Source organism: Haliotis asinina, chromosome 14 (assembly GCF_037392515.1).
Source record: "Haliotis asinina isolate JCU_RB_2024 chromosome 14, JCU_Hal_asi_v2, whole genome shotgun sequence".
Taxonomy (NCBI): Eukaryota; Metazoa; Mollusca; class Gastropoda; order Lepetellida; family Haliotidae; genus Haliotis; species Haliotis asinina.
The window spans coordinates 24,166,365-24,607,654 of record NC_090293.1 but is presented as its reverse complement, the minus strand read 5'-3'; the positions used below and the strand labels follow the sequence as shown (position 1 = coordinate 24,607,654).

Sequence of the window (441,290 nt, the reverse complement as noted above, 5' to 3'; positions counted from 1 at the left end):
TGGGCACAATGTGTGAAGCCCATTTTCTGGTGTCCCCAGCCGTGATATTGCTGGAATATTGCTAAAAGCGGCGTAAAACTAAACTCACTCATTTTTCTTGTGCATTCAATAAAAAAATCATTAACATGAAGACAACGTTCTGTTGTGAATCTAAATATATAGTGTATTTATCTATCTAACAGGTAAGTTAATCCTTCTTCTGAGCAATTTAGGCTAGTCCATTGTTGTAGACAGTATAGCAATAATTAATCTCCAACCTGGCTGTGCAACAACTGGTAATATCAGAATGTGTAACAACTGGCATGTGTGACAAATGTGATCCAACCTTTACCTCTTGCCAAACATCGGCCACAGTAATAGCACTGCTTGTAGTTTGTTTTGGATTTGGAGTTTGATTTCTGTATCTCCCATGATTTTGTCTTGATTGACTTCTACGTCTTGATCTATTTCGGCCACGTTTTGAACCAATGAATCTGTCTTTACCACGGTCACGACTTGACGCTATTCAAGTTATTTCGGGTTTCTCAACATCTGTCGCATTTTCGCTTAATTCCAGCGCTAAGCATATCCTTTCGTACCTGACGTACTCAGTCGCGCGATACCATTACTGCGTTCCTTCACGTCATCAATAACAGTGATCTTAGACACTACAAAAATGTTTAATCTATTCTTGCGGACGCTCCTTAACAAAACGTTAGCTACGAATACTCACTTTTTACTCGGCCTACCAATTCGTCGGCTGTTTTCAAAATTATCACGATTCAAATATTTTTCGAAACGTACCGAATTGTTGATTCGGGTACACCTAATAATCTGGCAATGTCAGAAGTTTTCTTTCCATTCCGTTACACAACGACAATTAGTTGAGTTCCATTGATTTTCGGCCCAATTTCTGCATTCCAAGCAGACGACATATGACGTTATTGCACTTGCGCACTAACCGTATATCAGTCTAATAAAGGACGTATGAACATGAAAATATGTCCAGTATTTACGAAGCAAGAGACAAAATGCGAGACGTTGCAATCGAAGCCATCGGCCATCACGCTTCTCAGTGATTCTGCACAATGTGGTCACCGTTTGTATGGTAGGTCTGTATCAGAAACATACCGCCGAAAAGTACCACAGCAACATCTAATACCAGTGAATGTGTCAGGCAATCCAGCACTGATGACACATATTCACACCCCTGCGTGTCATGTACACCAACTTCTGGATCGATGCTCACTACACTCGGTTGTCTGGTCCAGACTCTATGTACTAACTCGATATCTCAGTAAGGGGTTTCAACAATCAAATTTAGCAGGAACGCGTTAATAGTTATTAAGACGTTAAACAAGGCCATACACAATTATACCAAAATGTCAAGCCCGTGAGGACTATTTATATGCTCCACCAACAGCGTTAATTTCCAGTGTATGCAAATTGTCTCGTGTCGTTCACACTACCGTTACGTAAATGTCACCTCCATTTCATACTATTCACGAGTAATTTGGCAATTCTAGGAAATTTGATGCTCAAAGTCCACTAAACTATCAACGAACCACTAACAGGTACCAACAGTATACAGCGGCAATCTCCGTGTGGCACTAGTGAGTGAGTATAGTTTTACGCCGCACTCAGCAATATTGCAACTGTATGTCGGCGGTCTGTAAATAATCGAGTCTGGACCAGAGAATCCAGTCATAAAGAATCTGTGCAACTGGGAACCGATGACATGTGTCAACCAAGTCAGCGAGCCTGACCACCCGGTCCCGTTAGTCGCCTCTTACGACAAGCACAGTCGCCTTTTATGGCAAGCATGGGTTACTGAAGATCTGTTCTACACGAGATCTTCACGGGTACCGTTTGGCACTAGACCGCCTGTAGAACAGACTAACAGCAGGTACAAGGCCGTGGTTTATTTGTATGTTGTTTGACGCCGCACCCCCCAATATTCCAGTGATGTGACCCGATACCTCTAGTGATGTGTAAACATATCCGATTCATCCTACATAATGGAAAGACCATGGTCTTTACTGTGGGTCTTGATAAATTTGTTTGTTGTTTTTAAAAACGCCACACACAGCAATATTCCATATATATGGCGGCGGTTCTAAACTTTCGGGTTTGGATGAGACAACCCAGTGATCAACATCGTGAGCATCAATCTGAGCAATCGTGATAAGATGACATGTGTCTACAAGTCAGCGACTCTGACCTCCCGAGCCCGTTAGTCGCCTCTTGCGACATGAGTAGGTTGCTTTAGACCAACTCAAACCCAGATCTCCTTGGCTCAGTGACAAATACTCTTGACGGTCTTGTTGATATGTTGATACGAATTATCTTCATTGTGGAGATAGGCATAAGTTCACTTCCTCTGTGTGAATCTGCTTTGCTGATATTCCCGTGCTACAAATACTCAATATCCCCCGGAAATTGGTCAAAACATGATGTTTGTCGACATTGTAGACAAAAAGGTAAACCAAAGTGTTTTACTGTCTGCACTCGTTTACATCGAGTATGGGTACAGCAGTGAAGTGTCATCAGCTGGCCCCCATGGTAGCATCTGAAGTTGCTCATTGGTGACGTCATTCTAACTTCACTGTTGATGACACAACATAACAATTGTTTGCGACGTTTCTACGTGTCAATACGCAGTGAATAGTCTAACAGTTTCCGGGAATTTGATACCATTTGATCATGTTTTTCAACCAATCAGATTACAGAACACAATGACTAATGATATGAAGTTTCTGCCTATTTCACCTGTGATCTCAATAATTCTTAAATGTGTGACTATGCTCCTTGGTTGTATTTCCGCCAGGTAATAACGGGAAACTGTACCCAGAGAATCAAAACCGGGTCCTCTGTGTGACGAACGACCGCTGGACTTGTATGAGGCTATATTCATGATGAATCAATGTCGAACGGATCACGACTACGCTAATTAACCGTGCTTAGATGATTTACCTCAGTGGATTCTTTGCCATGCTTTCATAAAAAGGAATACAAAACTTGTCCCAGTATAGCAATTCAAGGTAAATGGGTAACATTTAAACATGGAAAACAAATCAACGGCTACAATGGAAACATACACACGTACAGGCTTAAAATATGTATAAACATGCACACTAATTAAGTTCCACCTGTATCCAAGGGGCAGTTTAAGTAATGTTGGTCTAAATCGGCGATTATAGCACAGGAATACAGGAATGCATATATAAAGCACGTGCTCAAATGTTATCTTACATGTTGTGAGCCAGTTGTTACCAAGTTATGTTTACAGTTTTTTTTCATACGAAGTAGGGGAGATCAATGTTTGAAAAAACACATATTACGTTCTAAACTAAAACATTTTGTTACGTGAAGGAAATAAAATGGTTACTTTAAACACTGATAACCAGTTCTCTCGTAAACCTCCGAACATTTTTCTTAACGATGTATGGTTTATCACCTTTGCCTTATAAAGTTAAAGTGTGTGCTGTGACCCGGTCTCCCCTACTGTTGGTTGTTTAACAATATTCAGCTCTATGGCGGCGATTTCTAAGCGATCGAATGTGGATCAGCCAATCCAGTGATCAACAGATTGAGCATTTTGGGATACGATAACGCGTGTTAACCAAGTCAGCGAGTCTGACCACTCGATCCCGTTAGTCACCTCTTACAACCGTGACGCATGGGATGCAGAAGGAAACTTTTAACCCGGATCTTTACAGGTATCAGGATAAAGGTATGCTACAGTTACCATCATTGGTTTTCAAAGCATATACAAACTGCAGTGTGTTCGTACCTGACACAGTCAATGGGCGCTGCTTAATTAATATCCATATGTATATAATCCATCTCGGTCTGCATACCAATACGGACGAAGACGATCTACTTGTATCATATCTTTCCGAATGGGCGAGTGAGTGAGTTTAGTTTTATGCCACTTTAAGCAATATTCCACCAATGTGACGGCGTGGGACACCAGAAATAGGCTTCACACATTGTACCCATGTGGGGAATCGAACCCGAGTCTTCGGTGTGACGAGCGAACGCTTTAACCACTAGGCTACCTCACCGCCCCTTTTCCGAATGGTACTACTCAGTGTTCGACTGTATAAATAACGACCAACGTTGTAGTGTCAGTGATGTCGTATTGAGTTACAGACGCACTTCAGTCAGACATGTGTGATCGCGACATGCACGTACTCAACGACAGGGGGCCCGCAACGACCTCGTGCACTGCTCATTACCGCATTACGTCTAACTACTGCCATTCGACAACCCTGCCATTCTGATCACTTACATACTTACAGCTCCCAGAACATTCTAGCAACATGCCAACATCCAGCTCTAGGTAAGTGACTGTTATTTAACTGTCCAGTATACTTGGGGGCCCCATTGTCCGCCTATATTAACAGCGGTCAAACTTATATAAGCGGTTTATCCCCGTTTATCAATGAAGCGAATGGGATTTGGAGAATGAGCTCTTGCCTGTTCTATAATCGCTTCAGTATAACACTTAAGTCTAATTCCGTAATTCATGCATTAATAACTTTAAGCTTGATATATTGAAGGAAACATATCAGGGAAAACATGAAATTACAAGTAGTCCCCTGACATTTAAAAGGATTCAGCGCATGTTTTGTTTTACACTGCAAGTGGCAATATGAGAGTGCATTCACAAACAGTGTTACTTTCGAAACATTCTATAATTCATTTTCATGAGCAAATTTTGAAAATGGCGAGTGAACACGCTTGACTACCTGTATCCATTGATTTCCGTCTAACCATGCTGAAGTACACTTACTTGATTTTAAGACGGACCGTTGACAGACAGTATGATTTGTTTGTGTCACGTTACACACCGGTTCTCATAGAAACAGTGAACAAACATTTTGGAGGTGTTACATCGGTAATGGATAGTTTTAGACTGGTAAACATTTTATCAGATTTCTGTAATATATTAGGAATAGCGCCATTACACGTAGAGTAACTGTACATGACGTTTAGAACTGCTTACACAGTATGTTCAGTTTGTGTTTCCGACAAGGCCTGTCGCCGATTTCCGGAGATGGAAACCTCCCCACCACCCTAGGCGTAACTTATGATTTCTGAAATTGAGTATTTGCACTGGATGTACTTTGAGACCATAGCACTACGACATTCTAAGTCTATGTCACGGTTATGGAGTGAGTGAGTGGGTGAGATTTTCTCGCCGCCTTTAACAATATTTCAGCATTATCACGGCGGGTGACACCAGATCTGGACTTCAGAGATTATACCCATGTGGGTCAGGGATGAACTTCTAGCTATGATCGCTTTGTACATCGACACCATGGTTGTTGGGGTGCCAATGTGCTTACCGCCGCAGTCCATGGAGTGAGTGAGTTTTACGCCGCACTCAGCAATATTCCAGCTATATGGCGGCGGTCTGTAGATAATTGAGTCTGGGTCAGACAATCCAGTCATCAACGGCATGAGCATGGATCTGCGCAACTGGGAACAGATGACATGTGTCAACCAAGTCAGCGAGCCTGACCACCCAGTCCCGTTAGTCGCCTCTTACGACAAGCATAGTCGCCTTTTATAGCAAGCATGGGTTGCTGAAGGCCTATTCTACCCCGGGTAAACCTTCACTGGTCATACACATAAGATCCCACGTTGCCTGTAAAATATGGAACAGATGTGACGGTAGCAACAATGTCGCCGAGTTTGCCACACTACATTGTGTAATGACTGCAGTCCACTTACACCCTCAAGGTCATATTGGCATCACGTGTGGTTATTCGAGAGAACAATATGGCATTAAGTTGTATGTGGGGATTAATCACAGCACTTCTTTGGTTGATCAACAGGGTATTCAGCTGTGCAGCCATGTTGTGTAACTGCCTGGCTCACTGGGGGTGATCAACTGCCGGATTCGGAAGTTAGGTAACGCCCATAGTCAAGGCGACCTGTATGATCCCGCCACAGACCGCCGAGCAGACGTCAACAGGCAGACGGCCACGGCAGACCACAGAAAAATGGAAGCGAGAGAAAAGTGTAAGAAGAGTCACGAATCGAAAGGAAATTCTGGATATATATCGTCCAAACTATCCAGATTGTCATTCCATGTGTTTATTAACACGATCGCGCCTTTCGTGTTCTTTATCGTCTTCTCTGGTGTGTTTTACTGGGGGGTAACTGAAGCGTTGCCATTCCTCTACAGCGAATGTGATGTCGTGTATTTGATACTGAATCAAATTTTGGCATGTGTTATTTCGTTTGAAATGATGATAAACTGGTTCTGTATAAGATATGTGGATTCACACTACAACCCATTCCTTCATGGTACCAAGCCTGAGAGTAAAACCGGAACAGGACCAGGGAAGCAGGGAGACGACCAACATATCACAGACCTTCGTGGGAGTGAAGAAGACATTAACTCCAATATGACTAAATCGGGCGGGGCCACCAAAAGAAAAAAGGTGTACCGCATGTTTGTAGCCACCTCATTGCCGGATAAAAATGGTCACTGTGATCGTCAGTCCTATGACTATTGGTCCTGGTCACCGTGTGTCGTCTGTAGGCGTCCTAGGCCGCCTCGATGCCACCACTGCGTGCTTTGTAACAGATGTGTCCTGAAGAGAGATCATCACTGTTTCTTTGCAGGATCTTGTGTCGGTATCAACAATCAGAGACATTTTATTGTATTTCTTTTCTGGACTTTTTTCGGCTGCTTTTATGCTTTTATGCACATGGCGCCTTACGCATATATGGAAGTCCTTCCAAATATAGCCTACATTGACCTTGTTCCTCCCGTCTCACTGGTGCGTGCTTTACTGGGATATCAGCATTATTTGATTAGTTTCTTGACTTTTCTGGGATGGTCGCTGACTTATTTCGTGGTTCTCTCTGGCACCCATCTCGTGGATTCCTTCAGTATTTTATTAACGTCGCAGACGACATTTGAACATGCCAATGATATCGACGTGACAGACTTTCGGACCAATCAGGAGCGTATACGTGGAGTGTTCGGAGACAACTGGCTACTGAACTTCATTTTCCCGTGTCATCGGCTATTCAAACAAACAGACGATCCCGTGCTTTGGTCATCTATCAGTATGTGAACATCTTCCGATTACAGAAGCTGATAGGAAACGCTTTACGCGTAAATCCACGCCCCTAGTGTCAGTAAATTTAAACCATGTCTGTATAACAAAAGTGTCTTAGCGCTTTGAACAGTTTTACCAGGCCTATGTGGGTAAACATACCTGACGCCAGCATGTTTCAGACATTAACCACAAGCACGAGAATGGTGCTTACGAGAATCGAACCATCGAGGCGAACCGGAATTCGAACCTCACATAGGTTCCTGGTGTTTCCAAGGGACGCAACTCTGTATCACAAAAGTACAATTCTCACACCATCATACGTCAGTGTTCATAATTCCACAGAAAGTGATGTTTTTTTCAGCATCAGACGATAAACCCAGACATAGACTTGTAAGTTGATAGTTATATCACGGAAGGGGACATCATAAATATTCTAAACACATAGCAACCACATGTGAAAACGAAACCACTTAGCTATCCCATCGTCCTTGATACAGAATAAGGCGTACCCATGGGGCAATAATCTCTTCGGAACACGAACCTGTAACAGTTGTAACCGACGAGTTAAACACAACCACGACCACAGGTGGTGGGTCCACTGCAAAACCTGGTCGCTTAAGTTTGACGAGAACGTAATTCAAGGTTCTCTGCTTAACTGGAAATTACATATTTGTATATCATACTAGGCCAAGCGGCAAAAAAGAGTACACAACGTTCTCGCCATGCAATTCTGAACTGAAAGCGAGTGAGTTTAGTTTTACGCCGCAGTATCACGGCGGGGGACACCAGAATGGGGCTTCACGCATTGTTACTATTTGGGAAGACGAACCCTGGTCCGCGGTCCTGGCATGACAAGTGGATGCTTTAACCGCTAGGCTACGCATTGCCCCCCATATCTGTTCATAGTGTGCAGTGACGCTTTATAAACAACAAAATGCCTCGAAGTGGTGAAAACTGAATGAAAATCTAATTCAGGATTATCACGGCGGGGGACGCGAGAATGGGCTTCACAGATTGTGACCATTTGGGGAATCGAACACGGGACATATGCACGTGACAAACACTGTAACCACTAGGCTACCCCACCACCCCCAGAACTGAAACTGTTGTTTCATTGGATTATGTTCATTCAATCATCACCCATTCCTGCAACAGTATGTGAAGGTTTTCTATGACTATTTTGTGTTTAAAATCAATCTGGTTCAATGAAACGAGTAAGAAATATATTTGCAAAACACGACGCCTACCATGTCTGAAATTTTAGAAAACAAGCCCACTTAATCATTTTCAAAAATACTAGGCAGCTATGTATGTTATGCGAGCTTTTTAAAATTATGAAATGTGTAATAGTCGGATTATTAGAATTCAGTGAAAAACGCTTCCGCCATTTCCATAATGCTGTTCACTGGCTTGTCGGTTTTATTCATATGTGTTCTTGTGTCTCTGTCGGATGTGATTTGCGAATAAACACTTGAAAGAAGTGCTAGTTTTGTTTAGTCTCACACCAATAAGAGCGAGTGAGTTTAGTTTTACGACGCACTCAGCAATATTCCTGCTATATGGCGGCGGTCTGTAAATAATCCAGTCAGGACCAGAAAATCAAGTGATCAACAGCTTGAGTGATCAATACGCATGGGAACCGGTGACTTTTGTCAACAAAGTCAGCGAGCCTGACCAGCCGATTCCGTAAGTTGCCTCTTACCACAAGCAGAGTCCCCTTTCACGGCAAGCATGGGTTGCTGAAAGAAGGCTGTTCTACTCCGTGTGTGTGTGCGTGCGTGCGTGCGTGCGTGCGTGCGTGTGTTGGGGTCATTGGCGGAGCCCGGGAATGAATCCCATGGATGAGTGTTAGTTCAGTCGGACGAAATGCTATATTTCCAATCATTATCCACACTTCTGTATAGGGTTTCAAGTAGTCTAACCTATTTATACCAAAATCAACATTCAAAGAACTCAACCATTAAAATGTTTCAACACCTGTGTTATTATGAGCGTCAGAAACTCATTGCTTACCTTGAGAACTCCACGTGAGCCGCCCTTTCTGTGATGCACGTCAAATAGGTACGCCCTCCGCACGTGCACCTCGCTCATAGGCCGATTATGAAATGCATGTTCCGGGGCAAGTATACAATTCATATATGATCAGCTCGATTTATTAGTCACTTATACATTATTTTATTTATTACCATAGGATATTCATTTAGCGCACATATCCACGAAACTGGGCTGAGCTTCGCGTTTCATTATATCACTTTAAGGTGGTGATGGCCCGTGTCCATTTTGAGCTTCCTGAGCCCTGATTAATATGAGAAGAATTTGAACGAAAAACTTCTAAAGAGCATGCACATCAATAAATAACAAATATCCACGTTCGTAAACCAATCAGCTAAGTCATGATATTAGTAACTTAGTAATTTCATAATGTATATTCCATGTGGCTTTACAGGACGACATATCTGGGGAGTGCTTTCATTTTTTGTGTTTAACAGGGAGTGATTATGGATTAGAGATAGGATGAGTCACCGATACACCGATACATCGTGATACATGTAGGTTTGATACAGGTATCGTATCGTCAGCTGGCGTATCGATACAAAATGATACACGACTTTTTATTCAAGACATATTATGCAAAAGTACTTACTCAGAGAAACATACGCAAGTATCGTAGGGTTATGATTACACGATGCCTTTTAGAAAGTGGTCAAATGAAACTAGGCGGCGGACTTTGTGTGCTGGCGATTAGGTGCCTGACTCTGATGATGCGGGTCCGAATCCCGGACAAAAAAGTACTAGAATTTGGACTTTACTGAGAAAGTGAAATCCGAAATATGACGTATGTTGTATCGTAGGGTTACTTGTTTGTTCATGACCATAGTGTTGTTAAATGTAATACACAAATACCGTGAAATTAATTATTTTAAATTGTAATACTGTCATTCTTAAAAAATGTATCATGGTAGTATCGCACGTAAAATATCGCGATATTTATGGTATCGTGACATGGTGTCTCGTCCCAGCTCTAATATGGATTCAGTGTCTGTGTCATCATATCCCATTGTGCAGATCAATGCTCATGATGTTCATTACTGGATTGTCTGGTCCAGACTGGATTGCCGCCACATTGCTGGAATATTGCTGAATGTAGCCTTGAACACCAAACAAAACAAACCAGTGTCAGTCAGTTTGGTTGTTCAATGTCCTTCAGCAAAATTCCAGCACTGAGACTATAGGGAGATGTTTTGGGTTTTTTTTATCCCTGATTCCAGCAAGGAAACCAAACATTGGCTTCACACAATTACATTGGCCTCACACATTTTCTGTGAATTTGGTCGTTTGGTTGTTTGGTTTGCTTGTTTGAGGATGCACTCAGCAAAATTCCAGCCTGTAAGTAATGGCGTCTGGACCAGACAATCCAGTGATGAAAAGCATGACCATCAATCTACTCAATGGATATACAATGATGTAAGGATTTAATCAGACTTTGACAGTCTTTTAAAATGGAATAAGTAAAAGCAGATATACATAATGTGTATTAATGTTTCTATGAAGAGTATTGGTGTTGCCAAAATAAGCATAAATTACATGTGCAAAAAAGTAAATATCCAAGCGTTTTTAGGATATCTTAGCCAGTACAACATCAAGTCATTGGTTCCCAGTTGCACAGTTGCAAAGTTCACCTTGTTGATCACTGGATTTTCTGGTCCAGACTCGATTATTTACAGACCACCGCCATACAGCTGGAATATTATTGAGGGCAGCGTAAAACTTAACTCACTCACTTGAGACATAAAACAGTGTCAGTTTAGCATAAGAGAAATGCATTACTAGTGACAACTTGAGACTTAAAATAGAGTCAGTTTAGCATAAGGTGAATGTGTTAAAAGATGTCTCAAACAAGTACCTCTAAAACAAAAAACGATCTGAGTATAGGCTCCCATCCCTCCATATATGTAAACTCAGGGCCAAAACAAGAAAAAAACACACAAACAAACAAGACGATATCAGTATCCTTTCAAGTGTATTATCATATATTGTGAACAATATTTGATAAAAGATATAACATTGCCATTAGGAATGCAAATAGGTGCAAAATGCATTTGCCGGTAAGAGTGTATCTAAAAATATAAAGTGCATGATAATTTGACCCACAGTTGAGTGCATGAGGGTAAGATGATAAGGTTAAAATGGTACCAAATCAAAATATAACAATTTTGTGTGGATCTTATCCAATTAGATGACATTTTCGGGGGTTCGGAGTTTTGACAGTGATGGCCAATGATTAAATACTGCTTTGAGATGTTTTGTTTTACAATTTTTGTAACATTCTGCAAATTTTTTTATAAAACACCAGTTGTGATATAGGCAGCAGTAGTGTGTTTGTTATGTGAAACCCAGCAACCGCTGCCATGTTGAAAGACAAGGTGAAGGTAAGGTTGCATGTGCTCAAGAATATTTCACTGACATAGCTTCTTGAATTTGTGTTCAGTCCACTAAATACAATGCCACAGTGTAACAAGGATATGCTAGTCCTCTCTAAATACTCTCATGTCAAGCGCCAGGCAGGGTAGCAACAAGTGCCATGTCTTCATGCCTTCTGAGTTAGCCATTGATCCGCTGGTGCTTGCCATTGGGAGCGAAGTGGCCCCAGGTTGTCCACGATCAAGCATCTTGTGATGGGTTAAGGGTGTGGCCTCTCTCAGTAAACTCCTATGTATTTTCATCAGCATGCACTGCATGTGCACTAGCCTACATGTGCTCTTACTTTCACATATCTATATTGGCATGTATGAGTGCCGTCCACTGGTGCCTGCCATTGGGAGCAAGTGGCCCCAGGTTGCCCATAATCAAGCGTCATGCACTGAGTTAAGGGTGTGGACTGTCTCAGCAAACTCCTGCGCAATTTCATCTTCGCGCACTGCATGTGCACTAGCGTACATCTGCTCTAATTTTCACAAACCAAATGGGATTGCTCATTGCAGTCCACCACCAACACATCCTTGTTTGCAAGTAAGCACCAACATTCCACACTCTGACATACAGTGAATCTACTTCATCTCAGAGTGCTAAACGGCCAGGGGCCTGTTTAAAAAAGCGACCATAGCGCTATGACATTTGAAAGTCTAAGTAAAAGAATGGGAGTTACAATCACCTTAGTGCTACGATGGCTTTCTGAAATGGGGCCCTGGAGAAGGGAATGATGAATGTGAGATTCAAGCCACCAGGCTAGCTAAACATGGTCAGGGGAGGCAACTCTGACCAACTAATTGTGGAACCTTTGACAATAGGGTGTACCCTGATCACTCTTGTTTGACAAATGGAACAATTTTGCAGCAAACAATAAATTAACAAATAATGATAAAACAATCATATTCACATGACACCTTTGATTGAACACATGGTGAAGACATACCATTAATGTTGACCTTGACCTTTGAAATGTACACAACAATAAAACATTAAACGAAAAGTTGATAATAGGCTCATAAGAATACACATATACCTGAAAACACCATACCATCCAGCACTGCAGAAAACAGTGAAACGGTTGCTTGACATTGACATAATGTTTGCAAACTTTCATTCCAAAAAACAAATTTTAGAAATCATTGAATATCCTGAAGTCTTTGACAGTCTTTAGAAGATGGAAGAACATGATTAAATGTTGTTATCAATAAAAATGTAATGCATTGTTAAATATTCAGGTATTTTTGTCCTGAGTAAAATAATACATTATTATACATACTTAAAAAATATTTTGCCTCATGTTGAACAAATTTGAATAATCAGTCATTGGTTTCTTTGATTGGCATTTCTGGAAGTTGGAGAGTTAGATAAAAACAAACTTTTTGAATAAACTTCTTTTTTCAGGTAATGCAACATTTTGATACAGATTCCTCCTTGACAGGAATATAAAAATCTGTATTGTCTCACCTGAATAAAGACATTGTTCTATCATAAAGTTGTCCTTATCATACCTGTCATCTGCTGTGAAAAGCAAACACTGAATATGGCATGCTCGCAGACAAATACATTGTCTTGTACAAATATTCTGTAGCTACTTCTTGGCATTACTTTTAGCAGATCACAAAAAAACGATTATTCTCCAGACGTTCAGATGAACTAGTCTATCACAACTGTGATATATATACCAACCAATCTCAGTCACATGGCAGAGGGGACATACACAATACTTCCTTGTGTATAGTTAGCATATTTTTTATAGATAAAAGCCCAGCTGTGTTAAGAGGGCACGTACTACACATGCCGTGATTGCTAGTATCTTGACCATATTTATTTGGAGACTGTATTAAATCAGGTAAATCAGGTCCAAATCCTCTAACGCTAATTATATCTCACTATCAAATAACAAATTATCAAATAAAAACATGTCAGACTTTACAGAACCTTGGAATACACTGTACACAGTGCAGTTGTATGGTGTATGCACTTCATCCCAATACAGACTTTCAAAAAGACAAAATAGGATTGCTTCAGGAGTAGAATATACATTTTGCAATACTATCGTTTCATGAATATGTCAAAATGATTACTGATTACACAGAAAATAAAACATTCACATGTGTAAATATTCTGATTTCATTTGGGTGAAAATGTAACCAATGGTAAATGCGATAATATCAACATCATCATCATCATCATCATCATCATCATCATCATCATCACAGTTTTGATAAGCAAATGTACAAAAACATTAAACATTGAACATTAAACAATGACTTATAATAAATATCTCAGGAACAGTTGCACTCTTGTGCAATCGTCAACAACTGTTGCAGGGGTAGAAGCCAGGTGAGAACACCTCCATTTCACCCCATGACACCCAATATGTCAACCAATCAAATCATTTGTGTACACAGTGACTCATGAAAAGTGAGCATCTTCTCTCCTCTTCATTTCCTGGATCAGAATCTGTGTACAGACAGCCATGTGCAGAATAAATGTCCATCAGCTGGGCTCTGAACAGTGCCTCCTACAAAACTCGGACAAAGTTAGCAGGGAAGATGCCCACCTTGTCATGCAGACTTCCCTCCCACCAATCAAACTGTGAGTCTGTCCTCGTCAAAACCTCGATTTTATCCCCTGAAATGAACATAAGAACAGCTGGCACTTGTTCCATAGGGATAAACATTGAATGGGACCAGAAACAATCTGTGTTTTTTTCCTTTAAAAAACTAGTCTAAAACAGCTGTGAAAATCTGTCTGATACATCAATCCAAATAAAGATGTCTGACCCGCTTGGTTACTATACTACTCAGAGAAAGTTCAGCATCACTCTGTTCATCAGCTCATTTTGTATAAAATTAAACAACTGTTCTCCAGTATCATATTTACAAGAAATACAAGAAAGCATTCCCATCTTATACTATGCCAAGTTTTAAATATTGCAGTCTAAGTGAACTTAGTCTCAGTATTATTTGTTACACTCCTACACTGAGTCTAACAAACCCTAGCAGGTCATGTCAGGTAACCTTTGTGTGACCTATGAACATCTAATCAAATGTGAGTCGGCCGAACGATTTTAGGGGATCTGTAGGGCCATGAAGGGTGCTAACCTTTGGGAGACTACGGAGACATGGAGTCACTAGCTCAGAGACTAAAGGATCCAGGTTAGAATATGCCTTCAGCAACCCATGCTGAACACAAAAAGCCTCGTTGGTTGCAAGAGGCAACTAATGGGATTGGGTGGTCAGGCTTGCTGACTTGGTTGACACATGTTATCAGTTCTAAATTGTGGAGATCGGTGCTCATGCTGCTGATCACTGGACTTGATAATTTACAGCTTTCTGCCACATAGCTGGAATATTGATGAGTGTAGATTAAAAATCAACTCACTCAACATCTCAAAGAATACAAGAATTTACATCGCTGCTGTTCTATAAACACCACTGATTACTGACTGACAGGGCCGGTAGTGGTTAAAGTGTTCGCTTGTCATGCCGAAGACCCGGGTTCGATTCCCCAAATGGGTACAATGTGTGAGGCCCATTTTCTGGTGTCCCCTGCTGTGATATCGCTGGAATATTGCTAAAAGCGGCGTAAAACCAAACTCACTCAGTCACTCACTCACTGAGGAAATATCTGAGAATAGAGGTCTCTGATTTGATCAGTGATAACAGTGGCTGCATGACATTAGTTTCTACGAGTTGTGAAGTAGAGTGACCTACCTGGTTTGAATGAGAGGTCACATGACTGCTGACCTCGGAATGGATGCTCGGCAACAGCAACAAGGTTGTCCCACTTGACAACCGCGTCTGCTTTCTGTGGTTTTCCTGCACTTTGTTTGATGCTCAGGCTGGGTGGCGAGTGTCGGAGTTGTGGCTTGGCTACATTCAAAATACAACATGATATGCATTATTTATCAAAGTTAGTGTGAGAACAAGTTCAGAGTTGGAAATCACAACAATACCCAAGGTCTGTTAATATAGAAAATGCCTGAGGGGTGCATATGTGGAAATAAGCATAATACACCTCCAATAACATAAAATATCTCACCTGATGCAGAAGAAGTTGTTCGTACAACGTTAGTGGTTTTAGTTGTGACAGTTTTCATGGAATAGGTGCGGGAAAATTTCTCAGATGATGCAGCTTCCCTTGCAGACTCGAAAGCCCAGTCATGTGATGATGATTTGTCACGTGACGACTTGACATCCTTCGATTCCCCCTTCTCTTTATCTCCTGAGCGGAAAGCCTGAGTTCAGACATAGAACATCATCAAAACACAATACCACTGGGTACCCTGCTTACTCACATATGGTGACATACAGTGTGAGTGAGTGAGTGAGTGAGTGAGTGAGTGAGTTAGTGACTGATTGGGTGGTTGGGTGAGTGAGTGAGTGAGTGAGTTTTACTCTACTTTTAGCATTATTCGAGCTATGGGAACACTGCAAATGGGTTTCATACATGTAAGGAAGAGAGGATACTTTTATCCTAGGTTACCCCACCACCCAAAGATGCCTGATTAATAAAGGGTTATTCAATAATAAATGAGGGAGTGAGTTTAGTTTTATGCTGCTTTTAGCAATATCACGGTGAGGGACACCAGAAATGGGCTTCACACATTGTCCCCATGTAGGGAATTGATACTGGGCCTTTGGTATGATGAGCAAGAACCAAGCTAACCCACCACCCATATGTCCTAATAAAAGCAGTCATGGCTCAGCAATGAAAAAAATGACATTTTATTGAATAACAAGAATCTGAGTACTAAAAGATCTTTCTTAGGGACACAAGTCCTGGAATCATGTTCATAAGGTTCTATTTCATAGATCAGTAAGTTTCAGATTGGATATAAACACGGTGAACTCATGACAATGGGGTCACATGGAGGTTAAACATCAAAGCAGGACCAGAGTTAGAGTTACATTGCTGATCCAGGGGCATTGTACACCTTCCACAATAGCTGGGTACTTCTGACAAAACTATTGTGTACACCTCCCCTCTTTTCACAATCCTAATCCCAAATGTTAAGTTTCAAAATCTTAGATTTGGCATGAGTCATCAGTATTAGAAGAGACTGTAGAGATTGCTTTAGCATCTCCTCATCCAATGTGAAATAAGCCTATGGTATACTGAGAGCATACCACGGTTATATAACATGGCTGCAATACCGAGATAGGAAAGTGGTTGAAAAGGTGAACAATACTCCAGGCTGTCAACGTATGAAGACAATGAATCAAGTCAGGCATTGTGAACACTTGGGGTGACTACTGAGGTGGAAACAATTTCAATAGTCTATTATAACAAACTATAGTGACTAACTACTGAAGTACCATTGAAACAGCTAATTTATCCTAGAATTCTCATTTGAAGTAATTTCCAGAAGGAATGTGTAATATATATAAAATATAAATAGTTGAAATCTCTTTTACCAGCTGACAAGAAACTTGAAACCCTGATCAAGCAAACAGTTAAACCATAAACCTATTCACAATTTCCAACCTTGCCATGTTTGTTTAAGTGAGTGAGTTTAGTTTTATGCCACATTCAGCAATATTCCAGCTATATGACAGCGGTCTGCAAATAATCAAGTCTGGACCAGACAATTCAGTGATCAACAGCATGAGCACCGATACGTGCAACTGAGAACTGATAACAGGAGTTTACCAGGTCAGCGAGCCTGACCACTTGTTCCCATTAGCTGCCTCTTACAAGCAGACTCGCCTTTTATGGCAAGCATGGATTGCTGAAGGCCTATTCTACCCTGGACCTTCATGGGTTTGTTTGTTTAAGAGGTAACAGGGGCAGATAACTCTAAATCAAAGTGACTGAATCTGGTACTTCCTGTATTTTGTACTGCACATTTACCAACAGAAGTCAATTACTAAACTATTGATAGTCACAAACATTATCAATGCATCAATAGTTTTTCATTTCTACCCTTTATCAATTGCTATCAGAGACTCGAAACAACCATTGATAGTTGGATGCATCGATACAGTCTTTATCAACACACAACCCTCGTATTGAGGAACCAGTTTCATGGGATATTACAGGAACCTCAATATCAACTTGTCCCCTGTGAAATAATTTGGAATCTTTCCATGGCATACTTAGGAATAACACTACAGTTATCATTATCAAATCAACTCTTTCCCATCAAACTCGTAGTGGAACAATAATCCTCGACTAACGCTCAATATATATAATTTTGATGGCATCAAATCATTCCATATAAATTTAAATGAGCCCCTGTAAGATCTTGAAATTGAAGAAATCTAGACTTGATTCAGTTAGAGCTTTAGCACTGTACAAAGGGCTGGGCTGAGTGAAAATGTGGTTGAGGTACATTGAGACTGACTACGATAATCTTTGCTGTCAAAGTAGGAAGACATTTGGCTGCTTATGTAATGTAAACACATCACCATTGTCAAAGACTGCTAGTTTTTTCACTCTGAATACTTACAGACAATTGTGGCGGTATGTTCAACATTCTCTATAAAATATACATTCTACTGAACACAAGCCTGGATGCTACTTATCACAGTACATTCAAAGTAGTGAGTGAGTGAGTTTAGATTAACGCCACTATTAACAGTATCCAGCGATATCATGGGAGAGAACACTACAAATGGGCTCACACACTGTACCCATGTGGGGAATTGAACCCAGCCTTTGGTGTGACAAGAAAGCGCTTTTGAACCATCCGGCTACCCCACCTACTCCCCACTTTCAAAGTGTGTATGAAAACACAACACTCACGCTGAGCTTGCTTGAGACGCCTGCTACAACTACGTCTTTGATTGTGTGCCTGTGTTTCCATGCTTGTTCCTTTGCCATCTGCATTGCTGCCTTCATGGCTTCCTCGCGATGTCTCCGAATAACCTCATACAGGGCATCACACCCCTCCGGTGGATCCACATCCCCTCCCAATATCTGGTAGGCTCGGATGTCTTGTCCATAAAACCTTTGTACACAATAAATTGGAATAAAACAGTTTTAAAAATTATGGCAAATTAAACTTCTCTCAGAGCGTACATTTATATTACAGCAGGATTTGGAGAATATCACAATCAGTTGGAACAAAAGTAACCAGAAGTACCAGCAAAGAAGAATGGTTCTGGCTTGTAAATATAACTGTGTGCGTGCGTGCGCGAGCGCGTGTGTGCGTGTGCATGTGTTCATGCGTGTGTGTGACTTTTGATATGTTTTGGGTAGGGAGGACCTGTTTTGTTACAGAATCCTTGTAGAGAGACAAATATCATGTATGGGGGACTGGTGATTTTAACCCAAAGAAACACGTCAGAAAACACTGGGTACCTGTTTTGACCAGTGTCTCTGAAACCTTACAAACATGAAGTACTAATGCCATCAATTCAAACATATATCAAAAACCAGATGTGTTGGGCAAGACACCAGTAATAGACAAACCTATGGTAACTAGATGCTTACTTCCTGTTGGCATCTTTGCGTTCAATGAGTCCGCTGCCCTCTATAGATATGCCGGCAAATATTCCCTTGGTCTTGGAGTAGGTGTACATAGCTGCTGGACTCCTCAGTGACACATCTCCCTCGATGTTACGCCCCAAGGGCCCCGCAGCGATTGTGAAGTTACCACCCAGAGTCAGGTTACCTCCCTTGGAGAAGGCTTCCACAGCAGACTTCTTGTTCAAAATAATGACAAAGTCTGTCACCTGTTGGATGAAAGGTACTTACAACAAATAAACAGATAGACATATAGACACAATGTTGTGTACACAGAGCACATATAAGGTCTCTGATTCAAATGATGGGATTTGAACCAAAGACATTTATACCAGTCTGATGCCTTATCCATATGACCAACGTGATTAACCTTCTATATGAGACTCCACACTCCATGTGATATACACCCCAACATCAGCAGGCATGTCCAGGTCCCATAGTACAGTTAGCTAAAAATGTGTAGAAAAACAGGTTTTGTAATAGGAGTGAGTGTGTGAGAGGAAGTCTGGTATACATTTTTGTTAAGTTTGGTTCAGTATATTTGCATTGATTAATAAACTGTATTTATTTGGTGAATGTTGAATTATGTTTCTTTTCTGCAAAAATCAAGACTGGAACTATTATAGAACCTAAAAGAAAGGTGTTAAAGGTTCCGGTTTCAGGCAATAAGTCAACATCCACTGAAAACAATACACAGTGCAAAGTCTGCTACTGAAACCATTCAGGAATATCAAACCTTGAACCTTACTGCCACAGGGCAACTTGCCGCAACAGAATCACCTATTACAAATGTTCATAGTTTTGGATTTTGTAAAAAATGTGAACCACAAACATTCACAACAGAGATCGGAAACCATGTTCACAGAGGTTACACTCATAACCTCCTGTGGGATCACTCCATGCTGCCTTATGTCCTGTATGCATCCAGAAACCAAAGACAAAAGAAGGTAATTCTCTAGCAGATCAAAGAAAGTCAACCATCTTGCTGGTTCTAGCTTCCTAACTACAGGTCCTAGGTAGACAGCATTGTGTTTGGTGATCCTATTCATCAAAGTGATAAAATTGGATGTATTTCCCCACCTACCTCAGCTCCAATCTCAAATCCTCCTCCGAGACCAGCTATTCCTATTGCACTGGGAGCAGACCAACCTAGAAAACCAAACATGAATGCACTGAAAGAGTCACTGCTTTTAGCATTTTAGCAAGAATTAGCACCAGTCTTTTAACTTAATAAGTGTTATAACACTCCCTCAAAATGTTGATAACCATTTGTCATCTTCGGTCACGTCAGTGTTAACTGCCGTATACCACACATCAACCACAACTTTATCTCTATGTACACACACATCCCTTCCGTGATAATGTCCAGGGTATACATTGCAATAAATCTCCACTATACCCTGGATGCATCTACGGTGATTTTATTACCTCCCTTGGCTTGCTTTGTATCAAATATGGTGTCTACTCTGGGAAGATGAGCGTGCCAATCACAATTCACTTTTGCTTTTTAATTTATCTAACCGATTAAACTTGGCAACACAAATGATGCAGAGGTACTCTGAAAGAGGTAGAAGAAGGTCTATTTTTTTTTTTAATTTAGTTTTAAATATATATATATACAAGAAAAATCTTATTAATTACAACTTCTTGATTTATTTTTCACTAAGAACAAGACTAGAAATGTTGTGAAAAATAAATCAACAAGTTGCTATCCATAAGAATTGTCTTGTATCACCTCACCAACTTCTAAATGCCTTTGAAGAATCTCGTTTTAAACATAGTTTTAAATTGTCTGTATGATTTCTCCCAAAATCTGAGTCGCACTGCAAACAAACCTTCATGGCTATCTTTGTTGACACTGATAGTGGTAAGCTTGGCTGTAAAGGTGCCTTAGCTGATTGGCTACTGTGAGAATGCAGAACCAGCAAAGGGAGGTAATACAATCATCATAGATTATCGAGGATGTCAAATCCAAGTGTCATGGATTTCCAACTCTTTATTATAATTCCTTTTCTGCACCGAAGATAGTATCTTTAAACAGACTGAAGAAAATTACAGGATGTGAAAATGAAGGATATCATCCACCATCATTTTTGGGGTACAGTTACAAATGTTCATATTTACTTTTTCAGAGATGTAGCTGACAAACATGTCTTAAAGGTAATACAAGAGAAGGACTAAAAGTGAGGTCTTGTTGCCTTAGCCTACCACCAGTGTATTGACATTGTACTTCTACCTATCACTGGTGTACTTATATTGTACCTCAGCCTACAACAGGTGTACTGACATTGTATCTCAACCTACCACAGGTGTACTGACATTGTACCTCCACCTACCACAGGTGTACTGACATTGTACCTCCAACTACCACAGGTGTACTGACTTGTACTTCAACCTATCACAGACGTACTGATATTAAACCTAAACTCACCACAGGTGCGCGAGTCCTCATCAGCATCATCAAGCTTGGCGATGACAATCCCACTGCCTCCTCGTGCCGTAACCAGGAAGCCCGCTTTCACCACGGTCAATATGGCAAGACCCTTGGCCTTCGCTAGAATACCAGCTGCAAACAACACAGTGTGAAAGTATTCATAACAAACGTTGGTGAGACCGTAGCCACTGAGTAATACTGATGAACTGACGCTGTGGCGGCCGTACTGAAAGTTAGATTCAATTTCTTTGAGCAAATTTTGAGCATGACATGTCAGCTTAACCTGAAAGTCCAAAGTTTTGATGGTCTAAGATGTTGACCACTACGGTGAAACAAGCTTCATCTCCTAATCATTCTTAAGACCTTAGGTACCAAGAAGTCAGCAGTCATGCTCTTGTTGAAAAGTGTCAAAAATAGTATTGCAACACCTAGTAAGTATGTGCAAAACTTAAGTGATTACATTTTGGAAATGAAAAATTTCCCCACCATGGCCTAGATTTTCAAAGCTCCTTTAGGGCTAAGATAGTCGTAACTTAATGTTAATGTATGGCACTTACAACTATCATAGGTCTACTCCACATACCAGGTATAAGTTTGTCAGGGCCAGCTCTAGCGCTTGGCATGGTGAACTCTCGCAGGATTTTGGCCGCCTTCTTGGCCTCTGACTTGAGGCTGTGAGGTATGGGTGTGTTCACCATTGTGATTGATTGGCAGTTCCTCGTCTACATTCCCATGGTTACCATCTACAACAAACTGGGAACATTATTTCCATTTCTTACATGTGATCTCTTATATCTCTGATTTGTAGCTGAAGAGATCTGCAAACTTTATGATTTAATGTTGGTGAGAAAACATCTATTACAGTACTGTCAGATATATAAAAATAATAGGTTTTTTTCACATTAATATCTACAGTTTATGTAATTAATATGTGAAAGAGTAAAATATCTGTTAAACAAACAGCCTAACTACAATCTGAGTGGTAGGGAGATAGGGAACACAGCAAAAAGACTTTACTGAACAGAGATCAGTGGAGAAATGAGCAATGCAGGTTGTTTTCCATGTCCAAAGACACTTATTTGGAACAGACCATGACTTTATTCAAATTAGTGTGCAATGATATTGTATTATAAATGTCACTTTTTAACTGCCCATTCTAAAATTAACCTTTGTTTTATTATAAATGATAGCTAGTGTAAAAAGAAATATGTTTAATACTCTATTAAGGATGTAGCCACCAACAAGTCTCACTATCACTATAAAAGGAAACAGGTAGGATGGGTCGTCTCAAACGGTGTGTCATGGATGGTGCTTGCGGTTGGGCTCTGGGATAGAGATATCAGCTGAGATATATAATCTCGAGCACTCAGGAAATTAAATTAGCAAAGCAAACTTCATGTCATAAAAATTTACAAATAATATTGAGTCCTGTCGATCTTCGGGTGGTCATGTCACCTATGGTTATATACATTCACACATTTAATAAGATGGCTGAAATAATCTTTTCTATGGGTATCATACACTTTTACACATCTCAACATAAGTTTATGAAAAAAAGGCATGTAAGATGTTAATCAACAGACGAGACATACTCGACACATGGAAAGGCATAACATATTTTTTAGATGACTCCTTTTGTCTGTCGGCAGCATGTGCATTTCATGCCAGGTGAGTCGACGATCTGTCATCATAATTGGCTGAATGACCTTATTGCCATCTATAATCTGACCTATTGTTTTCAGCAGCTGGTCGTATTTTTCCAAGTCTAGTGTGATTTTAGGGGTAAGCATTCCTTTCTGGATATCCCGTCACACACCCCACTGAATGCCCATTCAGGCCCAAGTGGGTTATTTTGACATATTCTATTTGCACTTGTCAAAAGTCTAGGGATACAAAGCAGCAGCAAAAAAACTGTTGCTTTTTCTGTTTATGACAGCACTTTATCACAGGCTTTAATTTTAAGCCTTTACATAACTTTGACATTCAGACAGTTTGTTTTTACAAGTAACATATGGAATCACAGCAAAACTAATAATTGATGTAAGTAGCATGATTTCATAAACACATTCCATGAAACTTTCTATCAAATATAGGCATCCGTGAAAAACATCGAATATGGTGCTGTGAAGATAATCTACGATTCGGTCTACGAAGAAATGTAGACACTATAATTTTCATTCGAAACAGAAATCATTGTTGACCATCGTGATACAAGACAGTGTTAAACAAGGAACAGCGTTGACGTGACATGACTGTGTAATACTGTTTTACCATACGACAAATATACCGCCCTCCGCAAATTTCGGTTGAACAATTTCTTTACTTCCGCGTTACAAAGCAACGAGAGTAACGTCCCTTTATAAATCTCGACTCAGAAAGACATAACTCCAAATGCTTTCAGCACCTAATTTGTACATAGTGTTTTCGTTGTAATATTTCAGATTAAAATAAATAAAACTTTATATAAAGTTTTATTATAAACTCGTTGCAAGAGACAATACAAATGAAAAGTTTAAGGGTTTAGTTCCAGAAGAAATAAACAGTGACCACACCCCTTCCTCCAAGAAGTGGGAAGTATATACAAACAAGAAAAAAAGAGACTGCAAGCTTGAAGGGGTGTGGTCATAAACGATATACAGTATGGTTCAAAATTATTGAGAATTGCTAAAGCATTTCATATCATTAAACGAGAACAAATCAGATAAAATTGAATGTATTGTGAAAGTGAACTGACCTTTTCATGTTGTGTAGGTAACAATTTAATATTTTATCAAGTCTCCTTGAGCTTCACGGCACAGTCTAAGACGGGTAGGCATACTTCCTATCAGAGAGGTTAGTGTCTCGTGAGTTATGCTGTCCCAGTATCGGACCACTTCTCTCTTCATGTCTTCAATTTTTGTCAACCCCTTTTGATTCACACATTCCTTCATCATCCCCCAAATGTTCTCAATGGGATTTAAGTCAGGACTATATGCAGGAAATGGTAAAGCAGTCACATTTTTCTCCTGAAACCACTGCTTGGCATGTTTTGCGGTGTGTTTAGGATCATTATCTTGCTGCAAAATCCAGTCATTTCCATAAAACACACGTGCACTTGGAAGGAGAAAATGATCTAATATGTTAGTGTAGCGTTGACTTGTCAGATTTCCCTCAAACACACACAGCGGGGTCGTTCCTAATAAGGATATCCCTCCCCATACATGAAACTTTGGGCTGTATTTAGGTCGTCGATACAACGGTGCTGACGCAGACTTTGTCCATATTTTCACATTATTGGGATATACCCATATTGAGCTTTCATCAGTAAAAATCACATTTTCCCAGTCAAAGTTTTCATGTGCCAAACACCACTCAACACGCCTGTCTTTATGTTCTTGTTTCATGAGAGGAGAAGGAATTACCTGATGTTGGAGATGCTTGCCCTTTGCTTTTTAGACGCTAAAATTCCCAGCTGGACGCGATCTGAGAAGTCCAATTTTCTGGGTCTCCCTGCTCCTTTCTGGTGCCCAAAATCCTTTCTCTCTTTAAAATTCTTCCTAATCCTATACACAGTAGAAAGAGGAGTTCCTGTTCTCTCTGCCAATGTATTTACATCATCAATTCCTTGATTACACAACTCAAAAATCAACCTTCTTTTATCTTCAGCAGACATTGTTGACAGTGCTGAGGAAAATGACGTCTGCTACAAATTCAGGGGAGGTAACTCTAACTGTACTATACTCAGTAGGCCAAGATGAGTTACCTCCCTTATACCATTACTTAGTTTTAAGTATCAGTGAATCAGTTGAGGTGTTAGGATAGCTCAAAGTAAGAAGAAAAATTCTCAATAATTATGAACCAGACTATATATTAATGTTGCAACTTGCATAATATATGCTTACATCATGCACAAATGAAGTATGAAAAATGCATGCATAAATGGGAATTAATGCAAATCAAATAATAAAGGCTGTTTTGCTTTACATACAGGGTTACATGTATATTACTATGGGATCACAACATGCCAATAACCAAAAGCATAAATACAATAAAATGAATAAAAAGGGGAAACCCCATTTTCATGTCTATGGAGAAAGAAAAAAGGTTTTGGCTTAAAAGTGGATTTGGGTGGGAGCAAAAAGCAATTTTGAAAAGTGAGAGCACCAGACCGAGGCCAGGCTTATATGACACCCCCGCACCCCAGGGAGCTGACCCCAAGGCCAAGCTGACCTCTAATTGTAACTCGAAAATGAGGTAGCAACAATACCTACAAAATAAAACACCTCGGCATAATTATATATAATACATATGTTTATTACTCACCCGACGAAGATATCACTGTTTATTAATTTACAAAGTTATGGCACATTGTGTAATAACATTGCATGATGCCGTATGTATGACGTCAAAGTGTTTTACAGTTATGACGTGGCAATGCTAATACCTCTGTCACAATAGTATTAGAGCTTGCTTGACTCGAAGAAAGCTGAGTGTTACCACGTGGACTCTTTGAATTCTTAGGAAAGAAGTACTTTGCACGATATTATTTTGATAATGTTGGATGAGTAATAAATAAAACACTAAACTATGTCACGTGTAACACCATATTTTTGAAACACGTGAGTGGTATCGGCATTTAACTCGCTTTCGCTCTTTAGATACCAAACCATTCACTCGTTTCATAAATATGGTATTACACGGGGCATAGTTTAGTATTCTCTGTTTATAAACCAATTGCAGCTTTATTATATATATTTTATTGTAGCTTTATTATAACGTTCCACACGAGTTAATAGAAATAGGGGAACGTGTGATCTTGTTCAAGTTGTTGACGTCATACAGACATCAGATCTAGTGACGTCACAATTGATGTGGACATCTGGCTGTATAACCTACCTCACAGAGCCATGGGTTATCAGCTTTATCACACGATTTGCACAAACCGGTGAAAAAAGCAGACCGAATTTGTTTATATGACCCTAGAGGTAGTAGGCACCTGCACTACGTTTTTGATGTGTTCGCACAAGACACATTTTGTTTATGTGTACGCATTACTTACAACTTTGTGTGTACAAGGTGCAAATGTTAGATGTATCCACACATGGTGCAAACGTTTGATGTAAACACAAGGCACAAAACTTTTATGTATTTGCATAAGGTACAAATGTTAGTTGTATTCGCACATGACACAAACGTTTAAGTTATTCAGACATTTCCTGAAGAGCAAATAGCACCTGTTCCGCACCTGCCTGACTTTCATTATAAAATATCATAAAAAGATGTTTCAAAGTTATGTGCCGGAAATAGACCTTATTTGCCTTTGAAATGACACATAAAAGATATGAATATATCAAAAGGATGCATTTTACTGCGAAATCGTACATATACTGAACACCATATATAACCATACGTGTTTGACGTGTTACCATGTGCCGCCATGTCACATTTGTTTTGCGTTGTAATTAAGGATTCAGTATAGATATTTGTTAATTTGTTTGAGATAAACAGAACCCCGATAAGCAAAATATATTTTGAATAGTTGACAAGTGTATTTACACTATCTTTCACGTTGTGATTCGGAGGAGAGCCTTCGATTTTACGTGGTTATAAAATAATCGCGAAACACGGAACACAAACGCTCTAGGTCGGTGTCAAATGGGAGTAGTACATACAAATATCTATGATGAAATCATAACTATATGTAATACATTCAGACTGTGGAAGTGACAGCAGATGATAGTACTAGGCAACTATTCCGATCTGAATTGCTTCAATAGTCACCGAAGCGTACCTAAATCCTCTTGGGATGTCTGTGGTTGAGTAACAAACTGTTTTATCATGTCGCGGATAAATGCTGGAACCCACGACAAATGGGTATTGAAAAATATTTGATGACATTGAACATTTCACGTTACACCCAAACATACTCACATACTGAGAACAACATGACAACGCGTGTACTAGAATAGGGGCGGTGTGGTAGCCTAGTGGTTACAGCGTGTGCTAGTCACGCCGAGGTCACGGGTTCCATTCCCCAAATAGCCACAAGTTGTCAAGCTGTCCTCTGTCTTGCCATTGCTGGACAATGGCTAAAACGGGGTGAAAAACCAAACTCAATCACCGTCACTCACATGGCTCAACTGGCGACTGTAACGGGACTGAGTGATGACCACTCGGCTCAGCTCGAGACCCAGCAAAACAAAGGCAGTGAATGTATTTCCCATTCAGTTACCCACAAACCCAACATGGTGCGGATAGCTCTTTTCAGTAAACCACGGTGGACAAGAGAATCGAACACGGCGGTAAAGATGTCATCATTTTCATATTGCGAACATCGATATTCATGATGACATTTGATTTTCTGGTTCAGATAATTTTTAGACCGCCGTCATATGGAATATTGTTGAGTGCAGCCATCTAAAATCAACAAATCACAGCATGCATGAGACACTTCTGGGCAGAAAGGATTAGACTTCACCGACCTGTGCATGCTTGTCGTAAGAGGCGACTAACGGAATTGGGTTCGCTGACTTGGTTGACACATGTCATCGGTTCCCAGTTGCGCAGATCGCTACTCATGCTGTTGTTCACTGGATTGTCTAGTCCAGACTTGATTATTTACAGACCGCCGCCATATAGCTGGAATATTGCTGAGTGTGGCGTAACACAGCAAACGAATACATGTGTACCCGGCCCCATTCTACTAGTCCTCATACCCTGATGCTGCAGGTTGCAGACGTTCATTGCATTGGTAAAACACACGAGTAACCCACAAAAACCTACATAACTCATGGATATAGGATCCTGGCACGCCCATGGGACATAATCTAGCACAACGATCAGCGACGTGACTACATGTATTTCATCCACTGTTGAGTACATAGAAACATAAAACGTAAAAAAATCAACGAGATCTAAGAGGATCAACGTGTTGTCTGTTGTTTGTTTGATCACAAAATGATCACTTTTCTTTCTTGACTGACGAGATAAAATAGGTTTTAAAGCTGGGCTTGAGAATATTAAATCTGTATAACCACGTGCGCTTGCATGTGTTCCTTTGTGCACGAGTGAATGTGGACTTGTCCGTTTGTGTGTACGAGTCCCAGCATATAATAATACACACACACACACACACACACACACACACACACACACACACACACACACACACACACACACACACACACAGACACACACACACACACACATGGCTATAATGCAGCAGTATAACGTTATATACCCTATTCAAACAAACCATTCGGACTCCGATTGAGTGAGTGAGTGAATGAGTGTGGTTTTACGCCGCTTCTAGCAATATTCCATCAATATCCACTAAGCACGGACGCTTTAACCACAGGGCCACCCACCCCACCGCACCTACGGATTCCGAGCCGACATGTCTGTATTGTCTCCCCTTGATGCCCCGAAACACGCCGAGTCATTGAAAGAGTGAGTGGGTGAGTGAGTGAGTTTAGTTTTAAGCCGCACTCAGCAATATTCCAGCAATAGGGCGGTGGTCTGTAAATAATCGCGTCTAGACCAGACAATCCAGCGATCAACAACATAATACAAAGGGTAAAAACGAGTAGCATACTATAACGTCGTTTGTTTTGACGAGATCAAGTCACCGATTTCTCGCTTTCCTGGGCGACACTGCGTCCTCTCGAGATGGTGTGTTGGATATGATTCATGCGAGATCCGCAAAGCGTGTTCGTAAAGATCAAAGATACCCTAACTGAGATGAATCATCCAACGTGTCCAAAACGATTCGACGTTGCTGTGCATCTGTTTTGAAAGCATTTCGTGTTTAATGAACTCATACTTACGTCAGTACAATGGCTATCGTAATTTTGCTTTTTTTCTGTGGAAGTAACGATATATTAGAGACAATAATCAGAAACTAATAAACTCACTGACCAAGATTGTTACGCCACTTATAGCAATATACTAAGGATATGACGGCTGAGGGTAACAGAAGGTGACTTCACACATTGTGTCCATAAATAAACAAGGCGACGGGAAATTCATCCATGATACACTGCATCTGTTGGTCATACGAGATGTACACAGATGACACTCCTTTAACACAATGCTGAGGGGTGGAGATGCGTGTTTCATATGAATACAAACACGCACGTACGTACGTACGCACGCACGCGCACAAGCTCACACATCCCTGCACCGCCATGTCCACACCCACCCAATATACAAGGCGAGAACTGTGTGTAAATAGAGAATATGTTTTTAACACTACCATTAACGGTGGGCGAGCTGACTAAGTGATCCAGGGAGGCTTAAGTGCCGGGATCGAGCCCACCTGTGACCGGGTGTGAAAACTTAGGAGTCAACTTTGTGTGCAGACTCTTCAGTGTTGTCACATGCTCTAGTGCACAGTACACAACCCTGTGCACTTGTAAGAACCCACGAATCCGTTGGTGTATATATGACCAGGCGGTGGCCTCATAAATATGTGCATACACCTAGTTGCGGGTACACCAACGTGCAGTGAACGTGGACACATTACGGTTACTGTGTGTCCCAGACGACCCAGCTGTTAAAGGGTACCTCGTTATTATGAGAAAGCCACGATGGCTCGGTGCGCCTAGTGGCTGCAACAGTTGTATACTCCCAAGGGAGTTGAGATTGTCAATACGATGTGCTTTTGAGACTGACATCCAGTGATCGAAAGAAAACAATACTAGCGCCATGAGCATGCGCTAGTGTGTGGATATGTGCGCTGTATGAATATCCTAAATCCTATCCTAAATGCATAAATAATATGAAAAAATACCCCCAAAATCAAAAACTCCTAACATCGATGATACCGTTTCCCAGTAGAATATTTACAAGCAAGGTGTAAATACGGCACTGTGAGGAGTTTCGATACGCACGTTCCCCAACAATAGCCACAACACCAATGGACATTGACGTCGCAACACGGAACATGGTGGGCACAAGACGCTTCGGCGTGATTACCGCAGGAAACGGGCACTGGCGGCTTATGGCGATGACTGAAGTACATTGGCGACGCATCGGAAACGGGATGTGACGCTCTGCACTTGGTTGTGAAATTTGGGAGATGTGTTCCTCAATTATTTTATGACTGTTTGTGAGGAAGGATTTCTTCTACAAGACTTCTGGGCGTTATTCGGATTTTATCTTTAAAAGGTATTGTTTGTATTTATGAAATGTTATCTCACTAAACCCTGGTGAAGGCAGTGGTCATGGTACAAAATTTTTGGCAAGGGGAGGGGGGATTCCGATGATGACTTTTATACCAAAAAGCATGTGAAATGAGTAAGATCCTCCTGACATGTAGGTATAAAGTAACTGACCCCCCACCCACCCCCAGTGTCATGTATAAAATCAATGACACCCTTCTAGTACATTTGAACAATGGGTGTGTTGTTGGGCAGGGGGTTGGAGGGGGAGTGGCAGAACAAAATGGGTGATCTTGACTTAAAATCATCACCAAGAACTCCCATGCCATAAACTATGAAGGGCCCCTAAAATACATACAGCACATTCATCAGGCTGAAGGCTACTGAACCCTCGGTTCCCATCATGGGTACAACATGCGAAGCCCATTTCTGGTGTCCCTCCTCTGTGACATTATTGGAATATTATTAAAAGTGAAAAACTCACTCACCCAGGTGTGATCATTGTTAGGTCAGAGACCTTCACAAATTGCAACTATAGTTTGATAGATTAATCAAGTTATGTAATAATAATAGACAGAATTTCTGTGTGAACCCTATTGCCCTATATACACTTCACTGTACTATGATAACAATATATCATGCTTTGTAAAGTATACATAATTTTATCTGTTAGTTTGTCCAAAGCTTGACTTTAGAAAGAAATGCTTTGCTGATTGATCTTCTTATTTGAATGTAGCCTATGAAGATCTGGGTTAGAATTGGTCTTCAGCTACCCTGTTGTAAGAGGTGATTCTGAGGATTAGGTGATCAAGCTTGCTAGGGGTAGAATAGGCCTTCAGCAACCCATGCTTGCCATAAAAGGCAACTATGCTTGTTGTAAGAGGCAAATTAACGGAATCGGGTGGTCAGGTTCGCTGACTTAGTTGACACATGTCATCGGTTCCCCATTGCACAGTTCAATGCTCATGCTGTTGATCACTGGATCCAGACTTTATTATTTACAGACCGCCGTCATATAGCTGGAATATTGCTGAGTGTGGCTTAAAACTAAGCTCACTCACTCTCTGACTTGCACATGAATGGGTCATATCCCAGTCATAGAGGTTGATGCTCATAATTTCAGTCACTGGTTTGTCTGGTCTTGACACGATTATTACATACCACCATCATTAAATTCTATCATCCGAAACTTTGTTCGTCCTGAGATATTGTTTGCGTGAGATCAAATGATATCTCCTAGGACAGCTTGAAAAGTACAGAGTCATGTTAAACAGACAGCCATAATTTGCATGTCAGTTTAACAAATGTTTGGTTTCAGTTTCAGAGATAACATAACTTTTTACTCAAATCTCAAACTGAGTTTCACAATTTGAAACAGTTGAATTTTTAACTCAACTGCATTTTTTTATATAAAAACCCGAACATCTTAAGGAATCTACCCTCGAAACTCAATTGTTTCCTATAGTTTGAGTTTTGTGCCAATTTCAGTTCAATCTGTGAAAAGCGTTTTCTCAAATTTGAGAAAAATCTCAGACTTAAGTCAAAACTCAGACTTAAGTTTGTTTCGAGAAATTGGGGCCTGGTGTTTTTATGCACTTGGCATTAAATTTAGAACAAATAAAATTATCTGACACAAATATGGAATAGGAAACACATTGAGCTGAACAAAGAGGACAGCATGACAGTGATGGGAAGTGAGGACGCCTTACACACATGAAAATCAGTTTCTAAATATATGGAATTTTCTGTCCCTGACCAATTAGGATCATTACAGAAGATTACATCATGATTAAATGTAGTTTAAACGTAAGTACTAGACAGGTAACCACTCATTAGAGCTCTCTGAATTGTGTCCCTTGTGTCCCAAGTAATCTGTTTATGGGATTACTCACTCATTCACCCATAATGCTCTTCTTTAAATTTTATGTTAACTGTGAGGCTGTTGGATGTTAAATAAAATTTGTACATAGAGTTAATCATACTAAACAAAAGTTATTTAAAATGAAACTAGTTGATAATGACTTCAGGTGGATCTGTAAGTGAGGCTGTTTTATATGTGATAAATATATATATATATCCTCTGTAGTGACTCAAATGGCCCTCACTGTTTTGATGTTGGTACTTTCAGAGAATGGTGAAAGATTTTCCCGATTAGTGCTGATCAGATCCTGGTTGTTGATTTAAATTCAAATTTACCAAAAATTCAGATGCTTCCTTTTGAAATGGAAGTAGTAAGACTTGACCCGGATCCAAACCTAGGAAGGATAGAGTTCATGGGCGTAGTGGTAGATTGAAGCTGTGTGCATCCTTTAGATAACGGTTCCATTCATGAAAACTACTGATTATCTGGAGATAACTTCATTTCTTTAAAGCTTAGCTCAAGCAACTATATAATGACATTTGGAATTTTAAAAAAGAATAATTAAATAAAATAAGCAATTATGAAGCATTCTGTACATATGAAGCTCTGCTGAAAGCCCAATTTTTCAAAGTTTAGATGATGTTTTTTGAAAAATATCTCAGTAAAGAAGAAATTAAGATTTCTTTCTGTCGTTGCAAAAACATTGAAAAGAAAAGAACGTTACCAAAGCCCATTTGATATTGTGTTTGTATCATGCATGTTATTAACGTAATTCAGAAAAAAAGTTTGCCACTATTTTAATTGATCTATTTTAATAAAGTGCCTGAAAATACAAGGTCTTGGTCTGTGTTCTGAGAAAATGAGTAAGCGAGTATGGTTTGTACCCATTGTATCCATGTGGGAAATTGAACACGGGCCTACAGCATGACAAGAGGACACTTTAACAACATGACTAGAACCCTGCTCCGTGAAAATATGCTTCCATTATTTCAGAATTAAACCACAGAGGCAATAACAAAACTTGTTATATATTATACCTGATATACGGATACACAGGAAAAATATTTCAAGTATTGTTTATAAAGCATATTGTGGTAGGCTGCTAATACAGTGCAGTCTTAGTTGTCATGCCTGTGCCTAATGAAAAAATAGTGGTAAATGTTGGAATAATTCTTTCTAAGGCCAGACTAATTTTATTTCTTTTTTACAGATGTGCTGGTCTAATTTTTTAAAGAATAAGAAAAAAAACATTTTCCCTGTTCTGTAATAATATCCTAATTTTTTATTTTTGGTTAAAATTGTAAACTTACAAGAAAGTATTTTTTAGATTGTTCATTGCTCCATTTAGTTTTAAAACGAATATTACTTTGACTGGTATTTTTTCCCCCTGTCTGAAGGTTTTCTGAGGACAGTAGTCTATAAAACATAAAAATAAAATAGGTCTGCCCTAATAAATATATATAAGTCATGTACAAAGTAATTGCAATAAAATTTACTGTTGAATGAGGAGACATTGACATTGCCCTAGCTATGATGATAGAAAGTATTCTCCCCTCTGATGCTATTCCAAACGTTATTCAATTTGTCCATTTCCAGCACTGCAAAAAATATGTTTCATCATATAAAAACAATGCAATATCTACATTGTCCTTGTTTGTTCATAGTCATACAGGTGTTTATCACATAGAGTGGTATAAATGTTATAACATAGCACCTGTCTTGTAGCTTTTATTGCTCGCACTCTTACCAAGTGTTATGACATAACACAATAGCCCAGCCATACATTAATGTGCATCTCATTGCAAACAGATGCAGAACACTGATCTCATCTTGCTATTTTCACAATGAAGGTAATCGTAGTGTATACAAATGCCATGGCAACAGTTTTGGCAAGTGCTTGAACTAGGGGACAATGTAAGGGGATCTAGCTAGACTGACTGAACATTCCATGTTTATATGGCTGTGGGTGGAATCTCATGAAAGTTGATATAATGTGATGGTAGAACCTGCAAAGATTGACTACAGTACTAATCAAAGATAAGTGACATTATCTGAGTGTTGTGGTGATCAGTGATACGGATCTCACGAGACCTAGAGAGGGTATATTCTATGTTTATATAGCTGTGGGTGGAATTTGGGTGTATTGTATCTTAGCAAATATCACACTACATTACAAGTCCTGCATACCTTTTATTACTTACATTTTACAAAATCTAGAAAACCCAGGGGTAGGGGGGGTAGCCTTATGGTTCAAGCATTTGCTCGTCATGCAGAGGACCTGGGTTCGATTTCCCACATGGGTACAATGTGTGAAACCCATTCTAGTGTCCCCCGTCCTGATATTGCCGTAATATTGGTAAAAGAGGTGAAAAACCATATGTATTCACTCTGGCAAACCCAATCAGAGGATGCAGAATATTTTATGATACACCGCTGACAGCTGGGACTCAAAATAATAGCAACAAATACAGAAGTAAATGGGATTCAGAAGTAAATGAATGTATATCTGATACTGACTGGAGATATGTCCATAGAATTGTTGATGTCAAACATTAATGAGTGAGTGAGTTTAGTTTTACGCTGAACTCAGCAATATTCCAGCTATATGGCAGCAGTCTGTAAATAATTGAGTCTGGACCAGACAATACAGTGGTCAACAGCATGAGCATTGATCTTTGTAATTGGAAACTGATGACATGTGTCAGACAAAGTCAGAGCGCCTGACCACCCGATCCCGTTAGTCGCCTCTTATGAGAAGCATAGCCACTTTTTATGGCAAGCATGGGTTTCTGAAGGCCTATTCTACCCTGGACCATCACGAGTTTCAAACATCAATGATGTCAGTGCAGTGATATAATTGCAGGTTTATATAATATATATATTATAAAGGCTATCAAAAATGAAATTGATTGAAACAAATGATTGTACTATCTGTAAAACAATTCTTGAAAACATTAATACAAGTATCTTATGAATGTGACATTGCCAAAAAGATTTGGTATAATGTTATTACATGGATTCGTCATAAAATGGGCACCTTTCTTCACTTTGATAAGAAAAGTCTTAGGGTATGATCTGGATACCCAGAGAAAAGAAATGAGGGGTTCAGCTGCATCATAATTACCACAAAATGCAGTATTATCAAAATTAGATTAGCAAATAGACATCCAACATTTCACATATCAAAGCGGATATCCAAATGTCTTGAAATAGTCAGTTATTCACTGTATGTGTTGTAAATGAAGCAAGTTTAGATTTCTTCATGTTCTGAAGCTGGGGTCTCCCTGGGGTTCCTTTTCAATTTAAATGGATTTGTTTGTTACTATCAAACTGCTCTTAGAAAGGAATGAGGGAACACATGGAGGCACGAGAGTTCCTTTATTTGTTTCCACAATTTCGCTCCGTGTGCAATACATGCATTGTGAAGGATCCTAGAAAAGAACAAAGGAAGACTTCTACCTTCATGTGATCTCTTGATTGTTTCTAGGAGAAACTAGTGTTAGTCCAGTTGACGTGGACTTAAAAATGTTTGTATATATTTTCAAGGGGTTGTAGTAATTGGTTTTACTTTTATCTGGGATATATTTTTGAATTGCATGGCTAAGTAGCTACAACTGTCTCCAAATGATCTGAATTCGACATTCTGTGGATTTTAATGCTTGCATTGCTTGTGTTACATAGCAGTGAGTATGTGCATGATTGGAGAGCACAAACAGTTTTAGTGGTAAGGTGGATGACCAGTCACTGTCGTGAGAAGTTTTATTGATGATGGAAATCCTGAAGTTAAGTTATATAAAAAGCAAACAAACATCAAAATTATTTACCTAAATCATTAATACCGCTTCAGATAAAACATTTAATTGCCTATATAGCAAGAAATAGCAAGCGAAAAGCCATTAAAATCAGTCGTCTGCTTGTGATAGACAATTATATAAATAGGCTACATGATCACACCATTCCTCTTGAGGGCAGAGCAAACAGTATGCCTCATCATCAGAAACCAATACGAAAAACGCAGATGTAGAGATGTATTGTTTTGCTAAAAGGATATCATCCTTTTTTCTTGGAAACTCTTGATCTTTATGTGTGAAATGGGTGAATATATCCTTTATCACTCAAGGTTAGTAAAATAAAAACTTTAAATGATATTAAAGATAGAAATGACATTTTTGTCCTACATTGTTAGTGGGATACATGTATATGATAGAGTTCGGTGGTGCAAATTATGTTTTATGAGGGGAGAAAAATACTTTTACAATGATCACAAAATTACAGCAAATCAATGAATATAAGAAAGTTGTTTCGGCCTTGGCCTTTAGCAAACTAGTCACAGCGTACTAAAATCAGTTTTTATCACTGTGGTGTACAGTAGTATGTAGTTGAGGGATAGTTATATTTGCCGCAGACTGTATGCAGCTTGACATTCTACTGCAACAGCTACCATAGTAAAGGAAGATATGCCAAATAGTTTGTGTGAGTAGCGTAGATATTATCAGAGCATACTATCATATTACATACTGCTTGCAAGGTAAGCCATTTTGTCTTGTCACTCCAGATAGTCACCTTTTGTTCCTTTTTTGTCATCTTCTGAGTTTGAATTAATGAAATTGAAATGATCACTGGCGTGCTTGTAAAGAGACTCAAGACTTGGCCCTACTTATTAACGGTCTTGTATCCTGTTGTGGAGATACTCAGTCATCACCGAATGCCAGGAAGTCGAGGCACATTGTTTCAGATGATGCAACTGATGTTAGAATCCTTATTTGACAGACCGTGAAATTTAAGAGCTACAGAAACGTTATTACCAAAGAATGTCTACTAATTCTAATAGTGATAACATCAAGTAGTTCCCTCCCAGATGTTTGAAATTCTACAGCTCTGTGTCTGAGCTTTAACAATAACAAGTCTGAAATAGTCTCCTGCTGATATCCATCCATACTTGGAATTCATTTGATTGGTCTGCCATCCATCCATCCATCCATCCATCTGTCCATCTTTCCATCCATACACACAGACACACACACACACAGACACACACACACACACACACACACACACACACACACACACACACACACACACACACATACTTTCTAAAATTTGTATAGTGCTGATGTCCAGTTAGTTTTAGGATTTTTTTTAGTACTTGGTTTACAGATCTGCCAACCAAAAATGTGAAGAAATTAAAAAAAATAAATGCTTATACATTTCTTTTCTGAAGTTACATGCTGCCGACCTGTTGAAAAAAAAGCAAGGTTAGTGAAAACGAATAATAGAAAATAAAATATAACAAATTGTACCTTTTGATTATTCCCTGAAACCTTTTTTGTGTTTTGTGTTTTGTGTTTTGTCAGGGCTCATAACACCACGATATACTCAAGTATGCATCTCCATATTAGCTTTTTGTTTCTTTTTTCCCTCTTCTAACCAACCTAATAATATTTTTTTATGGAGATAATGGTTTTAATGTGCAATAAAGACTTAGACTTCGTGGACAAGTTCTTGTTTATTGTATTATGTTGTTGCCCATAAATTGGTAATCTTGTTATCGACTCCCTAACTTCAAAAATGCTGATAAAACAATCACAATTTAAGTAAAACTTTCAACTTTCAATGTTACTGTTTGTTTTATAGCATCTTGTTAAAGCTCACCTTACCTCACCTGACCTTGCCTAAAGTTGCCTGACCACACCTTACCTCACCTGACCTTGCCTCACTGCTCTTACCTCACCTAACGTCATCTGCCCTCATTTCACCTCACCTTACCTCACCCAGCCTAATTTCATCTCACCTCATTTCACCTCACCTCACCTCGCATAACCTCACCTAACTTCACCTCACCTCACCTCGCGTAACCTCACCTAACTTCACCTCACCTCACATAACCTCACCTAACTTCACCTCACCTCACCTCACCTCGCGTAACCTCACCTAATTTCATATCACTTTACTTGTAATCAGTAAATGTGTTATAACACATTTCATTTCTAACTGTTTAGATTTATGGAAGTTAAAACAAATAAAAAAGGAAAGCTCAGAAGAATTCCACTCTAATCACATATGTTATTATTGCCATGATATGAACACTCATCTCACGATGACCCAAGCAGATGGCTGACAAGCCTGTCATGTAAATAATGAACTAAATAAGACAACAAATTGGCTTAATTAGTTAATTAATTTTCCATGTGATGTTAGACTAAATTGATGCATTACAAGCAGTTTGTGATACAGAGAAAGTGTTCTAACACAAATAGTCTGCCCTTTACAACGGTTTGTATTCGGGGACATTTCTCAGAGGACTTTATGAGCCATTCATCACCACAGGCATATGACCATCTCTTGACTTGGCAAATAAACTGGTCTCTAAAAGCAGCCTCTCGAATTGCCAAGAGAAGGGTACAGCAATCAGCCTGCATCAATGTTGTAGTTTCTCTGTTTTATGTTGAGAGGTAAGGGAAAGCTAAGCTTTGTTTTATTTTGGGTGTTCAGAAGAGCGTAGCTCAACAGAATCTGGTTTGAGAGGCAAGCCGTCAGGTGGTGTGTTGTCAGACAATGACATATTGCACGCGCTCAGTAGACTGGTAGGCGAGTGAGGTGTATATGCCCTTTTATACCAAGCCAGTGAGTAGCTACGGAAACCGGCTATCATACATTTTCTGTCACTGCTTCCCAACAGCAAACACTACAAACCACCTGGTCTGGTAACACAAAACCAGGAATTATTCCAAAAAGGTAACCATTTGTTTGTATTTTACAAATGTTGGTGTATATTTTGTTGAGGTGTCTAAACGGCATGAGGATTGTTGATTGTGGGTTCAATGTGCTGAGAAAACTATTAAGTCTGGGAATGGTGATAAAACTATATTGAGTTTCATGGCTGCTATTTTTTTTCTGTTAGTATTTATTTTACAGTGATACGCCTGACTTCTTTGGCAATTTATTTTCTTCAAACTGAGGGTTAAAGAAGAATTTATGAATAGAAGAAACAGCTGAATTGTGGGTATTGGTTATCAAGAGTTCCACTGTCTGAGTCTTCTCTATTTGTATTCCAGAAGCACTGGTGGAGTATTGACAGAATCAGCAGACGTGATTGTATTTACAGGTAGGATAACGTACAATATCACATAGGGTATTGTACCCTAGGTAGTTTGTTCCAACAAATACAACATAGGAATGACTTTGCAGTGTGATACATGTTGCCATATTTGCTGTTTTTTTCAGTTTCTTTAAGCTTACCTCGGGTAGTTGTTCCACAGAATATGCCTTACAAACGTGACGATATATAGGATATATATATATATGTTCTAAAGACATATTTGTCGAACAACCAACTGAATGGAGGAAAATTATAGAAATTCATAGACATTTCACTGAAATTTTGAAAGTTTCCTCCATTTGAGAGGCTGTTCAAGAAATGTGTGTCTTAAGAAAAACCTACCACTGACTGTTTTTGCTTTTTCTTAAAATTTGTTTTCGCTTGCCCTATTTATTTTCTTTCAGGCTGATGAGGGAATATGTTTTGTATTTTATGGATAGGTGTTTTTTTTTTAATTGAAATTTGTTTGTACCTAGAATATTCTTGAAACATCTGACAGGAATGATCTGCTTTTGTAATTGAACATGTTATTGATTATTTTGTATCTTTTCTTGATGGTCATTTATGGGCGCCTTTTATGAGCTTGGATTTCGTTTTCAGTATTATAACGAATATGTGATTATTTTTATCTATATGCAAACTTTTCTCCATATCTCCTGGGCTTGTATTTTGGTAAACTGACACTATAAAGACGTGGAAGATGTTTGTATTTATTTGATTGATGCAAAACCTGAAACTGTCAGACTATCATTATGTAGTTTATGTTTCTGAAATCAGATTTTAATCAAATATATTTGGTCGGTTTCTCTACTGTGATCCAAAATTGCCACCATTATCTACAAATGTACAAGTTTATCTTGTCAATGACACGAAAAATAGTGCTTAATGAAATGATGTAATTCATAATGTTTAGTTGGTTGTTAAGGAACAATACTAAAATTGCTTTTTAAAATAAATTTATTTATCATATATTTGTGAAGCTTATGAATCATTTTGACAGCTAGATGACAATACAAAAGTACTGAGACTGTTATTACGCCCTGTGGTTCCTTATACTTCATTGTTTCTACAAATATGACTGCACTTGATACAATGAGCATAGGAAGCACTTGCATAAATTCAAAGCCAGAGGAGTTCTTTTGTCGACATGACCATGGAAGGCTGACAAGATTAGGACTAGTTGTTTTATGTCGAAAGACATGGTCCCACAAGAGAATGCATATTTGCTGATGTAGTTATTTTTTTTAAATACAACATTTAAATTATTGAAATATTTAACTTGCAAACTATGTTTCATATTGAAATGACTTGACTGTTTCTTGAGCTTTCCCAGATGTTTGTAGTTTGAAATATTGTGACTCATTTTCAGATCCATGGACACATGTCATATCACATAGTTCAATCATCACAATGCTTAGTGTATATTATTTAACCCCTTAAGCTAAATATAAAAGTGAAATGTTTCTCTGGCATCGGCACTTCACTTTTATTTGTGAACAATTTTTTATTGCCATTTTAAAAAAATGAGTTAGACTTTGATCATCCATTTGTCCACTATAAGAATGAGTGTCTAAAGTGTGACTGAATCTACAACTCATTAACACGTGCTGAACTTTCAAAGCTGTAAGAATGAAGATTTTATGGATATCAACTTCTTTATATGAGAACACAACGTTTCGGAGTTAATGCTTACTCCTTCATCAGGTGATCAGTAAGCATTAACCCCGAAACGTTGTGTTCTCATATAAAGAAGTTGATATCCATAAAATCTTCATTCTTATGCATTTCACTTCTAAATGCCCTTCAAAGATTTCAAAGCTGTATTTCTGAGAGAAAAAAAATAAAAATGTGTTCCTCCCTCGTCACTTTTTCCTTCTATCAAAAATTAAAAACACAGGTCCTACTACTCTCGTCAGTTTTGAAAAAAAATCTGTCCGAGAAACATTTACCTTTTTTATGCATCCTATGTCCCAAAGTGTACATCACCATATCCCCCAGCACATCATCAAATTTGATAGTGTAGATTACCATATCCCACAGCATGTCATCAAATTGATACTGTATGTCATCACATCCCACAGCATGTCATCCCATCCCATAGTGTATGTCATTGTATCACCAAACATGTCATCATATGCTGTAGTGTATGACATCATATCTCACAGCATGTCATCAGATCCCATAGTGTATCTCATCATATACCATAGCTTGTCATCACATTCATACTGTATTTTATCGTATCCCACAGCATGTCATCACATCCCATAGTGTATGTCATTGTGTCCCAAAACATCATTTCCCATAGTATGTGTAATCATATCCCATAATGTATGTCATGACATCCCATAGTGTATGTCATCACATCCCATTGTGTATGTCATCACATCCCACAGCACGTCATGTGTGTTGACCCATGAAGGTCCCCAGGGTAGAATAGGCCTTCAGCAACCCATGTTTGCCATAAAAGATGACTGTGCTTCTTGTATGAGGCAATTACCGGGATCGGGTGGTCAGGCTCACTGATTTGGTTGACCTGTCATCGGTTTCCAATTGCGCAGATCGATGCTCATGTTGTTGATCACTGTATTGTCTGGTCCAGACTCGATTATTTACAGACTGTCACCATATATCTGGAATATTGCTGAGTGTGGTGTAAAACTAAACTCACTCACTCACTGACTCACGTATGTCACTGTATCCCAAAACATGTCGTCATTTCCCATAGTGTATGTCACCATATCCCATAGTGTATGTCATCATATCCAACAGCATGTCATCACATGCCGTTGTTTATGTCATCACATCCCACAGCACACCATGATATTCCAAAGTGTATGTCACTGTATCTCAAAATGTCATCTTTTCCCATAGTGCCACATCCCATAGCATATGTCATAACCCATTGTGTATGTCATCATAACCAACAGCATGTCATCACATCCATGTTTATGTCATCGCATACCACAGCACATCATCCTATCCCATTGTGTATGTCATTGTATCCCAAAACTTTTCCCATAGTGTATGTCATCATATCTCACAGTGTATGTCATATCCCACTGTGTATGTCATCACATCCCATTATATGTCATATGCTATGGTGAATGTCATCATGTCATCACATTCCAAAGTGCATAGTATTATTTCCTCAAATGTTGTGTCATCATATCCCATAGAGTATGCGATTATGTCCCATAGTGTTTACCATGCATACATATATACAGTACTGAATACATGTACATATATATAGTGTGCCCACACATGCACCAATCACTAACAGTAACTCGTTTCTCCAATGATGAATCATAAGTGAGTGAGTGAGTTTGGTTTTATGCTGCTTTTAGTAGTAGTAAAGTCATACCACAGCTGAAGAAACCAGAAATAGGCTTATCATATTGTACCCATGAACGGAATCAAACCAGGATCTTTGGCATGATGAACAAGCACTAAAATCTACTAGACTATCCCCCCACCAAGTGACAAATCTTAAGACTTTCAGAGATCTTCTAAATATTCTGCAGGCTTTATGTGGGCTCTCTTTAGCTGTCAGCTGTCAAAAACAAGTATTCTTTTTTGAATGTTACATAACCCAACTTATTTTAAACTTGCATGTGAAAATTTAATGTCACACTGTCAATATTCCAGCCATATATATCACGGCCTGTCAAACTACAACCTAAATATCTTAAGACATTTATACTCTGGCCCTAGTCTTTTGTTTAATGGCCAGCAGACTCTTTTACCAATTTCCTGTAATAATCTTGTCAGTGTCATGATAATTAAATATGTCAACTTAGTTTCTAGACAATAGTTGACTTTGATGATTGTCTGCACGCCGCTTCTAGTCAGCAGTTTATATTTCTGTGTCTGGCGCCAGAGGATCTCTTGTCAATCACACTTCCGCTAATATGCAGTTGGTGGTATGTAACATATTGACCTATTTATCAGATATGACAGTGTTGGTGCATTTTGAGATTCAAGTCTGGTTCAAGGTGATAAAATGTATAAGAAGCGAATTATTGTCATTGAAAACTAAATTAGTTACATTAAGAAATGATTTGTGTCTTCTGATTCTGTTATCTGAAGGTTTTTTTCTTATTTACAGCTGCATTTAAATATCTTTCTGGATAAAAACATGTTTACACATGAAAACTGCATTTGACAAAAATCAATTATAAAAATATACATAGGCTGAAATCAGTTTGAGAAAAAGGTCTAACACCTGTATGGCAAACAACATCTAAAAAAAGCACAATTCTTGTTTGTTTCAGTGGTAACCACTAAAAATCGTGTATGTGTACTTTCTTTTGATCAGCACTGTATATGACAATATTAGCATGTATATAAGCATTATGAATACATAGATATTAATTGTTTTTCCATACTGTTTTCCATTTTCACAAATCATAAAGGTCAACAGGATTATTTGTTGGCCTGAATGTTCTGCTTGTGTTTTCATAGTTCCGGATGCAGACTTAATTAACACCGACTTCCTTGGTCATGTCCTACCACAAATACTACACGGCTGGTGGGGATTTCAGATTTACACTACTTGGGGGTTCTCTTCTAAAATGTTTAGGTTTGGGGAATAGAAAAAGAAAATGGATTTCAGAATGTTAGCTTTGTTCAGCTATTGTGAGTGTTTTTAATTCTAAATCAGGAATACTATCTTGACCAATTTAGATCTCAAAAACATTAACGATTTTAAACATTTCTATTTCATAAACTATATTGATGGTTTGGAGTGTCTGTAATTACTGATAAGAGTAGAAATAGAGTGACTGAGTATGGTTTTACATCACTTTTAGCAATATTTTAACAATATCATGTCTGGGGACACTAGAAATGGGCTTCATGCTTTACCCATTAGGCTACTCCAGTGCTCTAGTAGAAATAGACAACTTCCAACTTAAATTACAAACTTAGATTGTTTTAGTTTTGGAATTTATTATCAGAGACCATGTAATATAACTTATTATGTAATATAACTTATTATGTAATATAACTTATTATGTAATATAACTTATTATGTAATATAACTTATTATGTAATATAACTTATTATATGGTCTTTGATATAATCTGTTGAGGAAACAAATTTGTCATTTGAACGAATTATGCTAAAACTGTAAAGAAACATGACTTTAGTACAACATGGCAGTAAATGATATTTATATTACTCTGTATTCTGGTTATCTCGACATTGGCTTAAAAGTACTGTTATCTTCTAACCTTCAGTTGTACATTGCCATTTAGAAAATACCAAGATGGCCTTCATTTTGTGTATCAGTATCGGTATCATATCAGTATGGCATGTCTGTAAATCAAATCAAATGCATCAAATTATGCACAGTCCTGAGATAGCACACCAGTTTAGCAGAACATCATGATAAATAGCTCAAGCTGGGCCTGGTTCTGGGAGACCTGTTTGGGGCTGTGTCTTCACAGCCATCAAGGTCAGGTTTCTCTGATGGAGAACACTGTTCAAACAAACTGGAAGATTGGCATTCATCGTTATGTGAATGTACAGGTGATTAGGGATGACGTTACAGCATGTGTTCCTCTCATTCCTGGAAGCTGGGAGGTATCCTTTCGCGAAACCCTGAAAGGGGTAGGCTGATGTTTGTCCCAGAAATAAACTATCATATCTAAAAATCATGTCTATGAGAAGAAAAGCATACTGAACAGCGAAAGAAATGCAAATGCATTTTTAAATAGAAGACATAAACATGAATACTTACTTTAATGAGATTTCATTTTTTATAAAATTGTGTTTCTTTTGCTGTTCAGAATATATTATTCATATAGAGAACAATGCTAAGGTTAAAATGCATGGAGCTGAGGAAGTTTAGACTTGCCGAGGCTTTCCAAATTTCAGCTGGACATGATTCTTTATTTAGTCTTGATGAATGTTAAGTTATATAAAACAAAAGGGGGAACATTGGGTGATCTTATCTAGACTTGAGTCAAGCTTACTTTTTAATTTAGCCCAGTTGGATGTTCAGCTCCAGAATCATGATTTTCGCAATATTCCAGCAATATCATTTGAGACGCCAGAAATGGGCTTCACACACTGTACCCATGTGGGGAATCGATCCTGAGTCTTCGGTGTGATGAGCAAATGCTCTAATCACGAGGCTACCTCACCTCATTTGTGGTGATCTTGACTAGCCATGTATTCTGTATTTGCTGTTGATGTATTCGTTACAGTCAGGGGGAATATAAGAGGAAAAGCTAAGATGTCAACTTTTTATGGATGACAAATTCTTTGATGTGTGTAACGTTTCAGGGGATTGTTTCATGAAGCTACCTTTACTAAGGTTAACCTCAACTCCCATTCTTTAACACTGCACTAAGGTTACATTAGTGACTTTCGATCACCTTAGTGTTTTGTGAAAAATTAGTTATCTCTATGAGGTTGTTATGCTGTTTTGGGGAACATGATCCACAGATCTTAGTCATGGCATCTAAATTGCGTAGATCGATACATGTGATGACAATCACTGGATTGTCTACCTACCATGAAGATCCGAAGATCGGTGTTAGATTTGGTTTTCAACAAAACTTGTTGACTGGTGTTCACCATGCCTACAGTTTTCATCATAGATCTTTCAGATACAGTGGAAGCTGTCAAAACTAGCACCTGTCTAATCCAGCAAGTTGTCAACACTGGCATAAAATCTAAGTCCCTATTGTGCCTTGTACATTTAGCATCAGCTTTACAATCCAGCACATTGTCTAAAACGGATGATTTCTTCAGTCCCATTGAGTGCCAGATTAGACAGCTTCCACTGTATGTTGTGTTAAAATTGTTGTTTCTTTTGGGATGAAAGACTTGAGAGCTTTAGAGATTGTTTGAGTTGGGCACAGTTGTTAGAGAACCTAAATGGTTTCAGTTGTCAAAACACACTTTACATGCAAATTACATGGTTTGTATGTCTAGACCAAATTGTGTGTTTGGATTACTTTTAATTCAATTGTTCAAAATACCACAGGTAGTTTTCCAGTAGACTTTGATCATGGGTTCAAATCCCAAATTTGCCTTGATGGTCCTTTTTTGTCAAACTTTTGTCTACTAAATAAAACAGTACAAGCAAATTAAACAGAAAAAATTATTTAAGCTGTTTCTAGCATGCTGAGTTTAAAATTGTGAGCATGATATAGTAAGTGAATGAGAATGATTTTACACTGATTTTAGCGTTATTCCAGCAATATCACAGAGAGGGACAACAGGAGGGGGCTTCACACACTATACTGATGTGGGGAACCTATTCTGGAGCATTGGCATTTTGAGTGAATGCTTTTATCATAAGGCTACCCCACTGTAGCAGAAATGCAGATGAAGATGAATTGATTACCAGTCAAACGGAAACTTTTGACAACCTTTCCCACCTCCCTCCCTCCCTCCCTCCCTCCCTACCTACCTACCTACCTACCTACCTACCTACCTACCTACCTACCTACCTACCTACCTACCTACCTACCTACCTACCTACCTACCTACCTACCTACCTACCTACCTACCTACCTACCTACCTACTGGGAACTAAACAAACCTGCTAGAAAATTATAAATATATTAAGTATAATTAAAATGGATAGCCTTCAACTTTGATAACTAGCAGAATAAGAATTCCACAAATCCTCTGGACAAATTTTTGAAGCCTGTTTTCAAGGATGTTACTCGTGTCTGAATATAGTGCGATACAAAAAAAATCCCAATATTTTAGCAGTCTTTCTAGTTTACCACCTTTTCCAGTTCCATGATATTTCATCACTAATTATTTTCACCTGACTTTCAACCAGTACCACACGCATGACGTGATCTCAGGGGAATATGGCCGCCAGTTGGCAGCCATATCTATTAGGGCATCTAACCAAAGCCACATGGACAGGAAGGGAAACAAGTCTCATATCCGAGCTGTGTTTTTTCCCTTATCTTTTGTCTGGTCATGCTTTCTGGATCTCCCTCATCAAAGAGTTACAACATGTTGTACCACCTGCATCAAGTACGGATGGCCAGCTACATTGTGAACCTGAGGAAGTCATCTTGGCTGCGTTTTGCAGAGTGGGGTTATTAACTTGAGGGGGAATATTTGGAGCCGTGTCAGGTATTTCAAATAAGCAGGAACGTGTGAACAGGTGAAAGTTGCATCATTGAAAATACTGAAAATGGGTTGATTTTGGCATATTATTGTATTTTCTAGGTAAGGGCAGCAATCTATTTCAAGCAGTTGAATTTTGTTTTCTTAATTGATGTGTGAAAAAAACATCTTTAAATTGTTTGAAAATAAATGATGTCAGTTTCAAATTAAATTAATCAGGAAACGTAATCATACATTCATTTATATTTATTTCACTGTTTTAACACCACCTTTATCTGTATCGTTACTATGTTATGTAACATGAGAAAATTGTAACATGAATTTGAAATGTGACTGGAAAAAAGCACTCTCTCATGACGAAAACACTTTAGAGCCTAAAACCAAAGAAAAAAACAACACAACTTTAAGGACAGACAAATCTTTGTTTATTTAATTGATATTAGCAGGTGGAGATTCAGTAAAACTTAAAGAATTATATGGTAATATCAGAGGTGAACATCTGATTTGACAGTGTCAATTCGGCTCTGTTTCAATTCCTAAGTCACTTATGGCAGTTACGAAAAAACCCCCAAAGACATGCTAATACAGCTATGAAATAAGTCCTTATTTGATTGAATTACCAGTGCAAAGAATTTTTTGTGAAAGTAATGTGGCAGTTAAAGTTTACAAACTTTAAATACCTGACATGAAAATATTTATGGGATGTACTATTCACATGAAACAGTTAAAAATATGTAAACATAATATAAATAAAATGTTTAATGTACAAGAACAATCTTACTTAGGTTCTTACATTTTGCTAAGCTTACATTTAAGACTTTACTGTTTACCATTATCAAGCTAAAACCTTCTTAAAGTCATGTATATGTGTTTGGTGTTTGCCGACAAAACCCTTTCCACATTCGCAAGAATGCTTCAACTGCCAGGCTACGCCGACACCTTCTGACACAAGTAACTGAGTTTAGTTTTATGCCACTTTCAGCAATATTCTAGCAATATCATGGAAGGGGACTGCAGTAATGGGAGTCACATATCATACACATGTGGGGAATCAAACCCAGGTCTTCGGTGTGGCAAGCAAACGCTTTAACCAGTGGACTACCCCACTGATGTAAGAATAGCTGTGTTATGATTAGTGGTTAGGACTACAGGATCAAGGGCTTTACGTAGTTTCACGCCTTCCTTGCTAAGGTCATATCCAGGTTTAAATATGTGATGGCATTACGTCAAGTCATCAGTATGCTAGTTTCAACAAGACTGTAAATGTCACGTCAGACAGTAGTAAAAGTAAGATAAAGAAGTAGAATAAAAAAGTTATGTCTGAATGAGTGTAATTATTCCATTGTTGTGACAAAAAATGTTTGACACCTGAACGTGACCAACTTCGAGAATGTTATCATTTATGATGTGGATTGTAGGTATCATATGTTAATTAGCAGTTTTTTACATATAATCTAGGTTGATAAATTGATGCTGTACTTAGGAGCTATAAGGGACGCATAAATATGACAACATGTGACAAGATATGTTTGTGTATGCGGTTGTTGTTTCCAGCTTTGCTTCAGGGAGGTGTCACAAGAGAAGGTCCAGGATAGAGTACTGGCCTTCAGTAACCCAGGCGTTTTGTAGGAGGTGAGTGACAGGATCGGGTGGTCAGCCTTGCTAACTTGATTGACACATGTCATCAATTCCTAATTGTGCAGATCGATGCTCATGTTGTTGATCACTGAGACATGTCATATCCCAATTATATCGATTGATGTACACGTTGTTGATCTCTTGGATTGCCAGGTCTAGACTTTATTATTTACAGACCTGCACTAGGTAGATGCAATATTGCTGAGTGTGGAGTAAAACTAAACACACTCACTCATCTCACGGAGGTGTGAAACGTCATCAAGCTCTGTAGCACGCCTGAAATTCCAATTCTCAAGATGTCGGATAAAAAAATTCTTATGAAGACATAGAAATTTCAATATAATAGACATTATATGAATGAACAATTTTTTATTGCCATGAGAGCAATGTTTCGGTGTTGTTTTTCACATCATTATCAAGCAACCTATGCATAGAGGGGAGAATAGGTGAGTGACTGAAATGTCACTCTCACCACAATAAAGAAGTTGATCATCCATATATTGTAACCCTTGCCTTTCAAAGAAAATATAATAAACATAGTTGCTGTCAGTGAAGTATTATTTTCATAACAGAAATATTTACTTTCAGCCTAAAAATATGTTAAATTATCAAAATTTTTCATTTTTCATTTCACAGCCACAGCTTCCTTTCTGTCATTCCAGACTCAATTTTCCTTTCCCATAGTTTAGGTGGGCAGGAGGATGCAGGGTACACCTTGTGCTTCATGAAAGAGGGATATTAACAACAGGTTCTTCTTAGTTAAAACGATCCATCGTTAAAAATTCATGATTCAGACCTTTTTAGTAGGGGTAGCCTAGTGGTTAAAGCATGTCATGTCATGCTGGAGATCCGAGTTTGATTCTCCACATGGATACATAATCCATTTCTGGTGTATTCCCTGCCATAATATTGCAGGAATATTGCTTAAAGTGGCCATATCTGCTCACTCACTATAACCAGCTAACCTTCACATATGTAGAGTTTTGGTGAATTTTACATTTAATTGCCTTAACTGACAGCTTAGTAAGCAACCCACTAACCTACACACAGATGGGAGAGTGTGTGTTCTGTACAAGCTTACCGTGGCAGCTACTTCTGTACGTGAATGTTGTTTATTTTGTAAGAAATGTAGCTGACTGGCCCACTTTCAAAGGATACTGTAGGTCCTACCATACACTGTAAAAACAGAGTGTGCAAATCAAACTAAAGCAATACGGAACGTAGTCTGGTCCTATCCAATGGTTTTTGACATTATATATATTTCTATATAGCATTAGTATTATTGGTCTTTGCAATGGATGAAGATGTTAGTGACTTAATTTAAGCAGCACTGGATATATAACAAATTTGTTAGGTACATAGATTTCTCATAATGTACTGTAGTCAAAAGAAAGTGGTACTTTTCCTCAAGAACATTGGCATTACTGTTCATTTAAGTCCATTCCTAGTATTGGATTCCACAAAGTTTGATTCTGACATGGTGGAACTATGTTCTCTCTCTCTCTCTTTCTCTTTCTCTCTGTTTCTCTGTGTGTGTCTATCTCTCCTCTCTCATGTTTTTACAAATTATAATTACCATCCAGTTCTATACAGGAATTTTGTGAAGACTGCTTTACAGCCATTTGGCTGAGATCAAAGTGTAATGTCTGTACTGCCACTTTGTCAGACAGTGACCCAGGCAGCCAATGTAAGTCTGAGGTGAGAAATACTTGGCAAACATTCCCGAGTTGTGCTTGACGTAAGAGTTGTTCTCCATGAATGTTGATAGAGGTTAGATGTTGTAATGTGTGACCTTTACCAGGTGTGCTGCACTCTCAGGTAATCTTGCAGCGTCCTTGCTGTGCTGGGATGGAGGCGGTGCTTGTCTTGTATATGAGGGCTCAAAACTTAGAAACACAATTTTGAGTAACTGATCATTTACAGTGATTGATTGATATTAGCAAAGGGGGTGGATGTTTGATCAGTGTAATAGTGGAGCTGATTCTCAATGATAGCAATGATGATAGCATTGATGACAATATTGACAGCATTGATGACATTGTTCCTAATAATACTGATGCATTGATGACAGCATTGATAGCAGTAGTGACAATATTGATAGCATTGATGACAATATTGACAGCATTGGTAACAGCATTGATGACAATACTGACAGCATCAATGATATTATGCCAATAATGACAATATTGATAGCAATAATGACAATACTGATGCATTGATGACAATATTGATAGCATTGATGACAATATTGACAGCATTGATGACAATATTGATAGCAATAATGACAATACTGATGCATTGGGGACAATATTGATGGCACTGAAAACAATATCGACAGCATTGATGACAATATTGATACCATTGATGATAATATAAAGTATTGATGACAGTTCTGATAATATTGATGCTGGCACTGATGGCAGTATTGATTACAGTAGTGATGAAATGATGATGATAATATAAAGTATTGATGACAGTACTGATAATATTGATGCTGGCATTGATGGCAGTATTGATTACAGTAGTGATGAAATGATGACTGTATTGAATGGATGTTATTGTCACTGACAACAGTACTGGATACAGTATTGATGATTATAGCATTGATGACAATATTGGTGTATCAATGACGGCATTGTGAATTGTAGGGATGATAGTTGTACCAAACTAATTCATGACTGAAATGCTTTAGACACGGCATTGGTGGAAAAAGTGGTGACAGCATTGGTGGGGAAAGTGGAGACAGCATTGGTGGAAATAGTGGCTACAGCATTGGTGGAAAAATAATGGTGACAGCAGTGGTGGAAGTAGTGGCAACAGCATTGGTGGAAAAAGTGGAGACAGTATTAGTGGAAATAGAGGAGACTATGTTGGTAAAAATAGTGATGACAGTATTGGTGACAGCATTGGAATTAGTGGTGACAGCACTGGTGGAAATATTGGTGACAGCATTGATGGAAATAGAGATGTTAACAGTAGTGGAAATAATGGTGACAATATTGGTTGAAACAGTGTTGACAGCATTGGTGGAAATAGTGGTGACAGTGTTGATGGAAACAGGTGACTGTGTTGGAAAGAAGAGTTTTATGACAACAGTGATAGGGTGAGGGAGCTTAGTTTTACGCTGCACTGACAGCAATATTCCAGCTATATGGCAGCACAGTGATAGGAATAATGGTGATAATATTGCTTAAAATGATGCTGACAATATTGGTGGAAATAGAGATGACAGCATTGATTGACAAAATACTGGTGAGAGTATTGGTGGAAGTAGTGGTCACAGTTTTGGTGGAAATAGTGATGACAGCATCGATTGACAAAATACTGGTGAGAGGATTGGTGGAAGTAGTGGTCACAGTTTTGGTGGAAATAGTGATGACAGCATTGATTGACAAAATACTGGTGAGAGTATTGGTGGAAGTAGTGGTCACAGTTTTGGTGGAAATAGTGATGACAGCATTGATTGACAAAATACTGGTGAGAGTATTGGTGGAAGTAGTGGTCACAGTTTTGGTGGAAATAGAGATGACAGCATTGATTGACAAAATACTGGTGAGAGTATTGGTGGAAGTAGTGGTCACAGTTTTGGTGGAAATAGTGATGACAGCATTGATTGACAAAATACTGGTGAGAGTATTGGTGGAAGTAGTGGTCACAGTTTTGGTGGAAATAGAGTCACTGTGTAGGTGGAAATAGTGATGAAAATATTGGGGACAGTACTGGTGGAGAACATTATTGGAAATAGTGGTGACATCATTGATGGGAATAGTGGTGACAGCATTGGTTGAAATAGTGGTGAAAGGGTTGGTGGAAATAGTGGTGAAAGGGTTGATGGAAATAGTGGTGACATCATTGGTGGAAATAGTGGTGACAGCATTGGTTGAAATAGTGGTGACAGCACTGGAAATAGTGGTGACAGCATTGGTTGAAATAGTGGTGACAGCATTGGAAATAGTGGTGACTTCATTGGTGGAAATAGTGACAGCACTGGAAATAGTGGTGAAAGGGTTGATGGAAATAGTGGTGACATCATTGGTGGAAATAGTGGTGACATCATTGGTTGAAATAGTGGTGACAGCACTAGAAATAGTGGTGACAGCATTGGTGGAAATATATAGTGGTTACAGCACTGGTGGAGATTGTAATGAAAATATTGGTGGAAACTGTGGTACGGAAAGACAGCAGTAGTTTAAGAACCAATAACAATACTGGTCATATGATTAATAGTTACTGTATTGCTGATAGTATTTATGCCAAAACTTGAAATCTTTCTGTTTCTGTCAAGTCAAGGACAGAAAATTATGCCTTTTCTGATATTTCTAGATTCAGTTGTTAAGAAACTTACAACCTCCAAATTCCCAAATTGCAACCACATCATTTCGAACACAACTGAGCGGATGTGAACACGTCCGATTTATTCCCTCTGTAGCAGGCAACACTTATGAGATTTCCTGCCTGGCTTGTTTTCTCCATCACGGAGAAGTGGCTCTGATACTACAAACACTTGGGTATTCCATGATGTATGGGAAATATACTACTCAAGTTAACTAAAGAACACTTGTTTTAGTTTTTCAGTTTCACAATAATTAGTCATTCATGACAAAATTTCTCATCTTTCTGTAGTCAGGGAGACAACACCTGATTCTTGATGTTTTAGCGCTGAAGACCCAGGTTTGATATGATATTGCTGGAATATTGCTAAAAGCAACATAAGACCCAGTTCACTCCCTCACGTGATGTTATAGGTAATTTCTCATGTAGTGATTAACTGGACTAATCTGAAAAAAATTACTACCAGGACACCAGACTAATGCTTTGTCGCTGAATGTATATAATTTTGATAGTAACAAATGTACGCTTTTGTAAAGGAACCCCAGTGTTTTGGGAGATTCAGAACCTGAGGAAATCTAGACCTGATTCATGAACCTGAGGAAATCCAGACCTGATTCATGAACCTAAGGAAATCTAGACCTGATTTATGAACCTAAGGAAATCTAGACCTGATTCATTTAGGGATTTAACACTGCAGGGAGGGCCAGGCTATACAGAAAATAATATGGTTCAGGGACTGTGAGACAGACTAGCAGTACATGTGTTGTAGGGTCCCATTCTTAATTCAGAATTGCAGATGGGCGATTGAGTGAGTTGTGTTTTACCCCACTGTTAGGGCTATTCAAGCAATGTCAGCGTAGGGGGGATCAGAAATGGGCTTCACACATTGTACCAACATGAGAAACTAAACTCATTTCATAAGCTTGACAAGCAAACACTTTAACCACTGAGCTACTGCACATGATGCTGAACTACCAGTTAGATAGCAGCAATAGAGAACCAATCCCATTAACTAAACAGTAAACCAAACATGCATTCATTATCTCCTAGAAACAGTTGTAATTGTGAGTTTGTCTTAGGTGGCCAGTGTGATACGCTAGTGGCCTATATACTGCATGGACTGCAGCAATAGGCTTTGTTTACATTGTGTCACACGATCATCTTTCATCTTCATCCCCAGTCTGAGTTCTGACATTTATGCCAACAGCCCATAGTGTGCAGCATACCAAGTTTTTACCTGAAGCATACCAGGTTTGAGGCTGAAAACATTTCATCTGGTGAGCTGCCTAGTTTAGATTCTTGTATATTTTCCTGTGCCTGTGCTTGACAGAATTGTGTCAGCTGTATCAATACCTGGGGCTAAATTGGTAAGTTTTCGTTGTACACTTGAGAGATGTGTTTTACAAACGTGTATTACTGCTGGATAGTAAACAAGAAACGGTAGGTGTGTTTACTAATTTATTGCTTACATAATGAAACATTTTTGTTTGTTTATTATGTTGAAAAAAGATACCTGTTTTAATGATGCATGTTGTAATTTGACAAGGTTTTGTTTTCTGTTTTGGTGACTGTTCGTTGATTCATAAGATGTTACGATTTAATGCTATTCTATTCAGATTGTTCTTATGGAAAACAATAGTGGGTGATGCATAGGTGGAAAACAATAGTGGGTGATGCAGAGGTGGAAAACAATAGTGGGTGATGCAGAGGTGGAAAACAATAGTGGTGATGCAGAGGTGGAAAACAACAGTGGGTGATGCATAGGTGTGCACCTCCCCTTTTGTTTTGAAAGTTTGTGGAATGACCTTTGAAACACTCCCTGAAATGAAATATGCACCCCTTTCTCAATAAGCTGTATCCGCTCTAAACAGCTTGTCTTATTTTGTGACTCCCATGTTTGGTACAGATTCTTGTTCCATTATCTAGCAGAAATAATTCCAAGAATTAGCTTCTAAAATGCCACTCAAAGATTATTCTATTTAGGGAGAATAGACTGAAATTCCATCATTTCTTTTGATTTGTGTTACCATGGTTTTGCGAGTTTGCCTTGGTTATTTTTTCCTCGGTGAAAGAATCTAGATTTAGGAAACAAGAAACGACAACTCTGGTAAAACCAGTGTGAACTGTATGATTCTGAATATATCATGAACATGTGTTTTTGATTCACTGTGAAAAAGTGAACATACCAATGTTCGCAAAAAGGTGTGTATACTGATCCACCATACATGTGTAGATGCAATTTGGTGGTTCATGGCAACATATGGTACAAGTCAAAATAGGAAATTACTCAGACATATGTTTTTGTCACTGATGCTCCACATTCAGAAATGTCTTGTAAAAGGTAATGAAAGCTTAACAGGGGTGAGGGAGTTGAATGATACTCTTCAAATCTTCATATAAAACATGCTGATTGTATGCTACCTCCAACATTGTGCAATGTAGACACCAAGGGGTCAACAGTAGGAGCATCAATCTGCACAGTTGGTAACTGATGACATGTGTCAAGCAGGTCAGTGAGTCTGACCACCTGATTCCCATTAGTCACCTCTTATGACAAATATAGTCACCTCTTATGACAAATATAGTCACCTCTTATGACAAATATAGTCACCTCTTATGACAAATATAGTCACCTGTTGTTGATGACCTATTCTACTTTATATCTTCACGATTCTCTGATCTCTGACTTTTGTATGTGTTCAACTACATATGTGTTGTGTGTGTTCCTTAGTACTCCCTTAAATTTATTGATTGTCCTTATAAAGTCCCTAAAAAGACCTTAAATTTGATGGCTGATAATCTGTATGAACCTGTATTGTCTCACAGTCATTTCAGCAAAACAGGTTAAGTCAGACCCCTGCTACTCGGAGGAGTAAAAGACTCCAGCAGAAATGTGAGGAATCAGAGATAGCAATCTGAAGGAGGGAGGAACGGTAGATAAGGATGCTGTTAACACAAGGTAGATAAGGATGCTGTTAACACAAGGTAGATAAGGATGCTTAGTAGTATCAGGTGGAGCACCATCTTTCTTTGAAGGAGGCTGAGAATAATGAGTTAAAATAGGTCTTCTAGAACATTTTGTGTCACTGTTTGTTATCTGTTAATGGTGATATTACTTGCCTTTTATCAGTAACTTTAAATTTCAGCTGGTTGCAGTGTTATCGTTTTGTAAAAATTAAAACCTAAAAAATTAATTAAAAATTAATACAATTTATTAATATTAATTATAATAAGTATTAATTAAAAATTAATTAAAAACCTAAAATTATTCATGGACAGGTAATTTGTATGACTGTCTATCCCAGCCACTGGCTGGGAACATCTTGCAAATATCACATCTGAATAGACATGAACAATTTATAAAAAAATATTCAGCTTGCTAATGATGTTTGATGGTGACTTGTCATATAACATAATAGGACTGCCCTGGGCTGTTTTAAGCTGTATGGCCTTGAACAAAAGGGTAAACATTATGTTTTGCTTTGCCTCAAGTCTATGTCTAGGAACTGGAAGCAGATACCTCTTTCAAACTTGTTTGGTTTCCAATCGCAACACAAGCGAAACAAACACAAAAATGAAGAGTCATAAAATTGACAAGGATAGTATGTGTGCCAAAAGTCTAAAACTGTTAAGAACACAAATGTAAGAAATATGAAAGATATTTGGTTGTGTGTTTCAATGAGAAAAATGAAATCTGAAGCAATGTACTTTGGAGTTGCAAAACTTTTCAGGAGCTCCATTTTCATCATCACCATTTATCATAGGACTGCTGGTATGAAAAGTTGATGGAGCTAGTGGGTTGGTTAGCCCAGTGAACTGTGTGTTTGCTTGTCACAGGTGCTAGTCAGGGTTCCTTCACTGACATGGTTAAATTCAGACCCGAGGTGAAGAGAGTTTAAATGTTGTGTTCATGATTAATTTCTTTGTGCATGTGTGTGTGACAGTCTGGACAAACCCAGACTTATGCTGGTTTTGTAATAGAATGTATATATATCTTACCTCACACATAAATGTTGTTTTTTGTTTGGCTGAGTGCTGTTCTATCATTTTCAATGTATCCCAGCTTACAGGCGAGTAACATTATCTACATAACATTAAATCCGACATTAGATACTGGAAAATGTCAACATCTAGGCTTTAATGGAAAATGTAAGTTTCCAATGTCATTTTATCATACTTCGCTCATAAATATCATTTTCTGATTGGCTGAGTGCTCTTCAGTATATACAATATGATTCAAAATTATTGAGAATAGCTAAAGCATTTCATATTATTAAATGAGAACAAATCAGATAAAATTGAATGTATTGTGAAAGTGAACTGACCTTTTCATGTTGTGTAGGTAACGATTTAATATTTTATCAAGTCTCCTTGAGCTTCACGGCACAGTCTAAGACGGGTAGGCATACTTCCTATCAGAGAGGTTAGTGTCTCGTGAGTTATGCTGTCCCAGTATCGGACCACTTCTCTCTTCATGTCTTCAATTTTTGTCAATCTCTTTTGATTCACACATTCCTTCATCATCCCCCAAATGTTCTCAATGGGATTTAAGTCAGGACTATATGCAGGAAATGGTAAAGCAGTCACATTTTTCTCCTGAAACCACTGCTTGGCATGTTTTGCGGTGTGTTTAGGATCATTATCTTGCTGCAAAATCCAGTCATTTCCATAAAACACATGTGCACTTGGAAGGAGAAAATTATCTAATATGTTAGTGTAGCGTTGACTTGTCAGATTTCCCTCAAAAACACACTGCAGGGTCGTTCCTAATAAGGATATCCCTCCCCATACATGAAACTTTGGGCTGTATTTAGGTCGTCGATACAACGGTGCTGACGCAGACTTTGTCCATATTTTCACATTATTGGGATATACCCATATTGAGCTTTCATCTGTAAAAATCACATTTTCCCAGTCAAAGTTTTCATGTGCCAAACACCACTCAACACACCTGTCTTTATGTTTTTGTTTCATGAGAGGAGAAGGAATTCCAGTCTTTTTCTCCCATCCAAGATCAATCAAATTTCTTCTAACTGTAGATTTTGATACAACTGTTCATCCCCTTTCTATCATTTCATACCTGATGTTGGAGATGCTTGCCCTTTGCTTTTTAGACGCTAAAATTCCCAGCCGGACGCGATCTGAGAAGTCCAATTTTCTGGGTCTCCCTGCTCCTTTCTGGTGCCCCAAATCCTTTCCCTCTTTAAAATTCTTCCTAATCCTATACACAGTAGAAAGAGGAGTTCCTGTTCTCTCTGCCAAAGTATTAACATCATCAATTCCTTGATTACACAACTCAAACATCAACCTTCTTTTATCTTCAGCAGACATTGTTGACAGTGCTGAGGAAAATGACGTCTGCTACAAAATCAGGGGAGGTAACTCTAATTGTACTATACTCAGTAGGCCAAGATGAGTTACCTCCCTTATACCATTACTTAGTTTTAAGTATCAGTGAATCAGTTGAGGTGTTAGGATAGCTCAAAGTAAGAGGAAAAATTCTCAATAATTATGAACCAGACTATATGGTGTACTTGCTTACTAGCAAGTAACATTTTCATTGCTGTGCTGGGAATGTTAAACTCATTTGGAACTTGGTGGTGGTAATTTATCTTTGATAACATTGAATCACGTACTATGCGCGGAAATTCTAGATGTATTGCAAATGCAAATTGATGGGAGGGACAAACAATAGAAAGTTAACATTGATGTGTTTGGTTAGATAAATACATTGTTCACTGGTCCCTCAGGGCCCATAGGTTGATGTACCCTTTGGGTTCAGGGAACATGCACAAACATTGAGGATACATAAACCCATGTCCTCCTTGTGACCAGTGTACAACTTACAATGTTCACTATATCCCATGTCATGGTTTGTCTGAACTCAGAAATATGTCAACTGCAGGCAGACCAGTCAGGGTTGACTCTTCAACAAAAGTTTGTGGCAAGTGTCTTTTTCTGTGACACAGATGGAGATTAAACCACCATCTTAGTGCTGTCCCTACCTCCTGATCTTCATTGTAGCCTAAATTGTATCTGTTTGATTCCAAACTCAGTAAGTAAGTGAGTGAGTGAGCTTTACACCACACTCAGTAATATTCCAGGTATATGGAGATAGTCTGTAATCGAGTCTAGACCAAACAATCCAGTGATCAACAGTGTGTTCATCTGTCTATGGCACTGGGATATGATGACAAGTTAGTGAGCTGGACTAACCAATTCTGTTAGTCACCCCTTACAAGAAGTATTGGTTACGGAAGACCAATTCTAACCTGGATCTTCACAGGTTACCCAACTCAGAAATATTCTTGTAAGTCCAACCTAACCATGGGCTCCTTTCACAAAGCAGCCTTTACTAAGGTTAACCCTTAACTCCCATTCTTTCACATTGCACTAAGGTACCTTAGACCTAGGTAACCTTAGTGCAGTGTTAAAGAATGGGAGTTAAGGTTAACCTTAGTAAAGACTGCTTTGTGAAAGGAACCTTGGACTGTGTACAAAGCTATGCTATCTAGCTGTCATAACACTTTGTGCAATGGGACTTTACTCCAGATAATGCTGACAGACAATGAGGGTAACATCAAATACCATCTGTTAGTGTCTATTGGTATGAATAGAGATCCCCCATTGACTCTCCAGGTTGAATCTCTATCCACTTCACCATGGATGTAATCTGAAAACCTCCTTGTTCTTCATCTGAATCTGAACCCAAAGGATTCCAGTTTTCCCAATAGACTTGTACAAGTCTGTAATGCTACAATTATTATTTACAATGATTATTTTGAGAAAATATAAACTAAATGAACAAGTTAAAATGCTCTTATAAATGCAGCGATGGGGTAGTCTAGTGGTCAAAGCGTTCACTGATCATGTGAAGACCTGCAGTCAATTCCCCATATGGGTACAATGTTTTCCCTGCCATAACATTGCTGGAATATTGCTAAAAGCCACGTAAATCTAAACTCACTCACCCCTTCAATCCCTTAAGCCACTGGCATCAGGGCTTAGCATTCTGTCGTGGCGCAAAGCTTCCCCTGCTGGTCGTACAAAACTACCAAATGGATCAAATGGTCTGATTCAGTCGCTTCAAGTCAAGTAAGAAATTATAAAGTATAGATATCATGTTTCCATTTCTGTTTTATACCAAGGACACAGGAGACAGTGTTCTCAATGATACCAAAGTTTTACCTGCACTTTTTCACTTTGTATCTGTTATTGTAGGTTCTGATCACAGACCTTTGAAAATTTTGGAATAGATCTTCAGCAGCCCATGTATATCGTGAAAGGTGGCAAACTGGATTGGGTGGTTGACGCATGGCATTGCATCCCAGTTACCTACATCGATGTTCATACTCTTGATCACTTGATTATCTGGTCCAGGCTTGATTATATGTACTTTTACCTACATCGATGTTCATGCTCTTGATCACTGGATTATCTGGTCCAGGCTTGATTATATACAAAGTGAAGCCATAGAGCTGGAATATTACTGAGTGTAGCGTTAAACAACAAGTCAGCCAATCTAATCATGGTTGTATATTCCTTGATTTGTCAGCACCATTCCTCTCAAGACTTTACCATAGTAACACACATCATTTAGTACTTCCAACATTATGCTGAGGTACTGTGGTAGATGTGAAATACTGTTCACAGTGGCGTTAAACGCAACTTGCTTACTAATGGGATCGGGTGGTCAGACTCGCTGACTTGGTTGACACACGTCACTGGTTCCCAATTGTGGAGATTGATGCTCATGTTGTTGGTCACTGGATTGTCTGGTCCAGACTCAATTACTTACAGATCGCTGCCATATAGCTGGAATATTGCTGAGTGCAGCGTAAAACTGGACTGACTGACTGACTGACTGACTGACTGACTGACTGACTGACTGACTGACTCACTCACTCACTCACTCACTCACTCACTCACTCACTCACTCACTCACTCACTCACTCACTCACTCACTCACTCACTCACTCACTCACTCACTCACTCACTCACTCACTCACTCACTCACTGTCTAGAGTTCTACCAACTTCTAAATGCCAATGACAGAACTCTCTCCTGATGTTCAACCCTTTGAAGTTGATTAAAGCTCCAAGAATTACCTCAACTGGCTAAAACTGACATAGAAAGAAACCAGGCACAAATGCTTCTATTTTTTACCCACTGACTGTTGCATGCTTTGTGGAGCCTTTAAATACTTGGTTTGTGAAGTAACCCACTTTCCAGTGAAGTGTTGAGCCAGGCTGTTGGTGTAACAAGTTGCCTCTGGTGTGACATTTGTGTCACTGTGAGAATGCTGGGTATATATAGCTACATGCTGCTTGAGGTGTAGGTAAATAAACTGTGTATTGAATGAAAACAATTAGGATGATGTTGATCAGGTGATGAAGATGCAGACAGGCTGTGTGAGGAAGACAAGTAACAGTGTATGGATACAGGTGAATCTTGGTACAGGTAAAATATATGTATACAGTTGAATCATAATGTATGTATTGGATGTAAAAGTGTATAAATACAGGTGAATCTTGGTTGACATAAAGCAGACATGTTGTGTGAGGAAGACAGGTAAAAGAGTTTAGATACAGGTGAAATATAGGTAACATACAGGTGAATATTGGTATAGGTACTTTAGGTGAAAGAATATAGAAAGAATATAGATACAGGTGAATATTTGTACTGATGATACAGAAAGACTGTGTAAGGAAGACAGGTAGCATTGTATAGATTGAATCTTTATGCAGGTGAAATATAGGTAACGTACAGTGAATATTAGTATTTGTAATTTAGGTAAAAGAATATAGATACATGAATATTTGTATTGAAGATGTAGACAAGCACCCTGACAAAAACTGGCACAGGTAAGAGTATACAGGTAAATGTTTATACAGGTGCAATGTAGGTAAAATACAGGGGAAACATGATATATGTAATGTAGGTAGGTACCTGTTTAGATACAGGTGAACATTTACAGGCACAGTAGGTACAAGTGTAATGAGAATTACCTGTGAATTTTGGTAAATAATATAGATATCAGTACATATATCTGGGTAAATATTTGCACAGGAGCTTGTATCGCTTATAAACAGTGTTCGAAAGACAAGTGGGTGTATGGACTTAATGCTAGTACCATGTACTAGTAAACGGATTGATTGTACTAGGGTAGAGTCTGTATACCTATACGTCTGTCTAACACTGTTTCTAAGCAATACAAGCCCCTGTGAATCTTTGTACAGGTAATCGACTGTAGATTGTAGATTCAGGAAGGATCTACATAAGGTAGAAATACAATAGCAGATCATGTCTACTGTGGAAATGGTAAATTAGTTTAATTGCTATATTTTGTGCCAAGCTGATGGATAACATTGTGAAGCTTGCTGGTCAGACATGCAAGCTGTGAGATGTGAATGGTGTTTGTGTTCACAATGTGGATATTTTGACCTGTGCCAGGTGGAATAATCCCACACACTCAGCCTCCTGACCTATAGAAACATAACCCATGTAGTTTTATGTGGGGAATCATCACATGCCAGCACAGCCTCCGCCACACAAGCTGCTTACACAGTGGAATCCTCATTTTGGATAATCATGTATGTCAGCTTCTGCAGGTAGGGCCACTCAGGTGTGGAGTGTCTGCCCCAGCCATCTTGGGAGGAGCATAGTGAGATGCTCTTTGTATCACATGCCACTAGACCTACAGCAGTGATATCTGTAGAGAGGTGTACTACAGCAGTGATATCTGTAGAGAGGTGGTAATACAGCAGTGATATCTGTAGAGAGGTGTACTACAGCAGTGATATCTGTAGAGAGGTGGTAATACAGCAGTGATATCTGTAGAGAGGTGGTAATACAGCAGTGATATCTGTAGAGAGGTGTACTACAGCAGTGATATCTGTAGAGAGGTGGTAATACAGCAGTGATATCTGTAGAGAGGTGTACTACAGCAGTGATATCTGTAGAGAGGTGGTAATACAGCAGTGATATCTGTAGAGAGGTGTACTACAGCAGTGATATCTGTAGAGAGGTGGTAATACAGCAGTGATATCTGTAGAGAGGTGTACTACAGCAGTGATATCTGTAGAGGTGTACTACAGGAGTGATATCTGTAGAGGTGGTAATACAGCAGTGATATCTGTAGAGAGGCGTACTACAGCAGTGATATCTGTAGAGAGGTGTACTACAGCAGTGATATCTGTAGAGAGGTGTACTACAGCAGTGATATCGGTAGAGAGGTGTAATACAGCAGTGATATCGGTAGACAGGTTCTACAGCAGTGATATCTGTAGAGAGGTGATAATACAGCAGTGATATCTGTAGAGAGGTGGTAATACAGCAGTGATATCTGTAGAGAGGTGAACTACAGCAGTGATATCTGTAGAGAGGTGGTAATACAGCAGTGATATCTGTAGAGGTGTACTAAAGCAGTGATATCTGTAGAGAGGTGTACTACAGCAGTGATATCTGTAGAGAGGTGGTAATACAGCAGTGATATCTGTAGATAGGTGACATTGGAATATTCACTCACCACAGGCCAGTTGTGAACATGCACATTTGATCATTACATGTTCCTCTGATTTTTCTATTGTTTAAATGTCAAAGACCCATGAAAAACAATTTGCTGAGGAGAATAATGTTAACGAATACTGGGAGGCAATAAAAATATAAATATGAGACATATTTATCATTTGTCCAAATATTACGCATGATGGTACTGGAAATGGCATTATGATGACTTGTTAACACTACCGCAGAGTTTTCAGTGGATTACAGATGCAACAATGTCTTTGCGAGTATCTCCAAAACAAGTCGTATGAGAACCCACAACTGTCAAATGACACTTTTCAATACCTTGTGTGTCAGCTCCATGGGCAGCCTGTAAGCCTGGAGTCTGCCATGCATTAAAAAGCACAACCTGAAGTGATTCTGAAGATGGATGATGATGATGATGATGATGATGATGATGATGATGATGATGATGATGATGATGATGTACTAATCTTGCCTTGGTGATGTCACACGAATGCTCCCGGACATGGATGGTCTTGGGCACTTCGTGTTGCCCCATGATGTTGCTGCAGCCTCAAAACGATCGACTGGTGGATGTGGAAGTGATTAGATGGGGAACATCTTTCTGTGCTTTGGTCAGCATGCAGCATTCCTGAATTGCTTGGTTCCTTTTGAAGATGGCCAACCATGGCATCGTGAATGTGAATGATAGCCATATTTCAACCTGTGCCCTTATGGGAGCTGATTGTGCTCATTATACATGCACCATCATTTTTCATTCAATCAACTGCATTGTCACCACAAATGCTCTAGGTGCATTTGAGATGTCTCGTCCTTGTGATTTGAAAATGAGGGATTCAAACCTAAACATCAGAGCCGTATATTTCCTAACCATATGTTTTCACCATCATATAGTTTGGGAAACCGCAACATCTTTAAAATGGACCTATTGTAGAAAGTCCAGTATGTGTTTTTAATGCCTCTCAGTATAAACCCGTGAAGGTCCCAGGGTAGAATAGGCCTTCAGCTATGCTTGATATAAAAGGCGACTATGCTTGTCATAAGAAGCGACTAACGGGATCGGGTGGTCAGGCTCACTGACTTGGTTGACACATGTCATCGGTTCCCAATTGCTCAGATCAATGTTCGTGTTGTTGGTCACTGGATTGTCTGGTCCAGACTCAATTATTTACAGACCGCTGCCATATAGCTGGAATATTGCTGAGTGCGGTGTAAAACTAAACTCACTTACTCACTCAGTATAGATATGTACTGTTGTATGGTAGTTTTACTTGAGACCCCTGTACGTGAAGATGAGGGCTTACTAAGTGTTGATGTAGACATAGGTGCTGGCTGCAGGGGAATAAGGCCTTTTGTGTTTCATTGATGAGGACAAAAGCAGTCACATTCTGGAAGTACCTAGAATTCCAGTCACATAGCAGGGAGGTTGTGGTGCACTGCAGATGGGACTGAAACTTCTTTCAGACACAAGATGTTCTGTATACTGGTACATGCCACAAATGAAGAAACCGAGTGAGTGAGTGAGTGAGTGAGTGAGTGAGTGAGTGAGTGAGTGAGTGAGTGAGTGAGTTTAATGCAGCTCTTAGCAATATCCCATCAATGTCACAGCAAGGGACGCCAGAAATGGGCTTCACGCATTGTACCCATCTGGGGAACTGAACCTGGATCTTCAGAGTGAGGAGCTTTATTGCTAAAAGACGTAAAGAATAGTAGGACAGTCTAAAATTTCAGATGTGTATCAGGGATACAGAAATAGATGATATCAATTACAAAGAACCCCACAATCTCCACAGGAACACCTGAGACATGCCACTGATGTCGAGTGGTGCCTGCTGGTATAGCTATGCAACTTCTGTGTATAGACTTGCTCCAAGGCTATACTGAGTATTTGTCCGTGCATGTGTAATAATTCTATGCTTTAAAAGGGCAAGTCTAGATATGCAAACAAGTATGACACCAGTCTGTTATTTATATGTTTTTGTTTAGAAATATCAATATTTAAGCAATTAATTATTACCTTAGAGGCTTGTGCAAGTCTACCTGTGTGTAGTACATACTAGCAGCATCCTGAGTGGGTATCCCAGCAGACGATGCAGAGCTGCAAGGGCTGGTGCTGGTATATATAGTGACACATGGTCTGGCTTAATGATCATTGACAGCATGTGTTGATGGGGTTATCTGGGGTACAGTCAGGCTTGTTGGAAGTCTACACAAATACATTTCTATTTTAGGGTATGGATCTATGACACAGCTGACTGAGGCCCTGTCTGGAGAATAAGACACTGTTTATGATGATATAGTTGTGCAGGGCACTCAGTGAGGCTCTCTTTGGGCTTATAGAACATTGTCATTAATTCTTGCTCTAATGATGTGTCCATTTTGTCTTTTTTATAGTTGATGCCTTGTCTGTCTATCTGTCCACCCATTCATCTGTCGGTCTGTAATCATATTATTTCTGGACTGTAACTAGAAAAATATAAATTATTTTTTAACAAAACTTGGTATATATATATGCATTGTTACCTATCAATATCTAACAACAGGACTTCACAGCACTCCTTACAACTAAGTGTGATACTCAGGGCCATGCTGTCAGTCAGTGTGTATGTGTTGTTTATTTTCATTTTTCCTTTTCTGATTAGTTGTAAACACATTTGGTCTCGTCAGGTGTTCATCATGACTACATGCTCCCATCATACATTGCACTTACACAAGCTCGGCGTCATTATCAACATCAGCTCCCTCGTATCAACATTCACCTCCACCAAGGCACATGCTGTAAAACTCATAAAGAATGATACATTAAGTTTTATGAAAAGGTTTGTGTCTTTCACTTTTTCATGGGAGCATTGGTGGTCCAGACTTCTAAGGATTTCATTTCACTGTTTCGATTTGCATATTTGTGCACACCCGAAACCTGTGAACATGGGTTCAAATCTAGGATTCACCCAGATTGTTTTTCTTGTTGTCAGCACCATGCACACACATGTTGGTGGGCTTTTCTGAAAGGTGGTAAACATCGGAGACCTGCCTCACTTAAGGCTTTCATCTCACAAGTTGTTTACATTCTGGGATTACGTTTTCAGTCTTTTCTGTGCTCATTAAAGCAGAGCAGCAACTGTTTAAAAGCCTAATGTTTTTTAATTAAGACAACTTGGTCAAGAAGAAGCAGGCAAATGTTATCTTTTGATGCTAAAGGTGTCTGTTGGCTAATTGTTTGATTGGCATTTTAGAAGTGGGTGAGTTAACATATTTTCTTCCCAACAGAGGTTATTCCTGTCATATCTCTGTTCTACTATGGCTCTTCTACTATTGCTCTGTTCTGCTATGGCACTTTCATGGTGCAAGTGTTTTAGATTCATGATTGGCAGCAATATGATTCAGTTGTGCAATCATTGACGTTGTTTCAAAAGTGATCATTTACAAAGCCTCGGTAATTTATGTACGCTTTGGGAAAACTTACTAAGAACCTCTTCCCAGCATGATGTGCAGTTGTTTCATCTAGACAGAACCCAGTCATATAATTGCAGACCAGTAGTGTCTCCCCTCTTTGACAAAGGACAAACTAGCCAATAAATGTCCCAGGTGTCGCATCAACGAAAACATCTTGTCGATTTGTTCCTGCACTTTATATTGCGCTAGTTTCTGCGACTGTATTCTTTGAAATGCCGACTGTATTCTTTGGACGATGATCAACTAACTCCATGGCGGCCATCATATATGATATGAGTCAATGTAACACATGATTGCATTGGCAAGAAAGAAGCTAGATATTTCTTGTTGCAATTTTGGCAGCTAGGGTATTTTTATGAAAAATATGGCCGCATTAGAACAGACTTTATGTTGGAAGATATGACAGGAGTAACCTCTGTGGGAAAAGAATGGAGTTAACTACTAATCATATACAACAGCATGGATGACATCTTGTACACTGCCATCAAGCTGAAAAAAAACCCAACATTTCAATGTAGATTATAGTACACCATTATGAAGCTAATAAACACTTTTTTGCCTGATAATGGTGTAAGAATCTACATCAAAACATTGCTGTATGCAATAAATAAGTTTTTGTTTATTTTCTTTTATTTTTTCTATAAACACGAAGTTGTCATGCATCAAGTTGGATGTTTCATCTTTTGTCTATTTCATGTTCCCTGGTTCCAATGTTAAGCAGTGTATTGGAAAAAGCCATAGAATAGCCTTATAAAACTTGATGAAGGCAGTACAGATGCTTTAAACATATCAAAATACTAAGTGAGAGTACAGCTTTCTGGAAATGGGAGTTTTATTTGATTTGACAAATTTTGCTTTGTGGATGTATTTTGATAAAAACCACAGACCTGGCCACCTGGCGTAATTTGTATGATTTTTTGTCACTGAATATGATTATATGCCCACATAGCAGATTGTACGCTAATGAAGTTATATTTGTCAAAAGATTCCACACTGAAATACAACTTTTAGTATTAACCATCATTGAGAACATCCTTGTCTGTTCATCCAAGATTGTCTATCAATGCAATCAACATACCTGAGTCCTACTGATCTATTCCGATTACTTACAAATGGCAAGAGCATGGCTGATCAAACCATGTGCAAACCCCTGGATTCGAAAATCCAAATCTTATCTTTCGATCAAAAGTTCAAAAGAAATACACTTCTATCCCTGGAATAAGCAGGTCGACTATTTAAGAGCCAAGTATGTGTATTGTACATGTTACCATGCAGCCATTAATATTTTGCATTCAGAAGACATGGTGGGAGGAGCCACTGGTTATATTCCATATGAGATTCTACTCTTTTACACCGCAAAATACCCTTTTTAGCCACTATGAATGCACTTTGAAGGCAAAAGGAGTTGGCAGTTTTTTTTATCACCAGAGAAGTTAGTTAATGAAGTTATAATGATTCTGTTGGTTTGATGTTTTGTGTTTTTTTAACAAAGAAGTGTCTAAGGGATGCACGGTTTTACATGGCCCTCTTGATCATGAAAATAGATATACTTTTATATACAGTGAGCTTTATTTATGGTCAGGGTGTTACAGGTGGGGTCAGGTGAGATACCACAGGACTGTATCTGTATAACAGGGGCACAGGAAGGCGTGTGAAGCTAGATGCTCTGGGTGATACCGACAAAGCACCAGTTTCATCCGTGGCAAACTACCTGTACATGAGCATGTCTGGTTTGTGTTGAAGGGAATAGCTAGGGAGATCCAGGTGTGGCAGGTCTGATACCTGGATTACCTTACGCCCAGATACCTGGATTCTCTTGGCTCCAGTACATGACTGCCATGCTGTTTACACAGTGTACCTGTTGACGACATTGAGCTGTAATTATAGATACACCATGCTCCCTCCTTTGGATTAACTGTTACTTTGTCAGGGGAAGGTGCCAGCTGCTGTTAGCGTGTGAACAGGTCGGCTGGCTTTTGTGAGGCCAAAAGCAACTATGTTTGTGTGGCTGTTTTGTGTTTCTTGCCAAGAAGTCAGTGCTGTATTTTTTAACACAGTCAAAACTTTGTTGTTAGGGAAGCATCCTTATTGTTTGGATTTGTTGTGGAGAGGGAGGGGATTTGTGTCAGAGGCTGTGTATATTTTGGCTGCTGCTTCAAGATGTACAAAGGACAGTCAAACATCTATCATTACTCACCCTGTCTGTTACCTACCGGGTACTTGCCCTTGGATGAGTGAGTGAATATTGCTTTATGCTGCATCAGCAGTTTTGTAGTTATCCACAGCTAGTCCTTGAATAACAAATTTATCTACCAGTATAGTAAACCCAAATATTTTCTGCTGTCCAGAATATTAATGCATTAAGTGAATTTTTTTTACTGAGTGATTCCTGTTCATATTACTGATCATATTCTGAAGGTCATCATTGTGATCATATTCATATTTGATCCATTGTCTGTTAAGAAAGGCAGCATACATGTGGATTTATATAATATTATGACATTTTGGTAAAGATTTTGATATGGTTGTGAAACAAGAAATTTACAGGTTTTGTCTTGCACAAGACTTTGTAATCCCTGTATGGTGGCAGTCCTGTTCTAGTTACAAATGTGACTGTTGAAAAGTGTCACATTTTATCCTGTGCAATATTTTTGCCTCACAAAGACAAACTCAGAATTAGCCATGTAAATTGGCAACCCTGAATGCATATATTCTTGGCAAACACATGGCCAGCTTGGCTATTCCACTGAACTCCAAGAAAATGTCCATCAGTTTTGTCTGTAGTCTCATTCACGTGTAGAAAGTTATTTGTCTAGTTTGAAAATAGTTTTGTTTGAGTTGTGTTTAGTCTGCTTTAGATGTCACACGAAGACAGTCATTTTGACAAGTGCAGGCTCATGAAAAGCTGTACAGACTTTCAGGAAGTGTTGTTTTAAAAAGCAGACAATTTGAGTGTGTAGAATGATGGGTATTTGGCTATTACGCTAGACTGAATCCACCTAAGACAGACATGGTGTCTTCAGACAGCGTTCATCAAGATAATCTTCTGTGATATACTTGTTACTCAGGAAGAACGTACTCAAAGAACATTGTAAGGATTTTAACTTACTGCTGTGGCCAACTGTGAATCTGTCATGCAGATCCTGAAGCAAATGTATCTAAGAAAGTCCACACAAGTATAGAATGTGTGGCAAGTCTAGATTACCACAGGGCTTCTTTTCATTATAGTTTGTTTACTATGAACACTTTTTCTGTAAAATATGTTGTTTCATAGACTAGTTGTTAGTCTAGCAAACTGTGTATAGCGCAGTTACTGTAGGGGATAACAGTCTGTGTATACTTGTGTACATGTATGTGGTTGTCATACCATTAGTCAGCAGTACTGAACTAAAAACAGACAGAAACTGAAACAGCAATCCAGTGGCTGATATTATGAGTGAGTGAGTGAGTGAGTATGGTTTTATGTTACATTTAGCAATATTTCTGCAATATCATGGTGGGAGACATCAGAAATGCGCTTTACACAATGTACCAAGTACCCAATAACTTGGGTTTGATCCCTCACATGGGTACAATGCTTGAAGCCCATTTCTGATATCTCTCACATGGGTACAATGCATGAAGCCCATTTCTGATATCTCTCACATGGGTACAATGCATGAAGCCCATTTCTGATATCTCTCACATGGGTACAATGCATGAAGCCCATTTCTGATATCTCTCACATGGGTAGAATGCATGAAGCCCATTTCTGATATCTCTCACATGGGTACAATGCTTGAAGTCCATTTCTGATATCTCTACATGGGTACAATGCATTAAGCCCATTTCTGATGTCCCTTGCCAAGGTATTGCTGGAACATTGTTAAAACTGACAGAAAACAATACTCACTCACTCATGCCATTCTGTAATTAGAGATGGTCTTTGTCCAGACCACATAGAACTATTGTCAGTTTAACTTGCCAACCTTCATGGATATCTCATTTCCAGTAATCTACCATTTCAGCACAGGAGCAATTTAGATTCACTGTCAAGACAAGAGCCCTAATTAACTCGGTGCAACTCATTTACCGAGTCTTACTGTAATGCTTCTGTGTAAATTTTTATCAATTATCTCCAAACCAGTTGATTTACAAATTGGTACTTACTGGTATGATATTCTGAGCAGCAGATCTCTGTTTCTGAAATAATTTAGGTGCACATTGGGTAATTGATAACACATTGTTAAGGACTGATTCAGGTTAACAAGTAAACTGTCTGAATTAACTGGAAGGACTGAATGAGCACTCCCACGACATCCTCTGCCAGTTATTTCTAGATCTTATCATGACTTTTACAAGTCAGTATTACCAGCAAATGAGATAATTGTGATTATTTGATAATGTCATATATTATATTATATTTTTTTTTTTCTTTTGATGAGCTCAGACCTATCTGTAACTGGATTGACTTGAAATGTGATATTTTTGGAACTCATTGTCTCTTATTTCGAAGCGTTTTCTGTATTGGACATGTACAGACAGTGTGTTACTGTTGAATTATGAAACATATCTTCAGCTTTTCATGTTCCTTGTCAGTAATATATACATTTCTTCTTTAACAAATTATCCTTCAAAAGTATTTGTGTTTTACAGAGAAAAAATCTGAAACATCTTTTTTTTTGTATAATATTTAGTCTTTTGGAACACCTAGGTCATTAATTGTTTTCGTTTTGTCTTTTTCCTGTTACTTTCAAATCCTGAGCAAGAACATTTGTGTCAAAACAAAAGACCAGCCTGACCCTACAACAAAATGATTAAAATATGCTCTAGCAATGTGAGTGAGTGAGTGAGTGAGTGAGTGAGTGAGTGAGTGAGTGAGTGTGTGAGTGCGTGCATGCATGCGTGCGTGCGTGCGTGCGTGAATATGGTTTTGTGCAACATTACGGGGGGGGGGGGGGGGACACCATAAATTGGCTTCACACCATGTACCCATGAGGGGAATTGAATCCAGGTCTTTGGTGTGAATAGCAAATGCTTTAACCACTAGGCTACCCCATCACTCCAGGGTATGGTGAGGAAAATATGTTGTTTTTTGTAGTTATACACAGCACTGCAAGAAGTAAATTTGACTGATAATAACTCAGTGATACGCATCAGTTCAAGAAGTAAACCTGTCACCCTATTGTTTCAGCCCGAGTGACAAAAACCGAGTGAAAAGCAGCATTTCAAGATGGCAGAGGGAGGCTGCGCTACATGTTCCAGATACATGCTCATCATCTTCAACTTTATCTTCTGGGTAAGATTATCTTTAAACTGGAAAGATCTTTTCATCATTTTCTTGATACACGTTAGAAATGATGTGAACTTTGACAAAGCTTGTTATTGAGAGAGGAAATGGTGACTATGCCTGTACACTTGCGTGACCTGAGAGTCCTAGGTCTGTCCCAGCTCAGTCACAGATCATGAAAACATTATCTCCAAATGTCTGCAGTGTACCTGGCATCAACAAGTGGAATCATGTGTGAATGACATGGTAATTTAGATATAAAAAAATCAGCATCTTAAAAAAAATCAAGGTTGTATGCTCCCTACATTGAAAATTTTGTTTGGATGTACGCTGATCCATAAACAGGGTCAATAACTTGTGAGGACATTAGCACACTTACAATACAGATACAATACTGTGATACTGTGTGTATTGCACTACATGTATTACTGAATGAAACTACTTTCCTAATGGTGGTCATCACTAGACTATAAATGCTATATTTTAAAATTAAACCTTACTTAGAAAAGTACAAAAACTAATAGTATTTTTCCCTTTTTGGGATTGAAACCTGTACTCTCAGAGTGAGGCCCCTAATTCACACAAAGTTAGTGATGTAATCTCAACCACAACAGAAAATGGATGTCCGACAATCGGTACTTTCTGTAATCCACTGAAAAGTGTACGGCATGGTTCTTGTAACCAAAAGCCTGATCAGTAGAGTGGTGTGTCTAACGTCTAGTTTATGAGGATGAATACATGGAAGCAGTTTGTCACCAAAGCTTAGTTTTAATTTTGTTTGAGAATAACCATCCCCAACCATCGTATTACAGATTACACTTACTCTGATAGAGTGAGTGAGTTAAGATTTAAGCTGCTTTTAACAGTGTTCCTGTAATATGATAACACGGCACTCTGGAAATGGGCATCACACATTGTACCCATGTGTGGAAAAAACCTTGGCAATCAGCATGATGAGTAAACGCGCTAACCACTAGGTTACCCCACCACCCCTCGATCACCAGATTATCAAGTTTTCCTCCCATGATCATGAATACACTAAAACAATGTGTCTCCAAAACTTGACTTTCATTCTTATCAAACAACCATCATATTAAGGATTACACTGTAAAATAAGCTCATACGCCTTGGGAGTATTTATGATAAAACATTGACATGTAATAAACTGAGGGAGCCCCATTCTGGCCGGTATTTGGTAGACTTTGTCCATGTTATTGTGCTGCCTACAGTGCCTGCTGCGTGTGTAGAGGTGTACTTTGTACCGATGTAACAGTGCATCCAAACAGAAGGCAGATAGTCCCCTCCATCAAACAACACTTTGTAATAGTGTTGGATATGTGAAAATCTCGAACGTAAACACTCACACCTCTTGCCACACAATTAGAAGGCATGGTAGCTAGGAGTTTGCTTTGAAGTGGAATAAACACTTCGAAGTGGCATAAACACCAGACGGTCATTTTGTATCAATACATTCAACCTGCATATTTTTGACACATGGTGATGTTCCATGACCGAGGTCTGCTGCTGTAGACAAATACTGAAGGGTTTAGGGCTTTTTTGGTTGATCTGTCCATTAATATATTTCATGTGAAATATTTCATGAAGTTGTGATTCAATATATCTCCATTAAGTTGCGCTCATGTGAACAGAGGAAGTCATTTTGTTCACAATCATTGAAAACAGATTATGGGATTAATTCACCTTCCTAAAATATGTGACTTCACCTAAGAATTTTATTAAACAATTGTAATGTACATGTTTAAACTGAGAAAGGAAAAATAGATAGAATCCCTCACTTGCTGCACTACCGGATCACAGGATCACATAAAATATCTCTGTCATCAATCACAATTTTCTCAGCAGATGTTTTCTTTTGCTGTTGAGTATATATGGTAGTAGTCTGTAAATAACTGAGTCTTAACCAGACAGTCCAGTGGTCAACAGTATGAGCACACATCTACACAATTGGGATACAATGATGTGTCAACCAAAGTGTTGTATCTTATGAACATGTATAAGGGTTATGCCCAAAAACTGAGGGGTGGTGGGGTAGCCCAGTGGTTAAAGCACCTACTTTTCATGCCAAAGACCCAGGTTCGACTCCTCACATGGGTAGAATGTGTGAAGCCCAAGTCCAGTGTCCCCAGACATAATATGCTAGAATATTGCTAAAACCAGCGTAAAACCATACTCACTAAGCCACTCTAAAAAGTGAAACCTTTTCAATCCAGTACCTGATAATCTGTAAAGTAATTATTGTTTGAGTTAGGCATTGTTAACTCTTTAAAGTCAAATTCATGTGACATTGTTCAGACAAAATTACAATACTATCGACTGCCTTGAGTGATTAGAGTTTGCAAGAAAGTAGTATGTTCGACATGTCACCATTAATCTGTGACTAAAACAACATTAATCCAACTTGTACTGGTAGTTCAGGTCTGTGAGATTTCATTGTACTCATGACAGAGGGCCACATGTAGCGACATCTGATTTTTCTCTGTTCACAAATAAGACTGGTGGTCACTTTAGTGATCTTTTCATTTATTGTAAACAGTTTGTGCTTCAGGTGAAACAAAGATGTAAAATATCTCTTTAAGTCACAATCAGTTGCCTTCTTGAAATTTACCATATAAGTATACCTGATTAAGCAGAAAAAGTATTGCATAATTTCAAAGACATTTCCATCAGACAAGTGTCCTTGTCTTGTGTAGACTCTGAGTACAAGCTTCTAGGTATGTTTTTATAAAGGAGGAGGTAAATAGATCAATTGGTCTAGTTAGGTTGATGCATGTCCTACTTATGTGGATCAGTGCTCATGATATCCATCACTTGTTTTGTTTGCCAACTGCTGTCATACAGAGAGATTACTGTTAACTGCAGTGTATAACAACATCAAACAAACCGTTTAGACTGGTTTGAACTTTTGCCTCTCTGGTATATTTTGGTAATGGCAACTCGGAATTGTACACATTGTGAACATAACTATCATTAAGTGCTGTATTTACATTGTCAGTATACATACAGCAGGATGATATCATTGTCTGATTTGTGTTTTGCAGGTCTCAGGAGGAGCTATTCTTGGGACAGGAATATTTGTCTTGGTGTCAGATGAAGTGGATAAGTTCCTCAAATCCATTGATGTGGGGCTGCCCGTAGAATTCTTGTACACAGCAGCGTATATTATGATAGCCGTGGGATCGTTTGTGTTCTTTGTTGGATTCTGTGGCTGTTGTGGCGCTGTGAGAGAAAGTGCATTCATGTTGGGAATTGTAAGTTTATCAAATGGTTTTGTGGCTTTCATGAAGAAAAGATCTATATTGCATGTATCTGGTTAGCTGTTCTCAAAACGTTCATAGACCCGTGAAGGTCCAGGGTAGAAAAGACCTTCAGCAACCCATGCTTGCCATAGAAGGTGACTATGCTTGTTATAAGAGGCGACTAATGGGATCGGGTGGTCAGGCTTGCTGACTTGGCTGGTACATGTCATTGGTTCCCATTTGTGCAGATTGATGCTGATGCTGTTGTTCACTGGATTGTAGACTTGATTATTTACAGACCGCCGCCATATAGCTGAATGTGGCCTTGAACTACAAACAAAAGATCAACCAGGGTTTCTTTAGTGTCACATGCAGGGGTGACCACATGAGATTGTTAGCGCAGAGTCATGCCCCTTAGCTGTGCTAGGGTCTGTTATTTCAGTTTTTTGAGTTGGCTTTTCAGCACTATGCCTGTCATCATAGCACAGTGATAACCATTTGCACATCACTGTAAATTCTCCTTTACTAAGGTGACATACTTCTAGTTTAACTGACTGAGAATTAAATTCCATTCATACTTCTCAAAACCTACATTGTGTTGATGTGGACGTTGTCGTTGCAGTACATCTTCTGTATGGCAGTAGTGATGTGTGGGGAGTTGGGAGCCGGTATCTACGTGGCAGTGGAGAAGGGATATGTGAGTATGGACCCTGCCTTGCACATTTCTGTGATATACATATTCATCAGTTTTGGCAGCCGTCTTTGATTTTTTTCATAAAAATATTCCCTACACTTTACTTCAACTTGGAATCAAACTTTATATTAACTATGAAGCCTAATGAACATGATAATACATATAGCTTATATTTATTAAAAAAATCACTGGATTGGACATGCTTCCAAACAGCTAATTAAATGCTTGTGAATATAGCTGTGTCTTTACATGTCCTAAATTCTATTATCCATCAAAATTAGTTAAGCATTGTTGATGGCATTCAACAGATATAAACTTTCCTGAAAGGTGTTGTTAATTGGGGACACAGGGTTGGGGTCATGGTGGGATTGATGTTGATGTGTTTGTGAGGATGTACATGTTGAGGTGGGCGTTGGTGGGATTGATGTTGAGGTGGGTGTGGGTGTAGATGTAGCGTTGGGTTACGGCGTTGGTGGGATTGATGTGGAGGTGGGTGTGGGTGTAGATGTAGCGTTGGGTTACGGTGTTGGTGGGATTGATGTGGAGGTGGGTGTGGGTGTAGATGTAGCGTTGGGTTACGGTGTTGGTGGGATTGATGTGGAGGTGGGTGTGGGTGTAGATGTAGCGTTGGGTTACGGCGTTGGTGGGATTGATGTGGAGGTGGGTGTGGGTGTAGATGTAGCGTTGGGTTACGGTGTTGGTGGGATTGGGGGGTTCATGCTGAGGTGGGTGTGGGTGTGGGTGTGGGTGTGGGTGTGGGTGTGGGTTTGGGTTTGGGTGTGGGTGTGGATGTGGGTGTGGACAGACATAGCAGCATGATTGATCAAGGTGTCACGTCAGATATGTCCACAATTAAAATCAACTGTACGAAAGTGGTATATGCATAGCAGACCCGTCATATTTTGGTGTATTATGTATGATTTGTTACTAAAGACAATAATACGCCAATCAATGCCATCAACATGCAGTCCTACTGATATACCGATTCCTCGTGAATATCAACACCATTTGTCTAACCCCCGGATTCGAAAATAAAAAATTATCCTTCAGTCAGAAGTTTATTAAGGAATACACTTAAGTGTACCTCCCCGGAATCAACTAAAGGAACCAAGTATGTGTATTGTACATGTTGCCATGCAGCCATCAATATTGGGCACAGTGTCAGGAGGCATGGTGGGAGGAGCCAGGTTATATTCATATGAGATTCACCACCTTTACACCTCAAGATACACTTTTTAGCCACTATGAATACACTTTGAAGGAAAGTAAGGGTCAGCGGGTCTGGCATAGTTATTTTAATTATATGCACACTTGCAGGAAACACTGCAGCAAAATAACAAAATTGGAATATATTTTTCCTGATATTACTGGCGGATACAATTTATTTCAGTAGCTGTAACTTTTACATTTATATTGACTGAATCTGTTATTCTTCATTTTTTTTCATATGAATTGCATCAAGTGTAATCCTCAAATAATAATTTAATAATGATTATGCATTGTACAATAGAGTAGCTGGTTTTTTTAACTGAATCTGTTATTCTTCATTTTTTTTCACATGAATTGCATCAAGTGTAATCCTCAAATAATAATTTAATAATGATTATGCATTGTACAATAGAGTAACTGTTTTTTTTTTAATGTTGGTAGTGATAGGAAACACTAAACTGAATCACATATCCACAAATATAAGTTCAGTCAGGACAATAACGCAAAGTTTGACTGTTAACAGAATCTAAATAGGATAATGACACTGTTTGCAATATTCCTGCTATATCACTATAGGGTCACCAGTAATGGACTCCAGACATAATTTGTGCCCATGTTGGGAATCGAACCCTGTTCTTTGGCATGACGAGTGAAAACCTTAACCATTGGGCTACCATATGACTGTAATGAATAATATTCCTGCAGTAGTACAAATCTGACATTACCCAAGATCAGTAACTGAGTCATCAAGTAAAATTCATTTGTGAAATTTTGGTTTCTTTTGAAACAAATAATTAAATAAGTTCAGTAAAAACCGTGCATCATGGATCCTGTTGTACATGTTCCACACGCCATGGTATTCCTAATGTCATGATCCGCAGAGTGTTTTTTCTCAGAGAGTGAAAGACAGTACAGACAAACTTTATGGACACCAGCTTCTTTATTTTGTGAGTGTGACATTTCCATACAGATTCTTGTACCATTGTCAAGCAGGTCTTTGGCATTAAGGGAAGCATAAGGCTGCTTGTCTGTAGTCAGTACACATTTTATACCAAAGTCACTGTGTTCTGTAATCTGATTGGTTGAAAAACATGATCAAATGGTATTTGGTTCCCGGAAACTGCATGACTGCTCTCTGCATATTGACATGTAGAAACTTCGCAAACAATTATTTTGTTGTGTCATCAACAGTGGTGACGTTATTCAAAGCATATTGTGACGTAAAGTCAGAATAACATCACAAATGAGCAGCTCCAGATGCTACCATGGGAATCATCTCAAACAGCCAGCTGATGACATTTCACTGCTGTACCGTACTTGATGTAAACAAGTGCAGACAGTAAAACCCTTTGGTTTACTTTTTTGTTTACAGTGTCGATAAACATCATGTGTTAGCCAATTTCCGGGTGTTATTGTGTATTTGAAGAATGAGAATATTTCATATTCGGCTGACAGCGTCGGTTCCAAATGTATTTCCGTGCTTCGAATACACAATAACACCTGGAAATCGGCCAACATATGCTGTTTATCTCCTAATTTTCTGAGTCAGGGAGCCATGTTAAACTGTGGCATGGTATCTCAGTACACAAGCACAGTAAATCTTATGTAAGTCAGAACTAATACTACTAGCAATATACACATATATCGTGATCATATACCTGTTTCTCAGGCTCAGGCCCTGTTCCACATAATTAAGTTAGAAAGTGAAGATGACATTCACTCTATATGCAATGATTTGTTATGAGTGAGTGAGTTGGTTTTACTCCACCTTTATCACTATCCTGGCAAAATCATGGCGGGAATACCGAAAATGGGCTTCATACATTGTACCCAAATGGGCAGTCAAACCTCATTCTCCATATGACAAGAAACAATTTAACCACTATGCAATTCCACCACCCTTATATATCATGAAGTTATACTTGATTCACATGTCATATTTCACATATTTTTTCAGCTGGAAAGTGAAGGACACGGGGTCCTGATTGACACTGTGAAGAACTACACAGGGGCAGGCAACTCTACTATTGACTTCCTACAGATTGAGGTGAGTGTTGCACAGGGGTAGACAACTCCTTACACATTTAACATCTACACAATTCTGATGCACTATTTTGGTGATGAGAGTGTTATCCAGGTTGCGTTAAACTGGAAGAGACAACTCTAATCTGATTGTTAAACAGCAGTCTGCCGACTTACATACAGATATTTGTTTCCAGGTCAAAGGTAGACATCACACATTCATAAACTCGACTTCAGTGATTCTGTAATGTTCAGAATGGCACTACATCCTGCTTATTGTTGATATGACAATGCGTACCATATTTCAAGGGCACTTGTGTTTTGATGTATGGAAAAAAAGTCCAAGGAAAAGAGTGCCGAAAAATGTCCTAAATTTGCCTAAACGAAATTTGCAAGAAAAATCCTATTTTGAAAACTTTGACACAACTTTGAAAACATTGTTTTACTGATCAAAGATCAATATCAATATCTAATCTGTCCATTATAATGACAGAATGTAAGTACGTCATGGTTCTAACTATCATTCAAAGGATCAAAGACCTATCTAAATATTTAATATGTCCTTTGTTTGTGAGTACTTCATGGTTTTACAAATTTCATTAAAAAGATTGATTTAATCTATTTCATAACCCAGAGTTATCAATGTTTTTATAAAATCTTTGACCTCAAAGTTGATGAATAAATAGGTTTTTACTACTAAGGGAGTTTTTTTGTGAGTACATTTTCCAGGTACTTTTTTTAACCAGGACCTTTTTCAAGGGCCTTATTTTCTACAATCATTTTTTAACTGAGTTCCAGACGGGGTGCTTATTAGAGATGTTGTGCTTATTGTAAACATTCATCTAACACTGGACACCAGACATAATTATATGCAATGTACATGAAACCCCTGATTGCAGCTTCAACAATTACATGATATCCATCCAACTGTGCTATGCTGGGGACATGTTGTTATGATTAGAGGAACCAATCTTTAATAAATCTATTTGGTCAAGGGAAAATATATTTATTATAAATGTGCCCACTCTGCGCTTATTAGAGGCCCCATGTGTATTACAGGCTCTACATTTATTAAAGGAAATGCAGTATATCAATGTTGTGTGTTTATGCAACGTGGTGTGTGACTGTTATTTTATTTACTAAACATACAAAAATAGTCAGCAATGTCACGATACATCTGGTTTTTTGTTTGTTAGATTTGTGCATTGTTGTTATGCATTTACATACTTGATAGCGCACAAACAGCTGCAAATTAAAAGTGATCTAAAAAAATGTTTATTTTTTCACAATTACTGTTTTTTTATGTCTGCTCACTGGTTAAAATTAAGCAAATAGCCTGAATTGAAGTGGGTAAAAAATGTACCAAAATCAGAAGGAACTGTTTGAGGGGAACATATGAAGTACAAGGTGATGTAGACTTCCAATTTTGTCTGACTTCCATATGTGGCTGCCTAAATGTCTGAGTGGGTTAGATCACTGACTTTGTGACCTGGCAATTACGTGCCTCATTTTGAGAGTGTGTGTTTAAATCCTAGATGAAACCCTCCACTCCTCCACAGCCCTCCAGAGATAAACATGAGAACCTGTACTTACCTGCAATGCAAATCATCAATACCCGAACTAAGCACAACACATTAGGTTGTGTATAGTACATATAATCAGTGTGCGGAGTAGTTTCCAAATTTTACTAGCCAGTAGGGCTAGCTATGCCTGAAAGTTACTAGCCTTCAACATAAGTCACTAGTCTGAAATTTGAATGTACCAGTAGATATGGGTTTCATCGTTAAGCTCCTTGCAAGATGAACATTTCATCAGGCCATAACCTTGCATGATTTTAAAGTGTAAAAGTGTCAGAGAGATTGACAAAATTTATATACAAAATGTTTACAAAATGACCAGCCAGCCGGGCCACTGACTGTGGATATCTACAGGCCCAACTGGATTTTTAGTAGCCACAGGCTTGCAGGCCAGTGGTTCTTTTGCCCACTGTATATGGTCTGATGTTATGCTGGGTGTTTCAGTTCAACTGCTGCGGTGCTGACAACTACACAGACTACAGGAACAGTGAATGGGTGTTGAATCAGTTGCCACCAAAGGTACTATTTTTGCCAGTAAAAACAAAAACAAAAGTATCTTACATTTGACAATGCTTCCGCCTGGTACACTATATGACAAATGGGACGTTCTGCTAAACTGTATTCATAAACAAGTCACAAATCACTAGATAAGAAACATCGAGCTTGGACAGTCCTTGTGAATGTGTTCGGCAGCTTGACTCCCTGCTCAAAATTGCTTCTGTTCACCCAGCAGTATATGGATACCCAGGAGTATATGAGATAAAGTCATGTGACTACAACCCTCTAGTGCCAAAGAGGCAGCTTGGGTTATCTGGGGTAAAAATGATCAGATTCAGATAACAGTGTCCAGTGAGCCACTAGTTAGATGGATACTAGCCGCTATGTAAATGAATTATTACTATTATCATTACCCAGCTCCTGTATATATGTCGCTGAGTACAATTCTCAGCGTATACAAATAAATGAAAATAGTTGTAGTAAGCTTTCTGCAATACTTCAGTATTGAGTCATAACTGCTATTAGCTACTGATGATATATTGTCATGTTTAAGTTAAATGTTCTCAAAAAAATATAAACAAGACATCTAGAGATGCATGTTTTCATATGCTGAATCATTATTATTATATTATTTTGCTGTTCATTATGCTTCATAATGTAAACAGCCTGATCTGGAGAGTCAGACTGGACGGTTCTCTAAACACTGATTTGGTCTGATTTTGTGACAAACCTGTAATTTGTAGTGTTATTTCCTTCAGCGATATGTGCCGGACACGTGTTGCCGTGGAAAGGGTAAAGACGTCAAGTCTCACAAGCCAGCTAACGTGACTATTTGTCGAGAAGAGGCGGAGCCTGGCAGCCCCATCCAACCAGAAGACAGGACTCAGCTGCAGCAACGGGTATGTTGATTGGGTCTTGTCATCGTCCACCCTTATCCTACAATTACATGATGTTTCCATTGGGAAAAATATGATGAACCTATTCACAAATGAAGTTTCAGTTTAAATCAAAGTTATCATAAATTTAAAGTTTAATTCAACTCATCTCTAAGTTTAAAGTTTACATAAATCTTATCTTTAAGTTTAAAGTTAAAATCATTTAATATTTAAGTTTAAATCAATCTAATTAGCAACATGTGACCCATGAAAATCCGGGTTAGAGCTGACCTAGAAAAATTCTAGGCTTGTCATAACAGATGACTAAATAGAATGGGAGGTCAGACTCACTTAGCTGGCTGATGCATTATTTTTTCCCAGTTGTGTTGATCATAGATTATGATGTCCATTACTGGATTGTCTCTGGGTCAGTGGTATTTAAAGACTGCAAAGTGCAGCTTGAATGACAAACAAAGTCGACAGTTCAACTCTAGTTACTCTATTACCTTAGATTGCTGCCCATTCACCTTGGTTTTTTTCAAAGAAAATACATAAGTTCCGATAACTGGATAGGGTTGGGTAGAAAATTTGGACCTGCCCCTAGTGTTATCTATCTCAAAATATATTTTTAAATACTTAAACTGCTAATGTTATGGTGAAAAAAGGAGATGCACACAATCCTCTTTCTGAAGTATCCTGAGTCCTTTTTACAATGTATACTGGGTCATGTGTTGATTTCCTTGATTTTACAGGGATGTTTTCCTGCTATCCGAGATTGGATTGCTAGTCAAAGCATCATTCTGATATGTGTTGGCATTGGAATTGCATTGATACAGGTAATTATCATTTATACATGTGAATGTCCCCAAATTTCATCAGTACAATGATACAAACCTTAAAACAAAAATACTGGAGCCCTCATGCCTCTGTTGGTGGGCCGATATGGAAGGGAAGTAACTCTTCACTCGTTGATAGTTTAACAGCAGAGTAAGAATTTAGCTTGTAAGAATTTTGTACAATTTTGACTTCAGTTTTCTTAATTATTGAACCTAAGGAAAACCTGAATGATCACTTCACATCAATGTAAGCATTATTCTAGGCATTTCGGTATAAACTAAATACATTTTCATAGTCGAACAAACTGATTACCCATTCTATATTTTGATATGCAGTTTGGACAAATAAATTCTGAACCCCTGTTGACTGCTATGCATAAGTAAATGTGAGGCACAAAATATTATGAAGACTGTTTGTTTGTGTAGCTAAGATATATTTGAGAATTGAGGAATTCTTCAAAATATAGGTCTAAGAAAATCTGATGAAGCTTGGTTAATGCCAACACCAAATTTAAACTCTTGTGACATTTGTCACAATATCACATTTAATGATAGATTAGCAATGACTCACTCTTTCACTAACTTTTAAAATGATGAAAATGTTATTTTGTTATTTTCAGATACTAGGCATAGTATTTGCAGTGTGTTTGTGTCGGAACCGATCGGAGTACTATGATTAGCAGGATGAGCCAAAGATCACAACTCTGAAACCACATGAAATTCCAGGATAATACATAGAATTTACTGTTCCATGCATCTGAGGAGATTGGACAACATGACCAGGCTTTCAGATGAACCTATGTAGGATGTGTTACCTGTTCATTGAGGGAGGCAGTACTGTTGCTCTGGCCCAGAACCCTGTTGCCCCACCCCTAGAACCCTGTCACCTCAGATTTGTGGCTCCCCGTCATAAGCCCTAACCCCCGAACACTGTTGCCTCACCCCTAGAACGCTGTCACCCCCATCCCCAGAACAGTGTCACCCCAGATTTGTGGCTCCTCGTCATAAGCCGTAACCCCCAAACACTGTTGTCCCACCCTCAGGACACTGGCGCTCCCATCCCTAGAACAACTTTTGCCCCACCCCCAGAATGCTTTTGCAGTGACCCCCTGAATACTATAAGATTTTTTCTCAGATTGAGGTCTGAATCTCACATGTGTGTATCAGTTTCTTTCTTTCATTAAACACTTCTTTCTCTCGTGATTATGTTTTCAGAAGTTGTAGTCTAGTCAAGCATTGCAGTTGTATCTTGATGTTAGCTATTGAAACAATAGAACTTTAGTTCTGTTGCCTGCATTAGTCAGCCCTACTAGTAATCATTACTAGTGAGGCTTACTAGCCTAGATTACTAGTCATACTTACAAGTCAGCCATTTTATACAGCTCTACTAGTCAACCTTACTAGTAAGCTGCTCTAGTGTGGCCTAGTGTGGCCTGCTAGGTGCCCTTGCTAGTCCACAGTTTTAGTCATGCTTACTTGTCGTACTTACTAGCCGGCTGTTTTAGTCTTGCCTACTGGGGATACTTAATAGTCAGGTGTGTCACACTTACCAGCCACCTGTTCTAGTCTGGCCTACTAGTCATCCTTGCTAGTCAGCTGTTCTAGTGTGGCCTACTAGTCATCCTGACCAGTCTGCTGTTCTAGCCTGGCCTACTAGTCATCCTGACTATTCTGCTGTTCTACCCTGGCCTACTAGTCATCCTGACCAGTCTGCTGTTCTAGCCTGGCCTACTAGTCATCCTGACTATTCTGCTGTTCTAGCCTGGCCCTACTAGTCATCCTGACTAGTCTGCTGTTCTGTCCTGGCCTACTAGTCATCCTTGCTAGTCACCTGTTCTAGTCTACTCTACTAGTCATTCTTACCGTCACAGTCTTCTGTAAATATTGATGGTGTTAAGTTTGGGTTTATTGATACTTCTTACCATGTTAATTTTATTCATCCCAACGTAAAAATGTAAGAGAATACTACTTCCTCATTTTTGTCAGTGTTTTGAACTCTTTTGTTATATATGTGGTTGTAGTTGTAATACTTTAACATGAGTTTCAGTTCTATCCTTCATCCCTATCAACTATTATAGATTAAATGATAAAGGGTGTTTATATTTGGAATTGAGATTGATCATAGTGTTATTGTAGTTAAAGATCAGTTTATTCATGTCATTGTTTTCTGAATGCCTAATGTGCCCACTAAATATTACATGACTGAAAAATGTGTAGTTATTTTTCACCCAGAGAAGCATATTTTCATGAAATGAAAAAAAATGTTGAACTTGTATTGACAAGTTAGTAAACTAAAGTACAAATACTTTGCTTGACAATTGTTCAGGATAGATATACTCATGGGAAAATATAAGACAACACTGAACTTCAGTGCTAGGTGATAGTGGGATATTTTGCTGAGCTCATATCATTATTAGGTATGTTGTTGCCACAATGTATCTCCTTTGGTCACTTTTCACTTCACAAAAGAATTTGTTTTTTTTTTGTGATAGCCAATTGTATATTTTTGTTTTTGTAGATATATTTGTTAATTTGTGTTTTCACAAGCAGTAACTGAATGGCTGACATTTGTGTGTATATAGCACAGATCTGAGATTTAGACATGTTTGTTTTAACAAGAACATTTTATTGTGTAAGATTTATTATATGCTATGTTTATCTGTTAACCATTTGTATCGTTTCTGTTCATTGTGAATAGTCCGTCTGTCTGTCTATGCATCTCCTAAGGGAAAGGTGTCCACTATACCTTTAACAAAAGACTTAACCTGATTTCATGACTTTTGTTGTCAATCACAGCACAAATTAATGTAGAGCAAGAGTTGTGTCCCCTTTCTATGAAAACACTATATTAAATCCATCTAATCACACTTTGAACAGTTTCAGCTTGATGGCAACTTTGTACTGATGAATTTGTAGTAATAACAGAATCCTGGACTATACAATGATGAAATGATGAAATGCTAAAAATAACACTACATTTCAGTCACTGAACTAGCTGGCATACGATGAAATTTGTGTGACAATGTATAAAATAAAGGACATAGTACGTGAGCGAGTTCACTGAAAACTTTAAGAATTCGGAAAATATTTGACTTTGCTGAGCTGAGCCACAAGACAGACTCAGATGTTTTCGGGACCTGGATGTGTATATTGTTGAAATGTTGTTTAATTAGATGGGTATGTGGAGTTGTGCACTCATGAGCATGTACTGTTCTAGGATAAAAGTAGCCTGAGAGAGTAAGATTAGACCTTGATAGAGGTCATTGGACACTCTTGCTTCCAGAATATGAGTTTTATTGGGATACAGGGAGTATCACATACCATCCTGCATTTACTAGTCGTCAAGCAGTGCGTACTCATCATTTACAAGATCGCCAAGCTTGCTTCATTTACCTGCTAGAACCTCTATGGGCAAAACCATACATTGTGTGATGTACATAAAGAAATGCCTTCACAATATAAACAGTTCAAGAAAAGCCCATTTTAATTATTAAACTGATGTTTGTATTCTTTTCATTTCCATTCGTCCAAATTTTTTTTCATTAAAGGTGAGACCAACTTTGTGTCTTGTAGAGTTTTGTCCTGAAAAAGCTAAAGACATGATGAGAAAAAAATCACCAGTCAAAGTAATATTCCTTTTAAATGCTAAAATTATTTTACTTTTGGCAGTTTATGAAGTGTATGCAAGGAAAAACATTCTAAAAAGTTTAAATTTTTGCCAATCAAACCATTCAGTTCTTATTTTTTTAAAGGGAGAAAATACATACGTGTATTTATTTTTTTTATTCTTGAAGAAGATATGACCGATGGATCCATAAAACATGAAATAAAATTGGTCTGGCCTGACGATAAATCTATCCAGTATGATTCATCTGTCTCAAGATATTGACTGAGTGTGGAGAGTGTCATTCATAAAGATTCAGCATGGCTGATGTTGAACCTAGTGCCTTAGTTACCTTCTACAATCATTACAATGTGTGAAACCCATTCCATCACATAATATTACATGTATGTATGTCCTCTCATCATGTTTCATCTATTTTGAAGAGTGCAAATATACTTTTTTCAATAATTTCATTACATGTTAATTATACTCATACTGTTCTTAGAAAGTGATGGAAGAATTTCAAAAAGGATGGAATGGGGTTGACTATGCTTGTATAATTTTGGCTTGAGTCGCCATTAACTGGGTACCCGGTAGAAAAGTTATTGTTACAAGAAGCTTCTATAAACACTCCAAATACAGCCATTAGGATTTGGGACAGTATGTGTTTCTCTGCATAGTATCGCATTTCATGATTGGAAGATGGGTAAAAAGTCTTTACCAAATGTTTTCCCATTTTATTAATTATTATACAAGCATAGGAAACATTATGGTGGGGACATCATCAGTAGTGATCTAACATTTAATGTTTCAAAACTTGCTGGTCAAACTGGATTCTTATTTTAAATCTGAGCTGGACAGGAACATCAACATGCCATTTTATATATATCCTGGCAGTCAAAAAACTTTTTAACAAAAAGAAATTCATGGGTACATAATTCTACTAAGATGGAAATAATGCCTAAGTGATACAATTTATATAGTCATACAGCTTACAACTGGTGAATGTTAGTTTAATCTCTGAAAGACTGAATGCATATTAATTGGTGTTTTTGAATTAACATTTGAGCCCAACACATTGAAACAAAACATGGTGTGCATATTATGTAATTATACTAAACAAAAAAGTAGGGATCGTGAACATTTGGGGGATTTCTTTTTTCAAATTGTGTTCTTAATTTCACTCCAAAAATTAACCTCAAAAGTATTCATGATCTCTATCTATTTGTTTTGTACATATTGTTTATGGAACCTCAACAGGTTTTGTTGTAAGAATTTGTGTCAGACATTTGTCTCCCTGTTTGACTTAAGGTAGCTTGTTTTTTTTTAAATAAAAATGTTTTAAAGCTGTTGTACGAGTTACCTATGAGCATTGGAATAGAGTAAGTCATGATAGCTTGGACTGATTATGAAAATGTTCTAGGTGTCAATACTTGAGGTTAATATTCTGTGAATACCTACCTGAAATAAAACATTTGAAATAACGTCTTGTTAGTTTCATTAAAGATTGATTTGATTCACCTTAATGGGTACAATGTGTAAAGTCCATTTTTGGTGTCCACTGCTGTGATAATGATGGAATACTGCTAAAAGGGGCATAAATCTTCACTCTCTCATTATTTATAAGGGGAGTATGCTCATTGGAATTACATTCAAAGAAGATTACTCGGTTCTGAACTTGTCAGGTACATTTACAGTGTGCCATTCAATATCCACTTAACTCAGATCAAATTATACGACAGACAGATGTTTTTAAGGTTCTCTTTAGCCATACATTACATACAGCATTTAAAAGGACTTGGCTAAAATGTGTACAAACCATTCCTTCTAAATTTGAAAGATTATGAAATCCACTATGCATACTGATATTGCTATATATAAAACATGTTATAATTTGTATAAATATCATTTCATTTTAAAGAATTGTAGGGTTTGACTCATAGTCAAATAAACTCATTTTGATGAAAAAAAAAATGATTGATTTGATTCCCCTTAATGGGCACAATGTGTAAAGCCCATTTCTGGTGTCCCCTGTCGTGGTATTGCTGGAATAATACTTCAAGCTCATTCAGTGTTGGACTGAATGGTATGGTAGAACTTATAACAAACTGTATAAAATGCCATGTTTTTCATTTTAAATGCAACTTTTGTGGCACATGCATAACAAAATTATTTCGTAGAGTAGAATAATGACAAAAGCTTGTAATGGAATGATGGAATTTATATGATCTGTGATTAAATGCATTTAGGTTATGAAGATGCCCACACGAGAAGTTTGAGAAGTGAGTGTAACATGGTAATGTTATTCTAAATACTGCATACAATTGCAAGGAGCCATCATCTGACATGCATACCTAATACCTAGTTATAACCAATCAGCAGGTTATTCTGAGACAGTTTGCATGATACATATACATGGCTAGCTTTCTAACGACATTAACATCCTCTGATCCCAAAAGCATGTTATACTTATCACACGTTGGATATGATATAAATTTAGTAGGTAAATACCTCTCACGCAATATTTTATACTGTACACAAACCATCAAAAATGGTACTCATCTTCGATGTATCCTTCATTACAGACAGTGCACACCCAGTGCATATGACAACTGTAGATGTATTTGCTCTGGTTTAAATTATGACAGCAGATCAACACAAACCACTTCATGCCTTTCACACACATATACATGCTACCAACCTTGTTCTATGGACAGTCTGGATAATGCCTCTTGTACATAAGAAGAAAGCACAAGTAAGTGAAAGGTCATAAACCTTTAACAAAAGACTTACTTGTTTCTTTCAAGACTTTCGTAGTGTCAGTTTCAGCCCCACCCAATGTAGAGCAAGAGTTGTGCCCCCTTTCTACTATATCCATCTAATCATATTTTGAACGGTTTGAAAATGATGGCATTGAAACTGACAAGTGAATGGGATCATGGTAAGGTTTGAGATACTTCAGACTGCCACAGTATAGATAAACATGCAGTCAGTACTGATTATTTGCCATCAACCACTTATCAAGTATTTTCTCCGACCCATTAAAGAATCCACATTTTTACCACAACAACAACACAACACTACCAAATGTGTTTTAATGGAGGCATGCATATACTCTAAAAATACACAGACTACCGTGGTTACATGTTTGCAGTTTAATGCCAAATTGCTCTGTTTCTAAGCTGTATGATGTAAGTAATAGAGTCTGGACTAGATACATGTAGTCAAGTGACTGACATCATGATCCTGTGTTACTTGAATAGAGTCACAAGCATCAACAATGTCATTGAGTCTGACCACCTAGCCCTGTTGCTGGCATGGATAGATGAAGATCAGTTATAACTGGATCTTCATGACTCTAGGCTGCCATGCACATTTTCAGGACATTGTCCCATCCCAAAAGATTAAAGCAAAAAAGGCCAGACCAATTTTATTTCTTGCTTTAAGGATCTCTGGGTTTATGTTTTCAAGAATAAAAAGAAAAAAAGATAATGTTTCCCACTCAAAAAAAAAAATCCTGTTTTAAGAATTGGCCAAAAATGTCAACATATAACATGTTTTTTAGATTCAGATTGTTGTTTGCCTCCTATACACTTCATGAAATGCCAAAAGTAAAATTCTATGAGTATTTAGACTATATATTAGTCTGACTGGTGATTTTTTTTCCTTTAGGTATCAAAGGACACACAATCCGTAAAACAAGAAATAAAACTGATCTGGCCTAAATGTGTGTTGTCTTTAAAAACAACAGTAATGTTCTTCTCGTGTCCTATCATGTGAATTCATGCTCAAAGCTACTGCGAACCTGTCTTTCTTTATACCTGAGTATTGCCTCAAGAACTTCTTTGTATCCTAACCTCCTGGCAATGTCCTCTGCAGTCTGTCCTTTACTGTTCTTGAGGCTGAGGCCACATCCGCAGCTGAGTAACCGTCTAACCACACTCACACTTCCATGAGAAGCCGAGATGTGTAAGGGTGTATCATTCCAGTCATTCTGGATGTCCATGCAAGCTCCTGACTGTATAAGATTAGCTGCAACCTGAGCATATCCTCTGTGACAAGCGTCATGCAGAGCTGTGGATTTATCCACATCCTTCCTATTAACATCTGCACCCTCCTGTACCAAGCAGCATACTACATCCTCATGGCCTCCCCAGGCAGCGTGATGAAGAGCTGTCCTGCCAAAGGCATCTGGTTCATTAATTTTGATGCCATTTTGAACCAGGACATGAATTACATCTATCTGACCTTTTTCAGCAGCGCAGTGTAAGGCTGTCATTCCAAGACTGTCCTTAGCATGGATGTTGTTCACGCTAGGAAGGAGCAGCTCAACAATGTCCATGTGTCCATTCTCTGCTGCCAGAGACAACGCTGTTTTCCTGTTCTCATCCACAGCTCCCATGTCCATATTGGGATATCGGCCAGCAAGAAACTGGAATGCGTCTGTTGATCCATACTCACAGCACCCTAGGAATGCATGCTTCAGCTCATCACAAGTCAGATCATGTTTGTTTGCAATGAAGTTTAGAAGTTTGGATGACTTGCTGCTTGTGGACAGATATATAAAGGCCTTTCTGGTTCGGCTGTCTTTCCACGAAAGCAGTTTGGATATACCTAGTTTCTGTGACAAGCATGATATATAATCTTCAACAAATTTGTCACATTTAAACACTTGGTGTGAGAGAACCATGAGAAGATTATTCAACTCTGTTTCTGTAACAAATCTGTTGAGGAGCTGATCTACTTGGTCACCATGTATTTCGATTTTTGGGGTGAATTTCGGAGAGTCACGTTCATCTAATGGTTGGGTGTTACGAACAGTGACGAATTTGTTTACAAATATTAGAGGACACTCCTTGATGAGAAATTCGGTATCCTTGCATCCTATGGCATAGACAATGCTCCAGTGAATTGAGGGATGACTGATCTGAAATGTATTGCTGCCATCAACAAGGTAACTGTCCACTAAAGCGTCTGCAACCTCAAATAGATCTCTTTCTTTTAGTGACGCTTTCGACACAGAACCTCCATTCTGCAATAGAACATAAAACAATGCCCGTGTCTTCTCATCTAGGATTAGTTTCTGGGTGGTAAAGTTTAGAAACACCAGAGGATTTGAGAAAAACTCTATCGGGTTGCTGTGGGCATCTTTGATGTCTACAAACAGACGACAGCAGTGGGGAAACCCATGCACAGTGGTCATTTGACATATTCTTTCCACCATGGCCTCCTCGTTGTTCAGTTGAATGGATCGTCGAATCAAATGGCATCTCAGTATGTCTTTCTTCTCTAAATCACTCAAAGGGAAGTGATCCGAAATATCTACCACCACGCCCTTTTCTTGGAACGCATATGAAAATTTCCCAATGTGCGGAATCGCAGCTTTGAGGATATAGTTTCTTCCGGTTATGACAACATGAAACTGAGTATCTTCCTGTGAACTTCTGGTGTGCTCTATTCTCTTGTCAATATCGTCAAGGACAAACAGCCAGTCAGCCAGCGAGTTTACATCAAGGGCCAAAACTCCAAATATATCATTCATCATTACCACCGTCTTGGGTCCAAAGTCGTTGATGTTGTGATATTGTTCCGGGGTTTTGATGACGATGGCATTATAGTCTCTGTCTTGAAAATACTTCATCACAAAATAAGCCAGGATAGTTTTGCCCTCTCCAGGGCACCCTGTTATGATCGTCCATGCGTGCCCCTTGTGTAAGTTCTCAATGAGCTTGCGATAGGCCTTGGTTCGTACCATGTGCTGGATGGCTTGATCAATCTCACGCCGGGATCGAGCTGTAACAGACATACCACCTTTACTGATTATCCTAAATAATAGCCTTTAATCACCATAAATACATGTACATGCGTCTTATTCACAGTTCATGAACCACATTATTTTTCCCTACAGCATAGCCCTGTCTGCAATGCTTATGTCCTGAATGAAGCAAGTCTAGATTTCCTCAGCTTCTGACCTGTGAAGCCAACCCATGCTTGCCACAAAAGGCGACTATACTTGTTGTAAGAGGCAACCAGCGGGATCGGGTGCCCAGGCTTGCTGACTAACCCCTCGCTCACTCATTCCTCAGATTTTAGGATTTTAGGGAAAGTAGGCATGGAAGATTTTTCTTGAAACCGGACAGTTTTCTGCCACAGCCGCCAGCCTAGGGTCCCGATCCACAACGCATATGTGGCACAACTGCATTCGTTAGCCTATAATAAACCTCAGCGTTATGACATATGTGAAGGTTACGGTCGCTTTGTGAATGGGGGCCCAGATTTAACATATTTAGATGATCATAGGCAAACATTACCGAGAATATTTCCTGGCCCAATATTCACGTGTCCTCCAATACTGATGATCGGAGGTCCCCTTGAGGAGAAAGGATAATTCTGTTCGGGGGTTGAAGCCACACGTTCAAGATCTGAAAATGAATGAAAATGGGGACAGAAAACAAACAAATGAAAAATGTGAGGCGAAATGGAGTTACCTTCTGGGGACTTAGAGGGGCGGTAGAGGAGCCAAGTGGTTAAAGCGTTTGCTCATCGTGACGTTGATCACTGGATTGACTGGTCCAGACTTGATTCTTTACTAATCAGCGCTGGGATAGTGATAAGTGCGGCGTTAAATTAACTAAACGAACAACAATAAAAAGCTGTCCCCCACTCTCCGGAATCTTCACTCTACGCTTCAGCCACGGAACAGGTGCACAAACGGACGCACACAACTGAGTGGTTGTCTTGCATTTACGTTTAATAACGAAAAAGTACCTCGGGAACACTGACTCTTTAGGTGAAGAACCGTTTTTGGAGCACTGTGGGAGTTGTCTGCCATGTGTGATGTCTTGTTGGGTGGGATTCGACCAAAAATTATTTTCTTCTATTTTCTGCAGTTAAAAATAAACAGGAGAAAGGATTGAGCTTCAAAACAATAAGTACGGAAGCTCACCTTTCGTAGCTTGTTCGTAATAGACAAGAATAACAATATTTGAAAGACTGATACTACATTTCCAAGATTATATCTTCACTTGCTTCGAAATGCTGTTTGGTCTGTATGGTCATATCTCACGAACTGAAGTTTTAAATCAACAAGAAAGACGTAATTTGTGACAGATGACTTTGTCCAGTAAGTAGACTTTCGGATGAACTTGCCTGTCGATCCGAAAACTTAGCAAGACGGGCAACGTGCCTTTCGATAAGACCTTTCCTCTCATGATCAAGCTCAAGTCAGAGACCATATACCGGTAACCGGGGTTTAGCCGAGCGGTTAATGCGTTCGCTCGTCACCTCGAAGATCGGGTTCGATTCACCACATGGGTATAATGTGTGAAGCTCGTATCTGGTGTCCCCCGCTGGGATATTGCTGGAACAATGCTAATAAACGGCGTGAAATCAAACTCACTCACTCAATCACTCACTCACACCAGAAAATTGTAGCGTGAACTAAAAGACGATTTCAGTGAGACTGGCCTTATGATTGACCATAGTCTAAATCAATTTCAGTTAAAAGCCTTCATGTACCCATTTTTGTCCTAAGAGTCGACTAACTAGAATCGGATGGTCAAACACGCTGACGTGGTTGAGACATGTCATCGTATCCCAATTGCGTTGATCGATACTCATGATCATTCGATTGTGTTGTCCAGATCATTTACAGACTTTTGCCATATAACTGGAAGAATGTTGGCGCGTTACTTAGTATAACTTAGTTATATAGTACATGAGTGAACGCACAAGAATATCTCTACCAGGAGTCCAAAGCCGATGGGACTTCTTTGTTGTTTGTTTGTTCTTTACCACCGAACAAGTACATGGTGGCAGTCTGTAAAAATTCGAGTCAGGACCAGACAATCCAGTGATCAACTACATGAGCATCGATCTACGTAATCGGGATGTGATGATGTCAACAAAGCCAGCGAGCGTTGGAGCTCAATCTCGTTAGCCACTTATTACCACAAGTTTGAGTTACCAGTTCTAACCCGCATATTTATGGGGTCAAATTGATAGGAGTGGGACCATTATTAACACAAAACCAGTCTCAGAGCGATGTAAAACTCAGTTATAACAAACCCACAAACTGATGAAAATAGATGTAAGGGGATGTGAATCGTTGCATGTAGTTGCGTCCCTTGGTAGGACGGGGATCAGCTGGTCGATGTTCTGAACTCCAGATTCGACCAGATTAATATAACCGTAGCTAGATGTTTCATTCTCATCGGCTTGTTTGACCACAGACACTCAACAAAGTACTGCATCGCTCGATTGTCCGCCCATGTCAGCGCTGACCTGTCGTAAGTAAAAAGAGCACTGTTCACTTCAGCGTTAACCGTATCTATGTAACATCCATAAAGAAGTTACATGCTTGCCACCTTAAACAATAAAACAAGATATATCAAAAACATATATACTGAACAGCAAAAGAAACGTTAGTTTCGAAAAAATGAAATCTAATAAAAGTAAACGTTCATCTTGATGTCTTCTATTTAAACTCTTCACAAAAAGACAGAGTTGCGTTTCTTTTGTTGTTCCGTATATTATACCTAAAAAAAGTTTGAAAGTGGATTAGTTATGATTTAAATCAGGGTTAAGGTTAGAGTTAACCCTTACCATGAACCTGTCCATCAACTCAGTGTGGTAGGACGATCGGAATTCTTTCCCTTGACTATTCGTAGTTACAAAATCCCTAGCTTTTTTAAGTTTCCTCAAGACAATACCTTGCAAGCAGGTTCATTAACGTTGATAAATGGACGATTTATGCCGTGCATGTATGTAACAATACACCTGTATACGAAAGAAGACAAAAGTTACTTAATTCGAGATCTGTGCTCAGTAAATACATACGTGTTGGTATTTCCCCAGATCACTATATTTACTTCCTGCTATGGCCGAACATATGACCTCGATGTCACGGGTGGGTTAGTTCACGGGTGGTTAGGTAATGGTTATCTCCCTTTATCGATCCCTATGCTCATGGTTGAGCCATAACGGATATTACACACACACACAGCTCAGGCACAATAGGACCCTCATGCATACAGCTTAACTGATCAGAGCCCTAAAGCACACCTTATCACGCCTATGTTCCAACAGCTGTTCCTCCAGACACAGCTTTTAGTGCTTATGGTTTAAACAGATAAGATCAAACCCCTAAGACACAGAACTTCTGGGTCAAACAGAAGAACCCTTTGGCTTAGATGCAGCATTTAATGCGTGTGGTTTAAACAGAGCATTCCTCAGACAGAACTTTCCATGTCCTTGGTTTAAACTGAAGAGCACTGAAGCTAGGAATCCATAGATACGGAAACTTATGTGGAAATATTACGCGTAATACGGCAAAAAATCGAAACTGCATAAAAATCATTAAATGATTCCATGTGTCCGGTAGTCTGTCGTACAGACCCTGAGGTATATATATCCAAGAAAGCCCACGCAAGTCTAGAAAATGTGGCAAGTCTATGAAGAAAGTCTCAGGGCTCCATTTCATTATATTACTTTTTTTCATTATTAACATTTTTTTCAGTAAAATAGGTTCATTTCAGAGACTAGCTGTTAGTCTATGTGTCCGGTTGCGGATGAGTTTTCTTACGCGGGTGCGGATACGGCAAATCGAATCGCACCAGGGAGCGATCGGTACGGCATCCGAATGAAAATCGCATGCGGAAGACCCGTGAAGGTTCCGGGGTAGAATAGGCCTTCAGCAACCCATGCTTGCTATTAAAGGCGACTCAGCTTGTCGTAAGAGGCGACTAACGGGATCGGGTGGTCAGGCTAGCTGACTTGGTTGACACATGTCATCGGTTCCCAAGTACGCAGATCGATGCTCATGTTGTTGATCACTGGATTGTCTGGTCCAGACTCGATTATTTACAGACCGCCGCCATATAGCTGGAATATTGCTGAGTGCGGCGTAAAACTAAAACTCACTCACTCACTCACTCACTCATGCGGAAAGTCTAGACTATGACGTCATTGACAAGGGTTTCCCAGACGTAAATAGAGCCAGTCAAAGGATTTTCCACTTGCTATGATTTACAATGTCATTGACTTACAACTGCCAAAGAGGCGCTGTTTCCAACCAAATCCACTATGGCAGTTGTAAGTCTCTAATATCAAACTTGTCATTTGCCAGGCCGAGTGAATGTTGCGCAAGACTAGTAGAAAATTCTGTTACTAGTCCTGTGGGCTTCTTATGGCTCAAGTTAATTCCCATCCCTGCTATCTCATATATTTTCGCTATAGAAAAAATACTGTTACCTCAGGCAAATGGCTAATCGCTGTCTTGGGCAGATCACCTCCCTCGACAATGTGTGCTTCATGAGGTCTTTCTCCACATAAAACAACACCTGTGTAAATTGTTCTCTGGTCAACCTGAAATATTGCAGATATCCTCTCTATCTAATTGCAATTCTTGAACAAGATTATGGTACACTCCCTGTTGATATCTCTGCTGTATCGTGTTGTGGACCAACCAGCGATTTCGTCTTCGTTTCTTTCTTTGAAACTGCACACTTCTGAGTGCCATAGCGATAATTATTAGCAAGTTTTGGTCATATTGACCAATCTGCTGCTGAAGACTTGGCCAGTTGGGAGCCATCGCAGAAAGAAATAGATGTCCTATATATAGTCTCACACCAAACGCTTAAGTAACCGCATGGCGCATTCCGCGTAAGTGTTCTGGGTAAGTTTTCCACGTAAGTTTCCATATCTATGGATTCCTAGCTTAAGGCTTAGACATAGCGTTTTTAATGTCTGAGACAGATCTTCCCATGCCTGTTGTTTAAACAGAAGAACCTGACGTTTAGATGCAACTTTTAATGACTGTGGTTTAAACAGAGCAGAGTCCTCAGACAGAACTTTCCATGCCGGTGGTTTAAACAGAAGAGCCCTAAGGCTTGACTGCAGATTTTAATGTCTGTGATTTAAACAGAACACAGACCTCAGACAGATCTTACCATGCCTGCGATTTACACTGGCTCTAAGGCTTAGATGAAGATGTGGAGCCCATTTTTTGTGTCACCCGTTGTGATATTTTTCGAAAAGTGGCGTAAAGACAGAGAACAAAGTAGTTGGTGTGCAGAAAAAGTACTGTGTATTCTTCTTTTTCAGCTTCGAAATGTCTATCAAAGACTAGAAAAATGCAAAATAACCGATACTGAAAAAGAAATTCTGAATTTATTTTACTCAGTGATCACATTCGGAGCATAGTTTAGGCATATTTAACCAAAGTCATATACGTGTCAGTAGTTTAAAGTTTATTGACATACAATACATGTAAGGGATAAAGGGTGGTGGGGTAGCCTGATGGTTAAAGCACCTGCTCGTCTAGGCTTACGAAAGTTTTGTGAAACGGGGCCCTGGGTCACATGGTCTCGGTCATAATGCCACGTGACATCTCCATTTGTAATAGCAACCTGTGACTGCCCCTCCACCTTAAACTGGATGTCACGTCACAGCCTCTATGTGAGTGAGTGGGTTTAGTTTTACGCTGCTTTTAGCAATATTCCAAATATTCCAGCAATATCACAAGTGGGGACACACAAAAAGTGGGCTTCACACAATGTACCTGCCTCTACGTGTATAGTAGTAAAATATAAGAGCAGGTTTGGGGAAAACATCATTCTAAGAATGTCTCTGTACATTTACTACGAAGAGTTTCAAATGACGAGATTGTGTGCGATGCATTTTAAAAAGGATTAAAAAGTACATCGTCATAAATATTACAGTCCATTAAAGCCTGCACATTACATTCAGTTCAAGAAATGGAATATAACATTTAGTTTCAGAAAAAAAGGTTATCAAAATATAAACAAACATTGTGTACATGAAATCCAAATAGACCATGAACGATACTACGTTAAGGCCTGAGCGAACCCAGGCTTGCCCTAACCGCCCCAGAGGGCGGTGGCCCAGCCTAGGAGTTGAAAACCAAGTTGACTGGGAGATCTAAAAGATAACTGGGAAACACCTGTCGATCTGCCGAGTAGTCTCACTAATACCGACATCTCATTTACCCAGCCTGCATCTTTAGTCAATACCATTTGCCTTCGAGTCCAGATTATTGCAGTATGCAATGATATGTAGGAAAATGTCTTGGTTCCTAGTTATCAAAGCGTCAGACACTCATCTCAGTCACGTGGTTGCTGATGAACTAATTATTATGTTCATAATAATATTAATAATGATAATAATGATATAGTGGTACATTATTGTTGAATGAATGAATGAATGAATGAATGAAAAATTCCAGATAAATTCAATGATTCTCACAACTTTGCAGTTGTGACATGAAATATTTACGTAACAATAAATCGAACATGAACATGTCACAAAGAGAACACTGTCCCTCATATGTACAGGCTGTAAACAGTGTGAAATCTTGGTAATATTATCACCACCGGTTATGCGGGGTGTCCTTTGGTTTGTACAAGCAGGTGAAGGTATTACAAAGCGAAACCAGTCCTTTGTCACCGCAGCTGTTATTTGTCCGTGAAGACAAGCTCCAGGCTATAATAAGAACAGAGCAACATGCTATTCTCTCGTTTTGGTCAGTGTACAGGGTGGGTCATCTGGACAGAGCGTTTAATTATGATGACGGAGAAGCAACAGACAGACAATGAAGTCAGTGAGACGTCGGGACACAAACACAAAACAGATAAAGATGGAACGGTGTTGTATGTATGTGCGAATGTATAAGATTATTATTTTTTTAGCTATCTGTCCGAATTTTTTTGACGAATGTGTATTCAGGATAAATACACTTCATTGTTGTTTTTCTTTTACATTTATGTGTGTGGATGCGTGGATTTGGGACAGAAGAATGTGGTTTCGTTTTCAATCTTATATTTCCTGTTTTGGTTAATAGTGTTCATTTGGCCCAGTGACGTGGGCGTTTATAACCAAATCTGCTGGCCCGTTTTGAATACTATTCGAAACCATTGCACATAATCATGCTTATGCAAAGCGTTGAACTTTCTTAATGTATCTGACAAACAGATAACCCTCCTGGCACATTTATGGATAACAACTCCATTTGCTTGTGAGGATGACGTCAATATTATGCTTTGAAAATGCCACTCAAGAAGACCTTCTTCCAACGAATAACACGGGCTAGAATGTTGAGACGCTTTGGGCATTTTGTGAAACATTCTAATCGGCAGACATTTCGTTCTTTATAAGACACTATCAGTGTTAATTCGTCATGTATACACTCTTCGTACTGAACAATATTTTGCTAGGATTTACGCCCAACGCGTTTCTGTACGTTGCACAATCGCGACATCTGAGTGAGTGAGTGAGTGAGTGAGTGAGTGAGTGAGTGAGTGAGTGAGTGAGTGAGTGAGTGAGTGAGTGAGTGAGTGAGTGAGTGAGTGAGTGAGTGAGTGAGTGAGAGTGATACCCGAAATGGGTTTTACACGTTGTACGTACTGACGTGGAGAATCGTACCCGGGTCTCAGCGTGACGAGCGAACATTTTAACCACTTGGCTACCCCAACGCCCCTTAAGTAAACATGTTCGGTCGTTAACTGAAGGTCTAGTATCAATTCCACACAATTTGTGCACAAGGTGTGATATGTTGGTAAAAGCAGAAGTAACACATACTCAGTCCCATACAAATTAATTATCGCACTTAAATCCACTACATAATGTCCATTCAGATTCATGGAGAAAGAAATTGTTTGATGACGCTCTGTAATTCTTCGTTTCTTTGTAATACAATAACTTATTTTTCATTATCAGAAAAAAAGGTCAACAACATTCCTCCAGGTGATGAAGGAGTAAGCATTAACTCCGAAACGTTGTGTTCTCACATAAGAAGTTGATATCCATAAAAATCTTCATTCTTAAACATTCCTCCAACCTATGGCATAAAACTAGTCACTGTTATGTTTTGTCTCGTACAGCAGAGGTGGACACGGAATTTCACCCATGTATCCACTATTGTGGTTATTGTGTTAAATCCGATTTTCTTTGCATCATTCATATTAGCTGATCTCACAGTTTCCACACAAAGAACTACAGGATGTCGATAAAACTTACTTCCGTATTTCCCGTGTTTCTAAAAATAAATATGATGCTACATTTATTGGACCAATCGGCTGCGGAGTTTCTGCATCTCATTAACTGGAGCGCGCAAATTCGACAACAGTCCGCCATTTTCGTATGGAAATTTGTTGCCGTGCTTTTGTAGATTTTTTTTGTCACCTCACATATTGAAAAGTAATTATTAAGTTCGATTGCTACTTCAAGGTTATGGAAGGTCCAGTGAAGCTGAAAATTGACGATCGGGATGTCTGAAGCGCAGTTTGAAAGGTTTGTGTGTCATTCTTTCGGCGGACGACATGGGTCAGTTTCTGAAATTTTGTGCAAGGGGAGTGTTGTCAGTGCATTTCAAGGATAACACGGATTACCACCGGCGAAGAATGCATCGTCCATGTCTCAAATGAAAGGTCTTAAATACAAGCGGTTGTTTGTGTCATATGCATGTTATGAGCCAAGCTGACCTTGGCCTCCACTATGCCAGGTGCGTGGACGGGTACACATTGCAAGACCTGCTCTGCGGGGTGTTGCCTCTTTGTTTTCATTTCGTGTCCATACCTTCTCTTCGTTTGGACATTATTAATGCCACATGCATCAACAGCTTGATTGTGGTAACTCTTTATATTGGTATTTTGCAGTTTCACTTCACCGAAATCGACATTTTTGTACCTGTCATTGTGGCGGCAATCTCTTTGAAGTCCTGACGTAACCTTGAAACGTCACAATGCATTATTGCTACGTGTAACATTCGACGAGTGTAAATATTCTATTGCATTGTTTTAGAATAAATATTTTGACGTAATAATGACGTCATATTTATTCAGGATCATATTTGAAGTATTCCAAGAAGATGTTTGTGTGTACTTATTGAATTTTCGTCCAACATTTCATGGACCATGTTGAATTATGCACAGTACTTCAACAGGAGGCCTTGGTTTGTTTATTGACAAATAAGATCATCAGTTTCTGTTATCTTTCAGCCCTTATGATTTTGGATTTTCAATAACATGCAAGGAGTTAATGATACTGGATGGGAAACTAACCCATCACTGTATATTGGTCGATGTAATTCCCATATTTTGTCTACTGATGGGAATTGTATTTTCTGTTCTATTAGTAATGAAGATACTGTTTCTAATGGAGGCAGGGCCTCCAATTATGTTCTTGTTCAAAGAGGGATTTTCTTAATTATGTATGTAAAACTGCAAAAGTGAAAATGACTTGATTTTGATACCATATGGATCGATACAGATCCATTTTCGTATGATGTTTATTGATCAGTTTTCATGGCCTCAGAAGTACAATTCTCAGATTTTATTGTCAGATGAGCACCTGACTTGCTTCAACTGATTCATGCATGTTCTTTGTCTATTTTTAATATTTATCAGAACATTGTAATATTTCAAATACAGGATCTAATTATTTTCCTTAGGTTTGCACCAATATATACACCAATTTACCAAAAGATGGTCCGCTTGTGCTGAAATGAATTTTTATACCCCAAACTATTTCAACAGATGATAATTATTATCAAAATCAAATGTCTTTGTAGTCGAAACAATGCGCATATGAGATATTTTTAACTGAAATACAGACTTGTAATTTCTTCATGTTTCCAATTTCCAGGTCGAACAGCCGACAGTCCCTGAGCAGTGACGAGGACACCGATGATGCGGAGCCGCTTGATCATGACTATGATCTGCCTCATGTGAGGTGGAAGAAAGCCATTAATAAAGGCAGGTGGACAAAAGAAGAAGTAAGTACATTTCTCATTGTATGATGATTATGATTCATAGATGGTTAAAATTAAATGATGAATGTATAACACTGAATGTTCTTGGGACCCGTTAAGGTTCGGGACAGAGAATACGTCTTCAACAACTCATGATTGTCATAAAAAGGCAACTATGCTTGTCGTAAGAGGTGACTAACGGGATCGGGTGGTCAGACTCGCTGACTTGGTTGACACATGTCATCAGTTCCCAATCGCACAGATCGATGCTCATGCTGTTGATCACTGGATTGTGTGGTCCAGACTCAATTATTTACAGACAGCTGTATTGTCACTTTCTTCACTTCAGTTTTCTTTTTCATTTTTGTTTAAATGTTCAACAATTCATGAACATCATGCTCTTTTTGCGTTTCATTCAATAATCAAAATGTTTTTGACATCTAGATCAATGCAAGCAATGTCACATGAAATGACTTGTATATTTATGATCTTCCTGACATGACTGATGAGGCAGTGTAGTCCAGTGGTTAAATCATTCACTTGCCACGCTGAAGACTTTGGTTTGATTCCCCACATAGGTACAATGTGTGAAACCCATATCTGATGTTCCCTGCCGTGTTGTTGCTGGAATGTGGCTAAAGGGCATAAAATTAAACTCACTCACTCCTGACAAGACTGATATTAGCCATAGAGGCTGAAGGATTGCCCACATTGACATAGTGGGTATACTGATTTATCTAGACCAACCTGCAGAGCTCGATTTAAGAGATGGTAACCTACTTGCACCAGGTGCAACCAAAGATAAAACCAAACTTGCACCAAATTCCTGATGAACTGCATGTATTGCAATGTGTAATGAAATTTTGAATTATTTAGATGTTTTATTCAGAAGTTTTCTCACTCAAAAATTAACTTGCACCTAGTGCAAATTAGACTAATAACTGGGTTGCATCTTGTAATATTGGGTTACTCCACTGCAAGTAGCAAAGCACTAAATCGAGCCCTGAACCTGTGAAGATCAAGATTATAATTGATCTTCGGCAACCCATGCTTGTTGTAAGAGCAAGAAATGGGATTGCTGACTTTGTGAGTCTATTACAATCTGATTTAATGCTAACTTTGTTATTGATGGAACAATTGGTGTTTTAAAGGACGAAAAACTGCGCAAACTTGTGGAAGTACGAGGCATCAGTGACTGGAAAGCCATATCTGAGTATTTCACTGATCGCACCGATATCCAGTGTCAGTATCGATGGTATAAAGTACTCAACCCTGACCTCATCAAAGGACCTTGGACAAAGGAGGTAAGACATGTAACATGGACAGATATGTTGTACAGATAAATCTGTAACTATGAGTATGCACTGCATGTTTTTCAAGCAGTCAGATTATGATCCTATGTTGTGGTATCTGGCAGTAAAGGACTGCTCAAAAGGGCTTTGAGTCATGGGCAATGGTAGACTTTGCTGAACAAATGTGTTTTCAGTAATGATTGTCAATCAGAGTTAAATTATTCTGATATGGCTTAGATTTCTAAAAAGCACAATTGGCAAATGGTGGCACATTTTTTGAAATAATCAAAAAACATGTAGAGTTTGTTTGGTTTATTTTTTTGAATAAAGTTATGACCTTGGAACACAGAAAACTAATTAGTTGGTCTTAAACAGTGGTGTTACCCTCCACTGTTCTCTGACACTGGCAGCTGACTCTGATCTGACCAATGTCAGAAAGCACTTCGTTACCACAATTGCACTGTTAATTACCAAAGCTGGGGGATTACTGTTTGCTTTAATAACATGGCTATGGTTAGGTCATCACTACAGACAACTTGGCCATTTGCAGAATTTTGTGTTATAGAAACATGGTACACTATCTTATCAAGATTTCTTCCAGGCTTCAGTATTGTCTAGTGCTAGTTATATCGCTACAAGAGCTTTTTGAAATGGGGCCCTGGCTTTTAGTTTTATTGTGTTGACATACTTACATTGTGTCGACCTGACATGTTTTGTGTTGACCTGACTTGTATTTTGTTCACAGGAGGATGACAAGGTTATTCAGCTGGTTGGAGAGTATGGCCCTAAACGTTGGACACTGATTTCTAAGCATCTTAAAGGCAGAACTGGAAAACAGTGTCGAGAAAGGTACAGTTTGTGTTCATACAGATGTTGACATGTCTATATTCATATGAAAACTTTGTGGTTGCCTTTCACAAGCTGGTATATGGACTTGTGAAAATTATGTTGAATTTCATCCAAATCTTTGTTTCAAGGTCAAAACCATGAGAATGATGAGTGCAGTTCACTCAGTTCACCAATAATTGTCTATTGAAGTTTGCAGAAACGTATGGTATTGGAAAGAAAGATTGTGTCTGAATGAGATTGGGATATAAAGTTCTGGGCCCACTTGCACAAAGCAGTCTTAGTGCTGCAATGATTGTAACTCCCATTCTCCAACATAGGCTTAAAACAGTCGTAGCGCTAAGATTGCTCTGTGCAAGTGGGCCAAGGGATTTAACCTCAGCTGAAGTATTTTAGTCAGCCAGTCATCATGGTGATATGTGCTTTCTTCTTTCCCGACAGGTGGCATAACCACCTCAATCCTGACATCAAGAAAACTGCGTGGACAGAAGAAGAAGACAGACTGATTTACCAACTTCATCGTAAACTTGGCAACCGCTGGGCAGAGATAGCCAAATATCTTCCTGGACGGTAAATATTTAAAAAAAACTGAATGCTATGTTCATGTCTAAAATATCAATCCACCACATGGGTACATAGAGGATACTAAATGACCTTCCGTGTAATACCATTTTTATTAAACAAGTTACTGATTTGGTATCAAACAAGTGAAAGCGAGTTTGATACTAAATCTTCGACGAGTTTAATAAAAATGGTATTTCGTGGAAGCGAGTTTAGTATTCTGTTTATTACTCACCAACATAAATTGACTGTGACGTCACAACTTTGAAATATTTTGACGTCATACGTCAAGCGGTATTACTCTAGTGCAATATTGCCGTAAAAATATTACACTGCAGTAACATCAACGGGTGAGTAATAAAATGTGTTAATCCCACTTTGGTTGTCCCCTGTTGAGATCTTGCTGGAATGTTTGAATGTTGCTGAGAGCCACGGAAGACCATACTCCCCCACTGAAAGAAGAACATGGATTTCTTTTCCCTAGTGTAAGGAATGTGACACAGATAGCTTATTTTTTTACAGGACGGATAATGCAATAAAAAACCACTGGAATTCTACGATGAAGAGAAAGTATGAACACGAAGAAGCACGGCGGATAAATAGTCCGGTTCAGATTTTCACACACCCCTACACTCCAAGTACCTCCAACAATCTTCAAGGAATTACGCCAGTCCAGCTTTTCCCTAATGATGTAAGTATGAATAGATCCAAACCTTGGTTCATGATCAGACCGTTACAGTGGATTAATCAGTGTTATGAGAATTCCTTCTTTATGTGGATATTTATGGCCAACATGCCTGTACAAGGAAGGTGGAATTGTGTTCTTGTGGTGTATAGGTGGTACAACTTGCTTTTAGTGGTGTGATGATACGCATCAATGTATCTGTGAGCTGCCAATACAGTGAATTGATGCAAAGTTTTACATTGTCGTATGTCCTGATACGATACTTCAAATGGGTCACGATACATTGATATTTAACTTTGAATGTTTGCTGAATCTCGATTTCTGTCAAGAAAGAAGACTTACTTTTGACTAATGATATGTTTGCTTATTTATTTTCCCTTAATAAGTAAACATTTTTCGGAAATGAAACATACAACTTTATAGGTTACAGCTTCTTGTTGAGCGATGTTTCGATTTAGATTGTTGTATCGTTATCAGGCTAAAAGTGAATACAACCAAATAGTGAGAAGCTTTATATACATGGTATGTTGTGACAGACGGTGGATTAACATTAACAACAGTATGTGATGGAGTAAACAAGTGGTACATAATTGGGGGAGGCCAGTAGGGAACTAAAGCAACAAATAGCACTAGTGATGAAGCCAATGACGAGGGAGATTATGTAGGAACAACAAATAGACACAATGCTTAGATAGTCTATGGTTTCATTAGTTCTTCATAGGCCGATGGTATGTGGTATCCTTGGTCTCTATCAATCAAATGTTTGTGGTGGCGGATTTTGATGGCTTCCAACAGTATCTTTTTTTGTGAAGTCCTGGTTTTTGGTTGACATTACTTCGAATTTGCCGAATTTGATTCGATGAATGGGGAATTTTTGTTGATGGTCTGAGGGGGCTTATTTGCTGTTTGCCTTGGCTGTAGAGGTTTTATGTTCTTTTATGAGGGTGTCAATGGGGCTGGAGTTTCACCTGTATATGAATCACCACATTCACAGTTGATGTTGTTAATCACTCCTTTTAGGGGCTGCATAAAAGAACATAAAACTTCTACAGCCAGTTTCACTTTTGACTCTTCAACTTCAAGAGTGCCCATTAAACATTAAGTTTTCTCAGAAGTTCTTGCGCCAGGAACTGTGTCCCAATTTACCCACATTCACAGAGACTGTGTATAAACTTAATTACTTCATTTCCGAATGAACATTGAACAAAACTGGCACACTTTGACAAAATACTTTGACAAAATACTTTGACAAAATACTTTAAAATGGTTTTGCTTTGATCTTATGGAATTTTATAGTTGATGTTAGAACTGAAGATTTTGGTACTGTGATTCTTAATGTACTGCCATGGTATAATCAGGATTCGTATTGTATTGCAGCTTCAGTGGACAATACTTTAGCAATATGTTGTTGTGACTAATGTTTTAGTATTGATATGTATTGTACCTCAGGTTGTTTGCCAGTGCTAGCACTACATGCTTCATTTTCTTCTGTACAGATTTGTTAGATCAGTTTTATGTAACGCATGGTTTTATCTACCCTTGAAGATAATGATAGTATGTACTGAGACCTGTCAGTTTTGTTTGCAGGTTGTCCCCAAAAATGTTCCCTTGAATGGAGGTAAGTATAATTGTTGACATAGTCTGAATGTAGTACCATTGCTTGTTGAGTCGATGAAACATTATGATTGTACTACAAATCCTGGTGGAGATGATGTGGGCATTGAGCTACTTAGGAGTTGAGTGACCAAAGCATTATGTTTAGGGTCACTGGGGAGGGTGTGTGTGACCCCAAGCGCTGTTGAGGTCATGTGGAGATAGAGTGACCACAGCATTATATTTAGTGTCACTGTGGTGGGTGTTAGTAAACCCAGCACCATTGAGGTTATAAGGGATTAAAGTGACTAAAGCATTATGTTTGGGGTCACTTGGAGTGTGTGTGAGTGACACAAGATTATGTTAGGGTCACTTGGGTGGGTGTGAGTGACACAAACATTATGTTTGTGGTCACTGGTGTGAATGTGTGTTTGATTGACACAAGCATTAAGTTTGAGGTCACTGGGTTGGGTGCGAGTGACCTCATCATTAGGTTGGGTGTCACTTGGGTGGGTTGTGGTTTAATGATCCCAGTACCGTTGGAGTTCATGTGGGGATGAAATGACCAAATTTGTATATTTCAGGTCTTTAGGGGATTGACTGACACAAGCATTATGTTCAGGGTCACTGAGGTGTGAGTGATCCCAATATTTTGTTCAGGTTCATTGGGGTGAGTCTTAGTGACTTCAGCGTTATGTGCAGAGTTGCTGGGGGTGGATGGGGGCTGTACTGTGGTTTATTGATCCCAGCGCCTTTGGGGGCCACATGGGGATAGTGACGATAGCTATTTTATTTGAGGTCATTGAGGGGTTGAGTGGCCCTAACCTAGTAACCATATATATGTTTCTCCATTTGCCTGCAGGTTATGTGTCGTCTGTGACTGGAGGTCAAGGTTGGGTGCAAAATACTGCACCTTCGGCATCCAGTCAGAATTTGCAGGTGATCTCACTGCAACCCTCAGACAATATTGCAACTCCCCTCAAGTAAGTCATCAGTTTTCACCATGTCTAAGAATGGTATAACTCAGCAATCCGAATGTATTTATAGCAAACCAAAGTATTTTTTTAATATCCAGGAAACAGTACTTTTACTCATTCCCTAGGAGGACTTTGGCTTAGACCTGGTCACACCATTCTCTGATATTTTCCCCACTGACTTCATGAATGCTATTCCCGCATGTTTACAGAAACTTTGCCAATATGGCAGATGCCATGATGGAAGTTAACACTTTTGGAGGCCTGTCTTCTTTGGACCTCATCAATGGCATAGAATCCCAAACAGGAGTGACCCCCATTAAGTTCACAAGCCTGCAGAAGAAAGGGTCGACAGGTGAGGGGCAGACTTATTCGATGACCAAGGACACCTTCAGTAGTACCAAATGTGTCTGACTGCATTTTTTTACTCCTGAAACCTATTTCCCACAATGGAAATGAGTTAAGAATGTTAGTCTTGTCTGCATTATCTTCCCAAAGACATGTGAGTGTCCTGGTTAGAATCATCCTCAATATCTCCAGGGTATACGTTCCGATAAGTCTCCACTATACCGTGGATGCATCTAAGACTCCCTTGGCTTTTATTTTTATGTATTTTACTACCTCCCTTGGCTGGTTCTGCATTCTCACAGTAGCCAATCAACTAAGCTGCTGTTGCATCCGAGCTTGCCAGTGTCCACAAAGATAGCAGTTGCAACTGTGAAGGTTTGTTAGCAGTGCAACTCACATTTTTGGGGAAATAATGCAGACAAATCGACAGGCTCGAAACATACATAACTTTCGAAACGTAAAAATACATGCACAGACTTCTTCTACCTTTCAGAGTACCTCCCCATCATTTGTACTGCCAAGTTTAATCGGTTAGATAATTTAGAAAGCGAAAGTGAGTTGTGATTGGTTCGCCCAACTTCCCAACGTAGACAATTGATTGGGTAAAAAACCAGCCAAGGGAGGTAATAAATTCACCTGGCAGGACCGTAGGTGCATCCAGGGTATAGTGGAGATTTACTGGAATGTATACCCTGGAGATATCAAGGATGTGTTAGAACTGGTCTTCAGGAAACCATGCTTGTTGTAAGAGGTGTCTGATGGTTTCGTGTGGGCAGACTCGCAGACTTGGTTGACACATGTCAATATCCAAATTACATAGTTCAATGCTCCTGATGTTAATCACTGGATTGTCAGGAACATACTGAATTATTTACAGCCTGCTGTCATGCCTGAAAAATTACTGAGTGCAGCTTTAAACAATAAACACACAAAGCTCACATAAAATACCCCAAATGGATGTCTGCAGTATGATGATGTCAGCAGCTGTAGTCTACTGTTACAACAGTTTAAGTATTAAGTTATAGATGCTGCATTATATTTGTAACAATAAGAACCTGATACAGAAGTAGTAGGTAACAGTTGCTACATGATGTCTGTAGCAATAATTCATGGTTACAGAAGCAGTTATAGTTACTACACAGGGCTTAAGAGATGTTAACCTGCTTGCACCAGGTGCAACCTAAGATAAAAATCTAGTTACATCAGACAAATTCCAGATGCACTGTTTTTATTACAATGTGTCAAGAAAGAAATATTCTTTCAAATTATTGAGATGTTTTATTCGAAAGTTTACCCACTTAAAACCTGACTTGCACCTGGTGCAAGTTAGATTAATAACTGGGTGGCATTTTTTAATATTGGGTTGCAACAATGTAAGTATCAAAGCCCTAAATCAAGCCCTGCTACATATTGTCTGGCTTTTGTTTTTCAGGTTTGAGGTTTGATGGGCATTCTCTTGGCAAACTGAAGAGCCCAGGTGGTCTGATACCAATTACCTCCCCTGTAGCTCATAAGCTCACAACACCACCGGCCATCTTGCGCAAGAGTAAGCGCAGGAAACAGGTCGGTTTACACATTTTTCATGCCAAAATGACTTCAGTGCTAGTTTCCTGAGTGCCTTGATATGATCTTATCCAGACACATAAGTAACGATATAATACATGCCTAGATATGTATCCTCATGCTCAAGAATATCAACACAAGTGCCACGCTGAAAAACCCTGTTTTCTTTGTTTTAGGAATTTATGTGTTGGCTATTGTTATTAAATGAACATACTCCAATAACTGTGTGTAGTTTGCTAGGTAAGACAAGATTTGTGTAGTTATTATAGTTCTTTAGCAGTAACCAGCTCTACTGGTGATGTGTGTATAAAGGGTTACTTATTTACTAAAAAGGAAATAATTACTTTGGTGGTCATGTGCAGCATGTACAGTGGAAGCCCTCAAAACCGCCATCCCCTCAATACTGCATGTTCTCAATATCGGCACTTGAATTTGATTCTGGCAGAAGCTAGTTTATTTTTTATCATTTGCATGCCCTCTAAACCAGGGTCAGCCTACTCCATACTTCGTACAGTAGTTAGTACTTACAAAACTGGCATCTTAGTTCTCCTGTTGATTGGCTGATTGTATTAACAATACAGTAGATTAGTTAAGTATGGTGGTTAACATAAAGAAGGTGAGGTAAATTGGTGAGCGGCACGTGTCACATGGCAAACAGAATAAATTGGTGTCTTGAACCAATTTCATTCGCTCGCCATGGTCAAAGCTTGGACACTGTCACTGAGAATACCACTCTTGTGATGAAATAACAAAAACAGCAAGCTAACCTTACTGACATTTGTAAGTCATAAATTATATGCACACACGCTTGTGTTGTATGTTTTTTTGTTACCTTTATTGAAGAATAAGAAGATGATGACTATCAACATGTTCAGTTTTATTTTGCGGCACACGGACAATCATTCTTAGACTGACACGAGCATGCTCACTATACCCACATATTTGCCGGACCCAACGCATGCCAGTTTGGAGGGCTTCCATTGTGTATCGTGTTACATTCTGCATCAGAATGTACTATAAAGAAATACTATCTGTAATGTACAGAATACACAACCAGTAATAAGGAATTTCTCTGTATATTTAACAAGTGTTGTTATTTGTAAATGCTGAACCCTAGCAACAAAATTTTTACCTTTTAATATTTGTGTTTGTCAGTGTTTTGATTTGCTGAAGTTTGTTTCCAGCGCAATGTTCGACCCCGTGAAAGCTATACTGTCGACAAGGGATATGGTCATGTGATGCCAACAGTTCTTGTCGCAGATGAGGATCATGATACTAATGAGAATGAGGAACCCTTTGGTCTCAGTGGCATTAAATCTGAGCCAGAGACACCAACAGGAACGCCCATCAAAAACTTGCCATTTTCTCCGTCACAGGTATGTTGTGATTATACCTGCCAGCTTAGAATGGTCGTTTATGATCATAACTGAAATTAACATAGGCAAACACAAAGGTTCTTATATATATACTTGGGGCACAAGTGGTTTGGGGCAGTGGGGTAGCCTAATGGTTAAAGCATCTGCTCGTCACTCTGAAGACACAGGTTCGAATGTCCAAATGGGTACAATGCATGAAACCTATTTCTGGTGTCCCCTGCCGGGATATTGCTGGAATATTGTTAAAAGTGGTGTAACACTATATTCTCTTTCACTCACTCTCACACGTGGTACAGTTGCGTTATAGTCCGTTTGGCTCAAAAGCGGACTGATGAATTGCAAACATTTTGCAAAAGCCTCACATAGTTGGTATGATGTTTTGATTATGAGCGTTTCACTGAGTATGTTATGCTTATTAGTTTTCGATTTACATAGTAATTCATTGATCCACTCTTGAACCAAACGGGCTATAATTGCTATTTTGTATTCAGAGTTGTTCCCCTTGGTCACATATGACCCTATGATTGTGAGTCAGAATTCTGGTTCACCATTTATATACATTAGTCAGCACTATAGCTGTGAAATATTGTTGAAAGTCACATTAAATACACCCACTTACTCTATGTGCACTTCATTTACAAATGCTTTCATAACCCTCAGAGTTATGTATAAATAGTGTATAAATAGTAATGCTAAGCATTGTGATTTTCCAGTATTCTGGATGAACACTTTTTGTTCCAGTTTTTGAACAGTCCTGAAATCCCCTATGGCAATGGGAAACTGACCTCTACACCTGTTGGCCCTCAGAGTCGGAGTTGTACCTCTGGTATAGACACTCTGAGGACTCCTGTGATGAAAGATACAGACAAGTGAGTCCAAACCCAGCAGTATCCATTATACTGAAACTAACATTTAACTCACTTACCATGTATTCAATTTTAGATGACTTTAGATAAATAGAGGATACTAAACGACCTTCTGTGTAATAGTTAATGAACCTGGTGGTGTGGGTTGGTTGTTGGTTGATAGTGTGTCCTTATCCATGTTAAATGGGAGCAAAACTCATGTGTACTTGTATCTAATCTTAGACTGATTGTTACTTCACTTTGGATACATTTTAGCTCACCTTTCAGCAGCCTCTTTGTGTGATGTTTCTTCATCTATATTTTCTCACATATTTGTCACTCAGATAACTATAAAAACAGGAATCTTTGAATCATGACAAAAACTAAAGTCTATTTGCAGTGAAAACGTACCAGTGATTTCTGCTTTAAACTAAAAGCTAAACCAAATAATGTGAAATTAACATTTCAAATCCTCATAATCCACAAAGCACATGTGAAACGTGTGGTCTCAGTTTGGGCAAGTGAGTTTGTTCAAAACTGCCTCTGTTCACTTGGCAGAAAATGGGTACCCGGTGAGATAAAGTCATGTGACTATAACCTTCTAACAGGCAGCTTGGGTTATTTGGGGTAATAGTAATCGGAGTGTAGCGCTATGAGCATGCCCCCTATGTGGTGTGGAGTTCAGTGCATTACAAATACCCTTATTATCCCCGCAACATGTTTTTGGGGGTGGGGGGTATTAAAATGCACCTGGTCTGTGCGTGTGTCTGTCCGTCTGTGCACATTTATCTTTTCCAGAACAGAACTCTAAAACTGCTCAATATTTCTTCCCCAAACTTGACATATAGACATAGGTCTATTGGTGTACTGGTGCCTTTTGATAGTTTTGGAATTCAGAATAAAATATTTTTGGCGTTTCCATGGCAACAAGTTTGACTTCGACTGAAACTGGAGGTAATGTGGGTGATATTGATGACTAAGTCTTCTTCTTGTTATTATAATTTTACCTTGCCAATTGAAAATTTTAGTCTCAGAATTTTATTCTGCTGAGGATGAAAGTTGTTTAACAGACGATCGTACATTCAGATCAGTATTTTTGGTTTGCATTACAAAGGGGTAAGCACAGTTCTTGGAACAGTGAAACAAATCCACATGCACACGTGATGAGCATTAACATAGCCCACCTGTACATGTTCTCAGTGTTTCGTTTAATATTCATACCCCCTAGTAATGCAAAGCTATGTAAGGCGACTTGAAACAATGATCATTTGTTAAACAACTTTTATTATCCAAAACTGTGTTCCACAGTAGATACTGCTTGTGCGAGATCAGACGATATCTCCTATGAGATATTGCTTTGACAGTAGATTTTGCACAATACCCTGACAATGCTATGACATCATGAACTTCATGACATCACAATTCTATGACATCGTTGCACTGCAAATCCTATGCCAGTGCTGTGTTCAGAGATGAACAGTTTTCACTGAAAACTAATGAAGAATGATTTTGGATGATAAAGCTTCAGATATATGTTACTTTATCAAATCATGTTGATATCAGTAGACACTTGTGTGAGATTCTCTATTTATCCGAAGTTGAATAAAATTCTGAGATTGAAATGTTCAACTGGCTAAGTAAGATTATGAGGATTCGCAATCTTAATTTCACTTTATTTGATTTACTCTTTTGTTTAAAATGAAATTCATCATACTGTTTTTACTGAAAACTGACTATAATTTGCATCATTCTTTGCGCGAGGGGGGTTGTTCAATATGTATTGGAAAAGCAGTTTCACGAAATGTTCAAATGTAGTTGTTGTTTTCCTGACACAGAACTGTTGCATCTTCACTTGTATCTTGCCAGAAGGAGTGATGAAATTAGTGAGAAACTTCATAGTCATCTGTATTGTGAATGTGTTGAAAGCTTACTGATAACAACTATACAGGATAGAAATAGAGACATAGAATTGAGAGGATATTATATAAGGTCCCATGCCATACTTTGTGTACAACACGAGTGCCTAAATGTTGGTATTTCCTGATCAAGAGTGAGGAATATCATATTCAGGCCTAAGTGTTGTATGCAAACTATTATATGGAAACGAATATAGTATTCTATATATTACTGAAGTTGTCAAATTGAGGAAAATAAACAAAGTCTACTTTCAAACATAGGTCCACTAAACACTGTTGTTGCATGCAGAATGCAACGTCATAGAAGAAATGTGATGTCATAGCATTTTTAATGATGTCACCATTCCAAGGTGATATTTTACCTTAGGATATCGTATGAACCCCTATATTTTTGTCCCTAATAGGTAATAAAGAATGATCTCCTTACCACAGCTTCCTGTCTGGTACAGTTTAATTTATTTACAATTTTAGTTGGTTATATTTTGCCCCCACCCCCTCCCCTGATTAAAATTCATGAGAAGTAGCTCCTCTAGATTGTCAAAATAACAAAACAGTCTATTTGTATTCAGTGCCAAGTCTTGTGTTTCAGCTCTAAACTGAATACCCCGCATCTGAATCCGTCTCTGCTAGATGCCACTCCACGGACACCGACACCTTTCAAGAACGCTCTGGCAGAGATAGAGAAGAAGGCTGGCGCACAGAGACAATGGGTTGGTTATATTTCATTGAAGTTTGCAGGGATGCTGATGGAATTTGTTTCTAATTCAGTGTACAGAATTTGGTGTAGCATCAACATGTGTTTTTCTCGCAGAAACAATGGTTGTCAGGCAATTTTCAGAGTAAGTGGGCATTTTATGTCTGCTTTCTGAAACCCTCCTTATATTACAGAATTGATATGCTTTCCAATGCCAAATAGTTTTAATCTGTTGATAAAAACTTGTCCTATTGCATCTTTTTAATTAATATTTAAGGGAAGTAAATGTGTTTATTTTGTTACCACTTGTAACAGTGTTATAGCAATATGACAGTAGGGGACACTGAATATTGGCCCTAAATGATGTATTCTTGTGGAAAATGGAACCAGGGCTCTTTTTCTCAAAATATTTGTAGCCCGAAGGTTTCTCAAGTTTGATTTTTTATCCAATGTGTTTAGAATGGGCTTAAGATGTTCGTAGATCTGTGGCCATTTTGAGAATAGCTAGCCTATTTCTTTTGTGTAACAAACCTTAAGTCCTAGGCTGGTGAAATTCGTCTATATATGCAATATGACATGCTAAGGTTTCTAAGTCCAGCAACATCACCACATGCATGTTGCTAAACTTATAGTATATTTACATCATTGTTTATTCTTAAAATTATGTCTAACAAAATGTACCTATATAGATTACCAAAGGATTGAATGAAATATATTTATATTTGTGTTCAGAGCCCTGGTCAGTTAGTGGACCTAGGGGAGATCCTGAAAGCAGAATGTGATACTGGTTACGAAGGAGACCTGTCAGCTGGGATGACTCCACTGACCCACTCCAGACACTCCAAGAGGAAGCCAAACAAAGAGGTACCAAGAGTTACTGCCCTTGCATTTATCAACCCCGTTTTCATGATTGTTGTGTTTTACATATCCTTTAAAACATACACTATCCTTTCACTGATGACATTTATTCTGACCTGCCTGACTGTAGTAGAAAATGTCAGTCCTATATCTAGTCTTACAGTCAGTTTTTATTAATTGTAATTCACAAACACTTTCAGGAAAGCTGTGAGATGTATTCATTGAACTTAAACTGGATTTTGTGAATTACTGTCATTTCCATGATGTTTTCACAGCATATACAGCATAACCGTGTTCGGCAGTCACTGGAGGAGAAGTGGTCGACAGACAGGGACAAGTATAGTGTCTCACAGTCGTTGTTGATGTCTCCAGAGACTCCAGTAAGTTTTTCTTATATCCTAAATATCCTATCCTTTTCTTATAAACCTAAAGTCTCATGCCTTGTCCAGAATTTAGCAGTGTTTGACGGTCATCGGTCTGAAATGTTTTCTAAAGGACCTGTAAACTGAAAGTAATATAAGTTTGTATCCCGAAAAACCGTGGTTACTTCAGGGCTTCAGGGCTCATATGAGAGATGTTAACCCACTTGCAAAAGGTGCAACCTGCAAGATAAAATCCAAGTTGCACCAGCCAAATTCCAATTGCGATGTAGTGTTAAAACGTCAGATTTCAGTGCACTTAAATAGGTTTCTTTGATGTAGTGCCCATATACATATGCTCATAATGTTATTTTTAGTGCTGGAACATATCTAAAAAATTTACTTGCACATGGTGCACATATTACAATTGCACTTTGTAATATTAGGTTGTACTACTGCAAGTAACAAAGCACTAAAATCAATCCCTGTACTTCCTTTCCTGTTTCGATTACTAGTTACTCGTGCTGGCTTTATTTCTTTGGTTTTGTTTGTTGTTAACAAGAAACTCCTCAATATTCCTGCCTTATGATAGTTGACTGTAAATTATCAAGTCTGGACCAGACAATCCAGTGACCGACATCATGAGCACTGGTCTGTGTAATTCGATGAAATTACTTGCCTCAATCAAATCAGTGAATCTGACCACCCAGCCCTGCTAATGACCTCTTACAACAAGCACAGTGTCTGAAAATAAATCCTAACCCAAACCCATATCTGATGTTAACCAGTGTCTAGATTTTCGAAGCTCTCTTAGTGCTAAGATAATTATAAGTGCCATACATTAACATTGACTTACGACTGTCTTAGGGCTAAGAAAGCTTTGAAAATCTAGGCGCAGTATAATTTTATTTCTGTCATTTGGTAAATATTAGCGTGTAGATTTAAAATGAAGTAATACCATTTAAAACCCTGAACTGAAATACTTTTTGGAATTGGTATAAAACCCGCTTCACTCACTCACTCTTCCAGAGCAAGTCCCTGCTGGGTGACACCAGCCTGCTGTTCTCCCCGCCATCCATTATCAAGGACACTCTCCCAGAGGAAGTTCTAGATGTGTTTGCTCTCCCTAAATCTCCTGGAACTTCGGTATGTACTCCTCCATGCTTTAGGTTGTGTCTAATTGCTTGGTGGTCTTAGTAATCACCATTATTATTGTGTTCATTGGCTGATTTTATGATTGTAAACTTACTAGCTGTGTTTGTAGTTCCAGGTAAAGAAAGCTAAGAAGTCAAGCAAGAGAATCCAGTTTACTGATATTCCAAGTAGAGCTCTGGTCAAGGTAAATATTTTCACCTGATAATACCTTCCCTGTCAGTGTAATCGTTATGAACGTGTAATAATAGTAATAATAATAATTCATTTATATAACCTCTAGTATCCAACTAACTAGTTGCTCACTGGACGCTGTAATCAGAATCTGATTATTATTACTGAAAAATAACCCAAGGCGCCTCTTAGGCGCTAGAAGGTTAGAGTCACATGATGTTTTCTCACCGGGTACCCATTTTCTACTGGGTGAACAGGGGCAATTTTGAACAAACTCACTTACCAAAGGTGAGACCACATATATCACATGTACCAAGTCAACTCTTACTTTTTACAGAAGAATATCATCAGAAACTACTGCTCTTAGAGATGATCATTTTCCTCTAATACAACATTAAATTACAGATATATATACATATTTGTAACAAAAACTAATACTAGATCTTTGTTAATTAATATTTAAGTAATGTCTGTTTCTATATATTTGCCATTTGTGTCCATTAATGTTTCTCGCTGAATTATCTGTTCAACATTTAATTATTTACAAAGAGACATCATATAGCTGATTTATTGCTGAGTGTGGCTGTTAATAACAAACAACCAAAGATCTTTGTCTTTGATATTTTATATCAAAAAGCTTTACATAAGCTTCTGTTAAAAGCCTTTGTTAACAGGAAACAACCAGTGAAACATGGAATCGGGTCAGCCCAACAAAATGTGTCATATTCTAACCATAAACAAAACCTGTTATATTAAAAATTGGACTCATGAAAATCCAAGTTAAAATTGGTCTGAAGGTCACGGGGTAGAATAGGCCTTCAGCAACCCATGCTTGCCATAAAAAGCGACTGTGCTTGTCGTAAGAGGTGACTAACGGGATCGGGCAGTCAGACTCGCTGACTTGGTTGACACGTCATCGGTTCCCAATTGCACAGATTGATGGTCATGTTGTTGATCACTGGATTTTCTGGTCCAGACTTGATTATTTACAAACCGCTGCCATATAGCTGGAATATTGCTGAGTGCGGTGTAAAACTAAACTCACTCACTCACTCACTAAAATTGGTCTTCAGCAACCCATGCTTGTAGGAGGCAGCTATCATAATTGAATGGTCAGACTCACTAAAAACAAACAAATGTTTGACTTTCCTTCCAGTTGGATGCTAACTTCGAACGAGTGGCTTGTGGAATGACTACAGACCAGTTAGAAATGACAGAACTAGCAAGGTCATATGTGACATCACTGAAGCCACGGACGCTGATCCTCTAGATAGTGCTATGCGGATATTTGTCAGATACAGTGAGTTTCCTTGTCATGGCGGACTTAACAAGAACAGATGAATCTACGGATGTTGTGATTATGTCGGCATAGTTCGATTCCCAGGGAATTTCATCTGTGGACGTCATCACGATTAGCTGTATAAAGTTCTTGTGTGTCATTGAAGTCAAAAGGAAGAAAATGTGTTCATTTGAAGGCTGACTCTGCTTAAAAGACGATAACCACCCCGTGTATTAGTTTTGGCCTGAACTTTTGAAGTGGCTTTATAATCTTTGTTGGTTGTCGCATTTATGTAAATATATAGTCATTCCCTTGTACGCATCCTCGATATCTCAAGGGTATACGTTCTGATAAATCTCCACTATACCCAGTGTGCATCTACAGCTCTATCTACTTCATGAATTTATTACCTCCCTTGGCTGGCTTTTTATCCAATCAGGTGTCACTTTCACTTCTTAAATTATCTAACTGATTAAACTTGGTAACACAAATCATGCAGATTTACTCTGAAAGAGACAGAAAGAGTTCTTTACATATATATATATTTTTTAAGTTTTGAACCTGTCAGTTTGTATGACTTCCCCAAAATCTGAGTCACACTGTGAACAAACCTTAGCAGCTGCAACCACTGTCTGTTGACACTGGCAATCTCGGTTGTAACAGCGACTTAGCAGATTGGCTACTGTGAGAATGCGGAGCCAGCAAAGGGACCTAATAAAATTACTGGACTGAGCCTTAGGGAATAGAGATTTATCGGAATGTGTATCCTGGAGATACCGAGGATGCTTTGTATAGTGCCATTCTTCTGTCATGAAGAACAACACACCTGAAGAAACTATTTCATTTTGGAGACAATAACAAGAATTTTAAAAGTTTTAATTTTCAAAGTTCACCTGTGATACGCTTGAAAAAGAAGGCCGTTACTTCTCAATACCATCAGCTTTGTTATTATTTATATTTTTATGGATGTGTCATGAACTGTGCGAGGATAACAAGCAAGTCCTTAATGTGGAATTTTTAGAGAAATACCAAAAGCTGTGACATTTACTGTTATTCATCTTTGCTGAAAGTAAGCCAAGGATTTATTTGTTCATTTCAATTCTAAATAATTACACTTAAAACAAGGGCAATACATTATTCAAAATGATCAAATTTGAGTGTTGGAATACTTGTTCTGACATTTCCTAGTCAGTGTAATTGCTTTCATTAAATCCGTTCGGTGCCGTCTTGATATCAGATCCATGCCAAGACTAGCTTGCCGTATTTTACAACCCAGTTCTATGTGGATGTTAACAGTTAGAAAATATACAAGAATGACATAACACGGCTATCTATTTGTATGAAAAGCCTGAATCCAAAAATACATTTACTTGAGGCAAGTCTTCATTTAAATTTTCCTTTCCACATTCAACAAAGTCAAAATTTCAAACATTCTCCCAAACAAACTGTGTATTTGCTTGTTATATCCTCCCTCACTATATTTACTTGTTGTTGTTTGTACTTCTGTAATAGACTAGTATAAGTATAACATGGTTGTAAAGTTTGAAAAATATTCAGTCCATGGAAATCATTTTCATGTTTGTGACCTATTTTTATGTCATGTTGCAGTGACTGATGCTACAGACAAATTACTTGTATGTTAGATAAAGGTCAAGGTCAGCATATGACCTGAACTTTTGACCTTGTCACAAGTTATGTATATGTTTTTATGACAATGTATATACAATTTCTGTCGATGAATATTGTGATTCAGCAAGACTTCACTGGCATGTCAAAGAATTTACAGTTATGTTTCGTTACATGAATCTCAGTTGAAGTTGAACATTTATTATGTAAACTTGAAAGTGCAGATGTATATGTTATTCATGAAAGAAACACAGTTCTAGTCTGATTAATAGATACAGTAAGTGCTTGTTTGAAACTGCTTTTGTAAACTCGCCCTGATCAGAATTGACTAAATAATTCTTTTGAATTGAGTTCAAGTGTATATTGGCTTCCCTTCATTCAGATAATCACTAAACATTGGAGGTGTTTAAGAATTTAATTGCCCGAAAAATTAGTGTTAGGTTCATCTCTTACAAATGATTGCTTGGTCTAGTATTCTGTTTCGCTTGTCTTTGAATGAATCCAGTTTTCATAAAGCTGCTTTGGATCATTTCTAAATCATTAAATGAAGTGCTAAAAGCAGAAGCTGAATTACATCATATCTTTTAAATTTGTAAACTGATTTGTTTATTGTGAATGTAATGTTTCATTTGTTAGTAGTTAGTTTATTTAATGCAAACTTTGGAGGCATAAAAATGGTATTGGAAAGTTTTGATGAGAAAGGATTGCCACACAATCATTAATCCAAACACCTGCTGTTTTTAAAAGTTTTTCTTTTGAGGATATTTAGCATTCTCAAACGCAGTTTGAATGATCAGTTGACTGGTTTGTTAAATGCTGAAGAAATTCTGATTGCATGATGTTTCTATGGGCAGATGTCACATTAATGTATGACAAATTCTTAAATGCATGCACAGACTTGGATAAAGTTTTAAAAATTTAATCAACCATATATCTCATGGACTATGTTGTTTGAATTCAGTTAAGGTTTGATAGCCATTGGCTGATATTCCCTATGCTGGTGCTACAATGTTTATAGCATGTTGATTGCTGTCAGTCATTTGTCTGTAACTGTCAATCAAAGTTGTCACTGCCAGTGATTCAGGGATGAGAATTTTCTGCAAATCCGTGGAATTCTGAGTATTTGATCATGCTAGTGTCATTCATGATATATGTCATAGTGTTTCAATTAACACAACCCCAAGGATGCCCAGACCGTTTTCATCTTCTTTGTGTACTCAAACTTAATTCTCATCCCTTAGTGATATGCAAATTGGTCTAGTTTACTGCAGTAATAAAGTGCCTTACTGTTCCTAGCTGTCAGTGTTTCACACGTGAAATATTCAGATTGTGTCCAGAGCTGCAAGATGTATTTGTGTTGGTGAAGATGTATGTGAGCTCTATGTCATGGATCACATGTAAATGGCTTCAAAACCATTCATTATTTTCCTAAACTGTTCCTGCAAACTGTAACCTTATGAGTGAAGGAAAAATAGAAGTTGTTCAAGTGCCTTCTGACCTTACCATACCATATGCTAACCTGCTAAATAATCATATGTATTTTTTAAACCAATGTTTGCCTTTAAGCTGTTGGGTAAATGGAACCATTATGAAGTGAACTTGGTGATGTTTGATGGTCCAGTGGATTCTGAGTTAGGGTCTTGGGTAAGAGTTTTGCGAGATGCAGCATGAAGATGCATGATGAAGATGCACAATATGCTGTATCCATCAGTGATCACCTCAAGAAGCAGCAGTCAGAGGTTGTCATGACAACTGAAGTTTGTAAGACTGCATACTGAAAGGGATGATTGTGGACTAATGGTTGTGTTCTGCATGAATAAAGATTTCATACTTATATTGGTTGCTGTTTTTAATGATTTTTAAATGTAGGGTTCGTCAGTATTTGATATACCTGCCTGACTGCCCGGGGCAGGTTATTTTCAACACAGACTGCCAGATTCTCAAATTCACCTGCCCAGCTGTCGTGTTAATATTTAGACATGCACATAAAGATATTCATATTTTAGGATAATAAGGCATTAATGATTCACTCGTAAAATAAATGATGAATTCCATTTGGATCATAAACTACACCATTCGTCAAACCTAAATTATTTGCAGGCAGGCGAGAGCCTACCAGTCATTAGGCGATGTATATGGCCATGTCTACACTTAATGTTTTCAGCAATTCACCTCTCCAGTCATTCTCTTCCCACAGAGGTTACTTGTCATATCTTCTACGAACCTCTGTTCTAATACGATCTAAAATACTCGAGCGGCAAAATATCGATATATCTCCCTTTTTTCTTTCCAATCAGAACACTTGTTATATTGACCTAGATTCAACTTGACAAATGCAAGCAATGTGGAGAAACAAATATGTGATGACAGTTCTGTCTAGAAGAAACATTTGAGTATCGCGCTCGGGAAGAGGTTCTAGTTTTCATGATGCATCCGGAAATTACCGAGATCTTGCGAACGATCACTTGTGAAACAAGGTCGCTGATTGCACTACTAAGTCTGATTGCCTCCAATCACGAGTCTTGAATACTCGCATCATGAAAGGGTCATATTAGAACAGAGGTTACGTAGGAAGATATGACAAGTAACCACTGTGGGAAGAGAATGCTCTCCAGTCAGAGATCATTCAACGCAATGAAGAAGATCAAGACATACCTTCGGTTCACTATGGGTGATGGTTATGTCGTCACTTGCTCTTACCATGACCGTAGAGACATGCCACCAAACACAGAGGGTGTAATTAAGCTGCTCGGAAGACAAGGCGCATGGATTTAATTTAAAACTGTACATAAGAAATTTACTCCTCGGAATTTAGAATTTCTTTTCTTATTGATACATATAGTTGTCATGTGTTGAAATTATGTTTATATCTAAAGTAATCAGGAGCTGGCATTCTGGTATTCAATATGCATTCACTACATGCTACACTTCGTTTAATAATGGCCTCAGCTCATATAACTAGCGCTTGTCTACAGATTTTTCTATATGCATGTAAACTGTCATCCTCGATATCTTCAGGGTATACGTTCCAATGAATCTTCACTGTCCCCTGGATGCATCTGCGGCTTAAAATTTATTACCTCCCTTGGCTTGTTTCGCATCCTGACAATAACCAATCAGCTAAGCCGCAGTTTCAACCGATATTGCCAGTGTCAACAAAGATAACGGTTGCAGCTGCGAAGGTTTGTTCGCAGTGCGGCTCAGATTTTTGGAAATCATACAGACAAATATTTGAAACTCCTGCCTCTTTCAAGTAACCTCTGCATGGTTTGTGTTGCCAAGTTTACTGTTTAGATACTTTAGAAAGCGAAGGTGAGTTGTGACTGGTTCGCTTAACTAGACACCCGATTGGCTAAAAAGCCAGCCAAGTGAGGTAATAGATTTATCGACACGTAGATGAATCCAGGGTATAGTGGAAATATCGAGGATGGTAAACTGTATGCTAAGTTTGTTACATATATTTTGATAAAAGATGAATCAGCTGGTACATAATATTTCATGGCCAAATAGAATAATAACTTGCTGAAAGAGCTATTTTGTCATTGCTTAAATATGTTACTATGTCCAGTTGTGCCTACACTTCATTTCTGTCCTGGGTACGCCACTCATGACAAAAGACGATAATAACGGTGTTTGCTTGATAACAGTACTAGTAATTACACCGAAACATCGCACGTATTAATACAGCTTTTTAGGAAATGGGAGCGGATGGGGTGGGGGTGTTGGTAGAGGTGATGCACAGATTATTTTCACCAGATTTCAGGAGAGTTTCAATGGTTATTTAATAAACTTTTAGGGCAAAAGCTGTGATTCGTACCCTCGCAAACACCCCCGAAGGCAGTAGCGTCCCATGAAGATGGAAAATACCCCAGTGATCAATAACATGAGCATCTGTCTGCGCAATTGGGAACCGATGACATATGTCAACCAAGTCAGCTAGCCTGACCAACCGATCCCGTTAGTTCCTACAAAAGATGAACCAGCGTGGTTAGACTTGCTTGTCCATCTGTGCCAGAAGTAAGACCCGCTGACTCGTTGATCTGTCTTGGGATTGTCCCAACTCACTCGTTCATGTATTGTAGGACAGTCCCTACTCTCTAATTCTTTTGCGACAGGCCAGATTCACTCGTCCATACACGGTACGATAGGAAAAAGACTCTCTCGATATGTGCCATAGGTAAATAATGACCCTAGACATTTACATGTGTACTGCAATTTAATCTTCTAGTTATATACATCATTGCGGTAGACTGAAGGACTGAGACTGTTTGCTGACAAATACGTAAGACACAAATCAATATATGTATGCTCTATCAGGACTAGAGTGGTATGATATCAGTTGTAATACCAGCTCTTACAGGATTGTCACTACCCGTCCCAGTTGGTATGTATTGACACTAGGATCAGATGAGAGGGTGACTTTGTTCCTAGGTCTTTCTTTATGACTCTGTGGATATCGGAAGTACTTCCATAGACTATTACATGTACGCAGACATCACTTCAACACGACAGGCGCAGGCGCAGGCATAGCATCACGCAGACTGTAACTGTAGATTTAGTGGTCTTTACTCTAGTAGTTGAGAGTTATCTCCCTTGATTAGGGGCATCATGGTGGCTCTTGGTCTGTCAGAATCAAACAAGTAGTTATGGGTAAACGGGAGAGTTCTGTGGATATACAACTTCTTTAATGTTAATAAGAGCAACGTTTGGGTGTTGCTAATAACACCGTTATCAAGCAAGTGATCACTTGCTTGATAAGGATGTTAGTAGCTATCACCTTCTTCATAAAGGTGTAGTAGCTACGCCCAAACGTCGCTCATTAATAATAAAGTTGTGTATCCATAGAACCCTCCATGTTGTTCATCACACCAACCTCTAACTGTCATCCAAACAAGTTCGGTACTTATGGGTTTCATTAAACTGGAAACGTCGATGTTCAATACCCTTTTTGGGTTTTTCTTGAACACAAAGCTGATTACCCGGTTTAACTGCAATACTACGCCTGTCATTTCCCTTGCAGGACAAAAGTGAAAATCGATGCTAAACGAGTGGTAGTAGAATGATGTCCAGTTCCCATCGAGTGAGTGAGTGAGTGAGTTTAGTTTTACGCCGCACTCAGCAATATTCCGGCTATATGGCGGCGGTCTGTAAAAAATCGAGTCTGGACCAGACAGTTCAGTGATCAACAGCATGAGCATTGATGTGCGCAATTGAGAACCGATGACATGTGCCAACCAAGTCCGCAAGCTTAACCACCTGACGCCATTAGTCACTTCTTACGACAAGCATAGTTGCCTGTTTATGACAATCATGCGTTGCTGAAGGCCTATTCTCTGTCCCGGACCTTCCTCTGGAACGGAATAGTGTTGACGTGGTCATTTGCGGTCAATGCATATACCAGTAACATCTTTGACAGACTACTACTTCCTTTTGTGCCGCTGCTGTTCCTCTTCTTCCTCCTAGGGCGCTGGAGTGGCCTGATTGTTGAAGCGTTCGCTCGTCACGCTGAAGACCCGGGTTCGATTCACCACATGGGTACATGTGCAAATGCTAAAGTACAACCGATACAACCATCACTGCTACTGCTACCACAACAACTAATATCAATACTACCTAGTTTCTGTTTTGTTAGATACAGTAAGTATGCGTGTCCTCACTCAGTAGATGCTCATTATATCCACCCTTAGTTTGGCTGAGCCAGGCCTTGTTATTTCCAGGTCATGACGATATATTCTAAATACTAGTATTGCCCTGTGATGCTAACAAAACTATTGTATGCATTTTTGAGTGTGGTGGAATAAATATCAAGACTAATACAAAAACACTCCACGTTGTCACACAGCCAAGGGGCAAACTAAACACATACGCAGGGTCATATTTCTGTGTATATTTACATATGTCGTGTTAAACAAGAACACACAAGTACTTCTAATCTCAAGTGGGATCATTTACTTATCAGTCTCCGGGATACCCGATAACTGAGGTTTAACACGTTGTTGAGTGCATTTTCCACATTTCCCATAACCACTACCATCACACTAACATAGACTCGTATACAGTGGAGTGGCGCCTCACAGACGGTCAATAGATCGCTTCTGCGGTGAAGAGTTTTGCAAGTCACACGGAGGCCTGTTTTAATTTTCTTCAAGGTTATGGTGTAACCGGCCATGGTATTGACAAATTGGCCGGGTGGTCAAAGCGCCTGCACGTCGCGCCGAAGACCCGGGTTCGATTCCCCACATGGGTACAATGTGTGAAGTCCACTTCTGGTGTCGTCCGCCGTGATATTGCTGGAATATTGCTAAGAACGGCGTGTACCATACTAACTCACTCACTCACCATGAGGAAAGGAATGTATTCGCTGGTTCATATCTTCTTGTTTGTCTTCAGTTACGTTGTCCTTGGAACCTTTGTATCAAGGACGTATTTTCTGGTATCCACATTGGGGCAGGAGCGGTCCAGTTTGAGTGGTCAGCTTTGTCCAGATCGGCTGATTTGTGATTCGATTTGTCTAGGTTTGTCATCGTCATCACAGTGAGATTTACCAAGGTGTTACACTCGTTAAGGACTGCCTCACTTCCGGTCTGGCCTCTGACGTGAAGCGGACACGTCGTAATGTGATGTATTCAGACATCCAGACATACGTAATACCCTGAGATAATAATCCATGAATCCATTCATACAACAAAACAGACATCCAGGTGTACACGTTCAGGCATCCATCACGACATTAAAACACACACGCAGATATCTAATCACTCACTCAGAGTCCATCGGAGACATCAAGACGCCCATATTCACACACCCAAACACATACCCAGATATGCAGTCACACATTCAGACACCCAGACACACACCAAGACACCCACATTCAGACACCCAAACACATACCCAGATATGCAGTCATACATTCAGACACCCAGACACACATCAACACACCCACATTCAGACACCCAAGCACATACTCAGATACGTAGTCACACAATAAGACACCCAGACACACATCAAGACACCCACATTCAGACACCCAAATACATACTCAGATATGCAGTCACACAGTCAGACACACACCAAGACACCCACATTCAGACACCCAAACACATACCCAGATATGCAGTCACACATTCAGACATCCAGACACACATCAAGACACCCACATTCAGACACCCAAACACATACCCAGATATGCAGTCACACAGAGACCCAAACACACACGGGCATCCACATCAACACATCAGGAATATCCAGAGAGACGCTGTCACGTAGTGTGTGCACACAACAGGAGATCATACCAAATTGCTTTTACATGTACGAGATACGTATTTACACCAAAATATACAAGTGTAACAGCTAAAAAACCCATAACAAACCAAAAACAACGCCCAAAATAAATAAATAAATAAATAAATAAATAAATAAATAAATGTTCGTTATATCTGTCTGTTCGTTATGAGCGGGGATAGACTGGTTACTAAAACATTCGCTCGTCACACCGAAGACCCGGGTTCGATTCCGCACATGGGTGCAATGTGTGAAGCCCATTTCTAATATTGCTAGACTATTTCTAAAAGCGACGAAAAACCTAACTCACTCACTCACCTGGTATGAGGGAGCTCTTATAAACGTACTTCACTGTAAATGTACTCTGTACCAAATATGCGCCAGATATATTTTCTAAATGTGATTTATATTCCCTTAAACGATCATAAAAATATTCTCCCTGGGGATGAAATAAAAAGACCCAAACGACATACACCTCCAACTAGGTGACATACCTTTACAACAGACATGCTGGAACCTATCTGAAATTCAATAGTTTTGAATTTTCTAATGTCACTGCAGTCGAGGTTTACATGTAATTCGCCTCACCTGTCACCCTGTTATGCTATAAACAACCCAGTCGGTGACGGAGCGAAACCGTGTACTTTGCACGTGTGTTTAACCCTCGTATTCCGGCAACGGTTACCACTGCCCACGTCGCTCCTTTGTTGATATGTGGCCATGCGTGGCAGGCTCTCTGTTGTCTGAACTGACGTGTCAGAAATAAACATGCGTACACAGACCTATAAATTCTGTTCATTTGAAATGAACAATGGATATACGAGTGTATATTTCAAATGTACAGTTATTAGTGCGTTTGAATGATCCACCACATGGAGGTGTTTGTATTATATTTCATCAGTAATGAGGAAGATAGTGTTTCATTGGGCATTGCATGTGGCATACAGCGTGTAGGGTATCAGAGATTTGAGATCTTACACTGGTATATTTAATCGATGTTGAAATACAAATACACAATATCGGATATTTGGAGGTGATGTTGTGAATGAGTGAGTTCAGTTTTACGCCGCACTCAGCATTATCCAGCTATATGGCTGCGGTCTGTAAATAATCAAGTCTGGAACAGACAATCCAGTGATTAGCAGCAGGAGCATCGATCTGCGCAATTGGGAACCAATGTCGACCAAGTCAGCGAGCCTGACCACCCGATCCCGTTAGTCGCCGTTTCCGACAAGCATAGTCGCCTTTAGTGGCAAGCATGGGTTGCTGAAGGCCTGTTATAAGGTTGCTGGGGGCTCTGGTGGAAGGTGGTGGGTGGGGGATGTAGCCTAGTGGTTAAAGCGTTCGCTCGTCACATATAAGACTCGGGTTCGATTCCCCACATGAGTACAATTTGAAGCCCATTTCTGGTGTCCCTCGCCGTGATAATGCTGGAATATAACTATAAACGGCGTAAAACTTGACACACTCACTCACCCACTCAAACTGGAATCGCGCGTTTCAGTAATCAGCTAATCTGGACAGTGATCACCTCACCTCAACGCAACTCACTTCAGCTAATACGAGTTGAAACGACCCCAGTTTGTTACCTCGTCACGTATGTTCTATGTAAACGTCCATCAATGGGCAATGGGGTTTCATATATGACTGACTTAAGGTAATTTAATGCCATCCCCATCTTTAAAACATAAACATCAAATAAAAGGACACTCTACCTCAGCACTAACATTGGACACGTCACATAGTTACCTCCATACATGCTTCAAGACGATACCTTGACACACTAAATAACCTCAGTGTAAAATGAAACAGCTCGACACACTGCATCGACATAGCCTCACTGTGCAGGTTTATGTTTCAAATTTTTACTCACTCACTCACCTTTTCTTCGACGTGAAAACTCCTTGCAAAAAGGAGGGGGCACTCTTAATAACATACTGTTTCTAAAATTGTAAGAGACATAATGTTTTCGCAATACATATTGCATGATTATTGTGAACGCAATGAAAGAAAACTACAACTGTGAGTTAAATATGACAGTAGATGTTACGATAACCAGCAATTTGCAAGAAATGGGAAATGTCAAAATTGACGTTTTGGGATCAGTATCGTAATATCAGTATTTCCTCGAGCATTACTGCTTGTGAATCTGTTTGGCGATTTGAAGGAGTCGATTCCACTCTTCTTGCAGCGCCAGCCCAACTTATTGGCGGCCTAGCACAACACGTTCCAGCCGTGTTGCACGAGAAAGGTCATGCTCCTTGCTGTCTATCGAATTAAATGGATGTTGTGTTGGGCATTGACGCGCAGAGACTTTTTGTCCAGAAAAATAAAACGTCGACACTCACTCCTTGTAAGAGGGCCAACAAAGGTTGTCATTATGTTGGCCCCGTCATAATAATCAGTGACCCTTTCTTGAACTAAATGGCAAAGGGTCCGATCGGTCATAGATATGTCAGTCAACACCATAGCTCACTCACCGACAAATCTGCCATGATGTCTCAGGATGTCAAATTCTTGACGTTCATTTCGACGTCGACACAATAACGCATTTCATGCAAAAGCAAAGACAATAGGGATTCATTTGAAAACATGTCACGTTGAGATTAATTTTGAAGTCGTGTGCGTCATTGACGTGGACCATGGGGTTGAACAGCATACTGACACTTTCAGATCTGACCCATAACCTGTATTCCTGTAGCCTGATGACATTTTGCACCAAAATCAGATGTCTGAACTTGTGGGTCTATTGTCACATCAATCGACCCTTTGTCGTTGGCTCGGGAGGCTTTGCCTTTGAACAAGCATCTACATCTACGTCATATACTGGTCCGATTCTCCACATGGGTATACAATGTGTGAAGTCAATTCTTTGTGTCCCCAGCGGTGATATTGCTGGAATATTCTAAACGCGGCGTGAAACATACTCACTCACTCTGACAAACGCACCCAGACTTTTCTCACATGGCAGACGCCACAACACCTAACACTATCACCAACAATGAATGAAATCAGGAACTCACAGCTGTAAAGCATACACATATTTAACGATGTTCCTTGAAAGCCTCAACATCAGGAATGACATACCCATGGGTTACTCTTTACAGACACAAACGCTATTGAATTATCATGATAGGGACTCTGGGGTTGTCTAGTGGTTAAAGCGTCCGCTCATCATACTGGGTATCGCCAGTACAGTCTATGAAGCCCACTTTGGTGTCCCTCTCCACGATATTGCTTTATTATTGCTAAAGACAGTGTAAAAACTTATCTACGTACTTGAACAGTGTTTTTTTCAACATTTATCTTTGTTTCAATCCTTTGCATGCATGTTGTTCATGATCCGCAACTTTTTGTGAAGAGTATATAACGTAACCACGTCAAAGCGCCTTGAAAAGCCGGTTCCAAGCCTCCACAATGCGTGGGCACAACCTGGTAACAATGCCTTTCCCCACCTCCCCAACCCCCTCGAGTCTAAACACGCCAGGCCTACAGGTGACGAGGAGGCGAGCTGTATTTGTTTTTCGATCAAGTCCCAATGAGACGCTCTGCTGAGCCGATTGACAGACCGCTGTCTTGTACACGATGGGTGTACAACTGACTTATCGCGTGTTGTTTGAAGGTATTGACTTACTTATATCTACTGTGGGAGCACAGTCGACTGATGTGGTCAGTGTCACACGTGTTCCTGTGAGGTCAGTCGCTAGCAATGTCATGTTCGTTAAGGAAATTGTTAACCACTTTGCATGTACACTATGAAGAGCTCTGTAAAACTATTGGAAGGTAGTGTTGTGAGGAATTAAATCACAGTGACTTCATGTTTTTCGTGGCTGCGAGTTACGATCTTAGCGATAACCCGTTTTACCATACCACTCTACAGGCGATCACATATACTATACAGTGACAACACTTACTGAGGACTTCATAGGAACTTTGGACACGTGCTATCATACGCGGTTTCTGAAACAGTGATTCCGACACCGAATGTCAACACGAACTGGATACTTCGTGAAAACATTGGATGCACATTATTTCATCACAAAGGTTTGTGAAATAAAGTCCAACGCCATACATCCGATGGCACCATTTTACCAGAAAACAGGATCCCTATTTTGAATCCGACCAACCTTGGACCGTTCTGAAACATTGATTTCAACACCACACACCTTATAACTGGACATATAAAGCGGAGATTATTGTCCTTGCCTTGTAAGGTATACGTCCCATGGTTGTAAATCAGAGATAATGAAGTAAACCAGAGAACTAATCAATACAGAGTATCGTCCTAAGGGATTACCATCTAGCCATGGTACACTCAGATGCCTGGGGACAATGACTTACTAGCGGACAGCTTCTGGAGATAACGAACTGAGGGCATACGTTCACTCCAGCAGAGGAACATTGCTATCTGAACATAGAACATACATGGTGACTGACCAGAATCCAGGGGAACATGAAAATATGAATATACAGAGAATCTGATCAGAATCTAGCGGAAGTTTGGAGTCTGAAGATACAGAGTGTCTGATCAGAATCCAGAGGAGCATTGTAGTCTGAATATACACAGAGTTTGACCAGCCACCAGAGGAACACTGGAGTCTGCATCTACAGAAAGTCTGACCTGAATCAAGGTGAACATAGAAGTCTGAATATGGGTTCCATTGGTAGGGGTGACAGGCTCCCATTGAGGACTTCCGTCTCCACCAGACACATGTCCAAGAGGAAGAAGGTACCCACCCTCATCCGGAGTCATACCATTGCTGGAGGTCAGGTGAGGCTTAGATTGTAGAAAGGTTCCATGGCAAAGCCTTTAGTGGAACATCCACTCTTTCACATCATGCTCAACACCAATTTGCCCATACATTTAAGAAATGTGTATTTTCAATTCCAGTTGCATTTAAAATGATATACCTGTTCATCACCTATTCACTTGATCCTATTGGAATAGACTGCAAAGAGTCTCTGAAACAAGTTTCGTATACTATGAAGTAATAATTTGCTTACGGTAACTCAAAGAATCCCTCGAATTAAATTGTCACCTCCCATATATTAGACAGCTTGAAATAACGTTTCCAAATAGAATTACAGTTAACTGGGCATCTTCTCAAAGTAGACAGGAACCAAAACATCATTGGCAGAGAATAACACAGCACTATATAGTCTGGTTCATAATTATTGAGAATTTTTCTTCTTACTTTGAGCTATCCTATCACCTCAACTGATTCACTGATACTTAAAACTAAGTAATGGTATAAGGGAGGTAACTCATCTTTGCCTACTGAGTATAGTACAATTAGAGTTACCTCCCCTGAATTTGTAGCAGACGTCATTTTCCTCAGCACTGTCAACAATGTCTGCTGAAGATAAAAGAAGGTTGATTTTTGAGTTGTATAATCAAGGAATTGATGATGTAAATACATTGGCAGAGAGAACAGGAACTCCTCTTTCTACTGTGTATAGGATTAGGAAGAATTTTAAAGAGGGAAAGGATTTGGGGCACCAGAAAGGAGCAGGGAGACCCAGAAAATTGGACTTCTCAGATCGCGTCCGGCTGGGAATTTTAGCGTCTAAAAAGCAAAGGGCAAGCATCTCCAACATCAGGTATGAAATGATAGAAAGGGGATCAACAGTTGTATCAAAATCTACAGTTAGAAGAAATTTGATTGATCTTGGATGGGAGAAAAAGACTGGAATTCCTTCTCCTCTCATGAAACAAGAACATAAAGACAGGCGTGTTGAGTGGTGTTTGGCTCATGAAAACTTTGACAGGGAAAATGTGATTTTTACTGATGAAAGCTCAATATGGGTATATCCCAATAATGTGAAAATATGGACAAAGTCTGCGTCAGCACCGTTGTATCGACGACCTAAATACAGCCCAAAGTTTCATGTATGGGGAGGGATATCCTTATTAGGAACGACCCCGCAGTGTGTGTTTGAGGGAAATCTGACAAGTCAACGCTACACTAACATATTAGATAATTTTCTCCTTCCAAGTGCACATGTGTTTTATGGAAATGACTGGATTTTGCAGCAAGATAATGATCCTAAACACACCGCAAAACATGCCAAGCAGTGGTTTCAGGAGAAAAATGTGACTGTATTACCATTTCCTGCATATAGTCCTGACTTAAATCTCATTGAGAACATTTGGGGGGTGATGAAGGAATGTGTGAATCAAAAGGGGTTGACAAAAATTGAAGACATGAAGAGAGAAGTGGTCCGATACTGGGACAGCATAACTCACGAGACACTAACCTCTCTGATAGGAAGTATGCCTACCCGTCTTAGACTGTGCCGTGAAGCTCAAGGAGACTTGATAAAATATTAAATTGTTACCTACACAACATGAAAAGGTCAGTTCACTTTCACAATACATTCAGTTTTATCTGATTTGTTCTCGTTTAATAATATGAAATGCTTTAGCTATTCTCAATAATTTTGAACCATACTGTATATCGTTTATTATTCAGTTATTATAGCCAGTTATTATATATAATAGTTATTATGTTCAGCTTTATACTTTGTGAATACAATACGGGCATCGGTTTTGTCTCTGTAAGGTAATATATTCCACTTCTACATAACTTAGCCATGTTGATACCACGCTGTATTTGTGTGTGCTCATATCCTTGAGAAGGGAATGTGGATAGGCTGCAGAAGCTGAGGGGTAATGATACAGAATGAGGGTAACTGGTCTGTAGGTGTGTTCCTTTACACCTGGAAGGGGTCATGAGATTGTGTACAGACAGATGTCAGATATGTTGCATTTGACCACTTCCTAAATGACATCGTGTAATCATAGATGTCAGGCGTCTTGCAAGGATATAAAAGAATGCCTTTACTATATATGTTGATAGCATAACACACGCTATGTGTAATGTTGAGTAATATTGAGATTCTTTTATATAGAGGAATGCGTAGACAACATGTTGATAGAGGCCATGTGAATAGACCAGACAACGTGACAGTTCTATAGTTACGGCGCTATGCTAAGGTACTCCTGTTATCCCATGTATGCCCATCAGAACATAGGGTCTGTAGCCAAGAATCTGGCTAACCGGGTTTAGGGAGCGTCTGTATAAGGCCGGTGTGTCGACTCTTCACGCCTACAGTGTACCATACTCAGATTTTTTCAGCATTTTCATGTTGTTTGCATTTTTCCCGTAACTTTGAAATGGAAGTACTTACATGAACTCTTAATTTTATTTGGTTAACACTCTAGATACTGTTTGACATAATATGAAACCCAAACATTAACACTTACAAACCAAGCATCATTTGTTTTATTGCTTATACAGAAATGTACCGCTTTATCATAAAATGCATGTTTTTTCAAGGTAATGTTTGCCTTTTTGGAGTTACTTAATATTCTTTAAACTTCAAATACCTTTCAAATTCATAATGATATTTTCAACCCTTTCAACTGAATTTTATTTGGTTATAATGAGATATTGAACAGGTTGGTAATGTTAAAGTTTACACAGTACATATCAGTTTAGCAAAGATTATTTTACTGGTCGATGAATCTAATGCCACTCTGTATCAACAGACGGGTGATAAACCATACCCTATTATCTGTTCATTGTTGTCATTAAATGTATGCCAGCTCACGCTGAGAAGATAAAACCAGTCTAGCTACATGTATTTGCATTACAAGTTAAGGTGTAGTCAGCGCATTGTGGGACTATTGTCAGAAGGGCGGCTGCATATTGTTCCGCAGACAGGGTTGTGTACTTAGTCCCTGTGTTTTTATATAAGAGATCAAACTATTTACTGTAATGCCTGATGCATATTTATAAGGCGTTTCAGTCAGGGCAATCCCCTATAGAATTATAATGACTGATTTTCACCCTATCTTTAAATACACTGGATATATTCAAAGTAAAAAGAATTATGGAATGTCTAATTATTACAGGAAAGATCATGTTGATATTACTAAACATACACTATACATATTCTATAAGTATTTATTAATCCCCAGGCCCTGTGATAAGCGGGTGTTTCCCTATCAACAAGTGTACTTGCCTTGTACTTACATTTTGTAACCATGAACTGCGTTGTTCATTACCCGTAAACCTTCTTTCAGTTTTGAAGTAAGCGTGTATAAATACAATTGTAAATACTTGGTTCATCCACCTGGATTCTACGCTTCAGGGACTACGAATCCTAACACTGGTCTTTGAATAAGAACCCTTGTGCTATTACCAGTTCACAGTGTCAAAACTGATCTATATCGGCAATGAAGTAAAGCGCAATGGCTGGTTAGCTGTCTTGTAGGCTGTGGTGTACGGTGCTCTTTAGAGCACAGCCTCAGTGGATTGGTAACGGTAAAACCGAACTTGTGATTATCCATGCTGTTACGTGAACCCTCAGCTACTTTGTAAAATATGGGGATCTGTGGTGGAACGTGGAACTAGGATTATTGCTGTTTCTATGAGGCCGTTTAGGTTTATTTGTCAAATCATATATTTTACACCTTAAGTGACCTGATAAGACAGCAAGGTTTTAGTCAAAGTGGCCCAGTCTGACACCGTTCTAACCCAGTTTTTCTAAAACTTGACGTCACCCCAACCCAGTCTGCTGATGTCAGCGTATATATGTGTGACGTCCTCTCACCCAATCTGACGTCAACGTATCTACGCCTGACGTCACCGCGACTGCCTCTGATGTCATCATACCCCATACTCACGATATGTTAAATAGAGATTATTACACGATCAAATGTGTCATATACATGCAGTTTTGTATAGCCTGAATTTCGCATGATAGTCTTGCTCGAGTGTAATAATGTTTTAATTATCCAATTTATTCATGTATATTTGTGCAGTAAAACACGGTAGGCATGCGTGACGTCACGTTCAGTTGTTTAATGAAATGACAGGCGACAAAACACAAAACAATGGTTGCTTGGCAAAAGCGACATGTGCACATGTGCACATAATGATATTTATTACATATAGATAATAATGACGATTATGCGTAGGTGAATATTTATGTGATTATGTGAATATTTACAAAAGATACACCGAGTTATTAAAATGGAGAAGGGAAGATGTTAGTTTTTTCCAACTGTATAAATAATTCATTCAGTCCAATCCTTCAGTGCTTCTACCGTGTGTTTAGTTGAAACGTACCACCCGGTCAGTTTCGTTTTACTAGATCAGTTATAGCGTTGTGAAAAATTCTTCAAAATATTATTGAAAAGTTAGAATTTAAAATTCGAGGTATCCATGTACCAGGAAGATCTTGTCATATTTTCTTAAATATCATAACCGAAATTCGATCTTATAAGAACTGTGCGTAGGCAAGAACTCCGACCTGTGACCTAGAGCGGTTGTCGATACACGATCGATAACAATGTTGATTGATCCCGCTGAGACACGTTATCAGTAGTCAATTAGACGATCACACACGTGATAGCTCCTCTCGCCACCGTGACGGCAGTGTCAGCTACACATAGTAACAATGTTGCACTCCACACACACAGGGTAGACACGTTCGACGTGAACAATTGACACATCGACACAAGGCCAGGCACCCGTTCTGCGGAGCCATCTGGGCTGTAGGTCTGCGTTAAGGAATGATTGTTATCGACAGGGCTGTTGTTGTTTTGTGGAACGGCACACACCTGAACAGTTTGCAAGTTTTTACTGTTGTTGTTGTTGTTGTTGTTGTTGTTGTTGTTTTACACCCGACCTAGCAATATGTTCTTTGTATGTTGGTGTTTTGTAAATACTGGATCCTACAATCCAGTGTTAAACACTGTGACATGTATTTGTGTGGAGTGTATACAACTGTGTAATATATGGGACAAACAAGTGTGGATGTACTTGTATGCAGTTGTTTAATGTACTATTCTAATATTTATAAGGATGTGTTTGTATGCAACAGGGTAATATACGAACCACAAATATGTGCATGTGATAGTATGTAATAGTTTAATATGTGATACTAGTACAGAAGGATGTGCTTCTATCCAGCAGTGTAATATGTGAGGCAAAAATGTGTGAATATGATTGTCTGTAATAGGTTAATATATGGAGAGTGTGGTTCTAGGCAATAATGCAACATGTGAGACTGATGATCTGGCAAAATGAATTAATGCTAAATTATCCCGAATCGGTGCCAGTTTCATTAAAATGAGACATTTGTGCATGTTTCTGCTTAACAAGATCATACACCATATTAACAAAAGAAGACGAGCACCTCGTCTGTTCAGTCCACCAACAGCATGAAGGTGGCCCATACAAAACTGAGAACCCCGGGATTATGATACTTAGAATGTCTGCTGCAAGAACGGTTGTGAGATGGAGCACCATAGTACCCGTTCGTTGCACTACAGTCAGTGACATTACGTCGGGACCTTTGACCCTTAATCTCGACATCATGGCAGACTGAACATGTCATTTGATATTAAACCAGTTCGTTTAAGTACAGACTGTACAATTAAGACTGGAATGTTTATTTAATCGTACAATCAGTGATATCCGCGGGCATAACAGAAATATTTCAATGTCAACACAGCCAGCTTGTTTGTCGTCAGTGGCGACGTGAATGAACGACCCCCTTGTATTTAGCTGATCCCTGCAGCGTTGATATACATGTTCTCCAGTTAAAGCTGTATGCGGGTTACACGAGATTTTAATGAAGGTGTGGAAGCGCTGCTACGAGTTTTGATGAGCATATGACACTCTACCTCAACCTTAAAACTCAATGGTTTTTTTCAGTGCTTCTATGTACATACACCTTGAACTTATAAATGGATATACGTGGCCTTGGGGTTCGTAACTCGTCCAGCGTAGTTGCCTCCCTTACATGTATATGGATTTTGCGTCGAAGACGTTGGCATTCCCTGAAACGTTAATGTGATACGTCGTGATATATTTCGAAGATTTTTAAAAAGTGGTGTGAACCCACGTCATCCACCCACTCGTTCACCCGGGGTAAGATCTGTAACCTAGTGGTTAAAGCGTTCGCTCGTCACCAAGAAGACCCAGGATCGATTCCTCACATGGTTTCACACTACTTCGTTATTATTTCAGGCCCCAGCGTGTTAAAACATCGTCACTTAACTGGTTTAGGGATATACTGGTCTAACATTTAGTCAAGGATATACAATTATCCTATTAAAATATGCATCCACAAAATCTAAAGTAAACTTAAGTGGAACCCAGACCTGTGGCTATCTCGACTTATCAAATCACGGTACACCTGATCTGTTTCTAATACATGAACGTGTTGTCTTGGAGACTTGGTACCTGAGTGCACAATGTAGCTCTGCAGGTGCAACTTGAATTTAACAGGACGGTATTTCAGTCAGATATACTGAACCCTAGGAACTGGGCGTCAAATCCGTCTGTTTCTTCAAGCCCTTTGTTGTTTGTCTGTTACGTAATCAAATATAATGATATAAATGAACTGAAATAACATTCAATTCATTATATGCAAGTTTGGTTGTGGTTGCATGTAACAATCAGAAATCGACCAGTAATTGTTTGATACCCAGTCATTAAACTAGATCTTAAGAAAGTGAAAGAATGCAAACACGCGTTATTTGTCAAATGAATGAGAAAGGAACACGGGCAACCGGAATAGATCGAAATACAGTTGTGTCAATTAGAATAGCTTTTTATTTGTTGGTAGAATATAATCAACATGAGTGATTTTATAACTACACAAATAACATTGCTTCTATCAAACAGCATTTATTCAATCGAAGTCATCATGATATCAAACGATATTGAAGGCCTACCCTATAAAGACCAATGAACAGCTGGGATATTAAATTCATAAGAATTCCTGTTCAACTATGGAAATACCGTAGTCATGCTAAAATATAAGTCACATATTTATTTTATATCAGATTTGGGATCGTTGGTCCTCAGTATGAGGGAATACGACCAGTGATTGGATGTGTGGATATATGAGAGCAGGCAACAATGTGTCTGTGGACTGTAAATAATCGAGTGCAGGTTAATGAGTGGTTGATGGTATAAACACCAATGAACACAGTCCGCGGATTCATCAGCAAGTCACAAACAGGATCTACCCAACTCTTACTCGTCAGTCTTAAAGACAAGCACTAGAAAATGACAATGTGTGAGCTAGTTAAATAAATGAATGAATGAATGAATGAGTGAGTGAGTGAGTGAGTGAGTGAGTGAGTGAGTGAGTGAGTGAGTGAGTGAGTGAGTGAATAGTTTAGTTTTATGCCGCACTCAGCGATATTCAAGCTATATGGCGACGGTCTGTAAATAGTCTGGACAAGACAATCCAGTGGTCAACAGCTTCAGCATCGATCTGCGCAATTAGGAACCGATGACATGAGTGAATCAAGTCAGCAATCCTGACCGCATGATCCCGTTAGTCGCCTCTTACGACAAGCATAGTCGCCCTTTGTGGCAAGCCCGGGTTGCTGAAGAAAATAAATAAATAAATAAATAAATAAATAAATAAATGAATGAATGAATGAATGAATGAATGAATGAATGAATGAATGAATGAATGAATAAACATAACGACAGCGGCTCCAGGTGGTTTCATAGAATAGAACATATTTTAAGTTCTCAAATCAGAATTTGGAAAGTGAAAAATAGAATATCGTGAAATGTCTGTCGGTGATCGTACGTACGTCTTTCAGGCTATTTAAAACCGCTTCCGTTTCAAATGTTTATTCCCTTTAAGTGAGAGCTGCGATGGCTTTCCGATCAGCCGCGGAACGTGGAACTGTTTATCTTATTTTGGAATAACCAGTCATAACCTTTTCAAAGTGGCATGATTGAAGAACCCTCATTATTATCACGTTCTTTGCACGTTCTGCTGTGTATTCGGAGACAACGTTCTTTATGACTTGAACTGTATTCGCATAGCCTCTTTGTTCAGTGAGTATAAAGGATATATATTTACATGTATAATGACACAGACATGTGGTCCCTTTCCAGAGTTGCGTCCCTTTGCTGTGAGTCCATCTTCTGTAAGATTCGTTCCCATAAATATCTTTGGTCTGCCAGAACCAGAGTGAGTGAGTTTAGGTTTACGCCGCTTCCAGCAATATTCTGGCAATATCACCAGACTGGGAGACACCAGACATGGGCTTCACACATTATAACCGCGCAGGGAATCGTACCCGTGTCTTCGGCATGACGAGCAAACGCTTTGACGCTTTAACCACAAGATTTGATTCCTCACACGGGCACAATGTGTAAAGTCCATTTCTGGTGCCCCCTGTCGTGGTGTTGCTGGAATATTACTAAAAGCGGCTTTAAGATGACTCAAGCACTAAAATCATTCAAAAACTGCTTTGACACAACACATCAGTGAAGTTTAATTAAAGTCTTATTTTTTTGCTGCTTTTGAAAATACATGTAATATGTATTTGAATTTAAAAACGATTGTACCCATGACACCTTTCTGCAATACCGATTTGAAAACAAACCCCTAGAAACCCGTGTATCTTATGGATCTCGATTGACTGGTGTACACCGTGTGACGTCGATACACAGAGTGCATTGATATGAAGGTGTCGTAAACCCGTCGTCACGTCCCTGTCAACACTACAGCTGATTACAGTGGAGGGACACTCGACGTGAATGTCACTACTGGGTCTGGGCAAACAGCTGTCTCGTTTATGATATACTTTGTCGCATTATATTACTGCAGAAATTAGGGATGTACCGGCGACACCCTAAGTGCCAAAGGTAATCATCGAGGTATACCGTAAGACTTACAGATCTTATGTAACACATGGTATAAAGTGTAACTTATAAGTAGATATTGTAACGCCCTTTGTTTATGTTACGGAAATACCCCAACTGACAAATTTCAAAATAGTGAAAAGGTTCAGATTGTTTGATTGAAGTATAGTTCCATCATTGTTGGCTGAGTGACATGTGTTTCACCAAATCGACATTTCCGTGAAGTCGTGATAAAGTGACAAACACACATTAATATTAGGAAGTAAATACCAAAGACATATTGGTATGATTGCAGCCATAGTCATTTTCTGAAATAAAACTATGTAGAAAATTGAAAAAGATACATGGACATTTGGAACTGTTGATAAAAAAAGTTTGTCCCTGAACTTTCATTACATTTATATACTTGGGATTATCCCTGTGTGTCGGATCTTGCTGTTGAATAACATCCACCTCCTTCCGTCGATCTATAATCTCGTTTTCTGGCACCAGCATCAAAATCATAAAGTGCAATGTTAAAACTAATGTGTTCCTTAATTGATGAAAAGTCTGTTTAGTGTTTTATTGACAGTATATTATAGAATTTTACATATATCGTCCTACAACTTAGTTCATGTTCTACCTCTTCCCCCTTCGCCTTCTGTAAGTGATTTATTCGACTTGTTGATATTCAGTACCTACGAGAAGTCACAGTAAGATGCGGGTTAGAACTGATGTTCAGTAACTCTTGCTTGTCGTAAGAGGCGACTAAGGGGATCGGGTGGTCAGATTCGTTGATATGGTTGACAAATGTCGTCGTGTCTCAGCTGCGTAGAATGATGCTCATGCTGTTGATCACTGGATTGCCTGGTCCAGACTCGATTATTTACAGACCGCCACCATAGCTGGAATATTGCTGGGTGCGGCGTAAAACAACATACAGACACACAAACATTCACCCAGTATAAACGCTTATGACCGGTGAAAAGTATGACAGCTCTTTGGGAACTGCAATCCCGACCAACCTAAACTCTGCAGTAAATCATTTCTCAACGTCTTTATCGTCCAATGACTTTTATTAATGATAACACATAAAACACCGCTAACTTCCCCGTGGGGCCTAACAATGAAGGATTAAGCCCCAAGAGACCACGGACATCTTACAAATTCAAAGCCACCGCATTAGAGACTTTCTCAGATCTCCACTACACAACACAATGTGACTATTCACGTGTAGTGCTATTTCCTTTGATGAGTTGAGAAGCCCTATCTTGTTGCGCTGTCTTCCCTCTACCGGGATCCTCTATGTTGGCGAAGCCAGACACAGTCATGCCATTGAGAGAAACCTACCCTCTATTGTCCTCGATGTATGCGTGGACAAAAATAACACCTTTAAATATTTTGTTAAGGACTTTCTCAGCATGGACGGATTTGTTTGTGGGGAGCATGGAGGGATTTGTTTGTGAGGGTGCATAGACATATTTTCGGAGTGGTATATGATATAGCTTTGGAACCCATTGCCTTCATATGTGAAGGATTCACTGCTGTCAATATGCTTCGTTTGTGGCAATATATTTGCGGTTGATATGCCACGCTCGTAACCCAAGAGGACATTTCTGACAGAGGATCCCTCACCTTTAAGATCTGTTCTAATGGATTTCAAAATATCTGTGGACATGATTTCTGATTTGGAAAAAAAGTGCACTCTTTATTTTGATGTGCTGAAGAAGCGTGTTTATACGAACCACACTTGCCCATCAGCTTCAATGGTAACTGAGTGAGCAGGGCGACCTCAGTCGCCAACACCGGGGTATGAGTCAGTTGTTATGGGAAAAAGAAATATACACGGTAGTATTATTTGATGTGTGATCAAGTGTTTTATGATTCACGTTTAATGGGTTGTATTGAATACCCACTTGAATTCAGGACAGGAGTGCAGAAATAATATAAGATTTCAAAGAGGGCGACACGTAACATTCAGCCATGGAAAATACTCAGCTGTCTGATGGACGAGGTTTGGTCAAGGAAGACAATGACTTCCCCGAGTTCCTGAAAGTCAGATCCAAGCCAAGGATCGTGGCGTATGTTCCCATGGAGACCGGAAGGATGGACACGATCGATGCTGAAGAGGTAAGTATTCATATTGCCATGACAACCAGGTCTGCAATCATCCAGGAAAGGCCGGGCAAAATCAAACTTACTTCTTGGTGTTTATGAAATAACCTGAGCATATCTGCTTCTTGCTGTCTTCGGGCCAAATAGTTACCAAATAACATTTGTTTGTCTGCTTGTTGGAGGAAACAGTATACACGCTCGTCTTCTCTACAGAGCTTCTGGGGTCAGGCTCCACATACACACAGACGAATGCTTAACACCCTAGCGTTATCCACGCCAGTTCTCAATGCCCCATGATTCTCAAACATTTCTCCTGTACATTTTCAGTCTTCAACTTCTGTCCGTGAAATGTACCACATTCTACTAGAATATTTCCCAACCCACGTCAAATATACTATAAGACTTTGTAGAGGTGACTTGTGAATAACATGTAGCCAACGGGTGAGTGAGTTTAGTTTTACGCCGCACTCAGCAGTATTCCAGTTATATGGCGGCGGATTGTAAATAATCGAGTCTGGACCAGACAGTCCAGTGATCAACACCATGAGCATCTACTTGCGCAATTGGGAACCGATGACATGTGTCAACCAGGTCAGCGAGTCTGACTACCCTTAGTCGCCTCTTACGATAAGCACCTTTTATGGCAAGTATGGGTTGCTGAAGGCCTATCCTACGCCGGGACCTTCACGGGTAACCAGTGAACAAGACAATCCAGGGAACAATTGCATGAGCATCGATCTAAACGGCTGAAATACGACATGTGTCAACCAAGTCAGGGAGCCCGACCACCCGATCCCGTTAGTCGCCTCTTACCACAAGCATGGGTTACTGAAGATACATTCTAGCTAGGATCTTCGGAGTCTTGGTCAATAAAGGGGAATAGGTTTTAATGCTTACGTTGCGTAAATGTATGTAATGCATGCAATACTAGAGTGGCTTGTATTTCAACAAAACTAGAACTTTAAAACAAGTGCCAGGTTTAACTGAATTGTCTTTAGAATCCTTGACAAATTCATGTTGTTCCCCGCAAAGGGTTTCCGTCACAGGACATGGAAATCAGAACTCAAGGGAGTACAGGGTAGGGAGTACAGGGTGGGAGTACAGGGTAGGGAGTACAGGGTGGGGAATACAGGCTAGGGAGTAAAATGTAGGGAGTGCAGGGTGGGGAGTACAGGGTGCGGAGTGCAGGGTGGGAGTTTAGGGTAGGAAGTACAGGGTGGGGAGTACAGGGTGGGAGTTTAGGGTATGGGGTACAGGGTGGGAGTTTAGGGTAGGAAGTACAGGTTGGGGAGTAGAGGGTGGGGAGTGGAGGGTAGGGAGTAGAGGGTAGGGAGTACAGGGTGGGGAGCACAGGTGGGGAGTACAGGGTAGGGAGGAGAGAGTGGAGAGTACAGGGTGGGGAGTAGAGGGTAGGGAGTAGAGGGTAGGGAGTACAAGACAGGGTCTTCAATATTGATCCATGATCCATGACTCCCGTCAGGTTCTTTATTAACACATAACAACACGACATAACGCAGTATAGAGCAAGCGGTCTCCGAATCCTGATAAACGGAACAATTATAAATCATCTGCCTAAGCAAAATCAAGGTTTACAAGCATTATCATAATGCATCTTCTCTAACCCAGGTAAGTTATGAAGTGAAGTGGAGATCGTCCTTGCTCTAAAGTCGTTGCTTCATAGTATTTTAGGTTCCAACTAAATTTGGAACCGACCATTACTATGTGTTATGTGGCAACTGTCACGGACTCTTGTATCCCCGGCAACCAGGATACAATTTCTCATGCCAACAACCAAAGTTTCTTTTCTGGACGTGACTCAGTTGTTTTGCTGGTGTAAGATCTAGCCATGATATGATCATTGGATGCCATATAGGAGAGGTACAGTGCGCTGTCGAAAGAAGTAAAATTTGTATCGTTATTGTGGAGAAGGCGCACTAATTATTCTAAAGGTGACAGAAGTAGTGGTCACAATAGTAGTGATAGCAGCAGCAGCAGCAGTAGCAGTAGTAGTAGTCTGTTGTTCGTCCGTATGATGACGATCTGTAAATGATCGAGTCTGGGCCAGACGACTGAACCATGCCATGCATTATCCGGGTCGGTGAGCTAGACCAACCGATTCTTTCCACTCGTAAGATGTGAGTGAGAGAATAAGTGGGTTAGTGAGTGAGTGCGAATACCTTTACGAGTCTTTTAGCAATAACCCAGCTATATCACGGCAGGAGACATCAAAAATGGGCTCCACACATTGTGCCCATGTGGGGAATCGAACCCTGGTCTTCAGCCCTTGTAAGAAGACCATGCCTTGGTTGGGTCCCTGTTATTGTACCCCGAGGAAATGCCCCGTCGTTCATGATATCATCCACTGTTTTGGGGATCTGATTATTTATTTGGATCCGATTATTTACAGTTCGACTACATGTAGCTGGAATATTGAATGGTGATAAACAACAAGCAAATCCAAGTCAACATATACTGAATAATCGCAAAAATAAGGAACATATAGATACATACACTTAATATTGTGAGTAAGTATACCTCAACGTGTTTGATATTTTAGTACCTCGTTACAGGGCGTTGTTAATACAACTTGTCAACATCTTGAAACCGGGTACTAAATAACTTGACCCTTGACCTGTGACCATTAACCCTTGAGTTGGCAAATGAACCTAATTCCCTGAGACGTACAATACTGTATCGCCTTGAGAAACTGTCATATGAAATTGACATGTTTAGGTAGGGATCTCTCCCTACAGCAGGAAGTGGCAGTCAGATGCATATGGGATCAAAGTACGGTTTGTAGGGGTGAGGGGTGGGGGGAATATTCAGACCAGTCAATGGAATTTTTATGTGCATATGTCAAACATTTTGACATTTTTTTGTAAGAAAGAATATAACTTATACTATGAAATGTTCTTTTGCGCATGTCTTCAGGGTTGGTAGGCCAGTGACATCAAGAAAAGGGAGCGAACTTTTCTAAAGCTTTCTTAAGACAGGATTCTGTATCGTCAAAAATAGGTGATGTGGCATCCTCGACTTGTAAGCCTAGACATTCGATTCCTCGATTGTTGTATCTGTGTTTGCACCAGTTCCGGTCACTAGGGACATACATAAATATGGACACTCCTTTGTGTGCATCCACTAAAAAATTTAAATATTCGCGATGAGAAGGAATTTCTTGACACACGATATCAATACAATATAATCTAATCAGGTGCGTTATATAATATCGAACATTTTCCCCGAAGATTCATGTATAACATTCCAGTCTACAAAATTAAAATCTTGTATCTTTATCAGTATCTATTCATTATATTCAAGACAAGTTTTGTGTGCTCTCCAAAATATATTTGAGCTTTAGAACCTTTCCGATCTTCGTTTGCAATCATTGGCAGTGTTGTTTAGAGTTTTATTTCCCATTGCTGTAAAGTCATTTACTATACCGGACGTACTGGTCCCAAGTTTGCTGGACATTTTGTATTTTATCCCTTTTTGGTAATATTTTGTAGCATTCCAAAGTCCTTGACAGACTAAATGGCTGATCCCTCTCTGTTTTCATGGCAATAACAAATGAATAGAAGTAAAAACAGGAGGATTTCGTCAAAGTAAAGAAAAATATCTAATTCAGCTTTGAATCCTGAGGAACCTGGAGAACTTTTATTATACTACTTTTCTCTCTATATAGAAGCCTTTGAGTCTTGCTATCGAGTTGTTAGTGTGATTGTAACAATGCACTCTTGTTGTGTGATGATTTTCTACTCATCACTCTGCATTGCATGTGTTGTAGTAACAAACAGACAGGTAATACATTCTAGGGAATCAATGTTTACGCCACAAGGAGAGGTGGATGTTAACGGTATTTCGTGTTGGCAACCCTCTCACGGCTACATGGCAGCACAACAGCACTCGAACAGGAAACAGAGACAAGATCACAAGAGTGCTCTCCCTTCCCACGAAATACATGATCACGATAAATGGGCGATACGGGAATCACAATAGAAAATATATATTCAGTATAGTGTGCCTGTCTATACACAACCTTTACTGGAAAACCTGGAATATCAATTGTGTTTCCAACAATGAGCCACCGTGGATAGTCATTTACGAACGCTTCATTTGCGACAAGGGAGATAACAGGCCTCAGCGCGGTCGCTTGTAATACCCACTCGTATCAGTCGCTGATACAGCATCATTTCAAATGTGTTTTGTAGGGCTGGCGGGTACCCGGGAGGGGTGAGTAATGGGTTGGACCCCGTACCCGTCTCAGTACCCATAACGATTAGGTGACTAACAGAAAAAACAATGCCATATGTTTTCTTTCATGATGAAAAAGTTGTATTGTTGATGATTTAGACATAATTACGGTCACTTCTTTTGAATATAATGCATGGTTGAGATACTGAAAAAACTTTTAGTTTTCGAGCTACTACTACTACTACTACTACTACTACTACTACTACTACTACTACTACTACTACTACTACTACTACTACTACTACTACTACTACTACTACTACTACTACTACTACTACTACTACTACTGCTGCCGCCGCCACCACCACCACCACCACCACCACCACCACCACCACTACTACTACTACTGCTACCACCACCACCACCACCACCACCACCACCACCACCACCACTACCACTACCACTACCACTACCACTACCACTACCACTACCACTACCACTACTACTACTACTACTACTACTACTACTACTACTACTACTACTACTACTACTACTACTACTACTACTTAATCAGAGAGGGCCACGCATATGCCAGGTAAACAAAACTTCCATGATAACCCATGTTCTGGGAGCGTGTTATTGACATAAGACTAAGCTAAGTACGCATATAGATACAAATCTACATACATGCGTATAAGGAATCAACAGGCAAATTGGGGAATGGAAAATCACAGTAGTAAAAACTTATTTAGATAATCCCTGATAAGAATTCGCAGGCAAGACTCGCATATATCGACACAAGTATAAGTGTTTCACCGCTCCCTCTTACTAGGATTAAAGAGATATAACGTTTAATCCTATTGATATTATTTAAAAGGATTAGCACAGACAGATATATCGTATTTTAGAATGCAAATCAATGCCATTTTATCATTGGCACAGCAACTGTCATAACGGGTTGTGTTTATAGATCTATTACAGTGCTCTTATTATTTGATTATATCGATCTCGAATGATATGTCCACCTAACAACCACCTCGACAGCATGTTTGTCATGTTATGTCCGCAACTGAAGAATTCTCCATGACCTGAATAAGGCGTTGCTAACCCATTAGTCAACTAAAGTGACCCTGGCACATAGAGGATGTCACTTAATGACTTAATGTATCTTGCTGAATGCGATTAATGTCGACACGCGCGGCCCGACAATATATATCTCCTTTAGCACTCGATCATCGACAAGAGGATTGGAAACCAGGGAAATCCTTGACGTGGGCACAATAACAGTCTCCAGAATGATATATATCTGTGTGTGTGTGTGTGTGTGTGTGTGTGTGTGTGTGCGTGTGTGAGTGAGAGAGAGAGAGAGAGAGAGAGAGAGAGAGAGAGAGGAGGGGGGAAAGAGAACCAATATCAAGTTAAATGTCAGATCATTGCAACTTAATTTAAAACATTGAGTGACGTTATTTTTACGCCGCAATATTTCAGAAACATCATGGCGGGGGACTTGACCATGTGGGGAATCGAACCAAGGTCTTCGCCGTGATCAGCGAACGCTTTAACCACTAGGCTACCCCACCAAACCTGACGGTACTAAGAAACACATTGCAGACTGGATGTGTTACATAAATCTTGGTTGCAAGTTTTGATCACCACCAGGGGTGCTTAAAAAGCGTCACCTAGTTTTTGGACCTTAAAAGAGAAATTTTGGTCACACGCGCCACGTATCCCCTCCCTCGGAAAGTTGAAAAGGTCAAAGTACTAACTCTTGTGAATGTCGGAGTTTATGGGATAACCTTATTCGAGCAAACCGACATAACACAATATTAGTCGAACCATATAATTTTACGATGCATTCTGCAGTTTATTTCTAACGTAGTCTTTAACTTTCTTAAATTATCTTTAAATAATTCTCCATTTTTTTCTGACGAAGGTACTGTACCTACACTTTCTTAAAGTCTCTTCAGGTAGATGAGGGACAGTATCGAAGATGTTTGTATACCGACTATAATCTTCAAGACAGACCATAAACATATAACTGACTCCTTGAGTGCGACTGTAGCTGCTTGATATTTACAGAACAATTGTAGCTCTTATCAGATATAGTTCAAGATAAGATTTATATAGTTGCACTGCGAGATATGTCAAATTTGAAGATATGTTCAAACAATTTTATTTGTTTCTGAGACAAGCTATAGACAGCTTCGTGCGATCACCGTCCAGTGTCTGTTTACATACTGGATTTCGTGACCTGACCTCATCAGTGGGTGAGTGAGTGAGTTAATGAGTGAGTGGGAAATAAATAAATAAATAAATAAATAAATAAATAAATAAATAAATAAATAAATAAATAAATAAATAAATAAATAACATTCGTCCCATTACAAAAGACTGATAACCGAAGTCGAAACTTGTAACGTCACACACACACACACACACACACACACACACACACACACACACACACACACACACACACACACACACACACACACACACACACACACACACACACACACACACACACACACATATATATATATGTGCTAGATAATTATTGGTCAAAGTGTTATTGCATGTGGCATCATTTGTGGTAGTTGTAGTGGTAGAAGTATTTGAGGTGGTAGTTTATGTACGTACTACCAGCACCCTGCCGCGGGATAAGGGGCTGTGGTGTAGCCTAGTGGTTAAAGCGTTCGGTCGTCGCGCCGAAGACCCGGGTTCGATTCCCCACATGGGTACAATGTGTGAGACCCACTTTCTGGTGTCCGCCGCCGTGATATCGCTGGAATATTGCTAAAAGCGGCGTAAAACCAAACTCACTCACTCACTGCCTCGGGATACATGCCTGCAGTGCGCAAACTATTCTTTATCACCCCAGTTTATGCAACAGCTGTCTATTTGACCTCTTGACACAAACACAGATCGGTTGGGCAAAGTGTGATAAATATCAGGTAGCTCCAAATGAAACGCTTCAGTTTCGCGGGTACAATTTCGAGTGTTTTCCTCTATTATAGAGACGTTTAAGCATGTTTTATTTATCTTGCATAAAATATGGGTCAAATCCATTACTGGTTGTCCTCCTACTCCTCGTTGTTGTCGTGAGTGAGAGTAATTTATGGCGAGCTCTTGAAAAGGCAAACGGTAGTTCAACAGGGAAAGTCTCTATCTCCTATCGTTTTACTATATACTGACTATCTAACACACTTTTCTTGTCAAAGTATCAAATGTCCATTTCACAGTCAATCTCTGCTCCTGGTAAGTACAGAGTCAAATATTCGCGCTTTATCCAGTTGGCTCTCTGTAAGTAAGTCAAATAAGCAGTGACCGAGCGAGCCATCGTCACTAAAACCAACACTACACGATATTCCACTCCTTTTGTCCTAGGCATGTATATATGTAGATCTTTCTGTCTTTTGCAAAATCCATACTATAAGCTATTGGCTTGATGGGTTTCTACTGGAGATCAGTGCAGAATTAAAGTGGCTGGGGAGCGCCAGTCAGGGTTAGTCAAGGACACCATGCACACATTTTAGCATTGTTATATGACTAGAAGAGGGCAGTTTCGTCAGTCGCTAAGGACATTGCTTCCATAATAGTTGTTAGAATACCTTACAGGGTAGCTGCTCGTAGTTACGAATTCAATTCAAAGAACTGGTAGACGCTGTCAAGGACTTGTGGATTGTGCTTTGACGTCGGTGAAAACTTTGGAGGAGCGTTTGTTAGTTTATCATGTGTCCATTAATACATATTGAATATGAATGCCGTTTTGATGTTTGTGAACAAGTGTGTCCCACATTAAGAAGGTATGCGATAAGAAGGTGTAAGGGTAAGGGTTGTGTTTGTGAATGGTGCTCTCGGGATTGGTCCAAGTGGTGTAAGTGAAATTGTTTGTCAAACTCCAGAAGGCGGATACCATCTACCAAAGTCAGTGCGGTTTCCAACCATCTCCCAAACTGGCTATCTTTATCTGGAGTTATGGAGTCGAAGGAAGCAATACAATGCATTCTCTGGCATAGACAACGAGGTCTCTCTCAATCGGATCTACATGCTGATTTTGAATGACTGATTGACTGTGTTGCGTTTAGAAAGCTCAGGACATGTAGTGGTTTATTGACTGAAGGATTACTGGGTAAAGTTTTCTTGGAGTCATTGCTGACGTGAACAATGTGACACTCATATCTCAGTAAAGACCGAGGTGAAGAACTATCGATGCGTGTTGAGATTTCCATTCGTGGATACTATCCAATAACATTCAACCATAACAGAGACATCAATGGATGTAATCCTCACAGTAAGCAGGGTAATAGGCAAAGTGTGCACCTGGCAAAGTTGAAGAAGAGAGACCCTCTCATTGATTTCAGCTTTAATCTTACTTTATAATCTTGTGATCACGCAGTAACACTTGAAAAGGAAGTCTGTATTGGCATCCGTTAATACGTTGTCGCGATAATTGGAACTTGAGTTTGGTCAAACAGGACTGTCGTATCCTGAAAGCATGCCATCCTCGGTAATGCACGTGCACCTGCCCCCGATTCGCCAAACACAGTCGTTGGTATCGGGTGCAGGTGTAAGGAGACGGGCACGTCTTGCACGTGCGAGGAAGGAGAGATCCTCGGGAGGTCACGCTCTTCCTGAACCCAGCAGGAAAATTAAACGCATTTTGGAGGTGAGATTTTGTATTAACAATCAGGTATATGCGTGTTTAGATTCGCAGCGTAATTTTAAAGTTTTCAGAGCCACAGTTATAAACATAGAATACCACCTGTGAATAGATATTCTCGGCCGTCATTCATTAGCACAATATCTGACAACTGCATATCCGGGTATTTTGTTTGTTGGTATATATGTTAACTCCGCACTTCGCAATATTCTATCTGTATGATTGCCGTCTCTATATAATCAAGGCAGGACCAGTCAACAAGTGAGTGAGTGGGTTTAGTTTTACGCTGCATTTAGCAATATTCCAGCTATATGGCGGCGGTCTGTAAATAATCGAGTCTGGACCAGACAATCCACTGATCAACAACACGAGCATCGACTTGCGCAGTTGGGAACCGATGACACGTGTCAACCAGGTCAGCGAGTCTGACCAACCTTAGTCGCCTCTTACGACAAACACCTTTTATGGCAAGTATGGGTTGCTGAAGGCCCATCCTACGCCGGGACCGTCACGGGTAACCAGTCAACAAGACAATCCAGGGAACAATTGCATGAGCATCGATCTACACAGCTGAAATACGACATGTGTTCGCCAAGTCAGGCAGCCTGACCACCTGATCCTGATAGACCAATAGACTCTGAAGACCAATTGTAACCCGGATGTTCAATGGTTCTGCATGACCATAATCTACAGTTAGGTCATGCAGTTTGATTAGGCCACCGAAGTAGCTCGGGAGAACTATTGTCAGTTTCAGTTAGGATAATTAGAAACTTTATACGGGGTGTTGCCTCGTTGCAGCAGTTGCTATCTCTACCGCCATAGCTAGTTCTGAAGATTGGGTAAGATTTGTTCTTCAGCAATCTATGCTTGTCTTAAGAGGAGACCAACGGGGTCGGGTGGTGGGCTCGCTGACTTCGTTGACAAGGTCGTCGTGCATTCTTAGATCGATGGCACTATCCTCATTGTTCACAGATCATCGTCGCATAGCTGGTGCTGAGCGCGATGAAAATACAAATGTATTACGCATGACTGCAGCTCATTTGACGCCATTATCGTAAGTCAGCGATTGAGTTAAATTTTACGCCGCGTTAGCAATATTCCAGCAATATCACGTCGGAGGACACCAGAAATGGGTTTCGCACGTTGTACCGATGTCGTGAAACCAGGTTGTACCCAGGTAGCCGGTTGCGAACACTTTAACAACGAGGCTACCCCACCAACCGGTTATCATAAGTGGAAAGGTTTAGAAACTCTGGCACTGTCTGTATACACAATTTATAAAGTTATTTCACAAGGTTAAAATTTGTTTTATACTTCAATTATATCAAGAGTGGTACTACATAATAAAAATAATATTACCCTTATGTGTTCCCCTGAAGAGTGGGCGGTAAGGTGGAATTGGACCCAGTGGTTAAGGAGTTCATTAGGCACGACTAAGGTTCGATTATCCACATAGGTACAGTATATGAAGACCATTTCTGGTGTCCCCAGCTCTCATATTTCTAAAAGCGGCTTAAAACACAACTATTCCGCTCCCATATTAAGAATAACTATCTGTTGCCTGAGTACAATATCCACGATACAGAACCTACTCTTTTAATAATCTCCATGTATGTTAAATGTTCACATATGCAATATGGTGCATAGGTCGTAGACAAAATTCAAGAAAAAATAACTCGTGTATATGTCAATTGGCCGACATGCATTGTGTAGTCGCCGACTGTATTGCAACATGGCGGCAGGCGAGTGAAATCGCCTGCAGGTGTTCCTTTCGAGACGAGATCTAGCAGGTAGGTTTGATAGACTGCATTGTTATTGGGACAGAGGGTGTTGAGTGTTCAGCAGTATATCACCAGCCTATATTGTATATATCCCTTATGTGTTTGGCATATCGTCCGCGGTATTGGCTTAACTGACAATCCGGCGAGTGCGTATGTTTCTTTCGTCTGAATGTCCATTGTAATGATCAATACTGTGTGTGTGTAGAGTGTGTAGCCAAAGGTTCTTTGTCTAACTAGGGATTGGCAATAATTATGCTCGTTTTGATGTGGGTGAAATTCTCTCTAAGGGAGGGCCGTTTCTTGGGCATTGTCAGTGGTCGACGGTACTAACTTGACATACCCTTCCAAAAAACGCCAACCTGTGGTTTTACTGAAGTAGCAAGTTATCCTATATTTTGCAAAAATACAATATGGAAAAAAATTCTCATATACAAGTGTGGAGGTATCGTTAATTGAAAAACTAGCTGCAGTTTGACATTTGTGCAGTGCTTTTTAAAGAACGGGGACACAAATAACCCAGGTGTTCAGTTGGCTGTGCAGAGTGTCTCCTCCCGGTCGGTTGGCGTGCCAGATTCAACCTCAACGTGAATATTGACTTGCGGATGCTCGTAGGTTTTACATAGGGTTGCAGGGGTGCGCACTCTCCCCTTTCTCAATAGTGTGCATCCCCGTTTTTTTCAAAAAGCTGTATCCTCTCCCGATGAGCTTTAAGAAAAAAGCTTAGATCTCAGAGAAGAAGATTGTACGTGTTGAAGTATACCTTATTCGTCCCCTCCATACATGCACGCACGCGTACTCATTGTGCGTGCGAATGCGTGTGCGTGGGTACATGCATGTGCATGTATATTTATACATCGAATCCTGCATCGTCAAGAACGTCAGTCGATCACTTTATCACTCTATAAAATATTTAAAAATAAAAAATATAGATAAATATGATTGCGAAGTTGAATGATATCATTTTTCACAAGAGTTGGTATGAAAATGACAAAAAAAGTTTTGGCTAGAAATGTTATTCACGACTCAATTAAGTTGAAATACAACGAAAAGGTTTTACAAGTTTAAGATCCGTTCCTTTGAAATCTACTCACATGTCATCCGCACTAAATCTGACAGCATTTATCATAACTGATACGTTTGTCTGTGTCTAAGAGATTACAGATAACGGTAGTATCGTGTGCATTATACAGTCTTATAGCCGCACGAAACACTTCACGGACTGTGACTGGGCCGAAATCCTTACAGCGCCCCAGCAACAACCTGTACATGTCGGAATGTTCTATATGAAGAAGTATAGACGGTGTTCCACTCGTTTGTTGCGCCATCGTAACACCTCTCCTTCCGAGAAGGTCTTAATGTATATGATAACCTTTTGGGGATTATACTCGTCAATAGAGTTATCAGTGTGTATATCCAGTCATGTATAGTATGTTTGATCCGTTTCTAAAACATGTTCGTTACGCTATGGGTGTTTGACATGTCGTAAATACATTTCAACAACACAGGCAAAGGTTTGCTGTTGAATACATTTGTATGGATATGTAACTGACTGTTGAAAGTTGGCATACAGCACCGACATAAACCTTCCCTGTCAGTGTACAAATACCTAGTGATTGTATATATGTAAATGCAGTTCTTAATGACAGAGGTGGGGGCATTCGGTGGACTTGGACGCTCCGGATGGAAGTGAGAGTTGCGTCCCTTAGTTGAATCAGGGACATAAACCTTCCCTGTCAGTATACAAATACCTAGTGGTAAATGCAATATATATCTAAATGAAGTTCTTAGTGACAGAGGTTGGGGCATTCGGTGGACTTGGACGCTCCGGATGGAAGTGAGAGTTGTGCCCCTTAGTTGAATCAGGGACCGCCGATCACGGTTTCTCTTTGTGATCCTTTTTTGCATCATACCAGTGTTTTCTGGCACTATCAACTTTCAATTTTAAGCTGACATGTTGTGATTTAGCTGGAATATTGTTCAATGCGCCGTAAAACTCAACTCGCTGACTCATCGCGGTACTAGAATAGAGGAATCTTCTTCCCCACGTAAAGTTGAAACAATATACTACGATTGTAACACTCTGTAACTGATCTCACTCTAGGGGTTTGTGTTCTTGTTGCTTAATGCTACACTCAGCAATGTTCTAGCTATTTGACGCCGATCTATAATCGTGTCTGGACCGGACAATCATGTGACTGACATAGGGGGCTTGACAAAGTTTGGCATAACAAACACAAATCGCCTTCCCTCACGAAATATCCAGATGTGAAATACAGGTATTTTAAATGTTGTTTGGTTGATTTGTCTTAATACAGAACAAACGGATAGTGAACTTAATTAGATTCATGGAGGTTATAAAGTCAGATTACATTGCAAACAGTGCATAACAGCAAACACAATTATCCTATTGTTTGGCATTTAGTCACATAATAAAATTTACTATTCAGAAATATCTTCAAAGTAAATATTAGACTTCGGATGATACTATCATGCTATATTTAAGACATGAGGCAATCAAGACATGCTAGAACACTTTAGACGTGAGTTTTCTTAACATGTTAACTAGGGTTTGGACGGCCATATTACAGTATCGTATATGTGTCGTAATGACGTCTTAATACTGTCAGTCTCGCATACTTACCTGACACAGACCATTGTATCCCAAGTGCCTAGATAGATACTCAAACTGTTGATCACCAGATCATCTGGACCAGACTCGATTATTTACAGACTGGCACCATATAGCTGAACTGTTGCCGAGCGTGGCGCTTAACAAAACAACAAACACTCTAATTAATGCCCCAGTTTTTCATCTCCGGAAACGCATTTATGACTGTCCAGCATTTGGACAACACACCTCTACATCTTTTAAGGCATTCATTGGAATGCTTTTTAAATAGTGCATTTTTTTCAGTAACTCAATACATTTGTGCTTATTTGTTTGTTGTTCGACGTCCAAGTCATTGTCGTCTGTGACTGCTGTTAGTAGGTCTATTTTCATCTAAAACACTCGTGACGCTAAAGCTGAGATCCCAATGGGTCCTTCAATCACCGCGACAATCTTAAACAACACCTCAACACTGTCAGTGAAAGAGATCTATTGTAATGCGTTTCATTGTATGGCGTGTCTAACCTCAGCACTAACACAACTCGTCATGGTGTTCACTGACAAGAGAAGTACGGGTTTGCGTGAAGATGGTGATTATATTTCCCTTATTGTTGCTTCTCGGAGGTCGCTATTGGATTCGAACCTGGTATCGCCGTGCTGCTATTGTATTGCCGTACCTTCAACATACAGTTAATTTCATGGTCCGTCTAACTCTTTTAATGTCGGTTGTACCATGTCGAGTTCAATCCTGTGTGTGGAGTGCGTGAATTAGGAGTGTTAAACACGACACTTGTCCGTGATAGAGTTTGTATTTCAACTCTGTTGAGTTGTTAAGTGCTACTTATTATAGTGTTCCATGTGTTATATAGTCTGGCACGGGGAGGGTTAATGCGTTGATTGGTCTCGACCGTCACAAGTTATTTTTTTCTTATTGGGAGAAGTAAGTCTTTTACCATACACTTGACGTGAATCAGTTCGAACGGACATTACCCAACAGCGCCATTACAGGGCGATAAGAATGTATAGAAAACGGTTGAAAACAAGACATAAGGTTAGTTTGTATTTTTATGTATATTTAAAGATTTAGTCATTAGCTTCTGTCACACTCTCAAACCATTGTACTTGTCGGACCAGCGTTGTGTGGAGTCAGCATGATGTCGAGTATCATGACGTTATAAGTATGTATACTGGGGGTGAGGGGGAGGGGTGGGGTGGTGGGGTGGTGTTTATGGATTAAGACTCTAATACGTCCAGTTACATATGTTGTTGACAACAGAGTTTTAGACAAACACTCTCTCAGTCTCCCAAACCATTTACCTCACTCATCTACCCGCCCGGTCACTGACTTATCCACCCACTCATTCACCCGTCCGGTCACTTACTTACCCACCCACTCCCTTGGTCACTCTCTCGTCCACCCGCCCAATCACCCACTCATCCACCTGTGCGGTCACTCACTCATCTATCTGAACAGTCAATCACTCACTCACTCTACATTGTTTACAGTTGGCAGAGAATGGCCGTCACCGAAGCACCGTGCTGCCGCCCCTGGACGCTGATCTCTCCTTTTCTCGCCCCTCCCGGAAACACATCACATTTCTCCAGGGATTCTCTGATGATGTGAGTAGCATACTGGTACCCATACAAGCTGTCAGACCACCCTGCCCTATATTACATGTCACATGACTTCACATCTATGCTTTACAGCTGGAACTGAAATCTTTCTTCGTCGACACGTCACTTTCTTGATGATGTCTAAAATACACGATATGGCGTCGGGGAACTATTTGTTTTTACGGTAATTCATATAATCATGTACATGCAAGTCAGAATTCAGGATGCCAGACTTGAATGCTGAATCAAATGACAATAAATGATGTAGATGAAACCATGTTGGCCGTCCATCGCTAATTGTTATTTATTCTTGTCACCATGGTTACAACACCGTCCTTTGATATTCTCAAAGCTTTTCGCTGTACCGTTTGAAAAAAACTGATGTTGTTTTTATATATTTGCTTTACAGGGCTCCAAGTGTAAAAGGATCAGCTTTGAAATTGACAAGAAAATTGTCACCCATCTACGGGTAAGTTATTGCGCTTCACTTGATACAAGCGACTTGTTCCTTCATGTGTTTATACTGCACTTGCTTTTCCTTTAATTAAAAAGATCATGGATGAGGAATATTTTATGTTTTCGCCAAGGATACCAACGAACAACACACACTGAACTCGGTTGTTAAGTATAGTTTCAGTCGTGAGGCGCTGATATCAGATTCGTTTTCGTATAACGCAGATAATATGAAAGTGTAACATAAAGTCTTGGAGAATATATTCATGTTGCTAGTGAGTCATGGATATTGTGATACGGACTGATCTTCAGCATCTGAAGCCTGTTGTCAGAGGAGACGATTAATTTTGGTTGATGCATGACATCGTTATCTCAGTTGCGTAGATCCTCATGATGTCAATCACTGGCTTATCTGGCCCATTCTTGACTACTGGTAGAATGACGTCATGTGATTGGAATATTGCTGAGAGCGGTCAGTCAGTCAACCAAACATACATATCATTTTTCAGTCTGTCAAACAAATTGTTTTTTCGTTTTTCGGTCAGTTAAGGATCCTATTTAATCAGTCACAATAATCAAACACATTATTTGTCCAGTCAGTCCAGCACATTGTTTGTTCAGCCAGTAAAAACAGCCTGTTTAGGCAATCAAACATGTTATATATTCGGTCACTCAAACACAATGTGTATTCAGTTGGTCAAACACATTGCTTGTTTCTCAGCGGAAGCTGACCCGACGCATTGAGAGACGAATGGGGGAAATGCCTGATGATGAAGTCTCGGAAGATGAAGCCTCCCCAGCCGACACCAGACGTCGTAGTGGTGGCAAGAAACAGGTACATACTTTGACGTCAAAAATACAAACAACAACAACAGCAACAACAACAGCAACAACAACAGCAACAACAGCAGCAACAACAGCAACAGCAACAGCAACAACAACAACAGCAACAACAACAAAACAAGAAACAAAAACAAAAGAACAAAAACAAACAATACAAAAACAATACAAAAAAACAACAAAGCAAAACAAAAAAAACCCCAAAACAAATAAAATCGAAACAAAACAAAATCATAAAAACAAACCAAAAGGAAAAAAGATATGCATGGTCTCAGAATTCTTTGCACACCTCTCATCTCCACACGGTAATGTTCACAGAATGAATGTGACATCATGTTTTGTTGGCAGAACAGTTTGACGACGTACTGTAGATTTGGGTGACTGAGTGATTTTCATTTGTCAAAATATTATTATATTGTTATGGCATCAGTGGAATAACATTTGACATTAGTATAACAAAGTATGATCTGCCATTACAGTCCGCTGAAACACGGAAGGGTCTTTTCAACAGCTACTCCGAGGTTGGAGAGAAGTTGAGGAAGTCTAGCAACAAAACCCGTCCTCAACTGAATGGGCACGTCCATGGCTCTCCGCAAAAAGTCCTTGACCCTCTGTCAAACGATCACGTGACAGCTACTGACCCCAGCGACCTTGCTGGCAGGTCCAGCCGCCAAAGTGATGGGTCAAGAAAGTTCAGCTCCACAACTCCACTGCCGGACATAGGTCAGAGTGATAATGGAGCCCGTCCACTAACATCATCCTCGTCCAAGATGAAGAAAGTTTCTGTGCTGGATCCACAACCCGGAAGCCAGGCAGACAAAGAAGACCAGGCTTTAGAGGAAGATGCTGAACAACAAACCGGAAGTGACGCAGACGAGGACGCAGGAGGCGATATCAGCTTCCGGCAAATGATAATCAGTCCGATCCAGACGCCGGTGGTTCATAGACCAGAGACTCGAGATACCGTTCGACTGAGTTCTGTTCAGCGACGGACACAGAATCTTCAAGGATATGTACATCGACACTGTCCCCCTGACAATAAGATCATGAAGCTTTACCTCTGCTCCGGCTTTGCTGGTTAGTTCCGATACTTCCCATCGACACTGAAAGTTCAGGTTCCCCTACTTTTTATGAAGAGTAGATATTTGATAGAACACTGTAGTTGTATGTCAGTATAGATTCGAGCCCACAGATATCTAGTATGGCCAAGGGACGCAACTCAGCACAGTAGATTAAGGCGCCTTGAGACGACCTATCCAATTGTCCCCAGAAAAGTCTTTTTTTTTGTGGAATAGGTATTGTGAATTGCGAATTGTGAATTTGTATTGTGAACTTTATTCTGATGTTCAGGTAAGAGATGATCAGACGCATCGATTTCCTTGTTTCAGACAGCGAGGTGGAGCGGACAGTTCTGATGGAACAAGTTTGGCCCGAACTAAGAGAGTTCTGCAAAAAGCACGGACACGAGCTGCACGTGATTGACCTACATTGGGGCCTCAAGGACGCCACGGCAGACGACCATCAGATCCCCCGAGTCTGTTCATACTACATTGAAGACTGCAAAGACAATGCGATGGGAATAAACTTCCTGGTAGGGATGAGTGAGTGTACTTATGACTGACTGAGTGAGTGAGTTTTGGTTCGAACAGCATTGCAGTTATATCATGGTATGTCAACTCCACATGACGGGAATGTCTGTTGTTTGCTGTTCGGTGTTAAACGCCGCTGTCAGCAATATTCGAGCGTTATGACGTCAGTCTGTAAATAATAGAGTCTGGATCAGACATTCTAGTGATCAACACCATAAGCATTGATCTCTTGAGATTCAATGACATGTGTCAGCCTAGTCAGCGAGCCTGACCACCCAACCTCGTTAATCGCCTCTTACAACATGCATGAGTTACTGAACACCAGTTCTAACCCGGATCTTCACGGGAACAGATCTCAGACGTTTCTCACTTAATGAAACCCATGAGCACTGCTTCGTGCTGACAGGCCGAGTGATGGATTGTCGATTGTAGTAAATGATAGTTATGAAAGTGATCATTCAGCGATACGAGGATTCGACTAATCAGCGATTATGTTATTTATATAAGCATGTGTTTGATTTAACAACGCTTTTTGTCTTCGGCGTTACTACAATAAGCGTTATCCCATCGCTTCTTTTGAAAAAAAATGTACACCATACTTATGATGTTCCCAGGCGGTGGATACGAAAGAGATTCCATCATCTTTTCGTTCATTCTGACGTATTTGTAGAATATATAAACAAAAGTGTTGTGATGTTATCAGGAAGATAATACTGGTATATTATACAATGTTGGCAAGAATTATAGATTCATTTAGGCATGTTTACTATGGCAGATATTCCTGGGTGAGAAGTATGGACAGTGTCTCTTGCCATCTGAGATTCCTGCTGACGAATTCGAGGCAATACTCGAAGCTGCTATGGAGTACAAGGACCGTAAATTGCTCTCTATCAGAGCCAAGATGGCGGAGGTTGAAGCTGCACGGGCTGAACGGGAGAGCCAACGTCAGAGCGAGGCTGAGGCCAAATCGACTGCGGCGTCTGTCAAGAGTCAAGAAACGAATTTGAGCAGAGATACTAATGACAGAAGCAGAAGCGAGAGTGTGAAGAAAATGGATGACGAGGAAGAAGATGCTTTGGGCGATTTGACATTCGAGAGGAAAGCGAGTGTTATCCGAGCAGAGGGCCTGATCATTAAGAGGTTGAGAGAAGAAGAGGAAGAGCTTCAAGATGTGGACAGTCTCACGCAGTGGTATAAGTTGGATGAAAACGCAAAACCGCCCGTCTACCGCTTGCAGAAGATTAGGTGGGTGACATAAATATTGGTAGGGTCGCCAGTTTTTGTTTTGTTATGTTTGTTGTTTAACGCCACAGTCAGCAATTTTCCAAATATCTGACGTTGTTCATCAAGTCTGGACTAGAGAATCCTGCTATTGAAATCTTCAGCACCCATCTACGAAGCTGGGATACGATGACATGTGTGAACAAAGTCATCGAGGCTGACCACGCGATCCCGTTAGTCGCCTTTTATGACAAGAATGGGTTCGTAAAGAACCCGGATCGTCACTGGTCGCATTGACATTTACTCTTTGTGTGCCGTATTACTTATTGTTGTTTTGTTGTGTCATCGAAGTGAAACGTGACCGTATTGTTATCCCGGACTGTAATTACCAGACACTGTTAATTAACAGCTTCGAGTTAACACAATCAAAATCAAATGCTTAATAAGAGATGGAATGAGATGCCAGAATCAATCGACAGATACCTAGGACAGTTGCAACCCTCAAAGTTCTGTGTCACGGATTAGCAACCAAGGTTGAGTAGCCTAGTGGTTCGAGCCTTCGCTCGTCACGCCGAAGACCCGGGTTCAGTTTCCTACATGGGCACAGTGTGTGAAGCCCATTTTATGTGTGCCCTGTCATGATATTGCTGGAATATTGCTAAATACGTCATAGAATCCAACTCACTCACATCACCCAAATATGTTATTTGCTGGTGCCCCATGTTGTCTGACCCATGAAGGTCCTTGACAAAATAGGCCTTCAGCAACCTAAGCTTGCCATAAAAAACGACTATGCCTGTCGCAAAAAGCAACTAACGGGATCGGGTGGTCAGGTTCGCTGACTTGGTTGACACATGTCATCGGTTCCCAGTTGTGCAGATCGATGTTGTTAATCAGTGGATTGTCTGCTCCAGACTCCATTATTTGCAGACCACCGCCAAATAGCTGGAATATTGCTGAGTGCGGTGTTAAGCTAACTCACTCACTCACTCTATTTTGTCTCGAAACTTCAACGTAGCTAACCAGTGTGAGCGTTCTTGCCATAAAAGGGTAACATAAAGCTTCAATCGAGGCGTTAAACGAAACTCTCGCTCACATGCCAACGTGGTGTGGTACCCTAAAGTGTACAATCATCTCGCCAAAATCTTGGTTCGACACAATGTCTGAAACCCATACCCGATGTCCCCCGCGAAGCATTTGCTGGACTATTACCAAAAAAACGGCGTACAACCTCACTCACTCACTCACATTCTTGTTGACACCGTATTCATGTTTTAGCTCTGTGTACAAGGACATCACGAAGACTGACGGAGCAAGGCGACAAGCCGCGAGGAGCAGCTGGATCACCACTTCAAGCAAGCTGAGCAAGGTCCTGCAGGAGTTCTCACAGGTTGTGGTGTCCGAGGAGGCCAGGGAAAAGTACTTCACCTCATGTGCGTGGAATCTTTGCTTTTTGTTCAACTCTGCATAGTGAGTTGAGTTTTACGTCACACTCAGCAGTATTCCAGCTATATGGCGGCGGTCTGTAAATAATCGAATCTGGACGAGACAATCCACGGATTAACAACATGAACATCGGTCTGCGCAATTGGAAACCGATGACATGTGTCAACCAAGTCAGCGAGCCTGACCACCCGATCCCGTTAGTCGCCTTTTACGCCTTTTATGGCAAGCATGGGTTTCTGAAGGCCTATGGACCTTCACAGGGCCATCGATGTTCTGAACAACGAGCAATGTCATCGCATATGATGATATGAAATTAATCAAGTCGCCGAGCCCGACCATCTGATCTTAAAAGCAGTGTTTAGGTGGGCTGTCTGTTGGTAACCTTCCTTCGACATTACCTTATGTTGATCACAAACGTTATGCAAAGTGTAAGCCTTCATAAGGAAGAAGTATATTGTCAACTCTTTAATGATTATTAGGGAAACGGTAACTACTGCTTTGTGGTTTTGATGAAGAAAATCAAAATGTTGCACAAATGATTAGCCACGTCCAAAGAAATGCCAGTAGATGTAAAAAGGGGAATGTAGTGGTGAAAATTGTATAAATGGATCTCTGAAGACCATTGATGACGCCAGGCGTTCGCGAAAAAAGGTAGGCATGTCCTGTATTAGAACACCCCTGATAAATGTTTTAGTGAATATCACCATTTACTAAGGATTGTCTCTGATTCAGTGCTTGAGCAAGAGCTGGAACATATCCTCGCCGACTTCGACAACACCCCCTCGCACACCGTGTGCTACAAGCGGACCCTACTGGGGCTGCAGAACCATCTCTCCGACATCAGGGTCGGGGAATATATCGACGTCAGCCCCAAGAACAATGACGCCATCGACACCAAGATCAGAAGCAAGATGCTGGACATCAGAGAGGAGTTCGTGGGCAAGAGGGTAAGTTCATGCTGCGTGAGTGAGTGAGGTTCAACACTGCATCGAACAGAATTTCATTTATGTCACGGAGTGTCTCTGATGATACAGATCTTAGACGTTTATGCGTAGGTGAACCACTACGGGTAATAGACTCTGAAGCACAGAGACGTCATGAAGAAGGATCTGAGGTAACATCTTCATGACGTCGTGATGTTGGTAAATACAGGCACGGACTGGTTATACGAACTCTGTAAACGTGTAACCCCAACGTAACTCCCGTACCTATGTGTACACAACTATAGTTCTTTTGTTTAACGCCGCAGTCGTCCATATCACAGCTATATGGCAACTCATGGTTGCAGGGTCAACATAATATAGAATACGATTTATGAACCAGATCTCCTTTCACAGAGCAACCTCTGCTACAGTGTTAAAGAATGGGAGTGAAGGATAACCTTAGTAAAGGTTGCTTTGTGAAAGGAGATCAGAATCAGAAAAAAATGGCATTTCAATCCCATAAATGAATGATCAATTCTTTTGAGTGCAGGTGAACGAGGGCAGCATCTATTCCTTCGAGCTGAACTGGACATCAGGAGGAATTGCCACCACTCACAACAGAGATCATATCAATTACCTGGACCGCGTTGTTAAAGTGACCCATGACATGGTCAAGCGTCAGCTGTCCACTCTGTTTGAAGAAGAGGATGACCAAGCCCTGAGGAACCTGTTTGAGGAAGTCTCGCAACATGTCATGATGTGTCACAAGAGGCAAGGAATCTAAATCTGCATCCGATTATCGATAATTCTTTTCAGCTTGACGTGATTGTTTGCACACCATATATTCCATTTCGCATTTATTCTTTTCTTTAATTGAATTAAAACTACATACGCAAATCCACTGTGCGACACCGAGTGTCAAGAACATGTCGCAGACGCATGCAGATTCATTGGTTGAGTTGACAAACTACAGGTGACATCAGACCTCATGTGGTCACTAATCCTAATATTCGTGGTCGTAGCGTTTGTTGGGCACACCAAACAACCGGCATGGGTGCAATGTGTGAAGCCCATTTCTGGAATCCCTCGCCGTGATAATGCTGGTATATTGCTCGAAGTCGCGAAAAAGTAACTCGGTCACTCACCCCATAAATGGGGCATTTCACCCCCGGAAATATCTTTGATAAATTGATTTGAAAACTGTGTTTACGCCTTGAATGTTGTGATCTTCATGAAAATACCTTTGACCAACAACTCTGAAAAGCTCTTTGAAAGTTTCGTGGACAGTGTAAATTCCACGATGATAAAGCGAGTGATTGTTTACGGCAATCTGTAGGTATTTGAAGCGAATGACATTGTAATAGTATGAGTTTATTTTGGTGTAATGTCATCTGTTGTGACGTTGCAGGGTCCGAAAGTTCCATGGACGGAAGGACATACTCCAGTTGATAAAGTCTTACGTGCGGTCTGAAACAAATACACCCCTTGTGATTTTCGGGAAAACAGGATCTGGCAAGTCGGCCATTTTGGCTAAAGCAGCAAAGGATGTTCATAAGTGGATGAAGGAGTGAGTCTTCATGTAACAACAGCATTAGGAGAAGTTAGGTTTAGCCAGTGAGTAAGTGACTGAGTAAGTGAGAGGAGTGAGGAAAAACGCCTCAAGCACAGACATGACTTGAAAAAGCATGGGTACCACTATTAACGGACTCTGAAACAAACACGTTGCTCATCCATTGATGCACAACGGTACCACAGTAATAAGTTTCAGGCATCTACAAGGGACACAACTCTGTACCCCCTAACTGAGTGTTAAAATAAATGCAAAAAAAATAAGTGCACTACATGAACTAATCTTCTGTAGCGGCTCTGCCTCTAAACACTGACATAGGCATAACGACGTGATGTAATTGCTCTTCTTAGTGAAATATTCCCATCGAATACTTCTCAATACTACACTGGCCCAAAAAAGAAACGCATAGGTGAAAATCCAATGTTATGAGAGATGATTTATTAACTTAAATTGCACAAAAAGTAATGGAACTTGAGCAATGATAATTCACACGGGTATTAACAAATGTGTGTCAAGACATATACAATCATTCACAGTGGTATTAAGCGTCTCTATTTTCCATGGCATAGTGAGAAAGTCAGTATCTGGTGTGACCACCACGGGCATCAATCACTGCTCTGCATCGCCTGGGCATTGACTGTATAAGACGTCGTATCCGCCTTTGTGGGATTCTTCTCCACTCATCTCGCAACGCATTCACCAACTGTAGACGTGTCTGTGGCTGCGGCTGTCGACGTCGTAACCGTTTACCCAATTGGTCCCATAAATGTTCAATTGGGTGCAAATCCGACGATTTTGAGGGCCATGGAAGAAGTGTAATGTTGTTGTTGGCAAGGAAATCCGTGGTAATGCGTGCTGTGTGCGGTCTTGCATTGTCGTGCTGGAAAATTTCCCTTCTAGCGTCAATTGTAGGAACAACATGACGGTTCAGAATTTCATCCCGGTAGCGTACAGCATTGAAATTCCCTTGCACATGCACCAACTGTGTCCTGCCGTTCATAGATATGCCTCCCCACATCATTACACCTCCATCACCGTGTCTGTTGACCTCACGAACGCACTGTCGAGCATATCTCTCATTTCGACGTCTGTAAACACGCATCCTTCCATCATGTCTGTACAGCAGAAAACGTGACTCATCGCTGAACCAGATCCTCCTCCAATTCAAGAGGTTCCATGCCCGAACGTTCCTGCACCACTGAAGACGTGCACGACGGTGATGGGGATGCAGAACAGGTCCTGCATGAGGTCGCATAGGTCGAATTCCATGCTCTCTTAGGCGATTCCTGATGGTTTGTGGAGAGACTCTACGCAGCCCAGGAACGTGATCAGCGGTATACGTAGCAGTGACGGCCCGATTACGCAGATGAAGCACCCGGATGTAGCGGTCTTGTGCTGGAGTTGTCACCCTTGGTCTCCCACTCCTTGGACGGTCTCTGGTCGAGTTGTGTTGCGTGTATCGTTGCCAGAGACGGGAAATCGTGCTCTGCCTCACATTCAGACGTCTGGCAACTGATGACTGACTTTCCCCAGCTTCCAGACGTCCAATGGCTCTATTTCTGTTTTCTTCATTTAACCTTGGCATTTTTCGCGTCGCATAGAAAGAAATTCGAAGAATGAATCGCAACAGGACCTGTCCCCTTTTATAGCCATCATAATCAAGATTGAGATCCTGCATTTGCACGTGCATAATGCTTTCAGATTTTCCCACGTGCAGATTATACAAAGCGTTTTCAAGGTGCTGTGGTGTGGCGAATAATCACCAGAGGTTGTGTTTGTTTGTCTGTTTTGGTTGTATTGACTATAAAAACACTTAATATTTACATTAATTGTCATTCCATTCCATATTTTCCGAAAAAATCTACTTTAAAAATGAGATTTCAGCTATGCGTTACTTTTTTGGGTCAGTGTAGATACAACGATTGAAATGTTCACCTGGTTATATAATTTGAATCTGATAAATTGTGTTCCAGGTTTGACGCCAGGGTGTTGGTTAGGTCCGTGGGAGCAACACGAAGGTCAACCAATGTCCGAACCCTGCTCAGAGACATGTGTCTACAGCTCTGTCATATCACTGGGGCCAACTACAAAGATGTGCCCACGGTAGGAAAATACAGTCGTTTCCACTCACACCTATAATAGTAAGGACCTACCCGTCACAACCAGACATCAGGAGTAGTTACTTTTTGTGTGTCAGTCTATATGAGATGACACTTTCTTACCAAACTACAGATTCTAGTACTTTTGGTAGGGATTCGAACCCAGACCGTAATTTCGGAGACATAGAAAACGCATAAGACATATGCTGCGGTTGCCAGGTTCCATTTGTCCCTGCAATAGCTAGCTTCAGTATGAGGTGAGATGGATTCCTTACGTCGAGATAGAAGCCACTGACAAAAACGATCAAGGTGACAGAATCAGGTTACATTCTCCCTCAATATCATACTCTAATATATATACTATTTTGTTCCAGATTATTTTACTCTGTAGCAATGCTTTTAATTCCTACTGTATGTGTTGATTTGATATTGTGTTTTGACAACCAAAGCACCACTCTGTCAACTGTATTACGTTTCAGGAGTACAAGGGTTTAGTGAACGACTTTGGTTACAAAATCAGCCAAATACCTGCAGAGAAACCTCTTGTAATCTTCCTTGATGCTGTGGACAGACTTTTAGGTAGGGCAGTTGTTGCTTCCTTACTATAAAAATATAATCCAAAGAAACAAATGGCCACATGTACTTTCCAAATTGTGTAACGAGTTAAGCTTAACATATCTGTCAATATTTAAACTATAATGCATTTAGTTCTGCTTCTTGGCTTAATACGGCTTTCCATGGTCTCAGAAGCGTTGATAAACTGTCCAAAGTCATACTACTGTGTATCGTCTTGTGTATAAAACCGTTATATATACCCTACAGATGAGCATGATGGGAGGAAGATGTCCTGGCTGCCAAAGGAGTTGCCTAGCAACGTCCATGTGATCATCTCAACTCTTCCAGATGACAAGTTTGAGTGTTTCCAGGCTCTCATGAAATCCTTGAACGGCAAGGAGGACTGTTTCCTGGAAATCGGTAACCTACCGACAGGCGATGCTATCGCCATCCTGGAATACTGGTTGAATGAAGGCAACAGGAACCTCACAGAACACCAGATGGATGTCGTTATGGATGCCTTCGAGAAAGCCCCAACTCCACTGTTTCTTAAAATGGCTTACAAGGAATCTCAGACATGGACCTCATACATGCTTTCCGAGATGGTTAAAATACCGGAAACTGTGAAGAAGATTGCTACCATCAAGTTCGGGAGACTTGAACGAGATCACGGTGAAGCTTTGGTGAAAAGGGCTCTGGGATACATCACGGCTGCTAGGAATGGAATTACCAGCAATGAGATGGAGGATGTTCTGTCTTTGGATGATGCCGTCATGGACGAGGTTTCTGGGCAGTTCAGTTTGCCAAGGAGAAGACTGCCCCCTCTAATTTGGGCGAGACTAAAGATGGACCTGTCTGAATATGTCATGGAGTGCCTTGGAGACAACATGAAAACACTATGCTGGTCTCATGCACAGTTTTGTGATGCGGCTGATGACAGGTATCTACTACAGAGGGACAAGGCGCCTTCGTACCACAAATCATTTGCTGAGTACTTCATGGGAAAATGGGTCAGTAAACCTAAACCATATTCTGGGAATGATCGAGGTGTGCTCAGATTTGTATCTGATCAGCCATTGTTTTATGAACCAGAAGAATCATTACATGATGGGTCTGATAGAGTGTACAACCTGCGGAAAATAAACGAACTTCCATTCCACCTCGTCAGATCTCAACAGATGGAATTGCTCAAAAACGAAACCCTGTGCAATTTTGAGTGGGTGTTAGCAAAACTATGTGGTACCTCTCTCCGTGCCGTGCTTGAAGAATACTCAAGGGTTTTGCTTCTGGAACCAAATGATGCTGAGCTTAAGATTCTGTCGGACACATTACACCTTTCAGGCTTTGCTCTGCAGAAAGAACCCCGTCAGCTGGCATCACAGATGATTGGACGTCTTAATGGGATCATTGCTAGAGATTTGCCAAAGACTGCAGCAGATAGAAAAAGATACCCATACCTTCACACATTTGTAGCTCAAGCTCAGTCTTCCTCTCTCCCAAGTCTCATCCCATCGGTTGACTGCTTAACAGAACCAGGAGGCATCCTTTTTGATCTTCTATCGGGACATACAGACCCTATCACAGCATTGACTTTAACCTCCGATGGTATGCGAGCCTTGACAACCTCAGAGGACTGTACCATGAAACTGTGGGACATTCGTACTGGGAAAGTTGTTAAAACATTAGAAGGAATGAGTTCAAATGTTTCAACCATTAAGACAGGAATGAACAATGCCCTTGTCATTACAACAGAAGGGACCGTAATTAAAATCTGGAGTCTTCACACTGGGGCTTGCGTTCATGTCCTGGATGAATTTATAGACCCTGCAAACATCACGGTGGCAAGTGATAGTCGTGTACTTGTTGCGCTCTTTGATGGGTCTAATATGTTCAGATCCTTTGACTTACAATCGTTTGCACAGATATGTGAGAAGAAAATCCCGGATGATGGAATTCACAAAGACCGATCTCTGGTTGTAGCTGATACATGTGCTGGAGATCAAGTGCTCCATGCGTTCAGATCGTCCAACAGAGCCACTGTACAAAATGCAAAGTCAGGCAAGATTTACCACAACTTGAAATGCTTTGAGAAATCATCTTCAGTGGTTTCGCTTGGGTTTGCCAGAGACTATTATATCCTGGCATGTAGACAACAGTACATGGAACTTCATGAGATTCATCAACTTGAGATTTTTGATTTGAAGAAAGGAAACTACTTGCGCAGTGTTCGTGGATGTGTCCATGACAACGTCAGAGATATATACATCAATATGATGGGAAGCCATGCCATTGCCATCTGCGCTTCTGAGAACAACAACATGTCTGACATTGCCCTTTGGAATCTGGAAACTGAGGACCACAAACATCTGGCACGACATGCAGGTGTGTCTACATTTGGAGCATGTCTTGATTTCAGGTTTTGTCTCACGGCAGCAAAAGGGGATAAGACACTGAGAATCTGGAACCTTACCAGCAAGATCAATCAACCTGCTCCAAAATTAAAGAAGAGTTTGGGTGTGGTAGAGATTGTTCCCATGCAAGACAATCCTCGATATGTCGTAGCTAGGACTATGAACAATGGACCTATTAGTGTTTGGAACATAGCCAAGGCAAAGTGTTTGCAAACAGCTGTTAGAATAGAGAGAGGGCTCTCAGAAACATCGGATGTTGTGATTGTAAGGAACTCTTTCTTGGTTATTCTCACAGACAGGGGATTTTCTAATGTCAGTGATGATGCTAAACCAGTGTTCCAAACAGTACTGCGGTACAATCTCAAAACAAAACGCTACGACAAGAAACTAACCGGCTGCTACATTGTCCCTGCCCCTACGCATGAATACATGCTACTGGATGAAGATCATCTTATGGGGCCTTCAGACAGCAGGACTCACTTTATGGTATGGAGTCTACAGACAGGCCATGTTGTGTACAGGATCAAAACCAACTTTAGAGAACTAGAAAGATTAAAGATGATGGATGGAATCCAGATGGTAGATGTTAAAAGAGTGAACAGGGGAACAACAGCGAAGATGAGTCCTTGGGACAGGCGTGCAGAGACCGACTCTGCAAAACAGAGACGCCATGAGGCTGAGCTGGAGGAAGAACGCCAGAGGCAAGACGATCTGAAGAAGGAGAAAGAGAACGCCATTGAACAGTTCATTGTAAGTGGAGACGAGAAGATCATTGTTGCTGCATTCTTTGCTCACCACTTGTGTGTCTTTGATATTCCGAAACAGGCCCACATACAGACTCTCGAGAATGAGAACTCAATGATGTTCCTTCATGTATCGTCCTTGACCTTTGACGGCAGCCATCTTGTCCACGCAAACTACGATGAGGAGAGCAAGATCAGTTATGTAACACTGTGGGACTGTACAAGTGGACAGGTGAAAAGGAGACTGAAACGTGAAACAAACGTGTGTGCGCTTGGTATCACAGACGATGCTGAGAGAGTGGTGATAGGCAAAGGTCCAGATGAACTCCACGTCTGGGATCCTATGAAGTCCAATTCACTACGCAAAATTAAAGGTTACTCTGGTTTGAAGTTTGGTGTTGGAAGCAAGATCTTCACCTGCGGAGATGGAAAGAGAGCTATTGTCTTTGCAGGAGACATCTCAGTGTGGGATATCGAGAAGGCTACAGTCATGGCAGTTTTCACACCGGATACCCGTATCATATGTTGCAATGTGGCTCTGGGTGGAGAGCTGATTGCCTTTGGCCTGTATGAGAAGAGTGATGTTATAATCCTGAAACTGATGTCCAGGGACCACCAACCTCAGATTGATGATGTGGAAGGAGAAGATATGTTCGGAGAGAAACCAGACTCGTCAGATGAAGACGATGAAGAGGAAAATGAAGACTGAATCGAACAATACAGTGACTTCATCCCATAACTCTTCCGTCGTTGGATGGGTGATCTTTGAACCCAGAAATGTTAGATACAATCTGTGATACAGACTATTTCAAATGTGTGTAATGTTGAGATCATAACTGGCATAATGAGTAATTATGAGCAACTTGTGTGTAAGTTCAGTTCGATCCTTCAAAGGATGCACATAGTGCTTAATGAGCATATGAAACACAAGTATTCATGACTATGGTAAATATTTCAGGATTCTCGTCCGTCCAGATGCCTAAACTTAACAGATGTGCCAAACGTGACCAGTGTATGTGTGATATTGTGCATGCAATTTAGGGTACAGAAGTAACAGACGCAGCGATACATTTACCCGAATACAATGAGCAGAAATGTATACCTGACAGAGCTGGGTGTTGGGTGTTTTCTGATGCTGGGTTTGGCAGACGTTATATGGAAATCCATAAAATAATTAACTAGCAGGTCTTCACATTGCCGACAGATCTTTGTGACTGATGATCTCACCCGGATATTTCGTTCATGTTGGGATTACCTTCTTCCGAAATTCATTTTGATGATTAACTGTAGAACCAATAATTTGTCTTATTCATCATATCACGAGCCAGTATTGAGGTCAGTGAATCAGGGAGCTTTTACCAAAGAGGTGTAGGTGGATCAACAGAGTCGTCTCAGTAGCAGAGAAACATCATGTACGTGTTCCTTCAAAGTGTTCCTCTCGGGTCGAAATGGTTGCACAATATCTCCCTTATACATATCCGCAACAATGATTGAACATGATCCAGAACAGGATGCAAATATTCGTCTGAAATAGTTTAGGGGCATAGGTTGGGCAGTTAATCTAAGGATCGACAAATGTGTTCTCCAGAGTTACGTCCCTTGTACACGTCAGTATCCTCTGATCAATGGCTGCAGTACCTCTTGGCCCATGCTTCTAGTTTGGACAGCATCATACCCATGGCTTTCACTCGTGCTGAAAATCTGAGATGAAGGAGACACAGCTGATGACAACGCCTTCATTTTTTGTAACAGGGACGTTTAGCTACAGGTCTTTATATATATGTCAAACAGCATGTACACAATTCATGGACATGAATTATTTTCAAATAGACCGAAACGTGTTTATAGTGTTTGAATTGTTACCGACAAATAAGGACTATGTGCCTCTAGGACCTGTGAAAGTAAGTGTACTTCGGGACTTTATCCCTCATCGAGCTGATCCGCTGTGATAAAAGTGGAAAAGTATTTTTATTTTGTGACCGTCAGATTTATATATGCATATCCATGAAATGAACATACAGGCTGAATGTCGACATTACAGGTCCAGATTGACCTAAATCTCTCTAATTCTATAGTTAGAAGGGAAATGGATACTTGGAAATAGTATTACGTGTGATATGAATAGCAATATTGTGTCCATGATATATGATGTCAGATCCGTCCATTGTCGTCATGTTCCTTTTCTTACAGTATTTATGATTGAAGTTATATTACATTTTGTAGAATTATTGTACAATATACGTACCTTTCATTTTACTGCCTCTATATTTGTAATAAAATTCACGTCCACTGGTGTTGTTGATGGGTGCAGAAGTTTACAGACAGAAGAAAAAGCAGGGACTGTAGACTAACGCAAAGTCTCTGAATGTTTATATTTTGATAGTAGGAAATGATTCCGTTTTAATTGAAAAGGAGATCCATCGAGACGGGAGATTCGGAACCTAAGGAAATCTAGACTTGCTCTGAATGGAGCTGTAGCACTGCAAGGAAGGATTTGCAGTAGGACAATAATGCGGTTCGGAGACTGTGAGACCGACCAAAAGGACGCGTGCCCCTCGTTATTAAAATGGTTCAGTGTCACTGAGATATAATCCTAAAACGAGTAGCACTATTTCGATTTGCGCCGCGATTCTTTGTTTCCGTGGGTTGTACGGCTCCAAGTGCTGTCGTCGAAGCCTTATGGAGAACAAACGATGCACCTGGTTTGAAATATAAATATGCATTGTCATAAACCGTATTGAATACGGCTGTAGAAGACGATTTACGTAACAATGTAAAACAATATGAAAATCTCGCCGAATCGCTTGTGTTATGCCAGTCTCAGCTTATTTACGAACAGGCGCGTTTGTGTCAGGCATGTGTCAGGTGACAACTGGATGGATCCGAGCCTACCTTGGATAGAAAACAGCACTACATACTTTGAAAACACGTCATAATACTCTTTTACGTAATTGTAGGTGATTAGGGTTAGGTTAGGCTAGGTTAGGCGAACATAACCCTAACGTCCTCACGCGCAGTTGTAGAGCTGTATTCTAAAGGTGCTCCTGGATCCCGTTGATAGCACCTGATACAATGAAAGCAACCAGTCACCTTCATTTTCGTGATCTTTTTGATAACGTCTACTCTCTGACCAAGACCTGCCTGTCAGGAATCCTGTAGAACATATCTCTCTACAGTGTTTTACATTCTCACATATGAACTGGTCCTAAGTCCCTAGTCCTAAAGAAAACGTGTATATCAAAGATAAGTATGTTCACTCAATGTTAATAGTGAATGCTCATACTTGCTGCATACTACACACAAATCCATCTTCACTCCAATTTCTAAAATGAAAAATCATCACTCTAAACACGTGACAGTCAAATGACATGAAATTGTTTACAGGTAACCATTAATTACAGGTGACATTATGATATTATACATTTATTATAACATAACATCATCCTTAAACGGTTAAGGCAACGTAACTATGCAAAGGCCTGACTTGATAACAAAGACAGCGCTTAGTAGGGGAGACAATCGACATTTAAATCTGGAATCTCACATTGACTGGAAGTATATCATTGTTGAGCATATTTTAAGGCGATTTTTCCATACTGTATTAGCTGTGAAAGAAGTCAACATAAATATTGTCTCAGTCCATGGCAAACAAGCATACGTCAAACGAAACAAAATTTCAGGTGATATATTATGGTTTTATGAGGGCTTCCTTCTCTTTGTGCTTCAATGCGACTGTGAACAGGATGATTGGTTCCAGGACCGAGGTCCACGTGCATGACGGTACACCGCCTGGTTGCCTGGGTCTGTTGCGCGTGCGCTACGCTCCGACACAGTGTCGTAGCGCACGCTCAACAGACCCAGGGAAACAGGCTGGACTGTACACCGTAACGAAACGGCTACTGCTGACAGTTCCCACTCTGTGGTAACCCCATACCTGGGTACTTCTTCATAGTCTTAACGCGAAGAAACACCACGCTGTCTTTACCTTTTTAAGAGATCCGTGACATCGAACGTTCAGGGTTACCTTAGACAAAGGCTCACCCGAAGGTTACACACTAACATAGGGTTATCCACTGACTCACTCCAGGGTAACCTCAGATACGAGGGTGTTTGGCAGGTTGTTATTTAACGCAGCACCTATTAGTAATCCAGCTGTATGGCCGCCCTTTGCAAAGACATCCGTATACCATATATATTTCACACATAAGCTTTGAACACGTCTTGGCTATATACACGAGTCAGCAGTAGGCCTGTAGAAAGCTTTCATAAAATCTAAGATCGACTTTTCTGCCAATACCTAAATGTTTACATTCCTAAATATAAGAGCATAAAACTAAACAAATACATGTAAAAGATTTTAAAATATTTTATGTAATATTTTGTGTCAAGATCTCTTTGACGTTTATATATACATCGTTCGACATAACTGCTAATGGAGGGTAAGATGTTGGAGGTTGGTTGATGTTGTTCTAAAATCGTCACACCTCAGCCTGTTACACACACGAACCAAATTCTTTGAAGCGTTCATACAATCCTCAAGGCGTTTGAAATGCTACCATAATCGTGAAAGGTGATAGAGTTTAGTTTTACGCCGCTTTAGCACTGTCCCAGATACATCACGGCGGCGAACACTGGCAATCTGCTTCACACATTGTAACCATGTCTGGAATCAAGTCCGAGTCTTCTGGTCATCACCTACAGTGTATGTCTTTAACGAACATGTGGATAACTCTAGTTGTCTGTCTTAATACAAGGACTTATTTAGTCAGTAAAAGTTTTGATCACCGGACTTGGGATGAGTATTGCATGATTACCAAGTTGCCATACATCATGTGGTATAGTTTCTCAAAGGGATACACCCGCGAAGGTCCTTGGTGAAACAGACACTTCAGCAACTCATGCTTGCCATAAAGGCGACTATGCTTGTCGTAAGAGGCGTCAAACGGGATCGGGTGGTCAGGCTTGCTGACTTGGTTGACACATGTCATCGGTTCCCAGTTGCGCAGATCGATGACCATTGTGTTGATTACTGGGGTTGTCTGGTCCAGGCTCGATTATATACGGACCTCCGCCATAGAGATGGAATAAACTCCTGAGTGCGGCGTAAAACTTGACTCACTCACTCACTTCAAAGGAATATTACGTGATATCTATCTTTATAATTAATAATGAAGAATATATTCAAACACGTGTAAACATGTTAATTCTTGAAGGTATGTACATACGTGAATGGACAAATACTTTCCATCTGACATTAGATGTGATTGTGAAACGTTAAGATGAGTCTTAAGATAGGGAACTATTTCATAGATTCGACCTTGTGTACATTGGCTGCCGACTTTGTTCGTGTTCCAGTTGGATATACAAGCCTAACAGGAAACATACTAAAGTGGAATCTGGAAGACTATGTCCGTGTTGCAAGATAAACAGTATCGAAGATTTGTACCATTTCGACCTTATATGTCCATACGAAAGCAAACCATCCAGAAAAAAACAAAATATATTTCAACCGTCAATTAAAAAATGTATTTGCCATTTGCACATGTGTTGTGTTATACTATTAGTATGCCTTCACGAGCAGAACTGTATCGAAATGATATGTGAATCTGTTATTAAAATATTCTTGTATTGCGTATGAGCTTCATGTGTATGGGCCGTCGTGAAAAAAATGTGTTTGGTTTGAAAAAATGAAAACTGTCCTTGTTATATCCAATCATAAATGTACGTGCATGATTTGATTGTGAACCTGAAAGAATTTATCTAAATATAGCGTGTTTTAACCATCGTCACACAATACTCCGATATAATATCGTGTGCTGTGCTCTAGTAGCAAAAGGAATTCATACGGTCTGCAGTACGAGTTCGAGACAACCTGGAATTCGGAACAACCACGTTCGACATAACGAATTTCGACCTTAGATAAACATAAGCAGCGAAGCGAAGATTCAAAGCATATAGCAACTACATAATGAAACTTGTGTGCTACGTCTTTCAGTTAACTCCCGTCACACAATAAATACTCTGATACAATATCGCGTGTTGTACTCTAGTCGCTTTTATCAAAGGCAATCCAATTAAAAACGTATCTATTGATTGTAACGAACCAAGCGGCCTGTAGTTAAGCACATGTTTAATATTTCATGCCATGCGGTCGACTTTATCAGCTCACCGTAAACTGATAATCCTTCTCAGAGATTAACCGGGGCAATGTCACGTGACGAGTATACCTCCCTGTCGATTAGAACAAGGGGTTACTGCAATAGTCATAACCTTCGCGAGGGCCACAAAGCGGATTTAAACCCACCCTTGGATACAGGCAGAGGCAGGAGCGTCAGACATACAGACATACAGGCAGACACCAGAGCTACAGTGGACGGACTGAGGCGGTTGTCGAAGATGGAGACGATAGTGCAGAACGCAGACCCCACACAGAAAGAGAAGATTGTCGAGTAAGTCTATGGTCGTATCTCATAACGCACTGCTGGCGAGTTTTGTTGCCTCGCTGATCGGCTGTGCACAAGTGTCGAGTCAGCAGTGAGGAGTTTTTAAATGACTCATATATGGATAGGACTAATCGCTGTTTTGTTGAAGGGTGAATGTAATCAGCCACCTTCCTGTGTTGTCATAGCGTTCGGTATGGGGATGCTGGTATCTATCTGAGCTTCGGGATTAACCAAGTGGAATATCACATTATATTGCACTGTTGGAAATACACTGTTGGTGGGTGTAGACACAGCTGATGTAGTGTTGGTGAGATGGTGGGTGTAGACACAGCTGATGTAGTGTTGGTGAGATGGTGGGGTGTTGGTACAGCTGATGTAGTGTTGGTGAGACGGTGGGGTGTAGATACAGCTGATGTAGTGTTGGTGAGATGATGGGGTGTACATACAGCTGATGTAGTGTTGGTGAGATGGTGGTGTGTAAGTATAGCTGGGCGTCAGGGTTATATTCTGAGGGTAAAGCGGCCTGGTGACAAGCTGGGGTTGGACGTTGGATGGTGGACGTTTAAGAATTTAGACGCTTTAGAATACGGGCATATATGTAAAGGTAATAGCAGGAACAATGGATTATTCACAGGACATTTTGAATCATGCTTGCAGTCTATATATCGATCAGGCTGTCTCATTTGCGTGAGCCTTGTTTCCTTCACAGTCAAGGCAGGCATGGAGTAGCAGGAAACGCTGCACTTAGAGCGTGTACTTTCTCGTGTGTACGTTCACCAGCCTAAGAAGTCTAAATAGTGTTACATGAAACATCGCCACCTTGACATGGTATTTCCTAGATTCGCATTTAATGAAAGTGAACATAACATACTACAGTCACCTACGTTTGTAAGGAAGTAACGGATAAAACGAATTGCTATTTTTACACATACTGTTGCACATTTAGTCGAACTCCGGTTACAATACATACTACAAATTCGACCCTATTTGGACATTTGTCCCTACAGTTTATGTCCCGGTTAGTGAGTGGGTGCCTTTAGCGTTAGTCCTAAAATAAATTTCATGGGTGGGGTGGGGTGACACCTTCACACATAGTACTCATGTAAGGTATCGAACTCGGGCCTTCGGCGTGACGAGAGAACGCTGCAACCTATGGGCCAATGCACTTTGTCCATGTTCATGATACCACATGTCAATGTAGCTCTGTAGACGTACCCGACTGTCTTCTCGATGATACGGTAGTCGTGTCGAGACCCAGTCGTTAGTATCATATATAACTGTAACTTTAGAAATATTAAATGAAAACCACTCACGCGCACACACTAACGCCCTTTCATCCAGGAAGGGTAAGGGTGGGGAGCCTAGAGGTTAAAGCGTTCGTCACTCCGAAAACACGGGTTCGATTCTCCACTTGGGTACAATGTGTGAAGCCGGTTTTAGTGTCCTTTGCTGCGATATTGATGGAATATTGCTGAAGCAGCAGAAATATAAGCTCATCCACACTCCAAGACACGTGTGGTTTACATTCAGATGCCTCATGATATACACCATCTGGACTGACAGATTGCATCCATAACGGGAATCAAACCCAAAGCTTCATCGTGGCGAGCTGACGCTGAAACCGCTTGGCTACCTCATCCTGAGCCCATCACACTTCATGTCATTTTATGTGTCTTGGGTGTTGCATGAAAGAAACATGTTGTCTGGTTGGATGCGAAACAATGCAGGGCAATACAGACTGATCCATTGATTATTCATGCTCTGGAGAACTTGTAAAATGATGTCTTGTTTGTTTCTCTGTTGCAGGTCGGTTCGACCTGTTATACATGACTTCAATCACCAAGACAGTCTATTTGCTGTGAGTACATTTTAATAATTTCACAACTGGATTAAATTGTAAAGGGAGAAACTATCGTCATGCTGTGTGCACTTTAACGTGTTTTCAAAACAGGTTACATGAGGCGCCAATATGGTCACATGCAAAATGTCTCGTTGTTGCACTGTCACGGTTGAGATGGTAAACAGCAAACTAGTTTTCATAAGGCGACTGTGAAGCAACTCTAGTATAGTCAAGAGAATGTGTTGTTTGCTTTGTCTGTTCTTTAACCCCTTTAACGTTAGATCATTTCGATCTTTAAATCATCTAGCCAGGCAATCCAGTGACTGACATCATGAGCACCGACCTACACAAGTGGGTTATGATGATAAACATGGTAGCGACTCCGACCTATCCATGCCATTACCTGCCTCACGGCAAACAGGTCCTTGAACAGTTAGAATCTGGATTTTCACAGGTTCAAAAGTTCCTTTTCTGTTCTTCAGTTTTTCATCAGGCATGGCAGTCTCACACTAAGCATTTTAAGGTTTTGAGAAATATGATTAAGACTTGTGATACAGTGGGAGTAGGAACCTTCATAGAGTGGGTTTGGTTTTATGACGCTTCTAGCAAAATCAGGACGAGGGACATCAGAAATGGGCCTCACAAAATGTACCACGTGGGCAATCGAAACCAGGTATTCGACGTGGCGAGCTAAAGCTTTAACCACTAGGCTACCCAACAGCCCTGAATCTTCAGAGAAAGAGGGCCAAACAATAGGTCTCAAAGGTCCAGCATTGTAACCTAGGCAACATCATTGCTATGATTATAATTACAGTTATTAATATTTTGATAAAACAACCAAAAGGCGACTATGCTTGTCGTAAGAGGCGACTAACGGGATCGGGTGGTCAGGCTCGCTGACTTGTTGACACATGTCATCGGTTCCCAATTGCACAGATCAATGCTCATTTTGTTGATCACTGGATTGTCTGGTCCAGGCTCGATTATTTACAGACTGTCGCCATATGGCTGGAATATTGCTGAGTGTGGCGTAAAACTAAACTCACTCACTCACTCACTGATAAAACAACGGCATTACATTTTATTTATTGTACAAACATATTGTTCGCAATACAGATCTGTAACTCTAAGACAAATGATCAAGTTTCATGATCAATTTAACTGGACCATTATGCCTCAGCGACCATGTCTTTCAACACAATGAAAACTAATGGAGTCATTTATTGCCCGTCACACTCCACATCGATCGATATATATTGTCAATATGATACGAGTTGTATTGATACACTTGACCTACTGTCAGTCTTAGTGACTTTGCGACTGATTAAACATTACTTTTTGCGCCTGAGTATATATAGCGTTCTTTATGTACCAACTGTTAAAGTTCCTCCGTGCAACCTTCATCTCACAGTGGAGATCATGAGTCTGTGTCACCGCTTTCGTTGCAAATGTTGAAGTTGGTGTCGGATTGTTGCTGAAGATCCGACTAGAAGTCCAGGTTCGAAGCCCCACATGGGTACAATGAGTGATTTCTGGTGTTGCCTTATACATGGTTGATATACTGAGGGAAAGAAATAACGGTTCACATGAAAGCACAAGTGTTTGACGAAGACATCTGGAAAAAAGGAACACTTGTGCTTTCATGTGATCCCCTCTTTCTTTCCCTCAGTATATATCACTAACAGCTGCGTAAAGAACCCTCTTCATTGTCTGTATACAGTACTCGTAGGTTCATAATTTATTATTTCAGAACTCCTTTCCGGCGAAATCCCACTTCATTGTACACCCGGAATGGAACTCGGAGGGTGTGAATCCTCCAACCTCCAAGCCTCTGGATCGATCACCGTGGTCATGGGAACAGCCTCGTTACAGACAGAACGTACAGTACCCCACGACGTATGAAATTCCTGTCTATAACGAGGGGTGTAACGCTCAGAACCACCCCGAAGTCACTGACGGCTATGGGGTGGGGTTCATGAGTGTGGAGGCGCTACCGTCATATCCTCAGCTGACAGAACTGGAAAACGTCAAGCCTGAGTGTTTCAGAACAAGCGGGGAAGAGACGAGCACCTTGCCACCGTACCAACATCAGACCACGATGGAGGAGAGGGAGCGGTTGCAATGGCATCTGCATTACTGAGACGAAATTACACCTAGATTACTGTGGCATCTGCATTCCTGAGACAAAATTACTTCCGGGTGACAGTGATATCTGCATTATTGAAACACATTACTCCTATATTTCTGTGGCATCTGCATTCGCGAGACATAATTACTTCTGGGTTACTATGCCACATGCATTACTGAGACAAAATTACTTCCGGGTTACAGTGATATCTGCATTATTGAAACACATTACTCCTAGATTTCTGTGGCATCTGCATTCGCGAGACAGAATTACTTCTGGGTTACTATGCCACATGCATTACTGAGACAAAATTACTTTTAGATTAGTGTGGCATCAGAGTTACGGAGTCTATTGAACCACTACTAATTCCTTCGACAGTTTGTTAGAATAATCTGTGACTGGAAACGTTTATGCAGAAATACATTAGTTCATGGAAGGGTGGGGCTGGAAGTCATTTTCAGAAACTGCATGGGTGTCTTAATATAAACAAAGGTACTTCTGTCATGTGGATCTAACTCAAGACCTTTCGCTCTTCCGACAAACCTTTTGGCCTCTGGAGGCAGCACCACACCCATGTTTTCTAAATTCCTTCGCTTTAAGGGACATATATAGTACCGTGCGGATTTACGAACTCTCTTCGTGAGATCTACTTGTAGGCGTATCGACTTATGAACCAGTGAAGTCGAATGCTCTATTGCTCTCATGCGATCTCCACATCATTATTTATTACCTTGCAGTATTGGATATATATTATTTAATAAATACTCTCAACTGTTTCCACTTTGTTTTTGCTTTGTCGAGTGTCATCCTGTCCACAGTGACCGCGGGCCATCTGTGACCCTTCTCACATTACCATTGTAGAATACCAGCTGATAAGTCTTTGCAATACCTCGTTGTCAGTGATCTCGGGTTAAGGTGAACTGGAAAATACATGATTAAGTTTATTATTTTTCTTTTTTTTTTTCTGTGTGTAAACAACGAAGGGATGTGTGAATGAGTGAAAAGGGGAGTTTGAAAGTGAGTATGGTTTTACGCCGCTTTTAGCAATATTCCAGCAATACCATGGCGGGGCACACCAGAAATGGGCTTCACACATTGTACTCATGTGGGGTATCGAACCAAGGTCTTCGGCATAAGTGAGTGAGTGAATCTGTGTTCGAATAAGGGAGTCTGTGAGTGAAAAATGGAGCCAGTGTATTAACATGAGTCTGTTTCTGAGAAATAGTTCCGCCCGTACCGGCTTCTTTCTACAGGCTCAAGGGGATCCTTCCCCACTGACATTGAATGTATGTTTTGAGTGAGGTATGCATGTTAGTTTGTAATTTGGGTTTTTGATGGGGGTGGGGGTACGGACGGAACTACACCATTAAAAAAGTTTGTATGTAAATACTGGAGCACAGGCAAAATAAGGGAAGGAGCATGCATACATGTGCGAAATAGTGAGAATATGGACCTGTAGACCGATGTGTAAATAATAGAATCAGTATCAGTCTACTGAACTGGGATACAATGTAGTGTCAACCAAGTCGGAAAGCCTGGCCACCCCATTAGTTGCCTCTTTTATGACAAGCACAGTGTTCGCGAATAGCGTCTGACCCTCTGACAAATCTGGCAGATTCACCAGTGGTCAGATAGAAATCACCAACCCGCCAGTCCCAGTCTGACTGAATATTTTACAATGCCTTTGTGTGAAGTTGTTATTTGCGGCATGTGACACTTGTTTGCTGTTTATAAATCTTATGTTTGATATCATATAATGTTAATAATTTGAATGTCAGTTACAAGAAATGTTAAATCTGACATATTTGTTCAACTTTATTCTATGAGTAATGTGAATTTTCAGTGGGTCAGACAGAAATCTGAAACTTACAGGACCCAATGTCCTGTTACTTTGAAACACCTTTGTGAACTCTGCAAGCAGGGGTTGTTGAAGACTAATCATAACAAATACTGTAAGACAGGACTAGAAGGGTTGGGTGGTCAGACTCAGCTGATTTCACTGACACGTCCTGTCCTACTTGCATAAGTGGTAATATGGATGTCTATGTTGCATCTATCATGTGCATTAGGGAGTCTGCAGATAACAGATTTATTACTATGTTTTCAAGATCAAATAGGTGAGTTTGTGAGTGTATTGAGTGTACTGAGCAATATTCCAGCAATAACATGGACACCAGAAATGGGTTTCACACATTATACCCATGTGGGGAATCGGACCCAGGTCTTCGGCATGATGAACAAAAGCTTTGTCCACTAGGTTACCCAAATGCTCCTAAGAGATCAAATGTTCTATGTGTTGTGACTGTAACAACACCATAGCTGCTTGTGTACAATCTTCATCTTAATATATCCACTGAACACTTCTTAAATGACTCAGGTGATGATGGTAGCTCAGCAGTTGTAAAGTTTGTTCATCAAGATCTGGGTTTTATTCTCTACACTGGCACAATGTGGGAATGACACTTCTGATTTGAGCTGCAATAACGTCACTGGAATATAGCTAATTGCAGCATATAACCATATTGACCCAATCTTGCATTATTGAGTTTGGTCAAACAAAAATTAAGACAAAAAGCCAATTTATTTACATGTATTGTTGTGCTTGCTATTGGTCATTTTATAAGCTTTATAACATTAAATGTTTATTATTTGTTTAATTCAGAGTCGTGTCTTTTTTGTAATGGTAAAGGGAAGAAACTCTTGCTGAGACATGGGATTTTATTCAGTAGTCCGGATGATTCGCATTCCGGACGAATTTGCTGAAAAACACAACCGTCCGGATTAACGAGGCTTCACTGTATCACTTTCAAAATATATTTTTATTTCTCTCATCAATGCTATTACAACATGGATCCACATGTTACATATATATTCCTCATTCAACTTGACATAAGGAAAAGGGTTGTAATACCAATGAAGTATGCAGATATCTCCTTTCTTTCACATACAAAACAGTTTAACAGTCAAACATAACATAGTGTCTTGGTTAGTTCTAGTTGTGATATCCAACATCTCCCATCACCTCTAGTATACAAGGGCTGATGTGCAAGAATAAAACAATTTGACATCCCATGCTCTATGAACCATAGGACCAGCAGTTTATCAGTCATTTGGAGAACTGAGAGTTATACAAGTAATTTGGATGGGCTTATAAACAATGTACTGGGACATGCAGGGTGTCAAAAACATGACAAGAATCTAGAGAGGTAATAACCCCATACTTCTGATAAAAGACTGGTCCTTCACTATCTTCATGCTTTTATTCCGTGTCAGTCTTGTATGGTGAAACTCCACGGCCTAGATTTATGAAGCTTTCTAAAATGCTGAGATAGTTGTAAGTCAATGTTAATGTATGGCACTTATGACCATCTTAGCAGTAAGAGAGCTTCGAAAATCTATACCCAGTGACTTACTTTCATACTGGAAGTCAGATGTGAGAGCACTGGAAAAATATTATCCTTTCAAACAGTAATTATTGAAAATAGTAATTGAAAAGTAACTATTATTGAGTTCCAATATAAACAAATGACATAATATCACTCAAAGTGAGCGCACATTGTCAAAAAAGAACAATATTTTAACATGATTACACAGTATTACTTAGAGCTGTGACAATATATCATAGTTTCAATAATTGTGATACTTTATCGGGACGATAAATATATTGATACTTTTATGATATGCATCTTTGACCTTAAAATTGTTCATTTTCACTAGAAATTCATGGTTATGTCAAAATTCACTCTATTACTTGATATCAAATACACGTTTTTCTTAAAAAAAAAATAACTAAAGACAGCACATCGTGATGTGAGTTGAATTGTCTAGTATTATTCCAAGATATCGTGATAAGTACTGTATCATGAATTCTCTGTATCATCACACCTCTAGTATTATTTAAGTATTGGAAAACACGTTTCCAACACCCAAGGCTGAAACGAAACACAGATGTCATGTAATGATATGTATAGCAATCTCATGTTTATGATATGATGTGTATCACATTACAATATTTAGACAAAAATAGCAAAATGTGTTATACTCAAATAACAACAGCGGAAAGAAAACCCAGATTAGTTTTCACAATGACACATTGATCTAAACTATTAATGTTACTTTGATGTTCATATGTTTACGCTAAATAACCAGTTATAAAAACAATATGGAAATCAACACGACATAAGTAATCAGTACATAATTGTTGACCATCTGGTTTGCAGAACTCACTTGCACAAAAAGCAACATATGACTACAATAATTGTAAATATCATACGCTGACACAGATTGCCATTGAGCTAAGATCACTTTGTGCAAATGTGCCCATATAATCAATTACCACAACAGTTTATAACTTTACAGTGAGTGAGTGAGTGAGTTAGTTTAGGTCTACGCTACTTTTGGCAATATTCAAGCCATATCGCAGCAGGGAAGGCCTAAAATGGGCTTCACACATTGTTCCCATGTGAGGAATCAAACCTAGGTCTTTGCTGTGATGAGTGAATGCTGTAACCACTAGGCTACCCCACTGCCTCTATAGCTTTACAGAAGTAGATTGGACTCTGCTGTTACTGAAATACACACACATTTTCAACAGTTCCAATTAAGATATTGCTACTCGAAAGAGGTTAAGAGCACCTGATGCTTTCATATTACTTTGGTTATTGCAAAAATTGATAAACTATTGGAAAATGAAAGAATCAAGTCATTTAACTTCTTTTGAATTGACAATACTGATTTTTCAAATGCAAGTGTCTGACACTTCAATATGCATTTATGTATTATTTTTATGAGATTGATATTGAGAAACATTGGTGAATCGTTCCAGCCTTAATAGTTCTTGCTAAATAATATGATACTAAAACAAGTCAAAGCAAAGTGGCACATGATTTTTCCAATACATATAGAACATGAAGCTGACAATATATACAGCATCAAATGTATAATGTTTTGGCACCTTACGGCTTGAGTTGCATTGCAAGTTGGGAGAAAGCAAAGTGACAGATCCCAGATTTGGAAAAGATTCATAAAATGAGATGTGAACCATCTAAGATTCATGAGAGCTGAACCATTAGTGCGACTAAAAATTTGAACTTGGTGTAAGTTTTACCTTACAACAAAATGTAATACCACCAGAGCTTGTGATATATTGTTTAAACACAGTATTAGAGAGTGAGTGAGTGCGTGAGGTTTTTACGATGCTCATAGCAATATTGCAGCAATGCCATTAGAAATGGGCTTAACTGACTGTACCCATGTGGGAAATCGAACCTGGGCCTTCAGGATGATGAGTAAATACTTTAACCACTAGGCTACCCCACCACCCTCCATTTTTGTCTTGAAAGACTGTAAATTTTAAGCAAGAAGCCCTTCAGAAATAGGTATTCCATACTATGGTTTCATGTTTATAAGTAGGTAATCAAAATTTATCAATTCAACAAAAAGTCTGGTCCACTGTAACACTTTTACATCAATAAACAGGTAATATCAAGGCAACAAGTGACCACCATTTGATCCAACTCTCTTTTGGCAGCAGTTTCAAATATAACAAGGTCTAACTGGAGAGTTAATTTTTCTAAGACAAAATAAATTCTACGTGAAAACTGGGAATCTATATGCAGCAACATGTAGAAATAGGAAAAGCCTTACATACAAGAAAAGTATTTGCTACCATCACACTTCTCGGGCTACATTGTCAAAAATGAAAAAAAAAAAGAAAGCTGATACATGTGCTTTCACCTTGGGTATGTGAGTTTGTTCAACACTGTGTCTGTTCACCCTGCAGAAAATGGGTACCCGGTTGGTTAAGTCATATGACTATAAACCCCTAGCGCCTAACAGGCAGCTTGGGTTATCTGGGGTAACAATATGTTAATGCTTTGAGCATGCAAAAATGTGTGGAAAAACCACAAGCATTATAAATGGCCAGTATTAGTGTTATCACAACACTCGTTTCCCACTTCTTACTACGATCTACTACCATCACTGTTATTTTACAATAAATACAAGCCTCTATATTCTTCCATTACCAGGAAGTTACTGCCCAATAACGTGAGTCTAGCTGTAAGCAGATTACACATTTCTTTCCTCATCTACAGAATGATGGCCATAAGTAAGGTCCTGTGTCACATCAATAACAACAGTGTAATCTGAGAGATATGACAAACTGCAGTGTGGACTATAACCATGGTGAGACCAGGGGTTCATTTTTTTTAAAAAAGGCCACTGACTTGCCACAGGGCAAGTGATTTCATTTTCAAGAAAGTAACTTGTCCTGACTAACTTTCCACCTGTGCTGATTTTATGACACATTCTTTACTGGTCTAATTGTTGAAGAGTGATAAATTTCAAAGAACGATAGCTCTACATTGCTATTATTGTGAAATGTAATAGCTACATTATGAGCAGATATGAAATGAAATGAAATCATGGTTTATTTGCAGTTTGAAATTGTAAGTGGAAACTATCTAGCAATCCAAGGACAAGTAAGATACCATCACAGTCAGGCCGCGTTAGTCCGGACCCCGACAATTCGATTCCCGCGATATCCGAACAATAGCTAGCTGTAACCAATCTTGTTTACTATGTAAACTCGTTACCTGTTGATTCAGTAATCCGGTGCTTCACTCTCCGTATCCGAACATTAATCAGCGGTAACAGATTAGCTAATTACACATAGTTTTGTCCGGTGGTACATCAAAAAGGTTTGGATAATCTCTCAACACCATGAGCCCCATTTAGTGGTACTTGTTAAGTGACACTTGCGAGTTGAAGATGTCATTAGTTTGTGATTTTGATCAATTAGTAGGTCTCACTTTTGGTTAGTTGGAGTAATACCTGTCATGCTTACTTCCTGTATAAAACACTGATCGTGTCAAAATGAGATCACCTGACGCTTGTCAGTCATAATGGCAAGTCCCGCCCCTAGGCGTAAAAGATGTGAAATTACTACCGCACAAAAAAAAAGGGAAAACCCTAAAGCCAATTTTGATCTTACGTGTAAACATTTTGGTCAAGAATTCGGACATTCTATCGGCAAGAGCACAATTTCGGACATCGGATATGATTTGTGATTGGCTATGTTCACTTGACAGACAGATGCAATCATGTGGTTGACACGTGATCTTACTTCGTGACAATGCTGCCAGTCACAAGTGTGCCAATGTCAAACTGACCAATATGAAAGTTAATTTCTTGCCCCCAAACACCACATCGCACATTCAGCCAATGGATGCTGGCATCATGAGAACTTTCAAGGCCCACTACAAGAAATATCTCATCAAGCATTTCATCCAGTGTGCCGACTGGCCATAGACGCTTAATCTCCGTGAAGCACTGAGAAAACTGCCTGGTCCGAAGTAAAAAGCTCCACCATTCAGAAGCGTCCGGATTAACGCGTCCTGACTGTATTTGATTGCCCAAAATGAAAACTTACATGTCCCGGGCGTGAGGCGAAGAGATTTTTTAACCCCTGGGTGAGACACAAAAAGTACAGAACATTAAGTGAAAGCAAAATCACAAACCGCTACCACAACTTCTGTCATCGTCACTCAAACCATACACACTGTACACATGACTAATGTCATCTGACAAAGTTAACCAAGCTATTTTGTTAAATAAAACAAACATTACAGTATATCCAGCACCAGTGCATAAATATGCCATTAAGGAGACATCATATACCTAATTCCAGGATTCATCAAGACGTTTTCATATTCTGAAATTCGGTCCCATGTCCAAATTCTATGTCATAACCAATAACTACATATATGGCTTTGTACAGTAACATGCTCAATGATAACAAAGCAAAGAAAGAAGAAGTTCAATGCTGAATCATACTGCATAGAATGCAATCCCAAAATACAATGAATCTCAGAATTAAAAAAAAAAAATCTGAATTTTCAGCATGTTGAGAAAAAGTGTTTCAAACATTAAATGTTTGAACAATTTAGTTTTAATTCCTAGATAAATCCCTGTATTTGTTCAAGATACATTACCTGGGGAAAGTAAATAATGAAAGTGACAAATAATCAACTACATGGATCTGATTCTTTGTTCTAGAGACAATGCTTGAAGCATACCTGAAGGGAGATGGGGTTTCTGATTGTCTGGGACATAGACACATTCTCATGTAAAATATGCCCTGATAATATGTTGTTCTGAGAACTGGAGTGATTGGGACTTTTACAATGGGCCATCTTCAGGATTATTAGCCATTTTTTTAATTTAGACAAGGCCACTCCCTTGTATCAATAGTAAACTTCAAACTCTTAATGGGATATTTTTTGTTCTTGTGTGCATAATGGTCCATGGCAGCTGCTTTTTGCAATCTCTGAGAACTAGTATATATCAGATATCGAAGAAATCATGGATATGTCTTTACCATTTCTCCCATTCTCCTGGTTTGACACATCTCACAACCCAGGCCTTCAGAAAATCTCCTTAGATACGATAGAAATTCAGCAGTCAAAAGTCTGAAAATATGTTACCATTTTACGATACAGATCACAATATTTTGAGTAATTCCAAATTTTGAATTCAGAACCAATCTGAAACATCACTAAATCAACTGAAGTTGATCAATACAACAATACAAGATGCTGGTGATAATCATGCTATATACTTTGTCTGTTCTCTCATGACAATATTACTGATAGAATGGTATTTGCATGTACAAGGGAGGTAACTGAGAAATAACTTGCATGTTGAATTACAGAAATATTTCGAAAGTGTTGGCTAGTGTATTATAGTACACAAATGATAAATTTCATCATTTGAAATCACTTGATATACAGAGCATTATAACAATATCGTGACATGAATCATGGAAAGAACGAACCTAAATATACCTACATGCTGATAATACTGGGCATATCTGATACAATACCTCTACTAAGGATTAAGGATTCATTAGAGATGGCTGGTGGAAGCCAGCAGTAAACATACAGTCACTGTCACAAGCTGGTGATCTACCCTACTCCAGCACTGCAGCTCTGATTTTCTAACTACATAACTACATAAAAATAAAATAATTTGTTCATAGTTTAAAAAATCCCCTACTTAAATGAACCATTTCCTTAACACATTTTTTGCACATTTGAAAAAGACCACTCACTGATTTGATTCTGAGGTTGAAAGTTGGTGGGTTAAAGTATATGAAGCACAGTTTGTTTCGGTAGAAAATACCTGTCAGGTAAACAATGGTAAGGAAATTTTAGAGCAGACATTTCAAGTTTGTCAAGTATACTTTGAAATACGAAAGGTACAAGAAAGTGGTACAATGGCACAACTATTGGTATACAGTAACATAACAAACAAACATATTGCAAATAATTAATGGCATATAAGATATAAAAAGTTAAATCACTTCCTCAAATGTGTATTCAAAAGAATTGATGCTAAGAGACTGGCATTAATGACTAGAATGGTGGATGGCAATACAAACACAACAGCATTTAGACAAAAAAAACATCTTTTAACAACCTTCAAATATCTCTCACAATGTGTGCAGTGTAACAATATTTTATTTAGATGAACATTAAGATAAAGTCAACCTACACACTTCTACAGATTTACTATCACCATAGCTGGTTATATCTGATACCCAGAAATTGAACTTTCATGGATATGCATGGGTTTCCGAGTCAATCAGATATCAACTTTCTAAAAGAATTCTTTTTCATTTCTTTAACACCTCTATTCAGAAACTGTGATTTCTCCATTGTAGTATTTAAATGCTTCAAATCTATCTGGCTGACTAGAAAAGGTCTGATGTGATACTATATATATACACACATTAATTGCATTTTGCTGAAGTGGTATCATATAAGTGCAGGTGGTCTGATTTTACATGAGATGGCCACATAAGACATTGCTAACTTCTTGAATAGTCTCTACAGAATAAGATGGGAACTTAAGGACCAGCTGATTCATTAACACTACTACTACTACTTCTACAGATTATGTTGAAAATGGAAGACTCATGTGGTTTTAAACTTCTTTTGAGAAATAACCAGTCCCGCTAATCTGTGGCTAGTAAATATCCATGCAGGCCTGTAAATCTCCACAGTCACTTGCCTGACTGGCTAGAACATATTCTATGCTTCACAAGTCAAATGAATCTCATGGGTTTTCATGTGATCAGGCTTATGAGTAGTGATATAATGTATTTGCTACTTACAAAATCTCTCAAAAACAAAATATACTGAAGTCAAAAGTACAACAACCATGATCTACAAAATTAACTGCATGATTAGTGAAAACAGTGATTAGTCTGAGTGGTGATTAGTCTGAGTGTTAGATACTTGGGTAATTTTAAACCAATCTATAGCTTAATTAAAACAAAGTATAAAACTACTTAAAGGCCAACAGGAATATTAAAAATATCCTGATTCCAAATATTCAAGTAATAACACTACTTGAATTTTGATAGTGATTGGAAGTATTCAGGTGTGGTCTGATTGTTACTGACGGCTTGGATATGTTGTCTTACTAATAGTATTTGATAGAATACTGAGGAACAGAAACGTGCAGCTAATATTTTAGGTCTACTGACCAAAAAGACACACAAAAAGAAGTTCTTTATGTCAATTTAAGTAACTGTATGAAATATCTTATTATTTCAATCAAAATACTGAACAGTATATAATCTAAGTTTTGGATCAAGTTCAATGTAAAATCACAGATAACTCCAGCATTACGTCCGACTAAAGGCAGCCCATTATTCTACTTGAACCCATCATTTGTTAAACATTAAGGACTACAGCTGTTTTCTATCACTGTTAGGTGGGAACATTGCACACTAACTATAACTATTCTACTTTCTTTGTTTAGCACAAACCTAGGAAAATTGATAACTTTTGCCCAACCGGCAGACAAATGTTCACGTCAGACCTTCAAATTTTCTCGACAAGATAATTTAATGGTGAGTTAGGTTTAAAGCCACTGTCAACACCATTCTAGTTATATCATGACCCACCAGTTAGATGTAGACGGAAAGCCAAAATGGATGCTCGTCTCTGCTGTTAACTGTTGGTTGAAACCCGGGTGTGGTATGGACTACCTTTGAAAAATAATACAGATTTATTTTTCACAATCTCATATCTCTTTTTTAGATTCACTCTGGAAACTACTACACTCCAAATTAAATTGAACTGATGTGTGAACATTTGCTATAGCGTAGGAACACTGAGAACTTGTAATCATCAAATTTGGCACAAAGTCAGTAGGGTTTTGTCATAACTGTAATCCTAAAGTTAACTTACTGGGGTTCTGAGATTCAAATACCATAGTATACCTGAAAGACCAAAGGTACACTCATCTTGAATACTGAGTTGGCAGTACTAGTCTGTTCATAAGCAAACATCCTTGTAGGCTCATGGAAACACACAAGATCAATGTTTGAACACATTCAGTATCTATAATCAGCTGCAAAAGAAATGCAACAGTGTGTGTGTGTGTGTGTGTGTGTGTGTGTGTGTGTGTGTGTGTGTGTGTGTGTGTGAGCGCGAGTACATGTATTTTGAAATAGAAGACATGAACATTGAATGCTTACTCTTATGAGATTTCACTTTTTTGAAACTTGCGTTTCTTTGCTGTTCAGTCGCTGTATATAACCTTTTAACGTACATCATCCCTGCCTTATGTGTACTTTGCTCTCAGTTAACACTAGATCAGGGTACAACCTAATTTTGCTATGCTATTCTTGGCATGCTCAGTGGAACTACTGGTTACTGCCAATTATTTCTTGTGTGTAAGACATGTTAAAGACATCATCATCTCTTCTGTACATTCTGTAGGTATGGTGGGAATGCCCACATTTGTGAATATGGACGGTTATCAAAACAGCTTCTAACACCTAAAAAGGGAGTAAGACTTTACTAAAAAATGTTGTGTTAAGCAAATAAGGAAGCTGATATTCAAAAACACCTTTGGCTCAGCCATTAATAAGGACACATGTTTTTTTCCTTATTGCAGAGGGGTCTTCTATCATTGAATGGAAGAGCACTGATCTACTAAATCAAACTGATTTCAATGATTCGCCACACGATATCATTCAGAATAAGATAAATCTTAATTCTCTTCAACTACATAAAAAGACCAAAAGCTGTCAAAAAACAATGTGTCAGTAACCTATAAGGCATTTATAATAAAATGGATGGATACATATGCAAGGCTTGGGGGTTGCATTAATCAGCATGAAATTCAAAAACTTGCTCAAACGCAAAAGAATCATTAATGTATAACATGTTTACAATCAAAACAACTGACAAAACAACAGGCTTCTCTGCAAATACGTCACTCGTTCTTGTCCTTCTTCTTTACAAATGGGATGGGTGGTCTTGGGACTTTACTGGCAACTGTAGATCCAACGTCGTATGTCTTGCCTGCGACCCACTTAACGCCTCCATAACCGTAGCCTACAGCACCTGATGCTGTGCTGTATATGCCGCTAGACATGCGCCACAACAAACCCGGCTGCTTCCCTGGGTCTGAAATAAGGAGAACTGGTTTTAGGTATTGTGTGTAGTGCTGGTTATCACTCACGATATGCAGAACATTTATCAGACAGTAATGAACCAATAATCAATTGCAATTGAAACTCATGTGGACAATAACAGGAAAAAATCATAAGATTGTTCAGTTGAAACAGGTGCTGATTTTTACCAAGATCAAGACAACTGAAGATACTTTATGTTGAGACACACATGTGAGTATGTTGTTTATTGCAGTTTGCAAGTCAGGAAACCGCTTCAGCTGTAAGTGTCTTCATTCAACTAACACAAAAAATAACAACCAAAATATCTAAAGCTTAATTTCATGTTTCCTTTGGTATGAATACTGATTAGTTTCCCAAGCTCACTGATAGATCGATCTATTCTGTCAATAGTGTCAATCAAAACAGCTGCATGCGTCAATTTCAGACAACCAGCAGATTAGGTCCAGGTACATCCATGGAAACGTACTGTATAGAAGCCGAATCACCTCTTCCAAATCCCCTAAATTAGATCAAAAGGTCATAATGCTGTGTTTGATTTGTTTACGTTAATTATAAATAGACAAATACAGTGCAAGAAGCAGTAGACCGGAAATATCATCAAAACGGCAGAAACCCATGCTTTTGCATTGATTTAACTAAATTTGAACATTTTATGAAGAAATAAAGGCACCAGGCACAGCGTTGACAATCCATTTATAAATAACGATCTACAACTTGAACATGTGTTTGTGTTCACAGCTTCATGCTCTCATGCATTAGGTGGCTGAGATGATTTTTCATCGGGCATGTAACCAGTTTTCACTTGCCAATTACAACCTGTGAACTAAGATTTATTAAAACTAAATACGTATAACTTTCCTCTCAAATATTATTCACAAATAACAAACACCATCAGCAGAATTTACCAACACCGTTTCCATTAACATATGTTTTTAGTGATTAGTCAGTGGTTGTACCTCCGTAATGTCAAAAATCGAAGTGGACGGGGCTAATCGTCCCAGACTAGATCGCTCTATTGCTGACACAAGCCTGATAGCTCAATTAATCAATTATTCGCTCAATCGCTTCAGGTCTAGTTATTCACAATAACATTTCCTGTCATTGGTGTGTATGTGATTATCTACATGCGTGAGTATGTACATTCTCCTGGCCAGTTCAATAAAATAGTTACACAGATCCTCAGAAAATAAACCAGAAACATAAAACACTTCCAACGTTCAAGGACATCTACATGATCTAAGGCGATATTTATAAGATGATGGCAATCTGTAAATTATGGAGTATGGGCCAGACAGTAAGGTGATTGACATGAAGAACTTTGACCTATGCATGTGGGATACAATAACATACCGTATATTACCTTAGATAACTCAACCCACTAACCTTGACCCTTAAAATCAGTGTCAAAATGGTATGTTTCGTACATAATCTAACCCTCCACTATAGCTCGTGGCCAACTCACACTACGAGACATCTGGGCCTTTAGTCTCAAAACATTCGTAGTTCTAAGAATTCTTAATTTTGATTGTAGCCAATGTGTTATGAATGGGCTTAAGAAGTTTGTAGGGATTATGAACATTTTGATAAGAGATAACCTGCCAGTTACATAAAGCTCTGACCATTTAAAAATAAAAATATTAAAGAAAAGTGGTAAGGGGATACTATGACAAAGGCACATGTTACAAATGAACAGGAATTAAGCACTTCTTGAAAGTGTTTGTGCAAAAAACATAACAACAGCAATCACATCCATTATTACCAATACTTGTGTATCGCTTGTGTGGCATTACAAAACAGCTGGAAGCAATCACTGTATGTAAGTCACAGGAAACAGCTGATCAGATTGGAATGTGTCATTTTGTAATAATTCCTATGAACAAAATATTTTGAAATAATGAAAACCGTACGCTTTAGTATGCTTTTTATTGATCATTAATAACAAACCGGATGTAACCGTTGTACGCTTCTGCTAAGCTGTAAGATCGTCCTGACAGGGCACTGACAAGCAAAACATTTTCATGAATTGCATCTCACAGACAACCGACCCCATTCTACAAAAAATCTGGCTCATCTAATGTAATATACGGTACATAATCGGAGTGATAGAGTCAATGTAACCCTACCTACTTAATCACCCCTTATGACATCTATTCTAACCTGTAACTTCACGAGGATATGATTATAAAATACTGATATGGATACAACTGGCCAGCTGTTAATGGTAATATACCTGTCACTTCATCAGTTTTCTTATTGGAGGAGTATTCTGGAGCATCAGTTTCCTTGATGTCATCTGCGTTGGTTATCACTTCAACCTGTTCTGAACCTGGGCCCTGGACCAGCAAACAAACAGATAATGCATTAAAATTCCATTTCCATCACAAGGCTTTCTTTCAAACATATGAATAAATTAAACTTTACTGCAGGGTTGAACTCTTACTTAAAACAGTCACAACTTACAACATAATGTGAACTGAAGATTGACACCCATCCCCAACTTATTACCATTCAGAACTTTGAAAGGAATTTTGTAACTATTTTGCATACTAAATCACCACATTATTTACCTTCAATGAATTCAGGTAAATGAACAGGTGACAATACACTTGGTCAGTAAAGAGATAAGATAAAACATTACTTGGCATGATTATGTACCACTGAAACCGTATTTACTCTCCTGCTAGGCTTTGTTTTGAACTTTAATCACCAGATGGTATAATGATATTGCTCACTTCAGTATGGATTTGTTTACATGGGATTTTCTATGTTGCATGCTCAGGCTAATGTCTTTGCGAGGGAAAACATCCAAATATGTTGTGGATGGTATAATATGAATGCCCTTGTACAAAATTGTGGCCTTAACATCCCATGCCATAACAAGAGACCGTACAACGGTATATGGTCTCTGCCATTACGTGTGTTTTGGGCGTCTATGGATAGAACTCTGGCTTCAAAATCACTGTTGTTGTACAGAATATGAAATAAAGGTCAAGCATTATCATATTTTTCTCATTTATTTTACTGGCATGTCAAATGAAACAAAAATTAATATGATAAGGAAACAGATTTTGGTTTGAAAAATAGTTAATACTCAATTTTTGAGCCTTTCAATAATGAATTGAACTTATGCATGCTACAATTTAAATTCATGGAATATCCACGTGAACTGGATCAGCAAACAATGACAAGCAAACCCTTTAATAACCCTACCACCCATCTATCTGCAGCGACCTTCTGCATCCTCCAGGATTACATTAACCATGGTGACTGAATTGATTGAGGTATAGTGCTTCATTTAGCACTATGGAGCACATGTCCAAGTTACCTCTTTGACTGCTAACATTAAACATTACCTGAAGTAATTTAAGCCTTTGACCATGAATAGAGAAACTGTTCAATATTTGGAAACATCAATAACACATGCGTAACAGATATCAATACACGTAAATTAGTTCTCTGTATTAATAGAAAATTCGCATTGTGGAGAGATCTATGTGATCTCTTTGGTGGAGAGTCAGGTGGCATGGTCACAGAGTTGATCTCTGTTACTTATACTTGGAAATAGTGAGTGAGTTTAGTTTTACGCCGCACTCAGCAATATTCCAGCTATATGGCTGCGGTCTGTAAATAATCGAGTCTGGACCAGAAAATCCAGTGATCAACAACATGAACATCGATCTGCGCAATTGGGAACCGATGACATGTGTCAACCAAGTCAGCGAATCTGACCACTCGATCCCGTTAGTTGCCTCTTACGACAAGCATAGTTGCCTTTTATGCCAAGCATGGGTTGCTGAAGGCCTATTCTAACCTGGGACCTTCATGGGTCTACTTGGAAATATATGGAGGCGATTTTATCATGAAGTCGAAGACTAAACATGCACGCTATACATGGCTGTTGCCAAAATTATGACTCTACTCGACTGAACCCATATTTTTCAGAACTGTTCGCATTATTCACATATATGGATTTCTTGTTCAGTTTATAAGACTGAAAGACACTTTACCAGTCGGCCACTTAACATCTGATCTTAAGCCAGTCTTGTAACAATCTGTTCCATTTAGTAAGCTCTGCCAACAATGGTCAGTAGGATGAGACTAAACTGTGCTGAGATGATGCCTTGAGGAATGTGTGGGCCAGAAGTTTTAAAGGTCTTTGCACAGACTGATTTCTGGAATCGGGTTAGTTTATTTTTACTTTGGTTTTAGCAATACGCCAGCGATATCATGGCGGGGGATACCGGATATGGGCTTAACAAACATTGTACCGATGTGAGGAATAATCCCCAGGTCTTTGGGGTGACGAGCAAGTGCTCTAACCACTATGTTTCTCCATCACCCAACTTAAGGCAGGAGCTGCAGATTTATAATTATCATAGACTGTCACCAATATGTCGTAGGCCAGCTGACATGAGGAAATGACACTTGTATGAAATAGGGGTAAAACGATACAGCAGTATTGGTCAGTCTAAGTAAACTTAGTCTCAGTGCTTTTCGTTACACTCCACTACTGAGTCTAACAAAACCTTATGGGAGGTTGCGTCAGGTAACCTTAGAGATTGACCAATCAGAACACAGCTTATCAAATCGCGAAAGTGGACATTTGCACATACCTTTTGAACTTTTTATCTCGAAGAAGTTTGTACCTGAACGATTCAGAACGTTATTTAGCGTACGCTCTCTTCCGAGTGATGCACACAGCATACGTACAACCATGACAACAGTGAGTAAACAGTCGCTGAAAATGGTGTTTTGGCAATATTCAAGTACGTCATGTTGCGGAAATATTAGCTAATGGTAACCATGTCAACAGAAAGTCCAAAGCGTATATACTGCAGGTCAAATAATTGTGTTATATGTGGATTTTTGTTTTTGGAGAGATCTGTGTCAGTGACCTGAATATTTTGAAAGTCCCTCTAGACCCTAAATAGTAGCCGTTGTCTCATTGGTTAAATCTTTTTTATTTGTCTTGGCTTTGACTGGACGGTCATTGGTCGCTCAAAGGTTACCTGACGGGACCTTCTACTAGGTTTTGTTAGACTCAGTGGTGGAGTGTAAAGAAATACACTGAGACTAAGATTGCTTAGACTGCAATATTGGTAGAAACTTTATCAAAATTATTAGTGCCATCGTACTTATGGCATGTGTAAGACTGAAATGACACGGTTAAATTATGGCACACTTGATTTGTTTGTGAACATGCTGGGGGAATAAAAAAAATCAATCCCTGCTTAATATATTGTACTTTATATAACCAGCCTTATTATACACAAACATTAGTGGTCAAACATAATTTTTGCTTACTCACACCATAAATGAAGTAAGGTCTTTAGTTCATGACCTGTTTCTAAATTAAGTGCTGCTTTTTTTAGTCCTCGATGCATAAATATATAGTAAGCGGTGTGATAGTCTAGTAGTTAAAGCATTCGCTGACTGCACCAGAGACCTTTCGTTCAATTCCCCACATGCAAAAACAGCTTAAACCATACTAACTCAATCCACTCATAAATATATCACTACTTACCAGCCATTGGAAATATGATACTTAGTTAATGATCTTAATCAATAACCAGCCCTAGTTAATGTGCCTAGAAAACTCGGAAACCTCAGTTCACATTATTATACGTTAAAAATAGAAGTGCTACAAAATGTGTTGCTGCCAGTTACATTATGTGTACAAATAATAAAATCTATCAACTTTGCTAAGCATATAAAATGACAATGCCAGTAGAGATGTGCACTTCATGATTCCAGCACAGCAGCTGACGTCATAGTGCATCGTGACTTTGATTGTAAAGATTGTGACACTGAATGCCAGAAGACTTCAGTGCTAATATTCAGAATATTATGGGACAAACTTCAGGCAAATCAGGTAGGCGGCTGAAGTCACAGCCTGGTTATGTGTTATCTTCCTCAATTTTGTACCCCTGGCCCTGGGATCATGAAAGTGTCTTAAGTCCATATTTATAACTCATATGGCCTCTAATATAGCTAACATTTTAGAGGTCAGGAGATTTCTTACACCTTTAAGCGGCCTTCACATGGGAAACTTAAGTTTGACTTGCGATTCTGCACAATGTGGTCCCTTGTTTGACTGAACAGGTTTTGTACTTTGTTGTTGACAATGTGTCATGCAACTGTTTGTCTTCAGATTTTAAATTTAGTAATCATATTAGTGTCACATTCAATATTAAATTTTTTTGTGATTTAAAACCATTCATCAATCTCTCACGGACTTTCAGGACAAGAATTCCTGCGTCCTATACGCATGAAAATTGACAATGGACGCAACAAAATTTATTAGTGCATCCACAGGGATGTAGAAAAAGACTAAATACTTTTGCAAAATTCTAATCAACTAGCAACATGTTTTCACTGAGTTTGCTACAAGTTATGGTATTGTATCATTTGCAATGTAATTACAGTAATATTTTATGTGATGATCATGACACAATACAAAACCTGTATAAATAATAATATTTAAGTGTTTGGGACCCCATTTTGTAGTCCAGAACCCCCCAAAATTGAGGAGTAGGAGTCCCAGGGACTCTCAAATACAGGACTCCAGGTAAATCTCTGCTCTCAGTGAATTGCATATCTAAGTTGTCATTTTGACTTTGGCCATAAAGATAATGTGTGTGAACAGAATTTACTGATTACGGGAGAAATTTCTGTTTTAAGTCCACAGGAGGCAATTTCTTCAGACACACAGTTACAAGAACAAATAAGGATGCCTCACTTGTCTGTCATGATTTATTTGTTGTAACAAAATTGGATGTATGGAATAGTTTGAAGTTCATGGAAATGATAAAACTGCAGAATGATAACATGTTCCTGATACACAATTCAAATTATACAAAAGTCCATGTTTCATTCCCTGTTGCGAATGCTCGATCTTTTTCCATTGCATAGACTCAAATGTTGGAATTTTTGGAAAGTTTGGTACTGTAGAGAAATCTGAATGAAATATATTCATATATGGCTTCATAAAAGTAAGATGAAACTAGTAGAAGGTCGTCTGACAACAGAACCATACATATGGTGTGAAGGGGTTGCATACAAACATACAAACTAGGAAGAGTATGTCTGAGGGCACACATGATGACAGGACTAGCAAGTTTCTGTCAGCAATCTGTGAATACAAGTTTAAGAAATTTAAAAAGGCAATTCGAGATCTCAAAGTGAATATGACCACTTAGCTATGCAATTCAGGGAGAATGAAATGTTTTTGAGAACTTTTCACATCACTAAGATATATTAACATTGAATGTGATGCAATGAATACTTTATTTACAAAACTGAAGGGAAACAGTAGCACAACAAATCCTATTCAGTCGAAGGAGGGATCACACTGTGCAGAATCGCAAGCCTGACAATGAGAAGGTGAACGTAGGTTTGAAGCTTACGATAATAGGGGGTTGATATGCTACATCCTGATAGCATATGTTCAAGATTAGATTCGCGATGAAATACAATTTTGATGATATATTACTGTTTGTATGGTTGGCCTGACATCATCAATCCAACTGTGGATTGATGCTCTTGATGTTAATCACTGAATTGTCTGGTCCAGACAAAAACTAAGAAATACAGAAGCTGATTTGTCTAGACGTATGGTGCCAATTCTATTCCTTTCTCCTAGACTAAGTAATGGCAAACAAGCCTATGTGTCACAATAATTAGATTTAGAAGCATCTACTGAAATAGGCAGATGCTGATATTACGAACACACTGTCTGAAATTCCTTGTACTGTAGTGCTAACTAAATGGTTAGGATCAGTATTTTTCATTTAAAAATAAATTCTTTCTGCCTCAAGGTCACTCTTCAAAAAAAATACTTTTCTTAAAACCAAGTTAAAGGTTTTAAGAACAGGAAGGGAGATAGTGAGTTTGGAAAATGGAGAAAAACATGAAAATGAAGACATGGACTTGGAAAATCAAAATGGATGTGCAGAAAAGGCAATGGAGTGTTTTATCATGAGTGAGTATTTAAAAAATGTAGTATCAACTTCTTTATCACGCCCCATGTGGGGTAACATTCAGGAAACTGATAATGTGAATATCAGCCTCTAAAAGTGACAAGTATAGCTGATCCAAATTAACATCCTTGTTCAAAAACACTAAGACACAACCTGTAGAATTTAGTTTGTTCGAAACAGAATATGCTCTACAAACACTTTGACAAAGGGTTCCTTCTGACAGTGCCCTTTATTTTCAAGAGGATCAAAAATTCAAATATGGCAAAATAATAGTAAAGGAGTGTTGCTGATCTACGTGAATGCTGTTAAAGTTCCTGGGTAATACACTATACAATGTCCAACTGGGTAGACTTCTGGTCCTACATAATCTAGTCAACATGCGGTGCCTGAAATCAGAGACTAGAGCCAAAATTGCCAAAATTCTTCAACTTGCCCACTCTTGGTCTTGGAGTGTCTAACTTCTAACAATGTTGCAAACTAGCTTAACAGTTATGTAAATGAACCATTCTAAGTGTTATTACCTTGTACAGGCACGATTTCATCGTTGCGTAAATGTTAGACATTTTACCGAGTCGACGTGTCAGTACTATCAAGGAGAGTGAACAGCGAGGTTGGTGGAGGGGCCACTTGTTACTTTGTCGACTCGAATATCCGTCTTCTGGGTAATATCAGGCGCTGTAATCCTGCCGAGGCTCTATAAAAGTAATGATAAATCTAAATATATCACAGTCTGTTGTCGTCAGTTTCCACTGAATGAATTATTTTCTAAAATAAAACAGGTACGTACCAGATAGTTCCGCCAACATCGTCTGCCACGTTGTTTTGTTCTGTCAAATATAGCCACCGAGTATATAAGAGCGAGAACGATTGGATCCATCTTTCAAGTTGACCAATGAAAATGCTTGTAACGTACCAGCACTGACCTGACCTAATTTTGTCATGAAACCCAATACACACGTCTATTATGCACAACCCCAGTAATTCATTATTACAATCGACATTAGTTCAACGTATATATAGTATTAAAGGGGGACAACTGCTAATGAAAAAACATCTTCGCCTTATTTGAATATTTTCCTTATTTTCTTGTATTTGATTGGTCAAATGTCTCAGGAAACCCAATCGAAACACTCGACATAGCTATTATGAATAATGCTAAGTTATAAGATTTATATTAGTTGGATTTCCCTTCTGCCTTTATTATTAGAAACGGCACTTGTAAACAGACGAGTCGAGCTTGCTAAAGCACCGACGAATCAAAGGTATGTGGCGTGTTTTTCGTACATTTGGTACAGTGTGTTTATACATTCTGTGTTTATTAGTTCACTGTGAATGCCTAAGTCGGGCTGAATATGATAAACAGAGACAAAGCGTGATAAAAGCGGAACAATCGAGGCGGTTCGGATCCACTTATGTATTGAACGAAGGAGAGAGGAAACTAAGCCAGATACTGGTTGAGGCAAAACAGAAAGAATACAGTTCTGCGAGAGTTAATGGAACCATATTCCCACCTTCAGTCAGCTTTTTCCAGACAAAGAAGGTCATCGAGAAGAGCAAGGTGTTTCAGATTATACAACGAATGCCTAAAGGTAGGCTTATTTAGTCATTTAAAGAATATATTAGAATCGCATTTTAGCAAATATGTCACGTCCCTGATTATTTTTTTTGTCAGTGTTAGCGATCGTAAATGTCTTTCTAAATGTTTTTTACCTTATGTACGACAGACACATTATATGTCAGCCATTAATTTATAACTAATTCTGTATGATTATGATGATGTAAAGCTGACACTGCATGATCAAGCCGGATCGTTTTCACAGATACGTTCTATTTTTATATCACTCTGAAAGTGTGTTTAACACAATAATTCATAAATATATCCCTAGGTATAATTATATAAGAGGTTCAGAGATTTGCAACAATTCATCTGTTAAATCCCCACACCCAATGCTATATATATAAGCGTGGTGTATAATCAGAATATATATCGCACTCCAACATGTAGCAGTTAATTTGCATATGAGCATATATGTCCAACTTGATTGTGTATGTTGCATATACTATGTCTGTTTGTGAGATATTGGATACTGGATTAAATTTGAATAATAGTGCCTCGAGGTCAGGTTAAAGGTCAGGCTATTTGTTCATATTAATTCCACACATTGTGTTATGAGTCAAGCACCTTCTGTTTAACAGCCGTTTGCTGTGACATTAGATGTGTCCTTTGAAATGAGAGCACGCGTTGTATAGTTTGATGACGTATACACGGGGGTTCACGTGTCACGAGAAATTATTTATTCTAGTTAAATCCTACCTTCACCCCTGCTAGGGATGTAATTTGTCTTTCCATGACACGGAAACAAACTTTGCTATCCACGAATTCTGGTCGAACATGTCTATCATTCGGCATGGCTGGTCCCTTCTTTATCATTTTTATGAACACTATCTAGAACCCATTTTAGGTATCGAAGAAATGTGTAAATGTTTGAGAAAGGAATTGGGATTGGAAGGAGAGAAACTTTCTGGTTACAGGACTATTCTTTCAAATTAAGATATAAAGGGTCCAAGTCTATATATTCAACAACAACACCCACATCCCAAAAGTAAGCGGACAGGCACACACGAACAGACGGAGATAGATAGATAGATAGATAGATAGATAGACAGACAGACAAATAAATAGATAGATAGATAGATAGATAGATAGATAGATAGAGACACTTCCCACCTATCCCATAAATAGATCACATCACTGGTTCCGTAACCCCGAACACTGTGCATAGAATTGTTCATTCTTGTGTCAACTTGCAAATATAACCAAACAAGAAAGCCCACGCAAGTCTAGAAAATGTGTCAAATCAAGGTTTGCACAACCTCTGAAAATTACGAAAGTCTCAGGGCCCCTTTTCATTTCATTTTAGTTTCTTTCACTATGAACTTTTTTCAGTACAATATGTTCATTTCAGAGACTAGTTGTTAGTCTAGGCCTCCCACGCATATATATATATATGTCCCTGACAATGTTAATTTTAAAATACTCCTGTACCTTTAACCCACTATTTCCTGCACGACGTGCCGTGATGTCATGTCTCCAAACACACCGAGATTAGCCAGTCAGGTTACGTGGACAGCTAGCTGCATGGCTACCTCACACTGAATTCAACTCACCAAGGAGCAAGGTCCACATGGTGTCCCCTCGACAGCAGACATTTAAATCTAAACTGAAATTTTGTACATCGTTGTACATGAGTGGTCATCGTTGGCCCAGATACTTACTGTCACCATACTATTTAAACTACTTGAGAAGGGTATAATCTTCTGTGCAGTGACTGGAACATTATTCTTGTACTGACCCTTGAAAACAAAACATCCCACGACCCCAAGCATATGTACATTACTCTGGCATATCTAGACTAACTCAGTTTCTGAAATGAATGCTCTCTAATCAACAAGTACCACAGCAAGTCATAAAATCGTGTCATAACTAGACTTTCATAATTAGTTTTTAAAATTCACATATATCTGAAAGCGACCGGGGAAGCTGGGAGATGTCTGTGTGTGACAGTGTTTATGTGCCATGTAACTCGGCTGCGTTCGTTAATAGGCATTTTTTATACTCTGGTGTATTACTTCCTCGTAGCCATTGTAACTAGGTCACGGTTCTGGACACTCGACTGACTGCCGTTATCGCTGTTGAATGTGATCTTTTTTCTTGGTGATATGAAGACTGCTGAAAAAATGTACACAAGGAAATTTTTCTCGGGTTTCGGATAGTTTCAATCCCGTTTGTTAGTTTTCATATACATGCCACGAATAGAGTGAGTAAGTGAATTGTGTTTTACGCTCAATGTCACGGCGGGGACACCAGAAATGGGCTTTACAAGGTGTACCCATGTGGGGAATCGAACCCGGGCCTTCAGCATAAGCATACGCTTTAACCACTAGGCTACTCCACAACCCCCGGCGACATGAAACATATATGTTCAGTCTGTCGTCACGTTTGTTTTGTAAGCATGAAAAAGGTTTGACCTCCATCACATTAAAAAAGGGAGTCCGCGAAACATCCGTTTTCTTTGAAAAATTATATTTCGAAATATTGATAGAGCTGTAAATACGTGTTTGGAACCAATGTCTTATGGTATTGTCAAATTTACAAACTCGATCCGTTGTAGACATAAATATGGTACGTTTATTTATATATACTGAGAAACGAACGTAATCAATCAATAAATATCGTCGCTAAAGATGTTAATTGTGTCACTGATGGCAGAACTGAAACGAATCGATTGTGCAGCTCGAGTTGTAGACATCAGAACACGTCATGTTCGTCAACGATGTCGGTCATATCGCCACCCGTGGGATGTCAGGTCGTCATGTGACGATGGGAAATGGGTCACGAATCTTGTAAATGTGGATGTTAATTCGCAATTCTATAACTTACACCATGCAGCTGATTTCCGGCGTTGTTATTGATGGGTGGATTAAAACGGGAATATTGACTGGGTGAGGATTGTTTTACGTCGCATCGAGCATTATTCCGACCGTTTCTGGTGAGACCAGAATTGGGCTTCACCCCTTGTGTACATGCAGGAAAACGATCCCGAACCGACAAGGAAAGTGAGTATGAATTTACGCCGCCTTTAGCAACATCCCATCAATATCCCAGCAATATTACGGTTGGGGACATCAGAAATGGCCTTCACATATTGCACCCACGTGGGGAATCGAACCCGGGTCTCCGGTGTGACAAGCGAACTCTTTAACCACTTGGCTACTTCCCGCCTAGGCGTACATGTATTTGATATTTATTTTTGATCTGTAATATGAGAAACTATAAGGAAGACTCAAATTGACAAATTCATGACCTGAAATAGAACCCCTTAGTATGCCTCACTCCTTGCATCTATCCACCGGTACGCAAGCTGAGATATGACAATATTGTGTGTACGTATGTATAATCGCATTTATTGAGTATTTACAAAGCTTCAAGTGGGGTTGTAGCAATAGGCATTGAGTTTTCACAAAAACATTTGCGTACTTTGTTTACACCAGCTTACCTTGGGTATACCCTTATCAAATACATCACCATAGAAGAGTCTTTTTATCAAATATACAGATACCCAATTCTATATAATATCGAATCTGGACCAGACAATCCAGTGATCAACAGCTGAACTGTGATGGGATGAGATGTGTCAACCAGGTCAGCGAGCCTGACCAGTCGATTCCGTTAGATGCCCCTTACATCAAACATAGCTGCTGAGGACCAATACTAACTCACACATACACACGCACGTACGCACGTACTTACGTACTTACGTACGGCGTTGTGTAAGCAGTAATCTGAAACTGAACTGTAGACGTAATTTCACTTCCCCCACAGTAAAGGAGACTATATTACTTTTCTTTTAGGCTTCAATATATATAATTATATGAGGTAATGTTGAAATTGAGGAAGAAAGATATGATTGTGTACAAAGGTTTTCTTATTGTTTTCATGAGGAAGTATGTTTAATTAATTTCCTCAAATGTATCTGCACAGCTGTTGTCACACGACACCTATAACTCAGAAAGCGGAAAGTAGTCATGGTACTACAATTATCAACAATCTATGAAAATCCGGGTTAAATTTGATATTCAGCGACCCATGTTTGTTTACTCCTGCGGGGATGCGAGAAAAATTTGATCTTCCGCAAACCACGATCCCGAGTCACAAAGCGTTCGTAACATTACGACCAGTCGTAGTTTATCATCGGCTTACGAATGCCGTAGTGCTACGAACACCGTTTTTCAGCGACCCACGCTTGTCTATTCCCAGAATTGGGATCCAAATTAGAATCATTCTTCGGTAATCCGTGCGTTCTCCCCACGCGGAGAAGATCTGGGTTAGAATTAATGTTTGTCGAAAGAGGCAACTAAGCGGATCTGAGATAATGCTTTGTGACACGTTTGATACATGAAATCATTTCGAAATATCATAGATCGATCTGATTTGATTACATGTATTTACAAACTGACGTCATGAAGCTAGAGCATTGCCGAGTGCAAAAAGAAAGAAAGAAAGAGAGAAACATAACTATTCACTAAATTACTATATAGATAATTAACTGAGAAGAAGAAAAAACTAATCAGTGATCTAATCAGTGATCTAATCAGTGATCAGTACTGAATAATACGAGGTCACAACAATGGCAAGGAATATTTAAATAATGAGTCCAGATACGTCATAAAATTAAACACATATGCTATATATTTAATATTCTTTTCGTTGGTGACGCTTTCAATTTCACGAATGTAAGAAATCTAGATTAATACGACACAACAATGGCAAGGAATATTTAACCAATGAGTCCAAATACGTCATAAAATTAAACACATATGCTGTATATTTAATATTCTTTTCGTTGGTGACACTTTCAATTTCACGAAGGTAAGATAAACTAGTTCCACCTGTCCGGGTATCCATGGCAACGCCACGCTATGACAGATGTCCATGATTACAGCTCAAACCCTGACGATAACGATCCGCTAGATATAGACAGAGGAACAGCTGTTCCAGATGCAGGTTACGTCGATCAATCCATAATTAGTTTACACATTTAATTACGCACTATTGTGTAATAGTATTCATAGAATAATACGCACCTATTAATTAATATATACGTAAATTCAGCTGAGAATAAATAATTAAAATCGAGAAAACATTCGTTCACGGATACCCGTTGCCATGGATACCCGGAAGGTGGAACTAGCTTATTTTATATACCTTCGTGAAATTGAAAGTGTCACCCACGAAAGGAATATTGAATATACAGCATATCTGTCACCCCAAAGTTGTTATTTGAATTACTTTCCAGTAATGTACTTACGTTTAGGGTTAGGTGAGTGGATATGCTTTTACGCCGCTTTTAGCAACGTTGCTGCAGTTTCACAGCTGGGGACACTAGGAACGGGGTACACACATTGTACCCACAAACTCGGACCTCTGGTGTGACGAGCGAACACTCTAACCAGTAGGATACCATACTGTTCCAAGGGTTACCTCACATCGGAGACAATGTATTATAGAGGTGTACAGGCGCTGGGTACAATAGAGCCATGCGTCTTCTGGTCTGTATCACTGTCCCTTCTGCCCAGCACTTTTTTACAAAGCTGAAGCACCAAAAGAAGCAAGGCTACATTTTTCAGATTCAGGATCTCTCATCTGTCTGGGGCTGCAAAAGGAATTATTTTTCTACCCAAACTTAGTATATTTAGAGACTTTGCTTCAGTCACGTGGTGTACAATTAACTGAAATACTGCATAGACAAACAATGAACAAACAAACCTAATATTAAATGCTAGTCAACAAGTGATCTTTGGAAATGTGAACATAATGTACAGAAAAAAACAAGGACCATTATTTGTTACTTCCTTATTTTAATTAATATATTACCGACAGCGATCTACAAACAAAGGGATTCTCTGAAATGAACATATTTTGCAGAAAAAGTGACTGTTATCACTGTAGAATATTTTAAAAAGAGCCAAGAGCCTTTATTCAAGCTTCTGACTCTGCAGTATCCGTGACTTGTCAGTTAATAAATACTTGCATTGGTGTATAAAATGTGTTTGTTTCTAGGTCTGTGCTACTGTCTGGCCCAAACCCCAGCCTGTTTGTCTGTTTTTTAATACGCCAACTGCAACTGATGCCCTGAACGACTTTTTAATTTTTCCCGAAATAATTACATCGTTGTCTGTTTGTGTTTCTCCACCAGGTGGCGCACTGCACACTCACGACTCGTCCATCACGAGTCTAGACTGGCTGATCAAGAATGTCACCTACCGAGCTAACTGTTACATGTGCTTTGACCAGAACAAACAGTTGCAGATGCACTTCTTCGGCACACCGCCCCAGACTGCAGGTAGGGCGGTTCCTGTCGTGATTGCGGATATGATTATATAAATATACTCGGAAAAGCATAGGTAATGGGTATATATACCCATTACCCATATATACCCATATATATATATATATATATATATATATATATATATATATATATATATATATATATATATATATATATATATATATATATATATATATATATATATATATATATACATCCACCATTACCTATACTACTTTTTCGAGTGTCGCTTCCCATATCTGGACAGCGGCATTCGGAATGTATTTCCTAACCACGTAACCTCGAAACGGGTTAACGAAGGTATTCCGAAGGAACTAGATGTTGTGCTCCATCTCCCGCTTCATAAATGAGTTTAGTTGACGCAGCTTGTAGCAATATTCCAGCAATACCACGGGGAGGAACACCAGAAACAGACTTCACACATTGTAGCCATGAGGGGAGTCGAACACGGGTCTTCGTCGTGACGAGCGAACGTTCTGATGATTGAGGTTCCCCTTCGCCCCTCTGTGATGAAACGGAGAAGACTTTTCATAGCTAGTGGGAAGACTGCCATCTGTTCTATTCTATAGATTAGACATTCCGTTGTTCTTTTGTTCATATTGGAGACTATTCAATCGGGAACTCTGTAAAAGAAAAAAACAGCAACAAAGCTTAGTCTGCATTAGAAGACACCAGTTTGAAATCCAGTGATCAGCAACATGAGCATCGACCCCTGTAAGTGGGATAAAATGACACGTGTCAGCCAAGTCCGGGAGCTTGACCACCCGAGCCAATCAGTCGCCTCTTACGACAAGCATGGGTTACTGAAGATCATATTTTAAACCTGATCTTCGCGGGTGAGATTAGGCAAGGGTATTGCCATTTCACTTGCGTAGATCGATGCTCATCCACCTGATCACTGGATCATCTGGTCCTGACTCGATTATTTGCTGACCACGGCTATATAGGCGAAAGATTCCCAAGTGCATCGTAAACAATAAACAACCGGCCAACCAATTATTGGTCTTTAAATACCTTCCTGAACTGACCTGTAATGATATGTCTTTAGATCTTTGATTAACTGTACTGAGAACAAAGATCTGAGTATGATGACACTGATTTCAGTAAACTTGAATGCCAAATATTGTATATTAAAGATTACTTGTATTTGTCTTCAGGCTGCAAGTGGCAAACTGTCAAGAGTGTGCGAGCTCGGTCGGGGAATGTCGATGTGTTTGATTCCTAGTAAGTAAAATATTGATTGAACGATCCCCATTGTTTTGACTTCAACCGCACAGTGTATGGGGAAGAGATCTGTCCTGTGGTAGGTCATGGCTGACAATGATGACAGTGGTATTTCCATTGCAAGATTTTATTTGCCGCTTACGTGATCTTGTCTCTCAGCATCGCGTGATACCCTTCCATTCGTGAATGGGGCGGTGGGGTAGCCGAGTGGTTAAAGCGTCCGCTCGCCACGCCAAAGACCTGGGTTCGATTCCCAACATGGTACAGTGTGGGAAGCCTATTTCTGGTGTCTTTCTGACATTGCTGGAATATTGCTAAAAGCGCCGTGAAACTAAACTCACTCGCTCACTGTCCAGGATACTGATTATCCCTCACTATTTTCAGTTTGCTGTCCAACATTAGCATCGTCGTTGACAACCCCCAAGACGTATACGTGACCGTGGACGACGTCTGGAAGAAGTTTAGCAGTTACTTCACCGTAGTGAATGGTCTGTTCCAGTACGAGCCTGTCTTCAGGGACTATCTGTTGGAGGCACTGACGCAGTTCAAGGACGATAATGTACAGTATCTAGAGATCAGGGCATTGCTTCCGCCGGTATGTTGACTCCAGCATCCTTAGAATTTGTCATCAGCAACACAGGCTTGGTCCAGTCTTGATTATTTTCAGACCGCCTCCATAAAACTGGAATGTTGCTGAGTGCTCCATAAAACTACACTCACTCACAATACTCTGCGTGGTTAGAAGAGATGTTCATTAACCCATGCTTGTCGTAAGAGGCGAGTTTAACGGGGTCGGATGGTCAGGGTGCCGTTGTCGATCTTAGCGCTAGGGTGACCATAACTCCCATACTTTAACACAGACTTAAGTGAGCCTTAGCGCTATGGTTGTTTTGTACAATGGCATCCAGGTGTCCTGACGTGGTTGACTCGTGTCATCCTATCCCAATTAAGAAGATACTTATGATGCTGATCACTGGATTGTGTGGTCCCGACTTGATTATTTACAGACTGCAGCCATTTAGCTGAAATAGTGTCGCGTTAAACAGCAATCAAAGAAAACAAGATTACTATTATATTCAAGGTTATGACGTAACACGCATCTGCTTACTTACAGCTGTATGACCTCAATGGTACTCAAAGTGGCCCCGAATACACGCTACAGGTGTATCGTGATGTCATCAAGCGGTTTGAGAAGGACAACCCCGATTTCATTGGATGCAAGCTGATTCAGAGCGCCATCAGGTATCTCAACAATTTGTAATGTGTGGTGACTGATTTGGTGACCAGTCTAGGCAAATATTTAAAGTTTGTCATTTATGATAAAATGAAGATTTGATTTTGACTTTTGTTTATGTTGTGGCTAAACGTAAATTGTATCAAATCCGGTACAGCTGATCCACACACAAATTGTTGTAATTGGGGAGCTTTTCACCGTGTCATCGATTGCATGAGTCAGTTCAGTGTTTGAGCAATATTCACACAATACCACTGCGGAGGACACCAGGAGTGCAGGAATGTGCTTCACACATTGTACTCATGGTAGACAGCGAACACAAGTCTTTCATCTTGACAAGCGAGCCCTTTAACCAGTTAACCACTAGGTTACTCCATAATCCTGTGGTTGGGGTTTTGCCATGTTTTTCTGTCAGTATGAGATCGTGGTTTTACGCTCGCGGGTTTCTGTGACATACACGACTCACGGTACAAATACTGTTTACATCAAAATTATTTTGCCATTTCCAGATACCAGGGGGCGATGGAGTAGCCTAGAGGTTAAAGCGTCTGATTGTCACGCCGAAGACCCGGGTTCGATTCCCCACATAGGTACAATGTGTAAAGTCCATTTCTGGTGTCCCTCGCCGTCATATAGCTGGAGTATTGCTAAAAGCGGCTTAAAACACATACTCACTCACTCCAGCTATCTGCGGGCTTCTCAGTCTCTAGTATACTTGTGGTTGTGTGTTCTACACACGGGTCGCCATGATAGTATGACTGACTGCGACGGAAAACAGTACTGACTCCTTCTATTCCAGGTTTTCACCGCCGAAGGATGTTATGGCGTCTCTGAAACAAGCCATCACCTTCATCCGGAAGTACCCTGACGTTTTCCGGGGTTTCGACCTTGTGGGCCAAGAGGGCCCGGGCAACACCCTGTACTACTACCTAGCAGATCTCCTCTACCCCTCGCAACAGTCGCCGCCCATCAATATACCGTACTTCTTTCACGCAGGAGAAACGGGTGAGTGTTAAGTTTGTACCTCATTTACTTTGAATTTGAGTTTTGTAATGCGTGTGCTGTGCTCAGCTGACTGTTCTCACATGGGTTTGTGTGAACGTGCGTGTGCGCGTGTACGTATGTTTTACCACATTCAATTCAAATTCCAGTGAACCATTCTTCTAATGCGCACGCTCCGCTTTAGTCAGCGGACTGTGCCGATATGGGTTTGTGAGTGTCCGAGACAGTGTGGATAGATGATTGGTTCAGGGTATGTTTCAAACCAGCCAATCAACGACGACGCTTCGAAAGCCAAGCAGTGGAAGAATAAATATACACTCTGTAATTGCTGCTTTTCCAATTCACAATCAGTTTAAGAAGCCAAGTCTGCATACTTCGTAACTTCGCTATGAAGCTAGAATGTATCCTGGCTGTGGGTTAATTAATTAACATCAAAATCGAAATGTTGTATGTTGTTTTTCTTCTGTTTTAAAAAGCCGAATCTGTTAGATTACAGCACGTTCTATTTATCAGTGAATCGATGAAATATCATGAATGAACGTAGTAGTGTGAAAGTAGTTTCGTCATCCAGTGAAAATGGAAAAAGTTACGATTGGCCAATCAACGCCGAGAATCACTAAATTGCACACTGTGCAAATATCAAAAAGATATTGCACGGGATGTCCTCGCCCGTATGGGTAATAATTAGAGAATAACCCACGAAGTACGAGTGATTACGGGAAATATGTCCCTCGTAAAAGTAATGTTCGCTTGTCATTATGAAGAACGTGTTCAATAGCCCATATGGGTACAGTGTGTGAAGCCCATTTCCGCTGTCCCCGCCGTGATATTGCTTAAAGCGGCGTAACACCATACCCACTAATTTGTCATAAAAAGATCTGAATAGGTAGCGTAGTCTAATGTCAGCTGTATTTATATCTCCTTAGTCAAGTACTTTATTCGGCGTATTGTGCCGACAAGTCATGGTATATATATCAAAACTAGATTTGGCGTATTGTGCTGACAAGTCATGGTATATATCAAAACTAGATTTTGCCAACATTATTTAATTTAATATTTACCGCACCAGATTGGGAGGGTAGCCAGGTTGATCTAAATCTGGTGGACGCCGTCCTGCTCAACACGAGCCGCATCGGCCATGGCTTTTCTATCTACAAACACCCGGAAGTGATGCAGATGATAAAACAGAAAGATATAGCTATTGAGGTCAACCCGATATCAAACCAGGTGAGGTCATTTTCTGAATATATCGAATATAATAATTCCACAAATACTTCCACCCGGACAGTTATATCATTGATTGAAATTAAGAAAATTGGTGGTCTGGTGGAGAGCAGAGGGTCAGTGATTCGATTCCCGGTCGTACCTTACCAAACACGATATTTGTTGTTGCCCTGGCTGGTGACTGGCATTAAAGGGACAAAACTACGACAGGCTAGAGCAGAGACAGCATACTGATTCTGAGTGGAGTAACGATGATTAAACTGAAGTATTTAAATGTTACCAGTAGGCTAACGCTAGCGTTAATTGTAAACCAATAGTGACTGTTTCCTGCAATCTTATTGGTCAGCTACTCTTGTCCAGTGTTCGAAAATAATGGCCGCACATTAATACACTGGCACTGATACGGTACTGCTTGTATTGCATGAATTTGCACAATGGAAGACAATTCCAACCTCAATTTCTTTCTCGGGGATTTTGATAGAATGTTCGAAGAGGACAAATTCTTTGAAGGATTATTCAAAGATGATGGGGAGTACAACCCAATGGCACTTAGTCATGTGTGATCGGACAATAGTAAAGTGATTGAAGAGCCATAAAATAACATCCTTCAATGATTTTTAGTCACAAATGAACTGCTCTGCAAATCTCAAGCATTCGTGTATTTAATTCGGTACAATAAAAGTTTAAAGATTATTATTCAGCCAAAGAATAAGTTAATAATACTTCTTTTAGGATACTGATCTTCGAAAAGACACCAATCCCCACTATGCGGACATTTCCTTTTAAAACTGATTGCCCAGCTCCTTCGGAAGCGAGCGTACGCTAAATAGCATTCGGAACCTTTCGGGTACGAACCTTTTCGAGATAAAAAGTTCAACAGTTATGTGCGAATGTGTACTTTCGTGGTTTGATAAGCTGCGCCCTGATTGGTCAATCTCAAAGGTTACCTGACGCGACCTCGCATAAGGTTTTGTTAGACTCAGTAGTGGAGTGTAACGAAAAGTACTGAGGATAAGTTTACTTAGACTGACGCTTACCCAGCTCCCTCTTGGGTAAGAGTTTCGTCCGTACCCATATAATTACAAACTGACATGCATACCTCACCCTAAGGTGATATATTCAATAAACTAGAACAGGTATAAAACAAGCAATGAACTTATTGCAGTGTTGTGATATTACACCGGGAAGGGACTCCCCCAGGAGGAAATTTTCTATGTGAAAAGAGTAGGGTACGGGTGGAACTCTTTCCTCTGGGTGAACTGTTACCTTAACGTTTTGTAAAGAAACCAGAGGGAAGTTACGTGCTAGTTATCTCCCTTTCGCTAGAGACTGTCACACGGCTTCTAAACATAAATAGCAAATGAATAAAAGCAAAACTAGCTATTATCTTTCAAAAATAGCTTTCTTATCTAACATTGAATGATAATTTAATGATATATTAAAATAGCAACAAATAAATACTAGTCGGTAATCATGAAAAGGTACTAATGCGGTTTAGGAAATCCCACTGACACAAGTCGAAGCATATCAAAACAGTTTAACATGTTGATATCGTACGTTTTGTGTCCGGTTTCATCCTTCAAATCGTACAAAATCTCAATGAATCCCAATACATGAATCGTTCTTTCAAATCCAGTCGTCGATATCCACAATTCTGTTCGACACACCTCGCGGTGTGATGGCAAAAATTCACTGTCACAAAAGATGAAAAACATTTCAAGAACGCCAGGTTGCACACTCGTACACATGTCACTGACTTCGCGTAACATCCGTCACCCTGCTAACCCATGCTGGAAGTTTAGGTTAAAACCATACTGCACCGAATCCTGCCGTCTGCAGAAGTCTTAAACGGCCGTTTGGCAGGTGTCTGACGCCAGTGCGTCGTGTCGTTGCCACTGTTTGATCATCTAGACCCTCTTCGCTTTTGCAAAGTTCTTTAATTGTGTCCAAGGTGGGGTTGTTTCAGGACATAATCATTTCCACCATAAATGTCAGCTTCGTTGATCAACCGCTTCCCTTAACTAAAATGGTATTCTTTCATTGTCATTGTAATTCCAGTGGTATTGCGGTAATTGTGATTACCATGAAGATAATTATGTAATATCATGTTATTCATCAAGACTAATTTAGAAAAATTACCGAACACATTTTGTTTTGTGTATTGCATTGACAGTTATTCATTTCGAACATGACGTAACCGATCTTCCCTATTAGATAACAGCGTAACCCTTCTTATGTCGGTTCTCGTATCTGGGGCTTCAGCGAAATAGACAGCGAGAGGCTAGCCGGCATTGAGACCCACGATCGCGCTACATTCCTTGAAAAAAATCTGCTCCCTACAAATTGGTGTAGAATATCATTAAATAGCTTGGTTTACTAATATCCGGTATGGCCGGCTTGACGAGCGAACACTTTATCCATCAGACTACCCCTCAACTGTTAAAGGAGCTTCTATTGCCTTGTCCCTTCATATATGTAATTAAACATAAATAAGCAATATTAAATCGTAAAGAGCACCAGCGAGTAGGGAGATTCAGTATGACCGTGAGGAAATGTGGATACGACAATTTACAGTTCGATTTATCTGTTAGTTCGTTATAAGCGAGTTCGTTCAACGTAGTTCACTTTTAGTTCAACTGTAGTCAAATGCGCATAGGCCATCATCGGTGATATCACTTTCAGATATCTGTTTGGTCTCGAAATTAATAATGCTCCCTTTCCAACAAATTCCATGAAAGTAAAAAAAAAATTGGGTAAGTCTACATTTCCTTGATTTGGAGGTTCTCGGCAAAAGGACAGATTCTCCGCGCTCCTGTATGTTCAAAGACATGTAAAGATTTGGAAGTCTGGGTCCCGATCCACAAATAATATATAATTATATAATATATAAATAACGTTGCGACTTGCAAGTAAACAGTTTACGAACGTCGTAGCGCTGCGAATGGATGAGGAGGCTGATTGTTAACGAAAATATCCTTTCATGGTCGAAAGGCGGTAGTTTTTCGCCGGTTCGAATCCTCATGAGAGTAAAATATGTAAAGCCTAATTGTAGTGGTGTTTTTGCAGGAGTGTTGCTAAAAGCTGCTACTGCCTTATTCCCTGATTCACACATGATCACAATGGTTAATGCATGTTGCAGGTCCTAAAACTTGTGGATGACTTGCGCAATCATGGGGCGGTAACTCTATTCGCCGACGGCTTCCCGCTAGTTGTGAGCAGTGACGATCCTGCCGCCTGGGGCGCTCTACCTCTGTCACATGACTTCTACATGACGTACATGGCTTTGGTGGGAGAAGACGATGGGCTTGAGGTTTTAAAACAGCTTGCTATGAACTCTATACAGTAAGTATTCACGCAGCCCGTAGCATTGTCAGAGGTAAGTGAGTGGTGTGTTGAGAAAATATTTGCAAATCGGGAGTAACCTCCCCTTTCGTGACGGACGGGCGAAACGGACTGTAAGGATTTTCTCTGCTGCACAGATTGAAGTCGTAGCTCTCCTCCTCTATCACGTCTGTGAAGGTTCTTTGTGAGCGCTTTTTGTAGCACAGGTTGCCGGTGCGTCAAATTCGCAGAAGCCTTGGCTGGTCACACCTTGGATAAATCAGCATTGTTGGAAAACTCACATCTAGACTATTTGTCGTTTAACGTGGCAGTTAACCACATGCCTCTAAAATTACGACTCACACAACCAAGTCTTGATCAGATAAACCAGTGACTGATATTAGGAACAACGATCATAGACGTCAACGGTGTTCAAACGTCATGAATCAAGTCATCTTGTTTGACAATCAGATCCCAAAAGTGGGTCTGCATAAATTGTCGGAGATCAGGATACCGTTGTGCAAAACAAGCATAGCGCTACTGCAGTCGTGAGTCTAGGTATAGGAGTGACGGTATATAATATGCCGGTAGAATATTGTAGTGGAATGTTTATATACTGTATTGCAAGGTATTGCATTGTGATACTTTGGTATTGCGTGTGTTGATGTTGAGTTGCTTCTAAATATCCGATCTATTGAGCTAACTGTTGATTCTATTGATTATTTCCTGTCAATAGCATTGACGCTGACCAGGGTGATGCATGTTTTTTGCCGTATCCCAGTTCTGTAATCAATGCTTGTGATCACTATGATATTCTGGTCCACGATGATTAAAAGAGCTCCGTCATGTAGGTATAAAGTTGAGTCCATTCCTAACCAACAAGTCAGCCACAAGATAAACCAAGAAAAAATGATAATTGATGACGACGATGGTGATTTCGACAACGACATCAATGTTGTTGACGATGATGATGATGGATTTTGGACAGTGGTAGTACAGGTGGTAATATGTTGTTTGCAGGTACAGTGCAATGACCAAAGACGAGAAGCTTGCCGCCATTGCCAAATGGGAGAACGCGTGGAACCACTTTATCCTGGAGATATTAAAATCCTTATAAACCCTGGATACATTATGAGTCGTCCACTCCCCCCTCCACACACACACACCTCCCCCCGTCCCCAACTTATATCAGTGGTAGTCAATATAAAAATATTTGTGAGAGGTGAAATAGTCATCTACCCTCTCTGCCAACCTGCTCTACCATGTCTCCCAAGATATATTGATATTCATCGATATCTTACCTAAGGTTTCACATTTTGTAAGTATGTCTTATCTCCTCTTTAAGCGGCACACCAAATAACACGGGGAGGAAGCCCACTGAGAATGGGGGTTGATTTATATTCAACAATATATTCAATTTCAATTTTGCAAAATATTTATTTTATACATAGGTTTACAGATGTTTGTACTGCTCACTGTCTGCTTTTGATTGGCTGTAAATATTTATTCCGATTTTATGAAATGCGTATATTTATTATTGTAAATATGAATGTGCTCATGCTTGTGATTATATGGAAACCTGTGATGTATGTTGCTCTATTGGGACCAGTGATATATACAGCTTATATCGGACCAGTGCTATTAGAGGTCGTAGGGGACCATCCCTTCAACAAGTATACTAGTGTTGCTTCTTGAAAAGAGACGTGGCCGTATACATGAACACACACGGTGAAACGCTACAACCTATGCGGTAAAACGCTACAACCTATGCGGTTAAACGCTACAACTTACGCTACGACGTTTCCGCTGTCACCAATATTGACCTTGATGACAAAACACTGCTAATGTGTTACTGTGACTGCGAAGCCAAAAATAGCTTGATTAATATATTACTTGGTTTGTTGTTTATCACACACTCTAATGCTGCTGTTACTACTACTACTACTACTACTACTACTACTACTACTACTACTACTACTACTACTACTACTACTACTACTACTACTACTACTACTACTACTACTACCACTACCACTACCACTACTACTACTACTACTACTACTACTGATGCAATTGCAAAATTTGACCTGGATCTTACGAAAAATAGATTTGTGAAAATTGTTTATGCTACACTAAATTAACATGAGAAATTAACATTGAAATATCTGTTAGGGACGGTGGGGTAGCTGCTGCTGCTGCTGCTGCTGCTGTTACTACTACTACTACATGCATTCCTAACCCGTGAAGATCCTGGTTAGACGTGACAGCTGACTAACGATATTGAATGGCAAGCTTCGTTGACTTGGCTGATACATTTCATTGTATCCCACTTGTGTAGGTCGATGCCCATGCTGTTGATCACTGCTACCACGATTTGTCGGAACAATGGATAGCCCAGTGGTTACTGCGTTCGCTCTGAAAAGAAACCGCAGTCTTAAGGGCAGTATCATTGGAGGAAGGGCAACGCAGTTGGGGAAAATAGAGTAGTTTAGGGACAGTGAGACAGACTAGACCGACATGTGCCCTATTAGTAGTTCATGCGTGATGTGTTTGTTTGTAAGCATGTATGAATTGAATCCCAAGTACAGTAAAACCCCGTCATTCCCGATAAAGTCGTTTCCAATAAATCGTCAGATTAACAAAAGTTCAGACAGACATATCCGTTTCAGTGAGCACTGTTCATTGTACATGTACAAACGCCTCTGATAGTACTTCCACGAGAAGCTTCTGTCCGGATTAACGAGGTTCTGTTTAACTAAGTGTCCTTATCTTCTGAGTTAGTTGAAAATGAAGTATGAATTTGCAGTATTTCTGTTGTCAGTCTGTGTGTTGCTTCTGTGCATACACCATGCCATGTGTTAATGGGCATTGATATACTAAAGGGGTGTTGTCGATTCGGGTACCAGGCACCTTTCTGTATCCAGAATGAACCGTACACACCAAATCAATATACAGAAACATATATTCCAGTTCAACTGATTGCGACTGGTATTGTGCATTGTGAAATAGTTGTCTGTCACCGAGTTCTGTTTATGGCAACAGCCGTTACACGAAGTACCAAACAAATCCCCCTTTTTTGGACTTCCAGCGGGTAACTCGCTAGTGAGCTGGGTATATTGATTGGCTCAAGCAATCAGAAACCGACATTTATGTGTGAGGTTAGATTAAATATATGTACGTATAGTACCCGTGCAAACAACGCCCCTTCAGCTTAAGTTCAATGGGTCACTCGCGTTTCTAGCGGTCATCGAAAATATGGTTGTCATGGTGTACGCTAATGCTGTCATGGAGCATCGTTATACATATCTTTGTTTGTTGTTGTTTATTTTATTTGTTTTTAATGTTATTGCTACTGATATCCCGTTATTACACCCATCTAGTCTCTGAAGTGCAAATATTTTACAGTAAAATGGTCCCTAAAGTATAATAAAATTAAATGAAAACGAGCCAAGAGACTTTACCATTTTCAGAAACTGTGGTAATCTCAACTTGCCTCATATTCTAGACTTGCGTTGACCATCTTGGGTATATTTGTTTCAGGATCTGTGTGCTGATAGTTGATCTTATTTTACTGAGCCTCAGCTTATCGAAACAGTATCTATCTGATCCTGTCAGCATTAATTATGTGTTGTAAATGTATTTGATCATTATTTTGACTTTTATTCACCGTTATATTTGGTAGGTATGAATGGGATCGTTTGTATAGGAAATGATTTGTTATAAGGTCTCTGTTGTGGCTAGTTGTGATTGTGAAGTACAGAGTGCGGCCATAAACCATATGGGACGATTGAGATATTGCCATTTGCTTTCATGGAGGCAGAACGGTAACCCAGCTTGCACACGAGAAGGGAGATAACTCTCGTCAACATTGGTACTGAATACCACAACAGGAGTAGGGCGACCTCAGTAAACAGATGCTTAGTTTCTTGATTTTCTGACCCTCAATAGGTGCCTCATTACAGGTTTTTGAAAAGAGACAAATAGCAAATCGATATTTTTACATGATTAACGAAGAAATCTACTTCTATGTGTTTCATTAGCTTTTTGTCTCTGACCATCTTGTGATTTCCATAATCCTTCTATAATCCACTTGTCTTTCATGATTTCAACAGGATGCCAATGTGATTATGAAATAAATGGATTTGTTTCAATGCTTCTTGTCCTTCATCGTTGACTGATCTGGAAACATACGTCACTACCTGTCATCATAGCCAATGAGTGAGTGAGTGAGTGAGTGACGCTTTGACGTCACCTTATTTTCCAACGTTGTGTTATAATGATGCGTTATATGCATCACCTACATGGAAACCCGGCTTTGCGATCGATCGTCCTAGTGCTACCATCACTTTGTGGAAATCAGCTCTCTGGAACGTTTTTTCTATATAGCTGATAAGACAAATTTCTTGTCTCTGAAATGAACATACTTTACAGAAGAAAAGGTTTCTATATGATATCCATAAACATTTAAATAAAGCAGCCCAGACACTTTCTTCATTTCTTTCAGTATCGTAGATTGATGTTCATGCTTACAATCTATGGATTGTTCTTGGCCGACGTGGGTATTTATAAACAGGCACCATTCAACTGGAACATGAAGTAATCGGGATGTATCAGACCTGACTATGGGATGTGTCAGACCTCCTGGCTATGGCATTTGTCAGACTTCCTGGCCATGGGATGTGCCAGACCTCCTGGCTATGGGATGTGGCAGACCTATTGGCTATAACATGTGGCAGACCTGGCTATGGGATGTGGCAGACCTCCTGACTGTGGGAAGTGCCAGACCTCCTGGCTATGGGATGAGGCAGACCTGGTTATGGGATGAGGCAGACCTTCTGGCCATGGGAAGTGCCTTGCATTCAGCTTTTATCTCTACCTTGGTACAGGAGTAATCAATATACCCGATACATTAGTTAACTTGCAGTCTCCCATGTAAAAATAATGCTTTAAGTAACTTAGTGGATATCCGTGGAGCACAAGCTAACCCACTTGGCATACACTTGAATTGGTAAAAGTACCTAGTCCATCTGACCCTTAAATATTTTCTGTGATCTTCATGTACACTCACTGAATAATAAGCATGTGTCAGGTCAACTGATGTCATGTACATATTCTTTTTCAGCAAATACTATGTTGTTTGTAAGTTTTCCAGTTTAAAATGATGGTACTCTATAAACTGGTTCAAATGATCAGGTGAATATGCGAGGTAGAACAGGTCTTCAGCAACCCATGCTTTCCACAAATACTTGTTGTAAGAGGCGACTAACGGGATCGGGTGGTCAGCCATGCTGACTTGGTTGACACACGTCATCGGTAACCCATTGCACAGAATGATGCTCATGCCGTTGATCACTGGACCGTCTGGTCCAGACTCGATTATCTACAGACCGCCAACATATAGTTGGAATAAAGTCACTCACTCGCTCACTCACTCTCGCTCTCTCTCACTCAAATGCATCAAGTTCAAAATCAATCTATTTGTTATTTGTCTTCCTTCTAATGAATATATTTGAACTGAATTGTCAGTCATCTATTGTTTATAAAGCTTCCATCTCTCTGTGAACAATTTCTTTTTCTTCATTATTGAAATCTATCTGTTTCTGTTCTCTCAACTGTTTTGGAGTTTTCATCATATATTTTCAGTCCTGAAACAATGTCTAAAATATGCCTGCCATGGGTCAACTTCTTCCACACCGATAAACGCGAAGTTATAGAATTTGAGGAATGACTCTGACCTAGCTGAGCTGAATCCTCACTCTCACTCTTTGGGGTCAATACTGCTTGTTCTTCTCCCAGTCCTTTAGCTGCCCCAAACCTCTGTTGTTTTAGGGGTCCCTTGCTAATAAATATCCAGGTGGACATCCACGACCCCGACCGCGACCTCGACCTCGACCTCGACCTCTGGCAAACTGATTGTCATAAGGCACCTAACGAGCAGTCTGCTGCTACACACGACCTCTGACTCTGCTACCAAACTGACCTCTGACATTGCTACCAAACTGACTGTTATAAGCCACGTAACGAGCAGTCTTGTGCTACCCACGGTCTCTGCTGATTGAGTTCCCATGACGACTGGCCATATTCATGTCTTTCAGGCTTTTAGCAACATCATCACCAAATAGATAGTCATATGAAGTGGGTGCACTTGGAGAGCATAATGGCCGATACTGGAAATTCAGATGTGGTCGTATGAGTTCTTTTCGTCTCTCGTCGATTTAAAAGTTGGAATATGAGGCCATAGTCAATGCATCTGATACCCTGTTAACCATTTTTTGAGTTGACGAGAGAAATCAAACATAATTAAAACACAGTTTTTCATGACACATAATATGCATTGCTTATTATGAAACAAACAAATAAATAAAATTATAAGCCTACATTCGCAAATCAAAGGTGCAATATTTTGTACTTGGGTCTACTACGCTCGGAACGAAGGACCCGTGATACAGAACCCAGTCAGAGCCGTTGGGTATGCACTCAAGTTTAACGAAATCTTTTCATTGGCAGACATATAGGTGTCAGTAAACCAGACAATGACCTTTCTCTGTGACAGAGGCTGCTTACCGTTATCAACAAGTTATTTTTATCTAACGAGTAGATTATTTACTTGTTTGTGTACACAACCAAGATGAGACTACTGATCACGACGTCATACACTGGGCATGCATATTGTTTCAAGCTCGAACCTATTTACTGCGCATGTGTATGGGCGCAGTGCAGCACAGATGTTGAAACCACTTTTTCCCCAGCCAAAAATTAGTGGAAATTAGTTTGAACTCCGATTTCGCGGACATTTTGTCATCTTTATAGGTTGAACTGACATTTTTGATGATTTGTTTCGGTAGGTGCATACCGAAAAGTGTCGGAATCTGCATAGTTGTGTTTTACGTTGCATGCGACCTTTAAACAACAATGCAATTGTTCAGTGAATAGGTTTACATTTTCACAGGTCCGTGATGTACTTTTAGTCACCACAGGGTCATGGGTCGAAAATAGTTCCTATGCAAATTTGCCAAGTTTTAATGAGGTCAGGCCTGGTGTCTTGTCCTTGGTTTCCATTGGCTGAAGATGTGCAGCATCTTGATTGGATGTTGAATTTAGTTGCATTTGGAAAGCATGAAGTTTGTTCACTAACTGTCTTTCGTCAAACCTGGAAGGTGGTTAGAAAGCCGTGGATGGAGGACATGACTTTGACTTTGGTAGATGTCAGTTTACTTACACTTGGTTTCTGATAAAAGGATTAAACTACAAAAATTTGCTGAATTGTTGACAGGTTCATTTAGCATTTATTGCAGATGAGTTTATGCATTTGGTGGAGTTATATTTTGACTTTTGGCTAGAAGTTGTTGGTGTCAAAAATTTCACTTACAATTGATTCAGATTAATGTTTGAGTCCAAACAGATTTACTTTACAGATGAAAACTACCATTTCCTAGCTAATTAAGGCATACATATTTTAGGTCCCCAGATGGTGTGTTGTTTTGGTGCTTCACAACATATGGCCATTTTGATGCAAGTTGTCCCATAAATGGTAAGACACGCTGATATTTCATTGTTGTTTACAAGATGCCATATGTGCTCTATGATTGCTTTCTAAGAATCTCAGTATGTACGTGAACCATTAATTTTGTGATAACCGTTTCTTTTGAGTTCTTTTTATTAATGTTTTCAGTGGTAGTGCTACAATTGTTAATTATCTGAACAGTGTGCAATGAATTGAAAGCAGTAAATAGCTATTTTACAAAACCGAAGTTTCCACATTTACAGAAAATGTGTGTTTTTATACTAATTACAGGGATGTTGAGGGAAGCTGGGTTGTAATTATACAACAATGAGCAGCGAAACAATTAATATTATCTCAGGGAAAACTTATTCTCCAGAGCGGAGATTTGTGCGTTTGATTTTCACGAGAGTACAGCTTTGCACTGATTCAGACATGCGCAGCACAACAAAGCGGTCGTAAAATGAATACTCTTGGATCAGTTTGATAGAGCGTGTCATAATTTACAATACACAACGTCCATTCTGGATGAAATGCTGAATTGTGATGCATTCTTGTTTCGGAGACTGTCTTAACTGTTCTCCCCGTGTTAACTGTCTTTTCCCACAGAAATAAGTTTCAAAAGCATGCTACACTTTAGCAAAAGAAGAGGATAAAGCCTTATCTCCCATGCGGAAACTGTTTAGTCGTTTTCCGGACATACCAGTAAACACTTATTTCACGATTTTTTATTGTAAAATTCAGCCTATTCTCTATGGGTCAGGGTTTTGGGGTGTTTTTGCTACCAAATCAACAGAGAAAGTTCACACCAAGTTCTGAAAATAAGTTATAGATCTTCCAATGTCCAAAATGGGATCCCTATCTTTCGACACTAGAAAAAACGTTAGCAAAACCCACTCAAACCCATCCATTAGTCGTTGGTGCCAAATCAGGTTTGACACGTGCAATCGATCACGTGATCTTTGCATCGACATTTTCTTCATTTGCACGTGTTTGCACTGGCCTCAAGAATTGAAAAAAAACCCCACTCTTTAAAGCCACAGTTCTAACGGTACTTTAAATGCAACGATTGTCAAATGTGCAACGTGAACGTGCCCTTGGCATGTTGCAAGCAGGAAAATCAGTTACTGACGTCGCAAGAGCAATGGGATGCAGCCGTCGTGACAGATTTGTGCCGGCTACACGAACCAGGGCTGAGATGTTTAGAGGTCGACTGTCCTTAAAGACCATTCGAAATCGGTTGTGGGCTGCCAATCCCTATTCTCGACGTCTATATCGTGAGTCAATATTGACGCCGTTTCATCAACGTCGACGTCTGCTGTGGGCCCAACGTCTCGATGGAGCTGGAGAGACTGGAATCGAGTCTTTAGCGATGAATCCAGGTTTACCGTCAGATTCGCGGACGGCAGACATAGAGTCTGGAGATGACGTCGTGAACGGTATGCCCAATGTTGTGTGCAGGTTGTCGACAGATTCGGGGGCGGAAGTTGCATGGTGTGGGATGCTTTCTGGGGGAACAACCGTTCACGACTTCTGGTCATCCGTGGAAACCTCACAGCTGCTGCTTACCGCGACCAGTTGCTCACCCCTGAACTCGTTTCTTTCATGGCGGTTCATGGTCCAGGTCTACAGTTCCAGCATGATAATGCTCGCCCGCATACCGCGATGTCGACACGAAATTTCCTTCAAAAACGCTGGAATCAACGTCATGGACTGGACATTGAGGTTCCCTGACCTTAATCCAATAGAGAACGTGTGGGATGCACTTGGGAGAAGGCTTCGTGATCGTAGGAACCAACCTCAGAATTTGCACGAACTTGTTGCTGCCTTGCAAGAGCAATGGCGCAGAATCCCCAACCACGTGTTCACAAGCATCAGGCAGTCGATGAGGAGACGGTGTTTGGCAGTGGTGAATGCGCGGGACGGCCATACACAATACTGAACTGAGAAAATTGACATTCTGTATACCCATGTTTTGGAACGCCGGTGTAGCCTAATGGAACTGATTGTGGCACTGTCAGTGTATCGAGTACATCACACAGATCTCAGCAATGAAATAATAACAATTTAACCATCTTACCATCTCTTGTTCTTTTATAGTGCCGTAAAAGGAAGAATATAAAGTTTCTTTTTTGACACAGGAAGCTATGCATAGAAATTGTTAAATATTGTATACCCAAACTTCTGAAATGATTCTCAACAAGTCTCAATAAGAAAACCCGAAGCATCTCGTCTTTTATCGCCCACTATTTGTGTTATGTAAATATGTAATGTGGTATAGATCCAAGGTACAAGATCAAGGATCTTTCTAATCCTCCAACATTATCTTGTCGATGGAACATTCGGGCAATCGTGTATTATTCCAGGTGACATATCCACATATAGATCAAATCTGTGTAATCTTATCTGCTTGTGACAAGCACATCTTCATATCAAACCCCGGACAAAGAAGTAACAGTTGCCTCGAAAATGACGCGTTCATGTGCAAAATGGTGTTTTCCCTTATTGATGTTAACCGGTTTATTTATTCACGTTGCATGTATGTCAATATCGGAATATGCTGCTGAAAAACAGCGCATCATAAATCTGGAGGAATCTGTGAGGTTTGGATCATCACTTGTCTTGGATAAACAAGAAAGAATGATCAGTGATATTTTAATCACAGCCAAACGTGCGGAGATTGAAGCGTCTCGGGTCAACGGTACTGTATTCTCTCCAGCCATTAACTTCTTCAAATCCAGGAATCGTATAGGCTCGAGCAAAGTCTTCCAGATTATAAAACGAATGCCTAAGGGTAGGTATTCCTAACAGGTGCGTGACCTTTCTTTGCAGGTGCACGTTCACATATGCCAGGTATACCATGTGTCTGTGCGTACCTGTCTCTTGTCTCAGGTTGTCTGTGTGATACAGCATATTCCAAATAAGTGTCAACATGTATTCATAGTTTTGTATCACTGCACATTTCCAGTTGCATGCACACACGTGCACATCCTTGTACCATTTCCAGCTGCATGTATACACGTGCACATCCTTGTACCATTTCCAGCTGCATGTATACACGTGCACATCCTTGTACCATTTCCAGCTGCATGTATACACGTGCACATCCTTGTACCATTTCCAGCTGCATGCATACACGTGCACATCCTTGTACCATTTCCAGCTGCATGCATACACGTGCACATCCTTGTACCATTTCCAGCTGCATGTATACACGTGCACATCCTTGTACCATTTCCAGCTGCATGTATACACGTGCACATCCTTGTACCATTTCCAGCTGCATGTATACACGTGCACATCCTTGTACCATTTCCAGCTGCATGTATACACGTGCACATCCTTGTACCATTTCCAGCTGCATGTATACACGTGCATATCCTTGTACCATTTCCAGCTGCATGTATACACGTGCATGGCAATGTATTCCTACATATTTCCATGTGCATGTTAACATTTGGGTTCCCTTGTATTACTAAATATACTAAACTCCGAAAGAAACGTTACCCTCCTTCCTAAATGACGGAGATATCTAGCTTCGTCGTCCTGGACTCCGCGGTCTGTCTATAGTGAAACCAGTCTTACTGTTTCAAGGGACTGAAATCATAGGAATGATTCTTTTACAATTTTACATTTTTACCCCAGTTATTTTAATAGTTGAAAAATGCTGACTTTATATGGTTTATCTTTGTCCTAAATCAGAGTTGTATTTCAACCTTTCTTTTGGATATGTGAACCATGTGAATTTAATTCAGAAGATGCACTGGAGAATTGTTTTCGTATTTTGCATAAGGCGGTGTTGTTCATCTTTCTTATAAACTAATGCCTTTTAACATATCTTTGATAGTTTTTCAGTAATTCGTAAAGGTAGGAGGGTAACGTTTCTTTTGGTCTTTAGTGTATTTCCCAATGAACGTAAATACCTAAATGATATGTAATAATTAATAATATTATTGTATTTCCAGTATGTTCAGTTTTCTCATTTACCAATTGTAAATGTGAGGAAATGTCAGCCACACTACAGAATTGCGTAGTGGCGAAAGCGTTTGCTCGTCACGCCTGAAGACCCGGGTTCGATTCTCCACATGGGTACAGAAGTCCATTTCTGTTATCCCCCGCGGCAATATTGCTGGAATATTGTAAAGCGGCTTGAAACCACATCCACTCACTAGAGTGATTCGAAGCATGAACAAATGCTCCATGTCTTTGCTTGATGCTCTCGTATGGGTTTAAGCAATATTTAAGTAATATCACATAGGGGACCGTTGGGCTTCACACATTGTACGCATTACTAACCAGACTAAGAGGCTAATAGGCTACTCACCCGATGGCACAAAGACCCCGGTGCCATTGTACAAAATAACCTTTGCGCTATGACCTGGTCAAGGTATGGGAGTTAAGGTGATCGCCTTAGCGCTAAGATCACTTTGTACAACGGCACCCTGGTCAGTTGTGACCCTTCAATCTTCACTATAGTTGATCTGCTACAGTAGTTGTCATAGGTATCTGTCCCCTTCAGGTGGCGCTCTACACACCCATGGGTCAGCCATTACGAGTCTGGATTGGTTGGTGAGGAACGTGACGTACAGGTCCAACTGTTACATGTGCTACGACAAGTACGGACACCTGCAGATGCACTTCTACGATACTCCGCCGAAAAACTCATGTGAGACATGTTTTGTATTATGTTCTACTTAGAATATGGCGTTTAGTGTTGCGTGTAATATTATTGCCCCATACCGACGTGCGTGTGTGCGTGTGTGCGTGTGTGCGTGTGTGCGTGTGTGCGTGTGGCCACCTGTGAAGATCAGGGTTAGAATTGCAACCCATGTTTGCTTGTCGTAAGAGCTGACTAACGGAATTGGGTGGTCAGGCTCGCTGACTTGATTGACACATGTTATCGGCTCCCAATTGTGCAGATCGATGCTCATGCCATTGATCACTGGATTGTCTGGTCCTTGATTGTTTTCTGAGTGCCATATAGTTGGAACATTGCTTAGTGCGGCGTAAAACTAAACTCACTCACTCATTATCTAATCAACTGCGTTGATGAACAACACTGCAACATCACTGATTACAAAGGTATCAGAGTGGGCACATTATACCCATTACAATTTTCAAAAAATTACGCTCGTGTTGTTAGACCAAATACATTTTTTGATGATGACCTAAATCTTGTTATCTACCATGCAGACTGCCAGTGGGAAAGTGTGAAGCACGTTCGGGAGCGGTCAGGGAACGCTCACCTGTTTGACCAGCAGTGAGTACATGTAGGTGACAGTGACACGAACGATGCATTTCCCTACGGTCACGTCGCAATAGCATTTATGAATTCATATGCAAAATTATGCAAATATATATTTCAAAGGAAGAGGCATGATGAAAGTCAGTTGAGCCAATCAGTTCTGCAGAAATTAGTGAAATGAAGCAAATAGTTATGAAATTGTTATAAAATCTTTTGCAGTTTCTGAATTCACAATGCCATTTTGAAAGTGATCAGACATATCGTGTGAATTGGGAACTACACTTTCTCAGTTTAATACGTATTCTTGTTGGTTGGTCCCATCCGGGATTCGAACCTGAACCCGCATTTACCGAGCATTGCCATCTCTACATAAAGATGTGACGCCACCTACATGGGAGGTTTAACTCTATAACTCTATGTGGCAACCAACACACACACACACACACACACACACACGCACGCACGCACGCACGCACACACACAGAGACACACACACACCACAGCACACACCTGTTCTCTTGGACGACGATGTCAGGTCTGCATATATCACATCTGGAGCACACACACACACATGCACGCAACCCCCATGCTGGGGCCCATGGGCTAGCGCCTGTTTCGGTCACTGAATATGGGGTGCTGTTATATTGTGTTCTGTTTCAGAGCAGGTTTACTGATCCGAGGAATTGGCATTTTTTTGGTACAAATGGAAATTTTCGACTTAAGGTTGTGACGAAATGAGAGCAAAGCAACCCTAGTTTAGATTTGGTAATGCCAAATTTCTGTCAAAGATTTTCTTGCAGAAATATCAGAAAGTACGGTCAGTGATACCTATAACTGTGAAAGAGTTTAATGTACTATTTTCAGACTCATCAGAAACATTAGCATCATCGTTGACGACCCAGACTCCACCTACGTCACCGTGAACGATGTTTGGCACAAGTTTAGTCTGTACTTTAAGGTTGTCAACGGATTGTATCGCTATACACCAATATTCAAAGATTACTTACAACAAGCACTGAGGGAGTTTGAAGAGGATAATGTCCAGTACATAGAGATCAGAGCCACACTGTCCCCGGTGAGTGTGTATGGATATCCCTAGAAGACGCAGTTCCGTACATAGAGATCAGAGCTACACTGTCCCCGGTGAGTGTGTATGGATATCCCTAGAAGACGCAGTTCCGTACATAGAGATCAGAGCTACACTGTCCCCGGTGAGTGTGTATGGATATCCCTAGAAGACGCAGTTCCGTACATAGAGATCAGAACTACACTGTCCCCGGTGAGTGTGTATGGATATCCCTAGAAGACGCAGTTCCGTACATAGAGATCAGAGCCACACTGTCCCCGGTGAGTGTGTATGGATATCCCTAGAAGACGCAGTTCCGTACATAGAGATCAGAGCTACACTGTCCCCGGTGAGTGTGTATGGATATCCCTAGAAGACGCAGTTCCGTACATAGAGATCAGAGCTACACTGTCCCCGGTGAGTGTGTATGGATATCCCTAGAAGACGCAGTTCCGTACATAGAGATCAGAGCTACACTGTCCCCGGTGAGTGTGTATGGATATCCCTAGAAGACGCAGTTCCGTACATAGAGATCAGAGCCACACTGTCCCCGGTGAGTGTGTATGGATATCCCTAGAAGACGCAGTTCCGTACATAGAGATCAGAGCTACACTGTCCCCGGTGAGTGTGTATGGATATCCCTAGAAGACGCAGTTCCGTACATAGAGATCAGAGCTACACTGTCCCCGGTGAGTGTGTATGGATATCCCTAGAAGACGCAGTTCCGTACATAGAGATCAGAGCCACACTGTCCCCGGTGAGTGTGTATGGATATCCCTAGAAGACGCAGTTCCGTACATAGAGATCAGAGCCACACTGTCCCCGGTGAGTGTGTATGGATATCCCTAGAAGACGCAGTTCCGTACATAGAGATCAGAACTACACTGTCCCCGGTGAGTGTGTATGGATATCCCTAGAAGACGCAGTTCCGTACATAGAGATCAGAGCTACACTGTCCCCGGTGAGTCTGTATGGATATCCCTAGAAGACGCAGTTCCGTACATAGAGATCAGAACTACACTGTCCCCGGTGAGTGTGTATGGATATCCCTAGAAGACGCAGTTCCGTACATAGAGATCAGAACTACACTGTCCCCGGTGAGTCTGTATGGATATCCCTAGAAGACGCAGTTCCGTACATAGAGATCAGAGCTACACTGTCCCCGGTGAGTCTGTATGGATATCCCTAGAAGACGCAGTTCCGTACATAGAGATCAGAGCTACACTGTCCCCGGTGAGTGTGTATGGATATCCCTAGAAGACGCAGTTGCGTACATAGAGATCAGAACTACACTGTCCCCGGTGAGTCTGTATGGATATCCCTAGAAGACGCAGTTCCGTACATAGAGATCAGAACTACACTGTCCCCGGTGAGTGTGTATGGATATCCCTAGAAGACGCAGTTCCGTACATAGAGATCAGAACTACACTGTCCCCGGTGAGTCTGTATGGATATCCCTAGAAGACGCAGTTCCGTACATAGAGATCAGAGCTACACTGTCCCCGGTGAGTGTGTATGGATATCCCTAGAAGACGCAGTTCCGTACATAGAGATCAGAGCTACACTGTCCCCGGTGAGTGTGTATGGATATCCCTAGAAGACGCAGTTCCGTACATAGAGATCAGAACTACACTGTCCCCGGTGAGTGTGTATGGATATCCCTAGAAGACGCAGTTCCGTACATAGAGATCAGAGCTACACTGTCCCCGGTGAGTCTGTATGGATATCCCTAGAAGACGCAGTTCCGTACATAGAGATCAGAGCTACACTGTCCCCGGTGAGTGTGTATGGATATCCCTAGAAGACGCAGTTCCGTACATAGAGATCAGAACTACACTGTCCCCGGTGAGTGTGTATGGATATCCCTAGAAGACGCAGTTCCGTACATAGAGATCAGAGCTACACTGTCCCCGGTGAGTCTGTATGGATATCCCTAGAAGACGCAGTTCCGTACATAGAGATCAGAACTACACTGTCCCCGGTGAGTGTGTATGGATATCCCTAGAAGACGCAGTTCCGTACATAGAGATCAGAACTACACTGTCCCCGGTGAGTGTGTATGGATATCCCTAGAAGACGCAGTTCCGTACATAGAGATCAGAGCTACACTGTCCCCGGTGAGTCTGTATGGATATCCCTAGAAGACGCAGTTCCGTACATAGAGATCAGAACTACACTGTCCCCGGTGAGTGTGTATGGATATCCCTAGAAGACGCAGTTCCGTACATAGAGATCAGAACTACACTGTCCCCGGTGAGTGTGTATGGATATCCCTAGAAGACGCAGTTCCGTACATAGAGATCAGAGCTACACTGTCCCCGGTGAGTCGGTATGGATATCGACTAGAGTTTCACTAGAAGAGTGAACGTCTGAGAACAGTGTTTCCATTACATATCATGTCGACACGCTGTTAGGTAACTTAAATGCGACTTTCCAAAACACTCACTCACTTCCTGACTCACATAGAGATCAGGGCTACACTGACATTGGTGGTTAAGTGGTTAGTACTTATCACATGTTCCTCGCATATCCAATATCCGTGTCCAGTGATAGTGTAAAACCTTAGGTTAAGGGGAATACCAATACCATTTAAAATTACATCTGCTAGACTAGTATGATATTCTCCCGAGTTGTAACTGTTCATGGATGGGAAACATTCAATAAATGCTCACCTAGGTCCAACACCGTCAAGATCAGATTTGGGAAGTTGGGATGCTATTTATCAGTTATAATGGAATCTTGGATATGTTGTTGCACACAGCCGCAGTTATTACCGTAGACAAAGGCTTAGTCTCTGAATAGATATAACTTTGATAGTAACAAACAAACCCATTTTAAATGAAAAGGAGATCAGGGATTCAGACTTGCTTCATTTAGGACTTGAGCACTGCGGAGAAAGCTTGGCATTAGGAAAATTAATGCGGATCAGGGACTGTGTGACAGACTATTAACCCCGTTCCTTCATCTTATATGACCTGTAAGTCCCCCGAGGGTTACTTCCGGTACCAAGCTGATTCGCGGCTTCAACTTGCGACATGCGACACGGGACCCAGGGTACTTCCGGTACTACATTTCCGGTAAAGAACGTATATTCAGGAACCAGTTTTTTTCTGATTCCAAATTGAACGACCGCCAAATAGGACTTTACTACTTATACTAGATCACTTGAAATGAACAACTATGCTTGGCTGTCACTGCTGTTGATAGTCGTAATAGGTGGCTAATTTGGGGATTGCTCGATCGGAAAAGTTTTATTCCGGCAGGGATTATAGGTTACAACCATGTGGTCATTCGAAATGAAATGAAACGGTTTTCCTCACCGGAAGTACCGAACAACGCAAGGTCTCGCGAAGTCCCGTGACCTGCTTATGACCCGTATTGATAATAGTATTTCCTAAGGCAGTACGAGGCCTTTCAAAGTGAACTCCAGATATGTAGGCCTTTGTGTTGAACCACGTACCTCTATGACCAACACATTCATATGTCCAGCTGTATGAACTGAATGGGACCAAGCACGACCAGGAACACAAGCTGCAGGCATACCGAGACACCATCAATGACTACATGACAACACATCCAGACTTCATTGGATGCAAGCTGATACAGAGCGGGATAAGGTAAGATATTGACTACTAAAAAGAGGTTCCAAGACTTTCAACCTCGCTGAGCAAGTGTGTGCCTTTCACTAATGATCTGTGTACAGTTGGTCTTCAGTAGCCCATGTTTGTCGTAGAGGCGATCGGGAACTTGATCGGGGATCAGAATCGCTGAATTGGTTGACACATGGCATCGTAAGAAAATGATCTGCTGGCTGAGGTCAGTTGTCGGTGACACAGAGTGTTTTAATCATTGAGTGAGTGAGTGAGTGAGTGAGTGAGTGAGTGAGTGAGTGAGAGGTATGTTTCGCCGTGCATATTTCATATTTTGAGAATAACTCACTGTTGTCCAAGTGAGCAACTCACCACTTCAGCACAGTAATGTCTTTTTCAGATTTTACAAGAAAGTGGACATTCTGGATGATATAAAAAGTTACATTAAATATCAACAGAATTACTCGGACATTGTCCGTGGCTTCGACCTGATTGGACAGGAAGGTCCAGGGAACCCACTGAGCTACTATCTGGATGATCTCCTGTATCCGTCCACACTGAACCCGCCGGTCTCTGTGCCCTATTTCTTCCACGCTGGGGAGACTGGCAAGTGCCACAATTTTGTAATTCTTAGTGTTTTATTAACGTTAGAGTCTTTCTTTGTAATTCTGAGCATTGATGCAATCCATACAAGTTTGACACATTTTCCTTATGCATTTCACAGTTAATCTTACCTGACATAATCAAGTCATGCGTGGATAAACCAAGTCAAATCTGAAACAAAGTTACAGTATAATCTTGATACAATCTAGTAACGCCTCACGCAATCTGAACGAGCTCAATGCATTATTTAATTCTGCCCGAGACAGTCCACACGTCTGATACAAATCGCTTATTCTTGACACAATCCACTTCCATTCTGTACCGATCTGCTATCAATATTTGCTCAAATATTTTACCCACAAAAAAACGGCGTTGCCCTTAGTTACTGTGTGGTGAAAAGCACAGGAAATGGTATTACGATGCACGTGGGGTGGGGTTTGGGATGGGGGTGGCGGTGGGATTGGGGGTGCGGAGGATCGTCACCCGGAAGGACTGGATGGAGTTTTTCGTCCGATCTCTGTCAAACGGAATTAAGAAAAATGTAAGCGCTGGATCAAAGCTTGCGGTCGTCTTCCTGAGCAGGTAAATTTATACAGAATAGATCAACAAGCTGTATGCTATAATGTAAATAAAATACACGCAGAAAATATTCAAAAAGGCATACGTAATGTTATATAGAATGTTCACTGTTATAACATGAGATCGGAGCAATAATATGTCTGGAGAATTCATTTATAACCATGTTTTGCAAAGACATTTCATTTCATTCGGCGTAAGTGTTTAGGTCTCATACGTAGTTAGAAATAGATAACTGGAAAATGGAAAAGCAATAAAAGAATTGCTTGTCTAATAGTTTTTTTTGCTTTTTTCTAGCATTTTGTACGAGGAAAAGGACCGCGCAGCGAATATCCTTGCTCAGTGCTTGCAGACGGAGCTTGCCCCAAACCAGTCAGGAAACCACCCATGAGACGCCCAAGCCAGTCAGGAAACCACCCATGAGACGCCCAAGCCAGTCAGGAAACCACCCATGAGACGCCCAAGCCAATTCACTCCTCCTCGCATATCGGATAAGAAACAGAGGTCATCTCTTGTCGGGGATAATACTAACATGTGTGTATCTAAAATTACACTGACTGTGTTTTCATTTCAAGAGGTTTGGGATCCTAAAAGATTGCATCTTCATCATTTATATGAACAAATTCCTGTGGACGCATCACTGATGGTGACAAGATAACACCCATTTGTGTGTAATGTTACTGTTGCACTCTTGGTATGTTCGATCCGAAATAATTAAAAAATAATTACACATATTTTGTCATTTCAGGGATATCCGCAATGGGCATACTAGCTCTGGCAGCAGGAAAACTTGATTTGGACAATTGTAAGACAAGTCAAGAGAAATAAGAGAGTTGAAAGTCAAAATAGCATCACGCGAGGTGATGCCATCATGGTCGACAAAGGTTTTTGTATCCAAAAATGAAGTTGAAAGGTTTGAACCTGAATATACACTCAGAAGATCGGAAAACAGTTCAGCCTAGGAAAAAATCATGTACAGGAAAAGCGGCAAAGCAGAGAATTCACATTGAGAGACGTATTAACAAGACGAAACAATATAAGGTATTGTCAAATGGTGTTCCAACATCTCTCTACGCCTTCAGCAACCCATGCTTGCCATGAAAGGCGACTATGCTTGTCGTAAGAGGCGACTAACGGGATCGGGTAGTCAGGCTCGCTGACTTGGTTGACACATGTCATCGGTTCCCATTTGCGCAGATCGATGCTCATGCTGTTGGTCACGGAATTGTGTGGTCCAGATTCGATTATTTACAGACCACCGCCACCGCTGGAATATTGCTGAGTGTGGCGCAAAACTAAACTCACTCCAACGTCTCTATACTCAAGGGTAAACAAAGTTTGTTTGTCTGCATCAGGATGCTCTTGTTAAGTAAAGGTGCTTGAAATTAAAGCATGGTGCATATATGTATTATTCAATGAGGTCAAGCGCTCCTACTGTATACAGAAGCTCTTATTAAAACCAAATTTCAAACTCTTCTGATATGTCTCTATGTAAGCTGCACCTTCTAGACATGGATACAGTCGAAAGCCGTTTATCCGGACGTTTTGGTTTCACTCAAATATCGTCCGGATAGCGAGACGTCCGGTAAACTGGATCAAACAAGCAAAACGTGAAAATCAAGTGAAAGCAAAAACATTTTTTTCATGTACGTGTAGCAATAAATCAACAGTCAATAGTAATAACAGTGAATCATCATAACATATAAGTGTACCGATAATACATGGAAGACGGAAAGCATGAAGCGCGCGGAGCTTCAGATGGTATACAGATATATACCTGATTAGTGAGGCCGCAAAATGTCTAAGACGATCACACACTTCCTGTAATCAGTAGGGATTAACCCGGCCCCTAAAAGTGGTTATTAGTGGAGAGACATCATTAACAGAGAACTATTGTATGCTGGCAGTTTGTTCGTTGTGTAGAGTCTTCATGTCTTTCTGTCATGTTCTGCTTCTTCAAACTGATTGATGAAAATGTGCACCTTATGTGCCCGCCACAATCCACCTTAAGCGTGCATCAGGGTTGTCAGTTAATCCGCCGTTCATGACCATGATCTAAAGGCATTGCAGAAAAGAGCCACTTAAGCAGTCTCTTATGGTTTTCAATGTTCCCATGACAATTTTGTTGGCATCACATCACATCCATGAAATCTTCACCATACGTTTCAGACCATTTCCACTGAAACTGTTTTGCTAAGGTAAGCAAAGGTGGATGGAAGTTAATGATTAATATCTGTCCTTCATTCAAGTGGGGAACAGCATCTCGAACAACATCCATGAAGCTTTTGATCGTGGTAACTGAATCTGTTTTGCTAAGGCAAGCAAAGGTGGATGGAAGTTAATGATTAATATCTGTCCTTCATTCAAGTGGGGAACAGCATCTCGAACAACATCCATGAAGCTTTTGATCGTGGTAACTGAATCTGTTTTGCTAAGGCAAGCAAAGGTGGATGGAAGTTAATGATTAATATCTGTCCTTCATTCAAGTGGGGAACAGCATCTCGAACAACATCCATGGAGCTTTTGATCGTGGTAACTGAATCTGTTTTGCTAAGGCAAGCAAGGGTGGATGGAAGTTAATGATTAATATCTGTCCTTCATTCAAGTGGGGAACAGCATCTCGAACAACATCCATGAAGCTTTTGATCGTGGTAACTGAATCTGTTTTGCTAAGGCAAGCAAAGGTGGATGGAAGTTAATGATTAATATCTGTCCTTCATTCAAGTGGGGAACAGCATCTCGAACAACATCCATGGAGCTTTTGATCGCGGTAACTGAGTGAGCATTTTCATGGAATAAAGGAAGAAGAGCTGAAGATGTCAATATAATATTATATTTGAACTTTAGTTTTGTGTATGAAATGCAGCTCAAGTACAGTTTACCTTTTTACTTGAAGGGACGTTTTCCAAAACCTGTTTTGTTTGCTTTAGGCACATATGTTCGTCATCTTTTTGTACATCCAAGTCAGTTTCTTAAGAAGTAAAGTGTCAATTTTTGGGAAAGTAGCATCTTTTACATCAGATGTAACAGGTGGCACTTCCGTGCAACATTGTGGTGGATGGTTCATAGGGGATACTTACTACACGACTTTCCGTGTAATACCAGTATTGTTGAAGGAGTTAATGATTTGGTTTCAAACGAGCGAAAGCGAGTTTGATACTAAATCTTTAGCGAGTTTGATACTAAATCTTTAACGAGTTTTAACGAGTATTCTGTTATTACTCGCCAACATAAATTGACAGAAACTGCGGCGAATTTGCCTACAGTGTGAGGACTCTCAGCTTTCAGCGAGTCAAGCAAGGTCTAGTAAAATTGCGACAGCGTCATTAGCATTGTGACGTCACAACTTTGAACCATTTTGACGTCATACACCAGGCGGTATTGCACTAGTGTACTGGTATTGCTCTCTTAGCACTAAGATAGTCGAAAGTTAATGTTAAAGTATGGCACTTACGACTGTCTTAGCGCTAAGAGAGCTTCGAAAATCTAGGCCCAGTATCTTGAACGATCGGGTAATAAAAGGTCTTTGACAATATGTCTGTGACGTCTACAGAGACCACATCACGTTCTATCCTTTCATCTTCAAACTGAGTGAAATGTTGAAAGAGGAACATGCCAGTTCCATGAAAATACTCTTTTGCTGTAATTGAGCTGAGATCGTGATCTATGTTATCAACAGCAGCTGTTGTGAAAAGTTTGAATCGCAAGTTTAAAGGACAGATAGCATGGTCCTTTTCGAATTGTTGATGTAATCAGCTTGATTTAGTGGAAATAGATCATTCTCATTCTAACTGAAAGCTAGAAATAGCACCACGAAATAAATCTAAAACCTAGTTAGAAATAATGAGAGAAAATAAGTTTTGATTATCTCCCTTGCCTTCTCCAGGAAATGCAAATTTCCCGCTAATTTTGTTATATCCACTTTTATTAATCCATATTTTATTAATGTGTGATGCCTATGTCATATATGTGATTATATGTAAAATTTAAACATCATTTTGATAACTTGTGTGGTATGTTTTAAGGAAATTGAGCCCATTTGTCTGTTGCATCGCCTGCTAGCGGCCATTTTGAAGGGAGCAGTCATTGATTTGGGTATTTTTTTTGTAGCAATTAATTTGGTTGAAAAAGAAACAGATAACATTTTGAATGAATGCTTTTAATCAGAAAAAGAAACGATTATTAGCATGAAAATATTTATTTTTCGACGTTTTGAACACGTAGAGATTTAAATTAGACATGTATTTATTCGATATGCATGCGCAAAAATTGATGCCGCCTTATCGTTCCACACCTAAGTGGTTATCTGAGTCACATCTGGTGCTTTTATCACAAAATGCACAATTCTTGAGAAAAATCTATCTAAGCAGCTTAATTAGATAAGATGGTGCACACCCTGATGACACATCTCCCATAGGAGTTCTGCAGTTCTCCACAGGAGTGGTGTGCCGTGCAGGGGTCTTGCCACGTCAACCCCTGGTAGCTTGAGATATACAGATATACATTCAGTTCACATACAAGAAATTCATCTTTCTTGTGTTCGTAATATGAATTACACTTATCATTAAAAAATGCAGATTTTTTATCATGAATAGAGAATTCCTCCATTCTGCATTTACGTTACATAAGGGCAGATTTCATTCTGAACTTGTACTCAAGTGAAAATTACAAATGTTTCTGGGATATCTTGATGACATTTTCAAATGAATTATCATTTGGAGCAAAATGTTTGATGAAATATGAATAAAACTATAATTGTAATTCATGTCGGTGTGGCATTTGATTGGTTTCCTCTTGCGTTGCTAAGTTGTTACGTTATGTTACGCTACGTTGTGTTTCAGGCTTGTACAGCATTCACACAAGCCTCTACAAATCCAGGTCCAAAGACCTACCTGTGCTGTGTGTGTAGAAGAAAAGGACTAACACCTTCTCAAAACAGCACACTACCCCCATTGCCAACATCTCGTGCCAGCATCGATCTTCAAGATGCCCACAAGAAGACGTACGACTACAGACCAAGACTTTCTCATCCATCTCCAAGCAGGAAGAAAGACCACGATAGAATGTGGAGATGCTGTTTCCCATCTTGTTGGACTTTAAAGCCAGTCGTGTGGGAACCTTCATTGTGGACATTGATGATACATGATTGGGACTTCAACATTATGCTATTATTATGTATGATTGGTGTTGATAGTAATTTATTCATTTCTTATATTTATGCTTTTTCATGATGCTAAATATTCTGTACAGTCGTGTATGGTTTTATCATGTATTATGTACATAATCTGTGTTATGGTTTATATGTATGCTGAACATAAAAACATAATAATAGTACTAAATGTGTTTCTTGGCTTGGTCATCTCCCCTGTAACCCCCACCAGCCCTCCAGACGTGTGTGATTAGTTAAACAAACAAACAAACCCAATCGACCATGTCTCATAATCCTCTGACTCGTCAAATAAACAAGCACATTCAAAAGGATGTATACAATATTTAAAATTTTCTTCAAGCTTGGATTTATTGGAAAAAACACTAGAACCAATAGACTTTGGTATATTTGCGTTAATTCACATGCAAATTTATATTTTTAGATATGCCTAAAATCGTCACAAACAACATTAGATATAGGGTCTCTAACAATAATTAAAGCCAAACGGTATTTTGACAATCACAAGTCTAGCCTCTAGACTATGTTCTAAGCCCTTTCAAGGTTGGATTTATTATGTATCAGAATAAATTATCATTGTACGCTCATATTTTTGTAGCAGGTATAAAATAATCTCCGAAAATAGCAGCTTACCCAAGTTTACAAGAGCAAAACGCATACAGTGATTTGATTCGGTCGACATCAAATGCACGTGAAAGTGAGGCTGGTTGCTTTTCCTAAGTGAAGGCCATCACTTGAATTGGCGGATACGGTCGGTGTCATTTCATGAATGTAGCCTTGCTGGTAATAATTATGTCACTTTTGATATTCGATCAGCGATCGGAGAAAAGGACACACAAGTTTTCAGGAATGCATGCGAGAAAATTTGCTTGTCGGCGGCCATTTTGTTAGAAAGCGTTGGGTGCCTCGCAACTCTATCCAATGGAGGTTGGGCTTAGCAACACTGACACTGACTGACTGAACCCACTGACATTACACATTTCAATTATCTTATTGTCTTCTTCACAAAACCGATATTCCCTTTCCCTCCCGATGTGAATCAGATTTGTGTAAAGATGTCATTTTTAGCATGGGGACAAGTTAGAGATCGGGTACCTTGCTTATTACCTTCCTACCCCAACTGTGGGACACCATGTTCCATTATATGCACGTTTATGTGAAATAGCCAAATGACGTGAATAACATAATCTCTCTTAAAATTTAGTAATTGTACGATTCTCTTATGTGTGCGATCCCTTAGACTGGGAAGGGAGCCAAGTTGATCTGAATCTCGTCGACGCCGTCCTACTCAACACCACCCGCATCGGCCACGGCTTTGCGCTCCACAAACACCCGAGAGTGATGAAGATGATTAAACAGAAAGACATACCTATTGAAGTTAATCCAATATCTAATCAGGTTGGTGGTGCATGGACTACTTTGGCAGTGATTGATTGATTGATTGATTGATTGGGTGATTGTTTGTGCGATTGATTGATCGATCGATCGATTAATTGATTGATTACGAGGGCGACGTTTTAGCCCCTGTGCTCTCAAGTAATTGCCCAAGTTATCGCAAGGACACCCATGGATACAGTTAAAACGAATCATATCTACGCGTGACGTGGATCGTGTTCCTGTCATTCTTGGGTTGTCGAGGTGGATCAAAATCAAAGGTTTTGATTCCCCTTATGGGGTACTACTGTATGTATGTCATGGGGATATTGGTTGAGTTTAGTCCTGAGAAAATGTTTCATCTGTTCTGTTTTCTGTCATTGATGATTTTTTTTAAATCGAGGTCGTTGATTTACACTGAAATGTTATTCTATACTAGATATTCTTTACAGAATGAAATTATTTAAAGAATTTTTTCAGATGATAATAAGTTCCATTTTCCATGAAATTTCTAAAAATTCTTATTTTCTGTAACAATTTCTTTATACTAGGTTTTGAAATTAGTAGAAGATTTGCGGAATCATGGGGCGGTAGCTCTGTTCGCTGACGGTTACCCACTAGTAGTAAGTAGTGACGATCCTGCCGCTTGGGGTGCTCTACCTCTGTCACATGACTTCTACATGGCGTACATGGCGATGACCAGAGAGGATGCAGGCCTGGAGGTGCTGAAACAACTAGCCATCAACTCCATACAGTAAGACTTGACGGACACCAGTTACCTTATCATATAAATATAAAACTGTCAGTGTTCTAAGGCTGTAGGGTTCTAAGGCTGCAGGGTACTAAGGCTGTAGGGTTCTAAGGCTGTAGGGTTCTAAGGCTGTAGGGTTCTAAGGCTGCAGGGTACTAAGGCTGTAGGGTTCTAAGGCTGCAGGGTACTAAGGCTGCAGGCTTCTAAGGCTGCAGGGTACTAAGGCTGCAGGGTACTAAGGCTGCAGGGTTCTAAGGCTGCAGGGTTCTAAGGCTGTAGGGTTCTAAGGCTGCAGGGTTCTAAGGCTGCAGGGTACTAAGGCTGCAGGGTTCTAAGGCTGTAGGGTTCTAAGGCTGCAGGCTTCTAAGGCTGCAGGGTACTAATCCTGCAAGGTACTAAGGCAGCACTGTTCTAAGGCTGCAGCACGGCAGTGATATCACGTGTTGCAGCCTTCAGACGAGTTTCGCGAAACATCGCGCCAAGAAAATAGTATCCCATCATGTTATCCATAAAATTGCCATTATAGCTTTGTTAAGATATCCTGTTTCTCATTCTTGGATCCAAGGTATTTCTTCGCGCAGGGCATCGAGAATTGCACCAAGCCCTAGTCAGAGCCAGCCCAAACTAAATTATAAATACACGAAGAAAAACTCGATCTATATCTCCACACCTTCAAAGCTTGAGAGGCGTTTTCTTTAAGGGCACTTCAGAATAGAAGTGAAAGGGAAGACACTTGTAATTTATCGAAGCAGAGGCAAACAGAAACGCGAATAGGGTTGAGTGACAGACAGAAATGGTTCAGCGGAGTGAAGGAAAAGGAATCAGCAGAAATTTAAAAAAAAATCATACTGCCTAATTTTACCATGAAACTGTTTATTTTCCTTATCTGTCGTCGTTATTGATAGAATTACCGTAACATTTATTCTACCTTCTGCCCACTAGTGTACTGGGCGAATGAAGCAGAGGAGATAACCCCGCAGGTATCCCATAAGTACATTTAGATTTAACACCCCTGTTCCTTGACTCCGTTGAACCGGAAGCTGGAAGGGGAAATGGGGGCGAAGAACAACCTGATATACCACCAGCCTGGTTCCCTGGGTTTGTTGCGCCTGCGCTACTGCTTCAATACTGTGTTCGACGGCGCTTTTAGAACTAGGTTTAGACCTAGGGAACTAGGTTGATATACAACGAGTGGCGCTTGAAATGTTGAATAAAATATATTTCACATGAGTAATTATTAAATATGGGGTTCGAAATCTGAGAGCACAATCCAGTGAGGAACTGTGTACCTTTGATGGTGGCGACATTCCATTTTGAAATGAAAAATATTTTTCGAACCTAAACGAGGGAAGTACATTGCGGGCCTTTGTTCACTTCGCGCCCATATAAAGCACTGATCACTTTCTCTGTGCTGCGCGACTCTAGTTGCGCTACAGTTTGCCGGTGATCAAGGCGAGGTAGGGATGGTGGGTCTACGTGAGCTATGATATTAGTTTTGCGACAGTAGATTATGTTTTGCCGACCCTCCACGCAAGGTGTTCTCCCGCGTTACAAAGGTTTACTTCATTACGCCAAATAGTCAATCCTGCGAAAGTGACAGCGCTGTAATCTCGGGTCTTCGTTACTGACTCACAACATTTTGCTATCAAACATCTTCTCTCACACTATTCCAGTAGATCTCGTGCCTTCTCTAGGGTCGGTGAGGTAGCCCATCGGTTAAAGCGTTCGCACGTCACGCCGAATACTCAGGTTCTATTCCCCACATGGGTACAATGTGTGAGACCCATTTCTGGTGTCTCCTACCGTGATGTTGCTGAGAATATTTAATTTACCAAAGCCGCCGTGAAGTTCGAACTCACTCACTCAGGTCCATCCTTTAAACCTTAATTCAAAACCCTAAATCCTCCTTATAACGTAGTGTATGTAACCATTTACTATTCGTGACTCATCGCGTTATTACGGAACTAGCCGAACAGCTAGTCTCTTCATGGAGTTTACGGAAAGGGGTGAGAGGTGACAAATGTGCTAATTTTTTCGTCCACTGTTTCCGTTATACTTTTGTAATAAATACTTTCGTTACGCATGCTTATAACAGCTAGCCTTGTTTAAATGAAACCTAATAAAGGAATACACGATGATGACAAAGATCTTTTTTGGACTCATCTTCTTTTAATTCTCTGACACACAACGTTTTGGGGGTCAATTCAACTGATAAAATGACCCCGAAACGTTGTGTCAAAGAATTATTAGGAGATTTATCAATAAAAGATCTTGGTCATATATAACAACTTCTAAATGCCCCTAAAAGACATCATACACACGATGATTGTTATCACTGTGTATATTATTTACCTTTTGTTCAGATACAGCGCAATGACAAGTGATGAGAAAATGGAGGCTATGAAGAAATGGGAGAAAATGTGGACCGAATTTATCATTGAAACACTGAGGCGGTACGTCCGTGGCGGACAGGTGATCGGTTAAATATCCCACCGTTAAATGGTACAAAATTTTGTTTTATTTGCCCTTTTTTAAATACTAGAAATGGTTGTAATGCTTGTAAATGCGACTGTCCGCGGTTTCTTTCAAAGTAACGGCTCAAGCCTGTGCCATTATGGCTTAATGTGTAAATATTACTTGTGTTTTAAAAGACAAATGAAAATCAATCCTTGCATTATTTAACAATAGGGGGAAAGTATAAATCGATTAAAGTATATTGTGCTGCAGGTGATCGATTTAATCTCCACAGTCGACGTTAAATTAGTAACTGATTTATAGAGATTGTTTGATGGGAATGGTTGTAATAATCCTCGGTTCTTTCATTCAAAGTCGTACCTTGTGCGATCAATGGTAAATGTTGGTGAACAGAAGCGTGCACATGTATGTAGTTGTTGTATTGATATTTGCATTGCTTGTATTTTGAAAGACAAATGAAAATTAATCCTTCTACTCTGTAACCATGAAATTAAAGCATGCGTCGATAAAATATACTGTTCTGATCAGTAACTCTGCAGTAGTGTTTTTGTGTTTTCATTGTGTTTTTCAGTCATCGTTTCAGTCTCTCTCTCTCTCTGTGTGTGTGTTAGTCTGTGATATATCCTACAGAACCCATGCAAGTCTAGAATATGTGGCAAGTTTAGATTGCCAGATTTGCCGCAGGGACGTTCGTCTTCTTAACGCCACCTTCACTAATATTCCTGCTACTTGACAGGCCATGTACATACATTTGGCGATTGAACCATTTCTTAATAACAGATGGCATTACTGAGATAAGAAAATGATAATACTTTTCGTGCGGAGTACTTTTATGGTACGAGTTCTCTATCCTACGTACTGTGAGTTAGTGAATGAATTTGGTTGTAGGCCCCTTTTAACAATATTCCAGCCACACCAAGGCGGGGAACACCAGCAATGAGCTTCACACATTGTGCCCATGTGGGGAATCGAACCAGGGTCTTCGGCTTGACGAGTGAACGCTTTAATCACTTGGCTACTACACCGCCCTTCCTACCTGAAGCACAAGTAAACGTCACCTATAAGCGTACGGAAAGTGGTTCGACGTAATAATCCCATATATTCCTGCTTTGCCTGTTATAATATAGAGAATCGAATCTGGATCGCATTAGATAACGACTTTAACGAATACAGACATTCACATTATTTTATATGTGGAGGGCAACCTGGATGTACATCGATAAGAACTCAGAAAAGTGCCGCTTTTTATTACTGAAAATTTAAAGATGCACATGGAAAATCAATATTGCATTTAATTCATTTGCAGTATTATGGAAAGTCGTTTTCTCGTTTGTATCTTTTTCAGTTTCCATGACACATAGGTGTGTACTTTTATTTGCGCTTCAGTTTATATCCATATAGCTGGAGTAACACCGTTGGTATATTAGGTTTTAATTCTATGTACATGTGCTAAAAGTACAATTTCTAACAAAATCTGCCTTTTCGGTTTACTACTTAAATGTTAAAGTTGCACAAAGGAGTACATAACGTATTACAAATTAGGTGAACCAATTATTCTGCGTAGTGTAATGTTGACAGAAATCCACGTAATAGGAAGTGGCATTCGTCTTCTTATCCATAGTTATCTTTGTTGAATCATTCGTAGAAAATATTGATGCCATCGAAAATCTTCGGTAAGTTCTGGATGAAATGCCGTTGCGAGAACATTTCCCTGACGACAACCCACAATAACTGCTTCAGGTTTGTCTTCAGTTGACACGCAGGCCAGGATCTTAACACTGGGGTCTGTTGTCCTGCTTATAGCTGGAGCTCGTATGAATACACCACGAACTGGTTCGTTTCCGGTTTGCATTGAAAGTAGTTCCGGGTCGGTGATGTTGAGATCTCCCTCGAAGCTGTTGACTTGTCTACCGAAGTAATTACGTTCTACCACCACGTCGAGGGCCTCCAACTGAATATAGATAGTATGAAATTTAATATTCCACAGTATGATATAACATAGCATGAGGGTAAAGAAAATATTACTACACTGCAGAGGACTTGGTTCTTGGTCCACTGGAAATGCTAAATTTTAAGATTAGGAATATCAGAAACGTATTCAACTTTCCGTTATTTTGTTTTGTTTCGCTAGTATGCTGGGGACTTCGTGGCCAGTGATAATTTGAAATAGGGAATAAGCATCGCTCATGTTTCCAGTCTTCATAACAAAGTCAGTGTAAGTCTATCATGGTTTCTACAACAGATGCTTATGTATGAATATAAGTTTGGTTAAGTGAGTGAGTGAGTGAGTTTTCGTTTTACGCCTCTTTTACCATTATTCCAGCAATATCACGGCGGGGGACGCCAGAAAATGGGCCTCACACATTGTACCCATGTGGGGAATCGAACCCGGGGTGACGCGCGAACGCTTTGCCACTAGGCTACCACACCGCCCCAGTTTGGTTCAGAAACTTATTCTGTTCAAATGCAGGAAATAATAAAATAGACCCCGCTCGTCTTTAGTAATGAAATAGACCCCGTCCCTGTTTACTTTAGTAATAAAATAGACCTCGTCCCTCTTTAGCTTTTGTAACAAAATAGACACCGTCCCTCTTTACCCTGCTCCGCCCTACTATAGTAATTTAATAGACCCTGTACCTCCTTACTGTGGTAATCAAACAGATCATGGACTCCCTTACTATGCTAATAAAATAGACCCCGTCCCTCTTTACTAAAGTAATAAAATAGGCTCTTCCCCGTCTTACTACAGTAATAAAATAGACCCCTCCCCGCCTTACCTGGACCTATGGGATACGCATATACTTGTCAAATGCTAGGATCTCTCTATCGTCGTTGTTTAAAGATAAACTGTTCATATTGAAAAGGACACTAGAAGATTATGCGTTCCCCCATGCTCACCGAATATTGACCTCCTTTCTTTTGATTCTCTGTGACCTTTGACAAAAGGATCATCCCTGCGCATGTTCCCCAAGTCACGTGATCTTTGCCGTTGACCCAGTTCTTCAGGGGCTCCTCCATATCATTTCTTCTCAAAAATAGACTTATGGCTGTGCTTTCACCGCCAGGAATTATCAACCCAGCCATGTCTGATGTAATGTGTGACACATTCCGGACCCCGATGACGTCGACTGTGACGTCATCTGACAGTTCCTTAGCAGCAGCAAGAAGGGATATTTTATGCTCCAGGAATGCTCCTTGAACCTCAAGGATTCCAACTTTCAATGTTCTCTTTTTACTCTGCATTTTCAAAAGATTTGAAACTGATGTGGTTATCTGTAAGAGAAGATGAGAAACTAAAAGAAATCACAAATGAAAAAATAGATTTGAAAAAAAATATCAAATGAGTGTTAACAATGCTAACTTTAGGTCCAAACACAACAAATAAAATAAAATACAAATAAATCAACACTGAGCAACCATTTCTTGTTTTATCATATTAAACACCATTAAACACAGATGTGTAGTTTCTTTTGCCCTTCAGTTTAAACAATACCTTATCTGTAGCATAATGTGCTTAATCTACACAGTATTTATCTGATGAATGTATCGTAGTACAAGCACACTCTATCCTAATACACTATACCAAACTTGGAGGTATTCAGTAAATAAATAAATAAATAAATAAATGGGATGGATGGATGAATGAATCTGAATAATTTCTACAGAGACAGGCCCCCCTAAGTAATTGAAGGAATTACAGCAAATTTGAAGGAATTGCATCTCAAATGTAAACAAACGCAGTCCACTCGCGAAACAATTGCAGCGATATCGGTAGTTTAGCGGTAATAACAGAAACACATCGGCCCTATCGGAAGCAATGTCGGTAATACTGGAAACACGATCGGCCATCTTCGGAGATTTTTCGGTCGCGAGCGGAAACTCACGCAGCAAAACATGGCGTCGTTGGAAGAAACACCCGTCTCGGTGAGATTTGTTTTTAGTTCCTACTATTACATTTTCATACTTATCCATCTTTGACCACCCGTGTTGAATGCGTTTAGGTATGAGGTGTTGTCGGGGCAATAGCTTATGTTTTTAGGAAAAGATTGTCACTGCAGAAGAGTGTCACAAGTCATGCCCCTGGAGATTGTTTACATCTGAACATCGAAGTCGTGCCGATGATTAAGAACATCATGAACGTGCGCCATGAAGAAGTTTATGAGCCATAATTTTTCTTGCTACGAAGTGCAATTGACAAATTTAAACACATTTTACAAAAAAATGATGTTATATCTGGCGCACGTTCGTAATCATCGGCACGACTTCGATGTTCAGATGTAAACAAACTACAGGGGCATGACTTGTGACACTCTCCTAGAGTGACTATCTTTTCCTAAAAACATAAGCTTTTGCCCCGACAACACCTCATACCTAAACGCATTCAACACGGGTGGTCAAAGATGGATAAGTATAAAAATGTAATAGTAGAAACTAAAAACAAATCTCACCGAGACGGGCGCTTCTTCCAACGACGCCATGTTTTGCTGCGTGAGTTTCCGCTCGCGACCGAAAAATCTCCGAAGATGGCCGATCGTGTTTCCAGTATTACCGACATTGCTTCCGATAGGGCCGATGTATTTCTGTTATTACCGCTAAATTACCGATATCGCTGCAATTGTTTCGCGAGTGGACTGCGTTTGTTTACATTTGAGATGCAATTCCTTCAAATTTGCTGTAATTCCTTCAATTACTTAGGGGGGCCTGAGAGAGACAAAGAGAAACGAACGAACGAGTGAACAAACAATTCTTAAACTACTAATAAGGCCTCAGAAGGATAATGCATCATAAAAGGCGACTATGCTTGTCGTAAGAGGCGACTAACGGGATCGGGTGGTCAGGCTCGCTGACTTGGTTGACACATGTCATCGGTTCCCAATTGAACAGCTCGGTGCTCCTGCTGTTGATCACTGGATTGTCTGGTCCAGACTCGATCATTTACAGGCCGCCGCCTTATGGTTGGAAAATGCTGAGAGCAGCGTAAAACTGAACTCACTCACTCATCTGTGATCGTCAGCTCTAACTGGTGGTATCGGTCATCGGTTCCCAATTGTGCAGATCGATGCTCATGCTGTTGATCACTGAATTGTCCGGTCCAGAGTCGATTATTTACAGACTGCCGCCATATAGCTGGACTATTGCTGAGAGCGGCGTAAAACTATACTCACTCACTCTTTCTTCCAACGTAGTGAAAAAAGAATATAGCTGCTTGTCAAATCTTCACTTACCCTGGAGAACTATTGATCTCAAACTGAAATTATATACTACAGGGTAGTCTTTACCACGTTACAATTATCTTCTAATTAACTTATGACTGAGAAAAGAGTGAGTGAGTTTAGTTTTACGCCACACTCAGCAATTTTTCAGCGGGGGCGGTCTTTAAATAATCGAGTTTGGACTAGACAATCCAGTGATCAACAGCATGAGGTTCGATCTGTGCAACTGGGAACCGTGTCAACAAAGTCAGCGAGTCTGACCGCCCGATCCCGTTAGTGGCCTCTTGCGACAAGCATTGTCGCCCTTTATGGTTTTACAACTCTGAAAAATCAGAAATTCGACGGATCTGCACGCGACCGAGGACATGTGCCGTCAGGTGCTGGGGTTATAGGTATCCCTGGTCTTAATGGTCTAAATTGTGTTTACCAGCCGGTTTAACACATGAACCGATATAAACACACACACACACACACAGACACACACAGAGAGACAGACAGACACAGACACAGACACACAGAGACACACACACACCAAAAAATAGTCTTTAACTGTAGGGTAAAGGCACATTTTATGGATTGACAGCTTCTATATTGCACTCCATTTTTTCACTTCATCATGCCAGTGTCTAGATTCCACTTTAAGAATATATAATGTAGGGGGCACATTACAATGCTAACCTACATTTATCTACTTTTATGTACAGACAGGGCTGAAGAATACTTTAATGTACATGTAGTTCAAACGCGTGTATCTGCATCAAACTCACTGTATGACTACAGGCCCCGTGTTAGTCTGTCGTGCAGACCCTCAAGCACATATATCCAAGAAAGCCCAGAGAAAATGCCTCAAATCTAGATTTCCTGAAAATGAATAAAGTGTCAGGGCTCCATTCCATTATATTGTTTTCTTCACTTTGAACTTCTTTCAGTAAAATATGTTCATTTCAGAGACTTGTTGTTAGTCTAGCCCCGTGTCTCCATGTGAACGAATTTTCACTCTCATAACGCGGACCTTCCACAATGCTGATAAAATAGCACACTAATTACATGGGCAATGTTGGTCACCCCTAATTAATGAATGGCCTGGTCCATATTTTCTCAAATATGCAGAACAAGGCACTATGTGGACATCCTTGTCTGACACTGGTGGAACAATCAAAATGACGGATAGCATTTCTTGAAAGGAGATAAAGTAATGTATTTCGGATAGCCACGTCGAGCGTTTTCTTGAAATCCACGAAAACAGAGTAGAATCTGCGTCTCTTTCATGTACTATGCTTTTGAACAATAGATTGAAGAATGAGTATGTTGTCAACTGTAGAAAGATGTTGATCTGTGTGTTGGAGTAATGTCAGTCCTATTCCACCCCTTCAGTAAGTGAATCGGTGTGGAGGTTTAACCAATATTTAAGTGTATTAACTCACATAGAAGACGACTCGCACTTTGCTCGGTTCACAATTCCCCCTGCAGAGTTGAACGCTTCATAAAAGTCTTAATGAGTTCGCAGTGTTAGTTATACAGTGGTACAGGTTTGCTCGTCAGACTGAACCCCAGGTTCTGTTCCCCACACAGGTACAATGTATATTCCCCACACAGGTACAATGTGTATTCCCCACATAGGTACAATGTGTACCCCATACAGGTACAATGTGTGAAACCCATTTATTGTGTCCCCCCGTCGCGATATTACAAAATGTGGCTTTAACTAAACTCACTCACTCTCATATCGAACAGCCGCGTCGTGACATAACGTTAACTATCACCCCCGCACTCGCGCTATTCAATGATCTATTTACATATATTCTCAAGGTTATATATTGTTATTCACCGTTATTCACACACTGGATGTAACTCCCTAAATACAGAAGAAAATATAAACAAAGGCTTTCAAACAAACGTTTCATAATTACGTGACATTTGTCCTAAAACAGAATCCAATTCCGAATGTATTCATGATACCAGATACTACTGTGCTTTGTTCCCTTCCATTTCAGACCTACTGTCCTTATTCTGTTAAGTACAATGAATACCTTCGCGGTTGATCGTGTTGCAAACCTTTATCGAAATTGATAAGATAGATACTCTTATGAAACTGTATAAAGGATGCTTATACAACGATGAGCTCTTCGTTTATGTAACAGGCTCAACGTTTATGCAACGAGACTGGGGATTATGAAAATACATGTTTATGTCAAAGAGTGTTGTGAACACATAAGAAGTTGACTTGATGACGTAAGGTTCATGAAAAGACTGCGACATGTATTACATCAAAATGTGTTTAGAAAATATCGATAAGATATGTAGTCTTATGAAACGGTATGAAGGATAAAAAAACAGAAAAATATTTTATGGATAACAAGTGTGACGTTTCAAGCTTGACAATGATACAAGAAACTGTATCGAAACGCGGTACTCACGAAATACAGTAAGTAAGTGAGTGAGTTTAGTTTTACGGTGCACTGAGCAATATTCCCGCTATATGGCGGCAGTCTGTAAATAGTCGAGTCTGGACCAGACAATCCAGTGATCAATCACGGAATAAAGAAGTTGTTATCTATAAAATATTGTTCTATATTGTACGTCTGAACTTGCCACAAGTTATATAATGGATACTTATACAACAAACCGCTCTCCTCTTACACGACAAATACTGCGTTTGTGCAACACTAATGTGGATAATTTTGTGAAAATACATGTTTATGTCAAAAAGAGCGGTGAACACACAAGAAGTTGACCTTAGGACTGAGACACTGTCATATTAAAAATGTGTTCAGAACATATTCATAAGAATAATGGCTACTCTTGTGAAACTGCAGACAGGAGGCGTATACAACGATCCGCGCCACTTATATAACAGCTGTACTATTTATGCAGCAATGATGGGAATTATTTTGTGAAAATAAATGTTTATGTCAAAGAGAGCTGTAAACACACTCAGACGCACACACACTCACTGACTCACTCACTCACTCACACACACACACACACATCAAGTATACTAAAGAACGTATATTATATTTTCATTATATGAAAATATGTTCAGAGTGTACGGCTTGCGGACACATGTGTGTGTGTATCAGCTTGAAACGCAGTGTATACCAGAAATAATTGTCCTACAAGAGCAAATGGGTCGCCCAAACAAGGACTTGTCGGGGCGGGGTTTTAAGGAGTGAAATTAACTTTGCAAAACCTAAACAACAAATGTTAACACTACCTATGTTAAACGTCAATTAGACATCACAGGATTAGAATCAAAACATGTTTGCGACATACTGTAAATCTTGGCATGTTTGCGACAAACTGTAAAACCTGGCATGTTTACGACAAACTGTAAAACCTGGCATGTTTACGACAAACTGTAAATCTTGGCATGTTTACGACAAACTGTAAATCTTGGCATGTTTGCGACAAACTGTAAATCTTGGCATGTTTACGACAAACTGTAAATCTTGGCATGTTTGCGACAAACTGTAAATCTTGGCATGTTTACAACAAACTGTAAATCTTGGCATGTTTGCGACAAACTGTAAAACCTGGCATGTTTGCGACAAACTGTAAAACCTGGCATGTTTACGACAAACTGTAAAACCTGGCATGTTTACGACAAACTGTAAATCTTGGCATGTTTACGACAAACTGTAAAACCTGGCATGTTTATGACAAACTGTAAATCTTGGCATGTTTACGACAAACTGTAAAACATGGCATGTTTGCGACAAACTGTAAAACCTGGCATGTTTATGACAAACTGTAAATCTTGGCATGTTTACGACAAACTGTAAAACATGGCATGTTTGCGACAAACTGTAAAACCTGGCATGTTTACGACAAACTGTAAATCTTGGCATGTTTGCGACAAACTGTAAAACCTGGCATGTTTACGACAAACTGTAAAACCTGGCATGTTTACGACAAACTGTAAAACCTGGCATGTTTACGACAAACTGTAAAACCTGGCATGTTTACGACAAGGTAAACCATAACCATTGCGTTTTATCTAAAAAAAGTAAACATATAATTGAAAACTTACGTTATAGTGGAAAAAATGCAGGGCAGCTACAAGAACGTCACGTGACAACATCCGTACTTTCCAAACTTGTCAGTCTTCTCATATTTGCAAGCCAGTACATCGCATTGGTCATAATATCTAGCTGCTTCGGTTCACATGTCACTAGTTTCTAAATCACGGACACAAAAGACAGGTGTGATGAACCGTTGCGACTATTTTGTGGACTAATAGTTCGTTTGAGACACTAAGGGCCGTGAGAATGAAAGAAATGCTACTTACAGTAGACGCCGTCTGAGACCAATACGCGTATAATGAAATTACAGCTATAACGAGCTGAGTCTCGGCCGCTTGCAGCAAGATTTGGTCTCAATTCGTATAACGAACTATTGTTAAAACGAACTAAAGTTAGTGGTTCACTTGAGTTTGTTATAACCGGAATTGCTTACGATGTTGAAGTAAGACGCATGTATCATATCTCGTTTATTACCAAATTTTCATCCTATTTAACTATTAAGTTTCTTCCTACAAAATGATCGTTGGGGTCGCATAGTGGTCAAGGCATTCGCTCTTCACGACGAAGTTTTGGGTTCGATTCCCCAGATGGCTACAATGTGCATTGCATATTTCTGGAATCGTGAAGGTCTTGGGTAGAATAGGCCTTCAGCAACCCATGCTTGCCATGAAAGGTGACTGCTTATCGCAAGAAGCCACTAACGGGATCGGACGGTCAGACTCGCTGACCTGGCTGACGCAACTGCGCAGATCGATGTCCATGCTGTTGATCTCTGGATTTTCTGGTTCAGACTCGAATATCTACAGACCGCTGCCATATAGCTGGAATATTGCTGAGTGTGTCGTAAAACTAAACTCACTCACTCACATGTACACTCACTCATCAATTTCTGGTGTGATATTGCTGGAATGTTGCTAAAAGCGGCGTAAAACCCAATTCACTCACTCACTCTCCCCGCAATACCTACAAATGCACTTGTAGGTATCAGATCAGACCCGTGAAGGTCCCGGGGTAGAATAGGTCTTCAGCAACCCAGGGTTGCCATAAAAGGCGACTATGCTTGTCGTAAGAGGCGACTAACGGGATCGGGTGGTCAGGCTCGCTGACTTGGTTGACACATGTCATCGGTTCCCAATTGTGCAGATCGATGTTGATATTGTTGGTCACTGGTCCAACCTCGTCTGGTCCAGACTCGATTACTTACACACCGCCGCCATATAGCTGGAATATTGCTGAGTGCGGCGTAAAACCAAACTCACTCACTCACCCCAGGTAACAGATCAAAACAAACTGTGTGACGGCGGGAGAGACCAGAAATTGGCTTCACAGATTGTGCTCATATGTGGAATCGAACCAAGGTTTTCAGCATGACGATGCGTCAACCAGTAGGCTACCCCGCAGCCAAATTTCTTACAGCTCATGTATGCAAGAAAGTAAAGTAAAGTGATTATACATTGGTTAAAAAATAACTACTTACAGCACCGGACACTCTTACGCAGTAGTAGTAAATCTGTCGTCTAAATGGAGAGTCCTACGTTTCTTACGAAATAATTCTGACCTTTCTCACAATGACCCGACCTACATACAACGCACTGACAATGCGAAAACACCGATATAGTCCTATCTGTGCCAAGACTTACCTTATCTTGTCAAAACTTCCACTAAATGATAAAACACCACAGATTTGTTTTCGGGAAGTGTGATCTCAACACTGTTGAGTACAGAGTATTGACATTCTTAATCAGCGCCTAATAAAAAGGGCAGTTTTATAGAATATTCCGCGGGTTGACAATAGAGGCCGATAAGCTGACGCAAGAGGTCACGTGATCGACTCCAATAAATACGGACCCAGAATAGTATTCGGGCATCGGTTGTGCAACGCCCTTCCTCCATCCGCCCACAACCTCTCTACCCATTGATGCTTCAAGAAGGTGAGGAATTTTGAACTTCTAGCTATATAACATGAAAAGGGGATTTTGGTCGGGGAGTGCAGAGTTATAGCAAATTGAATGAAACCGTTTAACCGCTACTTTGTCTGAATGCCTTTGTCAAATGCAACAATATCATGTAAATCAGTGCTTTAGCTGGGATTACATTTTCATATTAAAGTACAAGATCTGGTATTTTTTTTGTATCTCACATTGTACCATTGTCCATCTCCATTAACCCGGGATGATCCAGGTTGTCTTTATATGCATCAAACCATGTTTGTCGTAAGAAGCAGCTAACGGGACAGGGCGGGCAGGCTTATTGTCTTGGTTGATTAAACGTCAGTTCAACGTGCTTATAGGTTTTAGTCCAGGGTCCACTATTTACAGAGCGCCACCATCTAGCTGCAGTTTTAGCTCTAAGCGACAAACAAACAAATGAAAAATGTAACCCTAACAAAACAAACAAACAAACAAAACTGTTCTTTTGATTTTTATATTCATGACATTTGTTAAAAAACTCATTTTTTGCGTTTCTTATGCAACACAGATCTGTTTTAAACTTACCTTCACATATCCAGTTGCCCTTATTAGTACGTGTTATCACACTAGCGCACTAATAGAGTCACGTGAACTTTTGACCCTGGGGCTCGAGATGAGCGAGCACGCATTGTATGTATTCAGATCACGTTCAGTATACTACGCACGTTGACACAGAGAGCCTGTATTCATTCCAGAACAACCCCAAACGCCAAAGATGACAACACTCGCAAACGGTAAGTTACTTTTTTGTAAAGCATTTGATATATGATTTTATGAGAAATGTTTTTCAAGGAGAGAATCTCTGCGTGTCTTTTTTAACTGAAATAGTCATATTTACCAACACGAGATAATGGACGGGATATTACTCAGAGGTATAATTCTGTGGTTCTAATTCCTGATGATTTTCCAAGTTTGTCAGCATCACATCTGTCCATGAAGATCCTGGTTAGAATTGATCTTCAGCAACCCATGCTTGTCGTAAGAGGCGGCTAATGGGATCGGGTGGTTAGACTTGCTGATTCAGTTGACACATGTGATACCAAAACTGTGTATTCGACGAACATAATGTCCGTCATTGGTTTGTCTAGACCTTCAACGCCATCATACAGTTGGAACATTTTCGAGTGCAGCATTGTTTTACAGCAATCAGCACCATATCCATTCTCGTCTAACACTCACAATTCTTTTTAAATCCTTCTGTCTCTCTATCATCACAACCAGTCGAAAGTGTAGTGACAGTGTGTCAAACTGTGTGTGACATATCCGTTGCATTTGAATTTTTATGACAGATTTGCATCACGAATTCAATTTATTCTATGTGTTTACGCTGTAGGTTCCGGTATCAACGTCACCAACCTCGTGGTCGACAATGCTGTAAAAACATCTTCCCAGACAGGTATAATAAAAATGGGTCACTTCATGTTAATTCATGTAAAACGTTTCGTTTTGTCTACCCGTGAAGATCCATGTTAGAATTGATCCTCAGTTATCCTTGATTGTCGTAAGAGACGACGAACGGGATCGGGTGCTAAGACATATTATTGTATCCAAATTGCGTAAATCGATGTTCAAGCTGTTGATAACTGGAATGTATTGTCAAGACTAGAATATTTAAGACTGCCGCCATGTAACTGGAATATTGCGGAGTGCAGGGAGTTACAAAATAGACAAAATAAACACAACTCTCTTTTTTGTATGTACTGGTTCATTAACTTCATCTTATAGTGCCGAAAAATATTGTTGCGGTAAGAATAACATCAGGATCACTTGGTCATAAATAATGCTAAATACTTGATCATTGTTATGATAGACTCCATTACTTCATCAATTCTGAATTGGGATGATGTTTCGTGACGTTACTTTGAGTCAAAGGCGTTTCCTTTCCTCATGAGCCTGACAACCTTGACCTTCAGGTACGTTCAAGGTGAAGGCCGGGATGGCCCAGATGGCAAAAGGTGGGATCATAATGGACGTTACCACACCGGAAGAAGCAAGAATCGCAGAGGAAGCTGGGGTGCGCATACAAAATACAGAGCCAACTCGAAACGAAAGGAATTTAAACCAGATAGGCACCCTTAATTTAGAACTGTTAAATTACTCTCACGCTCGTGAACATTCCAAATTTTCTATTAGAAATATATAAAATGTGTATTTATATTCCACATTTCAGGCATGCGCAGTGATGGCTTTAGAACGAGTTCCGGCCGATATTCGCCGTCAAGGTGGTGTTGCTCGAATGACCGATCCCAAGGTTAGACCTTACGATAGTAGTGTATTTACGGATATAGCTCATCATTCACCAAAGTTATAACAGACAACAGTTTAGATCCAAGGTCACTTCTTGATTCTCCACGTGTTTTCACAGATTATTAAAGGGATCATCGCCGCTGTTACCATTCCTGTCATGGCCAAATCCCGTATAGGCCACTTTGCTGAGGCGCAGATCCTCGAGTCGCTGGGAGTGGACATGATTGACGAGTCAGAAGGTGATTGTACAGACGCCATATACTGTAGCCATGCCTAGTCACGGGCTTTGCGCCATTTGATTGGTGATTGTTCGTAACAGTCTGGATTAGAATTGGTCTTAAGCAGCCCATGCTTGTCGTGGAGACTCCAAACAGCATGGTTATTTTTGCCCGCTCATTTGGGTAATGCTTGTCATTAAAAGATTTCTTATGACCTTTAATCACAGGATTGTTCGGTCTAGACTCAATACAATTTCAATTCGTTATTTACCTTTAGTTGTACAGCTAATCGGTTGTGCACATGAAAATATACGTTCTTGGTACAGAATTTGGTCGATGTTTGTTTTCGGTGTCACGATCGAACGCTTTAACCACTGGACTACCCGACCACCCTTGATAGCTAGTTGCATCGTTGAACCATCAAAAAAGCACATCACGTGAACTCGGGTGTGACGGGACACTGCTTGTGTTGCGTTCATTGATTAATCACATCCGATGACAGGTTTTTCATTAATACCTTGAATAGTTATCCATAAGTAAACTTGAAATTGTACAATATTAACGTATCTAATTGAAGTGCTGACGCCAGCTGACGAGGAAAACCACATTGACAAACACCCGTTCAAGGTTCCTTTTGTGTGTGGAGCCAGAGATCTGGGTGAAGCATTGAGGAGGATCTCCGAGGGGGCGGCTATGATCAGGACCAAGGGGGAGGCTGGGACAGGTGAGTAACTGTGTTGGTCCGTGGAGTGAGTTCAGCGTCGCCCTCTGGTATTTCCGTTGCAATGCCGCAGCTCACTTCGCAAAGAAAAGCTTAAAACCAAGTGAGTGAGTTTAGTTTTACGTCACCTTTAGAAAAATTCCACCAATATCATGTTTCGCTCATTGTGCTCACGTGGGAGATCGAACCCGGGTGTTCGGCTTGTGATGAGCGAACGCTTTAACCACTAGGCTACATTCCCCCAACCACAACCCCACCCCTCTCCCTCACAAAATGTCACCATGAACACTTCCGTGATTACACTGATGTTGATTATCTGTGATCTATATCTGGAGCAATGGTTTCCCTAGGTGATGTGTCGGAGGCGGTACGACATGCTCGAACTATCAACAAACAGATCAAGATAGCCCAGGCTCTCGACTCCACAGAGCTCTTCGCCTATGCCAAAGATCTCCGAGTACCATATGACCTTCTTAAGAAAACTGCGGAACTGGGACGACTTCCGGTTGTCAACTTTGCAGCAGGAGGACTTGGTAAGTATATAGAGTTGCGACTGGTGTGTTCGGATTGCAAGAAGCGCAGAACATCTGGCCAGTGTGTTCCGATTGTGATGATTCTCTGCATGTACATTAGGTTACTGCGCAAACGACGGTGTTCTTATTGTGCGCCTCTGATAGCAAGTACGTTCGTATAAATACGGTGTGTCCCAGTTGCACATGAAGACAGTGTTCCACTTGGGCGTTTTTCTTTTAATGATTGAAAGACAGTGGTGTTGTTAGCGGTTAAAACTATCGGCTTAGTACAGGGATTGAATCCCTCTATAAGTACACAGTCTAAAGTCCATTTCTGGTGTAGCCGCCGTGAAAATATTCTGTTTTCTGAATGCGACGTAAAACCATTATCACTCACAATAACGTACGCCGTACTCGTTGCAGCTACTCCGGCCGACGTGTCGTTACTGATGCAGCTGGGGGTGGACGGTGTGTTCGTGGGTTCAGGGATATTCAAGAGCTCCAATCCTCCCCCTCGGGCACGTGCAATGGCGCAGGCTGTCACCCACTTCCGGGATGCTGCAAAACTGGCTCAACTAAGCGAAGACCTCGGGGAAGCCATGTTTGGCATTCCTGTCAACCAAAGGCAACCAAATGTGGCCAGCACCGCAGTTGATATGAAGATGAAGGATATGAAAATCTGGGATGCAACGTTGGGAAACCCAAATAAGTCCGCTCATGCTTGATCTTCTATACCCTGTCACCATCATCCGACGATAACGTTCATTGTTTTCCTTGTACGCAAACTGTAATTAAAGTTACCATACACATACACTCATCAGCTGTAAATGAAATCGAAATCTCAAAGAGTCGGTAGGGTAGCGGAGTGGATAAAGCGCTGACCAACACCGGCTTACATTCCTTTGTTCTTGAATCTTATTTCTGGTGTCTTTCTGACATTGCTGGAACATTGCTAAAAGCGGCGTAAAACTAAAACCCAATTACTTAAAGAGTGTTTTTAGCGCAAACACGCTCGTAGTTACTCTTATATACCGTGTATGTTTTTAGAATGAATGAAATAGCCTTTACAGTCACAGGTATAGTCGATGTCATGTAATTATGTACTCATATGAATAAAATCAATACTTATCTCAAAGGTATTTATCTTATGATAATTACACTACAAACAACAAGCATGGGAACACCGTAACATTTTCTTATACACTTACGTAAAAACAAGTCACAAGGTAAACGCGACTTTTTGTGTGCTTAATGGACACTTTGACATGCAGTGAAGCAACTGATTCAATATTCATTGAGAGTGAAGTGAAACGTTGTCAAAAACGGCGAAAAACAAGAGTGCTTGAACACTCGAGCACCTTGTTTGATTCCAACGCCAAAACACTGCAGTTTGTAGCATGTGGAAGACTTCCAATGCAGCTTGTGGCAACGTTTCCTCTAAAAGAAGCTACATACAGCATTGAAGTCTCACAATTCCTCCACAGTCAGACCAGCGCAGACCGTTAAGCGCCAACAACAGAAGCAGGGTCATTGCATGGTTTATGTAAACATATTTTATTCATTGAAGAAAAGGATCGGGCACAAGTTGTCCAATAATGACACCCTCTCCCAATATTTACAACAAATACATGAGAGATAGAGAAGATATACATGAGAGATCTTGATTTTGAGAATATAACTGATTTCTTTAAACAGAGGAATCGTTTAGTTAGAATTGTTTTAATATTTCTTCCAAACGACAAAATGGCATCACAATTTCTTACAGTTGACGGGAGGTTCTTCCAGGCTTTTATAGTTGACGGAATAAATGAAGAGGCTGAATATTTTAGTCTTGTATCCGGCACAGTATAATTTTCAGCATTACGTAAGTTATAATGAGTTCTTTTGCCTGCAATAGGTGCTGACAATTCATTTTAGAAAGGAGGGGCGATATTATGTTTAATTAAGAAAGCTTAATTTACGTTTCTTTCTTCTCCCTGACAACAAGTCCTGTATATAAAAAAAGAACTCTACTCGGCGTGTATTTGGGTAGACCAGTTACTGTACGAGCTGCCTCAAGCTGTAGTCTTTTTAACTTGTTCGAATCTTCAATCAGACATCCATCCCATACCTCAAATGCATATTCAAAATGTGGTCTTATAAACACTGTCTAACAACGTTTTCCTATTCAATGATTTTTAAAAAAAACTTTCTTAAGGCATCAAACAATTTGGAGTTTTTCCACAATCTTTCAAATGTGATAAGACCAACTGCTATTTGAAGAAAAAGTTAATCCCAAGTGTTTGTGAAAGTCTATAGTAGCTATTCTAACGCCATTAAAGTCTAGTTTAATACGTTGATCACTATGTTGTAACGAAAATACAGCTTCAATTATTTTCTTTTGAAATAGCCCCAAATCACCAGCAATCAAATATCACCTACTTCATTGACGTAAACAATGAACAAGGAAGGGCCGAGCACTGAACCTTGTGGAACACCAGCTTTTAACATTCTCGACGTGGATAAAGCTCCATTAACAAACACTGATTGATTATGATTGGTTACATAACTTCTAAACCAGTTTAGAAACTATCCTTTAACAACCTACATTTCTAATTCTATTCTAAGCCGTTTATGCCATACTCTGTCAAACGCTTTAACTACATCGCAAAATACCATGCAGTATTTTTTTGTTTGTTTGTTTGTTGTCGAGTGATACACAAATTTGGATATGAATTTCAGTTAGTTGAGGCACAGTTGATAGGCCATTTTGGAAGCCACACTGATATTCAATATGCTGTGTGTATTCCAATAATTGGAAATACGCCATCATGCCAATGAAATGCTTTTATTTAAGAAAGGGGAATGTATTTAGCGGAAGTGGTATTATTTTCTGGGTTTCGTTAGAATTTACCAATATGAAGAAAGATCTATTTCAGCATAAAGCTCAAAAATTAATTCAGCGAGGTGGGAATAGAAAATGCCATTAGAGCAGCACTTCATATTGTTTGCGCTGGTTTTTAAATTTAATCGTGTTTCGATTTCCTTGCTTTTTTCTAAGTCTCTCCCGTTTCCTACATTCACACCGTAAATGCGGATCACACCACGGTTTGTCATTTGGTCTGTTTCGGATGGAATACGCTGCTTTGTAATATCATTAAAACGTTCATAAAATACATCACAAGCATCTACAACATTTTCACAAAACAAATACTTCCAATCTGTAGTGTCAACAAGAACGTCAAGTTTTTCATAATCTCCATCCTTCTATGACCAAACCTGTCTGGTATAGGCAGTAGTAGTACAGACACTGGCACCTATAAATATGTAAGTTTCCCTGTGGTCACTTATTTTCTCATCAAAATCAATCACTCCAATGTCTAATACATTGTTGGTGAATCCATAAGAGGTGCTGCTCACCGTCTTCATGTGTCCCTCTCTATCACTGAGCGACGGATTCCAGGCTCCTGGCAGACTACAGGACAGACTTCGCTTTGGAAGACCCAGAAAAACATCAAGGGTAGATTACCGATATGTTGTGCTCCAAGTCCTTCGGAAAAGATTTACAACTGCCACATGCATTAGTCTGCTGTGTTTGGGCGTTGGAATCAAACATGGATTTAACACATTTAAATTCATGTATGACTATAGAATTTTAGGATGCTCCTATACTTTTTGTATGTTGTACATTACACATTATCAACTAACTGTACCATCAAGAACGCCAACGTCCTTGATGCCGCACCGCACCGCACCGCACCGCACCGCACCGCACCATGCCGGTCAAAGGGTCTGATGATAGTGTTCTGTCTGTATGATTATCTGTTTGTAAAAACGTTCATTTCGCTGTTTACAAAACTGTCTAAGGATTGAGTGTGTGAGTGAGCGAGTGAGGGAGTGTTTTGTTGTGTTATAACAGGCAAGTCAGCTAGATGTTGAAAGTAGGAGGTGATGATGGCAGGACATGTGTACTTAAACTGACAAACTTGGTGCTTACAGGCCATAAAGGTTTAGAATTGATCTTCAGTAACCCATCCCGACTAAAGGGATTGGGTGGTCATGCTTGACCTTCAGTAACCCATCCCGACTAAAGGGATTGGGTGGTCATGCTTGCTAACTTGGTTGAGACATATCATCGTGTCCCATTTGTGCAGGTCGATGCTCATGATATTAATCAGTGGATTATGTGGTCCAAATGGCGATGACATGGAACATTGCTGGCAGCCGTTTAAAGAATCATGATCAGGACACTGTGAAAACTCCAGTGAGGTGTTCACAGGCGAGACCTCTATTGCTCTTAAGTCACCCTGACACTTGCACGAATTTTGTTCCCACACTGGTACGTCATTTTGTGTGTCAGTGAGTAAACATGGTGTAAACTGTTGGGAAGAGTGCATAAACTCTGCGCAAAAATAATTTTGGAATTTCAAAATTTCTGATACGAATAATCTTCGTGCTATTTGCGTTAAATAGTCGTGAAAATTGCGCAACCTACTCGCAAACACTGCGGGCCATGTGTGTCAATACGTGTCAATTTCCAGCCCCGCTCGCACTGACACGCAGTGTCACACAATTGCCAAATTTTGATCACGGACTGTGTACGATATGGTCGCGGCAGATTGCGCAAAGTGCAATTCTCTCTTGTCAAAGGAACAGCGCCAACAAGAGACAAATAGTACACACTCACGCACGCACACACGCACGCACGCACGCACGCATCAATCTTCAACACCACTCGCTGCCTCTAAATCAACAATGAAGAACCTGTATCTAGCATATACATTGACCATCAGTACAATGCTGTGGAAACCTTTATAACTGAACAACTGCAGTAATATGATACAGCTTTTGGTGGCTTATTTACAGCAATACGTTTGCCATCCACATCTCCCAGACAGTTGTGGAAATTCCATCTGCAACTAAAACCTTTAGCAACCTCCTTCCACTCTCGTTAGCTTAGGGGCATCGGAGTACTTCGTGCTTGAAGACGTCTAGTTAGAACTAACTTCAACTCTGAAGCTGTACTGTAGACTTGCATAAAATCACTAGTGGCTAGGAAGTGAAGCGCTGTTGCCAGGTCAAGTTCCACCTCAAACAGTTCTCGCCGTCTTCTGAGGTCTCCTTCCCAAAATTCTGAGGTAATGATTGCATAGCCTTTTGGATCTCCCTTGCGGACAGACACCTGTTTTTTTCTGCAAGAAGAGCTTGTCCTCTGGTATTCATCATCTTGCGCAAACTAGATTTCACGCCTACCATCTACATTACACGCATTGCCTCGGTGAATTGCGCGTCAGTACGGAGCCAAAATTCGTGCAAGTGTTAGGGTGACATTACAGAGATAGTGTTATCTTCACCCTCGTGTGCAGTTCTCAGCGGCGGTTAATTGGTGAGAGCGGGACCAGACAGTTGTTCCTATGTTGTAAACAGCTAATGTCAAAACGACCGACCATACGTTGGGGATGTGAACTAGGGCAACAAGCCAAACATGTAGACCTCACGATAAATGACTTCATTATATTTGAACAATAAGGCCAACGGTTAAACGACATTTCACAGCGACCTAAAACCTATGTTATGTCAGGAAATCGGCGACTTCCAGTTTTCAATTCAATTCCAGATTTCAATTCAAATTTGAGACGTTGAATGTCTTCATTCAATTTAACTAGTTACATGAAGATCATTTGGGTCTTCAAGGTGGGATAGATTTGGTATCCGATAGTGTTATTTCCTGTTCCCTTACACTTTCCCTTTCTCTTCCCTGGCTTATCTTCCATTCTTCCTACCCCCGTATTGCCCATCACTCCACTCCCGATCTCTCTCTCCTCCCCAATTTCACCCCCCCCCCCACTACACTACGTCGAATAGGAATCATGTATTTCACCACAGAATTCGCGAAGTAATATATTTACAATATATGATTGATCGCCACATAGATGTGTCTGTAATTTTGTATTTTGCCAGTTACTCATTGGAACAATACTGTCCATCAAAGTGAGTGAGTGAGTTTAGTTTTACGCCGCGCTCAGCAATATTCCAGCTATAAGGTGGCGGTCTGTTAATAATAGAGTCTGGAGCAGACAATCCAGTGATTAACAACATGGCATCGATCTGCGCATTTGGGACCCGATGACATGTGTCAACCAAGTCAGTGAGCCTGACCACCCGATCCCGTTAGTCGCCTCTCACGACAAGCATAGTCACCTTTTATGGCAAGCATGGGTTGCTGAAGACCTATTCTACCCCGGAACCTTCACGGGTCCTGCCAATCAAAAGTTGGAAAGACTGGTGTAAAGGTGGCCACTTACTTCAGTCAACTGTTCTAAACTAGATTTTGCAAATTATTCCATTCTGTTTAAAGGTACTTTTATGCAAGAATTGATGTATTGTTCAACAAATTCGTCACGTTAAAATTCGTAACGTTCAATAAATGGTGAATTTCAGAGAACATTTGCGAATTCTTCACGAAACCTTACGCCCAAACGCAGCTGTTCACGTGCACCATATTTGCGCATACGTTTCATCAGTTTAATGCTTGATGCTCGTGCAATTCATCCGCATAAGGTTTGCAGCTGACTCCCCCATTTGTAGCCATATATATGTGTACATAACACATGGTGAGCGCTTAAAGTGAGTCTAAACTTCTGATGCCTACGTCCCTGCTGTCATTGTCTTAATACAATGATGCCAAAATGACAGACAATAACGCGCCCAGATTACCCTCCGGAACAGATTCCATAGGTATGCGTCAGGAATACGAAGAAAATATGTGGATAGGTCAATAATATCAATGACGACAACAGATGTTCGATAAAAGGGATGATTTGAATGGATTTAATGAAACAAACTCTGGATATATTCTGCACGGTAGAACAAATTCACCTTTATATTTCGGACTAATCTCACATTTCATCGGACAAGGCCGTCAGCAGGGACCTCGTCCCCAATTGCTACCCTGTGTTTATTTCCTTTCTAGCAGGGCTGATTTCATTACCTCCAACACGAAGCCGAACCATGCCCCTTGCGTGTTTGGTGTGTACTCCGTGCACTGCTGCTGCTACAGATCGCTGCACGGAAAATAATTTTTGGGGGTTGTTCAGTTCCATTTTGATTTTACTGCTTTTTCACTACAATTTGTCAGAGTATCCGCGCTGAAACGATAACTCGTTCACACTGAAGGTTACCATATTATTCCGTCTTCAGCAGATAATGTCTCAACAAACCTGCATCATGTTTAAAGTCAAAGAAACCTCTGTTATTAACTACAAATGCGGATTCTCTCTCGTAAATATCTTTTCAAACTGAATCATACCAAACCTAATAATATCCACAAAAATAACTTTGACCATCTTTAGAGATTTTGGTTTGTTTTTTCAACGTACCATGCCTATCTACCTACTCCACCACGCCTTCAATCAATCTTTTAGTCGACCTCAGTCCTTACACAACAGGTGCGATGAGGTAATGTTTTTAATTATTGTGAAACATTCAAGATTATCACAATTTCATCTCTCTCTCTCTCCTCCAGTTTATTAAGTGACCGTTCATATCTTCTCATATAGATTATCATAGGATGGAAGATATAATACATAATGACTGGCATATATGCAGTATTTTACAAATGCCAGAATGTTAATCAAGCATGTATAATTACAATCATATTTTATAACATCATGTATCAAAGTATCTTCTACGCCTATGAAAGCAGTATGCACATACCTGAACATGTCTAAGATCGTGGCGCTAATAGGTTTCCATACATAATGAAGTTTGTGAAAACCAGCCTTCTATTACGAAAGGTCACGAAAGTATTCCTTCGACGTGGAACCAAGTTAATACCATGATTAAATCATTTTCTTCAAATCTATCAGTAACCTTCCCTATAAACCAATATCAGATATCATCGTGGCACTTAGTGTAAATTGTACAGCGGTTTAAACATAATTGACTTGGTAATAAATTAAAACATTGCTTTTATATATACCTCTCCATTACACACAGAGTGCAATTAGCAACTTCAAATACACATGTTCATACATAACTTATAATATTACACATGCACAATGTTCATCTGTAATCTACCCGTGAAGATCCGGGTAGAATAGGTCTTCAGCCACCCATGTTTGCCATAAAAGGCGATTGTGCTTGTTGTAAGAGGCGACTAACGGGATCGGGTGGTCAGGCTCGCTGACTTGGTTGACACATGTCATCGGTTCCCAATTGAGCAGATCGATGCTACTGGTGTTGATCACTGGATTGTCTGCTCCAAACTCGATTATTTACAGACCACCACCTTATGGCTGGAAAATGCTGAGTGCGGCGTAAAACTGAACTCACTCACTCATCTGTGATCGTCAGGTCTAACTGGTGGTATCGAGATAAAGACAAGCAGCATCTCACTTTTAATATGATTTGTGTAACTACTATTATTATTATTGTAACTACACTCATTTTAACGATAAAATCGTGGACTGATTTAAGAACTTCTATGAGTTCATCGCAGAATGAAGTCTGTATATAAATATGTTTTCATGTTATAATGATAGATAGAAAATGCATATCATCTCTAATGTTTCATTATTTCTACATGAACAATGTAAAGCATCTTAGAAATAATACGTACATTTTCAGACCGCCAGATTACATTCCTCTATTGTGTAATTCAATGGCATTACTGATTACATGATCCGGATCTCATAGCTGCGAGGGCGGTAGGGTAGCGATGTGGTTGAAGCGTTCGTTCGTCGACCCGGGTTCGATTCCCCACATGTTTACAATGTGTAAAGCCCATTTCTGGTGTCCCCGCCGTGATACTGCTAACAGGATCGTAAAATCATACTCAATCATTCACTCACTCGACCCTTTGCAAACGGTGTATTTTGTTTATTGTTTAACTCCGCACTCAGCGGTGTGACGAGACACTGAATGAACACATTGAAATGTTGAGGTAGATGATTTAATGCCCAAACAAAGGTTCAAATATGGCAGTGTCTTGTATGAAACAGACAATCAACGTGAACAATTTACCGAAACACATTACGGAAGACGTGACTAAAGAGATAAAGTACGAGGTAGGTGTCAGTTACTCACACGTATGTTATATGTAAAACGTCAGTGCAATAGAATACTCAGACTTGATAATCCTTAGAAACATTTGGTTCCCGAAGCAGTATAGGTTATAATAATACACGAATATATCACAGAAAATCTCTGATGACACCAGCTGTCCGCGAAAGGTGTTAGCGTGTCCTACCCTACCGACAAGGTTTCTAATGAACTGACAATACACATGCCCAAAATGGCCATAATAGTGTTTGAGGTAGTGTGTCTATAATAGTGTGTAAAAGATGATTGCTGCGGCCGCTGCGCAGCTGATTGTACTGAAGACGCTGTGAAGAGACACTCCTTTATTGTTACCAAGGACATCCCACCGATTTACTCGACCCATCGCTTCTTCTGTCACATGAGCATCATTAGCATCATCATCGACAACACCAACACGGTCCTTGTCTTTGTAGCCATCATCATCGACAACACCAACACGGTCCTTGTCTTTGAAGCCATCATCATCGACAACACCAACACGGTCCTTGTCTTTGTAGCCATCATCATCGACAACACCAACACGGTCCTTGTCTTTGTAGCCATCATCATCGACAACACCAACACGGTCCTTGTCTTTGAAGCCATCATCATCGACAACACCAACACGGTCCTTGTCTTTGTAGCCATCATCATCGACAACACCAGCACGGTCCTTGTCTTTGTAGCCATCATCATCGACAACACCAACACGGTCCTTGTCTTTGTAGCCATCATCATCGACAACACCAACACGGTCCTTGTCTTTGTAGCCACCATCATCGACAACACCAACACGGTCCTTGTCTTTGTAGCCACCATTATTGCGCAGTGTGTTGTCGCCACTCGGAACATTTTTGGGACGTCCGACTCCTTCAGTGAAGGCTCCATTTGGATGTTTCGTTGAGGTCATCAATGCTGTTTCAGGATTGTCAGTGGGAGTGACCCTTGTCATCCCCGAGGTAATAGGAGAAATGTTGGAGCTCTCTTTCTTCTCTTTTCCCCTCCTTTCCCTTTCTTTCCGTTCGTTCTCTTTCCTCGCTTTTTCCTTCCGTATCTTTTCCATTTCCATTTTCTCACGCCATTCTTTCCTTTTCCTTTCCCTTTCTTTCTCCTTTCTCTCTTTTTCCATCCTTTCCCTTTCTTTACGTTCGTTCTCTTTCCTCGCTTTTTCCTTCCGTATCTTTTCCATTTCCATTTTCTCACGCCATTCTTTCATTTTCCTTTCCCTTTCTTTCTCCTTTCTCTCTTTTTCCCTCCTTTCCCTTTCTTTCTCCTTTCTCTCTTTTTCCCTCCTCATCTTTTCCATTTCCATTTTCTCACGCCATTCTTTCATTTTTCTTTCTCTTTCTTTCTCCTTTCTCTCTTTTTCTCTTCTTTCCCTTTCTTTCTCTTTTCTCTCCCTTTCCCTCCTTTCCCTTTCTTTACGTTCGTTCTCTTTCCTCGCTTTTTCCTTCTGCATCTTTTCCATTTCCATTTTCGCATGCCGTTCATTCATTATTCTTTCCTCTTCTGTTTCCTTTCTGGCCTTTTCCGTCACTTTGCCCTTTTCTTTCTGATCCACATTGTCCTCCAATTCGGTGACTCCAATCACAATGCATTTGTCTTCGTTCCCTGCCAAAACACAAGCCTTCAATGCTGAATAAACCATTCTAATTATTCCACGATAACAAGAAAAAATTCACCTCTCCACGTGGAACACAAAACACTCCCTTCACCACACCCACTGCTCCCTTCACAGCCCCCATCGCTCCATCCACAAAACACACCTCATTCTTACCTCTGCAATCTTTTCTGCAAGAACTCTGCAAATACATGAATAGCGAGGTAATCCTTCTGGGCAGACTCGTCGCTTTACATTTCAACCTGGCTTCGTTCAGGCATCGTAGGTAGGCACTGGAGGAACTGAAACATGATGTTAGACGTGCAGTCTGACAACTGTTCTGGAGTAAATGAAACATGACGTTTGATGACCTGAAGGAAGTGAAAGAAGACGTTTGATGTGGAGTCAGACAACTGTTCTGGAGGAACAGAAAACAAGACATTTGATGTCCTCGAGGAAGTGACACAAGACGTTTGATGTGGAGTCAGACAACTGTTCTGGAAAAAAACCCAGAAAACAAGACATTTGATGTCCTCGAGGAAGTGCCACAAGACGTTTGATGTGGAGTCAGACAACTGTTCTGGAGGAAATATAGCAAGACGTTTGACGTACTGGAGGAAATGAAACAAGACGTTTAATGACCTGTGTGAAGTGAAAAAAACACGTTTGATCGCCTGTATGAACTGAGAAAAGGACGTTTGATGTCATGGAGGAATTCAAACACGACGCTTGATGTGAGTCACAGGTGTGTTCTGGAGGAACTGAAAATGACGGTTGACGTGCAGTCGGAAGATGTCGGAGGCAAAATAACTACTATGGTGGTGGAACGATAGAAGAACAGAGTAAATACGTTTACTGCCATACAGTTCACTTGTTAAATATGGGGCCAACTAAATACAACCTCTTACTGTCGGGTTCCATAATGTTAAAAGAAAGAAAAATGGTAGTCTTGAGTTTCAAATGGGGCTAACGAATACCAAATTTGACTGCGATACATTTCAGTTGTTATATGTAGGACCAACCGAATATTAAATCGGATCCAAGTTGGAGAATGTAAAGACCAAATGAATACAGTTGTGCAACTTTCAGGAAACACTAAGGAAAGTATGTAGTGCAACGAGTATCGTTTCAACCAAGTTATGGAATTCAGAAGGCGACAGTGAGAAAATGACGCATACTTGCACCGTTGACCAGTCTGTGCGCCGGTGGTGAAAGTCGCCACACAGGTGTTGTACTGAACACAATATGGGCTTGGTTGTTTGTTGAAGGGACTGTGTCTATGGTGTTCGACACTCGTCATGTGTCTCCAAACCGGCGGTTGAGAACTTTTTTTTGACGTAACGTAAACACCTCTCCCCTCCAGACACGGCACTAGCAGCGCTGAAAAATAGACATAGATACCCTGTGCAGGTTTGGTTTGTGAAACGTGGAATGTAGTCAGTAACAACCAGTAAATAGCATCATGAGAAGGATCGGGGTAGAGGTTGCGTCCCACCTCCCCACAAACTTCAAAGACTCGGTCTCTTTGCCAGTAGAAAGATTGGTTTAATTAGTTTTACTAGTTTAGTTAATCTGACAACGATTATTTACTTAACACAATAATATTTGTTTATGAAATTGTACATTTCAGAGGTGTCTTTAGAAATATAATAAAGATCTCAAATCAGCATCTACGGAGGAAAATGAATAAGGACAACATGGAGAAATAAGTGATTTGTATGGAAGACATTCTCACTGCGTCTATTCCTCTGTACTCATTGCGTCTATTCCTCTGTACTGAGCATAGGTTAAAAGGAAAATAAAGCTGGGGAGGAAAGTGAGAAGCTTTGGGATATGAGGAAATACATATGAAATGTTCTGGATCTTACGAAAGCCCAATACTTCCACTTTTGTAGCATAATTTTTTTTCAAAGACAATTCTCGTTACTTCAATTATTTACTCGTTGCTTCGAGTATTTTCCCGTTATTTTAACTATTGTGTTCGTTCCTTCGATTAATTTCTTCGAGTATTTTCGAGTATTTTCTCGTCGCTTCAAGTTTCAGTCAAAAACTTGAAATTTCGAATATTTTCTCGTTATTTCAATTATTTTTTCCTTCCTTCGATTAATTTATCGTCGCTTCGAGTAAAGCTAGCAATTTCGAATAATTAATTTGCTAAAAATGATATTCGTTGTTCGACAAGTAGGGGGCATATTAGTAAAACATGGAATTCGTCACATATGGCTTGACTACAAAGATTACAAAGTCGGTTACAAACCAATTTAAGATGAGGTTCTGGAATAAGTGCATTTTCATACATCGAGTAATGAAATCCTTTTGATGACTGAGTATTACTTGAATTCCAACATTGTACAAACTAGTCTAACTCACTGTATTCACTATACTCTGTACTGACTCCGGGTGAGCTCGTTAATTGAATAGGGGTGGAGAGCCTGACTGAGCTAATTAGTGTACTCATTGAGTCTATCTTACGGGAGGTCTGTCTTTTGGAAGTGAACCGCAAGTAACAATTAACTAAGAAATGATACCATATATTAGATGACTTTGAGGATTTGACTGAAGTCAGTTTGGTGAAAAAGCATAGATTACCATTTTGGTATGAATATGAGTACAAATTGATTTCCTTCCAGTCTCTGCATACAACATGTAATGACGAGCACTTTTCTTTACGCGAAGCAGTTTTCTTGAAAATATTAAATGAACATTTTCAATACCACTTAAAGCTTCATATGGCCAGAGGTCGTATAACCATTTCTAAACATAAATTCTTTTTCATCATGGCACATACCTCAATTTTCAAGGGTACAGCTTAATTAAGCCTTAAAATGCAACCAACCATAAAATGAGTTGTTTTAAGCGGTCTGTCTTTTGGGAGGTAGATACCGCCCGAAACATATTTCCTAACCTATTCGTGATAACTCCATCAGGTTTGGTACACATATCAAACATGATAAACCTAGATATGAATCTTTTGTGGTTTCCACCCAAATGTGACTTAGGCTGTGACTATGAGGATGTCATCGTGTTCGGAGCAGATTTCCTTAAACTATACATGCTAGCTTCGTCAAATTTGACATCAAGCATGATCCACAGATGTGCCATTTGATGGTTATACACAGATATGAATTCTATTGTTTTGCTGTTTCCATGGACACGTGACTTAGGCTGTGACTATGAGGATGTCTTCTTGTTTGGATCAGATCTCCTAAACTATTCATGCTAAATTCATCAAACGTAGAATTAAGATAAAAATCGAAGCAACGAGTAAGTACTCGAAATTTCAACTTTTTGAAAGAAACCTGAACTAACGAGAAAATATTCGAAATTTCAAGTTTTTCACTGAAACTCGAAGCGACAAGAAAGTAATCGAAGGAAGTTACTAGAAAATCATTGAAATAACGAGAAAATACTCGAAGCAACGAGTAAATAATCGAAGTAACGAGAAAATATATTTTATGCTACAAAAGTGGCAGCATAAGGGTTTCGAAGGATCTGAGTGAGTGAGAGAGTGAGAGTGGTTTTACGCCGCTTTTAGGTGTTCCAGAGCGCGGGCTTACTGGAATAATAGTGAAAGCAGGGTAAATCCATACTCACTCATCCACCACTATTTTGTGCTTAACAATGAGACTTGATAGTTGAGAAAAACGCATGATTCATTTTTAGAGAACTGCTGTGTGATATACTGCCTCTAACACCTAAAGGATTTTCTGTTTCGGCAGACACTCTACAAAACGCTCAATAATGTTCTGGAGTCAACGTTCTAGTTTGCCTCCTAAGGAAAATCTGTCCTAAATATGATCTTTCAAGAACCGATTTGTTGTTAGTTCGCCTTGAATTGTTGTGCGGCGTTAAACAACAGTCTCGTCCTTTTTCCCAGGTGCAAGAAATAGTACAGGGGCGATCGGCCAACACTGGCTGCCGTCACTTGTTTCCTTGATCCATACATTAAGTTCTCCATCTTGTTCTTTATGCCAAACAGAATCAGAAACTGATTATTCTATAACGTTGACATATATTTCAATTAGTTAGATATTCTAACATCGTAATTTAATTTTATTACTTACCCACTCCAATTGAAATCAGGCAAAGAGAATGAAAATATTGTGAAGAGGCCATGCCGTTCGAACCATCACGAGTAAACAAACAGGTTCCGGTATGGAACTTTATAAGTGGGCGTGAAAAACGTGATTGAAAACATTAATGTTTCTCTTTTCACGTTAATGTTCAGGATTATATTTGCTTATATTTTGTGTCATGAATCAAATTTCTTTTCGAAGGTGAAGGCATATGCCACATGAAGAAAAGAGCACGGGCGTGTTACTGTTTTTGTTTCAGAGAATATTTCAAAACTGAACAAGCACCTGTTCAATATACTACCTGAACAGATATATTGGGTTTCAAATGCCTGTTGATACAGATTGCATTGGGCCAAATAGGCAAAGCAGTTGTGACAATTTAATGAATGGATCATCAAGAAATCAGTGCAGATCTTTTCTTAACATATTTCCCCTGCCATGAATATTTGTATCATGCCACAAGGATGAAATATGAGGTTCTATTTAATATCATATAATGTAATGTTATAAAGTATAGCTCGTTTGCATTTTCAGAGATCTTGATTAACACTGATACTCCCTATAAATTCCAGAACATTTTTTCAGAACAAAGGATTTTCTAGCGTGTGTATGACATGGGTGTGGTTTGACGTGTACGTGACGTTTGTGTGAGGTGCATGAATGAGCATATGTCCGAAGATAGTACTATCTGACATGCGGAATATATACTATAAACGCCGAAAGAAACGCTACCATCCTAACTTTATGAATTACATTACACCTTGACTACCTCTCACCAGTAAACTCATCAGTAGTATTTTAAAACCAGGTTCACATTTTAGGAAATAGGCACAAGAAACAAAAGTGCTCTGGCGTACTTTGTTACAGCTAGGAGATGATGCTTCTTGTGCCTGTTTTGCCAACATGTGAAACTTCTTTCAAGAGGCCATTGAAATAGCTACAAGATAACTCGTAGGGCAAATTCGACTAGAACTGATACTAACAGTATACTCGTGGTGGCAGTCAGCGTGTTTAAAAGATATCAAAGATAAATTAGAATCTATTAGTTCACAAGAAAGCTCAACAATACAGCTTTATGCAAATCACGAAATGCAGTTCTGAAATTCATTCGTACTTAAGTGAAATGCATCTCTTTCAAAAGAGTTAAATTGTTCTCTTTTCGACCATGTCGAAATAAACCAATAACAGTCATTTAGATATCCAAAAAGAAAGGCTAAAATAACATCCTGCCATTTTAAGCTAAACGTGTCTTTGATATTGTTAAAACGTGTTTAGGAACATCGAAAATGATCTTTGTTATTAGTTTTGCATGCGAAGTAGCATTGTCTGATTACATATAGCAATATCGATCACCAAAGAGCATATTCAAGTAGAATGTATCATGTGTCACGTGTAGAATAGTTCTATAGCGTATAAAAAGGGACTAGTGTATAATGCAGGACATGACACACAAGTGCGAGAAATACGCCACAATTTATAGCTGAAGGGAAGGAAAGAACCACTGGGATGGGGGTAGATGGGGTCGACAAACAATGACTGCGCCAACGCCCTCGGACGCCACCGTATAACGGTCATTAGACTTATTCAGCGCTACACAGAGACTGGGGTCACCGTAAACAGACCAAGAAGTGGATGTCCACGCGTCACAACGCCAACTCAGAATTGGCTACCTACGTCGTAAAGGTAACGTTTCTTTTGGCCGTTAGTGTATGTCTGGCGTATAAACTGACGAACAATAGAAATTACACCTCACTGTTGATTGCATAATGCATTTGATTACAACTGATTATATCTTTAAATTGGTTATATTATTTAAAACAGTGAACAGAAGGATGATTTTACACCAACGGGGTCGGGTGTCAGGTACGCTGATTTGGATGGCACATCATCTTATCCCAACTGCGTAGAGAGGTGTCCATGTTGTTGATCGCTGGATTGTCTTGTCCAGACTTGATCATTTACAGACAGCTGCCTTATAGCTAGAATATTGCTGTTTGTGGAGTAAAACTAAACTGACTGACTCACTCACCAGGACTGAACATCCGTAAACTGTAATACGCCTTTCAAGCAGTTCGTAGATTACTATTGCTGTTTTCTAGCATACCGGGTGAACAGATGTAACATGTGCCTTTTTAGCTACAAAAGTTTAGAAATTCAGACACAAAAGTCTTGACAGAACAGCAAGAATGCTGTAGGGATTTTTCTATCATATTGTTACCTCCCCTGAATCCATGACTTCAAAATGGCGGCAACTGATTATGTTACTGTTATGATATTTTCCAAATCTGTGTTGGTATATGTCACACAGTTTAAATTTACAAATTCAACCATCGCCAATGGTAAAAAACCCAAACAAAAAGAAGCACCTTTTCCAAATTCTTGAAGCGTATTTGATTTTAATATTATAAGCTATTGCAAGCTTGCGTTATCAATCACTAGTCAGCAGTGATGACAGAAAGGTGCATGTCATACTATCCTACCATTGTCCACGCTTTATGTACACTAGTTTTAAACGGCGTCTCTTTTGACTGTTAACATAAACTGAAAACCGATAAATGTGCCATTTCAAAACTGAAGTTACAAATACATGTTTGACAAATTTAACGCTAAATCAAAGCAAGCACATCATCCAAACGCAAGAATGCTGTAGGACGAGATTTTGTAGATAAATAAAAAAATGAAAACATCGGACAACGGGACTTTACTTATTTTCCAAGTGGACGCACCCTAACCTCCCGCTTCACCCCTCCCAAGGCTGACACCCAAACAACGCGAGTGGATATCACGTGAGTGTGTGAGTTTAGTTCTACGCCGGGCAGGATAACAGCAAGCATCACCGAATGATATGACTCGACGGGGATTAACCCCCGACCCTCGTTTCTCTTGGCAGAGGCTCTATCCAGCTGTCTACTGTGGTAGTCCATATGACACTGAGATTCCTTGAACAGTGGGTGAGTGAGACGCGTTTAGCAATATTCCAGCAATACTACGGTGAGGGATATCGGAAATGGGCTTAAGTGGGAAATCCAACCCGGGCTTTCAGCGTGACGACTGAACGCATTAACCACTAAGCTACCCCAATGTCACCAGGCCTTAAGCATGGTGCAGGTGAGAACCACCCAGGACTCCCACACTGGATAGAATAGAGTAAGCAGGCGCTGGCTGTTTTCAGTGGGGGTAGATCAGGGTCATTGTGGTTAATGGCGAGCAGGCACGATACAAACACCATTGAGCTGAATAGGTGTAGGTGAACTCATTATTTGTTTTAGGCTTTTGTGTCGAGGAAAGAATGTTGCCGTGGTATGTTTGTGTACACGGTCTAATAAACATAGAATTCGTTAAAGTAGGGGTACACAGCCTCAGAACTGACTCGGAAACGCAAAGAATTGATAGCAGAGGTTCCGAAGTCGCTACCTCCCAAAGTCCGACTTCCTATCTTTGTGATCTCTGTTTATTTGCTAAAGTATCTTTGTTATTTTGTTAAAAATGCTGTCTTGAAATTCATGTTATTTTTACAGGGATGTAGTGAACATTGTTCAATTTGTCCAAGAGTGAAACTGGATGTGTTGACCTTGTTTCCTTAACTGTAGCACAAAGAATCCCTCATTGACAACATATACCGTGGAGGCAGGTTTATGCGTAGCCTGTCTCACAGTCCCAGAACCAGCTTACTTTCCCTGCTGCCTAACCCTCTCTGCAATGCTAAATTAAGCAATACTTCCCCTGGCTCTGAATGTCTGGTCTCCCTGGTGTTCTTTTTCCATTTCTGTGGATTTGTTTGCTGCTATCAAACTTAAGTATATTCAGAAACAGAGTTAGTCTAGGTTTATGCGTTACAAGCTTTTGGACCCTGGTTCCCAACTCTGGACCCGTTATGATCACGTGACTAGCAGGTTTAACAATGTAGCATGCTATTCTTTCAAGTTTAAACTTTCTTTGATGTCAGGAATTAACACAAAGGGTATCCGGGCAAGTAGGTTAATAGAGGGTGGGGTATCCGGGTAGAAAATGTGGACCCAGACCTAGCATTTAGGGGCATAATATTTGTCGCCGACGTGTGATGTTTGTAAATGTCCTTCGCATGACGTCCATGAAACATTATGAAAGCTCCGCAAAGACGTTAAAGACAGTGTATGAAACCACAAAAAGACAGGAAGTCCACGGGGCTGATAACTGAAAATGTTGCCAGCCCTGTAAACATGTAACCAGCCCTGTATTAAATATAGGAAAGTGAGATATGGTGTTAAAAGAAAGTATTTAGTGAATTACTTGTAGTGAGGTAAACTTAAACATGTTCAAAAGCAAATTTAATAAAACAATGACTCGGTGGTCACTGTCAATTTATTAAGTGTCACTACCATCAGAAACAAGACATTATTTATTGGCTCAAAATATTCTCTAGATCAGTCACATTTAGGGTTAGATAAATGTGTAGGTTGATCTGTGGAAGTTATAGTTTGATTGATCATAAACTATACAGACATCATATAGTTACCACAATTGTAAATTCTTTTCGAAATATTTTTCGTAGTTTATGACATGGTCAAATATATACCCTTGAAAAATGTATTGGCGCATAGGGCCGGCTATGAAATATAATTGTAAGCCTGCCATGTAACTAGCAAGCAGCGGGCCGCCGGGCAAACACTATTCATATACTGTTAAAGGTTGTTACCATCATGAAGCAGCTTTAAACAAGCATGATGTCACTCCTTAAAACCTTCATGGATAGTACATGTCAAGACAGTAATGGTTGAGACTGATAACAAAGAAACAAAACTAAATGGGGAAAATGTAACAACGCGAAACATGACAAACCTTGTTTATTTAGTTTCAATATACGTTTATACTGTGAATCTTTAACACCAAAAATAACAGAAATAATAAGGCGAACTTCAATGTGCATCTGTTATCGGCATCAGTAATTAAACATTATATATCCGACATACCCAATGCTTACATGATGTTATCGGTGCTTAAACCATGTAACCAGCACTTACACGAGGCAAGCAGTGCTTGTGCGAAGTAATATGAGCTTAAGCAAAGGTTTCCAGGACGATACGTGACAGTAGAAGAAACGTCGTGACCACCAGAGATGCGTCCAGACCGTCACTTCCGCTTTCGCCGAACAGATCCATCAGGTTGAAGCCTGAATCAGAATCCTCCCCCTGACTGTTGTCTGACGGAGTGGAGTTAAGGGTTGCATTGTTTCCGCTCAACGCATTGCCAGTTCCAGCTGGCCAACTGCTATCCGGTACCTCCCCAGTGCTGCTGTTAGATCCACCTGCCATGGCGTTTGTTGATGTTTTTGGGGTTGTTGGGATGGTGGTAGTAGTAGTCGTAGTAGTAGTTGTAGTGGTTGTTGTTGTGGTGGTGGGGTGGATGTCTCTGCCACATATCTGCGAATAGCCTGGAAACCATTTGGTGGCATTTGAAGAAAACAGGATAGCCAATCATATCATGCTTTACCATTCATAACCTGTTCATTCATTGATTGAGTTTAGCTTTGCACCGCCTTTGTCAGTATTCCAGCATTATCACGGCGGGGGACACCAAAGTCGAACCCGAGTTTTCGGCGTGACAAACGAATGCTTTAACCACTGGACTACCTAACACCTCTTTTAGAAACTGTTCATCAATATTTTACCTCTTGCGCTCCAGGGAATCTGTTTCCGCGGAATGTCGAGATTATTAAATTACGTAATATGTACTGAACGGCAAACGAAACGCAACTCTCGCTTTTTTCAGGTTTTTAAATAGTAGGCGTAAACATACTTACGTTACATACTTACTTACGTTTTATGAGATTTTGCACTTTTTTAAAAAAATTGTGTTTCTTTAGCTGTTCAGGACGTGTAATGTGGCAGTGGACTGAAGCGCCCATAAAATATTGGGGTATACACAGTTCATTTCCATTCTTTTTCACAAGCGTTTCAGTGTTCATTCAATAACCTTTCGGGCCAAAAATGTTGGATGGGCAAATTAGAGCCCCCATCTGGATCTGCACTTGATGTCTCTGTAAGCATGTGACGAGGACGATTCGTGATTTTCTGTTTCGTGACTTTCACAAATAATCGAATCTGGACCAAAAAATCCAGTGATCAACAGCATGAGCCTTGATCTGCGCAACTGGGAGCCGATGACATGTGTCGACCAAGTCAGCGGTCCTGATCACCCGATCCCGTCAGTCGCCTCTTGCTACAGTACAGATCCATGCGTAGCACTGTAGTATATGTCAGTACAAATGCGCATCGTATATGTATACCTTATTCTATGTTATTTGTAATGTTGGGCGTTCGTGTTATGAATTGCTTTGATTTGTTTTCTGAATATATACTGACACGTTTCAGACACCATAATGAGAGTGAAAATTGTTTTACGGCGCTTAAGTAATTTTGCAGCTATGAGAGGCATCAGATACAAAAGAGAGAATCTATTGTTCTGTCGGTAAATCCCATATGTACAAATATTAAAATCCACATTTGTGTATCATCGTGTCTTTCGGCAATACGTGTTTTGTTATTACAAAATTTAGCAATTTTCTGGAGTTATTTGCAGTAATGTACAGTATAGATAGCTTCGTTGTCACTTAATTAGAGTGAGTGAGTGAGTTTAGTAATACACCGCTTTTAGCAATACGACGGTGGAACCAGACACTGGCTTCACACCTGCAAGGGTTGGTAGCATGAGAAAAAGAACGTGTTACTATTAGAGTTGTCTATAGTTTTACGCCTCCTTTAGAGATATTTCAGCAACGTCACGGCGGGGGGACACTAGAAACGAGGTACACGGATTGTACCCATGTAGGAATCGAACCCAGGTCTTCATCATAGTTATACACGATGCTGTCCTATCCAACCAAAGAGCAGTGAGTGAGTGAGTGAGTGAGTGAGTGAGTGAGTGAGTGAATCGAAACCCGCTTTACGGGATGGCGTGCAAGCGCTGTGACCATTAAGCTACCCCACCACACCCAGATTGCTAGAAATGATGTTACCAATACCTCTTTCTCGATGTGACGAGCGACCGCTGTAATCATTAAGCTACGCCACCACTCAGAAATTGCTAGGAGTGATGTTACAAATACAGAAACGAACCTACTTTATCGGCGTGACGCGCAAGCGCTGTAAACATTGCGCTAGCCCACCGAACCTTAAGTAAGTGGTGTCAGTGGCAATATATCAGTACATACCATCCACGCATGCTTGGAAACACTTGGTCTGTTTGTTGCTATATCGGGTCAGATAGTCCTCATAATTGAAGAGATCGCATTTTACTCCTTCGTCGTAAACACATTTCATATGTGTCTCGTGTGCGCTGAAAAAAAAACCAAAACCAAAACAAAACAACTTTTCAGAAAGTCGACATAAATTCGAACACTGGACAACTTTCGTTCAGTGGATGCAAAGATTGTCCCGAACGGTTCGTGGGTGATATCGTGAGTATGGCTTTTCGCCGCTTTTAGCAATATTACAGCATTTTCACGACGGGGGGGACACAAGAAATTATCTTCACACATGGTACCCGTGTTGGGAGAATGAAACCCGGGCCTCAGCGTATGCGGATGTGCGAGAAAGTGTGGAAACAGGTAAATGAATCTATAACTTTGTCAGCATTTGTGCACGTGCTTGTTCCTCCCTTTGCACTCTCGTGAAAAATCGTGAACTGTGTGAACATGTTAATGATAGTTTGTGAAACATTTTTTCAATATTTAGGACATAAATTCTGCCCAAAACTCACAGAGTTGGTTTAATGGTTTGATTATTATCAGCGTTCCACTGAATATTATATGTTTATACGAACATACATTAGTTTTCGAGTTGATTGCGAATCGTCATTTCGCCTTTGAACCAAGGCGGGGATGCAGTACTGTAAAACTATTGTCCCCTGAGAGGGTATATAAACCGTAATTCAAAGATATTCTTTTCTCTCTCTGTTTTAGTCGTGATATATTTGTACATGTGTTTCACTGTTCCAACTACAATTGTTTACAGATAGTAGTTTCGTGAACTTTAAGAAAAGAGGTTAGGTGGATAGGTAGATATTGCTCGTTCAAAGTATCTAATGCTTTACAATGAAAGATATGATGATACTCGTCTACGATGCTTTTGGAAGTGCATAGCTAACACGTTCTCTCGTCCCTGGAATAATATACCGGCGGCCAGTCTCAATACGTAAACTATGGTTGCATGTTCTACTCACGCGCATGCTACAAGCTTATTAGTATCGTCTCGGTGATCCCGGAAGTATCTTGTGTTGCATTCGCGGAATGTGGGACAAAGGTCATCAATTTCCTTCGACTCTCCAGAAGCTGAAATATAAGAATAATTCATTTATAATGACAATGATAATGACAATGGATATTTTTTTTCATTTAAAACAAAAATCGAATGTCCGAGGGAATGATGTATTTATATATACTAATATTTGAGGTCGAGTAATTGTACAAACAATTTCATTACAACAATTTTTCACGAAAACGTCTTAGGTTACGTTGATATGTACTCTTGAGGTGTGCATTCTGTGAATAGCGGCGAGATAACCAACCTAAACAGGCTCACGGATTTGGTTGATGCTTGTCATCGCATCCCATCTGGTGGTGTCAATCACAGGATTGTCTGGACCAGATTCGGCCATTTACAGATTGCTATCATTCAACTTGAATGCTACTTCTTGTGGATTTGGACTGCAAACCAACCGTACATTGTAGAGTAAAACTACCTGGCCTCTTTATACATCATTCCTGCAGTCTGGTGTGGGGTAGTTCAATGGCCGCTCGTCTCTGTAAAGGTCTAGGTTCAATTCCCCACCTAGGCACAACCAATGGAATATTGCGGAAAGTGACCATCATTCTAGCCAGAGTCACGAATGTGGCCAGACTTACCGAGCAGAACAACGCAGACCAGAATGTTCAACGGTAGACAGAACATCTTCCTCATGAACCGTTACCAGAGCAGGACAACACGCACGAAATAGTGTTTATATATACCATCATTTGACGTGATGCATCATTAAACTCACCCGTCAGCTCTGTGTGATATTCAATGGTTATCGCCCAGTGTCATGACCATCGCTCTAGAAAAGACTCTGAGAAACAATGACACAGAGGAGAGAAATGTATTGGTTTGCGTGAGAAATCGAACTGGTAGATAGAATCGTGTGGCTGCATTGCTTTGATGGAAGAGGAATGATTTGTTCGTCACAGAGTGGACCTTCTATGTCAATGCTTCATTAAACATGGCTTGTCTTTAAACAAGGATTGATTGAGTGAGAGAGAGAGAGCGACTACAGTTCTGTGCCGTTTATAGCAATATTCCAGCAATATCACGACGGGGCACACCGGAAGTGGCCTTCACACTCGTTTCTATCTGGTGAATCGAATCCTGGTCTTCAGAGCGAAGAGCGAACACTTTACCCAATAGGCCATCTCACATCCTATTCCCATGAAAAAGGTATTATGGCAGGGAACTAGATCACAAAACGAACTATATTTCAAGACATCAGAATGGATGTTTATTGTGTGAGTGGGTTTAGATTTAGACTTCAATTCTTTCGATATGATGTTGTAGGAAAATATAGCCATATTGATAACATCGATTACAGTTTAATATTTCGTACAAATTGGTTCAAGAAATCGAGTCTCTCTCAAAACCTTTCGCTGACTTGGTTGACACATGTCATCGTATCCAAAATGCGTAGATCGATCATACTGGATTCTCTGGTCCAGACTCGATTATTTACAGACCGCCGTCATATAGCTGGAATACTGCTGAATGCGGCATAAAACTCACTCACTAGTTCTGGCCATTGATACACAAGGAACGTGAGATATCCCATTAAGATTTAGGGAGGAAAGCTTGGAATGTCTCGAGGAAGGAGTGAGTATGGTAGTATCCTCAGTTCAAGACTATTCCAGGAATATCACAGCGGGGAGCACCATGGGTGAATGGTCTTCACGTATTGTACCCATGTAGGGAACCCGGGTCTCAGCCGGACGAGCGGACGCTTGAACCACTAGGCTCCCCCCTCTGCCCTCGTATCGCGAAAGGAAAGATTGGAATGTGGTTCGTAAATCATGCAAAGTGTAAGCATTCATACAGAGAACTTCACATGGCATTTATTGGGTTTTCGACAGATACTGTCAAGAGCATCGTCTATTCATGTGTGCATGCATCAACATTTCAAACGGAACCGGCTTTTAACAGCTCGCGAGAAGTCCCGCCAGACAACTACAGTATACATGTATTAGACATTTCAGATTTGTTTTCATTCAGTTTTCAAATTTTCCATAAATACTTTGGAAACTGTAATGTGTAATAGCAGTCAGAACTAACTTGAAACCAGTACTGTCACGCACGAGAAAGCTGCCTCCTGATTGGCCAATGTCGACTTCCTGTCAGTCATTTTATCTGTTGATCAGTCAGCGAAAGATCGTTCTACCGAAACCCGTAAAGGAACGTCATCAAATTTGGGCTTAGCAGTATCCTTCCACGCTAAGGTGATCGTAAGTCACTAAAGTAACCTTAGTGCAATATTGACGAATGGGTGTTAAGGGTAACGTTAGTAAATGTTGCTTCGTGAAAGGATCCCATGGTCTCTGAGTATTTCACTTCATTTTGTTTGTCGGATATCTCGAAGTCATTGCGTAGGTCTCTCAACTTCGACACATCCATGGCTGATATGAGGTGTTGTGTTTCATGTCTAAATTGGTATCGATCAGACTGGATGCATTCTCCGAACCTCTCATCAGCGGTGGGGTAGGCTGCTGGTTAAAGTGTCCCCTCGTCGCGCTGATCAGGCGGGTTCTATTCCCCACATGGACACAATGCGTGCAGCTGAGCATCAGTTGTAACCCGGTTCTTCAAGGTCAATATCGTTGCCAGGACAAATGTACCCAGTATTGTACTTCATGTAATTTACCTTGAGCAATGGCAGAGACTGAACAGGGATATCCCTTAATAGGGCGTTATACCGTTTAATGCGACCACAACACGAGGAATGCCAGTTATTGTGGAAATGAAAAAGAAGATGTTATCTTGCGGGGACTCCAGTCATGCTCAACAGTCAAAGGAAAAGGGTCACTCGGCTTTCACTGCTTTATGTGTTGTGATCAAATTGTGTTTGTACACGTTGCGTGTTTGTTCACTTTGTATAGCATATCTCTGTACTTAACACAGCTGGGCCATTGTACTGTCTGTTTGTATTGGATGTGGGATTAATGACTAGATATGAATTTGTTTTGATGATTAACGTTGAAGAAGTGTTGGGGAAGAACACAGTATCATACTTTAGGAAGAAGTCAGCGTACCATTGTAAAGAAGGAAACTGTTGTCATGGTGTAACGAAGACCCATGGTAAAGCATTGCCATGATGTTTGAAGTACCGTCATGGTGTATAAAGCATCGTCATGGTGTATAAAGCATCGCCATGATGTATGAAGCGTTGCCATCATATCTGAAACATTATGTTAGTGTATAAAGCATTACCGTGATGTATGAAGCATTATCGTGTTGTATAAAGCGTTATCGTGATGTATGAACCAGTATCGTGATATATAAAGCATAGTCATGATGTCTGAAGCATAATCGTGATGTATAAAGCATTATCGTGATGTATAAAGCATTATCGTGATGCATGAAGCATTATCGTGATGTATAAAGCATCGTCATGATGTCTGAAGCATTTTCGTTATGTACGAAGCTTTGTTACGATAAATGAATCATTCTCATGGTGTACAAAACATCGCCGTGGTGTCTTAATCAGTAACGATATGCGAATCATCGCTGTCATAAATAAAGCATCATTATAATTTAGGGAACATTGTGATCAAGGTTAGCAGTTAGTGACTCCAGGTTTTCTCCTCTGTTTAAAAGGGTTCACATACTGTACCATCAACTTTGCTTCAGCAACTAAATCAACAACCGTAGTTAGGTTTCGTAAGTTCGATCATTGGATGGGTGTTACAACAAACTGGTCGGTCTGCAGGGGTATGTCTTTAAGGTGGACTGGTTGTAGACAATGGGCATTCAAAGTGGTTACGGTTAACGCTAAAATGTTCAACGGACAAGACAATAGCTGGACAAGAATCACGCTGTAAAATCTTTACCTGAGAATTCATAGGTAATTTCTATTGTTTACTAATAATACACATTCAAAGAACATACAAATACTTAGAAAAAGTACTTTTTAAAAAATAAGCTGCGATAAATAACATAACATATTCATAAAACAGTTTTAACACCACAAATGAACGCTTCCTTATGAATTAAATTGAATAATACAATTCATATGTAATGAAAGCAAAATATATACGCAACACAGATGTACCAGAACCAAGAATCAGGAACTCGACAACCTCACACAATAGGAGGCATGTCCCGGTACTCCAATATCCAATACTTGCAAGCTTGAACTACAAGCTCTCCAAAGTCTCTGTACTTCTTCTTTTACGGGGCTGTCTTTGGTCGGCATTGTTCAGAAGCATCTTTGCCTCGTTCAGTCTTTCTTCACCAGCCAAGAACTTTGTCACCTCGAATGGGTGAGATGTCTTCCCACAACCTTCTTGAGACGACAATACCAACCCTCGAGGTCTTTTTGTGCGGGGACCGTCAGTATTGTTGGTACAGTCGGAAAGATTTACCTTGACATCGTTGAGTACAGGTCCGTGGTTGTGGTCTCCAGGTAATTTGGAAATAATGTTGTTCACCGATGAGACTGACCTGCAGTTTTTCTGAATGCATCTCCATGAGATCCAGTCTCTCTATTTCTTCTTGTTCACAGTAGATAAATACCGTATACAAATATGCATCTTCCGCCACGAGAAGTAGGAATAAACTTATTGCCATAACAAGTTGTGGAAATGTTGATGAAAACTGATGAAAAGCATTTTTATCGCATGAAGTTTATGGATGAAAATAAGTAACTCTACTGACGGATTGAGTGAACTAAATTCTCTACAATAAACCCTCTGGTACCCATGTCGTATCTCGTTGTCCGCGAGGACACATTATATTTTGCAGAAAACCATGGTCTTAATCCCTTAAAACTACACCAGTGTCACAACATCAAACATCAAAAGAGTTTTACCTCGAGCCAGTGGTCGAACTTACGGGACTACCCCAGCAGCACTGATACCCTGATACAATTTGGAGTGTATACATGTATCTGCTCTAAAACACGTTACAAAATGGCAAATGACAGGTACTTTAGACGCACGCTGCATCTGGCCAGATGATAATTTGCAAACGTGTGACACGCCCACAGGTTTCGTGACACGTGTAAACAATGATAAACAATACCACAAACCGTGTGTCGTAGATGTATCATGATAAACAATACCACAAACCGAGACACTGACAAGGTCTTTTTGATTTTAATCTAAAAAGGTTCCACAATCGTGGAGCTAGCCGTGTGTATGTCCTACACATATTTGGAGAAATGAAATCTAAATAGCTTTATTTCAAATTCGATTAATTTTATCAATTAATGGGTTGTAAATGCCACGTCCAGTTATGCCAGATTGTGCACGTGAACTGCAAATCTACACACAGAACACACACTGTTCAGATAGGCACGTTTGTTTCGGCTTCAGAGTCAATTATATCCTTTAAATGGCCAGTTAGTTCCGAAAGAGTAATAGCCATAAACCCATTATGTTTAAAATGTCATATAAATTAAAATGCAAATGTAATTTCAGCCTTGTTTGCCGAACCTTACGTACTCATAAGTGGTACTTGACTCAAGAAAGGGTAGGACAATGGAAGTCCAATGAAGGCTACCCGTGAAATATGATCTGCAATCGGCATCTTTTTAGGTGTAATGACAACATACCAACAGTTTTCCTTCAAAGAAACAGCTATTGACATTAGACAAACATGGCGAGGTTGATCTTTATCGTCTAATTATGGGTCAATTATTGCCATTGTAAAACATATGTGTTTGTTCTGTCAATATAGTCATTGTTATTTATGTCAGTTCAAAGCAATTGCGACGCGAATTTCGTCTTACGCATTTCTACCAAAACAAAATAGATTTTGTCAAAAAACATTTGGCCTTTGAAATCTCTGGACGTGTAAAAAGAAGCAAGGCACTGGCAAGCTTTTCGTTGCAAAAGATTTTGTAGACGTGTGAGGATGGATGTCATGGGGTACGTTCTAATAGGTAGGACAGAACATTAACATGTTTTTTTGTCATTTTTGAAACACGTAGTATTTGATATACATTACAGTATGGTGTTAATATCAAGTCTGGACCAGACAACCCTGTGACAGACACCGGGACATTGATCCACTCATATATGAATTAATCAACAGGGTCACCAACCCTAAGACTCGATGGTTGTAACAACAGGCATATGTTGTCGAGACTTTTATTCTTACTCGGAATGTTCATGGCTAAATAACATACAGTCGTCATACACATTAAGAGAGAAAATTGCACGTGATATTTGAATGTATATACAACGACGTCTTCTAGTATTGTGTGTAATTAGGTAAGTTGCTAAGACACCGATCAAGGTATGAGTGACTTTAGTGAGTGAGTGTGCACTCAGCAATATTCCAGCTATATGGCGGACCGATCAAGGTATGCTCAGCGTGGAAGATGTATCATAAACAAAGGCATTTCTTAATAGTACCAAGAGTGAGTGAGTGAGTGAGTACGTTAATTTAGTGTAATGAAATGGGGTTTAACATGGGTCTTAACACACGTCGCTCATGTGACGTGTGAATGTGTGGCTGCTTGTACTAGCCCAGACTTCAGCTGGCTTTATAGTGTTAGCTCCTTGAGATACCATGCCACAGCTGAGCATGAATACCCCACTCAGACACATTATCGACTTTAACCCTACCAATCCTTTTTTCACCTGTTAGTGCCGAGCGCTAAGAAAGGAGAAACAAGTACCATTTGCGAAACGTTTGTTCGTCGCGACCGGGGATCGAACCCGCGACGGTCTCTGTGGATCGGTTTCGAAGTTGGGATCTTATGATCAGGAGTGGAATAGAAGCTGTAGGAATGACGCCACTAATTGAAAATGCTGTGCGATATGGATCGACTTTTGCCAATGACCATTTTAATGTTTGTGCAAAACGAATAGCCTTGCGCAGGCGTTTCTACGCATTAATGCTTGACCGTACAGTGTTTGGGTTATCCCCTGATTTGTCACCCTCTGCACCCGTCTGGGAAGAACTGGAGCAATTTTTACGACGTCATCCGAATCCTCTAACAACAATGCTCGGACTTAGTGAGGTGAAGGTACCAGGGCCCGCTTGCACAGAGCAGTCTTATTTACAATCAATCTTATCCCCCTACAGTCAACTTTACAATCACCATACAATTGCCCTAATCCACTTGCACAAAGACGATCTTAAGACAACATGGATTTAAGATCGCGATCTCAACTAAGATCGAAGTCTTCAACGTTGAAGGTAGAAATTTCATAAACTCGACTCCTGTCACCAGTTGTCTGGAAGAGCGCATAGCAGGCTGCGCAAATAAAACGTGGAACTGGTTACTGCACGCCGCACAACACCTCCCTCAATTGCACCTTGCATGAAAAGAAAAACAACAAAAACAAAACAAAACCCAGGATTCTTTAATGGAAACAATTACGTGGAAGGTAACTTATACTTTTATATATACACTTGATGCACTTGATGGTACATCGGTAGAATTATATATCACCGTAGGCACAGTTATATGTACATTGTGTTGATACATTTGATGTACTGCAGAAGTATGTATCACAGTACATACAGTCATATCCTCCATGCGTTGATACACTTGTATAAGTGCACTTTTAAATCAAATGTACGTCCGTATATTGACTGATATACTTTGATGTACGTGTATATGTGCCATGTGAAGAATTGTTTCACCGGATATCAACTTGGTAAATCTTCACAGGTTTCTAATAATGTATGGGTCATGTTGTACATAGGGCCGATGGTCCACACCATTGTATTGAAACAAAGAATACGATTCTTGTGTTATTTTCACAACAATCACAGGTTCAGTAAATATCAGATTGCCATAAAGAATGATTGTAATGGAAAACATATGAATGAATCACTGAAAATAACTGACGTCACCAGATGTTCACGGAACACCCACTACTTAACACCATGTACAACAGAAATTGCTAGCTGGTATGTAGTAGTGAAATCTCAATATGATAGTCAAGTATGTGAAAGCATCGCGCATCACACTGACAAACTACGTGTTATAATCGGTAATTACCTCTGAATGTAAAAATAACAAATCTGGAATGACTTCACTTAAATTATACACCGGATTGACAGAGAAGAAGTATTGCATCAGCGAATGATGATGAAAACTTGGATATGTTCTCACGTCTCACATAAAGGGACTGTGGGATAGTCCAGTGCTTGAACGCCGAAGACCATGGGTCGATTTCCCACACGGGTACAACGTGTGCGTCCAATTTCAGGGGTTCCCCGACATGATATTGCTGGAGCACTCTTACTCCAAAGGCTCGAATGTGTAAAGGGTTAAGGTTTAACGCTGCATAAAATTTCGGATTCGAACCCGGATCTTCGACGTGACGAGCCAACGCTTTACCCACTAGACTGCCCCCCAGTCAGACGTGAGAAAATATCTACATTTTCACCATCATACCCCGATGGTTTTACATTGCCTACCAAAACCGAGGAGAAGTGTTTTCTGCAACATACATACCGCCAATGATGGGTAATTACAATGTAGATGATCATTTAATGAAGCTACCTAACAATAACTGAAGCGCGCGTAAAATCAATATAACGACAGTAACTATAAGTAGATAATTTAACCTCACCAAATCCGTCGGTCCGGTGGCCGCGCGGTTGAGCGTCTGCCTACGAGTCTGAAATTCAAGGGTTATAATCTCGCTTGGGAAAACACCTGAGTTTGAATTTGAACGATATTTTTTTCAGTTGATTTCAAACACTCATGCATCATTTGAATGTTGATGTTCATATAAAGTTAGGAAAAGTAAAACCTGGGAAGAAGTATTTTAGCGAAAAGTAAAACCTGTCCCTCCAAAACAAAAACCTCAAATTCTGGGAAAACAAGAGATGACCTAATTCATAGTGAGAAGCACACTTTAGGTTTATATTGCAAGTGAAGTCATGACGAGAGAAGGCTTTAACCACTAGACTATCCCACCCACAGGGTTATCCCACCCTGTGTTGGGGAAACATATGAATGTGTCTCTCTCATGTTGATTGTTCCCCGCTGAACTGTTTAAAAGACCAGTTGACCCCTCCCCTCTACAGGTTGTGCTGTCCTCTGTAGTAGCGACGCGGCTCCAGTTGGTAACACCACCGTTGCTACGACATCAACGACCACGACCACAGACAGTACAGATAAGGGCACCTACGACGACTACGGGTCCCAACATTACTACAACCACGACGGAGACAACCACTACGGCAACCACTACGACAACCACTACGGCAACCACTACGACCATCACGGCCACCACTACGGCACCGACTATGGGCACAACAACTACGACCACCATGGTATGACTTATCAATGTTGTTGCCTTGCAACCGTTTTGTGACAAAAAGAAAGACATACAAGTCTCATATGTCTTCACTTCGTAATGAGCACATGGTAACTCATTAACCGTTAGTCGATTGGTTGATTTATTTGTTGCTTGGCTGGTTCATTGACTAATTTATTAGTGAAGTATAGTTTTAAAATTCATTGGTCATGTGTAGTTTGAATAGGCAATGCAAGTCAGAGAAATATACCTTTAAAAGGACTCATTATGATTTAGAAATTACCTTAATTTGCTAATATTTAGATTCATTCATCTTCGGCAAATTGCATCAGGCAGGTGGAACCAAATGCAAAAGAAAGAAGTTGCCTTTTGTGTAAGTCAACTGATATAAGTGATGAATTTCATTAGTTTTTTTATTTGCAGGATTTTGGAAAATGAGATAAAACTGATCGTTCATAAAAGTTTATATTATTTACATAGCATGTTTCACAATTCAATATCTGCTGAGTATTCACGTCGTTCTCGAGTAAACTCACTCAAACTCACTCACGTCGTACTCAAGTTGTTGATGCATAATGTATACTAGTACATGTATATCGAAATCTTTATGACGAGGCTAAAGGTTGGAGACCTAAACCTAAACCTCTGAGTGTAAAATAGTTAAGTGAAAAATCGCCCTGATGCTTACCAACCACTGTTGATAACGGGACATACATGCTTCACTCGTCAGTCTTATGTTACTCTACTTTCACACGTCCATCCCGTGGTACCATACTTTCATTCGACAGTCTTATGTTACTCTACTTTCACACGTCCATCCCGTGGTACCATACTTTCATTCGACAGTCTTATGTTACTCTACTTTCACACGTCCATCCCGTGGTACCATACTTTCATTCGACAGGCTTATGTTACTCTACTTTCACACGTCCATCCCGTGGTACCATACTTTCATTTCTACAGTTTTATGTTGCTCTAATTTCAGTTACATGTTACCCTACTTTCACTCGTCAGTCCCATGTTACCATCCTTTGATATGTCAGTCCCTTGTTACAACGGTTTTAAACGTCAGTCCTGTGTTACCATACTATCATATGTCAGTCCCATGCTACCATACTTTCATATATCTGTCCTGTGTTACCATACTATCATATGTCAGTCCCATGCTACCATACTTTTATATATCTGTCCTGTGTTACCATACTATCACATGTCAGTCCCTTGTTACCACGGTTTTAAACGTCAGTCCTGTGTTACCATACTATCACATGTCAGTCCAGTGTTGCCATACTTTCATATGTCGGTCGTATGATACCATACCTTCACACACCATTCACATGTTCCCTTACTTTCAGGGGAGGACATGTTTGGACACGTGGAGACCAATCTGACTAAAGACCCCAGCCACGCCCACATCATGAACGAGTATCTCAACTACGGCTTTTCCCAACATGGCCACGATAACAAGACGGAGGGATTGCTCGGCAAAATCACCAAATATCTGCGTAACGATGCTGCAACGACACTGATCATGACATCTACGTCAATGACGCTGCTCTGTCTCGCCGTCGGGATGGTGTTGTAAATATTGTAGGAAGAGACCTTTCAAGATTGACAGCGGTGTAGTATCCATGGAAAGAACCTTGGTCATCACAGGCACTTATGTATATTGACACTGGTCAGTTGCATCAACGCGTGTCAGTTCAGTAACGATTTACTTTTCACATGATTAAAGCCATTGTTAATTTATTTCGGAAATTTAGGACATCTATATATTCCGTTTCTAGATTCTCACCCTTTGGACGTGACTCGCCCATCCATCACCACCACCACCACACCACCACCACACCAAACCACAAGCACTATAACAGGGTTTGGGTCCCTGCCTTGACTTAGTCATATTGTGTATTTCTGAGTTAAAGTTTGGTCTATGATAAAAGACGTGTCCATATTGTTATTTATCAAAATGTTGATCAATAAATGTCTTTCTCTTAATTCTTTTACTTTTTCAAAGACTGCCAGGCCTGGATTAGATCAAGAGTATCCTGTCCAGAATATTCACAGAAGCGTCCTACAATCTGATGTTCATGGCAATACACGGCGTGATTCACTACGTGGTAGTCAGTCACATATAGAGTTAACTGTTTCACATACATGTATACTGAATAGCAAAAGAAACGCAATGATTACACGATGCCATTTAGAAAGTGGTCAAATGCAACATATGTCATATTTGGGATTTCACTTTCTCAGTAAAGTACAAATTCTAGTACTTTTTTGGGGTGGAGTCCCATGCGGGATTCGAACCCGCACCCTCAGAGTCAGGCACCTAATCGCCAGCACACAAAGTCAGCTGCCTAACCCGCTCAGCCACCGCCTAACCCGCTCAGCTACCGCGATACTTCCATTTTGTGGAAGTCGCGGTGGCTGAGCGGGTAAGGCGGCTGACTTTGTGTGCTGGCGATTAGGTGCTTGACTCTGAGAGTGCGGGTTCGAATCGGGCTGAACCACTACTACTGTTTGGATCAATACTGGCTGAACCGATACTGCTTGGGTCAATACTGGCTGAACCACTACTGGTAGGGTAAGTACTTGCTGATTCACTACTGGATGGCTCACTACTGACTGAACAACTACCATGTGGGTCAGTACTGGCTGAAGCGCTGCTACTGTTTGGGTCAATACTGGCTGAACCAACAGTGGATGGGTCAATACTGACTGAACAACTACTATGTGGGTCAGTACTGGCTGAAGCGCTGCTACTGTTTTGGGTCAATACTGGCTGAACCAATAGTGGATGGGTCAATACTGACTGAATAACTACTATGTGGGTCAATACTGGCTGAGCCACTAGGCGAGTCACAAGAATTTACAGATGATGTTTCGGCTCTTGGAAAACAACTGCAACTGGGAACCATTTGGTTGTATTGGAAATGAAATTTTAAGTGGCCACCACGTAAAGTCTTTGATCTCCACTCTTGTATTGACGCTGACGTGGATCGTTGTAGTGAAAGTAACAACAGCCAAGTCCCTTGCACGCACCTGGCAAAACGAGCGACTGTCACGGTATTTGGGCCTCTCTTGGTCCATATAGGTCCGTCCGATATGTCATCTGGTATGACATCTGTGATAGTCTTCAGGCTGACTGTATATCTTGATGCAATTGTTGCTCATGCTTTTAACCTTTGGTGTGCATAGGTAATATTTTTTTCAGTCTTCAAACATGTCATTATATACATGCATTTAAACCTCATCACTGTGTCGAGCATCACTACACAATGGCTTATTCACAATGTGAGTGAGTACGTATGGTTTTACGCCGTTTCCGCAATATTCTAGCAATATCACGGCGGTGGATGCTAAAACATGGCTTTCCATGTGGTGAATCGGAGGCACAGGTGTTCGGAGTGATGGGAGAACATTTTAACCACTAGGCTAGCCCACCGATCCTCACTCGAGATGTGATGACAAGTCTTGTTTATCCGTTGTATTATGCATTTAATTTATTCACTGCCATACTATTGTTTGACACCTGGCAAAGTGACAAATCAAAGCAGGCAACACATTAGGTCTAAGTGTTAGAAATCAAGCATCAGTACTTTCAACTTTTCACTTGACCTTTTAACCTGAAGATACATGCCCTTCTCAGTTCTCCATAAAATCGGAACAAGGCGAATTCCAGCAATATGACGGCGGGGGACACCAGAAATGTGTTTCAGACCAATGTGGAAATCGACCACGGATCTTGGGCGTGATGAGCCAATGCTTTACCCATTAGACAACACCAAGGCCCCGCTCGTGTTTGATGTAGAGTGAAATATTTATAGAGCTGAATTCCAGACAAGGGCAGGTACATTTGGCAGCTATATAGATATTGCATGTGATAAACCACATGACAGAAAGCTCTTGAAGAGTCGAGTACAGAAACGCCAACTGACAGCCATATTAACAATCTACACTGATCACTTGCTTGATGACGTGTTAGCATTGACACCGAAACGTCGCATCTACTGGAATAATGAAGTTGTCTATCCATAAATATAAACCACCAGTGACGTCCTCTATTGTCTCGACATGGTCCTCATTTACACGATAAACCTCTACAGGCAGTTTCGGGAGCCATATCCATGAATTCCCGCGTATTTTGTACAGAACTGCACACGTACCAGGGATTTTCTGACGTTGAATTATTATTTTACTTTTATTTTACATTAAACATGCAGCTGTTATGTATATGTGCTAAGGATGAAGAAATGAAATTTTTCTCTCTCGAAAACTCCAAATTTAAACTTGCTCGCCCATGGGCGAACAGTGGCCAATGGGCCAGAATAAATGTTTTGGAGGCTGTAAATGAATTAAAAAATGTTAATAAGTATCATGACACAAATTTCAGCTTGTTGTGACTTGACTCTGCTAACTGACAGTGATTTTGAAAAATCTCGCCCATGGGTGAAAAACATATTGGCCCACAGACGAGAATAATTACTTTCACTGAAAATACATGTTTTTTCTTTCATGCTTTGCAGTTTTTAAATAAATGAACGTGTATTTATTAGTGTCGTGACACGAAATTAAGCTTATTTTTACTTAATTCGGCTAATTTAGAGTGAACTTTTAAAAAGTCTCGCCCATGGGCGTCAGACATTTGGCCCATGGGTGAGAATATTTACTTTTACTCAAAATACATCTTTTTCCATGTTTTGGAGGTTGTGAATGGATGAAAGTATGTTCATAAGTATCATGACATAAATTTCAACTCATTTTGACTTAATTCCGTTAATTTAGAGCGATTTAACAAAATCTCACCCATAGGCGAAAAACATTTTGGCCTATGGGCGAGAATATTTCCGTTTATCCCAAATAAATCTTTTCCAATGTTTTGGAGGATGTAAATGAATGAGGATATATTTATAAGTATCATGGCATAAAATTCAACTCATTTTGACTAAATTCCGCTAATTTGTAACAAGTACAAGAATCTGGACTTCCAGATTCTTCTGTCCGCGGGTCTTGTTTTATCCTTTACACAAGCGTTCCTCTTCACAACAAAATTCGCTTTCCTGTTGTTATTCTATTCTATTTCTGTTTCATATTTTCTTATAAAGATATATGGATGTCATATGTCACCTTGTTCTTATGTTAGTGATCATCATCTATGCGACATGAATTTCTTTTGGGATGATAACATCTTATCTTTTCTCATTGTGCTTCATGACCTAATGGTGAACCTCCCACGGTCCATGATGGCCTAACGGTGAATCTCCTATAGTCCATGATGGCCTAACGGTGAATCGCCTATAGTCCATGATGGCCTAACAGTGAATCTCCTATAGTCCATGATGGCCTAACGGTGAATCTCCTATAGTGCATGATGGCCTAACGGTGAAACTCTCGTAGTCCATGATGGCCTAATGGTGAACCTCTCATAGTCCATGATGACCTAATGGTGAATAACGCATAGTCCACGTTGACCTGATGGTGAATCTCTCATAGTCCATGATGACCTAATGGTGAATCTCCTATAGTCCATATTGACCTAACGGCGAATCTCCTATAGTCGATGTTGACTTAATGGTGAATCTCCTATAGTCCATGATGAGCTAATGATGAATCTCCTATAGTCCATGATGACCTAATGATGAATATCCTATAGTCCATGATAACCTAATGATGAATATCCTATAGTCCATGATAACCTAATGGTGAATCTCTCATAGTCCATGATGACTTAACACTGAATCTCTTGTGCTCCTTGCTGACTTAATGGTGAATCTCTCATGAAACTTGCTGATATCACATTACATAATATATGGATCTCGATGGCCTGAATCTGAAAATGCCTTGGCACCCTACCGAAGATCCACATTAGAACTGACCTTCAGCAACCCATGCTTATTGTAAGAGACAACTAAAGTCATCGGGTGGTCAGGCTCGGGGGACGTTTGATCGGGGTGTCTCATGTTAGTGAATACAGTTACTAGATAACAGTCACTAGAATCCCGGTTTTAACTAAATTATTTACACACCGCCATGACATACAATGTACACCAGTATGTGGAATATTGCTGAGTGTGGGTTAAAACAACAAAGCGATGACCTAAAATGGAACCTGTTCTGACCCTAGGTTACATCTGGACATGCCATGGTGCTTGTTGACTAAACCTAACTGCACTGTCCTAGAACCAAGCTGTCATGGACCAGGGAGGTTCGTGGCCTCACCCTTAATATGGCACGGACCTTGGCAGTCTAACCTGAACTGTCCTTTCTTCAGTGGAGGTTGCCAGGTTTCTTTTCACAATTGTTTTCATGATTATAATCAACAGGTTCAAGTGGTCAGGACTGGGCGCCTCCATTTTGTTCAAAACAATGGCAAGAATATGGTGTGGAATCTGACTGTTCAATAGAGGGACATCACAGTTGTAGGTACTGGTATTGCTGCAAAATTTCAGCCTATCTCGGCAAGGGGTACAACTAGATTTCATACCGAGTTAACGCCTCTTCCTCGAAGGACGGCATGGTAGCCAAGTGATTAAATCGTTGGTTCGTCACGCCGAAAACCCGAGTTCGATTCGTCCACATGGGTACATTGTCTGAGGCCCATTTTGTTGCTGGAATATTGCTAAAAGCGGCGTACAGTCATACTCACTGACCTGACTCCACTCATACACGACAGTGTAAGTGGCCTACACGGACAGGTATGTCGTTTTCAACATAACACGCACGACAAACACAGATCTAAGACAGTTCTATACGTGTTTGCGTCACCTTGCCTTAACAAGACATAGTTTAGTCTTGGCACTGTTTACGGATAATGGCACTACTGGATTCCCGCATGATAACATGACATTTAACCATGTGAAAGATTATTTTAAAGAAGGACTCTGTTTATTTAGTATGGCGTAATGGTTTCAACCAGAAATATAATTCACCCGTGAAGGCCCCGGGGTAGAATAGGCCTTCAGCATCTCATGCTTGCCACAAAAGGCGACTATGCTTGTCGTAAGAGGCGACTAACGGGATCGGGTGGTCAGACTAGCTGACTTGGTTGACACATGCCATCGGTTCCCAATTGCTCATGTTGTTGATCACTGGATTGTCTGGTTCAGACTCGATTATTTACAGACCGCTGTAGTGCGGCGTAAGACTAAACTCACTCACTCACTCAGAAATATAATTCTCCGAAGTAAATATGTTAAATGGACATAACAAGAACATGTCACAATTATTGTTAAAAAGGGTAATATTTCGAGTTTCTTGCCAGCATCTACTTACCTACCTGCCGACCTACCTACCTGCCTGCCTGCCCGCCTGCGTGCCTGCGTATCTGTCTATCTACTCTCTCTCTCTCTCTCTACACACACACACACACCTCCTTCTCTCTCTATCTTTCTCTCTCTCTCAATGATGATGAGCGGTTACCATCAGTATATGTTTTCCTCGATGGTTAATACATTGTTTGCCTATCTGTCTGTCTGTTTATGAGTAGATGGGAGTGTTTTCTCTATGAACTTCTGAATGGATCTTATGTCACGGGTACGCTTAGCGTGTCATCTACCATAACGTCAAACATTTGTTCTTTGTTGAGTCTAAGGTTGATTTTGCATGCAACGTATATTTACCTACAAAATCCTATAAATACAGCAACGCATATCACAAGTCTTGTCCAACCCAGCGCCAGAAGATCATGGCAAACCTTCTTTTAATCCTGCTCTGCATTGTTCCCTGTAAGTATGAAGATTACATTTTGTCTTGTATATTAGGCGGTGGGGTAGTCTAGTTGGTATTTTAGCGTTCGTTCTCCACACCAAAGACCTGGGTTCGATTTCTCACATGGGCGAAGTACATTTCGGGTGTCCCCTACCCTAATGTTGCTGGAATATTGCTACCAGTGACGTAAAACCTTTGTCACTTATATGCTCAGACTGAAATAGTTATTAACAGTGGAAGTGGAGGGGGGCCTGATGGTTAAAGCCTTTTGTTCTTCACTGCGAAGACCTGGGTTTGAATCTCCAAATTGGTACATTCTGTGAAGAACATTTCGGGTGTTCGCTGCCGTGATGTTGCTGGAATATTGCTAGAGAGACGTAAAACCATACTCACTCACTCACAGACTGAAATGTTTACTGACCGCAGGGGTACACTTGTCGTTAAACCATGTGTGAAGCAAAGCAACAACCCAACTACTAAACTAAACTCACTCACTCACTGTTGACAGTGGCCAGTGCGAGAAAAGGCGATGGTGTCCGAGAAGCGAACAACTATATCCGGACTATGTGTCCAGCGGTAGACGAATGTCAACCAGCCACGTTTACAGGATCCAACTCCGTGATGCCGTGCGAGTATGTAATAGTGATTAGCATATACTAGTGCTTCTCTGTGGCCGTACTCCCATTCTCTTTGGAGTTCAGGCCCGTGAAGTTCCGGGGTAGAATAGGCCTTCAGCAACCCATGCTTGCCATAAAAGGCGATAATTGCTTGTCGTAAGAGGCGACTAACGGGATCGAGTGGTCAGGTTCGTTGACTTGGTTGACACATGTCATCGGTTCCCTGTTGCACAGATCGATGCTCATGCTTTTGATCACGAGTGTCTGGTCCAGTCTCGATTATTTACTGACCGTCGCCATATAGCTGGAATATTGCTGAGTGCGGCGTAAAACTAAACTCACTCACTCACTCTGTTTTAGTTCCACGTGTCTCCAATTTCTTGAATGCAAATCATATTATACTGGAAGAAAACAATACCTTTACAAAATATATTCGACTGTATTCTTTCACAAGGGATAACTATTTCAATATTTCAACATTTCAAAAATAATGTACACGTTCATTTGATTACTGAATTTTTAAAGGATATTATTTCAATTGATAGATTTTGAGATGTATTGTCATAGGTGTGTGAATATTAATTTGAGAGAATGAATGAATGACTTTCACTGTTAGTGGCATTACCTTTAAAGGGCTTCAAGTAGCTGAAAGTTGTTTTCATGTCACGTCTTTTTAATCGTGGAACATGTGTTATTGTAATGAATGGCAAATGGCTGAAGGGATTATGTAATTCCAGCTAGGGTCCATGCAGGAGGCAAACGTACTGTAAATCCCCATGGTCCTCAGAATGGTGATCTACCTTCAGTTGTTGGAAACCTATACCCATTTTACATAGACAGACATAGTGTTTTATGGTTGTAACGTAAATCTGTGATAGACTGGTTAATTTTACTGTCCTTTACAGATAGGTATGTATATATCAATTTATTTCTATTTTATTTATACATTTACAAATTTACAACTTTCATACTGACGATACGACTGAAATGCCGCGATGAGACTTTAACTCATTCACTGCTTGGCTGTAAATTCAGACATACATAATTTACAAGGGTAGTGGGGTAGGCTTGCGGTTAAAGTATTCGCTCGTCACGCCGAAGACCCAGGTTCTGTTCCCTACATGGGTACAATGTGTGAAGCCCATTTCGGCTTCACACATTGCTAAAAGCGGCGCAAAACTAAACTCGCTCACTCACACATAATTTACATTTTTCTGTAAAGATATTCACAACTCTATCTGCTAATCTGCCGCTGGTGTCATACTTACAACAATTATTTCCCAGTTAAATTTAAATATCACACTTATCATACTTATACAATGCCACATTCATTATACAGGAATATTTTGTACCCAGTTTTTACATATACCTGTATCACATTAAAGACAACTGATAATGCGCATCAGTAAAAGATTTTCATTTCCATGTTTTATGCATGTAAATTTGCTTTACCCAACTGTCCATGAGCCAATGTCACAAAACTTTCGGCAGCCTAAGATCATGTAACGTTTCCCGTAACATTTGTAGCTGACATACTGTAACAAAGAAGGTGCAAATGCTACGAGAAAAGTTACGAGATCTTAGACTTACGATAGTTTTGTGAAACAGGGCCCATGCTTGTAAGTTTCGTCTTTTTTCGACATTTGCTTATGCTTTTATGCATGATATTGGAACATGCTAAAGAAATACAGATCCTTCTACCCCAATTTATTGTGTAGAAGGCATAATGTTGCCCTGAACTATTATTTTTAAGGTTCGTGGGTGCATGGTTTAACGTTATAACAGTCCATGGGAAAAGATACTCTATTACATAATACATGGAGTAGAGCGAACTGTACCTCTTTTCAAAGGTATCAACTTTCACACACTCAGGAATTAATCTAGGCACAAAACAAAAAAAAAAAGTGACGATGTCGGTGACCAAAATTAACAATCCTAGTTCAGCGCAAACTGATGGAATCTTCCAATGATGTGTTTGCCCCCACAACCTTAAGATGCGTGTTGCCGTGAAAACAAATGATCAATAGTTGGAAGACGGTTTATGTTTGAGTTAAATATCTTCTCTATATTATTTAATCACATCTGTAAATTAAATAATTATTGTTGTAAACCACATTGTACAATATGACCGTGGCATTTCTACTTCCAGATGAAGCTGACTGGCACATTCCACAAATCCATTGTGGGACTGTGTAGATACATGTAGTCGCTGTTTACTTGTGATTTGAGCTGAGACATATCCGTCGAAAAGTGTTAAACGTATTGTTTCCACTAAAATTTTAGTGATGTTACCAATTGTGTGTTTCATTACAAGGAGGAAGATGAGAATGGCGTAATGGCGTCAATCAATACATTGTGACGTCATGCAAAAAGTGTATTTTATCACCTGATAAAGTACTGTTGGCGCCTTTGATCTTTTAGCGGAACATAATTGATATCATAATTGATGCTTATAAGGATCATATTAAAAATGTGTTTTGTCACAGTTGTAAAGATCATATTAACGATAATTCTTTAAGTTTGGAAGTAGCCTATTAGCATAAATTGTTTAAATGTGTGAGTGGGTGAGTTTAGTTTTACGCCGCACTCAGCAATATTCCAGCTATATGGCTGCGGTCTGTAAATAATCGAGTCTGGACCACACAATCCAGTGATCAACAACATGAGCATCGATCAACTGGGAACCGATGACATATGTCAACCAAGTCAGCGAGTCTGACCACTCGATCCGGTTAGTCGCCTCTTATGACAAGCATAGTCGCCTTTTATGGCAAGCATGGGTTGCAGAAGGCCTATTCTACCCCGTTACCTTCATGGGTCGTTTAAATGTGTAAATACTTCATTTAAAATATTTTCATACACTGAAAATTGCATTACTGGATGATTTCTTCCTCTTTGATCAGTGTATCCCGCGGCCTATTTAATGTAGGGGAAATCACAGGAGTAACGAAGCCCTCTATGACTGCCACATCTTTAACCCTCGTGAAATTTTAACCCGTAAATCGAACCCACTATCATGGGTTTCTGACCTACTTTATGAACCCTCACAGATATTGACGCAGCAATCTAAAGTAAGACTGAAGGGATCGAGTTGTAACTTCAGGTTGCGTTGTTTATTGTCAGAGATTGGGAGTACTACAACAGCTGCTATCGACAGACGGTGAAAATCTGTTCACTTGAGAACTCTACCGAATTCAACACAGCAATGAACAAGAAGCGGGATAACTGCATGAGTCAGTGTGAGACAACTCTATGTAAGTTTTATTGGAAAACATATGGCGTGAGTGAGTAAGTGAGTGAGTGAGTGAGTCACGGCGGGGGACACCAGAAATGGGCTTCACACATTGTACTCATGTGGGGAATCGAATCCTGCTCTTGGCACAGTTAAGGTAACTCGTCTTAATAACACATACTGAAGGGCGGTGGGGTATCCTAGTGGTTAAGGTGTTCGCTCGTCACGCCGAAGACCCTGGTTCATTTCCCTATATGGGTACAATGTGTGAAGCCCATTTCAGGTTTTCATACCCCCGATATGGAAGTGGAATTTTGCAGGAAACGGCGTGAAACTAAACTCGCTCACATAATGTGCTGAAATACTCGGTATTTGTGTAATATTTGGAATTTGTACGTTTCGGGGAAAGTCGGAGGTGAGTTTCACATTTATACACGTTGCCGTACATATAGCCCCATTTACGGTCGATATTTAAAGAAAATTTAAGACATGTAAATCTTCTTTTCAGCTTTTGAAAAATGTGATGGCTACGTTTCCAAAAGTACAACTACAGTTGCTACTACTATAACAACTACTACTGCTGCAGCTGCTACTTCAACCCAGTCTGCAATAGCCACAGCTCCTGCAGGTGGCACCTTTGTTAACAGTCAAGCACATACTTCATGCAGTAAAAGCTAAGTCTCAAAATGGCCATAACAACGTGTCTTCACTGACAATATTCTAAAAAGGACATAAAAAATATTATGTAAAATTTTAACTCATTCACCCACTCAAAACAATTAAGTTCATTTGGTTTTGAAACTTTATAATGGTAACATTAAAACTGTCGTGTGTGACGGAACATGTATATTCTGACCAATAATGCAAGGCGAACAGTGGCGACTTCAGCATGATCATGTTATTTATGATTCGTGCTTAACGCAGACAATAAATAATCATATCTGGACACTACAGTGACCAACATCATGAGCATCGATCAGCGCAAATGGGTTACGATGACATGTCACCAAGTCAGCAAGTATGACAACCCAATCACGTTAGTCGCCTCTTATGACAAGCATGACTTACTGAAGAGTTCACCAGGGCCCTTATTCTCGAAACGTTCGTAGCCCTAAGAATTCTTAACTTTGATTGTAGTTAGTGTGTTAAGAGTAGGCTTAAGAAGTTCGTAGGGCTACGAACGTTTGGAGAATAACTAGCCTGGAGCTTGACATGGTTAGTCTGTATTTCTCAACACGCTTACTGATAAATAAAAGGAGGGAATATGACCGACAAGCGGTCGACCCTCTTTCAGTCTGAATATTTTCTATAAATAATCTGTTGTTTATACATTCACATCAGGGCAAAAAGGTGACAACGATACTGAGGCCGCTGACGATGAAGGTGTTGACGACGACACCTTCAACTGGTTGGACCTGCTAGGTAACTCCGGGATGTGTCTCAAAGGAGGGTACTTGGTGGCACTCGTCACCGTCACAACCAAATGGATCTGATGACGAAGAGATGACTTGTACATCAAGGGAGAGAACTCCAGATCACTCCTAATTGTTCAAAATGAAAAATATCTCTGGATTAAATATTTCCATCGCAAAAATGCCACTCTTTTCTCTTTTATCCAGTTCTAATATCTGGATTCTAAGTATTTATTCTATAGATAATTTCGCAGTTAATCAGGTTTGTTACCGAATATAACAGTTATATTTCCACTGACTAACGTTAACAAGAGCAAGAGTGTAATAAAGATAAGTCTTTCATTTAAAAACACTTCAGAGTGCTTGACTCCAGTCTCAAAAATACGAGTTTTGAATTGAAAATTGAATGAGAAAATTAGCGTGGACTCAAAATGGACAAATCACATGCGGGTCATCGTAAACAGATGAGAAGAGTGAGTGAGGTTAGTTTTACGTCGCACAACGCAATTGGACTACGATGACATGTTTGAACCGAGTCAGCGAGCCTGACCACCCTATCCCGTTACTCGCCTTATGGGTTGCTGAATACCCGCACCTTCACAGATCAAACAGGACAACAGAGTTGTTGGATAAGAGTAGACATATAGCATATACCATCCTAAGATTCGAAGGACAATAGGCCTAATTGAGCGCTTATGGAAAAAGTAGCTTAATAAAGGAGGTGTGAAGATATTCAACTTCAACTTCTTTATTCTCATAAAACCACAAGAGCAAAGGTGGTACAAGAGCAAAGAATATATAATATTAACAAATGTACATTATAAGATGCTGACTGGTCGAGATGGGGCCATGGGCTCATGTACCCTCGAGGAGTGTTCATGTTCCCCGAGCCCGAGGGACTGATGAACAACCTATATATCTTACCGAACACCTGAATTTTAATTTTTAACTGCTTGAAGCACTTCTGTTGAATGAGAAGCGAATCGACATTTTGCAGACGACACAAGGTAAACAGATTTAGAGTTATCTCCCTTCCATCGATTTTCAATCGCAAAACATCGGTAATTTCCGTGCATGATGCGTGATTCAATGTCATTCGAGGCAAAGTACTACCATGAAGCACCAGAAGAGCTCGGAATTCCCAGCGGTGTACATTGAAAATAATACATCGCCTGTAAGCAGGGTACATTGAAAATAGTAGAATAGCGCTTAGCCAATCGGAAAGCGACATTCATGTGTGAGGTAAGATAAAAATATCAGCATGAGTCATGATGATGAGACTGTTATTTACGTAACAATTCATACAAGTGAGAGATGAAAAGTGATAAACATTTGCTAAGTTTAAAGTTGACAGGCGATATAACCTTGCTAAAAGTTGATAAAATGGCCCAGCTGTTATATTTTGGTGGGGGTATGAATGATTTTCTGTAAGAATTAAGTGACATACATTTAGAAAGATAATGGAATTCGTCACCAACTAAGTTGCAGTCGGATAATCTACAAATTCTTTCTTCTCTCGGTATGTTCTGGCACCTGCCAGTTTCGATCGGAAGGTTTAGATTTGAGGTTCTAAATTTCAAAATAGGGATATGTATAGATTTTGGAAATACAAAATATGTTTCGAAGGACAGTGTTTTTAAAAAGTATTGATAATAGAATAGATAGAATAGATCTGGGACGTTTATCTTCTTGCCACTTTTTAATAAATTGATCTGTTAGGATTTGTTTTGCATTTAAAACTAAGGACTTTGCAGAATATGCCGAGTGTTTTACATATATTTAGGATAAACCGATTCTGTCTCATAAATGTTTTATGGAGTGTAACCAAGGGTATGCCGTAGGGTGTTGTTCATAGTCATGACTAATATGTTGGTATAAAACATGAGATAGTTTGACCGTCTCAGTTGACGCGAGTTTATGTCAAAAAGACAACATATTGACATAGATTCTTTTATGTAAAGGGATTCTACCTAATTCGCCATAAACCATAAAGTCTGGGGTGGACTTTCTAGGACTGCCGGCAATTCTTGGAAACTTTAAATGGACTCTTTCAATAGGTTCTAGTTTCTAATGCCCCCATATTTCGGATCCTTATGTAAGGATTGGTGATATCATAACATCAAAAGCTGACATAAAACTATCAAGTGGTAGATTTACATTTCGTGGTTTCTTTAAGAGACAGTAAATCGCTTTTGCGGCATTTGCTACTACTCGTTTAATACCGGTAACCATTCTTTTATTTCTATGGAATTCTATTCCTAAATAAACATAGCTATCAACGATATTTAAGTTTCTATTTCCATATCTAAATTCTAATATTGATGTTTTATCCGGCCCCACACAAAACAACGACTTTGTTTTTGATAAATTAACGTTTAATTTTAATCATAAAATGAGTCTTACGAGTTTTGAAGATCGTCTTTTGTTTTTCCAGAAAGAACTGTATCATCTATATAACCGTCTATAATAGTACTAAAAAGTTGTAAGAATACTTCAGTAACAGTTCATTTTCACTGGACCTCTCTGATTTAACTCCATCGCAGCCGAATTCTCACACTGGTGGTTTTATAAATCGTTTAGAAAGATTGCAAATAAGATCGGTGACAAATTTTCTCCCTGGCGAACACCTTTTTCACAAGGAAAATAACAAGAGGAATCATTGTTGAATTTTACAATCGATTTAATGTTATCGTACATGTTTGTAATAAGTGTGACGAATTTACTGTGAATTCCAGTCTTCCGTATCTTCGTCCACAGACCAGCTCTCCAAACAGTGTCAAATGCTTTCGTGAAATCAATAAACGCGCAGAAGAGTAACGTTCTTTCTGAAACCCGCTTGTGCGGGGGTAATTAAATTGTTCATTTCTAGAAATTCCGAAACCCTAAGATTTAAAATACACGTGAAAATGTTTCCTACACAGATTGTTATTGGTTTGTATGAATTAGGGTCATTTTGATCGCGTTTGTTTTTGCATACGGGTTTTATAATACCAATTAGCCACGATTCGGGAAGTTTCCCAGTTGAAAGTATAAGATTGAAGAAGTCGACGTAATGCGGGGTAGTATATCCACTGAGTCAATAATATAATCATTTTCAGCATTATCTATTCCACTGGCTTTACCTCTCTTCAATTTTGTAATAGTTCTCTTTATTTCTTCCCGAGTGACAGCTTTATCTTATATGCTACAGTTGAGATTAAAATCTGTTTTTTCGTGTGTGGATTCATTTCCGTCGTCGTCAGCTTGGTTGTTGACATTTAAAACTTTATAATAATCATAAAAAGAATCGCTAGTGGGACATTTTTCATTTCCAGTGAAGCATCTATCTCTAAAGGTGTTCCAGTATTGCTTTAGTGACTTCTTAAATTATTTCTAAACGTTCTTTGGAATGAGGTTTTGTGGATTCGGATACATTTATCTAAACTTTTTTTTTTAAATTTTCGTTTCTGTCTTTGAACATTGGCAGGGGTATTAGATTTTTAAACTCTGCGTTTAGCTTTATTGAATCGGCGTCCAAAGTGCCTACATTCATTACCGAACCTACCCGTGAAGGTCCCGGGGTAGAATAGGCCTTCAGCCACCCATGCTTGCCATAAAAGGCGACTCAGCTTGTCGTAAGAGGCGACTAACGGGATCGGGTGGTCAGGTTCGCTGACTTGGTTGACTGATGTCATCGGTTCCCAATTGCAAAGATCGATGCTCATGTTGTTGATCACTGGATTGTCTGGTCCAGACTCGATTATTTACAGACCGACGCCATAGCTGGAATAGTGCTGAGTGCGGCGTAAAACTAAACTCACTCACTCATTACCGAACCAAGGTTGGTGTTTTGTTTATTACGGTTGATATGGCGCGCGGGTGTTTGTCGTACCGAATGTTTCACGTGCGGCGTTAACTAGCACGTGCGTGAGGCTATCCGAAAGCGTGTCTATAATAGACAAGTTTCCTTTGTTGGATAACGAGCGAGCGATGTGCAACATCTGTAAGTATATTTGCTTCATTAATACCTGTGTTTTGCCGATATTCACCTTCCTTTTCTGTGTTGTAATGTTTAGGTTTCGATATAGAATCTTTGTGAAGGTTTGGGGCTTGAGAGAGTGATTCTGAGTTATCATTTGATACCCCTTTCAAAGTGAATGGGGTCAAAGGTCTGGGGCATGTCTTTGGTGTCTGCGGTCAAAGTTGTTTAATCCAAAATGTTGTAAATAGTTCAAGAGAAAGCGGAGAAGTAATAACATAATCTATTAAACTTTTGTCATTCCTGGTGACTTAAAATACATTTCTATCTTTACCCATTCTTCCGTTCAATATAAATAAATTCAGAGTTTTTGCAATTATCTGTCAATTTGGAACCAAAGTTATTTACTTTTCCATAATCCCGCGAGGACCTTTCTAATCGGAGATGATTCTTATTTGAATACATTTCAGGAGAAATATCTTTTGTTTCGTCTAAATCAAACTCCTCAGTGAGGAACTTATCATACTCAGTTTAATGACATAACGTATCTTGCATTAAAGTCAACCATTGGTGTGATATAGTCACTCATTTCCAGAACAGAACTTTCTAAATCAGAAAAGGTGTCATTTGTAACGTTCTTTAGGCCTTCTTGTGGGATATATACAATTCCCAGAAAAATGTCATTACCAACTTGAATAAGTCTTTAGATATTTTTACCCACATTATCCAATCATTTTTCTTATCTAATACATCAATGATATTTTTATACTTATTTCTAACAGCAATTCCAATACCACCTGACTTTCTCAGTGATCTAGTTCTATGCTGTAAGTATAAGGTGTTGCCTTGGATATAGCATCTAATATGTCAGTTTTAGTCTCTTAAAACCAATAATGTCTTTTGTTTCAATTAAGTTTTAAAATTCAGTATATTCCAGTCTTTTGCGGAGACCACGTACATCAGTACTTACAAATGAAATATGGGTGAAGTTATTACAAAGAGTTCTCTGTCTGTTATCGTCATCACCATCATCAACAACAATATTATCAACATCATTGTTATCAAAATCATTATTCTCAGCATCATTATCATCAACACCAGTAATCTCAACATCATCATTATCAACATGTTCAGTACCACTATGGTCAAAATTACCACGATCACTACCAACCTGGTTAGCATCACTATGTTTAACATTACCTTGTTGAGCCTGGACATGTTCAACATAAGCAAGATCACCATCAATATATTCAACACCACCATTGTGATCAACATCTTCAACATTAACTTGTTCAAAATAAACATGTTTAAGATGAACATGATTAGTGTCATTGTGATCAGTATTAATATGTTCATCACCGATTCGTTGAACATAAACATGTTCAACATAATCAGTATCGTTGTGATCAACATCAATATGTTGGACATTAACCTGTTCAGCTTAAACATGTTTTACCTGATCAGTATCATTTTGGTCAACAACAATATGTTCAACATCAACATGTTCAACATTAGCATGTTCAACATCAACATCCTCAACATTAGCATGTTCAACATCAACATCCTCAACATCAACATGTTCAACATCAACATCCTCAACATCAACATGTTCAACATCAACATCCTCAACATCAACATGTTCAACATCAACATGCTCAACATTAGCATGTTCAACATCAACATCCTCAACATTAGCATGTTCAACATCAACATCCTCAACATCAACATGTTCAACATCAACATCCTCAACATTAGCATGTTCAACATCAACATCCTCAACATTAGCATGTTCAACATCAACATGCTCAACATTAGCATGTTCAACATCAACATCCTCAATATTAGCATGTTCAACATCAACATCCTCAACATTAGCATGTTCAACATCAACATCCTCAACATTAGCATGTTCAACATCAACATCCTCAACATTAGCATGTTCAACATCAACATCCTCAACATTAGCATGTTCAACATCAACATCCTCAACATCAACATGTTCAACATCAACATCCTCAACATTAGCATGTTCAACATCAACATCCTCAATATTAGCATGTTCAACATCAACATCCTCAACATTAGCATGTTCAACATCAACATCCTCAATATTAGCATGTTCAACATCAACATCCTCAACATTAGCATGTTCAACATCAACATCCTCAACATTAGCATGTTCAACATCAACATCCTCAACATTAGCATGTTCAACATCAACATGCTCAACATCAACATTATCAGCATCGTTGTGATCAACATCTGTAGGTTGGACATCAACTTTTTCAGTATCATTGTGTTCAACATCGGTGTTTTCAACAACAGGTTGTTCAACACAGACACGTTCATCATCAAAACGGTTAGCTTTATTATGATCAACCTATTTATGTTTAACATAAAGTCGTTCAACACAAAGTCAAACAGTTTAGGATCATTGTGATCCAAATCAACTTTTTCAACAGGAACATGTTCAACATCAACATGATTGGCATTATTGTGGTTAACATCAGTATCTTTAACATCTACTTGTTCAACGTGATTAACACCATTTTGGTGGACACCAATATATTCAATGTGTTCAACATCAATGTGTTCAACATAAGCATGTTCAGTGTTCACATGACCAACAGCAGCACAGGACACATCATACACACTATTATTACATCTGATGTCAGTATGAATGGTAATATCATCATGTTTGTCATTGTTATTTACATTATGCAATGTGTTATCAGCATCCATATTCAGAGAACACTAGTACTCATTGATGTTCACTTGTTTATGGGTAGTATTCTCATTTAGGATCGGATGCATTTTACCATGATTTATTTATTTATTAGAGACATGTCAACAACACTTCTAGCACTGTGATGCGGTGGGGTAGCCTAGAGGTTAAAGCGCTCGCTCGTCACGCCGAAGATCCGGGTTCGATTCCCCACATGGGTACAATGTGTGAGGCCCATTTTCTGCCGTGATATCGCTGGACTATTGCTAAAATCGGTGTAAAACCAAACTCACTCGCTCTAGCACTGTACGTTTCTTTGGTCTCATTTGTGTGATCCCTGGGAACAGGGTTTACATCTCTGGAGTGTTTGATTTTTAACAATAGTGTGTAACGTTGGTTTGAAACAGTTTTAATAGCACATCGGCACTGATTCAGTTTATCGTTAAAGACTTGTGTGTAAAACTTAACATGCTTACATGATATTGGACATAGGCTATCAGTCTGACCAGGCTCCTGAACACCAGTGGTGACCGATCTGAGCACGTGTTGTGAAATAATCGAATTGAGCACGTTAGAAGAAATAGTCGAATTGAACGCGTGTAGAGAATAGATGGCAAAGAATACCTGTGGGAAATAGGTCGCAAGGAAAACTATAGAGAATATGTCGCAAGGAGCATGTTCAGATCAGGTCTCAAGGAGCACATGTGGAGAACAGATCACCACAGTTATGGAATACTTTCGTCACTGGATGTCACTGTGACAGTAAATCCAAGTGCCGTAAAATCATTAGATTTAAAGAGCGAATAAACTCTGGTACTCTTTTTACCACTGCATGTGGAAGACTTCTGGTTAGTCATAAACGGAACACCATTATTTTAATACAAACTTGTGGTTAATTCATACCAAGCGCTTAACAGTTGCTAAAACGCCCTCTGCCTCTCTCGCCCGAAAACGAAACCACAGACAGGTTACTTAACACTGTCGCAAGAGTCTTGTAGTGTCGTCATAGAAGGAACGATTTTCAGTTAGTTGTATAGAAAATGTGTAGGAAACTCGTCATTTTGCTGATTTCTCGACGTCACCAAAGACATGCCGAATTGTTATGCTGCCGTCAATTGCTCCTCGGGGTCGGGTGATGGTGTCACTATGCACAGATTTCCACCGGACCCCGTAGTCAGTGCTTAAATTGGTTGCTTGTGTGTGCGAAGCGTGCGTTGTGAAAGACTGCGGTATATACTAAATCGGGTGGTTCGCCCCCTACCACGCTTCCAGGATAGAAAATGGTGATCGAGTTTATAAAATCAGGACTGCTTACTACACATTGCAGACCAAAAGGATTTTGCATGAATATAACGCTTTCTTCCTCGGAAGTGAGATTGTGGTCGAAGTGACAATATTATCGAAGTAATATTATATCGACCTCCGCCTCGCTGCCAAGAGTGAATTTGTTACGTTATAAGCAATGTCACGTTAAATCCTATTGTCCATCGATAAAACACATATTTTACTACCAGTAGAAAGTAATTTAGATTTTCTAAGTCGGTGAAAACAAACTCAAATAGCATTAATTAAAATATTAACTCATTCACTCAATATTTGATGATATTTGGACTTCAGGGAAATTTCCGTCTTCATGGCGTGATGCCATAGTAGTACCAATACCTAAACCTGGACGTGATCATACGGATCCATCCAATTGTCGTCCGATTTCATTAACTAGCTGTGTTTGCAAGACCATGTAACGCATGATAAATAACTGACTTGTTTCGTACTTGGAAACAAATAACCTTATCACAGATATACGCCATTTTTGAACATCGTGAATTCACGGGTTTGTTTTCATCAAGTTAGAAAATCAAAACTACTTTTTAATAGTACTTAAATATGTATTTGAATCATGACCAAAAGAAGTTTGCATGACACAACCTTCACTTGCTAAGTTTACTTGGTTTGTAAACGTTCACTCACCAGTATGTAGACACTTGTCAATATACGTCTTCATACTTGGTCTCATAATCCTAATTACTTTATAATCATTCTTGTATGCGTATTTGAACGTAATACAAAGAGGCGATCAGCTAATGTATAACAAGAATGTAATATCTAAACATTTTATGGTTTGCCTATATGAATCATAATTCGCACGCACGCCCTAGTGTATGTCGTCTGTATCATTACACTTCACGACGAAACAATGATTTTGTTGAAAGCTACGACAACTTAATAAAAAACAAAATGCAAATAGTAATATTAAAGCAAATTAAAGTTATAGGAGCAATGCAAGGCTATTAACTTGGTCGAGGAATGTATACATCAATATCTACAAACAACGAGTGATATATAATTCATCGGCAGATTTCCCAAGTGATGTGTCTTTTAACGGTCTAATATACGAAAACGTGATGTATCGTTTCAGGTTTTTCACATTGCAGTATAGTCTCATTGGTCACCCAAGATAGCCCACCTGGCAACTAATTGCATAATGTGCGTCATTCTTTAAAAAAAGTAATTTAGTTTAGCCAATAATGAGCAATCAATCAATGTGTTGGCGATTAATCCTTCGAAAGAAGGGTGTTGTTTTTATATAGACACAGACACGACAGAGCGTATTCAGAAAAGATTATTAAATGTACATACATAAACACTGCCTTTTGACAAATCCCCCATTTATATCTGCATAAAACTAACTAATCAATCAGCCCGTTATTGGTTAATCCTTTGATCTATCCAGACACAAGAAATACCAAATGGGGACCTTTGTCGGGTAATCTAAGTGGCGTTACCACTAATTATGTCTGTTATGAATTCATTACCTGAGCATCAAGTGAATGATGACAAATAACGTGTAGGTTTATACCACCTAACGCGGATTACAGCATAGCGACACCAAGTGATTTTGAAATGTGTAATGTATTTGTGTTCACAAGTATTTGATGAGCATGATGATGTCCAAAATAATGCAAACATGAAACAAATACCAAATTTAACTAAACAAGACCACAGGCCGTGGATGCTGATTTGGGTTAGACGACACGTTCTGTGTACTGGCCATGAGGGACCCATGAATGTCCCGGGGTAGAATAGGCCTTCTGCAACCCATGCTTGCCACAAAAGGTGACTATGCTTGTCGTAAGAGGCGACTAACGGGATCGAGTGGTCAGGCTCGCTGACTTGATTGACACATGTGATCGGTTCCCAGTTGCGCAGATTGATGCTCATGTTGTTGATCACTGGATTGTCTGGTCCAGGCTCAATTATTTACAGACCGCTGCCATATAGCTGGAATATTGCTGAGTGCGGCTTAAAACTAAACTCACTCACTGACCTTTAGGTAGGTGTCCCGCTCTGAAGGTGTGTGTTGGAATCAATGGGATTCAACTCCAAAACTTTCTAGAATCTGTACTTTGCTAAGAATGTGTACTCCGAAGTATAACATATGTTACACTCTCTAAATGGCATCGCGTGTTCATGATGATGAATAAAAACGGAGCTACTCAATAAAATCGTAAACAGAAAACGTTTGGCACTAGTTATCTCCAAACTGCAACAAATGCTTCACTCAGAACCTCCAGGCATAGTTGATAGTATCCTTCAGCGATAAATCACACCGATGTATTGAATAAATGTCTGTGCACAACATTAGATGTCTTGCATTTAATTCCAAACGACCTCTCGTTCTTGAAGTGTTATGATTTATGTGAAATCAATAATTGTCATACTTTAGGCATTCAAGAAAATAAGCATACATTCGCATACTAAAAGCTCCTGCAATAACATCCTTGCATGGCTTATGCATTTCCAAGAACATGCCTCATTGGAACGCATCTTTTCCATGTATCCCTGCAGTCCTATAAATCAGACTGGTGTTATCTGAAAAGAAAACTCCTGGGTAAGAACACGATTTACTGTCACATTTCTCATTGATATTGAAGTGTTAAACATTATTTTTATACTGTATTTGTTAACTCTTTTTCATGTATAATACGGGCTAGAATTAATCTTCAGCAACACAAGCTTGTAAGTGGCGACTTACGGGATCGGAGGTAAGGCTCCCTGACTTGGTTGTCACGTGTCATCGTATCCCATTTGATTGGATCGATACTCGTGCTATTGATCACTGGATTGCCTGGTCCAGACACGATTCCTTACAAACCGTCCCAACATGGCTGTAAAATTTATGTGAGTGCAGCTTTAAACAACAAACAGAACAAAAGGTTTTACCTACAGTACCGTGTGCACACATGTTATCAGAGATTGGATATATGGAAAAAATAAGCTGGAAAGGGTCATGAAGTTCAGGAATTATTCTAAAATCTGTGTTTGTTGTAAACCGACTTCCGAGACAGCTTGATACACAATATTTGCAAATGTGTGGGTCTGACTGTCTGAATTTAGCTTTAGGCTTGTTTTAGCAATATTCCAGCAATATCATTGAGAGGGACACCAAAAATTGGCTTCACACATTGAACCTATGTCAAACCTGGGTCGTCAACGAGACGATTAGGTTACAATACCGTCCCATGTGGGTGTGAATGATTTTATGAAGTAGATGAAATAGGTGATGGCATAAAAAATGTTTCATGTATCATCATTCAAACATCAAAATCACAGGAAAATCTGATAACATACATTTAAAAAATCATCCCTCCAACATTACCAAAACTGTTTCAGGAATGTTACTGATTTTCCTGTGTTACATTTTGCCATGTAACAGATTTTCTTGTGCAACACTATGCCATGTATCATATTTTCTTTTGTTACATTATGTTATGTAACAGATTGCCCTGTGTTTCATTCTGTTGTGTGACAGATTTTGTGGCATTACATTATGTTATTTAACAGAGATTCTTTTGATAGATTATGACTGTATACATAGAAACATGCACTGATATTTTTGCGACATTAAATAGTCCAATATAATGCATCTTTTTTGATGATTTGAAGTAAATATAAGTTACATTTTTACTGTCACTAGTAATTCGTCATGATTTGATATGTTTTGAAGTTCTTTCGATACATTCCCTGCAGGTTCCAATCATTATTTAAATGATCTGTGTTATTGATGGAGAGAATAAATTAGTGACATTTTGATTTCCATGACTTTTCTTTGACGGGAAATCTAAAAGATGTCCCTGAGAAGTGTTTGAAAGAAGATTTTGCTTTCAAGAAACGCAAGAGAGGCCAAAGAGGAGGTTTGAGAAAGAAAATACGGCTAGAAAGAACAGACCGCCGCTACCGATCTTGATGCTCTCAAATGTGCGGTCGTAACGGAAACAACTAATGGAATTGGAGACGGTTGCAAAATGTATGTACGAATCCTGGGAAAGTATATTTTATTGTGCTTCCTTCTTGACATGACGGAACGAAAGAGTGCATTCAGAATCAATAACTCTTTCTGGATATGGACAACCGATTCGCATGGACAGTGATTTTCAGATGACGGAGAATGTAACTGTGTATGTGTGGGACTGTGCATGTATATGAACCAAAATGGTGTACAAGCTATGCCTTCCGTGAAAGTGTGAGCACACAGAATTTGGAAATATTGTCCGTTTCATTCGGACCATTTTATCTAGTAAGAGAATTTGGAAAGGTATTTTTAACTTTGTATATGTGCCATCGAATGCAAACTCAAGTAAAGTCACTGATTCAATTCGGATAATTGGGGAAAAAAGCAAGGTCTTTCACCAGATGCTCCCAACCTCATTATGGATGAGTTTAAAAAATGTACTTCCACACTATTTTCAATATGCGGCGAGTCCATCCAGGCGATACAAGACATTGAATCTTTGGTACGTCAATATTCCTGCAGAATATTTACCCGCATATGGAGACCTGTAACAACTTTATAAGAATCTTCTTTACTGATTTTTCTTCCGCCTTCAGTACCACTCAGTCACACCTTTAGATGAGTAAACTGTTTAATCTCGGCGTTAATAGCAACATTATCAAATGGGTTAAAGAGTTCATGTTACGTCGAACCACTACTGGAGCTCCACAGGGCTGTGTTCTTTCACCCTTACTCTTCATTTTGTATACCAGTGACTGTTACTTGTCATTAAATGACGTGTCTACTGTGAAATTCGCAGATGACGCCGCTGTTACTGGCCTAATTTCTGACTTTGAACATAATTATCGTCAAGGCGTTGAAAAAAATATGTCTTGATGTAAAGACATTTCTTTTTTCTGAATGTAAAGATACCTAAGGGCATGGTGGTTGGTTTTCGGAGAAAAAATGAACCTGTACATCCTCCTATAATTGATAATAGAGAAATTGAAAGGGTTGACCACTGCATATGTCTTGGTGTTATTTCAGATTCAAAGTTTCGTTTACAAAACACATCGATCATATTTAAGAAAAACAAAACAAAAAATAAAACACCCCCCAAAAAAACAAACAAGAAAAACCAAAAAACCCAAACAAAACAAAACAAAAAAACAACAAAACAAAACAAAAACAAACAAAACAACAACAACAAAACAAAACACAACAAAAACAAAACCTTTAAAAAGCATAATGACCGTTTATATCTACCTTTAAACATTTTTATGTTGTTGTGGGCGTCTGTCTGCACACAACAAAAACACACACTTTTCAAAATTATCAATTCTGTAAAAATTACTGGAGTGTCTTTCGAGTTTATTCCCTTTACTTACGACCGCCAGACTGTCAAAAAGGCAACTAAAATTAAAATTTACATTGCCGATATTTTATCTCGCTATTTTGAACTACTTCCATCTGGACGCCGTTTTCGATTACCTTCCCTTCAAGAGAACAGAGGTCGACATTCATCAAATATTTTGGAATAGTACTCATGCATGCGACAACGACTAACTTAACCTCCACGCCTTTGTATTAATTATCATCAGCATTCATTTTCTGCTTGTAGTTATTGTGTATATTTTTGTGTATATTTATTTTGAGGCCGGTTTTGCTACAAAAAAAAAATTAAGTTAGTTAATCACGGAGATAACGGCATTCAATAAGACAAAGAATTAATCAGTGTTCACATTAATGTCGTAACAGACACCACGGAGATTTCGCACTTCCTCAAACGGATAGGAAACGCCGGAATGTTTTAGTGTCTTACATTTCCTCGGGGTTGAAGACTCACGGGTGTCCGGTTTGTTCAGTCGTTCATGGACGTTTGAAACAAATGACAACTGAAGAGTCAAAGTTATCTCGGTGGTGGCATGTGGTACATAGAGCAAGGTCACAAAACAGGCACGGAGGCCTTGGATGGCGACCAGGTTGACTCCTGACTGTTTTCAGGACTTCTATCCCTCCCTATGAATCACATGCGGCACGTGTGTTCTCGCCCTAGGTTTGTTCAAAATTGTCGTTGTTCACCCAGCAGTGAAGGGGTACCTGGTGTGATAAGTCGTATGTTCTAGCGCTTTACTTTCAGCTGAATTTACCCTGCTAATAATGTCGCAACACTTTGAGCATGAGGACGTTGGCGCTTATAAAAGTCCATTATTTTCACTAACGTGTGATAAACTGACGTTAAATTACGAACATCTTTCTTTCTTTTCTGAATATACTGAAGCGATACTGCATCCGTAAGTTATTTTGCTGAAAGCAGATTGGATTGTACAATTCCCACTAAATCATGAGCATGTGGTTACTCTTCACTATGAAAATGATGATAACAGGTTTTCATGAGAATTTTACCGTATCCTGTTCCATCCGTGACGGCCGTCATATACAATAGCAAAAGGCTAACAGAAAACATCCCAGACAAAATCCTGAGCGACACCGTGAGCAAAATCCTGAACGCATGGCGCAAGTCAAATAAAGGAATCACATCTGACATAGTTTTATTCAATAATGCATTAGATTTATGAAATTTCTTCCACATATCGACCATCGTAAGCTAAGCATGAGTCGCACAAACACATTTCACATCTCTTGAGTCAACCTCTGTTAATGGTGTACATTAAACACATTGTTCATAATCATACCTTGTGGGGAGGTGGGTAGCCTGAAGAAAACAATCTGCTCAAAACGCAGAAGCCCCTGGTTCGATTCCCAACATGGGTAAAATGTGTGAAGCCCATTTCTGGTATCCCCCCCCATCATAATATCGCTTGAATATTGATAAAAACGGCGTAAAATCATACACACCCAGTCTGGCTTAACCTTACATACATCGAAAAACAATATGTTGGGCAGTTCGACCATTTGGAATCTCTCATTGATTCTCCAAAGTTCTGAGACTTGTTGGTGGCCCAGTAATCAATTCGATGCGACACTGACTAGTCCCAGTTAATTGTCACATCGGCAAATGTTTAGTCATATTGCGACTACCTTTTTATATGTCCCGGTTTTGACACGACTGGAAGATTTGCTGAAAGTTGATGACAGCTCACCTTTCCCAAATACTGACGATAAAAATATTAATGAACTTGTTTTCCACTTTCCTCACAAAATACGCGAGACAAAGTGCGTATCTACTGGGCAAATCAGACATGAAAAATGTTGCCATTATGAAAACTTGATTGAAAATATTAAAGTAATTAATTTTTGGAAAGATTTATTTCCGGAAACCGACGCACTGATGTGAATCGAATTTAATCAACAGTAATGGTGTTAACTGACTAATTGCAAAACCGCAATCCAGTTTGTTCATTGTTATCGTGCATCAACATTGCGAAACGTCAACAGAGGGCTGGGGTTTATTCCATACATCTCGCGTGCTTCATCAGCCCCTTAACCCACGGGCATGCCTTGCCAACTTTGGCAGATGGAATACTGACCCCGTTCCTTGTTTCTTTTCATCGTGGTAAACAACTCGGATGATGTGCGACCTCGCCAGCGACGACTTGTAATTATTTCAGTAAATAATACCTTTGTACAGTGTGTGAATACGACTTGTGATGTTTTGTCTGAAACGATCGTTCGTTTTTGTTGTGAGCTTCTGTCTGAGTCCAAGATGGCGTCGATATCACGTGACATCACGTAACGCAACATATTGTCTTCTCTATTGATATCGGCATCATGAACGCCTTACGGAGATGCGAATTGACTGATTTAAGTATAGAAATAGCTTTACGTCCCGTGGGGAAAAGGGTTAGATTTATTTTTTCAATAGATTAGTACAAAAACTCAATCCATGAATAAGAAAAGAGCGATTAAATGTCGGAAAAGCCTTCGGTTGAACGCAACATTAGACAGATGCGCATATCGCCATCAATAAATTCTAGAGGGCTGAGCAAATGCTACTGTATTTCCAGCTATAAATACACACGGCTGTATTGGTCTTGTGATGAAACAGTAAGAGCCATGTTAAGGTTTGACTTGAGGTCACATCATGAAACTGCTATAGCAAAATTTCCTAACGTTCCCTCGAGAGATAGCTCAGTGAGCTGAATATGGCACAATCGCTGTGCAGAGCTGCAGTCGTGAGTTTGAATCTCAGACTGACATTGATGGAGTCACTGACGCCCATAACTTTACTTCAGTTTTAACACAGACATATCTTTTCAAACGGAGTCATACCGAACCCAATAAGATTTAAAAAAATTAACTTCGACGAAATACCATATCTTTAGCTATAGAGAAATACCATATATATATAAATGTGGTTTGTATTTTCAACGTATCATGCCGATCTACCTACTCCACCACGCCTTCAATTAATCTTTCAGTCTCTCTCTCTCTCTCGCTCTCGCTTGAAGCGTGAGAGTATGAGATGAGGCGACTAACGGCAGAGGATGGTCCGACTCGCTGATGTGATTGACACATGTCATCGTAGATCGATGCTCATTTTGTTGATCACTGGATCGTCTGGTGCAGACTCGATTATTTACAGACCGCTGCCATATGTTTGGAGTGAGTGAGTTTAGTTTTACGCCGCACTCGGCAATATTCCAGCTATATGGCAGCGGTCTGTAAATAATCGAGTCTGGACCAGACAATCCAGTGATAAACAACATGAGCATCGATTTGCGCAATTGGGAACCGATGATATGTGTCAACCAAGTCAGCGAGCCTGACCACCCGATCCCGTTAGTCGCCTCTTACGACAAGCATAGTCGCCTTTTATGGCAAGCATGGATTGCTGAAGGCCTATTCTACCCCTGGACCTTCACCGGTCCCATATGTTTGGAATATTGCTGAGTGCGTCGTTAAGAACAATCAGCCAATGGTCGCTTTGGTCCATCCCTCACCCAGGTCAGTCACTTCAACCAAACTCACCCAAGCTAGTCATTTCAACCAACCTCACCCAGGTCAGTTCTTTCAACCATCCTCACCCAGACAAGTCATTTCAACAAACGTTAACCGAATCAGTCATTTCAACCAAACTCACCCAGGCTAGTCATTTCAACCAACCTCACCCAGGTCAGACATTTTCACCAACCTTAACCAGGTCAGTGACTTCAAGCAAACTCACCCAAGTCAGTCATTTCAACCAACCTTAACCAGATCAGTCATTTCAACCAACCTCACCCAGGTCAGTTATTTCAACCATCCTCATCCAGGCAAGTCATTTCAACAAACCTTAACCAGATCAGTCATTTCAACCAAACTCACCCAGGCTAGTCATTTCAACCAACCTCACCCCAGGTCAGTCATTTCAACCATCTTCACCCAGGCAAGTCATATCAACCAACCTTGTGCAGGTCACTCCGTCTATCTTCACAACAGATCTTTCCCCTATCGTCTCCACCGACCTCTGTTAGTTGCAATAAGCTTGATCTTATTATTATGTATGCTATATGTTGCCAGGTGTATCAACTTATATTGTCAGTCCACCTGTCCCATCATACTTTGAAATTAAGAGATCATTCGCCGCAAATACAACTACTAAGTATATAATAGCCCTGAACATCCACGTTAGAATATACATCTTAGCACACCAACACATGCCTGTGTTTCGGGCCCACCAGAGGTGTTCAGTCTTGATGACTTGATTGACATATACGTATAAAAATCTATTAAATACCTATAATGTTCAAACAATCGTCAAAATATGCAACAAAAGTGTTGATAGCATGATTGTACACAAATGCACAAGGAAAACCTCAGTTTTACCTGAAAATGTTGATTTTGGTGATATTTCTTACAAGGAGTTTCAAGGTCAAATCACTACATAACGTTTTGACTCTGCGACAGGGAACATCGCCATTGAAAGAATCATGCTGGAGATTAGCAATCTTCTGTTGCCATTCGTCTGAATGCTACCCTGAGCAAGATATCATGGCTTGCAGCTTGTTGAAACCAAACAGATATAACAAATGGCCGTCCTCGTACAGGCAAACCTCGAGTTGCTACTGCAGCCCAAGATCGGTACATCCAGATACTACAGTTGTGTGATCGTACTGCTTCAGGTGAGAGCGCAGCAGCCAGGGTGCCTTGACTTTGGACGAGTTCTGGTCAAACTGTACGGAACAGGTTTAAAGAGACTGGTCTGAGAGCCAACGAACTCGACGTCGAGATCGTGCTACGTCGTCACCATCGCGTTCAACGTCTCAGAGATCTAAAAGTATAGACTTGGTTGTATTACCTTCTTCTAAACTGGTGTAAAATTTCACGCACGAAAGTCTATTTGTGGACCAGTTGTACATGTTTTTGCAAAAGATATCTCTTCTGTTAGTTTCTTTGTTTTGATAGTATAATCATTTTGATAGACTAAGTACAATCATCATATCCCGCTTGTATACATCGATGTTCATGATGCAACCCCTCCCACCCCATCCCACTCGAAACCCACCCCTTACCGGCTGGAATTGTTTTGGCGTTGTAATGTTGACGTTATACGTCGCACAAACAAACAAGACAACAACTAACGTCAACTGTAGGATAAATTTACATAATGAGGCTAAATAAAAAATTAAGAAATTTGACTTGAGTTCCCCAAATGCCGAAGGCTCACAGAAACTGATGAAAGCAAATCTGACAAAGCGGACATAAAATATCGTCAGAATTACAAAGCATGTGATAGTGAGGCAACTGGTGGTTTACTTCAAATGAGGTTACACTTGTAGAGGTTACAAAGCCCGATAGCAAACTTCATGTACCCCTTTTCTCCTCCAAGTCAAAAGTGAAAAGGAGTTTATTTGAAATGAGGTAAAAAGGGCATATACAAGCTATAACTATACATAGTTAAAATATACAAAAATCAATGAAGTTTCAAGTGTTTCTGAATGCTTATTTCTTTTCATACAGGCATGGTAAATGTAACACTGGACACGTTTGATTAGATTCTCCTGAAATGTACCTTTACGTTTATGGACATACACGAGTGAAATAATACTTATCCTCTGTTATGGGACAGAAACTTAAACCCTGTGCGATTGATTGCTTCCTACGTTAAGCTTAATAAACCGTGAAGGTCCCGTTGTAGAATAGGCCTTCTGCAAACCATGCTTGCCATAAAAGGCGACTGAGCTTGTCGTAAGAGGCGACTAACGGGATCAGGTGGTCAGGCTCGCTGACTTGGTTGACACATATCATCGGTTTCCTGTTGTGCAGATCGATGCTCATGTTGTTTATCACTGGACTGTCTGGTCCAGACTCGATTATTTACAGACCGCCGCCATATAGCTGGAATATTGCTGAGTGAGGTGTAAAACTAAACTCACTCCCCCACTCTTACCTTAATTATTAACGTAGTGGCAAGTAGAGCGCAGCTTATTTTCTAAAATGATATACGGGTATCTTTCCGGTTCAAATATGAATTTATAATCTCTATACATCACATATCTAGAGCTATTATTCAAGGTGAAAGTGTAACTTTTAGAAAATTCTCCTAACCCCATTACATTTTTAAAACCAATTATCAGCAGTGTTGCAACCAGATCCCACTGACTCCAGAATCTGCAGTCCCCGACTAAACTCTTTATATAAAACAAACACCTTTATTTGTCAAAAACTACAGTTTTCACGTAAATAGTATCAACGTGTAAACGTTGTACAGATCATAAACATTATTACAAAATACGGGCCAATACGGAATGTAGATGGCAGACGGTTAGACGCTTATTTCGAATACTATCCACCAAACTGACCGACCGACTTGTTTGTGTTTCTTAGTATCCGTGCTATCGGTGTCAAGGTCAGGGGCGATGGGGTAGCCTAATGGTTAAAGCGTCCGTTCTTAGCGCCGCGTTCGATTCCGCGCATAGGAACAGTATAAGTAGTCCTTTTCCCGGTGTCCCCCGCTGTGATATTGCTGGAATATTGCTAAAGTCATACTCACTTACGTACATATTTATCATTATAAGTTCCATTGTGCAGCAAAGCAACACCAGTTCAGTTGAGTTAGGCTTTACGTCACATCGGCATCATTCCAGCCATGTAGTGGCCTGATCAAGTTTGCATTTAGTACCGTTCTAAGTGCATGGCCCAAAAACGTTTTGCTTCAAAAACATATATATTCATTTCACTACTATTTAAAAACAGGAAAACTACAAGAGCAAGCAATTCGTTATTCTTTTCACAAAACTACAAGTTGTGTTACATGTAAACTTCCCTCACGTAATTTACGATCAGATGCCAGCTCACACCGGAAAACAAACCTTTCAGATAGCTCTGAAAGATAGGTAGACCAATGGAAAATGAGTGTATGAGTTTTCTCATCTGTTCTGCGCAATGTTAATAAACATACAGTAACTGTAAGTGATTTGGTAAAGTGCGCTTTTTGAAATGTTCGATCTGCTGGCAAACGCATTCACAAGAAGTAGGTGGTGCACAACAGTGAGCAAACCCATTTGGTTTGTGAAAGAGAGAGCAGATGTAGGCTAGCGTACGTGAGAAGAAGACTCAGAGATGCAACCGAGGACTAGCATCACGGAGGGACAACCGTGATGGACCAACATCACGAACATGCAACCGAGAACTAGCATCACGGAGGGACAACTGTGATGGACCAACATCACGAACATGCAACCGAGAACTAGCATCACGGAGGGACAACTGTGATGGACCAACATCACGAACATGCAACCGAGAACTAGCATCACGGAGGGACAACTGTGATGGACCAACACCACGAACATGCAACCGAGGACTAGCATCACGGAGGGACAACTGTGATGGACCAACATCACGAACATGCAACCGAGAACTAGCATCACGGAGGGACAACCGTGATGGACCAACATCACGAACATGCAACCGAGGACCAGTATCACGGAGGGACAACTGTGATGGACCAACATCACGAACATGCAACCGAGAACTAGCATCACGGAGGGACAACTGTGATGGACCAACATCACGAACATGCAACCGAGAACTAGCATCACGGAGGGACAACCGTGATGGACCAACATCACGAACATGCAACCGAGAACTAGCATCACGGAGGGACAACTGTGATGGACCAACATCACGAACATGCAACCGAGAACTAGCATCACGGAGGGACAACCGTGATGGACCAACATCACGAACATGCAACCGAGAACTAGTATCACGGAGGGACAACCGTGATGGACCAACATCACAAAGATGCAACCGAGGACCAGTATCACGGAGGGACAACCGTGATGGACCAACATCACGAACATGCAACCGAGAACTAGCATCACGGAAGGACAACCGTGATGGACCAACATCACGAACATGCAACCGAGAACTAGCATCACGGAAGGACACCCGTGATGGACCAACATCACGAACATGCAACCGAGAACTAGCATCACGGAGGGACAACCGTGATGGACCAACATCACGAACATGCAACCGAGAACTAGCATCACGGAGGGACAACCGTGATGGACCAACATCACGAACATGCAACCGAGGACCAGTATCACGGAGGGACAACCGTGATGGACCAACATCACGAACATGCAACCGAGAACTAGCATCACGGAAGGACAACCGTGATGGACCAACATCACGAACATGCAACCGAGGACCAGTATCACGGAGGGACAACCGTGATGGACCAACACCACGAACATGCAACCGAGGACCAGTATCACGGAGGGACAACCGTGATGGACCAACATCACGAACATGCAACCGAGAACTAGCATCACGGAGGGACAACCGTGATGGACCAACATCACGAACATGCAACCGAGGACCAGTATCACGGAGGGACAACCGTGATGGACCAACATCACGAACATGCAACCGAGAACTAGCATCACGGAGGGACAACCGTGATGGACCAACATCACGAACATGCAACCGAGGACCAGTATCACGGAGGGACAACCGTGATGGACCAACACCACGAACATGCAACCGAGGACCAGTATCACGGAGGGACAACCGTGATGGACCAACATCACGAACATGCAACCGAGAACTAGCATCACGGAGGGACAACCGTGATGGACCAACATCATGAACATGCAACCGAGAACTAGCATCACGGAGGGACAACCGTGATGGACCAACATCACGAACATGCAACCGAGAACTAGTATCACGGAGGGACAACCGTGATGGACCAACATCACGAACATGCAACCGAGAACTAGCATCACGGAGGGACAACCGTGATGGACCAACATCACGAACATGCAACCGAGAACTAGCATCACGGAGGGACAACCGTGATGGACCAACATCACGAACATGCAACCGAGAACTAGTATCACGGAGGGACAACCGTGATGGACCAACATCACGAACATGCAACCGAAGACCAGTATCACGGAGGGACAACCGTGATGGACCAACATCACGAACATGCAACCGAGGACCAGTATCACGGAGGGACAACTGTGATGGACCAACATCACGAACATGCAACCGAGAACTAGCATCACGGAGGGACAACCGTGATGGACCAACATCACAAAGATGCAACCGAGAACTAGCATCACGGAGGGACAACCGTGATGGACCAACACCACGAACATGCAACCGAGAACTAGCATCACGGAGGGACAACCGTGATGGACCAACATCACGAACATGCAACCGAGGACCAGTATCACGGAGGGACAACCGTGATGGACCAACATCACGAACATGCAACCGAGAACTAGCATCACGGAGGGACAACCGTGATGGACCAACATCACAAAGATGCAACCGAGAACTAGCATCACGGAGGGACAACCGTGATGGACCAACATCACGAACATGCAACCGAGAACTAGCATCACGGAAGGACACCCGTGATGGACCAACATCACGAACATGCAACCGAGAACTAGCACCACGGAGGGACAACCGTGATGGACCAACATCACGAACATGCAACCGAGAACTAGCACCACGGAGGGACAACCGTGATGGACCAACATCACGAACATGCAACCGAGAACTAGTATCACGGAGGGACAACCGTGATGGACCAACATCACGAACATGCAACCGAGAACTAGCATCACGGAAGGACACCCGTGATGGACCAACATCACGAACATGCAACCGAGAACTAGTATCACGGAGGGACAACCGTGATGGACCAACATCACAAAGATGCAACCGAGGACCAGTATCACGGACGGGCGACCGCGGACCAATTTCACCAATATCACGTAGAAGCAACCGAGAACATCACGGAGGGGTAACTGCGGACTAGCGTCTCGGAGGGACAACCACAGACCAGCATCACGGAGGGGCAAAAGAGGACTAGCTTCACGGAGGGGCAACCACAGACCAGTATCTCAAAGGGACAACCGAAGAGCAGCATTATGGGGAAGCATCCTCGATATGTTTGGTCTCTGACTTCATAAACTTACGTTCAAACCGACAATAGATAAGCATCTTGAGGCTACAAAAAAGTGCTACTGGTCTCGGAGCCAGGGTGTTTCACCCCTAAGCTATCGGTAATCCCTCTTCGTGCTTTCATCATGACCGCAGCAGTTTCCACATTTGTAATCATGACACCAATCACATTGGCATCGGGATTGCCTCGAGCTCGTGTTAACCGTCTTCCGACGAACACGTTTTTTACTACCGATCCTATTAAAAAATATAGAGACCCTCATTCCAAATAGGTGTGGAATAAAACAGCTTAAAGGAACAGCTTGACGATGGGATTTCACTGCCATCAGGACCACAGACACGCTTTATATGGATAGACTTACCATTTAATGACATTCTCCTTCCAGTGTCAGATCTGCAGAGTCCCGCATGTTATGGGAGACTAGGTTTATCTGTGTTGAAGGCGTGGTATTTGCAGGATTTGAAAGCCGTAAAAGGGAAACTGTTGTCGCGAAAATGGAAAAAAAATGAAAAAAAAGAAAAAATAGAAAAAGACATAGTGTACTTGTCATTAAACACAAAACAAAATGTTCAATTTCCACATTGCCACTATCAATTAATATAACAGCACCAACACCGTGTGGACCATTTGTGCTGAGATTAATCGCCACCTTTTGCAGTTTTTAATTCAGGCGAGAAAATATATGCTAAAATAACCCATAAATAAGGAAACATCGAAAACCATAGTCAAATAAACATTAATCCTGTTTTCGAAACCTTCTCTTGGAACTTTGTAAATCGCAGCTCGTGAACCCAGGTTAACTACGTTGCATTTTGACTCTCATGAATCACTGAAATGCAGTGGTTTCCATTATGACCTTGAGATGATACATCCGTGAACATCATGGTTAAACCGGATTTGGTTGTCAGGCTCGCTGACATATGCCATCCTAACTTGGTTGTGTAGATTCATGTTCATGCTATTGATCGTGGGATTGTCTGGTCCAGACTGATATATTTACAGACCGTCGCCATATAGGTTGAATATTGTTGGGTGCGGCGTAAAACTAAACTGACTCACTGTAAGCAAACCAATGAAGTGACTCGATTATTCACAGACAGCCCGTGTAATGCTGAGGCGTCAAACAAGAATCTAACAAACCTTGAGATGATAGTACATCTACGCTCGGGGGATTCACACGGGCATTTCACTGTGGTTTTATTGGATATTTCACCAAAATATTAACACCCACAGCCAATAACCCAACTATAAACTTGCTTGTGGCACTACGATGTTAATAAATTTCAAGGCGGCGTTAAATCAAACTCACCCACCACTGGACGCTGACCATCCAGGATTTCACCACGATGTCCAGCAATAGATGTGTGGCCACAGTATGTCCAGACATTACGCGATTTGACTTTGTGTTTGCATCAGTTACAATACGTACCACTCTCTTTTTTGAGCAGGTGTACAACATCCTAGATTTACAACAGATCTCATGAAAAGTTGTAAGCATGTGGAGGACATTCCTAAAACTGACCATCAATGATGAAAACAATATTCCACAGAGTTCTCAATTCTGACTTGTACCATATTATATTCAGGAGTATTTCAATGAATATTTGACCAGCCTTTGTATACTTGTAACTGGTACCCTACCTGGGGCAATGTGTTTACCCCTCTTCGCGAACACCTGACAGTAGGTTTTGTACATATTCTCATGAAGTTGTGCATGAGATATTCAGAAAGGATTGCTTATGAAACTTTATGGAAACTCCACTCTGTAACCTTGATTTGTTCAACTGGTCGTACATTTTCTCCAAAGTCTGTTATATGATGTTTACAACAGAAAAGAGTTGTAAGAATTACTTTTAACGATGCCAAATAGACAGTCATAATACACCCCAGTTCAAGTTGTTTACACGTGTTACCTATATAGTCTCTTCTGGCAGGTTAGCCTAAAGGTTGAAGCTTTGCTTGCAACGCCAAAGATCCGGGTTCGAAAATGTCTGGTGTCCCCATTTTAAATATTGCTAAATGCGACGTGAAACGATACCAATTCAGACTCACTATCAGGACACATTGGTGACAATCTCAGTGCGACACTGTAATAGAGAAATTCAGTGATTTTACGCCGCTTTTAGCGGTAACCATATATGCAGTGTAGCTTCCACACATTTCTGCTTTGACGACATAAACTCCATAGCCATGTAACGACAGCTGTGTTCCACAACGCGCTAAGCGCTAAGGTGACTATGGTCTCCCATGCGTTAAAATCATCGACGTGCTGCGGTCTCTGTATAGACCAGGGCCAAGGTTCATAGCTGAGATTTGTACCCCAGAATCAGATAATGTAACGCAATTCGAAGCATGGCTACATGTGCGAGCGAGGTATACACACCTCGCATCGCTAAGTCGTTGCTTGAATAACATACCCATAGTCGCGTTGAACGTAATATATAGGAACAAGCACTGCATATACCCGAAAATCCGAATGTTACGAATCTATTAAATTTTTACTTAGCTGAAAACATTTTCCGAAACTCTGGTCCAAGAACCCCCTCCAAAATTGATGCGAGGCGTCAACACATCCTCAACACAGAGCCATGTCTTCATTAAAATGGAAAAGAAATAAAATGGACGATAAAACGATTTTCCCCAAATTAACACAAGAAAGATAATTTGAACAATATTGCATTCATTTCATTGTCTTTTTACGCATGCCTATTGTTTTGACTATAGTGCCAATGTATTACATATTGAAGTACTCACTGGTCATAAAGGGCACAGTTTTCAGTGGTTACAAATAACTAAAATGAACTACGATAACATCAGGAATTCTAACTTAAAACTGACGAAGAAAGAAGAAAACGAAAGCAATACCCGTAAAATAATATTATTCTTATTTTATGTTTTCTATCCTCCCTGATGAATCCGTTTTCAACGAGGAAAAAAGCACGGTAGACAGTTCAAGGTAACGCTTTCATTAGTGTGCCGATGTCTTATCACCCTGTTCAGAACGGCTCGTTGAAGAACCACCCACGCAGCCAATTTTACCCTGACTAATATAACGTCATCCAATTGTATCAAGGTCAAATAATCTTTAAGGTCACCTCCGAACGGAGAAATTGTTCCATTAGATAAAAACAGATGCGTTTCACCCGATCTCGTCCAAAAAGGTAATCTCCTGTCCTAAAAAGGTAATATTCGGAAAATGTTTGGCTTAATGGATTCGATACGTGATTCCGCCAGAGCATAGTACAGGGAAGAGATTGCTGCCATGTTGGTACTCTTCGTTTTTCTTCCCTACATAAAAGGATGCCCGCCATTAGTGAGTCATGGATAATACGACGGTCATTATACGTTGATATAACGGTTTTCGCGCTGACATGCTGGTTGTATTTCATTCTAAATATAAAACGTTAATTAAAAACTGATAGCAATAATTTCATATTTAATTTCTCCATGAATGAAATTGTTATGACCACATTGTTACTTGCATATGTTGCACACAAACTAAAAATGCCAAGATAATCTGATGTTATCATACGTATGCATATTCATTTTCTATCACATTGCATTTTGTTAGACTATAATTTTGTATCTGTTCTGTGTCTCTATATCAGAGCACTAATATGTCATTGTACCTTGAATTTCCCCTTTTTGATAATACTGTCAGTATTTGAGAGCACCTTGTATTACATAATATCCTACCATAAATCGAAACAAAGAATACATACATACATACATACATACATACATACATACATACATACATACATACATACATACATACATACATACATACATACTGATAACCTTTCTGTTTTTAAGAGTTCACTTTCAGCAAGTGAGGTACATTTAATACTAATTTCCGCACTGTTGGCTTTGAAACGTACTAGCCGCATGTTCAAATTAATGACGCTTTATCAAACATATTTACGACATTTCTGAATAGAAAAGAGAAGACGATATTTTTGATATTTTTTAAAGAAATATATCTAAGGGGATAGCTATGTTTGTTTATGATATAATAACATCACTTTTCTGACCAGGGTAGACCTGCAGTATAATTAGGTATGCGCTAAAATAATTCGTGATTTATCGGTTAATAACCTAACGCCGAGAGTCCACCAACCAATATCTCTCTTATAGTCGAGACAGATAGCAATATTTCCCCAACTTATATACAGGTGACTCCACGAGAACATTTATTCAAACAGCTCTAAATTCTGATATATAAAACCTCCCAAATCAAATCACTTATCAAAGACGTGCCTGTAACCTTACTGTCAGTGTCACGCTCAAGTCCCGCGAGTGTTTGCCCGACTCGCGTGTAACTGTACTGTTGAATTCTTGTGTTTCCGCTGCTCAACTCCCGAATATTGGTTTTCGCAGATCGATTCAATAATTGGACTCATCGAGGCTAAACAAGAAAGGCACCGTGACTAGTCCTTGCCTCGCGGCAAGAATTACTCCCTATCGGGTTCGATGTTTTTGACAATATTTTGATTTTTATCAAAATCTTTCCATGTTAAGGGATATCGCGGTAATTAACCGATGCTGTATTGGGTTAGACTTGTAGCCAAGGGCAACGGAGGGAGGTTGACAGACTTTGAAACGGCTCTTATCACTGCTCCATCCGCAGACTTGTCCTCAAGTAGATTCACAATTGTAGCTAGCTGCATACATTATTCTTCGATATCGTGAAGATGGCAATATATCGCGCAGTTGTGTATGTAAGCGAAAACCTCTAGACGATATGTGTATGTTTATTGATGCGCACTTTCTGCATGTTAGGCAATCACTACCTCTGAGACACAAAGACGGGTGTGCCGGCCCGCGTTAATGTATGACCAAAATCAAGTAGTATGTGTTTCGAACTGTCTTCCGATTTGGATTTGGATAACACTTGATAACGCAGTGCAGAACCTAGTGTCAGCAGTCTTCTGATGAAGATGTTTTAAATCCGGATAATTGGAAACGACGCATTCCACATTTAGTTTGATGATATGTTCAAACATCAACCTGTGTTTAAACCCTGTAATATCAGATCAGTCACGCTTACAGCTACTCTCTGTGAAAGTATTTGAGTCGGGATTTAAATTCACCATTTGCCAATGAAGGGATTCCCTTTTTCAAACTAATCTGGTTTATAAATGTGTTATTCGGAGCTCCAACTGCTTTGCGTTCTCCAACACAATGGCGCCACTGGGGAAGTGACCTGCCGTCACGCCAGTTTGTGCGGAACTTCACAGGAAGTCACTTGCTGTCAGGAAAAATGCCGAACTATGGGACACATTTTAGCTTCGTTATTTGATTCCTATCACAGCCCATTGGATTATAACACGCTGGATGGGCGACTTAATTAATCAGACCGTTATTATGGTTGCTGCTTTTGAAGCGTTATTTGACTGAACGCTTTGATCAATGGGGAAAACAAGCAATCAAACCACGACTCTGTCAACAGCGATTCAGTCAAGCTTTGTCACAGCTGTGATTAATTGAATCAGTGGACGAGGGCTTCGCGAGAGACATATGTCTCAGAGAGAACTGTAGCGTTTAAACTGATTGTGCATACAGAAAAAATATTGCTCACTTTCAAGTTAATGTAGCAGCTTCGATCATGAATGAAGTGTAGATTAGGCAAACTATACGAGATCTCATCATGTCGGATAAGTCGAAAGGTCGACAATAAGGATAAGTTTGACTCTCTAGGAGAGGTTCCGCGTGACACATTTTTAATTTTCTGTAGACACAAGCCCCTTTAAAGTCAAGCGAGAGGACATCATGGCATTTTAACGGATTTTAAGAACAGACAAAAATATCCAAGTGGTTCACTTTCAAGTTGATGTACCAGCTCTGATCCTAAAATGAAATTGGTGAAAATGTGGTTTCGCCAACGTATGCAAGATGTCATTCGAAACGGCGACTATAAGGAATCTGTTTTGCTTCCCATGGCTACACATGATCAGCAACAGTTTTGCTCACACCAGAAAACAAATTATTCAAGGCGTTTATTTTCAGGATGATGTACCAGATTTGATTTTCGATGAAATCGTCTAACCTGGAGATCAGCTAATGTGTCGGATGAATCGAACCATCGCCAGGAATGAACCTGTTTCACATCCCTTGACTACTGCATGTGTGTAGGTGTTCGTGGTACTTATCCAGTATCCTAAACCAGAATCCTTCATTTTATGCCTTTAGATATTAATAATCCAAGCAAATCTGTTTGATCCATGAACATTTCAGTAGTAGCATAACTCAAACAATCAAATAAATTTAGATTTAACGCCGAATTCAATTACCTAAAGGTTTGTATGTCGTGTAGGACTATGTAACATTTTGGTCCAAGCAGAATGCGCTTGTCTCGCCCATTCCGTGTACATTCTATGGGACTCGAGTGATTATCAATACGCATTCTGTTCATGTTTCTATGTCATTGACGGATCTATCAACTGATATCAAGACCGTTCGCATGGAATTGTTATATATCAACATAAGGAAGACTCACTCGAAACTGGGCATCTTGAATGAGTCAGTGAGATTAGTTTTACCCCGCTTTTAGCAATAATCCAGCAAATATTGGGGCGGGGGACACATAAATGGGCTTGTAAGATTGTACCCATGTGAGAAACGAACCCGGGTCTTCCGCTTGACGAGCGAACGATATAACCAGTAGGCTACGTTTATCTTTAAACGGAGTGTATTTTAGTTCTGAATGAATAAAGTGCTTAATTAATCCTAATTTCTTTAACCTCAATATCGATTTCAGTATCTCATGTCAGCAATGTTATACTTCGATATGTTTTGTCGAATGACACAACGTCTCCATATTGCCTGGGCCCCTTCGGATTATGTGTACAAGACGAGGTCAGCATTGCATCAGGGGTGACCCAGTTGTCCGGATCGCCGCCGTTCACTGTGATGATACAAACTGGTAATGTTGCCAGAAAAGAGATATCGCCATGGGTTCGAATCCCAGTTTATGTTTCAAGGTTTCAAGGTACCATACGCATGACAATGGGTTTCACCGTCGTGGTTTGGGCTCATCACTTAGAGCTTTGTACTCACTCACTAACTCACTCATTATCTCCGCGTGGTCTATAACGACTCGGTAAATGAACATACTGAACAACGGTAATATCAGTTTGTAAATCGCAAAATCTAGACCAGACTAGGTAGTCTCTGACGCCACATTAGAGATGTATGCATCCATTAAGGCAGCCACCCTGATCAGCAGATCCCGTTAGTTGCTCCTTGGGCAAGATGGTTTGCTTAACACCATTTGCAAATAGATCTTCCCATACTTCGCATGAAGGAAGGAAGCTGAGTTTAACATGTCACACATTATAAATTTCGATCTATCGAAAAGTAAGTGCGAGAGTTTTTCGCCGCCTTTTATCACATTCTACCACTATCACAGAAATGGGCTTTACACATTGCACCCATATGGATAATCGAACCCGGATCTTCGGCGTGAAGAGCGGACGCTGAAACCAGTAGGCTACCCAACAGCCCCGACTTGGGATGTAATCCTTTCATACTGGGACATACGCATCCCTCAACCTACAGGTTTGTATCTTTGCCGAAGATGTACGACCAGAGGAGTTGTTAAAGACCCTTGACGTCAGAGTGCCAGGAGTGGGAGTGCGCTTCAGCGAATTTACAACGATTTATTGATTAATTTTGTTTGTTTTGTTTCGATTTAAATGGAGATAACGTATATTTAGTATATAATAATTTCAGGGGATAGTCAAATATAGGTATTCTTTAGGACAGACGTGTCATATTTAGTTTGGTTTCATGACCTGAAATGTTGTAAACCCCTCTGAAAACAAAATTATAAAACAATTGTAAATAAACAAAAGACAAACTCTTGAAAACTCTCTTTCATCAGCCAGTGACAAACATTTCTTTTCTAAAGCATTACCTGCCAAACAAATTAATATAGGATCTCCATACAGAGAAGGCAACATTTAGAAATACTCCACATAGAAGGGAGAAATTTATATTTCTTACTGGTGCTGTCATTTGTTTGAAATTGTTTAAAATGTTTATTCTAACACCAATATATTTAGCGAAGTCATAATCAACGGTTTTGAAAGTTCAAAGCGGCTATAAGGTATAAAACCGTTTACAATGCCAAAGTGAATCGATTCTTTCTGAAAAAATGAAAGAAAAAAATGAGAAAAAATCCTTAAAAAACTTGACACTGAAATGACACAAAATTAGAACTGTTTCTAACTCTTTACACACCATTGAAAGATGCCTGCCCTAAGAGATGTTGAAAATCAAAGGTGAACTACAAAGACGTAAGATAGTCACTACTGCATTTTCAATAGACCACGAGTATTGTTTAAAAATGTTGACGGAAATCCACATTTTAAAGAAAATGTATTTTGAACCTGCCTTTCTTTATTAACCTTTGATGTAAATGAAAGCAATGAGTTAAACGGCTTGTCGTAGTGAGAGTTAAAAGGAAGAGTCTTATATACATTCTTTGCGTACCGGAGATACGAAGGCTTAATTATGTTTAAACTTAAGAATTCTAGTATCAGATAGAGTCCTGCAATATTTTTCAAAGTTCTTCCTAAGATTAAATTGTTTCTGTTTTTCACACAGATGACTACTTTAACCGAGGTGCGATTTCGTTAAAAAACTTATCAACGTGTACTTGTTGTGAGGGGCGGTGGGGTAGCCTAGTGGTTAAAGCGTTCACTCGTCATGCCGAAGACCCGGGTTCGATTCCCCACATGGGTACAATGTGCAATTTTCTGGTGTCCCCCGCCGTGATATCACAGGAATATTCCCCAAAGCGGCGTAAAACAAAACTCACTCACTGACTTATTGTGAGCCAGTTATAAAAGTGCGTGTATACGTGTCCTTTGAAATGGAACCTTCTCTAATGTGAGCTGTTAATCCAGAAAACGTTCTTGAATTGACAAAATAATCGTGACACTCGGAAATATCAGGTCCAGGAGACGCAAGCAATATCACAATCATGCATTGTCCATGCACTGTGACGTCACGTGTCGATCCCGGCCTTTTCAGAACTGGAAGACGTGTGGGAAAAGTACATGTGGTGACATTTACAGCTTTAACAATATATGTCTTTATGTCTTTTATGATTTTTCGCTGTGATATAGGATGAATTAGCCTCCACAGGAAATTGTTCCGCCATATCGACCTCTGTTCAGATGATCAATTGAGTGTTTACTTTCATATTGTCCATTTTGACTCTCTCCAGTCAGCAGAGGTCTTTGACATGACATGCCTCATAGATAAGCTGATGTGGTTGCGATACTGCTGAAACGATGAAGATGCGATAAACCGTCTGGCGGTAAATGGCTGCTTCTGGTGAAACATTCAGACATTCCTCTGAAAATGTTTCCAAGTTTTAGACTTTATTACCTTGCATTTACGCATTCAGGTTGATGTCTGTATCTAAGAACTGTCGAACATAGCTGTGGTCCACATCTCGAAGATAAACTTTGTCCATGCATGTTTGTTTAATCACTATTGTGTGGGTATCTGCAACCTTGGATAACTCGAGATACCTTCCATTTCGACACATAAGTTCTTGGCTGTGTATGCATTCCGCATCGCTTTATGAATAAAAGCTCCTCCTGAAAGCGTAAGTGGGAAGTTTAGATTTTACGCTGCTTTCAGCAAGATTTCAGTCATATCACGGAGGAAGAAACCAGAAATGGGCAACGCACGTTGGCGTGACGAGCGAATGCCGAAACCAGTAGACTACCACACTGCCCGTCTTTAAAGAGGCTCACTTAAAAAACTGACTGTTATTTCAGGTTTGTATTAAGCTGACAAAACAACTTCAAAGATAGCAGTTAACTGATACACTAATTATTACAATGTGTCATTTTTAATTGAGATGCATGAGTTCAACAGAAAATTGCCTTATAAAAGACTGCTTACTGCTTTATACCTTCTTATCCGGCCCTTTGTGATTCATGCTATGATTATGTATTTAATGAAACGGTAACAAATTCTACAGAATCCGAATCAAGCATATTTGTTCTTGACAGTTAACAGAGTTAAGGCCATAATACAACAAAGATTTACAACATCATGTCGACTGCATGGCATTTATCTGTGACACATGAGTGTGGAAATGAGGCAAATATCCTTCATAAAGATAGGTCGGTTCGGCTTTGGATCTTCGAGATAGCATCATAGAAGCAGCTTCAAAGTTGTAATTATTTAAAAGCCTCAACCCTCAGAAGAAATGTGCGGCACAAACTGTGATGTGTCGTCTTCATTATGCTACAGATAAAAATGAAGCATACATCTTTCATCTACATGCATTGCCTTTCCAAAGGACCGGGTGTTTGAAACTAGCTAACGATGCATGTACTATATTCGAATGAGGGAAATATTTTTTGCTGCAGCTGTATTCGTCATAATAGATATTTGAATGAGCATCATCAATTTATTATGCATCCATTTTCAATATTCACAACACATTTATACCTTTTGAGTATCTCAACAAAACACATTGTCCCCATTGTTCAATACTGCCACGTCACCTTTTGAGCATATTTCTGAAAACAGAAACGATTCATATAAAGCCTTCTAAACTCACCTCCCACCTCATCTACCGCCATTCCAATTTATCTAAATATATCTCATATGGATGCTCTTTTGTGATAATAACGAATCATCAGAGACATACTTCACTACTTTCAAAAAGGGCAAAATGACCAGAGAGCAATACAGAGAGTAATTTGGTGATACAAACTAATGCCCTTGTTGAGGAAACTAAAACAGCGCTCAGGGAAAATGCGGTTCGAATACGTACAAATGCACTAAAACGCATCCACAAAGGCAGTAGTGGTGTTAGGGTTTCTGTCTTGATGACCAGGCTCCTGAGGTATTCGCAAACACCATTACGAAAATACTGAATTCCTCAACACGAAGAGACACAATTAATTCTTCTAGATCCAGTAGATCACATTTGATCACCTTGGCCATACGAATACGAATCCATCACAACGATCTGTGCAATATCCGGATCCATATGTCTCCCATGCTATTGTGAGAAACTCCTGGCTGTATCAGCGCACAACACATATCGTATATCAACTATGTAAGCACTTTATGTTGACGATAAATGGTCATTGGGAAAAGGAGCCACCAATGGCGGGGTAAAGTATAGGAATGAAAATCATGAATGGTACCAGGTGTGCTCGGAAGGAGAGGCGCCCATAATTTTCATAAAGAGATTTTGGATGATAAACCGACGGCTTGGGCATATTTGCTTGTTCAATTCCATTTGTGCAGCAAGACTCAGTTAGAATTATATTTCTCACGTTTTCCAGTCCCAAGCAGTTGCCAGGTCGTACATGCAATCACACATGTCGTTGGAATTTAAACAAATGAAGTTCCTCATTTGGTTGTAATTGTGGAAGAGCTACCATTCGCAACCATCAACCAACCATCGACAGCAATGAACATAATATTTCTCCCTTCAACTACTACCAGTATCCTACAAGACCTCTTGATGTAATGTCTCGGCTTTTCGATGTGGCCAGATTGCAGAATTAAGTAGCAATTATGCAATGTTTTCGCTGCAGTCGGGGTTTCTTAATGTACCTTTGTACAGCAATCAAAGACTTCATTATTCTTCTTCCAGTGGCAATATTACCTCATCCTCAGAAGTAGGACTTCATTGTTCAATATTTAGTTTCATTATTTCCATCGCCAGGGATTAGCTTTGATGAGAGATCCCAAAGTGCAGAAATATGCTATGAAAAGGCATTGACGTGTTCGTGGCACGAATGGCGCAGTGGGTTTAGAATGCCTTCAGTGAGGAGCAAGGAAAATAGAGTTGACAAGCACAACATTTCTTCAGAAATATGCCATTGTGTCTATGGAAACATATTTTTTGAAGCATATATTGTCTTGAACAGCTGGCTGCTCAACTGTGTATTATTAACACATGACGGATTTGTATGTTTGTTGTTAACGCCGCACTGTACTCAGCAATGTTCCAGTTACATGGCTGCCGTCTGTACTTACTTTGGACCAGATCATCCAGTGACTGAGTACACTATCAACGCAACTGGAACTGACATTCATCGATCAATCCAGAGAGCTTGACCACCTTATCCCACCAGCCGCCTCTATTGACGAGCAATGGCTGCTGGAAGGTGGAAAGCATGTTGAAATATACATTTATACATTGGATACTGAGAATCAAACCTTAAAGGACAAAAACAATTTGTCATAAAAGACACATAGGCTTACAGTGTATATAACATAACCATTTGTGACAAAATCTCTTCAACGTGGTAGACAGATGTCAGTAAAAACAAGTCGATGGCTACATCATGAACATGTGTTTATGAATCACTTTCAAACGTAATGATACCAGCTGTTTGTGGAAAAATAGGAGCGTATCCTGTGGCACCTGTCATAAAACATTGATCGAAAAACTGACCTATTGTAAAATTGAGCGTCATCGAAGAAGCAAGAACGAAAGCTCCAAATGTTGCTCAGCAAGAGTCAAATGGTTTCAGTGCTAGCAGTAAGGTTTCATCTACATGCTGGGTGTCGCCGTTACCGCTCTAGGAAAGACATCACAATCAAATTCATTGCACCTACACAGTTCACATTTTACCATAGTTTATTGGAAATGGTGATGTTGTGTTGTCAAATAGCTGTATGTTTATCGTGACATATCATGTATAAAGGTTGAAGACGTGTGTATATTTATGTAAGCCTTTTTCGCTTTGATAATGGTCTCGATTCATCTGCTTATAAAACACTTGCTACAAAAGTATCTTTGGTCATATATAAGCGCCAAACAAGAATCAAGAATTCACACACATTGTTTCCTAAGGATGGTAGCAGTTAGTACATATGAACCAGACTGTCAATTATGAAATATCACCGTCAAATCTGGGAGTAAATACCCATCTCTTCAGGCCAGCACTCAAAAGAAGTTCATCAAACCTACAGGCTTTTCTTAGGTTTTCTGCTGTTTTCAAACTCCTCTTGATCCGTACATACCACTATCGTGGACAGTTAGTTCTCTTGTGGTAGGCGTTATATTGAATCTGAATTTACCTTGTAAAGTTCAGCAATGATTGAGTCCAAACCAATCTACGCAATTTCGATATGACAACATCAGTCAACCACGTGAGCGATCAGGACCACCCGATCTGGATAGTCGTTGCTCGCAACAAGCATTGGTTCTTGAAGAGCAAGAGCTAGCTGGGATCTTGCCCTTTCTCAATGTCTCGAAAACCCACATTTTGAAATATAAACACTCCTGGTTATGGCAAAGCCGGTGTTAATGCAGCAGAAAAGTTTCACCTTAACGCAGTGGAACCGAGGACCAAACCTGTGTAGAAACGCCCAAAATATCTGACCTTGACGACTAACTCACAATGTGATAAGTAAGGGAAATGTGAGAATGAAACTGAATTACAAATATAACTCGCTTATCAAGGTAAAATTGTAAGTATCATTTGGAAAAATACTCCATAATGAATCATTGATGCCTACATATTGATATCGAAATCTCCAAAAATAGGACTGTGATTGATGCCTTCTCCAACAGATAACTAGGAACGAGCTGAATATTGAAAGATATTTTACAATGATATACGAGCTTTTACATATTATAATATGTATTTGTTGTTCCAGGTGGCAAGATGTAGATACTATTTCAATGTTATTAACTGCATTTTCAGTTTGATCTTATGAAGAATAGCTGGCAATATTGAGAATGTTTTAAATCGATTGCAATTTTGAATCCCACACATTCTCCACAGCTGAACTCTGAACACATGTGCGCTTCTGTGATTATAATGTTGAAATATTAAACTCTAATTCTAACCTTACTTCACACATTGTACAGAAAGGGTCCTTGACATACATATGAGTATCTTTCTGTGTGTGAAACGAATCTTTGACCTGAAAATAGTTCGTTTTACAATATCAAAGCAAACATTTTCCTCTTTTTCGTTGCAGTTCTATAAATATTGGGAATGATTTTTTTTAATAAATAGTGGTGTTTGAAAACATTTAGGAAGAACCTGCTTTGCAGCTCTCCCTGAAAACATTTTTCTTTTGTATGGATAAATTTGGAGTACGTAAATGCAAGAACCTTTGAAAAGTCTATTTCGAGAACTATTTGTGATGTGTACTTGTTGGTTGAAGTGCGTATTGGCTCCATGACTCGACAATGATGTGCAGTTGGTAGGTCGACACAGTCGGGTGAATGTGTAGGCATACATTTCCGGCGTGAGAATTGGGAGAAGCCTCCACATTCACTAAAACTATGTGAGTTCATGACTGCTATTACATCAGAACGTATATGGTACGTATATTTGAATGTAGATTTATGTGGTCCAATCTTAGATACAACTTTTTGTTGTTGGGGTGTCATATTTAGATGAATCAAGATTAGGGACGGAGTGACATAGACTATGACATATTTGGGAATGAGTTACTAAATGAATGGATATTATATAGAATACACTTACAGCTTTCTGACACGTGTATATCTTTTATGACATGTGAATGCTCACACCATCACAAAATCAAATATTTTATTGTCTGATCATGATCTGTTCAGTTAACAGTTTAGTAAACGAGCCTACTTCTTGAAGAGAAGCGAAATGGAGACACCGCTTGTTGTCAAAATAATTTTATAAAATAGTCGATATAGTTTATGAGACATTTTATTTGTGATACATTTCCAATCAGGACGTCCATATATATAATATGCCCCTACAATATCTGACCAATCCCTAAGAGATGAAAATTCAGAACTGTCACAGTACAAAATACTGACAAACGTCAAGTCTGCGCCGACGAGCGTAAGTCGACAAAATGGAATGAATGAAACAGGCACCTCACCACGTGCATTGTATTCAAAGATCACATTAGTCTTACTAATGATGTATGTTATTAATAATATTTCTTTTGTATTGAAACTGGGGTACACGTTTCTGAGTCAGTTTTAGCCCGAGTCCGGTTTTGATAAAGCGCCAGTTGATACTATAAAGAAGTAATCAGACATGACCATGAATGTCCTTGGTGTCCCAATTCGTCCTTTGCGCAGACAATCGTCCAAGGGAATGTAATTTCGGGAGATAACTCCTTTACACACTTTATAACAGAGAGTAAAGATGTTTATCTTTACCTCGTTAAATACGTGCTGCAACGATTTCCAACATTTGAAATACAGTGGAAGCTGTAATAACCGGTATCTGTCTAATCCAGCAAGCTGTCAACACCGGCATAAAATCCAAATCCCTTCCGTGGCTTGTACATTTATCATCAGCTCTGCAATCCGGCACTTTCCCTAAAGCAGACTATTTCCTCAGCCCAGTGAATACAGCTTCCACTGTATTCAATTGACCCAACAGACATTTGTTTTTCACAAGCTCAAATACACACCAAAAGTACAAATATGATATGCCGCATATGATAACCTTATTCTAAAGCACACAGGAAGTTTAGCTCAAAAGGCTCAATATTTCTTGACTGTATCTTTACTAATATGTAATATGCTATTGTAAGGAATGTGAAAGACCATACGCATTACGTATTTTATTTCAGGTTTCTATGTACAGCACGTAAACTTGTCATATACAAACTTGCAATTTATCAATACGTGGACATGTGTGGAGCAAATGCGGCATAGCCAACCATCAACACAGTATCAACAAACCATCATGAAATCTAACTCCTTGTAACAACAAGCGGTATCCAACGAGTCAATTTCTATGATGTTTCCGTTCTAACAACCAGCGGCATCCAACAAGTCCTGTCATGCTCCTGCTCTCATCCTGGGGCATTTTCTGAAGTGAGATTGGTGAATTAAGAGGCAATTATGCATTGTTTTAGCAGTCAGAGGTTACTTAATCTCCTTTTGTCATCGATCAAAGACTTCAGTATGCTCCTTCCAGTGGTAGTATTCCTCTACACGTTGACGGATGACTTCATTGTGCAATATTTGGTTTTTAGCATTTTATTTGCTCCGGATAAGGTTTGATGGCACTGTGACAGATGAACATAGCGCTGATAGTTATATGGTGGAAATGACTGGCGTAATGGTTTGAGAAATGTGATAAATAAATATCAGTGACTGGTCCAGCATTTCCAGAGTTAATTGTGCCTGCTACAAGTTTATTTGAAAGAATACTTCTACGTCTTTAATGAACGCGTAATATGAAAATACAGACATGTGTTATCATTTGAAATTCTTGCAGTGTATGTCAAAAAGCATAACTTAAAAGATATCTTACATTGGTCGTTTTCACTATTGGAAATGAAATTTAGGGACAATATGATAGACCCTGGAGACCCAGAAAAAATTGTTATTAACTATTTATTTACATGACAGATTTAACTTTATTAAAAATAACGAAAATATGTCCAGATATTCTCTTACGTGTAACTGTACGACTTTCCACATGATCCTTCAAAGAATGTTCATCCGTTTTGACATTTTTCAATAACATACAAAGCCTGCAAGCACTGTAAATTTAAATGTCATAACATTATAACGACCCAGTCTTGGTTTGATCTTCCTTACGTATTTTCTTTTTTTTTGTTATCTTGAAAATAGTTCCCTGAGGCCGGCAGCTGTTCCCACGTTGAATTAATGAGTCTGAGACAGAAAATGTTAGCTGCACGTGAACTAGAAATTTGAAGCCTGTGGGCATCGCGCTTGAAGATGAGTGTGCAAGTGAGTTTAGTTTTACACTGCTTTTGGGCATATTAAAGTACAATCACACCACTAACACACGACATGGGAATTTTGTCATTCTGAGTTTGTCTCGTTACTATTCTTACACTTGATTGTGAACCTAAATGTGTCCCTTTAAAGTTATCGCAGGATGTGACGAGCTTGCAGTTTGTGTTCCTGAAATGATTTGCCACGCTTGCAACTCGGCCGTATCAATGGTTTCATTGGTTTGTCTTATTGACGGGTGCCACAGGTGGGACAAGAAACTGTCACCTTTTCTCCAACACATGGTATCGTCACTGGATCATAGAGATTCATAAACACGTGGTCTGTCATGGTGAGAATCACTTGACTGCCTGGTCCACACTCAATTGTTTGCAAATAAAATTGTAAAGCTGTAATACTGATGATAAAGTAAGAACTGAACAATCAAGATTTTTATGAATGTGGAAAGGATCTCATTCCTTCTAATATTAGCAGAGGTATTTTCTGACTGCAGTTTAATTTGTTTGAGACACCAGTATCAGTGGATGATAGCATGATAATCAGCGATGTGTTGATCATTTATGTCTTCAGCTACAGATGGTCAAAGAAATGGCCCGATCATTGCATTTCAAGGGATTGTCTTTGTCCAGCATCTTTCAGATTTACGTATTTAAAAATACATCAAATACCTCTCTGAATGAAGACAGTTAGTACTTGAAATGTTTGAAAATGATTTTTGACAAACACCAAATATGATCAGGACAAAACCTGGGATAATTTGCGGCGACATCTTACTATTTAGTTATTGATAGTACGTTTTCTAAATCAACTCATCATTTATCAAGAACTGACTCAAGCTTACAGAAATGATCATGGATTTCAGTTGAATAACAATGTTTTCCTAAATGATTATTGGGTTACACATTGACCTTTCTGAATGTGTATGCATGAACGTATAGTATATCCTGTGTCCTAACATTGAACCCAACTGTATCAAGACGAGTGTCAATGTAGCAGATTGTGAATGCCATATAAAGTTCAATGTAAAAAGGGATTTTGGCTCTTTGAAGACTCTTCTGAATTCATATATTTACTAACAAAACAACGGCAATATCTCTTACACAATCAGTAATGTAGTATTCAACTTACATGGACACTTTACACCACAAGCACTTTGGGTTTTCTTCCTTACCGAACTGGACGCATGGTAAAAAATAGCTTAAACGCTCAGTGATTAGTTTACCCCTTGATTTATGGTAGAATCTGTGTTAATGATCCGGAAAATTGTCATTATTTAATCGTGCAATCTTCGGTGAAACCATTGCAGACTACCTAAAGCACCTGATCTTTTAACTATTCAATAACATACTTTATGATTGATGAGTGAGGTAAAAGGTGAGATTGAACCTATATTAGAAACATAAATCAGTCTTCAAATAAAACCATAAATTACAGAATGGTATCATTTCCGTTAGTATCCCACAAACACTGCACTTGCACAGTTCTAAAAGGATTATTTAATGAGTTCAATAAAAGTCCGAAGCGTGATCATATCCAGAAATGAATCAATAATACCAAACCGCCAAGTATAGCAAAGATGGTGACGAAAATAATAAAAGTTAATTGTACACAAACTACAGAGCTATTCCTCACTGCCAAAGTACAGACTTATACGCTGCAGGTGATTATCGTCATATTGGTCTCACAGTTACGACATTAAATATGACAGTTTCGGAAACCTTACCACACTCACAAACACAATCATCCTCAAATGAAGGGATCTCGTCTGCACAAAAGGTCTTTGCCATGCACATATTATCAACATGCAGATATGCAATAACAGTCTTAAGTGCTCAGTTTATAATAGGGATCGTCCATAGAAGTCTTTCTTCTTCACCGATCTCTTGGTTTTTTTTATTTCCTTCTTTATCCTACAAGACACTTATCTTGCTCCAGCATTTCTCTTCCTACCCTGGAGGCCTTTTGGTGAACCCAGACTGCGCAATTAAGAGGCAATTGGCAGTGTTTTAGCTGTCAGAGGTTACTTTGTCTCCTTTGTCAGCTATCAAAGACTTCAGTATGTTTCTTCCTTCGGTATGCAATATTCCTTTATACTTTGAGGAAGGACTTCATTACTCAATATGTTTGTTTTCATCAATTTTATCGTTGAGAATTAGCCCTAATAACACTGTCACCGATGTAGACAAAATGCATTTGAGTATTCCCCCCTCCAGGAATATAATGTAAATGGGCAGTACATTTCTTCATTGAAGAGCCATTAACCTTGAAACAAGACGTTTATTTGTATTCGAAAGGATAGACTGCCTTCTGTACATGACTGTACGTGTACTACTGAAAACTATTTTAGTGTATATCTAGAAAGGAGATGGACTCATCATATCGATAAAAGATATGTGTGATATACCGACCTATTTCTTAGGGAAACTACATCTCGTTTTCACGGCAGGAATTGATACAGGAAAAAATAGGATAGATATTGTTCTTAAAAGCGGCGCAAAATCATGCTCACTCACTCACCTTGCTTCAAAGGTTTATTGTTATATTCTAAATATGGCATTTGTACATTTCTGAATTGTACAATATATACATGATTTTAGCAGGTTTGGCCGCCTGTTTGTGTTTCTTCACTTCTTTCGAGCGAATATTTCAAAGTTACTTCATAAACGGTTAACGTTGTTGGAGGTTTAGTATTCGGGAGAACATGCAGTCAGTGTTATTGACCTGCCCTTCTTGCCACACTAGAGGATTATTAACCTTTGAAAGAGTCCTAACACCATGTCTTATCTCGTAAGTTGTGAATCCAACAAAAACTGTAAAATATAAGCAAAGACATGACAGTTATGTTGACAAAATTAAGCTGCAGGTATGAAGTACATCTATTTATTCAAAGTGGATATTGTTAAGTGTTTGTTGGCCAATTCGAACATTACTTAACTGAAAATCAATTGGTCTAATAACTCATTGTGAAAAAAACCCAAACAACAAATGAATGTGAATTGATTAATAATTATCAATTTATTAATAATTAATTAATTTATTGTATCCTACGTTCATCAAGTTTATAAGGATTACATATCACTACTAACGGCAGTACAACATATGCCAGTTCAAAATCAATTCAATGTAAAAGCAGTGATTATAGCATTATAGTATTAAGACCAATATCGTAAACATTTACACAACAAATCATATTCTTGCAAAAGGAGGAGAGAGAGAGAGAGAGTCTATTTTATTTTATTCCAGGACACCAGAAACGGGCCTCACACATTGTACCCATATAGGGTGCAATGTGAGTTGGCAAAGACAAGAGACCTCCAGGACTTTCTTCAACTTGCTGGGTCAAACTACACTGGAATTTCAGAGTGCGCCTAGAAATACCCTCACCGGTATTGCCTCTTAATGTCAAAATGTTCTCTGCATCTTACCAGAAACAGTGTAATACAAGATCCTTTTCCCCTCAATGAATAACACTATCACAGTAAACACAAGCACGTGTTAATAATGATGACATTTTCAGTTCCTTTAGGATTCTTCTTGTGTAATCCTTCACGAGTACAAGGTACCTGATGGCTTGTATGCTAGTAAGTAAAGTATTCGCTTTTGAGTCTCGAGGACTTTGGTGATGCATGCCAAAATATCAGAATTGTTTAGATCGATATTCATCATGTCAGTCACAAGCCTTTTTGGTCCAGAATTGCTTACTTACATTCCGCGGTCATGAAGCGGGAATACACCTCATCAATTAAGTGCAGCTTTCATTGATTTGTGTCGATCATAGAAACATTGCCAAATATAATTTACTGGCTAGAAAAATCAATACTATATGCATTATTACTGAAAGTATTTTTCCCAAAATAAAGACCCGAGTTAGATTCCCCACATAGGAACAATGTTTGATGTCCGTTTCTGGTGTCAACCGCCATAAAATTGCTAAAAGCGGCGTAAAACTAAACTCATTCAAGTAGGACCTTCCAAGAAGCATGTGATAGGACTTGCTCCTTTGGAATATGTATTGTTATCATGTGGTATTCCACGATCACCCCAGCAAAAACCGGCAATAAACCATTTGAGGAGCATTACTTTACATTCCATGGTTGCTGTGGTTCTTATACAACAAAGAGACGTGATGCAGAGGTGCAGCTGATGATCATATTTACTGTCGGTAATGAAGTGTGTCAAGCCGCTCTGTTCTGAAATAACTCTCGTGGACGGTGGTCATAGCAGTGGCACAATGGGACATGTGGATATTTGTGGCGACATTTGATTATTTATTTATTGATAATACGTTTACAGAATCAAATCAAGCGTTCTGAAACAACGTTTATGGATTTTAATGGCACAGATTCATTGTCCAAAATGAGAACGGTGTTACTCTTAGACACCTGTGAATGTGTATTTAGAAGGCTGACTGTTCTTACACTGAACACAACTTATTTCAGATGTGTCAAACTAGCAGACAGCAATTGCAATACATCTAACTTTACATCAAAGAGGTTCTTGACTGTTTGTGTCAAGTGTCCTTTGAGGTCACTGTCTACTAACATAACAACGGCAATATTTTGCACACAGGCTGATCCTCTTATTACAGACAGATTTGACATACATTACATTGTTAACAACTGGTTTTCATTCAAATCAGTGGGACACATGCTTGTTTACAATTTATGCTTCTGTGATAGACTACAAGAAGCTTCTGTGCTAATGTCGATGGTTGTATTGTGCTCGAACATTCAGGAATCGGTGACTGTGCATATAAAGGCTGGTTGTCGCGTTGACACCGGGACACAAACAGATTAATGGAGTACATAAATCTACCTGCCTCCATCAACGTTCGACCTACATAACCGCTGTCTGACCGCTCGCTGTGTTAGATTTAGTAAAACAGTTTCTCACTCGCAAGCCAAGACTTTGGTGAGATGATGTTATATTTGTGACCTGTGACCCACTACTTTTACTTTATGAATTTCTTGTATCTTGCCTTTGTTTTTGCTCAATACAAAATTATTGAAAATTTCAGACTTCTCAGTGTTGTATTTTGCTGGTTCTGAGGGGATTTCTTATTTCTTTTTTTCACAGCAAAAATTTAACCAAAACACGTTAAATGAATGGTGTAAACTAACGCTGGTATAGGTTGGATTCCAAGCAGCTGTTCAAAACGTGCAAAACATAACTGTTTTACGTTGTAAGTGGATATAAGAGTTTTAAAGTCTCGTTTGAAGAATTATCAGTGTGGTGAAACGATGTTCAGTCCTGGTTTTACAATATTCGACAAAGAAATCACTTTGTAATGCATGTGTCACTAAACGCGTTGTTCACAAAATCTTCTAATATATATAAATGTAGTAGCATCAGCGTTGAAAAATGAACGCTTGTTGCGTATCATTGCAGACAAGGAGTCTGGATATGAATTGTATGCGTAAGAAGGCTTGCAACAGACATCGAGAAAGGGGTGGCTTCTGATTATCATACATGAACTGAAGGGTTTCGTACATGCTCCTTTTCTAATTACGGGTAATCGCCTCATAGTTACCTCACACACGGCTAACGTTCATGCAGGTTCATGGAACTCTTGCCGCTGGGCGAGATTATTCTCCTGTACACGGTGGGTGCAACTCCTGGGATAACTGACGTGATGCATCATTATCCTGCCTCCCGATAAACGAATTTGTCAAAGTTTGAACCATCAAAACAGGATATCTGGAAACATTTAATTAGGCTATTGCAATGATTCTGGCGAATGTTTAAATGCCGAATGTATTGTCAATAGTTAGTGCCTGTTTTACTCTTGTCTAAGAGTCATTTCTGATGAATTACAGCTTTTTTATGCAGTCATTCAGATTTCATTTTTTTAAGAATAAACACATATCCTGCAGTACAATTTTAAAAAGAAATATATTCTGAATTTAGCGATCTGGTTTGGCGTTGCCAAAACAATTTTCATAATTTTAAAAGTAGTTAATGTGACAATTAAAAATGTTTGGTGAAATACCTTTTTGTTCTTGTATATTCGGGACCAGTTCTCTTTTGAAACCCTCATGATGAATAACACGCAGATATCGAAACTTATTGCCCATACTAGGTGTATACTTTCTTTTGCTCGTTAGTTAAAGTGATTGTGTTGAGAATTCATGTAGTGCATAGATCAGACTGAAATCAACATTGCACATGTCTTCATGCCACATTGTAATACATCGAATGCTCCTGATTTAGTGCATTTTATTCAAAGCATTGGGCTCTTAAGATAGGGGATTTTGTGGGTCAGAGAGTAATTCCATCTTAGAGATCACATATGTCCAGGTTTCTTGATAACAGTCCATGCATGGACCACTTGTGTCATCAATTCCTAACAGTATCTATGAACGTGTTACGTCTTATTGTAGACCGCATGTTTCTATATGCTGAATAGAGCACTCACCTGGGTCTTTCCTTTATACATGTATTTGGCACTGAACATGACCTTTATAGGGCCAACTTCATGATGCCTTGAAGACGACTTGTATTTTTTTCAACATGTTTAAACGACCGTTTTCGCTACAGATAACTAGATTTTCCAATACTTATCCTGGCACACTTTCAAATTCACAAGGAATTCGCTCAGTATCCAGTCCAGGTGAATAAAAATCACTTCCATGTGCCCTACAGTGTATCAAATAAACATATTTGTACGTCTAGTGGACAACAGACAGAACATCGTCGGGCATGATCTTGACCAATATGTATTATCTCAATTATTCAACAGCTTCGATAAATAACAACATTTGCCATATACTTAATACCCTGTGAAAGAAAAATGAAACTATATAATATGACGTGTCAAGTGCACGAAGATACACGTACAAAGATTTCATTGGCTTTGTTAGTTCCGAGTTATTTGAAGTATTAGGAAACAGAACACCGAAGGAATAGCAAAGAAGTAAAACTGGAATTTTCGATTGATCAGCTCTTTGAAAACACCAAATGCACCTGGACATTGCATTTATGGCCGTCCCTTTAAATATGTTGAAGCAGACTGCTGAAAATGTTGTTGCAATGGAGAGAAAAAAAAACTCTAAATGATGTATGCATTTTCATATAGGAGAGAAGAGGTCACAATCGCGTGTTGTTACGAGACTTTAGAATAACTGATAGTGTGCTTCATCTCCGGGTTGTCTGATAATTGTTATTTTAAAATTAGATTAGTTCAATCTCATTTCTTTTTCCGAAGGCATCCAACTATGAACAATGATAGTGAGGAGGAAAACTGAATCCCAATTCACAGCAATGGACTGACTTAATTGACAGATTCTGTCTCCTTGTAAATGGTTTAGGCCAACGTGGCAGTTTATGTCCCCCAAAGATCTGATATGGGGAAAACGTTATTTTATTCTCACTCTTTATTATTTGTATGGATGATATTGTTTTTGCTCAATAAGAGATGAGATGATATACTGCACAGATACAGATCACAACCATATTTACTATCGGTAATCTAATGTGTTCAATAGCTATGACATGTCTAAACAATGAAATCATGATACCATAGCAATTTGTAGCTTCCTTTATGAATCAGCTGGCCATTTATCGAATACGAAGATCATGAAAGTGTTCCTTGCTAATGGCTTTCATTTCGGGAGAATTATCGATCCTTTACCGAAGAAATAACATGTCAATGTCATTCTGTTCTGTTAATTCGTTTGCTACCAACTAACAATTAAAGGGGAGGTTGTCTCACCAAAACTGTCTATAATTAACATATTTATATAACAGTGACCTTGATTTTGCAACGGCAAGTAAAATCTTTTGTCTTTATTTGTTTTGTTTTCTGGTTTTAAATGTTGATGATATTTGAAATGGATTACACATGACACTTTGACAAAACTAATCATTCTCCTACAACTAACATAGATGTAGCCAGAAGAGTGGCATTCTGTTAACAGAACGTTCGTTTTCTAGTTCTTCTTGGAATAAACAGATTAGCGTTGTCAGCTCTATGTAATAATAATAAAATGATAAAGCATCATAAAGGTCTACTGTATTTATGATGAATCCATTTAGAGGGTAACTTCTGAAGTGTTTAAAACTTAAATACATTGTACATTGTCATGTGCAAAAGAGGAGCGACAGCATGAGAGTGTCCACCAAAGTAGATCCGAATCGTGATATTTTAATTAATTAATTATTTTTTTAAATTAATTAATTAATTTTTAAATTTTTTTAACTTTTTTCTTTAATTAATGTTCATGGGTTACAGAAACGACTGCTCACTTCAGGAAAGCCTGATTTTATTCAAGTTGTGGTCATGAGTATATAACTGTAACTGGTTTGGTCACTGTACGGCTTAAATGTGACTAAAAACTGAATTCACTCATTCACTGTATACTTATGACGTCACTTGTCATCAGCGGACCTTTAACAGTAGCAAAATGTTGGCAAAATTGTTTGCAGTGACACTCGTTGCACTGAAAAGAGGTAAAGTGGTCAGGTATTACTTACAATGACAGGGTATGGGAATAGCTCCCTCCTGTCACTTTCAAAGAGATACACCATGCTTTGAATATGTGTTTGAGGAGATACTTTGTATTACAGTCTTGTCATCGTGGGTCTTGCTAGTAGAGGGAGACATGGTATATTGGCAGGATACAGCTAGCAAACATGTTTACTATCGCTAATGATGTGTGTAAAATATCTATATCTGGGAATAACATCACCGACGTATTAGGGTACCAAAGGTGGAGTTATGATAATTCTTGGCATTGTGTTAGTTTGGCTACATTCGATTAAGTTTTGATGGTGTATTTCATGGATCAACGCTGGTTAATGTCAGGAACCAACTGAAGCAATGTTTCTGGACGTTTTGTTGTTTTGTTGTAATTGAATCTGTCTCTGGGCATGTTTTCTACTCCAGAAATATTTCTCCTGAGAATCATGCGTTATATCCTGGGCTAGAAAGAGACTACTGAGACCTGCTGTGTTGTAAATTTAGATCTGTATAGAAATATTCAGAATATCGAAAGCCCACAGTGCTCAAGACCGAATAAAATCAAGAATGATCTTAGATGTAATTTAATTTCATTTGATACTTAGTTTTTACTTCATTGTGGCACTGTTCCTGGAACTCTATTTTCATTTCACAACTGAAGGCACTTTGGTTAGTCAGAACTGAGCCAAGATCTTTTCGGAGATGGATGTAAGGAAATTCTTGGAGGTTTTGAGAATGCACATGATATTAATTACTTTAGTCTGTGATACTGTTTGGGATACTAAGGAAGCCCTTCCCTGAGTGGAAAAAACATTATTACCGTAACGTCAATTCCTAAGGCAATGGTTTGAGTGATACCATTGCTGGACACAGCAAGCTACCTCTCTTTGTCATGGCGATGGAATACACAGAGGAACACACTTACGTTTTAAGGTCAAATTATTAACATACAGTTAATAAAACCGATTTGTGACTTTTGGCACATCTCTTCAACAGCCAACATACGGGACGTGTGTATAGCATTATTTGATATGTCACGTATACGAACTTCTTTGATCCAACGTTTATCGCTTGAGGCCATGTCAGTGGGAACAGTTACAGACGCTTCATGAAGACAGCCAGACAACTTGGATGACAGTTGTCCAGGACAGCATGCGTTTATTCCAATTTTATTTCCCCTTTTGTTAGTTTGTGACCTCTACGAATGACAGCTTAACTGACCTGTGTAACAGACTCTGAAAGACATTGAACAGGATGCTATTTCTCTTTTGGTCAAGATTTTGGCATGTTATTGGACAGCGTCAATAATGATTTGATAGTTGTGATCCCATTTAGAAGGTGTTTGCGTTTGATGTTTTTGTCCAGATTTGTAAATAACCGATAAAGGCCCTCATTTGTCAACGATCAGACAAGGTTTCAAGTCACCGGCCAAATTATGTGATGTGCTTACATTTGAAGTTGGAGCAGTTTTGGATGCGCATATTTTGATATATCGTCACTGATACATATTACGAAAAGGGGAAGCATAATCTGTGGAAATACTGACGCACCCAAATCCAGGGAACTGAAAATAAAACAACCCACCAAGAACCAAAACCAAAAACACCAGAAAACAGTCAAACAAACCAAACCAAACAGAACCCATGTGAAACGAACAAGAAACAAACAAACAAACAAAAAAACCCAAACAAACAAAAAAAAAGAAACCAAAACAAAACAAAATTATAAAAATAAAAAAATAGAAATAAAACAAACCCCAAAACAAAACAAAACAAAATTTGAACAAGCAGAATAACAACCCCACAGAAAGCAAATAACGGCAGTTAACTTTGTCACAAAAATTTCAGTCTACGAACCAGTCGTTTTGCATTGAACAGTTTGTTGTCTTTCTGCTATTTTAGAGATGTATTGTTTATTTTGCAAAATGAAAGTTTTTCTTGAATGAGCAATCGATTTTCCGTGGCATGTGTTTCCCTCTTTTCCTCCATTTGAAACAAATTACTCTCAACATTTCACGATCACATTTTACCGTCAGTTCTACGATGTAGTCGGAATCACACATGTACTATATTTGCAGAAATATTTTATGATCATGAAAATTGTGTTTTTAAATTCATTTTCCAAACTACGCAGAGTGTTTAGCAGCCGAGATAGACTAACAAATTCAAACTGACTGTTTCTGCCTTTGGTACTACCCAAGGTCGGCCACGGCTGTGCCATATGAACTGTAATGGAACACGTAACAATGCTGTAACTGTTTCCTTGAGTTTTGTTTCAGAATTCAAGGAACCCGAGTACTGGATTTTCGATCCAATTTCATCAACGTTTCGAATCATGATTATTTTTTAAAAATGACAATTGTGACACGATGTTGAAAAAATATACTATCTGGAAGTCGTCAATGGCTTAAGAAGAAAAGGGTTTTTCATGAGTATACAGGACGATGGGCTAGCCTTGTGGTTAAAGTTGTCTGTACCGAAGACGATTTCCTATTTCCAGTGTCTGCCGCCGTGAATATTGCTAAAGGGATGTGAAACTAAATCACGCACTCAATCATATGCATGCTTGTCTATTTTTAGAGACATTCTTTTCGAGACTTTAGAAAACTGTGCATGTGTCCTAACTGGTACTTCATGTACATCCATTTTAAAGTGCAAGTACATGAGGCCTTTGTGAATATAGGAACACTAATAGGTCCTCTTACTGGATCTTCGAATCCATTCGAAAGAATGTCTGACTTTTAAATATAATCATGATGCTCAGAAATGTCCTGTACGCTGATGTGGAAAGATCTGATCCATGTGGATATGTACATCTTAAAACTGTCGAAGACCGTTCTGTTGAACTCCTATGCCTGGAAATAGAAGCTTGGTCCAGGGATTATTTCACATTTAATTATCCTCTGGGATAACTCGAAGTATTTTCATGTTTCTTCAACTTCGACACATCGGTTATTGCCTGTACATGCAATCAAGACAATACACAGCTTCATGCATGATTAATCAAAGACCCTGCTAAAAGAGAGGCAATTAAGAACGCTTGACTTTTTGGGGACGCCTCTATTAAGCTGACAAGTTAGCAGTTAATTGATACACTAAATTATTACAATGTGTCAGTTCTAATTGAGATGGATGGGTTCAACAGAAATTTGCCTCATAAAAGACCGCATGTTGCTTTGCCCCTTTTTATCCATCTGATTTCAGCTCTTTGTGATTCATGCTATGATTATGTGCTTAATGAAACGGTAGCAAATTTTACAGAATCCAACTCAAGCATGTTTGTTTTTGACGGTTAACACATTAAAAGTCCTAATTAAACAACGATTAACAACACCATGTCGACAGCCTGGCATTTATCTATGACACATGACTATGAAAAAAAGGCAAATATCCGTCTTAAAGATAGCTCGGTTCGGAATTTGGATGTTTGAGATGGTTTGATGGGAGCAGCTGAAAACAGCTTCAAAGTTAAACAAAAATACTAGTTTGTCAGTTTTCGTTATCATTTATAACCTTAACCCTCAGAAGAAATGTGCGCAACAAGATGTGACGTGTTGTTTTCATCGTAAATGTAATATGTTACCTTTTCAAATGGCCAGGCTCGCTAACGTGGTTGACACGTCATCGGTTCTCAGTTGTGAAGAACGATGCTCGTGCTATTGATTACTGGATTGCCTGGTCCGCCGCCATATAAGCTGGAATATTGCTGAGTGAGGCGTATTTGTACTGAGCATCATCATTGTATGAAATAACGTCTACCTGGCGGCCCGCTGCTTGCTACTTACATGGCGGGCTTACAACTGTATTGTATAGCCAGCCCTGTGGGCCAATACAATGTCATTTTCCAAGGGTGTACATTTGACCATGTCATTGACTATGGGAATTATTTCGAAAATAATTTACAAATGTGGCAGCTAGACGATTTATGTTAAATTCTTGATCAGTCAAACCATAACTTCCACAGATAAGCCTACCGATTTATCGAACACTAGGTGTGATTGTGACAAAAGATCAAAAACAAAGAACCCCCCCCCAAAAAAAAACAAAAACAACCAAAAACAAAAAAACCCAAACCAACAAAAACAAACAAAACAACAACAACAACACCCCACCCCCCCAACTGTAACTAATCACATCTGGATCAGACAATCCAGTGATAGACGGCATGAACATTAATTGGAATATGGTGACTCATGTCAACCAAGTCAGCTAGCCTGACCACCCGATACCGTTACTTGCCTCTTCCGACAGTTATTTTAACCTGGATCTCTTCCTCATCCCCAAAATGAACCAGATAGCTGTTCTTATTACAAGAAATATTATCCTTTTAAAATAAAGGCGAAGTAAAACCATAATACCAACTGAGAGCTGTACCAGAATGAGGAAATTTAGTAATGCAAACTATAGCCGTTGCAGTGGTTTTCAGGAACAATACAGTAAAAAAACGCAAAAATGCACTAAAACGTGCAAGAAACACGAAAGCAATCGTGTTTCCATAAGTTTTCTCTCTTGAAGGGATGATCAGGCTTCTCAGGTACTCGCAAACACTATGACGAACATTTCGAATCCTTACCAACACCGAATAAGTTTCCCCGATCCAGTAGATCACTTATGATCCCCAGTGACCAGGACCATTTCATGCGCTTTAGGAACCATCACAACAATCTGTATAAATCCGCATGGGTCACTCATGCCATTTTGAGACTCCTGGGCACATCCTGTCTCCATCTCCATATGTCAGCTGTATGTTGGCACTTCGACAGTAAAAAATGTCTACCAAAACATATTTCATTAGGCGTGAAAGGAACAACACTATGACGTTGAATATTATAGGAATGATAATCATGAGTGGTGTCAGGTGCTCTCGACAATGGTGAGCATCCACAATTCCCACTGAAAAGAGAGAGTTATTTGATGAGAATGCTTGTAATAAACTTTGTAATAACTCTTGCATGTTATATTGTGCTATTCCATTTGTCCGGCAAGACACATTTAACATTATTTTGTTCTCGTTTCACAGTCCCATGCAGTTTCTCAGTACGTTACTCCAATCACGCATGTAGTTGGACTTTAAACAAATATAGCTCCTCATTTGGTTATAATTGTGCAAGAGCTACCATCCGCAACCATCAACCAACCATCGGCAACAATGAACATCATATTTCTCCCTTCAACAACCACCAGTATCCTACAAAACCTCTTGATGTACTGTCTCTCATCTCACCCTCAGGCTTTTCGATGGGCCCAGATTGCAGAATTAAGTGGCAATTATTCGATGTTTTAGCTCCAGCCGGGGTTTCTTAATCTCCCTTTGTACAGCAATCAAAGACTTCATTATTCTTCTTCCAGTGGCAATATTACCTCATCCTCAGAAGTAGGATGTCATTGTTCAATATTTAGTTTCATTATTTCTATCGCCAGGGATTAGCTTTGATGACATGAGGACAGATCGAGAGATCCCAAAGTCCAGAAATATGCTGTGAAGAGGCATTGACGTGTTCATGGCATGGATGGTGTAATGGGTTTAGAATGCCTTCAATGAGGAACAAAGAAAATAAAATTCAATGACTAGCACAACAGTTCTCTAGAAATATGTCACTGTGTCTATCGAAGCATATTTTTAAAGCGTCCATTGCCTTGGATAGCTGTCTAACAGTGTATTATTAAACACATGACGGATTTGTTTGTTCGTTTGCAATGCCACACTTTACACATTAATGCTCCAGTTACATAGCGTCTGACTGTAATTACTTTGGACCAGACCGTCCAGTGACTGACATTATGAGCATCACGATCAACTCAACTCATCCGACTCTTATGACAGGCATTAACTAATGAAAGTTGGAATGCATGTTGAAATACATATCAGCACCACATTCATATCTTGAAAGTTTCATTAAGTTAAATATATCCACATACTGTCCAAAAAGGATCATATGTATTTTATTATTGCAACAATGCATAAAAGTCGGTCAAAAGGTTGATTAACCCCAGTGCCATTGATAAATACCATATATAGCCTTCCAGCACTGTAAGTTTATGTTTAATAAGATTATATCGATCGATCCTGCCCGCAGTTTGGTTTTCTTTGTGTATTTTCTTGCAGCAAAGGTACTTAGCTACATTCAAAATAGTCCCACGTGGCCGGCAGCTGTTCTCACGCCGAATTAATGAGACTGTCTCAGAAATGGTCGGTGCGCATATATCGAAAAGATGCATGCTGAGATAATTTTTTTTCGAACATGTTTTTTCGAGCAGTAAAGGACATAAACATCTTGTCATAATATAAACATAAGCTTGTATTGTATTAAAAATATGTGACAAAATCCGTTCCACATGCGTGAGAAATGTCTGCTAAAATCGAGTCAATTGTGCATTTCGACTATATCATAAGCATGTGTTTATGGATGACTTCTAAAAGTAATGATACCAGATGTTGGGGAAAAATAGCATATCCTGTATAAAAATGAGGACGTTCTTGTGTAATAGCTAAAGGAAAGACGGAATTTAGAGCAACTAGGGCTGGAGTAACACGTCGAGACCTGTTAATGTGGATGCATAAACGGGTTTTGGACATACCACAACTTTTACCAATCTACCAGATAATGAATGAAATAACAACAGAACTGAGTCAGTGAAGATCCCGGTTCGACAGAATTGCCAAGCAGTGTTTGAATCATGTCTTTTATGAGGCCACGTGTCTACCAAGAAAGTTATTGCAATATTTCTTTCACAGTCTATACTTTAATACTCTAATTACACAGAGATTGTTTTAGTACATTGCATCGTTACCCTGGTTCATTCTCATTCACCAGATCTTGCCAACTGTAATTCCTCCATAAGTTTTTTTATGGATGAATTAGTGAATGAGTTGGGTCCGAATTGCTTAAGTATCACCACGAGAGTCATTGGAAGAAGCAAGAAAGAATGCTCCAATTGTTGCTGAGCAAGAGTGGCAAAGAGTCAGATGCTTGCAGCGCTACAAGTAGGGTTTCATCGATATCCTGGATGTCGCCAAAATATGGCTCTCAGAAATTTGAAGACCTTTACCATTATAGGAAAACCATCACAATTCATTACGCTTATACGGTTCACATTTTTACCACAGTTTAACGAAACCGATCATTTTGTGACATTATACATGATAAAAAGCAATATGTTTATCGTGTTATTCATTTTAATCTTTAAAGGTTGAATACGTATGCATATTTATATCAGCCTTTATCGCTCCGACCATTGTTTCAATTCATCTGCACATAAAACACCTGCTGCGAAAGTATCTGTGGTCATGTAAGCGCCGAACTTAGCTAACAACCAGTGGCAATATCAAGGATTCACGCTCGTTGTTTTCATACGCTGACATCAGTTTTACGTGGATTAGTATAAGTACATGTGAACCACACCGTCAATTATGTGAAATCACCGTCAAATCTGGGAGTAAATACTCATCTCTTCAGGCCAACACTCAAGAGTTTTATGTTTTTCTTTGTCTTTCTGTGTGTAGGTGTTAAAACTGGAACTATTAGTGACATATTTATAAAACGAATCTTTGACTTGAAAATAGTTCGTTTTACAACATTAAAGCAAACATTATCTTCTTTGACATTGAAGTTCTAAAAATACTTGGTATGCTTTTGTCGAGAAATATGAACTACATGTGAGGTGTAAAACCTTAACTGTAGATTTACAAAGCTGTTTTGTTGTGTGCTTGTTGGAAGAAGTGCTTATTCGCTCCCATACTGGACAGTGATGTGCAGTTTATACATTTCCAGGTGAGAATTGAGAGGCGCATCCCATCTCCGCAAAAAGCTTGTGGGTTCATGGCGTTTAGTACAACAGAACGGATATGTTACACATACATGTACGCAGAGTTATATGGCCCAATCTTAAATGAAACTTTATGAATGGACTGATATAGGATATGCCATTTTTGGATTTGAGTTAGGTATGAATATCATATAATATGCACTTTCTGACATGTGCCTATCTCTTATGACATATGAATCCCCACACCATCACAAAATGTATTATTTTACCATATTGTCAGTTTAGTTAACAGTATAGTAACAGTATGGCAGATTTTACATCTTGCATGGAAACTATCAGGTGGGGAAGAAGAATCAAGCAAAATGGTGGCACCGCTTGCTGTCAAAATAATTTTTATGAATAGACGGTATAATGTCTCAGCATTATTATTAATTTTTTGATACAGTTCCAACCAGCACACCTATATGCATAATAAAGCCGTAAGAGATGAAATTCAGAACAACTTTCACTGATGCTGATGCGCATAATTCGACAAAATGGAAGGCACTGAGTGAAACGGGTACTTTATCGTTTGTCACCGTATTAAAAGATAACGTTTTGTAACTGCTGTATTTGGGGCTCCAAAGCGGAACGGGCGTCTCAGCCGAAGATTTTCAAGATCATATTTCATCACAATTTGACTTGACTTAATCCATGTTAAATACAACCACTGATAGTAACATGTAAAATGTAATGATGCAGTATAAATGGAATATTGTAAAGTGAACATAAATTATGTTTTTACCAAACCAAATGTCTACGGTAACGGTCATGTCGAACGAAAACTGCCGTCCAAACCATTTTCCTAGTCCCTGCTGCTTATTTTCATTGTGTAGCGACGCCGTGCAACCCGCGACAACACATTACTCCATCTTACCGATTACGTTACAAAAAAAGGAGAAAGCGTCTTACATTACTGCAGTGCATGGTCTTACTCATCATGGCCGAGCTAAGTCAGATATGACGTCACGAGTCACCTGATCGCTAGTTGAATACACATACTGGTCAAAGCTGAGAGATTTCGCGTTCAAAATATGAATAATAATACTTTTGCATTAAAAACTGGGGTACACGTTTGTGATGACTTTATCTTTAACCTGGTCAGTCATGGCAATGTTCTAGTATTCTCCTTTAAGTCAGTGGTTTTTATCTTCTTCCTGATAGGAAAACATCCTGATAAATTTGTGTTCCATGTAAGGGCAGCCAGTCTACTAATTCGCTAATGCATTCATTGGGATCGAGTTGAACTCCTTGCGTATTTAGGACAATAATTCTGGCCAATTTAAACCGAAGAACACTTATGTCAGCCTGAGTCAGTTTCTGATAAAGCGGCAATTGATTCTGTAAACATTTTATCAATAAATGAGTAATCAGACGTTGTCATAAATATCCGTGGTATCCCAAATCGTCCTTTGCCCGTCTAAGGGAATGTTATTTCGGGAGATGACTCTATTATAATCTTCATAACCGAGAATAAAGATGTTTATCGGCCATACCTCATCAGCAAACAATGCCTCTCCTTATTAAGCCACCACCGGAAATCAAAGTGTCCACACAAAAAGTGATACGACCTGGAAAGTGACTTCATTTATTGTTGGGGCTAAGCCTGTATCTCTTTTTGGTCCCTGATTGGTAGAAACACATATGGTTCATAAGTGACACAGATTTTAGAGCCCCTAAAGAAGAGGTGACGTCACAACCAGAATCAGTACACATTTTCTCATTACCTATACATGCACTGAGTTTTAATGAAAGCAGGTTTAGAGATATCACTTCATTATGTTTTATATTTTTCAGTTCATCAAACGTATGTTTGAAAAATGTCTTTACCGATTTTAGGGACTTTACCGATCAACCAAATAAAGGGGACATACATGTATGTTGAAAATGTATTGGGCAATATCCCTTTGATAACATCATCGTATGTTGGCCCGTACTTAAATGAGAAATGATAATGAAAGGGCCAAAGTTCGGTAAATCTATAAATTTTTAAAGATGTTAAAGAATTAGTTGAACCATGTAATTCACAGCATTGGTTATTGTCAAGTTTCGGCACGATACAAGGTGTTGAGCCTCTGCACATTCAGATACTTGTACTTTGAAAATGTTAATGCATAGGAGGAAACGCTTACCTGTTCGCGAACACATAGTTTCAACACCAGTTTGATAATACTCAGAATATTGTAGGAATTGTACATTGGAAGTGGAGAGGGTTTTTGTTTGCTTTATCTAAATCTGCGAGGCTCTTATGTTACATTTGAAATATTCAGTTGATACTTTCAGACATTTGTATTTCATAAGCTTAAATACACACAGAAGTACAGATATGACTAACATATGATAACCTCATTCTTTGAAAAGGATATGCATACCTTTCTGAAGCACACAAGAAGGTTAGCTTCTTTCAGACTATATGTAACGATATAGTCCTTTTCGTATGTATGCTTGTTGTTTTTAAATGAAGAGATTCACCATCTAACATCTGCATCTATCAACTGCTTGATCCATCAGGTGTATTATCGCACTTGAGCTCCATGAAAAACATGGTCGTCCGCCGCTGACTTTTCGAGGCGTCCCCATTATCACGGCATAACGAAGTAACGTTATCAGGTGTAAGGAAGGGGAATCGTGTCGGGAAGGGCGGGAAAATGTTACGATTTTTCCATGTTGGTTAAAACTAAATATTCGTTACACTGCAACATTGTGATACTTCCCAGACTTGGGCCACTTCCTAGTTACCAGTCAATAATGTAAATAACCGCTAAGTATCACGCATCGGCGATCTCGGCAGAACACGTTTACCGCGAGAACAGGAGACGGTATCGGGACGTGAATGCATGTTCATGCAATGCTTTGACCAATTCAAACTGCTAGGAAACTGTAACGTTTACTGGTATACCTTGTTGACGGGTGCCACCAGTGGAGCAGGAGGATACACTCGTCTTTTCGCGAACACACAATATCATCACTATACTCTATAGTGATTCAGAAACACATGTTCTGTCATCATACTGCATGGTGACCATCATTGAATTCCCTGGAATATACTCGATTGTGTACAAAGATTGTATAACTGTATTACTACTGAAACAAATATATACTCTCTTAGCAGAGATTTCTTATGGATGAAATGGTTTTGTCGCTTCTATCGTTAAAATAAACATTTACTGACTGCAATTTGATTTCTTTGAGATAAAGTATAAGTGGACATTGAACCATAATGCATTAAGCTGCGATTTGCTGATCATTTATGTCTTCAGATTGTTCACAAAGTGTCCGTGTCATTATGCTTCGAGGAATTATCGGTGTCCTTTACACATTGTTTTTATTTTCCAAGTCACCTTTCATGATCACGTGATCGAAACCACTTGTTCAGAACAACTTGAAATTCTATATGGTTTGTGTGCTTCTTGTTCAATAAACGAAACATGATTTACTGTACATGTATGGCTGATAGACATTTCTACTTTCGGTAATGGAGTGTGTAAATCTGCTCTGTTCTGAAACAACATTCCTGTGGACGCCAATCTGAGCAATGGCACAATTGGGATAACATGCGTATTTATGGCGACAACTGATTATTTAGTTACTGATACTACGTTTTCTTCACTGACCAGTTATGGATAGCTGTCCCAAGCTTAAAGAAATGTTAAGTTATTATCCTGAATGATTTTAAGACTCATCTGTGATCATTTGTTTGAAAACAACTGCAATATTTCTGCACAATAGTAAGTAGTAATTATTTAATTTGAACATTTGATGAAACCTTTGCAGAGTACCCAAAATACCTGATCTTGTAACTATCCAATAACATTTATGAATGATGAACGAGGTAAAGGTGAGATTGTACCTAGATTAGAAACATAAATGAGTCTTCAGATAAAGCCATATATCAAAGAATGGTATCATTTCCGATAGTATCTCCCAAAATACGCTGCACTTGCACAGTTCTAAAAGAATTATTTATTGAGTTCAATGAAAGTCAGAAGCGTGATCATATCCAGTACTGGATACCAAACCGCAATATCTAGCAGAGATGGTGACGAAAATAGTAAAAGTTAACTGAACATAAACCACAGAAGTATTCCTCACAGATCAATGTAAACTGCACGTGATTAACGTCATATCCGTTGCACAATTATGGCCTAACAATGGAACACTGACAAATCTTACAACTCTCACATTGGCTGTCGTGCTCAGTGAACGGATAAATTTCGACATTAATCACGATTATGACATAAATACCCATGCCAAGTATTTCGGAATTATCATAATTTTTTTTTTAAAACTGAAGTGCTGAAATAAAAAGAATATGCTCCTTCATACGAATACACTTGTGTTTGATGCTTCAGTACAATGGTACTTTACGTAATGCACAGACCTTGTCTGCACAGAAGGATCCTTAACATGCGTGTAATGTCTATCTATCTATCTACCATTTTGTTTTTACAAAAGGGTACAGAACATAATTTTAAGGTTGATGTGTCTGCTTCAGGAAGCTCCTTCTCTTAACTATAAATTAATATTTCATATACATCTCCCTTGTTTTGAATACTCCTGTCTTTTGTGGACGTGACGTGATAAGTGACTGTGCATGTGACTTTTTGAGATTTATGTGATTTTGTGTTGAGTGAAAAGGAGATTTTATAGAAACATGCTCATTGACGCTATTCCTTGGATTGAACCATATTACCGCCTTAAACAGACAAGGATTAACACCACCAGTGTCGACTGTTTATATCACATTCATCTGTATTTTCGACATTTAAACAAGGCGTGATGCCTGGTATGCTCTTCATGTCTTTTTGACCTGTTTTCCCAGCAGAAACAATTTCACAAACAGTATTATTTATATTACTTCTTTTCTGTTCCAAAAAGTAGTATGAATTATGTTTCAGCAACCATAAACTTACATACAACCATTGTTATACATGTCTATCTTCTGGTCTTTTGATGGTGCCTTTTGATGAAGCTGGACTGCGGAATTAAGCGGCATTTGCAAATGGAGTCGTGTTTTAGCTCTCGCAGGTTTTCTAATCTACTTGTCGGCAATCAAAGACTTCAGTATGCTTCTTCCTTTGGTGTGCTATATTCCTTTATTCTTCATTACTAAACATTTTGCTTCATTAATTGTATCGTTCGGGATTAGCCTTGATGGCATATAGTACCTATGCAGGCAAAATACACTGCAAGATATGCGGCAAAATTGTTGGAGTTATGGTTTGATATTGCTGGAATAGCACTATAAACGGAGAAAAATAATACTCACTCACCTTGCTGCAGTGGTGCATTGATATATGCTATATTTGGTATATGCACATCATTTCTGACAATAATCAGACTTTGTGTGGGTATCTCAGCCTGTGTATGTGTTTTTTGGCTTTACTCACCTAGATATGGACCGAACACTTCACAGTTGCCTCATAAACGGTTAACGTTCTTGGAGGTTCAATATTGGAGAATACATGCAATCAGTGTTAATGAACTTACGCTCTTGCCACAGAACAGGATTATTAACCTTTGAAAGAGTCCTTACACCATCTCTTATCTCGTGATCAGTGAAATCAACTAAAACTTTAAAAAGTAAGCAAAAATTAACGACAGCATAAATTGATGATATAAATTTGAAGCAACAAAGTACATTGATCTACTCAAAATGAAAATTGTTGTGTGGTTTATTAGCAAATTAGAACATAATATCAGTGAGTCAAGGACCACATTGTGAAACAAACAAATACATGTGATATAAGTGATTAATTAATTGTAATCAAGTTTCTTCTGAGTATTTAAGTCAATATCCATCAATACTAACAAATTACAACAGCAGTACAAAATTCAAAATCAGTTTAATATAAACACAGTTGTTATAGCAATAAAGACCGAGATGACTTTTGATGCTCGCTAACTTTGTTGATACATGTCATCGTATCAGAGTTGTGTAAATCGAGTATCATGATGTCAATTACAGGACTGTCTGGTTTAGAAGTACCTATTTACAGTCCGTAGTCATGAGGCATGAACAAACCTCATCGATTAATTGCAGCTTTCACTGATTTGTCTCCTTCATAGGAGCAGTGCCAAAATGTAATTTGCTTGTTAGACAAATCAATACAATATGCATTATTATTGAAAGAAAGGGTTTTTTTCAAAAGAAGATCCGGGTTCCATTCTCCTCAATATTTGATATCCCCCTGATTTTGGTGGAGTGTTGCTAAAAGCGGCGTTAGACTAAACTCACTCACTATGTCAAGTAGGACCTAGCCAGGGACATATGATAGGTCTTACTCACTTAGAATATGTATTTGGTATCTGGTGGCATTTCACGATCAATCCAGCGATAAACTATTTGAGGAGCATTACTTTACATTCCATGGTTGCTGTGGTTCTTATACAATAAAAAGAGACATGGTGCAGAGATGTGGCTGATAGTCATATTTACCGTCGGTAATGAAGTGTGTCAAGCAGCTCTGTTCTGAAATAACATTCCCGTGGGCGCCGGTCTGAGCAGTGGTACATTGGGATAATACAGACATTCGTGGCGACACTTGAATATTTATTTATTGATAATACGTTTACAGAATCAACTGATCATTTATCAAGAATGAAATCAAGCGTTCTGAAACAAGGTTAATGGATATTAATGGTATAGATTCAATGTCCAAAATGAGAACGGTATTACACCCCCGTGAATGTGTATTCAGAAATGTAGGCTGTTTGTTCTTACACTGAACACAACTAAATCCATATATGTCACAAACTAGCAGATAGCAAAAAATATAACTTTATCAAAGAGTTCTTGGCTGAACCCATTTTGAGGTAGTGTTCGTGTCAAGTGTCCATTTGAGGTCACTGTCTGCTAGCGTAACTGCAGCATTATTTCTTACAGATCTGATCCTCTAATTACAGAGCGATTTGACATAGATTACATTGTTATTCAACTTAGTGGGACTGATGGTAACAATTTATACTTCTGTGAAACTGAGAGCAAGTGAATGGGTTTGGTTCATAATTAGACGGCGTTTCAGTTATATAATGGATGTTATAATGGAGTTATGCCCCGGAATTCGTTTGTATTGAAACATGTCCTATATTCTCTGTCTCTCTCTCATGTCCTACCAAAATGTCCTATATTCTCTATCTTTTTCTCTCCTTTATACTTCAACATGTCCTGACGAACATCTCTATAACGTCTCCCTCTCCTCTGTATACCCCAACATAACCTCCCAAGAATGTCCTATATTCTTTCGCTCCCTCACCAGCACGTCCTAGTAATCATGTCCGATATTCTGTCCCCTTGCCTCTCATATACACTCTAACATATCCTACCAAACATCTCTCTCTCTCTCTCCTACATACTCCAAAATATCCTACCAAGCATGTTTCATGTCCTCTCTCTCCCTATCCTATATACTCCAAACTAGCCGTCTTGACTACAAAAGTACATTTGTACTTTTAAAGTAATGGTATTAACAACTAACGCTGGTGCCGGTTTGAACCCAAGTTGAAAAGAATCGCCAAAAACAACATGACCCCAGTAACAATACAACTTTCATGCGAATCGTGCATTTTTCAAAACTTGTAAAATATAATTGTTCGGGATTTGATTGTGAACAGAGTTGAACAAGGTTTATGCAGAATACATGATGGTGTCTGAAACCCTGTTCAACTTTGTCAGTTCTGAGAGATTCTGAAGTGTCCTAGATATCTTCTCTATTTTGATGGTTTCATATTTGGGGGATAAAATGTCGAATATGAGAGTTGTAAAATCTCGTTTGTAAAATTATGAATGTGCAGAGGACAATGTGCAGTCCAGTTTTTGAACAATAAAGATTCTAGACATCTTCTAAAGATGAGAAAACTGTCCCTGTTTGTATGAAGATACATGCGGCTACTTGCGTTTTCAATTATACTTAACTCGTAAAGATACTGTTCCATTTGACTCTAGTTCCCAAATACAGTAGATGCTGTCTAAACTGGCACTCACTGGGACTGACTAAACAATCCATTTAGACAATGTGCCGGATTGTAGAACTGATGATAAATGTATACGTCACGGATGGGACTGATTTAATGCCGGTGATGACAACTTGCCGGACTGGACAGATGCCGATTTTGACAGCTTCCACTGTACTTTTCACATTAAACCAGCGTGTTACATCTATTTGTAACATATCTTCATATATGCATTTGTAAGATGACACCCCCCTCTCTCTCTGTCTTTTCTCACCCTCTGTCTTTTTATGAAGCCTGATAGTAGAATTAAGTAGCATTTATGTCATGTTTTAGGTCTAAACGATGTTTCTTATTCTCTCTTTGTCAGCGATCAAAGACTTCCGTAAGTTTCTTTCAATGCTAATATTCGTCAATACTTTGAAGCAGACGTCATTTATCAATATCTGCTTTCATATTATAAACACTCGAGATTATCCTCGATTACAAAGTGTAGAAAATATGCAAGAAAGGTGCACTGATGGGTATGTGGGCATTACAATAGGCGCAATTGTTTACCACGTCCTTGAAGGATGAATAAAGAAATGACTTTTTCTGAATGGCGGTAGTTTTCTTCAAGGAAATGTCATCAGCCTTTGTCTTCTATATTTTTAAAGTTTAGTATCATGTCTTCAATCTTACTTGAAAAATGTTGGTTTTTGAAACGCTTATTGCGTATCATTACAGACAAGGAGTCTGGACACACATTGTATGGACATATATGAACTGAAGGGTTACAAACGTCAGTAGATATGCTTCTTTTTCTAATTACGGGTAATCGTCTCATAGTTACCTCACACGCGGCTAACGTTTATGCAGGTTCTCCGGTCGTGAAGGTTCATGCATTCTCTGTTAATGCAGCGAATTACAAGTCTTGCCGCTGGGTGAGATTATTCTCCTACACATCGTGGATGCAACTTATAAGAACCCTTGACATAATCGAAGTGACGCATCGTTATCTTGCCTCTTGATAAGTGAATTTATCAAAGTTTGAAACATAAAAACAGGATATCTGGAAACAACAGATGAGGCAACATTTCTGGCGAATGTTTCAATACCCAATGTACTGGCAATAGTTAGTGCCTATTTGACACATGTCTAAGCGTCATTTCTCGTGATTTACAGATATTTTTATGCAGTCATTCAATTTTCTTTATTTTAAGATCTTGAGAATAAACACATATCCTGCAGTACATTTTAAAAAAGAAATCTATTCTGGATTAAGGCATCTGGTTTGGCGTTTCGAAAACAAGTTTCATGATTTTAGAAGTAGTTAATGTGAGAATTAAAAGTGCTCGGAGAAATACTTTTCTGTTATGTGTACATATTCTGGTATATATGGGACCAGTTGTCTTTGAAACCCACATGATGAAAAACCCCGCTGATATCGAAAATTATCCCCCATACTAGGAGTATACTTTCTTTTGCACGTTAGTTTAAGTGGTTGTGTTGAGAATTCATGTCGTGCATAAATCAGACTTAAATCAACATTGCACATGTCTTTATGCCATATTGTAATACACCCAAAGCTCCCTATTTAGTGCATTTGTATTAAAGCATCGGTTTCATGAGATAGGGAAGTTGTACGTAATATGACGTAACTTAGCGATCGGACAAGATTATACACAGATATACATGTTTCTTGGTAACAATTCATTCTTCATGTAGGATAGAAGAATTCCAATTTTTGTCCATGAGCGTGTTATGTCATATTTCATTGTAGACCGCATGTTTGTTTCTACAGGACAGAGCAGTCATAATGACCCCATGTTTTTTCCGTTGTGTATTGGGCTGTGGAAATGACCTTCTCATGTTTTTTCCGTTGTGTATTGGACTGTGGAAATGACCTCAGGTTTTTTCCGTGGTGTACTTGGCTGTGGAAATGACCTTCATGGGGTCCAATTGAAGACCTTGAAGACGACTTGTATGTTTTTCAGTATGTGTAAACCACCATTTTCGCTACAAATGACTGGTTGTTCCCATACTTAAACTGACGCACTTTCAAATCCGCAAAAAGATCGTTCAATATACAGCTGAATAAAATCCCGACATACTTCCGTGTCTTATGATATAAACATATATTCCTACACCCAGTGGACATCGTCTAATATGATCGTGACCAAATTAGATACATTATCTCAAATATTCAACAGCTACGACAAATAACAACATTTGCAATATAATCAACATCATAATCAACATCATGTTAAAGAAAAATGAAACGATATAATATAACGTGTTAAATGCATGAAGATAATGTACAATGATTCCATTGGCATTGTCAGTCCGTGTGATTTGAAGCATTAGGAAAAAAACACCGAAGGAATAGGGAAGGAGCAAACTCGGAATTTTCTATTGATCAGCTCTTTAAAAACACCAAATGTACTTATGCATTGCATTTATGGCCTTCCCTTTAAATATGTTGAAGCAACAGACTGCTTAAAATATTGTTGTTGTTATGGAGAGGGGAAAACGACTAAAAGATGTATGCATTTTCATATAAGAGAAGGAGAGGGCACAATCACGCGTCGTGACGAGACTTTAGAATAACTGATAGTGTGCTTCACATGCTTAATCTCATGTTCAAGATATTAAATGAACAATGAATTCATGATGCCACTGCAACTTATAGCTTCCTCTATGAATCAAATAGCCATTTATCGGAAAGGACAGATCATGAAAGTGTTCTTTGGTGATGGGCTTCATTTCAGGAAAGTCATCGATCCTCTACAGACGAAATGAAGTGCCAGTGTCATTCTGTTCTGTCAATTCGTTGGACTACCAAGTAATATTTAACGCTTTAAGGGAAGGCTGTCTCATTAAAGCTGTGACAAACTATAAGCTGTCATAGATTTTACGCTCCTGAACATTGTTAGAAACGCTTTAAGGTGATAGATGCTGTTGTGAGATATGAACGATTGTTATGATAATATTATTGTTAAATGCATTGTCTAAATTTACATTTGGTAAGAATGATGGCGTGTGTGTTCTTCCTCAGTATAAATTACACATTTATATAACAGTAACCACGGCTTTGTAACAGTAACTAAAAGCGTTTGTTTTTATTTGTTTCAAGTTTAAAATGTTAATGACAATTCTAATGAATTACAGTTCACACTTTGACAAAAGATATTTATTTTGAAAATTATTCATTCTCCTACAGCGTACAAGAAGAGTGGTATTGTGTTTAAAAACACCTGTTTTTTCTAGCTCTTCTTGGTATAAACAGGTTGGCATTGTCAGCTTTATGTAATATAAAATATCATAAACGTTTACTGTATATGTGATGGGTCCATTTAGAGGAGAGTTTTTGAACCCTCATCCACCCCCACCCCCTAGGAAAAAGCAAGGAAACAAACTAAAAAACCTAAAACGCTCAAACAAACAAAGAGAAACGAGAAACATAGACACATCGTCATGTACAATAGAGGAGCGAGAGTTTGAGAGCGTCCACCAAAGTTCTTTATTATGATCCGTTTTGTTATATTTTCTGCATTTGATTAATGTTCATGTGTTATTGAAACGATTTCTCTCTTCAGAAATGATCTTTCATTGCGCAACACACTCCTACGCTACAAGAACTGAGAACTGATAACAAAAGTCATCATGAGTGTATAACTGTAACTGGTTTTGGTTACTAAGTGGCTAAAATGTGATTCAAAATCTGAATTAACTCAATAACTGTATAGTTGTGACGTCAGTTGTGACCAGCGGAACAGTAGCAAAATGTTGGCAAAATTGCTGTCAGTGAGACCCGTTGGACTAAAAAGAGGTGAAAGGGGTAAAGTGTTCATGTATTACTTACAATGACGGGATAGGAATAGCTTCCTCCTCTCACTTTGAAAGAAGACACACACAGCATGCTTTGAAAATGAATTGGAGGAGCAATGCTTTGTATTACAGGCTTGTTACCGTGGGTCTTGCTGGTAAAGGGAGACATGATATATGACTAGGATACAACTAGCAAACATGTTTACTGTCGTTAATGATGTGTGTCAGATAGCTATATCATGTAATAAACTGAACATAACTGACGTATTAGGGTACCAAAGGTGGAGTTATTATAAATCTTTTCATTGTGTCAGTTTGACTACATTGAATTAGGTATTGATGTATTTCATGGATCAACGCTCGTTTATGTCAGGAACTAACTGAAGCATATGGAAATGTTTCTGGACGTTTTGTTGTTGTAATGTAATTGAATGTGTTTCTGGGAATGTTTTCTACTCTCGAAATATTATCCTGATAATCAATTGCATGCATCATGTTCTGGGCTAGAAAGGGACTACTGACAATATTCCAGGAACTCCATTTTTATTTCATTCTTTTCACAGCTGAAGGCACTTTGGTAGGACAGAATCGAGCCAAGAACAAAAACACTCAAAGCAAACCAAGAAACGAAATAATATGAAACAGAACAAAATATGAACAAGTAAAATAAGAACCCCAAAGAAATCAAATAAATGCATTAAACTTTGTCACTAAATTGTCAGTCTACAAACCGGTCTTTTGCATACTTGTCTATTTTTAGAGGCATTAATTCTTTTCGAGACTGTAGAAAACTGTGCATGTGTCCTAACTGGTACTTCATGTAAATAAATTTAAGTGCAAGTACGTGAGACCATTGTAAATACAGAAACACTAATGTCCCCTCTTATTGGATCTTTGAATCCAGAAAGAATGTTTGATTTTGAGATATAATCATGACACCAAGAAATATCCGGTGAACTGATTTGGAAAACTCTAATTCATGTGGATATGTACATCCTAAAACTGCCGAAGACCGTTGTGTTGAACTTCCATGTCTTGAAATAGAAGCTTGGTTCAGGGCATATTTAATATTTAATATTTAATTATCCTATGGGATAACTCGAAGTACTTTCATATGTTTCCTCAGCTTCGACACATTGGTTATTGCCTGCACATGTAATCAAGGCAATACACAGCTTCATGCATGATTAATCAAAGACCCTGCTTAAAGAGAGGCAATTAAGAAAGCTTGATTTTTTAGGGAGGCTTCTATTAAGCTGATAAGTTAGCAGTTAATTGATACACTAAATTATTACAAGTATCAGTTTTAAGTGAGATGGATGGAATCAACAGAAATTTTCCTTCTAAAAGACCGTATGTTGCTTTGCCCCTTTTTATCCATCTGATTTCAGCTCTTTGTGATTCATGCTATCATTATTATACGTTTCATGAAACGGTAGCAAATTCTTCAGAATCCAGCTCAAACATGTTTGTTTTTGACGGTTAACACATTAAAAGCCCTATTTAAACAACGACTTACAACACCATGTCGACAGCCTGGCATTTATCTATGACACATGGCTATGAAAATAAGGCAAATAGCTCGGTTCGGGATTTGGATGTTTGAGGTGGTTTGACGGAATATTGCTGGAATATTCCTGAGTGTGGCGTAAAACTAAAGTCACTCACTCAAGTGACCAGGTGGTTGACAACAGCAACGGGTTATGCTTAAAGTTTCTTTCTTTGCTGCAGCTGTATTCACCATAATATATATTTACTGAGCACCATCAGTGTATGAAATAGCGTCTGTCCGGCGGTCCTCTGCTTGCTAGTTACCTGGCGGGCTTACAGCTTTATTGTATAGCCAGCCCCGTGGGCAAATACATTTTCTAAGGGTATACATTTGACCATGTCATTGACTATGGGAAATATTTCGAAAATAATTTACAAATGTGGCAGCTAGTCGATTTATGCTAAGTTCTTGATCAATCAAACCATTAACCTCCATAGATCAGCCTACCGATTTCTCTAATACTAGATGTGATTGGTCTAGAGAATGATTTGAGCCAAGGAACAGTGTTGTTCTTCTAGGACAGTATATGTAACAATCACACATTGATCCGTTAAGTACATCATTTTATCACCTTGTCTCAGTTTTCTATTTTAAATAAAGGGCTGGCTACATGTTAACAAGGTCAGCGACATTTTTCAGTTATCAGCCCTGTGGGCTTGCTGCTGGGTATTTTAGGAGTTTCATACACTGGCATCACCAAAAGGTCTGTTCATCCATTATCACAGTTAATAAAACATCTGTTCCTACTGGCTAGCTCTAACTAACTAATCACATCTGGATCAGACAATCCAATGATAAACGGCATGAGCATCAATGTGCGCAAATTGAAATATGGTGACACGAGTCAACCAAGTCAGCAAGCCTGACCACCCGATACCGTTACTTGCCTCTTACGACAAGCATGTGTTGTTGAAGACCAGTTATTCTAACCTGGATCTTGAAATGAGCGAATATTGCTCAACTTCTCATCTTCCCCAAAATGAATCAAATGGCCGTTCTTATTACAAAAAATATTATCCACTTAAAATAAAGGCGAAATAATACCAACTGAGAGCCGTACAAGAATGAGGAAATTTGGTGATCCAAACTATAGCCGTTGCAGTGGTTTTCAGGAACAATGTGGTTAAAAATCCCCGCAAAAATGCACTAAAACGTGCAAGAAATACGAAGGCAATCGTGTTTCCGAAAGCTTTCCATCTTGAACACTATTACGAGCATTTCGAATCCTTACCAACACCGAGTAAGTTTCCCCGATCCAGTAGATCACTTTTAATGTTCAATGGCCAGGACCATTTCATGCGCTTTAGGAACCATCACAACAATCTGTACAAACCCGCATGGGTCACTCATGCCATTGAGAGACTCCTGGGCACATCCAGCCTCCATCGCATATGTCAGCTGTATGTTGGCACTTCGACAGAAAAAAGAAGTCTACCAAAACATATTTCATTAGGCGTGAAAGGAACGACACTATGACGTTGTGAATTATAGGCATTGAAATCATGAATGGTGTCAGGTGTTCTCTAAAATGGTGATCCACAATTCCCACTGGACAGAGAGAGTTATTTGATGAGAATGCTTGTAATAAACTGGTGACTCTTGCATATTATATTGTGCTATTCCATTTGTCCGGCAAGACACATTTAACATTATTTTGTTGTCGTTTCAAAGTCCCATGCAGTTTCTCAATACGTTACTCCAATCACACATGTAGTTGGACTTTAAACAAATATAGCTCCTCATTCGGTTATGATTGTGGAAGAACTACCACAGGCAACCATCAACCAACCATCGGCAACAATGAACATCATATTTCTCCCTTCAACAACCACCAGTATCCTACAAGACCTCTTGATGTACTGTCTCTCTTCTCACCCTCAGGCTTTTCGATGGGGCCAGATTGCAGAATTAAGTGGCAATTATGCGATGTTTTAGCTCCAGCCGGAGTTTCTTAATCTTCCTTTGTCAGCAATCAAAGACTTCATTATTCTTCTTCCAGTGGCAATATTACCTCATCCTCAGAAGTAGGACGTCATTGTTCAATATTTAGTTTCATTATTTCTATCGCCAGGGATTAGCTTTGATGACATGAGGACAGATCGAGAGATCCCAAAGTGCAGAAATATGCTGTGAAGAGGCATTGACGTGTTCGTGGCACAGATGGTGTAATGGGTTTTGAATGCCTTCAATGAGGAACAAAGAAAATGCAGTCCAATGACTAGTACAACAGTTCTTCAGAAATATGTCATTGTGTCTATCTAAGTATATTGTTTAAAGCGCACATTGTCTTGAATAGCTCTCCGTTTAACAATATATTATTTAACATATGTCTAATTTGTTTTTACCCAGCAATGTTCCAGTTACATTGCGGATATTTGTAATTCCTTGCGACCAGACCATCCAGTGACTGACATTATAAGTTTCACGATCAACGCAGCTTGGAGCGAGCTTGACCACCTGATCCCGTCTGCCGACTCTTATGACAGGCATTAGCTAATGAAAGTTGGAATGCATGTTGAAATACATATCAGCACAACATTCATATCTTGAAAGTTCCATGCAGTTAAATATATCCACATACTGTCCAAATAGTATGTATTTTATTATTGCAACAGTGCATAAAAGTCGGTCAAAAGGTTGATTAACCCCAGTGACATTGATCAGTACTATACATAGCCTTCCAGCACTGTAAGTTTATGTTTGATAAGATTATATCGATCGAGTCCTGCCCTCTGTTTGGTCTTCTTTGTGTATTTTCTTGCTGCAAAGGTACTTAGTTACATTCAAAATAGTCCCACGTGGCCGGCAGCTGTTCTCACGCCGAATTAATGAGACTGTCACAGAAATGTTAGGTGCGCATGTACCAGAAAATTGAAGAAACAAAATCCGTTCCACATGAGAAATGTCTACCCAAAACGAGTGAATTGTATATTTCGACTATATCACAAAGATGTGTTTATGAATGACTTCTAAAAAAATGATACCAGGTGTTGGGAAATAAATAACATTTCCTGTGCCACTGGAGGCCTAAAACTTTGATCGAAAAAGTGAGTACGGTTCTTGTGTAATAGCTAAAGGAAGACGGTATTTGCTTCACATTATGTAGGTTGTACAGCATCTGTCTGAAAATAAAATTGTCGTTGAGCCCTGTCTAAACAAATATGTATATTGAAGCATTTCAGCAGAAAAATACAATTGCTTCTTATTAGAAACATGCAATTGACCCTTATCAGAAACCAGGAAAAGTAGAGATCTAAAACCTAACTAGGGCTGGAGTTACACATCGACCCGTGTTAATGTGGATGCATAAACGGGTTTTAACACACCACAACTTCTACCAGTCCACTAGATAATGAATAAAATAACAGTAGAATTGAGTCAGTGAGGATCCAGAATTGCCAAGCAGTGTTTGAATCATGTCTCTTATGAGGCCACGTGTCTACCAATAAAACCATTGCAATATTTCTTTCACACTCTATACTTTAATACCCTAATTACACAGAGATTGTTTTAGTACATTACATCGGTACCCTGGTTCATTCTCATTCACCAGATCTTGCCAACAGTAATTCCTCCATATTTTTATGAATGAATTAGTGAATGAGGTTGCTCCGAATTGCTTAAGTATCAGCACGAGAGTCATCGGAAGAAGCAAGAAGGAATGCTCCAAGTAGGGTTTCATCGATATCCTGGATGTCGCCAAAATCTGGGAGAAGGCTCTCAAATGAAGACTGTTATCATTATAGGAAAAATATCACAATCAAATTCATTACACTTACACGGTTCACATTTTCCCATAGTTTAACGGAAATGATCATCTTGTGACACTGTACATGTCAAATAGCTGTATGTTTATCGTGCTATTCATTTTAATCTTTAAAGGTTGAATACGGATGCATATTTATGTCAGCCTTTATGGCTCCGATCATGGTCTCCATCCATCTGCATATAAAACACCTACGGTTGTCATGTAAGTGCCGAACTTAGCTAACAACCAGTGGCAATACCAAGAATTCACGCTCGTTGTTTTCATACGCTGACATCAGTTTTTACGTGGATTAGTATAAGTACATGTGAACCACACCGTCAATTATGTGATATCACCAAATCTGGGAGCAAATACTCATCTCTTCAGGCCAACACTCAAAAGAGGATCATCAAACCGACAGGCTTTCTGCTGTTCTCAAACTCCGCTTAATCCGTATTTATCACTACCATATACAGATCTCTTGGGGTTTCATTGAGTGGGATTTTTTTCTGTTTATTAGAGAGTGCAACAGGAATGAAGTTGAGGCATGATTAAGTCCAAACCAATCTACGCAATTTCGATACGGTAACATGTGTCAACCAAGTGAGCGATCCGGACCACCCGATTCGGATAGTCGCTTCTTGCAACTGGCATCAGTTGCCGAAGACAAAGATGTAACCAGGATGTTGTCCTTTCTCGGTGTCTCAATAACCACACCTTGAAATATCCACACTCTTGGTTATGGCAAAACTTCTGATAATGCAACAGTAAATATTCACGTTAACGCAGTGACAGGAGGGAACCGTGGACCAAACTTGTCCAGAAACCTCCACATTTTTTATCTTGACGAATAATTGGCGATGTAATAAGTAAGGTGAAGGTGAGAATGAAACTGAATCACAAATATAACTCGCTTATCATGGTAAAACTGTCAGCATAATGTCGAAAAATGCTACGTCCTCACTCGGTAATGAATTATCGATGCATATAATCTCCAAAAATAGGACTGTGATTGATGACTTCTGCAAAAGAAAATCAGTAAAAACATCTCGGTGTGTAACTGTCGGGAACGAGATGAAATATTTGGTAATGATATATGATCTGTTACCAAATCATAACATTTATTATTCCATGTGACAAGATGTAGATACTATTTTGATCTTATTAACTACATTTTCAGCTTGATCTCATTATGAATAGATGGTAGTATTAAGAATTTTTTCAAATCGATTGCAATCTTGAATCCCACACATTCTCATCTTAGTTCAGTTCTGAACACAGATGGACGTGTGCTATAATCGTAAGAGTAACCAATTGTTGAACCGTCTAATTCTAACCTTACTTCACATATTGTAGAGAAAGGGTCCTTGACATACGTATGTTTTTCTTTGTCTTTCTGTGTGTAGGTGTTAAAGCTGGAACTATTACTGACATATTTATAAAACGAATCTTTGACTTGAAAATAGTTCGTTTTACAACATTAAAGCAAACGTTTTCTTCTTTGACGTTGAAGTTCTAAAAATACTTGGAATGATTTTTCCTGGTGCATGTTGAATAAATGGTGATGCTTGAAAACCAGTTTTGTAACATTTTGGAACAACCTGTTTAGCAGCTCCCCCTGAAAACATTTTACTTTTGTATTGATAAATTTGAATCAGCTTAGAGGGTGAATTTGAATATAAAAATCTTCAAAATGTCTCTTTCGAGAAATATGAACTACCTGTGATGTGCAAAACCTTATCTGCAGATTGACAAAGCTGTTTTGTTGTGTGCTTGATGGAAGAAGTGCGTATTTGCTCCCATACTGGACAGTGATGTGCAGTTCATACATTTCCAGGTGAGAATTGAGAGAAGCATCCCATCTCCGCAAACAGTTTGTGGGTTCATGACTTTTATTACAACAGAACGGATATGTTACATATACCTGTACGCAGAATTACATGGCGCAATCTTAAATGCAACTTTATGAATGGAGTGATATAGGCTATGACATATCTGGATTTGAGTTAGGAATGAATATCATAAAATGCACTTACAACTTTCTGACGGGCATATCTTTCAAGAGATATGAATGATCCCACCGTCACAAAATATAATATTTTACCATATCATCAGTTTAGTTAACAGTTTAGCTGATTTTACATCTTGCATGGAAACTATCAGTGGAGAAGAAGAATCAAGCAAAATGGCGGCACCGCTTGCTGTCAAAATATTTTAATGAATAGACGATATACTGTCTCAGCAGTATTATTTGTGATACAGTTCCAGCCGGCACACCCATATACATAATAAAGCCCTATAATAAATGACCAATCCCTAAGAAATGAAATTCAGAACAACTTTCACTGATGCCGATCCTTGTAATTCGACAAAATGGAAGGCAATGAGTGAAACGGGTACTTCATCGTTTGCCGCTGTATTAAAAGATAACGTTTTGTTCCCGGGTAGACTGCAGTATTTCGGGCTCCAAACCAGAACGAACGTTTCAGCGAAAGATTTTCAAGATCATATATACGTCATCACAATTTGACTTGACTTAATCCATGTTAAATACAACCAATGATAGTAACATGTAAAATGTAATGATGCATTATAAATGGAATATTGTAAAGTGAACATAAAATATTTTTTACCAAACCAAATGTCTACGGTAACGGTCATGTCGATCGAAAACTGCCGCCCAAACCATTTTCCTAGTCTCTGGTGCTTATTTTCATTGTCTAATGACGCCGTGCAACCCGCGACAACACATTACTCCATCTTACCGATTACGTTACAAAAAAAGCGTTTTACATGCATTACTGCAGTGCATGGTCTTACGCATCATGGCCGAGCTAAGTCAGATATGACGTCACGAGTCACAGGATCGCTGGCTGAATACACATACTGGTCAAAGCTGAGAGATTTCGAGTTCAAAATATTAATAATAATACTTTTGCATTTAAAACTGGGGAACACGTCTGTGATGACGATATCTTGAACCTGGCCAGTCATGGCAATGTTCTAGTATTCTCCTTTAAGTCAGTGGTTATTATCTTCTTTCTGATAGGAAAACATCCATCATGTAAGGACAGCCAGTCTACGTGTTCGCTTATGCATTGACTGGGATCGATATTGAACTCCTTGCGTATTTAGGACAATTCTGGCCAATTTAAACCGAAGAACACTTATGTAAGCCTGAGTCAGTTTCTGATAAAGCGGCAATTGATTCTGTAAACGTTTTATCAATAAAGGAGTAATCAGATGTAGCCATAAATATCCGTGGTATCCCAATTCGTCCTTTGCCCGTCTAAGGGAATGTTATTTCGGGAGATAAATCTTTTATACACTTCATAACCGAGAATAAAGATGTTTATCGGCCATACCTCACCAGCAAATCACCCCTCTCCTTGTTAAACAACCACCGGAATGTTATGGAAAGTCAAACTGTCCACAGAAAAGTGATACACCTGGAAAGTGGCTCCATTTCTGTTGGGCTCATGTCTATATCCTTTTGTTGTTAGTGATTGGCAGAAATGCATATGGTGCCACAGATTTTAGAGCCCCTCGTTATATCTAAAGAAGAGGTGACGTCCCAACCGAAATCAATAGTTATACATTTTCTCATTACCTATATATGCACTGACTTTTAATGAAACCAGGTTCAGAGATACCAGTTCATTATATTTTATATTTTTCAACTCATCAGACCTAGGTTTCAAAAATGTCCTTACCGATTTTAGGGACTTTATCGATCAACCAAATAAAAAAGTACTTACATGTATGTTGAAAATATTTTGCGCAATATCCCCTTGATAACGTCATCGAAATGGCCTAATTTCAGGAAATGTATAAAAGATATTTTAACAATTAGATGAAACATGTAATTTACAGCATTGGTTATTGTCAAGTTTCGGCACGATACAAGGTATTGACCCTTTGCACATTTACATACGTGTACTTTGAAAACGTTAATGCATAGCTGGATACACTTACCTGTTCGCGAACACGTAGTGTCAACACTATTATGATAATCAGTATATATTAAGAACTCTGCATTGGAAGTCGAGAGGGTTTTTGTTTGTTTTATGTAAATCTGCAAGTCTCTTTGTTTTATATTTAACCCTTTATAGATAGTCCCATAACAGTTTCCTCCAACCATAGATGCTTTGAATTTTTACTTATATGCTTTTCCCTTTGTGTTGCATCTTTCTTATTTTTATTGTATGAGTTCTCAAGAATTATCCAGAGATAACATGATTATGTAATGTTTACCATGTTATCAGAACGATTTCCAATATTTGAAATATTTAGCTGATCCTTTCTATTTCTATTCTATTTCGTGAGCTCAAATACACACCAAAAGTACAGATATGCCTAACATATGATAACCTTATTCTTTGGAAAGGATATGCATACCTTCCTAAAGCACACAAACAGGTTAGCTTCCTTCAGACAACTATATGATGACTGTGAATGCTTGTCAGGAACTTAATGGCGTCATTAGTAATGCCGCTTTGGTTAACTACAAGTGCTTTAGGTTGTCACAGTGTCAGGATAAAGGGCTCAATATTTCTTGACAGCATCTTTACTAATATGTAAAATGCTATTGTAAGGATTGTGGAAGTCCATACGCATCATGAATCTTTTTTCAGGGCTCGTTGTACAGCACGTTCATTTGTCATCAATGAACTGTTTGTCAATACTTGGACATGTTTAGAACAATTACGGTATACTGCACCATCAACCCAGCATCCACCATCGTGACACATGTACATCTCCGTATAACAATCACCTGTATCCAACAAGTCCTCTTGTTGTCATGTTTCCCTTCTCAACCTTCATTTTCTGAAGTCAGATTGCAGAATTAGGTGGCAGTTATGCAATGTTTTAGCAGTCGGGGGTTACTTAATCTCCTTTTGTCATCGATCAAAGACTTCAGTATGCTCCTCCCAGTGGTAGTATTCCTCTAGACGTTGACGGATGACTTTATAGTTAAATATTTGGTTTTAGCATTTTGTTTGCTCCGGAAAAGCTTTGGTGGCACTGTGGCAGATGTACATCGAATACATTGATGCTATATGGCAGATGTACAGCGAATACATCGATGTTGTATGGCAGATGTACATCGAATACATTGATGCTATATGGCAGACATACATCGGATACATTGATACTATATGGCAGACGTACATCGAATACATTGATGCTATATCACAGATGCACGTCGAATACATGGATGTTACATGGCAGATATACATGGAATACAATGATGTTATATGGCAGATATACATGGAATACATTGATGTTATATGGCAGATATAGCTGGCGTAGTAGTTTGAGAAATGTGAAAAACATGTCAGTGACTGGTGCAAATGAAATTTGGGGACAAAGTGATGGAACCTGGAGACACAGATGAAATGGTTAACTATTTACTTACCTAACTCACTTAACATTATTTAAAATGACGCAAACTGTCCAAATATTCTCTAAAGCATAACAGTCTCGTCCAAAAATGTTTTATCCGTTTGAAATTTTTCAGTAACACACAGAGCTTCTAGCATTGTAAATTTACTTGCACTCGGTTTGATATTTTTTACTTGTCTTCGTCCTTTGTTATGTTGAAAATAGTTCGCTGAGGCCGGCAGCTGTTCACTTGTCAAATTAAAGAGCGTGTGACAGAGATGCACGTGAACTAGAAACCAGAAGCGCATGAACATTGCTCTAGACTGGTGAATGCGTGAGTTGACACCGCTTTTTGCAGTATTCTACCAAACTATCGCCGGACGTTTTTGACCTACACTCGATACAAGAATTTCTCATTCTGATTTTGTTTCGTCTCTATTCTTTGCCATAAAAGGCGACTCAGCTTGTCGTAAGAGGCGACTAGCGGGATCGGGTGGTCAGAATCGCTGACTTGGTTGACACATGTCATCGGTTCCCAATTGCGCAGACCGATGCTCATGTTGTTGATCACTGGACTGTGTGGTCCAGACTCGATTATTTACAGACCGCCGCCATATAGCTGGAATATTGCTGAGTGCGGCGTAAAACTAAACTCACTCACTCGTCTCTATTCTCACACTTATACTTATGGCATGTTCATGAACTGCTTTGCTACTCTTGCAACCAGGCAGGGTAATTGAGCTCAGAAGCGTTGAGGAACTAAAGGTACTTGGAAACTGGAACTTTTAATGGTTTATGTTATTGACGGGTGCCAACATCTTTTTGCGAACACATAGTTTCATCACTATACTACATAGTGATTCATAAACACATGTTCTGTCATCATATTGCATGGTGACAATCACTGAATTGCCTGGACTACACTCGATTGTTTATAACGATTGCATAACTGTATTACTGCTGAAACAAACATATACTCATGATATGTGTTGTATATCGACTCTGCTTTTAGCAGACATTTCTTATGGATGCAAAAAGGGTTTTGTCGCTTCCATCGTTAAAACAAACATTTACAGACTGCAATGTGATTTCTTTGCGACACCAATGTTAGTGGATATCGAATCATAATCCATTAAGCTGCGATTTGTTGATCATTTATGGCTTCGGTTTGTCAACCAAATGGCTGTGTCATGACTAAGTATTATATAAAACACCTCTCTGAATGAAGAAAGTGCGTATTTCTAGAGATGTTGAAAATGGTTTTGGCATACATAAAATGCGATCAAAACATAATCACTTTAAATTTCTTGTTTCAAAATGTTTCCTAAAAATGATTTTGCATTTTTGTTTCTTTGAATGAAGAGAGTGAGTATTTGAAATGTTGAAAATGGTTTTGGCATACATCAGACATGATTTGAAATGTTGAAAATGGTTTTGGCATACATCAGACATGATCAGAACACAATCACTTTAAATGTCTTTTTCAAAACGTATCCTAACAAATTTTCTTTGCAATATACTTTCATGTTTTTAACAAGAAAAACCCGCACGAAATTGGCAAGTGTAGGAGACCGCTTTTTTGCAGTCTGTAGCACTATCAGTGCGAACCCGAGCCATATCTGTCTAGTAAGACCCAGAGAAAAAATAATTATACAGAGTTATCTCCCTTAAAATGTTGTCACTTCCCACGTCGCCTTTCATGATTACGTGATCAGAACCATTTGAGGTGCACAAATTCAAATTCCATATGGTTTGTGTGGTTAAATTAAATTAAATGTAAAAGGATCTTTGCTCTTTTAAGACTCTTTCCTGGTCATTCGTGTGAAAACGACTGCACTATTTCTTGCACAATCAGTAATTTACTATTCTACTTACAAACATACTTGGAACACAATACACTATATCTATATCTATATCTATATCTATCTATCTATCTATCTATCTATCTATCTATCTATCTATCTATCTATATACACACATATACATATACATATATATATAGTCTGGTTCATAATTATTGAGAATTTTTCTTCTTACTTTGAGCTATCCTAACACCTCAACTGATTCACTGATACTTAAAACTAAGTAATGGTATAAGGGAGGTAACTCATCTTGGCCTACTGAGTATAGTACTATTAGAGTTACCTCCCCTGAATTTGTAGCAGACGTCATTTTCCTCAGCACTGTCAACAATGTCTGCTGAAGATAAAAGAAGGTTGATTTTTGAGTTGTGTAATCAAGGAACTGATGATGTAAATACACTGGCAGAGAGAACAGGAACTCCTCTTTCTACTGTGTATAGGATTAGGAGGAATTTTAAAGAGGGACAGGATTTTGGGCATCAGAAAGGAGCAGGGAGACCCAGAAAATTGGACTTCTCAGATCGCGTCCGGCTGGGAATTTTAGCGTCTAAAAAGCAAAGGGCAAGCATCTACAACATCAGGTATGAAATGATAGAAAGGGGATCAACAGTTGTATCAAAATCTACAGTTAGAAGAAATTTGATTGATCTTGGATGGGAGAAAAAGACTGGAATTCTTTCTCCTCTCATGAAACAAGAGCATAAAGACAGGCGTGTTGAGTGGTGTTTGGCACATGAAAACTTTGACTGTGAAAATGTCATTTTTACTGATGAAAGCTCAATATGGGTATATCCCAATAATGTGAAAATATTGACAAAGTCTGCGTCAGCACCGTTGTATCGACGACCTAAATACAGCCCAAAGTTTCATGTATGGGGAGGGATATCCTTATTAGGAACGACCCCGCTGTGTGTGTTTGAGGGAAATCTGACAAGTCAACGCTACACTAACATATTAGATAATTTTCTGCTTCCAAGTGCACATGTGTTTTATGGAAATGACTGGATTTTGCAGCAAGATAATGATCCTAAACACACCGCAAAACATGCCAAGCAGTGGTTTCAGGAGAACAATGTGACTGCATTACCATTTCCTGCATATAGTCCTGACTTAAATCCCATTGAGAACATTTGGGGGATGATGAAGGAATGTGTGAATCAAAAGGGGTTGACAAAAATTGAAGACATGAAGAGAGAAGTGGTCCGATACTGGGTCAGCATAACTCACGAGACACTAACCTCTCTGATAGGAAGTATGCCTACCCGTCTTAGACTGTGCCGTGAAGCTCAAGGAGACTTGATAAAATATTAAATTGTTACCTACACAACATGAAAAGGTCAGTTCACTTTCACAATACATTCAATTTTATCTGATTTGTTCTCGTTTAATAATATGAAACGCTTTAGCTATTCTCAATAATTTTGAACCATACTGTATATATACATACATACATACATACATACATACATACATACATACATACATACATACATACATACATACATACAAAGCAAGCATAACCTGCGATTAACTCTCTAAGCCCATTTGGACGCAAAATACATGCCCCCTCCGTCAGGCATCTTGTTCCCCCTCAAATGCCCCTCTATGATTAGTTTTTTTCTGATTTATGGTAGGATTTGTGTTAATGTCCCAGTAAACAGTCATTATTTAATCGTCACGCATTTGATGAAACTTTTGCAGTGTACCAAAAATACCTGATCTTGCAACTATCCAATAACATACTTTATGATATCGATTGATGAATGAGGCAAAGGTGAGATTGAATCTAGTTAAGAAATATAAATCAATCTTCAAATAAAGCCATGTATCAAAGAATGGTATCATTTCCGATAGTATCTCCCAAAATACGCTGCACCAACGCAGTTCTGAAAGAATTATTTAATGCGTTCAACAAACGTCTAGCAGAGCTGATAACGAAAACAGTAAAAGTTAACTGTACATGAACCACAGAACTATTCCTCACAGAACTGTACATGAACCACTAGCACTCAACTATTCCTCACAGAACTGTACATGAACCACTCAACTATTCCTCACAGAACTGTACATGAACCACTCAACTATTCCTCACAGAACTGTACATGAACCACTCAACTATTCCTCACAGAACTGTACATGAACCACTCAACTTTTCCTCACAGAACTGTACATGAACCACTCAACTATTCCTCACAGAACTGTACATGAACCACTCAACTATTCCTCACAGAACTGTACATGAACCACTCAACTATTCCTCACAGAACTGTACATGAACCACTCAACTATTCCTCACAGAACTGTACATGAACCACTCAACTATTCCTCACAGAACTGTACATGAACCACAGATCTATTCCTCACAGAATTATATAAGCTGCAGGTGATTAACGTCATATTCGTTGCAGAATTACGGCTCTACAATGGAACAGTTTGGCAAATCTTACAACTCTCACATTCCCTGCCATGTTCAATGAATTAAAACTTTAATCACAATTATGACATAAATACACATGCCAAGTATTTCACAAGTATGTAATTTTTAAAACTGAAATGTTGGAATGAAAAGAATATAATTCTTCATACGCATATACATGTGTTTGGTTGCTTCAGTACAATGGCACTTTACGTAATGGACAGACCTTGTCTGCTTAGAAGGATCCTTAACATGCGTGTAATGTCTCCTTAACATTGTCAAGTGCTCATGGTATAATTGGGATCGTCCAAATGAGTCTTCTTTTTTGGAGGATTTCTTATGCACGTGGAAAAAGGTTATATTTATATTTTCGTCTTTATGTCGTAGGAGTTGAAATGTAAACAACACAATTTTTAGGTTGATATGTCTGCTACAGGAAGCCTGTTCTCTTAACTATAGATGTATATTGCATATACATCTCCCTTGTTTTGAACACTCCTGTCTTCTGTGGACGTGAGGTGATATGTGACTGTGCCTGTGACCTTTTGAGATTTGTTATGTGATTTCCTGTTGAGTGAAATGGCGATTCTATAGGCACATGCTCAATGACGTTATTCGTTGGATTGAACCATTTTACAGCCTTAAATAGACAAGGATTAACACTATCAATGTCGACTGTTTTAATCACATTCATCCGTACTTTCGACAGCTAAACAAGTCGAGATACCCAGTATGCTCTATATGCCTTTTTTACCTGTTTCCCCAGCAGAAGAGAGTAGTATAAGTAATGGTTGCACGAGACCAACGGATTGCGTTGATGGGGTATACCCCCATACCCCCAGTGCGGCCACCCAAAAACAGTTCCAAAAAGAAGTATGAATAATATTTTTATAGCAATTTCAACCAGCAACCATGACAACCATTGTTATACATGTAAAAAAAAACCGCCAGTACCCTGGTCCCTTGTTGCAATGTTTCTTTTCTTACTCTTTTGAGCGTGCTTTTTGATGCAGCCAGAATGCGGAATTAAGCGGCATTTGAGTAGCGTTCTAACTGTCGGAGGTTCCTTAATTTTCTTTGCAGCAATCAAACCCCTCAGTGTGCTTCTTCCTTCGATATGCCATATTCCTTTATACTCCGTTACTCAATATTTTGCTTCATCAGTTTTATCGTTCGGGATTAGCCGTGATGGTACATGGTACCTATGCAGACAAAATACATTGAAAGATATGCGGCAAATTAAGTTGGAGGAATGGTTTGAGAATTTCCCTGTCATGACTATAATCTAAGTGGGTGGTACATCATTTCCCCAATGTAGAGTCATTAACCTTGAAACAAGACCTTAGTTTACTTGTATTTCAAAGCATAGATTACCTTGTATACATTATATTTAATTCGTGTAGAGTTGAAAACTCTATCTCGGTATGTGTAGAAAGAAGATAGACTCATCACATCGGTTATGTATATGCGTAAAACACGAACCTTCTTAGGAACAATACATTTCGTTTTCACGATAGGAAATGAAAATAGAAATGGAATATAATAGACCCACCGATGAAATAGGGAACTATTTACAACTTCAGTCTTTGATTTCAATGAAAAAAAAAATCGCTACGTATATGTATACAAATAGTTTGTGCGATATAACTTTCAAAAAGTTATTCTCTGTCGTGACATTAATAAATTTCACACAATTCTAACATCGCTGCAAACTTATCCGTTTTTAACATTGTATGAATCTTGTATGACTTCGGTATGGTATTATTTATGCATGAGTTTGGTAGCACAATGGTTAAAGCATTCACACTTCACGCAGAAGATCCTGATTTTTGTTTGCCACGTGGGCACAGTGTGTGAAGCCTATTTCTTGTGTCCCCACTGTGCTATTGCTGGGATATTGCTAAAACGGAGAAAAATCATGCTCACTCGCCTTGTTGCAGTGGTGCATTGATATATGTTTGGTATATACACATACTTTCTGACAATAATCAGGCTTTTTGCGGGTATCTCAGCCTGTGTATGTGTTTCTTGGCTTTAATCACACCTTGATATGGATCGAACACCTCACAGTTGCCTCATAAACGGTTAACGTTCTTGGAGGTTCAATATTCGAGAATACATGCAATCAGTGTTAATGAACTTACGCTCTTGCCACAGAACAGGATTATTAACCTTTGAAAGAGTCCTTACACCATCTCTTATCTCGTGATCAGTGAATTCAAGTAAAACTTTAAAAAGTAAGCAAAAAGAACGACATTATAAATTGATAAAATAGATCTGAAGCAACAAAGTACATTGAGCTATTCAAAACGAAGTGGTTGTTGGCAAATTAGAATATTAATTAATAAATCAGTATATCAGTCAGTCAAGGACCACATTGTGAAACAAACAACAAATAAATGTGATATAATTAATTTAATCTAATAATTGAATAATTAATTGTAATCAAATTTCTTCTGAGTAGTTAAGTCAATATACATGAATACTAGCAAATTACAACAGCAGTACAAAATGTGCCGGTTCAAATTCAAAATCAGTTTAATATAAAAACAGTCATTATAGCAATAAAGACCGTGATGAGTTGTGATGCTCGATGACTTGGTTGATGCATGTCATCGTATCAGAGTTGTATAAATCGAGTATCATGATGTCAATCATAGGACTGTCTGGTTCAGAATTACCTATTTACAGTCCGCATTCCTGAAGCATGAACAAACCTCATCGATTAGGTTCAGCTTTCAATGATTTGCCTCCTTGATAGAAGCATTGCCAAAATGTAATTTGCTTGCTAGACAAATCAATACAATATGCATTATTATTGAAGGAGAGGGGTTTTTTTTCCAAAAGAAGACCCGGGTTCCATTCCCCACAGTATTTTATACCCCTGATATGGAATGTTGCTAAAGGCGACGTAAAACTAAACTCACTCACTCCCTATGTCAAGTAGGACCTAGCCAGGGACATATGATAGGTCTTACTCCCTTAGAATATATATTTGTTATCAGTTATCAGGTGGCATTCCACGATCACTCCAGCGATAAACCATTTGAGGAGCATTACTTTACATTCCATGGTTGCTGTGGTTCTTGTGCAATAAAGAGAGACATGGTGATGTGAGAGATGTGGTTGATAGTCATATTTACCGTCGGTAATGAAGTGTGTCAAGCAGCTTTGTTCTGAAATAACATTCCCGTGGACGCTGGTCTGAACAATGGCACATTGTGATAACACAGATATTTGTGGCGACGTTTGATTATTTATTTATTGATGATACGTTTACAGAATCAACGGATCATTTATCAAGAATGAAATCAAGCATTCTGAAACAAGGTTCATGGATATAGATGGTGCAGATTCATTGTCACAAAATGAGCATGGTGTTACACCCCTGTGAATGTGAATTCAGAAATGTAGGCTGTTTGTTCTTACACAGAAGACACTTAATCAATATATGTGACAAACTAGCAGATAGCAGTAAATATAACGTTACATCAATAGGTTCTTGGCTGAACCCATTTTGAGGTAGTGTTTGTATTAAGTGTCATTTGAGGTCACTGTCTATTATCATAACTACAGCCATATTTCGTACACAATCTGAATCTGAAAACAACATGGTCCCTATAACAATGCAACTGTCCGAAACTTTCACACGAATCGTGCATTTTTCAAAACTTGTAAAGTATAATTGTTCGACATTGATTGTGGACACAGTTGGATAGCACAGACATGGTTTATGTTGAATACATGATGGTGCCCGAAACCCTATTTTGCGTCGTCAGCTCTGAGAGATTCTGAAGTGTCCTAGATGTCTTCTCTATTTTATTGGATCCATACTTGGAGGATTATGTCGAATATAAGAGTTTTAAAATCTCATTTGTAGAATTATGAATGTGCTGAGGACAATGTTCAGTCCTGTTTTTTAACAATATCCGACAAGGAAAGCACTTTCAAATATGTGTCACTAAACGCTTTTGTCACTTTAGAAATAAGGTTGTGTTTACTAAAGATTCTAACGCTGAGAAACTGTCCCTGTTTGTATGGAGATACATGTGGCTACTTGCGTTTTCAATTATACATTGCTCCTAAAAATATTGTTCCATTTGACCGTAGTTCCCAAATACCATCCACAGTAAACCAGCGTGTTACATCTATTTGTAACAAGGATCGTCACATGTATTTGTAAGATGACGTGTGGAACCGATCCCTCTCCCTTCCTCTCTCTCTCTCTCTCTCTCTCACTCTCAATCTCTCTCTCATCTCACCCTTTTCTTTTGATGGAGCCAGACTGTAGAATTAAGTAGCATTTATGTAATGTTTTAGGTCTAAACGAGACTGGCCTCGATGACAAAGTGTAGAAAATATGCAAGGGAGGTGCACTGATGGGTATGTAGGCATTGACAATAGGCGCATTTGTTTACCACGTACTTTTTCTGAGTGGCGGTATTTTTCTTCAAAGAAATGTCATCAGCCTTTGTCTTCCATATTCTTAAGTTTATCATCATGTCTTCAAAATGTTTGTTTTTGAAAACTATAACAAGTCGGAAGAATTTCACTTGAAAAGTCAATCACAATTACGTCAAGAAATCACAAGCGGGACAGGGGTCAAACGAGCATGTCCGCCATCGACATTGAGAACAGAAGTGCATTGACGACGCATAGAGCCTTCCAAACGTGCAAGGAAGGCTTCGTTGTGGGATGTCACGCTAGATTCTCTCAAGTTCTGTTGCAGGGTCGAGGACGTCATCTGGCGGATGAGGAAGACATGCACTAGGGAGAGATCCGGTGAATATGCAGGCCAAGGCAGGAAGTCAACGTTGTGGTGTTGCAAGAAATCCATAGCAACCTTTGCCGTATGAGGCGGGCATTGTCCTGTTGGAATGTTAACCCAGGGCTATAACGTTGCAGAAAAGAAATTGCCACAGGTCGAAGAATTTGATCCCTGTTGCCCACACTAGTTTCGTGGCCCTGAAAAATCACCAAAGGAGTTCTTTGCCATGCTGTTATCCTACCCCACGTCATTACAGAACCACCACCAAAGCGATTTCTCTCAAAGACACAGGTCTGTGCATATCGTTCTCCCACGTGTTATAGGCACAATGACGTCCATCACTTTGGGAAATGTTAAACCTGGACTCATCTGTAAAAACAACATTTCTCAACTAAAACAGGGGTCTGGGGACATGATTTTGCAAGCACATTCTGCGAACATGTCGATGACCTTGTGTCAGGGTAGGTCGTATGGCGGGACGTCGTGGTCTGATACCGTGATGACGTTGTCGAACTGTGTTTGGGTGAACACAGCGAAGTCCTGTGATGGTCCGGGCAGTCATCGCTGCACTCTGAAACCTGTGGCGTAGATGAGTCACCCTTATCCATCTGTACTGTTCTGGCGTTTTTACGCATGGACGTCCAGAACGTGGCCGATCGATGACATCATTTGTGTTCTGGTAGCGTCTCACCAGAGTAGAAATGGTGATCCGCTGGCAGTGAAAATGTGCCGCCAGTTGTCGTTCCCCCACGGACCATCCCAATGGCCTCATGACGTTGTACAGACGTTAGCCTTGGCATGCTATCCGTTTCAATAGCAGTTTCATTTTTTGAACGATCGCAGGGTCAAGGGTTGAGCTGTCCAAAGTGACACTCTTGTGCGGCATTCATTTGCTCTGTTTCCCTTTCCCGTAAGAACGTATTGCACATTGTCTCAAGGACGAAACCACTGACGTCATGGAACGTGCATGCATGTTTATGTTTAAATCCTTATATGTCTACACAGGTTTGAAAAAGTTTCGATTTTACATTTTTGTATGCACAGTTTCTTTATGTGCCTAGTGTACACTGTATGCGAAAGAATGCTTGTTAGAGACAGCTAGAAAGGGGTGGCTTCCGATTATCTTACATGAACTGAAGGGTTTCATACGTCAGTTGATATGCTCCTTTTTGTGATTAATGGTAATCGCCTCATAGTTACCTCACACGCAGCTAACGTTCATGCAGGTTCTCCAGTCATGAAGGTTCACACAGTCTCTTTCGATGCAGTGAATTACAAGTCTTGACGCTGGGCGAGATTATTCTCCAACACACCGTGGATGCAACTTATGAGAACCCCTGAGATAACTGATGTGACGCATTGCTATCTTGCCTCTTGATAAGTGAATTTATCAAAGTTTGAACCATAAAAACAGGATATCTGGGAACAACAGTTAATTAGGCTAATGCAACGATTCTGACGAATGTTTAAATGCCGAATGTACTGGCAATGGTTAGTGCCTGTTTGACGCTTGTCTAAGCGTCACGTTAGTTTAAGTGGTTGTGTGGTGTTAATTCATGCATAAAGCAGACTGCAATCAACACTGCACATGTCTTTATGCCATCTTGTAATACATTGAATGCTCCCTATCTAGTACATGTTATTTAAAGCATCGAGTTCTTAAGATAGGGAAGTTTGTGGCGTAACTTAGCGAGTTGGTAAGATAATACACAGATGTTCATGTTTCTTGGTAGCAATTCATTTATGGACCACTTGTGTCATCATGTAGGATAGAACAGTTCCAGTTTGTGTCCATGAACATCTTGTGTAGTGTAGACCGCATATTTTTTTTCTGCAGATTAGAACAATCGTAATGAACTTCTCATCGGTTTTTCCTCTTTCATTGGGCCATGAACATGGCATTAATAGGGTCCAATTCATGACACTTGTATGTGTTTCATTATGTGTAAACCACCATTTTCGCCACAAATGACTTGCTGTTCCCATACTTAACCGGACACACTTTCAAATCCAAAAAAAAGATCGCTGAATATTCAGGTGAATTAAAATACCGATATACTTCCATATGCCTCACAGTTTATGATATAAACATATATTCCTACACCCAGTGGACATCATCTAACATGATCTTGACCAAAGTAGATACATTATCTCAATTATTCAACAGCTACGACAAATAACAACATTTGCCATATAATTGATATCATGTAAAAGAAAAATGAAACGATATAATATAACTTGTTAAATGCATGAAGATACATGTATAATGATTCCTTTGGCGTTGTCAGTTCCGTGTGATTTAAAGTATTTTGAAATCGAACACCGAAAGAATAGCAAATTAGTAAAATTGGAATTTTCGATTGATCAACACATTTAGTGGCCGTCCCTTTAAATATGTTGAGGCACATTGCTTAAAATGTTGTTATAATGGAGAGGGAAAAAGGACTAAGTGATGTATGCATTTTCATATAGGCGGAGAAGAGGGCACAATCGCATGTCGTGACCAAACTATAGAGTAACTGGTAGTGTGCTTCACATGCTTCATCTCATGGCTGAAATATCGTTAATATTTTTAATATAAAATTAGATTAGTTCAATCTTATTTCTTCTTCTGATGAAGACATCCATCCAACTATGAACAATGATGGTGAGGAGGAAAACTGAATCCCAATTTTCAGCAATGGACTGACTTAACTGACAGATTCTGTCTCCTTGTAAATGGATTAGGCCACCGTGTCAGTTTACGTCCCCCAAGAATCTGATCTGGGGAAACTTTATTTTATTCTCACTCGTTATTATTTGAATGGACGATGTTGTTTTTGCTCAGTAAGAGCTGAGACGATCTCTTGCACAGATACAGATCACAACCATATTTACTATCGGTAATCTAATGTGTTCAGTAGCTATATCATGTCTAAACAATGAAATTACGATACCACAACAATTCATAGCTTCCTTTGTGAATCAACTGACCATTTATCGGAAAGGAAAGATCATGAAAGTGTTTCTTGCTAATGGGTTTCATTTCAAGAGAATCATCGATCCTCTTAGAGAGGAAATGAAGTGCCAATGTCAATGTCATTCTGTTCTTTTGATTCATTGAACTACCAATGGAACTTTTACAATGAAAGGGAAGGCTGGCTCATCAAAGCTCTGACTAACTATAAGCTGTCATAGAATATAAGATGCTGAACATTGTTATAGAAGTTTTAAGATTACATAATGTTTTGAAATATGAACGATTGTTGTTATAATTGTTAAACGCATTGTCTAAATTTACATGACACAGCAAGATTTCAAAACTTTAAAAATGCACAGAGTAACATTTGATAAAAATATGTAAGCGTGAATGTACTTCCTCAGTATACTTTACATATTCATTTAACAATGACCCCGGTTTTGCAAAAGCAACTAAAATGGTTTGTTTTTATTTGCTTTGTTTTCTAGTTAAAAAGTGTTGATGATATTTGTAAAGGATTATACATGACACTTTGACAAAAGATATTTCTTTTTCAAAACTAATCATTATGCTACAGCTAACATTGATATAGCAAGAAGAGTGGCATTCTGTTAAGAAAACGTGCTTTTTCTAGCTCTTCTTGGAATAAACTGGCTGGCACTGTTAGCTCTGTGTAATATAACGCATCATAGATGTCTACTATACATTTGTGATGGATCCATTTAGAGGTGAATTTCTGAACCGGGTTTAAAAAAAACAACACACAAGCGTTTACGAGAAACGTAAATGCATTGTCATGTATAAAAGAGGGGCGACATTATGACAGCGTCCACCAAAGTTCTTTATTATGATCAGACTCTGATTTTCTACCTTTAATTAGTGTTCATGTGTTACTGAAACGATTGCTCACATCATAAAGGATCTTTCATTGTGCAACATACTCATACGCTACAATTCGCTGTGAGCTGATCTAGGAAAGCGTGATTGTACTGACGATATCCTGGGTTTATGTGTCATAAATGTATAAATGTAACTGGTTTTGGTCACTATAGCGTTGAAATGTGACTAAACGTGACTAAAGATCTGAACTCTCTCAATGAATGTATACTTGTGACGTCACTTGTGATCAGCGGACCTTTAACAGTAGCAAAATGTTGGTACAATTGTTTGCAGTGACACCCGTTGCACTAAAGAGAGGTAAAGTGATCAGGTATTGCTGACAATGAGACTCGATAGGAACAGCTCCCTCCTGACACTTTCAAAGGAGACACACCATGCTTTGAAAATGGATTTGAGCAAGGTTTTATATTACAGACGTGTTACAGTGGGTTTTGCTGGTAAAGGGAGACATGACATAATGCCAGGATACAACTAACAAACATGTTTTCTATGGATAATGGTGTGTATAAAATGGCTATATCTTGGAATAACATCACCGACGTATTTGAGTACCAAAGGTGGAGTTGTGATAATTCTTGGCATTGTGTCATTTTGGATACATTTGATTAAGTGTTGATGATGTATTTTATGGATCAACGCCCCTTTATGTCAGCAACCAACTGAAGCATATGCAAATGTTTCTGGACGTTTTGTTGTTGTAACGTAATTGAATGTGTTTCTGGGAAAATATTCTACTCCAGAAATATTTCTTCTGAGAATCAATTACATGCGTTATACCCTTGGCTAGAAAGAGACTACTGAGACCTGCTCTGTTGTAAATTTAGATCTGTGTAGAAGTATTCAGAATAACTAAAACCCCACAGAGCTCAAGACAGAATGAAATCAATGATGATTTTCGATTTGATTTAATTTGATACTTCATTTTTAATTTACTGTGGCAATATTCCCGGAGCTGCAGTCGCCTTTCGTGTCTTCATTTCACACCTGAAGGCACAAAGGGTGGATAGAACTGAACCTAGATCTTTTCAGAAATAGATGTAAGCATATTTTTGGAGGTGTTGACAATCCACCTGGTATTAATTCCTTTAGTAGGTGATAATTTGGGGGATACTAAGAAAGCCCTTGTGTGAACAACTCTGAGGCAATGGTTTGGGTACTACCATTGCTTGACCCAGCAATCTGCATCTCGTTGTAATGGAGCGATGGAAAACAGAGGAATAGACATATGTTTAAGAGTCAAATCAATAACCTATATTTGATAAAACCGATTTGTGATTTTGGCACATCTCTTCAACAGCTAACATACGGGAATGGTGTATATACAAGCATTATTTGATATGTCATGTATACGAACTTCTTTGATCCAACACTTATCACTTGAGGACATGTCAGCGGGAACAGTTACAGACGCTTCATGAAGGCAGCCAAACGACTTGGATGACAGTTGTTCATGACAGCATGCGTTTATTCCAATTACTTTTCCCCTTTCTGAGTTTGTGAAAACTCTACAATGTCAACTTAACCGACCTATTTAGCACACTCGGAAAGACATTGAATGCGATGGTTTTCTCTTTTGGTCCAGATTTTGGCATATTATTGGACAGCGTCAGTAATGGTTTGAAAGTTGTGATCCCAATTGGAAGGACGTTGCCCATGAAATTTTCGTCCAGCTTTGTACCTAATCGATGTAGGTCCATATCTGCCAACTTTGGAGAAGACGAACATTTCACGACATCGACAAATACGCACAGAAACGTTAGAAATGTGATTATATTTGATGTTGTGGCACTTTGGGCTTTACAAATCTCAATATATTGCTGTTGATGCCTGCCATGAAAAGGTAAAGCCACTGACTTTTGAAACGGTAAAAGTAAACAGGTTTTCATATGTGCACGGGACGATGGGATAGTGTAGTGGTAAAGCGTTCGCTTGTCACTCCGAACAGTCTCTACTGGATTCCACGATTGCTGAAAAAAACCGTCTGGTCCGCGGAAAACGGGTTTTCTTGCAGAATCCGTGCAGAATTTGCCACTTTTCTGCCGCTTATTTTAAAAATTGAGTGAAAACGGACTGACAGCCGAAATGAAAAGTAGAGATATTGTCAAAAGTAGGATCGGTTACACATAAAACGAACTGACATATTTACTGTGACAGCATTTTCAAAATAATCCTGATTAAAGATACTTTATTAATAAAGCAAATTTGGGGCATCCTTCAAATAATATTAGATGAACTTGACACTGCAATTACGTTCTCAAAATCGATCATTTTGAAAATTGAAATTGTTGCAGATTTAGTTTAAATATAAAATTGTTTTTTTTTTGCATGAAACAGGAAGATGTTGGTCAGCATCTAAGTTTCGAATGAGAGGAGAGAAATAACTTTCAGCGAGTGTTTAATTCTCAAACACAGAAAACAGGTGTGGGTGCCTACTCAAGATGTAATGTGTACTTCCGACTTAACATTATATCTGTGTTTGGGAATTAAACTATGAAGGTCTGTATAATGTTTTTGTTGTTTTTCCTAAATGTTTTAACAGCAGAATGTTTTGCAGAATATTGAAAAATAGGGTGCAGAATTTGCTTAAATTTGCCGCGGAGTTCATAAACATTTGCCGCGGAATCCAGGAGGGACTGTCTGAAGACCATTCTCCCATACGGATACAAGCACACTTTTGGTGTCCCCTGCAGTGATATTGCTGGACTATGACGAAAGACCCACGCCCGACGTTTCTACCCACCAGTCTGAACCATACCTGTGTTTGTAATAATGGACAAGAACGATTGCAACAAATGTAAAATCAGAGGTGAAAATATCACCTGCTGTCCTGCCCAAGTTTGAAGTAATGTAATTAATGTAGTACTTTGGAGTGTTACGTCACTAACATCACCAGGGTTATCTGCCCAAATTTTCGATGGATTCGTGATGATACCGAAACGTTCTCAAAGCGATAGTTGCCCGGGAAATAGTTCCTCGTGGACAGGACATTACAGTGATGCACTGTTGTTGTCCACAAATAGTCCAGTGGTTGATTCGGTCGCTTGTCACGCGGAAAACACTTGTCCAATGCCCCACATTGGTCCAATAAATAAAGCCCATTTCTGGTGTCCCCTACAGTGATATTGCTTTGCAATGCTACAAGCGGCGTAAGTCCACACACATTTACTCATCAAGCGAGCTGATTCACTCGACTAGTTCTGAGTGCAGCGAAGTTATGCCCCTTTTATGTGCGTGTTTACCGCAATATCGGCCATTGACTACCTGGATCAACATCATACATCTACACATACCAAATATCAACAACTTCCAGGATCAGGAATACCAGAATTAATAAAGATCGTTTCATCTTGGCTCGTCTCCTTTTCCGGCTTCGGGCACTTTGATGAAGCCAGACGCCAAATGTTGATGTCCGTTGAGCAATGGTTTACCTATGTGGAATTTCCCTTGATTTCCTTGTGTTAGCGATCAAAGACTTCTCTACGATTCGTCCTGCCACCGTACTTTGTTATAAGCCGATGTACGTAGGGCTTCATTTTTCAATATTTGGTATCATTGTTTTCATGCTCGGGATTAGCTTTGATGGTCAAAGTAATGGGTAAGAGTAGTACATGTTCTGAGAATCTTTTGATGGAATTTTGAACTACACGTACGGAGAGCCATAGTGGACATATATCTCGCAATGTCAATGTTGTTTTAGATAAAACTTCGTGTATTACAGCTTTTCGGTATGAATTGTAAGAGTATTTTGTAGTTAGGAACGGCTGCATGAGATGGACTTTATACCCCTTTAGGCAATATTCCAGCAATATTATGGCTGGGGACACCAGAAATGGTCTTCACACAATGTATTTACGAGGGGAATCGAACCCGCGTCTTCGGCGTGACGGGGGAACGCTTTAACCACTAGGTTACTCAACAACCTTTAGTGGTTAGGAACGAAGCCACATCGTTGTACTTTGGATTTAGAGACTGGCTATTACTTCTGGACGTCGTCGTGTGTTTCAGGATGACAATTCAAGACATGGCCGCTATTGTTACAGAGTAACTCTAACGAGAGAACATGATAACACTACTTAGGTCAGCAGCCGCTCAGAACTTGTCAAACATCGAACGTGTCTCGAATACTGTAAATCACGAAATTTTTGCGAGCATGGTATATTTGAGAAAATTGCGAATGACGAGAGCTCGCAAAAATACCAGGAAGCAGTTTGCAGGTCAAAGGCAGTGACGAATCAACACATAATGTGTCTCATCATCTCATGTCTCATGTCTCATCAACAACAGACCTGGACAATAAATACACGAATCAAACAATGACAATAACTTGAGGAAATGCTAATTAGTAGCATTTCTAGTACTCGCATGCCGGTTTCAGTATAGTAAGCGTGTTGAGGATGAAAGACATATTCTGTTCTACTGCTCTATGTATGATGATTTGCGTGAAGGTTTATATCATGAAAATGTCTGTTTTAGCTACCCCAACTTCTTAGATAGATCTGTGATAATGATAAATTAGTTTTACTTTGTAAATACCGTGTATATTTCAGTGCCAGATCCTGCTTTTATATTTTACATAGAAGAAAACATATTTTATATGGATAGATTTTATACTGTATTTAACTATACCTTCACTTATTTGCTTCTTTTTAGTGTTTATAATGCATTACAATCTCTCATAACCCTCAAAGGGAGGCTCAGTTTTACGCTATATTTTATAAGTATGTTAATATATGTGTGAGCTGTGACGTGAGACTTAAAAAAATATCTATCTATCTGTCTGTCTGTCAAACACGGGATATACTGGGACAAAAGGTTACTCAATCCCTACGTCTGACAGCCCGGACAAGCGCCAATCAAGCACCACAAATCTATGTCTTCAGAGACAACGTGGGCAACGTGTACGTCACCGTCAACCGCCGACTCGTCTGCAGAAAGAGCAGGATGCAATGAAGCATGTTGACAGTGAACGCGTGAGTATGGGTACACCTCGTCAGGTTTGGATTGTCTTGAGAACAGATGTTAATGAGTTTGACTTTTCGTGGAAATCACGTGATGGGCAGTTGGGCTATTTTGGACACTCATCTAACAAACTCTGTGGCAATCTGACGTTCAGCGACTAAGGTAAACCTCATTCATATGTCCCTGTAATACTGCTAAACTATTTAACTATTTCCAGTTTTTCACCTTTCCAATAGACGTCGCGCGATCGTACATACACGCAATTATTTACAGACTGGTGCCATCTAGCTGTGGAACATGCCTGAGTGCGGCGTAAAGCTAAACTCACTCACTTGTTGATGAGTGAGGCTTTAAACAACAAAGAAACAAACAACATACCACATACAATTATTCTGTCTACTGTCAGAAGGATATTCCAAACAACCATACACCTGGAATAGCATGTCAACACAATTTATCAGGTACAGGAAACTTGGAACATAACGCTTGAGACTATTTCATTCCCGTACTCTCACCCTTCGAATAAATTGGACATTGAAAAGTAACGTGGAAAGGGTTAACGTTCTAGCTGGCTCTACATTCGCGAGGTTACATTCAATCTGTGTTAATGCGACAAATTGCCACTCTTGCCTCAGGGCGGGATTATTTTTCTTGAAACCGTGGATGCAACTTAAGAGAGTTCTTGACTGATCTAGACCAATATCTTACTTCGTGATCAATGGATCAAGATAACATACGAAGGAAACTGAATACTGAGCATGAAAAATTGTGTGTCACTGAATGTTGAATAACTTCTACATGTATGTACACTTCTGAACAAGCACGCCCGGGATAATGGAAAATGGTTTCTGATAGGGTAAACTACGAAAATTTAATTATCTTGGGGTGCGTTGCAAGCCATGAATCGCTTAGCGTAAGCAAATAAATCGCTTATCTCAGGCTTGCAACAGCTCTAAGCGCTTGCCCACTCTTCAGAAATGGCGGCGTGATTACCGTTTGCTCATCTTGCCCTAATGAAGAACTTAATGGAAGAACCTCGATGACAAGCCGATTATTGATAATTACTCGGAAGCTGTGGAACAAATTCTGGGATCTGAGCAGCCTTTGTCCATTTCCCAGCTGATACAGGCAAACATTTCTTGTTCAGTTGTAGACGTTAAAATTCCTACAGCCGCCACTTTGTTTTGAGAACCGACCTACCTCACCCAGCGATTGGTGCGATTGTAAGCGGCTGAAATGTTGTGCGCCGTTGTGGGGTGAACTGCTATAAAATTGCTTGCAAGCGATTGGGTGTTTGCAACCCTGCAGTAACAACTTTCACCAAACCTTTAATAGGTTTTGGCGGAAACTGTGATTGCCTACATGTCCAGTTGTATCGACCATTTAAGAAAATCCACGTGGAATTTTCCCAAGTACACTTCGTTCATGTTCGTGGACGATGTTGGTTGTCAGATTTATTCATGGAAACGATTAAGGAAACATATGAAAATAGAAGTGCTCCTTTATCCATTTCCAGGTTTCTTCAAAAGCTTTGTATTCTATTATGGGTGAAATTCTGGAAAAGAAATAAGGAATACTTGTCCTTTCATCAGGTGTTCCCTTACTTCTTTCCATGAGTATATCACTATTCCATGATGTATTTACTTATCATCTTCTTGTCAGTTCATCTACGTAGAGGGAAAGTTTTCTGAAACGTTTTGATGAGCCAGCTTTGGTCAAATCACAATTAAGTCCTGAACAAATAGGGAAACGTGTTACTTTATGTCCCAAACCTACACAAAAGTGTTTTGCTGGTAACTAATTTATGTGAGTAATGACCGGACGCATCGAATTATGCCTTATTAGTACAGTTACCTGTAGCACGATCGGTTTTCACAGCGACCATCGGAAGGCAACGTTGTTGTTTTGACAGCCTTATTGCACTCATCAATACAACATAGAGCAACCTGCGCCATTGCTGTACCGACATGGCGTCCAGAGCATCCCATATGTTTTCGATGTGGTTGATGTCAAGTGATTTCGATGGAGATTCCATGATGTCAATACCCGCATTTTGCAAGACATTTAGTCTCCAGGTGCAATTGTGCCTAGGTTTGAAACAGTCGGATGTATCATGTTGGACCTGGCCATTATAGTATTCGCCCATTTTAGCTACCTTGTACAACTCACTTTCAATATACTTCATTTCTCCAAGTGTTCAGTTTCTTCCTATATATAAGCAAAAAATTCAGTATATAGGCAAAAAATGCAGGGGTTTGTTGTTTAAGAGTCGTACAATTACAGACACCTAGTATATTTGGAATCACCACACTGTGAAAATATACAGTACCAACGCAAAATACCCAAGTCTTTGAAGGGCATTTAGAAGTGAAACACATCAGAATGAAGATTTTTATAGATATCAACTTCTTTATTATGAGAACACAACGTTTCGGAGTTAATGCTTACTCCTTCACCAGGTGGATGATCGTTGCGTTGGATGATCAACCTGGTGAAGGAGTAAGCATTAACTCCGAAACGTTGTGTTCTCATAATAAAGAAGTTGATATCCATAAAAATCTTCATGATCAACCTGATGAGGGAGGAAGCATTAACTCCGAAACGTTGTGTTCTCATAATAAAGAAGTTGATATCCATAAAAATCTTCATGATCAACCTGATGAGGGAGGAAGCATTAACTGCGAAACGTTGTGTTCTCATAATAAAGAAGTTGATATCCATAAAAATCTTCATGATCAACCTGATGAGGGAGGAAGCATTAACTCCGAAACGTTGTGTTCTCATAATAAAGAAGTTGATATCCATAAAAATCTTCATTCTGAGGCAAAATAGCCAGTTTCACGAATCTATAGGTTCAGAAACAAATGACTAAATATGGTGGAAATGGATATACTCCTTATCTGTATTACACTCTCGTGACGTATTTAAAATTGTAAACATGTCATACCGTTTTTTTTATTGTAATAATGCAAGCATCCCTAACATATCAGGTTTCATATATCTTATTTTGAGAAAGTTATAAACATCAGCCGTTCTTAGTTATCTTATGTTCAGTGTTAATCATATTAAGGATTCTGGTTGGAAGCTATGGTTGCTTTGTCATTTTCTAAGGTTTCCAGTAACAGACTGCAATGTGGTCCAAAGTTTCTGGGGTATTCGATGCGAAAAATAGACCAGACATATACTTTCTTTACAAGTGAATCTAATTGCCTGAAAGCTTGATGTTAAATTAACTCCTCATGAGAGTTGCCGACATATTATTCTGAGGTATTGATTCAGTTTGGTTTCTTGTACACATACTGCCGACAATGTAACTGAACTAACTTCTTTCCTTGTATGTAGAACGAGGATGTCTTAAAATAGTAATCAGATATTCCTCGAGTCAGAAGTTAAATACTAAATGTATTACGATTTATTTACGATTGACGCCAAAATGCCATGGAAATGTTGATATTTCATTGAATCTCAAAGGAATCACCTCTCGCCAGCGTTTGGCAACTTCTTTCCACAGCTAGAGCCAATTAACGTCAAACATGTTTTCTCTTACAACACAATGAATCGTTACACTAATGATTGATAATATCAGCCATCTGAACCCGAATTGACAGTGACTAATACGCGATTTCGTTGATTAAGCCTTAAGAGACTTGGTTTCTTCCTAATCAAGAATTAATAAAACATTCTAATTCTTAAAACTGTACACAGCCCGGATGAAAGTGGACAAAAAGTAGATATGCATTTGGTAATGTATACGGTTTAAAGGCAACATGAACGATGTGATGAATGGGCTAAAAGATGAGGTTGGGATCAGGTTGGAATGTGGTCGTTATATATACATTCTTTGTCCGCGATATGCAAAACCCTTTCCTTTACCATAAGAAGTCTTAGATAAAATCACGTGTTTTTTGACTCACTATCAAATGGTGACGATAGCAGGTGTTCGTGTAAGTATAAGCGTATCTTGTCCATCCGGTGGGATCTTTCAAAAACACATGAAAAGGCAAGTCAATTGTTCATCTGAAAATATGTACACGAGAATGTATTGATATGTCAAAATACGGATTCCCATCAGGCATAATTTTCTTGTCATGTCTGTGTCCAATGTGGAAATTGGACACTTCACGCACACTTTTTGAAATTTTTGCTGAGGCCTCAGTTGTGATATAACCAGAACAGGAAACCCTTTGCACATAAGTCGCATGGTGTATTTATAAGAAGAGGGTGCTCTATAACGACAGTAAGTGTTGTTTGTGTTTTCAGAACTGATTCTGATTACATGACGCGGGTATGTTGTTTTTTTGAACCAGACATTAGTGCCTGCTTCCACAAGATGGAAGATATGAAGGTAAATTATCATTGCTCGATAGTTTGTTAATTGTTTTAGACAATATATGTTAAACAATATGTGTTTATATCCGACATATGTACGGGTACATTTAGGATTTACACTGGCTGAAAGGAGAGTCGATTTAATGCAACGTTGCATTAATTCATTAGAATCTAATTAGAATGTAGTTTAATATTGTAATCTAAAATCGTATTTTCGGGAAACAGTTACATGGTAGCTTGCCTGGCGGCCGATTGTTAGTACACATGTTATAAAGAGAAAAGCGCATGACCAATTTTTATAGAGAAATCTGATGTAAAATAGCACCTTTAAAGCTGTCCTTTCAACAGAGTGAAGGTTGTTTACGAAAGCCTGTGTCATATGGTATGACTGACAGATAGATGACATGTTATTGTAATACCAACAGCGTGGCAGCATGGTATGATGCATCTTGGCTGCGACAAGTAGTGGACTTCACACCAAGAACTGCCATACTCTCTTCTATTTAGTAGAGTCTGTTCTGGTTTGGCCACATGTTTCACATCAGCATCAGAAACTCGAACTATCTAGTCGATATCCTTGACTCATTAATACGATATGTAGACCAATCCATCAGCAAACGTTTGTGGAGACGTTTGATTTCTTTCAACGACACGAGCAGAGTTTTGTTGGGAATGTACAAAATCAATGGTATCACATGGTCTTCCTCCTCTGTTGTGACTATGGCTGTATGGGGCTTTTGGGATGGCGGACATGGATTAAATGCATCGTAGACTTGAAAGTATATTAGTAATTACATCCATATGTCATTGTTGTACACTACCGTCGAGTCAGATTATGTACTGCTGACGTCTCATTATGTCGACTGGATTTAAGGGGATGAGGGGGTGTATTTGTTTCTTATGCTACAACTTTCATATCAAAATATTTATATATAGTAACGTTGGTGTACAATTGGACACCTGTCCTTGATGTCTGACCTTGTTGGTCAACTTGTGTCGCTGTTTCTGTTTTGCCTCTCCAACAGAAATGATTCCATAAAGGGCACATTCAGTGAATTATATGGCATCTTAAGTTTTCGTTTGCAGTATGTGTTACCTGCAAAGTTAAACCTGAACTTAGCGCACGTTTTGCAATGTGTTGTGCATGAAGTTATACTGTCGGGAAATGGGTCCGAATGAAGCTTGACGGAACGGGTCTTAATATTATCAGTACATTAGTAGTCCCTTCTGATGCATAGTTGGCCAGCTTCTCTTGGTCTGCAAAGCAGTGCTGTTACCTAAAATAGTGACGACCAGTTTGAGTAAAATCATTGGACTACCGTTACTAGCAATCGGAAATGCTACAATTGTTTTACTAGTAAATGTTATCCGACCAGGGCAGCAGAAATTCACTAAATTAGTAATATAATAAGAATCATGAAACAATGACTTCCAGTTATAACAAAATAAATTAAATAAGTATAAAACTATTAGGAAATAAAGCATATTTATCACTTCGAACAGTAAAAACTATTCGATCGGATGGTTATGGCCATCCATGACACATTTGTCTCCAGGTTACAAAAATATCAAACACTATAGTAATCAGTTTTGCATTTGTTCGAGCCAAAAGTAACAAACCCCCAAGTATTCCATGTACAGGAAAGAGAAAGTGAGTGAATAAGGAGACCAATCCCTTTACAGTACCTTAGGCTGGTTGATGTTCGTTAAAGAGATATTTTCAACTGATGCTTTCTTTTGAGAAGCCAGTGCTGGAAAAATGAATCTTCAAGCAGTAGATGAATGTAAAAACTCCCTCGAGTTTATAAGTGTGCATATTCACAAGCGTTGACCTATCAGAGGGCTTGCTTCGACCATACCACCTTTTATGCGGATATATCGCCTCACATTTGTGTCACGATCGGTTAGTAAAGAGTCAAAATTGGGTTTCAATGTACAGAAAAAAACAACAAAAAAGTGGTAGGTATCTGGAGTGGTGCTGGATAGAGCAGTAATTTATGATTGTTTTCATATTAAATTTTAACCGAGTGCATGCGATGGTAGCATAGCGGTCGGCAAAGCAGACAATACACCGAAGTGTCCGGCCTTGTCATGACGTATAGTGTACTGTGCAGCATTTTGAGTCGGAGGTCATCTCCAAAAACATTATTTCATAACTGTTAAATCCTCGTAAAGAGACGAGGACCTGCGGTGCACAAGTCTCCCTTCGCAAAAAAAAGGAAAACAAGACATCAGATTTACTAGTAGTGTGGCCCAGTACTTGGCTTATGGAGAACCAGGCCATTTCATAAATAGAGAATCTCACCCAATTGTCTACTGATATCAAATATATCAACACAAGTTTATAAAGTAACACATTATTTCTACCTTTATCAACGAGTGTTGATCTAATTGATAACATCAGACACGAGGGTGAGATTCTATGTATCATCCAAAACCATTCTTCATTAGTTTTCAATGAAAAATGTACATCTCTGAACACAGCACTGGCATTAGATTTGCAATGCAATGATGCCATAGCATTGTGACATCATCAAGTTCATGATGTCAGGACCCGTGAAGGTCCCGGGGTAGAATAGGCCTTCAGCAACCCATGCTTGGCATAAAAGGCGACTATGCTTGTCGTAAGAGGCGACTAACGGGATCGGGTGGTCAGACTCGCTGACTTGGTTGACACATGTCATCGGTTCCAAAGTGCGCCGATCGATGCTCATGTTGTTGATCACTGGATTGCCTGGTCCAGACTCGATTATTTACAGACCGCTGCCATATAGCTGGAATATTGCTGAGTGCGGCGTAAAACTAAACTCACTCACTCACTCATGATGTCAGGGCATTGTGCAAAATCTACTGCCAAAGCCATATCTCCTAGGAGAGATAGTGTGATCTCACACAAGGGATATCTCCTGCGGAACACAGTTTTGGATGATACATTCTGTTTTATGTCTCCTACCAGTCAACAACCCTATTCAACGCTGTTGTCACCCCCTCACGGGCAACCAGCTCTCGAAGGTAGACGAGTTGTAATTGTGATAATGTGTGGACTGTATTAGACTATATTAGACTAGAGGCTGCATGAGCTAAACTGTCAGAGAGAACCGCTTGAGGCAAAGTTGAAGATAGCGAGGTCTACAGCACCGTCTTTGGAAGAGACTGGACTGGTCAAGGAACAAGAATGGTTCGTGATAACTAACTCCATTATCTCCAAAACCAAAGAGATTGCAGACACGGCTTCCTGGAGTGAAAATAAAACGAGATCGAAACAAGTGGCAGAGGAGATAAGTGTCCTGTGTGAGATACTTCTGGATGTGTAATCTCATGTAAGGAGAGACAGTTATGTATCGGTAGGTTTACAGCAAAACATCGAAGATGACGCAGAGGCTCAGATCAAGAGGAAAATAAACATCGGGAGAGTGCACTGCATTGGAATACTTATTGAATCAGAGACGGTCATTCCACGCCAATCGTACTGAAGTTTTATGTCCTTGTTAGCCCGTCGAACACTTCAAAGCTCAAGCTAATACGTGAATGTACAGTACCGAAGGATACATGGAGCATGCAGTTATCTCGTGAAGAGAAACGTTATCCACTTTCTCACTGAATGCATGCGTTATAACGTCATACCTTTTTAAATCCAGATGTTAAAGATGGGTTAATTAATGAGGGATTGAGAGTGAATGAGAATAAACCTTATGATGTAAATGGTAATATTCACGATATCACGATAAGTGGCTATCATAATGAATATCAGACCCATTAAACCAATTTGTCCGGCGTAAATACATCTTACATTGCGAGACAACGTGAGCATTTTTAAAAAAGGAAAACAAAATCGTATGGCGGTATTGAAGAAATGAAGACCGGTTTCAAATAACGGTGTCTGTTGTTGTGAGCTGTATATGTTCCATCAGGACAATGGAGATCCAGACGTCTAAAGCGTTGGCTGTCTGTATTAAAGATGTCAGTTGTCTGTCAAGTTATTCAAACTATGTGTCCATAACCGGTGATATGAACTCACAAATATCTACCAGACTATATAATGATGGATAAATAGTTGTACGACATATACAATATTGATGATTACTTGATATTTTCCAGCGTGCAAATACTGATATATAAATGTCACAGTGTGTGGTCATCGACAAACATCTATGGATAAAGAATCACACTGAAACGGCTTTGCTAGATGCACAGGGGGATAGTAGAGAAGTTTGATTATATTTAGTCATTAATAATTCAGCTCGAATGTAGTATTCTTCACTGGTCACTGGCGTTGTGCCGTTTTAAACCTGAGAGAGTTGATTCCACACGGCAACGCCACACCGATGTAGTAGAACTGTTGACGTCTAATTCCAACCTTTATGTCTTGCCATAGTTTTCCATGCCCCGATTCATGTACCTGACCCGAAAAATCATCAGTGGGATGACCTTTGTAGGCGTGTGAGTCATCATCCCAACCCCTGAAGTTCTCACTTAGAATTAATAAGTTCCAGCAAGTCCCCAACGGACACAAAACGTTTCTAAACCGTTTTCCTTGTGGTTTCTCGTGGATATGGTTCATGAAAACGTGTTGATAATGTTTTTGAAGCGTTATTGAAACGTTATCAAGAAATAATATCCAAACCTAACACACCAACGTTTTACAAACATTATCGAAACATTGGCGAAGATTTTCCTTAAGTTTGATTGAAACCAGATCACAATGTTATAAAATTGTTAGTGAAACATTTTGAGGTTAAAATTTCCTCTCTGTTCACAGCAGGAATATACATTAATTTGAACATAATGGTTATGAAGTTATATCTGCACAAAAATAGTTTTGAGAAAACTTGAAACCTGTTGTGAACATTTTGTCAACTGGACATATATGGCCAACATTGTAAATGTAAATAAACTTCCCCGTTTACTTCTGTGCGTTTAAGATCAGCCTTCTCTGCGTGGACAACTTGCTATCGCTTGTATCGGTGCCAGCCCTCAGGAATTTTCCCAGATACTTTATTAGGTCACACCAGAAACTCCCGTGCATTCGCAAAAAGGTCTCCGGTCTAGCAGACGGGAAGGAGTTATGTAAATTCACAAATTGTTCCTCAGTCAAATACTATATCTTGCCAACTGTAGGTATTTCTTTGATGTTTACTCAGCTTACGTGTGATCATGATAGTTATTACTTTGTGACGTTATGTTGGAATTAGTGTTTACTACGTGAGCATCAATGTTCACAAGATCAACACCAAGAGTACAAGCAAAATATAGTCTGTTTATATAGGATACGTGAGCATCAATGTTCACAAGATCAACATCAAGAGTACAAGCAAAATATAGTCTGTTTATATAGGATACGTGAGCATCAATGTTCACAAGATCAACATCAAGAGTACAAGCAAAATATAGTCTGTTTATATAGGATACGTGAGCATCAATGTTCACAAGATCAACATCAAGAGTACAAGCAAAATATAGTCTGCTTATATAGGATACGTGAGCATCAATGTTCACAAGATCAACATCAAGAGTACAAGCAAAATATAGTCTGTTTATACAGGATACGTGAGCATCAATGTTCACAAGATCAACACCAAGAGTACAAGCAAAATATAGTCTGTTTATACAGGATACGTGAGCATCAATGTTCACAAGATCAACACCAAGAGTACAAGCAAAATATAGTCTGTTTATATAGGATACGTGAGCATCAATGTTCACAAGATCAACACCAAGAGTACAAGCAAAATATAGTCTGTTTATATAGGATACGTGAGCATCAATGTTCACAAGATCAACATCAAGAGTACAAGCAAAATATAGTCTGTTTATATAGGATACGTGAGCATCAATGTTCACAAGATCAACAGCATAATCTGTTTATATAGGCTTGCAGAGTGGTAAATTAACGAATGCACATTCATATTTCTACATAAACCATGTCACAGTATGTAAATACAATATAGAGTGCATGGTGATATGAATTAAATCACAAAGAAACGCTGACTATTAACATAACTGTAACGCTAAATAAAAAAGAAATGTTTCTCCGACATTGGCGTGTCACTACTATTTGAGCGCGTTACACATTTTTATTGCCATTTATAAAAAATAATTTTGACTTTGCCCCGTCCCGATCATCCATTTGTCTACTATAAAAATAAGTGTCTGTAATAGCGCGTGACTGAAATCATTAGCACGTCCTTATAAACTTACCAAGTTGTATTTCTGAGAAAAAGAAAAATGTGTTCCTCCCTCGTCACTTTAATTTTCTATCAAAAAGCAAAAAAGTCCTACCGCCCTCGTCAGTTTTGAAAAAAACAACTGTGCCCGAGAAACACTTATCTTTTTCATGCAGTCTAATATTAAATGACCAAAGTGTAGACATGTTTTCAAGTATGGGAATTTGGCCGTTTCTTCCTCTCTTGTCCAATCGGTTGACACAGATTGGACACTCTTTCTTATCCGCGATTTTCAGGAAATCGAAGGATAACATTACATTCGAGTCGGTGACTCCAGTTCGTTATTTTATGGCATTAACAATAGGTCACTTCCCTAACAACCAGACCATAATTCTTTAAAACAAATACCAGCCCCTTCATATGTAAATATACTGTGCGACTTTTATACGAGAGAAGATATGCCATGAAGAAATATTTTTACATACAAATTCATCCTGCCAAAAACTCATAAAACATGCACAAGCTCTCTTCTTGTCTTAGTTGGTTACAGACACCGACCACATGCCATCATGTGAACTAATCCTACATACGAGAGTTAGGAAGGAGTCATAGGACTCTGTGTTGGTAAACTAGCCTTGCAAGGAGATCAGAACATGTCTTTCATTTCTGATATCTCTACAATAGCAAGTTCGATAAACCCAAACGTTTCTGAAACGTTTTGGAAACCATGGAAAAACGTTTTCAAAACGTTATGAATAACGTTTTTAAAACGTTTTTAAGAAGGTTTCTAATGTTTCTCGCCACATTTCGTCAAAACGTTTTTAAAACGTAAAACACCACAAACTTATGTTTTCACCACATTTTCAAAGCGATACGGACCTTGCTTGAAAGAAGTGAGTGGTCAGGCTTGCTGGTGTGGTTGACACGCCATCATAGATCGATGCTTTGCCTTTCGAGGAAACTCGTCGAGGAAATTTTCATTTGATGTCCGATGCAATTCCATATTTTCACTTATTTATATATATATATAAATATGATAGAAAATTATATATATATTTGACCATACGTTCCAAAATTATTTCTGGTGAACAAATGACTAGACTAAACATATGTTTATGACGCTGCCACCGGTGAGGCACGATACGCTCACCTTTTCGCGAACATCTGGTGTCATCACTACTTGACAAGCTGTCATCGTATCGCATGGTGACAAGGTGACAATCACTGTGTTGTTTGGTTCAGACCCGATTTGTTTACAAACACCATTATGCAGCAGCTGTAGTACTGTTCAAACAAATATATACTCATGATATAGTCATAATTGTACTGTTGCTTTAATTTGGTCAGTGGGCTTTTTTTCTTCCGAACCCAATTATATACAGCTCGCCACCATTTAGCCGAACTATACTACCAAACAAGCAACACAGATACTTGCACAACTGGCCAAAGCGTTGCAGCAGAATGAAGGAGAGTTTCACATGTAATTGTAGTGCAGCAGTACATATCACCTTGGTAAATTTTATCCTTGTGCAATATATATATATATATGGAAAAAGGAAAGAATATATAAATGAATCCTGCATGTTTTTAAGTCAGTAAATTGTTTGAAAGTTACCCAGTGCCTGTATTTGTAAACTTATTGAGTTCATGTTTTTTTTGTATTTGAGAATAGTTTGAGGTATATATATTGCAAAAAGCACATATTGTCGATTTTTGTGTAGTCTTCTCAGGTGTGTTTTATTTGTTTGACCCTTGAATGTACCCTGCTACAAGCTATGAAGTGAAAATATAGGAAGGTTACAAGCGATGTAAGTAGATGGATTTCCGACAAGAGACCGTGAAGAATTGGAGGGAGTTGGGTGTTGCTTCCCTTAGATGGTCCTGAGTCCGATGATCGTGTATTAAATCAACCGTACACCCGTGGTTCGTGGGTTTCCAAAATCACTCCTATTTACACAGGACATTGCTCCCGCATTACTCGTACAGGCCGTTTGACTAAAACACTGTTCCAAGTTGAGTTGTAAAGCAAATCACTCACTCATCAAAGCGAAATATCGTGTTACAGTCAAAAAGCATGTAGTCGAAATTAAGCGTCCACTTTGCGTATTAGGTCTGTATTTATGTTTTTTCTTTTTCGATTGTATCGAATTTAGGGTAAGTCGAAAAACTAACTTTACAGAGATCCCATCTAATTTGAAACCAGGGTGTTTGTATTTTCGGATAGACTGGGATTAGAATGTATGCATGCTTGGCATATTCTGCATGTAAATGCATGCAATCTAACAAGTGTAAGTAAGTATAAAATTGCAAGATATATTTCCTGCTTGTCAGTAGAAAGAATTTATGAAAAACGTCGAGAAGTATGCTGTACAGCGAAAGAAATGCAACTCTGTCTTTTTGTCAAGGTTTTAAATAGAAGACATAAACAAGAACGTTACGTTTAAGAGATTGTATGTTTTCGAAACTTGCGTTGCTTTTGCTGTTCAGTACATGTAGGAATGAATGCCAAATCGCCTTGATGGCACGCATCAGAAACATTTAAATATCTCCCACACTCGACATAAATGAATGACAAGTCGCGTTAGTTTTTGCTGATGAGTATACAAGAAGGATTGCGTGTAATTAGACACTTGTGACATCGGCGTGACATCGCATGTCAGTCGGTGTATTGACGCAATCATCTCAAATGTGATCTTCATAACCCCTGTTTAATTCAATCTGCTTTGAGGAATTCCAACGTGTGTTTTAGAACGACGGGGAATCGATCGACAACGCGCCATGTAAATTAGATTGCTCTTACAGTGAACACTAGTGGGGTGAGGCCGTGAGGAGATCAAATTGACTGGAATAGGATATTATTGTCTGAATCATGCCTCCTTAAAACAGGACCGTTCGTTTCTTGCAACAATATTAGATTTTAGAACAGCTTCATGAATCTCGAGCAGAAACTATTTTCTCATGTTATTACCGCACAGAGATGAACTAACAGTCGCACTTTCGTCAGTGTACCATACTGTCAAATACTGCCTATAGCATGAAATGTAATTTTGGAAGTGATAAAGCTACATGCTGTGCAATAATTCGCCAATTCGCTGAGTCTGGTGTGTGGTAAAGCTGTATCAGTGAAAGAGATCGTAACTTCAGGATTCCTTGCGTACTCTGGAAACTACAGTGTTCAACAGAATCCTTTAGAAGAGTTATTATATTGTTGCATCATAATATGAAATGTAAGTGACACAGTCCTGCCTCGTATAGCAGTAAAGAAGAAATATACCCGAAGACAGTAAACGTCGAGACATTCAGAACAGTCTTTACAAAACAACGTGTATGAAAAGTGACGAGCATTACTATAATAACGCTCACTCACCCACGCAGACACACAGGCCCACGCACACCATTTTTTGTGAATGAATGAATTTGTTGAATGGAGTTGATCGCAACATGGAACCTTTTGTGTCTGTTCATCCGCTTAGATAACTGTTTCGACGACTTTTGTCAAGAGTTAATTACATAACAGAAGACGCCTTTAATTGTCTGCTCATTAGAATGGCTGTGTCACATCGGAATCATATACACAGAAATGGTCCTTGAAGAAAGTAGTAAATAGTTTGTTGTACTCAATGTCGTTTGGTTTATCGTTTTAGAGCAATAGCTCTGGCTCTTAGATTTGCATGCATACACATGCATGAATGTATTGTTGAGTACGTTGTGGTGCATGTGTCCATCTGTGAATGCATCCATCCGTCCATTCATCTACCTCCTGCCCCCCCACACACGCACGGATCATTGCATACATCATAATATTATATATGTGTAATATTCTGCACAATCATTCGTAAAGAAACAAGATCTCGTCTTTAAACATAGTGTCATAATGAAATCATAAGTCATAAGATCACAAGTTACTCATAACGAAAGTATGAGATCCCGTCATTTTTACCTGAACTGCTAAAAACGTAGATAATATCTGTGTTTTTTCAGTATTATAATAAACCTTTCAGGTAATACGGGTTGGTTATCTAAACTGTATTTGACGTGATTATATCATGAGTCGATGTTTCCATTTTAACCAATGTGACAACATTGCATAGAACATACTTCTGATAGTAAAGAAACTGCTGGCTAGTGGTGTGAATCATGTGGATATCGACACTGAAAGACAGAGAATTGATTAGTGTTGTCGTCAGTGTCGTAAAAGGCACCATGGCGACTTCTTCTTTTCCTCAAACGGATTTGGAACGAAAGGAACCTTTTAGCGTCTTACATTCCTGAGTGTTGGAGAGTCACGGGTGTCTGGTTTGTTCAGTCGTTCATGGACTTGAGAAACAAATGTCAAGTAAAGTATCAAAGTTATTTCGGTGGTAGAGTGTGGTCTTGTACATAGCGAAAGGTCACACAAAAGTTAAAGGTAAGCAAAGTTGGTCACGGAGAGTCCGTCTGTGGGTGACCGTGTACTGGAGCTTGATTGTGGAGTGTTTCACATCATGAATCGTATGTGATACGTGTGGAGTCACGTACGTACGCACATACACACATACACACACACATACATACGAAAAGGTTTGCATCGCATTTCAATTGATAAAGTTTGACAATACGCTCAAATGTAGTCCCTATGAATATTAAGAAGTGTAACTAAATCGCGGCGACTTTACTAAGAAGATACCTACGATAAAAACAGCCAGATGTAAGATTCACATGGGTTGGCTGAAGTGTAAGATCCGATACCCATGTTTCAAACATAATCATAATTAACATTGAGATTTTCGGTAAGATAAATACATTGGTCGCTAGTCACTTGAGGCCCATGGGTTGATGTACCGTCGATGTTTGTTTATGTTCCCTGATCCCTGCCTCCCTCACGTCCAGGGAACAACATAATACGCACGCACGCACGCACGCACGCACATACATACATTTGTTGTTCATATTCGTCTTTCTAAATTTGAAGTATCAATGACATAAGTGTACCACGCAAGTCCCGGTGTGAATATATTTGATTTTGATTGGCTAGTGATTAATTCGTGCATGTTCTTGATACCTACTTCCTTTGCTGAACATCTCCGACGTTGACCATATTAAGCTGGTGTTAAGACGTATGAGCAGCCTGTGTACAAATCGCAGAACTTCTGCATTATTGTAGAGACTATCTGAATCTCGATGACTTCGCTCTGGGCAGTGTTTCAGCCAGCCACTGCGTAAATAGCCTCTTGCAAGTGAACAATCATATGAATGTCAGGCGAACGATCTTGATCACGCAAATACAGACGGCATCAGGGAACACACCCGACCACTTTATGCAAACGGTGTTAAATTTGATCAAAACAATAGGTTGTAACTAGACACAGTACTGGTTTCGCGGTTATTTACCGCAAATGTCAGCCTATCCGTGTATGCCAACTCTACACTGAAGTAAAGTTACCTGAAACTGTTCTGTGTTCAAAGTGCACGTGTAATTTGTACTCAGTATATCCACCCAGTGATTTATCGGGAGATCTGTGCTAATGGAATCTGTAACATGTATCCTGTCTTCTCGAATATCACTACACCCAGGAAATGGAAGGAAGGTCGATCTGCCGTTACTACGCCATGACACGTTTATTGCTATCTGCTATCAATATCATCACCACAGTATTCATTCAGCTTAAATGGCAAATTCGTGTTGAAATATGTGAATGCTAAGGAACAAATATTCATACCACACCGCAAGTGCCTCTTTAACGTGATTTCTTTTAAGGATGACTTTTTTCATATGAGTTTCAAATGAGGGCAAACGTTGACAAACCTTCAGGGCAGGTTCTTGCTCTTTGGACATCAATGCTTGATTACACTTTAACCTTTTGTTATACTGTGTTCTACAAACGCCAATGTTAAATATTCATTAATTACACTCACATTTGCTTCCAGACATTTGTTTGTTTTTCTCTCTTTGAAGTGACCAGTTTATAAATTGTTATCTGACATGATGATGTGGGCTTCGGTGCATTCTTTATAAACACTTTGTTTTTGTAAATACTTTCCTTGTGATGTCATCCGTTAGCTCATCCGGGGCAGGCTATAGTATTCGTCTTCATCTGTAAACGTCATCTTTCAAACTGAAGGGTTGATGAAACTAATACGTTGATGTATTTTTACAAATGACACGTTACCTTAGCACTGCCACTCCTATAAAAATCGGTTTTGAATTTGTCTTCACTCCTCAATGTTGTAAGAGTCTGCTATCAGGGTCAGGCGCACTGGTTCATTGACTTACTCAAAGCATATTTCCAGAACATTTCCCAATTTCTCTGTGAATGTATTGGCAAAGGAGTAGAGGATTATCACCTTGTTTTATTTAACTGATATTTTAGAAAATATTACTATTTACTTGAGAGCTGTTTTTTATTTATATTCTTTATTTTTTATTTATTTGTAAAGAGAGACTTCGTATCTGTGTATTCCACAATGAAGAAGCTATTCCAACAGCTCATTTACTGTGCAATTACATTTCACAGAAGGTCAGAGTATTCATGTCAGGTGTTATTTCGGGAGAAGAGAATGGCACAACACTTGATCCGGACGAGTCCTTTCAGCTTACATTTACTTGTGGTAGTGCTTTGTGTTTGATTAAGATTAGCTTGCTTGTGCATTTAGAATAGGTGGACCCAAAAAATTTAGAACGTACATTCCTGACGACTTCCTATGTCCATCTCTCTTCGTTGAAGAAATGGATGTGTGTGTCAATAAGAAGTCTACACTGGTTTTAATTATTTCGCTATCGCTGCGCCTTTGCTGACATCAGTACTGACGTCAAAAAGACGCATTTGTGGACGTAATGACATTGCAGTAGATAACGATGCTCACTTTTACCATTGCTGACACAATTAACTCCATTCTCTTACCGGCCAAGTATAAAATCTCGACAGTCATCATAATTAGTTTTATGTCTGTACGAATATCCACCGTACATCCACCCACTCGTCATAGACATAATGTCATGTTCCTCTTGGCGTGTATGAACCGACACAAGGGATATGTCATCTAGATCTCCTTTCAAAAGAACAATTAACCTCCTTCCTTAACATCAGCTGTGGAACTTTTTTCATAGAAGACATATTTTCATACAAAAATATTGAAGTCTTTTTTTAAAATTAACAGTGTAACAAAGGTCACTCTTTCGACCTTAGTAATTATTTCTCTCAGAACACACAAGGCAATGAGTGAGTGAGTGAGTTTGGTTTTACGCCGCTTTTAGCAATATTCCAGCGATATCACGGCGGGGGACACCAGAAAATGGGCATCAAACATTGTACCCATATGGGGAATCGAACCCGGGTCTTCGGCGTGACGAACGAACGCTTTAACCGTTACGCTACCCCACCGCCCCCACAAGGCAATGAGTCCTACTGCAACAAGGGAAACATCCAAATGATGATCACCACTTACCTTCCAGTACGGACTGAAGGCGGTATCATTGTCAAGAACTACCCTACCACTTACGTCATTGTTGACCATAGCGTTGTGAATATGCGTAAGCATTTTATTTGGCTTTCATCATTTGTACAGATCCGGACCACTAATTGAGAGGTCTCTTTGCATTTATTATGCCAGTTTATATGGCAACATCTTTGATATCCAGCAAGTCTGCTTTGTGTTCTTGTTGTGCCGTAAATAACATAAACAGTGGCAGTGACAAAGGAGATGCACGCATAAAATTGAACAAACTATTAATAATATTTCATAAGATACAAGATGATAAGACACATTGCAGATTGTTTGGGATGATGGTCACATTTCCATTGACGATGATCAGCAAATTACAGATTACCAGCGAAACTGTTATAACTTGTATCTATGTTCGTCAAAAGAAATCGTGAGATAAATTCATGTTTAGAGTCGTGTTTGTTGCAATGAGTTAGAGAGCAAGGGAGCGTATTAGTTTTATACCGAGGTTATGAAGTATTCCAGCTAACGGGCGTTGTGAACTGAGCCTGGAATCGAGGCATGACGATATAACGACGAGACTACACCATGGAAGGGTTGATGTTCATAGTATCAGTAACTGGCTCTTTGGACCAGATTCTCGTGATAACCAGGAACCATTTCGTACTGCCAAAAGGAACGTCACATTTGAATGTCTTGTTACTGAGGTTAAGCAACATAACCACATCTTCTTTATTTCATCCATGGAATAAGTTTCAGCACTGTTCCAGTAATGTCACTGATAGAGGCAACTGAAACGTGCTTCATACTCTGTAGAAATGTTGGGATTCGAACCTTGGCCTTTGGAGTGATTCAATGAAGTGAGTGCCGTTACTGACTGAAGATTCTCCAGGAAGGACATCGATTTGTTCTATTGCCTCTCCCTTTCTATTGTTCTGTGTCTAGTACTCAACCGAAGGCAATGCATGGGGCTTCTATCATATACAAGGTTTGGTTATGCATGAAATCTCTTCTCTTGTGGCAGTTTGATGTTCTCTGAGGCGACGAGCGACTGGCAGTGTTTGCTATATCTTATAAACCTCGTTATTTACTGGTGTTTGTCGACAGGCAATCTAAAGGTCATTGTAGTTGGACAAATGAAATCATTTGCCGAAAGCCATTCGTTTGATTCAACAACTGACTGGTTGAAGTGCCCTCAGTGAAACTCTTCGGCAATAGAGATTATGACAAGGAACTGAGACCCTAAAAGCTACCCATATCTTGCTTAAATGATTTTATCTCTGTTTCATATTCAGCTAAAGAAAATGAATATCACCATGCTTGTGATCTGATACTTTGATTTATCCAACACTGAATACTGTTGCAATAAAACATGTAAAATGACTTAGTGTGGGTTATTAGAAAGTTATACTTGTCTTTCTGTGTGTGTTATATTTTCGGTACACACGTACGCACGCACCCGCGCACGCACGCACGCAAAATAATCATTGCATTAGGTAAATAGGTAAATACAGTGAGGCAGTGCTGGTGTAGGAATGTGTCAGCAATATCATGTCGGGGAGTCCAACAGACTATGTCCACACCGGAAATCGAACTCGGAGATCGGAAATGACGAGGAAACTCCTAAGATTCACCAACCATATCCATCCGTACACAAAGAGAAATTGACTAAATGTGGTTTGCTTCATACATTTTTGTGAGTTAATATATTTTTAAATTCATGTATATCCGTTTATGATTAAAATATACCACATGCAAGGCATAAGAGATATGCCGGACGAGTGTCAATGTTGCAATTTCACAGCAATATATTGTGGGCATTCCAGATTACGTCCATAATGAGAATCAAACCTGGACTTTCCATATAACAAGAATTTTCTCCAAGAGGCATCAACCATTTCCATACATGTAGAGAAATTGATTTAATACTTTTAGTGAATGAAGAAAAGTGCAATAAATCATTCGGTCATTTCACAATGACGTCAGTCATGGTGATCATTTTGCACTGTGTCAGCAGATTCATGTTGAGCACCGAATCGGGGTTTCTCAGCGATCTGTTTAAAGGCTAGACTTGCCAATCATATCCATTTATGACATATATGAAGTATCCATATATTTAATGACATTGACAACAAACATAAGCATGATCATTTTGTCGTTACGGGAATGGTCATACTATGAACGACCCCGTCTAGACTACTAAAGAATAAGCGAAATACAGTTCGTTTGTAGGGAAGCGAGAAAAGGGAACTTAGAAAAAGGTTTGGTTGCCCTGAAGGATGATCTTTTGGGGAAGTGAGACGTGTGTTAATTTGGCGTGCCATGAGATTTCTGAGCACGTCAGCCGTCAAGGTTTGATGATCCTGATTGATGACTCACTCACTCATTTAACCAGAATCATCGGTCTGAGGCTCAGACGGATTGTACCCGTGAAGGTCCGGGTTAGAATACTGGACATTATTAACCCATGCTTGTCGAGAGAGGCGAATATCTCGATCGGGTGGACAGGCTCTTTGACTTGGTTGATACATGTCATCAGTGCCCAGCTGCTCAGATCGATGCTCATGCTGATGATCACTGGAATGTTTGGTCCAGAGTCTATCATTTACAGACCGCTGCCATATGTCTGGATATAGCTGAGTGCGGGGTAAAATTGAACTCACACATTCACTCAATAGCGAGGTAAGCAGAATTATCTACGTCATCATTCTTAGGCTGAGATGGATGGTATGCATCTGCTCTTATCTGATATGTTACGATTCCGAGAGCTTCTGGAATTTCAAACTCAATCCGGAATCCATTGCGAATCCACAGTGCCACTTCATCTTCTGACTCACGCATACATACGAAATGTATGATTGAAACTCTTTATATTTTCATTCATAAATTAGGAGATATACCTTGTGTAAATTCTTCCATGTATTTCAGAATCCTGCATTCCAGTAGCACCGACTGTGCGTTAGGCTATGATTTAGTTGACGACCGCAATACGGCAAAAAATGGATGAATTCTTTGTTCGTTTCGTTTCGGCAGTTGATATACTGACCATTAGACTTTTTTAATGTTGCTAAATGATATACTGCAGTTCTTGCATTACTGGCATTTTATTTAACACATAGAGCGTGTATTTTAAAATATAGTAACCTCAGCCAGTCTTGACGTTTGTTGCTTCTGTGTCCCCGTGACGTCATACCAACTATCTGTAGCACGATGTGACGTCATGAAAAGGTGTAAACTAAACATTTTGTTTCAGGACGTTGATTTCAATAATACTCACAGATTATCTTTATTTGAAGTGTTTCAAGTATTACTGTGAAAACGGTGCTTTGGATACATTCAGCAAACATACATCTACACTTCTACCAATGTTCGCAGATCCACTGCTTTGCCCTTTTAACCTATTGAAAATATTCGGTTGTTCTGGCTGGTATCAACTATGGTATCACCCATGTCCTGTTTTGAACAAAACTTACACATTTCTAATTAACTTTCGAAAATTCATATTGAAAAGACAGTGACGATAATTTGTTTAGTTAGACCTTCTTATGACAATGACAATATGTAACGTTCATGTGATAACTCAACTAACAGCCAGTATTAGGTTATGAAACTATTGCTTATCAATAACAGTTCCTGAACAAAATGACCGTCATTTCTGGGTTGTAGCAAAGGTATCGGTCTCCATTAGTAGGCCGGAACGTCCAATGCATCGAAGACATGCAGTCACGCGTGTACATTGAGTTACTTACGTATATGGTGTGTTTGGCTGGTGCCAATGCATTTGGTCACGTAAATGAAAGCCTTCCGTAAACACAAGAAATATTCAATAAAGGAAGACTCAGTTGTACGATTCCATCTGTGCCAAAGATAATGTTCCCCTAGAAGTACTTATCGCCCAGTAAATTGCTGATGAAAAGGTGTATTTGCACGAGTGCACGCTCGCCTGTATGTAGATTTGTCAGGCTAAAGCTTATTACTCTCGTGAGTATTATATTTTCCTTGGTAGACTGTTTCGCCATATTCATTTTACTAACAATCCAGAATGACCGTTCAAAGCGTAGACAGCATCATGCACACATCCATATGCTACAGTTTTACCCAACACCAACTACTGCCGTCATTAGTCGACACGAGTAGCTGCACGAACCCAATATCCATTTGGCTTTCAGGTTATGAAAGCATCATTCAAACCCTTCTGTTTCTTTTAAAATTGTCATAAAATTAATGGCCTTTGTAAAAAGTATACAACAGTGATGGTTAAAGTGTTTGTGTGTTTATGAAGAACAATTTGTGGATCCTTACCACTTGCAGTATAGTTCAGTCATGACGAATTAAAATTAGTTGTGCCCTTTAGGTCGTTCCTAAATACAGTTTATTGTAAGGCAACCTAGAGGATGTCAACCGCAATTGCTCATATAAATAAACAACAATCATTTCTCATAGACATACACACGTTATACTTTACCAACTAAGTACGTTTACTGACAGGTCTTAAATACGCTCTGTACAATTTCCACAAACATAGCTACGTGTGCAATTTCTTAAGTGTATCCATTCAGTCATTTAATGGGATCTGTAACATGTCTTCTCGAATATCACCACACCCACGAAATTGGTGGAAGGTCGATCTGCCACAACCACGCCATCATGCGGTTACAAGTATCAATATCAATATATTATTATGCTATTATCAATATCATTATTTAATTATTCATTCATCTTTAATGGCAAATTCGTGTTGAAATATGCTGTTGCAAGAAAGAGATGTTCCTATCACCCCATGAAGGACACTTTGAAATTATGCCTTTAAACAAAGAATTTTCCCATATCAATTTCAAGTGAGTGCAAACGTGGACACATGTATGCTCTTTGGGCGTTAATGCTTGATTACACTTAACCTCCGCTTTATTGTGAAAGACAAACACCAGTGCACCCAAATATTCATTAATCACGGGCACATTTGCTTCCGACATTTGTTTGTTTTTCTCACTTTGAAGTGACCAATTTATAAATTGCTATCTGACATGATGATAATGACTTCAATGCCGTTTTTTAAACACTCTGTTTTGTTTTCGTAAAGACGTTCTTTGTGATATCTTTCGTTTCTTCATCCGTGTAGCTTTTGTATTCGTCCCGATCTGTCAACATTGTCTTTCAAACTGTAGGGATGATGAAGCTTAATCGTTGAGACATTTTCACAAATTTCACCTCAATACTTGCACTCCCCCGTAAAGATTCTGGTTGCAGTTTGTCAATTAGGTATGATTGTCATGAGTGGCGGTTAACAGGGTTATGCTTGGATGTGATGAATCTTGTTGCATTCAAATGCAGGTGAACATTTCCGATTTATCTCTGCATGTAGTCCATGCTGAGTAATCGGTTGTCACATAGTTTCATTTGACGGGTATTTGGGGAACATACCTCAACTGTGTCTCCTGAATTCCCCTTATTTCATAAATTTTAGCAGTATTTTAAAGAAGCGTAGGGTCTATTTTATCTGGCATTTAGAATGAAAAGTATATTACGACCGCTCATTTGCTAAACAATTACTTGCATACATTTTCCGCAAAATTTGAGTATTCATGTCAGGTATAATTTCGGGAATGAAATATTTGAACATCTGAGAAAATCAGAAACTCAACATTCCTTTTAACTTTCATTTACCTATGACAATGTTTAGTGATTTGTTACTGGTATCATTCCCATCCAAGATTTAGAGTAGGTGGATTAAGTTAAATTATCACCAAAGAAAAAAATTATTCAGTAATGAGGCAATCCAGTATTGGAAATTACTTTTGGTATTCAAGAGCAAGTACTGTAAATCAATTAAATTAGATCACTCTGGCTACAGCCTTGCTGACACCATTGTTGACGTCATACAAAAGCCTTAATGAAGCAACAGTAGATGACGGTGGTGTTTTTTAACGTAGTTGTCACAGGTGCGGGTACCTCCTTTTCCTCTTGCAACTCAAATAAACAATTCAGACATTCATCACAATTAGTTTTATGATGACCAAGATATTTTATGGATTAACCTTCTCAAATCTTTTCCACACAACGTTTCGTGATCACTCCAGATGTCTTCATGCGGGGGTCATTCCAGACGAACTCACCTGATGAAGAGATCTAGAGCAATCACCTGACGAAGGGATCTGGAATGATACGGTAGCCGAAACTTTGGGTTGAAAAAAAGATTAATCCATAAAATATTTTGGTCATCTACCACAACTTCTATATGCCGCCAATAGACATCATAGTTTTATGATGCTTGTTTGAACATTCTTCCATTAACCTCCCATCCCAAGACAAGCTGGTCGTGCTCCTGGTCCTCTTGATGCATATGAACCTACACATGTAGATCTGTTCAAGAAAAAGTAATAGATGAATAAATAACAAAAAATCTAAAAAATACCGTTTTTCCTAATCTGAGCTGTATTTGACAGTAACTATTTAAAGAAGACATTTTCTCATGACACCTTTACCTACAATCTTTGAAGTTAAGGTTTTAAATCACCTGTGTGACAGAAGTCGCCTCCAGTCCTCTCCGCTGAAGTAATGCGCTCTGTCGTAACGCTGGAACACCTGTCTAGGGAACTGCCGGTTCAGATTCAGGCTGTACTACTGACGACATATCATTCATAAGGAATATGTCTGCTCACTTCGTATAATATTTTATTATAATGTAAAAAATGTATTTGCCCTGATTTGATCTTCCTATTCAGCTCCGTGGAAATTCATTCATTCATTCATTCATTCATTCATTCATTCACATCGATTATACCTATATACTAGCCACATAAAGAAACTGTACATTGTCAAAATATTATCCCAGTTGATAAATACAATAACAATGTAACAATAACAATGATAACAGTATGTATAAATTTTAATGGAGGGATAATGAGTCCACAACAAGTCGGGAGAATTATTTCAATTTAAAAGTCAGTAACAATGGCGCGAGACAGGGGTCAAGCTCACAAGCTCAATAACGGGTATGTCCACCATCGTCATTGAGAACAGCAGTGCCTCGACGACACACAGAGCCTATCAAACGTTCAAGGAAGGCTTCGTTGTGGGATGTCACGCCAGTTCTATTCCGTCGGCGTAGACGTCGATCCATCTCATCCGAAACATGCTCTGTCGGGGAGAAATCCGGTGAATTTGCAGGCCAAAGCAGTAAGTCAACGTTGTGGTGTTGCAAGAAATCCATAGCAGCCCTGACCGTACGAGGGCGGACATTGTCCTATGGAAATGTTAACCCAGGGCCATGACGTTGCAGAAAAGGAATTGCCACAGATCAAAGAATCTTATCCCTGTAGCCCACACTAGTTACGTTGCCCTGAACAATCACCAAAATGAGTTCTTTGGCGTGCTGTTATTCCACCCCAAATCATCACGACACCACCACCAAAGCGATTTCTCTCCAAGGCAAAGACCTGTGCATAACGTTCTCCCACGCGTCGATAGGCACGTTGACGCCCATCACGATGTGAAATGTTAAACCTGGACTCATCTGTAAAAGCAACATCTCTCGACCAAAACAGTGGTCTGCGGACATGAGTTTGGCACCACATTCGGCGAGCTTGTCGATGACGTTGTGTAAGGACAGGTCCTGTGCCGGGACGTCGTGGTCTGATCCCGTGATGGCTTAAACGTTGTTGAACTGTGTTGGGGTGAATACGGCGAATTCCTGGGATGGTCCGGGGACTCATCGTTGCAGTCTGAAACCTGTGGCGAAGATGGGACACCCTTATTCATGTGGACGTCCAGAACGTGGCCGATCGATTACGTATTTGTGTGTTCTGGTAGCGTCTCACCAGTGCAGAAATGGCGTCCCGGTGTGCAGCCACTCGTCTTTGAGATATCCCCCCCCTCCCCAGACAATGCCAATGGCCTCATGATGTTGTACAGACGTTAGCCTTGGCAGGCTGTGCGTTTCAATAGCCGTTTATTTTTCGAACGATCGCAAGGGCAGGGGTTGAGCTTTCAGTATTGTGTGGCACTTCTTTTCTCTGTTTCTCTTTCCCGGAATGTACGTGCAACAACGTGCTGCACGTCTCAAGGACGAAACCACTGACGTCACGGAATGTGGCACTCGCCGATATTATTATATGGCTGTGGGGTTTGTGGAGTAAAGCAATTATACCAATTATTGGAAAGGGTACACCTTCTAGCCTGCAAACGATATGTAAGGGTGGGACAACAAACTCCCAATGCTATTGTATATGGCGAATGTGGTCACTATCTAATATATATAAATGCTTACATACGGCTTTTACGCTATTGGCTAAAATTGGCCAGAATAAGCGATTGTAGACTGCCCAGGAAATCGTACAATATGTTAAGATATTTTGATGACATTGGAAAAAAGAGTTGGGTATCGTCCATAAAATATGCTCTGTTTTCTCATGGCTTTGGGTATATCAGGATTAGCCCAACTGTTGGTGATGAATTATCATATGTGCAGTTGTTTAAAAATGCGCTGATAAATGAATTTTCTCAAAGCTGGACTTCCACTTCCACAGCTCTAGATATGTGATGTTCAGAGAATATAAATTCATATTTAAACCAGAAATATACCTCCATATCATATCAGAAAAAACGGTGCGCTGTACTTACATCAAATTCAGATGCATTGTCTTGTCATCACGTTATAACGAAGGTAGGTGGTAATCGATCGAACCGGGTTTACGTCTCTGTCCCATTTGTAACACCGCTGTAGAGGGCGAGTATCATTTCACACTTATATGCCACTTGTACGATGAAATCCGAATGACTTTTCTTCAGGAGCACTTTTGGAAATTTCCTTCTACCCATAAATTTGTAAGTCTCTTTAAACATCTCTGGGGAATATAATCAAACGTGTACAGTATTATATATACCATGCGTATATAAAAAACAAATATCTATTTAGAGACATTCTAGTCTTCACCTGTATACTCTTGTCAACTATATATATCGTGTATCTTGTAAATAGGCCTTGGCCTCGTTACTGATAAATCCCTTTGACTTTGACTTGACTTTGATAATAACGATTTTATTTAATAAGCACTAAACTGAAAATACACAGTCTCGAAACCGTCACCTGGACTGTCTCCAGGACTGGATATCTTGCTTGTCAAACCGTGTCTTAGTGGTTGTAGAAGTCTCGCAATGCTGCATGGCAGTCTTGATTTAGACTCCCCTCCGTTAAATAAAAACATAATGTAAACAACGTATTCCGGAGGTCACGTGACCCGGAATAAATGTCAAGGAGGTCACATCTCCAACAGCTGTGAAAAATGTGATACGAGTAAGAATGATGCTAAATCCCAGTTAAAACGTGCACTGAAAAACGTATATCTCGACTTTAGACGATTCCAATAATCCCATGTGTAAGAAACCCTCAGCAGAGACTGTAACTTGATATGATAAACATAGCATGTCGGCATGACCTTGGACCCCCCGCATCGCGAAGACAATCAGCCACTATCAAACATCAAATAAACTGTGAACTGTAATATTTCCTACTGGCGATAAATCATACTTGACTTCCGATTGACAACTGTGACTGTGAGTGTATCTGTATCTGCAATATGTACACTTGATTCTCATAAGCCAAGGATAATCTGTCTGAATGAATCCTCCGGAATGAACCCGAATCTCAACAAGGTTAAAAATAAAACAATAATAATCACTTATCTACAAGTAGATACTTAGAGAGCAGAGCGAGTGTTAATAATATCCTTGTTAATTAAAAGTTATACGATAAAAATGCCCCATAGTGCGAAAATGAGAATTAAGCTGTGACGTAACCCTGGAACCTTACCTTGCTTGAGAAAGTCAAATTTGCCGCCCCGACGCTAATCTTGACAGCTGTATTTAACATAAGGTCACATGGCACGCAAACGTGACGTCAGGAAATTCAAGATGGCGACTGTAAACATGACCGACGTTACTTGTGCTGTAATTTACTGTTTTTCTTGATACTGTAGCTTGGAAGGTGACTGCACAAAAGGTAGGTCATCTTAATTAATTGCAGCATAAGACTGGTATCTTGGCTGGAATCACGGTGATGGCTGAGAAATTGATTTTCTCGGTATTTAAAGCCAAGAATAGGCATGAATGTTTGTTAGAGTATTATAGGCAGGTTCGAAATGTTTACATTATGTGTATTTATCTAAGTGAACAAAATATAAATAACTGAGAGGACAGATGGTAAGATGCATTGTATATTACGATGTCAAATAACAATGAATGATAAACTCTGTAGGGACCATCATTCAATGGCGTAGTAACTTGTGAATTCAAGGTTAGAAGAGGTCCTCTTCAGTGTAATGGATGGATGTGTTTCAGCAATATTCCAGCAATATCGCTGATAGTAAACTTAAAACATTGTACCTATATTGGGATTCGAACCCAGGTCTTGGGCGTGATGAGCGAACGCAGCAATCAAAAGACTACCTTACCGCTGCATAGCGTCACTGCTGATGGAAGACTCTACAGAAATGACATCGATTTGTTACCTCTCCCTGTCTGTTGCTCTGTGTCTAGTACTCAACGGAAAGCAATGCATGAGGCTTTCTATAATGTACAAGGTTTGTACAAGGAGACAACGAGCGCCTGGCAGTGTTTGCTATATCTTATAAACCTTGTTATTTATTGGTATTTGTCGACAGGCAATCAAAGGGTCATTGTATTTGGAGAAATGAAATCATTTGCCGCAAGCCATTCGTGTGATTCAACAACTGACTGGCTGAAGTGCCCTCAGTCAAATACCTCAGTGAAACACTTCTTTGTTGGAGTGTCTGGACAGGAACAGGAATGTCGAAGTTACGGACATCTTAGCTTATACAATAATGATTTTTTCTCTCTAAACAAATCTATAAATACTATTGCAGGCTTGATAAAATTCAACATGGTTTAATGATGTATCAGTCGCTATGGTGATGGTCATTTCTCAGCTGGGGATGTAATTTTGAACACTGAACAGGTGATTGTGGTTGAAAAGAAGGCAACTGAAAATTTCCGAAATCCTTGTATCTCTTCCTGCCCCTTGCCACCATGCCCCGCCCGGACTGGCATGTCTGTTTTCATGTGCTCATCATACCCGAAGAATCTTTGTGAAATGCGGTATGCCGGTGGTGCTGGTAATTATTTAAGTGTCATAACATATTTTAACTATATTTCTTTCACGTACGTATATGCACGTTCTTGTTTGTTTCAACTGTTGCTTCGCTTAGTCATGTCAAGATGCCTAGACATCGGTTCGAGTGAGTGAGTGTGTTAGTGAGTGAGTGAGTGAGTGAGTGAGTGAATGAATCACTTATGAGCATGTACCCTATATTTTGTCTCCATGTTTTGGTCAAAATGAAGCAAGTCCAACTGGTCAGTGGTATCGGGCAGTAATTTGTTAAAGGCTGGACTCCAATATACTTTGTGTAGTGCAGTTGTCTTACATACAGTGTCATCATTCACACCTGTGCCTCAGACAGCAGACGACTTCCGGCATTTCTTGCACATGCGTGTTTGGTGCTAAACTCAGAACTGTGTATATAAACTTCCTCTTTACAAAACCGTTGTAGTAGTCGTAATTTGTGTGCGTGACGTAATGAACTACTGTTAATCATATCTTCGGTTAGGAGCACTTGCTTGAAGACACTCTTTACATGCTCTTTTAATAAAGTGCAGATAGATAAAGAAGGCAGACAACTCATTGCCTGAAACGTAAACTGTTAATCAAGTACACACACTGATGTAAAATTGACGCAAAGTCTAATGATAAATCGGGACTGTGTCGAGATATCTGTATTAGATCGTAGATCAGATGGGAAATCTACCAGAATCGTCATCATCACCCGTCATGACTGATATGGTGATAATATTATGTTGAGTGTTTGGTTTCTTACGATGTGAATGAGAATTGTGGCAGTTGACAGTGCGTGAGTAATTCCGCACTCAGCATGATTGATTGATTGATTGATTGATTGATTGAGTTTAGTTTTACGCCGTTGTGCAATATTATAACAATGACATGGAATTGACAAAAGAAATAGGCTTCACCCAATGTATGCATGTGAGGAACCGAACATAACGTTTTGACCACCAGGCTTTATTTAACTGTTACCGTTTATATGGCACATGTTTCCATGAGAAATACAATATTTTGATATGGAATTAAACTTTTGGAGAATATTGTCAGATCAGAGATATGTCCGATTCATTTAGTTATTTTGATTTACATGTTTGCGTGTTTTGTACGGTGAGCACTTGACTTGCCTTTGCATGTGTTAGAATCATACGACTAACTTATCGTGAACACCGGGTAACATTACTGTCTATTTGATAGTGGTTGATAAACACATGCTATGACGTAACTGGTATCACACAATAAAGTATGGATATTTCTGGTCGCCGTGTTCGTGAGTGTTGTGACTGGAAATGTGCAATATAATTTAGCCAGACAACATAGATGGAAAACATGGATACCCGGTGTCATTTGTGACGGAAGCCATCTAGCTCATTTGACAGACTATTTCTAATTAAATAATGTAGAATATGCGACATAAAACATTGTTCAATCAGATTCTAACCATAAGCTCTTAAAATCCATAATTCTTAGTTCATGTGGAATCCAATTTCAAGCCAGAAGTAGCAGAGCAGCCCAGAACAGATTCTTCTCTGATATTTTAGAGTCCTGTATTCGGATCCAATATAGGATAGAAAATGTTTTCCTGACATTTCATTACAGCAAAACCTCTTTTAGAAGCACTTCCTTTTTCAGCAATATTGAAAGCGAGTTGTAGTTCCTACATTATTTACAAATGTGGCAATATATTTCAGATAGAAGGCTTCAACAACAGAACTGTGTCCATACTGAGAATCGAACCCGATATACGAGTAATCGACCATAGAATCGTCAACCCTTTCAATACACGGAGATACATTTTAATACTATTATTGAAAGAAGAAAAATGCAATCTATAATTGAAATATTTCACAGTGATGTCAGTTATGGTAATCAGTTCGCACTGTGTCAGAAGTGTCACGAAGGAGACACTGGAAATGGCCTTTACTCAGCAGGTCCATGTGGGGGATCGATCCAGGCTACTGAGCAAACTCCTTAACGTCATACAGACGCCTTAATGACTTAATAGTTTTATGATGTCTGTATGAACATCCTTCCTTTATCCACCCACTCCAAGACATGCTGGCCATTCTCGTGGTTCTCTTGATGCCTATGAACCATCCCAAAAAATATGTCATGTAGAACCATAAACCATTCTACCATAAACCAAAGTACCGTCTTGCCTAATCTGAGCTGTATTTGACAGTACGTATATAAAGAAGACATATTTTGTCATTACGACTTTATCCACAATCTTTGAAGTCAAGGGATTAAATTACTTGTGTGACAAGAGTCCGGTCTCAGCTTGTCGTAACGTGGGGACACCTGCTCATGGATCTTCGTGTGTAGAGTCCGGCTGTATTAATTTCGACCAATCATTCAAGAGGAATATGACTACTAAGGTCATATATTTTATGTGTAGTGTAAATAATGTATTTGCCCTTGTTATGATCTTTCTATTTGGCTCGGGGAAAAGTCATTCATTCGTTCATTCATTGCGTGGAGAGACACCATAAACTCGGTCACCTAGTTGTTACAGCGTTGTAGTTGTTGACTGTGTTTGGTTTTCAATAATATTCCTACACAACCACGAGGAGGAACACCAGAAACTGGCAGTTATACATATTTCGAGAATTAATAAAATCCGGTATACGGCGTGACGATAAAACGACTATATGTCGAAGCTACCTCAAAGCTGAGTGGGATGATGGTCTTACTATCAACCACTATTTTGTTGGCTCAGGCTCTCGTGAAATAGCGGGACCAATATAAACTGACATGAGGAAATAGCACGTCGAAAGTTACTGTGGTTACTCGTAGTTTGTAGTTTTCGTCATTTGATCCATGGAATGAGTGAGTGGGTATATTAGCAATATTCCAGCAATATCAATGATAGGAAACGTCACACATTGTGCCCATATTGAGATTTGAACCCGGGACGTGGGCGTGATGAGTGAACACTGCAATCAAAAGACTACCTTATCGCTCCTTATTGTCACTGCTGTTGGAAGACTACAGAAAGGACTTCGATTTGTTACCTCTCCCTTTCTATTGTTCTGTACCTAGTACTCAACCGGAGGCAATGCATGGGGCTTCTGTAATGTACAAAGTTTGGTTATGCATGAAATCTCTTCTCTTGTGGCAGTTTGATGCTGTCTGAGGCAAAGAGCGCCTGGCAGCGTTTGCTATATCTTATAAACCTCGTTATTTATTGGTGTTTGTCGACAGGCAATCTTAGGGTCATTGTAGTTGGACAAATGAAATCATTTGCCGCAAGCCATTCGTTTGATTCAACAACTGACTGGTTGAAGTGCTCTCAGTCAAATACCTCAGTGAAACACTTCGGTGGTGGAACGAAAGTCGCAGTTACGGACATATTAGCTTATACAATAATGATTTCATCTCTCTCAGATAATTTAATTAACTCTTTTAATATTATCATTATTATGTTGTATTATAATGTATCAACTACATTTGGAAAATACATATAAAAATATGATTTACTGGAAATATACCAGCAATACTGGTCAGTCAAAAATGTGTCCATATGTGACACATCCCCATATGGGATTCGAACTCGTGGATGGAATACTACACACAGATAATATCACATACATGCAACTATGTCCATTTGAAAGTATTTCTAGAGGCAAGACCGACATGAACACTGACGATGATTCCACCAGTTGACAACATACAGCCGTTCGCCGATCCCGATCCTGACTACGTTTTGAATAGACTAATGCAGATTGGTATGCAAGCCACTTGCTTATCATATATTCATTGAAAACCGATCAGATATAAAATGAATATTTCAGCTGTCACGGTAAAATTTACAGTCAATGTTCTGTTAAGCCTGTCTTCCGGTATACATCGGAGAGGTAAACACTGAAATAGTTACGTTCAAGGCTCTTGATTTTATTAAGCCTTTAAGTAACTTTCAGTTTTATTTCATAAAATGCGTTTTCTGATTAAAGTTACCGGTAAGTAGCATTACGGAAATCGATACGTTCGATCTCCCTGTTGTACTTTAGAGATGCAGTCTACCCTGGATTCATACATCCTAAATTCGTTAGTGTATGTTTTCGGAGTAAGTCGGTAGAGACTCTAAATAGATGCATCAAACATCAGTTTTATAACATTTTCATTTTCCATGCATGTGTTATCTTCAAAATCCACAAAATGCACAATAAAATGTAAAATGACTTGTACCACCTAACAGCTGATAATAGAAATAAGAATTACTCTGAGTAAGATTTTCCACATACTCTGTTACATTCTTTTAGAGACATTTTGTCACACAATTTCAGTAGATTTTGTTTTGGCCACCACAATAATACCCCTCTTGTTTAGAAAAGTGGATAATCATCAAAACTCAGGTATGACGTCAACCCCGCAGACGGAAGACCGCTAATGCATACGAGTGGACGGGGGTAAAGTGATTTTTGTTTTTGTGCATATTTATAATGTTTAGGACATTTTTTCATGAATGCATGGTGCAGATGTGTTATACATTCATGTTTGAATGATATTATGTAATACAAATGCACAGTGTTTAACCTTTCTAAAATTCTTTAATGACCTCAATGGCGGCAGATAAACGCAATGTATCAAAATATCAACTGATCCATTAGTCGTGGTGGCGCTGGTCAATTCTTCGTTGGAGATGCCATCTTGATTAACGGGCATCACTTTGCGGGTGATCGTGGTTGAAAAAAGGCAAATGGGAAACTCCGAAATCCTTGCACCCGTTTTTCCTGCCGTCATGTCGGTCCCGAATTTGCATGTCTCTTCACTCCAGCAGAATTTTGTAAAATGTAGGGTACAGGAAGCGCCGGTAATTTATCGGATGCGGGCGTTTATTTTAACGCTATTTCCTTCACATACATACATACATGTTCTGGTTTGGGTCAGGTGATGTAGCGTTGCTTTCATTAGTTATGCCAGGCTCCCTAGACATCGGTTCGACAGGGTGTGTGAGTGAGTGAGTGAGTGAGTGAGTGAGTGAGTGAGTGAGCAAATACTATTTGAACAGTGTGGAAGTAAGGTGACGGGGACAAATAAATACAGGCCGAAGGCGCTTACCTCGTTTGTGTGGACGCATATTTGGCTTTTCGGCTATTTTGGCTTGTCTAGATCCGTTTCAGTTAGCGGTGAAGAACCAATTTAAAGTGAGGAACTTGTGTAAGCATTCAGTTCGATGTCTTCCATGCTTTACACAAATCTATCACTGTCATTATAAATGTATTCTTCACAATGTGTTTTAGTTATTGTGTAATGTTTTACTAAGTGTGACAGTGTTCATCAAGCTTTAGTCGTCTTTGAGCCAGTGTGCCAAAAATGTTTTATGCATTTTTGTGAGACATTGTCCAAGGTTTATTCTTCATCCAAAGACGTTTGGAAGTCTTTATGATCCTTACAAATTCTCCCCAATCTGTTTCAAGTATTGTTGAGAATGTACTCTATATTTGGTATCGGGCTTTGGTCAAAATGAAGCAAGACCAGCTGGTCAGTGGTATCGGGCAGTAATTTGATAAAGGCTGGACTCCAGTCTACCATATGTAGCGCAGTTGTGTTACATACAGTGTCATCATTCCAACGTCAACAACACCTGTGCCTCAGACAGCAGACGACTTCCGGCATTTCTTGCACATGCGTGTTTGGTGCTAAACTGAGAACTGCGTACTTATACTTCCTCTTTAGAGCGCCGTTGTAGTAGTCGTAATTGTTGTGCATGATTTAATGATGTACTGTTATTCATGTCTTCGTTTAAAAGCACTTGGCTTTCTTGAGGAACGCTCTTTACGTTCTCTTTGGATAAAGTGCAGGTAGATAAAGAAGGCAGATATCTCATTGCCTGTAAAATACACGATTACTGCATATTACTTCATATGAGAACTCTACCAGAATCATCAACATCGCTCGTCATGACTGATATGGTGATAATATGATTCTGAGTGTCTGGTGACTGACGACGTGAATAAGAGACGTAGCAGCTGACAGTGCATGTGTAGTTCCGCACTTAGCACAAGTGAGCAAGGGGGCGGTGGGGTAGCCTAGTGGTTAAAGCGTTCGCTCGTCACGCCGATTCCCCACATGGGTACAATTTGTAAGGCCTATTTTCTGGTGTCCCCCGCCGTGTTATCGCTGAAATATTGCTAAAAGCGGCGTAAAACCAAACGCACTCACTCACAAGTGAGCAAGTGAGTTTTGTATTATGTCGTTTAGCAATATTCTTGCAACACCACGGAAGTGACTACAGAAATGGGCTTCACACAATGTAGCCATGTGAGGAACCGTTTATCTGAAACATTTTTCTATGAGAGAAAATAGATAGATCGCCGGTTCATGATTTGACAGACTATTTCTAAGTAGGTGACATGTTATAGACTTGCATAAAGCATCATTCAAACAGATTCTAACCATTTCTTACAATTCGTTATCATTAGTTCGTGTAGAATTCAATTCCAAGCCAGAAGTAGCCAGTAAACCCAGTACAGAGTCCTGCATTCAGATCGGATCTGGGACAGATCATTATCTTGCTGACATTTCATTAAGCAAAAAACTGTTTTAGAAGGACCTTTTCGGCACTGTGGAAAAATACCCAGATCTTATTTCGTCAGTGATGCAGAATATGGAGTTCCTGCATTATCTACATGTGAGGCAATACATTTCAGGTGGAAAGTTTGAAAAACAGACACTTATAATTGGAGGACGTATCTTAAGATTTATTAACATCTGCGCGACTTGGCCGTTGTCCTTTCTCTTTCATGGTCAGACGTCAGTCTGTGGACCTTTTGGATCGGGGGCGAGGTGGGCCAGCTGGCTAAAGCGCCAGGCTAGTGATCCAGCGAGGTTGAGGTGTCGGTATCGAGCCACTGGTGACCGGGTATAAAAGCCTTGGAGTCAACTGTGTGCAGACGCTTTCCGTATTGTCACAATCCCTAGTGCACAGTACACAACCCTGTGTACTTAAAAAAACCACGACTCCGTTGGTATATGACCAGATGGTGGCTATATGAGTACGTGCAAACGGGAAAAGCAATGTGCAGTAAACTTGGACGAAGTACTGTGACTATGTCCACCCAATTGTGAACCGCGTTAGAATGAATTGGGACACCGATAGGATGAGAGAACCACGATAAACTCGGTGCGCCTAGTGGCAGCAAGAGCTGTATGATTCCCAGCTAGTTGAGATTGATAATACGCTGTGACGTTGAGACTGACATCCAATGATTCAGGTAAACAAGTACCAGCG

At 39.6% G+C, this 441,290-nt stretch overlaps 15 protein-coding genes across 19 annotated transcripts; 8 read left to right on the top strand and 7 right to left on the bottom strand.

Moving 5' to 3' along the window:
* The first annotated feature begins 4,304 nt into the window (after positions 1-4,304).
* On the top strand, positions 4,305-7,079 carry LOC137260725 (putative ZDHHC-type palmitoyltransferase 8). Its single transcript, XM_067798308.1, has 2 exons — positions 4,305-4,324; positions 5,915-7,079. Exons 1-2 carry the CDS (start codon positions 4,305-4,307, stop codon positions 7,077-7,079), a joined length of 1,185 nt encoding a protein of 394 aa, XP_067654409.1.
* A 3,989-nt stretch (positions 7,080-11,068) lies between these two features.
* On the bottom strand, positions 11,069-23,783 carry LOC137261729 (SH3 domain-containing YSC84-like protein 1). Of its 2 annotated transcripts, XM_067799514.1 has the most exons (9): positions 23,716-23,783; positions 22,028-22,187; positions 21,442-21,576; positions 20,095-20,159; positions 18,978-19,219; positions 18,288-18,492; positions 15,582-15,777; positions 15,254-15,412; positions 11,069-14,168 (listed from the first exon to the last, which is right to left on the bottom strand). In XM_067799514.1, exons 2-9 carry the CDS (start codon positions 22,140-22,142, stop codon positions 14,059-14,061), a joined length of 1,227 nt encoding a protein of 408 aa, XP_067655615.1. In that variant the 5' UTR covers positions 22,143-22,187; positions 23,716-23,783; the 3' UTR covers positions 11,069-14,058. The 2 variants fall into 2 exon arrangements, with proteins under 2 accessions (XP_067655615.1, XP_067655614.1); XM_067799513.1 differs by lacking the exon at positions 23,716-23,783 and having other exon boundaries at positions 22,028-22,216.
* A 15,365-nt stretch (positions 23,784-39,148) lies between these two features.
* Positions 39,149-172,892, top strand: LOC137262284 (tetraspanin-8-like). Its single transcript, XM_067800098.1, has 11 exons — positions 39,149-39,180; positions 39,501-39,550; positions 72,774-72,878; positions 75,929-76,138; positions 76,749-76,823; positions 79,987-80,076; positions 82,073-82,147; positions 82,885-83,025; positions 83,754-83,837; positions 84,458-84,517; positions 172,882-172,892. The coding sequence occupies exons 3-10, from the start codon at positions 72,813-72,815 to the stop codon at positions 84,515-84,517; spliced, it is 801 nt and encodes a 266-aa protein (XP_067656199.1). The 5' UTR covers positions 39,149-39,180; positions 39,501-39,550; positions 72,774-72,812; the 3' UTR covers positions 172,882-172,892.
* On the bottom strand, positions 52,405-59,636 carry LOC137260724 (uncharacterized). The gene is made up of 2 exons (XM_067798307.1): positions 59,623-59,636; positions 52,405-53,365 (listed from the first exon to the last, which is right to left on the bottom strand). Exons 1-2 carry the CDS (start codon positions 59,634-59,636, stop codon positions 52,405-52,407), a joined length of 975 nt encoding a protein of 324 aa, XP_067654408.1.
* On the bottom strand, positions 90,520-94,273 carry LOC137260723 (uncharacterized). Its single transcript, XM_067798306.1, has 3 exons — positions 94,210-94,273; positions 93,753-93,863; positions 90,520-93,234 (listed from the first exon to the last, which is right to left on the bottom strand). The coding sequence occupies exons 1-3, from the start codon at positions 94,271-94,273 to the stop codon at positions 91,214-91,216; spliced, it is 2,196 nt and encodes a 731-aa protein (XP_067654407.1). The 3' UTR covers positions 90,520-91,213.
* LOC137261698 (myb-related protein A-like) lies at positions 101,558-123,182 on the top strand. The gene is made up of 18 exons (XM_067799476.1): positions 101,558-101,748; positions 103,102-103,231; positions 104,359-104,511; positions 105,245-105,348; positions 105,787-105,915; positions 106,429-106,597; positions 108,179-108,209; positions 109,047-109,167; positions 109,371-109,513; positions 110,939-111,069; positions 112,254-112,445; positions 113,187-113,314; positions 115,796-115,916; positions 116,633-116,764; positions 117,034-117,138; positions 118,147-118,263; positions 118,382-118,456; positions 119,600-123,182. The coding sequence occupies exons 1-18, from the start codon at positions 101,726-101,728 to the stop codon at positions 119,711-119,713; spliced, it is 2,118 nt and encodes a 705-aa protein (XP_067655577.1). The 5' UTR covers positions 101,558-101,725; the 3' UTR covers positions 119,714-123,182.
* On the top strand, positions 144,289-175,412 carry LOC137260722 (uncharacterized). The gene is made up of 14 exons (XM_067798305.1): positions 144,289-144,435; positions 159,170-159,283; positions 159,687-159,746; positions 160,452-160,565; positions 161,050-161,647; positions 161,959-162,161; positions 162,935-163,404; positions 164,659-164,813; positions 165,559-165,773; positions 166,300-166,520; positions 167,158-167,316; positions 169,293-169,422; positions 169,898-169,997; positions 170,241-175,412. The coding sequence occupies exons 1-14, from the start codon at positions 144,289-144,291 to the stop codon at positions 173,834-173,836; spliced, it is 6,282 nt and encodes a 2,093-aa protein (XP_067654406.1). The 3' UTR covers positions 173,837-175,412.
* Positions 175,413-179,268: 3,856 nt separating this feature from the next.
* Positions 179,269-186,193, top strand: LOC137261594 (uncharacterized). Its single transcript, XM_067799373.1, has 3 exons — positions 179,269-179,576; positions 181,377-181,428; positions 183,161-186,193. The coding sequence occupies exons 1-3, from the start codon at positions 179,335-179,337 to the stop codon at positions 183,548-183,550; spliced, it is 684 nt and encodes a 227-aa protein (XP_067655474.1). The 5' UTR covers positions 179,269-179,334; the 3' UTR covers positions 183,551-186,193.
* A 145-nt stretch (positions 186,194-186,338) lies between these two features.
* On the bottom strand, positions 186,339-204,844 carry LOC137261845 (transmembrane protein 263-like). Of its 2 annotated transcripts, none has more exons than XM_067799647.1 (4): positions 204,801-204,844; positions 204,535-204,707; positions 198,265-198,367; positions 186,339-196,026 (listed from the first exon to the last, which is right to left on the bottom strand). In XM_067799647.1, the coding sequence occupies exons 2-4, from the start codon at positions 204,574-204,576 to the stop codon at positions 195,833-195,835; spliced, it is 339 nt and encodes a 112-aa protein (XP_067655748.1). In that variant the 5' UTR covers positions 204,577-204,707; positions 204,801-204,844; the 3' UTR covers positions 186,339-195,832. The 2 variants fall into 2 exon arrangements, with proteins under 2 accessions (XP_067655748.1, XP_067655749.1); XM_067799648.1 differs by having other exon boundaries at positions 204,535-204,727; positions 204,801-204,829.
* A 368-nt stretch (positions 204,845-205,212) lies between these two features.
* LOC137261245 (adenosine deaminase AGSA-like) lies at positions 205,213-224,082 on the top strand. Its single transcript, XM_067798960.1, has 9 exons — positions 205,213-205,602; positions 211,771-211,917; positions 213,084-213,150; positions 213,535-213,745; positions 214,265-214,392; positions 215,184-215,389; positions 216,456-216,613; positions 219,750-219,952; positions 220,952-224,082. Exons 1-9 carry the CDS (start codon positions 205,278-205,280, stop codon positions 221,046-221,048), a joined length of 1,542 nt encoding a protein of 513 aa, XP_067655061.1. The 5' UTR covers positions 205,213-205,277; the 3' UTR covers positions 221,049-224,082.
* Positions 224,083-227,056: 2,974 nt separating this feature from the next.
* Positions 227,057-248,820, top strand: LOC137261243 (adenosine deaminase AGSA-like). 3 transcript variants are annotated; one of them, XM_067798958.1, is made up of 10 exons: positions 227,057-227,136; positions 227,392-227,462; positions 231,952-232,098; positions 232,626-232,692; positions 233,542-233,752; positions 237,233-237,360; positions 237,734-237,939; positions 244,920-245,077; positions 245,605-245,807; positions 248,168-248,817. In XM_067798958.1, coding segments are annotated over exons 1-10 (1,314 nt in total). In that variant the 5' UTR covers positions 227,057-227,134; the 3' UTR covers positions 248,289-248,817. The 3 variants fall into 3 exon arrangements, with proteins under 3 accessions (XP_067655059.1, XP_067655060.1, XP_067655058.1); XM_067798959.1 differs by having other exon boundaries at positions 227,061-227,130; XM_067798957.1 differs by lacking the exons at positions 227,057-227,136; positions 227,392-227,462 and adding an exon at positions 229,792-230,226 and having other exon boundaries at positions 248,168-248,820.
* Positions 248,821-249,694: 874 nt separating this feature from the next.
* LOC137262292 (pyridoxal 5'-phosphate synthase subunit PdxT-like) lies at positions 249,695-259,031 on the bottom strand. Its single transcript, XM_067800107.1, has 3 exons — positions 258,992-259,031; positions 251,178-251,552; positions 249,695-250,230 (listed from the first exon to the last, which is right to left on the bottom strand). Exons 2-3 carry the CDS (start codon positions 251,520-251,522, stop codon positions 249,901-249,903), a joined length of 675 nt encoding a protein of 224 aa, XP_067656208.1. The 5' UTR covers positions 251,523-251,552; positions 258,992-259,031; the 3' UTR covers positions 249,695-249,900.
* Positions 259,032-272,486: 13,455 nt separating this feature from the next.
* On the bottom strand, positions 272,487-277,958 carry LOC137260721 (DNA ligase 1-like). The gene is made up of 4 exons (XM_067798304.1): positions 277,907-277,958; positions 275,021-275,222; positions 274,020-274,144; positions 272,487-273,853 (listed from the first exon to the last, which is right to left on the bottom strand). Exons 1-4 carry the CDS (start codon positions 277,956-277,958, stop codon positions 272,487-272,489), a joined length of 1,746 nt encoding a protein of 581 aa, XP_067654405.1.
* A 4,996-nt stretch (positions 277,959-282,954) lies between these two features.
* On the bottom strand, positions 282,955-286,854 carry LOC137260720 (uncharacterized). Its single transcript, XM_067798303.1, has 4 exons — positions 286,800-286,854; positions 286,118-286,226; positions 285,108-285,232; positions 282,955-283,328 (listed from the first exon to the last, which is right to left on the bottom strand). Exons 1-4 carry the CDS (start codon positions 286,852-286,854, stop codon positions 282,955-282,957), a joined length of 663 nt encoding a protein of 220 aa, XP_067654404.1.
* A 4,247-nt stretch (positions 286,855-291,101) lies between these two features.
* On the top strand, positions 291,102-308,470 carry LOC137260719 (uncharacterized). Its single transcript, XM_067798302.1, has 6 exons — positions 291,102-291,115; positions 292,038-292,075; positions 295,189-295,437; positions 296,777-297,002; positions 306,869-306,999; positions 308,319-308,470. Exons 1-6 carry the CDS (start codon positions 291,102-291,104, stop codon positions 308,468-308,470), a joined length of 810 nt encoding a protein of 269 aa, XP_067654403.1.
* The last annotated feature ends 132,820 nt before the right edge of the window (positions 308,471-441,290 follow it).

What these genes read in the sequence shown, in the direction of transcription:
- LOC137260725 (XM_067798308.1), top strand. Translation starts at nt 4,305, where the DNA reads ATGCCAACATCCAGCTCTAG. An exon ending in ATGCCAACATCCAGCTCTAG is followed by an intron (nt 4,325 to 5,914) that starts GTAAGTGACTGT and finishes TAACGCCCATAG; the next exon opens with TCAAGGCGACCTGTATGATC.
- LOC137261729 (XM_067799514.1), bottom strand. Translation starts at nt 22,142, where the DNA reads ATGGTGAACACACCCATACCTCACAGCCTCAAGTCAGAGGCCAAGAAG. An exon ending in GCGTCTCAAGCAAGCTCAGC is followed by an intron (nt 15,778 to 18,287) that starts GTGAGTGTTGTG and finishes GTCTGAACTCAG; the next exon opens with GCTTTCCGCTCAGGAGATAA. An exon ending in AACAACTTCTTCTGCATCAG is followed by an intron (nt 15,413 to 15,581) that starts GTGAGATATTTT and finishes TTTTGAATGTAG; the next exon opens with CCAAGCCACAACTCCGACAC.
- LOC137262284 (XM_067800098.1), top strand. Translation starts at nt 72,813, where the DNA reads ATGGCAGAGGGAGGCTGCGCTACATGTTCCAGATACATGCTCATCATC. An exon ending in TTGACTTCCTACAGATTGAG is followed by an intron (nt 80,077 to 82,072) that starts GTGAGTGTTGCA and finishes TGGGTGTTTCAG; the next exon opens with TTCAACTGCTGCGGTGCTGA. An exon ending in TGAATCAGTTGCCACCAAAG is followed by an intron (nt 82,148 to 82,884) that starts GTACTATTTTTG and finishes TATTTCCTTCAG; the next exon opens with CGATATGTGCCGGACACGTG.
- LOC137260723 (XM_067798306.1), bottom strand. Translation starts at nt 94,273, where the DNA reads ATGGCAGACAACTCCCACAGTGCTCCAAAAACGGTTCTTCACCTAAAG. An exon ending in AAAGAGTCAGTGTTCCCGAG is followed by an intron (nt 93,864 to 94,209) that starts GTACTTTTTCGT and finishes ATTCATTTTCAG; the next exon opens with ATCTTGAACGTGTGGCTTCA. An exon ending in TGGGCCAGGAAATATTCTCG is followed by an intron (nt 93,235 to 93,752) that starts GTAATGTTTGCC and finishes TGTCTGTTACAG; the next exon opens with CTCGATCCCGGCGTGAGATT.
- LOC137261698 (XM_067799476.1), top strand. Translation starts at nt 101,726, where the DNA reads ATGTCTGAAGCGCAGTTTGAAAG. An exon ending in AGAGTAAGCGCAGGAAACAG is followed by an intron (nt 111,070 to 112,253) that starts GTCGGTTTACAC and finishes GTTTGTTTCCAG; the next exon opens with CGCAATGTTCGACCCCGTGA. An exon ending in AGAGGAAGCCAAACAAAGAG is followed by an intron (nt 116,765 to 117,033) that starts GTACCAAGAGTT and finishes ATGTTTTCACAG; the next exon opens with CATATACAGCATAACCGTGT.
- LOC137260722 (XM_067798305.1), top strand. Translation starts at nt 144,289, where the DNA reads ATGGAAAATACTCAGCTGTCTGATGGACGAGGTTTGGTCAAGGAAGAC. An exon ending in GTAGTGGTGGCAAGAAACAG is followed by an intron (nt 160,566 to 161,049) that starts GTACATACTTTG and finishes CTGCCATTACAG; the next exon opens with TCCGCTGAAACACGGAAGGG. An exon ending in GTTCATAAGTGGATGAAGGA is followed by an intron (nt 167,317 to 169,292) that starts GTGAGTCTTCAT and finishes ATTGTGTTCCAG; the next exon opens with GTTTGACGCCAGGGTGTTGG.
- LOC137261594 (XM_067799373.1), top strand. Translation starts at nt 179,335, where the DNA reads ATGTCACGTGACGAGTATACCTCCCTGTCGATTAGAACAAGGGGTTAC. An exon ending in CAGAAAGAGAAGATTGTCGA is followed by an intron (nt 179,577 to 181,376) that starts GTAAGTCTATGG and finishes TCTCTGTTGCAG; the next exon opens with GTCGGTTCGACCTGTTATAC. An exon ending in ACCAAGACAGTCTATTTGCT is followed by an intron (nt 181,429 to 183,160) that starts GTGAGTACATTT and finishes TTATTATTTCAG; the next exon opens with AACTCCTTTCCGGCGAAATC.
- LOC137261845 (XM_067799647.1), bottom strand. Translation starts at nt 204,576, where the DNA reads ATGTCTAACATTTACGCAACGATGAAATCGTGCCTGTACAAG. An exon ending in TGAAATCGTGCCTGTACAAG is followed by an intron (nt 198,368 to 204,534) that starts GTAATAACACTT and finishes TTGCTGGTCCAG; the next exon opens with GGCCCAGGTTCAGAACAGGT. An exon ending in GAAAACTGATGAAGTGACAG is followed by an intron (nt 196,027 to 198,264) that starts GTATATTACCAT and finishes TCCTTATTTCAG; the next exon opens with ACCCAGGGAAGCAGCCGGGT.
- LOC137261245 (XM_067798960.1), top strand. Translation starts at nt 205,278, where the DNA reads ATGTGGCGTGTTTTTCGTACATTTGGTACAGTGTGTTTATACATTCTG. An exon ending in CACACCGCCCCAGACTGCAG is followed by an intron (nt 211,918 to 213,083) that starts GTAGGGCGGTTC and finishes ATTTGTCTTCAG; the next exon opens with GCTGCAAGTGGCAAACTGTC. An exon ending in CTGATTCAGAGCGCCATCAG is followed by an intron (nt 214,393 to 215,183) that starts GTATCTCAACAA and finishes CTTCTATTCCAG; the next exon opens with GTTTTCACCGCCGAAGGATG.
- LOC137261243 (XM_067798957.1), top strand. Translation starts at nt 229,902, where the DNA reads ATGACGCGTTCATGTGCAAAATGGTGTTTTCCCTTATTGATGTTAACC. An exon ending in TCAGAGCCACACTGTCCCCG is followed by an intron (nt 233,753 to 237,232) that starts GTGAGTGTGTAT and finishes TCATATGTCCAG; the next exon opens with CTGTATGAACTGAATGGGAC. An exon ending in CTGATACAGAGCGGGATAAG is followed by an intron (nt 237,361 to 237,733) that starts GTAAGATATTGA and finishes TGTCTTTTTCAG; the next exon opens with ATTTTACAAGAAAGTGGACA.
- LOC137262292 (XM_067800107.1), bottom strand. Translation starts at nt 251,522, where the DNA reads ATGCAGAGTAAAAAGAGAACATTGAAAGTTGGAATCCTTGAGGTTCAA. An exon ending in AGAAAGGAGGTCAATATTCG is followed by an intron (nt 250,231 to 251,177) that starts GTGAGCATGGGG and finishes ATCTATATTCAG; the next exon opens with TTGGAGGCCCTCGACGTGGT.
- LOC137260721 (XM_067798304.1), bottom strand. Translation starts at nt 277,958, where the DNA reads ATGGCCTCTTCACAATATTTTCATTCTCTTTGCCTGATTTCAATTGGA. An exon ending in CCTGATTTCAATTGGAGTGG is followed by an intron (nt 275,223 to 277,906) that starts GTAAGTAATAAA and finishes TCTATTTTTCAG; the next exon opens with CGCTGCTAGTGCCGTGTCTG. An exon ending in TTGCAGAAAAGATTGCAGAG is followed by an intron (nt 273,854 to 274,019) that starts GTAAGAATGAGG and finishes GTGTTTTGGCAG; the next exon opens with GGAACGAAGACAAATGCATT.
- LOC137260720 (XM_067798303.1), bottom strand. Translation starts at nt 286,854, where the DNA reads ATGAGGAAGATGTTCTGTCTACCGTTGAACATTCTGGTCTGCGTTGTT. An exon ending in GGTCTGCGTTGTTCTGCTCG is followed by an intron (nt 286,227 to 286,799) that starts GTAAGTCTGGCC and finishes CTTATATTTCAG; the next exon opens with CTTCTGGAGAGTCGAAGGAA. An exon ending in AATAAGCTTGTAGCATGCGC is followed by an intron (nt 285,233 to 286,117) that starts GTGAGTAGAACA and finishes TTTTTTTTTCAG; the next exon opens with CGCACACGAGACACATATGA.
- LOC137260719 (XM_067798302.1), top strand. An exon ending in CATGGGGTACGTTCTAATAG is followed by an intron (nt 292,076 to 295,188) that starts GTAGGACAGAAC and finishes TCCCCTCTACAG; the next exon opens with GTTGTGCTGTCCTCTGTAGT. An exon ending in CAACAACTACGACCACCATG is followed by an intron (nt 295,438 to 296,776) that starts GTATGACTTATC and finishes CCTTACTTTCAG; the next exon opens with GGGAGGACATGTTTGGACAC.